At 45.4% G+C, this 576,716-nt stretch overlaps 7 protein-coding genes, 3 long non-coding RNA genes and 1 other non-coding gene across 34 annotated transcripts in view; 5 read left to right on the top strand and 6 right to left on the bottom strand.

Moving 5' to 3' along the window:
* Positions 1-35, top strand: part of LOC147582395 (uncharacterized) — an 18,006-nt gene extending 17,971 nt beyond the window's left edge. The window contains exon 2 of the long non-coding RNA XR_015248707.1: positions 1-35. This exon is cut by the window's left edge and continues 375 nt beyond it. This is a non-coding gene — a long non-coding RNA (uncharacterized LOC147582395).
* Positions 36-33,526: 33,491 nt separating this feature from the next.
* REEP1 (receptor accessory protein 1) lies at positions 33,527-144,516 on the top strand. Of its 6 annotated transcripts, none has more exons than XM_086700686.1 (10): positions 33,528-33,742; positions 86,378-86,450; positions 100,096-100,172; positions 108,045-108,165; positions 111,203-111,316; positions 120,621-120,773; positions 128,579-128,756; positions 132,733-132,768; positions 138,321-138,472; positions 141,439-144,516. In XM_086700686.1, the coding sequence occupies exons 1-10, from the start codon at positions 33,711-33,713 to the stop codon at positions 141,508-141,510; spliced, it is 1,008 nt and encodes a 335-aa protein (XP_086556812.1). In that variant the 5' UTR covers positions 33,528-33,710; the 3' UTR covers positions 141,511-144,516. The 6 variants fall into 6 exon arrangements, with proteins under 6 accessions (XP_086556816.1, XP_086556812.1, XP_086556813.1 ...); XM_086700687.1 differs by having other exon boundaries at positions 33,531-33,742; positions 120,621-120,671; XM_086700688.1 differs by lacking the exon at positions 33,528-33,742 and adding an exon at positions 33,757-33,873.
* Positions 144,517-148,868: 4,352 nt separating this feature from the next.
* MRPL35 (mitochondrial ribosomal protein L35) lies at positions 148,869-159,161 on the bottom strand. Of its 2 annotated transcripts, none has more exons than XM_086700696.1 (4): positions 158,891-159,161; positions 153,055-153,244; positions 151,872-152,016; positions 148,869-149,144 (listed from the first exon to the last, which is right to left on the bottom strand). In XM_086700696.1, exons 1-4 carry the CDS (start codon positions 158,931-158,933, stop codon positions 148,956-148,958), a joined length of 567 nt encoding a protein of 188 aa, XP_086556822.1. In that variant the 5' UTR covers positions 158,934-159,161; the 3' UTR covers positions 148,869-148,955. The 2 variants fall into 2 exon arrangements, with proteins under 2 accessions (XP_086556822.1, XP_086556823.1); XM_086700697.1 differs by lacking the exon at positions 158,891-159,161 and adding an exon at positions 154,975-155,949.
* A 3,828-nt stretch (positions 159,162-162,989) lies between these two features.
* Positions 162,990-201,572, top strand: IMMT (inner membrane mitochondrial protein). Of its 10 annotated transcripts, none has more exons than XM_086700669.1 (15): positions 162,993-163,167; positions 175,820-175,893; positions 176,636-176,825; positions 180,835-180,946; positions 182,933-183,031; positions 183,382-183,477; positions 186,108-186,244; positions 188,490-188,593; positions 189,839-189,974; positions 190,466-190,595; positions 195,422-195,436; positions 196,767-196,990; positions 198,635-198,766; positions 199,496-199,625; positions 200,629-201,572. In XM_086700669.1, the coding sequence occupies exons 1-15, from the start codon at positions 163,123-163,125 to the stop codon at positions 201,240-201,242; spliced, it is 2,238 nt and encodes a 745-aa protein (XP_086556795.1). In that variant the 5' UTR covers positions 162,993-163,122; the 3' UTR covers positions 201,243-201,572. The 10 variants fall into 10 exon arrangements, with proteins under 10 accessions (XP_086556801.1, XP_086556802.1, XP_086556795.1 ...); XM_086700667.1 differs by having other exon boundaries at positions 162,994-163,167; positions 182,897-183,031; XM_086700668.1 differs by having other exon boundaries at positions 162,994-163,167; positions 182,930-183,031.
* Positions 201,573-206,425: 4,853 nt separating this feature from the next.
* PTCD3 (pentatricopeptide repeat domain 3) lies at positions 206,426-234,390 on the bottom strand. 2 transcript variants are annotated; one of them, XM_086700677.1, is made up of 24 exons: positions 234,258-234,390; positions 232,249-232,301; positions 232,096-232,132; positions 229,912-229,957; positions 226,045-226,113; positions 225,464-225,568; positions 223,362-223,485; positions 221,457-221,572; positions 220,115-220,182; positions 218,654-218,741; positions 218,201-218,261; positions 217,819-217,904; positions 217,002-217,146; positions 216,027-216,077; positions 214,166-214,255; positions 213,671-213,699; positions 212,000-212,106; positions 211,158-211,236; positions 210,974-211,064; positions 210,016-210,101; positions 209,346-209,494; positions 207,884-207,925; positions 207,319-207,477; positions 206,426-207,038 (listed from the first exon to the last, which is right to left on the bottom strand). In XM_086700677.1, exons 1-24 carry the CDS (start codon positions 234,356-234,358, stop codon positions 206,972-206,974), a joined length of 2,049 nt encoding a protein of 682 aa, XP_086556803.1. In that variant the 5' UTR covers positions 234,359-234,390; the 3' UTR covers positions 206,426-206,971. The 2 variants fall into 2 exon arrangements, with proteins under 2 accessions (XP_086556803.1, XP_086556804.1); XM_086700678.1 differs by lacking the exons at positions 206,426-207,038; positions 207,884-207,925 and having other exon boundaries at positions 207,340-207,477.
* On the bottom strand, positions 208,322-208,458 carry LOC112864439 (small nucleolar RNA SNORD94). Its single transcript, XR_003223981.1, has one exon. It is a non-coding gene; the product is annotated as a small nucleolar RNA SNORD94 (small nucleolar RNA).
* A 307-nt stretch (positions 234,391-234,697) lies between the features above and the next one.
* POLR1A (RNA polymerase I subunit A) lies at positions 234,698-346,016 on the top strand. Of its 2 annotated transcripts, XR_015249075.1 has the most exons (39): positions 234,698-234,892; positions 237,798-238,002; positions 239,087-239,236; positions 241,972-242,079; positions 243,368-243,453; positions 243,574-243,677; positions 249,443-249,529; positions 251,255-251,360; positions 251,644-251,806; positions 254,476-254,646; positions 254,782-254,904; positions 257,155-257,385; positions 264,292-264,546; positions 269,153-269,344; positions 282,345-282,494; positions 283,813-283,996; positions 286,323-286,405; positions 286,522-286,680; positions 288,324-288,422; positions 289,282-289,434; positions 290,746-290,828; positions 292,801-292,966; positions 293,876-294,097; positions 294,965-295,179; positions 297,129-297,296; positions 298,221-298,356; positions 298,838-298,995; positions 304,143-304,269; positions 306,068-306,178; positions 306,761-307,060; positions 307,901-308,101; positions 309,229-309,346; positions 309,841-310,005; positions 310,387-310,539; positions 328,128-328,305; positions 328,658-328,711; positions 332,333-332,510; positions 335,691-335,760; positions 345,112-346,016. XR_015249075.1 is itself a non-coding variant. In XM_025927126.2 (34 exons), exons 1-34 carry the CDS (start codon positions 234,816-234,818, stop codon positions 310,485-310,487), a joined length of 5,157 nt encoding a protein of 1,718 aa, XP_025782911.2. In that variant the 5' UTR covers positions 234,698-234,815; the 3' UTR covers positions 310,488-311,362. The 2 variants fall into 2 exon arrangements, 1 of the variants encoding a protein (XP_025782911.2); XM_025927126.2 differs by lacking the exons at positions 328,128-328,305; positions 328,658-328,711; positions 332,333-332,510; positions 335,691-335,760; positions 345,112-346,016 and having other exon boundaries at positions 310,387-311,362.
* Positions 329,592-347,525, bottom strand: LOC147582397 (uncharacterized). Its single transcript, XR_015249081.1, has 4 exons — positions 347,364-347,525; positions 341,545-341,668; positions 335,211-335,322; positions 329,592-329,765 (listed from the first exon to the last, which is right to left on the bottom strand). It is a non-coding gene; the product is annotated as an uncharacterized LOC147582397 (long non-coding RNA).
* Positions 347,526-370,277: 22,752 nt separating this feature from the next.
* On the bottom strand, positions 370,278-400,727 carry LOC147582398 (uncharacterized). 3 transcript variants are annotated; one of them, XR_015249079.1, is made up of 5 exons: positions 400,589-400,727; positions 399,279-399,423; positions 392,659-392,795; positions 391,187-391,367; positions 370,278-370,811 (listed from the first exon to the last, which is right to left on the bottom strand). It is a non-coding gene; the product is annotated as an uncharacterized LOC147582398 (long non-coding RNA). The 3 variants fall into 3 exon arrangements; XR_015249077.1 differs by lacking the exon at positions 370,278-370,811 and adding an exon at positions 371,116-371,705; XR_015249078.1 differs by lacking the exons at positions 370,278-370,811; positions 400,589-400,727 and adding exons at positions 371,116-371,705; positions 400,348-400,567.
* Positions 400,728-400,821: 94 nt separating this feature from the next.
* On the top strand, positions 400,822-450,971 carry ST3GAL5 (ST3 beta-galactoside alpha-2,3-sialyltransferase 5). 5 transcript variants are annotated; one of them, XM_025927267.2, is made up of 8 exons: positions 400,828-401,018; positions 426,659-426,782; positions 429,820-429,931; positions 434,955-435,059; positions 439,310-439,653; positions 443,418-443,604; positions 445,329-445,487; positions 449,861-450,971. In XM_025927267.2, exons 1-8 carry the CDS (start codon positions 400,925-400,927, stop codon positions 450,107-450,109), a joined length of 1,374 nt encoding a protein of 457 aa, XP_025783052.1. In that variant the 5' UTR covers positions 400,828-400,924; the 3' UTR covers positions 450,110-450,971. The 5 variants fall into 5 exon arrangements, with proteins under 5 accessions (XP_086556806.1, XP_025783055.1, XP_025783052.1 ...); XM_086700679.1 differs by lacking the exon at positions 400,828-401,018 and adding an exon at positions 416,701-416,769; XM_086700680.1 differs by lacking the exon at positions 445,329-445,487 and having other exon boundaries at positions 400,822-401,018.
* Positions 450,972-489,760: 38,789 nt separating this feature from the next.
* On the bottom strand, positions 489,761-525,963 carry ATOH8 (atonal bHLH transcription factor 8). The gene is made up of 3 exons (XM_086700655.1): positions 524,724-525,963; positions 515,643-515,834; positions 489,761-494,624 (listed from the first exon to the last, which is right to left on the bottom strand). Exons 1-3 carry the CDS (start codon positions 525,489-525,491, stop codon positions 494,619-494,621), a joined length of 966 nt encoding a protein of 321 aa, XP_086556781.1. The 5' UTR covers positions 525,492-525,963; the 3' UTR covers positions 489,761-494,618.
* Positions 525,964-576,716: the final 50,753 nt, after the last annotated feature.

The raw sequence follows: 576,716 nt of genomic DNA on the forward strand, positions 1-576,716 counted from the left end.
TTAATAATTCGTTATATTAAACCTCCCCTGTTCAACTTGCTGTGTGGTTTCTCTTTTCTGATTGGACCTTGACTGATCCAGGGGCGAGACTGTCCTCATCTCTCTCATGGGTGATGCAGCCTAATCCCTCAAGCCAACTCGGATCTCAGCTCTGCCAGCCCCAAATAGCCTATGTTGCAGTATTAAGTAATTGAAACTCTGACTTAAATTTCCTTTGGAGCTTTCAGGTTGAAAGCCTTATTGACATTGAATTCAGTGTAGCCACTACTGAACTATTGCTTATCTTTTCTGATGGCGTCTATGCAGCAGCCACCAGTTCAGTCAATTACTTCTCCATTTCTTCTCTCCTTCTGTCTGTTGATGTCTCTCCATTCCCCTCTCTCCATTTCAGGCATCTAATCCTCTTTGCACAACGATGCATTCTGGCTGTCACCAAGTAATTATCTCTGCATATTGCTTCTCTACACAAAACCAGTGGCATCTGGGTTAACAGTCCCCAGCCATGACCCTGCGTGATTACTAACCTTGTAAACTAATGAAGATCATTTATTTTCCCTTTCCTGTTCGAATGCAGAGCTACCAGCAAATGAGCCTCCCTGACTTGTTGGGTATACAAGAGACACCAAGGATAATAGCTATTCTGCTCTGTTGAGCATTAAAAACAAAAACAAAAACTCAGTTGAAGGGTATCTGAACTGCTATTGAGTCATAAGAAATTCCTCCTCCTCTGCTTGCTGGAAATCACACACATCCTTCAAGATCCAAATCACATGTCTCAGTAATGCTTTCTCTGAATTTATCGGTAGGAATGAATCCCCTCTCTCCTCTGTGCCCCTATCATGTTTATCCCTTGGCTACAGAGCAGATCACAGTTTGTCTGGGTTACAGTCAAGTTTCCCATTAGATTGTGCATTCTACTAGGAAGGTACCATGTTTTCTTCATTTTTGTGTTAAATCACTAGTGCCTCATTAACCAATGCTGCATTGTTACAGTGCCAGTAACAGAACTGATACTAAGTGATAAACAGGCAGAGGACAAAAACAACCAGAAAAAGATGAACTCAGACAAGTGGTTCTCAAACTTAAGGTTACATCGGAATCCCAAGGTGGGGGTAGAGAGGGTGGAGGTAAGGGGTGCTGGGAGAGAAGGGCTTGTTAAAATGCAGATTCCTGGGCCCCACCCATAGACTTTCTAATGCCATGGGTCTGGGGGGGGGGGGGAATCCTAAATCTGCATTTATAACACGTTTCCAGGTGATGTTACAGCAGCTGGTCAGGGACCACATTTTGAGAACCACTAAGCTAGCTCGCACCCATCTTTCGCACTATTCCCTCCAAATGTGCTTCTGTAATGCTCAGATTAGCCCCAGGTGTGGGAAGACTTCCAAGGTGCACTTTTCCCTAGGGAGGTACCTGTCACAGAACCACGGATTCTTGACACAGAAGCTTTAATCAGAGAAACTTCAGAGTTTTCTCTTAATTCCAACTTTGTGTCCCAAACAGGAATCCTCTTCCCCATCCAAGTGGTCCTTTGCACTTGAAACTTCTCCCTCTGTAATAGTCCACTGTCCTAGTCCCCTCATTGACTACCTCTGAGTTGGACATGAACAGCTTTCACCTCCCCCGGCTGCCTCTGACCAGCTCAGGACCGAAGATGATGTCCGCTGGCCGGCACCAGGGACTGTCGCCTGTGAAGGGGGCTCTTCTGGGAACCTCTCTTGTTTTGAAAATTCTCACCCACCTGTTCCTGATTCATGCTACCCCACCCCCTTCATAGGTCCTAAGCATTCGAACAGTCCGGGTTTGAACTTGGGTTTAACTTGGGGACCTCACTTAATTCTCATCCCTAGCAAAGAGCCAAAACCTACTGAAGGCAGAGGGGGCTTCCAAACCTCCTGCTTCCTCCCCACCTGCAGCTGTGGCTTTCCTCGGGCTCTCTCCGCCCGCTCCCCCAGGGGGCGCACCCGCCCCAGGCCGATCCCGGGGGAGTCCCCTTCCCTGGGCCGCGCACCGCAAGCCTCTTTTCGCCTGGACCGCCCTAGCTGGGAGAGAAATTGGGTCGCCCAGGCTTGCTTCTCAGTGGGACGGACCGTGGGGCGCAGGCACTGGGGGCGGGGCCTCTGCCTGGGTTGGGGGTCGGATTGCTGGGTCCCGCTCGGACGCTAAATTCCTGCGCGACCTCGGGCAAGGTACTCACCGTCCCTAAAACCTCAGGAAATTGCAGGATTAGTGTGACGATTTAACAAGAAGCTGCATTTAAAGCACTTACCACCAGCTTGGTACATAACAGTGTTCTAAATGGAAGTTGCTATTATTAAGTTTGGATCCATTAACTTCCATCTGAGTTGAGTATTTTCTCATCTGATGGAGGGATGTTTGCAGGAGAGAGCCAGGGCACAGGATTCTGCAATTAGAGGGAAGGTGTGGGTAGATGAGGAGGGGCTTAGCAGGGTGGGGGTGAGGGAGGAAGCAAGAAGAATTCTAGGAATACTATGCCACTTGCTTTATAGACGCTGTGAATGTAATTCTCCCAGTAAAGCAAAGAAACTACAAGAAAACCATCCCTACTGTAGAGATAGTGAGTGGGGTGTAGGTAGGTTACATAACCTGCCCACAGTTAGCACGACAAAGAGCTGGTGTTTGAACCCCGGAGTTGAAAAGCTTTTTTTTATCCAGTGGAAGCCAGGGCACCTGGGGAAGGGCAAAGGAGACTCAGCAAGAGCACTTGGGTCTTGGAGGACACAGTCCCCAGAGGGCTGCTTCCCAAAGGCAGCCCGAATTGGCCTGTCCCACAATCAGCCCAGCAAGCCACTTGTACTCTGCCCCTGAATTTGTATTTCAGCCCTCCTAATTACAAACAGTTAAGTCATTTGAGGCAAAATTTAAGTCTGGTACCAGCCTGCCTTGGTTTGCATCCCAGCCCAGCCACTGACCAGCTCTGACGCTTCAGGCAAGTGACTCAACTGTTCTGGGCCTCAGTGCCCTTATCTGTAAAATGGGAGAATAATAATACTTGCCTCCTACGGCTGTCAGGAGCTTAAGTGGGTTATATTTGTGAGGCCCTTAGCACCGTGTCTGGCATAGAGGTAGCACGGGTCGGGGTTATGGAGTGGATCTGACTTGTCAAAGATTGCTTTGGCTTGGCTTTGCTACTAGTCAGCCTGGCAACTCAAGGAGTCATCTCCCGTCTCTGATCAGCAGTTTCCTCCTCTGTGAGGTGGTGGCAGTCGTTTCCTCCTCTGTAAGGTAGTGTTCTACCCTCTTGACATGTTCAATCAAGCACTGCTCATGACCACCCTGGGAGAGAAGGGCTAATATTATCACAATGGGGACACTGAGGCTCAGAGAGGTGCAGCGATGTGCCCAACATCGTGGAGCTAGGAGGGGCAAAGCTGGGAATCAGAATCCCTTTTTTCAGACGTAATCCCATAATGAAGTCCTGTGGGTGAAGCAGCTCAGTGCAGTTTGGCTCAGGGTGGGGGAGGTAGGGAAGGGCCTAGAACATCTGCCTCCTGCTCACTCCTCCCACAGCAACTCTGTGGGCCCTCTGGATCAGGAGATCACCGATCACTTTCCCACTGCCTGTTATTTTATTAGCCACACATGTGTGCCTTCCTCATCTCCATGCTCATTGTAGACATCTGCCTCCAGGACGGAATACCCACTCCAGAATCTCTACTTTTCTTGAGATAATCTTTCCATCTGGAGGGCTCTGGCTCTCTGCCCCACCCATTTGACTAATAATTAGATTCCCTAATATTGAGAGCTTACTCTCTGCTAGACACTTTAGAAAAAAATCCTTTGAAACATTAGCTCATTTAGGCTTCGGGACAACCCTATGAGGTTGGAATTATTTTTGTCTCTATTTTACAGATTTTTCTACACCGCATGCTGTTTCTGGTGCTAAGTTGTATCCTAAGCACATCCTATCTTCGGCTCTCTTGTTTCTTCTTTCTTTTAATGTACACATGTCTTATCTGCCCTTCTCTGTTACTGCCTGGCTTTTTGACCTTGGACATGTTATTTATGTCAACAGGCCCGATGGGAGGCTAAACTGAGACAACGCTTATATAGTCTTAGCATGGTGCCTGGCATGCTAAGTGCCCAATAAATGGTAGGTCTTATCATTACATAATTAATAAGAACTGGATCATAACCTCCAAATGCTTTTGACTCCTTGTTCTTTCCCTAGCACCAGCCTTGCCTATTTTTAGCAAAATTCTTCTCATTCACTAACACTACCTGCACACTGGGGCCATATTATCATCTCTACTGTAGACAGGGGGCAACTGAGGTGAGCAGTGCATCCTGTCCCCGGACCCATGATTGGACTTTGCAGAGTTATTTTCAAGGAGGTTGCCCTGTGGCTGGCTGTCACAAACCCATGGCCTTGTATGCTTGCCTAATATGACTGTGATTCCCACCTTGGGCCCTGCAGGTGATGCAGAAAGAGCCCAGACCACAGAGAATATGGAGACACAAAGGCAGGTCCCCGAGGATTCTGAAGGCAGCCACTCGTATTAGTTTCCTCGAGCTGCTATAACAAATTAGCACAAACTGGGTAGCTTAAAACAACGGACACTTATTCTCTCACAGTTCTGGAGACCAGAAGTCCGAAATCAAGGTGTTGGTCGAGCTGGTTCCTTCTGGGGACTCTGAGGAGAATCTGTCCTGTGCCTCTTTCCTAGCTTCTGGTGGTGGTTGGCTGCCCTTGGTCTTCCTTGGCTTCTGGATGCCTCACTCCAATCCCTGTCTCCATCATCACGTGACCTTCCTGTGTGACTCTGTGTATCCTGTCCTCTTCTTCTAAGGACAGCAGTCATTGGTCCTAAGTCCTAGGACTGGCCTAATCTAGTATGACCTCATCTTAGCTACTTATATCTACAAGACTCTGTGTCCAAATAAAGTCTCATTCTGAGGTCTGGATAGATATGAATTCTGGGGGGCATTGTTCATGCCACTACACTCCCTCACCTCCCATCCCACCGGTGGGGTTGTTACTGCTCCTAGAAGGTGGTCCTGGTCCCTCACAGAGAGAGAGATACATGGTCTACAAAGGTGAGACTATGCTTAGGTTCAAAGAAACACACATAGATGCTCTTTTAATTGAGGAATCTTTGCTAGCTTGAATATCATGTTTGGATTGCTCTAATTCTATCATTCACTGATGGATGGGAGAGTGGTGTTAGGGATGAAATAGAAAAAAAAAAAGAACAGTACAGTGTGACAAATTTGACCCTCACTTCAGATATTTCTGCACAAATCTCACAGTGCTGAGAGGAAGGCCTTCTAATGATCTTTGAGAAAATGCCAGATAGTGTTTAGGGATATTTGTAGAAGTTCACCAAAGCCAGAGATTGAGGGAATTTGGATAAGATGTAAAGAGAGCTGTCTTGGCTTGAAAAATTTTTAAATACTGGGTGTTTGAGATGCAGCCTAAATGTTTGAGGTTTATAGCTCAGGCCTCTCTGCCTTCTGTATTCTCAGAAACAATCCCCTTTTTAAATATTCTTCCTGTTATCCAAAGCTACACACACACACACACACACACATTTGTCAGACTGCTGTCCCAATTTGGGGGCAAAAACAAAAAAAAAAAAAACTTTACCCAGTCCTTAACACATAGTATTTTTTTAAGAAATAATTTTTTTTTTTTTTTTTGAGAGAGAGAGAACACAAGCAGGGGAGAGGGGCAGAGAGGGAGAGACAGGATCTTAAGCAGGCTCCACACTCTTCAGTGCAGAGCGCCATGGGATCATGGGATCCTGGGATCATGACCTGAGCTGAAATTAAGAGTTGACGTTCAACCAACTGAGCCACCCCGGTTCCCCCATAGTCAGTCTTTCATTCAACAACTGGGCACCTACTATGTGCAGGTACCAGGGCGCCAATGGGGCTGTTTAGAATACATATTGTTCCTATCCCAGGTTGCTCATCAATATCACAAAGCATAATCATCAGTGAGGGTACTAGGCAATGAAGGAGTCTTCTGGGAATTCAGAGGGTGTATGAGCGACAGGAGCACTGCTCCCATCTGGAGGTCAGGAGAAGCTTTCCTTAAGAGAGAATGTTCTGTCCAGGAAGAAGAAGCATGAATGGACATGGTATGTGCACAGTCTCTCAGACTAACACAGAGCTGGCAGGGGTGAGGCAGTGCTGACTCCAGGTTAACCATGGCTAACTTGCAGCTGAATCTAAGGCTGAGCATCCCCCACTGCCACCCCCACCCCACCCCTTCCAGTGGTAGGGAAACCAAGAACCAAGTTTTCAGGCAGGGCCATGGGTGAGGTTTGGGGGCCAAGACAACAGGTTGGCTGGCTTCCAGGCCCAGGAGGCCTGGCTTTGCCACATGCATCCCCCAACCCTACCCCTACCCCCCACTTCTATCCAAAGAGTAGGGCCCAAAATCTGCGTTCTTTTTGTGGGGGGTGGGGGAGAGGGTGTGAGCAGAGGAAGGGCAGAGAAAGAGGGAGAGAGAGAGAAAATATCAAGCAGGCTCAGCACTGTCAGTGGGGAGCCCAATGTGGGGCTCAAACTCACAAATTCAAGAGTCGGACACTTAACCAACTGAGCCACCCAGGCACCCCCCCAAAATCTTCATCCTAACCAGCCCTGCCAAAGGATTATGTTCCGCCAATGAACCACAGTTTTGCCACGCTAGTTCAGGTGGCAGTGTCTGCGGGGAGCAGAATGGGGATCTGAGAGGGATGAGGTATTAGAGGAGAATCTGGACAGACAGATATGACCAGACTGTGGCTCATTTTGGAGTGTGGCACAGTTAACTCTAACATTCCAGGATGGGGGTGGGAGTGGGGGAGATAGGGCAGACGGAGTTGTCAATGACATCTCTGAGTCACAAGTAAACTCTGAATCCACTCCCTGGAACAGTGCCCATATGCACACATAAACCAGTGTTTACAAAAACTTTTTGGGGTCAACAAAGGGTCTGTGGGCCCCAGGTTAACACCCTCTGTTCCAGAGTGGCAACATATACTCTGGAAAAGAACAGCAGTGCCCCAGGACCATCTCCCTCCCACACCATAGACTCCCTTGCTCCTGGCATTCAGGCTGGAAACACGCAGCAGCTTTGTGCGTTAATCAGAAAGCAGCGCTGATCCGGACCTAACCGCTTACTGGGCAACACAGTTTCCAAGGGGAAATGCAAGCTTGCTTCCACAACAGACTCTAAAGGGCTCTTGCAGCACAACAGAGTTTGTGATTTGGGGGTTGGTTGTCCTGATGGTAATCCACTTTAATGAGCTCAACAGTAAGAAGAGACAAAGCAGCCTTTTCTGGGCCTTTTCTGTGGCCCTGGCTCTGAGTTGAAATGCTTCCCACCTCCAAATCCGAGTGTTCTGCAAGCATTGCTCTCCTGTGTCATGGCTAGCCAGCGCTCGTCACAATAACTGGACTCCGGGTGGATTAATTAGAGTTTATGGTTAGTAATTCACCCAGCTTCCAGAGAACCTGCTTCTGCCTAGAGAGAAAAAGAAATGGCTTTAATTAATTCTGAATTAAAATAACTAGAAAAAAAAAATCTCTCCAGGCTACCAATCAGAGTAAGCAAACTGAAATTTAAGCTAGCTGTAGACGTCAGAATTTCAAGTTTTACACACTCAGCAGACTCAAATGATTAATGTTGATCTCATTTTTAACTAACTCAATTAAAATATAGAAGCAAAAGATTATTAGTTAAAATAATAGTACCTGATCATTGAATGAAAAGAATATAAATACCCAGAATAAATGTGTGTGTATATTCATTTAAGCTATTGTTCATGAATTTTTATTCCCAACTGCAGTGGGATAGAGGCCGATTGTGGCACAGAAGTAGCTGAAATTTAGGGAGTGCTTCTTTTGTGTCACCCTGATACTTGCTACCTGCTTTGTATGTATTATTTCATTTAATTTTATTTTGTAAACAACCCTGTGGGAGATACTTACTTGTGGGTGAGAAACTAAGGTTCTGAGAGCTGTGGTTTATTATGATGATAATGACGATGGTTATGATTCTGATTTCTACTGAGACCCTTGTTTCTTGCATAGCCTAAACTGTACTGTCTCCTGAAGATGGGACATGAGCCAGGTTTATTTTGCTCTAGCAATATTCTACTTGTACGATCCACATTAATTCTCCCATTTGGAGGGAGAGCTACTTGTTTTTCCAGACTGGTCAGCCAGGTCTTCTAGAACAATGGCATTGCGGGGAAGCATGAACTTCCTTCTCATTTCTCAGTGGGATGTTATCCTGAAATCTAACCAGCTCTCTCTAGGCCCTCACCCAGAGGACCCTGGACCTATGGGAAAAGAAGTGTGTGCAGTCAGCTCTGCTCAGCATTTGTCCAGCCCAGCTGTCTTCGTCTGCTCCAGCTGCCATAACAAAATATCATAGACTGAATGGCTTAAAAAACAAAACTTTATTTCTCACCGTTCTGGAGGCTGGGAAGTCCAAGATCAAGGGGCCGGCAGATTCCATGTCTAGTAGGAACTCACTTCCTGGTTCATAGTAAGCTGTCTTCTTTGCTGTGCCCTCACGTGGCAGACGGGGTGGAGGATCTCTCTGGGGTCTCATTTATAAGGGTGATAATCCTATTCATGAGGGCTCCTCTCTCTAGACCTAGTTACCTCCCAAAGATCCCATTACTACTGTCACATCAGGGATTAAGTTTCAACATGAATCGGGGGGGGGGGGGGGCGTCAGGGGGAACACATTCAGTCTATAGCATCAGCTCTGTGGAGTAATAAATGAATCCCTTATAGGTGATCACCAATGAGAAGACATCCATCGGTAAGTAAAAAGAGGTTGGGTAGAAAGTGGGGATGGGGAGAGAGGACCAATCAGCTTCTTCTCTGGGTTTGATATGTGTACCTGGGGGAATTGAGCTTCTTTTTTTTTTAAGTGTTTTTTTTAAAGTTTAGTTATCATTTATTTTGGAAGAGAAAGAGACAGAGAGAGAGAGAGAGAGAGAGAGAGAGAGAGAAAGAGCGCACACTAGTGGGTGAGGGACAGAGAGAGAGGGAGAGAGAGAGAATCCCAAGCAAGCTCCATGCTGTCGGCTCAGAGCCAGACGTGGAGCTTAGTCTCATGAAACGTGAGATCATGACCTGAGCCGAAATCCAGAGTCAGATGCTTAACAGACTGAGCCACCCAGGCGCCCCTCAGAGGCTCATTCTTCTGGGTCTGTCTACCACGGGGGATAAAAGTCGGGCCGCTGGGTCATCTGTCTTTGGCTGTCTTTGTGGCCACCCCTTCCATTCAGACACAAATATCAGCGAGGCAGAGTGAGACAGAGCTCAATGGGGGTGATATGAGTAAAGTAGGCAGTTTGGGAGTTTGTATTTTTCATTTATTCATTAATTAATTCACACAACAAATTTATACGTAACAACTGCCACATGTTTACCTTAAGTCCATGAGCCAAGGAGCCAGAAATTATAGATGAATAAGCCAGGCCCATGCTCTCTTGGATCTCCCAGTCTACTGGGTTTGAATGATACATAATCAAATACAAGCCATTTCACCACCACCTGTTAGGTGTGCAAAGTAGAGAGTAATTAGATTTGCTCCAGACCAGATCGTACAAGATGTACAAGAGAACAGAGACATCAGGAAAGGGTCTTGCTGACACTGAGTGCAGCCAGGATAAGTACGAGGCCGATGCTGCTGTTCTGTGTGTCATGGGAGAAAGCCAGTAATAGGGGAAGCGGTAACAAAATCTACTTATAGGAGGGCCTGTGCTGTGGACTTGAGCCCCATTCCTCCCTTCCCACCCACTCATTCCATATGATAGGCCATATGACAGGATTGCACTTCATTTACCGAGTGCTTGCTCTGTGCTTGGCACAGGTACCACGGAAGCAGCAAGGAACACAGCAGATTGAATAAAAAAAAAAAAAGACAAAAATCTCTGTCCTCATGAGCTTACACTTAGTGGGGGAGACAGACAGCAAATAAGATAAATTAACAAAGTATAGTCTATTTTCAGGGTGCCTGCGTGGCTCAGTTGGTTAAGCGTCTGACTCTTGATTTCGGTTCGGGTCGTGATCTCATGGCAGTGAGACCAAGCTCCGTGTCAGGCTCCACCCAAAGGGTGGAGCCTGCTTGGGATCCTCTCTCACACACTCTCTCTGCCTCTCTCCTCTCAAAATAAATAAATAAGCATTAAAAAAAAGTATAGTCTATTTTCTTTGTTCATGGTAGTTCTATAAAGTCTCCACTAGCACTGAATTAGCAAACACTGAACAGCTGTTTCTATGGGAAATCTAGGGTTAGGTTCTTGGGAGCCCTCTCACAACATTTCCATCACCCAATCAACATTAACCCTGTTTTATGTGTTTTTATGTTGAAAGACACCCTATTTAATATATACCACTGATTCATTGACATTGAGCTCACGGCCAACAGCATTATGTTTTATGCCTGAACGAAGCTTATCCAACACACATATTTTCTGTGTAAGGCTCATCACATCTCTTGCACTTAGGAACACCAGTCAACCCTTCAACGCTGCTCTTGGGGCCACTTTAAACAATGAAATCGCCACAAAAAGCACAAACTCTGGGTAAGTAAAATAGCACTAAAGAGATCACAGAAAGGACACTTGTCTGTAGGAGAATGAAAACGGGAAGGCAAAGCATTGCTTTGTTTGACCTCAATTGGGAATGTGTGCTCTGGGTGACTCAATTTTTCAGAACTCTGGGCATGTCCACAAGTGACCGTGAAAGTGCTGCATGTATTGATTTGGAGGTTACAGATAAATTTTAGCAATTAGGTGAATTCACAAATACGGAATAAAATAATGAGATTGAACAATGTGTAGTATACCAAAAGATGATAAATAATAAAGGTAAATAAAGCTCTCTTAAGGGCCTGTCTGAGCTGGGGGGTGGCTTGAGGGGTTTGGGCTGTGGGTGGGGGCATTACGGTTCCCACCCTCAGAGAGCTGGTACTATGGGCTTGCTATGCTTGTTGTTGGCTGTTGGTGAATATCCCTTAGCCTCCAGGGGTCCCCAATGGTCAGAAAGCCTTTGATGGGAATAGTTGGCCCTTTACACGTCTACCTGTGATCCTGTTTATGTCCACCTTTCCACTCCCAGAATGTTACACATCTCATGAGAATAATGGGGTTGTATTATGGACTTTTCAGAGCATCTCATTTGAGCCTCACAACAGCCTCGCAGGTAGGCAGGACAAAAGTAATTTTCCCTGCTTTACAGGTGGGAAATAAAAACCTGAAACTCAGACAGGTTGTGATTTGCTCCCAGGTCAACAGCTCATTTGTGGCAGAGGCAGAAATCTGGAAATTCTGATTCCCAAGACAGTCTCTATTGCTCAATCCATATTGTTTCTTTGGTGTATACCTTCTCATGCATGTTTAGTAGCTAACCTTGTGTGTGATGAGTTCAGAGGCCCCAGAGGACCCATAGATCCTGAACTGCTTTCCTCCCAAAGAGCTTTCCTCCATGCCTGAGTTGAAGATTTTTGTCTCCAGATAGCCCTTCTTTAAATGCAGGGTTCCTACCTTGCAGACCCTAAAGCTTGGGCTGCTATAATAAAAGTACCATAGACCAGGGGCTTAAACAACAAGAATTTATTTCTCACAGTTCTGGGCTGGGAAGTCCAAAATTGAGGTGCTGGCCCATTTGGTTCCCAGTGAGGACTCTTTTCTTGGTTTGCACTGGCCACCTTTTCATTGTGTCCTCACAATGTGGACAGAAAAAGGGAGCAAGCTCTCTGGTGTCTCTTCTTACTAATCCCATATGAGGACCTTGTCTAAACCTAATTATGTCCTAGATACTCCATCTCCAAATACCATCACATTGGGGGTTAGGACTTCAACATATTAATTTTGGGGGAGCACAGTTCAGTCCACAGCAACCTAATCTGTGAAATATTAGCACTATTCACACAATCTGAGTTAGCGGATCAATTTAGCCAGATGTCACCATGGAGAGTAGAGCACAGGATCCTGAAAGAATGGGGACTAGACAGGTCAGTTTTGCCTTTTAATAGATAAGAGAGTAGGAGAAGCCTGGGCATCATCAGGGAAGGGGAAATACAGTAGGTTATGGCAGGTGGAGAGTCCTGATATGGTAGTGATTGCTATGTCTAGCTTCTTGCTTTGGGCCATATGATAGGATTGCGCTTCTTAGCTTCTTTGTGGTAAGGTAGAACTATATGAGGGGGTCTGGTCAATGGGGTATGAACTCAATGGTCACCAGTGTGAGACTCTCCAGAGTACTCTTTCCTGAACAGTATTCCAGTGGTGGCTGTTCTGTCAGCCTCAGTCCCGGAGTGAAGAGACATGGAGTAGAGCCCCCAGTCAAACTGTAATTGTCACATAGTGACAACTGAGAAGTAAATTTGTGTAACAACCTTGGGGAGTTTGGGGTTGTTTGTTACTGTGGCAAAATCTGGCCTCTCTTGATTGATACACCTGAACCCATAAAACAGTAGAGACTGCCCTAGGCATCCTGGTGCAAGGAGATAATAGGGGCTGTATCTTCATGCTCAGTAGTTGAGCACCATTGGAATCACACCATTCAGGCACAGAACTCAATCCCACTGACTCGGTCTTCAGGATGTAGCGCCCTTCTCAACAATGCTAGTGAATTCCTTAGGATCTGTTCTTCTCTTATGATTATAGGCCACAATTCAATGCTATGTGATAATCATAATGTCTCTGGAACATTGGCTGGTATTTAGAAGCTTTAGGCTAGAGGCAGAATGTGGAACATGTCCCACTTCAGACTCCCTGCAATGTCTTGTTAGGTTAAACAAGCATGTATCCAAAGCTCTCATGTGATGTAAGGAATATAATCCTTTTCTGATTCCTCTTGGAACATTTATTCATTCATTCAACAAATACTGACTGTATATCTGCTGTGTGCCAGTCGCTGTTCTAGGTTCTGAGGACACCACAATGAACAAATGAACAAATATCCTTGTTTTCATGGAGCTTGCATTTTGGTTACAAGACAAATGAGAAACAAGAAAATTAAATTAAAAAGACAGTATGCATTAGCAGCTGCCTCTTTAGATCACCTCTAACTCAAGTTTGTTGTAGGTAGCCTAGAATAGAAGAAGAGCATGGAAAGTTGTCCTGGCCTCAGTGCTGCCCTTTGCTGGCTGGGTGGCCTTGAGTCCCAGTTGCCCCAGCTATGATTCTAAATGCGTATAGGCCATACAAAAAGGGAGTGGCAGGAAATATTCAATGTGCTGAATAGGAAAAATATGCAGCCAAGAATTCTTTATCCAGCAAGGCTGTCATTCAGAACAGAAGGAGAGATAAAGACTTTCCCAGACAAACAAAACCTAAAGGAGTTGATGACCACTAAACCAGCCCTGCAGGAGATTCTAAGGGGGACTCTATGAGTGGAAAGCAGCAAAGACGACAAAGGACCAGAGACATAACCACAAGCACAAAACCTACAGATAACACAATGACACTAAATCAATCTTTCAATAATCACTCTGAATGTAAATGGACTAAATGCCACAATCAAAAGACATAGGGTATCAGAATGGATTAAAAAAACAAGACCCATCTATCTATATACTGCCTACTCATTTTAGACCTGGGGACACCGCAAATTGCAAGTGAGAGATTGGAGAACCATCTCGAATGCTGCTGGACGGCAAAAGGAAGCCATAGTAGCCATACTTATATCAGATAAATTAGATTTTAAAACTAGATTTTAAAACATCTCTTGTTGTAACAAGAGATGAAGAAGGGCATTATATCATAATTAAGGGGTCTATCCATCAAGAAGGGCTAACAATTGTAAATGTTTATGCCCCCAATATTCCTACATTCCCAAATATGTAAATCAGTTGATCACAAACATAAATAAATGTATAGATAATAATGCCATGATTGTAGGGGACTTTAATACTCCACTTACAACAATGTACAGATCATCTAGGCAGAAAATCAATAAGGAAACAATGGCTTTGGATGACACACTGGACCAGATGGACTTAACAGATATATTCAGAACTTTTCATTCAAAAGCAGCAGAATACACATTCTTCTCTAGTGCACATGGAACATTCTCCAAAATAGATCACATACTGGGTCACAAAACATCCCTCAACAAATATAAAAGAACTGAGATCATACCGTGCATATTTTCAGATCACAACACTATGAAATATGAAATCAACTACACACAAAAAATTGGAAAGCCCCCAAATACATGGAGGTTAAAGAACATCCTACTAAAGAATGAATGGGTCAACCAGGAAATTAAAGAGGAAATTTAAAAACATATGGAAGCAAATGAGAATGAAAACACAACAGTCCAAACCCTTTGGGATGCAGCAAAGACAATCCTAAGAGGAAAATACACTGCAATTCAGGCCTATGTAAAGAAGCAATTAATAAATCTAATTTATCTGATATAAGTAAATACATAATCTAACCTCACACCTAAAGGAACTAGAAAGGCAGCAGCAAAGAAAGCCCAAAGCCAGAAGATGAAGAGAAATAATAAATATTAGAGCAGAGATAAACAGTATAGAATAAAAAAAAAAAAACAGTAGAATAGAATCAATGAATCTAAGAGCTGGTTTGTTGTTTTTTTTTTATGAGCTGGTTTTTTGAAAGAATAAGCAAAGTTGACAAATCCCTAGACAGACTTTCAAAAATAAAAGGGAGAGGACCCAAATAGATAAAATCACAAATGAAAGAGGAGAGATCATAACCAACACCCCAGAAATACAAACAATTATTAGATAATACTATGAAAAATTATATGCCAACAAACTGGACAATCTGGAAGAAATGGAAAAATTCCTAGACACTCACACACTACCAAAACTCAAAAGGGAAGAAATAAAAATTTTGAACAGACCTATAACCAGTGAAGAAATTGAATCAGTTACAAAAATCTTGCAACAAATAAGAGTCCGAGGCCAGATGGCTTCCCAAGGAAATTCTACTAGACATTTAAAGCAGAGTTAATACCTATTCTTCTCAAGCTGTTTCAAAAAACAAATGGAAGGAAAGCTTCTGGACTCATTCTATGAAGCCAGCATTACCTTTATTCCCAAACCAGACAAAGACCCCACTAAAAAGGAGAATTATAGGCCAATTTCCTTGATGAACACGGATGCAAAAATTCTCAACAAGTTACTAGCAAATCAAATTCAGCAGTATATTAAAAGAATTATTCACCATGATCAAGTGGGATTCATTCCTGGGCTGTAGGGCTGGTTCAATATTTGCAAATCAATCAGTGTGATACATCACATTAATAGAAGAAAGGATAGGAACCACATGATCCTGTAAATAGATGCAGAGAAGCACTTGACAAAATACAGCATCCATTCTTTTTTTTTTTTTTTAACGTTGATTTATTTTTGAGACAGAGAGAGACAGAGCATGAACAGGGGAGGAGCAGAGAGAGAGGGAGACACAGAATCTGAAACAGGCTCCAGGCTCTGAGCGGTCAGCACAGAGCCCGACGCGGGGCTCGAACTCACGGACCGCGAGATCATGACCTGAGCCAAAGTCAGACGCTTAACCGACCAAGCCACCCAGGCGCCCCAATACAGCATCCATTCTTAATAAAAACCCTCAAGAAAGTCGGGATTGAAGGAACATACCTTAATGTCATAAAAGCCATATATGAAAAGCCAACAGCTAATATCACCCTCAATGGGGGAAAAACTGAGAGCTTTCCCCCTAAGGTCAGGAACACGACAGGTATGTCCACTCTCACCACATGTTTGACATAGTGTTGGAAGTCTTAGCCTCAACACTCAAACAACAAAACCAAATAAAAAGCATCCAAATTGGCAAAGAAGAAGTCACACTTCCACTCTTTGCAGATAACAGGATACTGTTCATGGAAGACCCAAAGACTCCACCAAAAAACTGCTAGAGCCTGATACATGAATTCAGCAAAGTCACAGGATATAAAATCAATGTACAGAAATCAGTTGCTTTTCTACACACAAATAATGAAACAACAGAAAGAGATCAAGGAATCAATCCTACTTACAATTGCACCAGGAACTATAAAATACCTAGGAATAAACCTAACCAAAGAGGTAAAAGATTTGTATGCCAAAAACTATAGAAAGCTTATGAAAAATATTGAAGAAGGCACAAAGAAATGGAAAAACATTCCATGCTCATGGATTGAAAGAACAAATATTGTTAAAATGTTGATACTACTCAAGGCGATCTACACATTCAATGCAATCCCAATCAACATAACACCAGCATTCTTCACAAAGCTAGAACAAACAATCCTAAAATTTGTATGGAACCAGAAAAGACCCTGAATAGCCAAAGCAATCCTGTAAAAGAAAACCAAAGCTGGAAGCATCACAATTCCAGACTTCAAGCTGTATTACAAAGCTGTAATCATCAAGACAGTATGGTATTGTCACAAAAACAGACACATAGACGAATGGAATAGAATAGATAGCCCAGAAATGGACCCACAAATATATGGCCAACTAATCTTTGACAAAGCAGGAAAGAGTATCCAATGGAAAAAAGACAGTCTCTTTAGCAAATGGTGCTGGGAGAACTGGACAGCAACATGCAGAAGAATGAACCTGGACCACGTTCTTACACCATATACAAAAGTAAATTCAAAATGGATGAAAGACCTAAATATGAGACAGGAAGTCATAAAAATCCTGCAGGAGAAAACAGGCAGCACCCTCTTTGACTTCAGCAACAGCAACTTCTTACTTGACACGTGTCCAAAGGCAAGGGACATAAAAGCAAAAATGGACTGAGACCTCATCAAGATAAAAAGATTCTGCACAGCAAAGGAAACAATCAACCACACTAAAAGACAATGGATGGAATGGGAGAAGATATTTGCAAATGACACATCAGATAAAGGGTTAGTATACAAAATCTATAAAGAATTTACCAAACACCCAAAAAACAAATAATCCAGTGAAGAAATGGGCAGAAGACATAAATAAACACTTTCCCAAAGAAGACCTCCAAATGGCAAATAGACACATGAAAAGATGCTCAACATCACTCATCATCAGGGAAATACAAATCAAAACCACAGGGAGATACCATCTCACACCTGTCAGAGTGGCTAAAATGAACAACTCAGGCAACAACAGATGTTGGTGAGGATGTGGAGAAAGAAGAACCCTCTTGCACTGTTGGTGGGAATGCAAACTGGCACAGCCATTCTGGAAAACAGTATGGAGGTCCCTCAAAAAATTAAAAATAGAATTACTCTATGACCCAGCAATTGGACTACTAGGAATTTATCCAAAGGATACCAGAGTGCTTATTCGAAGGGGCACATGCACCCCAATGTTTATAGCAGCACTATCAACAATAGCCAAATTGTGGGAAAAGCCCAAATGTCGATCAACTGATGAATGGACAAAGAAGATGTGGTTTATATATACAATGGAATACTACTTGGTGATGAGAAAGAATAAAATCATGCCATTTGCAACAACGTGGATGGAACTGGAGGGTATTATGCTAAGCAAAATAAGTCAGGCAGAGAAAGACAGATATCATATGAATTCGCTCATGTGGAAGTTGAGAAACTTAACAGATGACCATAGGGGAAGGGAAGGAAGAATAAGATACAAACAGAGAGGAAGGCAAACCATGAGAGATTCTTAAATACAGAGAACAAACGGAGGGTTGATGGGGGTGGGGAAAAATGGGTGATGGACACTGAGGAAGGCACTTGTTGGGATGAGCACTGGGTGTTGTATGTAAGTGGTGAATTACGGGAATCTACTCCTGAAGCCAAGACTACACTGTATGTGAGCTAACTAGACAATTAAAAAAAAAAAAAGAACTCAGAAGTAAAATTAAAAAAAAGAATGAAATGAATTATAGATGAAATCTAATTTTTTCATTTTAAAAATGATACAAAAACAGACTTATATATTAATCTTTTCTTTTTTTAAATTTTAATGTTTATTTATTTTTGAGAGAGAGAGAGAGAGAGAGACAGAGACAGAGCACAAGCAGGGAAAGGGCAGAGAGAGAATGAGACACAGAATCCAAAGCAGGCTCCAGGCTCTGAGCTGTCGGCACAGAGCCCAACACGGGGTTCAAACCCACGAACTGTGAGATCATGACCTGAGCCGAAGTCGGATGCTTCACTGACTGAGCCACCCAGGAGCCCCTAAATTAATCTTTTCCATAGCATGCATTATCAAATTTTCTTTCACAAATATTAAAAAAATAAATGATCAATTATTTTGGAAAATAAAGTAAAATAAATGTGTACAGGCCATACAGATCAGGGACAAGTGTAATCCACCTCTTTATAATTCCCCAGCTGTGAGGTACATTGTTAAATATTATCAAGCATTTCAGAGGTACGAAAAATACAGAGAACAACATAACGAATATTAAAATACCTACCTACCAGCTTTAAGACATGAAACTTCAAATTCAAGGTTGCTTTGTATTGTGTCTTGGCTGGGCTGAATTTCATTTCCTGAACTCCCTTTCCTATATCTTTTTGCTTAAGGTGGGCCACAAGAGACTTTTTCTGAGATCAGAGGACAGAGCTGAAGCAGGGGTTGTATTATTCTTTACACACGGAAGGTCAGAGCAGGTGTTTTATTGCACATTGCTTCTTCTCTGCTCACCTTGTTAGCAGGGGCGGCATCCAGCCGTGTAATGCTCCATCTTGCCCCCCTCTCTCTTTGGTTTCTTTCTCTGGCTGCTGAGCCAGGTGTGCGCTTCGTTCCACAACAAAGGATGCCACCTTCTCCTGCAGGAACTCTTCACCAAGGCTGGCGGTGGTGAGTGACTGACAAAACTTCCTGTCCATTCTTGTGGGTTTCAGTCCATGCTTGTGGGTTTCACCTTTTTCTCATTTTTCTCCGCTTTACCTCAATTTTCTCCTCCTGACCCCCTGAACTGTGGACTTCTAGCTGCAGCATCAGAGAAGAAATAGCCTTCAGAAACTATTTAACCTGCCCCCACAATTGTATAAGGTTAAATCCTGTAACAAAGAACATATAGAGATGGATAGGTGTAAGTAGACAGGTGGATAGTTAGGGATGGGTAGATATCTTCTTGAAATTTTGCCTCTCTGATGGATATACCTATGTACTTCTACCTGATTACATCCCCTGCCATCCTCTGCCCAGAAAGAATCAGGATTTCAAATTTAGTATTTTTCATTTCTTTTTTTAAATGTGTAATATTTGAAAATGTTTAATGTTTATTTTTGAGAGAGAGAGAAAGAGAAAGAGAGAGAGACACAGAGAGAGAGAGAGAGAGAGCAAGTAGGGGAGGGGCAGAGAGAGAGGAGACACAGATTCTGAAGCAGGCTCCAGGCTCTGAGCTGTCAGCACAGAACCTGATGCAGAGTTCGAACTCACCAACCATGAGATCGTGACCTGAGCCAAGGTTGGATGCTTACCCGACTGAGCCACCCAGGCGCCCCAGTATTTTTTCATTTCTATTTTTACTTTATATGTGTGTGTTTATAAATACTACACAGTATTGGTTGTTAGATTCTCATTAACTTTAGTACTGAATAAACAAGAGTTCAAGCCCTCTACTGATTTGATTTTCGATTCTGATTCTCTTCGCCCTGTAAAGTGTCTCCCCATTGTCTATCGGGTCCCCAACAGGGCACTTCATATGAGCTCACAAGTTTCTCAGATCACAAAGTTTTCCACAGAGCACCTGCCATGTCCTTCACTTCCTATTCCAAACACCTGAGGGAGTATCCCCATGGGTGCTGCAAATGGTGCCCTGAGAGACCATGAGCATCCTACCAAAATAAGCTGCCTCCCTGACTCCCTGCCTATTCGTCCACATGTCAAAGCAGATTTGGGTTCTGTCTGAAGAGGTCAAGGACGCCTTTTCCTCCCTCTTAACACCACACATCTTTACTTCTGTTCCAAACAGCCCAGCTTGTGTCTGGGGTCCCACATAGTCTCTTATTAAATCAGGCCCTTCCTCTTGTCCTACCCACCTCTCAGATCCTGCAAGCAACAGGATCCCCTCACTTCCCCTCACAAAACCAAAACTGGACTCCACCCTCATCACCACAGCAAGAGGCAACCCTCTCGAAGACATTCATTCACAGTCAAATAACATTCGCTCACACCCATGCCTTAAAATAAAAGATATACAGAGAGACAGGTTACAGGGTACAAGAGAATACAGTTTCACATTCCCGACCAGCAATCTCAAAGCCTGGATCCATATGACAGTAATGCCTGCATCTTCCCCAAGAAATGTACATTTTACAATAGGAAATGTAAAAGCCCGTCCCAGTCTTTCATCAAGTCAAAGAAACAGTATGCCCTCAAAGGTACATTCACTCAATACATGTTAACAGAGTTCCAACCAAGTTTCAGGTACTAATTGGTGGGTGTTTGGGATCCATCGCAGAGAAAAACCAACCGGGAGCCCTGCCCTTGTGTGGTTTCCATTCCAGAACAGAGCTCTAGAGACAGACAACTTCTTGCAAATGTTAAGTGGTAGTTTGTTTTTCCATCTACATTTGTGTTTTCCCTTCAGAATTCCAAAGATATTTTTTAGCATAGAGTTTTTTGAGATTCATGCATGTTGTTGCATGTATCAGTAATTCAGTCCTTCTTACTGCTGAGCAGTATTCCATTGCATGGATCTGCCACATTTTGCTTATCCGTTCACCTGTTGATGGCTATTTGAGTTGTTTACTTTTTCGCTGTTACGAATAATACTATTATAAACATTTGTGAACCAGTCTTTTGTGATGATCTATTTTTATTTCTCTTAGGTAGTAAGGTTGTTGGGCTATGCAGTAAATATACATTTCTTTTTTTGTAAAGATATACATTTTCATATTTATACATTTTGTATATATATTTCATTCTGTAAGAAACTGCCAGCCTATTTTTCAAAGTGGTTATATCATTCTACATTCCCATCAACAATGTAGAAGAGTTCCACTTGTTCCTCATGCTTGTCTTCCTCGGTAGGGTCAGTCTTCTAAAATTTAGCCATCCTCATGGGTGGGAATATCTCATCATGGTTTTATTTATTTTTTATTTAAAAAAATTTAATGTTTATTTATTTTTGAGAGAGAGACAGAGCGAGCAGGGGAGGGGCAGAGAGGCAGGGAGATACAGAATCTGAAGCAGGCGCTGGGCTCTGAGCTGTCAGCATAGAACCCAACCTAGGGCTCAAACTCATGAACCACCAGACCATAACCTGAGCCAAAGTTGGACACTTAACAAACTGAATCACCCAGGCACCCCTATCTCATTGTGGTTTTATTTTTTAATTTTTAATTCTTTTTTAAAATTTAAATCTAAGTTAGTTAATATATAGTGTAATATTAATTTCAGGAATAGAATTTAGTGATTCATCACTTATATATAATACCCAGTGCTCATCCCAACAAGTGTCCTCCTTAATGCCCCTCACCCTTTGAGCCCTTTCCCCTACCCAACACCCTGCCAGAAACCTTCAGTTTGTTCTCTGTATTTAAGAATCTCCTATGGTTTGCTCCCTCTCTGTTTCTATATTATTTTAACTTCCCTTCTCTTATGTTCATCTGTTTTGTATCTGAAATTCCACATAAGTAAAATCATATGACGTTTGTCTTTCTCTGACTGACTTATTTTGCTTAGCATAATACACTGTAGTTCCATCCACATTGTTGCAAATGGTAAGATTTTATTCTTTTTTTTTAATTTTTAAAGTTTATTTTTGAGAGAAAGAGAGAGAGAGAGAGCAAGTGGGGGAGGAGCAGAGAGAGAGGGAGACACCGAATCCTTAGCAGGCTCCAAGTTACCAGCAAAGAGCCTGATGTGGGGCTCGAACTCATGAACCATGACATCATGACCTGAGCTGAAGTTGGCTGCTTAACCAACTGAGCCAACCCAGGTGCCCCAAGATTTAATTCTTTTTGACTGCCTAGTAATATTCCTGTGTGTGTGTGTGTGTGTGTGTGTGTGTGTGTGTGTGTGTGTGTGTATATGACACATCTTCTTAATCCATTCTTCAGTTGATGGACATTTGGGCTCTTTCCATACTTTGGCTATTGTCAATAATGTCACTATAAACATTGGGGTGCATGTGCCCCTTCGAATCAGCACTCTTGTATCCTTTGCATGAATACCCAGTAGTGCAATTGCTGGGTCTGAAGGTAGTTCTATCTTTAATTTTTTTGAGGAACCTCCATACTGTTTTCCAGAGTGGCTGCACCATTTTGCATTCCTGCCAACAGTGCAAAAGGGTTCCTTCTTTCTCCACATCCTCACCAACATCTGTTGTTGCCTGAGTTGTTCATTTTAGCCATTCTGACAGGTGTGAGGTGGTATCTCCTTGTGGTTTTGATTTGTATTTCCTTGATGATGAGTGATGTTGAGCATTTTTTCATGTATCTGTTAGCCACCTGGATGTCTTCTTTGGAGAAGTGTCTATTCATGTCTTATTTGTTTTTTGGGTGTTGAGTTTGATAACTTCCTTATAGATTTTGTATACTAACCCTTTATCTAATATGTCATTTGCAAATATCTTCTGCCATTCTGTCAGTTGCCTTTTAGTTTTGCTGATTATTTTCCTTTGCTGTGCAGAATCTTTTCATCTTGATGAGGTCCCCGTAGTTCATTTTTGCTTTTCTTTCCCTTGCCTCCGGAGACATGTCAAGTAAGAAGTTGCTGTGGCTAAGGTCAAAGAGGTTGTTGCCTGTTTTCTCCTCTAGGATTTTGATGGCTTCCTTTCTTACATTTAGGTCTTTTATTCATTTTGAATTTATTTTTGTGTATGGTGTGGGAAAGTGGTCCAGGTGCATTCATCTGCATGTTGCTGTCCAGCTGAAGAGACTGTCTTTTTTTCCACTGGATATTTTTTTCTGCTTTGTCAAAGATTAGTTGGCCATACATTTGTGGGTCCATTTCTGGTTCTCTATTCTGTTCCATTGATCTGTGTGTCTGTTTTTGTGCATGTACTGTCTTGATGATTACAGCTTTATAATACAGCTTGAAGTCTGGAATTGTGATGCCTCCAGCTTTGGTTTTCTTTCTCAGGATTGTTTTGGCTATTCGGGGTCTTTTGTGGTTCCATAAAAATTTTAGGATTGTTTGTTCTAGTTTTGTGAAGAATGCTGGTGTTATTTTGATAGGGATTGCATCTCATCATGGTTTTTAATTGGCTTTCCCAGGCACTGTTTTAAGTGCTTCATTAACTTACTTATCACAATAACCTTATGAAATATGTGCTATTGTTATTACTATCCCCATTTTACATATGTAGAGACAGAGGCACAGAAAGGTGAAATAGTTTGCCCAAGGTCATGACATACCTAGTAAGTGGAAGAGCCAGGGTTCAATCTAGGCATTCTGGTTCCAGAAGTCAAATTCTTAACCTCTCTGCTGCACTAACCTCCCCAAGAAGTTCTTGGTTTCTACCTCTTTATAAGGAGGGTTAGAAACAGCAGCCAGTCACCTGAAGAAAAGAAGTGTTGCCTAAGATAAAGCTTTACAGGGTAAAAGATAGATGTCTGAAGAGCCACACACCAGGAAACAGAAGAAGTTGCCCCTACCAGCCCACATGTGGAGTTTGGCCAGGATGAGGGTCAAGGGCCCCCAGTCTCCATCTCTGTTTTTCCCTGCTGAGCCCTGCCACAGGGCAACATGGGAGCTCTGCTTTCAACAGATAGTGCAGTGTTGTCCCCCATCCACCCCCTTCTGCTGTTTGAATCCTGTTGGCGCCTGGGGAAGGGCGCTGTCTGACTCAGTAACTATTAGAGGAATCTGGGGTGTGACAGGGGAAAGACTATCCTACTGCTTTGAATCCTTTTTGGAAACAGGTGGGGGTATAAATTATAAGTGAACACTAAGCACTAAGTGTGCTAGTCCTATAAGGGAATAGGGAAGAGCCAAAGAAAATACAAAATTCTACAACGATGTCAAGTTTCCAGTGTATCCATTCTGATTCTGTGACACTCAAAGAATAGGACAGAGCAGTGGCTCCTGGACATTTGGATTTCAAACACCAATAAGACTTAAAACAAACAAATGAACACACAAACAGACAAACAAACTGAAAAGAGTGACGTAAGTTTAGTAGCTTTTTACTTTGCCAAGAAGGACATTAATAAAGCAACAATCACTAATCACTATCACCATTATGTCATAAAAGAAAGGACATATTAATAACCCCAAAGGTAGAAATGAGGATCTTAGCATAAGAGATGGTCTTGTAAATGGGGTACAGTAGCTTTATGAAAAATTCACTACATTATCCTGATTTTTCTTAGTGAAAACACTATCATTGCCAGGTTTTTGTTCTCAGAATCTACTAGCGAAGTAGAAAGTTCATGGTCTGAAGAAATCAGAGAGATACCTTCAAATCGAACTCTGTTACTCTACCCCTTTACATGGCATTCTGGCTAGCTATCTATTGCTGTGTAACAAAATACCCCAAAACTTAGTGGCAAAAGCAACCACCATTTTATTACACTTATATATTTTGTGGGTCAGGAATTTAGACACGGCACAGGATGGCTTACCTCTGCTCCAGTATATATGGAAGCTCAGCTGGGATGACTCAAATAGATGGGGTGACTCTAATGACTAGGGGCTAGAATCATCTGGGGGTTTCTTCCCTCACATCTCTGGTGACTGGGTTGGGACTGCCAATGGGAATGCCCACATGTAGCCTCTTCACGTGACTTGGGCTTCCTCATAGCATGGCGGAAACTACATGGACTTTTATGACCTGGCCTTGGAAGTCATATGGTGTCACTTCCTCTGTAAAATATTGGAGAAATCATTCACATCCTCACCCAGATCCAACAGGATGGGACATGGACCCCACCTCTTGGTGGTAGACATGTCAAAGAATTTGTAACCATTTTTTGAAGCCACCTTATGGAGGTTGTTGTGTTTAATTTTCACAACAAAACTAGTTATGTATCATTATCCCCATTTTATAGGTGAAAAAATGAGGATCATAAGGGCCAAGAAACTCACCGCAAACTAGTAAAGTACTGAGACAATATCTGACTCCCGGATCTTTCTTATGCTAATGACCTCTCAACCTGAGCTGTTAAACCAACAGACCACACCCTCTCACCTAGTGGGTGAAGGAGCTACAGGTGTCTAATACGGCTTGAAGGAAGACCAGGTACCCAACTTCCACCTTGGCTGATCTACTCCCTCCCATAAATTGGCTTTCCAGGTTACCAGCTCTGCCTCCCATTCTTGGGCTCTAATGCTTCCCTTCGGACTTCATGTTGGGTTTTGCTTATCTGAGTTTTAACTGTCGTTTGCCTTCAAGGACTTTGCCCTGACTTGTCCCTCTGCCTTCAGCAGGTTGATGCATGGGATTGACCCACTTGGCTGGCACCTGGATCTATGCTGGCCTGGCATATGGCCAGGAGATTTGAATAACTTGAAACATTCAACAGTAATGACACAGGTATGATAAGAGTTAGCAGTGACTGCTGGCCCATTCATCACTGAGGTCCCTGAGGAGGTGGGCTGGCGAGGGGCCCAGGGTCTTATAGTCAAGGTAATACAATTATATCTCAGGACTCTTGTTTGCAAGTGCCAGAAGCCACCCTATGCCCAAGGTAAGATGTGTGGTATGGATACTTGTGTAATATGTGAAGGGTAGGGATAAAGCTGGGCTCAGAGCTCTAGAGCCAAGTTTTTTTTTTTTTCTTTTATAAGTTTATTTGTTTTGAGAGAGAGACAGAGAGACAGAGAGACAGAGCAAGTGCACTAGTGCAAACAGGGAGAAGGTCAGAGAGAGAGAGAGAGAGAGAGAATCTCAAGCAGACTCCTAGTTGTCAGCTCAGAACCCAACATGGGACTAGATCTCATGAACTGTGAGATCATGACCTGAGCTAAAACCAAGAGCCAGACACTTAACTGAATGAATCACCCAGGTGCCCCTAAAACCAAGGTTTTGAATGCTGCTGACATTTCTTCCTTGCTCTTGTTTCTGTATGTCAGGTTAAATTCCTCATAATTCTGATGGTCTTTTCCATACGAAGAGAAAAATGAGGAGAACAGCTTCTGATGCATCCTTCATCAGAGTGGGATTATTACATTTCCCTAATTCTAGCTTGAAAAATCTGAAGTAAGTGTTCTGATTGGCCTGGCTTGAGTCAGGTATCTACCTTTGGACCAATCAACTATAACCAGGGAGGAGGTGTCAATGGCCCAGAGTTGACTTCTTGGACTCTACCCTCCCATATCTGAGTATTTCCATATGAGTCAGGTAGCCACCCCAGGTATTGTGTACTTCAATATGACATGACCAAAATCTATGGGTGCCAGGCAGAGACCACTGGCCTTGCCTTAGATATCAGACTGAGCATTAGAGAAATGTTGACCATTTCTCAATTTATACTACAGTCATCTTCTTGGTGTCCAGGCTCCTGGATAAACCTCAGAACAGTGTGAATGGGATGTGAATGGAATTAGTGTCCCTACAGTCTACACCTTACATGGACTTCTGTTCTATTCAGTAATTTCAGCAGGAATCCATTAACAGAATGAGGAGAGAAAGTCCCACATTTAGTTTGATGTGGTACAGATAGCCCCATCTATTGACTGCTTTGAGATATTCCCACTTTCTAACCAATTAGGCAGATACTCCAAATTGTATGCTCTCTTAGTTCCAAAGTGCAGAGAGGAACTTGCTGCCCATAGTCACAAGGGTGACCTGTGAGCAACTGTTTTGTTGTTGTGGCTACCTCATTCTCTGAGCTCAGTATCAAGGAAGGTCGTGTGGAAGATGGTGCTGAACTTGCCACAGTCTTTAAGCTCAAGTGGGTGCAGAGTTGCCCTGTTAGAGCCTGAGAACAAAGGCCAGTGTTGACTCTGGGGGTACCGAGGGCACATTCAAGTAGATGACTGAGCTCTTTATATGGTCAGTATACTGGGAAGATAATTTGTGGGTCAAGCAGGCCAGGTGGATTTCAGAGATGTTTCAGCCAGGGGTAGGGCTCAGGATTAAGTTTGTTCCATCTTTCCTTTCCCCACCACAGCCCCAGAATTGCCCTTGTGGTCAGTGCCTTGGTGTGGGTCTTTCTAAGTATAGCCAAGAATCCAATGAGTAGCTGAGACCATTGTTGGAGACCATTGACCATCTCCCTCGGCACCACTTCCTTTCTATTATATAATTCTTCCATTCCTTTCTCTAATTCCCTTTCTTTCTTTCTTTCTTTCTTTCTTTCTTTCTTTCTTTCTTCCTTCCTTTCTTCCTTTCCTTCTTGCTTTTGTATGTTCACCCAGACCATTTAATTTTCCTTGTTGTCTCTTCCTCCTTTCCCTCCTAACCTCCCTTCTTCCTTTCTCCTGTCTAAAGATGATAGTAGCCTTAAAGAAGTTACTTTGATGTAGTAGGTGTTCTGAACCTGGAGGCAAGATTTGGTAATAGAGTGGGGTTATTTGAAGGAAAGTTCAGAATTGCCATTGGATAAGGAAGTTGACAGGAGCTAAGCCATGTAACACATGATGAGTCAAATAAATGCTCTAGAGTAGACTCTAGGAGATGCTGCAGGCTGGGAGACTGGCAATAACAGAACTTGTTTCAGGAAATCAGGGAGAGTTTTTAGAACATGAATTATCAAGGCTGCCATAATGTGGCACCTGACTGTTACAGCTGAGGTCACTGGCAGTGTGTGCTGAGGTCTATCTTAGGCTCTATTCTCTCAACATTGCATCAGAGATTTGGATATAGGTATAGATGGTGATTGTTGGGGGTTGAATTGTGTTCCCCAAAAGATGTGTTAAAGTTCTAACCCTCAGTTCCTATGAATGTGACCTAATTTGAAAATAGAGTCTTTGCAGATAAAATTAGTTAAGTTAAAATGAGGTCATATTGGATTAGGGTGGGCCCTAAATTCAATGACAGGTATCCTTATGAGAAGGCCATATGAAGATACACAGACAGACATGAAGGGAAGTTGGTCATATGAAGATGGAAGCAGAAATTGGAATGATCCAGCTACAAAGAGGAACACCAAGGACTGACAGCAACCATCAGGAGCTAGGAAGAGGTAAGAAAGGATTCTTCCCTGGAGACTTCAGAAGGTGTATGGCCTTGCAAATACCCTGGTTTTGGACTTGCAGCTTCCATAACTATGAGAGAGTGAATTTTTGCTGTTTTAAGCCATCTAGCTTATGGTAATTTGTTGTGGCAGCTCAAACTAATACAGTGACCTCATCAATCTTGTCAATAAGACACTGTTGGTTGCGCACCTGACTGCTGTTCACCATTCTTTCTGACTCTCCCAACCCCGATTTTGTTCAATATCAGACAGCAACGTGCTCAGGGAAGATGGCAGAGCTCTTGAGGAAAAAAAATTAAATGAGTCAAACCAGAAAACATTCATTCCCTTTTTACTGGGGATTAGATGGAGTGACCTTTTGGCCCTGTTCTGGTCTCTGAAATGTAAGGAGAATTCAGGGCTGGTGGGGGGCTGCTTCTGGGAAATATCTCCTCTTTATTATAAATGAGAGAGTCTTCTGCACTTTCCTTCCTGCCTTTGGACATGGTTGTGTGAGGGCCTATTGCTTGATGTGGCTGCAGCCTTCTGGCCATGAGAGAAAGACCAAGTGTATTGCAGAGGGGCTGACCCAAGGCCCTAATGCCAATGAGCTGTCAACCCCCCAACCTCTGCTGTACTTCTTGTTACGTGAGAAAAATAAACTCCTGTTGTTTGGTTGGGTGTCCTACTTGCAGCTGAAAACAATCTAACAGATACATTGGGTATAATAGTTAATACCACTGGTAACAGGATTAAATATAATTTGATTCAACTGGAACACTAGCCCTAAATAAAAAAGACAAAATAGAACAGAGATGAATATAAAGTTTCTGCAGTAGAGATAAAAATTAATTTCTGTATTGGCATAAAATATAAATGAATATAGATATTAAAAATTACGTCTGTCAAAAATACAATAGACAAATTTAAAAGGCAACTGGCAGAGTGGGAAAATTCTAGCATATATAACAGACAAGAGGTTGGTATCCTTATACAAAGAACTTTTGCCAACCAGCAAGAAAATGGCAAAAGCACTCCAATAGAGAAATGGTAAGGAATAAGAAAAGGCAGTTCTCAAAAGAAGAAACATAAATAGCTAACTAACAGATAAAATTCAACCTCACTGACCACGGTAGGGAATGCAAATTAAATACAATAAAACATGCAGGGGCATATGCAGGCCTGAAACTTAAAGAATTGGGGAGCTTGGTCCTCAAAACCATACATGCAAAGTTAAGTATGTATGTGAATTATAAATAAAGCTACAGTGGACAATTCTTTATAAGGACAGGCGTATTCACTACTCTTGGCTGAATAAAAAGTGGAATTTCTAAGTCATGTATAAGTATATATTTAACTTTAAAAGAAAATGCCAAACCATTTTTGGAGAAATCATTTTACATTCTCACCGGCAGTGTATGGGAGTTCTAGATGCTTCACATCCTTGTCAGGACTGGCTATGGTCAGTCTTTAATTTTAGCCATTTTTATAGACATGCAGTGGTATCTCATTGTGGCATCAAGTTATACTTCCCTCATGATGTTGAGCATCTTTTCATGTACTTTTTTTTTTCTTTTTCTGTCATTTCTATATTTTCTTTAGTGAAATGTCTGTTTGAATATTATATATTTTAAGATCTTGGCTAATTCCATCATTTCTTTCATTTCTTGGTCTGTTTCTATCAATCATTCTTCTTTCTCCCACTTATGAGTCATGTTCTTTTTCATGCCTGATAATTTTTGTTTGCATGTTGGGCATTATAAAATTTACCTTATTGAGTATTGGATTTTCCTGTTTTTTTTAAGTTTATTTATTTAGTTTTGAGCGAGAGAGAGTGGGTGAGCACGCAAGTTGGGGAAGGGCAGAGAGAGAGAGAGAGAGAGAGAGAGAGAGAGAATCCCAAGCAGGCTGTGCGCTGTCAGCATAGAGCCCCATGTGGGGCTTGAACTCACAAACCATGAGATTATGACCTGAGCTGAAATCAAGAGTCAGACACTTAACTGACTGGGCCACCCAGGTGCCTCATTTTCCTGTTTTTCTTTAAAAACAATATTGAACTGTTTATTTGTTTTTCTGGAGCACAGTTAAGTTACTTGGGATAAATTTGATCTTTTGGGGTCTTCCTTTTAAGCTGTTTTAAGGAAGGTTCAGCCTAGAACTACTTTTTCTCCAATACTAAGTACCCTCTTGAGAACTCTAGCCAGTGCGTCATATATTGAGAGGTCTCTCCATTTTGTCTGTGTGAAGACACAATATTCCCAGCTCCATGTGAGCTCTAGCAATTGTTGGGCACACTGTTTTCTGGTGTTTCTTCCCCTGGTCTCCTGCAATTTCACCCATGCATGCTCTGAACAGTACTCAGCTGAAGACTTGGGGGGCTCCTTCTGCAGATCTCTCTCTCTCTCTCTCTCTCTTTATGCAGCTCCCTCCTCTCTGAACCTCTGCTCCACAAATTCCAGCTGCTGCAGTCTTCCTGAACTCAGATCTCTGTCTCCTGAACTCTTTGAGATTGCTGGGCTCTGTTTGGGTTCCCCCTTCTGCAGTAATACCTGAAAATTTCCTTGAGACAGCAAGCACCTTTGGCAATTACAGGACTCATTCCCTTTTCATAGCTATCACAGTCCGGGGCTGCCTGTTGTCCAATGCTTACAAACAGTTGCTTGGTATGTATTTTTCTAGTTTTCTAGCTACTTACAGTATGAGGACCATTCCCATGGCAGTTAATGCTTCAGGGATGAGAGCGAAAGTCTCTTTTTCCTATTTACAACTTTAATAATCCTGGGGGAGAACTTTGATCCAGCTTACGTCCAGTGATCACCCTTGAACCAAAGTGGTAAGGACATGTGAGAAAATGACACTTTTTAAGACTGGAGTGTGGGAAGAATCATTCTTCAATACAAAATGGGGAGGTCTTCTCAGACGAAAGGGGAAGGATGTAGGGCAAAAACAGAATAATCATGTCTTATAATAGCAGTTCATGTGAGAAAGAACTTAAAGCCAACCAACTGATAAGGTTGTAAGGGTTCCATTGTCAAGAAGACTGTGTCCATCCCCTGGCCTCATGTTTTCCAGGGTCAGGGACAAACTGGAAGTGGCCCAGGGTAGAGAGATGTAATATGTGTAACAGTTGCACTGAGATAGAATGGAGTAAAGATGCAACTTTCTTCTCTCTCTAATCTTTCCCCTCCTCTGCCTGTTGACATTTTCTGTGTGGAACATGTTTTTTTCCCAACCCTCCACTGAAATCTGGGGTTCATCCAGTTAGATTTCTGGTCTTCTTCAGACGCCAGAGAAACCTCCAGATATTTTAATGCCATGGATCATCTCATTTCATTAATTAAACTGTCCAGTTCTACATAATAGTAAAATTCCATTTATAGGAGAATTCCATTTATTGCAACAGGGGACATGATCCAACAGAGAAACAGCATGTGTTGAGATTCTTCTGTTTTTTCACCAAAAAGATATATTTGAACCATAATATTCTACTCCCCAAGATCGCTAACAGCATATTCTGACCTCTCCAGGGAGTGGGGGTAAGGGGCAGAAGGGCATGGAGGGAGGGAAGGGGAAGTCTCAGGAGGGCCTATTTGTTTGGTACTGTCCTGATCTACCTAGTAGGTATTCCGAGGTTTTTCTTGTAGGGTGTTGTTTTAACTATGTTACCCTGGGTAAGGAGGGTGTGGTGAAGCCAGACACAGATCAGGAGAGAGAAAGTTTTACAGTTTTGTTACACTAACAGTTCCCTGGACAGAGCACAGCATGCCATGCATGGTCACTCAGGGTAAACACCAATGTAGGGTACAATGCAGAGAGAGACAGGGGCACTGTGGTTTCTGCAGGAAGGAAAGGGCAAGGCAGAACAAGCAGAGTTAGGATTGGCTCGTTTGTATAATTTCAGGGGGCTCTAGGGCATAGGAGCTGTCTCTGGTTGTATGGTACCTGACCCTGCAGTGTTAGGGCAGGTACAGCAGCCTGAAGTGTAAGAACTTGATAAGGGAGTTGGTTGGGGGTGTGGACTTAATTGGCTGCCCAAGAAAGAGAAATGCCTGGCTTCTAGCTAGGGCCTCAAAACTGGGTCAAGACAGCATTAAACAACAACAACAACAACAAAACTAAACTAAATTACAGGTATTTTATGGGTCCTTTGAAGACCCTTGTTATAATGTCTCACCTCACCTCATCTTGCCCTTATTGTGGGCAAGGTCTTTCTTCTGCCCTATCTCTATCTCTGTCTCTGTCTCTCTCTATCTCTTTCTCTTTCTCCCTCCACCTCTCTCTCTCTCTCTCTCTCTCTCTCACACACACACACACACACACACACACACACACACACACATACTGCTGGAATATTTCCAGTCTCTTTCTGTCAAGGTCAGAGGTCTCCTTGCCTCTGCTAGGAAGCTGTGTTGGGCAGGGTTCCTTTAAAGAAAGCTTCAAGCTAGCTCTCTCTGGTGCCTCTCACATCTGACACTGAATTATACATGACATGAGCATCAGTAAAGGAGAAGAGTGCTCTAGAAGAGCACCATGGGTGGGGGTGGGGGGGAGGAAGGCAGCAGCAGAGCAGAGGAACAGTGGACAAAGGTTTTCCAAGCATAAGGGAATAATGTACTAGAACTGATATAATAAGGGCCAGGACTAGGGTGAAGAAAGTGAGGCATTTGCCTCAGGGGCAAAATTTAAGGGGGTGCCATAAAATGCAGTTATGAAGATAAGTAATATTTAATGCAAATTAAAAAATACATAAGGACCTGTATATAGTGTATACATTTTCCCTTTTGCGTAAGGCTCAAAAATGGCTCAGCAGGGCACTGGTCCTACTCCGTAGCAGCTTCCAGCTTCTTCCAGGTCAGATTGTACCCCTGAGCCAATTCCACACTGAAATGCTGGAGCAGTCCCCTAGGAAAGGCCTTCCTCAGGAAATAACCTTTTATCTGAGCCTGGAGGAAGGTGAGGCTTGGAGTGTATGAACAGGAGACAGGGAACAAAACACATGTAAATCCAAAATGCCTGAGTTGGAAAGAGCTAGAGGGCTATTTGGGGAATGGTGGTGGCAATGAGTTTGCAGGCTGGGACCAGATGATGTAGAAACTTGAGTATTTTAACTAGGAGAGATACATGCCCAGATTTGTTTCTTATGCAGATAATGCCTTGTTGGGGACAGACTGGAGGGGTCAGGTCCGGATACAGTAAGTCCCTTAGGAGGCTAGCGGAGTGTCCAAGTGAGGGATGACCAGATCCCCAATCAGAACAGGTGTAGAGATACTCCCAAAGTCCCGCTCCAGGCCTCGGTTTCCCCACCATCACGCTGAGGGTGGGGCGGCACGCGGGTCTCTCTCGGCCCTGCCAACTGAGCCACCTCGGGGTTCCATTTGAGCGGCCGGTGCACCAGGGCGCGCGGAGGAACCGCCCCAATTCAGCCGCGGGCCGCGACGATAGGAACGGGGCGGGTCCCGCGGGTGCCCGACCGGCTCACCGCCCAATCGCCGCGGGCCCGCCGAGCCCCGGGGGGCTGGGGCCGCCGCCGCCGCCGCCGCCGCCGCCGCCGGAACGTGCCGCGGCTGCGCTGACGCGCGAGCGCCGGGCAGGGCGGCGGGAGCGCTCAGTCTGGTGGCGGCGGCTGCCGTGCGCGGACAGACGTGCCCGGAGCGTCGCAGCCGTCCGCGCCGCCCGCAGCCGAGCCGCGCCGCGCCTGCCCCGGCCGCGCCCGCCCGCCCGCCATGGTGTCATGGATCATCTCCAGGCTGGTGGTGTAAGTGGCCTTCCCCGCGCCCCTTCCTTTCCCTCCTTCTCCGCCCCCGACCCCCGGGCTGCGCGCGCCCCTGCAGCACCCGGCCCGGTTCGCTCCGGCTATTAATACCCGGCGGCCGCTAAATTTAGCAGGTACAGTAGCTGCCGAGGACGCCTGCAAGCGGGCGACACAGGACGCGGCTGCTGCCCAGCGGGGCCAGGCCCGGGCGCAGGGGACCGGCGGGCGGGGCGGCGAGGGCCGGGACGCACAGGGGCTGCGCTGGGGGCTGCGTCCCGCCGCGCGCCCCGACCGCTTTGTTTCTCGGGTGGGTGGGATTTGCAGAGGCCCCGAATCGGCGCGCCGCGGGGACACGCGTCTGTCTCCTTTGGGAGAAATGCTGGCGGGGTCTCCCTTCGCCGCGCCCCGCCGCCACGCTTTTGTCAGGTGAAAATGACAGAGCCCAGATGAGCCTGGGGCGCTGCCTGGAGGGGTCAGCGTGCGGAAGGGTGGAGAGATGAAGGCGGGGCTCCTAATGGGATTGAAAGAATACTCCTTTTTAGGTTTCTCAAATTGACAGCGGCCAAGGCAAGTGGGACAGAGCAGGACGTGTATGAATCTTGGGGTAGACGCCTCGCGTCCCCTATGTCTGATTCCTTTGGCGGGGTTTTGTGGGAGAGAGAGAGGCAGGCATCTCCAGGAATTCACGGGAAATTTCTAAGTGACAGACAGCTACTTGGGTGGTGGCGGTGACACCTCCCAGGCCTTGTAGGAGAGCGCAGAGTCATCTGGGGTGAGGCCTGTGTGAAGTCATTGGGAGGGTGGGCGTGGGGGGCGTTTTTCTCCCTCCAGCCCCAGAGCTGAGTAGACATTTGAAGAGCTCCTTCCCTCGTGGATTCGTTTCCCTTTGGAGATATACATGGCTGTTCCTATTCCTTTCCTTCGCCAACTATTTTTGCCTGAGTCAGGACAGATTTGCCACCTGCTCAGGGGACCAGGGGGCTGAAATTGGCCTGCACAGTGAGGGCCGGAGGTGCACCTCAGGCTTTTTCTTTGTCTGGGAAAGAGAGGCTCCAGACTCTGGTTGATTGTGCGCTATCACTCCCAGCGTTGTGAAACCTCTCCCATCTCCTACCCTTCTTCACTGATTTTCAAAGAAGCAGCCAGGGGCAGCTTTCTGAAGTCATTCTCAGCATTGTATCCCCGCCACCATTCTGGGCTTTCTTCCCAAAGCCAGAGTGTATGTGCCTCTTGGCCCCCAAGTCATTCATTCCATGCAGGCCTCCCCACAGCTGTTGCGGACTGCCGAGGGTTTGTGCTGTACCTCGAGGTGGCATGTTAAATATTTAGAAGATTTCTGAAGGCAGAGTTGGCATGAATAATACAGGGAAGCGGCTGGAACGCCTTGTCCCACCTCATGCCTGACCAAGGCCTATCTTGCCTTCAGGGTGGTATAGTCTCTCCTGAACTAGTGTGTGATCTTCATATTTGGCAGTGGCTTCTGGAGGGACGTCAGGGTGTGGCCGGAGACTTTCCTTAGCCTGACTGGAGGGCTCATTTTCTATAGGTCCTACTGGGCTGGGGCTGGCCCACTGGAGAGTAAGGGCTTCTAGTTGGGGTCTGTGTGACCATCTTTAATTTCATTAGCATTCCCCCTCTTCTGCTACCCAAGGGAGCTGAGGCGGGTGGAGAAGAGAGGCATATATTTGGGAGGGGGTTCAGGGTTGCTGTTACATTCTAAAACCACACTCCCCAGAAGCTTCAGAGAACTTCAATGACCATGAGCGCTGCCCCTCAGGTCAGCCCAGGACCCTCTGCCCCAAGGAAGAATTTGTGGGATTTGGGGATGTTATTCCCACTGTCAACTCCAGAAGGTCAGAGATACCACCTGTCCCCCCAGTCACCATCTTTATAGAAACCCAATGTGGAAGTGTCCGTTGTGAATTATTAAAACCAATTTAATAAGCAGTACCTATTCCACATAAATAATACCTGTTCATTATAGGGAAATTAGAAAGTATAGATAAATAGATTGAAAATCACATTATTACCACCTAGAGATAGCTAATGGTAATTTTGAGAGGTATATTCTTCTAGATGTTTTCCCCTATGCATACAGACTTCATCTCCTCCTGTGTTTTTTTCTTTCCTTCCTCCCTCCCTCCGTTCCTCCCTCCCTCCCTCCCGCCCCCTCCCTCCTTCCCTTCCTTCCTTTCTTCCTTCATTCCTTCCTCCCTCCCCCTCCCTCCTTTCCTTCCTTCCTTTCTTCCTTCATTCCTTCCTCCCTCCCCCTCCCTCCTTTCCTTCCTTCCTTTCTTCCTTCCTTCCTTACTCCCTCCCCCCTCCCTCTTTCCCTTCCTTCCTTCCTTCCTCTCTCCCTGCTTCCCTCCTTCCCTCCTTTCCTTCCTTCCTTCCTTCCTTCCTTCCTTCCTTCCTTCCTTCCTTCCTTCCTTCCTTCTTAATTTGAGAGAGAAAGAGAACATGGGGGAAGAGGCAGAGAGAGGGAGAGAGAATCCCAAGCCCTGACATGGGGCTCAATCTCACAAACTGCAAAATCATGACCTGAGTTGAAATCAGGAATCAGGCACTTAAATGACTGAGCAACCCAGGTACCCCTACTCCTGTGTTTTTCAAACTGGCTTCCCTGAGGGCCACCCAGCCTGAGTGGGTGGGCTCTGGGCTCCCAGCCCTGATCAATGGGAACAACTCCCTTTTTGTTTGGTTTGTATATTTGGGTTCTAAATAAAAAATAATTTGGAAAATATATGGGTTTTAGTGTTAATAAAAAGCCACATATCAGTTCTCCCCTATCATTTCTAAAACTGCAGAGGGAATGTGCCTTGCCCAAGGACACCAGGTAAGCTGGTAAAGAAAACAGGCTCCAGAATTTTGGTCCAATGCCCTTTCCACCTCTGCCTGTCCTTGACAATTGCCCAAAATTGATCTCTTTCAAGCTCCCAAGACCTCTTCCATGCCATCCTGTGATTTTATCCATCAATCCCATTTCCTGTAAGAAACTTTTTCAAGGCATTGTAAACTTCTGTGACATCAGAGAACATTTAAGGAAGACCTATGACTGTGTTCTGAGGATGGAGAGGGAGTATCTTCCTTCCAACCAGAGGCCTCAGGACAAGAGGGTGGCATCCAGGCACAGCCAGACCGCGCCTTTAGATATCTGTCTTGCCTTTGGCTATGAGGGGTTTTAGGACTGTAACCATGGTTTATTTCCCTCTCTGACCCCTTGCCCCCTCCCAAGCCTCTTTTTTTGAAGTACCTGGCCCTTGCATGCACTCAGTAAAGGCTGGTTATGTTGAAGGAGATCAGAGTCCCTAGGGTAAGCAGGAGAGCCAGCAAATGTTATCCCCTGGAGATGGAGGTTAGTGGGTATCGGGACTTGCTTGTACCCACTGGGCAAAGCTCTTGAAGTGAGGACCAGTTTGAGAAGCTGCTGTTTTGCGAGTTCTCTTCCTCCTAACTCCATTGGCTGGGCCTAGGAAAAATTAAAGAATATTCAATGTAGTAGCAAGGTTGGCCCTGTTAAAACCTGGTTGATATCTGGATGGAACACAGGGGCTCATTTATGACTGGTCTGCTTGCCTCCTTTAAAATACTTTGTTTTCATTACAGAGAACTGAAGTCTTGGGCACCAATGAAATTCAAACTGGGGAAAGTATGTTTATGTGCACTGGGGGATTCACACAGAGGTTGCTCTCTGACTTCTTGGGAGAATGCACTATCTTGAAGCATTTATTCCAAGGAGAGGGTGTTGCCTCATTGTCTTTGGATAGAATTTTGGATAAGGCCCAAAATGTTGGCTAAATTAATCCAAAGGTTCCCCTTTGGTTATGAGACCAAAAGTCCAGTTCACTGTGTGGGGAAAAGAGAGTTCTAATTTTAAAAATTCTCGAGGTAACTGAAAGCTATGCAGAAGAAACCTTTATTTCCACATTGCACATCTTAAAAAAAAAAAAAAACAACAAAAAACAAAAACTAGTTTTTAGAAGGTACCGTCTGATGTTTAAGACAAGAGTCTTAGTTTAATGGCTGCAGATCTGGCTCTGTCCCAGGACTGTGATTTGGAGCATGAAGTCTAGTTGTCCTGGTCAGGGATATACAAGTAGAGAAGACTGGAAGGAATGTGAGTTGCCCTCAAGATATTCCCCAACTGTTGCAAAACAAATGGAAATCAAGAAAAAAGGCCATAAGTCCTTAAACATGGGCTTGCCTTTCTCTGGGGCTTCCTTTAAAAAGTGGAATGCAGAAAAATGATCCTATTAATTATGGGTTCAGGTTGGTTGAGGATTTATTTCCTGGCACCCTGGTATGGTATAGGGTAGGATCTGGGGAAATATTTCAATTGGATTGTGAGAGAGAAAATGTTGAGCTGGAAGTTGAAGGATTTGGGTTCTAGTCCCAGCACTGGACCGACTCACTGTTACAGTCCTAAGGCCAACTTGCACCTACGCTGGGGCCCTGCTTCTGGTCTGTGAGACACGGGTGTTGGCCAGCATCACCTTGGAGGTCCTAATTGTTCTAGGCCTCCTCCCATTCCCCTCCTCCCCCAGCTAGTCAACATGCACCATATTTATTTATAAACAAGAGGAACATCCTCAAGGAAGTGAAAAATACCAGCTTAGATATCATTGCTTTTCTGCTGCCTTGTTCTTTGTTTATTAATCCTGTCTGCCTGCTGGGAAGTAGCTTTTGTGCACTTTCCCCGCACTGTGTCTTATTTGAAGGGTAGCTGGCAAGTGAGAGTCTTACCTAGTTATTACTGGGTCAGTTTCCCTTCCCTTCTGAAGTGAGCTATCTTCTTTGGAGTGTGTATTCTTTGAGGGAGGAAGAGCTCTGGGAAGAATGACAGAAGAGAGAGTCAGGCCCTCAGTGGCCACCTAGTGAGACTGCCATTTTGTAGTGTGTGTGTGTGTGTGTGTGTGTGTGTGTGTGTGTGTGTGTGTGTGTTTTCCAAGGAGGTTCAAGAGGCTGGGGGGGGGGGGGGGGATGGGAAGACAATAGTCACAGCATATGGCACCTTTGGATTTTTATTGTCAGGGATGAGCCGCACACATGCCCAGTTGGTGTCTCTGAGAATTTTTCCAAGAACCAACAAGAACTTAAGGGGTTTGCATTTCGGCTATGAGGACATTTTCCTCTCACTCCTGGGACTTGGGTGGATTGGCCCTGATGGATTGGAAGATGGATAGTTCTATTATATTTGGTTTGAACTTTCAAATCCATCCATCTCCACAAAGAAGCACATTGTTTTCCTTTTAGGTTTTTTGTTTGTTTGTTTGTTTGTTTGTTTGTTTTTAGTTGCACCCAGAAGCTTTTCTGGGATTACAGAGTTTTTTTTGTTTGTTTTGTTTTTTGTTTTTTGTTTTTTTAAAGGAAATATAAAGGACCAAGTATTTGGGACACAATCTGAAGGAATCTTGACAGATAACCTGGTTTAGGCTTTCAAAAATGACATGTGTACCTAGACCAGGGATTGCAAATGAGTGGCATCTCATGACTGATAGGAGGTTGCCTGGAACACTATCTTGAGAAGTATGAATCTGGTTTGGGCTCCATGGGGAAGGAGTCCTGTGAATGTTTCATTCAGGGAAGATGATAATGGGGGCACACCTAATGGTACAGCATTTGCTCTCCCAGATTTAGCCCATTCCTGATCAAATGGGAGAATCCCAGTGTCAGAATTGTATACACTTCCCTACCTAAGTTAACATCCCCCCCTTCCCCGCAGCATCCCACCTCTAGTAGACCTTGTCAGCCACCAGGCAGCTCTAGGGCAATGGCACCTCCTTCTTGCCAGTATAGGGGCTGTCCAGCCTAGTGGCTCTCTGGTCTGCCTTATTCCTCTTAGGACGATCACTCATATACTACATTCCCCTCTTTTTTTTCTCTTTTCCTTTCACCAGTCACAGCTCAGTTAAATTCTACCTTGGTCTTCTCTTGTGTACTTATGCGTTCACATCCTTTCTGCCTCCTTTTAGGGTCTATGTATGAAACTCTGGGCTTCAGAATGAATTTCCTCTTCCCATCTGGCAACATATTTCCTGGCCATCCTATTTCCGACTCTCGATCTCAGCTCAGGTCCAATGGGAACTTGTCTAAGATTCTCATTATTGGCTACAGAACCAGGATTCAACCCCCAATGAGCCATTTGTGCTGGACTGTGACCCATCCTTCCTGGTTCTGAGAGATCACAGCTATGACTTTTCATGAGTTCTGAATGGCATCCTTGGACTTCCCTAACCCAGTGCCCAACCACGAACCTTTCACAGATGGGCTGCCTAATTGTGATCTGTGTAGAATTTAGTTTTGCCCAACTTGGGGTTTAGACTGCCAAGACAATGCCTGTCAGACATAATATGCTGAGTGGACCACACTACTCGAAAGAGAGTGGGATACAGCCCACCTTGAGAAAGGCATGATAAAACACAGCCAGCTGATGCTGACGGCTTACAGTTGACTTTCAGGAACATGCAGAGACCTTTTCTCATGAGCACAAGAGGCTGAGAACCGCTTGTCCCTGTGTGTCCCTACTGAGGAAGTTGCAGGATCCAGTAGGATCTGTAACCTCTTCAGGCCAGGCTCTGTGTGCTCATATACCACAGTTTTATGAGGGAGACCTCTTCGCTCTGTCTTCAGAACATTTCCCCATCCAACTGACTTCTGTCTCTGCTGCCACCATCATGTTCCATGTTCCAGTCCCCAATTATTTCTCTCCTGGATCATTCAAAAGCCTCCTAATTGTTTTCTTGCTTCTACTCATATGCCTCCAATGATTTGTTTAAAATATAAGATAGATCATAGCTTTCCCCTGCTGTTTAAAAATTGTCCAAAGAATTCCCGTAATATTAAGAATATAATTCAGGGGTGCCTGGGTGGCACCCTCAGTTGGTTGAGCATCAGACTATTGATTTTGGTTCAAGTCACAGTCCCAGGGTCTTGGGATCATGTCCCGCATCAGGCAGGCTCTGTGCTGAGCATGGTGTCTGCTTAAGATTCCCTTTCTCTCTCTCCCTCCCTCCCTCCCTCCCTCCTTCCCCCTCTGCCCCTCTACCCTGCTTGTGCTTTCTCTTTCTCTAAAAAATAAAAATAAATAAATAAATAAGAATAAAATTCAGATTCCTTACCATTCTTAATGAGATGCAGCAAAGCCTGGCCCCTGCTCACTGCCCTGACTTCACCTTGTACTGCTCTCTCCACACTCAGCTCCAGCTTCCTGACTGTCCCTGGAAGGCAGCAAGCTTGTGTCACTCAAGGGCCTTTATACTTGCTCTTTGCCCTCTGTCCAGGATGCACTCCCCTAAGTGGTCCATGGTCCTCACTCTCTTTCCATTTAGATCTCTGCTCATATGTCACCTATCCAGGAGAGGCCTTTTCTGACCATCTTCTCCAAAAGACACCCCACATATTGCTCTATCCCCTGAAATTATGCTTTTAATTCATTTATTTACTGGCTTATGGTCTGTCTCTTCACATAGAGTTTGATCTCCATGACTTTTGAGACTTTGATCTTGTTCGTAGCTGTTCTCCCAGTACCTAGAGTAGTACTACGCTCATACTAGGTGTTTAAAAAATATTTGTTGAATGAGTGATGACTTAGTATTCCCTTTGAGTTTAGAGGATCCTTTTTAAACCTGCGTTTATAGAACCTTGATTTGTGACCATGGCAAGTGACTTGACTCAAGCCTCAAGTTTCTCATCTATAAAATAAAAGATGTGATTTCTCTCTTTCTGGTGATATGAAAAACTAAATAGTCTGGAGGTCTTCCCATAATAAAGCTGAATTTTAAAATTTCTACAAAATTTGGATAAAGTATAACTGATCCCCTCAAAAGCATAGCTGAGCTTTTAAGTAAGGATCCTTGCCAGGAGACAGAAGAGAGAGGGAATCATTTTGCAAGGGTGTAAAATAGTACTGTAGCAGGGACCTAATGGATTACCCTGAAATTTAGTTTAAATCAACAGTCATTTTGCTATCATCTCTCCTGGCCCTGTGGTTCAGGAATTTGGACAAGGCACAGGACACAAAACACATCTCCACTCCATGACGTCTGGATCTTTAGCTGGGACGGTACAATTGTCAGTGGCAGACTAGACATTTGTTCCAAGGCCTCTGCATGTGGTCTTCCTATGTGATTTCTCCAGCATGGAGACCTGAAGACAGTCATATTTCTTATGTGGTGGCTCAGGGCTCCAAGATTTAATGTCCAAGAAGCATCAGTAGAAACTGTAGGACTTCTTATGACCTTATAACAGAGGTCCTAGGATGACACTTCTACTACATTCTATTGGCCAAGCAAATACTAAGGCCATAATAGATTTGAAGGGGGGCAGATTAGACTCCATCTCTCAGTGGAGGGGTATCAAATAATTTACAGCCATTTTTAACATATCAACTCAGAGAATTGGCCAGCTTGGTTTTAATGTCTATATAGAGAAAACAGGGGCCTTGGGTCTGTGGGGGCTGAACATTTACATATAGCTGACACTTGAAGCATTAGGGTACAGTGTAGTCCTGAATAGGACAGACCCATGAGCACAGGGAGATGACAGTGAAGCTTGTCTGTCTTGCTCTGTGTTCTTGGTGGGGGTGAAATCTCCCTTGGGACTTTGAAACCACCCATGGATCTGTCCTCATATGGGTTTGGAGTCTAAATGATTGCATCCTGCATGGTCTGAATACCCATAGCTGAGAAATAATTGGTCCTGGGCCAGTGTTGCCCCTGGGGTACCTTGTAAGAATTAATCAAGTCTCTTTAAGAACCTTCAATACACATTGTACAGAATTAGCTCAAAGAACATGAATTCACACCCCAAAATTACAAAACACCTGAAGTACTGACCACCCCTAACCTGGAGTTAAACACTACCAGCAGCAGGGTTAGCCCCACAGACATAAATAAATGAATAACACACATATATTAATTATATATATTATTTATCTACAATTGCCACTACTTACAGACTTTAGAATAAGCCTTCCTAAGTGAAAAAATAAATCAAGAATTGAAAATACAAGAAAACAACAGATCCTGGGGCAGAGTAGGGAGAGGAATGGGCCCATTGGAAAAGAAGCAATTCTAAACATAAAAAATAACGAATTGAAATAAAAACTCAGTGGATTGTTTAAATGATGAGCGATTGAGGGGCGCCTGGGTGGCTCGGTCGGTTAAGCGTCCGACTTCAGCTCAGGTCAGGATCTCGCGGTCCGTGAGTTCAAGCCCCGCATCGGGCTCTGTGCTGACAGCTCAGAGCCTGGAGCCTGTTTCAGATTCTGTGTCTCCCTCTCTCTCTGCCCCTCCCCTGTTCATGCTCTGTCTCTCTGCCTCAAAAATAAATAAACGTTAAAAAAAAAATTAAAAAAGAACTAATAAAAAAAATCTTTTAAAAAATACATGATGAGCGATTGAATACCAAGGGAGGAGTGTTTTCAACACTACTTATCTTGGAGCTAGAAGGCATTTTAGTGATCTCAGGTTTTTGTTTGACACTAGAAAGAAGATAGGACCGGAGGGCTTAGGTCATTCATCAAGGTCAGTAGCCTGATTGGCTAGGCCAAGATTTGAGGCCGGGTCTTAGTTTCTGAAGATGCTTAATTTTATGTTGTTAACAGGGGTTGGACGAGGACTGGTGGTGACTAGAAGACACACTTTTGGCTTGATAGAAGGGCAGGATTTCTAGTAATTGGTGCTAATGTGAGGCAATGAGTTCTTGGCTTCTAGCCCTAAGACCTTCCAGCTCTAAAACTATGATTTTAATATTTTCCCTTATAGTGGTAGAGGAAGAGAGGTAAGAGTTATTGGAAAGATTCTCTTTTTCACTGGGTAGGCTTTCCATTGTCGTGCAAGATTGGCTGATTGATTCATTCGTTGACTCACTGCCTGCTTATTGACCATTTGTTTTGGACCACACACTGCTCTGGGCACCAGGAACGTAAAGATGAATGCATTTCAGTTCCATCTTTGAGAAGCTGATAAGGTCACACCGCCAGTCAGTGGGAAACTCGGACTTGGATTCAAATGTCCCTCCTGTCCAGCCAGTGCTCTTTCCGTCGAGTGGGTATGTGTAAATGACTTTTCCGGCTTTGGTTGGAAATTGTAGGGAGGAGCCCTTTCAGCAGGGGAAGTGGTGCATGTCACATATGAATGCGTGTAACCGCTGCCGCATCTCTCTGCCTGGGGAACACTGGGGCACCCAGTGTTGGGAGAGAACAGGCAGAGGAGAGGGTGTACTGAGTGAAAACAGTCTGGGACTGACAGAGGGGTGAGGTTGAGCATTCTCACCCATTGTATTAGTCTATAATTGCAGCTGTAAGAGCCACAAACATCGCGGCTTAACACAACAGAAATTAGTCTCTTAGGGTTTTGGAGAGCCGAAGTCTGAAGTCAGTCTTTTGGGGCTGAAATCCAGATGCCATTAGGACTTCTGGAAGCGCCAGGGGAAAATCCATTCCTTGCTTCTTCCAGCTGCCGGTGGCTGTTGGCATTCCTCGTGACCACATCCCTTCAGTCCCTACTTCTATAGTCACTTTTTCTTCTCCTCTGTCTTCGTATCTGTCTTCAGTCACTCTTGTGATTACATTTAGGGCCCACCTGGGTAATCCTGGATACACTCCCCAGCTCAAAATCCTTAAGGTTACCACACCTATAATGTCTCTTTCGCCATATAGGGTAACATTCATAGGTTCTAGGGACTAGGCCCCAGCTATTTGGGGGGGATCACTGTTCAGCCTCCCATACCCATGGCTGCCGGTTCTGCTGCCATTAAGCTGAAGAAAGTTCATCTAAAAACAGACTTAAGAAAGGTGAAGATTCTGATGTTCTAACATCTCTTGTCTCCATTTCCAGACTTTCCTTGATTTGTAGAAATCAACAGAAAAGACTGGAAATGGTGAGGGTATAATGGATAACAATACAATGAACACTCCTTTACTCAGTGCCTGCTTAAGAAGTAGAACCTTACCAGGGTGCGTGGGTGGCTCAGTCGGTTGAGTGTCCAACTTTGGCTCAGGTCATGATCTCATGGTTTGTGAGTTCGAGCCCCCTGTCGGGCTCTGTGCTGATATGATAGCTCGGAGCCTGCAGCCTGCTTCAGATTCTGTGTCTCCCTGTCTCTCTGCACCTCCCCTGCTTGAGCTCTGTCTCCCTCTCTCTCTCAAAACTAAATAAAAACATTAAAAAAAAAAAAAGTAGAACATTACCTTCATTGTAGCAGTATATCACCACTGTTAACGAACATTTGGATTTTTTCTAGGTTTTTGTTTTTCTTTTATTCTTGGAAAGAGCTCTGCAATGAACTTTCTTGTACGTGTTTCTGGGTACACCTGTGCACAAATTTCTTTAGGAATGGAATAGCTGAGACATAGGGTCTATGCTTTTTTCACTTGCCTAAATAACATAAATTAAATGTTCATAGATGTGTAGGTCCATTTCTGGGCTCTTTGTTATGTTCAGTTAATCAGTTTGTCTGACCCTGCATTAGGACCTTACTGTATTAATTATAAGAACTTTTTGAGAATTCTTGCTCTCTGGCATGGCAAGGCTCATCCATATCTTACTCTTTATAAATTATTTTCCAAAATGGTTTTCCTTCAGCGATGCATATAAATAACTTCAGTTGCACCATGGCTTTACCGTCACTTGATATTGTCACAGTTTAGAATTTTTGCCAGTCTGGTGGGTACAAAATGGAATCTCATTATGGTTTTAATTTGCATTTCCCTGAATACTAATGAGATTGAACATCTTTTCATATGTTTATTGCCCATTCATGTTCTCTCTTCTGTGAAGGGCCCCTTCAAGTCTTGCCAAATTTTCTCTTGTCCTTACCTTATTAGTTAGAAGGAGTTCTTTAAATATTCTGGACTCTAATCCTCTGTCACTTATGTGTTACAAATGTCTTCTCCAAGTCTGTGGTTTATTTTTCCATTTTCCTTTATGGTGTATTTTGATGAACAGAAGTTCTTAATATTAATGCAATTTTTTCATTTTATAGTTTATACTTCTTGTGTCCCCCGAAAACCTTACCTACCTGAAATAATGACGATATTCTCCTACAGTGCTCCTCACAGTTTCATTGCTTTGCCATTCATATTTAATTTCTTTCTCCATCTGCAGATGATTTTTATATATGATGTGAAATAGGACTCCAGAATTTTTTCTTTTTTTTTTTTATAAGGAAAACATTGCCCTAGCACCATTTATTATAAAGCTCATTCCTTCTTTTCAGATCTGCAATGCTTAGCCCTATCGTAAATTAAGTTTCCATAGATGTGTGTTTGTTTCTGGGCTGTTTATTCTGTTGAACAGTTTGGCTCTGCAGCAGTAACACTGTCTTAATGACCATAGCTTTGTGAAAAGTCTCGATGTCTGGAGGGGCAAGTTCCCCACCTTCAAGAGTGCCTTAGCACTCTCCTCTTTCGTATATATATTTAGAATTATTTTTTTTTAATGTTTATTCATTTTTTGAGAGAAAGAGAGAGAGAGAGAGAGGCAGAGCACAAGCAGGGGAGGGGCAGAGAGAGAGGGAGACACAGAATCTGAAGCAGGCTCCAGGCTTTGAGCTGTCAGCATAGAGCCCGATGTGGGGCTTGAACTCACGAAATGCGAGATCATGACCTGAGCTGAATTCAGACACCTAAGCAACTGAACCACCCGGGCGCCCCTAGAATTATCTTAGAATTATGTTTTACAACACACACATGCTTGCACTCACTGAGAAATCTGTTGGGAGTTTGATTGGAATAGCGTTGAATGTATGGGCCAATGGAAAGTTGATGTTCTTAAGGATAATGAGTGTTCCAATCCATAAACATGGTTATCTATCTCTTTATTTATTTAGGTCTTTAATGATTTTCAATAAAATGTGATTTTTGCTGTGTCTTGCATGTCATTTGTTAAATTTATCCCCAGGTACTTGGTATTTTTTGATGCCAGTATATTTAGTATACTAATAAAATTTTCATCTTCCAGCTCTTTGTTAGAAGAATGAAAGCTTGCTAAACTGTACATTCTTTTGGGGTTTCCAGATAAATAGTCATGTCATCTGAGACCATAGCACAATGTTGTGTCTTTCCAGAAAATTATGCCTTTTTTTTACCCTTTTACTGCAAGGTGATCACTAATGCAAGGAGACTTAAAGTTGTGAAGGCAAGCATGCTTTCTTTGTTCCTGATCTTAAAAGGAATGCTTCAACATTTTCCCATAAATTATTGTGTTTGCTATAGGGTTTTCAGAAATAAACTTTATCACTCTAAGTTTCTTTGTATTCTTAGTTTGCTAAGACTTTTTATAATGAGTGATACTGTATTTTCTCTAATGCTCCCTTTAAGATGACAGTATATTTTTTCTGGCCCTTTATCTGTTAAATGGCAAGTTGTATTAATTATTTTTGCCATTAAGCTAACCTTGCCTTCCAAATAAACTGAATTTAGTCACACAACTTTTCTTTTTTGTGTTGTTAGAACAACCCTTGATTCAATTTGTTAATATTTAGTTTAGCTTTTTTTTTTTAAGTTATGTATTGACTATATTGTCCTTGTCTGGTCTTGCTATTAAGATTATGCTAACCTGGGTGGCTCAGTCAGTTAAGCACCTGACTCCTGATTTCGACTCAGGTCATGATCTCATGGTTCAGAATTAAGCCCCATATTGGGCTCCACACCTGACAGTGTGGAGCCTGTTTGAGATTCTCTCTCTCTCTGCCCCTCCCCTGCTCACATGCACATGCACACATGTGCACGCTCTCTCTCTCAAATAAACTTAAAAAAAAAAAAAAGATTATGCTAACCTCATAAATGAAGCTGAGAGTGTATCCTCTTTTTCTATGCTCTGGACTAGTTTCTCTAAGATTGGATTTCTTTCTGGAATGATCAGTGGAAACTGCCAGTGAAATCATCAGGGCCAGAGGCTTTTATGTAGGAAGATTTTAAACTAGTTATTCCATTTCTTTCATGATTATAGATTTTCTCTATTTTCTTGAATCAATTTTAGTTGACGATTTCATTCATTTAAAATTTTTTCCATGTTATCGATAGTTAACATTGCTTAAGTTTATTTATTTTGAGAGAGAGGGAGAGAGAGTGCAAGCAGGGGAGGGGCAGAGGGAGAGAGAACCCCAAGCAGGGCCCATGCTGTCAGCACAGAGCCCAATGCGGGGCTTGAACCCATGAACCGTGAGATCAAGACCTGAGCTGATATCAAGAGTCAGATGCTTAACTGAGCCACCCAGGTGCCCCCATCCCATTATTTTTTCCCTCTCCTTCTAGCACACCCATTAGATATGTTAGGTACTGTTACTTGATCCCCAAAACTCTTCATCTCTTTTTTCTGATTCCTTTTTCTGTCTTTGAAGGAATAATTTCCTTCACATTGATCTCCTCAGGCATTTCTACTCAGCTGCTGAACATACTCATTAATTGTTAAATTTCATTTATTGTATCTCCAAAATTTTATTTAGTTGTTTCAGAACTGTTTGGACATGTTTCGTGGTCTCTTTTCCTTCCACATATTTTAAAATCAAGTTTATTCCTTTAAACACATTAAACATATTTTATATTCCGAGTCTGATAATTCTGACATCTAAATTATTTTCAAAGGTCTAACTCAGCTATCTTTTGTTTCTGTTGGCTACATTGTGTAAGGTACATTGTGTGTTTTCCAATCAAAAATGCTTCTTGGGGCGCCTGGGTGGCTCAGTTGGTTAAGCGTCTGACTTCAGCTCAGGTCATGATCTCACAGTCCATGAGTTCGGGCCCAGCGTCAGCTCTGTGCTGACAGCTCAGAGCCTGCAGCCTGCTTCTGATTCTGTATCTCTCACTCTCTCTGCCCCTCCCCTACCTCACACTCTGTCTTTCTCACTCTCAAAAATGAATACATGTTAAAAAAAATTTTTTTTTAATGTTTGTTTATTTCTTCCTTCCTCCCTCCCTCCTGCTTACTTGCTTGCTTGCTTGCTTTTCTGTCTGTCTATCTAAAGCTTATATTCTCTGGGACTTTATCTGTAGGAATACTTTGAGGCCTGGGTTAAAGGTAGTTTCCTCCAAGTTTGCATTTGCTTCTTTTGGGGGTCTAGGGACAGCACCAATATTAGACCCCTAGAAAATAAATTATTGAGATTTTTTATTTGTCCACTTGGTTGGTATAAATTTGAGCCTCAAATGGGTGAGGGCAGGCTGTGATTACAGATTCCCTGGGGGAAATACCGTTTTTTGTCCACCTACTATCATGGCTAAACAATGGGCATTTTCCTTGTGTGTACCCTCAGGCATGGTAGCAGGCTGTCTCTGGTTCACCCTTCTACTTCTTTGGGATCTCTTTTTTTTTTTTTTTTTTTTGGTTAATTTTTTTAATAGCCATTTATTTTTGAGAGAGAAACAGTGTGAGCGGGGGGGGGGGGGGGGGAGGGGGGGAGGGGCAGAGAGAGAGAGAGAGGGAGACACAGAATCCGATGTGGGACTCGAACTCACAAACCATGAGATCAAGACCTGACCCAAAGTCGGAAGTTTAACTGACTGAGCCACCCAGGCACCCCTGGGGTCTCTTTTTATTTCCCAGGGCTGCTGTACCAAAGTACCACAAACTGGATAGCTTAAAACACCAGCAATTTATTCTTTCATAGTAGTGGAGGCTAGAAATCTGACAGTGCAATGTCAGGGCCATGTTGTCACTGAAGGCTCCACAGGAGAATCTGTTCCATGCCTTTCTTGGCGTTGGTGGTTGTTAGCAGTCCTTAGCCTTCCTCTGCATCAGCTGTCACATGATTTTCTTTCTCTTTGTGTGTCTTCTTTTCTTTTCTTATAAGGACACTAGTCATTGCATAGGGCCCACCCTGATGATCTCATCTTAACTTGATTTCATCTGCAAAGGCTATTTCCAAGTAAGGTCACATACACAGGTACTGGGGTTAGAGCTTCTTTATATCTTCTTCAGGGACACAGTTCAGTTCATAACAGAGTCCAAACTTTATAGCAGGGTGCCCTGGGGCAGGGTTACTCCAAGTGCACTCTGAGGATCCGAGCATCAACTCATCTGGGAATTTATTAGAACTATATACATTTTTGGGCCCCCGCCCCAGACCTACTGAATGAGAATGCCTGAGGGTGGGGCCTGGGAATCTGTGTATTAATAAGCTCCCCAAACTTTCTTATTCAGGCTGGATTTTCACAAGCACTGCCCTAGAGTTTGTCTTCTGTAGTTGACATCTGGCCAAGCCTTATAATCTAAAGTTCAATGCCTCAGTTCAGCAAGTGCCCTTAATTTACCTTTCTGGGGCACTCATTTCACTTGGTGTTTGGCCTGTAAGACATCCATACATTGATATAGTATGTCAATATGTCTTAAAAGATTCTTTAAATTGTGACACCTGGGTGGCTCAGTCAGTTAAGCATCTTGATTTTGGCTCAGGTCATGATCTCATGGTTCATGGGCTCCAAGCTGACAGTGTGGAGCCTGCTTGGGATTCTGCCTCTCCCTCTCTCTCTGCCCCTCCTCCCCGCCCCCCTTCCCTTGCCCCTGCACACCATGCTGTCTCTTTCAAAATAAATAAACTTAGGAAGATTCTTTAAATTTATTACTTTTTTATTTCAAAAACTCTAAACCACAGAAAAGTTGAAAGAACAACGCAGTGAATAGCTGTTACTTTAAAAAAAAAAAATGTTTATTTTGGACAGAGAGAGAGTGAGAGAACAGGGGAGAGGCAGAGAGAGAGGGAGACAGAGAATCCCAAGCAGGCTCCGCACTGTCAGCCCATGAACTGTGAGATCGTGACCCAAGCTGAAATCAAGAGTCAGGTACTTAACCAACTGAGCCACCCAGGTGCTCCAAATATGTGTGTTACTTTAACCTGGGCATACCCATTCCATCTCGTTCTCCATAAATACCCACATTTCCCTCCTGCTTAACCATCTGAAAGTAGGCTGCAGATATCACCCCTCTTTGCTCCCTAATACTTCAATGTGTCACTCAAGGACTAGATTATTCTCCTACACTAGTGGTTCTCAAACTTGTTGGTTTCACCCTTTATACTCTTTTTTTTTTTTTAATGTTTATTCATTTTTGAGAGAGAGAGAGAGAGAGCATAAGCGGGGAAGGGGCAGAGAAAGAGGGAGACACAGAACCTGAAGAAGGCTCTAGGCACTGAGCTGTCAATACAGAGACTGATGCTGGGCTCCAACTCACAAGCTGCAAGATCATGACGTGAGCCAAAGTCAAATGCTCAATCAACTGAGCCACCCAGACACCCCTCACCCTTTATACTCTTAAAACTGGGGATACCAAACATTTTTCTGTGGCTTATATTTTTCAATACTTACTATATTAAAAATTAAAATAGAGACATTTTGAAATATGTATTTATCAATTAATTTTAAAATAAAAAGCCATTACATGGCTTTTTAATGTTAAATAACATTTTTCTACCAAAAATAACTACATTTTCCAGAACAAAAACAAATGGTGAGAAGAGGGAATTGTACATTTTTGTAAGTCTCTTTCATGTCAAACTTAATCACAATCTGGAAGTTGAAGCCTTATTATAAAGGTTGATCTGACTTACACTTTGTTTTTTGTTTTTAAAGTTTATTTATTTTGAGAGAGAGTGTGCAAGTACATGAGCAGGGGAGGGGCAGAAAGATAGGGAGAGAGAGAATTCCAAGCAGGCTCCACACTGCTAGCGCAGAGCCTGATGTGGGGCTTGATCCTATGACCTGGAGGTCATGACCTGAGCCCATACTGAGTCAGAAGCTTAACCTAGGGAGACATCCAGGCGCCCCTGATCTGTCTTACACTTTGAAGAGATTTTATCCATGCATGATTTGTAACATCATGCATTTGTCATTTGGAAACTATTGGTTTACCAAATTAAATGCATATCTTCTAAATGATGACACATTGCATTTATACAGTATTCAAAAATCACATTAACTAGTAACACCATCCCAAGTGTTGGGATGCTCATGGTAGTGAATGCAAATTTTCCAAAATTCAAATTTTAGCTTGAAATTTCAAACTTTTTCATTGGCAACAAATACTATTTGTTTTTCTTGAAAAAATGGGCTCATGTTGTTCATTTTCTGGAAAACACTTGCCAGATACCCAAGTTTGAATAACCATAGTTTGTTAGTCATTCATATAACAGTGGTGTTCCATGAACAAAAGGGGACAATCAGCATACAACTCAGTGATGAGGGTGCTTTTCCTCAAGGCAGTTGTCATACTTTGGGATGCAGCGGGACTTCATGTGTACTTATCATTTTATTGTAGAATATTAAAAATGCCTGTATTCAAGAGTCAAAATTTAATAAAATTGATGATTTTCATGACATTCCTAAATGAAACGAGCATTTCCCCCTCTACTGTGTGTCATGGTAGAGAATATGGTAACTGCTGGCAGAGATTAGTGTCACTGCCTGGACAGTGGTACACTGTCTGTACCGTCAGTGTAAGTTCAACACAGTAAAAAAGGCAAATGTGTTAGTATTATTGTTAAAACTGCTCTGACCCCATGAACCCTCTGAAAGGGCCCTGGGAACCCCCTCAAAGGGTTCTGAGGTCTCCTAGGAGTCTGGATCGCACTTGGAGTACCACTCACTATTCTGTATAACCAAAAACCATTACCATACCTAAGAAAATCAACTCTAATTGTGCAGCAGCATCTAACATGTGGTCAATTTACTCAAATTAATTCCAATTTTTAAAAGTCCTTTATTTTTTTCTTGCTTGTATTTGGATCCAGTTAAAGTTCACTCTTTGAACTTGGCTATATGTCTTTTGACCAATCTGGAACAGTTCTCTCCACCCGTCTCCAGTTCATGCTGGCTTACAGCACTTAAGGTCTAGAATGGCACTGACTTTAAGCGAGGCCTCATTCAGTAGCACAAGATTTTCTTGGTCTCTCCCCTGCACCCGTGGTTAAGGTTGGCTCCCCTTGTAGACCCAAGGTGGTTGCCAGAAGCTTTCAGGGGTTTGAGTTTCTCACTGATGTCCGGCAGAGGAGAGCATCTTCTGTGGGACCCAAGGAGGTTTCTTCCCTCAGAAACTCCTATCAAGCATCTTGGTCTCCTGATTTTGGCTACACATCTGTCCCAGAGCCAATCCTTGTGTCAGGAGGATGGGATGTCCTGACTTACATAAACCCGCCAAGACCCACCCAAGATCTGGGGCCATGATCAGCTTCTCCAAATTACAGGGGCTGCATGGGGCTGGGGGAAGGACCCAGAAAACATCCGCATCCTGTTACTAAGACACAGGCAAATATCCACCAAGGTTTAGTTTCCATAATAATGTCAAAGACTTTACTGAGCACCTGCCAAGCCATTCTTTATTCCCTCAGCAAGTCCACTCAGGCACCTGGTATTTAGTGAGGTGCTACTGTAGGCTGAGGGCTGGGCCACCACGAGGGAGAATGGAGTCCATCTCCGTCAACTGCCATCATAGCAGTTTTCGTGTAAGGTTCTGTGATATCATCAATATGGCAGTCATACAAGGTGGGCATTACTCCCTCTTTCCTAAATGATAAAACTGGAGCCCAGAGAGCTAAGTCGCTAGCCCCAGGTTCCCCAGCAAGTTAGTGGTGGAGCCGCGTCCAGAGAAACATAATGTGGCCAGCAGCACCGCCTGGCCCAGGCCTGGGTGGGACTCGGGGTTTAGATTCTTGTCCCAGCTCTACCTGGATGGGCTGTATGATCTTGGGCGTCCCTTCCTCTTTGTGGAGTTGGGCTGAACCTCTGGCCATGCAGGTTCTCTGGTTCACACCACCCCGCCATCTGTATCTCCTAGAAGTGTTGACTGCTCCGGGCACCCTAGGATCTCACCCACTGAGCCTCGCCCCAGAGTCTCAGGAGTCCTGCAGGGTCTTTGATGTTATGATGAGAAGTTGTTGAGAACAAGCGGTGTAAGGAGAAAAGAGGCAGGGCCTTCAGGAACTGCCTCCTTCCACTCCTGTGGGGGGAATAAAGTGGAGGTGAGGAGCACTGGAGTGGCTGGTGAGTTGTTGGTGTGGCTTTTGCCCACCCAGACCCAAGAGAAACAGTTGAAGGAGCTGCTGGATATGCTTTTATCCTTCTTTGGTAGCAGGTTAGCCGGCTTGCTGGGTTTCCTGTCCTGGCTGGCTCAGCCCTGCCCGCCACCTCACCACACCTGTGCCTGCCTCATCTCAGGACAGGCTGGGATCCAAACTTTGAGGTCAGCCTGGGCCCGTCCAGCCCCGCAGTGTTCTCTCAGGCGTGACTGAAGCTCAGCGCTTCCCCGGAGGCAGCTTATCCAGCTTAATGAGGCTCTGGGCGGGGAGGTGGTTTCCCTGCAGGACGTGGGCAGATCCCCTGGCTGTCGCGGATGCCTAGGTAGCCGAGCTGCCGCCGCTGGGCTGGCAGGCTAGCAGCAGGATGAGGTCAGCTGTGGTTGCCGCATGCCTGGCACCAGGCATGAAGTCACTCAGAGTGGGAGCTCTGATCTCAGGGGGAGAATGTGAAGACAGCTTCCTGGGTAGATGAGCTATACTAGTCACTGAAGGTCAGCCCTTCCTTTACATGAGTGTGCACCTTGATGGTTTTCATAGGCTTTTTAAAAAAAGTTTATTTATTTTGAGAGAAAGAGAGCATGAGCAGGGAAGGAGCAGAGAGAGATAGAGAATCCCAAGCAGGCTCCCCACTGACAGCGCAGAGCCCAGTGTGGGGCTCAAACTCACGAAACCCTGAGATCATGACCTGAGCCGAAACCAAGAGTTGGACACTTAACCGACTGAGCCACCCTGGTGCCTCTGATGGTTTTCAGACTGCTTTCATGTCTGTTATTGAATACAGGGTCACAAATGTGGTGGCTTCCAGGCTGAGAACAGCCTGGAAGTGGTGCTTAACAGATTTGGATCTGTCACCAACGTCTAACATTTGAGAGATGTGGCCCTTAAATGCAGATTTCTGTCTTCTGATGAAGAATCAGAACATCTGGCACAAGGATTCCAGAGAGGCAGCAGCTGAGCGGAGCTGTGGTTGCCCACGGGGTACATGCTCCCAGACCTGCTCAGCATCCGCCTGGCCCAGGTACTGCGGGCTGCTGGTGGTTACCATTTCTCATCTTACACCTGGGCATTTGCAGCACCAGCCTGACACAGATCTGTGCCTTGTTATCCTAACCTACAAGCAAAACTTAGATCCGTTCTACCAAAATACAAATACGTGCTTTTACTGACACATGTCTATACTCTGTGGCAGATGTCGCCTTTGCAGTGTGCACGCATTGTTTCACTGAATCCCGACAGAGGTTCTACGGGGTAGGTAGTAGTATTTCCATTTTCCAGATAACCCATCTTAGGTTTTGAAAGGCTAAGGAATTTGCCTGGCTCTTGAATGTTAGAGCCTTGGATCTGTCCTATATCACAGCCTTCGCTTTGTCTTTGCCTGAGTGTTGCCGCATCACCTGTGTGTGTGAAAGGAGCATTAATAGTAGAAGACGGTGAGAGTAAGAGTCCAAGCAGTGAGACTCAGGGAAATTCTGAGGTGCTGTGGGCTGGACTGGCTGGTCTGGGGAGGCTGCACGAAAGAGGGGTAAGTGGTCGTCCAAACGCACTTTGGGTATCCTTCTGCAGGGTAGGAGGCATGGTCCGGTTGCTATGAGGTTAGGTGTAGTGGTGAGAATGTGCCAGTGGTGCTGGCTTGAGATGAGAATTAGTGTAGTGACATCTTGAGAGTTCAGATGGGAAAGGTAGATTTGAGGTCAAAATACAGAACTTTGCTTTTAGGCAGGGGTGAGCCAGGGAAGGATTTTGTGAGGGGGAGTGACGTGAGAGCAGTGTATTGATGTCAAATTGAAGCAATCAGGGTTGAACCAGAGTCTTGGCAGTTGGAAAGGAAAGAAGAGGGCTGAATCGGTGAATCAGCAGAAAGGAAGTAATTGACAGGACCTTGAACCACACATGTGTAGAATCAGAAGGGGTTTTGGAAGTCAGTTAGTCCTATTTTGTTCTGGCATAAGGACCACTTTGGTGACATCTGTGACAGCTGGGCAGCAAGTCACTTCCAGTGGCCCTCCTTATGGCCATTCCCTCCCTTTGGCTCTATGTCTATGTCCCCGTTTAGACTTAGGAGCCCTGGAGCTGTCAGTCACTCAGCCGGTGCCCAGGGATAGATAGTGGAACAGTTTCTTACATGGCCGTTAGCTTCTAAAGCTAGCACATAAGGGTGACAGTTACTCATGTCTGCCCTGGGGTAGATAGTGTCCCTCCCCAAATTCATGTCCACCTGAGACCTCAGAATATGACTTTATTTGGGAATAGGGTCTTTGCCAATGTAATCAAGTTCGGATGAGTTCATACTGGGTTAGGGTTGGCTCTAATCCAATGACTGGTGTCCTTATAAGGAGAAGGAAATTTGGATGCAGACTGAGACACGCAGGCAGAATACCATGTGACAATTGAAGCATTTGGAGTGATGCCTCCACAGGCTGAAGAACACAAAGGACTGCAGACGGTCGCTAGAAATTAGGAGAAGGCAAGGGAAGACTCTCCCTCAGAGCCCTTGGAGGGAATGTGGCTGTACCAACACCTTGGTTTTAGACTTCTAGCCTCCAGAACTTTGAGAGAATAAATTTCTGTTGTTGTAAGCCACCAAGTTTGGGGCGCTTTGTTACAACAGCTCTAGGAAATGAATGCAGTGGCCATTACCTTGGAGAACCCATAGTCCCTTGCTGGCCTCCCTATCATAAGAGGAAACAATGGCTACCTGGCATGACTTGTCCTTAGAGAACCCATGCAGTCCCCAGTTTCTAGACTCTTGTTTGTAGTACTCACATTTTAATAATCTAGTGTAGAATTTTGCTCTGATGTTCAGGCCCTCCATAATATACTTCTAAATGACCTTATTTTTCACTGTTCCCCATGACCATCCCTACATATGCCATGAACTTTCCATGCTCCAACTTGAGTCATTACTACCTCTCTTCTAGAATGGCATCCCTCCCAGCCCCCCAACTATATCCTTCCATGTTTAAGGCCCATTTTTTCTTCCTAGACCATTCTAAATTGGATGTTTGGTCCTATAAGCTCAAAGCACACACTGCTAGCTATCACCAGTCATTGGGCAATATCCTACCCAGCTGTCCTGAGGCATCTCCCATGTTTTTGTATTTATTAACTCATAAATTTGTTTTTTGTTTTTTGTTTTTTTGTTCTTTTAACTTCACTGGTATCGATGGCTTGTGTCTTAGTCTCAGGTCTTAGTCGTTTAAAGGTAGACAGCCTGTCTTTTGCTTCCTTTTCTCCTCTATACACTTTGTACGTTTTTTAAAAACTCGACATACGTATAGAGGAGTTTCTAAACAATGATAGATGACAATTTTTATTTGTTTGGGAAAGATTAAAAAGAAGAAAGTTTGACTTGAAGAGACATCTTCTTGACCTTTAGGGTAGAAAGCATAGTCTGGCTCCTAGAAGGTGATGATATGTCTGTACATATCCTTGAGGCACAAATTCTTTATCCTTCTCTCAGCAAGTCCAACCTCATATATCCAAAAAACAACAACGGAGTCATTGAACATCTCCTGTGTGCCTGGGTCTGTGATGGGCCATGGGAAGGTGGTAGAGAATAAGACAGATATAACCTTATCCTCAATGAGTGTTTAGTTTTGTGGGAATACTGGCAAAAAGGAAATGAATACTTCTTGACCTGCTGCCAATGGCTTTTCATTCAGGTGACAAGGTACAGTTAGGCCTGGAGGTCATACTAGGCTCTGGCAGCCATGTTTGTACTGCATGACCTGCCTTCTCTACTCAACTATGACTGATTGGATCAAAATGTGCATCTGACTCACACTGAGCCAGTTACATTTCTCCTCTCCAGGCACCACGGAAGTGAGATTTTGAAGTAGCCAGTTGCTGTGGACTGAGTTGTGCTCTCCCCAAATTCATATGTTGAAGCACTAACCCAATGTGATGATATTTGGACGTGGGGCCCTTGGGAGGTAATTAGGTTCAGATGAGGTCATGAGGGTGGAGCCTCCCATGATGGAAGGTGTGCTTATAAGAAGAGACACCAGAGAGCTCTCTTTCTGTCATGTGAGGACACGGAGAAGGAGGATGTTAGTAAGTCCTCAGCAGAACTGGGCCATTCCAGTACTCTAATCTTGACTTCCAGCTCTAGAATTGTGGGAGAATACATTTCTGGGGCACCTGGGTGGCTCAGTCAGTTGATTGTCTGACTCTTGATTTTGGCTCTGCTTGTGGTCCCAGGGTTGTGGGATCGAGCCCCATATCTGTGTTGAGAATGGAGCCTGCTTGGGATTTTCTCTGTCTCCCTCTGCCCCTCTCCCCTGCTTACATGCTCTCTCTCTCTCTCAAATAAAAAAAAAAAAAAGAATAAATTTCTGTTGTTTAAGTCACCCAATCTGTGGTATTTGGTTATGGTTGCCTGAGCTAAGACACCAGTTTATCAAGAGGCAGGAACAGCAAGTGTAAGAATGAGGAGGTGTGGAGGCTGTGTTCTGCCATGAAGAGCATGTAGAAGGTGGGCCAGCAGAGCAGGAAGAAGACAGAGATGTTCAGAGAACTGAGGTGGCTGAGATGCTGCATGGTTTCCCCAGGACTCGTCAGTCCCTGGTTCCAGACACTCGCAAGGCCCAGCTGCCCTGGGGGTCTTGCACTACCCCCGAGTCCTCCCCACAAATTCCCATTATTGCTTATGCCAGCTTGAGTCAGTTCCTGTTAGTTACAACCAAAAGAACGTCTGCCCTCCCATTTTACAGATGAGGGAAACAGGAGCTGAGAGGCCCAGGGCTACCATGGTGAGTGACAGAGTTCAGGCTGCAGTGCAGGTCTTTAGACCAGCAGTCTCCCTTTCTTGCCCTCCAGGTTATCACAGTGAACTTGTTAAACAGACCCAGGGAGGTTCTAAAACTATGAGGAGAGATGCTGTTATTCCTCTGCTACCAACCTTTTAAAACAAGACCTGTGTTCTGTCGTACTGGAGCGTGTCTTTCCAACATCACATGCGTTGGCCCCTTTTCTTCTGTAATCCCACATGGCTGTCACCACTTGCATCCTTGCCTTTGAACTTTGCATCTAGGAGATTCTTAGCACTGCGCACTGGCTGACAGCCAAGGTCTTCCTAGACCTTCATATTTTCTTTGCATTTGTCTTCCTTTGTTCTTGTAATCTGATACACATTTCTATCACGAGCCAGGGATCTTCTCTGAGCTATATGACAGGGAATGCCTGGCACCTGTGCCCTGTTAGGTTTTCATATTTGTTTTATGATATAGTTTATTTTTATTTTAAATGTTTGTAATGTTTATTTATTTTTGAGAGAGAGAGAGAGAGAGAGAGAGAGAGAGACAGAGCATGAGCAGGGGTGGGGCAGAGAGAGAGGGAGACACAGAATCCGAAGCAGGCTGCAGGCACTGAGCTGTCAGCACAGAGCCCGACGCGGGGCTCGAACTCATGGACTGTGAGATCACGACCTGAGCCGAAGTCAGATGCTTAATCAACTGAGCCACCCAGGCGCCCCTATTTTTATTTAAATGGTTTATTATTATTATTACTATTTTAATGTTTATTCATTTTTGAGAGAGAGAGACACACACACACAGAGTGTGAGCAGGAGACGGGCAGAAAGAGAGGGAGACACAGAATCCGAAGCAGCTGACAGCACAGAGCCCGATGCAGGGCTGGAACTCATGAACCGTGAGATCATGACCTGCGCCAAAGTCAGCCGCTTAACCGACTGGGCCACCCAGGTGCCCCATATTTTTATTTTAATTTTAGAGACAAAGAGAGGACAGGAGAGGGGTTGAGATAGAGAGAAAGAATCCCAAGCAGCTTTCACAGAGCCAGACAAAACCTTGGGACTGTGACCCGAGCTGAAATCAACAGTCAGACGCTCAACCGACAAAGCCACCCAGGTGTCTCATTTTTATTATATAGCTTTAAAATGAGTTCATCATTAATTGGAAAATATATAACATAGAAAGGAAAAGTTATTACTATCTCCACCATTTCAGCACAACTGCCAATAACTAGTAGTTTTCTACTTGTGAACTTAATTCATAAAACTGTGTAGCTGTAACTGTAGATATTAACAACTTTGAGTTCCATTTTCCCCCTAAACATGATGATATAAACAGTTTTGTTCCGTTCCACACATTTCATAAGTGTCATTTTTAGGGCTGTATGCATTCTAATACATTGAGCACAATAAAGTGTATAGTGAGTCCTTTTTGACATGAACGGACGATAAATGTGAGATGCCTCTTTGCGAGACATTTCATTCATTTCTGGTTTTGTGTATGTGTGTGACTACAGGTAATAGTACAGTCTTTGCTTTTGTTTTTCAGATGTTTTCCCTGTGCTAGATTTCATAAAGGGGAATCACGTATAACCAGGTAGGACTCCTGGAAAGACAATCTTGGGAGTGTCTCGGTGAGACTCCTCTGGTTTCCAGTAACAGAAATCTGCTTCAGATCAGCTTCCGCAAGAGAGGACATTTACAGGAAGGATGCTGGGGCAGCTTCTGGAATATGAGGGTAGAGTCCATTAGGACCTCATGAAGGACTGAAACGTGGGAACAATAGTGAGAATGCAGACAGCTCCTGTCTCTCTCCCTCTTTTAATTCATGGAACCAGGATCTATCTGTTCAACCCCTGTGTGACAGTTTTAGGTAACAGTGACGAGCTAAAAAGAAAAAAAAAACAAAAAAACAAAGACTCAGCTCATGCCCTCATAGGGCATGTCTGTCTGTCTCTCTTAGCATGAAATGTTGTCTCTGCTTCTCTGTTCTTCTTTCTGTCTCTGCAGACATCCATTTTTGCTTTGGTGAGCAAAATGCTTAGGTGTGGCCACCGTAAACTGCTAGTTTGCAGTCTTCCTTTTACGTAGCCTGCAGACCTCTCAGCCCCAGTTTTAAATCCTCGGGGGAGAAAATCTGAGAGGCACAGTTTAGGCCCAGTGTTGGTTGAATCAGCTCTGGCTGGAGGCAGGGTCCTTGGTACATGCCCTGGGGGTGGGGGTGGAGGTCCTTATAAGAGGGGAACCGAGCGGCACGGCTGTGCCAAACAGTATCTATTCCACAGCGCACTGTTTTCCCCTTTACTAATGTGACCTGTGGGGGAGAAACGGTTTTTGTTTTTCTTTCATAATGAACTTCTTAACAGAGTACTCCAGCAATGATGTGGCTGCTTCTGGGGGGGGGGGGGGGGGGGGATGGGAAGGCCCACTGTGGATTTGTTTGCACTAATTATCAGAAACCTTTGTTGGGAAGGAGCTTATTGGTACAGAGGACATTGATGCATTGCTTTTTTTCTTCTGGGAGTGGTAGATAGTCAGTGTCTGACTCAGTAGGTCTAAGGTAGGGCCTGGGAGTCTGCATTTCTAGCAATTCCTCAGATGGTGCTGTTGTTGCTGCTGGCCCAGGCACCGTGCTTTGACAACCACTGCCCTGTTTCCATCCGCGACGCCACCATCTGCCACTTGTCCAGATTTCTCTCTCGGCACCTACACTGAGCAGGCTCCAAGTTGTGGCCTTCTCTGTGGGGACTGTCCTGCTCAGTCCTTTCTTATTCCTCTGACCACCCTGACTCTTCTCATCATGTCTGGGGGACTTCGAGAACCTTCCAACCATCTCTCCCTCCCTTTGCTCTGACCAAAAGTGACCCACCTTGCACATCACAGCGAGACTCATCTGCCGGGGGCCCGGTTCTCCTCAGGCACTCTCCTGCTCGTACCCTCTGGCTGTTAAGAATAAAGCTGCTATGAATGTTCAAGTAAAGTCTGTGTACGCTTATGTTTTTGCTTCTCTTGGCTACATGCTTAGGAATGGAACTGCTGTGGGGGTGGGTATATAGCCTTCAGTTGCTCCCCGACCCTGAGGTCTGTGATGACAAATGAAACAACAGAGTTTGGGAGTCCAAGCCTGAAGGACGGGTTCTTGGCTCAGAGGGGAGAGAAGGGCATCACAGCGGCTTCCGTGTGCCTTCCTCTTGGCTAGAGTAGACGTATCTTTCATCCAGTTAGTGCTACCTGTGGTGAGTTTGGATGCATTCATCTTTCTTTGCTGTAAAATCTAGGGCTTGATTGCTAATGGTTTTACAGGGATCATTTCTTTGTTATATTGGAATCTATTGGTATATTTACACCACAGGGCGTATGTGTGAATGGATCTTTATCCACCTTCCTTAGAAGGGGAACTTCAGCTCACTGGTTTCCTTCAGTCTTATAAACTGCTTCTCTAACCTCTCTGCTCCTGAGCCATTCAACCATTCATTCACTCATTCATATTTAGTGCATGTGCACTGTGTGCCAAGCACTATGCTAGGAGGTGGAGTTCTTCCTACTTCACATCAGTCACTTGGGCTTGCCTCTGCCCTCTTTAGTTTTCCCTCCCCCCCAACCCATAGCCTTTAGATGGATGCCGGCAGAATGTGCTCTGGGAAGAGATGGCTCCCCTCAGCTGCACTGAGACATTTATAGCCCCCAATCCACGATGCTGTCTCCTGTTTTTGGGTTTGCTCATGCTGTTCTCCCATTTCTGGAATGCTTCCCCACCCCCACCTGCCTTCCCAGTCTACCAGAGGGCTGATTCACCGCCCCCCCCCCCCCCCCCCCCCCCCCCCCCCCCCCCCCCGCCAGCTTACTTTTCGGGATCTGCTGGAACATCCCCTGCCTGGGGATGTTGCTGATTTAGAAGCTTAGCCTTGGCTCACAGAGCATAATTATGGATATGATGGTCTGCTTGAGTGTCATCCAGCTAGACTTGAACTTAGGACTGTCATCTTTATCTCATGACACTGATGGATAAGGGATCAAACGCTACTGTGGGCAGCAGGATCAGGGAGAAAAGGAAAGTGTAAAGAAGAAAATAAAAACTGCTCATAATTCTCTGTACCCAGAGATACATTCTGGAGGGATCCTTAAGATTTTTTGAACACAAGAATTTTATATGAGGTTACTGTGTCTCTTGCTTATTAATCATTAATAAATTAATATTGTCTTTGTGTCCAGAAGATTTCTAAACAGGATTTTAGCGATCTTTTAAAATATTATAATCAATTCCTTTTTTTTAAATTGTTAGATGTTTATATTATTTTCATTTTCTTTGACATAATAAAAAAGCCATGTAATAAGGTATTTGTGCCTTAATCTTTGTTTGCCTCTGATAATTTCTTTTGGATGGATTCCCAGGAGTACGATTACTAGGTCAGAGGGTAGCAACAGCTGTTACAATTTGAGAAATAATGGCAACTTGCCTCCCAGAAAGATTGTAGCAATCTCTGCTCCCATCCACAGTTTTTTGATGGCTAGGCTTTAAATGCTTAAAGAAGATGGAAGCAGAAAACGAAGCACCAATGGCCTCGTAATTGGCTATGGCTCCAATTTGGAGGATGTGGCAGCTTTTCCTGTGTCAGGAGCCACGTGGGTGGAGAAAGGCCTGTTGCTCTGCAGCCCTTGGCTGGGAGCTTGGCCGTTAATGACAAGGGCCAATGCTGTCAGCACAGCGGCTCCTTTCCAGGCAGGATGCTGGGACTCAGGAGCCCCCTGGAGGGACTGCACAGGTCTCTGAAGCAGCAGGGGGTAAGAAGCTGCTTGCTGACCTTTGGGCATGAGGTTCCAGGCAGCACTCCATTAGCCACACATCCATTAATGAAGAACTCAAGGTTTGGGGAGCATGTCTGGCTTTAAAAAGCCTATCAGGAATTACAGGAAAATGGAGCGTGGATGAAGCATTTATTGCTGTCATAGTGCAGGGAGGGAGGTCACTATAGTGCATTCATCTGCAGGGGCCCCCTGGCCAGCTAAGCTCAGGAGCAAATACTGGTTTTAAGAGGTTATTTGCCTGATAGGAATTGGACCTGCCTGGAAAGTGAACTTGCTGCCTCTTGTACATCTGTGAAAGTGTTACGTGTGCTCTGTTGGTATTGCTTATTTTTGTTGACATAATTCTGGCATTGGTGCCATTTAAGGGACACCTAGAAAATAAAGTCAAACGAACCCTAATCAAGTTTTTATTTTCCAGCTGATTGTATATAATGAGGACCATCTCTCTTAAGTTATGTCTTGTAATTATATGTTGTAAAACTAAGTGATGTTATATTGTCACTTAGTAAATTGAAAAATATGAATGAAGATATTTAATATGAACAGGATAGACAATAAACTAGTACCTGGTGAGTGTAAAACTCTCTTGCGTTAATACTCTGGTCCCTTTAAAACTCTCTTGTTCATTTAATCCTTAAAATGGGAATGGAGGTTGTTTCTTATTTTTGTAGACGAGGAAACTGAAAACTTAGAGAAGTAACTTGATCAAAGCCATAAAGTCAGTAAGTGGTAGAAATGAGACGAGAATCTATATCTGTCTGTTGCAGAACCCCTGTCCTTCTCAGTATTTCGGGGGGGGGGGGTTCTTTTACGCCTGGCTGTGGCAGGAGCTGGAGGAGAGGGCGGTGTAAGCCAGCTACTGTTATTTGCAGCTCAGGAGGATAGGGCTGTGCACCCCTGGGAAAGTCTGTGTGGCCTCTGCTGGGGCCGGGCTGAGCTCTGAGAGGTGCTTCTCTGGCTTTAGACCCGCCCCATGGGTGTTTGTGTTTACTGGGGCTGATGAGAGTTTTTGCACAAACATACACTTTTGGTGGCCACTTTATTCAATCCTGGGTACTGTTGGCCTGGATTTCCAGCCCCCTCAACTCAGGAATGAGATCCTCACCTTTTGGTACTGGTGTATAAGTGGGGTTCATTGGCGGTACCGAGGTTGAAGTAGATTAGATGCATAATCTACTGTCAGAGAGGCGGTTGTGCGTTCAGATTGGAAAGGAGATGACTGAGGGGGGCCTGAGCTTTCAGGTGTCAGTTGTCAGAGGTCCAAGGGGCTGTGTCTTAGTCAAGATCTCTTTTTCTTTCTGTTTTTGTTGCATGAACCAGGGTAGATAAAACCAGCTGGACTAAGGGACTCATTATGAAGAATCAGAGAGTTGCAGCTGGACTCTGTGGTGTACTAGACCCCAGGCTTGGAAGCTATTGGGAAACTTCTCCCACCCCCTGGCCTCACCACTCTGCCTCTCTAGCCACATCTGCTTTATTTTTCTGTGCACGTGTGCCTGTGTGTGTGTGTGTGTGTGTGTGTGTGTATCTGTTGCTTTCTCTGACTTCGTCTCCCTCTCCAGACTTCTATTTTTCATGGACACCTACCATGGCAGTTCTGCCTCCAAACATCCAGCAACTATGAACTCCAGTTTCTCAACTCTGATACCAACCCCTGAGAGATGAGACCTTACTGCTCAGGATCAGGGGGAGGCCCTGTAGTGTAAACGTGGCTGCTGGAGCCCACCCCACTGGTTGGGTGGGGGGAGTGTTCAGAGGGGAAGAAGGAGGGCTGGATTGACACCCTGTCAGTGGGAAATAGACTGAGTGGACCAGTTTGGCTAACGAGGTAGAATTTGAATTGGACCAAGGAACGGAAGCTCCCAGAATAACAGATTTCAGGTCAGTAGATGCAAGAGCTCTAGAACGGTCCAAGGGGGGCCAAGCCGCTTTGTTTGGGTGATAGCAAGTTCCTGCATGTGCAGTGGTTCAGAGTCAGGAGTAGCGTCCTGAAGGGGATCCAGGCATGTACTAGGGTTGGGCCAGATGGCTCTCAAGGTCCCCCGGGGCCATGACAGTCTGGCTGTGAGCTGCCACCTCTGCTGCAGGTACTTCCCCTGGACTCTGTGCATGGAAAAGTTTGGAGGGACATATACAAGTATTTTATCCATATGCCAGCACTGGGGGGGTATAGCTAGTATAGCAGTATTTTGGCTACTGTTACTGCTAGTGGTAGGTTTGTGGGTGGTTTTGATTGTTGTTTTATTCTTTTCTGTAATTAATCTTTTTCTGCAGTAGACATAGACAAGTTGCATGAACGAGTTGTGTTTATGTTAACAGTAAGCACGTGAAACCCAACAATTGAATTTCACTAGACCAGTAGGTATTATCTACTCTGGATGGTGTTCTGGCTTGTGTAAGATGAACAAAATGTGGTCTTTGCCCTCAAGAAACTTGGGAGGGGGTGATATAACCACACATAAATCAAAGTGAAAGGAGACCACGTTAAGTGCTAGTAGAATATTACAAAGTGTGTGGAAGGCACACATGTATGATATAACCTTCCTTCTTTTTTTAAAAAAAAAGTTTATATATTTTGAGAAAGAGAAAGAGAGAGAGTGCACACAGTGGGGGAGGGACAGAGAGAGAGAGAGAATCCCCAGCAGGCTCTGAGCTCTCAGCACAGAGCCCAATGCAAGGCTCGATCTCACTGTGAGACCATGACTAAGCTGAAATCAAGAGTCAGATGCTTAACCAACTGAACCGCCCAGGTGCCCTGATGATATAACTCTCCTTCTAAGAAGCTCAGAGAAGGGTTTCTTGAAAAGAGTATCACTGGGTCTGGGTGTAGAACAATGGTTCTCAAACAGAGGCTATTTTGCCCCCAGGAGACATTTGGAAGTATCTAGAAACATTTTTTTTTTTTTAAGTTTATTTATTCTTTTGAGAGAGAGAATGAGAGAGCATGAGCAGGGGAGGGACACAGAAAGAGAGAATCCCAAACAGGCTCTGTGCTGTTAGCGCAGAGCCTCACATGGGGCCCAAATCCATGAACTGCGAGATCGTGATCTGAGCTGAAACGAAGAGTCAGATGCTCAACCAACTGAGCAACCCAGGCAGGCGCCCCGAAATACTTTTTTTTTTCATTTTTATTTTCAAGAGAGCTCAAGCAGGGGAGGAGCAGAGTGAGGGGGACAGAGGATCCGAAGCAGGCTCTGCACGGACAGCAGAGAGCCAGATGCAGGGCTCGAACCCATAAACCGAGAGATCATGAGCTGAGCCGAAGTCAGATGCTCAACCAACTGAGCCACCCAGGTGCCCCCCTAGAGACATTTCTGGCTGTCACACCTGGGATGGAGGGAATGTTACTGACATCTGGAGTTCCTGGCATTCAGAGCCTGGGGATATTGCTGAACACTTCACATTGCTCAGGACAGCCCCCCACCCAACAAAGAAGTATCTGGCCCCCAAAGTCGGTAGTTCTAAGGCTTCTTATCCAGTGCACTAGAAACATAGGATTTTGGCCGACAGAGATAGGGGAAGAACATTCCAGGCAAAGAGAATGATGGCGGAGCACAGTGGCAAGAAGTGCATGGGGTGCACACAGGAATTGGTGGAGGGCGCATGAAACTAGTGGGGTGGGCCGTGGCTAGATGGTGGAAGCCCTCAATTCCAAGGCAAGCAGGGTGGATGTTTTCCTGAGGGCAGCAGGGAGCCATGGAATGTTTTTGAGTGGTGGAATTGCTTTATCAAGAATGGTGTCATTTCTTGGCACCCCCACTTTGCTTCATTGCTTGCTCATCTGCACATCCACGGAAACTAAAACACACCTGTATTTTCCTGTTTTCCACCCCAGTCCATCCATTCTTTGTTGTTTTCCTCAATCTGAAGGAAAGCTCTGTCAGCACTCTGCCTTTCTGACCAATGATTCCCATCTGCTGGTGACAAAGGGATACAGAAAAAAAAAAAAAAAACAAAAAACTCCCTTTGATGACACTACTTGCTGCCAGGAATATACCACAGTACTACAGTGGCAGGTGACTGTCCAGGTCTGCCCTGATGGCCTTGTAGCGGCTTTGGTTTTTGGCTTATCACCATGATTCGGGTTTTTGCTAACATCCTCACACTATCTCAGGGTGCAGAGTTGGGGGTGGGGGATAGCTCATGCTCAGTGGTGTCCGTCCTGTGCAAGCAGCCGAGCAGACACCAGGGCTGGGCCTGGGTAGGACTGCGGTCATTGCAGGAAAGAATGCCTGAGCTGATGTGGGGCGGGGTGCCCCAGGACTCAACAGTGTGCTCACCCCATCTGTTCACTGCTGGCTAGTCAGCAATAGAACAGTGCTGGACACCTACTGTGCTAGGTCAGTACAATATGTACCAGGGCAGTAGGTCAGGGTTTTCTGAGTGCAAGAGTGAGGAGACCGAGGTCTGGGAGAAAGGAGTGTGGAGTTGCAAAAGCTCAGGATCACCCTGCCAGTTGGGCTCAGAGCTGAACCTGACCCTCAGTTGGGAGCCCCTCTCCTATGCCACTTCCCCCCTTCTGAGCCCAGGGTCCCAGAGGTGTCATCCTGAGGCCTAGTGGACATGGATCTTCCCCCAGACCAGGCACCTTTACCCAGCGGTGTATGTTCCAAAGCCCTCCTGGTCCTTGATTTCCGCAGCTCCCTAAACCAACCAACTAACTAACCAACCCACCCTAAGAAACAACTTGCTCTCTCTACCAGCTGCCATGGCAAATGAGCTGGAGAGCTACTCCATCTATAGTGAAATGTCAGAGACTGCCAGTTACTTCGTTATACACCTCAGGAGTATCTCCAGGGATGCCTCAGCCCAGGCATTTCTTAGCAGACCGGTTGGGGTGGGGTGGGAGGTAATAACCAGTAAGTGCTGAAGTTGTGGCCATCTATACCATTTATAGTAAAGCCTTCTTGGGTCTCCATGGGTAAAGGGAATTGTGTGAACTTGTCCGTTTTTTCTCTTTTTATTCTGGGAGGGACCCAGACTGGGGGTCCTCTGAGGTCCCCCAGAACCTTTTGGGAAGAGGCATTTCCTTGATGTCACCCACCTAGAACCAAGCAATCAGGCACTTTGATGATTCTACTGAGACAGTGGGACCTTTCCCCATACCTCCAAAAAATATCTGCATTGAAATGTCAGTGTTCTCTTCCCCACACCAACCCCCAGAGAGAATCTGCCTTGTGGGCAATGGCTACCCTTGGTCTCCCAGATGCAGAACCTTCCCGGGTCTTATAGGCCTAAAGGCTTGACCCAGCGTCACTCTTGGACTGGTTAAATAACTCCCATGAGGGCTCCCACATCACCCCTCTTGGTGGGGGGATACTACAGTCCATGGTCCTCTGCTCAGAGCTTCCCCCATAGGGAAAATAATTTTGCAGATCTGTGCAGCATTTCTGTTTTCAAAGTATTTTCATGTGTATCATCCCATTTGACCATTGAGGATACACCATCATGCAAAGGAGATAAAACAAGTGAGGTTCCCTAGGCACTTGTCCAAGGACCCTTATCTGGCAGGCGTGCAGTGCATCAGCGCCTAGGTCCCCAGCCTCTGAAGTTGTTCCTGTGTCTGTGGGCAGCTTAGGGTGCAGGCAGATTTACAGCCAGGCACATCCCCCAGTCACAGATGCTGACCAGCTCTGGGGTCAGGGAAAGCCGCTGGGCTCTGTGAGTATGGAAGATCAAGTGGGTGGTTTGTAGCACAGTGCACAGCCCAGAGTGGGTACTGGGTCTGCATGTGCACCAAACTTGTGGCACATACTCCCATGGGAGTGAGGAAGAAGTGGCAGTCCCTGACACAGTCCCTCACTCTTGTTTGCCTTCGGCAGAAACCAAGTTGTGTTACAGATGGCATGAGCCTTGGTGTGTGGGCCTCTGTATTGGACAATCTCATTTAAAAAAAATTTTTTAACGTTTATTTATTTTTGAGACAGAGAGAGACAGCATGAACAGGGGAGGAGCAGAGAGAGGGAGACACAGAATCTGAAACAGGCTCCAGGCTCTGAGCTGTCAGCACAGAGCCCGATGTGGGGCTCGAACTCACGGACCGCAAGATCATGACCTGAGCCGAAGTCGAACGCTTAACCGACTGAGCCACCCAGGCGCCCCATCATTTTAAATTAATAACCCTGGGGCGCCTGGGTGGCGCAGTCGGTTAAGCTTCCGACTTCAGCCAGGTCACGATCTCGCGGTCTGTGAGTTCGAGCCCCATGTCGGGCTCTGGGCTGATGGCTCAGAGCCTGGAGCCTGTTTCCGATTCTGTGTCTCCCTCTCTCTCTGCCCCTCCCCTGCTCATGCTCTGTCTCTCTCTGTCCCAAAAATAAATAAACGTTAAAAAAAAATTTAAATTAATAACCCTGATGAGGGGCACCTGGATGGCTTGGTTAAGCATCTGACTTTGGCTCAGGCCATGATCTCACAGTTCGCTTGTTTGAGCCCCGCATTGGGCTCTGTGCTGACAACTCAGAGTCTGGTGCCTGCTTTGGATTCTGTGTCCTCTCTCTCTCTCTACCTCTCCCCCACTCGCGCTCTGTCTCTCTCTCTCTCAAAAATAAATACACATTTAAAAAATTAATTAATAACCCTGATGATAACTTAAAAGGATTTCCTCAGCAAAGCCCACAAATAATGTGATGATACAAGGAATGTGTGACCTAAATATTTTACTGACTTGTGTGCTATCAAAAAAGTGCGGTGGGTGCCTTGGTGGCTCAGTAGGTAGAGTATCTGACTTTTGATTTCTGCTCAGACTGTGATCATGGGATCTAGCCATGAGTCGGGCTCTGTGCTGAGCATGAACTCTGCTTAGGATTCTCTCTCTCTCTCTCTCTCTCTCTCTCTCTCTCACTCTCTGTCTCTCACTCTCTGTCTCTCTCCCTCTCTCTCTCTCTGTCTCTCTCTCTCTGTCTCTCTCTGTCTCTCTCCCTCTCTCTCTATCTCTCTCTGTCTCCCTCTCTCTCTATCTCTCTCTGTCTCTCTCTCTCTGTCTCTCTCTCTCTCTCTCTCTCTGTCTCTCTCTCTCTCTCTCTATATATATATATGTATCTGCCACTGCCCCTCTCCCTGGCTTATGCTTGTGCTCTCTCTCTCTTAAAAAAAAAAAAAAAAGTGGGGACATCAGTGGTTTTAGCACCCAGGGTTTGAAATCTCACATTCTAGTTCCAGCCCTGCCACAGACTCGTTGTGTTATTGTAGCCCAATTATTTAACTTCTCTGATTCTTATTTCCAGTCCATGGAGATTGTAAACATGCCTCCTTCGCACAGTTTTTGTACATGCAAATGCATGTACAGTGAGTGCTTAAAACCACGCCCAGCAAGCATTCAGTATAGCCACTGGTTATTATGTGATGTTAACTTTTTTCTTCTATTTTGTTTTGTTTTGTTTTCTTTTTGAGAGAGACAGAGCATGAACAGGGGAGGGGGAGGGGCAGAGAGAGGAGACACAATCCAAAGCAGGCTCCGGGCTCCCAGCTGTCAGCACAGAGCCCAATTCGGGGCTTAAACTCCTGAACCTCAAGATCATGACCTTAGCCAAAGCTGGGCGTTTAACCGACTAAGCCACCCAGGTGCCCCTAACTTCTTTCTTCTGTGAAGCTTTCCTTCTTGGTGTTGGTCCTCTGGAGAATAGAATTTCCCTCACTAGACACTCCCTTATGCCCTCCCTGTAATCGTGGCCACTGGAGACTCACAAATGGAAAGAATGCATATTGTTTTCATCCTGAAGCAAACCAAATTTCTTATATCTCCAGCCTCAAAGCCGATTCTTTCTGTCTTGGAATTTTTCTCTCCTTCTCAGTGACCTAGTTTTATCCATTCTTTTCAAATCTGCAGAAACAAATGGCATACTTGTTAAAGAGTGGTTCTTGGGGCACCTGGCTGGCTCAGTTAGTGGATCATGCGCCTCTTGATCTCAGTGTTGTGGGTTTGGGCCCCACATTGAGCATGGATCATACTTTAAAAAAAAAAAAAAGTAATTCCCATTCTGTGATTGGGAGGAATATCTTTATTTTCTAAACAAAGCAAACTGTGTTATATTCCTCCTTCTTAACTATGAAGCAGTATTCCCCCATACCTTTTAGAGCAGTACCAAGGATTACCTTTATAAGCATCAAAAACAAACATTATTTCCCAGCCTGGGGCCTCACCTTCCTTACTCAAGGCCTGTTTGCATTGGTGTCCAGAGCCCCTGGAGCAGTGCAGCTAGCAAAGTGGAGAGGTCCACACTCTCTGGCCATCTCCCAGGGAAGCAGTGGACTTGCTTTACATCATCTGCAGGGCAGGTGTTCCCTGTCAGGGGTACAGGCTGGCCAGCCCTGGAGCTGCCTCAGGAGAACACCCAGCAGGACCGTTCTTACGCAGCCATCAGCTGTGTTTGTGCTTTCCCTGTCTCTCATAATTAGCGTAACTCCCTCATAATGAAGACATGTGCTGGAGATTCTTCTCTCAAAACTTAAACTTCTCTCTCCAAAGGAAATGTGGCTGTTGGCCAGCTTGCTTTCTTTTCTCCAGCTCTTATGGTCTAATCAGGGAGGCATTCTGGGCATGAGCCAGACATCCCCGTTTCAGACCATCTTTGTTCTTCCATGAGCACGTGGGTCAGGTGTAGACAAGGTTTGCCTTCCTCTAGCTCCTTCCTCCCCTTCGAGTGGGATGACAGCAGCGATTGTGTTAGCTGCCCCGAGCCTTTCTGCGGACAAGCCCAGTGGCCTGGAATCATGGTAGTTTCTTATGAATCACACGACTATTTATAACCGAGCCCCCTCAGATCCTTTCTGGAACAAATCAAGGTGTAAAAAAATATTTAAAATATCAATAGAGGGAACATATTTAGTAGTGTGACTTCTGGATAGAACATAACATACAGCATTTTCTTTCTTTCTCTACAACCAAAACCATTTAAAAAATGGATATTTGCATCACTTGTTAATTTTCACTCATTTTCCGTCATGATATCCTCTGTAATGAATTGAGATGACAGTGCCTTCTAAAGTTGGTAAATTTTCTTTTGTTTGAAAATTTCAGTAAATTAAATAAATAGCATTGTACCATGAAACAGAGCAGGTGTAACTTGAACAATTATATGTTCCACTTTTTAAAAATTTGCTAGAATTTGTTAGAATTTTTGTTAGAATTTGTGAGGATGAACCATTTGTGGATTAAATGAGCTGATGGCTTATATGAAGTAAATTGTGTTCTTTTAAGTTTTCAAATATGGATGATTTTAACAAATATTCATGTCAAGATTTTTTTTTTTTTTTTAAGAGAGAGAGTGAGCAGAGAAGGGGCAGTGAGAGAGGGAGAGAGAAGATCCCAAGCAGGCTGTCAGCACAGAGCCCAATGCGGGGCTCGAACTGATAAACCGTGAGATCATGACCTGAGCCAAACCCAGGAGTCAGACGCTTAACCGACTGAGCCGCCCAGGTGCTCCATGTCAAAAAAATTTTTTTTGGTTCATAAACATCATACATTTATTTTATTTTACTCTAATTGTGGCAAAAAAAAAAAGATATAACAGAATTTACCATCTTAACCACCCTTAAATGTACAGTTCAGTAGTGTTAAGTATATTTGTGTTATTGTACAACCAATCTCTGGGACTTTCTCATCTTGCAAAATTAAAAATTGAAGCTCTATGCCTGTTAAACAACAACTCCCTATTTCTTCTCCCCCCACCAGCCCCTGGCAACTATCATTTATATTCTGTTCCTATGAATTTGGCCTATCTAGAGTAGTATCTACATGAGTAGTAGATTTATCTGAGGTTGTCTATTCATGTAAATGGAATCATACAATATTTGTCTTTTTTGTGTCTGGCTTATTTCACTTAGCATAATGTCCACAAAGTCTATTTGTGTTGCAGCAGGTGTCAGGATTTCTTTATTTTTAAGGCTGAATAGTATTCCATTATATTCCATTATATTTATATTTATAACTTATCTCACCCATTTTATATATATAAAACATATATATTAACTTGGCTTATTTTAACCATCAAGAACTCAGTGACTTGACATTCAACACCAGCCTCTTTGGCAATGTGTGTTCATGTGGCATCATGGGATTGTAAGCCTGAGGAGTGTAGCCTCCTTATGGCTGAGTGAGAGGTTGGAAGGACCTGGGTTCATACGTGGGCAGGTGTGTCTGCCACAAGCCCACATCCCTGCTGCCAGGGAAGCTGGAGCATTAACCATTCTCAGCTTCAGGTATGTAAGGTGAAAACCTCCCTGCACAGGGTGGTTGTCGGGGTGGGGGGTGTCTTTGCTATTCGGGGAGCCAGAAGGATGATAAATGCTTGTTAGACCAGCTTGGCGGCATCTGGAATTTTCACATCACATTGGGTCGCAGCTTTCCTACTTGCCTAGAACGGCTTGGTGTGGCTTCGGAGATCACGCCATGACAACCGGTCTGGGATAGGGAACCTGTAGTGTAGAACCACCGAATTCCTGGTGCTCGTGCCATCACTGGAAATCCTGGAAGGCTTCTGCACTTTGGTCCATGCTGGTTCCTCTCTGTGGATTGTCTTTTGTACCTCTGTCTGTGAGAACCAGGTCTTCCCTTTCTCTAGGGTTCCACTTGAGTCCACAACTCCTTGGGAGCCTTCCATTTTTACTCTCTTGTACTAGTTTCAGGGATGGACCTACTTTTCCTGGGGCCTGAAGCTTTTAGGGTGGAGAGAAGGAGCTTTTTCAGAAAAAATCATACAAAATTTGATGAACACATAGCTGGGACCCCTCCCGGGACCCATGCAGTTGAGGAGCCCTGAAGCTCTAACTTCATTAGCTTCACTGCAAATCTACTTCTGCTTGTATTCATTTTTTTCTCACTCCCCCTCTCTTTTTTTCCCCCCATTTTAAAAATTAGAGGAGACATCTGGCCAGCTCAGCGGGTGGACCATGTGGCTCTTGATCTCAGGGTTGTGAGTTTGAGCCCCGCTTTGGGGTAGAGATTGCTTAAGTAAATAAACTTAAAAAAAAAATTAAGGTGTAATTTGCATACAGTGAAATTCACTATTTCTGTTGTGTATTGCTACAAGCTTTGACAAATGCTTATAGTTGTGTAACCACTGTCAAAATATATAGAACAGTTCCATCACCTCCAAAATTTTCCTTTTTGGAAAAGGTTATCTTTTGTAGTCATCTTCTCCTCCCACCCCAGCCTCTGGCAACTCGCCTGTTTTCTGTCTTCGTAGTTTTATTGTTTCCAGAGTGGCATAATTGGAGTCATGTAGCATATAGCCTTTTGAACCTGACTTCTTTCACTTAGGCTAGTGCATTTGAATTTCATCACCGTCATTGTATGCATTACTTACTCTATGCTCAACCTTGGAGATGCTGAGATGGAGAAGGCCCAGTCCTTGCCCTCAGAGAGCTCACAGTCTAATGGAGGAGGTACTTGGCCCCATCATCGTAGAGTTTTCCTTTGATACTTAGTATGCACAGCTTTGTCCTACTACCTATCTTGTTCTGGTATACTGCACCCCTGCCACTTTGTGATCACCCTGAGGATAAAATCTCTGACCTTCTTGAGGCATCATATTGGATGGGGAAGAGTAAGGGGTTTGAAACCAGACCCCATTCGGAGTCTTCCAAATCCACCTCACCCACTTAGTAGTTCCGTGACCTTGTGTTGGACTCAGAATTTGGCACAGAATGTATTGAGTAAATGTCTGTTGAATAAATGAATGAAGGAAGCCTCCTTAAGTCCCAGGTCCCTCCTGTGTAAAAAGGGAATAATAGTCGCAACTTCACCTGACTGCTGGGGAGATACGGTGCCTGGTGGGTATCAGTAAAGGTTTGTTCCCCTCTCCTTCCCGAGAGCCCTGTGATACCCTCCCCCAGACAGGCACATTCACGCTGTGCAGACCTCCAAGTGGGCTAGGCAGGATGATACCAGCACTTGCTGTATGGGAGGCAGGAAGGGCATGAGCTGAGCAGACACGTCCCCAGGAAACCCCACAGGTACCAGCCCACAAGTACAGCTCAAAGAGCCCCTCCCACTAATTCTGAGACTCTGTCAGTCCATTCCTCTCACGAAATACATTCCTTGTAGGGGGCTTCACGGGAAGTTCACTGGGAGGAGAAAACCATAACCCCTTTACCAGGGGACCCTCTGGCTGAGTGTCAGGTCTCAGGCTCTCAGACCCAGGGTGGGGGGAGGAGCATGAGCTGGGAGATGGTCATTGTAAAGAAATCTGTTCTTCCCTTCAAAACACACTCAGCAGGGTGCCTGAGTGGCTTAGCTGGTTAAGGAGTCCAACACTATTTGGGCTCCTGTCATTATCTTACAGTTTGTGAGTTCGAGCCCCGCATCAGGCTCTGTGATGATAGTGCAGAGCCTGCTTGAGATTCTCTCTCTCCTTCTCTCTCTGCCCTTCCCCCTGCTCACACGCGCACACACTCTCTTTCAAAATAAACAAATAAACATTAAAAAAAATACTCAGCAACACTCAACACAGGATTGTTATTAATCAATTATTTGTATAATTACCTGTGTGCTGGCTGCCTTCCCTACCAGACGACACAGGGCACATACTAAGTGCTCAACAGATATTTAATATTGAACGAAAAATATTTTGTGTTTAATAATTGGCATTTGAAGTTATTATTTCTACAGAAAGGAAGGGAATTAATATTTGTCATTCATCTATGGGGTTTCTGGTATGTTAAATCTTTACCTCCAGTCTCATTTCATCTGCATAGCAGCTGTTGAAAGTATTGTGGTTTGTACAATCAAGGACACTGGCTGAGAGTTGTTAAGAAATGTGCCCACAGTCCCGTAGGTAGTCAGTGATGGAGCTGGATTCAGTCTCCGGTCTGATGCCAAAACTCAGCCTCTAGATTTCTTAAGAATAGAAATCTCTACAATTTAGGGGCACCTGGGTGGCTCAGTCGGTTGAGTGTCCGACTTCGGCTCAGGTCATGATCTCTCGGTTCGTGAGTTCGAGCTCTTGCGTCAGGCTCTGTGCTGACAGCTCGGAGCCTGGAGCCTGCTTCAGATTCTGTGTCTCCCTCTTTCTGCCCCTTCGCTGCTCATGCTGTGTCTCTCTCTGTCTCTTGAGAATGAATAAACGTTAAAAAAAATTAAAAAAAAAAAATCTCTACAAGTTAGACTTAAAAAATATCCAGACTGATACTTGAGCAGGATTTGAGTGGGTTGGATTGCAGAGTTTCAAGCTTAACAGCATGAATTGAAAATTTGCAGAATGTTTGTTCCGTTTTGTGCTTTTCTAAATTGGGTTTGGGAGTATTTCTGTAATCCAATCTGAATCATGCTTTTTATCGCACCAATTACAGACAGCTCTAAGTAAGCAATAAAAACCCCCCTCTCTGTGCTAAGAGAGGCAGTGTGGGCTGGACAATGGTTGTGGACTTGGAGGCAGGAGGCCTGAGTTTGCATCTGGTTGGATGGGGAGGGCCTTTGGCAGACCCCTGAACCACTCTAAGCCTCAGGTTTTCATTGTTCCGTGGTTTTCCTTCTTTGATTTTCATGCACACCGGGAAGGTAACCCCAGTGATCTCAGACACTTGTGGTGTGGATCAAATGAGCAAATAAGCAAATGAGATATTTGTGAGGGGCATAACCCCAGGAGGAGTTTTGTGTGTGTTAGTTCCAAATCTGGAGAGGAGGGGGGGCGGGGTGGAACACACTGGGAAAGAAAGACTGCAGAGAGAGGTCAGCAGAATCACATGCTGTGGTCCAAAAGATGTGGCTTGTTTGTGTTCTGATCTTGGCAGAGGTTGAGGGAGAGAACCTCGTTTGTGTGAAAAGTTTGTGCATTTGGAACCCTGTAAGTTATACTGTCACCTGTGTCAATAAATATATAATACAGTGCCAGGGTCGAATTGTCTTGGGCAAGAAATCAGGCAATATTCTCTCTCTCTTTCTCTCTCTCTCTCTGATCCTCATTCATTCATTCATTCATTCAGGGATCATGGCAGCCTCTGAGCCATGCATTGCAGTCAAGTTAATAAAGCAGCAAATCTTGGGCAGTGGAGTCACATAGACCTGGGTTTGAGTCTGGCCTCCTCCCCTAACTAATGTTAAACTCAGTTACTTAATTTCCCTAAACCCCAGGTTCCCCATCTGCAATACGAGGACAATGATAATAGTTGTCTCGCAGGGTTATATAAAATTAAAGTAATAATGCTTATAATGAGGTTTGCACAGTTCTTGGCACATAATGGGCATTTAATAAATAAATAGTTGTTTATACATCTTAATCATATACCTGTCAAGGAGCCAAAATGCAAATGGGCTGGTTCTGCTGTTTTCATAGTTTCTCCTCTATCCTTTTAGAAGGTCACAGTGGGTAAGCAGAAGCAGAGGCCCAAGGGTTAGGACTCATGGCAACCATTTCCCAGGTGGTTCACTGTGCCGTTGGAAACCCAACGCACTGAGGGAACCCAGAGCTGTGTGCCCAGCCTGAGCAACTCTGCCCAGGTAAGCTTCTGGATTACTACTGTGAGGATGTTCCCTGCAGCAGCATGGTAAAGATCAGGCTGGCTCAGCTGTATTTAGAACCCAGGTCCCTGGCGCATCTTTCAGGACTAGAGTATTAACAGGCCCTGGAGGTGCATTATGGTTTTTGCGAGTCCTTGTTTCATTACATATGGACCCTCTGCTGTCAGGAAGTTGTCTCAGAGCTTGGAGGCATCAGTTGATTTTATCCATTTTTGGAGACACACACATACACTTACACTCACACTTAAGAGTGTGGATTCCTCCAAATGCTTGTTTTAAAGGTCGTGTTTATTGAGCTATAATTAGTAAAGGTCACTCTTTTTAGTGTGATTTTTCCTTTAATCTTGAGTTTGAATTCCAAGTTTAAATAAATGCAGTTTGTAACCACCACCACAATCAACATGCTGGATGGTTCCATCATTTCCCCAAATTCCTTCACTCTCCTTTGTAGTCAGTCCCTCCCACCCTTAGCCCCAGCAACCACTGATCTATTTTTTTTTTTTTTGTCTCTATAAATTTCCCTTTTTCAGAATAGCATGTAAATGGAATCATACAGCATGTCGACTCTTTAGTCTGGCCTTTTCATATAATGTAATGCATTTGAGACTCCAAGTGCTTTTGATTGCAGAAGGATTAGCAGTTCTGAGATCAGTGTGGAAAATCAATAACATTCCTGTATGCCATTAGTAACCAAAAGAAAATCTAACTTAAAAATTCACAATACCACCTAAAATCCCTGAAGTGCTTAGCAGTAAATAAAACAAAACATGTCCAAGATATTTATGGAAAAATGTATAACATATCATGAAAAGACGTTGAAGAAAGCATGAGTAGATGGAAAGGATAATGTTCAAAAGGAGATACCCAGTTAACACAAAGATGGTGTTTCTTCCTGAGTAAACCTACAAGTTCAGTGCAATTCCAACCAAAATCCAAATTAAGTTTTTCATGGAACTTGACAAGCTGTCAGGAAATTCATATAGAAAACTGAGAATAGGCAAGACCATTTTAATAATATCAGAATTTATTATAAAGCTATGAGAATTAAGATACTGTGGTATAGGTGTATGCTTAGATGGCAGACCAGTAGAATGGAACAGAGAGCTGAAATAATACCTCTACACATTGGAAGACTTTATATGTGATGGATAGAACTCAAAACCAATGGGAAAGGATTTGGTAAATATTACTGGGACAATTGAAATCCATACAGAAAAGAATAAAATTGGATCCTGAACTTGCAGCATACATAAAGATAAATCCACATGAATTCAAACCAATAGTGAGGAAGCAAAAGTTAAACATATTTTGGGAAAAAATATGTGACCAGGATTTCCTTAGCAAGATACAAAAACAAACTATAAAAGATTGATATATTTGTCCATGTAAAATGTACTTATTTTTTTAAAGAGACTTTTAAAAAAATGCTTATTTTTGAGAGAGAGAGAGAGAGCAGGAGTGGGGGAGGAAAAGAGAGAAGGGGGGGGAGAGAGAACCCCAAGCAGGCTCCACACTGAGCCTGCTCAATCCCATGACTGTGAGATCATGATCTAAGCTGAAATCAAGAGTCTGATGCTTAACCGGCTGAGCCACGCAGGCATCCCTGTCCATGTAAAATTTAAAACTTCTACAACAGAAGGTACTACAAACAAAGTTAAAATAGTTTTTTATTGGAGAAAGGTGTTTGTAATGAACATGTTCAAGGAAAGATTTATACTCAGAATTCACAAAGAAGTCCTAAATATCAGTAAGAAAAACATAAGCTAATGAGGGATGTAAATAGGCCTGTTAAGCAGGCCAAATGGCCAATAGGCATAAGAGGCTGCTCACCCTCACTCGTAATTAGGGAAATACAAATTAAAACAAGCATGAGATACCATTTCACATCTGTCAGACTGGCAAACAGTTTTTTTAAGTTTGTTTGTTTGTTTATTTTGAGAGAGAGAGCAGGTGCAGGGAAGGGGCCGAGAGAGAGGCAGAGAGAGGGAATCTCAAGCAGGCTCCACACTGTCAGTGCAGAGACCAACATGGGGCTCAAACCCACAAACCATGGCCTGAGCTGAAACCAAGAGTCAGACACTTAATCGACTGAGCCACCCAGGCACCCCCAGACTGGCAAAAAGTTTTAAATCTATATCAGTCTGGCAAGAATGGCTAGCATGGGAAGTCTTCTCCACTGCAGGGAGGAGTTGAAACTGGCAGAACCTCTCTGGTGAGTGGATTTGCATTGTATGGTAGAAGGTGCTGTACCCCATGACTCACACTGCACAGGAGATGTGTATTAGAATGGTCATTACAGCCCTGTTTGAAATAGTAAAAAATTGGAAAGAACCTAAATATGCATAAATAAATGCATATTTATATATAGATAAACAAATTGTGATATATTCACATGGTGAAATACCATTTGGTGGTTTCAAATGGTCTAGAAAGACATGTATCAACATAGATCAAATTTCAAAAGCACAAAGTTGAATTTAAAAACTTATTTCACGGGCACCTGGGTGGCTCAGTAAGTTGAGCGTCTGACTCTTGATTTCTGCTCAGGTCATGATCCCAGAGTTGTGGGATTGAGCCCCTTGCTGAGCATGGACCATGCTTGAGATTCTCTCTCTCTCCTTCTGTCCCTATCCCCTGCTTGTGCTGTCTTTCTCTCTCTCTCAAAAATAAATAAATAACGTATTTCAGTGGGATACATGGGGTGTAATTCCATATATATAATGTTTAAGCAGTTATAATTTTTTTTTTGCATGCCTTATGTAGTTAATAAAAACATAGTGAGACCAAATTCAGGATAGTGGTTATTTTGGGGAGGGAGGGAATGGAATGCATCAGGAAAGAATATATAGGAAACTTCAAATATATGCCATGTCTTAAAGTTTTTTTGTATTAAGAATTATGGTATACTTACTCAAATGCCAATAGGAACTCAAAAACCAAGGAGCATCCTTCTATTAGCATAGACAGCAAAGTGGTCTTGGGGATTAATTCTCATAGAGAGTAATAAAAATTGATTCATAAGCTTTTAGGAAAAAACCTTCTGAGTAAAACTATTAGAAATTATTTATTTTTTATTTTATTAAGAACAGAAAGCACAAAATGTAATCAATGTAAAATTTAATAGCAGGGTGCCTGGGTGGCTCAGTCGATTAAGCTGTGGACTTTGGCTCAGGTCATGATCACACAGTCAGTGAGTTTAAGCCCCGCATTGGGCTCTCTGCTGACAGCTCAGAGCCTGGAACCTGCTTCGGATTCTGTGTGTGTCTCTCTCTCTCAAAAGCTGAATAAACATTAAAAAGATTAAAAAAAAATTTAATAGCCTTTTGATGTCCAAAAGAAACAGTGTACCTTCATGATTTGGAAGACCTTTTGTGCAAATTCATTTTTTTGGATATGGGACACTGCTTTTAAAAATTATAAAATATCCACATATAAAAAGTGCATAGAATATACGTGTACATTTTCATATACATTTGTAATTACAAAGCAGAACTCTGCATAACTACTGTGCAGGTCTAGAAATTCAGCATTCCAGAAGCCTGTGTGTGGTATACTATTCCTTAAATTCAATTTGTTTTATCATAATATGAACAACCATACACTAGGCCTGTTATGTTTCTTATACTGAGAAATTAATTTTAGAAGAAAATGTCCTTAACATTGATTTTTAAATTTTCAACATAATTTGGGATTGGGAAATGTCAGTCCAACACTAGGATGTCTGAGAAGACTGTAGAAAATACTGTTTCGTGGTTTGCAGAAGTCTTGGCCAAGGTTAGCAACCGCCTGTCCCACAGCTTGTACTTGAGCTCCAGGCCAGCAATTGCTCCCCTGCAGGCTCCCGGAATGGTAAGCACTCCTCCTTGGTAACTGTAACCGGCATCATAGTTACGGTTTATGCATGTGAGCAATACTTCTGTTCTCCTGGCCAGAGCTCCAGGAAGTTGATAAGTAGCTTCAGAGTTGTGTTTTCCCTGACACTGACCGATGGGATAGGTATGTGGTCTTTGCCATTTTGGGTAGCCCCTTCCTATCTGAGCATCTGCTGTCTTGCCTGGGATGCTGGGCTTCCCCCCTTACCCCCCAATCTTGGCACACACACACAAAAAAACAAACGACAAAACAAAAATCAAACTCGGGCAGATTGTCCTTGATGACTGAGTGAAGAATCCATGGCCAAGGACTGGGAAACAACACACCAGACCAGGGTTTCTCCACTTTGGCACTTTGGACTTTTTGAGCTGGATCATTATTTGTTGGGGGGAGGGGTGTCCTTTGCATTGGAAGATATTTCGCAGCATCCCTGGCCTCCACCTGCTAGATACCAGTAGCACTCTCTCAGTGTGACAACCAGAGGATTTCCAGACATTGTCCAGATGTCTGAGGAAACTAAATCACCTCTGGTGGGGAACCACTGCCTTGGAAGATGAGACTCATGGTCCCTTCTAGATACTACAGCTGTGGAAGTGGTGGGAGAGGCAGCCCTTGGATGAAGGCCCTTAACTTGGAGCAAGAGAAAGAATGCAAGGCCAAGATAGGAGAAATGAGTCAAGCAGATAAATAAATAGAGCCATTAAGTTAGGGGTAGGGGCTTCAGGGTAGCAGTAAATGACAGTGGCGAGAAGAGAGGGTAGGTGCAGGGCTTTTTGAGGCTGTGGGGTGTGGCGTGAGGTTCTGTTCAGTAACAACAGGAACGAAGGTGTTAGCCAGAACCTGGTCTCCTCTCCAGAGGGAGGCGCTGAAGCCCCCCACCTTCCCTCTGCTGGGGCCAGCCTTGAATACCTGGAGCACTTTAAATCCTCCTAAGTATTTTACTGCTTTCCTCCTGACCTTGTGGGGAGAGTAACATGAATCTATCAAGTGGGTTAAGCTCCTTGGAGCAAGATCACAATTCTTTTATCTTTATTCACTCAACAGACATTTATCAAGCACCCACTTGGGCAGGGGCTGCACCAGGCAATAGGAACCCCACTAATCAGACCAGACCTGCATATTCTGGTTGGGGAGACAACTCAGCCAGGACAGGCAACCCGGGGAGAAGAAATAAGGCGGGCCCCATAGTCAGGCTTCCCAGGTCCACATCCCACCTCTGCTCCTGGCTGTTCTGTCTCCTTAGGTCTCAGTGTCCTTGTCTGTAAAATGGAGAATTCTTGACCCAAATGGGTGTTCAGAGGATAAAGTGAGAGAATGTGTACAGCCTGAAGAGCAGTGCCTGGCATTAGTGAGCACTCAGCAATATTAATATCATTATTAACATTGATTTACTATATTTATTATTATTTATTATATTGATTTGTTATTGTTATTATTATACTACAGCATAAAAGGCTGTAATAGAGTGCCAAGAACGTTCTGAGAGGCAAGTGACCAAAGGTACACAGAAGTGGCTTTTTTGAGATGGGTCTTAAAGGATTAGTCGGACTTTATCAGGAAAAAAGAAGTTGGGGAGTTGTGGAAAGGTCACGCACTGAGATGCGGGCAGGAAGTCACAGATTGGGAGCAAGTGAGCATGGCTTATAGGGTAGAGCTGCTGGCTGTGACATCCGGAGGCTGAGGCTGGGAAGGAAGGTGGGGGGCGGGGGGAGTGTTGCACTGGAGAAGGGACTTGATCTGAATGGACATTAAGTGCCAAAACCCTTTGGCTTGGATCTGCTTCATTTGCTTATTTCTTTTCTCCAGAACAGATTTGGTAGAAGTTGCCATTTTTTAAATAATTTTTTAAAATTTATTTATTTTGGGGTGGGGGACAAGTGGGGGGACAGGCAGAGAGAGAGGGAGAGAGAATCCCAAGCACTGTCAGCACAGAGCCCAACGCAGGGCTCGAACTCACGAACCGTGAGATCATGACCTCAGCTACAATTCAGAGTTGGATGCTTAACTGACTGAGCCACCCAGGCACCCCAGAACTTACCGTTTTAATCTCATTCTTCTGTCCTGAGCAGTGAAGAGCTAGGTGTTTCCCACTACCTGCTGGCCTAATTGAAGCTTTAGAGGCTGGAAAACAAATTTGTCTTGTGGTCCCTGTGCAGTCAAACATGGGGTGGGGTGGCACGCAGGGGAACACTGGCCACCATGTCACAGCAGGGGTCCAGCAGACGGAGCACAGCCTCTCTTGTCTGGGTGTCCTTGAGGCTTTCCGGTTTTGTGACCACTCAGATGGTGTCAGTGTCTCCACTCTACTTGCTGGGGTTCACAGAGGAACAAATCAATAAGCTGGCCCTGGGTCATGATGTGTTTTCCACCTCTCTCATTTCTGAAGCTCACATGCTGCCTCAAGGCAGGGGCTGGAAGCCATCCTGGCAGACGTGGCTAATAACCAGGGCATCTGTGCCAAAGGAGCGGTGTGTTTATTTCTCCGGAACCTGTGGCACTGTGCCTGAGGCTTTGCTGAATCAGCCTGGTGCCGTCTGGCTTCCCCGCTGGATGCTGAGACCTCAGTCCCAAGGTCACAATTGTTCCCTGGATGGCTCTGGCTTTCACTTCCCCACTCTTGAAACTTCACACAGTGAATGGGTACTTATTGAGCACCTGCCAGGCCCCGGGTGGGCGGGGGGTGCATTATGAATGAGACAGATACCATCCTGGGCTTTGGAAAACGTATAGTCTTTTAGGAGAGACAGACATCGAAGAAACCATTACGGGTGGTTTGGATAAGGGGAAAGGCCTCACAAGAAACTGAGACTCCCTGACATCTGAGGATGTTTGGGAGGAGTGGTTGGGGAGACCTCCCTCACCAAGCTGGCTCATTATTCAGCCCAGGGGACTCCCACAAGAGATATCCCCCTTGGCCTGCCCAGTGCCTTTGAAACTGTTGCCTTCTTTCTCTTTCTTAAGGTTCCTTTCCTGCCTCCCCCAGTCCTTCATTCTCCCCTTCCTTTCAGACTACTCTGTTGTCCCCTTTGCTGGCTTCTCTTGCTCCCCACACATAATTCTGGCCTTCCCAAAGGATGGCCTGGCTCTCCAAAGCAGTAGGCAGTGGTGGTCAGAAGCCAGGCTTGGAGGAGGCCAACCTGGCTGGGTTCTAGCCCCTGATTTACTTCTTATGGTCCCACAACCTTAGAGAAGCAAGTGACTGCCTACTCCATGTGTTGGTATCCTGTCTGTAAGAGACGTTTTGTTTTTTGTTTTTTGTTTTTTAATCAAGGCAAGTCTGAGGCCTGAGGTAATGCGTATAAAGCACTTAGTGCAAGGCCTGTATGAGTCAAGGTTACAAAGCCCTTTCTCTTTCAGCATCAGAAATGGACTCAGTTCCACTCACTTTCCGTTTTTCCCCGGAAACCTGATGAATGTGAAATGTGAAGGTGTTACCTGGCCACAGAGCTTTTAGTAAAACTGACCCCTGCTTGGTACATTGAATCTGGACTGGAATTTCTCTGTATGGCCTCTAAATACCTGATGAGGAAGCCATGGCTTTGGGCTTCCTGAGTGTGGTGTCTCCTTGCAGGGACCCTAGAGGCTCTCTATCTGTGGGGTTGTTAGAGGAGATGTTGGCTCATGTGGGGTCTGGGACCACCAGAGTGCCTCTGTTCCCAATCAGCTTACACCTGAATTGACACTTGGAGGTGTCTCAATATCCATTGAGAGCCATTGAGGTGCTGAGAACACATTGTGGAATAAAACAGATTCATTCTGTGGTCTGCAGGCACTTAGAGTTCGGGAGATGTTGTCCATCAAAGTGAGCATTTTGATGTTGTGTACCTCATGTAGTAGGAGATTTGACCTAGTCGGTAAAGTTGGGGATATCTTCCATGAGGAAGTCATGATAGAGCCAGGATCTGATAGATGAACAGGCATTAACAAGCAAAGAAGAGAAAGGGAAGATTCCAGAAAGCGAGAACAGCACAGGCAGAGGCTTTGAGAGGGGATGCTGCAAGGTGGTGGAGCTATGCCATGCAGGTCCTTAAGGGCAGGGGTGGGAGGGTGAGAGTCAAATTATTCAATGACCCCCTGCAGCCCTGGGCAGGGATCAGTGGGAGCTGATACCCAAGCAGTTGTGCTGGTCTCACTTTTCCTTCCTCTTATTAAGAGCAGTGAGAAGCAGGTTAATGCAGGGTGGGGATGTGTGTATTGGGAAAGAGGGGTTGGCTTGATTGGATTTACGATTTGAAAAGCTGATTCTGGCTGCAGGATGTGGGAATCAAGCATGAGGGGAGTGAAATTTGAAGGAACTTTAAGTGAAAAGTTTATTTTAGAGGAGGAAGCCCAAGGTATGGGTGGGCTTTATAGAGCAGCAGTGGGGATTAGCAGGAGAGGAGAGTTTGACCTTTAATTTCAGGGGTCATGGCTGCTCAACTTGGCTTCCCACACCCACTCTCACCCCCGGTTTTGGCTTCCATGACCCTGGATCACTCTTTCATGTTGCCAAATCACAGACTGAAGGAAGGTGGATGTGCCACTGAAATAGAAGACAGAGGTTCCAAGCACATCCCAGCTAGGGGAGGAAACCTTTAGGGCATTCATAAAACTAGATCAAGCCTCTCAGCAGCATTTTCTGGAGCATGGAGAAGTGTTTTTGGCATTGTAGACAGACCTTTTCTATCAAATAGGATGAATGAAAATGACATTTCTCTTTTCTCTCTCTCTCTCTCTCTCTCTCTCTCTCTCTCTGTCTTCCCTCCAGGCTTATATTTGGCACCCTTTACCCTGCGTATTATTCCTACAAGGCTGTGAAATCAAAGGACATTAAAGAATATGTAAGTAGCCCTTATTGGTGGGGGCCTGATGGTTGCGGGGAAGCTGGATGTGAAGTGTTGAGAGAAGCAGGATGCCCTATGCCCTCCTTTGTGCAGGCGCTGAGAAGGGAATCCAGAATACTTAGAGGTTGGAGGACCATATTATTGCTGGGTGGCACCATCACAGCTCTAGATGTGCGGGGTACCTCTAGGCAGGAGAATCATCAGACCGCCCCTGCTCGACAAAGACCTACATGGGGTGGGTGATGAGGAAAGGGTACCCCATCCCATGGTACCACAGAAACCCAGGTCAAAGTACAAAGCATGTGGATTTGGGCATCAGGAGTCTGAAGTCAAGTTCTGGCTCTGTCATTTGATTGATGCAATGCTGGACAGGAAACCTAACTTCCAAGAGCCTTGGATCCTAATCTGAGGGGTGGATATCAACAATCCCGGCCCCTAGCGTTGCGAGGGACAAAGGGTCTTTGTTCTCCCTCTTTTACTCAGCTGTCATTTTGGAAGTTTGGCACAGGTAAAGAAATAAAGCATATTTGAAAGTCACTTTCTTTCTCAGATTTTCCAGGGTGCCTTTATGATGAAATCAGCCACCTCCAGATCAACTGCTACCAGAACTTCCCCCCCACCCCCGCCCCGTTCCCTCAGTTTCCCAGAACTGCTGGCTTGGGCTTGCATCTGCTATGAAGCAGGGGGTCTAGATAGGGGTGTGTTCTCTGGAGACTGGGTCCCTGGTATATTCGAGGGAATCTCGGAGTGTGAACTATAAATAGGTGTCAGGTTGCAAGCACAGAACCTCATGATTCGAGATTGGCTTGGCACAGGGGTAAAACACAAGGCAGCCTTTCCAAGGTGTCTCTCTCTTCCTTTCAGCCTGGGGTACGGGAAAGCTGAGCCCGGTAAGGAGGCGTAATCAGGGCCACCGTGGTGCGGGCTCTGATCCTCTACTTTGCAGGGGCAGAAACTCAATTCTGTCAACTCATCTGGGGGAAGCTCAGACGCCGGTAAATTGTTTTGCTCTGACCAAACTCACAGGAGCCTGGTTTATGACTAAAATGGCAATTCATTAATTTGGAGTGAAAAATATCACTGACGAGCTGAGCAGCTGTTTGCGTTGGCTGGCAAGCACGAGCTTTTCCCAGGAGGGAAAACCTGAGAGTTAAGATTAGAAAGTTTCTTGGTAAAAATGGCATCGAGACAGAGGAGCCGCGTGGTATTAGGAGAGACCCGTCTGCTTTCCCTGCACTCGTTCACACGCACTCACACTCTCACTCCCTCTCACTTGCTCTCACATGTGCTCTCACTCTCACACTCACACACACTTACACGCTCCCCAACATGTTCTCGCGTTCTCATGTGCTCTCACATATGCTCATGTGCTCTCGCACATGTTCTCTCACTCTCACACACCCACACACACCCCTCATACCCCACACTCTCACATGCACTCTCACACACATTCACACTCACCATTACACTCACCTCTTTTCCTCCTTTTGACCACTAAGCCCATTTATCCAAGAAAGAAACCTGGAATTGCTTCCAACTTCCGCCTCCCCCTCACCACCCAGCCCTGTACACACACCTGGTTCGAGACGGCATCCTTTGTCCCTGCCCCCCTAATGATCCTTCAACCAGGCCTCTCCTCCTGTGCTGCCACTCTCTTAAATGCACTTCTCTTCGTGTTTTCCCTGGCATGTTACAGTAGCCCACTGTATTAGTTTTTTATTGCCACTGTAACAAATTACCGGAATGCAGGGCCCTAGAACAACAGAAAGGTATTGTCTCCCACTGCTAGAAGTCAGAAGTGTCATGGGTCTCACTGTGTTCAAATCAAGCAGGGCTACCTTCCTTCTGGAGACTTTTTTTTTTTTTTTTAACATTTTTATTTTTATTTTTGAGACAGGGAGAGACAGAGCATGAACAGGGGAGGGCCAGAGAGAGGGACACACAGAATCCGAAACAGGCTTCGGGCTCTGAGCTGTCAGCACAGAGCCCGACGCGGGGCTCGAACTCACGCACCGCGAGATCATGACCTGAGCCGAAGTCGGCCGCTTAACCGACTGAGCCACCCAGGCGCCACAGGAGACTTTAGGGGAGAGTCCATTTCCTCGTCTGTCCCAGTTCCTAGAGGCCAGCCGTGTCCCTTGGCTCGTGCCCCTTCCTCCATCTTCAGAGCCAACGAGTAGCATCTCTGACCATTCTTCCATAGTCACATCTCACTGAGATGACAGCCAAGCTCACGTCACAGGAAGGCTCTGGTGAGGAATCTGCTGCCAGTGTCACCACCAGGGACACTGGCTGCCAGCTATCTGTGCCTTGGGAACATTCCCTGAAGATTCAAAAATCCTAAATGCAAGTGTTTGATTTTTTTCTCCTAAGCCTATATAACAGGCCTTGCCTCCCACAAACATCCTCGTACTGGGAGACTTTCCCCAAATTAGAAGGCATTGGATGTTGGTAGAAAAAAACAAATATACATCTCCATGTCAGTTACCTCTTTGGCTGATCAACACCCACATTCACTCCTTTGCCCATATTTTGGCTTTAAAAAAAACTTCCCAACAAGAATGCTATATAATTTATGTCCTTGGCAAATCCAGAATTTTTTTTTTTTTTTTACCTGAGTCCAGCACCAGATCCAGTATTTCTGGCAAAGCCTTCTCCTCAGACTCTGACCTTAATGTGCAGAACTCTAAAAATTAAATTAGCAAGTGAACCATCATTGACATACCCCATATACTATATGAGGGAGAGAAAGAGAATGCATAAGAATAAAACTAGTTAAAATATTTAAGTCTATACATAACACAGAAAGGAAGAAAATATGGATAGAAGCTATCGTCCTTAGTCATGCAAGTAGTCATGAGTTCATAGGTGATATTATGTATTCTGCTAAAAGATAATTTTTTAAAGGCAAACTCATGACTCTGTACAAAAATAAAGTTGACACACGTTGAAAGTTTTACTTAACTTATTAATTAATAAGGAAACCAGTAAGGTGTTAAAAAAATAAAAACAATTCAAAGGAGATGCCAAAGAACAGACGTTATATAAGCAGGCAGGAATGATTAAATGAATTTGTTAATAGATATTCAGCTGACTTTGGGGGAGTGTGGGGAGATCAGTTGTACCTCTACGGACAAAATCATTTGCGTTGTAGTCAGTTTTCTATAACTTACAATATTTTAAATTAAAAAACAATTTTTATGTTTATTTATTTTTGAGAGAGAGACAGGGCATGAGTGGGGAAGGGGCAGACAGAGAAGGAGACACAGAATCTGAAGCAGGTTCCAGGCTCTGAGCTGTCAGCACAGAGCCTGACACAGGGCTCAAACCCACAAACTGTGAGATCATGACCTGAGCTGAAGTCAGACACTTAACCGACTGAGGCACCCAGGTGCCCCTACAACATTTTAAAATAGCTCAAAGATACTGAAAAACAAGACATGTAGAATCAACATAATTCAGAAGGGGGCTCTGGACAGCATCTAGCATTCTACAGGGTACCCATTCCAAAATCTTTCACCATTTTTCCTATTACTTCCTTTTTCTACCATTTAATCCATGTTCCCTTTGTCTTCAGTTAGAGCATTAGTGAGTGGGGTTCCTTATCCAGGGTGTGGCCTAAATTTTCATTCTTAGGGAATCTGAGGCCTTAGTAATCTTGCCTCTGTAAGGCCGTGGTAATGATCCACTGACTTTTACCTCTGAACAAGGCTGTACTCGCTTATATGAATGATCACATTCAGATTCCCCCCCAAGGTTCCTTAACTTCCACGCACCCTCCTTCCTGCCATGTTGTTTAGCGGCAACTCTGGTTCCCCTTGATGATCAAGATCAGTCACCCATGAAAGCCCATGAGTCGCTTTACTGTCTATTTCCTAGGGCCATCGCGGTCCTGAAATGGCCAGGCAACAGTATAGTTTCTGCTTTCACTTTATTGGAAGCATTTGGTATCCCCAATGAAAGCATTCATCCCTCAGGTACCATTAAGTATTAAAAAACAGAACTCAGGGGCGCCTGGGTGGCTCAGTCGGTTGAGCGTCCGACTTCAGCTCAGGTCATGATCTCGCAGTCTGTGAGGTCGAGCCCCGCATCGGGCTTTGTGCTGAGGCTCAGAGCCTGTGCTCAGAGCCTGGATCCTGTTTCAGATTCTGTGTCTCCCTCTCTCTCTGACCCTCCCCTGTTCATGCTCTGTCTCTCTCTGTCTCAAAAATAAATAAACATTAAAAAAAATTAAAAAAAAAAAAGCAGAACTCAGAGGTTTGAGGGCAAAGAGAAAAATGTTGTGAATCCATTAGACCAGTGATTCTCAAACTTCAGCGTGCATATGGAACAAACAGAGGGTTTTACTAAAATGCAGACGCTGATCCATTAGGTCTGGGGTGTGTCCTGAGATTCTGCATCTCTAATAAGTTCCTAGGTGATTCCAGTGGTCCTGGTCCATGAGCCACAAATTGAGTTGCAAGGAGCTGGCAAAAGGCCCAATCATAAGAAACACCACTCTCATTTCCTTGGTCCCTGAACCTTTAGATTCTGGCTCAGCTGGGGAAGCCTGTGTTGGTTACCGGTTCATGGAAGAAACTACATCTTCCTGGGCAGTGCATCAACCACACAGAATGCTCACTGTTCCCACCTAGTTCTCTTCCTGAACTCTCCCAAAGCTGTTGCAACACAATTTAAGGCCAGCTGCCTCAGGGCAATGGAGGCAGAGGGGTGGGGGGGAGGGGGGGCATGGTAAGATCAGAGACTTCAAAAAGCATCACCCTATTAACAGTCTTGGATTTCTTTTGCTATAAAAGAAGGCTCTTGGTTAGAAAGAGTGTGGGGTGGCACGCATCAAAATGAAAAGGACACTGAGTCCACAGCTTACTCTGTGGCTGCCAGAAACATGGGGGGGGGGGGGGGAAGCAAGTCCACATGCAGAATAAATGAATGTTCCAGAAAAGACTCTCCTACTTTTTCTGTGAGGGAAGATGTCTGGTACGATGAGCCTGCTCCCAGGAGTCTGGCTGAGGCCATGAGATAGGGTACCATCATAGAGGTTTTTGCTGCTGCTGGCAGCTTGGTCTCTGAGCAGTGGTTGTGGTCAGGTCGGCCTTGGTGAGAGGGATTCCACATCGCTAAGCCCATCTGCTACCTCTGTCACTTCCCCATGGCCACTGGTTTATGAGCACATTGAACATGCCCTATCACCCTGAGGAAAGTGTCTTGCTGACATCCACAGGGCTTGTCATCTATCCTCTTGATTACCAAAAGCATCCTCTGCCATGGGGACCTTTTGGTGAGCATGAGCAAGAACCACAAATATCTAAATTCCGTGGGCCGATTCACATCATTCCTAAACCACTTCGACACCAGTCGCTCAGTCTTGTTCCTTCCAGGTACCTTACTATTTAGTTGATCCTTATCTGGTGTTTTAAAATGTACCTGGGATTTGTTGGGGCACCTGGATGGCTCAGTCGGATAAGCGTCCGACTTTGGCTCAGGTCATGATCTTGAGGTCTGTGAGTTCGAGCCCCATGTCAGGCTCTGCTAACAGCCTGCTAACAGCTAACAGCGAATTCTGTGACTCCTTCTCTCTCTGCCCCTCCCCTGCTCATGCTCTGTCTCTCTCTGTCTCAAAAATAAATAAAGATTTTTTTTAAAAAATTAAAAAAATAATAAAAAAATAAAACGTACCTGGGATTTGTTTTCATCGAGTTAGGTGAGGCATGCAGACACAGAAATGACTGTCATGAAGGAAGAAGTTCTTACCATTTCCCAGATATAGGAGGCCCAGCGTGCCATGGAGGGCCACATGGGGGAACACCAGGGTCTGTCAGGAGTCAGAGGGAGCCACACTCTTTATTGTGGTGTCTTTGGGAAAGCCAAGGCTAAGCAGTGTAAGCAGGTTTAGGATTGGCTAGTTTGAGTAATTTCAGTGGGTTCTGGAGTGATTAGGGCTGGGGAATATTGGCTCAATCTGTGAGAGCTCTGTGAAAGAGGGAGTTTGGAGTATGGGGTCTGGACTGGTCAGTTTGCATATGAAAGATGTGCTCCAGGGCAAGTCCTTTGCTATCTCTAAGTCTTGGCTAGTCCTGGGAGGGGCGGTCTTTCCCCAGCCAGTCAAACTTCAGATGCCAGAGGATCAGAAATACAGAAAATAAGAAAATACAGTTAATATACCTGGTGGCAGTGTAAAGGCATCACCTCAGGACATTTCTCCTTCCAGGCTAAGTGCACTGTTCAAAGTTCTGCCTGCAGGGGACTGTCACTTTTGCTACTCTCTCCAGGTCACCCCTGACTGTACAGCTGTCTGCTGTGAGCTCATGCTAACAGATGGTGCAGAGTGATCTGTAAACCAGGCTCATATTTTTTCTTTCTCAGTCACAGGCATAGGTAATTCTCTGTGGGGCTGAAGCAAGGCTCGGATATGAAAGAGCGTGTGAAAGGCTCAAGAAATATTAGTGTGGCTGGTGTAGGGGAAGGTCCAAAGATGAGGTGAGGCAAAAGTGGTGACTAAGCCTACTACCTCCCCAGCCCATGGGGGAGGCCTTTTGAAGGCTGCCAGGAGTCCCGGGAGGTAGGGTCCGATGAGCTGTGCGATCTCAGCCTGCCTTTGTGGTTCATGAAAAGTGTCTAGGCTCTGCTTCCTACCCTCTTGCTATGGTCTAGAGTCTCAGCTCCTCACCTATCTCCTCACTCCTGAATCCTGCCCCTGACCAGTTGAGAGGGACTTCCCAGTCATGCTGTCAACGATCTATTCCTGAGTTGCTCCTGGACATTCCTTCTCAAATCAGCCTAGCTTCCTCTCTCTATTCTGGTGCTCTCTATTCTGGATGCTGGCCCACTCAGGCTTCCCCTCATCTTATAGTAAGTATTACATAGAATCCCTCAAACTTGGCAAGTTCTATTTCAAACCTTGGGGAAAAACAGCCATTACTTGGTTTCTCCGTGGCATGATGGGGAAAACCATTTCCTGGTAATTTATTTATGGTTTCCATCTCTGAGTCACATATTCCATTTACCCTGTTAGTCTCACTCAGCAAATCATTCTCAGACCCTTCTTTCTGCATGACAATATTTAAAGTGAAGGAGTGCATGATGGAAACTTCTTTAGGTTAACACTTCAAGCCTCCTCTTTGCCATGGCTCCCTCGTCTTTGTCCATAGTTTCAACCTTCCTTCTGAGATTTGGTCTTATCCTTTTATCAGGAGCCTGTTAGGCATTCTTCTTGAATGTCCTCTCAGACTCTCCTCAACATTATGCGGCTCAACTTCCTCCCTAAATTGCCTTTTTCTTTACTTTCTTGCTGGTGTGAGTGGCTCCATATCACACTATGCCTTAGCTTCAGTAAGCCCCTTTCCCCCTATGTATACCCAGCCATCCATTCAACAGGCACTCATGGGGAACATCTATTGCCTTGCAAGCTGTCTAATTTTGTCTCTTCTCCTCAAAAAGCCACCTAAACCAGTATTTACCAAAGTATATTCTTTCTCAACATATAAAAACCATCCTTTCTTGGGGCATCTGGGTTTTTGGTCAGTTAAGCATCTGACTTTGGCTCAGGTCATGATCTCACAGTTCTTGAGTTCGAGCCCCACATTGGGTGAGCTTGAGTCCTGCTTCCAGTGAGCACAAGCCCTGCTTCAGGTGAGCCCCACTTCTCTCTGTATCCCTCCTATCTCTCTGCCCCTAATGGGATTCTCTCTCTCCCTCTCCCTCTGCCCCTCAATCACTTGTACCCTCTCTCTCTCTCTCTCGAAACAAACAAACCAACAAAACCCATCGTTTCTTTCCCATTCACAAAGCCAACATTCTAATCAAGTCATTCAAAACATATCCCTGTAGTATCTACTATGTGCCAATAATGGTTTTAAGTACTAGAGATATACTGATGTACAAGAATAACTTGTCTCCACTCTTAGGGAGCTTACAATCTAGTAATAAAATCATAGAAATAAATAGGTACTTTCAAAGCAGACTGGTAAGTGTATGACAGGGAGCATGTATGACAGCGTGGGAGGAAGAAAGGAGGGGGTACTTACCCAAACTTTGGACGCTTCCTTGAGAAAATGATATTTAGGCTGAGATCTGAGGGCTGAAATCTGTAGGCAAAAGAAGGTGCACTGTTCAGAGAACTGAAAGAGGTTCATTCTAATTGGAGTGAAAATTTCAAGAAAGTATTGGGGTGGAAGGGAGCTTTTTATGGAAATAATGAGGGTTTCATTTATGCAAGGACTTGTAAACCAATTTAAGGAATTTGGGCTTTATCTTAACAACAGTATGGCACTGTTGAAGACTTTAAAGTAGGAAGGAGAATCTCAAATTTGGATTTAAGAAGATCATTCTCACTGGAATATGGAGGATAGATTAGTAGATTTGATTAAAGGTCAGATTAGGTCAGGGGTTTAGAGACCAAGAAAAAGGCTGTAGTTCTATTCTAGATAGGAGATATTGGTCGTCTGAAATAAGCAAACGGCAAAGGGGATGGAGAGAAGATAGATTCAACAGAAATAAGAGACAGGAAGTGACAGAACTTGATGATTGATTGGCTGTATTAGGTGAGGAATGCAGAGTTTTCCCAGGGAGATTGTCTTATCTAGAGTTAGAAGAGAATGTTTAGGACAAAGCCTTGTGGATGAACTGGTGAACCTGAGAAGTAGCCAGAAAGTCAAGAGGGAAACCAGGACAGTTGTGGTGTTGGGGGAGCTTTTCAGGAAATGATAGCTTTGTATGCATCTGAAAGTCAAGCAAATTTAGTAAACACACTGAAAAAGGGTCAGCTATACTCCCTTGAAGTATGTTACAAAGTGGGAACCCCAGTGAGAGCAGTATTAATTTAATGAATGTAGTGCACTAAGTAAGTGGAGGATGAGGAAGTAGACACTGCAAGTATAGATGACTCACTAGAGAAGTTTATAGCTAAGGGTTGTTTCAAGGAAAGGGATTTTTTATTGTTGTTATCATTGTCCTTTTTTTTAAAGTTTATTTATTTTGAGAGAAAAAGAGAAAGTGGGGGCTGGGCAGAGAGAGATGGGGAGAGACAATCCCAAGCAGGCTCTGTGCTGCCAGGGCAGAGCCTGATCCAGGGCTTGAACTCACAAGGGGTGAGATCATGACTTGGGCTGAAATAAAGAGTTGGATGCTTAATCAACTGAGCCACCCAGGTGCCCCTCATTGACCTTTGTTTTTAATTGAAGATATTAAAGCATGGTTTGAGTGCTAAGAAGAAAAAGACAATAGAGGGGGAAATCAGGCTCCTGGTTGTGTATCTGGATACCATTGTTGGGAATTCCTGGATCCTGGGCCCTAGCATGCCTTGAAATGTACAGTTGGAAAGCCCTTCTTTGCCCCCTACTGACAGTCCTGTTCTGCTGCAGGTACTCTTGATAACATGTAGTCTCTGAGACAGTAGTTACTTTTGATGGATTAAACCAGGGTGGTTACCAGGGGACAGTCATGTTTCTGAATAAAGAAGACCTCTAAATAATCTCTTGAGCCACATGTTTCAGAATCACAACGACAGTGTGCATTCACCAGAACTGCCTTTATTTTTGAAAGATATTTTTGCTGGGTATAGAATTCTAGGTTGATTTATTTTCTTTCAGCACTTTAAATATGTTATTTTATTTCTTCTGGTATTCATCATTTCCTATGAAAAGTCATCTATTGTTGTTCCCCTGTAGGTAGTATGTCTTTCCCCCCACCTCTCAAGATTTTCTTTCTTTTTCAGCAATTTTACTGTGATGTGCCTGGTTGTGGTTTTCTTTGTATTTATCTTGTTTGAGGTTTTCTGAGCTCCCTGGTTCTTTGGATTTGCTATTTTTGACTGATTCTGGAGAATTCAGTCATTATTTCTTAAAATAATTTTTATGTCCCATTCTCTTTTTCCTCTGAAAATTCCTATTTCATATATGTTAGTTCTAGATGCTGTTCCATAGGTATTGAGCCTCTCTGTTTTTTCCAATCTATATTTTTGTCTTATTGACTTATTGTCTTGTCCTCAAGTTCACAGATCCTTTCTTTTGTTGCATCCAGTCTGCTCTTGATTCTGTTCAGTAATTTAAAAAATTTCAAATATTCTGTTTTTCAGTTTTAGGGTATCATTTGGTTCTTTTTAAAGAGTTTCCTTCTTTCTCTTGAAATTCCTCATCTCTTCACTCATTATATCTACTTTTTCCTATAGATTCTTTAACATATTTATATTTTTCAAGAAAAATAATATTGAATCCTACCTTGTCCTCCTAGGATAAGTGTCTTGTTAAGTGGTGACAGAAGAAAAATTTAGGTTTCATAAAAAAAGATTTGTTAATGAGTTGTTATGTATTTGTATATCTTTTTTGGTGATGTGTTCAGATGTTTTGACCAGTTTTTAATTGGGTTGTTTATTTTTTATGAGATTTTTATGAGTTTAAGAGTTCTTTGTATTTTTGGATATGGGTTCTTTATCAGATATATGTATTGAAAATATTTTCTCCCATTTTGTGGCTTATCTTTTAATTATCTTAACAGTGTCTTGCAGAGCAGAAGTTTTTAATTTTAATGAAGTCCAAATTATAAATTTTTTTCTTCCATGGTTCATGCTATTGCTGTTGTATTTGAAACCTCATTGCCAAGCCCAAGGTCACCTAGGTTTTCTTCTGTGTTATCTTCTAGAAGTTTTATAGTTTTGCATCTTCCTTTAGGCCTATGATACATTTGGAGTTAATTTTTGTGAAAGTTGTAAGACCAGTGCCTAGATTCATTAATTTATTTATTTACTCATTTTCTTATTCACTTACTAATTTACTTATCTTTGTATTTCATGTGATGTCCAGTTGTTCTAGCACCATTTGGGGGAAAAAAAAACCTCTATTCTTTCTCCATTGAATTGCCTGTGCTGCTATGTCAAAGATCGATTAACTATACTTATAGGGTCTATTTCTGGGCTCTCTATTATATTTCTCTATTCTAAAAATAGATCTATTTATCTATTCCTTTAGCAATAACACTGTCTTGATCATTGTAGCTTTATAGTAAGTCTTGACGTCAGATAGTGTCAGGCCTACAACTTTGTTTTTCTTCAGTATTATGTTGGCTATTCTTGGTCTTTCACCTTTCCAGATAAACTTTAGAATCAGTTTGTTCACATCCACAAAAGGATTTGCTGGCATTTTGATTTAGATTCATTGAATCTATAGATTAATTGGGGAGGAACTGACATTTTGACAATATTGAGTCTTCCTGTCCCTGAACATAGAATATGTCTCCATTTATTTAGCTCTTCTTTGATTTCTTTCTTCAGAGTTTGTAGTTTTCTTCATATAGATCTTTTATATATTTTGTTAGTTATATTCCTGAGAAATTCATTTTTTTTTGCTGCTAATGTAAATGATACTGTTTTTTTAACTTTCAAGTTCCATTTGTCCAGATGTTTAGAAATGCAATTGACTTTTATATATTAACCTTATATCCTGTAATCTTGCTATAAGGTTATGTTACATTCTTGTAAAGAATGTTGAGTTTTGTTCTAGTAGGTAGTTAAACTCATCTTGATCTTATGGCAGCTAAATTTTACATTTTATTGGGGCAAGGGTATTTCAGTTTTGTCCATAGTCTTAGAGCTGATCTCTTAGTCCTGGGATGTAATGTTTCTTCCTAAGGTATGGCCTTTTAGATGTTTCAGTGGAAATTCTCAAATGTTTACCAAGTTCCTCTAACTTGGCAGGACTTGAACTCCAAACTCTGTTTCTACTACAGTGGGGTGAAATTAAATTTCTGCTCAACTTTTTCAGCTTTCCATCTTTGTTTTTTCTCAGAAACCTTGGAGTATTACCTGATTCTGTGCAATTCATGGGCCAGGCAAATATTTTTTTTTTCAATGTTTTTATTTATTTTTGGGACAGAGAGAGACAGAGCATGAACGGGCGAGGGGCAGAGAGAGAGGGAGACACAGAATCGGAAACAGGCTCCAGGCTCTGAGCCATCAGCCCAGAGCCCGACGCGGGGCTGGAACTCACGGACCGCGAGATCGTGACCTGGCTGAAGTCGGACGCTTAACCGACTGCGCCACCCAGGCACCCCTGGCCAGGCAAATATTTAAAGGGAATTTATATGTGGATTTTGTGTCCTGCCCCCTTATAGCATCCCTGTCTGTGATTTTTTCCCTCTTAATTTCCAACATTTCTAGGTTCTCAAATTTCATTCTGCAGCTCCTCACGCAAAAAGATAATGAGTTTCTTCCTGGGGCACCTGGATGACTCAGTCAGTTAAGCATCCACCTCTTGATTTTGGCTCAGCTGATGATTTCATGGTCATGGGAACTAGCCCTGTGTTCAGCTCTGCACTGGGTATGGAGCCTGCTTAAGATTCTCTCTCTTCCTCTCCTTTTGCCCCTCCCCTGTTCATGCACATGTGCATGTCACTCTCTTTAAAAAAAAAAAAAGAAAAGAAAAAGAAAAGGACTATGGGTTTCTTCTTGAGTTCTATCTGCCCCATGATTTGCCAGCTGGGGATTGTTCCCAGCCACATTAACATGGATCTATCCTGGTGTGGTTTCCTTATTTTAAGAGTTGAATCCCTTCCAGTTTCTGCCAGCTTTTGATAGTTTTCTAGTACCTTCAAACAGTTGTTTTTAAATATTTTGTTTAGGGGTGCCTGGGTGACTCATTCAGTTAAATACCCGACTTTGGTTCAGGTCATGATCTCACAGTTCGTGAGTTTGAGCCCCACATCGGGCTCACTGGTATCAGCGCAGAGACTGCTTCAGATCCTCTGTTCCCTTCATTCTCTGCCCCTCCTACACTTGTGCTCTCTCTCTCTCTCTTTCAAAAATAAGCAAACATTAAAAAAATTAAATATTTTGTTTAGAGTTTGTTATCATTGTTGACAGGAAAGCTAGTCAAATACTTCACTCCACCATGACCAGAAACTAGAAGGAGAAGACTAAGGAATTTGGACTTTATTCTTCAGTCTGGAAGATTTTAAGTTAGGGAGTAGTCTGATAAGTTTTTGGTTTTGGGAGATTAGTATAGAGGTTGTTTATAGGATGGGTTGGTGGGAGCAGGGGGAAGCCCTAAGACAAAGGAAGCAGTTAGAAGACTCTTGCAGTAGTTCAGGAGATAGGTGACAAAGACTCTACTGGGGAAGAGAGGCAGTTGAAATGGATAGAGATGTTCACGTGGGAGAGACTTTTTTAAAAAGATCCAGTTTCTGTGAGGAGTTGTGAGACTTTTCCACAGGAAAGCTTTCTTAAGTGACCACCATTACATTCCAGAAAGTCTCATCTGGTTAAAGTTCTTTCCAAAGTGTGTCTCTCCAGTGTAAACTCTGGAGAGTTTACTAACCTGGTGTTAGTCTTGGAAAAAATGGCCTAACTGAATCCTGAGTCACTCCTGGTCTGCAGGTCCCCCTAGCTTACCTGAGGGCTACTGAAGGTCACCCAGAGACTACTTGGACCTGGAGCCCGGATCACTTGTGGAAAAAGTATGTTTGCCTCCAGACTCAAGGCCTGGAGTGGAACTGGACACAGGCTATGGAAGAATAGGGAGAAGGGGTTACAAATGGTGGATACACTACCAGAACATACCTCATTGTCCACTTTTTCTTCTTCTTCTTGATGTTGGGCAGCTGGCCATTTAGCCCTGACGTTTTCTACTAGCTTTGTTGCTTTCTCTTTCAACAGGTCAAATGGATGATGTACTGGATTATATTTGCACTTTTCACCACAGCAGAGACATTTACCGACATCTTCCTCTGTTGGTAAGTTACTCCAGGAACTGGGACTTTTCAAGGGAAGATGTTGCCTTGTGTCAGTGGAGAGATGGGAAAGGTCTGAAAGCAGTCTCAAACCTTACTTCAGAACAGAAAAGCAAGTGCAGGATGTTAACTGAGATATTTTTAATAAATTAGTCTATAAAGTCTTCAAGTAAATATTTATTCAGTGACTTTATAAGAGCAGGTATTTTTCTTAAAATACAATGATATAATGATGGACAGAATAAGGAGTTCCTCAGTTAATGGAGTTAGTAAAGAAGCATTCAGATGTCAAAAAAAGGCAAAAAAAAGCAGCATACAAAAGTTTCTCCTTAACTAATAAAACTGGGTTTCTCTCAAACACCATTCACTCTCACCATAACTATTTACAGCTGTATATACTTTTAAAATATTTATTTAAATATTTCTTTCTTTTTTAAACAATGATATTATAGTATATGTAACGGTTCTCACTTTGCTTATTAAATTTGTTTTTTAAACACTTTCATATAAGCATAAATAGATCTACATATTTTTTCAATGGCCACATGGAATTTCATGGTATAGACGGACCATAATTTATTTAATCAATCCCCTTTGGATGAAAAAAATTTTCCCTTTATAAACAATGCAGCTATTACAGCAATGGAGCAAGTAAAAATTGTAAGCTAGGTCTATGTATTGATATATTGCATCTTCTTAGGTGAGAGAGACTATGAATAATATATAGTATCTTATTTACATTGAAAGGGCCTGGGTTTCTCTGTACATATGTGAATATATACTAAAAGTAGTTTGGGAATACCCATCAGTTAACCAGAGGTAGTTTTGCAACTTGGAATCATGGGGTTGGTTTTGTATTAGCTGTTTTGCATGAATGTTATACCATGATCAGTTATCGTCGGAGAAGATAGTAAAAATATTTCCATTTTGGAGAAAGTCCATACCCAAAAAGGAGCAGTATGAATTTATTCTCCAGGTTGTCACAGGCCAAGGGCCAGACCTGAACACCGTTTCTGTGAATCCTATTTGGTTTTGTTTTTTTAAGTTTATTTATTTATTCTCCAGCACAAGCTGGAGAAGGGCAGAGAGAGAGAGAGAGAGAGAGAGAGAGAGAGAGAGAGAGAGAGAGAATTCACACAGCACAGAGCCTGATGCAGGGCTCAAACCTGAGAACCATGAGATCATGACCTGAGCCAAAACCAAGAGTCAGATGCTTAACCAACTAAGCCACCCAGGTGTCCCCTGTGAATCCTATTTTGAATCAGTGGTCTTAATGACCTTAGTATATAGTTTCTTCCCTGAGGGATCCCAGCTTTCACTTCCACTGGGAGAAATAGATGTCTTAACCATTGTGGCCTCAAGCTGTAGGGAAGAAATGTGGATTACCTAATTTAACAAGTTTGTGCCATCCTGCACTGCCCTGCACCCAGATAAATAACAGACTCAGGATGGGGCTGAGTCTCTGGGAGTGAAGAAAGAGCTCTGCTGAGCTATTTTTCATCTTCCCCAGGTCCAGGGGCTGGCAATACGAGTCAGACCCCATATTGTTCAGAGCTGCACTGGGGAGGCTCCTGTGTCCCATGGAGATGAAAACAACAGGCTAGGCCCAGTGAAGGACTGTATAGTCATTTACGCATCATGGCTAGCACCTCATGGCTAAGTCTTCCCTGTTAACAATGTCCTGTGCCTGGTGCTGAGCGGCCTCCTGTCCTCCTATCCCTCCTCATGAACTTCAAGGGGAATAGTGTTAGTCTTACGAGCTCTTTCTCAGGAACATTGGCATTTCAGTCTCACTGCTTTTGACTAAGTGAAAATCCAGTCTAATGATGGATGTGCCCCTCCCTGGTAGCTGGACTATGTTTTTACCCATGGCCCCGGAACTTTAGAGTTTCATACCTAATAAATGCTTAGCAACTATTTCTGGAGTTGATTTGATTTTGATTTTGGGAAGTATATTAGCTTTCCATTGCTGCTGTAACAAACTGTCACAAATTTAGGAGCTTAAAGCCACAGAAATGTATCATTTCAGTTTCTATGAGTCAGAAGTCCAGGTAGAATCAACTAAGACCTCTGCTTAGGGACTCACAAGGCCAAAATCGGTGTAGGCCAGTCTGGGCTCTTATCTGGAGACTTGGGGGGAGAGTCTACTTCAGGCTCATTTTGATTGTTGGCAGAATTCAGTTCCTTGTGGCTGTAAGACTGAGGTCCCCATTTCCTTGGCGTGCCTCCTTTCGTCTTCATGCCAACAATGGCGTGTCAATCCTTTTCATGCTTCAAATTTCCGCCTTCTGCTACCAGCCAGAGAAAGGTCTCTGCTTTTGCTTTTAAGGGATCATGTTATTAGATTAGGCCTATCCCAATAACCCAATATAATTTCCTGTTTTAAAGTCAGCTGATTCATAATCTCAGTTACATCTTCAGAATCCCTTTTACCATGTTAAGGGAACAAAGTCTGGGAGTAACATCAGAATGAGAAAGTCATAGGACCAAAATTCTGCCTACCACAGGAGGGCCTCTGATACCTGGTGTATTGGGCATGCGTGCACAGGTATGGGTAGAATCCCTCTCTTCCTGATCCACGTGGAGGCCTCATCTGGCCCATCTTAGTGGTAGCTGCCCAGGAGGCTTATGGGTGGGAAGTGAAGGTGTTGCCCATCTCCTGGCCCCCCTAGTGCTGCTTCTGCAGGGAAGAGGTTGGGAACCTTCCCTGCCGGCTTTATCCTACAGCCTGGTCATGCCCTCAGACTGCTTTCTCTTTTTCTGCCAACCTCCAGCCATTATAGGTCATAGTTGTCTTCCAGCAGAATCTTCATAATCCTTCCTCCTTCTTGCTCTGGGAATGGCGCAGAACAGGCTGATCACACAGACAGAGCCCTATTTCCCTTTCAGGGATATGGACACCAGCTGAGCAGCTCTGACCTCTCTTTATAATGAGAGAGAAAGAGAGAGATTGCTGTTTTTCCTGGAAGCACCTTCTGGCTTCCTGGGGAGCATCGTTAACTTTGGTTCACTTCCAGGACTGGAGATGGCCCCTCACTCCTCACTCATCCTCACTCCTCTCTCTCCGCCCCTCCCCTGGGGCAGTTTTCTCTTCATAGTTCAGACTTTCTATCTTGATGTAAACAGCAATTATATATGGTCACAGAACAGATAGACGGTGGCTTGCTTCATAATTTCTACAGGTGATTTAATTTAGTTTTTTTTTTTTTTAGTTTTTTTTTTTTAATTTTTTTTAACGTTTATTTATTTTTGAGACAGAGAGAGACAGAGCATGAACAGGGAGGGTCAGAGAGAGGGAGACACAGAATCCAAAACAGGTTCCAGGCTCTGAGCTGTCAGCACAGAGCCCGACGCGGGGCTCGAATTCACGGACCGCGAGATCATGACCTGAGCTGAAGTCGGCCGCTTAACCGACTGAGCCACCCAGGCGCCCCTAGTTTTTTTTTTAAACAATTATAAAATACTATATCACATGGCAAAATGAAATTGAAACAGTACACCAAAAAGTAAGTCCCTCCTCTCTCCAGGCCTTCAGTCTGTCTCCCCAGGGGCACCCCTGTTAAAAGTTACTTGTGTTCTCTTCCAGAAATTTTCTGTATTCATTAATTGCATGTATTTTGACAATTCCATCACTTGTCCAACCCTCTTAGAAAATAGCTATGGGAATGCAAGCTGGTGCAGCCACTCTGGAAAACAGTATGGAGGTTCCTCAAAAAACTAAAAATGGAACTACCCTACAACCCAGCAATTGCACTACTAGGCATTTATCCACGGGATACAGGTGTGCTGTTTCAAAGGGACACGTGCACCCCCATGTTTATAGCAGCACTATCAACAGTAGCCAAAGTATGGAAAGAGCCCAGATGTCCATCAATGGATGAATGGATAAAGAAGATGTGGTATATATATACAATGGAGTATTACTTGGCAATCAAAAAGAATGAAATCTTGCCATTTGGAACTATGTGGATGGAACTGGAGGGTATTATGCTAAGTGAAATTAGTCAGAGAAAGACAAAAATCATATGACTTCACTCATATGAGGACTTTAAGAGACAAAACAGATGAACATAAGGGAAGGGAAACAAAAATAATATAACAACAGGGAGGGGGACAAAACAGAAGAGACTCATAGATATGGAGAACAAACTGAGGGTTACTGGAGGGGTTGTGGGAGGGGGGATGGGCTAAATGGGTAAGGGGCATTAAGGAATCTACTCCTGAAATCATTGTTTCACTATATGCTAACTAATTTGGATATAAGTTTTAAAAAATAAAAAATAAAATTAAAAAAAAAGCAAAGGGACAGAAATCTTTTGGAGGTGATTGACATATGTACTTCCTGTGGTGATGGTATCATGGGTATATGCCTATGTCCAAACTCATCAAAATGTATACATTAAATATGTGCAACTTTCTGTATATTGAGGATAAAAGGTTGGAAAAAATAACAGCAATAAAATAAAATAAAATTGAAAAAAAATAGCCCTCAGGAGTGTGAAAGTGTAACATCAGAAGTGTGGAAGTCTGTACCTCCCACATACACCCAAGAGCTATGCACCTGCATCTAGGGGAGACAGTACATCCTAGAGTTCTGGACAGTTCAAGGGTTAATCATTAAGGAATGATCAGGGTCCTTCTCCACTTCTTGGTGAAGGCTGGGACTGTGGTAGATCAGTTGGAAAGTGACCTGGTTGGTGGTGATTGCATTGGTGGAACCAAGTGGGCCCAAGGTGTCTGCGAAACACAGGGTCTGGGTGGCTCAATTGGGAGCCCCTTATGATACCTGATGAGGGCCTGGTGCGATAATTCCAGAGGCAGTTTGAGATAATCCCCAAAGTATACTGTTAATTGCGTGTTGGGGTGGGGGGTGGAGGGGAAGGGATTATAGAATGTTAATGTGTATATTTGGGGGGGTGATAAAGGAGCCATATATACCCACACGATTTTATATCTTAGGCATCTGAAGTTTACTACTGATAATGATTTTGCTTTTGGAAAAGGGACTAAGGGTCTGGGATGGGAAGGAGATTCTTTGTTGTATACTCTTCTGGATATTTGGATTTTTAAAACTATATATGCATGCATTACCTGTTTTGAAAAAAACACATCTTTTACGTAAACAACAAAAGCACTGCCGTGTGACAGATCCTTTGGGATTATGTGTGTATCTTGTGTTGATGCCTGAGCTTGCTAGATTCATTTGCTTTCCCCTTGGGGTTGGCAAATACTTGTTTCCAAGACAAAATTTCCTCCATTATTAATCACTAGAGTGTTCAAGTGTGGGAGAATCATGCCTCTGTTCCTTCAGCCTCTTGTCTGTGATGGCTGTGAAACATTCAACCATCTCGACATGACAGTGTTCTCGAGTTGCTGAGGGAATATCCAGGAAGAGCCTGCCAGAGGCAGAAGAAGACAGACCAGAGACCTGGATGAGGAAAGCAGAGTGGGTGGAGCTGCTGATTTGGGGGTCCTGTGTGAGACTTGAAGGCTCGGAACTGACTTGCCAGAAATTGCTCTTTATTTTCAGCTCCCTTGGTGGGGGAAGGGGGGCTGGGAAAGAAGGTACATGGGAGGAACTTACTTTTCTGATTCTTCAGACTAGCACAGGTGTCCTTTTCCCTCAGAGTATCATGTTTTAAGGGTACCCAGGATTTGTTTTAATCAGGTATGGTAAAACGCATAGATGCAGAAATGACTGTCATGAAGGAAGAAGTTTGTTAAAATCACAGATCCCTAGAAACTGGAGGCACAGCACACCATGAGGTCAGTCAAGAGGCAGAAGTAGGAAGTGTGGGCAAGAGCCTTTATTGTGGTTTCCATGGAAGGAGCACGCAAGGCAGAGTAAACATGTTTAGGATTAGCTGGACTGAATAATTTCAGTGGGCTCTGGGGTGAAGGGGCTGTCCTTTGGTGGCTGGGACCTGGCCCTGGGATGGTGAGGGCAGCTGGAGAGTGGCCCAGAGTGTGAGCTCACAAAAGAGGTGGTAGGGGTAAGGGCTCTGGATTGGTCAGTTTGCATATGAAAGGCTTGCTTGTGGGCGAGTTGTTTCCTATCTTTGGGAATTGGCTAATCCCAGGAGGGGCACCCTCTCCAGAGTCAGCAAGGACCCAAGATGTCAAAGCATCAGAATATAGAAAACAAAAAAGACATGGTATCAGTACACATCAGGACAGCCAAGTGTTGTTGCACAGGTTGTTCATAGAGCAAGATACCTGGCCAATGTGGCAAGTGGGGCTAAAGTTCAAATGAAGGCTCGTTCACTAGTCGTGTGCTCACAGGTCTGCATCCAGTTGAGGGGTGGCTTTTTCTTATATATACAAAGGCACCATGTGAGCTGGCAGAGACCCATTATAGCACTTGTCTCAGGTTGCTATTCTATATTATTTGTGATTATTTGATCAAACTGTTTTCCCGACTGGACTATCAGTTCCAAGGGTGCAAGAAAGTCTTGTCTGTTTCCCGCTAGACTAAAAGCTCCAAGAGAGCAGGGATCAGGTCTTCTTTATTCACCATTGTCTACACAGTGCTCAGCACAAGCTGACACTTGTTGGTGCTGGTCAGTGTTTCTGTGATGCATAAATGAATAGTGTGCAGGACTTCAGACTCTGGAGTTGTATGTCACCTGCACCCTGAACCCTTCTTTCTTTTGGCACCAAAAAGATCAAGCCCTTTTTGCCTGCCGTCGACTTACGCAGGGTGAGTAGCATCCTTTTTGCTGTCAAGAATTTGGCTCCTGTCCCAGCCAAGAAGGGGAGGCTTTTATTCTCAGTCTGAAGATTCTTTGTCAGCTCCTCCCTGTTATAAAGCCTTCAGGTGCTTGTGCTTTCTTGGCCACAAGTGAAGAGTGAGTGACTGGATGTAGGGCACAGAGGAACATGGCCTTCCGAACCTACAGGCTGTGGCTGGAGCCCCAGCTCCAACCTAAACAAGCAGAACCCTGCAAGAAACACGAGCAGTTGCCAGGCATAGCCCGCAGGGTGATGGCTGGAGACAACCTGGATCCCTGTCTGGCTTTGACAAAAAATGAAAACAAGAACAGACTTTCCAAAGAAGCCTTGAGGGGCGCCTGGCTGCCTCAGTCAGTAGAACATGTGGCTCTTGATCTTGGGGTTGTGAGTTTGAGTCCCATGTTGGGTATAGAGAGTACTTAAAAAAATTAAATCTTTAGGGGCACCTGGGTGGCTCGGTCAGTTAAATGTCCAGCTTCGGCTCAGGTCATGATCTCACGGTATGTGAGTTCGAGCCCTGTGTTGGGCTCTGTGCTGACAGCTCAGAGCCTGGAGCCTGCTTCGGATTCTGTGTCTCTCTCTCTCTGTCCCCTCCCCTGCTCACATTCTGTCTCTCTTTCTCCTTCAAAAATAAATAGACGTTAAAAAAAAATTAAAAATAAATAAAAATAGGGGCGCCTGGGTGGCGCAGTCGGTTAAGCGTCCGACTTCAGCCAGGTCACGATCTCGCCGTCCGTGAGTTCGAGCCCCGCGTCGGGCTCTGGGCTGATGGCTCAGAGCCTGGAGCCTGCTTCCGATTCTGTGTCTCCCTCTCTCTCTGCCCCTCCCCCATTCATGCTCTGTCTGTCTCTGTCCCAAAAATAAATAAAAAAAACGTTGAAAAAAAATTTAAAAAAAAAAATAAATAAAAAAAATAAAAAATAAAAATAAATAAAAATAAAATCTCTAAAAAAAAAAATAGAGGCCTTGGGCTTTTGCTCTGTGTTTGCAAGTGTACGCGTATAGCTTCATGGGTGGAGAAAGGAGGAATCTGGGAGACTTGCAGCCTTGGGCAGGCACGAGAGGTGCTGGGCTCGTCCTTCATAGGCCCAGGCAGTGTTGCTGAGAACCTAACAGAACGTGTATTTTCTCATCTCTCTCCAGGTTTCCATTCTATTATGAACTAAAAATAGCATTTGTCGCCTGGCTGCTGTCTCCCTACACAAAAGGCTCCAGCCTCCTATACAGGAAGTTTGTACATCCCACGCTGTCTTCAAAAGAAAAGGTAATTTATGCTGCTAAGCCTTTGTCACTCCTTCCAGCGAGTAAAAAATTTACAAGTGATAAGTAAAAAGGACAGAGTGTTTTATTGTAGGGGACCCTAGATTGTCCCGTATTTGCCCCCAACAATTTGTTCCTTCTAATCTTCTTTTTAATCTATTTTTTGACATGTTTAGAAATAGTGGTGAAATCCTCAAAAAGATGTTATTTATCATTACTTGCTAAAAAACATTTGCGTACCTTGCAACAAAAAACAACAAAAGATTTGCTCATAATTCAACTCCCTAAACTGAATTTCCTTCCTTTTATCATGCTCAGCTCCTGTCCTTCTATAGATCTGATTTTTACATAGACTATTAAAAATCACTTTTAAAACTTAACATAGAAAAGTGGAGGCATAAAGAGATTAAATGCCTTGAGCGTGTACCCAGGCAGTTACCAACAGAGACTGGAAGATAATAAATTTCTTGTGCAGGGTTGCTTTATTGTTCAGTGATACAATATGTGTTACCAGTGGAATCCCTGCTGTTTTTGTAATTATCGGTTGGTAAGTACTAATGAGAACAGTCATAATAATTTGTTCATGCTGTTTACCTTTTGTGTTTATTTTGCATCAGAGTACTTCACAAACATCTTGGCAATGAAAATATAGATTTGTCTAATGTCAGAGATGGGAAAAATAAGACAGGGGAAAATTGCAGGAAAGGGTCAGTAATAAGTAAGAATTCAAGTAAGAATTACAACTTATATCTCTTGAAAAGAAATTTAATTCTAAGCTTCTTATAAGACAATGTCACTGTCTGTAAAATGATTTTTTTGTTTAACATCTCCGCTGAACTTAATTTGCTGGATTTGCTTTCAGTGACTTGTTCTATAGTTTTTTGGTTTTTGTTTTTTTTTTAAGGTTTCATACAATAATGAATGCAAAGTCCATTATCCATTACCTCTGCCTCACTAATTTGTTTTGGTAACTTCTTTTTTATGGATAGCAGTCTATTAAACCTTTCTTTAAAATGAAATTTTAAGTGAACCAAAAAAAAAAAAAAAAACAAACCCAAATACCTAAAAACAACAAAAACACTTAATATACATATAATATTTGTGTCTGAGATCTTAAACATGTTTGCACATAAGCCGTTTGTACTTGATCTGGCTTCATGATTCATGAACACCACAATACATAGAGATGGATTTCTTCTTTTGACTTCTTGTCTTAGAATAAATTGCCAAGGGTGGGATTATTGAGCCCAATATTGTATCATCCATTAATTATATTACATGACCTTCTAAACTGATTGGGATATGATTCTTAACATAAAATAGGAGCACTGTAGGTGGCTTTGTATATCAATTTCTGTTGTCTCTGAAAGTTGAGTACTTTGGACTTCTCAGGGGAAGCTTTGAGGGAACATGTTAATTGCATGAGCAGACTACTATAGACATTTCTGAGAACCCTTTTAGGAACTAGGATACAGCACTGCCTGTCTCAGAAGTGTGGGTTTTGAGGAATAGGATCTCCCTCTTCCCCTGGTTGTCAAATCCCTACTCTTTCCGTTTCCCTTTCCCCAGATGCTGGGCTCACCCTGAAGCCACCAATCTAATTTCCATTGAAGTGAAGGTGGCTGACTTAAGAGCTGCCAAGAATCCCTACCAGAGTCAGTCAGGGGTCACAATGAAAACTTAGTGTGGTGACTTCCTGGGGAAGCCTTAAACCAGGAATGCACAGGGGTTGACTCACCCACGATATGCCTCAAAGCAAAGGAAATGCACTAATGTGCTGAACTTCAAATGAGCCTGAGGCCAGGTGTCGTTGTGTTACTGAACTCCAAAATGAGCTACTGTAAGTTACAAAACAGCTGTTCTCCTACAATAGTGATAACAACCCAAACATAACAAACAGAAAGAAAAAGCCAGTGTTGAAGCAGATCTAAAGTAAACCATTATTTTTGCCCCTTAAGGAGAGAGACTTCAATCCTTTTTCCAACCTCCCTCTTACCCTGGGGATGATGCTGCATGACTTCTCATCTCTGCTTTTATTTCATTATCTGTAAAATGATCTCCCTTATCAACAAAAATAGCACTAGTATCTCTTTCTGTGTCCTAATATCTCCCCTCAATATATTACATGGAGAGGTATTTGGATATAGTATTTAGTAGTTACAGAATAGTAGAATTTTATTTTATTAAAGTTTATTTATTTTGAGAGAGAGAGAGAGAGAGAGAGAGAGAGAGAACACGTGCAGGGGAGGGGCAGAGAGAGAGAGGGAGAGAGAGAATCCCAAGCAGGTTCCATGCTGGCAGTGCAAAGCCCAATGCAGGGCTCGATCTCACAAACCATGAGATCATGACCTGAGCCGAAATCAAGAGTCAGACTGACTGAAGTACGCAGGCACTTCTTAAGAATTGTAGAATTTTAGAACTGCAAGGGCTTGATCCCCTTGAGATAGAAAGATGACAGTGGTTCTCACTCCATTGAAACCAGCCACTGTGTTAGATACTTTACTGGAATGATCTCATGTAATCCTCCCCATGCTCCACCAATTAGGTACTATCACTGTCCTCATTTTTCAGAAGGCTAAATAAACACTTGCCAAAGCCTGACAACCAGTTAGTGGCAGGTCTCAGGTTAGAGGCTTCATCCTTGGCATTCTCTCCACCCTCAGTTCCTTCAGTGTCATATAGGATGACTGTGTGTGGAATGGCACGCCTGTCTACATCCAGGACCCCTGGAGCCTCCCTGGGAGGTTAGAGGGCTTCAGGAACAATCGTAGGGTGTTGCTAGAAGGAAACCTTCCTGGGTCGGTAAATGGCTGTTTTTTCAAAATTCCTTTTTTACTTCCCTGTATCTCTTTTGTTTCCTTCCTTTCTCCCGTCTACCTTCCCCTCTCTGAACGCACGCCCCAAAGTGCCAGTGACTTTTCAGTCCCAGTGAGAATCCGTGATTGGGCAAGCTGCCAAGCCCAGTGTTCACGAGAAGGGAGAAAGAACAGAGATTTGTTTGAACCTTCCAACTCAGTGTGCCTCCGTTTTTCCTACAACAGGAAATCGATGATTGCCTGGTCCAAGCAAAAGACCGAAGTTATGATGCCCTTGTGCACTTTGGGAAGCGGGGCTTGAATGTGGCGGCCACAGCAGCCGTGATGGCTGCTTCCAAGGTACTGTGTGGGGCCCTGAGCACTACAACCATGGGAGGATCTCGACCCTGTCAGCATGCCCTGCTTCACCCACACAAATGGGACAGGGCAGGCTCAGGACCAATCAGGGATTCCTCATCTTTTTTGGGGGTCCCTTTGAAAATCTGATGGAAAAAATAGTGAATCTCGCCCCCAGAAAATTGTGTGTGCATGCACACACATGCACAAATGATGTATGCGATATTAAGAGTTTCCCAGAGCTCCTGAAACTCATTGTGGGTCCCAGATTAAGAACCTCTGACTGAGTTGGAGCTAAAGCCTGGGAGAAAGAGAAAATGAAAAGGGAGGGAGTGAGTTCTTCTCTACAATTTCCCAGGGTGCACTGGGAGAGTCACCTACACTCAAAATAGCCAGGTGGGGAGACTACCTGAGTGAGTGGGTGGGCTCCAAGCTCATGTGGCCCACCTGACCTGAGGGAAGGAACCCAGGGTCCCAGAGGAGGTGAGTGGTACAGACATGGAGGAGGAGGATGCCTGTAGCAGCCACAATTAACACTGAAGGAGGTTCAGAGTAAACTCTGGTCTGTGATGTAAGCATCACTTCTCTTTTCCATCCAGCCCCATTCACGTCCTCTGTGTTCCTTCTAGCTTCTTCTCACGTCACGTTCTCCTTGTCATTATGTCCATTTCTCATTGTGTGCTCAGCCCTGAAAAATTTGATTGGTAGACATCTTCCCTCAGAGTAAATTCAGGAGATGGCCTTGTGTTTCCTGGTGACAGTCCCTTACCCCCAGTCCAAATGTGGAGTAGGGGTCTACAGTCGGCTGGGGATGGAGGAGAGGCAGTTATGCTAATGTTTGGGCAGACACACTGACTGGGAAGTGAGTTGTATGAGCAAAGGGAAGCTATATGTCCTAGGTGGTGGCGTGAGGGTTGTAGGCAAGGGGGCAGACTTGTGAAAGGCTTTGGAAGAGGTCAGTTGATACCGACCTTGGTGCTCCATGGGCTCTGAGTGGATGGTGAGATGGAGCATGCTGACAGCCAGGATCAGGGGCCCAAGCTGGGTTTTCTATGTCCTGACCCAAGAGAAGCACAGTAGGAAGAAAGACTTACCCACTGGGGCTGAGCATTTGTTTGAAAAGTACTGTCTACCTGAAGTCAAGGAGTTCTACAGACAAAGGCTGGGAGAAAGAGAAGGGACACCAAAACGGAATGATTCCTATTCAGAGAAGGACCAGCTCCTTCTATAACACAGAACTGTAGTGAGGTGTCCCTCTTAGTCCAATCGTTGCTGGCAAGGTGATGGATCCCAGTGAGTATCTTTGGAGGGGACATTCTGCTGTGGTATCCCAAGGAGATGTGTCAGGATTTACAAAGAGCAGCGAATGCCAAGATCCTTCTATTTGAGATGTAACCATTTTGTGCTTTCCTTTTTTAAGCTGAAAGATAAGAGAACTCTGACTTGCTAAATTCTTAAGTCATCAGGGCAACTTTGCAACATAAAGCTCCAGAAACCTTCTGTCAGTTCCTCTCTCCACCCCATCTCCTCTGCTTCTGAAGCCTGAAGAAAGATGGGTGCTGCTGTTTCCTCAGCTCAGTCATAGAGCATAAGTGCGGTATATTTATCAGGTTGGCTCAGTGTGGCTCAGTGTATGGCTCAGCCATACAACTGCGTGTGTGTTAATTTTATTCCGATGGTAATTCTGTAGGGCCATCCTTTTCCAGGTCTGCCTCAAACTGGAGCCTCCAGAGTCTTGATACCATCTTGGCGAGCCGCCACCAGCCCCTCAGACCATGCGGGGAACCCCGTGAGCCCAAGCCTCCAGCCGGGCACCTTACAACAACTAAACGTGAAGGAAGCTCCAGACAATCTGAAACTTGCCTCAGGAAATAACCGCTCACTAGTTCTTTCTAGTTGTGCTCAAGTTGTGAGGATGCCCGCTTCCTGTTGAGTTTGTTTCAGATGAGAAAGTTTTCTGCCTTTTGGGGGCTTTGCTTTTCCTCTCTAAATATAAATATCTTAAGGGAGAAAACACATCTTGTCTTCTAAAAATAATGCCCTCTATTTTTGAAACAGATGTGGAATCCAGTCTGGCTGAGGAGTAAATCAGTGGTTTCCACAGCAACAATGGATCGCTCTAGGCAGGGGTCAAAGGATGATGACTCACCAGTGAGTCCAAATCTGGCTTTCATGTCCAAACCACCTGGGAAGCTTTGTTTTTATTTTTTTAATAGATTCTCAGATGTGCTGATTCAGAATCTCAGGCAGTAGGCTCAATCTGTATTTTTAACAACTTGCCCGGATGATTGTTAAACAGCCAGTTCTGAACAGGTCACTGCCTGAGGCCCCATCCAGAACCAGAAATGCACAGGTGATTAGGGTTAAAACACTTAACTTCTTTAACATTCCTGGGATGCAGATTTGGCTTCTTAGAAGCATTAACCTTGAGAATGAGAAAGTGAGGTGTGTGTGTGTGTGTGTGTGTGTGTGTGTGTGTGTGTGTGTGTGAATGTTTCATTTCCTCAAGACTTCATGCCACTTGAGAAATATTATGGTGGGAATACAAATTCTTCTCCCTCTTTGTAATGCTACAAAGAGCCCAGCACAGTGCATTGCACCCAGCTGAGCCCTGAACCACCTTGGTGATAACGGGAATAGAGCAATTTTATGAAAAAAAGATACTTTGCCAAGTCACCCATGACTAGGGTGACCATAAATTTTAATGTCCAAACCAGTCCAGTACGCCTTTCTGGAATAATTACACCAGGAACCCATATACACGAACCCAAGCCCAAGCAAACAGGGACCCATGGTCACCCTACTCATGGCTCCGTTTTACGACTCCTGGGCCCTACCTTTCTCCTCCCAGAAAACACCCTCAACTCACAAATCAGTTCTCACTCTAAACATCTACTGCCTTTAGGCAGATGGACATGCAAGAGAGTGTGAGGTAACCGAAAGACTGTCTCTTACTTCAGAATAAAAGGAGGCTGGGATCAGGTGACTAGATGAAGGGTCATTTCTCCTCTGTCTTCTGCTTTTTTTTCCCCATCCTTTGAGGGCTCCCCAGGAGGAAAGTGTGGAGCTTAAAAGATCTTTTGGTTACTCTTTCTTTCTTTCTTTCTTTCTTTCTTTCTTTCTTTCTTTCTTTCTAATTAAAGTATAATTGACATGTAAGATTATATTAGCTTAAGGTGTACATGTGGCCACACTTTTAGTTAATACTTATTTTCTTGTAATTTTTCTTGTATTTGAGCCCTTTCCTTAAAAAAAAAAAAAAAAAAAGAAACAGGGTTTTTGCATCATCAGGAGTGAAGAAACTTTGTAAACAGTATTGTACAAATATAAGTTGTTATTAACGTTGATATTTTATTTTAGAACTGGAAAAATGAAAACAACACAATTACACATGGGAAGTTTCTCCTCCAGGACTACTAATCCCCCTCCCACCCCCAGTTTTCCTCAGGGTTTCTGTCCCTGGGAAATGTCGATGCATCTTTTCTTTCTATGAAACTGCTCTGTCTCCTTCCTGAGGACACCCTTCTCTAGGACCATCGGTCTAAACGTCCCTGGTCTCTGAGTGGGCTCTGAGCCTCAAAGCTGGGTGTTTCCCAGCCAGTAATTTCACCCAGAGGGAAAATTGAGCCCCAGGTTTTTTAAAGACTAGAATTGGAAATCTTTCTCTCTTTTTAAAAATAATGCCCTAGAGGGGCGCCTGGGTGGCTCAGTCGGTTAAGCGTCTGAGTTTTGTTTTTTTGGCTCCGGTCATGATCACAAGGTCCGTGGGTTTGAGCCCTGCGTGGGGCTCTGTGTTGACAGCATGAAGCCTGCTTGGGATTCTACTCTCCCTCTCTCTCACCCTCCCTTTCTCGTGCTCTCCCTCTCTGTCAAAATAAATAAACCTAAGAAAAATAAAAATAATTCTCTAAAATAAACAAAACACATTCTCACAAGAAAGAGAAACCATGAGGAGAAAAACCAATTGATAAAAAGTTTTAAAACTGTGAGGTGTCCAAGGCCACCTTATCGCTCTTGAACTAGGAAGCACGTATTAGGTGTCTTCCATCTGCCCCGTTCTTAGACCTAGTAAACAAACCTTGCTTTTTACTTGTCCCATAACTTGAAAAATAATGTTGTTTTACTCCCCCTGGAGATCCGATCCTTAGAACAGCTCCTCCAGTACCACTTCTGTTGTTAAAGTCTCCCGTTAAGACACTGCTCCAAGTAGTGCAGTGGATTCTGGGTGCTGTGGATTCGGGGTTCTGCTTCCCCAGATTGTGTGTGGGTTTTTCTCCCTAGAATCTAATATTTCCTATTATATTGTTAGCTTCTGGAGATGAGGGACTCTAGATTCTTTTCCTTTGTTTCTTGCCTAGAAAAAAACAAAATAAAGAACCAGTGCCTACTTGTTTAGCATTCTGCATTCATAGCTACTCATCAAACCTTGTTGATCTGAAGAATAAACGTTTTTAATTCTCTAGTCCCGCTCTGTCCAGTGCGGCTACTTACATTTGAATTAATTACAATTACGTAAATTTAAAATTCAATTTCTCAGTTATATTAGTCCCATTTCCAATCCTCAGCAGCTGTGGTAGCAGGTGGCTGGCACAGATATAGACGGTTTCCAACATCACGGAAGGTTCTCTTGGGCAGCACTGCCCCAAGCCCTCTATGAAACGTCTTGGGTTCTCTTTGCCTTTATTTCCCCCCTTCACCTGCAGTGCCCTGGCTTTGACAGGACCCCTCTCTTACCCACTCAGCACTGTGGGGCCTCCTTAAATGAGGTTCACCAGCAAAATAGGGAGATGGAAACTCAACCTATGGCATCACCCATGGTGTTGCTTTTATTTCTTCTTCCTTGGCCCAGTGCTGCTTTCATGCCATGACCTCCATTTCCCCAATCTGCCAGCCAAAACTCAGGCACTTTGCCTGCAGTTATGGTCAACAGCCACCAAGGGATAGCCAAGCCTCGGTTACAGGATGGCACCTGAACATGGGTACTAGAGCCACAGAGAGACAACTTGTGGTGTTTCCCTGCTCATTTTTAAAGTCCCACTCAATTTTGCCTTAAGAATAAAACAAACTCTACGAGATAGTTTTTGGCATAGTTAAACAAAAAAAGTCCCCTCCCTATTATCCTTATCTTTTATCCATCACTGCCTTATCTAAACTTCTTGCTTGAAAAAATACTGCTTTCAAACCACCATGAAACTTTATTTTTGGAACCAGAAGCTCATTCCCAGAGGCTCATAAAACCAGTGATTTGCAGCTTCTGGCCAGACTGGAGTCATTTTTCCTTGCCTTTGTTTTTTGTTTTTTGTTTCTGGCTATCTATTGAATACTAATTAGGTGCAAACCACCTGTTTACAATTAATCAGAGGGCAGGTATTGATTTTCCTTCTATAAAACTTCCCTGTGTCAGCTCATTCTCAGAAAGCATTTCCAAGGAAGAAGAAAAGACTGCCATCCCCTCCATGTCTCTGTGTCTCACCTCACTGTCACACCCTCGTGTCTGCTCCATCCAGTAGCTGAGGAACGCTTTGAAGCCATTGCGCTGGGTTACATCAAGTTGGCCTTCTCTCTTCTGTTTTAGCTAAGGACAGTGTGACATAAAATTAATATTTACACTTCACCATGGCAACCAGTTTTAAACCCCAAGATTATCTAAACTGCTGAACAACCTGCTGAAAAAGTTGGGAAGTATTGCCTGCCGTCTAAGTCTCTCAAACAAATCAGCTTGCACCCGAGCTAAGCTCTCTGCAACTTGTTGAATCAGAACCAAGCAAGACTTCTTGCCAGTGTGGTTCTACCATGTTCGCCTTCATTATTCAACACCCCATCATCATCCTGGATCCCTTCTCTCCCGTGTTTCTGCTGGGACGACTATGGCACGTCACTCCACCTGGTAGATGGCTAGGGAGAGTAAAACAACAGAAGACACAGTGCCACCAGTCAGCTAAAGAGGGAGGGCCAGGAACTCACACGGATGTCTCCTGCCCCCTCTCTGTTCCAAGTTTACCTGTGGAGGTTGTGCATAGCTGGATGCATCAAGGGTCCAGGTGGGAAGAGAGAAGCCTACCTGCTTACCTGGTCTTGGAGAGGAGCCTGGTTGAACGTACGAGGTCTGAGAAAGCGTTTTCAAGATCACTTGTGAGCAGGAAGAGCTTCTTCTTGGCTGTGGTGATGTGGCGCCTTCTTAGTCACCTCCTCCTTCCAGACTCTTGTCTCCTGCTAGCTCCCTTCCTCCCCCCCTCAGCAGTGTTGGGTGGGATTTCTCCAGGGCCTCACCTCGCTCTCTTCTCCCTCCCAGGACCATCTCACCTTCAGCTGTCCCCTGATGCCTGGTTCCCAGATTAGCTTCTCTGCCTGGGACTCCAGTACTGCATTTCTGATTCTCTGCTGGACTTCTCCTCACCTTGTCTCCTTGGTATCTTTACTTAGTATTTTCCTAACTCTGAGTCCACCCCTCCTCTTGTGTCCCATCTTTCTGATGACAATGAAATCACCACCCCCTCCAGAACTCCAGGCTCCAGATCTCAGTCATCTTTGATGCTCTTCCTTCTGCCTACTTACTCTTCAAGTCCTGCCCATTTTACATCTCTTCCCTTTCTCCAGGCCTTCTTCCCCACACCCTTCCTTTTGGCTTGGACTATTGCAGTAGCCACCCAGATGGTCACTGCTGCTCTCCTCCTTTGCCATTTGAGCTCTGATCCTCGCCTTTCTGTCTTGTCCCTCCTTACCTTTCTGGCTCCTCTTGTACTGCACTCACAGCACCACCTTCTGTGCTGTTCTAGAAATAGCACACAGAGTTGCTATTTCTAGACTTTTCTCTTTCCTGCCTCTGCTCTTGTTGGTCCTTCATCTGCCCCTGTCACCCCCTGTTTGAAATCCTTTCCACCCTTCAAGGTCAAATGCCACTGTCTCCATGGAAACCTCTTCTGATTCCAGGTGGAACTTGTTCTCTTGCTTCTTGGTCCCCACATGGCACTCTGTTGTCATCATTAGAATTCATATCTTTTTTTTTTTTTATGTTTATGAGAGAGAGAGAGAGAGAGAGAGAGAGAGACAGAGCATGAGCAAGGGAGGGGCAGAGAGAGAGGGAGACACAGAATCCAAAGCAGGCCACAGGCTCTGAGCTGTCAGCACAGAGCCTGATGCAGGGCTTGAACCCATGAACCGTGATATCGTGACCTGAGCTGAAGTCGTACTGAGCCATTCAGGTGCCCCTAGAATTCATATCTTATCTGCATCCCTAGTAGGTGCTCAGTAAATATTAAAGGAATGAAGTACTGTCGTACATATTTATAGCTGTCACAGCTTATAGAGCAGTACTCCGCAATACACATGGACTTTGGGGGTAAGCAGGGCCCGATTAAACACCCCAGCTCCCACATTACTGCTGCACCTCTCTGAGCCTCAGCCTCTTCACCTGAAAAATAGGCATGATGCCACAAAACACTCATGAGATGATGGAGATAAAGATTTCAAAGAATGCAGAGCTCATACTAAATGTTTAATAAAGGTTGCCTGTTACTCACTTCTGTATGCTGGTTTGATCTCTGAGGTTGATCGTTATTCTGTTGAGCAGAATAAAAGGAACAAGTCAGATGCTGGTGTTGGGAAGCTCTTTACAGTTCAGACTCTTCTGGAGAGGAAACTGAATTTCCCTGTCCTGTGGATCTAGGCTCTCTTCCCGTCTTTTCTCTGTGGTGCGGTAGCGTGAGCACAGGATCTGGTGTTACTTGCACTCTTGTCCCCGGCCCGCCTTGCTGGTGCTGTGTCTCCCTGGGCAAGCCACCCTCCAGCCCTGGGCTTCAGGTCCCTCGTGGCTCTCGGCCCCATTTTCCATACAGTTGTTTCCTCCTCCTCTTCAGCCTTGGGGTGAGTGGGTCCCTGGGGTCAGCTTACAACAGTGAGCATCTGCCCTCCCCCAAGAGAGAAGGAATGTCAAACCCATAGGTTGCTAGAGCAGCAGGAGCCTTAGATGCCGTTTTTGTAACCCCACCACCATCACTTCTCAGGGGTGGACACTGAGACCCGGATGTTGAATGGCTCACTCAGGGTCATACAGCTGTTAGTGGCCAAGCTGGGCTCAGAGTGAGACTTTCTAGTTCCCAGTCCCGTTTTCCCTGAATCTCTCCAAGCACCCCCGGACCCCCTCCCAGCCCCACCCCCCCAACAAATTGGGCTAACGTTTCCTGACCTTTATTTACTTGGGTTACATCACCAGCCCCTGAGAACACATGGCTGAGTACCTGAGAGATGACTGTCTTGCCACTGAGAATTTTAGAATTGGTCACAGCCCTGGAGACAGTCAAGGTTGCCTCCTCTCATGACCATTTTATCTCAAACATCCCTGGGAATTAAGAAGGTGCATTAATATACAAGAGGCGGCCAGCAAATGCCACCAAAGCAGGCTCCCTCTTTGCCCTGAGGCAAGGTTGGGGCAACACTCAAATGCAGGATATAGTACATTCTAGGTGAAGGAATTTGGGTTACAAATACATGTTACCTTAAGATAGAGTTTCTTTAGAGCTTCATCATTTTTATGATAATATGGGCACATTTGCAAATACAACCGTAGCTCCTCTTTTCACCAACAGCTGAACAAATTTGTCTTGTGGATGTGCCCCCCCCCGCCCCCGCTCCAGTCCTTTCTCCCCCTCATTGTCCTTTAGCAACATCTCTCCTGTCTTCCACCTGCACCACCACCCCCACCCCAGCCCAGGAAGTGGGATCGCTACCACATCAACCTCCCTTCAGGGCCTTTGCCTTTCCAAGGAGGAAGCTTGGACAAGGCAAAGCTTCCAGCTGAGGCTCTGTGGTGGACGTCTATGTGCGAGGACAGGGACGTCAGCTGTGTGTGGAGAGTCCTTCCTGGTGACCCCGAAGCCCTATCACCAGAGTGCGGGCCTGGCTCAGATGACCAGGCTGCAGTATTGTTCCCCTTTCGTTCCGGTGCCGCAGCCCTGGCTCCACTTGAGTGTGAGCTCTCGTGTGAGACCTCCGCCAGTGTCAGCCAGCTGCGCTGTCTCCCTCCCTGGAACTTCTGCCTCACGTTTTGTCATCTTTGTCATTTGCTGCCTTGTGTGCATTTGTGTCTTGATGCCCTAGCTAGACTGTGAGCTCCTTGGGAGTAGGGATTGCATCATGTTTCACGTTCATCTTTGTTCCTTTGTGAACACTCCCTCTGCCTTCGCTCGAATGAGGGAAGGAGGAAGTGAGTGAGTGAGTGAGTGAGTGAGGTGGTGAAGACAGCATGGCTCCCTTCAATCCTGTTTTGTAGGCTTGGTGCCCATGGCTTTTTTCTTTTCCCATTTGTCAGGTGGCTCGACTCTTTCATTTTGTCTCCTCTTTGGACCTCAGAGAAGGGCAGGTAACCCCGTTGAGAGGTGTGACTAACTCCAAACTGATCCAGTCGGGTAGAGAGGCCAGCAGCGACCTCTGCCCACCAACACATGGTCTGGATCGGAACCAGGTGTTTCTCCTACTGACACCTGCGTGTGTTCGTGTGTGTTAATCCAGAACCAGTCCCACTTCAGCATCCTTCCAGAGCCTCTTTTTCGTGTCAGTTTGGTAGCATCTAACCTGTGATTAACTTACTTGGATTTTTTTTTCTTTGCTTAATGCCTGGAGAACGAGTTGAATTTGATGACTGATGCTATTGGGGGAGAAATCCTCTTTCTTTCTCCTTTGTTTGTTAATCTAATTTTATGTCACAATCAAGGCGGCCCATTTTCATCAGCATGTTGATAAGGAGTCTGCTTGGCATTGATGTAGAGCATGTGTAGCTATAGAGGTTAACTGTCAGCGAGGTGGGTACGGAGAAGGAAATACTAACTCTTTCTGAATTACCAGTGGGGAATGTGGTTATGCTGGTGGCTTTGTTATCCATTGCCTGACTCACTAAAACCTGTTGTCTTTATTCTTGTTGTCATTAGTTACAGGCATTCGATATCCATGAAGGCTCTGCTAGAGCCTTCCCCTGTGACTTGGTGTGTCCCCCGGGAAAAAAGGACCTCATCAGGGGCTTGCAGCCAAGCTTAGTTGCTGTGTTGCATCTGGGCTCTGTGGGCCCTCATGGCAGGCATCCTATTAGTGGTAAATTATTTTACTCGGAATACCAGATTAGTAAAGGTCTGGGTTTTCCCAGGAACGCACCCGTTCCCCTTACTAAGAAAAACATCAAAATGGGCACTTGGCTGGCTCCGTTGGTAGAGCATGTAATTCTTGGTCTCAGAGTTGTGAGTTTGAGCCCCATGTTGGGGGTAGAGTTTACTTAAAACACACACACACACACACACACACACACACACACACACACTTCTTTTTTAAAAAAGAAGAAAAACATCAAAGCATACAGAATTTGGCAGTGTGTTAGCTAAGTGGCTTCCTCATCCCTTACCAGCTGGGGGAAAGATTAGAAATTAAAGATCTCAGAAAGTTCAGTGACACAGTTTACCTCATGAAGTCTAATTTTCTAAGAGTTTTAGCCAGAAAAAAAAAAAAAAGATTGAATAATCAGGAATGGATTATCCTCCCTTGCCTCAAGGCACTTCTGTGGGATTTCTGGGGATTCTAGGAGCACCCTGAAAGAATCACCAGGCCCTGTGTTGACCTGCCCAGAAAGCAGCGAGGTGGGTCTGTTAAAACAAACAACATGTAAATAAGCAACAATAACAAAACTGGGTAGACATGCTTATAACATCTAGGGAATGAATAGGTCAAGAGTACAACAGATTATATGGTGGTAGGCTGAGAGGTGGGCTGGTAAGGACAGTGCTGACTTGTGACATGACAGCCCTAGGGACAGACTCAGATGTACTTGAAGTAGGCTGACCTTGGTTCATGAAAGGGCCCCCACATCCTTAGCTTTTCCTATGGCTCATATTCTAAACCGAGTGTTGTCTGGGGAGGAAATTGATATAGGACTTTCAAAACACAGACACATGGGGTGCCTAGGTGGCTCAGTCAGTTGAGCATCTGACTCTTGTTTTTTGTTCAGGTCAAGATCTCACAGTTTGTAAGTTCGAGCCCCACGTTGGGCTCTGTGCTGGCAGTGTGGAGCCTGCTTGGGATTCTCTCTCTCTACCACTGTCTCTCTGTGCCCCTCCTGCCCTCTCTCTCAATCTTTCAAAATAAATAAATAAACATTAAAAAAAATTTTAAACACACACACATGTTAAACACACAGAGTTACTGTGGGAGACCCAACAATTATTCTAGAGATTTTCAACTAATTCTAAAAACCCTTATTTTGGAATTGCAGTCAGAGCCAGATAATGAGCCACCAAAGAGGGTCACAGATTCTTGAACTTAGAATTTTCCAGTTGGAAGGGAATCTTGTTCAATGCTTTAATTTCCCAATGAGGTTGCAAAGCTGGCAAAGACCAAGGTGACTTGGTCAAGGCCCCTCATAACAGAGTTGAGACAAGGCTCTTGGGGCTGGACAGCTACTATATTGCAGTTTCTGGAGGCACCACTTCTTCCTTCTCTGTTCTAATCTTGTTTTTTGTTTTTTTGTTTTGTTTTGTTTTGTTTTGTTTTTTTAAGTAGTCTCATGTCATTCTGTTTTGGTCTAGATGGCACTTGTCAGCATCATGCAAGCCCTATATTTACAAAATAGGATCCTCAAGGCGATCTTGGGAAAGTGCTATGAGTGTTTCTAAAAATGAAGTGGTAATGATTCTTAAAGGTAATATATGTTTATGGTATAAAATTCCAAAAGCACAAAAGAGGGCATGCAGTGAAGAGTATGTGTCACTCCTGCCCCCGCCCCCCACTGGTCCAGCTGTTTTAAAAGAAACCCTGTGACCTTTCAGCAGGCACTTTCACAAATGCATTCATTTGGCCATTAACACAGTATAACTGGACCCCCATCCCCTTAGCAGACAAAACTACAAAGACCTCATCTGTCATTGAATGGGCAGCTCTGAGTGCTGGATGACCAAGAAATATACTTCTCTTTCCACCTGGTCCCCATCTTCACCTACCCAAGTCCTCTAAGGCCAGGTCAAGCATAGTCTCCTCTGGTATGTCTGGCTGCTCCAATGCACACTGTCTGTCCTTTGCACCCTCCAGCCCTCTGGCCTTTCTCATATACTCCTTGTGGACAGAGCACATGTCCCTATTCAACAGAATGCTCCTTGAGGTATGGGACCCTGGCCGATGCACTGGGGTAGGGGTGGGGATTTCCTGTTACTGCTCTTTACTGAGGAAATTGCTCAATACATGGCCGTATGTTCACTCATTCAACTCCTTGAGCCCTAATGTATGTCAGGTAACATGGCAGACACCAATAAATGAAACAATCTGGAGGGGAAGACAAACCAACAAACAATGCCAATAGTTTAATGTAATTGTGTGAGGTGCTACAAAGAAGTACAGACTTCACTGAAAGCATACGACAGGGAGCGGAGGTGGTCAGACAAAACTTCTCTGAGAAGTGCAACCATATTGTATTGAATCTAAAACGCAGTGGTTTGGGGGCACCTGGGTGACTCAGTTGGTTAAGTGTCTGACTCTTGGTCTCAGCTCAGGTCTTGATCTTGGGGTTGTCTGTTCAGGACCCACGTTAGACCCCATGTTGGGCTCTGCATTGGGCATGAAGCCTATTTAAAAAAAGAATGGGATAGTTTCTAAGACTATGTAAAATAACATTGTTATCTACCCCTAAAGGAGGAAAATATTGCCAATCAAATTAGGGCTTAATCCTCTTCCACTTAGAATTTTTACTTCTACTTATCAAAAGGACCCTTTTAGACTTGTTTAGACATAGATTTTTGTGTGTATCACTTTGCACATACATTAAAAGGAACACATAAGCACAATAAATTGATTAAATTTCTTCCTAACCTCGATTTTTCAGTTTCTGAGTCTCACTCTTCTGAATCACTTTTCAACTGAGCTCGTCAGTGTCTGTTTATGACCATGCTGTATCACACTCCACCTTCCAGAGCGTTGGTAATACACAGCTGGCTGCTGTCTCTGGGATTTTCATCCATGCCGCTGATAACCATTCTGCCAGTGTGGATGCTGCCACTTTCTTGATCTTACCAGAGGTGTCAATGGAGTGTGTTTTAGACAACCTGGACTCATATTTCTTCTGTGGGTGGTTCTGAATGGTTTCAATTCAGTTCAGTTGTCCATTCATGCCATGGGGATGACAACCAAATGCATTCATGTGTAGGCAATGACAATGATGTCAAGGCAACAACAATTTTAAGACCCACCTCAATTTCAGAGATGAAAAAATATATGTCTTGAAATAGATGAAGATCATTCACAAGAAGTCTAGGAGTAAGCGGGTACTGTCATTATTCCGGTGAGTCAGAGATGTCAGGGCTCTAAATGGATGTCTCTGTGAGTCACCTAGTCACAAGATGGCAGTTCCACCACAGTCAAAGGCAGGAGACAGGGAGCAGGTTCAGGCCTTTCTCCTGCATATTGGGAAAAGAAATGCCTTTCCCAGAAATCCCTTAGCAAATTTCCCTTACCTCCCATTGGCCAGAATTGAACCACATAGCCATCCATAGCTACAAGGGAGATTGGGAAATCTGTTTTTTTTTTTTTTTTTTTCTTTTTTTCATCGTGTCAAGAAGGGGTTGGGAGTGACTTTTGGATGGTCAACTAACAGTATATCCCAGTGTGGTCAAATTTGTTGGAGATACAGTGAGTTAACCTGAAACAGTATAGGACTCTTTAAAGGCTTTAATGTGGTGATGTGGCTCATTGAATTATGGAGAATGTGGTTTTAAGCTTTAACAAACTTAGGGGATCCATATTTGTATTCCCAAATAAGGAACCCAGTTTTGCAGAGTACCAGTGAACAATTCTTGATTGTTCCCAGAATAATAAAATGGACGTTCTCCAGAGCAGAGCCAAAGTGGCAGGGTGGATTGGGGTTTGTGGAAAATGAATGGAAATGAGGTTTTGAGAGGAGACGGAGACGGGCTGAGAGGTTTACAAATGAGAGAGCCATATGAATTCTAACCACCTCAGAATGTTTTGACAGATAAAGACTAATTTGTTTTCAAGATCCTTGTGCCCATGCTGCTATGATTTTGTCTGAGTCAGGACTGTGTTGATACAGAGCTATTATTATCCCCTTTTCTTTGCTAACCTCTGCCACTTCCAGTCTTCATGATGTTAGTGATATTGGGGCTAGGCTGGCTTGGCTTCTGGGAGTGGACTCGAGTGCCTTGCTGAAAAGGACATGTATGGTGCCTGTTGCTGCTTACTCTCGGATACATTGCTGAACATTGGCAGGAGCTGGCAGGCACATTGATGGACTTAGTCCCTGACCATTTATTTGGGCTTGGGCTCGTGAAGCCCCTCCTTGTCCTTTTGGCCGGATGTGGTCTTTTTATTTTTTATTTCAACAGCAACTCGTGTGTCTCAGGCAGCATATCATCCTCATGCTCATCGTCACCACCATCATCACCATCATCATAGTTGGCATCTTTTGAACGCTTACCATGCACTGGGCTTTATACTATCGTATGGACATAATCTCATGTAATCCTCACTATATCTTGCCATGTGGATGCTCCTTAGCAGAGGAGAATATTGAGGTGGAGAGAGGTTAAGGTCACCCAGCTCTTAGTGATAGGACTGTAATTTGACTCTAGGTCTGACTCCAGAACCATTGCTCTTAATTGTCACTTTGTGGAGCTTCAGGTGTGGCACAAGCTGTGTGGTTATTTGTACATTTGCCTTTTTACATTTTGTCAGAAATCGAACTCTATTTTTGGTATTTTCTAATAACACCTAGCATAGTGTCTTGCCCAGAGAACATCCTTGATAAATAATTGTTGAACAAAAGTGACTGAATGGGAGGATGACTGAAAGTGAACCACTGGGTAGCCTTTCTGAATGTGAACCTGACACTGAATTACTCCATTGTCATTGTCAATATTTCCTGCCTCTTTTCAGAACTCATTTTTGTTCCTTAGCCCTCTCATTTCTAAAAAAAATTTTTTAATGTTTATTTATTTTTTAGATTGGGGGAAGGGGCAGACAGAGCAGGAGATACAGAATTTGAAGCAGGCTCCAGGCTCTGAGCTGTCAGCACAGAGCCCAACGTGGGGCTTGAACTCATGGATCACGAAATCACGACCTGAGCTGAAGTCAGACACTTTAACCATCTGAGCCACCCAGGCGCCTCTCTAAATTCTAGATGTCACCTTAAGTGCTTCTGAGTTAAATAATCATAGATCATTGGCTGATAGCTTTGGAGGGGATTATACTGGACAGCTAGTCTTACCTCATTTTCATGGCACAGACCACCCAGCTGTTAATGTCTAGAAGGTGAGGCCTCAGACCCCTTGGCCACCATCAGACACCACAGGGGTGTCTGGGGGTGATTTCCATCTCTCTTTTTTTTTTTTTAAACATAAAACACTCCTTTGTCTGGATTTATAATTCTGATCGTATATATCTGATTATTTAAATAGTTTTCTTTTTGCTCTTATTTTCCTAGAGACGTTTTTAGATCTTTGGTATGTTGAGAACTTATCTTTTTCATATTTTAATGCATCTTTGTTTTATTCTGACATTTCTTCTAGACCTGTCTGCAAGCTCCTTTTGTTTTCCCCCTTCCCTCTAACTAACTCATTCTGCATTTGCATTTGCTTCTTTATCTAACTGGCCCTTTGACTAGTCACTTCTATGAACTGCGGTGCTTTGCTGGCCATTTTCATTGTTTTTTTTTTTTTTTTCCTTAAGTAAAATGAAAAAAGTCCTCCAACCCCTTTGCCATGTTGTGGCCCTTGTTTGTTTTATTAAACCCACCCCCAACCCAGAGCCCTCTTGTTGGCTGTTCCCAACTATTTTGTGCTGATTTGTTGGTTCTATTATATCTGTTGTGTCTTACTGTTCCCAGGTAGTCCAGCCCTCTAGCACCACTTTCCCTTCATTATCCTAATAAAATACCTCCTCCGCTGTCCTCTGCTGTCCCGTGTACCTGTGGGAAGTCTGCACGCCCTCCGGTATTTCTGAAGATGCCCAACTTCATTGATTTGCTTGGTGGTTACTTGCCTGTCACCTTTTGCTCAAATCCCAACCCAATTCTCAATTAACCCCAGTCTCCTACCAGCCCCCAGCTCCCTCTCAAGTTCCTTCTCCTCCAAACACAAGGTCCCTCTCCAGCCCCCGAGGCACCCCTAAGGCGATGCCCCCTCCCTGAGCCTTCATTATGATCCTTTTCACTGTGACAGATTCTCTCATCCAGACAGCAAGGACCTTCCCTTTCATAAGTATAATGGATTGATCTCCCGCTTTCCTAAACAAAAGAACAGTTTTCCCCTGAGATGAATTCTGTGACTCTCTCAGAATATGAAATGGTTACAGTCAGCAGGTTTTTTTTTTTTTTAATGTCATGTTTTTTCTTTCCTGATTCATTACCTTTTGGGTATTTTATGAAGCTCAAATGCAAGAGTGGAAACAAATGGGCCTCATAAACAGTAACATGAACGGATAAAAGAAGTTGCTGTTGTCATACATTTTTTAAAAAATACCGGCTGATTTTTATTTCCTTTGAAAAGTGTAAGGACTGAGCACATGGATTATTAGGTTTTGATTTTTCTGACCAGATTCTTGTGTACTGGAAACTGAGCAAAAATGAGGCTATGTAGGGACTTTTATTTATGTAAAGCCAGAGAAGCAGCAGACAGCCCGTCAAGAGTAGGAACTGTAGGTCGCAGTCATTTCCTCCGCCCTGGGTCTGTTTGTGGCTCTAGCTCCTCATGCGATGTGGGCATCTGAAGGAGAAGGAGGGGCGCCTGGGTGGCTCAGTCGGTTAAGCGTCTGACTTTGGCTCAGGTCATGATCCCGTGGTCCATGAGTTCGAGCCCCCCATCGAGCTCTGTGCTGACAGCTCGGAGCCTGGAGCCTGCTTTGGCTTCTGTGTCTCCCTCTCTCTGCCCTTCTCCCCTCACCACCACCCCCCCCACCCCCCGCCATGCTCTGTCTCTCTCTCCTTCAAAAATAAACATTAAAAAAAAATTTAAAAATGAAGGAGAAGGAGCCGGGAGCCAGAGGCACGATGGCTGAGACCCACAGGAGGCCCTGGAATATTCCAGGCCTTGCTCCTCTCAGTGTTTCCAGCCAGTACACCAGGCACCTGCCCCTCTGCAGAGTCCTTCCAGGTCTTGAGTTTCACCTTGCCGACTGTCAGAACTTCCTCTTGGCCTTTGTTGTGTCTGCACTCCCCCCACCCCCACTACTGCCTGTGGTCTGTGGGGCAGGCCTCTGACGTGTGCCCCCTTCCTGTGTTGTATCCAGGGACAGGGTGCCTTATCGGAGAGACTCCGGAGCTTCAGCATGCAGGACCTCACCACCATCCGGGGTGACGGTGCCCCTGCCCCCTCCAGCCCCCCACCACAGGGGTCTGGGCGAGCCAGCGGCAAACATGGCCAGCCTAAGATGTCCAGGAGTGCTTCTGAGAGCGCCGGCAGCTCAGGTAGGTATCGTTTCACTTTTCATCTTTTCCAGTTCACAGGCCTTGCTTTCACGGAGAGAGGCCCCGCCCACCATGTGGCACGTAACCCAGAGTAGCCATCAACACAGATGTCCATCAGATCGTGCCAGGACAGCCAAGAGGCAGAGCACCATTCTGGCCAGGATGCGAGGCTGGCCTGGGGACTCTGACAGGGGCCAGGGTTAGGCCTCCTGCATCAAAGGGTTCTGCCTCTCCATCTGATTATCGAAGGGCTGGGGGTGGGTGGAGAATAGTGTGTGAACCAAGCCTGGAGGCAACGGGCACAGCTGGACGTGGGCCAAGACAGCTTTCTCTGTTCTCTTCCTCTCCGACCTTATACTCCTAGGAGGGCTTCCCTGTCTTGACTACCTGAGTGTCTCCTCCTGCCCAACCAGGGCTTGTGGCTCCTGTGGTTCCTTTTCCCTGCATGAATGTTTCCTGTCACTCTACCATCTGCTCCCATCCCTGTGCCCCCATTCACCATGCACACCCTCAGTCCCTACATGCCAAAGACCACACTAGCTCTGAGATCTAACTCCTGCAGAGGCCACAGCTTGATGGAAACCATACCTCTGTCCCCGATGTCTACCTCTGGTTGTCAAGTGCCTGGCATCAGGTTCCCTGTATTAGGCTTGACCTGGGGACCTTGTTAGACATGCAGAGTCCTGGGCCCATCCCCAGAGGATTCAATAAATCTGGGATGAGACCCATATATGGTGGTGTTGAGGTGCAGCCCCCTTTGGGACCCACTGATGTCTGATCCATTAGTGGGCTTCAGGCTTATGGAGGGCAGGGGCATGGATTAGGGGCGAGGGAGCTGGGCCAGGACTCATATTTTCCCAGGCCATTCCTTGGAGAGATTCCAGGGACCTTGGCTCTCAGGAGCTGAACACTGCTGCTGCCAGCGGAGGGTTAATGGTACAAGGGGTATAGGGCACAGTTCTGGATCGCCACCTCTACTCCTCACCCTTGGCGGAACTTTGAGCCTCGAGGATGGGAACTGGACCACCCTTTTGGAGTCTCTGGCTGTGACATGTGCCTGGTGGCTGCCCTGCTCTTAAACACAGAAGCAGGGACATATGAGTCCCCTGGACCCTGATCCTGTGCTGTGAGGTGCACCCTGCAGGGGGCATCTTGACCCTGAGCCTCGAAGACCCCACCTGGCTTTTAGGGGTCTTGGACAGGGATGGGAAAGAAGGAGTCCTGTGGCCGCCCTGGGAATAATGGCTCATATTCCCTGCCAGGGAAGGGAGACCAGCTTAGAAGCAGGCCAGGTGTCCATCGGTTTCCTCCTGGGTGTTCCCGTTCATCAGAACACCCCACTTCACCCTGGCCCCGGGTTTGAACATTGTGGCTTCTCTCTGAGGGGAGATGTTTTAACTCTGGCAAGGTTGGAAATGCGAACGCTTGGCTGTAAGGGTGAGGATCACCTCACGGAGGGGCTATCTCCTGAGTGAACTCTCCCTCAGGAGAATTTAGAATGCAATCCCAAAAGTCCAGGCAGGAGGAGGCCTCAGGGATCATTCAGTCTAATCCTCAGATGTTACCAATAAAGAGACCAAGGCCCAGGGAAGGGAACTGTCACCGGGTCACCCATGGACTGGCATTCTCCTGTGGCCTCCTTACTCCTGGGATGGTGCTCTCTGTTTGCACACCCCAATTCTGTGAGGCTTAAAGGGTAGAGCAAGAACCAATGAGATAAAATTGGGTAAAGTTCTAAGAGGGTAGCTGCTTACTAGCTGTGTGACCTGGGCATGCTCTTGCCCTCTCTGAACCTCAGATTCCTTATCTGTTCACAAGGAATGACAATACCTACTTGTAGGACTGTTGTGAGGACTTGAATAAAATAATCCACGTAAACGTGCTTAGGATCATGCCCGCAGTCTACGTAGTAGCTGGTACTGTTGTTCCTGTTGTTATCTAACTCACCTATGAAAGCACTTTCTCATATGAAAGTGTCCAAGAGAGAAGCAGGCTGCCTTGTGAGGTAGTAAGGTCCCTGACATTGGAAGGGCCCGAACCAAAGTTGAATGGTCATACACCGGGGCTCTAGGGAGGTCTTCCTGCTTTGGCCAGCAAGTGGGGCCCAGGTGGCTCCACAGTCCCTTTCCCTCTGAGATTCTGTGTTGTCATTATAAAGTGAACCAAGTGGAAGAAGTAGGCTCAGAGAGGTCATGCACTGTGCCAAGGCCACACAAGACCAGAATCCAGGCCTCCTGCCCAGACCTCCTCCTGGTGGATTATTTAGGGCAGCCTCAGAACTGGGAAAGTGAGAAGTCTGGTGAGGTCTGAAGGCGATGGGAAGTGTCTCCTGGGCTTTGAACATTTTCCCAGACCAGCACTAAGTAGAAACGGTTTGGGATGCTTTGTTTTGGCGCTGGCCCTGCAGCCTTCCATTGGCAGTGATGCCCTCTGCCGGTGGAGCAGCGAGCCTGTGGGGTCACCCTGGATGCAGGTGAGCAGGTAGAGTTCATGGAGAACCAGAGAACCTGCTGTGCTGCAACATGACCCTGCACTGCCCCCTGCTCACCCTGGGCCACAGCTCCTGTGATTCCAGGGGGCAGAGAAGGGAGGTGCTGACCCAGCAGGGAGGGCGGGGACCATGTGGCGCTCACTCCGGCTGTTCTGGGACCTAAAATAAAAGTCCTCTCAGAACGAAAGACGGGTGAAAGATGACCCAGGACCTGGGCATGGGTGGGGCAAAAGCACCCAGATCAGAGGCTCTGGGGCAGTTGGGGGGTCCATGTGCCTGGCAGAAAGTCTGACAAAGGAGACCCAGCTGCAAGGGTTTGTATGCCCTCCCTACCCGCTATGTGGGCCTTGGACACTGGGCGCGGGGAGGTAGGGCCTGAGTCTGGGCTTCCATCCTGGCAGGGCGACAGCAGGCCTGTGCAGAGCAGTGCAGGTGAGGCACATGTTGCCAAGCAGCTACCACGTTTGTCCCCACTGAGCCTATGTTCGGCCTCCGAACCTTTCTCAGAGTGACACCCCAGGTGGTCACTACCGGGGAATTTGACCTTGGCATGGAAGATGAGCCCTGTCCCCTTCAGCTTTCTCCTCTGGAAAATGGGTACCGTAGTCCCTACTCAGCCTGGGTCTTGGGCTTGTGAGGAGAGCAAACGAGAATTTGCAAACCCTGGACAGGTGGCAGTTGTTGAAGGCAGTCTGGGGGTGGACAGGTCAGAGGTGGTGGCTGGACCCCAGGGAGCGGTATGGCAGCAGTGGTTAAAATGTACATACAATGTACAATACGTTCTTGAAACCATGATGCCAGTGAAAAAATGTACAAAACAGTGAGATATAATGTAACAATATATGTAAAATAAAAATACATGCCCATGGTGTAAAATAACAATATGGAATTTGCAGAAACATATCGCCCTCCCTACAGAATCTTAGACACCATTTATTGGAAGTCTGGCATTGAACCCCAGGAAGAGTGGAGGTGGTGTTAAAAGAATGATCCATGCGTCCCATGAACTTGGAGACACTCAGTCAACTTGTATTTAGTAAGCACCTACTGTATACCAAGGCCCACATGTGCACCAAGACCAGTGGAGTGTACAAGGCAACGGTCACTTAGGCCTTTGACCGAATGACTGATACCAAGCAATCTGGGGAGTCAGAGGTCAGTCTGAGAAGGGTTTCTGGAAATCCTTCTGAACTGGAAGGCATAGAGTGGAGGGGTGTGTGAGCAGGTGAGGTTAGAATTATTTCTCAGAGGATATAATAGGACTGACCTGTGTGGGCCGGGCAAGGGCATTTTCTAGCACCCGAGGGGAAGCTGAGTCTAGAATGATCTCCTCCCCCACCTTGGTGTCTCTACAGAGACCCGCATTCCCAGGGCCCTTATGTTGAACATACTGGAATCCCCACACCTCACTGGGGCCTCCCTGTTTGCTGGGGCTGGTTCCCACTGAGTAAGGGGTGTCACTGATGATGTCCCCCATCCCCACAGTGTGTACCTGCTGCTCTACCTGCAGGACCCGGAAAGGTGAGTAAGCAGCCAGCCTCTGTGCAGCGTGCTGGACTCTCGCCTCAGGAGGAGGTTCTAACCATAAGCTGGCGCCTGACCTTGGGGCTCCCTTTCAGCTGCATAGTCTTGGGCGGCGGCGGTGGGGGGGGGGGGGGCAGGAGTCAGGAGGTCAACCCCCTGAAATGACAAACCTGTGTTATCTTACAGTGTCTGCAGGCTAGGAATTCAGGAGCCTCTTAACCTGGTGGTTTGGCTCAGGGTCTGTGAACAGGCGTAGTCAAGATGTTGGCCGGAGCTGCAGTCACATAAAGGCTTGACTGAGCCTGGAGGATCCACTTCTAAGATAGCTCTCTTGTGGCTACTGGCTGCAGACTCAGATCCTCTTACCACATGGGTCTCTCTGGGGCTGCTTGAGTGTCCTTACGACATGGCAGCTGGCTTCACCCAGAGTGAGTGATCCAACAGAGAGAAGGCATGCAGGAAGCCACAGTATGTTTTAGGACCTAGTCTTTGAAGTCACCTCTGCCTTCTTCTGTTTGTTGGAAGTGAGTCATTAGGTCCAGCCCATGCTCAAAGGGAGGGGAATTAATCTCCACCTCACGAAGGGAGGAGTATCAAAAAATGTGTGGAGATATTTTAAAACTGCCACAGAGTCATATGTCCTTGTGCTGTGGTGATGAGGACACAGGAACTTACCCAGGTCCTCTGAAGCGATGAAGGCTTGTAGTTCCGGGGGTTTTGGTCCAGGTGCAGCCAAGGGAGCCCTGGTCCTGCTTTGCCACTTACTAGCTCTGTAACTGTGCGTGAACCACCTAACCAACCTGAGCCTCGGTTTCCACAACTTAAAGTAGAGATAAAGGTCCTGCTTCCCCACCTCACTGCGTGGTTGTGAAAAGGCTTTTTATTATAGCTGGGAGCAGCCAGAAAGCCTCCGGGAGAGGGGATGAGCCTGGGGTCTCCCAGTGCGGCTGCCCTCCCTGTGAGCGAACGATGGCTTGGTGCAGCCATGGCCGCCTGCCCGCGGTTGGCCGTGTTGTCTCCTGCCCTGCTCCTGCTGCTTCCCTAACCTTGACTAGATACGTGAGGGACTGGGGATGGTGCTGGACAGACCCAGCTCCCCCTTCACCTGCCATGGAGGGCGCCCCTCCACGGAGAATCTGCCTTTGGCTCTGAAGGCAAAAGGCCACCCCATCTGCAGCTGCTGGCTGGCATGGGGGGGGGGGGTGTGCGGTAGGGGGGAGGAGGCAGGCACAGCACCCACCGCTGCCTGTGCAACTAGCACTGGGGCTGCAGAGGCATGGCCGTCCCTCCTGCAGTGGTGGGAGTAGAGGACATGAGCTGCATTTAAGAAGTGTCCTCTTTCCCCTTCATTTCTTCATTTGTAAGGCTTCTCGACACTAAGGCTTTTAAAAGTCTATATAAGACCTGGGGGTTTGGGAGACCATAAACCCAATGTGAACCGACTGTCAAAGGAGTTCTGAGCAGGGCGACAGTAGAGACCAGTGTGCTAACGTGGCTCTAACTCTGACCAGCTCTGTGTCCCTCAGGGGCCTCCTGGTCCACATCAGATACAGAGGGATGTATATGTATATGTATATGTATATGTATATGTATATGTATATGTATATGTATATGTATATGTATATGTATATGTATATGTATATGTATGTGTATGTGTATATGTATACGTATATGTGTATGTATATATACATATGTATATGGCTCAAATGATTATGTCGTACACCTAAACCTAACACGATGTCATGTTATATCTCAGTTTTCAAAAGGAAGAAACACACAGAGGGGCTGCATTCCAGTGCTAGAGGCTAATGCTTGGACCTGGTGAACCTACTGGTTGTTGGGGAACAACCTCGAGCGGGGTCCCAGAGGCCTCAGGCAACTGGTTATTTCTAACTATTGACCAGTTTTGAGTTTGTAAATTCCTCGAGCCGTTCTGAAAGCCTCTAGTTCTGGGATATTACCACCTGGAGGACCAGGGAGACTACAGCTGCCTTCCCCTCCACTCTTTCCTCATGGGACTGCTCTGCGCTGTTCCCTGGGAAGCCCTCACCTCTTGTGACCCCTGACAGTTTCCAAATCAGAGGCTGTGTTTCCAGTGCATTTAAATAGAATTGCAGTTGACTGTAGGCATTTGAGTTTGCTCTCCCCAGGAGCTGTGAGGATGGGGGTGTTGGGGAGTGGGCAGCAGGCGGGGCTGGGGGGGGGCCCTCGGGCTAGGGTGGCCCTGCTCAGAGCTGTGATCTGGGAGCCTTTGCCCCAGCCCTCCCTTTCTGAGGCCCTCTTAACACCCAGTGCCCCGGAGTTGTCCCCCACTTCCCAGTCTCCCTAAGGTCTGCTTGCAAGACCAGCTTCGTCCGTCTGTGAGAGTGGGAAAGTCCCTCAGCTCTTCAGGGCTCGGTCCCCTCCTCCATAAAGTGTGGCCATCTCTGCAAGTGATAGGTGCCCGGTGTGAGGTGTCAGCAAATGGTGTTGGGGGACTGGAGGCCAGCTCTCCGGCAATGATGCCGTGGGAGAGGGTTTCAGGGGGTCACAGACACTTTGGTCACAGAGCCCCTCCTGGTCCCTTGAGATGATTTTCATCTGTGCATCTCAGAGCCCACAAGAACATTCTCTCCCCACTTCAGCTCCATTCCTGCCCTTCTGTCAGCCATTTCCCTGTTGTTTCCTGCACGGGTCTCTTTCTATTAATCTCTCTCCTTCCCGCCCGACAGCTCTTTCCTGTCCCTTTTCTCCCTACCTGCCCTGATGTAATGTAGAACTGAAGTTTTTATTACTGCTTGGAGTTAGTCATAAAGATGGGTTTTTTTTTCCCTTTAAAATAGAAAAATCAAGTGTGTGGGGCCTCATTTTAAAAAAGCAAAGTCATGCCTTGTATTCCTCCTACTGAAAGAGAGAGAGAATTGCATTTTCCCAGAGTAGCCCCAGGCAGCGCGTTTCCTCAGACAGCAGCAGTGGCTGTGTGAGGTTTAGAGTGTGGGAAACGAGTGAGTGTATGTCTGTGCGTGGATCTGTGCGTATGCACGCGCGCTCTCACGTGTGTGTGTCTCCTCCCCAGAGACCCTTCCCTAACAGAATATTGTTTTCTTTCTCCTCGGTGGCTGTCGGGGACGCGGATGTAAGTGTTCCAGACGGGTGTGCCCTCCTTCAACACGTTTGCTGACTTCCATTAATGGCTCCCACTAACGTGTGCTGTGTGGGATGTGTTTGCTAACCTGGTGGTTAACAATCTGGGGGTGTTTTGGCACTATGGGGGTGGGGAAGCCTTGGGCTCTGTGCATACACATCTACTCAGGCCTCCAAGGGCTCTGAAACTCGGCCAGTTTCTTCCTCGCGCCCTGCCCCTCCCCCCCCCCCAGCAGAGAGCAGATGTGGAGCTGCGTGCCAGCCCGCTGTGGTCCTGCTGACACGTTCACTCTTATTGAACGTCAGGCAAGGCCGCAGAAGGCAGCAGGGACTCCTGTCCTTTCCTAGAGGCTGCCCAGCCTTGGGCACCAGGGTGGCAGCTTTGCAGGCTCAAGGTCTTGGCTGCCATCACCTAAGGTTTAGAGGTGGTTGCTGTGGCCATGAACTTCAGTGAGAGTCACTCCCCACACAGGTTGTCTCTGGGTCTTAAGGAGTGGATAGCAACAGCACGGGGAAAGCCCTGGACCAAAATTTGGAGGGAACCCCATGTGCAGAGGCACAGACTCCAACCAGTCCCCAGGCCCACACCCAGGATGCAGTTTTGTGTCGAGGCAGACCTGGCCAGGCTGCTTCTGCGGTTTCTGTCCTGGTCTGAGGCCTTTTGGCCCTGGGCAGGCCTGTTTCTTTTTCCTCCAGTCAGCCAAGAGGTATCTGTGTCCTGAAGGAATTTCTCTGTGGATGGGTGTCAAGGTCTGACTGGGGATGAGACCTAAGCTCTCAGATGATGCCTGTATTCCACCTGCAGCCACTGGGTGCCCAGCCCTGCATCCGTGTTCAGAGGCACCGAGGATCAGCCACGGTCCCCAAAGCTCAAGATGCTTTCTGTCAGGCTGAGGCAGACAGAATGAGGCCCATATGAGAACCCGGGCACGCACTGCAAGTCACGTGGTACAGATGCCACGTGCAGTTGTGGTCCTAGGGTGAGGAGGCCAGGGAGGGCTCCCTGGAGTTGCCAGCCTTCATGTTCAACAGAGTCCTGAGGGTGCAGCTGATTTGGGCAAGGGAAGAAGGGCCCAGAGGACAACCTGACCCCACCCCACCCCCCAGGCTGGGGGATGCGCAGAGCAAAAGAATCAAAGGAAGGTTAACAACCTCCATCTTGGCCCTTACCAAGGAGCTGTCAGAGCAAGGCATTCCCAGCCTACAATTCTGCTTTGCAATTTGTGGTGAAGACAAACGAGCAATCGAGCTCTCATGCTGCCTCCTGCTGGCTGTTGGGGATACAGCAGCAGTACCTGGAAAAGCTGCCCGAGATTAAGGTCTGTTGTTAGTTTTGCTTCACCCACACCTGGTGCTCATATAGTCGAGGGAGTTGTGTGTTGATGGAGAGAACACATTGATGGCTATGTTTTTAGGAGTAGGAGCAGGGTGTTCCAGAAAGAGGTCCGTTTTTGTTTTTTTTTTTTTCCTACAGGCCTTAGGGCTGTTGACTGGATGATCTGAGGGCCCCATACATCTGCAGTCTGTGATTCTAGGTAAAAACAATATATGAAACCTAGAAAGATATGTCTTTGAGTGTCAGATAAGCCAGGTATGGGCAGGAAATATTTTATATCTTGGCTTAAATAGGAGGACGTGGAATATGCTTAAGGATTGAACATTTTAAAAAAACCCTGTGCATTCCATGACATGAATTAATTCTCGAGTTTTTCCTGTGGATTTAGCCAAGGCAGATTAAAACAGGAATCTTGCTGTCATTCTGGAGGGAAGGGTATTCCTAGATTCTCTTCCCACTAGGCTTCTTGGTTTCTTTAGGACTTGGCCTTTGAAATGAACCATCTACATAACTTCACTTAAGGTTCTCTGTTAAGGCTTCCTGGCATTTGACATCCTGTCTTGAAGAACACGTGAGCTGAGTATGCAGTTGTAATGCACTGTCAACATGGCTCGTCTGTGTAAGAGAGGGAGCTCTAGTCCCCTCTTCAGATCACCGCACTGATCCGTTCTAGAGGGGATTCTTCCCCTGAGCACTCTTTGGTGTGGCGTCACATGTCCAAGCTGCAGGGTTTGACACCTCTCAGTTAAGGTAGCATCTTCCTTGTCCCAGGGCAGCGGTGCCCCCACCTCCCTTGGCAGCTTATCGGTTCTGCTCACCAGCTTATCAGGTTCCGGAGCCTGTGCTTGTTCCTGTGCACAGTGCCTGCCAGTCTCCAGTTGGAACCTCGCAGTCCTGGACCAGCCTGCAGGGAGGCCCGGGGGATACTGGCTGCTTCTTCAGACACGGGGACCTCGGCTGTCCTAACAGGCGTGGCTCGTCATGCTGTGTGCCTAACCTTGCCCTTGCCTGCCCTTCCTGGCTCCTTTCTCCGCTGATCCCGCCCTGCTGTACTTTGTCTCCTTTGTATAGATTGTAAATGGACATTAAGTGGTTGAGGGAGATGTGAATGAGGGTGGTGTGAAGGCCTGGGAGCCCCACGAGGTCCAAAACCCGTTGGCATTTTCGGACGAGGAGGAGGAAGATCTGCTGGATTTCATGTACAAGTATAAGGCGCCTCGAAAGACGGAGTTCCCCCTGGAGGTACACGGTGTCTGGGGCTGTGTGGTGGAGCATGTGTTTGCACAAGGGCCTTGCCCTGGAGACCTGGGGGGCCCAGGAGTGGCATCCCTTGGGGCACCCAGCACCTCCCGAGCGCCTGGGGTAGGAAGATCTCTCCCCATCAAACAAACAGGACAGACCACTAGGTAGCATCCAGAGACTGGCCGAGGGGTGAAAAAGACTCTGCTCATTTTATTTAGAAATAGGAGAGGTGATCTAGCATTTAGAATAAGATTTAAAAATTTACAACTACTGGGACTCCTGGGTGGCTCAGTCGGTTGGGCATCCCACTTCGGCTCAGGTCATGATCTCGCAGTTCGTGGGTTCGAGCCCCGTGTCGGGCTCCGTGCTGACAGCTCAGAGCCTGGAGCTGCTTCAGATTCCCTCTCTCTCTCCCTGCCCGGCTCCTACTGTGTGTGTGTGTGTGTGTGTGTGTGTCTCTCTCTCTCTCTTGAAAATAAATAAACATTAAAAAACTTTTTAATAAAAATTTTTAGAAATCAAAAATTTACAACTACTAACATAAGATGATGTGGAAATGAAACGCAACCCCGATGTGTGTTTTAGGGGAAGAAAATGTGTTATTTGACAAGTTTTTGTAAATAAAGCATGTTTGTCATCGTATCTTCAAGACACAGCAATAGTGCCTAGTATAAAGCCAATATCGATAAAATGTTACTGAAAGGGCACAGCCCTCTAAAGCGACCTAAATCAAATATACTTAATAGATGTACTGTGGCCAGTTGTAGGTGTGGATGGAGTTTTGGCAGCAGGAGGGCTAAGCCTAGAGCCTTGGGGCCTTGCTTTGTGATGTGGGTAGGGAGTCACCAGTCTTAGACTCAGGTGTGGAGCTGGCAGAATTGGGGACCCCCTAGCCTTCCTTTCTGCCCCTCACATCTCCTCTCCCATGCCCCATCTGCTAAATACTGTGGCCTGAAAGTCCATCTGAGGCAAGTTGGGAGTCCCCCTGTCCTCAGCGTAGGGACCCCATGAGACTTAGTTGAGGGGATGCATTGAAATGTTCTCCTACTCAAGCACCATGACCTATCGATCCCATTCAGACTAGGACCGTGGTTATTACCACTGAGTGTACACGAGTTCATCAGATTCCTTTCCAAGGGTGGGGCACATATGGATCAATTTTGAAGTTAGAGGTTTTGGTAAAAGATGTTCTGGGCTCCAACACAGCCTGAGCCAACCCATGATAGGGGGAGGGGCTCAGCTCTCACATGGAAGGTGCCCAAAACATCGTAGGGTCTAAGGGTTTTGCCATTTTGGTTTTGTTGTGTTAAAACGGCACAAGCTGCTTTACTGTTTACTTTAAACAGCCTAGGGGCGCCTGGGTGGCGCAGTCGGTTAAGCGTCCGACTTCAGCCAGGTCACGATCTCGCGGTCCGTGAGTTCGAGCCCCACGTCAGGCTCTGGGCTGATGGCTCAGAGCCTGGAGCCTGTTTCCGATTCTGTGTCTCCCTCTCTCTCTGCCCCTCCCCCGTTCATGCTCTGTCTCTCTCTATCCCAAAAATAAATAAACGTTGAAAAAAAAAAAATTTAAACAGCCTAAGGCAGGTTTCTAAAGGTGGGTTTCCCTGATTCCTGTTTTACTCTGAGTCCAGAGGTGGCTGGTAAACATTTCCTAGTCAAAATGGTGATGTGAGGGACTGGGGATGTGGAAGACCAGACCTTCCTATTTCCTGTTTTGTTCTCTCCCTTTCTCCCTCCTTCCCTTCTGTGTGCCTTCCAGGCACTGAGCTACTTACTGGGAAATGGCGAATGTGGACCTGCCCTCCAGAAGTTCACAGTGTGGAGGGGGAGACAGGGACCAGAGCAAACACACTCTGCCAAGGATGCAAAGTCCCCTGATGTCCTCTTATGTGCAAAACACTAGGAGAACAAAGGTGACCCTGGTTGTGCGTCACTGGGCTGTGAGGAGAGGGGCTCAGGAGTGACTTTTGAGCTGGGTGCTAGAGAGGACAATAAACAGCAAGACAGAGAAGGACGGGAAGGGCTTCAGGTCAGAAGGAACAGAGGTGTGGAAGGATGCCACAGCAAAAGTTAGTAGAGAGAAGTGGACAGAGACAAGGGTTGAGGGTAGCTTGGAGCCAGTTGTGTGACTGCACTCCCTCCTCCCCTCCCCAACCCCCCCTCCGGCCTTGAGTGCTATGCCAGGAGAAAAATTTCTTTTTGTTTCATTGTAGAAGGAATTTCTGTGATCTGTGTGTCCCATGGTAGGAGGGCTCCCTTGATAGTCATTTGTAGGGGAGATGAGGTGGAAACCTTTATACTTAAGGACAGTGTTTCCTTTTGCTGTGTGGCTTGCTGTGCATTGAAAGATTTCACATCCAGAAAGAACACCGGAAACTTGGTGATGGAAATTTTTAGCACGTACCTAGAAATATGAGGCTGGTTCGCAAAGGAAATAACAAAGACAAGGGAAGAGTTAAGGAGGCATTTCTCTGTGCCGAGTCACTTGTTAGGGTCATTTTGCTCCCAAGACTCAGGGACTTAGGGAGCATGAAGAGGGAGGGAGGTGCTCAGCTTCAGGATGCTGGGGTGTGACCCTGATTCCTGCTTAGGAGTGAGCCCTCCACCCAGCCAACTGTGTCACACAAGTGTTCGTGTACCAAAGGAGTTGTGTGTCTCAACACAAAACGCACACAGGTGCTCGCCTCAAAAGGTTCCACGCAGGGGCACCTGGGTGGCTCAGTCGGTTAAGCGTCTGACTTTGGCTCAGGTCATGATCTCACGGCTTGTGAGTTTGAGCCCCGCGTCAGGCTCTGTGCTGACAGCTCAGAGCCTGGAGCCTGCTTCAGATTCTGTGTCTCCTCCTCTCTCTGCCCCTCATCCACTTGTGCTCTGTCTCCCAAAAATAAATGTTCAAAAAAAATTTTTTTTAAAGGTTCAATGCATACACCAAATTGAGGGATGCCTTTTTGTGTTTTCTCTGCCAGGCACCGCCTAGAGTCCTTCGATCCCGCTTTAGGAAGAAAAGTACCTCATCCTCAGCCACTGAAACCACGTGAGTGAGATGAGCCAACAGCACCGGACCCACAGAATGTTTCTTCTCTGCCTTAAAGAGCTAGTCACTAATAACATAGAAATCCGCAAGCTGGCGTGCTTTGAGTGTGCAGCCTCACAGACACAGCCTTTTCTCTCTCTCCTCTTACACTTTTAAGATTTTTATTTTCCTTTTCTTTATTTTGCTGGGGAGAGGCTAAAGGGAAAGGTAGCTTGTGTGTGTGTGGGGGGGGGTGTGACCTTTAAGTCTTGAGGTTAGTAATTTTCTGCAATTGGATTGTCAGCAGTGTGGTTTTAGAAATATAAGAGATCACCCTCACACTGCTGAGATGTACATTTGTAATTTATTTGTTGCATACTTCGTTTTTAGTCCTGTAAATGCAAACAAAGCAATTTTTTTAAACTTTTTTTGTTCTTGGTACTAATACTTTGGACTACGGTGTACATATTTATGGCTTTTGGCTTAATGTAATGGACTCGCAAGGGCTGCCAGAGGTTCTGATATGTAAGAAAACTACGAGATATGTAAAAAATTATTTTGATTCTAGAGAATGTCTCAGATGTGCTTATAAAGCTTCCAAATACAACTCCAGTAAAACAGCCCTTTTCCTGTAGGACGATGGTCCATATTCTTCAGATAGATGTTAAGTCAATAGACCAGAGACGTTTAGAATGAAGAGACAATATTGTAATGACAGACACGAGTGTAATGAGGCCAGGGGAGCAGCCCAGAATAAGAGAGGTCACAAGAAGCTTGTCTCCCCCTGGATTCTGGGTTAAGAGCTTCTGAATTTTCTCGAGGGATGTACCAATGGCTTAGGCAGGTGGCTCACCTTTAGTAAAACCTCCTGGGGATGTGAACTCACAGGGCTGTTTTGAGGAATCATTTTGAGTGTTCCATCAGTGCTTGACAAATGATTGTTTCTCCTTCATAGTAACCAGTTCTGTGACTTATTTCCCCAGGTAGAGGAGCCTATAATCTGAGCACTTGATCAAGAGAACAGTAAGCAAAAACCGACCAATCAACCCAAAACAAACCTAAAACTATGTTTCAGATATGTTGTCAAATACGTCTGAGACACCTGTCAAAATGCTGGGTTCTAGAAAGGTTTCAGAGGTTGAGATCTTTATGGACTGACTTGCTGCTCAGCTCCCTGGGCAGCTGTGGCTCACACCCTTCCCGGCTTGTGCAGAATGTGAACGAGAGAAATCGCACTCATGGGCACTCCGCGTCTTACCAGACGTCTTATGCAAGCCGAGATCGCTTAGTATAATAGAGCACTAGCTAAAGGGACTCTCTACTTAGACTGAGAACTTTATCTGAAAAGAAGAATCTGGTTTACATAGCATTTCAGTCCGAGGTAGCTGCTCCCCACCCCCTTGGAGAGCTGAGCCTAAAATGTAGGACTTATAGTATATTTGTGCTTAGAGTTGGTGTTTTCTTTCAGTGTAATGCATGCAGTGGTCACAAACCAGTCACTTATAATACTTGGATTGTGTTTGTTCATAGATATGCCCTGAAGACTAGAGAATTAGTGTTATGTACCACATAGAACTTGCTGTCAACCGGCTATAAACAGGCCCAGTTAAAGACCGTCTCATTACTGAGCTACATACACCAACATATATCAGTAGTCTTTGCTGATGGCACACTGGCTGGATCTTAGCCACCCGAGAAAGGGTTTTACCTGAAGTTGATTGTTGCCAGATATGCACATTTAAATCCCTTCTTCCCACAATTCCTCTGAAGGTGAGTTTGTAATTTACAATGGGATTTAGGAAAACAAACCTAAAAGCAAATTTGTGGTTCAGAGAGCAAACATAGGCTCTTTATGATCTTTCCCCCACACCCAACAATCCCTAAACCCATTAGGGAAGACAGAAAATCTAATTTCTTAAAGCTCACTGAATAGTTTCAGAGGAAAAATATATGCTTTAAATGTATTTACCTGTTAGTTGGGAGTACCCAGAATTATCAGAAACAGCTTAAGCAGCTTTTTAGCAGTGTTTTTTTCTTTTCTTTGCCAAAATAATAAATGCCTTTAGCAGCAGAGATCCTTCGTGAACAAACTATATTTTCACCATTTTACAATGTAAAGTTTTAACAAGTACAAGCTATCAAGTTTGCACTCAACTATGCCAAAAACAAGTTTGAAGCACTCTACTCTCAGACATGCTGTATTACTGCTCATTCAAGATTTAAAAAATTTAAAGGTATCCAAACTGCTGTCTTAATGTAAATGTAACTATTTTTCCTTCAAGTGTTGATTAGGGAGTTGGTTTCTCTCTTAAAAACACTCACTGTACAAATGAGAGCAGCTGTCATATTTCTGGCAAAATGTGTTTACTTATCCAACAAGCTGTATATTTGTGTATGGACTGACATAAAATGTGAATGCCTCCAAGTGTACATGTAGTGCTGTGGTGTTCTGTCTAGAGGATATAACTGAACGTTTTTAATTTCCTGATTTACAGACATAGGCTGTTTACAAAATGCTAGCTTGAAAGTCTGTAATTTTCATGTAATAACTTTTAGTTATTTGCCGTTGAGCACCTGTTCTGTTTCTGAGGAGGTAAGATGGGGTGGTGTACTTATACACTAGGAAATGGAGTCATAATCCCTCCTGGCTTTGTGTGAATAGCTTGCTCACTTCACTGGCCTCTGAAATGTGTGTAAACTGTCCGTGTGTTTGTGATAACAGTGCTTGTCCACCATGACCACAGCTGAGTATCTTCCTAGTCCTCGCCTTGCACAGTATTTGAAACGGCAAAGGATGTGCTTCATTCTCAAACGGCACACACTCAAAGAGCTGACGTTCTCGGTTGTGACTGTGCAGTTTCCCTAGTTTATTCCTGTAGTCCCTATAGAATGATCTGTGATAAAATAGTATACTGGACTGTGCATCAAAGGGATGTAAAATTACAGTATTCCAAAGGTTGAAGTTCTGCTGTTTTGTTACAATGCCTGATATATACCTTGAATAAAGTCTTAACGTTTTTCTTTTAAAAAACATCTTTGTAATGTCGAGCTTATGAGGAAAGAGAAAATACTTTAGAATGTTTATTTTTATTTTTATTTTTTTTGAAAGAGAGAAAGCTTGAGTGAGGGGAGGGGCAGGGAGAGAGAGAATCTCAAGCAGTTTCCATGCTCAGCGCAGAGCCCAACATGGGGCTTGATCCCATCATCATGAGATCACGGCCTGAGCCAAAATCAAGAGTTGGGACGCTTAACCAACAGAGGCACCCAGGAGCCCCAGAAAGGGAAAATACTTTTTTAAAATGTGGAAGGTAGCAAGGATTTAGAAGCTGAGTGCTCAGTCATTAACTGGTCCGGTGCCTTGGCCCCATGCCTACTGCATAGAATTGTGGTGGGAAAAAAATTAAAATGGGTGTTTTGAAAAACAGTTGATCATGTAAATATAAACCTGGTAGTATGTTTTACATTTTTAAAAGTCACTAGTGGAATCTGTGTGGCTATGAAAATACAGCAGCTCATCTGGTAAACAGTTTTAATTGTGCAAGCAGAAATTTGGTCTATCGTTTTCCTTCTTGGTACCTGTTCCCTCGCCTGCAAGTGAGGGAGTACATGTGCAGGTCAGAAGAGGGTAGAATGTGCAGAGGAGCACTGAGTGACATGGGTGCTCTTAATACTGCTGCAGCCCTTGTCTTTAAAATATGAACAGGCTGGGGCACCTGGGGGGCTCAGTTGGTTAAGCATCCAACTCTTGATTTCAGCCCAGGTCATGATCTCACAGTTCACGAGTTTGAGCCCCACATTAGGCTCTCCACTGTCAGTGCAGAGCCCACTTTGGATCCTCTGTCTCCCTCTCTCTGCCGTTCCCCAACTTGTATTCTCCCTCTCTCAAAAACAAACCATTTTTAAAAATCTTAAAAAAAAAAAAAAAAAAAAAAAGGAACAGGCGGAGTACCTGGCTGGCTCAGTCGGTAGAACATAGGACTCTTGATCCTGGGGTCCTGAGTTTGGGCCCCATGCTGGGTGCAAAGTTTACTTAAAAATATGAACAGGGTGCCTGGATGGCTCAGTTGGTTAAGCGTTCAACTCTTGATTTCGGCTCAGATCATGATCTCACAGTTCGTGGGTTCGAGCCCCACGTCAGGCTCTGTGATGACAGCATAGAGCCTGCTTGGGATTCTCTCTCCCCATCTCTCCCTCTCCCCCTCCCCTGCTCACATAGGCACGTGCACACGTTTTCTCTCTCTCAAAATAAACATTAAAAAAAAATATGAACAGGCACATATTAGCTTTACTGGGTGGTCACAAAGACTTGAACACAAAATTTGAAGCATCAAAATGCAACACTCATTTTCTTTGCCTTTATAGTCTTATATGCTGTATGGTTGGCATGAGGGCTATAAAAGTAAGCAGCAGCAGATAAAGGACCACGTTCAGAAGGCTGAAAGGAAGACAAAGAGGTGGAAAGAAAGGCTAAAACTCCATTCATTTATTCATTTATTGAGCCAAGTCCAATGGCAACAGAACTGAGATTAACCAGGTGAAGAACTGACAAATAACAGAAAAGCAAAGGCTGACTTGGTACAGTGTCATGAATAAGTATTTAGTATTTATAGTACTAGGTCACAGTCACTTTATTTAGATATGAATTTTCACGTTAAAAGACTCCAGGAAATGCATAGGATTCCAGGAAGTTAGACCTAGGTTCTGTGACTTATTAGCTGTATTTTGGGTAATTTATTTAACCTTCTATAAGCTGGAGTTTCCTCAAGTCTAAACCAGGGATTAAAAAGTATCTCCCTTGGTCACCTGGCTGGCTCAGTTGGAAGACTGTGAGACTCTTGATCTGATGGTCGTGGGTTCTAGTCCCACAACAGGTGCAGAGATTACTAAAAAAATAAATAAACTTAAAGAAAAAACCTCCCCTGCAAAGTTGGAATGAGGATTCAGTTTTGTATGTATATGCCCATCCCTATGCTGGAATGCAGTCGGTATTCAATAAATTATACCTTCACATAAAGTTCGGTGCCATTTCAGTAGGCTCTTTAATGAAAGATGTTTGGTTGTCAGAGTATAAAATCAGTGTGGATGATAAGCCCTGCTACCCATAAAACAAAAGTCATATACACGAAAATTCCCTTTCTCCGAAATCACATGTGTGGCAGCCCTTACACCTCAATCCGTGTCTGGATGCTGAGGTCTGGTTGCCGGTTCTGGTCTCTACCCCTCCTACCCTGGGTCTACGGGAAAAACCAAGGTGCTCTGAGGCCCCTATAACTGAGAGCTTTGTTGTCTGTATTTGTACTAGCGAAGTCACAGAGGCAGTGGGAAAGTGGCCTCCTCCTCAACTTCTTCAGGTACCAGTTCCATCCTGCTACCAGGGGTGAGTGGAGGCAGGAGCTGGATGGGTAAGAAGTGATGTGGAAACCTTGAAGTGCTTAGATTCTGCCATCTCAGAAGTTACAAGAAAATGAAAACCCATCAAAACAGAATGCCACTGCATGCTGCAGTCTTACCTCATCTCCAATCAAATGTCTGCTCTTTATTAATTGGTCACATCAACAGACATACAGGTGGGCTTCTAGTTTTGGAACACTCTATTGTCACCCCTTTTCCTTTTAAGGAACATGCACTGGTTTCAAGAAGTTCCTCTCCTGACTTGCCACAGAATTTCAACTTGGTTATCTTTAACCTTATTCTATTAACAATAGAGAAACTTCATCTTATCATCAACTATTAAAGGATTTGAAGTAGTAATTGAGGCAGAATTCTAATTAATAGACACAGTCCGTGACTCACGATGGTCTTAGATTTTTCGACTTTATGATGGTGTGAAACAACACACATTCAGTAGAAACCGTACTTTTAAAAATTCTGATTTTGATCTTTTCCTGGCCTAGTGATATGTGGTAAGATATTCTCTCGTGATGCTGGGCAGTGGGAACGAGCCGAGGCTCCCAGTCAGCCACGTGATCAGAAGGGTAAACAACGGATAGACTTACAACCATCCTCACCCACACACAACCTTTCTGTTTTTCACTTTTGGTACAGTATTCAATAAACACAAGACAGTCAACACTTCAGTATAAAATAGGCTTTGTGTTAGATGATTTTGCTCAACTGTAAGCTAATGCAAGTATTCTGAGCACATGTAAGGTAGGTTAGGCCAAGCTACGATGTTTGGTAGCTTAGGTGTATTAAATGCGTTTTTGACTTAACAATATTTCCAATTTACAATAGGTTTACTGGGGTGTAACCCCATCGTAAGTTGGTTAAGATCTACAGTGGTTTTTCAACCAGGCCAAGTGCTCTCTTGTTGGAAAATGCTTCCCAGATGACTCTGATGGGACAGCTCAGAACCACTGCCCTAGCTTTAACCACATGGTGAAGAGAATTTTCCTTAATGCCTCTTACCCAGCCCTCTTCAAATGAACAATGCTTAACTCTTGCTTAGTGTCTATAATGTGCCTTTGGAAAATGTTTATCCTCACAATTAAAAACATGAAATCTCTGGTAGATAAGTCATCTTTTAGAAAATACAGTACCTTTCAACTCTTGAATAAGAAGTTTTTGTCCTCACGTGTAAAGCCTCTTCTGTTTCATGAATGGGCATACAGAAAGGCTGTTTGATTTACTCTTCTCCCTATAAAAATCCTGTTCCAATAAACTGAGAACTGTTATGAACCAATAAGCCTAGCATACTAGATGTGTGCTACAACCCCAAGCTCACCTCTAAGCGAAACTGCTCCATGTGAACCTGCTAACACAACCAACTGAGGCAGGGTGGGCTCCTGACACCGGTCAATGACCCCTGAGAAGACCTGGTGTAAAGAGATAAGCTGGCCCAGTTAGAGACTCTTGGCAACTGGAGCCTGGAGATGGGAGCTGAGGGTTAGGATGCAGAAAACAACCCGAAAGGTATGAGCTAGGATTATGATGGGGGCAGAAACTGAGTCACATGCATGGCAGACCCCCAACCCTAAAAATCTAGCATCTTTTGCTCCTGAGGCCCTTAGAGGTGCCTTGGATCTTGGAACACCCTACAATTTCTGTTCGTTCCTGAGACCTGGGGGTTATTTCTGGGAGGGGGATGGAGCTGGTGAGATGGTTCCTGAGTTCCCAGGCACACATCCTTCAAATAATGTCACACTGCTTGAGGTAACTTGTTGGCTTTCAGTCTTCTTATGCCTGCTCTAACTTCAAATTCCTTGCAACTAGATAAGCCTAAGTGGAAATAGTTAAGCCATTACCATTTGTTAAAAATAATCAACAATTTTAAACTCTCATTTCCCTGAACAAATTTTGAAATGTTTAATCCATTAAGTTTTAAAACTTTAATAAGTTTAATGTTGGAACTGTGTGTTTCCATACCAATTGGCACAATTTACATCAAGTTTTACACTTACTCATTCTTGCAAAGACATCATTTACACAAAGATACATATTCGGTAACTGGGAAGTCCTAAAACTTCTGATCTAGACTTTCAGGTTTGTCCGATCATGATACTTCTGATAAGGATCGTCAGCATACCAGTTTCGCCTCTTCCAAAAAGACGTTGTCATTTTATCTAAGAGCTTACTCTGGGTTTTATTGCAGAACACGAATTCCCTCAAGCGCCTTTTTCTTGCAGTCGTCTTTTTCCATAATTTTTTCTTATAACCAGCCTGTGAGATAATATTATAAAGACATTTAAAACAAGACGTTATGTAGGAAACAACAGATATCTTCACTATTCATGGTTTATAGGCCCAGTGAGAACAAGGATGAGACTTTCATTGGGGCTGGTAATGTTTTTCAGAAAGATGTGATTCTCAATGAGGGGGAGATACAGAAAAAGTATATGCAGTTTGAAAAAGAAATATTAGTAATTTAATACTTTGATGAATCTTTGTGGTGGGGAAAGTACAGGGTAATGATGTATAATTATAATCGCTAACTTTATATGCATTACCTTATGATCTCTTCAACAACATACCATTATTCTCATTTTACAGATTCAAGAAAAACCACCACTGGTTATAGAAGTAAAGTAGCCAACTGAGGTCACGGAACTAGTAAGAGTTCTTAACCACTACTCTACTATTTTTCCCAGTGTAAGGCTGAGGGAGGACATCACTGGCTAGGCTGATAAGATTTATGTTCATTTAAGGGGACTAGGTATTACAAGGGCCGATGAGCACAGCACCTAAATGTATAGCTTCATTTCCTCCTATAGCTTCATTTCCTCCTTTCACAGCAGGGACTGATTTCTGTAGTGTAAGTACTTTTCTAAGGAATACCGAATACAATAAAATTGCTATTGGGAGTGGTGTTAGCCTGTGTGTTTAACTCAGAACTGCCAGATACAGCATCCAAGCATTATTAATTTTGAAAGAAAATAGTTAATTTTTGTAGAAAAATTAGATTTGATTGAATGTAAAAACTACAAGGATAGTCTGTTTAGACCAGAAGAGACTTTAGGTGCCACCCAGGTTAATACGTGGCTAAAACCACACAGAAAGTGAGTGGGGATGGGAGACTAGAACTCAAGCTTTTGCTAAGAGCCCTTGAGTCCTTTCAAGCCAAGGGCTCTTTACTCTTTAGGGCACTACACTAACTGAACAAAATCTTAGCCCTGGGCTGAGAAATCATCTTGGGTTTCTGACATGTCTTGATATCATCACTCTGACCAGCAACTTCTACAGTACAGTTAATACTCAGAAATAAGAAAACAGTACTTAAGAGTTCTGATTTTAAAATGCCAGAGATTAGATTTTTACTACTCAGTGCTTACAATTTCAATGGAAAGATTCAAATCCAAATCCCCCTATTTGTGTAATAATTTTCTAGTTTGTAAGCCAAGCTGGGTCCCTGTGGATTTCTGACTTACAGACAGTTAATTTTTTGTCCTATTACCATGAGTATCTTTGATCATTATTCTATGGAATGCAACCACTGTGAAAGTGCTTGAAACTTTTCAGACAATGTCTAGGTTCAGAAATGAGAGGAAATAAAACTGTGCTGCAGAAAGTATTTTCAGTTTTTAAACATGAATATAAATTAACCCATCCAGCTTTCTTGTTTTCCCCTAAAAATTGCATTTTGGTGAAGCAGGCCATTCTGCATACAGAATAACTTTTGGGACCTTGAGTGGGGACTAGGCATTATGATGAGAGAATGTGATCAGGTCCTTTACGATAACATGATGGTTTCAGAGCCCAATAAAAGGGGCATAGAGAGGAAGGCAAAGAAAACCACCCATCTTCTTTTATCTAGGGCTAGATGAAGACCTGGTTATAATCAATATGACAACAAAGGGGAGGAAATTTTCCAATGGTCCAAAATTCACAAAACTCAGAACTATTAACTGAACTAAATTTATTTAGTTTGGCTACTTACAGATTACATGAGCTTCTAATTACAAGTGTAGCAAAGGAACTACCACGGTATTGTTCCAAAGGAGGAATGAGCGGAGAGTTCCAATCAACATATTTACCTATAAATTTAGGATTATTTATATAATAGGAGATAATCCTTTCAACCTTTCAACTAGTGAAAATCCCACCAATTAAGTATTTTATTTTTATGGAGAAACAAATTTCGATCTTTAAGAATCATTCATTAACTTCCAAGTAGTGAAAAGGAATTAGAATTTGAATAGTTATTAAAACTCAAAGGTAGTTTTACAAAGCTCTAGTCTTCAACTGCTTTCTAATCATCAGCTACTCTGTTTCCATGAATAAAGATGTGAACGAAAAAGCCCACATTCACGCTTATGACATGCTGTGAGAGAGGACAGAGCAGTAATAATTTGTCAGAATTCCCCCTCACAGGCTATGGTCCCAGGTCAGAGTAAGTGTTAGGGTTCTGTCTGATATGGAGCCCAATCATACATACCGAAAGACAGAAAAACATAAAGTTAAAAAAAGCTCACATGGGGTCAGTGTTCTGTCATAAAGACTAAGCCACAGAGAATCCAATCCAAAATTGGCTGAAAGCTCTTCAGTCCCCAATCTGAGCCATGAGACTAAGTCCTTGTTGAAGGCAACTCTGTTGCTCTAACACTCTAGGCTTAAACAGAGCTTCCCCACAGGTTATTACACATTGGGGGTTTCAAAGGGCTTCTGGTGATCATTAGATGCACAGACATATAAAAGACCTGAGATGGACCCATCCTACGGTGAAGACGTTAGCTATTGTGAAGAGTGTTTTGTTTTATGCATGCTTAAATGTGTTTTCTTCACATGAATTCATTTACATTAAGAGATGCCTGCGAAATTGGTACTTAAGCACAGCACTGTAAAAGCTGCTGGTAAATGAAAGGAAGGTACATCAGTGAATAGGCTCACTGAATTCTGCTTCTTTTTAATCTCCTCCCAATCCTTTTTCAATCTAATAGTGTGAAGACTCACCTTCCTCCTTAGCCACAGGCCAGAATGAAGTCGAAGAAACCTGTAGATGACAGCTTTCACAGTCTTTCTCTTCCCTTTCCGTGAACTGAAGTATGTTACGGTTCTGACTGGTAGCTTCAGGACATTTGGAAGCAAGGGGGGCGCTCTAAAATATATTTTTAAAAATATAACTCAGCAATAAGACTCATTAAAGGATAAAATCCATTTCTATACTTAGAAATGAGTGGGGGCGCTTGGGTGGCTCAGTCGGTTAAGCATCCGACCCTTGATTTCAGCTCAGGCCATGATCTCACAGTTCATGATTCAAGCCCCTCGTCAAGACTCTGCACTGACAGTGTGGAGCCTGCTTGGGACTCCCTCTCTCTATCCCAAAATAAATAAACTTAAAGGTGTGCCTGGGTGGCTCAGTCAGTTAAGCATCTGACTTCGGCTCAGGTCATGATCTTACAGTTCATGAGTTCAAGCCCCACGTCCGGCTCTGTGCTGACAGCTCAGAGCCTGCAGCCTGCTTCGGATTCTGTGTCTCCCTCTCTCTCTGTCCCTCCCCTGCTTGCTGTCTCTCTGTCAAAATAAACACTAAAAAAATTTTTTTTAGTTCAAAGTAAATAAACTTAAAAAAAAAAATGAGTGGGAGCAGCTCCACTGGAATACAGCTGACTTTAATATACATTGTTACTTCAAATGATCCTGGACACTAAGTATAAATAAGAATAACAACCATCGCCAACATGCAAGCCTTCCATAATCTGCCCCCTCAATCCCCATGAGAGAATTTATCCTATTATATTTTAATCATCTGACTTCTTATCTATTCAGAGTTATCTCTAACTCCTTGAGGACTTCACTTTATCTTCGTATCCTTTCTGCCAAGTACTGGGTACCCAGGAGTCCTTAACTAAGTATTTGTTGACTAAATGGATAGCAGTCTTGCCCAATGAGCATCTCGTTCACCCTCCGCTTTGGCTGACAGCTTCCATCCAGGAAACCGTATCTAGAACATCAGAAGTGTGCTCTGTCAGGCAGGTAGGCACATGGCTATCAATCATATTCTCCCCTCCACCAGGCAAAGTCTATATAATAAGTCTGCTTCTAGATATTAGAAGTCTGCTTCTAAAACATCTTTGCAGGCATGAGTATTTCAGAATTTTTGTCTCAGCATCATGTTTACTGAAATATACTCTACCTATTGAGGATTGCTGCAGTATGTCCACACGTCAGGTTTCTGACAGACGTGGCAAGTCTGGGAGCAGAGGCAACAACTGGTGTCTGCAGAGAACTAAAATGCCGGGTGGACAGTGCAGAACTAAGACAGGCATTCTTGACACCGTTTTGACAGGCTGAAGACACCAAAATATTCAGGGGCCGTAAGACTCCTGTAAAGAGAGAGAAACATATTTAATATGATATGCCAAATTCTGCATCCAGATGTTCAAAATTAAGTAATGTATCAAAGCAAGGTGAGTATAAGACTCACCTGTGGAGCTTTTTACCAACTTTATTTAAAAAAAAATTTTTTTTTAATGTGTATTCATTTTGGAGAGACACAGTGCAAACAGGAGTGGGGCAGAGAGAGAGGGAGGCACAGAATCTAAAGCAGGCTTCAGGCTCTGAACTGTCAGCACAGAGCCTAACGTGGGGCTCGAACTCAGGAACCGTGAGATCATGACCTGAGCCGAAGTCAGACACTTAACTGACTGAGACACCCAGGTGCCCCTTTACCAACTTTATTGAGGTATAACATAAATACCACAAAACTACCCAACTGTGTGTGAATTCGATACTTTTTAAATAAACATAGAAAGCTGTATAACCATCACCACAATCCATTCTGATGTGTCCTAGTTCTGTGTTCAACAGTAGGGAACAAAACAGTTGTAACATTAAGTCCCACCCACCAGATCTTAGAATCTGATGAAGTAGGGCTCCATAGCACATAGGGCAATGGCAGGGCAGGGATGCAAAAGCCTGGCCGTTCCCTGCAGATGCAACAGAGTAGCAAGAGAAGGTTTTGTAAAGAACAAAAAAGGTACTTGAGCTCTCCTCTAGAAAATGAACAGGCCACAAGAGGAGGTAGAGAGTCCGGATAGGATAAACATACATGAAGGCAAGGGGGCTGAAGCAAACATATACCTGGAGCCGGGACGGGACCTGCGCAAGGCTGAGCACTGCCTGCCTGAAGCTATGTGTGGAGATGCCTGGGGACAGATCAGAAGGTGCATCACAGAGTGGGGGTGGAGGGGCCCTAGATGCATGCACTGAATGCATAATCTTCACATTATTGCCAAAGTTAAGAGTCCAGGGCTGCAAAGCCAGTGGAGCACTGACTCCACTCAGGCTGTGGGTCTAGTGTGGGACTCAAGAATGTGAACACTAAAAAGCTCCACAGGATGATGGAAATGCCCCCAAACTGGATTGTAGTTATGGTTGCACAACCCATTAAATTTACTAAAAATCGTCAAATTGTACACATAAGACAGGAATTTTATGGTATGTAAATTACACCTCAATAGTTGGTTTAAAAAAAAAAAGCTCTGGGGCACCTGGGTGACTCAGTCAGCTGAGCGTCTGACTCTTGATTTCGGCTCAGGTCATGATCTCAGTTTGTGAGTTCGAGCCCCCATGGGGCTCTGAGCTGATAATATGGAACTGGCTTGGGATTCTCTCTCTCCCTCTCTCTGCCCCTCCCCTACACTCTCTTTCTCAAAATAAACTTAAAAAAACAAAAAACACAACTCCACGGGGAGTCTGATGTTCAGCCAGGTCTTAGAACCACTGCCTTATTGTCCACTGCACTGACTTCACATAACAAATGAGAGGCAGTGTGGTGTAGAACTGAAGAACTGGTATTTGAGTCAGACTGTCTAGGTTCATAATCTAGCTCTACTACTCACTAGCTGTGTGACCATGGGCAAGTTACTTAACCCCTTTCTGCCCCAGTTTCCTCAAATTTAAATAAGGTTAATCATGAGGAGGTAACAAGAATTAAATGAGACAACATGAAAAGTGCTAAGAAGAAGGGTTTGCACAGGGAAAACATTTAATGAATGCTAATGGCAGATAATAAAGAGCAGAGAAATGCTTAGTAAAAATGTTATAATGTTACCTGGGGGCAGGAGAAAGATTGAATACTTAAAACCCATATTTTTGCTTTTCTGTTCTCCAAGATAACAATTTTCAAACTAAAAAGGGTAGCATAAACATTAATAAGTTAGCTGAAATCCATGATTCAGGAGACATTTGAGAGAGCTCTTTTGGGGGGGAACTTAGAAGTGAAATTCTCTACTCAGTACAAGGCATTCAAGTCTCCAGGTATAAATATATTTCAAAGAACTGAAAATATTTGCAGACATGATAAGCTAGGAAATAATTTTTGAAAGATTAAGTGAATTGAAGAGGAGGACTGTAGACAAGAAAATGTCCCAATTTTCACAAGGTCATCCAAACTTGGTGTTTTGGTTAAAACAAAACAAAAAAACCCTCAGAAATTCTTAGAAACCACTCCTGAAGGAAGTGAGCAGGTAAGGGTCTAGAATATATAAATAGGTAAACTACAGGCTCATCTGTCAAAACAAAACAAAACAAAACAAAACAAAACAAAACAAAACAAAACAAAACAAAACAAAATGTTAGAATGGATACAGAGAATTCACCACAGGAGAAAAATCTACATTGTCAATTGGGAGTGAATTGTTCCTTAAAAAGTACCTCATTTCATTTTTTATTGCAGTCCTAGCCTGGGAAATCATGGAAATGTCTAGACACAGCATATCCTGATTTTAGAAAGGCATGTGAAAAGATTTCTTTATATTCTAAAGAGATAAATGTGGACAGGATAACAGTACAGTTAGGTAAATCCCAAGTTGACTAGAAAGTATCCCCAAATTAGTTGACTGCCATTCTCCTGATGAAAGTCTTTTCCTGGCTCCCTAATTGACTATTTTCCCCAATTTTTATGAAGGTCCTGAAGCTGCGTAAAGCATGTTTGTCACATCTGCATAAAAGCAAAGTCCAAAGACTATCTGCACTGAAAGTGATCTTGGTAAAATGGATCAAAATTAATTAAGACAGAATTTGGGATAAATACATTAAATGAAGGATGAACCTTGCTTGAGAGCAGTTCCTGGGAAAATGACTTGGGGGCCCTTGTCCACCATACTCGCAGGTGGACCAACCACGCGATTTACCTTGTAAAAACTGAACACAGTCTAACTCAGAATGTGTTAACAAAAGGGTAGCACACAAATCAAGGGCAGTAATTTAACTGCTCCTTTGGTCTTGTACCCTGTTTAGGCATTTCAATACATACTAGCTTTCTCTCAACACATTCTGGTATGGAGAACATGGATATCTTAACAAAGAAGGTGACACAGAACCAGAATTTTGAAGGAATGAGGAAGCAGAGAGAACGGAGTACACAGGTGAAGTGGCAAAAATGGCATAGTATGTTTGGGGAATTACAAATAGTCCCATGTGGCAGGAATCGAAAGAATGGTAGGGAGTGGGAAGAGAAGGGAGTGTGACTGTCTAAAGCAGTGCTCTTCAAGCTTCTTTGATCCCATACCCTCTAGAAGAATTCTGAAAAATTATTTACCCTTTCACAAAATTTTAAGTAACATCTAAATTTTTAAATAGTTTAACTTGTTAAAAAGGATATAATGTCCAGTGTATTTAAAATACTGACATTTCGGGGCGCCTGGGTGGCGCAGTCGGTTAAGCGTCCGACTTCAGCCAGGTCACGATCTCGCGCTCCGTGAGTTTGAGCCCCGCGTCAGGCTCTGGGCTGATGGCTCGGAGCCTGGAGCCTGTTTCCGATTCTGTGTCTCCCTCTCTCTCTGCCCCTCCCCCGTTCATGCTCTGTCTCTCTCTGTCCCAAAAAAATAAATAAAAACGTTGAAAAAAAAATTAAAAAAAAAAAATAAAATACTGACATTTAAAAGTAAGCTGTCACATCACTCTTTCAAATGTTTACAATGAAATCTAACTATCACAGTGAGTTGATACCCACCTACATCATCTATTTAAACAATGCAAGAACAACAGGGGCACCTGGGTGGCTCAGTCAGTTAAATGGCTGCCTATTGATTTCGGCTCAGGTCATGAGCTCACAAACTATGAACCCTGCCTTGGGCTCCTAGCTTAGAGCACGGAGCTTGCTTGGGATCCTTTCTTTCTCTCTCTCTCTCTCCCTCTGCTCCTCCCTGAGCTCTCTCTCTCTCTCTCTCAAAATAAATTAAAAAAAAAAAGCAAGGAAAATAAATTCAAGTCAATGAAAATAAGAACTTCTTTTTATCAAAAGATACTTTAAATAAACTAAAAGGGCTAGCCAGAATGGGAGAAGATCCTGGGAACACACTTATATGAGAAAGGATGCACATTCGTAATATATAAAGAACTACTATGAACCCATAAGACAACTCAACAGAAAAATGGGCACAATATTTAAGTAGATATTTCATCAAAAATTCAAGTCGCCAATATACATGTGTAAAGGTATTCAAACTCATTAGTAAGCAGGGGAATGATATTTAAACCACAATGAGATGCCACTAAATACCCATAAGACTCACAGAAATTTGCTGGTCTAACAATACCAACTGTTGGTGAGGATGTGGCACATACAGTGCTGGGGTGACTTTAAAGAAGCACATCGCTTTTACAGTATCAGGCAATGCAATACACACACACACATTCTGATTCAGCAACTTCCACGGCCAGTTTTACAAGTATACACACACGCACATCTTAGAGAAACTTGCACTCAGGTACCAGGACACAAGGTCAATCAGCTTTCGACCTAATTGCCCCAAACTGGAAACACTCAAATGCCCAGTATCCTAAAATGGAGAACTGTGGAGTGGTCACATAAAAGACTATTATATAGCAACAAGAAAGCACTACAGCCACACCCAAAATGAATGAATTTCACAAATTAAAAGACATAGGGTTACCTGTGTAATTCCATTCACGTAAAGTACAAAAACAGGCAAAACTAAACAGTATGTTATATTACTTAGAGATGCATATATAGATATTAAAACTAGTACAGAAATAAAGGCAAGGTAACAATAAAAATGAGGATAGTGTTTATATTTGGCAGAAAGAGGGAATTCTGACTGGGAGAAACACACAGAGGCTCCTGGTAGTGTTCTAAGTCCTGCCTTGGGTGTTACATGGTGTTTGCTTTAGACTTATTTGTTAAGCCATTCACGTGTTACATATTTTTCTATATGTAAGTCAAAAATTACTCCACGTAAAAACGCTCTTCTGTAATAGTTGGAAAATTTACACTGTAGTTTTTTTTTAAATTTCTATTGTTTCCACAGAGTTTTATCCTAATTTACTTTGTGTTTAACTAATTTACTCATAATTTTACCATTTAAATATTTTTGCAAAAGTCCTTCGAGTGAAGGCAGCTTAACTTAATTGCCTTTACTCCTGTCATCTCTCTCGGTCAAGAAATCCTTAGGACTGCCCCTGTGCCCGGGACTGAGTGTGCAAAAGAGTCAGATTCCCTGCACGTTGTGGGAATCTCATACATACAAGCTTACTGTGAGCCAGGCACTACGCAGGGCGCTTTACGTGCACGAGGTCATTCAGTCCTCAGGTAGATGGTGTCAATCCTCGTTTGAGAGCTGTAGAATCTGAGGTTCAGAGAAATTACTTTTTCAAGCCCAACGGTCACGAGTGGCGAATCCTAGCCTCTAAATCAGAAGGTTAGCGGGGACTTCGCTGCCTCCTCTGTCCCTCTTCCGTCCCGTCCTTTTAGTCTGTTTTCAAAGTAAGGCGGAACGACCAGGAGCCGGTAAGGAAGCAGAAACCGGGGACACCCAGGTCCGCGAGGATCCAAGAGTGTCGGGAATATCCAATGCGAAGGGCCGAACACAGGCAGCCCTGAGAAAATTTGGAACAATCCTCTGGCCTTTTTTTTCCTGTTCACCTCCATGCTAAATGCCTACTCCATCCCGCGCCATTCCCGCTTTCTGTGAAGGGATAAATCGAGCGCGTCGGTTTCCACTGACCTGATGCAGCTCTGAAGGCACGGGCAAAGGCAGAGGCCGCCATCTTGCCATCCCGCCCTACGGCAGTCGCATTGGGTCTAAATGCTCCAGGTCAAAAGGGAATTTAAAGAAAAAACAAAACTTGGGTGGAGTCGAGGAAGGAGAAAAAAATGAATAAAGGAACGATCAAGGGAACATTCCCTGTATTGAATGTCTTCTATACGCCAGGCTGCTCTTCACCGCTGGAAAAGAAGTGCCTATAAAGAGTGTCTGGCATATAGTAAGCTCTCAAATTTTTACGGAGCATTTGATTGACAGATCTATTTAAAGTACACAATTTGAAACACAATTTCTTTATGCTCAATTTTATTCAATTTCAGAAAAGAACCTATTTTCCATTCAAAGCTGGTGAATGTCAGGCTAAATGACTGGGAAATATCAATGTTATTAAAATTGTTTTTTTAATTAAATGCCAAACATAATTAAATGAATGTAAATATCCTAAGGATCTCTCTCTCTCTCTCTCTCACACACACACACACACACACACACACACACACACACACACACACACCACACACTTTTCTAATCATTAGCACTGATTGTTATTTGGTAGAATAGCATCTCTACTCTTCCTACCTAAACAATTCTACATTCCTTACTTTATTCTTCATAATTAGTGATCATACACTTTTTCTAATGTCATTCAAACACAAAACAACAAATCTCTCTCCCATCCTTGTTGGCTAGGATATTCCATGCATATACAATCCATGACACCATATACTAGTTGAAATGGGTAAGGATTAAACACAGGTCTCAATGAGTTCACATTTAATAAGGAGACAAGCATAGACCATCAATACAAGGCAAATGATAGAGGATGTGGTAGGTAGAATATAACATGAGTCTTAAAGAAAGGTGAAGATTTTAACAAGAGGAAGATCATTCGTGGCAATACAAACACAAAGAGGTAAGATGAGACAAGAGGGAGCCAGAGAGAAAGACACAGGATTTATTGACAGCTGTGGTTCTAACTTTTAGGTCTTAGAACCTCCTTACATGCTTAAAAGTTGAGGACCCCAGAGAGCTTTTAATTATATTTCCAATTGCTGCTGAAATGAATTACCTCAAACTTAGTGGCATAACACAATACAAATTATCTTGTAATTCTATAGGTCGTAAGTCTAAATTTTTTTTCACATTTATTTATTTATTTTTGATAGAAGGAGATGCAGAATCTGAAGCAGGCTCCAGGCTCCGAGCTGTCAGCACAGAGTCCGATGTAGGGCTCAAACTCACGAACCGTGAGATCATGACCTGAGCCAAAGTTGGATGCTTAACCAACTGAGCCACCCAGGCACCCCTGTAGGTCATAAGTCTAAAATGGGTTTCACAAGGCTAATATCAAAACATCTAGGGCTATGTTCCTTCTGGAGGGTCTAGGGGAGAATATGTTTCCTTGCCTTTCCCAGCTTCTAGAAGCTGCCTGCCTTCCCCGCCTTGTGCCTCCTTCCGTCTTCAAAGCCAGTAATCACATCTCTCTGACTTCTGCTTCCATTGTCACATCTCCTTTTCAGACTCTGGCCCTCCTCTCCCCATCTGTTACTCATAAAGGCCCTTGTCATTACATTGGGCCTATGCAGATAATTCAGGATAGTCTCCCCATCTCAAGAGTTTTCATTTAATCACACCTGCAGATCTTTTTTGCCGTGTAAACGAACGTATTCATAGGTTCCAGGAATTAGGAAAATGTACATATATTTGGGAATAATTATCCTGCCTATCATACTGAGTAATTCATTTTAAAACAATTATTTTTATAACAAAATATACTCAGGAAAAATAACTATTCCAAGATAAAAAAAAAATTAGTGAGAAGAGTGGCATTGTTTAACCTCTTTTGCAAATCTCTTTTAAGATCTGGTTTAATAGAAAGCTGGATTCTGAAATTTGCTTATGCATTCAATCTATTGTGATATCACTTGTCACCTAGCTTCTGGAAAAAATCTACTTTAAAATTACAAGATGAGTGAAAACAGCAAATATCTTAATGTTATGAAGGTAGTGTTGATTTTATGCGTCTTCTGAAAAGGTCTCAAACTCCCTAGTTCACACTTTGAGAACTACTGAGATGGTTATCCTTTAGTTCTTCTGGGTTTTAGAGTATGTAAATGGGTGATCAGCTTTGACCACTATCATTGCTATATTACTCTCCCACCTAAGATGGCCATGTTGAGCCTTAAAAACATTCCCCTGGGGCGCCTGGGTGGCGCAGTCGGTTAAGCGTCTGACTTCAGCCAGGTCACGATCTCGCGGTCCGTGAGTTCGAGCCCCGCGTCGGGCTCTGGGCTGATGGCTCAGAACCTGGAGCCTGTTTCCGATTCTGTGTCTCCCTCTCTCTCTCTGCCCCTCCCCCGTTCATGCTCTGTCTCTCTCTGTCCCAAAAATAAATAAACGTTGAAAAAAAAATTAAAAAAAAAATAAAATAAAAAAAATAAAAACATTCCCCTATGCTGGAAAAGTACGGAGACATTTCATAAATGTTCTTTGAATTGGCGATGGGAGTTATTGCACATTTTTGAGCAGAGAAGTGACTTAAAAGTTGTGTATTTAGGGGAGTCTGTTTTTTTTTTTTTCCAACGTTTATTTATTTTTGGGACAGAGAGAGACAGAGCATGAACGGGGGAGGGGCAGAGAGAGAGGGAGACAAAGAATCGGAAACAGGCTCCAGGCTCTGAGCCATCAGCCCAGAGCCTGACGCGGGGCTCGAACTCACAGACCGCGAGATCGTGACCTGGCTGAAGTCGGACGCTTAACCGACTGCGCCACCCAGGCGCCCCGAGGGGAGTCTGTTTTAAAGCAAAAAAGTTTTCATAAATTGCATGTAAAGGTTATGAAGATTAAGGATTTGGTTAAATGAGACATCAGGAAACAAATTAATTTTGAAGCTTGAGATCCTGAAGCTGGAAAAGTTGGTAGGGATGTTCAGGTCCAAGATGTAGCTGGGCCACAAATGGTTCGAACAGAAATTCCTGATTGGAATTGACAGGTTTATGGCCAAGGTGTTAGAAAAGTCATCACACTGGCATCACCCAGCATGACAGCAGTGGGCAGGGATAGGATGGGCAGATTGCAATTTAATTGCTAAAATTACTTTTAAAAAATGGGCGACTACCCTGTAGGCCGTTAGGTGATAGGTGATACAAAATAGTGTAATGTGATTACTAAAGTACTCTGAAAAGCATCGAACATACACGAACATGATTATTTTAGGTAATTTTCAAATTACTTCTCCATTTTACAAGTGGGGTCAGTACCATACTGTAATAAACCCTAACTCTAACAACACCAGACTGTAATAAATTACCTAGTTAAGACCTGAAAGTACTTTGTAAATACAATATTTATGCAAGTTAGTTTCTTTGATACTGTGCTGATAAGATCATTATTAATGCTAATAGTATAGAATACTATGTTCAGGATTTAACATGCCAAACCTTGGGTATAGACTTAGTGGAATACTTTGAGCAGTTCTTCTGCACTGACCTCCTTAACTTCCAACCCATTCCACAGAAGCGGCCAAAATTATTTTTGTAAAATGAAAACGTGGTGGAAAAATCAGTGTGGTTTAATCTAGGAGTAGAAGCGATGGAACCCGAAGAATCTCGGTTTCTATCTCTGCGCTACCACTTATTAGATACGTGAACAACAAACACACGCCGCACAAAGGTCTCTCCACTGTTCCTTCAGTGTCCCGTAATCAGGATGACTTCCTCAAGAAAGGCTACCAAATGAAGCGAACACGCAAACCAAGACAACACCATTGTTTACGTTAACTTTCGCCAGATCGACTGCTTTCTACGAAGTATCCAGGTGAAAGAGGCGGCTGAGATGTTTTCTGGCTTGAATTGTTCGAAGAATCACAGCTGTTTTCCGCACTGATGTTTCCGACTCCCTTTCACCCTCCTGATTCCCCAGCTAACTCCTTCTTGGGGCTACAAGGAATTCCGAGAGAGACCCGGAAGGAGAAATCGCCTTTTCCGCCAGAGGAGGGCCCACCCTCTCCGAGCCGCCTAGGCGGGGTCGAGAGAGGGAGCTGCGCGTGCGCAGCGACGTTGGTTGCCCTTCCGGTACGCCCGCCCGGCGCGGAGAGGAGGCACGGACGCAGGCACGCACTCACGCACGCTCTCCCTTACTAGCGCCGCCGCGGTAGCTCCCGCGTACGCCAGCTGTGCGGTCCCCCGGCCGAGATGCTGCGGGTCTGTCAGTTATCGGGTGTGACTGCCGCCGCCCAGGTGAGCGCGGGGGCGCGAGGAGAGGGAGCGCGTGGTCAGGCTGACTTCATGCAACCAAAGGAAAATGGGGGAGGCTTTCTCTCTGTCTAGGCCCCAGGAGAGAGGCGTGTGTCAGGGTCGCCCTCATCTGCGAGAGTCCCGGGCGGACCCGTGAGGCAGTTAGTTGGGGATTTAGCCCAGCAGGATGACTTGAGGGTTATTGCTGAAGCGGGATGGGGTGTAGAAAGGAGTCGGTGGCGGGTAGGCGGGCGCAGGAAGGTAGGCACGGCTTCGGGGACCTGTCATCCAATCAGCCCCACGCTGCCCCAGTCAGGGACCAATCGTGGCTGCCGGCGCTCGGGTCGCCGGTTGGGCTCGTGATAGGTTTCGCGCAGCCAGTGGTTGAAGGTCGAGGGGAGAACTACAGTTCCCAGCAGGAAATGCATAGCCTTGGCTTTTTGAATCTTTAATAAGATGTTTAGACTGTTAGAGTCCGCGCTTTAGGGGTCAAGGTTGTAATTATTAGGGAGGGACTTTCTTTTTTGTAGCTGAGAGCTCCTCTGAGCTATTCTTACTCTAAACAAAAATGAAAGGTTGTGGTTTATGGAGTAAAAACTCTTGGTACTAAGGAAGGACAGGAGCCATGACCTTGGCTCATTTCTGAGATTAGCCTAGGAATATATCTCTCCAGGTGCTGGCACAACTTTGGCAGACATCCAAGAAGCCTAGACACCCAGTGACTTTTATTCCTGCATGGTTATCAAAGTAATTTTCTAAAATTGGAAATAAAAAAGTAAACCTGTTAACATTGCTCACAATTTGCAGAACATTGATATTTTGTAAAAATGTATTGCAAAACAGGTACTGTTACTCAGGTAGTAATTGAACAAAATCCCTGGTCATAGTGAGTTAGAAATAGTAAAAGTCAGCTTTTTTTTTTTTTCTCCCTTTAAGTTTGCTTGTATCCCCACTTGTTGCCGGGATAGAAGCAGCCTCTTCTTTAGGAAAGTAGGGTCTGTATTAGTTCTTTATTGATGCATAACAAATACCACAAATTTGGCAGGTTAAAAACACCCATTTATTATTTTACAGCTTCCAGTCATGGATGGTCCGGGTTCTTTGTTCATTGCTACACAAGGTTGCAATCAAGGTGTTGACGGTGCTGTGGTTCTCATCTGGAGTTCAGGGTCCTCTTCCAAGTTCATTTTATTGGCAGAATTCAGGCCCTTGCTGTTGAAGGACTGAAGTTCCTCTTTTCTTGCCTGCTCTCACCTAGCTCTCTTAGAGGCTGTTAGAAGTGTCTTGCCACAAGGTCCTCAGCGCCAATTTATAACATGGGTGTTTGCTTTCTTGCAGGCTATGAGGAGCTTGTCTCTTAGACTTCAAAAGTCTCCCTTAACTTTCCTGCTTCTTATCTCTAGACCAATGTGTAAAGGGCTTATATGATTAGGGTAGGCCCACCTGAAAAACCTCCCTTCTGATGAACTCAGTCAACTGATTAGTAACCTGAATTACACCTGCAAAATCCCTTTTGCCATACAACCCTAATCATCATGGCTTAACAGGGGGTGAGGATTTGCAGGACCATCTTAATATCTCTCCTAATACAGTACCCAAATGAGACTAGAAGAATGGAGGAAGTTGAGCTGCCTTTCAGGGCAGAACTGTTGGTTTGTCTTTGGAGCTCTCCTTTCCTGGCACAATCTTCTTTTTTTTTTTTTTCTAAATTTTTTTTTTTTTCAACGTTTATTTATTTTTGGGACAGAGAGAGACAGAGCATGAACGGGGAAGGGGCAGAGAGAGAGGGAGACACAGAATCGGAAACAGGCTCCAGGCTCTGAGCCATCAGCCCAGAGCCTGACGCGGGGCTCGAACTCACGGACCGCGAGATCGTGACCTGGCTGAAGTCGGACGCCCAACCGACTGCGCCGCCCAGGCGCCCCAGTACTTAACTTTTTTAAGAGCGGTTTTAGCTTTACACATGCATAGTTTCTTCCATTATCAGTATCCCCCATCAGAGTAGAACGTTTATTACAATCGATGAACTTAACATGGGCATATTATAATCACCCAAAGTGCATAGTTTACATTGGGTTTCACTTTTGGTGTTGTACATTGTCTGGGTTTGGACAGATATATGATGACATGTATCAGTCATTATGGTATTGTACAGAACATTTTCACTGTCTTAAAAATTTTCTATTTTCCACTTATCACTTTCTTTCTTCACCTCCTGGCAACCACTGATCTTTTTATTATCCATAGTTTTGCCTTTCCAGAATGTCCTATAGATGGAATCATACACTATGTAGCCTTTTCACATTGGCTTCTTTCACTTAGTAATATGCATTTAACTTTCTTCCATGTCTTTTCAGGGCTTGATAGTTTGTTTTTTTTTTTTAATTTTTTAAGCACTGAATAATCATGTACCACGGTTTATTTATCCATTCACCTGCTGAAGGATATCTTGGTTGCTTCCAAGTTTTAGCAATTACGAATAAACCTGCTCTAAACATTCATGTGCAGGGTTTTGTGTGGACAGAAGTTTTCAGCTTTTTTCCGGTAAATACCAAGGTGCATGATTGCTTTATTATCTGTTTAGTTTTGTAAGAAACTGCCAAACTATCTTTCAAAGTGGCTGAACCGTTTTTGCATTCCCAGGAGTGTTGAATGGGAGTTTGTGTTCCACATCCTTATCAGCATTTGGTATTGTCAGTGTTAGGGACTTGGGCCATTCTAATACATGTGTAGTGAGATCTCATTGTTCCATCTCTCTATATACTCTTACTTGGGATTATATCAATTCTCAGAATTTTAATTCCGAAGCAGATGACTAGCTTCTTTTGAGCTTTGTACTCAGATTTTCTTTTCCTTGTTTGATGTGTCAACTTTATCCAGAATATTCTATTTGTCACAGTCCTTTCCACTCCATCAAACTTCATCTTCTTTAATGTTTTCCTGCTTTTACCATTGCCCTTCTAGAGTCAATTCTTTATGTAGTAGTTAATGAAGTCTTTTTTTTTAAAAGCGTACGGATCATGGCATGCCCTTCATTCACATCCTATCACATTGAGAATAAAATATAAACTCTTTACCACACCCACCGGGCCCTTCACGATCTACTCTTTGCCTATTTCATTTTTCTACTCTGCCTTGTTCTGTCTTGATATCTCTAGTGCATACCTCATTACCTTTTGTTCCTATTTTATTTTAGTCTCATTGCCTTTTCATTTGCTGTTTCTTTTGCCCTGAAGTCTTCCCACACATTTTTGCTTAGCTTCTTTCATTTTGATATTTTCTCAAATATCACCTTCCCTTCAGAGAGGCCTCTCCTATCTAATATAGAACTTTGACCACTCTCTCCTTCCTTGCATGCCTCTGAACTTACCCCTACCCTACATTTACTTTATAGCTCTTACCAAAAGCTGACATAATGTATATTTATCACGTCTTTGCCACATTAAAATGTAAGCTCCACAACGGGATTGTGTCCTTTACTGCTCTATTTCTAGTACTGACCCTAGTCCTTGGCTCCTAATAATGCTCAGTAAATATTTATGACATGTTTGAATTAAAAAATAAATTATTTTCTGTTAATTTTTCTTAATCTCCGTGAGTACATGTGACCTCACTTAAAGCCCCATAGGTTTTAGAATCTCTGATCATGTGTTAGGGTTCTCCAGAGTAACAGAACCAATAGGATACGTATATAAATAAAAGGATTTATTGTGTGGAATTGGCTTACGCAGTTTTGGAAGCTGGCAAGTCCAACATCTGCAATGGAGCTAGCAGGCTTGATATGCAGAGACCCAGGCGAGCCTGTGGTGCAGTTTTAGTCTGAAGGCCAGTGACCTGGGGAGCTGATGTGCAGTTCCAGAATGAAAGCAGTCTGCTGGAGAATTCTCCCTCTTTTGGGGGAGGCTGGTCTTTTTGTTCTGGTTAGACCTTCAGCTGATTGGATGAGGCCCACCTACATTGTTGAAGGCAATCTGCTTTATGGCACAATTCACTGATTTAAATGTTAGTCTCCTCCAAAAACACCCTCTAAGTTGACATAAAATTAACCATCACATGGCATCTGTCTTATTCTTTGTGTCTGGACTTATCATCCCTAAATTCCTTACGTGTAGATATTCAATAGAAATGAATTATTCTGTTTTGTGTCCTCTTTCTTTCCAGAAATGTGCTTCAGAGCTCTAATTTTTCCTCAGTTTATTTCTCAGACTTAACACCATTTGTCATCTTAATCTCAGTACTGACTGCATCACCAGGCCCAACCTTTGTTGAGTTGGGGGTGTTTGGAGGACCTGGGTTTTCAGCCTAGCCTAGCCCTCTCCCAAACTATCCATTTGGTAGTGGTCATCTGCATATACAGAATCTTATCTTTGTATCACTTAAGAGAAAGAAACATTGTTCTTGAGGGTTGACAAAGCCAGTTTGTTTATGACCAGTTTGATAGCAGGACTAGTTTCAGATTGAATTTGTGTGTGGACATTTTTAGCTGTCATCTTCTAGAATTCTTTTTTTTTTTATTAGGACTGTGAAACTATGTTAGTAGTAATGTCTGCCAAGCACACACGGTAGAAAGTAGTTTAATATATCATGAAGCTTGCTGTTTGCTTTTACTCATACTAGAGTCGTTTTTATTTTTCCTTATTTTCATTTCTTTAGGCCAGTGGCTTTCAAACCATTTTGGAATAAATTTTACACCATAACTTAAGACATGTGAGTGAGAATATATGAATCATATACATACATATATGCAGGGAAAGTTAAAGTGTTATTTCTTTTGCCATATTGATTAATATTTGCCATTTCCTTGTTGTAACTGAAGGGTACTTAGATACAGAATGTGTCTATGCTGAGAGATAATGCTGCTTAGTGCCAAACTTATTGCATTTTTTTGGTGTGATATATTTTTAACCTTAATTCATGATTCTTTAAGAAAAAATTGTTTTTGTAATGTTTGTTTATTTTTGAGAGACAGAGACAGAGCACTACTGGGGAAGGAGCAGAGAGAGAGGTGGGGGAGACACAGAATCTGAAGCAGGCTCCAGGTTCTGAGATGTCAGCACAGAACCCGATGCGGGGCTCGAACTCATGAACTGTGAGATCATGACCTGAGCCGAAGTCGGGGCTTAACCGACACCCAGGCGCCCCTTCATGATTCTTATAAAATATTTTAAGTTAACGTAGAAAAACTTAAGTTGTCACATACTAATCTGCATTTCAAATGTAGAACTGGGCATTAACTTCTGGATGTCTTGTTTGTGTGGGAGGAATCCTTATGACAAAACCCACCAAAACATCATCAGTTATAGCAACCAGCAATATCTAGAGGGAAAACCTGGAACCTCCAGATAGGGTTCATGTGAGGGGATTATTTATTATAGTTACTTGTTTCCAGGTTGTGGTTTCTTTTTGTATTTTCGTGTTAGTTTGGAGCTAAGGAATAGAGGGTTTGTGCAAGAACATAATATGGGAGTTGTATGTTTTATCATATCAGCTTTTAAAAATCATGTTTCTGTAGGTTAGAAATAGCAATGCTAACCTTATAATATTACCAAGTTATGTGTCAAGGCAGATTGCTTTGAAACAGCATAGGTTTTTCTACATCATAAGTTTAGATGTTATTATTATCATCTAGTGTTATTAGTAAAAGGAATTCCAGAACTCAGAAAGTGTGTTAAAGTAGGATATTTAGTTTATATAGAGAGATTAACTTGCTGCTTAAGAAAGAGAGCTCTAGAGGTCAAAGTGGATGTGGCAATGGTTTCTTAGATAGGACTCCAAAAGATAAATTGGATTTCATCAGAATTAAAAATTTTTACTCATCAAAGGAGTGAAAAGAGTGGGAGAAAATATTTTCAAACCACGTATCTGATAAGGATCTAATATCCAGAATATGTAAAGAACTCCTACAGGTCAACAACTAAAAGACAACCCAAATAAAACATGGGGCAAGGGACTTGAATAGACATTAATCCAAACAAGATATTTAGAAGCACATGAGGGGCGCCTGGGTGGCTCAGTCGGTTAAGCATTTGACCGCGGCTCAGGTCATATCTCACGGTTTGTGAGTTCAAGCGCCACATCAGGCTTGATACTGTCAGCACAGAGCCCACTTTGGATCCTCTGTCTCCCCCCCCCCCCCCCCCGCCCCTCCCCTGTGTGAGTTCTCTCTCTCAAAAATAAACATTAAAAAAAGCACATGAAAAGATGTTAAAAATCTGTTGACGTTAGGGAAATGCAAATCAGGTCCACAATGAAATAGCCATTTCATGCTCTCTAGAATGCCTATAATAAAAACAGAAAATAACAGGTGTCAGGATGTAGAGAAATTGAACCCTCCTACATTGCTGGTGGAAATGTAAAACGATGCAGTTAGACATAGAATTACCATATGACCCTGCAATTCCACCTCAACAAAAAATTGAAAACAGGTGTTCAAACTAACTTTCAGAGGAATATAGCGGTATTTACATACAGCACGTGTTGCTGATTTCTTAATTTGTACTGGTTGGTAATGATCCTTCGTAGCCCTTGGTTCTACTCTGGGCTCTTGGTTTCATCCCTTGAATTATCCTTCCTTTTCCAGAAAATATTATTATCTTAACTTTGGGTTTCCTGTGGGTCTTTCTGGGGTTTTCTCCATGAGACAAAAGCTACACCCACAAATATTAAGATTAAGCCCTTTGCCGTTTTGGACTCCCTGTGAGGCCGCTATGGAGTAAAACCCTTAAGATTCTCTGTAGCCGTGTTGTTTAACAAAAAGACTGTGGAAGTATTCCCTTAGGATTCCCAAGGGGCCTTTTCTGTGTGTGAAAAGATTCTGTGAAGAGCACCTCCTTAGAACTTTGAGGTCTTCAAGTATTTTTGCAGACTGGAAAGGCTGAGAATGAGAAACAGTTTTATTTTTGAACTTATCAAGTCCTAGCTCCTTAATGTTTCCTTTAAATTGTACTTGAAAGCTAGACAGGTTTTGTGGCTTGTTTGAAGCTCATTTTTACCCTTATACTCTGCTAAAAGAAACTAGTTGGTACTCTTGAGCATTCTGCTTGAAACTCTCTAGCTAAATCTTATCAGTTCATTAGGTATAGCTCCTAATTTTCTGTTTGTCATGCCTTACCACAGGTGACAACTTTAACAAACTTCAGACACCACACACACAGATCCTTTTTCCTCCAGGTTTCCAAAACATTTTTCTCACTTTTCTGAAGCCCTCACCAGTGGTTTCCATGAAGACCATTAGGCTTCTGCTAAGTCTCTTCAAGGTCCTTCCAACTGTCACCCTCCTTGTACCCACATGCTTGATGTTTTACTGCAGCAGCCCGTTGCTTCTAGGTACAAGTATCCATTTGGTTATGGTTATATAACAGATTACCCCAAACTTAGTGGTATTAAATAACATCATTTATCTTATAATAATAAATAATATGTATTATATGGGTAAAAATTATACAAACGAAAACATTGATTATATAAATAACATATTACATTTTAGTTCTGAAGATTTCTGGGCTGTGTTAGGAGATTTTTGAGGTCTCATGAAGTTGCAAGGTTCCGGGGAAAATGGCAAGGTTCTGAAAAACCAGGTCAGATGGGAAATGTAATAATTTTTGGAAAATACAATTTGTCACAATGAATAAATGAACAAAAACCCCTAAAACTCACAATTGGTGATTATCAGAGTATAAGTGGATAAAAATGGATAATAAATGGATAAAAAGATAAAAAGAAGCATTTATCCTGCCTTATGAACTGTACTTTGGGTAACCAAACTGTAGATGAGGAAAAATATCTCTTGAAAAATATGTCAAATAATAAATGAAAAATAGTAGAATTACCACTTTTTGCAACTTCCAGTAAATTAATGGATCTAGTCATTGTACATCAACACAGTTGATAACATCATAAAAAGAGAGATAACCAGCCTTTGAGTGCCTCCTGCTGAGAGAACACGACACCACCTAAAGTTTTGCCAGAGAGAATAAACCCGAGTCTGAGCAGGTGTCTGGCTCTAACTCTGGTTTGCGGGAAATGCAGAAGACAGGATCATGTTAAATCGTATCTTAAGCAACATCTAGTCTGTGGAAAATTCTACAGATCAAGTAACCCAGGTTCTTCAATAAATTAATTATTGGAAGGAAAACTCATAGATTAAAAGAGACTTAGAAGAGATTTTTTTTTTAAATATAGGTAAAACTGCATATGGTATATGGGCTCATACTCATACTTGGGTGGTAAAACCATAAATTTCTGACTTTTACAACTGCTTTAGGATATTACATGCTACATATTGTTGGCTAATGAGTAGGATACTTAATTTTTTTAAAATCAAGAGCCACTGGTTTAGATACTATAAATTTGAGTCATGATACAGTCATCATTTCTACTTTTTTCTCATACAGAAGTAGGAAACTTGATTGGTATCAATTTTTGGCCATAAAAGATAATTTTTTTTCACATTTAATACACTCTTAAGTCAGGGTTCATTTTATAATGGTATGTTTAATTGAAAGCACTTTGATAGCTCAGCTTTCAAAAAAAAAAAAGGAATATCCAGAAAAATTCTGAAAAATAATAGTACTTAAGAGAGGACAAGCCCTACCAGATTAAAAGCTAATTCTTTCTTAAAAAAAATTTTTTTTTAATGTTTATTTATTTTTTGAGAGAGAGCGAACAAGCCCGAGTGCAAACTGGGGAGGGGCAGAGAGAAAGGGAGACACAGAATCCGAAGCAGGCCGCAGGCTCTGAGCTGTCAGCACAGAGTCCGACGTGGGGTTCAAAGCCACAACTGAGAGATCATGACTTGAGCTGAAGTTGGATGCTCAACTGACTGAGCTCCCCAGGTGCCCCAAAAGCTAATTCTAAGATGCAGTAGTTAAAACATTGTAGAATTAGTGTAGATCAGTGGAACAAAATAAGAAATCTAAATGCAGCAAGGCATTTGGTGTGTTTTAAAGGTGGCATTTCAAATTATTGGAAAAAAATTGATTGTTCAGTCTATCATTTAGGGATGACTGAATAGACATTTGGAAAAAATAAACTTGAATCCATATTTTACACTAATTTCAAAGATTTATATATTTAAAAAAATGAAACTATGAGAGTAGAAGAAATATTGAAGAATTACTTTATAATCTGAGGGTGGCTTTCTAAGAATATGAGAAAACCTAGAAGCCATATAAGAAAAGATTGACAGTTTTGCCTATATTAAAGTAGTTTTTTGCATGGCATAAACTACCATGAACAAAGAAAAAATCAGATCACAAACTGGATAAAAACATTTGGAATTAGCAGACACATGGCTAATTTCTCTTTATATATAAAGAGAAAAGAATATGAAGAAGTTCAGTCTTATTTAAAAGTGGTCAAAACAGAGAAAGACAGATACCATGATTTCACTTGTGTGTGGAATCTAAACAAATGAGGGGTGCTTGGGTGGCTCAGTTGGTTGAGTGGCCGACTTTGGCTCAGGTCATGATCTCACTGTTCGGTTCATGGGTTTGAGCCCCATGTCGGGCTCTGTGCTGACAGCTCAGAGCCTGGAGCCTGCTTCAGATTCTGTGTCTCCCTCTCTCTCGGCCCTTCCCCTGCTCACGCTCTGTCTCTGTCTCTCAAAAATAAACATAAAAAAATTTTTTTTAAAAAGGAATCTAAACAAATGAATAGATAGCAGAATCAGACCTATAAATACAGAGAATAACAGTTGCCAGAGGGGAGGGGATGTGCGATGGGGAAAGGACAAAATGGGTAAAGAGAACTGAGAGGCACAGAGTTCCAGTTATAGAATGAATAAGTCAAAGAAATAAAAGGTGTAGTATAGGGAATGTAGTCATTGATATTACAAAAGTGTTGTATGGTGACATGATAGCTACACTTGGGGTGAGCATAGCATAACAGAGTTGTTAAATCACTATGTTGTATACCTGAAACTAATGTAACATTGTGTGTCAGCTATACTTAAAAAAAAGAAAAAGTGAAATGGTATATGGAAATGTTCACTGAACACTTTTATTTTAGGGAAAAAGTCCATATAAACAGCAATAATAAAAAAATAATAAAAGTCAAAGGATACAATCTGATCATTCATAGAAAAGTAAATAAAAATATCATAAATACATGAAAAGATATACAGTCATAAAGGAAATGGTGATTAAAACTACACTGAAAGTGTGTTTGGAAGGCTGTGAGAAAACATACTCTCTCAATACTAGGGGACAGTTGGGCTACTCAGGCAATATTTATCAACATTGCAAATTTTACTTAAAGAATTGACCCAAAATGATGTAGATTTCCCAGGCAACATTATTTATTATAACAAAAATTTAGAGTAACCTCACTGTCCATCAAAGGGGTTCTGGTTAAATACATTAAATAACATCCATACAATGGAATAATGAATTACACCCACTAGGAAGAGTTCATTTACTGATACGATCTCAAATACATATTGTTGAATGAACTTTAGTTCAGAACTAGGTATGTATTATGGTATCTTCTGTAAAGGGAGTGTTTCAGGAATTCTCTGTCACAGAATATCTCTGGATATACAAGAAGCTGATAGCATTTGTTGCTTACGGAGAGATCTGAGTGGCTGGGGGGGACAGAAGTTGTGAGAGAGACCACCTTATATGCAACTAAATCTTTGGAATTTTTATTTAAAAATTTACATTTGAAGTTAATACTAGGAACTATAAACTTACAGTCACAGCAGATAACATTCTATCAGCGGAGGGAAGAGGGTCAAAAGTAGAAGGTAGATAAAGAAACAGGTTAAAAAACAAATTGATGTGAAATAGGGTATTCTTGAGTTTTAGTGTTCATTTGGTTTTGTACTTGGATTCACTTTTCCACTATTATGTTTGCTGCTTGATGCTTCAGTTATCTGATTACTCACCGTTAACAGTGTCTTAACTTTTGGGGCACCTGGGTGGCTCAGTTACTTAAGTGTCCAACCTCAGCTCAGGTCATGATCTTGTGGTTCGGGAGTTTGAGCCCAGTGTTGGGCTGTGCTGACAGCTCAGAGCCTGGAGCCTGCTTCAGATTCTGTCTCCCTCTTTCTGCTCCTTCCCCGCTTACGCGCTCTCTCTCAAAAAATTAAAAAAAAAAAAAAGTGTCTTAACTTTTGAATACTTTTTTGTACCGCTGAAAGTAAAGAATAGAACCTTAAATAAATACAACTTTAGTGGTTTCCTAATATTTCTTTTCTAAGTCAACAAGATGGAGTTGTTGACCTATCAAAGTAGATGCAGTTCTGTTTAAACTTCCACATAACCCACTTTAAAAAAAAAATTTTTTTAATGTTTATTTTTATTTTTGACAGAGACAGAGACAGAGCATGAGCGGGGGAGGGGCGGAGAGAGAGGGAGACACAGAATCCGAAGCAGGCTCCAGGCTCTGAGTTGTCAGCACAGAGCCCGACGATGTGGGGCTTGAACTCACACTGCAAGATCATGACCTGAGCCATCCAGGCGCCCCTACATAACCCACTTTATAGAATAGTAGGAAAACATGCCTTTCTATTAAATGCAGTAGAAAGATGTTGAGAATTCTCGATGTTAGGTAGCAATTGAAATACTTTAAAAATACCGACTATAACTGCTTTACATGTTGTAAAACATCTAGCTGCTTGTTTTGTTTTTTTTTCCTAAACGTGTTGTGACATTAATGTTTACCTTTAGGCTTTGGCAAATAGAGTGTAAATTGCAACTGTAATTCTAGAGTAATTTTATGTGTCCTTTGATCAATACTTCTAAAAGAAAGTTTGTGTTTTTCTGACATTCTTTGAATGCAATTTCATCAAGAAACCTAGAGAACACATTCTTCCCCTTTGACTTGTTGCAGTTTGATTTTCTACTTGGTATAAAGAAAGATTTTGTTGATGCAATAAATTTGAAATTTCAGATTGATTGCTATGAATAGCTTTAAATTTATCAAAACCTTCCCCAATGGTATTTAGATACGTGTTCATTTGTTTTATTTGAGGGATCTGCATATTGTTAAGAAACATTTGCATTTACGTGCTTTACTTTGATTAAAACAAATTTCAAAGTGTTGGTCTGATCATTTGTTTTCGGGTAAAAATAGATTAGTAGTTACATGGAGGTAATTACTGAGCATTTACAACATTGACATTTTTTTCTTAAAATTATTGGCTTTTAGTTTAATTATACACTATGCAAAAACCAAGATGTACTTTTAGATTTAAATGAGTGTCTGTAGGAATTGACTGGCCCCATAGTTATCGTATAGACGGGATAAGATAAATTTTTCTAGATAAATTAACCTAAGATTGGATCTCTCTCCTGAATGGATTTGTAAAGCATAAAATAGATATTTTATGCTATTGTTTTACTTTTTCTTGCCAACTAGAAAAGCATGTGGCAAATTCCAGTTGTATCCAAGAAATAATTAGCATACATAACACTTGAAAGTGCTAATTGATCATAATCTGATAATTTTTTCAATCTTAAAAATTATCTAACCTGAGCCTTGGGGTACTGGAAGCATCACTCTTGTTAAGGGTCTATAAGTTAATTTCTCAAGGTAAAATAATTTTTTGTTTAACAAAGACATTTGTAATAAAAATTCTTCATCTGAGTTACCACCCTAAAAGCATCCCAGATTCCTTGTGCATTGGTTGTGACGTTTTCTCTTTACTCTCTAGAGCTGTCTCTGTGGGAAGTTTGTCCTACGTCCATTACGACCATGCCGTAGATATTCTACTTCAGGCAGTTCTAGGTATGTGGTCTCCCTGTCAACAGACTTTTAACTGTTGTTGAGGGATGTGTGTGCATATGTGTTTTCCATGAATATGGGAATAGCTGCTTAAAATTTTTTTGTTAAGGGGTATAGACACTGGAGGTTTGCTGTAATATTTTTGGAGCATTATTTATTTGTAGGCGAAAATTTGTTATGATCCTCCTTTTAGTTCTTTTGTAGTTAGGTGACATCCAAGGTAGACAGCCTCCCTCCCTCATGTGCTGTCTTCCATTCTGTGGCAAATAGATGTCTATTTAGTACTTAGCACATTGTAACTTCAAAAGTGTTTGTTTTATTTGATATTTATATTGTCTTTCTTTTGTAAAGGGTTTATTTTACTGTATTTACAGAAATGTTATTAAGGAGAGAGGAGCTTTGAAAGTATTTCTTTTCTGGGTTCAGAGGAAATCTTGTGATTGTGGACATCTTGAAAATTTTTTAACGTCTTGAATTTTAAGGTTACTTAATTCTTCCTACTCTAGATATTACTGTACTTAAAAAAATGTAGTTATCCATAAATGTTATTTTCTATTGCAGATATGTTTTAAAGCAAATCAGTGAAAGATGATGTGCAGCTATAGAAATAAACTTGGCTGCTGAAATCTGAATCAGCAGTGGAGAGGTAGAGGTTAGGGGTCTTTAAGACCCTTACCATTGGTCTAAGGAAGTTGGTGTGGGAGAGCCAAGGAATATAAATGTGTTTCCTATTTCTCTCACTTAGGTTGTCTCCTGGCAAAATTGCGGGAGCTGGCCTTTTGTTTGTTGGTGGAGGTATTGGTGGCACTATCCTGTATGCAAAATGGGATTCCCATTTTCGGGAAAGTGTAGAGAAAACCATACCTTACTCAGACAAACTCTTTGAGATGGTTCTTGGTTCCCCACCTTATCCTGTTCCATTGCCAAAGAAGCCGGTAAGAGTCATAAAAATATTTCAGTTTATCCTACGGAATACTTGTAAAAGCATGTTGTTTTCATCTTGAAAATATATGTATAATTAAGTAGAATTTTCCAGTTGTGTGTTTGTTAGTTTTCTTTAACATTATCTGTAGAGTTGGATTTTTATCCCTTTGGAGTTAAGGGTTCTCATTAAGTACCCACCACATAGAAAATAATTGCATGGCACACGAGGGTAAATGGAAGAGGCCGATTGGGCAGAGGTAACTGTGTCTGCCCTGTGGACGGAGAGTGTTCTCTGACAGCCTTCACTGTTGCAGCTATCAAGCTGTGACTTAGAACACTAAAAACATAAACATAGAATGGTCATGACACAGAACCCAAGTGGTTCTAGTTAGTACTGGCTCTTTTTAGACCACAAAACAAGAGTCACAGAATTTTGAGCTACTTACTGATTGGTTGATAGGAATACCTTCTGGTATTTCTGGGACTTGGTGCATATTCAGAGTGTCACCTCCCCCCACCCGCCCCAAATCAGGCCTAAAATTTTTTTAAACATCTTAAATATTCTTCATTCAAACAACTGCTCTGAATAAAAATTTACAAAAGAGATTGTGGATTTTTGCTGATTTAACCTTGGGTGTTTATGCTGTGAGGCTGGACATAGCTGACTCCTTCCTTAGAAATTGGGTGGATTTCTTTTCTCTAGGGTAGCCTACAGACCAGTCCTGTAACAAAGTTAATATTTGGAAAAGCAAATGTCCTCTCACACCCTCCCCCAGCCCTATCATGCTTTTTCAAAACAGTCTTCCACATCATTTATTCTTCCATATGAACTTTAAAACTGCTGTGTTTGCTGGCCAAGAGAGGCAGTTTTGCAGCGTTAGTAGTCAAGGAACAGAATTCTGTGGATTCATTCTAAAATGTTGGGTCTATTTGAACTTACATGACCCAGGAGAAATGGTTGGGCGTAATTCTAGGAGCATGGAGACAGGCTGAACAGTTCAGAATAGTGTTCTTTTCTTGCTTGACATGACTTCAAGTGTCATTTTTTGTAGATGATTTGTCTCTCTCGTCATGGCCTCCCCTTATTCCACTCTAGCTATCTTGCTGAACATTTCTACTTGGATTACTTGGCAGGTCCATACTGTACTACCTCAAGAGTTACACTCTTCCTGATTTGCTTTTTTTGTGTTAAAGATAGTGCCATGCTGTCACATAGTTAGGTTAGGATTCTTGGCTTCATCTTCATAGTTGCCTATATTTTGTTAGCTATCCTATCTTGTTTAATCTCTGATATTAATTTTTTTCTTGCATTACCACTGTCCTTATCCCATTTCTGACCTTTATCATCTCCAAGCTAGACCTGTTTCTTTGTGCCCCAACCCTTTCTTTCCAGTCTCCACCCCTGAGATCTCTCCCCACCCCACATCATAGCCTAGGCCATTCTCTTGACCAGTATCAGAGAATCTTCTAAAATAAGTGCTGTCACATTTTCATGATATTTTCATGATATCACTTAATCAGCAAGTTTTATACATTTCTTATCGTTTGAAAGACAGAGACTGTAGAATGTAGAGAGACTTTCGAGATTGTTTCATGTTCTAAGGAGAGTAGAACCAGGAGTGGTTAAAAGTGAGCCTAGGAGCTGCCTATTTGTTCCTTTATTTTCTGTAGTTTATGGTTTTTGATGGTGTTCAGGTTGATATTTAACACACTTAGCAGTCTGGCTCTTACTTACCTTTCCAGCCTTGTCTCCAAATCGTCCTGCACATAAATCCTTGGCTTTGTGCCAGTTTACGTTGCAAGTATGCCTTGTGCTTTCCATTCATTTATTCAGCAAATGTCCATCAAGTGATTATTATGTACCAGGCAGTGTTTCAAGGGCCTGTGTTAAAGCAGAGAACAAAGCTGCTTTCCATTTGCACAGTTTTTCCGTTAGTGGTCTTGTACCCATAGTGACTTCCTTTCTTTTGCTTACTAATATTCTCTTTAAGACCTGCATCCTTCACTGCATACACCAAAGTGTATTTTCTCACCTCTGAAGTACAGTAGCAGGTAGTGTTTTTATTTTTTAATTTTTACTATTTATTCATTCTCTACTCACATATTATTATCAACTTGTTGCTTTTAGAAGCTGCATTTTACATTTTATTTCATGATAATCCTTTTTGTGCCGAAGTGATTATTTATGCACAGATCATAAATATTGAGAGAAGATAAACTTAAAATCTTTTTGATGGACATGGAATAAGATCTGCCTAAATGGAGACAAATGTTACTTTCCTGGATGGGACTTAATACCATAAAAAATGTCATTTTTCTCTAATATATGCATTTCTCTCAAGTTTCCCTTAAATTTGATTAGAAATTTAAGAGAGAGAGAAATTTAATTTTGAGAGAAATGATGTTTGTATAGCTGTATATACATACCACATACACATACATCTAATAAGAATTCTAATGAATTTTTCTACATGTTGAAGAATCAGATAAGATGATTTTAACGTTCACATGAAAGGATTAAGTAATGTACAAAACTAGCTAAGAACATTTCAGAACAGTGTTGGGGTGGGGAGGGGTCAGAGGACACTTGCTTTTCCAGGTAATTGGACTTTGTTATAATCCTACTTTAATACAACAGTAAGGTTTTGACACAGGATTGGAAATAAGAGGAATGGAAAGACTTAGTGTGGAAATAGATCTTATTTATACACAGATACACGTACATACACGTTTATTGTGAAAGTGTGAATTGCTAGATCCTTCTGTGAAAGTGATCTGTTAATATCTTCTAAAAATATACAACCTTTTTGACCCAGCACTTCCTCTTTTTTGGCAAACTGTCCCGCAGAGACCACACTATAGTACTCTTCAGTTACATGGACATGGATGTTTCACAACAACAACAACAAAAAAAAGCAGAGAACAACTTGAATGTTCCAAAATAGAATGGTTGACCAAATTGTGGGGTTTACAACTACATTAAGATATGCAATTAAATTAGAATATTATGCAACTAAAAATAATTTCTTGACCTGGAAGAGACTGTCCACAGTACATTATTAAATGAGAACAAAAACAAGAACTGAGTTATGTGGTAATTTGTATAATATAACCCTACTTTAGTTTGTTTAAAAAATGAAAAATTGTATATGTGTATACATACCTGAGCTTATGCTCAGGGGTGGAAAGATAGACTTCAGGCTATTGGCAATGGCTACCTGAGAGTGCTGGAAGGGAAGGGAGCAGTAAAGGCATGTCTCGGTATTCGTTTGCTTGTTATAGTGATCATGTATTTCATGATTAAAATGATAAAAATTTAATAAAAGAAAATGCATATATTTCCAATTTCTGGTAGTGACAGAGATCAGAACTATTTCTATTATATTTGAGTAGTCCTGTTAGAGATATCTGAGTCCCCTTGTCAAGTTCTGGCAAAATATTTTGGTACTCAGTAACTTTTGCCAGTATATCATCTGTCAGTCTTGTTAATGAATAAGGCCTTAAATTTGAGGCAGATGGTAACTGAGAAAGAGAGAAGTGGATATTAAAATTGGGTTGTGTATTTTAGTGTGCAATTGCATGAATCTGGGAGATTAAAGAAACAAACTTTCAGTTTTACTCAGACCCTCTGAAAATTACTTGTTTCTAACTGAATGTATACACAACGCAACAACATTTGATTTAGAAAGCAGATGGAATGGTCTTCTCAGCGTTGTATGTGGAAAAGAAATGGTGTTTAAAGGGAAGGTTCTACATCATGTACTTTATTGGTTGCCCTAAGAAAAGCCTTTGTTACTACTAAAATGTGGGCCAGTCATTTGGAATGAAGTTTTGGGACTGCATTTTTCTAGGATGATGACTTCTCTTCCCTTACTGTGGTTAATAAAATACATTATATTGTAAAGTGTTAACTTTGTATGAAAAGCCTGAAAGACTTTTGTAATAATACAAGTTACAGTATGCTGCCTTAAAAAAAAAATAATATTGTATCTGAAATGTTACCTGTGTTTTATTTCCAAGAGTGAGTCTGGTCCACTAAAAATCTCTAGTGTATCAGAGGTAATGAAAGAGTCTAAACAGCCTGCCTCTCAAGTACAAAAACAGAAGGGAGACATTCCAGCTTCAACAACAGGTACTTACATTTAGAATCCTTTTTTTTAAATTATAGGTAAATGAACTGTTTTAATGTATTTGTACTCAGAGTCAAGAGGGGGCCCCCACCCCACGTTCACTCTTCTGGTCCCTAGTTCTTACCCTGGGAAAGGAGTGTTCATTCACACCTGTCATTTTGGCACTCATTTTAGAGGAGTTGAATGGGATATGGAATTGGACCTCATTCTGAATAGCTACTGAGTGAGGATAACAGCAAGAATTGTCTTGCCTGCAACACTTTCTCTTTCTTTCTTCTTTTTTTTTTTTTTTTTTTTTTTCTTTTCAACGTTTTTATTTATTTTTGGGACAGAGAGAGACAGAGCATGAACGGGGGAGGGGCAGAGAGAGAGGGAGACACAGAATCGGAAACAGGCTCCAGGCTCCGAGCCATCAGCCCAGAGCCTGACGCGGGGCTCGAACTCACGGACCACGAGATCGTGACCTGGCTGAAGTCGGACGCTTAACCGACTGCGCCACCCAGGCGCCCCTCTTTCTTTCTTCTTAATATTTATTTTGAGAGAGAGAGAGAAAGAGAGAATCCTATGCAGGTGCCATGTTCAGCATGGAGCCCGACGAAGGGCTCAATCTCACGACTGTGAGATCATGACTTGAGCCAAAATCAAGAGTCAGGTGCTTAACCAACTGCACCACCCAGATGCCCCAACATTTTTCCTTTTATGTTTTTCCCCTCTGACTCCTAGTCTTTTCTCCTCTTTGAATTTTAAGATTTATTCTCTTTTCTTATCTCTTTACTGTTTCTTTCTCCTCTCAGTGATGAAAGTGTCTTGGTCTAGCTGTGGTCTGGGGATTTTTTTTTCCTTCATGAGTTACCAATAATTTATGGCACTTACCTAACTAACCTGCTCAGTATACATTTGAACTTCTATGTTCCTCCTTAGTCACTTTTGTCCTTGATTAAACCTCTTTGTTTTATTCATATATTCACTAATTGTCTACTATATGCCAAATATGCTTTTAGGCACTGGGGCTATAGCAATGAACAAAACAATAAAAACAAACACAAACTCTGCAAATATTCCTTAGTGGGATGAGGAGAAGAAAATCATATAAATACGTGTGAAGCGTATAGGATGTCAGAAGTGATGTGTTGGGGGCAATATTGCAATTTAAAATGGAGTGGGCAAAGACTAGAAAGAGATAAGGGAATAAGACATGTATAAAAGGCTGGTGGGAGAAAAGCATCCCACACAGAGGGATTAGCTAGCGCAAAGGCTTGGTATATTTACCTAGTAAGGAGCATATGAAGCTGGAGTGGAGAAGAGAACAGTAGCAAATGAGGTCGAGAGGAAGCAGAAAGCCTATTGTACTCTTTGGGGGCCGTTACAAGAATTTTGCTTCATATTCTGAGTGTGATGGGAAGGTGTTAGGGGGGTTCTGAGCCAGGGTATTGATTGATACCTGACTTTTAATAAGATCAGTGGCTTTGGTGGAGAATAGATAAAGGGATCAAGAGCAGAGCAGAGAGACCAGTTAATAGGCTTTGTGATAATCCAGCTTTATCTCTTAAATGAGGCTTTCCGTTTAATTTTTTTTTCTCTCTATTCTGTTGCTCTTTCTTCCCCCCTGCCTTTCACCTCTAGAATTACTCATTTTGTCTTCCCACACTTGTTTATAAGCTCTTGAATTTCTTCAGCCTTCCTTTCTTCTTTTTGTGTTTAGAACTGTCATCCTGTTCTTGCTCACACCTCTTCTCTCTTCTCTACCACTCTTAGAAATATTTTTTGGTTATCTGCTTTGTTACTACTTTTCCGTGTTATGTAAATCTTATGCACGTGTCTTACATTTTAAGATTTAATGCCACTTAATACTGTTACTGGAAGCCTTGCCTGGTGCTAGTAGTAGTAGATTCCTATATGCTTCTTTGTTAACCCAGGAAACTATAAATACCATGAGTAATGTATATTTGTAGGACCTACAGCGGCAGCTCAAATTATTTCTGCAGCAGGTGATACACTGTCAGTCCCAGCCCCTGCAGTTCAACACGAGGAATCTGTAAAAACTGATCACCCTGGAATTGAAGGAAAATCCAAGCCTACAGCTTCAGGTAGTTTATTTATATTTGTGGTTTTATAACGATTTGCTCATCAGGACTATTTAATGCCTAGGCAACCTCTAGACAGTATGTATGTCCCCATATGTACTGGTTTTATTTACAGTCTTGCTTAGGGAATTTTTTAAATTTCGGAGTCTGTGTAAATCTTTTAAAGCAACAGGTTTAGAGCTGACGCCCTGTTTCTTCATGTTGGAATCATTGATGATGTAGTTTTAGAATCCTGATGACAAAAATGCCCTCAGTTGATAGAGCTGGCAAGTACAGTGGTGTTTTTATGCCCCTGTGAGCTATTGAAATTCTGTACTGAAATTTGATTTCCTCTTATTTACTTTTGCTGCAAGAGGAAGCATCCTCAACTTCTGTACGGGAGCGACCACCCGAAGAAGTTGCAGCTCGCCTTGCACAGCAGGAAAAGCAAGAACAAGTTAAGATTGAGTGTATGTAAACCAGATGGCTTCTTAAGTACTTTGGGTCATCTCCATCAGTTGCTGTCTTCTTCAGTCATTGGCACACATTCCCTCTGTCAGCTAGTTTGGTTTCTTTAGTGGCATTTCTCCGTGCACCACCTTTATTTCATCATTTGTATTCTTTCCATTTAAACTTCTTTACCCAGGTGGCAAAGGCATTCTTAGTGTACATCTGGAGAAAATTCCAAATAACAACTTTCTCCATTTGTGTTTATTAGGGTTAGTGCTAAAGAGTCTGTATTCTGGGGAACAGAAATTGTTTTATGTTTTAGCAACTTGCTGAAGAGTCTTTCAGTTGTTTAACTCCAGTATTTGTACAGGTCAGAATGGCTCCTGCTCTGCTTTATTACCAATCTCTGGACTCTCTCTGTAGTAGCCCCCTTATCTGAAATTGGTGGAGGATGGAATATTGTATATATGGCTGGTTTCCAGCTAACTGAAGCATATTCCTTTTTAAGTTTCGACTTTATGGTAAACTTTTTGATGGTTCTAGAAAAAGATGTTAGATACCTAAAAACATATTTTCCTCTCTTAAAGAAGGCATAGGTAACATAATTTATTGCACTGTGCTGCAATTTATTGCACTGTGCTGCACAGTGATCTCTGTAGGTAGGGGATATGTAGTTGTTGCCGGATTGAGAGAGGTTTGTTTTAAAGTCTTATGGCAGCTGTTTATAGTTTTTATTTGTCTCTCTCCATCACGTATTTCTGCTTGTCTGTCCTGAGTGGTTCCTGTTTCCCTTCTAATACATTGGTTCTGACCTATGCTGAGGAGGCAGGTTTGTTAGAATTGTGTCAAGAGTAGAAGGGACAGAAGGAGCATAGGTGTAGGGCTTCAGTTTGGCTGCTTGGATTTTGGTCGTGTTTTTGTGTTCTTCTGAGTTCTTGGCCATGGTTACAAATAATTGAGAATGTTGAATAAAGACTTGTAAATAAGTGAAATATTTCTGTACTCCCACTTCCTGGGAGAATTTTTCCTGAATTCAGGTCAAGATTATTTTTTTCTTTTATTCATATTTTTATACTTTTCACTTTTCCCCTTTTATTATATGGACACCTTGGAGTAAGTTGTAAATCCAAGATGGCGATGTCTGTTTCATTGTGCTCTTTGTTGTTGTTCTGTTCTTATATTTCATTTTGGGCAAAGTGGAAATTTTAAGGATTTTGTCTATCACCTCTTAGTTTTCTCCCAAGCTTTCCTTTAAGAATGTATGCGTTTGTAATTTTTGTCAAGAATCAAAGCACACAAAATCAAGTGGAACTACATCGAACTAAAAATAAAAAAGCTTTTGTATGGCAGAAGAAACAACTAACAAAATGAAAAGGCAACCTATGGAATAGGAGAAAAGTTGATACACAAAATATATATGGAACTCCTACAACTCAATAGCAAAAAAAAACCGCACAAAATAACAACAATAACAAGGAATCAAAGTACAGTGAATAGACTCTTAAAGAAGACTTCGAGCCTGTGGGCCGCTGTGAAGTAGTATCCTGTTGTTTGTCACACCGCTTCGATGTGACCCCATTAATTCATGCATGTTCTCTCCCTGCCTCTTTGCCTCTTTATAACCCTCTCTTCATATCCCGTGTCTTCAGAACCTCAACTTCACATCCGTAGCTTTGTATTTTCTTGTCAGCACCTTGCTCCTTCTGTCTTTGTTGCAGAGGTACCACAAGTGGTTCCTAGGTTCCGCTTGTTCTAGTTTACACTGCTTTTGCCAGAATCACCTTCTGTTTTTGTCTCAACTGCCAAATATTTTTGCCTTTTTAAAAAATCATCTGTTATCTGATATAAATTACTGTTCTCACTGGCTTTCTTCAAATTAATCATTTTGCCATTTTAGCATTATATCTAATATCCCTTGCTTTATTTATTTTATTTTTTTAATTAGGTTTCTTTTTGATTCCTGAAGCAGCAAATAGAAATATGATCTTAATAGGTCGTAGCCTCTTGAACACCAGTGTCTGGCTGTTTCCTGAGTTCTTTTGTAGCAAAACACTTTCCATTCCCAAACCAACTTTTCTTTTTTATTTGCATGTTTTCTTGTCTTTTTCTTTTTCTTTTTCTTGTGTGTCTGTCATGTGTATGTGTGTACGTGTGTGTATATATACATAACTTGCTAGGGGTATCCTTTCCTCCTGAGTAGATGAAGTGGGTACCTCTTTTTCCCTGTGGTTCTATAAGATCATTATTTAAACTTAAAAATGCTGGTGGTTATGCTAAATTTATAGCCTCTGATAGCTAAAAGGGGCTATAGTGTCCTAAACTTTGTTCCTCCTTTTTGAAGTATATGCTAGCTGCGTTTAAGCATTTTTTTTCTTAAAAAATCCCCAAACACTTTTTATTTTGAAAAAATTCAGTTCTACATAAAAGTAAAAATAGTATAATGAACCCCCATAGGTGTTTCCACCAGATTTGGTAATTACTAGTATTTTACCATACTTTCAAATGAAACTGATTCTCTCAGTCTGTATGTTTTTTTGTTTTTTACATTTTTGGGGAAAGCAATGGAAGGCTCAGTAGGATAGGCAGGGAAGTTTAAAATAAAGTTATTTAGGAAGGAGGGATTTGTTTTCTAACGGTTTTTGTATTTCAGCGGTAGCTAAGAGCTTAGAAGATGCTCTGAGCCAAACTGCTCGCATCACTCAACAGGCCATCATAGCCCAGAATGCCGCGGTGCAGGCCGTCAGTGCACACGCCAGCATATTGAAGGCAGCCATGGACAATTCTGAGGTGAGCCAGAGAATGAGTAGACTTGTGGTATTTAAGACTGATTTTTCTACCATGGACTTTCTCTCACTAAGTGAAGACTGTCTGGGGTAATTGTTATTTTTAAATAAACAAGGCAGGAAAAAACCTTTAAGTGTTGTTTTTAATGAATTTTATATAATGCTTTACATCACGACAGTGATATGGTACAAGAATTAGGTCAGATTTTTTGCTTTCATACATTAATAGTGCTTGAATTTGTTGTGTTTTTTGCTTTAAAATTGCCAACCACTTTCTAAAATAAACTTTTTATTTTGAGATACTTTTAGATGGATGCATAGTTGTAAGAAATAGTACAGAGATCTCATGTACCCCAAGATACCAGCTATTTTATTTATTTATTTATTTATTTATTTATTTATTTATTTATTTATTTAAAAAAAATTTTTTTTTAAGTTTATTTATTTTGAGAGACAGAGCACAAGCAGGGGAGGGGCTGAGGGAGAGACAGAATCTCAAGCACACTCCGCACCATCAGCACAGAGCCCGATGCGGGGCCTGAACCCACAAACTGTGAGATCATGACCTGAGCCGAGATCAAGAGTCGGACATTTAACCGACTGCCACCGAGGCACCCCTATATCAGCTATTTTAAATGCTTATGCTGATTATTTAATTTACACTGAACACTTCAGAGAATAATTACATTAATTTAAAAATATAATACTGGGACTTAATAAATTTCTTTTATAATTATATTCAGTTATTCAGTATATAAAAAACATATCCTGACACCAGGTTATTTAAAGAGTAAAAATAAATATATAAGCTGTGAATCTCAGGGATCAGGATCATGTATGATCAGTGAAATTTCTTTGCCACTAGAACTGTGTGCTTAAAAAATTTAAACAGACTTCGTGTTATTTTATTCCTATGTACATACATAACAAAAAGTTAAATTAGAGCTCTGATGTGAACAGCCAGAAATTACAACCTTTAAAACTTAAAAGAAAATTCTGGTTTATTCAAAGTCCAAGAAAAAAATGTAAATTTCAGTCCGAATTCAATCAGGAAAGTGGAAACCACACAGAGAATGCCTAATATTTTGGTTATACAGGTGTGGGAAGGCTGGATGTTGTATGATAATCCGGAAGTTGGGTTTGATCCCAAGTGTACTGGTATCTTTCAGAAGGACACTTATTGGAAGTTTTAAATGCCCATGGTATTTACTTAGGTGGAAGGCTACATAAGAGAGTATTTCCTCCTCCCAGTGAACACATAATATATAGTGCATGTAAATTAGATAATATGAAATCTATTGAAATCAAGATTTTACAACTAAAGGACATTTTATATTAGTGGTTAACTAGATTAGGGAGTATTAGCTGGTGTTAACAAAATAATCAGAAACATGTATGAACGCAAGTTTTGAAATGTTAATAGATTCCAACTTCTGTTTCGTCCAATAAAAAACCTGCAAGTGCACAAGGACTCTTAGTGAATTGCTTTCTTAAAGCAGTGTTTGGAAACCGTTGGACTTGGCTTGATGGTAGGGGAGTCTGGTATCTATTCTATAGAGCAGCTTATGCTTGGACCTCTAGACGGGTTTTTAAGACTTTTGTGTGTGTGTGTATGTGTGTGTGTATATATACACTTATATATATATTTAATTTCATAAAATGTTAATAACATATACATATGTAATTACATTATATACATAATTACATTATATATATGTAATTAACATTTTATGAAATTCAGCCTAAGGGGGAGTGGGTTTGACAATAATTTTCACTTTACAAATTACAGAGGGTATTTAGGATAATGTTTTAGAGGAATAAGGACTCCACAAGTGTGTAAACTTTCTACTTAAACTGATTTTGGTAGACCTGCAGTGAAGGAAATTTTAAGTATTGGTGCTTCGTTGCAGAATAATTTAATCAGCAAATAATTTATGAAGTTACTATTCTTATTAACCTTTTCTGCTTCATTTCTCCTTTGGAGAATCTAATAAAAATATCATCTCTTCTTAGAAAATGCGTATATGCATGAGAACACAGTCTTTTACAGTTTTGGTGGTTGCTGTTGATAAGGGTCTTGGACTTCTTTGATCCTAACCATGAACTTTAGATTAAGAGATCCTGCTCTGATGAAATATTATATATAGGTTTTTACCATTGAATTTAATATCCTTGTTTCTAAATTTAGCCACATTGGCCTATCCTAGGTCAGTAAAAGCAGTTATTCACATTTTATACGTTTTGTTTAGGTTGCAGGTGAGAAGAAGGCGGCTCAGTGGCGCACGGTGGAGGGTGCATTAAAAGAGCGCAGAAAGGCAGTCGACGAGGCTGCTGATGCCCTTCTCAAAGCCAAGTAATTACTCATGGACTTTAACAAGTAATTAGGGCCTCCTGGTGGCTTTCTTTGGGCTGGGTTTTCTTTGTACTGTCTGTATCGAAAGAGGAGGCAGAGAGACCCTTCCCTCCCTTCACCTGTCCTTGATCTGTATTGGTATCAGGAACACAGAGCCTGAAAAAGGAAAGAGGGAATAAAATATAATTAGGCCAAAGTAAATTTAGCCATGACCTATATAAAGGATCTTGTATAAAAAGCAGTTTTTCTTTAGATTATTGCTTGGGTGATGTAGCTCTACAGATTTCCTGAGAGTCTACCATAATTTCAAGATTTTTCAGGGGTGGTTTGGACGGTTTTATCAGAATCTTGACAGTATGTTACAATCTCTTTGCCTTATCTAAAGTAGGAAGCAGTAGGTCTATAATAGGTCCAGTTTTATGCCACCTTGGGCTTGATTCCTGGAAGTTGGCTAAAACTAGGTCAAGCATTCCAAGTATACGATCCACCTCTTATTATGGAAACTTAATTTGACAAAAAGTTCTTAACATTTTGGGATCGTGGTCATTCAAAATGATGCTGTCATTTTTAACAAAATATTATCGATGGAGAAAGAGAAGCCTAGTAAAGCCAGAATATCTTTTAGGAGACTTAAGACGTTATGCTCACATCACTCGACCATGAGTCGGGGCTCTTGAGTTCTGTGTTTTGTGGTGGGTAGGCCACAGTTCATCCAGTTTGTGGAACATTTTGAATCATGATAGCTCCCTGAGACCCAGCTTTTGCTCAGTGAGCTCTTTGGCCTCCTCCCTTGCTGTTGTCTTCCTTAAGCTCTCATTGTCAGGGGAATCAGCCTAATCCCTGAAAAAGCTGCTGTTTATTGAGTGCACTTGAAGTGGCAGGCACTGTGCCAGGTTCTTCTCATCAGTTAGTTTTAATTCCTTCAGAAAGGTGAGCAACAGAAGAGAGGCTGATCTGGAGTGGAATCCAGGTTTGTCTGGTTCTGAAACCTGTGTGTTTCCCTCTATACCACGCTGCTTCTCTGGTTCACCTTAGTAAATCTGGCTTCTGACCAAGCTGTTTTCAGTTGTTTTGTAAGGAAAGCTTCTTTGCGTATATTTATTATGAAAACGCATTCAGTAATTTCTTTCAAATTGTATTTGTTTCATAGACTTTTAACAGTTATGTGTTATATTGACATCACAGTCTTTGATAAAGTTGGTAAGAAATAATACTAGGTCTTTGTTTTGCTTTATTGATTTCCAGAGAAGAGCTAGAGAAGATGAAAGGTGTAATTGAAAATGCAAAGAAAGAAGAGGTTGCTGGGGCCAAATCTCATATCACTGCTGCAGAGGGGAAACTTCACAACATGATAGTTGATCTGGATAATGTGGTCCAAAAGGTGGGTTTCTTCGGTCTTTCACAGCATTTCAGCATTTTTAAATATAATCTTTTAGTCAAAGGATTTGAAGAATTCAGGAAAATAATAAGATTCCTATCTCTCTCCCTTTTCCCCTGTGAAGAATATTGTTACTGGTTTTAAAAACTTACTTGGAATGTCCATTATAGTGATACTTTTTATAATAGGCAGCATTTTTGGTCACGGTTATTAAATGAAAATTTTCAGATCTTCTGTCTTCATTTATGTAGTCTATATGGGTAGTTTCCTGCGACCCAGAGAAGGAGGGACAGGGGGATAGTAAGTTGGAAAGGCTCCTGTCCATAGTATTTGAATAGAATTACAAGGCTTATGTTCCTTTGAGCTTCAGCGTTCTCTCTGTTATTTATATATTCCTAGCCATTGTGTAAATAATGTAAATATACTTTGTCTTTCTTTGGATGCTTATGGTATTTTGTCTTCACTTTAACCACATACATCTTGTATTTATTTAGGTCCAAGCAGCTCAGTCTGAGGCTAAGGTTGTGTCTCAGTATCATGAGCTCGTGGTCCAAGCCCGGGATGACTTTAAACGAGAACTGGACAGTATTACTCCAGAAGTCTTGCCAGGGTGGAAAGGGATGAGTAAGTACAACTGAACTGTTGTTGATACTTTTCTGTGTTTGTTTTATTTTTTTATAGTTTTTTTAAAAGTTTATTCATTTTGAGAGTGAGCAGGGGAGGGGTAGAGAGAGAGGGAATCTCAAGCAGGCCCCACACTGTTGCACGGAGCCCAATGCAGGGCTCAAACTCATAAACCGTGAGATCATGACTTGAGCCAAAACCAAGTGTTGGATGTTCAACCGACTGAGCCATTCATGTGCCTCACTGTTTTTGTTTTTTAATAGCTGTTTGACTAAACTTGCTTCAGCCCCGTTCGTCTAATCCAAACCCCTGTGGTATGCATATCTCGTGCGGTGTACAGTATGGTGTTTGCCACATTTTATTTCATTCACAGCCGTGGTAGGTGACACACTTGTGACAGTATTCCCATGGTTTTAGTCATGGTAGACACAAGTTCCAGCCAGCGTGTAATCCTGTAACCCATGATTCTGCTACTCAGGAAAAAAGGAAAAAAAAGTTTAGGACCCAAGTAAGTGAGAGTGGCATTATAACCTTAAATCTGTTAAATATTATATATATGTAAAATTATTCAAAGCCTTTGGTACTTTACAAATATTAGTAATGAATAACTCATGGCACACCTTATGACTGCTTGTGTGACAACGTTATGGTTGAAAATTCACATGGTGAAAAAGAAATCATCTGTATGACTGTCCACTTACAAATAGACTGCAGGGAAGTGTGATGGTTAAGCAGTTATACAGTGTGACTGCAAAGAATAGTCAGGTGTCCCTGAAGTGCTCTAAGAGTACTAATCACAGAATTTAGCAGTCTCAACCAGATCAAAATACTCTTTAAATGCTAGCGTCTGTTAGAAGCTAAACATCCGGTAGGAACCGAACTGGTAGGTAGGCCTCTCGGGGCTGAAGGTGACCAGCTTGCATCAGCTGGTCTGTGGAGCTAAGGTAATCAAGACCGTTGTGGGAGTTTCAGCTGCGTAACGCCCAGCCAGGGAGATGTAAGGGCAAGAAGCAGAGTCAAAGCTGTTAACAAATAACTCCGACAGTTAAGTGTTTTGAATGCAGTTGACACATTTAAGAGGGAGATTCAGACTCTTGTCAAAGAAAATCAAAGAAGATTTGTAAGAGGATGAAATGGAGAAACACAGTTCATTCTGGGGACAGTGAATCTTATTTGTACATGGTTGTTTAATCTGATTAGCAGCTGGCAAAATGGGCAGTGTGGGCAGTCTGTCCTTGAGCAGGCTTGGTTAAGCCACGTCTGCACCATTTCCTTCATCGGAATTTCCCAAGGGCTGTGCTTTATTGAGGTTACAGCTGAAATAGTTGTCACCACCCCAGAGACCTTTCCTGACCATCTTCCTCCAGAAGTCACCCTACCACATCACCTTATTTTATCTTTTTTTTAAGATTTTATTTTTAAGTACTCTCCATGCCCAACATGGGGTTCAGACTCACAGTTCGAAGATGAAGAGTCACATACTCCATGGACTGAGCCAGCCAGACACCCCAATTATCCTTTTGAAATTCTTTTCATTGTTTTTGGTGTTTGTTGCATATCTCTGTCCATGAGGTGTGAGCTGCTTGGCAAAAAATGGGACATTGGTGGCTAGTTGGGGAGCTAGTTGGGTGGGCTGCAGATGAAATCAGGTTGGAAGGAGGGACAGGGTTTGCCTGTGGAGAGTTAGTAGTGAGTGCATTCTCTCATCTAAAGTACTTGTCTGTGCACTTCCCACTAGGTTAAAGGCTACTGATTTTTCCATGATAACCTCTAGAGTTGCTAACTATAAAAATTCTTTTGCTGATTTTGAAAATGCCCATTATAAAACATGAAAACAGTAAAGCAGTCGTTCTCAACCCGGGGCATTTTTGCCTGCCATAGGACATTTGGCAGTGTCTCAAGACATTTTTGTTTGTAATATTAGGGAGGTGCTACTGACATCCAGTAGGTAGAGGGCAGAGATGCTGCGGATCATCCTGCAATGCACAGAATAGCCCCTCGAAACAAACAGTCGTTTGGTCTGGAATGTCAGTAGTACCAAAGTTGAGAAACTTGGCATTAAAGAAAATATCCTATAAAAAGTGAAAGACCCCTGCAGTGCAGTTTCCGACCATGTGTGTGTGCACGTAATCTCAATCTCGTTCTCTTACTAATCTTAAAAATAGATTACACATTCACATGATACAAAATTTGAAAAGTACAAATGGCATCTGGTGACATTTCCCTTACCCCCCATTCCCATAGCCACAGTTTTCTTCCCAGTGTAACTGATTTCTTGTGTAGTCCTGGAGATAGTTTATTATTTCACAGTTATCCCAGCTATTAATAAATATCCTCACCTCTGAAATCTGAATTCATTTAAGACTTATATACCAGGCTCCTTAGTAATGGTTTATGTTGTCACTTATTTTGCTCTTAATTTGTGTTATTTCACTAAGTTATAAATGTCCTGTTGATACTCCTTTATTTATTTATTTTTCTTCTCTGTAGCTGAGCACAGTGTTAAACATAAAATAACTAACATTATTGAGCATTATTTTATGTATAGCACTGTGTTCTAAGTGCTTCACATGTATTTAAAATTCATAACAGCCCTGGGGTGCCTGGGTGGCTCAGTTGGTTAAGCATCCAACTATTGATTTTGGCTCAGGTCAGGATCCCAGTGTTGTGGGATCAAGCCCCGTGTCTGGCTGAGCATGAAGCCTGCTTGAGATTCTCTCCTCCTCTGCCCCTCTCCTGTATCTTGTGTGTGCTCTCTCTAAAAATAAAAAATAAAAAAAAGTAAAACTTATAACACCCCTATGAGGTAAAGTTGTGTTGCTATGCCATATTTATAGATGGGAAAGCCAAGACACAGGTTAAAGTAATTTGCCCAAGGTTGGGAATAGAGCCAAGATTTCACTCTTACCATTAGCCTCCCTGTTCTCTGCCTGACTGATTTGTACTGGTAGTATAGGACCCCCTTTTAGGCTTTTGAGAAGAGAAATGATCTGATTGTAATGAAGAAAATTAACTTGTATGAGATTGAGGTGTAGGAAGGGACGTCTAAGGGCAAGGAAACTAGTTAAAAACTGCTGGAGTTATCTTAAGGGCAGAGTGATAGGGGTTGCCTGTTGTGTGTACCAGGGGCACTGAAGATGAAGAATAGGAAGAAACTTAGAAGTCACCATTTAGCATTTGATTTGTTGAACCATAATTTACAGTATCTAGTGAAATTCAGAATGTATATTCTCCCTGATCCAGCTGGTCAACTCCTAGGTATGTGCTCGGGAAGACACATGGGTGCATAAGGAGACTCATAAAAATTTTCATAGGAGCCCTGTTTGAAGAGCAGAAAAATCAGAAACTGCTAAATGTGCCTTCCATGTGGCAGTATAAATGAATAAACCGAAACTCTCTCACACATAAACGTTAAGAAAACAAGTTGCAGAAGAATATGTAGAGTAGGACACCACTTACATGAAGCTTGAGAACATGCAAAACAACACTACGCATTGTTTTAGGATGCATACATCTGTGAAGTATGACAAAATGAACGATACACACCATATTCAGTTAGTGGATACCACGGTGTGGGGAGGGAGGAGGAGCCTTTAGGAGGAGGGTGGGTGGATGTTGTCAGGATGGGAAGATTGAGTGCAGGTTGTAGATTGTATCCCAGGGACATTTCCTTTATTGCTGTGGACTAGTATATATTGTCATACTCATGTGCCTTCTTGGGACTGACAGCTTTTTCCATCCTTGCCAGTTTTTCCTCCTACAACATTGGGACAGATTGGGTTTGGTTTAATACCAGACTAAGTAGTTGCCTTTTAGAGCCATTTTGGATGAAAAAATACCTGTTTTTGAACTTTTTGAATCCAGGGGTCATACCCATGATGTTAAGAAGCTCATGCTGAGAAGCAGGAGACTGGCTGCAGCTCCCCTTTCCTGTCACGTGTCCTCAAGGTGGGGCCTGTGATCCTGGTGGGGAGCATCATCCAAATTATTTAGAATGTTATCTTTTTCTTCCTTACCATCAAATCAGTCAGTCATAGTTCTTAGCTTAATTTGCACAGGCTAAATGCATATTTAATGTGAATTCACTGCTTTTAAGCTTCCAAAGAAGAAACAGTAGCTTCGTAAGTATTTGAAATGTTAGGGGAGGCCTGGTATTGAGAACAGAGTCTGGCCTGGGACATAGTGAAATACTCTATGAACTAGTGTAAATGAGGAGAATAAATAAGAATTGTAGTCTCTGTGTAAAAACTAAGTTTTAGATTGCTCTAGCAAAACTAGAGATGACCCTGAAAACCAAAGCTACTTTTAATATGAATGACTCCTATTTTATAAAATGTTAGAATTTACCTTGATTTATATTGTTCTATATCCTTTTAGGTTTTAGGAAATAAACTCTATTGTTTTGCTTTCTAATATTAAAATACGCTTTTTTTGGGATGCCTGGGTGGCTCAGTCGGTTAAGCATCTGTTGATTTAGCTCAGGTCATGATCTCATGGTTCGTGAGTTCGAGCCCTGTCTTGGGCTCCGCACTGTGAGTGTGGAGCCTGCTTGGGATTCTCTCTCTCTCCTTCTCTCTCTGCCCTTCCCCCACTCATGCCCTCTTTCTCTCTCAAAATAAGTAAATAAATAAAAAGATGCCTATCCCTACACTTTAATGTTGCATGGTAGGTTTGATGGGAATCTTTCTTAGACTAGAATAGAATAAAAATAAAATAGACTTTTTGTACTACTAGTTCCTGGTTCCTTGTTTCTTTTTTGCAGCTTCCTACTTAATAACTGAAACGTGTACATTCTTTTTTCAAACTGTTCTTCTTTTCCTTTGTAGGTATTTCTGACCTAGGTGAGTAATTATGCATGTTTTATGTTTAAAGTCTTTTGACTCTTAAAATACTGAAGTTTTTTTTGTTTGCTCATGATTCTTTATACTAAAGCATCTAAATTTATAATGTAGAATTACGTTGCAAGTGATAAATCTGATTTGGATATATTTTTGGCATCCGTGTGCTCTCAGGAACAAAAATGTTTCACCAAGTAATTGGAAACCTGTTGTATGTATGTGTGTGTATATATATATATGTGTGTGTATTTTTTTTTAAGTTTTCATTTTGTAAAATTTCAAACATTAAAAAGTAGGAAGAAAGCTATAATAAACTCCCAATAGATCCACCTTCAGTAATTATCAGCACTTGGCTAGTTTTTGTCATTTATTTCCCCAACTTATGTTGAAGCAGATCCCAAATCTATCCTTTTCAGTTGTAAACACCTTCTGTATGTTTTAAAAAAAACAATCACTGTACCATTATCACACCTAAAACAATAATTCCTTAACATCATCAAATATTTAGTGTTCAAATATCCCCATTTTGTAGAATGAATTTTTGTAGCTGTTTTATTTGAATCCGTACCCAAAGGAGCTATACATGTTGAATTTAGTCAATAAATCTCTGAACCCTCACTTTGTTTTTTGCCTCTCTGTTGCTCTTATTGTGGAGTCATTTATTATGTAGTATTTCCCTCATTCTGTATTTTGCTGTTAAAGTTGTAACTCTAAACCCATAGTAACATATCAGAATACTTGTGGAAGGTGAGATTTGAAAACAAAACAAAACACATGCTTAAGCCTAAATGAGGATCTCTGGGCATGTGTACTTTTGAGAAAGCTCTACAAGGGATTCTAGTGGACAGTCTGGCTGCTGATCACTGTCCTAGGTAATACCTCTGTTTAGGAAGAGGCACAAAAACTCTTACTAGGGAAGAGTCAGAATTCAAATCTGAATTTTAGCAGAAAAAATATTAGGATGCGTATTATGACTGATCATAGTTATGCATGAATGAAAGTATAGAACTGATTGTATATGTAAACTGTCTTTAGAGGCAAAATTGTAATGAATTGTAGAGCCTATTTATAATTAGTTCAATTAATTTGGGTTCCTGGAGAAGATTATATACATGAAGGCTCAACTAAATTACTTTGCTCGGGATTGAAGATGCCTTAGTTGGACACAAGCTATGGATTTCTGATGGCAGTGGAGAATCTAAATCTGTCTTCAAATGTTAGCTACCCTTTGGTTTCTTTACAGCTGTTAAATTGTTATCAGTTGAAGCAAGTTACCTTGTAGATGTGTAATTTTGGTGAAATCATTAACATTTTAATGTCGTTTTCTATTTAGCCGACAAGCTGTCTACCGATGATCTGAACTCCCTGATTGCTCATGCACATCGCCGCATTGACCAACTAAACAGAGAGCTAGCAGAACAGAAGGCCACAGAGAAGCAGCACATTGCATTAGCCCTGGAAAAACAAAAGCTGGAAGAAAAGCGGGCATTTGACTCTGCGGTGGCAAAAGCGTTAGAACATCACAGAAGTGAGATACAGGCTGAACAGGACAGAAAGGTAGAGGAAATGAGAAATTTAAAGTGAATCTACTTGATTATCTGCTTCTAGAGATAATACCAACAGTCCCGACTTTAAAATATTAGATGTAAGTCATGCCAGCCGCCTCTTGAATGGAGCTTTGGCCCTTGTTCTAGCCTGAACTTCTAGGGAAGGATTGTTGGAGCAGCGTTCCTTTAGGTTGAGCAGATGCAGAAGTGTAAGAAAGTAACAAGCCCTTGGTATCCAGGATTATCTACTTTATCTTTCCCCCTGTGGAGCCTGTCCCCTAAAGCACCACGGAAAGACTCTCTGTTGGGTTCTGAAGGTATTTTTTCCCCGCCAGTGTTTTGGTAAAGAAAGGATGCAACAGCTCCTCTAGTTTTCTGTCTGGGTACATCATGTGTTAGATAGGTGTCTGCGGGTTGATTCGGGAACCTAGGTACCCATCCTCCCTTCCTGTTCTCTCAGCTGCACAGTTGAGCACTGCTTCCTCTGTGAAGTGCTTTCTTCCCTAGTCTGTTAGGATACCACAAGCTCCTGGCCTTTCTCCCACCTTGTTGGCCATTGCTTGGACCCCTTCTTTGCTCAGCTTCCCCAATATTGGCATGTGCTGGCCTTGGTTCTGAAACCTTTTATCCATCTAAACTATCTCCAAGTGCTCTTATCTAGTCCTGTGACTTGGAAGTTTAAATCCTGTCACTTAGTTCTAAGCTTGGATGTCACGCTGTCAGCAAGGCTTCTCCTATTTCTTCAATGTAGAGTCTCTATTACTTTTTCTCATACTGCCTTATTTTTAAAAAAGAAGTATCACAGTCTGAGATGTCCATTTTGTTTACTTATTACTGTCTGATTGCTTCATTGAAATGTACATTGTAGGAGAACAAAAAGTTTGTGTGTCTTGAGCACCATCGTATCCAAGGATATAGTAGGCACTGCCTGGCACAGGGTTGGCACTTTATAAATATCTATGCACTGATTGGATTTACTTAATGTTGTGTCTAGGAAAAAGTTATGAATTTCAGGTAATCAGTACTAAATAATTTGTAATATGGCCAATTGTTAGGCAAGACATGATAGGCTTTTCATATTTTTGTTTTGATCTGGGCTCTCTTGTGAATCTAAATTCATAGTAAAGTAAGCAGTTTCAGAGCAGTGTTCTTTGCTTAGGAGAAATTGTAAAGTACCAGATATTAATCAATTTATTAATTTTCTTAATACTTCACTCTAGGCATTATTCCTAGATAAAAAAATGGACACTTGAGAAGATGAATTCCCCAATTATTGTGATGAAGCTGTGTTTGATCCCAAGTCTTTGTAGTTATTTTTTCCAAAAAAACTTTGAGGATTTGTTAATCCTTAAAGGAGTGTGTGATTCAGGAAATGACAGTGTTTACCTTGCATAAGAGGCAGCTTGATCAGTTGGGAGAAACAGATTTTGGGGCAGAAAGACACCTGTTTGGAATCTGATTTTTGCCATAGCTGAGTGAGTCCCCTTCCAGCATTCAGCCCTGATCGATGTCAGAGAAGTCAAGGACGTTAGCCGCATGCTTGGTACGTTGTAGAGGTTCAGGGCATGGAAGCTGCCATCATCATTGCTACTAGTCTTTTTTTCTAAGAGCAAATGTGGAGAAATGAGAAGTAATCATTCTTGTGGTTTCACAGGTAGAGGAAGTCAGAGATGCCATGGAGAATGAAATGAGAACCCAGCTTCGCCGACAGGCTGCTGCCCACACTGATCACTTACGCGATGTCCTTAGGGTACAAGAACAGGAACTCAAATATGAATATGAACAGGTGGGGACCTGTTACAGCTCATCAGCTCCCTTCAGCCTCCTCTCCTCTTCATGTCCTCTGTGTGTCCTTCCCTCTGAGGATATGGAAGAATGGGGAAAGAATGCGAATGGTACCCAGCCTTGGTGCAGTGGGGCTTTTGTATTTTGCAACACTGCTCCTTTTTACATAAAGATGTACCTGTGTGTAATTGAGCAGATGTGTTTTGTATCTATGTCCTAGTCATTTGGAGCCTTCAAGTTTTAGGGAGGGTTGGTACAGTGAGTTTCAAAAATGCAGATAATACTTGACAAACAGATCTCCTGCTTTATTTCCACAATCTCCTGTGGGTTATGTAGCAGCACTCAGATGTTTATTTCTGAGGAAACTTCCCAGAGAGGTTAAGTTTGGAAATCACAGCAAATCTATTACATTGGGGGGCAGTGCAGTTACTTTACTTTCTAAAGTTAGTATTTTCTCAGTTTTTAATTGCTTTCTTCTCCTGGTCTACTTCCTCTGATACAAAGGTCTGTCAGTAAATTTGTAGGGAATTACATACATCAACTATGAGTTTTAGGAAATTTTTGAAATCTTACACATAATATAGGAGTTTCATGAGAAATGTTTTGAGATTTTTAAAGGCCCTCTTTGCTTTTAGAGGTAGCATTTGGTGGTAGACTTTAGGGTCCCAGTGACTGACATGCATTGAAGTAGCATCACTTTCTTCTGTACACTGTTTATGTTTTATTTCAGGACCTGTCTGAGAAACTCGCTGAACAGGAATTACAGTTTCGTCGCCTCAGTCAAGAGCAAATTGACAACTTTACTCTGGATATAAACACTGCCTATGCTAGACTAAGAGGAATCGAACAGGCTGTTCAGAGTGAGCACACGGGCCTCTTACATTTTATTCAGTCCAACTTCTTCGTTAGGATAATGGGTTAGATGCGTCAGCATTAGGACATAAAGATGCTGTGAAGTCATTCTATTAAATTTTATTCATTTCTGAGAAAATCAGCCCAGATTTGGTAAGTTTGGAACATAGGGTGTTTATGAGAGGAAATTAAAAAGAATCTAAAAATTAAATCTAAATACTTGAAGATTTACTGTGTGTGTGTCAGACTGGAGATCGCCGTTTACGAGGCAGGTTACCCAGCACACTTTGGTTATGTCTTACGTGCCCTGAGTGGAGCAAAAGGTCAGCGTATCCCCACGCTTGCTGTCCAGCCCTGTCTGGAAGTGGTTGTTTGCTGATTCCACCCACCAAACGGACAGTAGTTATTCTGAGGCGTCAGCGTGGCACACTGAAAGGGAAATGTTCTGACAGAATGTTGATAAAATGGGTTTTTTTGGGGGGTGTTATAGAGCCATTTTTGTCAGATAAGTATAAAAATAAACACCTAGGAAGTTGCAAGATTCAAGATCACGTAGTCCATTAGGTTTACTCGAAGTCTTCCATTCTTTGCAGGAAGTTTCTGATGGCCTTAGCATAAGTCTTAGCCTAATTTAAATGTTTTTTTTCCCTCAAACATTCTAAAATAATTATCCTTGAATCAGAAACTGTGTGTTTTTCTGGATGTCACAGTAAGAGGGGAAAGAGACTCTTGTGCTTGTGCACATACATCCTTCCAGTTTTCTCCATGGCTTGACTAAAAAGTTAGGTTTACCATGTTGCCTCATGAAGAGGCCGACTTCCTCGGAAAGAACATGCCAGAAATAAGTGTCAGGTGGGGTTGGAAAAGGCTCTCTCTGGCCCTATCGTTTACCGTGTGGATTTAGCCTGTTGAGGGTGCAGGTACATCTACATCAGTTCTCTGCAGGTATGGGAAGGACATTTAGTCAGATAGAGAGAAAAATGTGTTTCTTTGCCTGTTTTTTCTTTGTAGGTCATGCAGTTGCTGAGGAGGAGGCCAGAAAAGCCCACCAACTGTGGCTCTCGGTGGAGGCATTAAAGTACAGCATGAAGACTGCGTCTGCAGACCTGCCCACTGTTCCACTGGGTAGTGCAGTTGAGGCCATCAGAGTCAACTGTTCTGATAGTGAATTTGCCCAGGCTTTAACTGCAGCTATCCCTCCAGAGTCCCTGACCCGTGGGGTGTACAGCGAAGAGACCCTTAGAGTCCGTTTCTATGCTGTTCAAAAACTGGCCCGAAGGGTAGCAATGATTGATGAAACCAGAAATAGCTTATACCAGTACTTCCTCTCCTACTTGCAGTCCTTGCTCTTATTCCCACCTCAGCAACTGAAGCCACCAGCGGAGCTCTGCCCTGAGGACATAAACACATTTAAATTACTGTCCTATGCCTCCTATTGCATTGAGCATGGTGATCTGGAGCTGGCAGCAAAGTTTGTCAACCAGCTGAAAGGGGAGTCCCGACGAGTGGCCCAGGACTGGCTGAAGGAGGCCCGAATGACCCTAGAAACCAAACAGATAGTGGAAATCCTGACAGCATACGCCAGCGCCGTAGGAATAGGAACCACTCAAGTGCAGCAAGAGTAAGGTCTAGGAAGAGTTTTGTAAAGTCTTATTTTACGTGAATGGGAATCAGCGATATATGAAGGGTTTGCAACAGGGTCCCAGAATTGTCTAGAAAGGAGCAGGTTATAAGTACTGTTCTAAATGTTAACACCTGTTGCATTTATATTATTTCCACTTGCTATCATGTCAGTGAACTCCAGGAGTAATTTCTTTGCAACTTGTGTAACATTTTCCGTTTTTCAGGTTTTACTGATCAGGCTCGTGAGCCATTCAAAAATAATGTTTGTGATCCCTATTACTGTTGATTTTGCCCTTGGAGCAAACTGAATAAAACAAAAAGATGAAAACTGAGCAGCTTATCCCTTTTCAAGAAGTGCCATTTCTTGTTTGTTGTATGTGCAGAAAACTTTTGAGAAGCGGCAACAGCAGAAGTAGGAAATCCTGGGCACTCAGTTTCCAGGCCGTGAATTGGGTTCCAAAAGTGCAAGGTCTGTGTTTTTGGCTTTGAAGGTTCTGGTGAACGGAGTCCTACTCAAACTCAAGTTTGGTCAAACTCAAGACTGATGTACAAGCCAAAATGCCAATACATTTACAATGGGAGACATGGCATTCTGGTGATTACAAGGCACCAGAAATAGTATGTACCTGAAACTTTTAAGTTGCTACAAGAAAAAGTTGTCTTTTCTCTTGGGACCCAATATATACACACCCGTGTATGTACATGAAACACTTTTCAAACCACTGCTTATTAGCCCCTTTCTACAGGTGATGTACTGTTTTCTGGTCTGTTCCCTATTAATAAGTCCGTTTCTTTTCTACTCACAAATTAATTTCAGCAGTCCTCAAAACAGGTCACAGCTCTCAGTTCTGAAACACTGGTAATTGACCTTGTTCCTTTCTGGTACTTGGACTGAATATGTCTTTTTTGAAGTGGGGGTGGTGAGTCTGGAATCTTAAAAAGGATTGAATAATTTTGTGGTATATTTAAACTGGATTGCCATAAAACCCAGAGAACTTAGTTCACATCTCTGAAGCTTAAGACAACTGCCATACTGGGTAAACATTAACCCCTACCTTTTGATTTTTTATTCCGACAACACGGTCGTCAAAAATTTTTTCGTAATTATTTTTTGTTGGGGTTTGTGTTCACAGACTGAGGAGGCACTTTTATTCTGAGCAAAGTATCTGCAAATCATCGAGGAGGAAGGAGAGATGAATTTTTATATTTCTGTGGGTGAATGCCAGACCCTGAATTTGGACTGTTACATTAAGTTTGCATGGCACTTGCCCTTTGGTTTGCGGATATTTTGGTCCCATTTTGGCCTTGGTTGATAATGCTATTCATTATGTTCCTCCTAAGCAGATTCTTAATTTCTGCAGTTACAGGGAGCTGATTTTTACCAGAGGATAATGAGGCTGTTCTCAAATTCAGCCTTCCTTCCCCTTTGGAATGGCATGAAATTGCAAAATACATTAACTTGTAAAGCTGACTTACCTGTTTGTCATAGTAAAGGTGTTTGTAATTTATACAGTAGGTAAAAGACTACCAATTACAAGGAAATCTAAATTTCTCTAGGAGCCCAGAAATAACTCTCATCAGATGGGATTATCTGAACTCCTAGGAATACTGATTGGTTTATTTTAGGTCTGCAAATCAAAATAAGACCACTGGCTTTCAAATTTTAGTAGTTCCATTAGCAAACCTCCTTACCTCCACTGCATATTGGAAAACCAGTATGTTGAAAGGGGACTCTTGGCCTGGCCTGGATTTTCTTCTTGTGCCTAATAAAACTCGGCAATGCTTCAAGTGAAAAGGGCCTTTACTTGGGTTCTCAGTTCTTCAAGGAGGTAGAATCCAAAGGAACAAGATTGGGAGAAGGTGGATATAGCCCTGGGCAGAGGGCAGGGCCACTCACTTTAGCATGTTTCATTTAAACTCTAAATCTCTGCCACTTTGGACTTGATCACGTGAAGCAAATCATTATTTGTCTTCCATTATCAATTTTTAGCCTTATATTGGGTTACCTTATTGCCTCCCTCTTGAGTGTGATAGGATAGCATCCCTGAGCATTTTAAACTCCTTTCTCCAGGTACATTAAAACTCTGGTCTTTGCTTTAAAATTGTTTTTTAGTTTCAAAATAATGTAACAAATTAAAATGCAGTTTTAGACCATCTTTTTAAGGCACATGGTCTATTGCTTAGCATTAATATAAATCCTCTGCTCTCTAACAGGTTCTGGAAAAAAGCAGCCTCCAAGTCCCAAATGAGTTGTCCCATCAATTTTAAAGTAACTTGCTTGAACTCAGTGCAGAAGAACAGATAATTTGAGTTATACATAAATGGGAAATAAAAAGGATTATCAGGCAAATCACTCTTCATCAGGTCCAGTGGTCACCATTTCCCCGAACCAAAGCTCAGCTTCCCTACTTTGGCCCCCCTGATGCATTTAGGGGTCCTGAGGTCAGCAGGAGAACCTAAGAATGGATGGGGGATGGAGAGAAAGAGGGTTTACTTGGCTACTCTACCATTGTGTATGGGTAGGTGATGTGGTTTCACTGCCTTCTAAGTTCAAGCTAGCTGTATGGACACTGCCCCAGATCTTTAGGAAGAGGAAGGAGTTCTGGAGGGGTTATGAGGCAAGAGCCAGCGGAGAAGTGCCATTGTTGTAAGAACAAATCCCACTGTCACTGGTGGCAAAGTTTAGGTTTCCCTGGGAATAAATTCTATCAAGACCTTGATTCCTCTTGGACATTCTTGGTTTAAGAGGTTGAAATCCTGCTGAGCTCTGTAAATTCTTGGGCTTGATCTGTAGTAGTCCCAAATTGTCTAAGTCCATAGCTGTGTGGATCAGATGGACAGTGTTTTTACAGTTAGGCTGCTTCCTGGGCCTGGCTGGACATTCCTTCACTACCCAGACCCTGTGCACCTCATATTTTGGCCATTCTATTAACACATTGCCTCTCATCAACCAAATCAAAAACTTTCCTTTGGTAAACTGCCACTCTGCCTCTAAAGACCTGATCTAAAGGAGTCTATAAACTTGCCCCGAACTTCCTTGCTCCTACTGACGGCTATCTCAGAAATATCCTATTTCAAGGTTTTTAAACTTTATTACCAGCAGGAAAATAATTTACATCATGACCAGATAGACTTCTACATGTGTATCTACACGTCTACTGCACTGTAAAATTTATCACAAAACAACTACTGCAGTGGTGTACTGTGATTTTCTAATCCATTTCAGCATTCTAATCACCCACAAAATCAAACCCTGCAGTTTTAAAACCAACATAAGAGTACATCTTATCGCTAGTCTTCAGATGTTTTGAACCCCTAATCTGCATTTCTAGTCTGCACACATTGGTGATACGAGGCAAAGTGGACAAGTTTATTCAGAGGTAACAGGACTCCTCCTTTGACCCTTGCCATTCCATGGGTCTTGATCCTAGTTTGTTCTTCTGATGTTTTGGTTTCTCCTATTTTTTTTTTGTTAGGTTACTGAAAAATAGTTAAACTGCCCTCAGTTCCCAATTTCCAAAAGGCTGTTTTCTGACCAACTTGGTTGCTTTATATGCCGCTAATGCTCCAGCGCTTTTTAAAACTTGGTTCTGGTCTTCACTGGATTGATTTATAGCCCAAATCTTACATCTCATACCATTTTGTTTAAAATGCTGAATTGAATTTTAGGTTATAATTTTTCCTATATAAAATGTCAACATCAGGGAAACGTTAAGACCTAGAAGAGTGATCTTAAAAATAAGTTGTAGCATGTGACCAAGACACTACTCGTTTTACTCAATGCCTTTTAGGAATGCAGTACTTGAGTTGTATTACAAGTTTAGAGACAATCGTAAGGAAGAACAGACTGCAAGTTGAAATGGAGAGCCAGGACCAAAAGCAAAAATTGCTAGGTTATTTACTTCAGCATGGGGAAACATCTTTTACTATTAGAGGCTAATATTTCACTAGTGTGTGAATAAACATCTAAAAATGAGAGAACGGAGGGGCACCTGAGTGGCTCAGTTGGATAAGCGTCTGACTGGCTCAGGGCATAATCTCATAGCTCATGAGTTTGAGTCCCACACTGGGCTCTGTGCTGACAGCTCAGAAGCTGGAGCCTACTTCAAATTCTGTGTCTCCGTCTTTCTCTGCCCCTTCTCTGCTCATGCTCTCTTTCAAAAATAAACATTAAAAAAAAAAAATTTTAAAAAAATGGATACCAATCCTATAGGCCTAATTTTCTGAAAGTCTGAAGCAATTGAAACCACTGAAGTACACTGAAATCCATTACAAATTCAGATGACATCAGTCCAGATGGGACTCTGTCCCACCAACTCTAGCTGCCAAGCACTACGCTGAAGATTCAGCTGGGGCCTGGCAAGGAGAGAAGTACCACATTTATAAGGATTGTGATGAGTGAGCATTTGGCCATGCAGAGAGCGAGGCATTTGTAGGTGAGATGGGAAGGAGTTAACAGAAGCTTCCAGGAAGCCAGGTCTCCCTTGAAGTTGTAAACCAAGATCAAAGGCTAATCTGCTTTAATTGTCCTTTTGTTCATTTGCCTTGGTTTATCAAGAGTCTAATGGGACAATGCACATGAATGCTTAAGTAGCTAATCTGTGTCATTCCCCTGCCTTCGTTTTCCCTCGATTAGATGTCTTAAACTGAACATTCTAGGAGAACACATGAAACCATGCTTAGGTTTCTGAGAATGCAGGAGTAGGTCCAGGCTAGAGAGGATGCAGAATGGAGCTGGGAACAGACCTATATACACACAATATTGTAGCCCATCAGTGCCAACTCTGGCAGGGTAAGGATGAGGCTGTTCATCAGTGGGGAACTCATGGGGTCCCTCAGTAAATCTGGGACCAGGTATGAGCAAAGCAGCCTGTGGAAGCAGCCCTGGTGAAGATAAGGATGCTCTTGCAAACCAGGGTCCTGGCTGCTTCTGATACTGTTTCAAAGTCCCAGTGGTGAGACATGCTAAAAGTAGAGGTTTTTGACCAGCAATAATCACCAGCAATACAATCACATCAAGAAAACCTTCATTTCAGTCCTTTTTCATCACAAGTCCTCACTTTCGATGACTTTGAGTAGAGCCCAACTAAAGGTGCCAGCACACAGGGAAGAAAAGGGAGATGAAGCACTCTTGTGCAAGTCCTATGGCTGGGGGAAAACAAAAGCCATGTAAGAGTAATTGAAATACGTGCAAATACATTACTGGAGTTTATTTACAGCCTTCATCTCCCCATTTGTGCAGCCCTTTGCCATTGTTTAATCGTTTCGAAGATGCACGATTTTGCATCTCTTTGTATTCCTGATATTGGGATACTGACCCAGTATCAATGGTAATACGTACGCAAACCACCTTCAGACACGTCCTCTAAGACTGAGGAAGCACCAACATCACAGCATCAGCCAACGGAGGCCAAGTCCACACCTGGGGAGGGCGAACCACACTGGAGAACAGTGTCAAGTTGGCTGACAAACACTGCAGGGACACAGAGCTTGCGCTGAAACCAGGAACTGTGTCCTCACAATGTGTCCGAAGAAACGAAAATGGTAGTGATGCTTTCGTTTAAGTGGTAGTAAACCTTGAATGGGTGGTATAGTAAGTATCAAATTAGGAATTTAAATCAGGCCATCCATGTTGTATTGATTGTTATTCAAAGTTCACCATCTGTACTCTCTTTACAATATGGTCAGTTCAGCTATGCTGACTAGGTCACAGCTGCGGATTTGCCCACTTTCATTTGCCTTCACCGATGTCACTGTCGCTGTCACTGGTCAGTGAAGTTAGGTCTCCCAGGGCTTCTCTGTGAGGAAAATAAACTGGAAAGTTACAACTGCAATTCAGTCTTGGGGGAGAGGGACTCTGCAGCTGCATTCAACTATAAGGACAAGGGAAAAGGTTCCAAGAGCCACATCTATAGGCCTCTGACTCCTATGACAAATAAAATAGCAGCTAAATTTAACACACACTGACTTTGCAAAGAAGAAAATTCAGGAGGCAGAAAGCTATAAGCAGTGAACGGGTAGATGGACAAACAGTCTGGTCTGTATCACTTTCCTTTATGGTATTGGTGCAGGACTTACTTTTGTTCCTGGCTGATTGCAAAGTCAGCCATCACTCTCTGGGCGAGGCCTTCACAGACAGGCAAGCTGAAGGCACTGGCCAGCTTCACTATCTCAATGGCCTGGGCAGGGTTGTTGGATGCTTTTGCACTGTCCATAAACTCATCCAGCAACTCATTTCTGTAAAAGAAAGGCAAAATGTCAACACTCCCCAACGAAACCCCTCGAAGATTTATGTGCAAAATCTACCATTTTATAAAGTTGAGTCATGAAATCCTCAACAGTAGTTCTGGAGGTAAAGTTACATGAAGTCTAACTTTAAAGAGCCAAAGGGATCATGAACATTGGTCCAGTATGCCATCATTGAGGATCTATTCGGTGTCTTGCCAGTGTGTTACAATCACTGAGCACAGACTAAAAACAGTGCTTGTTTCAGGATGCCCTAGATGGTGGGAGCAATTGTGGATTTTCTTGTCTATCAGAATGCTGAGGCAGGTGAAAAAATTCCAATTACCCCATGGTAAGAGTTAAGACCCTGCAGTTAATTCTAGGATGTACCCAGGCAGGCCTGTTAACTTCAACTTACCCAGGGATCTTATTATGCTTCCTGAAAAGCCCCAACATTTTCCTATTCAAGAGGAGACAGGAGAAAGATTATAAATGCAAGTAGAACACATGGCGATCAGATGACCATAGCTCTTCTCCTCCCAGTGCTAGCCCCTGAAGATGTATGTCTGTGAGTTCTGCTCGCTCCCAGCCCTGTCTTCACATCAAAATCACCTTGGGTGCTTCAACTCCCTCCTCCAAACTTCACATATGTACATGTCAAGTTTCCCAGGCAAGTGTGATCTGCCAGTGTTCAGAATTGCTGGGGTCTATCCTCTTCTAGAGGATCACTCCAGTCCACCCAGGGAAGGAATACATCCCGTGGGCAGCTGGAAGAGAGGGATGCAAGAGAGAATGATCTCTTTCCTCTCTTAAAATCCAGAATGAGATCAGTGTCCTAGAATTATGTTGTGAAGAGCAGGCTCAGATTGAGGCATCAGTCTCCTGTAAGTGCTCACCAGCATCCTGCCACATGCAGGACAAAGGAGAAACACATACATTCAGCTCCCATGACTCAGCTGAGGTCCGTACCCCTGCGCCAATCATCATAGCCTGATTCGTAACGAGTGTCAACCTGAATTAACAAACTTGAGCGCCAAATGTTTCGGTCACTAGCAGTGTAGTAGGCCGCGTGTGTGATTCACACTCCCAAGACCAGTGTAGGCAGTAAAGCCTTCCTTCACCAGCTTTTCCTGAACATAGTGAACGGCCACATTTTGGGCTGGCAATCCTATGTTCAAATTAAGTTACTCTCCCGTGTTGAAAAAGCCATACACATGTACTCCACTTACTGTTAGAATACACATTTCTCTCCAACAAAATGCAGCAACACCACCTAACTATGACCACTCCTACAAAGTATTCTTTTGTTGACTTCTCTGCTTTTGGAAAAAGGAACGCATGTAAAGTTTCCATCCACAAATACTAAAAATGAGTATGTGAATGAAGTGCTGATGAACACACAGAAGTGACACAGACCAAAGATGGTTCTTGTTAAGGCCATGTTTATAAATGCCAGTTTCCTGAAGTCCAAATGCACAACCTGCATTTTAAGCAGGGAGGTAGGGCCACTACGCCCAAGTGAAACACTTGGATAAACCAAATGCCTAAAACGTTTTCAAAAATATTCTTTGATCACTCTATTTAAGTGAACAGACAAGTGACTTACTTGCCCGTGAATACAGAAAACAGGTCAGAAAGAGAAAATTAGCCCATTAAACCATGTCCTTTCTTAAATACACTGTATACACTTACACTGGTCTTCTTCCTAAAGTTCCCTTTTCAGTTGGTATTTGCAGTTCCCAGAGAAAACACAGTATGTAGAAAACTCATCTGTCTTCTGATTACACATCATACAGATGAGAAAAACTCTAGTGACCAGGGCAAATGTTCTCTGAGATCCAAGTACAAATGGCTTCTTATGCTTTTGGTATTGTACTCACCAGGCTTCCTGGGTCCTCCCTCCCCTTAAAAAGAGGACAGCTATATAGTTCAGAGGGTTGGCTGGCCAATCGGGAGCAGTCTGTCTGGCATCCTGGCTCTCATAAGTAGATCTGATATCGGCAGCACAGTCAGCAAACGCCACCTGAAGCTGAGAGGCTCTAAGAATCAGCAGAATTGCCTAACTGGTTTTATGAGAATCTAAGTTCAGGAGACTCCACTGAAGCGTTAACATTTTTGAGCAATCCATTTTACCACTGGACCACATCACATGTATGGTACACAAGTAACAAAGTGAAGAAAAAAGAACGCACCCTGCCCTGCTCTGGGGTAAATAATTTGCAAATTGGCCACATCTTTCAAAAAGAACATGTGTTTTCTTTTCAGAGAGAAACTTAAAAAAAAAAAAAAAAAAAAAGCTATTGTCAGGGCAGAAAGAAACTATTTTCATGTTGTTTACTTTGGACCAGAGAAATGAGATGACTTTAGAAGAGATTCTGCTAATGGTTGGGTATGTTTAGATGTAGACTTTAAATCTGGGTTTAGGTGGCAGAACTCTCCAGGTTTCCCTAGATGAGACCAAGGAAATTACCTTTACAGGGTCCTCTGAGAATATACTGGTCAGTACACATCTGATTACTGTAAACTAACTTGAATTTGGACATACCCTACCTCTGGTGGGTGCCGATCCCTTGCCATGAGCATCAGAATCTCTTCTTTCAGGGCATTGCGAAAACTGTGACCATATTCTTTACTGTCTGGAAACAGAAAGGAACATAATGAGAAGTGATTACTGTCATATAATACCAAAACTCTTTGGCAGACCTTTGTCCACCGTTGTAGTTTTCGGTGGGTAAAAAAAAGTTGCTGACACTCTTTCCTCCAGGACACCACTAGGATAATTCATGGTAAGAACAGAAGGAGCAGTGGAAGCCAGTAACCTGCTCCCAAGTCAAGTGTGAACCACAGCATATGCACTACTCTTGAGCAGCTACCAACTCTGTGTGATATAAGACACTTTTTTTTACAGCACTTGGTGATCAGTGATATTTTATAACAGGTAACAACCACTTAAGCAATCCTGTGAAGTAGGGCAGGGCTCTACTTCATGGAAATAGACATGGAAACTTGAAGCTGACAGGAACTCATGCTGCAATCACAGTCCCCTAATAGAGGACACATAGCACCTTCTGCAGCCAATTTATACACAGAAACCCACAACCATGCCTACTTCTTAGAAATTCAAGTGGCTTCGTAACAACTGAGTCACAACGATGCAGCATGATACAGAGGAGTAACACAGAACCTAGGCTTTGTGGATTACGTTTGTGGACCTGAATTTAAATCTAGGGCGTGCCATGTAATCAGCAAACATCTTCCGTCATGTCACACAACAAATGCACAGCTCTACCATTCCTGTCACGAAGGAATGGATTTAAGTCACTTTCAGTACATTTTTACTTGTGCAGTGCAACATGAGCCAGTGGACCATGAAGCAGACTTCAACTTACATATATATTCAATTTAGTGACAAATGGAAGTTTCCGTCCCTAACAATATTAACACGTTTGTTAATCAAAATGTAGGACGATGAAATGAGATGGGCCTGGACATACAAGCTGAAACCAACCTTTCCAAATCTGAGGAATCACTTCTAGCCGGTTGGCCACATCCAGTGCTTGGAGAAGATCTATCAACGTTTGGGAATGGGGAAAGAATACCTGATTAAGAGAAATACAAATGTATTTTTAAAGTATTAACCAGCAAAGATACCCACAAGCACATCCACAGTGATAAGTAATGAATCATCTTACTGAAGGTATCAGGTCCTTATACCACTTCAAAGTGACATCAATTTGTTCCATTAGACAAAGCAAACTCAAGAACTTGGAACTGTAATGGTGAGAAAAGGTGTGTTTTAGTCTCAGAGCGTTAACAGCAGAAGATTAAATTACAGCATTGTTACGTGATGACATCTTACACAGAATTTAAAATCAACTTGTAAGTAACAAACAATTTCAAGTTACATGGGACAATACTTGAGCCAGGGGGTGCTAACTATGCTTTCTGGACTTCTGATCAACACCTTCTTCTGCACAACTAGCCATTCATGACTGCCTCCTCAGCGTGCTCAGCTCCCAGGGAGTGGTCTGCCACATTCACTTTCAAAGCACGCAGTGTGAAGCAAGGAGATGGACACACAGAAGACAATCACCACACAACTATTAACAGGCTGCCTCCTTCAGGTCTTGTTTTTATCTACCTGAAGTCAAACTCCTTTAAGGAGTCTCTTTGGGCTTCATCTCTGTATCTTCGTCTTTAAACAAGAGGCTGCGCTGAAATGTTTAGGGACCTACCCTGCCAGATATTCAAAAACATAAAACAGGCCATGGAGGAAAAAGACACGTGGGTTTGAAGCGTTACAAAGAAAAATATCCTAAAAGATCCACACCAGACATCTCAGTCTGGCAAATCAGTTTTACCACTGCTTCAATTTCCAAGTGCTCAATTAACATGTACCATTAAGTTAGGGGCATGCTGCCTGCAGACATGACATAGGAGGGCTACCAAGAGTCTCCTACTTGCAGAAATGACTGATGGTTGCTTTTTAAAGAGGCTCCAATAATGCAAAGGGATACATTTCTAACACACTTACTAATAGAAATTACGCCGGTGATCTGGTCCAATGAATTTCCAGTTGTCTCCGGTGTTTAAAAGGCCATGTACTTGGTAAGCAAGTTCTAGATCTCTGAGAACTGAGCACTGAAAATTTGCAAGCAGTAAGCATCACTCTGAGATTTATCAACCAAATAGTGGCTCATTACATTAAAAAGTGTAGTTACTTATGGAAATATTTATGCTGATTCAATTTATTACTGGTTGACAGCAAATGAGTTGTAAGACTGAAGGGAAAAAATGAAAGCAAACTCCCCAATTCCATGAAAGTTAAAAATTTTTTTAGGGGCGCCTGGGTGGCGCAGTCAGTTAAGTGTCCGACTTCAGCCAGGTCACGATCTCGCGGTCCGTGAGTTCGAGCCCCGCGTCAGGTTCTGGGCTGATGGCTCAGAGCCTGGAGCCTGGTTCCGATTCTGTGTCTCCCTCTCTCTCTGCCTCTTCCCCGTTCATGCTCTGTCTCTCTCTGTCCCAAAAATAAATAAACGGTGAAAAAAAAAAAAAATTAAAAAAAAAAAATTTTTTTTAATGTTCATATGTTATATTATATAGCATATACACGTATACATACAATATTATTATGCAAAAAGGGAAGAGGCAGAGAGAGGGAGAATAAGAATCCCAAGCAGGCTCTGAGCTATCAGTGCAGAGCCCAACACGGGGCTCATTCTCACAAACTGTGAGATCATGACCTAAGTCAAAACCAGGAGTCAGATGCTTAACTGAAGGAGCTACCCAGGCGCCTCACAAAATGATTTTGTCTAGTGATTACACCTTCAGGAATCAATCCTATGAAAACACTTGATCATGTGCATAAAAACAGATGGAGTGCTCACTCCAGCATCACTGTATTTGCAAAAAACCCATGAAGTAACTCCAAAACCCACTCATAGGAGAAGAGTTAAGTAAACTGTAGTCCCTCCCGCCTAGAAATACTATGTTGCTATCAGCAAACAAAATACCACGGAAATGTATCTGGCTGTGTATGTCTGAACACCTAACGAAAAAACCTGCAAGGATACACACTAAACTTTTAGAAAGCATTATCCTTAGGGAACAGGATGTGCTAATCCACGTCCGCTGATGAGCATAAAATGAAAAACCAGAATTCAAAACAACCGTCATCAATTTAAAAGGCCATCAATAGGGGCGCCTGGGTGGCGCAGTCGGTTAAGCGTCCAACTTCAGCCAGGTCACGATCTTGCGGTCCGTGGGTTCGAGCCCCGCGTCAGGCTCTGGGCTGATGGCTCGGAGCCTGGAGCCTGTTTCCGATTCTGTGTCTCCCTCTCTCTCTGCCCCTCCCCCGTTCATGCTCTGTCTCTCTCTGTCCCAAAAATAAATAAACGTTGAAAAAAAAAAAATTAAAAAAAAAAATAAAAATAAAAGGCCATCGATAGGAAAATATGAAATACCCTGAAACCTTATCTGAACAGAGATGTGAAAAAAAAAACAATGTATACAACAAAGGGTAGAGGTGCTATGTGAGTTAGTACAGAATTTAAGAAGAAAAAAAATCAGAATCTAAGACATAAACAGAAAACTCAGGAAGTGAAAATAATCAGGGAAAAGCCCCTCCCCCTCACCTTCCAACCCCAGTTACAGATGAATTTAAGAAGTGGATAAAGGAAAGCAAAAAATAAGAAGCGGTACTTACAACTCTCATGGCTGACTGAAAAAACATATCTGAAAATCAAAGTTCACAAAGTCTTGGTTACAATGGATAAAATATATTTTTAAGTGAGCAGCATTAATAAAAACCCTAGTGACCCAACTGTCAATGTGTAAGTTAAACCTGAAGGAATAAAAACCATAGGGGGAAGTATACAGCAACGTGCCACACGTTTTGGCTTCCTCAGAATAACCACCCGTAAGGTAACTAAGCTAAGTTAAACCTGTCCTCTGGGACGCATGGGGGGCTCAGATGGTTAAGTGTCAGACTGGCTCAGTCATGATGCTGAGTCTGAGCCCAGCACTGGGCTCCTCACTGACAGTGTGAAGCCTACTTGGGAGTCTCTCTTTCTCTCTCTCTCTCTCTGCCTCCTCCCCAAAATAAATAAACACACTTTAAATTAAACCCTGTCCTCATCACAAGGCCTCTAAATCACTGACAAGAAAATAGGCTGTCTCACACAAGCAATTCTGTGCATACCGTCATCTGGGTCCTTCGGGGAAAATTTCTTTCCTTTTAATTCATTCATAATATCGTAGATTATGAGGGATGATCCTTTTGAAGGGTTTTCTGCAGAATACAAAAGCACACAGGTCTTATTAGGACTCTCCTTCTGTACCACTAGCAACCACACAGCACCTGGCACAAAGGGCCACACTTGCTCCTCTGCCCCAGCACATGGCACGGTGTACAGCTGGCAGGGGCACGTGCTTGCTAAAGGAAAGGTTCACAGTACAGGGTGCAACTCTCCGATCTGGGACAGTCACAGGTCTTTGTCTATGTGCTCCCAGCGGAGATTTTCCCTTCCTCCTCAGTCTTGTCTCAAACTTGACTTTCACTGAAACGGGAAACATACAACCTCACCAAGACTGCCTACTTAGAAAAACAAACATGTTTTTTTTTTGCCAGTAATCATTTGTGCTTTTAAGTATAATCAAGATGAAAAAGCCAAGAAAAAACAGTAGAAATAACGGACATAGGCAATCCTTTTACAATCACATGAACTGAGTGGTACTAATAGGTCAGAAAACGCATCTACACAATTCCCAAACATATCCCACTATTCATCCAAATCTGTTCCCTACCTTATCCACACACAAGTGAACATGTAGTTTTAATGGTGGTACAGGTGTATTTCTACAATTTCCTCAAGCATGTTTCCATTTGCTAGCATTCCTAATCATTTTATTGGTTACATAATAATTTTATATGTATCCTTTAATTTTTTAGGCTTTCTCCTTTGAACAAACATCGAAAAATTATTCCTGCAAGTAGCCAGTTTACGTACGTGTAAGACAAGCTGGCCCCCTTCCCCTGTGTCTGCCCCTCTGTTCCCAGGTGTTCCACCACAGACTCTGGTTAGCAACTGAACCCCAAGTGATGTGTGATGGTACAGACAAATCCGACAGGGTCTGGGGTCAGAAATACTAGTTTCACTACAGTGTCGCCAAGGTTGAGTAAAATTTTAGAAGATACGATTATTGTGGAAACTACCTATTTCCAAGATAAAGTCAATTACTCTTCCTCTCACCCTAAAAGATAAAAATCTTCCCCACAGGTGGTGTGGATCTTGTAAAATTAGCCCACCAAAACACAATCAAGTTTTCCTCTGTTGTTTTATAAAGTCCATCTCAGGAGAGAAAGATTGGAATGGTCATTTCTGAACCCAGGGGTTCTTTCTCAAGTTGGGGCGGGGCAAACGAGAACCCACAGCCTGTGATGGCCTATTATGTGCCTTCCAGTACAAGACCCTGTGCACAGTTTACTTAATCATCACAGCCTGACAGCATTTATCAGGATAGGTATCCAGGCCCTTCTGGCATAGCTGGGAGACGACAGGTAAAATTTCAACTCAGGTATGGAACAGCAATGGCCAACAACTCTCCGTAAAAACGGACATGTTCTCTTGCTGCATCATTGAATACAGGAGCCAGCAGTCACATGGGGCTACCTAGTACTAATGCAAGAAAGGAATCTTAATTTTAATGAAATAAACAAGTGTGGCTACTGGCTATTTTACTGGAAAGCACAGCTCTACAGAGGCAAAAAAAACTCCAGACTAACACACCTTCTGACCATTTTTAATTGCACATCAACACTGTTAGTACATTTAATGTACTAATAACATTTCCCCTCCAGCTCAAGTTTTATGTAACAAACAAGGTTACTCCCTTCAAGAATAACTTTTTGCTAAGGCTATAGGATACTATAATTTGTGAGTTCTCTATTCTTAAATCATATGCAGTGAAGGTAGCCCACAACAATTAATCACATAAACATAAAGGAGCTGGGTCAACTTTCTACAAAAGTTAATACATACCATGTATAACGTCATACATACCATGTTGATAAAACAGCTGAATAATATAGTGGTATGTTGCAAGTGAGGGTTCTCAAATTACCAGGTGGATAGAAAAAAGTAAGAAATAAGTCAAACACAAATATCCAAAATACAGCTTCCTGAGGCACAGTTAACTAAAAACACACTGATTTTGGTATTTAAATAAAAGGTGATGCATTTCAAACAAACAAAAAGATGCATTTCTATTCCTCTGAAGATATTTCCTAGCTCATTTGATTAACGTTAACGTTTGATTAGCGTCATTTGATTAAAGTGAGAAACACTTTTAGAAAGTCTTGACACATATTAACTAAAATGTTATAGCTAATGTACTTTGTACTAGGATTCTTTATTCAAGAGCACTAAAGCATACTAAAGTGAACAGGTCCCCAGCAACCTTTCATAATTACTGAAAACTAGGGTTGCCTACGTGGCTCAGTCAGTTAAGAGTCTTGACTCTTGATTCCAGCTCAGGTCATGATGTCAAGGTTGTGAGATCAAAACCTGCATTGGGCTCCATGATGACAGCATGGAGCATGCAAGCATGGAGGCTGCTTGGGATTCTCTCTCTCTGCTCTCCCATTCTCAAAATAAATAAATTAATTTAAAAAAATTTTATTGAAAACTACATAATACAATAGCACATTTGGGTTCAAATACCTAATTATGCTAGCAAGTGTCATGGGATTTAAAACTAGTTAACTCAAGCGAACAATTCTCCCCAAAGAAATCCACAGAAAACTACCTAAAATATTAAAAGAATACTGTAGTTTGCTATAGAGAACATGAAGATAACGGAGCTCCCGCTGTTAATAAATACATGTAATTAAATGTACCAAATGGGGGAACGGAAATTCTCAACATATTACGCACACAGCAAAAAGAGTTTAGTGTCTATTTTTGCTTGTTTGGATCTAAGATCTCTGGTCAGCATCGTCCCAGTCTCCAGAGGAGGACATGAAGGCACATACTCACCTATTCCGATGGCTTTCATTTCACGAAAGGTCTGTAAGGCCGGCAATCTTCCAAATGAATAAAATCTTCGGAGGCATTTCAGAATGGTATTAAATGTCTGTAGATTTGGTTTCACCTTCTGGGCAGCCATTTCTTTCAGCAGCTCCTAGATAAATCCAAGTGTTAAGTCTTGTTTATGCCTGGGTAGGTAATTTGTCCAATAAACCAATATTACACACTAAAAAATAATTTGATTCTCTGGCTAGATCTAAAGTAATTTAATAAATATATTCCTAATTTAAGAATTATCTATTAGTTAGCAGGGCCAGTGACTTTGCCTTTTAGAGAACTCACTCTATTCAGTCACCGCACCTCGCTTGATCAAGGTGTCCAACTGTCTTCGCCCCCTGCCTCATAAAGCAAAAGCGTAGACTAGAATGAACCGGGCTGTTTTCCTTTTTTAAATGAACAGTATGGTATAAAAACAAAAATATTTTTATCCCTAATACAACCCAAGTAAGTTTTTTCAAACCTACCAGATACAAATGTTTCAGGAAATATGCATTGTTTGTAATAAAAAACACTACATACTATGAGAAATAAAGCAACAGAGGTGTTTGTGAATTCTAGCCATCGACTCTGCGTCTAATATCTTTTTCTTCTCACATATAAGACACAGTTATTTAAACTACAGGGTTGCTAGGAGGGCATAAACAAGTAACCGCTGAGTACCCAGCAGAGCAGTATCTGCCATGAAAATGCTCAATCTCTACCCCCTGTATTTCTAGGAAAGGATACTTTAGGCGTATTAGGAGACAAAATGACGGTTTCCCCTTACCAGTATCTTATTCCATTTGTCCTCCAATTTCTCATTCATGCTCAATGCTGTTGCCTCAATCAATGCATTGAAGGTGTACACATCAGCTGTAAAACAGGAAAACCACCTTAACAAAATTTGGGTTCAAGACTTATCCCTAAATAGCTTAGTTTAAGGCAAAGCAGTAATGCACATATGGCTCCTGGCTTGTTACCATGTGCTCACAAAACGAGACACTCTCTCCCTTCTCTGGAACTCTCCTCCTGCTTTTACCACCAATACCACAAGGTTAAAAGTGAGCCCATGATTGAGGCAAGATGCAAAAATTTCATGGATTCAAAGATCTACAGACTCCTAAGGGAAGAAAAGGAAGGAGGGAGGGAAATTCTCCAAACACACTTACCATGGAGTCTGTTGTTTAGTAATTCAGTGTACAAGTTTAATGCCTGCACAAGAGCTCGGTGCTGGAAGACAGTAAGGATAAAACTTAAATATCATCCAACTTGTTTACTTAAGAAACAGTTGCAATGTCTACTGTTTTAGGGCTTGGGATACAGTAATAAACAAAACAAACAAAGTTCTCATGAAGTTCATACTCTACTGCCTGGCAATTTTGCTTCCCAGGTGACATTTGGTAATTCTTGGAGATACTTCTAGTTATCACAACTGGGGGCTGGGGAGGATGCAGTACTGACATGCACTGGGTAGAGAACAGGGAAGTATTAAACATTCTACAATGCACAGGAGAGCCCCCAAGACAACAAATTTTCTGGCCCAGTGAACAATAGCTCTGAGAGTAAAAATTCCTGACTCAGTGGAAATTAAAGACAATAGTACAGAAATAAATACATGTTACCTTCACCATTCCTCGGATCATTGTGCAGTAGGAATGTGAGTTTTTCTCTGGCATTAGAGCAAAGATTCTCTCAGCATTGTTTTTTGCCCTAGACACAGGAAGAATAGTCAACCAGGGAAACTGGAAAAACCAACAGCTACCACAATTTACTGAGTTTACAATGTTCCAAGCACTGTGCCAAGCACTTTATACACATAAAATTCTTACCACCACGTGCATGAAAGACATGGTTATCATTCTGAAAAATGGGAAAAACTGAGGCTCCAAAACCTCAAGTTGTCCACGGCTTGGCAGGTTAAGTGACAGAACCAGAACTTTTACAAAAAAGTAATATATACTCACAACACTAAACAAAAAAGCCAATTGTGCAAAGAGTACACAGTGAAGTTTCCCCACACTCCTTCAACCATATACAATTCCCCAGGGGCAACCACAGGCAAGTAGTTTCTCCAGAATCTATTGTATTCTAGCATGTGTACATGTCACACTCTGGCGTATCTACTCTCCTTCTTCCTTTAAAAAAACAAATAGGGGCTCCTGGGTGGCTCAGTCGGTTAAGCGTCCGACTTCGGCTCAGGTCATGATCTCACAGTCCGTGGGTTCGAGCCCTGCGTCAGGCTCTGTGCTGACAGCTCAGAGCCTGGAGCCTGTTTCAGATTCTGTGTCTCCCTTTCTCTCTGACCCTCCCCCGTTCATGCTCTGTCTCTGTCTTAAAAATAAATAAACGTTAAAAAAAAATTTTTTTTTAAACAAATAAATGAATAAAGATAATCCATGTTATACAGACTATGCTGTACCTTGATTCTGTCTCTTACAAATAGGTCCTGGAAATCAGAACCAGGATTTGGGCCAGGATGATATACCAAGGTCCATGCTCTTAACTACTACGGAAAATTATTAAAATACCGGATTCTATTTAACACTTCCAAAAAGACTTTTGATATTAATAGTAACTTTCCTCCTCCAGATGTCCCTGTGAAATACTTTTCTTTTACTCAAACATTCCTACTCACTTAAATTTCTCAAATGTTAAATGTTACTCACCTTTTGTTTGGAAATGTTGAGTATTTCTGCTTGCTGACCAGCAATCTTCATTTAGAACTACACTGTTGTGTTATGTGTATTCTTATGTAAACAAATTATCCAATCTTTCAGAGTGACAGGTATATATTGCACAGAAGGACACTGATGAAACTACCCAAGGAACCAATACCATGTAAAGGGGACATGAAGTTAAATGGGTGGGGTGGAGGATGAAGTGTCAACCTCATACTGCTGGTTAGAAGTAAAGATCTTATGAAATGAGGTCTAAACACATAGGAGTACCAATTGTGATATTTATATTGTATGCTAAAAACAAATACCTTAGAAAACCACAGGAGCGTATCTTGAGGGGATGACAGGAAACATTCCATGCACAAATGGAAACCCCACTACAAGGTTTAACGATGGGTAACATACCTCCACGTAACTCCAAATTGATGGCCAGCCTTCTTAGATTTTTCATTATTTTCCTCTATGGCCTCTTCCTGAAATGAACCATCATCAACAGAAATAAAACAAAATATGACAGCAGAATGCATTCTCCTAGCCTAGAATACTTAAAAACAGAAAGGCGAAGGAAACTTTAGAAAAATAAAAGAAATACAGATCCAACAGAAGGTGAAGGAAAACTCCACTAAATGTTCATTTAAAAAACTGATAATTCCTAAAGCATAAATCAGTTCACTTAGAGATGCAAAGTAAAGCTGGCCCTTAAAGCAAGAAATGACAGCCTGGAGAAGAGATAAAGTCATTACCCTGTACAGCCTAGCCCAGAGAGAGAAACTGGAAAGCCAAACAACAGAGCCTGGCTTGATCTGGCTGTATCTGGCTTGGCCCACATAGAAATATTGTTCATTAGGTAAAAGCAAGAAAGGACATGTCCCTGGGGCGCCTGGGTGGCGCAGTCGGTTAAGTGTCCGACTTCAACCAGGTCACGATCTCACGGTCCGTGAGTTCGAGCCCCGCGTCGGGCTCTGGGCTGATGGCTCAGAGCCTGGAGCCTGTTTCCGATTCTGTGTCTCCCTCTCTCTCTGCCCCTCATCCGTTCATGCTCTGTCTCTCTCTGTCCCAAAAATAAATAAACGTTGAAAAAAAAAATTTAAAAAAAAAAAGAAAGGACATGTCCGGGTATGGGATCTAATGTCTAACACTAATTCAACGCACAATACCACAGTTCAGTCACATGCTATTGGACATCCAGCCTGTGTTCCACATTTTTGCAATTTTAAGTATGAATACATTATAAAAATGAGGTATATAATCTCTGTGCACAGGAGCCAGGGGTGCCCTTGGGATCTTTTTCCAGAAGTAAAACTCTTGGGTTGAGAAGTCAGATAGGACTATCAACAGGCCAGCCCTTGGCACAATCCTGTTCTATATACCCCCAGCATATACGCTCACTATATGCCCACATATGTTTGCATTTTTGAGGGGACTGGGATCAGGGGGTCTTTCCCTGTTCCTTACACATCATGTGGTCACTGTACGTAACAGTAAAAGAGGGGCTTCCTAAACATTTCTGGTCAAAGCTTTAGCTGCATGCGGAAGGCAAGGTCAAAATATTTTTAAGAGAACCGAAATTAAAATAATTGTTTAAATATTTCTTCCTCCATACCACTTTTTATCAAAGCTAGTATACCACATCACATCTCAGAACAAATCTCTACTACCCTAACACATAAGGCATAAGAACTTGCCTCACTTTGACATGAAATTACTACCAAAAGAAATTTTAAGAATCACTGCCAAAAGCCATTACCAATTCTTCTGATTTTTCACTTTGATGAAAATGATTATCAGCTGAAGGCTCTTGGTCACCATAATAACACAACAAATCCAAGAGACTATTACTTGTTTCCAGAGATACAGCAGTTCCTGTGGGTAGAAGAAAAAGGGGGAAAAAAACTTTAAAACATCAAAGAACTAAAGCTCACTGGATTAAAATTCTTCACTTTCTATAACCTGTGACTTTCTTGCCTATGTATATAGTGGCAACCACCATCCTAAGAATGCATGAGTATGCACTCCACATCAACTCAAACACCTGGAGTGATGCAGACAGGGACACCATCCCTACTGTGTGATCTGACATGAGAGACTAAAACACAAGACAAAGCCTGACCTTTGTGTGTGCTCACTTATTTTACATACTCGTCTCTCCAGAGAAACTAGCTCATGGTTTTAACTACGGTCTCCAAACTGAACACTCTGCAAATTACTGCCACTTAGTTCCCCTGGTTCAGTTCCATTTTTACAAATGCAAGCAAAACTATTCCGCTTGGATCCAGGCCCTCACTGGAATACCTGCCTAGAAATACTAGCCTAAATGTTCAATAATAGCTTTTAAAAAAACTCAAAAACATGCTTTCATCTTGACACTAAGAAAAAAAGGGAAAAAGTATGAAATAGAGTATTTTAAAAGTACCCTCATTTTCCTAAAGAAAATACACTGATATAAAAATGCCCATTAGGAATTTAAAAGTGTAGAAAATAGCAGAGTGGAGAGAACCGAGGCTATGAAGGGTAAATGGATTGGATTTTACTATCTCAGAACTGTATATCCCTGAAAAATTACCTAATAATGTTTCCTTTATAGAATTATTATAAAACACAGCAACTCCTAAGATGTTATAGAATTAAATTAAGCATGTGAAATGCCCAGCAAAGTGTTTGGTACTTATTAGGGGCTTGATAGTAAAACTTCATCTAATCCATCACATGGCATATTGGCTTGTTCTGTTACTCTAAGCTGTGGGTCTGACACACTGTCTTTACTGAATGTCTGCATGTGCCCATTCCACAGTGTATAAAACTAGAGGAAAACAGGCCTGGGCACCAAGAACTTCACTTACCAGACATTTATCATATTCAACAAGCAGAAGGAAAAGGCTCCCTAAATTATAACATGCATCAGCAATTCATCCGTACATCCAATGCCACAGCAGGCTACACACCAGAACTCTCAAACACAGCTTTCTGCAAATGTTTCTTGTTGTGTTCAAGAATGTACTGAACAATTCAACTCAGTTTCGATCTCTTCTATGTCTGGTTGGTTTTTATCCTCAATCACTGAACAACATCCTGAAGCCCATAAACTTACAATGCTGCTGCCTTTGATGTTATTATAGGTACATTCTCCTGGTAGTTTACAAGTCATGCATTCTGGATCTATACCACCAGAGGTTCATCCAGATCAAATTCAGAGAGCCAAAATTTTAGAGACAGAAGTTCTGAGGAACTAAGTGACTTTTCCAAAGCCACAGGGCTAATTAGTGTCAGAGCTAGAATCAATATCCCAATTTAGCGCTTCCTTTTTAAATATTCCTTGTCTGTTTTATGCCTCCATACATACTTAAAGAGTACAAGAAACCTGAATATGTACATGCCAGAAGTTAAAAACAGAAGCCAAGGAAGAATGGCTATACAATTTCCCTACTTGCCAACACAATATAGCCGAAGAGCACAATAAACTAAGTTACAGCTCCATCTCACTTATAATTCAAAAAATAAAGCTAAAGCAGGACTGGAAATATCATTAAACTCTTAAAAACATAAACATTATCAGAGATACTTGTAACTTGTACTCAAAACCAGCACGATCACATAAACCACAGCCCACTTTCAAGCCCATGTTCCTAGAGGTGTTTTAAATGAACTGAGTCACCTGCTTGTAATAGCTGATCAAACATGTCCACCGAAGCTCTGACTTTTTTGAGCTTGATTCTTTCCTTTAAGGCAGCTTCACTTATACCTTCAATCTGAGGTTCAAAGTACTCAGGCATTAAACACTAGGAAAAGAAGATGGCTAATGTTACCACAAACAGCTAAAGGGGAAAGAACTTAGCAGGACTGAACTTTTATCACCAAAACACCAAAATAAAACTTCACCATCCCAATTCATGTTTCATGGACCAGGTACACGTGTACACCTCGTAGGGAATATAACTGAATATATATAGGGAATATAGGGAATTATATAACTGGGAATATAACTGAAAAAAAGTATCAAAGCCCTCCAATACATAAAACAAGATCATTTAGCTATCTCCCAGCTCAGGGAGAATTTTTAAAAGCACCCCAAAATAAATATTTAATCCATATCTGAAGAATCCTGTTTCCAACTTCCCCAACTTCAAGTTGAACCTCTGTCCTCTACTAAAATCACCCTTTCTTCTTACTTCCCGACCTTGTTTAAAAGTGTCAGAGTACTGAGGTGCCTGGGTCGCTCAGTCAGTTGAGTGCCCAACTCTGATTTTGGTTCAGGTCATGATCTCAGGGTCATGGGATCGAGCCCCGTGTTGGACTCCATGCTGAGCAACAGGTCTGCTTAAGATTCTCTTTCCCCCTCTCCCCCACTCGCGGTCTCTCTCTAAAAAAGTAAGTGTCACAGTACACCTGGTTTGCAGAGGCAGAAATCTTTCATCCCTGATGCTTCTTCTACTCTATAAACATTCACTATCACCAAAGTATGTTGGTTGTACCTCACTCACTAGTTTATTTTAATACTTCTTGAATGCTGATGATTTCATGCCAGGCATGAAGCTAGGCATTGGAGACACAGAGATGAAAGTAATTCTCTGCCTTTAAGGTTCTCCCAATCTAGTGAAGAAAGAAATAATTACAGTGCAATGTGATGGTAAATGATGGGAGATCTCAGAGGTATGAGAGTGCTGCCTGCCAGGGAGGCAGGGACCCATGGAAGGCTTCAAGTCAAAGTGAGCTAATAAGCACAGAAACTTTAACTGCTAGTTAAACACACAGGGGAAAGGTTGGGCCAGGATTTCAGCATTTTTACCTATACAATCGCAATGACCTCCTAATATGTCACTAGGAGTTGCTGCTGGAGAAGCAGGAGGGTTGTGTGTGGGTGCATGTGTTTAGGGAAGAAAGCTGTTTGGGACAGGAGTCTGAGGTTACTATTTCCACTAATAAACCCAGGAGGGCAGAGGCACATCTGCTCCCCCCACCACTGTGACAACAGCACACAACACACCCTCCACAATGCTCACTCTTTAGGACTACAGAACAAAGAGGTAGTTGGAAATACAATTTGGAGTTCAAAGAAAAAGGCAGAAGGTTTACTCTGAAGAGGAACCAGGACACTACAGTATCAAAGTGGAGGGATCTGGGCCAGATATACAAGAATGGGATGTAAGGGCCACTGAAGCAGGAAGACTGCAGACAGGAATAAGAAAATGGCTGAGCATGGAAACCGAAGACGATGTCAGCGCTTAAGGCGGGTGGGGGGGGGGGGCGGGGGCATAGAAAATCTACTGAAGGAAACTGAAAAGGAACAGTCACAGAGATAAAGATCTAAGATTCTGGTGTCACAGTAGCCAAACAGGGAAAACAGGATGGGGAACAAACACATACAGGAGCTTAAAAAAAAAAAAAAAAAAAAAAAAAAAAAAAAGATTATTGTGAGCAAAGATAACTGTACTCATCACAGGGGCACCTGGGTGTCTCAGTCTGTTGAGAGTCCAACTCTTGGTTTCGGCTCGGGTCACAACCTCACCGTTTGTGAGTTCAAACTCCCTGTCAGGCTCTGCACTAACAATGTCAAGCCTGCTTAGGATTCTTTACTTCTCTCTCTGCCTCTCCCCTGCCTCTCTCTCTTTCAAAATACATAAAAACATAATTAACTAACTAAATACTTCACCTGAATACTGAGGACATTCAAATGGCTACTCAAAAGCAGCTATGAAAACTTGGTTTAACTTGTATCTACATAGTATTAACTGAAAAATCACAATTACCTCTCCTTACCGGTATGTGAGGTTCAGCTGTGTCCTTCTGAAAATATTTGGGATATGAATTAATAATAAACTTTGCTGCATTCTCTCCAGATTTCTTTGCCAATAAAAATGAACGCTATAAAAAAAAAAAAAAAAAAAAGAATCAGCTAGAAATTGGCATTTACATGTAACTTAGACTCAAGATCAAAATTACACCCTCAGGAAGAATTATCTACCCCCTCAAAAAAGAATGCAACAATACAAAGAAACCCAAATACAAGTTAAATCACGTACTATTTCTCTGCTACTGAGTGTGACATTTTAGGTCACATCTTATATACAGCTTGCGGAACATAAAACCAGTGCACTGAAACCAAGTGGACTGTTCCAATGCAAAAGAGCCCTGATTATTAAAACCCAAAACCTTTCCACAGCCCATTTCTAAAACTTTTTTAAAAAGTAGTAAGGGATTCAGAAAGTCTACTGAATTACCTACCAGCATCTGTTAACTTTTCAAAAATTTTTACAAATAAGGTAAATTACATACGCGTGCTTCAACCCAAACAAGCAAGATAAAACATAATGCTAGAAAAGCTACATGGAATTACTCACAGATTCCACGGAGGACGTTGGTATGAGATAAGGATCATCCTGAAATGCATAAGGGGCAGCTGTGGAATCCTGTGAAGACACAGAAGTCTCTTTAGCTAGATTTTCATAAAGATCTGGAGGTTTGATGACCACAAACTCTGTAAAAAACAAGTTTTAATTATATATATAACATGCAGAAGTTTACCTGAGTGTATACAGTGAGAGAAACACTAACACCTATACTGCACTCTCAGCTCTCTAAGACTCAGTTATAATTACATACAACTTGAAGCAAACAATGGCTCAGCCCCCCAGCCCCCCATGACCCCTTAAGATCTGAGGGTGGTCCCAGGAACTACTGCTGTTGTAAACTACAGGTCCTCTGAATTAACTAGCCCGGGCACCAGAGTCAGGCACCAGTTTCCTTCCAAGCACGGCCACTGCCCATCACAGAGTCTGCCCTCCACACAGAAGACGCCTCCACGCCCTCTTGGAAGGTGCAGCTTCTGTGCGCTGCCGTCCAAGCTCTGTACGCTTCTTTAAACTGCTCTAGGTAGAACCTGGAGCAAAATAATCTCTTCAGTACCACTCACTGAAAACTGCCCCCAAAGTACTTTCTCTATTCTCTCTTCTCCCCTGCAGTCTCCTTTCCTGGGCCTTCTGGGACCTCTGTTCCACAGGAAAACCCTATATCCAGAATCTCTCCTCACGGTGCCCTTGAGGTACTGTCTTACTGACTTGGCCTCTCCAAGGGTGACCCTCCCTGCAGCTCTCAGGGCAAGGCTGCTCACAGCTAGGGCACGGAGGCTATATCTTTTTGGCGTCTCAGCTTCCCTGCCCCTTTCAAAACCCATATCACTTCATACTCATTAGAGGCTCATTTCATCTGGTTACACCACTCTACTAACATGAGGCAGTCACGTGAGGGTAAACCAGCGGTAGCAGTTCCAGGTTAGCTGCCCTGGACTACGTACGTACTCCCTGATTATACTCAAACTGGTGCCTAGCTCTGGTTCTGATCCTCCACACCACCCTTCTTAGATTCCTATTTAGGGCCTCTAGTTTTGGTGACACGCTCTAGTTGTTCTAACTTTTACTAGACTTATCCTTCCTATTTACTTCCCAATCTTCCTCCCTCAACAATTTCTAAGTCCTTCACAATCCGTGAAAAACAACTCCACTCTGGCCTTGTAGTTCAGATGACTGGAACCAAATTTAACCCCACACTGCACTTGCCTGAAGCTACACCCTCCTGTCACCTCTATCTCTCAGTGAACAGTACTGACCATGCTTAAGTTCAACCTGTAGATCCTGTCCCATTACTTCCATTCAACTAACCTATCATCAGATCCAACCAACGCTAGTTCTTTAACATCCCCTTACCTGTCCCTTTATCAACATCCCCTTATCATCCCCTTTAACTGTCCCTTATCCCAACTGTTATGGCCACAGTTCAGTGCTCTCACTCTCTCCCTGTCTAGGAGCTGTGCGAGGAAAGGGTCTCTATTCTTCACCCGGCACAGCACCTGGTCAGCATCACAAGGGTAGAACAGGTGGTTACTGAATGAATACCCTGGACTTCAAGGGCCCAAATGCAGACAAATCAGAAAGCTGCACACATAATTCTACAACTTCTTTGACTTGAAGGCCATTTTCATTAAAAAACTGAGAACAGTTGGGAATGCAAGCTGGTGCAGCCACTCTGGAGAACAGTATGGAGGTTCCTCAAAAAATTAAAACTAGAACTACCCTACAACCCAGCAATTGCACTGCTAGGTATTTACCCAAAGGATACAGGTGTGCTGTTTTGAAGGGGCACATGCACCCCAATGTTTATAGCAGCGCTATTGACAATAACCAAAGTATGGAAAGAGCCCAAATGTCCACCGAGGGATGAATCAATAAAGAAGATGTGGTACACATATACAATGGAGTATTACTCGGCAATCAAAAAGAATGAAATCTTGCCATTTGCAACTACGTGGATAGAACGGGAGGATATTATGCTAAGTGAAATTAGTCAGAGAAAGACAAAAATCATGACTTCACTCATATGAGGACTTTAAGAGACAAAACAGATGAACATAAGGGAAGGGAAACAAAAGTAATATAAAAACAGGGAAGGGGACAAAACAGAAGAGACTCATAGATATGGAGAACTGAGGGTTGCTGGAGAGGTTGTGGGAAGGGGGATGGGCTAAATGGGTAAGGGGCACTAAGGAATCTATTCCTGAAATCATTGTTCCACTATATGCTAACTAGTTTGGATGTAAATTTAAAAAATTAAAAAATTAAATAAAAAACAAAAGAAAAAAAATACACATAATTACAAAAAAAAAAACAAAATTGAGAACAGTCTCAAAGGACCATTTCTCTAGTTCACATTTCAAGTGCCTACTTAGGGATAAATGATGCTAGTATGGAGATACAGTAGTATTTTAAAAATTTTTTAATGTTTATTTTTGAGAGAGAGACACAGAGCACAAGCGAGGGAAGGGAAGAGAGAGAGAGGTAGACACAGAATCTGAAACAGGCTCCAGGCTCTGAGCTATTAGCACACAGCCCAATGGGAGCTTAAACTCATGAACTTTGAGATCATGACCTGAGCTGAAGTTGGATGCTTAACCAACTGAGCCACTCAGACACCCCTGGAGATGCAGTATTTTAAGAATCCCTTCTGAGAAACTGCTAGGATATATTAGTGCATATTTAGCCCAATACTCCTTAAGTTTAACATCTACAATGGAAAACAATCCCGGAAGTCTGTGATAACGGCCTTAAAGAGGATCAGTATCCTCACAGGTATCGTGGTAGCTAATTAATTATTTCAGACACTGTCCCCATAGTTGAAATTAAAAGTATAGTTTCCTGCTAATGAAAAATACAATCAGAAAGTTTCTCAGGGTTGGCAAATTGAGTCCCAAGTTGGGTACACAGATTATGTTCTGAGGCATTTACCAAGGTTTCAGTTTATCTATCAGACTACAAACTCTATTCTTGAATTGTCAAGAGAAAGTTATTGAAAAATATTTCACTAATAACAGCTAGCATTTACTGAGTACTCCTTTGTGCTAGGCACTGTCCTAAATCCTGTCACATGTACTAGCTTATTTCTCACTAAAACCTTGAGGTTTGATGCTATCATTAATCCCCATTTTATAGATATGCATGTGGAAACATCAAGAGATAAAGTAACTTTTTAGTGCAGATCACAAAGCTAACCGCTCAGCTCTGAAACTCCAGGATGCACACGGTCAATCCCTGCGTTATTTCTAGCATAGTAGATACACTACTGCTCAAAACTGGTCGCCAGATCACTTGCGTTACAGTATCCCACCCAAACCATCCCCCAGGACCATGCATTATAGCAAACTCTTCAGGGGATTCAGTTTAAACATTATTGGTCTAAGATAAAAACACGGAATTTGGAGATAAAAGACATGGAACTAGGTCAAGTACTTAACTTCCTAACCAATGTGTAGCCAGTCCCTTTAAGACCTTTAGTTTTGGGGTGACTAGGTGGCTCAGTCAGTTAAGTGTCCAATTCTTAATCTCAGCTCAGGTCATATCTCATGGTTCACGGGATTTAGCCCCTCATCAGGCTCTACACTGACAGCATGGAGTCTGCTTGGGATTCCCTCTCCTTCTTTCTCTGCCTCTCCCACACACGTGCTCTCTCTAAATAAACTTAAAAACACACACAAAAAAACCAAAACGAAACCATCCCAAACCTTTAGTTTCCACACCTGTCACATGAAGGGAGTGGATTAGATTATTTCCAATAAACTTTCAAGATTCACAACAGTTTAATCATAAATAATGAAGAGGTATGAATACTAAATGTATAATTAACTGAGTTGGGTACAAAAACCTAAAACTCCTACTTACCCTATTCACTGTGGATGCAAGTGCTTGAAGAACAGCCACTTTATCCCTAAGAACAAGAATCACAAGTTAACCCATGTCAGGATTTTCACACCTACAAAGTGAACAAGTGATTCAATTCTCAGAATGGATTGGCCAGTAAAAAAAGTTCAGATCTCAACTAAAGCCAGTTCTTATTTCTTAAGATCACTAGAATAACAAGTTAGAAAATGAGAAAACTGGAGCGCCTGGGTGGCTCAGTCGGTTAAGTGTCAGACTTCGGCTCAGGTCATGATCTCACGGTTCATGAGTTCAAGCCCCAGGTAGGGCTCCGTGCTGACAGCTCAGAGCCTGGAGCCTGCTTCACATTCTGTGTCTGCCTCTCTCTCTGCCCACTCGCAGTCCGTCTCTCTCTCAAAATAAATAAACATGGAAAAAAAAAAGAAAACTGCCTAGTTCTTTTGTCTAAAGGTGATTAGTACATGTTCCTACTGTACTTTGCCTACCCTCTCTGGCATGGTCCCCCCTACCATCACCAAGGGCTAGCAATCTCCACCCTCATCTCAAAAAATTTTCTATATCTATCGTGAACCTTGCCTCCTATCCATTTTCTTTCTTTCTTTTTTTTTGGATTTTATTTTTAAGTTATCTCTACACCCAATGTGTGGCTCAAAATTATATCTATCCTGAACCGTGCCTCCTGCTATCCGTTCTCCTATGTATGTGTGTGTGTCTGTGTGTGTTTTTAAAGATTTTAAAGTAATCTCTACACCCAATGTGGGGCTCAAACTCACAATCCCAAGATAGGGTCAAATGCTCTACTGACCGAGTGAGCCAGGAGCCCCATTTTCCTATGCATTCTTATTGCAGTTTTCTGGGCTACTCTTGCCTCTTTTATCTCAATTGGTGGCTCTTAACTCAAGTATATGTGAGAATAAATCACAAACTATACTCTGGACTTCCTAAACCAAATTCTCCAAGTTCCATGGAGAACTGTCACATGCAGTCTTGCTGAATTCCCAGATGTTTCTGATGTACTCTTCTGATTTAGAAACTCTCAACTATACAGCCTTTATAAAAATTTCAGGCTAGTTGTCTGCTGTTCTATGGGTAGAGACCCTAACTACTGGAAGAGATTTCAGTGGAATAGACAAACCTAGATAATTTAATTTCAAATTTATTTTTACTCCTGTTACATTTTATATGTTTTATTTCCAAAAAGGAAGAGTAAATTTAGTAAACCAAAAGTTACCTTTCAAAACAAAGTTTAACCTAACATTCATTACAAGTTAGCTATAAAACAACATACAGGAAATTTTATATTACATCAAGACTGAATAATTCCTTGACATATATGATATCACTGGGGTTCTATCCATTTTTTAACATCACATTTATGTAATCTCATGGAGACAAAGACATTCTCTCATGTCTTAGCATTCTCTAACTAAAGCTTTCATTAGACTATATGGCTTACCAAGTGAATACATCGTCATAGCATACTGAACAAGTCAAAAAAAAAAAAAAAAACAAAAAAAAAATGACATTCAGATTACTCGTTAGTTCTCTTTTCAAAAAAGGGTTATTTAAAAAAGCAACCTTAATGAATACATTATCCCTAAAAAATAAATTAAAACATTACAGATTATGATATCAACTTGTGACTCCCTCTTACTCCACTGTGAGTCTGGTATTTGTTTTTTGTTTTTTTTTATAAGATTTTATTTTTAAGAAATCTCTACACCCAATGTGGAGTTCGAACTTACAAGCCTGAGATCAAGGATCTTTCTAGTGAGGTAAAAAAAAAAAAAAAAAAAAAAAGCTAAATTCTGCAGTCCACACTATTTTATTTTCCTTCCTTAAAGACCGCAAGAGTAATACTTCTGTCCAGTCTCCCAAACATGTAAAACTTTCGTAAAAGAGAAAAAAAAAAAAGGAAAGAAATTATTCTAATAATGATGCTCATAATTAACTATTATGTAACTATTAACCCAACTTAGTTCAGGTCTTTTAACCCTATTTAAATTTTACGCCCCATTCATTCACTACCCTCCACCTTCCTCTTTAAGTTCTTTCCAACTCCCAAGTTTTCCTCCCATCAGCTGTTCTGTCCCCCAAAATGCTCTCTCTACTCTCTGTCATTGGCTCCTTACCTTCAAATGTTTTGCACTCAACTCCTTGCTGAATGAACACTGACTGAATACTCACCAAGTTTTCTTTTTTGGAATGACCACTTCTTCGATCCCTTAATTTGAAAAATAAAACAAATCAATTTCCCAATACTACTACTACTACTACTACTACAAATTAGTACAATAATTTAACATAGAAATGAAATTATTTCAATATATTTTTGTATACCTGTTACATTAGCTCCTTCAATCTTTGGGAGGGTTGCACTTCCAGAATAAAATCTACAAAAAATAAAAGCCCTGTAACTGGTACTCATTAATGAAGTTCCCACCTCCTTCCACCAATGTGCATTTTGAACCCAAATTTTCCAATTGTCATGGGTCCAAATGACTGCATAATTCATGTCAATGCACACTGAGAAGATATGGCCTGAAGAACATGTTCAAAACCATTACAAAATAGACATATGGACGCAATAATGGTCAACATTTTTAAATCAGGCAATCTTATTAAATAGAATCAGGAAAAAAAAAAATCTCAGTAACACCTGAACTGAAGCAGCAAATGTGAAATATAAGGGACTTTTTAAAAAAACATTTATTTTATTTTGAGAGAAAGAGCGAGCAAGAGCACATGCTCAAGCTGGGGAGAGGCAGAGAGAGAATCCCAGGGAGTCTCTGTGCTAATAGCAGAGTCTGATGTGGGGCTGGATGCCACGAACTGTGAGATCATGACCTGAGCCAAACTCAAGGGTTGAACGCTTAACCAACTTAGCCACCCAGGCGCCCCTGAAATATAAGGGACTTTCAACTTTGGGAATCTGAAACACTGAGGTTAAGAGGAACAATTTAACGAGTCCCTGATTTTATACGAATAACACCGAATAAGACTATCCCACCTGAAGCAATTATGATAAATTATTAAACTAAGATCACCATGGCCTTTCATCCTACTTCATCCAACAATCAAGAATTGGTCATATTTGGCAAATACATATTTGCCAAATATGTATGTCCTAAATTAAACTTGAAACTGCTATTATTTTTTACACAAAATTTAGAATTACTGACCCATGAGTATTAAAATGTTCTGATCACACTAAGAAATAGTCAAATATCACACAGTAATGGGCACTGTTATTGTGTATTCCCTTCCTCCATGGGATTGGTACCATTCACAAAATTGCCAAAATGTGATTAAACACAAAGCTACTTCCTCTACTGGAATCTGGTCTCAGGTATCATTCGAAAACAATACTTCTCTGCTGGGGATCAACTTCAGAGGGATAAACTCTCAGAGAGAGTTGGCTATTGCTTTTTCATGAAATTAGGATCTAAGACCACTGTTGTGTTGTGGGTGAATAAAGAGGGAGAGATGCTGCTGTCAGACAAAGGAAATGAGGAGAAAAATGTCAACAGTGGCACTATGAAGAAAAGGACTGCGATTGAATACGAAGGCTTCCACAGTATCAGGTGGGGCGTTTTCTCTTTTTTGAGCAGAGTTGAGTGAAGGTATCGCATATAAAACGTACACTATAGATTACACATCTCACTTACCTCTCACCGTTTTTCAGTTATTACGAGGTCCACTCTACAAAAAACTTGTCTATTATCCCACTCAAGAAATGGCAAACACGGAATCCAAAATTGGGCTTTTCCCAACTTTCCATTACAAGTTACTCTATTTCCACTACACCACTACTTGTATTTAGTGAAAAGTATTAAATACGTATTCCAAGGTATAACAATCACAGCAACCCAAAGGCTGTACTCAAATCTTTTAGATTTCCCTGCGTTTTTGAAGACCTGGATAATTTCTTAGGCCAATCATCCCCATAACATCCAGCACACAGTGGCCCTCATAAACTGCTTTAATTTGGGAAAAATCTTCAGAGTTCCCCTATTTGGTGAAAATAAAGGACGCATAATTTCCTATTTTTAAAACTTGGGAGGGGTTGCTATAGCACATTCAAACGTAAGCTCCACGACAACAGGGTAAGCCTACCAACCAAGAAGTAACATCATACCAAAGTAGTCTGGGGCCCTTTTCTAGGACTCCAAGCTACCCGCCCCTGGTTAAGCACATGGCCGCGAAACCGCGCATGCCCAACCCACTCCATCGTCCCTACCTCCACAGCTCTTAGGGAAAAGCTGATACACAGGACGAGTTTGGCCCGGGCGAGGGCCGGGGGGGGGCGGGGGGCGGTCTTTCTCTTGGGTTTCCCAAGCGTCTCTTACCTGCTGGGGGCCTTTCCACACAGACCCGTCCACTGGCCCGTCAGCATCAGGCAAAGCCTGCAGCGGACACCGACACAGCGACCCGACGCTACCGCCGCCATCTTTAGTTTTTTTCGCGTAGCATTCTGGGAAAGTGTGACCTTCAGGATCACCCCAAGGCGGGGGCGGGGAATAGCTCGGCTATTGGCTGAGACGGAACAAGACAAAATCAATCAAGAAATAGGTTAAAAGCTCGTGGTTTGAAAGACTTTGTTACGGAAGTTAAAAGATCAAAATGCCTCGCTTTCCTCGGAGAAACTTTCCAAAACGATTATTTTAGTGACCTATTTCTTCGCTATTTTCAAAATAAGAGGGTGAGTAAATGAGCGAAAGTCGTCAAATTACTTCCCCCCCTACCGTGAAAGTGGTCTCGTCCACGTAAATCTCATTCCAGCGAGCTTTTCTCGCGCGTAAGCGGAATGTAAATCACATGGTGGCTGCGGGCTTTAGGCTGAGTTAAGTTGCCCGTGGTCATTAGAATCTCTCTCTGGGTGTCAGAACTCGCAGCTTACGTGAAGGATGTTGGGCTCGAAGACCATGCCCTGGCGGAGGCTGCAGGGCATTTCCTTCGGGATGTATTCGGCCGACGAGCTCAAGTAAGGAGATGGTGGGGAGGAAGCATGCAGAGCCTGCTTGTTGAGGTTGGCGCCATGAACTACTGTTCCCAAAAGGTCTTGCGCCCAGTTTATCCTCCGAGTCAGTGGTTGTGTGGCGCTTGGCCTTTTGGGACCCGTAGTTCCGGGAACGTCGTGGATTGGCGTGGACTGCCTAGAACCCGGTGGGGCTAGGTTAGAGTTTGCGCTGGGGGGGGGGGGGGGGGGGGGGGGATGAAGGTTCCCACATTGCAGTGTTCCCATCCATCAGTTTCCTTGGTAATTAGCGTTTGCAGAGTTGCTGTAATGTCCCTGACGTGGTTAAGAACGCAATTTGTCAAAATGATTATCCTTCAAGACTCAGTTTAAGTGACATATTCTCTTTGCTAGGACCCCCTATATTGTCTGCCAAGTTGCTAAATCAGGGGACTCTCTTAAGTCCTCATTTTTTTTTTTTTTTAAAATTTTTTTTTTTCAACGTTTATTTATTTTTGGGACAGAGAGAGATAGAGCATGAACGGGGGAGGGGCAGAGAGAGAGGGAGACACAGAATCGGAAACAGGCTCCAGGCTCTGAGCCATCAGCCCAGAGCCCGACGCGGGGCTCGAACTCACGGACCGCGAGATGGTGACCTGGCTGAAGTCGGACGCTTAACCGACTGCGCCACCCAGGCGCCCCTCTTAAGTCCTCATTTTGATCACCGTAGCATTTGTTGGCCACACCCTCGAAACTTTATTTGCAGGACCTTATTGTTTTTAGGTTCCTTTATTTCTGTGACAAGGAGAATGACTTCTAATGGATACAGGGTTTGTTTTACTACGGATGAAAATGTTCTAAATAGACTAATGGTGATGATTGTACAACTCTGTAGATAAGCTAAAAACCACTGAGCGAACGGTTTAAGAGTTGTGTAGTATGTGAGCTATATCTCAAGGAAACTGTTAAAGAATTTTTAAAACTTTAATGTGAGGGGCGCCAGGGTGGTTCAATTGGTTGAGCCTCCAATTTTGGCTTGGGTCATGATCTCTCAGTTCTTGAGTTCGGCCCACTGTTGGGCTCTGTGCTGGGAGCCTGGAGTCTTCTTTGAATTCTGTGTGTCCCTCTCTCTCTCTGACCGTTCCCTGCTCACGCTGTGTCTCTCTCTCTTTCAAAAAAAAATTTTTTTTTTTTTTACTTTTAAAAACTTTAATGTGAAAAATGACAAAAGGTAAATTGTAAACTGAGAAAAATATTTGCCACCATTATAGTAAAAGATTAAGGTCCTCGTGTAAGGAGCTCGTGACAATAATGAAACCATTAAGATTTTAATTAAAAGTAAAGGACTAAAGCAGTTTAAAAGAAATATTGTAATAAAAAATTAAAATGGAGCACCTGGGTGGCTCGGCTGGTTAAGCATCTGACTCTTGGTTTCTGCTCAGGTCCTGATCTCATGGTTCATGGGTTCAAGCCCTGAGTTGGGCTCCACAGTGTGGATCCTGTTTGGGATTCTCTCTCCCTCTATGCCCCTCCCCTGCTCATGCTCTCTCTGTCTCAAAATAAATATATAAGCTTTAATGTATGGTGGAGTAGCATTTTTTCACCTGAAATTTGGAAAGATTTTTTTTTTTTTTTTTTTAAGTAGATTCCACGCCCAATGTGGGCCTTGAATTCAGGACCCTGCGATCAGGAGTTCATGCTTTACTGACTGAGCCAGCCAGGTGCCCCTGGAAAGATTAAGTGCTAAGATTCAGTGCTAGTTAAGACTGGCAATCTACGATTAACCCACCTTTTCTAGAATGCAAGGTAGCAGAATATGTCAGTAGTTTCAAATATTTTGTACCCTTTGATTCAGGGATTCCAGTTCACTGAGGAAATAATTATATTCCTAGGACATGATTAGAAGTTTGAAGTATCCTGTGTAAATCTTTATGCAGATAGGTTTTGTAAGCCTACTTACAATAGAGCTTGGTTAAATGAATTATTAATTGCTACATAATGAAAGATTTTATAGCCCTTAAGAATTATGTTTCCAAAGAATTTTATTGATCTAAAAATACTCATTTAATGCTAAATAATAACAGTGTTTTTTGTTTTTTGGTTTTTTTTTTAGGTTGTGAGATTTGGATAACTGTCTTTATTTCCAAAGTCAAAAAAAATTTATAAAGCAAACTTGGCATGAATGTACTTTGGTAAAAGTAGTTAGGAGTTCTGTGGGAGCCCCCTTTAAACCAAACACAAAATACTGTGATGAAACTTTTAGTGAACTTAGTATAACTTTTAGGCTGACTTAAGTGAACTTTTAGTATAACTTAGGTTATACTTCTCAAGGGTCTGCATATTTGTGTTTAATTTCAATTTACTACTTCTGCATATGGGAATTATCGGGTTGTCTTCTCTTTACTGAACTATGTGGGCTTTGGAGTTAGTTGTGGTCAATATCCTGCCTCTTTCCACCGTGCCCTTCCCCCCCCCCAATCCTGGCTGTGTCACCTGGATTAAATCACCTAACTGTTCTGAAATGCAGTGTCCTCCTCTGAAAAATGCATATAGTGATGCTCATCTCACAGGGGTGAAGTCAGACTAAATGCTGCTTGTAAAGCATTTAGCATGTGGTAAGGCACTTAACTACTTTCTGTAAATATTCCCCATTGTACTCCGCAAGATTTGCACTAAATCTGTTTTTACATATTTTACCACTCTTACCTATTCAGCACGTAGTTATTGAGCACATGCAGTGTGCAGGCTCTGTGCTAAGTGCTGAGCTACAGTGGTGAGCAAGGCATACACAGATTCTGCCCTCTGAAGCTGTCAGCATGTCTGAGGAAATAAATGTGGAATCATCATTTAGCTATGAAGTGCCAAAAAAAAAAAAAAAAAATTTGAGAAATGGGTAACCTTCATTTTCCCTTGGTCTTTTTTATTTCCTTAGGAAATTAAGCGTTAAGTCCATTACGAACCCTCGTTACCTGGACAGCCTGGGAAACCCATCAGTGAACGGCCTGTACGATTTAGCTTTGGGCCCTGCGGATTCCAAAGAGGTGTGCTCCACCTGTGTGCAGGACTTCAACAGCTGCCCTGGCCACCTGGGCCACATTGAGCTTCCGCTTACAGTGTATAACCCTCTCCTCTTTGATGTACGTTCTGCGCTGGGCTGCCCTGTACACGTGGGTCTCAGAGCTGCTGGTGGGATTTGTGAGGGGCACTCCTGGCCTCACAAGAGGTGCCTAAAGAGGTTAGCTCCAGACACAGAGTTAAAGTGCTTTTTACCATGAGATTTAAAACCTTAAGGTGCCAAATCCAGTAAATTCAACTTGGCTTGTAGCCCTAACTAAATGAATTTCAGTTTGATTCCAGTTGAAAAGAGCCATAGCCTGTCTCTGTTCACGTAGGAGGAAAAAGCATTTGAATTCATCCCCTACACTTTGTTTCAGGGGCTTCATGCCCTTCAGAAATCCAGGCAGAATCTCCCTGGCAGTAGGAAAACTTTGGAGTTCTCCAGGCCTCCCTGAGCTCTTCTGATGGATTTGTAAGCTCTTGCTTGGTTGCAAGGTGAGCAAAGCCCAGAAGACCAGACAGTGAGTTAAGAATGAAGCTCTTTTTATGTCAGTTAGCCTAGCCTCCAGGATTTGTTTCAAACTCTACAGATGACAGTATATGTGTTGTTTTTTTGGTCTGTTAGTTGTATTGAGGGAAGAGAATCGTCTTAGTTAAATGCAGTATTTAGTTAAATGCCAAATATTTAACTAAACTTCTAGTAACTAAACTATTAAATATTTTATTTATTTTTTTAAATATTTTATTTTTAAGTAATCTCTACACCCAACCTGGGGCTTGAACTCGCATCCCCAAGATTGAGAGTCGCACACTCCACATACTGAGCCAGCCAGGCATCCTGCAAATATTAAATATTTTAAGTTAAATATTTAAATACTGAAATTAGAATTTGGTACTTAGTTAAATAATATGAAGGTAGCTCTCTAACTCAGACCCAAACTAAATTTCAACTTTTAAGGAATTAAAATGAAACCATGAAACAAGAAATAGAGGGGAATATTTATCTAGTTCATAGGGCCACAGAGGCCTTTCCAGGTACATTAGGTGAAGTGGAATTCTCAAAGGAGTAAACTGGCTACCTAACAAAAACTTTAAGTACGTTGAATATTACCTTGTCGAACTGTGTCTCTAATTATCCTGCTTCTTCTTATTCCCTCTCTTCAGAAACTCTACCTGCTGCTCCGGGGCTCCTGTTTAAACTGTCACATGCTGACCTGCCCCCGGGCTGTGATTCACCTCTTAGTCTGCCAGCTGCGAGTTCTGGAAGTCGGGGCCCTACAAGCAGTCTACGAGCTTGAGAGAATTCTGAACAGGGTAGGTGGGATGGTGGCTGTCGTGGCAGTCAGGCAAGCCGAAGCAGTTCAGAGCATAGCTGTTTGTGTGTTGTCCCTGAGATTCGTCATCATAAGTCACCAGAACGTTTGATCTTTACGTCTTCTCACTAGATACCAACAGCTCAGCGTGAAAACGTGAAGCCGTGAGAGAAATTGACAAAATGTTCATGAAAACAACATCTTAATACCACTTTAGCCATCAGTGAGTTTCATTTCTGGACCTTGGAGCCAGTGGAGGCTTATGCATTGCTTTGATTATTATGTTTCTTTGGTCTGTTTTAATGTAGGATGTTTTAATGTGGAAAATTGTTTTTCATGGTATTGACTTTTTTTGAAGACTTCAGACCCATTGTCTTGTAGGATTTCTTACTCTCTGGATTTGTCTGACTTTTTCCTTACTAGATTCACATTTTGGTGAGAATACAACCTACACCATATGGGGATGCTTTGTGTCATTTCAGGAGGCACATACTGTCAGGTTGTTTTATTATTGGTAATGCTGAGTTTGATTACTTGGATAACAGGGGGACCACCAAATCTATCACAGAGACATTTTTCTCTTCATTAGAAAAAAATCCTTCAGATTTTCTGGTGCTATTATAAGTATCTTATGTAAAATTCATTTTCTGTCTCTAGATCAAAAATACTAGATTTTTTTTTTTTTTTTATGAAACCACCTGGCAGAAGTGTATCATTCTAAATGATTTACCTATAAATTCTTGTTGGTTTTCAACATAATCCTATCATCTGGGAATCTTGGCAGTTTTGTTTTTTTCTAGTCCTTACATGTTCTATTTCTTTTTCTTTATTTTGGTGGCTAGGAGCCACACTGCTGTGTTGAAGGGATAGCAGCCATCCTTGTCTTGTTTCTTGTCACAAGGGAAACCTTTTACCTTTCCTTTCGACTTCCCTTTCCCGAATAATTCAGTCTTAAAGACGTTAGGTGGGCAGAGCTTCTACACAGACCTGTGGCCTTATGTCAGAGCCCAAGCTTGATGAGACAGGCATTCAAGGGGAGAACATACCTGCATATGTGGGCAACCCGACATGGAATATCAGAGGTCACATAGGGTGAGGAAGATGTTCATTTAAGGATAAAAGCTCAGCATAGTATGCAAGTGTGCAAGTCAAGTCAGAAGGTACCCATCCTGGATGGCCCAGTGAGGGATGTGAGCACCTACATAGGATGAGGAGGGTTCCACAAGGAGGGGGGCTTAGAGTGGGGTGCTCTCGAGTGAGAGCCATACATGGGAGGGGTGGCAGCCTTGTTGGGAGAGGGTTTACATACAGGGAGATTGATCCAGTAAGTACATATTTTAAGGATAAGGTAGGCCAGACTTCATACTATTAGAGAAGGGAGTTATGGATACATGAAAGAGAAAAGGCCCAGAATTAATCCTGTGGTATTGGACTGGAATTGGAAGTTTGATTTGATTCAGTACATAACGCGTACATGTGCACACGTAAGCACACATGACTTCCAGGGAACAAAGCCAAAAAAGTTAATCCAAAGTCACATATGTCCTAGAGAGAGAAGGATTTTCTTAAAACTTTACTCAGAGTGAGTTCTATTTTTTCTAGATATTTGTCCATTTCATCGAAAATTTCAGATCTGTTGGCATAAAATTATTCATGATGATTACTATCTTAAAAAATTTTCTTTAGTAAACCATACACACAGAAATGCATTAATCACACAGTCTAACAAATAGTTACAAAGTACCATCACCCATATAGTCACCTTCATTGTCAAGTTACTGTCCAAGTCCCCCACCTCATCTCTTTCCTCTGTCCTTGTGTGCTTGTTTTTGAAAGGTTTTTCTTTTTCTTTGTCTTTTTTTTCTTTTCTTTTTTTTTTTTTTTTTTTAATAATTAGAAAATTATTGGTGGGAATAATTTGAAGCCTAGGATAGGACTGCCTTTCTCCAGAGAGGATGCCTATTGCTTCTGCCATGTGCACGGTGGCCTGGGACCATCGTAGGCCTCAAAGCTGAAGGCTCCCTAGGCTGCCCAGACATTTGGAATCCAGGCTGCAGTACTGTATCAGGCCCAGTCTGGTTCCTAAGGGTGTAACCCTTTGGGTTCCCAGCTTCCTGTGTTTGTGTGGTAGAATTCTGTCCTTGAACTAACTCCAGGCTTTGATTTCTGTCCTCTTCATCCTTTGAGGCCTTCAGAATAAGAAGTTCAAAATGAGTGAGTTGGAAAATGCTCCCAAGGTTAGGACTGCCGTGTTGTACAGCTCCAGGGAGCATCGCAGAAGTGTGTCATTGCCTTCCACAGGGGTCACAACTGCACTGAGGGCCACCCTGGAGCTGGGCAGTGCTGCAGCCCTGCACCAGAGCAAACATGGCCCTGTGCTGTGCGACCTCTTAGATTCCTGGCTTTGCTTCAGTCTGGCAGGTTCCTCACTGTCCTCTCAGCTTTTCAGAGCTTTAAATTTTTTTGGAGTATCGTGTCCTATCTTGGTTCTTTTCAGTTTTCGGTTTGTCTGAATAACCTAGCCTACATTCTCAGAGCCGGATATTCTTTGATTTTTTTATTATTTACTTATTTTAACAGCAGTGTTGCCTTACTGTTTTGTAAATACAACACGGTGTGAAATTTCCTTCCCTTCTCTTCAACTAAACTCTCCCACCCTAGGAGAGGCTGGCCCCATGATGCTGCAATCAGACGCTTGCTTATTTCAATAGTATGGTTTTCCGCTTTGTTTTTTAGTTTCTAGAAGAAAACGCTGATCCTACTGCCTTCGAAATTCAGGAAGAGTTAGAACGATATACAACCCATATTGTACAGAACAATCTGTTGGGATCCCATGGTGCACATGTAAGTTACCTCTCTCTTTTCCTATAACACTTGGTCTTTGGTATAATTATCATAGTTCTCTCTGTGCTGTAATTTGTATATACTTTTTGCTTCTCAGAGCAGACCTGGATTTGAATCCCAGCTCTGCCTCTTAGAGGCCTGTGACATTGTAAGTTACATTGCTGTCCCTGAGCCTCTGTGTACTCTTGTTTAATGCCTGCCTGCAGGAGTAATGAGAGGATTAGATGAAATTAGGTGGTTTAGGTACAATGTCCAGCAAGGTTGTGAAATACTGTCTCATTTTGAGAGTGGTGTCTGTGTTCTTTTCTTCTTTCTCTCTCTCAAACACTAAACTGTTGCTACCTCCTCACCCACCCCCCGCCCCTACAGCACCTGGGTAAGTATTAATTTGTTCAACAGTTGAACGAATGGCATAGGTAATCAACCTGTACTAATCTTTGAAGTACTAATCTTAGAATCTAGCTCACCTTATGCCCAAATTTCACACCCGAGATTCTGAATAATTGGTCTGGGGTAGAATCCTAGCGAAGTTACAGAAGCTCCCAGGAAAAAGTTTCATTTGCAGCCAGGCTCAGTCCCCTTTATGTAGCTTAACTGTGGATGTGCCTTTCTTAGGACCCTGATGTCCATCTGAGGGAGGCAGCAGGGGTGGTATACTAGCTGCATGCAGAGAGGTTTGTTTTAAATTAACTGGCATTTATTGAGGACTTACTGTATTCCACGGCTCCTCCCCCCCACCCCCCCCCCCCCCCCCCGCCATGATCTCTTAGTAACAGCTTGGTGAGGTAGTCAGTCTTTTTTTTTTTAAATTTTTTTTTTCAACGTTTTTATTTATTTTGGGGACAGAGAGAGACAGAGCATGAACAGGGGAGGGGCAGAGAGAGAGGGAGACACAGAATCGGAAACAGGCTCCAGGCTCCGAGCCATCAGCCCAGAGCCTGACGCGGGGCTCGAACTCCCGGACCGCGAGATCGTGACCTGGCTGAAGTCGGACGCTTAACCGACTGCGCCACCCAGGCGCCCCGAGGTAGTCAGTCTTAATCCCACATACGGATGAGGAAATTTAAGCCTTAAAGAAGTCACTCAGTAATTGGTAGAGTTTGGCTATATTAGGGTTCTGTGGAAAATGTTTAAGAGGGTAGCTTACTCCTTTTTTAAAAAAAGGTAAGAATCATAAAATGAATATGTGGTGTAGTGAAATGAAATAGTAAAATGAATCTAATGAATGAATGAATGAATGTAGTAAAATGAAATAGTACTGCAACGTTTTTTTGCCCTTTCTCAACAGGTGAAAAATGTTTGTGAGAGCAGGAGCAAACTCATTGCTTCCTTCTGGAAGGCACACATGAGTGCTAAGCGATGTCCCCACTGCAAGTGAGTACTGGGCTCTTGTCTCTCCCTTTCCCCAGAAGCCTCTGGCCCGTCACTCACAGCTGTTACTCAGTGTCTTGTTGAGGTTTTTCTCTCCTCAATCACAACCGTTCTCATACATAGGACTGGACGGTCAGTTGTCCGAAAGGAGCACAACAGCAAACTGACCATCACATATCCAGCCATGGTGCACAGGAAAGCTGACCAGAAGGACACAGAGCCCCTGGGTAAGCAGGCTGGGCCCTGGGAGGTCCTTGGACACATTTCATATGTGGCCATTAGGTGTGTCTCAAACTTTGGGAATACCTGCTCATTACCACGTGTTTCTCACCTGCGTGTTTGTGGCGGGCCAGCAGAGGCGCTGTCCAGGCCTCTTAATGGTTGGAGGGGACCCTGGTTAGTGCTCATCCCTCGCCTCTCATGCAGAACTGACAGGCTGACCTACATTTTGAAGCAGCGCCCCATGGGCTGAATGAGGTTGTCTTGCCTCAGGCGGTCATTTTTCTGGAAGATTTTTGAGGAAGAAGGAATCCACTTGGCAGATATTTAGAATCATTTTATTGTCAACGAAGTGTGGATTTATTTTGAAGTAAAGTGTAAAAAATGTAGGTGAGTTTTACAGGAAAACTGAGCATTCACAGAACATTAATGCCTCCTACAGGCTGCTTCTGGCTGTGTACTCAGATTCTAGGAGTAGAGTGTCTCCTACTCAGCTCTGATCTGCCATTGGGGTACTTGGGAAAACATCTGAGAGACTAGTACTTATACTGTTAACGTTGTTTATTTATATAGAAAAATTTTACTTGAGCATAGCTGACACAATGTTGCATTACTTTCAAGTGTTAACTAGTGCTTTGATAAATTTATACATTATGCCATGTTCATGGCAAGTATAGCTACCATCTGTCCCTATACAACGCTGTTACAGTATCATTGGCTGTATGCCCTATGTATGCTGTCCCTTTTATTACTGTGACTAAACTCATTCCGTAATTGGAAACCTGTATCCTCTTCACCTATTTTGCTCAACCCGCCCCTCCCTTTTGGCAACCATCAGTTCTCCATATTTATAGTTCTGGTACTTCTTGTTTATTCATTTTTGTCTAGATGCCACCTATAAGAAGAAACATATGGTATTTACCTTCCTCAATCTGACTTATTTCACTTAGCCTAATACCCTCTTGGTCTGTTCATGTTGTTGCAAATGGTTCGATCTCCTCCTTTTTATGGCTTCATGATATTCCATTGTATATGTCTTCATCCCATCTTCCTTATCCATTCATCTATAGATGGATACTTCCGTTACTATTGTATCTTGGCTATTGTAAATGATGTAATAAACATGGGGGTGAGTATATCTTTTCAAATTTTCTTTTCTTTTTTTTTGTTAAATACCTGATAGTGGAATTACTGAGTCATATGGTATTTTTGTTTTTATTTTTTATTTTTTAAGAGAGGGAGAGAGTGCACACAAGTCTGCCTGCTTGCAAGCAGGGGAGGGACAGAGGAAGAGGGAGGGAGAGAGTCTTAAGCAAGCTCCACGCTCAGCACAGAGCCTGACACGGGGCTCAGTCTCACAACCGTGCGATCGTGACCTGAGCCGAAATCAGAAGTCAACCAACTGAACCACCGAAGCGCCTGATATTTTTATTTTTAATTTTTAAAGGAACCTCCGTCTCTTTACCACAGTGATTATAACAATTTACATTTCCACCACCAGTGTACAAGGGTTCTTTTTTCTCTACATCCTTGCCAATACTTGTTATTTCTTGTCTTTTTGTTTTAGCCATTCTGACAGGTGTGAGGTGATAGCTCATTTGTGCTTTCAATTTGCATTTCCCTGATGAGTGATGTCAAGCATCTTTTATGTATCTGTGGTATCTGTATGTCTTCTGGGTTTTTTTGTAGCCACAGGATTGTTTAAACGTGTTTTTTGTTTTTTCTTTTGAGGTGGTGAAGATTAGATAAGATCTTCCATTTTAAGAACCAAGACCAGTGCTTGCCCCCTGTAGTCGTATAGTTTGTGCTTTATAGATGTTAACTGCTCATTTTTGTGATGCAATCAGTGTGCCTGGATGGAAAAAGCCTAACCTGTGACTGATACTCTGCTATTTATGCTGAGTGGCTTAGAGAAGGTCACTTCCTGGAGCTTTGTTTTCAACTCTATACGTGGCAATAACAAAACTTCTTGCCCACAGTTGAGATTTCATAAGTGAAAGTCCATAGCATATTGTACTAAACCTTATTCCAGAGCTCAAGAATACGGAATAGGCAGGGAAATAAATTCTGTTCTTAGAGATGCATAATCTTTTACATTGAGGACTCTCTGGCAAGGCTTGGAGTAAATAACTATCTTGTCCATTTGGCTGCCATAACAAAAATATCATAGACTGGGTGGCATATAAACAATAAATGTTTATTTTTCATGGGTTTCGAGGCTAGGAAGTCCAAGATTTTGGTGCTGGCAAATTTGGTGACTGGTGAGGGCCTGTTTCCTCATTGACAGCTGCCTTCTCTCTGTAGCCTCACATGGCAGAAAGGGCCAAGGGAGCTTTCTGGGGTCTTTTCATAAGGTCACCAATCCCAGGCACCTGGGTGGCTGTCGTTAAGCATCTGACTTCAACTCAGGTCATGAGTTCAAGTCCCACATGGGGTGAGCTCAGGCCCTGCTTTGGGTGAGGACAAGCCCCAGGTGAGCCCCACTTCTCTCTCTCTCTCTCTCTCTCTCTCTCTCTGTCTCTCCCCCCCCCCTTGTGGGATTCTCGCTCTCTCTCTGCCCTCACTTACGCCCTCTCTCTCTCTAAAAAAAAAAAAAAAAATGGCACCAATCCCAATCATGAGAATTCTGCTTTCATGACCTAATCACCTCCCAAAAGCTCCATCTCCAATACCATAATATGGGAGCAATTAGGATTTTAACACATGAGACTTGAGAGGACACAGATTTTTATCTGTGTCCTTTTATTTTAGGCTAATTTTAGGCTTAAGGAAGAGTTGCAAAGATAGTATAGAGAGTTCCTGTGTACTCTTTTTAAAAAAAAAATTTTTTTTTAATGTTTATTTATTTTTGAGAGAGAGACAGAGTGTGAGCAGGAGAGGGGCAGAGAGACAGAAACACAGAATCTGAAGCAGGATCCAGGCTCTGACCTATCAGCACAGAGCCCAATGTAGGGCTCGAACTCACGAGCTGTGAGATCATGACCTGAGCCGAAGTCGTCTGCCCAACCGACTGAGCCACCTAGGTGCCCCTCCTGTGTACTTTTTATTCAGTGTGCCCTAATGTAACATCTCAGATCACCAGGGTATACTTGTCCAAACCAAGAAATTAACATTGGTACACTACCATTAACTGAACTACAGACAATTTGCATTTCTCCAGTTTTTCCAGTAACGTCCTTTTTATGTTCCAGGATCCAATCCAAGGTACCACACTGCATTTAAAAGCCTGTTTAATTTTGTTTAATGGTTAACAGTTAACCACAAAGGTGGATTTTCCTATCTTTTCTATAAACAGCCCTTGAAACCATTTTTAAGGTTGGGAATTGCTGTTCTAGCCCTTAGGACGCGTTAGAAAATGTTCATAGATTAAAAATGAAAATAGTTGGCATTCCAGAAGATAACTGTTTCTTGGGAGCAAATGTCTAGCAGTTAAGGAGCCTTCCGCTGCCGTTACCAAATGCATTCTTCTGAAGTAATCTTTCACTGCGGCCATGAGAATGTGGTGGTGCCTCCTAAAATTCTATGCATTAGAAACAAGTTGACTGTAGTTTTCAGTGGTTCCAGGATTGGGATTTCAGTACTTAGCAAACATTTACTTGTTGGGCACACAGCCTCATGCCAAAGACCGTGCCTATGGCTGAGGATAGTGCCAAGGTGGAGACCACGTGCCCTCTGCTCTCAGAGAAGGCTGCAGGTGACACAGGTCAGTAACTTCCAGGGAGCAGGTGATACGGAGGCAGGTGAGCATTCCGAACAAGGGTTCCTGGCCAAAGGGAACCATCCTGTGAGACCTGTGCCTCTATGGTTGCTATGTAGTAGTGATCCCATGAGGAGCACCATAAGCTTGTAAAATTCTGCTTATGCTCGTGAATGCTCCTCAAGCCCCACGATGCATATGAGCATTTTAAAATGAGAATCCTTACAGCCAAGACACTCCACCATGATCCAGTCTTCCTCGAGTTACTTGACCTTCCAACCCCTTTGTCACATAGCAGCCCTTACAGCTGAAGGAAACCCATGGTAGGGATGTTCTGAAACCCCATCCAGGCAGAAATCATTTTGTACAAGTGTCATGTTAGGGTGGTTCAGCCCATGTGAGGAGATAAGATCCCACAGATTTCTTCTGACTCTAAGATCCTCTGAACGAGCAACCCTAGTTCTAGTCAGCCTTCCCAGCAATGAAACTGCAGTGGAGTGTGTCATGTACTGGTAGCTACTGGGACAGGAGCTGGGGAGTACTGCCAAGTTCAACTGATCTTCCTCAGCCCTTCAAACCTGTTTAGTAGGAGAGGAAGTTCAGATAGTCATTTTCAGAAATGCCCACAAATTGTTTAGCTTAATGGAATCTGTGTTTTCCCACTGAATATACATAGCTTTCTAATGCTGTGGTTACCCCTGAAGGTCAAAAGCTCTCTTCATTGCACACCCGCACTTCCCTTCAGTTGCATTAATTGATTGAAATGTTTTGCTGTTATAGGAATCAAAATTTTAAATGTGTGGACTCCTCGACCTAGCAGTTCCACTTTCACAACTTTCTTTTAAGAAATAGACATGCCCACAGTATTAAATAGTTTAAAGTAGGAAATGGCTTAAATGCCTATTAAGAGAGACTAGTTAAATTATGCTGCGTCTACTAATTGTTATCCAAGTTTCATATTGCTCTAAAAACTTGGGATGACATATCCTCTGCAGATCATATACTTAATTGGGGAATTGGAGGTGGAATGAAGCTGGATCTTAAAAGTGTAGAAAAGGCAAAACAGTGGGGTTTATAAGTATAGATTATTGTAGGATGTTTCGAATATATTTGAGCCAGTGACTATTTAGTATCTGCTGTATGCTAGATAATTGGTCAGATGCTAGGAACACAGACAAGACACAGTGTCTGTGCTGATAAGTACATAAAGAGGGAAAATTGAATAATGCCTAATTTCGGTCATTGTATCCCAGAAGAGGTTGATAGTTTTGAAACTAAAGGGTCACGTTGCTTTTCTCTGTTAATTGTCTAAGTGCCTAGAGCCCTAGTTCCTGAATGGCAGCCTCAAGTTTGATTTTCTGACTTACTCTGAGTATAGCTGATAGACAGTATCCCAGGCTACTCTTGTGTAATCTGAGAAACCCAAATCAATCTACTCCATGTACCTACATATTTGTAGGAAGGAATTGAATATACTTTTACCCATAAAAATGATGATACTAACTTATCTCTAATTTTACTTCTGTGAATCTTTCTGGTAAAGCCATGTGCATAAAGTTCTTTAGCATAGTGTAACTTACAATAGTACAAAACTGGGATCAACTCAGATGTCTTAACTGTAAGAGTATGGTTGGGTCATTCGGAAGCATCCTCTCAGTGGAATATCATGCAGTCATTAAAAACAATATGTGACAACATGCAGAAATGCTCACAAGATGGCAGTAACTGAGCAAAGCAGGGTACAGAGTAAGTTCACACTTAAGATTATAGTTACCTTAGACACTATGTAAACCAAAGGACTGGAAAAAATATATAGTAGTGATAATGTGATGGAGTGGTATGTGGTTTATTTTTCTTTTCCTTTATTGTTTTTATGCAATAGTTATATTGTTTATATTACTTTAGAAATTAGGTTAAGGGGGAAAATATCCAGAGCTGAGAGTAAACTCAGCTTGATTGATTTCTGTGGTCAAATTGCAGGCTTGGCAGGGTGGGGAAAAGGCATTGATAAATCCCATTATAGAAGGAGTGCCTGTTATTGATTTATTGTGCTTTGATTTCCCCTCCTGGCTCCAGGAATTGAGGATGCTCAGATGGGAAAACGAGGGTACCTGACACCGACCAGCGCCCGAGAACATCTTATTGCCCTTTGGAAGAATGAAGGTGCTGTACCAACCTAAAGAAATAGAAATAAGTCTTTGGGCTCATTTATCCAGCCTTATTATTTTTATTTTTTCTATGCTGTGATCACTGTAATCTCTCCTGAATTCATAGGTTTGGAGCTGGCTTCAGGGTACATTGTCATTGATGCATTAGAGACTAAGCAAGAATCATGAACTTGACAATTACCATACCTGAACCTGGTCATTAAATAACAGCTGTGGGTAGGCCTTGCTTAATACAGTTTGACAGATTTCTGGGAGGTACAGCATAATTCACTTTATTTTATTTTATTTTATTTTTTTTTTAAATTTTTTTTTTTTCAACGTTTATTTATTTTTGGGACAGAGAGAGACAGAGCATGAACGGGGGAGGGGCAGAGAGAGGGAGACACAGAATCGGAAACAGGCTCCAGGCTCTGAGCCATCAGCCCAGAGCCCGACGCGGGGCTCGAACTCACGGACAATTCACTTTATTTTAAAAGCCTATAAATAACTTTTCAAAAAAAGAATTCTGAGGGAATTCTTCCTGTGATTCAAAAAGTGAATCCTAACATGTCTTTCTTAGGATTTTTCAACATTTTAATTTCCTACAAAAAGGAAAGTCTTCCCTTCCTTTTGCGTGTACAACAAAAGCTAGGCAGTATATTCAAGCCCTTGTGTCACCACCCTCTGAGAGTGCTCTTGTTTTGGAACACTGAATGCAAACTGCTGTGTAATGGTAAACACTTAAAAACGAAAATGTTGCTGAAAGGATAAGTGATGTCAGGGAAAAAAGAGCACTCCTTTAGTTACTATGATCATTTCTGAGGTAGGCCCCAACACTTTTATTCACTCTGGATTTTGCTTTTTTTTTTTTAATCTTTTTTTAATATTTATTTTTGAGGGAGAGAGAGACAGAGCATGAGCAGGGAAGGGGCAGAGAGAGAGGGAGACAGAATCCAAAGCAGGTTCTAGGCTCTGAGCCGTCAGCACAGAGCCCGATGTGGGGCTTGAACCCACGAACCGTGAGATCATGACCTGAGCCAAAGTCAGATGCTCCAACAACTGAGCCACGCAGGTGCCCCACAGGTTTTTTTTTTGTTTTTTTTTTTTTTTAAAGTAAGCTTCATGCCTAGCATGGACCCCAACACAAGGTTTGAGATCAAGGTCTGAGCCAAAGTCACTTAACCAACAGGGCCACCCAGGCACTCTGATGTAGCTTTTTTTTTTTAAGTTTTTTTTTAAGTTTACTGGAAACTTAAAATACAGCTTTGATCCACAAAAATGATCCCCTCTTGGTAGCATATGAATGGTGTTTTGTTTTGTTTTTGAGAAGGCTAACTTTTTAAAATTTGATTCCCCCCGTGTTTTAGATATAGTTTTTATAAAAGCCAAAGCCGTGTGTGTGTGTGTGTGTGTGTGTGTGTGTGTGTGTGTTGTTAAGTCTGATAGTCCAGGAAGGTAGTGAGAAACAAGGTAAAGGTATTTACCATCCTTGTCCGTCTCAGTCCCCGGGCTGAGCACTGGGGTCCCCGCAGTGCCCGTCCTCAAGCTACCATCTCACCTGCGTGCACGTTCTCAACAGGCAGACACTATTTTTTGCTTGATTTTAGAAAGAAAAATGTGATTTAACTCCACATGTTGTCTCATATTCTGGGTTTTTTTTCACCCAGTAGAATTTTGTGGTCATCCATCCCTGCCCTTACACATAGATTTAAATGATCATTTTGGTTTATTTCAAATACAGGATTCTTTCTGAATTACCTTTTTTTGGGACTGGAAGATGTTGGCATGGAGTCCAGATTCAATCCCAGTATGTTCTTTTTGGATTTCTTGGTGGTGCCCCCCTCAAGGTAATGCCCTTTAATTGACTTTATTTCACCTGGAAAAGGTTTCTTGAGCGATTCATTGAATAATGACTTCTGGGAGAGGCTTGAAGGGCCAGGGCACTGAGAAGTAAATCAGCAGTTCCACACCCAAATTGCGGGTAGTTGGGAGTATTGTCTTGAATGTAATAGAAATGTTGGTTGGTTTCTGAGTGTGGTGGGTTGTGAGTTGCTCATAGCAGGGACAGGCAAGAGTCTGAAGAACGTGACCCTTCCCTCACACTAAACAGTTCCATGTGTCCCCCTACAGGTATCGCCCTGTCAATCGGCTAGGGGACCAGATGTTTACTAATGGCCAGACGGTGAACTTGCAGGCTGTCATGAAGGACATGGTCCTGATCCGAAAACTTCTGGCGTTGATGGCCCAAGAACAGGAGCTGCCATGTGAGGTGGCAGCACCTGCCAAGGATGAGGTCAGGGCTGCTTTGGAGCTGACGTCATAAGCATATATGTTTAGTTCTAATGCCCACAGTGCAGATGCAGAACGCTGGGGGTGCGGGGAGATGCTGGTTGGGAATTCTGTACAGCTGTGTGTGAGCTCTCATTTGGGGTACCTAGGTAATGTCAGGGGGAAAGCATGATATGAGCATGGAAAGATCTAGGTTCTGCCCCAGTAACCTTTGTTGAGTTGCTTTAATTTCCTGGGCCCATTTCCACTATAAAATGTGTATGGTTTGTGGTAAGAGTTTATATAGAGGCTGTTCTGGGCCACCTAGCCTCTATAGCAGTGATTGGCAGCTCCAGAAAGAAGAGTCTGTCAGCTCTAAGAATGTTTCTTTTGGGTTATGGTGCCAGAGCCTGAGTCATCCAGCTCTGTTTTTGGCTCATTAAGACCTCTAGCATTGGGTTCAGGAGGGCAGTGTTGTTGATTCTAGGAATTTCCCAGAATAGGACTGTCAGGTTTGAGGCTTCAGCTTCGTTCTCCGTAAACAGTAGAGCTGGATTCAGTTTTCCCATTTCAGCCGACTTTCTGAGCCTACTTCAGTATGCCAGGTCTTCCATGGGTATAAAGATGAATCAGGCACTCAGAAAGCTTGCTGAGATCATGGAGATCCTTCCCCGTTCCGAGATGCCGTCTGGATGGAAGCAGGAAGGCTGTCTCAGCCTTGAGTGGACAGGGCTCTCAGGCTGCTTCCAGCTGCCTGCAACAGTTCGCTGTGAGCCAGTCCCATCACCAGGTGGCGCCACTGTCTGCCTGGACACTTGTGCTGTGGGTTATCCATACTCTCCTCTGGACTGTCTTTGGTTTTAAGTTTTCTGACCTGTCAGCATAGGTGTGCTTTCAAAAACCTTCAGCCTAGGAGGAACATGCAATCTGCAGGCCCTAGTCCAGTTTAGGGGGAAGGCCGTTAAGATAGCCAAGACCAGGGCTAAGAACTTTTACTTCAGTGTCCCTTGAAATTAGAGCAGCGCTTTGTCAAAAAAAAGAAAATAGGAACAAAAAGGCCGAGTGTCTGCAGAAATAAACAACATCCTTTTGGATTCTTAAGGTCCTTGCTACCTGAAGTCGCAGTGCCTCCTTTCTGTGTGATTAACAGGACATGTTCTTATTTCTTTCCCTATTTGCTCCCTGCATTCCTTTTCTGTGGCAGCCCTCTCCTGAATTATGAATGCCTGATGGGGGCCAGGGGCTACACTAGGCACTGAGTATATGCTAGTGAGACAGGGTCTCCTTGCATGAGTCATCACATAGCCCTGAATCAGGTAATATCATAAGCAGTAAGTTAGGCTGACATCGCCCCTGTCGTCATACAGGTGACCATCTCTCCCTGTGAGGCTTCCTCAGAGCAGAAAATACATCTGTCCTCCCTATATCTAAAGAAGATGCCTTTATTTCTCAGGGTGGAGGACAAACCCACTTCAGTAATGGTTTTCTTGGCAGTCTTATTTACTAGAGCTTCGCCCCTCCCCTCATACCTCTCCCAACACACTAACAGATTTCTTCTCATCATCTCACTCACACTGGGGGACATCGGTCTCCAGTGTCATACCTAGCCAGTTGGGGCTAGTAGGTGGCCAGACAGTGTCAGTAGGTGGTGCTGTCAGGCAGCTTAAGGGCCTGTCTTCTGGGCAGGTAGGGAGAGAAGAGAAGGAGGCAGAGCCAGGGACAGAAATATTAAAAAGGATTGGTTCAGATATTCCAGTGAGGCTTGGAGATCAGCCAGTCACTTGACGTATCTCAGTTGGGGACCCACATTTTAATTGATAAAATAGAAAATAACATAGCAAACATTTTTACTTTTAAGAAATTCTTCCACTTATATTTTCGTAAGTGCTTCAAATCAAGATTTTCCAAAACCGTAAACAAAGGTGAAATTCCATATGAGAATCAGTTATCTGGCAGGATAACAGAGTTTCATGAAGAGTATTGAAGGGGCAAGAATTTATACGGTGGTCTGAAGAATTAGGTAGTAAGGGACTACAACAGCTGCTGGTAGCAGACCCCTCCATTACTTTCTTGGGTTTCACAGTTCAGTGAAACAACCTATTGTGTTGGAGAAGCCTACAAGGCACATAATTGTAAGTGGCCTCTGGCCAATAGCCAACTAGGAACTGAGGCCCCCAGTCCAGCCACTCTCTGGGAATTGCATCCTGCCAACAGCCGTATCAGCTTAGAGATGGATCCTTCCCCAGTTGAACCTTCAGATGAGACCATGGCTCTGACTGACTCCTTTATTGCAGCCTAGGGGAGGCTCTGAAGCAGAGAACCTACTTGGGCTGTGCCCAGATTCCTGACTTACAGAAACTGTGAGATAATAAATACATGTTAGTTTAAAAAAAAAAGAGAGAGAGAAAGCTCGCATGTAAACTTGAGTTCATTTTACTATCAGAAAAACACAGACTGGTAAATGTATATGATGGGGCTGATGTTATGTTGATACAAACTGACAAGATAGATTTATCAGGACTTTGTCACTGATCCATCAGTGGCAAAAAAGACTTAGGCATAAGACAAAAGACATAAAGGCAAACTCCAGAGCTCATCATTTGTCAGAGCTAGAGGAAGAGAGAAAAACAAAACAAAGCCTGGCCTTTGTGAGGTTTTTCCATCATGCCTCTTTTCTTGATTGTGTCTTGCCAGGAAAAAGACTCTTCGATTGCCCTGGACCGATCCTTTTTGAGTACACTTCCTGGCCAGTCCCTCACAGACAAACTTTACAACATTTGGATTCGTCTTCAGAGCCACGTCAATATCGTGTTTGATAGTGAAATGGATAAATTAATGATGGAAAAGTACCCTGGCATTAGACAGGTGAGCAGGAAGTTGGATCCCCATTGCTAACCGAAGGGGTTAAATAATAACTGTATTTGTTTTGAAACAAGAAAATAATAAGTATACTTTTTTTTTCTTTAAACTGCTTTCTGTGGACTTTTTTCCTGCGTAAAGATCCTGGAGAAGAAGGATGGCTTATTCCGAAAGCACATGATGGGAAAGCGAGTGGACTATGCGGCCCGCTCTGTCATCTGCCCAGACATGTACATTAACACCAACGAAATTGGAATTCCTATGGTGTGTGTGGTGGGGCCTCTCTGCTACTGTTGGGTGTGGTACATGGGAGTGCTGAGGGCTGGGGGGGAAGGTGTGCAGCACACTGGTTGTGGCTTGGGTGGGGACAGCTTTTGCTTCTTCCTGAACAAGCCATTTGGCAGGGACGTGAGGCTGTGTGATGGTATTGCTTTCACTCTTTACCAGGTCTCCAAACACCTTGTACCTACAAGGAAGACCCTTCCTGGGCAAGCAGGGAGCCAACTGCCACATCCCCGCCTGCGTATCTTCCTCCTGCCTCTCAAAGCCTAGTCTCTAAACCTTCCTAGTCAGATTGAATGCAGGACAGAGACGAGGAAGAGGGAAAGGGGGGGTTTCCGTCCCATGCACTTGCCAGGCATTAGGAGACAGGAATGTGTACACTTAGTTGCCAGGCTCAGGAAGGGAGAAAACCTCCAGAGAGGGCTCTGTGTGTGTGTCATCCATCCTCCCAGCTCCTTGGGGGTGAGCAGTGTGCCCCATCCACCCATTAGTGTTTCCTCAGGGAGCCAGCCTCCTTTTCTCACTTCCCCACCCATTCGGGCTGTGGTGCGCATTAGCAGTAGCGCTTTAATTGGCTTCCTCCTTAATGGGCCTTGAGGTCAGTAATATGAAGGTGGTTTATTTCCCTTTGTGGAGAGTCTCATTTCCTCACACACTGCCCCCTCTGCTGCTCTCTGGGGAGCGCTGGTAATGAGCAGAGCTCAAGTGTTCTGATGGTCCCCTGTATGCCCGCTGCCTCGTCTCTCTGGGGTACACTCGGCTTCCTGGGCAAAGGCACACATATGAGAGGCCAGGAGTCAGAGAAAGCTTAGTCCTGGACCCACTGCCTCCTAGAGCCATAGATCTTTATGTCTGGAAGCTGGGTCAGGTGGCAGAGAAAGGTATTATGAAGCCCAGTTGTGACCTTCCTGAGTCTGAGGCCCATTTCGTTGCTATTTGTTGCTTGCTTTGGACAGAAGGCATGGACTACCCCCATAGCCTTTGGCCTCACAATGCATAGAGCATCCCAGCTTTGGGAGAGACCTGTAGTGCTGCCTCTTGTTTCCACCTTCAGAGGTGCCGGTTCTCGGATGTGGGTTCATTTCATAATGACTTGTCCTAAGGAGGGACTCCCCCTCTGCCTACCTCCAGCCTGTTCAGGTCTCAGGGCCATGGTAGCCTGGGGGTGTTACTCACAGGATGGCTGTGAGGAGCTGACTGTGCGAGATTGCCTCTTGGTCCCTTGTGGCACACCCTTCCCGTAAAGCACCGTGGAGAGGTGTCATGGGAGCAGAGGAACTGAAATAAGTTTGGGGAATGAGCTAGAGATGAGCAGTGAACCAGACCGAGTAGAGTGTCCCCTGAGAGGCTTACATTCCAGTGGTGGAGACAAATAAAGGAATATATAGGAGCATAAACACTGTCAGGTGGTGGTCAGTGCATTGGAAAAAACAGAATAGGCCATGGGGAAAGGGAGCACTGGCTGGGGTGGCAGGTAAGGCTTTTCGCAAAGTGTTGTTTAAGCAGAGACCTGGACAAAGAACCTGGACAGAGTTCAACCAGGTTCTTTATGAAGGACTCTGCATAGTCTCTGATACGGTTGTGTGCATGTAGGAGCATCAGAGTGTTTATAACATTCAGCCACTTAGAAACTTACTTAACCACATAACTCCTCTTGGAGTATATTGCAGGTTAAGCGTTAAGTGGTAACGCTGCACTTTCTCATATATCAGGAGACTGAATTGGTTTCATCTCAAGTGCCACCTTGATTGCAGTGGCAGCCAAAACTGCTGGGTAGAGGCTCCAACGCCATGTCTGGGTTAGTGATGTCTACTGGAGTGGAGGGGGCTGTGGTGGTACTTGAGGGCGGGTATTTGCTGCCTCTCTCAAGTTAGTGTCCCATTCTGTGTTGCCTTTGGGGACTGTGAATTGATTGGTGGGTGAGGAAATGATGAAGTTTTAGAATGGGTGAAAAAAATTTTAATGTGTAAATGCAACACTCAAATTTTTCTCTCCAGACAGACTGCTAGGAAAGGAGGCTTGATCTCTATTCCCTTGGGGCCTCAAGTCTAGATAAATGGCTTTGTGGAGAAGACAGACAGGATGTTGCATACTCCCTGAAGGACCTTTGTGGCTAAGATAGCACCTTCACGTCATGGGGAAGAAGTCTCACAGCCTGTTGAGTCAGATTTTGAATCTCTATACGATCTTTCCTGCCTACCCCGAATTTTCATATCCACTCCCTGTTTCCAGGTGTTTGCCACAAAACTGACCTACCCTCAGCCAGTCACCCCCTGGAATGTTCAGGAACTGAGGCAAGCGGTCATCAATGGCCCCAGTGTGCACCCGGGAGCCTCCATGGTCATCAACGAGGATGGCAGTCGTACGGCCCTGAGTGCTGTGGACCTGACACAGCGGGAAGCCGTGGCCAAACAGCTCCTGACACCAGCCACGGGGGCACCTAAGCCCCAGGGGACAAAAATTGTGAGTAGTGGACAGATTTGCTCAGGGGCTCGGCCAGCTCCTGTCTGGCTGCCCTGTGACTGCCAGCCATGAGTGCTGACACAGGAATCCATGAGCTGTTCTGCCTTCACAAGATGAAGCTTCCCCTGCATGTGGGTGTTCCTTAGGGGTTTCATGGGGCTTACTTTATCTTCCCAGCTCGAGCTGGCATTCCTAGGATCTTGACACCATGATTCAAGCTTCATTTGGCTGTCCCATGACATGCAGCACGGTGCTGGGCACACATCAAAGACTCGAGAAGTACTCTCTAATGATGACTCAGTTGTGATCCTGGAGCAGGAGAGTTTGCTGTCCTTAAGCAGGGCTCCTCAAAGGGTGGTTCTGAGGTTAGCAGCAGCAGCGTCCCTAGGACTTGTGAGAAATGCACATTCACCCTCTTCTCCCCAACCCCCCGCAAAATGAATTAGAATCTCTGGGAATGGGGCCCAGGAATCTGTGTTTTAGCAAGTGCTCTGGAGGGTTCCTCTGCCTGCTAATGTTTGAGAACTGACCTAAAGGAAGGAAATGTGCTGTGCCCGTGATAATTGGTGACCCACAGGTTTCATCTGATGCCTCATTTCCTGGCAGTTGCTGATGGCTGCTTGTAGTTCTGTGTTAAGGGATCCCAAAGCTTACCTCGGCTCCACTGGAAAGAGTACGTAATTGATTAGCTGGGGGTATGAAATTGGTGAGTGACATTTGTGTCCTGCTAAATAGTAGCCATTTATGCTGGGGGGAGCATAACATGACCCCTAGCCAGGCAGTAGCGGCAGAAGTTACTGAGGTGAAATGGATCTTTATTTGGGTTTAACTTAGGGGACTGATAGAGTGAGTGTTCGTCTGCGTGGTTCTCTGACATGTACAGACCTAGTGGCTGACCCAGGTCTTTAGTAATGAGGTGGAGCTCTACAAAGTTTCCATCGGCCTTGAGGGAACTTTGGAGGAGGAACAAAAAGGATTAGGGAAGCGCTGTGGCCTTGTTGTGGTGACTGTTGGTTCTTCACCACAGCCTCTCCTCTCACTTCCTGTCTCACTGCTTTGCCAAGGTACAGCAGTAGCATGCTACCCATTTTCTGCTTTGGCCGTGGGGGACACAGGCAGACACAAATCAGGTCACCTGTTTTGTTCTTTTCTAGTGCATGAAGTAAGGTTTATGTTGAGGCTCATGGGATTATTCTGCCTTTCTGAAGCGCCTGGTGTTTTGGTAGGAGCTGTGTAAGGGATGCAGGAGATCTCGAGGTGTACTTCACGTAACTTGTGGGTGAAGCAAGACAAACATGAGGTAGTCTTCCAGTTAACTCAAGCCAAACACGTGAAAGAGTCTCATGGTTGGAAAATTGGGGAGAAAAATGGAGAGTGGAGTGGGGGTCGGCGGTACAGAGGACCCACTGCTCTCTGTGCCGCGCTTTGCCAGTCACTGTAGACAAGGCCGCGCTACTCTGGAGTTTACAGCGTGGTGGGGGCATCACCAGGGAATGTGTGGCATCACTGCTCGGTGGTGTGGCAGACACAACAGGGACTAGCAACAGAGACTTCTGGCTTTAGTGCTTGATGCTCAGCAAGAAAGGCACATGGAAGTCAAAGAACTTTAAAGATAAAAAAGAAATTATGTGTGTTTGATCAAAAAAGTTATAGTTGGTTTTCAGGTGTGTAGATTAAGATGCCCAGTAAGGACGGAAACATACTCTTGGTTGTGGCTTGAATATGCATGATGCACTTACATGCTTTATCAGTATTTATCTTTGTATCTTGATGGTGACTGAGATGCAGTTCTTATTAGAAATAATGTGATGCAAACTCAACAACAACAACAACAAAAGGGCTCCTGAGGGTGGGAGGGCACGGAGGATTCAGTCATCAGGAGGCAGGTGAGGGCCAGCCTGAAGGCTGCAGGAAAGTGAAGGTTATGGCAGGGATGTTTGGGGGGAGGGGCTGACTTGGATAGCGTGGGGGTCAAGGCTGTGGAAGAGACAGGAGGTGAGAACCAAGTTGTGGTTCCCAGCACAGGAGAGTGGCAGTGCCCTGACAGGAGGTACATCGGGCCCCTGTAAAGTGAGGTGATGGTGGGGAATCTAAAGGCCCATCTCCTGTGAGAGGTGGATGTGTGGGACTTAAATTAAGGGCCGTAAGAGTTAATTTTCAGAGCGTGAACTCTGAGCACAAAGTACAGTGGAGAGAGAAAATGGGGGACTCACGGGCTGAAATGTGGAAGCCGGAGGAAGGCAGGGAGGACCGGGGAAGCTGAGGGAGAGTGGTTGGGGGGTGGGGGAGCTGGGCCTCCTCATTTGGCATCTGCATCTGTTTCCCACATGTGGTTGTGGGAAAGAGCAGCCCTGGGTATCTTCATATCTCCCAGGGATACCTGTTAGATGCTCATGAAGTTCCATGTGAAGTCTGAGTAGAGTGCAGAAACAGAGAGGGTGCATCCGATTTGTCCAAATGAAGGTCACTTGTGACGCAGGAGAGCAGTTCGAAGAGTGGGAGCAGTCAGGTTTCAGAGCTCTCATGAGGCAGCGGGGCCAGTAGCTAAGGGCATCTGAAAGACCAGCAGAAGGTTACAGGGTTTCTGACGTGATTGGGATGCAAGGATGAGGCAGTTGCACAGAGAACTTGACACGGCCTTGGTTACGTCTGTGGGGTCGGAGGTGAGTGGTATCCAGAGCTTCAGAGAGGGAAGGTTGGCCTGCTGCCACAGGCCGGTCAGTTCCTGGGAAGTGACTGAAGTGCGTTCCGAGCAGTGGTGAGGTTGAATGGGGCGGGCCCGTTCTCTGGTCTTCTGACTTCAGTTCCAGTCCTGGGCACACTGTCCGTTTTCCCCTCCAGCCTCACCTCTCAGCTTGCCTCCATGTTCCAGCTGGCCCCCATCATTGCAGAGTCCCTTCCCTTCAGGCCTTGCCCTCGTGTATTTGTGTCCCCGCCTGGATCACTGCCCTCCCCCATGCTCCCGGGCCAATTCCTGCTAGTCCTTCGGGTCTCAGCAAAGCCCTCATCCTCTGGGGCAGGGGTCTGCAAACTTTTCCAGCCAAGGGCCCGGTTGTAAATATATTAGGCTCTCTGGGGACCACATGGTCTCTGGTGCAGCTAATCAACCCTGCCTTGGGAGTGTCAGAGCCAGCGCAGGCAGCACATAAATGAATGGGCCTGGCCACGTGCCCGGAAGACTCTGTTTACAAAAGCAGGTGTCCTGGGGGCGCCTGGGTGGCGCAGTCGGTTAAGCGTCCGACTTCAGCCAGGTCACGATCTTGCGGTCTGTGAGTTCGAGCCCCGCGTCGGGCTCTGGGCTGATGGCTCAGAGCCTGGAGCCTGTTTCCGATTCTGTGTCTCCCTCTCTCTCTGCCCCTCGCCCGTTCATGCTCTGTCTCTCTCTGTCCCAAAAATAAATAAACGTTGAAAAAAAAAAAATTAAAAAAAAAACAAAAAACAAAAGCAGGTGTCCTGCTTGTGTTCTGTAGTTTGACACTCTCAAAACTGTGGGAGGTGCGCCCCATGGTGTTCCCACCACACACTCATCACCCCCACCCCACCCCTTGTTCTCATTGTGTGGTGTTGTCACCATGCGTGCACCCATTCACATTCATCCTCCGTCCAATGCCTAAATTCCATGAGGACACGGGCAGGGTGTTCTCAGCACCCAGCATGCAAGAGGTGCTCAGGAAACTCCTGCGGAGTAGATGGGCCCAGGCTGAGATGAGGGAGGCACTGAGGTGGGAGGGCCACGTTGGACCTGTAACCAGGGGCGAAGACAGGAAGGGACTTTATGAGGGAAAAGTGGCTCTTAACATCAGGACGTGGGGATGAAGGATGATTATTTTTATTTTCCAAAATCTCTCTTTTTTTAGATCTTTATATATTTTTGAGAGATAGCAACAGCAGCAGGGGAAGGGCAGAGAGAGAGGGAGACACAGAATCGTAAGCAGACTCCAGGCACTGAGCTGTCAGCACAGAGCCCGATACGGGGCTCAAACCCACGAACCATGAGATCACGACCCGAGCTGAAGTCAGACACTCAACCACTTAGCCACCCAGGCACCCCTATTTTCCAAAATCTCAGTAACATTATAAACGATGCTAACTTGTATAATTACGTACGTGTGTACTTATAACATATTTGTAATGTTTTGCAGATTTTGGTTAACGCGTTACACGTAGATCAGGACTAGACTAAAGAGCTGGGGTCATGACTGGGAAGCAGGGAGCCTTGTCCGGGGAAGGACGGACCGCAGGTTAGGTGAGAAGGAAAAGGGTGACTGACAGGACCCATTTCCCTTGGGAGGTGTGAAATCTCTGTCCCTTCCTCTGGGCCTTGTAAGTTGGGAGGGGGTGACCAGGACGGCTGAGGCTCATTTCCCAGCCCAGCAGCCTGCCAGAAGCCGCTCTTTGGCTCTGGGTCTGCTTCTGAAAACTCTGACCCGGGCACTGGGGCATGCTAATTTTCACTGCAGTATTTATTTAGATACAAGAGAAAGGAAGGGCCTCAGGTTTGGGTTGGCGAGGGGAGCTCCCTTTGCTCCAGGGCTTCTGTTTGGATTGGCTGGTGCCTGCCAGACTGGCCTGCTTGCCTTCCCAGCTGTGGGGTTTGCTTATACTAGAGGATGTCTCAAATTTACGAGACTCAAATCTGAGGCCCATCCTGGGGTTTTGCCCACAGGTCTGGGCAGTTTCTCCCTGGAGAAGCTAAAGAAATAAGACCTTGAAAGTCAGCTCAGTCTCTATGACGTGCCCTGGACAGACCCTCATGAGAATTCTCAGAGTTCAGGTCTCCTTGGAAACATGGATGTGGGGGCAGAGAGGGGAATGTTCGAACTCCTTGGAGCGCGGAAAGACTGCCTCCTTGCTAAGTGCTTTTAGAACTGCCATTTAGAATTTCAGGGTTTTGCTCCTTGCTTCCCTGACCTGGAGGAAACTTTCAGCTCAGCTGAAAATTTGGGGTGAGGTGGGGTGGATGGGGACAGGATCTTTTGTCTACTTCTAGACTCTCTGGAGTCACCTTTCTGGTTCAGCTTCATAAATGTGGGCAACATAAAGAGACTAGACTTGGAGGAATTTGTTACCCCCAACCTGTTACCTGCTATAATTGAGGGAAACTTGGGTAGGAGGGGTCTGACCAAGTCCATTTGGGACCAAGTCCATTTGGGTGGGAAGGGTCTGACCAAGACTGATTTGAGCTGCTCAGGGGGCCTGCAGAATGGCTGGGACAGCTGCCTTCATACATTTCTCTTTTAAAATAGCTTTTGGGTTCATCATTTAGGAAGCCCAGTAGCTAACATAAGGTAAGATAAAGGGCAGTATAAAGCTCAGTGAGCCCTCCACTAGAGTCAGCTTTGTGGGAACTGGTGTTCTGTCAGGAGGACATGACCAGTGGCGTATTGGTAAGGGGGAAAAAAGTGTGAATGGTGGCTATCTTTTAAGGAGTAAAATTACTTGTCGTCTTTTATTCTGTTCTCTGAGTTTTCTGCCCCACAATGAGCATATCACTTGGGCAGTACTTGTTGCTTTTCTTAAAAATAGTTGGAGATCTTTAAAAAAAAAAAAAATGAATAGGAGTAATACACACGCATTGTTGCAGGAACAGGACTAAGATGTGTAGAGGTAAAGATGTACTCTGTGCCTTACTTTTCCCATGTGCCCTTGTACCTGCGGAGTCCATAGGGACAGCTGGGTAGGGAGCCAAGAAACCTTTCCCTTGTACGTATAAATACATAAAGAATTGTCTTGGGTTTTAAGTCGCCTCATCCTGTCACCTTATATGGCACCTGGATTTTCTTTTTCTTTTCCTTTTTTTTTTTTTTACTTGAATATATCATCGCCATCACGGAAGGATGAGTATTTAACTCCGTTTTTTTCATCACTGCATAGTATTCCATAGTGTATATCATGGTTTACATACCCATGCCGCTTCTGTGGAGCAGCCCAAGTTATTTCATGTTTGTCCGCTGTGAGCACTGCTGCTTAAACATATGTGTTTATGTAACCTGACATTGGCACTTTTTTCCTTCTGAAATGCCAAAAGGAAAGGAGTTTTAAACGTTCTTAAATCTGTTGTCAGATTGCTTTCCCAAAAGACTATGGCAATTTAAATTTCTTTTTAATGTTTTAAGTGCAACAGAATGTTTTCAGAAGGCATTGAACTGGGACTCAAAACTCTGTGTTCCAGAGATTGGGTGAGATAGTTCTAAAACCTAGGATTCATGTTTAAAACAACCTATTCTCATGTGCCTGGGGCAGGGGGCAGTGCGGGGAATCCCAGAGGTCTGCTAGGTCCTTTCAAGCTAGGGGTTTCACAGCTCCATGCAGACATGCTGTCGTCAGATGTGTTCATTTCTTTCCCTAGACCCTTTTTCAGAGGAATCCAAGACTCTGGAAAGGCCATACCTCTCTGAAGAAGACAAAGGTTACTGAACAGGGGCCTGGGGCCTCATCTGTCACTTGCATCTCTGAGCCCAGAGCCGGGATCAGAGCTACACTGGGCTAGTAGCTATTTCTCAAAGATTTCTAGGGTTTCAGGGGTGCCTGGGTGGCTCAGTCGGTTGAGCGTCCGACTTCGGCTCAGGTCATGATCTTGTGGTTCGTGAGTTCGAGCCCTGTGTCGGGCTCTGTGCTGACAGCATAGAGCCTGGAGTCTGCTTTGAGTTCTGTGTCTCCCTCTCTCTGCTCCTCCCCACTCATGCTCTGTCTCCCTCTCTCCTTCAAGAATGAATAAACATTAAAAAAATTTTTTTGAAAAGTTTCTTTCTTAAAAAAAGGGACCAATTCCCCTTTCGTTTGGTTGAATAAAACAGGAGATGGATGGAAGCCATTTGCAGACCAGGCTGAGGAGAGCCCTGGGAACAATAGTGATGATGCTGAAGTTGTCACCGACCTCCCCCCTTTGCTCTGCTCTGCCCCCAGGTGTGCCGGCATGTGAAGAATGGGGACATCCTCCTGCTGAACCGACAGCCCACCCTGCACAGACCCTCCATCCAGGCACACCATGCCCGCATCCTGCCCGAAGAGAAAGTCCTGCGGCTCCATTATGCCAACTGCAAGGCGTATAATGCCGACTTTGATGGAGACGAGATGAATGCCCACTTCCCCCAGAGTGAACTGGGCCGGGCTGAGGCCTACGTCCTGGCCTGTACAGATCAGCAGTACCTTGTTCCCAAGGTAGGTCTGACCTTGAGGCGGTTCCATGGTCTTCGCTGACACAACTTGGCATTCTAGGTCTGGGCTCTTTGTCTTCTGGTGTCAGTGGGTAGCTCTAGGGCAGAGGCCTATGGAATAGAGGGTCCTGGCTTCTTCCAGGTGGGGTTTTCAGCCCTGTAGTTGCTTAGAGGGTATTAACTGTTAGCTCTGTAAGAGGTCTTTTCTTCCAGACTTATGTTTGCATTGTACAAGTTATTAGCCTTCAGCAAGCATTAGCATCCTAACTATGATGGTCCTTATGATCCCCAGATGACTTTGATCCTTTGAGTTCTGACAAGCATGAGTTTTTAGAGACAGCTTAACCCAAGGGCCCAGATGAGATCCCTCTAGCCCATGAAGGTGTCTCCTCTTTGAATCCCTGACTTCGTCACTGAGGTTGGTCCTTAAAAGCAGAGCCACGTAGGGGCACCTGGGTGGCTCAGTCAGTTGAGCGTCCAACTCTTGATTTCGGCTCACGTCATGATCTCACAGTCGTGGGATCGAGCCCCGCATCGGGCTCCATGCTGAGCGTGGAGCCTGCTTACGATTCTCTCTCCCTCTTTCTCGGCCCCTCTCCCCGACTAGTACTCTCTCTCAAAATAAATAAACAAACATTTAAAAACATTTTTAAAGCCGCGCCATGTGGTCATGGCTGTCCAGTGGGGTACAAGAGAAGGATTCAGTTTCCTTCCCCCTTGCCCGGCCAGCTGACCCATTCCATTAAGTGGCAGGGGCCTGAGTCAGTGAGTGTTCATGAGAGCAAGAGGGTGGGGAAAGAGCCAGGCTGAAGGAAAGAGAGCAGAGTATGTTCCAGACTCCATTTACCCCTCACCACCCATCCTGGGGCCTGACGCCTTTTAAATTATCAGTGGTTTGTGTCACAGTGATTCACAATTCTATGTCGTTCAGTTGGATTGTGGTGGAGTATGAAAGAATCAGTAGTAATAGTAACATGGAATTATGGCTACCATTTGCCAAGCCCTTTTTCAATGGTAGACACTGTGCAAAGCACTTCAGAGGCTTCCCCTTTCATCCTTGGCAGAGCCCTTAGAATAGGTACTGTTAGTGTCCACGTTTACATGAAGTGCTTGGACCAGCACACTGCTGAGAAGGCGGAGGAAGTTACAGGGAGCTCCCGGGTCCTCGGGGCTTTGCTTCTTTCCCCCTCTGGGGGTCTTGCCAACCTTCTGCAGGAGAAGACGTCTGCAGCCAGGGGAGCACGGGAGGCTGCTCGGAGACGTCCAGCATTGGTCAGTGCTTTCTCCACCTGGGAACTTCTCTTCTCAGCAGTCATCTGCCACCCAGAGAATCCGGCAGTGGCCAGGGGCCCAGCATCCCAGCCTCCTGGCCATCAGACACGCTGGGATGGCTCCGTGCTGGACCCAGCTGTTTGAGTTTCACTCTCTTTCCCTTCTCTGCCTGCTGCAGCCAGCTGTTGATTAGTAAAGAGGCTAAAAGTGGGAAAGAGGAGTTAAAGGCCCACTGGGGTCCCTCAGAAGTTAGAATAATAAGTTGACTAACTTGAAATTTGGCTTTTTGTCTTTTCACATAAATAACAGTTGTGAGTGTCATTGTGTGACAACAAAAGCCACCACCTATTGAGCACTCCCTGTGCCTCAGACACTGCTCTGAGTGACCTGCAAACATTTTCTTGTTTAGTCCTCAAAACAAGCTTAAGAAGTAGTGATTTTCAGATGAGGAAACACAAGTGAGCAGCTCGCCAGCCAGTGACGATGTAAGACTCGAACCCAGCACCGTTGACTCCCAAGTTCAGGTGCTCGGCACCATGTGTTATTAGCCTCCTTTTACAGGCAAGGCTGGGGATGGAAGAGGTACTATGGCAGTAAGTGGATCCCAGGACTAAAGTGGTTCTCTGAGTCTGGAGGCAGGGTCACATTTTACCACAGGGGACACTACCAGGGAGCAGCCAGATGGTTCTCTGTACATGTCCAGTGACCTCTGGACATTAGAGGAGTTGGAATGGGGGGTGCTTTGAAGTTCTCAGGCCAATGAACTTGAATGGTCTATACTTCATTTTGATTGAGTAAGTTTATACAGAAGCTTCATGCTTACACTGCGTCCTTCAAAGGACTGACCTGTTTAAATCCAGATGTGCCTCATCACGTGCTCCCATGCCCACGAGTTGCAGGTCAGGAGACAGGCAGAACAGAGTACAGAGGTTGTGATTCTTGATAAATTTCAGTTAGTCTGTAGTGTAAATGCCAAGAAATGGAATCCTTATTTTGCTAACGGTTACAAAAATGCAGCATGTCTTGAACTACTTTGGGGGCAGAGTCCTAGGAGAGCAGGAGCTAGTTTTGTTAAACCAGAAAAGGCCTTTTTGGGGGAAGGGGGGGCAGTGAGAGGGCTAATTTTTCTTGGTGTGTCTTTATTTCCCTTGCTTCCATTTCCCTTTGTTCATTATTCCACGTCTTTGTTTCAGGTTCTCTTTCTTGATTAATCATAGGACCTGATTAAAGTACATTTCATTGTTGCTTGAATGTATTTAATGGAGTTGTGTTTCTTACTTAAAATAGGAGGTGAATGGAACTTCAGCTGTTTCTCTCCTAAGAAAACAGCTGAACTTTTCATTGATGTGTTTCTTTGTGGAGTTTTGTTTTTCTTCTCTTTGTTGTATTTTTTGAGGGCCAGTGCCTTGTGGAAAGTTTTTTTTAACAAGGATTGAGCATTTCCCCGACTCTGTCAACTTAGCCAGAAAATTTAGGTCACAGAATACCCTAATTCTCCAAGCATCCTGACCAAAGGCACTAATTGTAATGTCATTTTGCTGTGATATTAGATGGAATAGGATAGCTGACAATTATCTGGGTTTCTGATTTAGAGATGGTCTTTCTGATCCTAAGCAGGATTTGGGAAATCTAGAATTATAAGTAGGCCCTCAGTAAGTTGCTTTAATCAGCATTTTTCCCTACAATTCATGATTATTGCATTGAAAGCAATTTAGCCATTAAGGCAATTTTCTAGTCATGGAAAAATCTGGATGGAGAGAGGAGAAGGCACTGAATAGATCACATAACTTGTAATTATGTTCTTTAAAGGAAGAAAACAAAAGGAAAACTCTATATCTGCCCCCAAAGACTTGCGGGATGAGGCAAATTGCGTAATACTGGTTTGGGTTTTTCCCCCAAACAAAATAAGATCTTGTCTTTGGAACAAGATGCAGAGTATAAGTTTTTATTCATGTTCTTAACCCAGAGCCTTCGTAAGAAGGACCGTGTGCACCATCTGACCTTGCCTTCTATCTACAGCAGCTATTCAGCCCATCTATAATAATTGTCTTTGAGTTTATGTAGAGCCCATTACCACAGTGTTTAGGCTATTTGACAAGCATCCTTTTTATCCTTTGAATTAGCACATGTGGTTAAATTCCAGGCCCTTCTCCACGGCTGCATTCGTGAGTTCCTTTGGCCTTAGTTATGAAACCTTGCCATAATATTGGATAGTGTTTAACAAGCAATCAAATGATAACAATCTTTAGATTCAAGGCAGAGATTTTTCTCAAGTTCCCATAAACATTAAAAAGTTTGCAAAAACCACCTCTTAAAAAATGTCAGTGGGCACAGCTATTTTTCCTTTAGTGTGTCTTATGTTGCCATGAACACAGACCTACAGATAAGTTGCAGGAGACTAGGGATCAGAAAGTCTGAAAGATTTCAGATGAGATGAATGTACTGGGGCTTACATAATAGCCCTTGTTTGGGCATCTGGTAGACAACAGCCTTTATTAAAGGCCCACCATGAACATGTGCTACATTGTGAAGAGACACTTGTAAACGTACATTCTTTTCTTTTACAGTCATGCACATCAAGGCCGTCTCAAATCTCTTGAACCCCTACCCCTTAGAGAGAGCTGACTCTTAAGTCAGTAATGCTCAGGGCTCTGTAATAGTGCCCCTGAGAGATTGTTTCTGACCATCCCCCTACTTCTAATCTAAATGATGACCCATCTGTTATTTTTCTCCATGTTATTTAAAACCCTTTGTGGTAACGTATTTATCCAATCATTCGTTTACTATGTAGCTCTTCCTCACCGTAAAGGATCATGTCTGTTTGGCTCACTAGAGTAGATTGGAGGGCTAACCCACTGCCTGGGCATATAGTAGGCTCTCAATAAATATTTGTTGAATGGATCGCTGATTTAGAGGAGAGCCAGGCCAGAAATGTGTGAAAAAATACTAAAGCATAAAACCAAAATATAAAAGCAACAACACAGCAAAGTGCAAGCTAGACCAAATTTATGCAGAGATGCCAAAACTTTTGCCTGAGTAACTAGAACCAGATGGGATTATGGACAGAAGGCGTGGGGAGCTGGACGAGTTTGGAGCTGTTTTGCTCTAGAACAGTCAGCAAATGGTCACGGTGGAAGCCGGTCGGGAAGGCCTGGTCATGTGCTTTGGGAGGCAGTTTGCTCTCCAGATGGGAGGCCCAAGCATCAGTCTAGAAAGGCTGTGGGGCAGGACAGTACAGGGGTGTAAGGGCGGGCTGTTGCTAGTACATGGCTTCCAAGCAGATGATTAGGAATTAGAATGTGACTTCCTATTTGTCTTCTTACTGTTTTGGTTTGTAGGATGGCCAGCCCTTGGCGGGGTTGATTCAAGATCACATGGTTTCAGGTGCAAACATGACCACTCGAGGTTGCTTTTTCACTCGGGAGCAATATATGGAGCTGCTGTACCGAGGACTCACAGACAAAGTGGGGCGTGTGAAGCTCTTTCCTCCTGCCATCCTGAAGCCCTTTCCACTGTGGACGGGAAAGCAGGTAATTGGGAGAAAATCAAAAAAAGGAAACAGGCCACTCAAATAAAAGATTTCATTCTCGGTAGAGCCCAGGCCAGAAGTAGAGAAATGACAAATCAAATGGTATGGGACTTGAGGCATCTGGGCGTCTCAGTTGGTTAAGCGCCTGACTTCAGCTCGGGTCATGATCTCGCTGTTTGTGAGTTCGAGCCCCACCTTGGGCTCTGTGCTGACAGTGTGGAGCCTGGAACCTGCTCCGCGTTCTGTGTCTCCCTTTCTGCCCCTCTCCCTCTCATGCGCGCACGCTCTCTCTCTCTTTCTCAAAAATAAATGAACATTAAAAAAAAATCGGTCTGGGACTGAACATGCAGTATCTTCAAGGTATGCCTGTATGATCTGTATGATTTTCTCTTTGGTGGGGTTCCTGGGTCTGAGTGTTTTCAAGGGAGTGTCAGTACTACAGGTGGACTGCACAGTGTCTGTCCTTGATGTCCTCATAATGCAAATGTGGTGGTAATAGGCAATGGTATTGGTAGTGGTGGTAATAGTAATATTTTTGTTGGGAGGGGCCAAGTGCTTTACTGAGTGCTTTAGGTACGTTTTTTTAATCCTTACAACCAACCTGTGATACAGAGACTGTTATTATCACCGTTTATCAGATGAGGATACTGAGGCTTAGAGAACTTCAATTACATGCCCAGGTCTATAGGAGACAGAGTTGGAATTCAAACCCAGCACTTCCTAACCCCGAAGACATCACACCATGCTTACTGTCAAAGTAATAAAATAATGGTATATGTGCTAATCAAATAATGAAGTACAGCCAAGTTTGTGTTTATACTATGTGCTGGGTCCCCAAGTTCAACCTTGAGGCCTGACTCCTAATCAGCTGTGTGATCTTGGCTTTGTGGGCCTCCTTTCTTCATCTATAATACAAAGGGTTCAGGTTGGTGATCTCTAAGGTCTCTTCTAGCTCAGCAATTCTTTTAAGTCTGTGGACCTGCGACCCGACTGGTTTTTGGTTGTTAAACCAACCTTGCATTCAGGGGTAACCCTTGTTTATCATGAGGTATTCCCCTGTCTATATATATTTTTAATTAAGTTTGCTAAAATTTTGTTCAGCAGTTTTGTACATTTGTGTTTGTGAGGGATACAGACATACCTTATTTTATTGCGTGTTGTTTCATTATACTTGGAAGATACTGTGTTTTTTACTAATTGGAGGTTTGTGGCAACACTATATTCAAGCAATTTTGTATGCTATTTTCCACTTCATTTATTGGTGTCATTTTTCCAACAGCATTTGCTTATTACTTCATGTGTCTGTGTCACATATTGGTAATTCTCACAATATTTCAAACTGGTCCATTATTATTTATATTTGTTATGGTGATCAGTGATTAGTGATTATAACTTAAAGCTCAGGTGATGGTCAGCATTTTAAGCAATAAAGTACTTTTTAATTAAGGTATGTGAATTGGCTTTTTAGACACGATGCTATTGCACACTTAATAAACTACGAGATAGTGTAAATGTAACTTCTGTATGCACTGGGAAACCAGAAACTCATTTGACTCACTTTATTGTTATATTTGCTTCATTGTGGTGGTCTGTAATTCAACCCACAATCTCAAAGATGTATCTGTATTGATGTGTAAGGTTCTTATAATATCTTTCCCTGTTTTTGGTGTCAGGGTAATGCAGACTTCATAGAATGAGTTCAGAAATATTTTCTCTTCTTCAGTTTTCTCTGAGTTTGTGTAGTACTGGTATTATTTTTTCTTAAATGTTTGGCAGAATTAACAATGACTCCATCTTGAACTGACCTTTTCTTTGTAGGAAGGTTTTTTAACTAAAATTTCTATTACATGTAGGGCTCTTCAAGTTATCTGTTCTTGAATGAGCTTCAGTACTGTGTTTATTTAAGGAATTTGTCATAAGTTGCTGAATTTACAAGCATAAAGCAATTCATAATATTTGTTTACTATTCTATTTATAGAATCAGTAGATGGGTCACTTCACTGATTTCTGATACTGGTGATTTGTATCTTTTTTTTTTTTTTTTTTTTTTAAATAAACTCTACCCCCAGTGTGGGACTCAAACTCACTCAACTTGATCCTGAGATCAAGAGTTGTATTTAAAAATAAAAACCCCAGGGGTGCCTGGGTGGCTCAGTCAGTTAAGCATCCGACTTTGGCTCAGGTCATTATCTCACAGTTCGTGAGTTCAAGCCCCCCGTCAGCCTCTATGCTGACAGCTCAGTGCCTGGAGACTGCTTTGGATTCTGTATCTCCCTCTCTCTCTACCCCTTCCCCCACTCATGCTCTGTCTCTCTCTCAAAAATAAGTAAAAACATTAAAAAAGTTTCATGCTCTACAAACTGAACCAGCCAGGCGCCCTAATTTGTGTCATCTTTCTTTTTTCCTGATCAGTTTGCTTAGAGGTTTATTCATTTTGCTGTCCAAGAACCAGTTTTCATTGACTTTCTGTATTTTTTTTTTTTTGCTATTTCATTGATTTCACTTTGATCTATATTATTTCCTTTCTTCTGTTTACTTTGGGTTTGATTTGCTCTTTTCTCATCATTTGAGGTTAAAGGTGAAATCATTTGATGGGGGCCTTTTTTCCTTTTTTTGTGTGTGTAGGCATTTTAGATATAAATTTTCCCCTTAAATTCTGCTTAAGTAGCATCATATAAGTTATTATGTTGTATTTTCTTTCATTTCAAAATAGTTTCTAATTTTCCTTTTGGCTTCTTTTTGACTCATGAGTTAATTAGAAGTCCATTATTTAGTGTCCACATATTTAGAGATTTTCCAGATAATCTGTTATGGATTTCCAATCTAATTCCACTGTGGCAAGAGAACATACATTGGGTGACTGGAATCCTTTTAAATTTATTGACATTTGTGTATGAGATTATGTTTACTATGGTGTATCTTGGTAAATATTCTGTGTGCCCTTAAAAATAATGTATAATCTGGGACACCTGGGTAGCTAGTTGGTTAAGCGTCCAACTCTTGGTTTCACCCAGGTCATGATCTCATGGTTTGTGGGTTCAGACCCTGTATCAGGCTCTATGCTGACAGCATGGAGCCTGTTTTGGATTCTCTCTCTCACCTCTCTCTGCTCCTTCTCTGCTCTCTCTCAAAATAAATAAACATTAAAAAAAATAATAATCTATGATCTGCTCTTGAATGGTGTGCTCCAAAAATGTCAGTTAGGTTCAGTTAGTACATAGTTCAAGTCTGCTGTATCTTTCCTGATCACTGTCCTTCATTGCCTGGTGTCCATTGTCTTGAAAACCACTGTTTCATATTCATGTCTGCTTTTGTTGTTTTTAGTGGAAGAGTCCTCAGGTCACTGTTGCCCTATCCTGGCCAGAAATGGAAGTCGGTTTAACAGAATGGTTGGGGAATTTTGCAATTTAAGATTAAAATCCATAAGTATGGATAGTGTAGTTCAAGGAGTGGTATGCTTTTTCTATGAAAGCCAGATAGTGAATATTTTAGGCTTTGCAGGTCATACATTCTCTGTTGCAAGTAGGGCAACAACTCAGCTCTGCCATGGTAACTTGAAAGCAGCCATACACAACACGTAAATGAATGAGCATGGCTGTGATCTGATTAACTTTATTTACAAAAACAGGTAGTAGACCAGATTAGGCCTATAGGCTATAGTTTGCTGACCCTTGGTATAGTTTGCTATATGTATTTGTCTACTTTATTATTTACATTGATATTATTTTTATTATTTCTATGTCTTTCTTTTGTAAGCCATCTCAAGTTATCTTGGAAGTGAGGGATTATATTTTAAGTCATGAAGTGTCCAGAATTCATTAGAATTTTGTGGAAACGTTAGCAGTTTCAAAATAGAACTAAATAGTACACAAAGAATATATATCTAGAGCCATAAATACGTTGATTCCCTTCAATCTGGGAAGCCAGCCAAAGGAAATAATCTGAAATGTAGAAAAAGCTACTTGAAAAAAAATAGTCCATTATACACCATGGTGTGCCATGGTGGAAAATTAGAAAAATCTGGATACCTAACATTGGTGCTCGGTAAATTGTGGAACATCCATTTGTTAAGATATTAGGTAGTTGTTTAAAAGAGTGGTTTTAGGGGCGCCTGGGTGGCGCAGTCGGTTAAGCGTCCGACTTCAGCCAGGTCACAATCTCGCGGTCCGTGAGTTCGAGCCCCGCGTCGGGCTCTGGGCTGATGGCTCAGAGCCTGGAGCCTGTTTCCGATTCTGTGTCTCCCTCTCTCTCTGACCCTCCCCCGTTCATGCTCTGTCTCTCTCTGTCCCAAAAATAAATAAACGTTGAAAAAAAAAAAAATTAAAAAAAAAAAAAAAAAAGAGTGGTTTTAAAAGACCATGTAGCAGGCTGGGTAGTTTTCTGACACGATGTTGGGAGAAGTAGACTACAGGATTCTATGCAGTCACATTTGCAACTGTATTAAGCATGTGTATGAGAAAACGTGTTGCATAAAAAGATCAAAATGATAGAATAATTTGGTTCGTGTTAGGAATGATTTCTTTTTCATTTTATAATGTTTCTGAGCTAAGATTATTACGTTTTAACTAAAGAAAACTAGAAAGTAGGCCCTGGTTTTATTTGTGTCGCAGTTGAGATTTTTCAGTGTTTCTTGTGAGGTTCCAATGGGCTGTTATTTCTTGCAAATAGGTGTAAAAGAGGAGAGTGACTACCCTGCACCAGAATTTGTTAGTGGCTCAGTCTGATTCTGCAGAGAAAAGTCATGTTCAGAATCAGGAGATAAGGAGCTTAGCTTAGGCGGTTTATTTGTACTGCCTCAGAAAATGAAGTCTTAGGCTCTTTCTCCAGGGCATTTCATGCAGCCTGTTAAGTGCTTCTCTTTCCATTTAAGAATCTGAGGTCTCTCAACATTTGTTGAAAGGACATATGAAGAAAACGGATTTGACTGTCATTGCAGATGTCAAGTGTATATAGCTCAGTGAGTGTTTGCAAAGTGAATATAACTTTGTAAAGTGTCACCCAGATCAGAAAGTAGACTCTCAGCCAGCACTCCCTTCCAGACCCCTGTCAGTTTTTACCCCTCCCCAAAGATAGCCACTGACCTACTTCTAACACTAAAGGTAAGTTTTGTCTTTTCTTGAACTTTATGTAAGTAGCATCCTTTGGTAGATCATATCTCTGTGTAAGTCACTCATGATATCACATATAGCAATAGTTAGTTCATTTTCAGTGTTGTATGGTATTCCATTATGTGATTACACCATCATATGTTTATCCATTTTACTGTTGATGGACATGTGGCTTGTCTTCATTTGGCTATTATAAAAAGGGCTACTATAACATTCTTGTATATATTTTTTGTTGAACATATATATGTGTGTGTGTGCGTGTGTGTGTGTGTGTGTGTGTGTGTGTATGTGTGTATTTTGGTGACTAAATACCAAGGAGTCAAACTGCTGAGTCATAAGATCTATGTTCAGCATTAATAGATTTATTAATAAACAGCAACCTGGAAGAACAGCACAGGACATGAGAATTCTGGTTGCTCCTTAGCCTCAGCAGAACTTGGTATTATTGTCCCATTTTGTTTATTTCTATTTAATTTTAGCCATTCAGATGGGTTTGTAGTGGCACCTTATTGTGGTTTTAATTTACATTTTCTTAATGACAAGTGAGCTTGAGCACCTCTTCATATGCTTATTGGCTATTAGGGTATCATCTTTGGTGAAGTGCCTGTTCAAGTCTTTTGCTTGTTTTATATTCTATGCCACTTTCTTATTAGTAGGTAAAAGTTTTTTGTATATATTCTTGTGTTAGTCCGTTGCCAAATCTTTATGTTTTAACCTAATGCTGTTTTCTAATGATCGGAGCTCTTTCATTAATATAACTCACCAGCATTTGCCTTTTATGGCTAGTCCTGTATAAGTATGCTTGCCCTGAAGGTACAATGGTATTCTCCTGTGTTATTGTCTAGTGTTTATTGTTTTACCTTCACACTAGGTCTTAGGTTTAATTGTCTGCATGAAGTTGATATTTATGGGTGTGTGTGATATAAGGTAGGGGATTCCTTTTTTCCCCATATGGCTGTCCAGTTGATACAACGTCATTTGTTGTAAAGACCAACATTTTCCCACTGCTCTTTAGTATCTCCTGTCATAAATCAACTAGTCATATACATGTGGGTCTGTTCCTGGACTCTGTTCAGTTCCATTAATTTGTTTGAGTCCATTGTACCAGTACCACACTATCTTAGTTATTGTAGCTTTATCATACTGACTTCTGATAGTAAAAGTCTTCAGTTTTGTTCTTCTTCAAGACTGTCTTGAATATACTTGGCCCTGTGTATTTCCATATAAATTTTAAAGTCAGCTTATAAATTTCTACAAAAAAAATACCTGCTAGGATTTTTATTGGGTTTACATTGTGCCTCTGGATCACTTAAGGGGGAATCAACATATTTACAGTATTGAATTTTTCAAGTTATGAACCTAGTATGTTCTTCAATTAATGTAAGTCTTATATATCTATCGTTAGACCCATTTCCTGGAATTGCTATTATAGATGCTATCATTTATTAAATTTAATTGTTTATGATTGCAATGTAGAAATGCCATTAATTTATGTATATTATCCCTGTATTCAGCAACCTTGCTGAGTTCAGTTATTAGATCTCTGTCCTTCAAATTCTTTTTAACTATAGAAGTAACTGAAGTTTGTTGTTAAACAAAAATCAGTAATGTGAAAGGAGAAAGGAAAAATTCCCTCCCTCCCCAACCCCATTCTCTATGTCCACACATACTCTCATAAAAAATAATTAAGAATGAGATATTATACTTGCTCAGAGGAACCATGAATCATGATTAAATCTGGCATTCAGTTTTGAGCTTATATTTTAAATTTCTTTATCCATGACATCCTGGTCCTGAGGTATGAGTTTTCCTGACCACCAGGCACCTGGAACTTTTTTGACTGATTTGTAAGCTGATTTTGACTGATTTACAAATCTGGAAGCCGCCAGGGCTTCCAGAGGGAATTCCATTATTTCAAGCAGTCTGTATTTTTAATTTGGACCACCCTAACAAACTCTGAATGTGGCAAGAAATTCATTTCACTGTTTTCATGTGCTAGGGGTTAACAGAACCTTTCTTGTGATTGCTTTGGGATATATTTAGTTCATTTAATGATATATTGTAGGTCTCATTCTGTGTTCGTACATGTAGATCTATCTCATTCCTTTTAACCCATTCTGTGTTGTATCCAATGATACAGATACCATAGTTGATTTAACTGGCTCTCTGTTGGCAGACATTTAGATTGTTATCTGGTTTTTTACGATTTTACCTAGTGCTGTGGTGAGCACCACTTCTGTTTATACTAGTGGACTTGCATTGGTATGTATTTTATTTTATTTATTTTTTTAATGTTTAGTTTTGAGAGACTGGGACGGTGGGAGGGGTAGAGAGAGAGAGAGAGAGAGAGAAGCAGACACAGAATCCAAAGCAGGCTCCAAGCTCTGAGCTGTCAGCACAGAGCCCGATGCGGGGCCTGAACTCACAAGCCGTGAGATCATGACCTGAGCCGAGGTCGGATGCTTAACCGACTGAGCCACCCAGGGGCCCCCGTTGGTATGTATTTTAGATGAGTTCCCAGCGATGTGATTGCTGAGTCAAAGGGTGTCAAATGTAAATACACATTACAAACTTCTTTTTTAAAGAAATCTTTTTAACTTTTAAAACACGTTTTAAAGTTTAATAACAGTCTTAGTCTAAAAAAAAGCCATTATTATTCTCATAGATACTGCTACCTCTCACAGTTTAAAAGAATGTTGCGGATAGTCTTTTCTCCTTAGCATCATAGTTTATGACCAGAAAGTAAATGAAACACTGCTGGGATGTTATTACAGAAGGAGGCTTAAAATCATCTTGTCTGACTCCCTTGTTTTTCTTATTGAGATATAATTCATATTTAACACAAAATTTACCATTGTTAAAAACAGTCTAATTCAATGACTTTTAGTTTGTCTGCTGTGTTGTACAGCAATTACCACTAGCTAATTCCAGAACATTTTCATCATCACCAAAAGAAACCCTGTACCTATTATCATCATTGGCAATTCTTCCTTCATTCCCAACCATCACTTCTGTCTCTATGGATTTGTCTATGTCAGACATTTCATGTAAAAGGTGTTATACAACGTGGGGCCTTTTGTGACTTGCTTCTTTTACTTAATATAATATTTTCAAGATTCATTCACATTGTAGCATAAACAGTACTCCGTTCTTTTTCATGACTGGATGATATTCCATTGTATGGATATACCTCTTTCTGTTTATCTGTCAGTTGACAAATGGATATTTTGGCTCATTCACCTCTGTGACTTATAAATAGAGCCACAGGGTGTATTCATGTGCCAGTTTTTGTGTGAATATGTATTTTTAGTTCTCTTGGCTGTATAACTAAGAGTGGAATTGCTGGATCATATGGTAATGCTATTTTTAACTTTTTTCAGGAACTGCCAAACTGTTCTCCAAAACACCTGTACCATTTTACATTTCTGTCAGCAATGCATGAGCATTCTCATTGCTCCACATTCATACCAACACTTACTTCCTCTTTCTTTGTTTCATCTTAGTGGGTATGAAGTGGTATCTCGCTGTGATTTTGATTTGTATTTACCTAATGACTAATGATACTGAACATCTTTTCATGTGCTTACTGGCCATTTGTAGTATCTTTGGAGAAGTGTTTATTCAAGCCCTTTGCCCATTTGGTGATTGACCTGTTTGTCTTTTTATCGTTGAATTCTAAGAGTTCTTTATATATCCTAGCTGTTAGATCTATATTAGATATATATGTTGCAAATATTTTTTTTCATTCTGTGGGTTGTCTTTTCACTTTCTTAATGTGTCCTTTGACATACAAAGATTTTAATTTTAAGAAATTTTAATTTAATTTAAAATTTAAGAAATTTTAATTTTAAGAAATTTAAGAAATTTATCTACTTTTTCTTCTGTTGCTTGTGCTTTTGGTGTCACATCTAAGAAACTGTCGCCCAATCTCAGGTCACACAGATTTACAGCTATTTTTCCGTCTAAGAATTTCAGGGCTTTAACCCTTATGCTTAGGTCTTAGATTCACTTTGAATTTTTGTATATGGTGTGAGGTAAGAGTTCAGCTTCATTTTTTTTACATGTGGATATGCAGTTGTTTTGACACCATTTGTTGAGCATTCTTAGCACCCTTGTCAAAAATTAATTAACTGTAGATGTATAGGTTTATTTATGGACTCTTCCATTGATCCACATATCTATCTTTATGCCACTATTATGTCCTAATAATTGTAGTTTTGTTGTATTAAAATCTGGAAGTGTGAGTCTTTTAGCTTTTTTTTTTTTTTCAAGATTGTTTTGACTATTCAGGGTCTGTTGCGTTTCCTTATGAATTTTAGGATTAACTTGTTCGTTTATGCAAAACTGGCACTTGGAATTTCAGTAAGGATTGCCTTAAACCTGTAGATCAATTTGGGGACTCTTGCCATGTTAACAGTCTTCTGATCCATGATGCCTTTCCATTTATTTAGATTTCCTTTAATTTCTTTCAACATTGTGTTATAGTTTTCAGCATATGACTTTTATTACATTTCTTTGGTTAAATTTATTCCTGAGTATTTTATTTTTTGGTGCCTTTATAAATAGAATTGCTTTATTAAATTCATTTTCAAATTGTTATTGTTAGTGTTACTGTGTTACTGTGTTATTGTTACTGTCAGCAGTTGTCAGTTTTTCTATTTTGGTCTGTCCTTCAGCTTTGTTTGAAGTCATTTACTAGCTCTGATAATTTTTTTGTGGATTTAGCGTTTTCCATATATATCACATCATCTGCAAACAGAGGTGGTTTGGCTTCTTCCTCTCCAATCTGGATGCCTTTTTTTTTTTTTTTTTTTTAATTTTTTTTTTCCAACGTTTTTATTTATTTTTGGGACAGAGAGAGACAGAGCATGAACGGGGGAGGGGCAGAGAGAGAGGGAGACACAGAATCGGAAACAGGCTCCAGGCTCTGAGCCATCAGCCCAGAGCCTGACGCGGGGCTCGAACTCACGGACCGCGAGATCGTGAGATCGTGACCTGGCTGAAGTCGGACGCTTAACCGACTGCTCCACCCAGGTGCCCCTGGATGCCTTTTATTTCTTTCCTTGCCCAGTTGCCCTGGCCAGTATCAGACAGGTCCAATGCTCTAGTACATTGTTGAATAGAAGTGGTGGGAGCAGGCATCTTTTCTTATTCTCGATCTTAAGCAGGAAGTGTCTAGTCTTGGATTATTGAGTGTATTAGCTGTGGGTTTTTCATAATGCCTCCCCTTTTACTATTTTTTTAAGTCTATTTATTTTGAGAGAGAATACAAGCAGAGGGGAGGAACAGAGAGAGAGGGAGAGAGAGAGAGAGTCCCAAACAGGACCTGCACTGTCAGCTCAGAGTCCAGTGCGGGCCTCAAACTCACAAATCGTGAGATCATGACGTGAGCCGAAATCAAGAGTCAGATGCTTAACTGACAGCCACCCAGGTGCCCCAAATGCCTCCCCTTTGTTAGGTCAGTGCCATTCCCTTCTATTCCTATTCTGTTAAGTGTTTTTATCATGAAAGGGTGTTGGAGTTTGTCAAATGCTTTGCTTGTTCTGCCCTCGTGACTTTATAGATGAGATGGTAGGTCCTGTTTCCCTGTCCTCGGTTGGTTGGATGTGTGTGCTTCTATTACCTTGCGCAGAGACTTGCTTTCCCGACTGTGCCCAGCCTGGCAGTCCCTGCTCTACATACGGTGATTTGATTGAAGTGCAGCTAGTGCAACTAGTGGTTGGCATGACAAGGAAGCCTCACGCTTCTGCCTTAACTTCCTCACCCTCTCCTGGCAGTGCCAGCCTTGTGGAGAGTGTGTCATGACCCTGCTGGTCGTCTTCTGCTGAGATCACATGTTGTCTGCTTCTTTAAAGACACACTTGCCAGTTGTCCTCCCACTTCTGATGCACATGCATTAAAAGTCAACCACTGTGGCCCCATTGTACACATATAAAGACACTACTTTGTGGGGCCTGGTACAGGCGTAGAGAGAGCTGTTGATGCCAGCTGATGGCTTCCAGCCCCTCCTTAGCCGTCATGCCTGTTGCACTGGCCTGTTTGCTCCTGGCCTGCTGCATCTTTGGGAATGCGTGCTTTTGGCCCCTCTGGAGTCATGGTTATCCCCCAGGTACTGCTGCCCTCCCTTGGGTTCTCAGTAGAGCAGCTGCTTGAGAAATTGCCTCTCCTAGCCTGCAGTTAGCAGCCACTTGTTGAGCGGATGGCCGCTGTGATGCACCCAACTGGGGCAAAGGAAGGGTGCCCTAGCCTCTCAGTAGCCTTAATTAATTCCAGGCAAATGAATTTATTTCTGGTGTTAGCCAGTAAAAGCTTATTGGGCGGGAGCCATCAGGTTGCTAGTCACATAACCAGTGGGTCTGGTGATGTGCCTCACTCAACTTTAATGACCGCTTCTAAAGTACTCGTCCTTCTTGTCAGCACCACTTACGGGGCTTATTCTCTAAGGCATTTATGTAGCCTCACTTGTCTAGACCAGGAATGTATTTGGAACGAGTGAGCCTGTTAAAAGTAAAATCAGAGCATGTCACTCCTGTGGTCAAAACCTCCCAAGTAGGTTTCCTTCACATTCACACTAAAAGCCTTCTGCCTGAAATGCATGGTCTGATGTCTGCATGGCTCCTTTCCTCACTACCTTGTAAGTGAGGCCTTCCCTTCCAGTCTTATTTAAAATCCTAAATATTCCCTCCCTCCTCCCACCACTCTGCCCGGGGTCCTTCCCTGTTTTATTTTCCTCCAGGGATAATCCCCTTTGGGAATGAAGGTTCCACCAAAGACAGACTGATTTATACATGACTTTTCCCAGCACCTGGCCCATTGTAAGCACTCAATATATAATTGCTGTGTGAATGGGTGGATTTTATCCATTCTGCAAATGACCAGTGCTCAACCTAAGAGCATAGTCATTTTGCCCCACAGTACATGACCAGTCAATGGTGGACCAGACACTGGAGCACTCATCCCTGAAGCTTCTCAGTCAGATGCCTCAGCCTCCTGTGTGAATCTCTTCAGAAGGAGAGCTCTCCATTCTTTCTCTGTATCTTTTCCTTCCTTGGCACCCGCCGGAAAGTCAAAGCTGTTCTGTGGGAGGATGTTATTGACTATATGTAATGACTGCACGTAATAATCATCTATTTTGATGTGGCCTGAAGATGAGAGAAGGATGCCTTTGAAGAGCGTTCTTTGACCTTTGCCTCAGTCCTGGGCCTGTCCTCTGGGAGACGGCAGCTGCACCACCTCCACTGCTGTTGTTTGTTTATTTTTTTTACCTTTTTTTTTTTTTTTTTTTTTCTTTTCAACGTTTATTTATTTTTGGGACAGAGAGAGACAGAGCATGAACGGGGAGGGGCATAGAGAGAGGGAGACACAGAATCGGAAACAGGCTCCAGGCTCTGAGCCATCAGCCCAGAGCCCGATGCGGGGCTCGAACTCACGGACCGCGAGATCGTAACCTGGCTGAAGTCGGACGCTTAACCGACTGCGCCACCCAGGCGCCCCATACCTTTTTTTTTTTTTTAAACCATATACTCAAATCTTTCTCTGCTATGACCCCCACAGAAATTTGTTTCTTCTCCTTGCTTTGGTCTATTCAGGGACTTAATCCTCAGGTCTAGAAGATTGTTCACTTAAAGAATCATTTTAGGAAATAATCCCATTGACGTTCTTAATGATGTATGTTTGTTCCTGTTCCTAAGCCCCCTCCTAAGCCATGTGAGTGAAAAAGAACTGAGATCAATTTGTCCTACAGAAGTGGAAGTGTCTGTTTTTCTTGCTCCGCCTACAGATCATCAGAACGGAGTTGTCTGGCTTTTCAAGGTGCATAGGGACAGGAGGTCCTAAAAGGGAGCTCCTCACCTTTTCTCCCTACAATCAGCATTATCTTCTTTTTCTCTCCAGGTTGTGTCAACGCTGCTCATAAACATAATCCCAGAGGACCACATCCCACTGAGCTTATCGGGAAAGGCGAAGATCAGCGGCAAAGCCTGGGTGCAGGAGTCTCCTCGGCCTGTTCCCGGCTTTAACCCTGACTCAATGTGCGAGTCCCAGGTCTGGCTGCCTAGCTGTGTGGGTTGGAGACATCTAGTCCCAGTTTTAGGCAAATTGACTTAAAATGGAGACAGAGAAAGGGAGACACACCCATAGAAGTGGGTGTCATGGTTCATAAGAGAGGGCCTTGTGTCTGAGTCGGTGTCAGTTTTTAGTTTTAGAAAGAAAGGGTCAGAGTTCATCACTAGCATTTGACCCTCAATATAAACCTCACAACCCACTTGAGGAGCAGAAGGCCTCCAGACTCAACTCTGCAAAACTTGGAATTGCAGAGCCTGAGCTTTCCCTTGAGGCTCCTGAGTGGCTCGAGATCACAGACTGACCGGCTGTGAGGTTGCACACTTGCCAGTTCTGTGGCTCGGGAGCCAGGCCTTGGAGAGGAGGCCCAGGGCAGTGGAACCTGGGCACAGTGCTCCTGCAACAAGCAATAGTGGCCCCACACTAAAGAGTTCCAAGCCTTAAGTCCCCGGCTCACAAGTGCTTTGTCACAGGGTCTAGCAGACATTCCATTTCAAAGTGAAGCTGCCACTTTGCTTTCCTTTTATAGATCGTATGCTTAATGCATACTCCATTATGTACCTAGCAGTCCTTCCTTTAATTAGCTTCTAATGCTTTATCCCAACTTTATAGAAGTGCAGAAGTCTTAAAAGATGTTAGAAAGGTTATGTTGTTCTTACTTCTAGGGTCCAAGGGAGGGAGTACCTAGGCCAAGGTCATGGTTATGAAGTTTACGCTCTGGATGCTCTCATTTGTAGTCACAAGGGTACTTGACCTCAAGTCAGTATGGGCAGGGTTGTGGTGTAAGAGGACATGTAAACACTGAAATGTCTGCACATGCGTGTGTGTATATAGTATAGTCTCTGGAAAAAAGTAATTTAAAAATATTGGTCTATATGTCCTCATCTCCTTTATTTGGAAAAAATACATTAGGGACACCTGGGTGGCTCAGTCAGTTAAACATCTGACTTTGGCTCAGGTCATGATCTCACAGTTTGTGGGTTCGAGCCCCACATCAGGCTATGTGCTGACAGCTCAGAGCCTGGAGCCTGCTTCAGATTCTGTGTCTCCCCTCTCTCTCTGCCTCCTCCCCACTCACAGTCGGTCTCTCTCTCTCTCTCTCTCTCTCAAAAGTAAAAACTAAATTAAAAAAAAAAATATATTAGTTCCGTTTGTACCCTACATCTTTCCATCAAGGACTTGAGGCAGGTTACAGTGGAGGTACATACACAATAAGGTTAATAAAATACAGAGAAGGGAGGGGGTGGCTTACACAGGAAGTGTCACCTCCACTCCAGCGTTGGTGTTGTCCCCTGCACAGGTGATCATCAGAGAAGGGGAGCTGCTCTGTGGGGTGCTGGACAAGGCACACTATGGGAGCTCCGCCTATGGCCTGGTCCACTGCTGCTACGAGATCTATGGTGGGGAGACCAGCGGCAAGGTTCTCACCTGCCTGGCCCGCCTCTTCACCGCCTACCTGCAGCTCTACAGAGGTTTCACCTTGGGTGAGTGCTGGGCGTTTGGCTCTGTGGCTCCCTCTCCTACCCAGCACGCCCATTGGGATGTCTCCCTGACTCTATTAGCAGCCTCCAAGGGAATGGCCAGTCTCCTTCTACAACTATGTCTTCACTTGACTGCCAGCAGCATGACACAGACATGCTCCTTCTTGGTGCTTTCTACCACTCCCTGATGGCCAGCATTTCTTCACCCTCCTTGGTCCTTATTTCCATTCTGTCCTTTTCTCCACCCAGCCTTCATGGTTGTCTATCCCTGACACTGATTTTTCACACTCGAACCCACCTCCATTCTTTCCTGTAAGCGTCCTTCCAGAATTCCTTGGGCACTCCACGTTCCAGAGACCACCTTCTTCCCTACTGTCAGAACTGCCCACACTTCCCAACACAGCTGAGGCATCGGTGCTGTTGGAAACACCATGTTGGGGCAGACCTGCTGGGGTGATCCTAAGATAGGAAGAAGAACTCCCTTGTCTCCCCCCTGGAAATGAGCACACACCGTTTGAGGAAGTTGGCTCTGATAAAGACAGCAAGCGTGCTGTTACTGTCTATGCCTTGGGCTTACTCAGGGTGGTGCGTCTCCCAAGGACACAGAGTGGAGTCTGAGCCCTTCTGCTTTGTTCCTGTGAGGAACACGTAACATGCTGTGTGTTGAGCCTGAGCCACAGTGAGTGTTAGCATTGTCTAGTTGGTGATTAAAGTAAGACTCTGTGCTTTGCAGACTTGCTTGTGTGCAGACATGGTGGGAATCCCATTGTGGGGTCCATGGGCCACCTCAGCTGGAGCCTGTTCACTTGCCTGCAGTGGGGCTCACGTGGTTATAGGATACATGTTCATTGTGGCAGAGTAGAAATAAATACAGACATGATAATGACCGAAAGTCACCCAGCATTCAAGCCATAAGCGATAACCACACATTTTATGTGTGTCTTTCTAGACTTTCTGATATAAACACATTCAGAGAAAAATGGGATCCTACACTACACAGTTTTTGTAACCTTTTACTCCCCATTTTGGAATGTATTTATATACGTTCTTTTGGACAGGTCCTACATCCTCAGGTCTGTGGCTACAGATTATTCTAGTTGTATAGATGTACCATAGGTTATTTAACCAGTCCTGTAATTAGACATTTAGGCTCTTTTCCTGGTTTTCACTCTATTGCTGGGAATCCTGTCTTTAAAAATGAAAAGTAGCGGAAGATGCCACACCCAGCTCACGATGAGGACCACACCTAACAAGCCATGCCCACAGCACTGCGTAGCACATGGCACAAAGAGAATTCAGCCCCCAGATACAAAAGCCTCTCAGAGACCACGAGACAGAAAGGGAACAGGGCCAAGCTGGGCCCAGCTCTGAGGGAAGGGCGAGCTAGAGACATTGCCTTCCGCTCCCGCCTTCGTAGCCAGAGGTCAGTGAAGGGACAGCAAAGTGGCCCGGAGCTGACCCCATGAAAGACCCACTTTTGTGGTTACGGCTTCCTCACAGAGGGACTTTCTTTCCTCCCTTATTTGTACGTGTTCTTCTGAGCCCCTCAAGCTTCCAGAATGTTGCATTGGAAATTCCAGCTGTTTTAGCTCAGCTTCTGAACAGTGTAGCCATTGTTTGTCTTCCCATTCAGACCTTGGCTGAGGGACTTTTGAGCCCAGTAGCGCTCAACAGATAACAGGCAGCAAGTGGTTAAAAGATGAAGTAGGGGGAGGTCCCGCCCAAGGTGAGGAATTCCTCAGCCCTTTGGGGCCAGAATGACAGGTTTACTGAAGCGACCCAGGCTCCCGTCCCCAGGAGCAGCCTGCAGTGATGGGCCCTGTCACCCGGGCACAGGTGTGTGCCTGCACACACACACAACCATGCAGGGTGGGCCCTGTGATGTGTGCCTGCTGGGAATCAAAACCAGGATGTTCTTTCCCTTCCTGTCTTCTTCCTCACTTTTCATCCAAAACCTCATCTTCACCCCAGCCCATCCATTCATTCAACATGTACGTATTGAGTGGAGTGCAGTCTAGCTGGTGGCTAAGAGCACAGGTTTGTGACTTGGCCCTGGGTTTACTTTTCTGCCTATGGAACATTGGGCAGGTAGCTCAGGTTTGAGCCTTAGTTTGACTATTTGTAAAATGGGGCTTCGAATGCTTAGCTTCTGGGAAGCACTTAGGAGATGGTGGCAATCTCTTCTTAATAACAATGTTAATATCGTCATCGTTATTCTGGTGCTTCCTGTGTTTGTGGAACTGTGTGCCGTGCCTTGACCTCCCCAAGCTTACAGCCTGGTGAGAAGTTAGGCCCGGTCCCCCGAGAGTTTGTCTGTCTCACTTCACAGGCGTGGAAGACATTCTGGTTAAGCCGAAGGCGGATGTTAAGAGACACAGAGTCATTGAAGAGTCCACCCACTGCGGGCCACGGGTGAGGAGGGCCTGGGAGGCTACAGCCTACTGCAGAGGGTCGGGTCTCCCATGGAACAAAAGCCACACCTTCCTCCCTTGGCTGCTGCCTGTGACGTGTTCCTTTTCTCATCCTAGGCTGTCAGGGCTGCATTAAACCTGCCAGAAGCTGCGTCATGTGACGAGGTCCGAGGGAAATGGCAGGATGCCCATCTGGGCAAAGACCAGAGGGATTTTAACATGATTGATCTGAAGTTCAAGGAGGAAGTGAACCATTACAACAATGAGATTAACAAGGTTAGTCCAACAGCGTGTGCACTTATCACCACCATTTTGAATGCTGGTTTTTAAAAAAATTACATTTTGCTTCTCACTTAGGGCCCTGTGGAGCACTTTGGCTCTTTAACAGCTGACTGGGTGAGATGTGAGGTGGGATGTATAGAATTCATCATTTTGAAGAGCCAAGGGCTTTGTGCTCTTACTCGGTTAATGCTGAGAGGGCATGCTTTGCACTTCTTTTTCATTTTAAATGTTTGTGTTTTGGGGTGACTGCATCCATGGGGACTGAAGAATTCCTCTGGGGCCACTGTGGTGGAGGAGCAGAATGAAGGACCAAAAATACTATTGCCACTTAACATGGCAGCTGGGGGTGAAAGCCTGGGTTCAAACCCTATCTGCCATGTACTTGGTGTGTGACTTAAAGGCAAGTGATGTAAGCAATCTGTATCTTGGTTTACTAGCCTGGAAGGAGGGATATGAGGAACACTTACCTCACAGCGTTGCTGAGAGGATTAAGGAGCTAATCTACACTATGCTCTTGACGCGGTGGGAGCACTCTGGAAATTCTCCAGAGCCCCTGTCTGCTTTTCCACCAAGCCAGTTCTTCTGCATCGGAGAAAGGAGAGGGAAGTCCCTGCACAGGCCAAGACCACAGCCGGGGCTCTCCACCATCTTGCCTCAGAGCTGGGGCTTCCAGTCCTGCAGCTTGAAGGAGCCAGCCTGGCCCTCACCCTGCCTTCTGGACCACAAGGCCCAGCCTGAGGGGGAGAGGGAGAAGCAGGGCCATTGCTCAACAACAGTCGGTGTTTGCCTGGTGCCCTCTGAACTGGCTTCCAGGATCCCTTAGCCTGCCAGGAATGCAGACCTCTCAGTACAAGTGCTGTCCCTGAGAAGTTTTCTTCGGAGGAGCCTTCCCAGCACCGCTCCGAGAATCTGGAGGCCCAGCTTCCAGGCTTGACTAAGAATGCTGGGGTGTGGTCTCAGAAGCACCTCAGAATCGCTTCTTGTCCCACCAGCAATTCTCTTCCCACTGCACACCCCCCACACCCCCGTCCCATCTCTCCTACGTGGGTCTGGGTCTCTGCAATCCTAGTAGAAGCTTAAATAGACTCTGAGCCCCTCCCAGCGCCTCTTCAGGCTCCACCTAGAGGGTTTTGCTCATGTCTGCTGGCCCTGGAGCCAAGGCCAGACTCCCACGTGGTACTAGGGCAGCATGTTGGTAAATGTGAGTGTGTCACGGGCATTGGTCCTCACTGCCAAGTGTGCAGGAACTGAGGCTGTGCTCTGCTGGGCAGATCCACAAGGGTATCACCTCAAATTTTCTTCTTAGCCAGCTCCTTTTTAGACTCACCAACTGGATATGCTGGCCCCTCTAGTTCTCCCTTTTTATTCCCATTTGCCAGTGGCAAGAGCCTTGAGCTTCTTGGCAGAGGGTGTCAGGAGGGTGCAGCACGTGGGGGCCCTCATCATTAGACTTGTATCTAGGAGTTCTAGCAAAAAGGATGGTTGCCAAATGAGACTTCTTACCTTGAGTGGGATTTGGCCCTTATCTCTAGATAAATAGTCTGAATTTATTGCTTCCACATCCCAGGTTTACCTTGTGATTTGGGATTTCAGATGGGAGTGAAGTCACTGACTTGATGTCTTTATTTAATCTGCAGGCATGCATGCCATTTGGCCTGCACAGACAGTTCCCAGAGAACAACTTGCAGATGATGGTGCAATCTGGAGCCAAAGGTTCAACTGTAAACACCATGCAGGTGTGAGCAAAGGCGGACTGGCTGGTTTGCCAGAGCGATGGGGCAATTTTCAGATTTCTTTCTGATTTTAAAAGGGTCCATGTGCCATATAAAATGTGGCAAGTACTAAAAAATATAAAAGCATATAGAAATTAGTACCGTTAGCACATCAGTGTTAGAAACAAACACAGATATAAATGTGTGCTTGTGTGTAATCAGTTTTATCTGAGGTCCTGTCATGGTCTGCTTTCTTCATTTTTTAGTATATTGTAAGCACTGTCCTAGAGGTTTCTTTACCCTTAATTTGAGGCCCGTTACCTCCTCGGGGTCCTGCAGTACTTTTGTAGCATGTTTGCAAATGTTAACATTTCTTTTCAAAGTCTTAATGACAGTGTAGAGCAGTGTAGGAATGGGTTTAAAAGGCTGAAGGCCTCAGCAAGTCCCTTGACTAGAGTGAAATCCAGACACATTGCCCTCCTCCCCACCCCCACCAAGAATATTAATAGGTGGTTTTATTTTCTTTTGTCCTTAGAGTCTAAGGATTACAATAAGTTACTTTTTCTCGTGGGCCTCAGTTTCTCCATTAAGGCCCTTAGGTCCCTTCTGGGTATAACACCAAATGGTTCTGAGACATGTCTTCTTTTGCAAACACCGCCCATTTACAACTGACCCCAAATACTAAAATCTTGATCAGTCAGCAATAGGAATGCGCAGTTCTCTTCTTGAAACATGAGCGCCTTTGGTTAGTTGGAAAATCTAGTTTGGCCTTCAAAATCCAGTTTTCACGCAGCTTTTTTCTGAGAGCAAGCCCTCCCTCCCTCTGCTAGGAAGCAGCATTAACACATGTGTGGATCTCTCCTTTGGGTTTCCTTTCCTCCAGATCTCATGCCTGCTGGGCCAGATTGAATTGGAAGGTCGGAGACCCCCCCTGATGGCATCTGGCAAGTCACTGCCCTGCTTTGAGCCTTATGAATTCACCCCCAGGGCTGGCGGCTTCGTCACTGGCAGATTCCTAACTGGTATCAAGCCTCCTGTATGTATTTTGGTTTTTCCTCTTGCCTCTTCTCATTGCTAGGCTCAGTGGTAGGAGGCTTGTGACCTCTACCAACAACTTGGAGCAAGGACAATCGACTAATAAATGCCAAGCCATTTGTTGCTTTCTCACTAGACCCTGTGGCCCACAGGGACAGTAAGGATGCCACCCTGTCATGTTCAGCATTATAACACCAGAGCTTTCACAGCACCTGGAACATCATGAGTGCTAAGTGTTTGCTGAAAAATGAAAAGATCGGTAAGACCGATCCTAGGTCCGCCTTTTCCTGCCATATGCCCTCTCTATGCTGTCTTCCCTACTTTGAAGGCAGCTAGAGAGGGGATGCCCCTCACCAGGGTGCCCTCTGTTGCCAAAAGGAACATCACAGAGATTTATTTCACACTCCATCCCCACCAAGAGTACCTCCCATGGCTCCTCCACGGTGGGAAAATTGACTAGCTGTGGCAAATGTCTAGTTCTTGGTCAGCAACAGACTTCTCCCCTAAGAAAAGGTTTTCTCCTCACACTTGTCAGAAATGGCTTTTTGAATGTTAGTACCTTTTGTTCCTTGGTTAGTGCATCTCTGCAAGATCAGACAACTAAATCCAGGTCGTGAAGAGGACCGGCCTTTCGTTTCAAGGCCACCAACTGCTCCAAGGGCTCATCAGTCCCACGTGGGTTCTCCAGTGACCACCAATGGCCTCTGACAAAGGATGGAGGAGAGATGATACAGACCAGAACTTTTTAAACTCTGGTTGTGACCCCTTAGTGAATCATGAAATCACTGTAATAGATAGTGACTGTCATTTCTTTATAATAAAACAGAACAGGGTAGTGAAGAAAACATCCAAGTAAGGGATAGGACAGTTTCCTAAAGTTTTCCTTTGAGTTTTCTATCTATATGTCCATGTTTGCTGATTACTATCATAAGTGTATTTCTTGTGGTGAGTTAGTTAAAAGGTTTGGAAAAGACTGTGTACCTCTGATAACACTGTTGGAAGCAGAATTCAGGGATGTGGACCAAATGGAAGAGTGATAAAGCCCAAGTGCCATTTCCATTTGGAAAGTGGGGTGTGCGGTGTGGGATAAAATACTGAGGGTGGAATGCATGGGTGCAGGTGGAGCTCCTGGCAAGGTAGCGCAAAAGGTAAGCCACAGGGGAGGGCAGAAGCCACTGGGGCCATCGGACCTGTCCGGGCCGAGAGCCACAGATCTGACTAGGCTGCCGGTGGTGTTGTTGGCCTGCACCACCCTTCAGGAAGCATCCTTCCTCACGGCCACCTCTGGGGCCCGGCCCCGCATCTCCCACAGGAGTTCTTCTTTCACTGCATGGCAGGGCGAGAGGGTCTGGTGGACACCGCCGTGAAAACCAGCCGCTCCGGCTATCTCCAAAGGTAAAAAGCACCTGCTCTGCCCCTATCAGACGGGGTCTGTGTCCCAGGACTAGTCACCTCAACGTTGTCATCTTTCACATTGTCGGTGATGGTTCACTTATAGTCCCTTTGGGTGAAAAAACTTTTTAAAAATGGCCATGGGTGGCCTGGGACAGAAAATGCAGATAAGCTTCCCCTTCTAAAAGATTGGTAGAGAGTGAGCTCAGAGGTTTATACGGAGGGCCCCTGTGTTCTGCGGACACACACTATTCCCCCCCACCCCCTCAGGCCTGGCTCTAAGTCCTGTTCTCTGGGAACTTGGGTGACTACCCCACAGGGAGGCAGAACTCCTTTTATCCTGCCCTCAGAGGTTTTCCTGTCTCTGCTCCAGCCTTGTCCTCTCTCCTGCTGCTATGTTCCAGATTCCCCAAAGCTGCAGTCCTTACTATGGTCCCCTCCCCCTTGACTGCCAAGGCTGCAGCCATGGGGTTGGGCCAGGAAAGGGAAGGGTGGGTTTGGGGTGGACAACCCTGGGTGGTGGGGCAGCAAGGAAGCCATCTGCCGAGCTGGCGGCACCATGTGGAGAGCTGGCATTCAGCACCGCTGGGCGAGTTCCCCTCTCGGGCATGGATCACACGGCCGTTTCCTTCCGTGAGCAGGGGTTACGCCCCACTTCCCATTTCTTAAATCGTTCAACAATACGTGTATAACATAGAAAAAGCTAGAAAACAAATGATCAAATAAGTCTGGGGTGAGGGGATCCTTGTGTGGGGTGGGAGTCCCTGAGGCCAATTAGATAACGCTGGGGGGAAGATGTGGAGGGTCTTTGTTCAAACAGAGGAGCAGCCACCATCGGAGTAAAGTACATAAGCCTCCGCGAGCTCCATCTGCCAGTGGAGGGTTGTGGTGGGGAGGTCCCGTGCAGGGCTTCAGACAGGATGGATCGGAGGAGGCCAGCCCGGCTATGGTGGAGTTCTAGCCTGACGTCGGAAGGCTGCGCCCCAAGAGTGGCCATGGAAAGGAAGAAGCCGTTGTGAAGACGTAGAGCAGCTGGCTGAAACGCAGGAGGAAGAAGCAGAGAGGCAGCAGATAAACCTAGTTGAGTTTTCATGCCTGAGTGGCAGCTCAGAGACACAGTTGACAGAGAAGAGAAAGAATGTGTGGCGTGAGGAGTCAGCAGGAGGTTATTCAAGCAGCCATGTCCCGTGGACCTTTAAAGACAAGGCCTGACGGTTAGAAGAGGCCTGGACGCACAGCCTTGTGGGGCCGTTGCTGGTGCTGAGAGCAGGGCCCTGCGGGCAAGCAGAGCAGAGCAGAGCAGAGGGCTCCAGGCAGCACCTGCAGCATTTGCAGCAGAGGGGAAGTGGTGCTCAGCACCAACCTCACCAGGCCCTGGGCTGGATGCCAAGAAGACAGTGGTGACTGACACTGAATTCTGTCCTTGGAGCTTAAGGGAACAGTGGCTCCTAGAAAACCTCCTGTTAAGGTGGCAGGAAGAGACAGGGGCGGAGTAGCCAGAGGTAAGCTAAGGAGCCAGTACCAGGTGGTAGGAAGAGAGGTTGAGGGAGACAGCTGACTACTGGGAGCACTGAGGAAAAAAGGCACCAGGTTAGGGTTAGCACATCAGCATTTAGTTCCTAATGTGTCCTTAGTTTCCCTGGAAAATATCTGGACTAACCACACTGGAGAGGCATTGGGTGGGTAGCAAGCCCTCCTCCCTTACCTGCCTTATGGACCTACTGATGCTGGTCCTTGGGGAGCTCTTCAGTGCAGGGGAGTGAAAGGCAGGCAGCAGTCCCGGCTGCTGGGGCTGGATACGGGAGCCAGGGCTAAGCAATGGCAGCTAGCCTCTCGCGCACGCGGCTGCAACTTTCTCCTCCCAGAAAACTGTTAGGAAGCTCCCTGGTCAGGAGCTGCTGTAGCACAGAGCCTGGGGCATCGGAGCCTTGCCCAGCTGCCCTTTCCACCGTCCACTGCCCTGGTCTCCTTGCAGGTGCATCATCAAGCACTTGGAGGGGCTGGTCGTCCAGTATGATCTGACAGTCCGCGACAGTGACGGCAGCGTGGTACAGTTCCTGTATGGGGAGGACGGCCTGGACATCCCCAAGACACAGTTCCTGCAGCCCAAGCAGTTCCCCTTCCTCGCCAGCAACTATGAGGTAGTTGGCCTGACCAGACCTGGCGCCTGGAGGTGGTGGGGCCCGGAGCTGCATGGTGGGCCTTGCACCCTGAGCTTTGCCATGCAGTGAGGTGGCTGTTGAAAAGCAGAGTGGGAAAAGGTTTACAAAGCACCGGTCGATGCCTTAAAACATTTGACATTTTCATAGCCCCTCAGGGGACTTTCATCACATGAGATAGCAGAAAGACACGTGTACCTCTGGAACAACAGCTACCATCTGGGGGCATTTGCCACGTGCTGGGCCCTAAGCTAAAGTGCACTGTGGGCAGCGTGTGCTTTTATCCTCACCACAACGTGGGGAAGTAGGTATTCTTGTCCATTTTACAGCCGAGACCAGGAGTATCGGAGCTGAAGTGACTAGCTGCTGTGTGGCAGGGCCAGTGTCTGGACCTAGGTGTGTCTGACACACAGGCTGGTGATCTTCATACCATGCCTTGCCACTCCCAAGAATGACCATCACCATTAACTGAGTAGTCACCTATTTTGCAGTCCGATACTGAAACCACTGGGACCTGCCCGTGGTCATGCAGCAGATGGCAGTGTTGAAGGTTGCACTCCGGTGCCAGCTCCTTTCTCTCCTGGTGCCTGTCCCACAGCTTTGGCTATCACTTTCTCTCCTCCTTTCTCCCTAGAAACTCCCCTGGGTTCTGCAGGGGCTCTGAACATGCTGGGATGCCCCCTGTTATCCCTGTAGCTCCTGAACCACCAGCTCCCAAGTCCAGGATACACAGTGAGGGCCCTGTTTAGCAGCAGGTGCTCAGCACCTATGAGAGGCATTGTGAAGCCTCCACACGTCTTGGGCCTGTGAAGTTGTATGACCTGGCCCTGTGTCATGCCCTTATCTCTTTGGTCTTATGTCTGTGGTTTGTTTGTTTGTCTGTTTGTTTAGGTGATAATGAAATCGAAGCATCTCCATGAAGTTTTATCCAGAGCAGATCCCCAAAAAGCTCTCCGCCACTTCAGAGCCATCAAAAAATGGCAAAGCAGGCATCCCAACACCATGTTGAGAAATGGTGCCTTCTTGAATTATTCACAGAAGATTCAGGCAGCCGTGAAAGCCTTGAACCTTGAGGGTGGGAACCAGAATGGCCGCAGCCCTGGGACTCACCAGGTGACTTGGGGGGGTGACTGTGTCCCCGGTGCCTGGAGCATATAGGCCTCAGGGATTGAAGAAATGGGTTGTTTTCTTAATAGAAGGTATAATCGTGTAATATGGCGTTCTTCACTGTTAGGAAACAAATGGCCCTCAAATAGGAACTGAAGGAGGGTACTCTTCACAAGGGTGTGGGCCGGATTTGGGGAAACCGATTGGGGCTGGTAACTTGGGTGCTCACCACCCCAGGTGGGCAGGAACAGGGAGAGTAGCCACCAGGAGTGGAGAGGGTAGCTGTGGGCAGTAGGAAGGCATGGCCTACTCAGAGGCCCCTTAGAGAGGGTGGGGGATAAATGCCCAGCATTGCTCTCCTCCCACATTCCCCTCTGCTGCTGGAGCCTCCCATTAGGCAAACACAGCTGGGAGCCAGGAGGCAGGGGAACACTTTTAAGCAGTTGCTGTGGGGTAGCTTTGGGGCATCAAGTGTGTGAAAGCCTGAAAGAGGGACAGCCGTGTCCTGGTTTGCCCTAGGATGGTCCTGGCTTTGCCTTTCAACCTAACATTATTAATGATAGTTCCCCATTCTACTCTAAAAAAATTCCGGTTTGGACAGTAACTTTCCTGGTCACCCTGCCTGTGTTCCAGTGAGCTGGGATGAAGACCTCGGAGAGTCATGGTTGGGCTCGTGCATGCCAGGATGGATTCTGTTTTATCCCTGTCCTAAATGTTGGGGTGGATTTCTCATTGTCGTCTGGTTCTGTCTCCTTCCCCTACTCTCATTTGGAGCCAGTGCCTTTGATCCTCCTTATCACACTGGATGTCCCAGGAAAGACAGGCCCATTCCTGGTTTCCCCCCACGTGGCTGAGGCCTTTCCTTCCTTTCAGATATTGAGAATGTGGGGTGAGTTAGATGAGCAGAGTCGAAGGAAATACCAGAAGAAGGCGGCTCCTTGTCCAGACCCCAGTCTGTCCGTCTGGCGCCCAGACATCTACTTTGCATCAGTGTCGGAAACATTTGAAAAAAAGGTGGATGACTATAGTCTCGAGTGGGCATCTCAAGCAGAGAAGAGTTATGAGAAATCAGAGCTTTCTCTTGACAGGTAATGGCATTGATTTGTCACAGGGCACGTGCAGAGGGAGAGTCTACGTCTCGGGCCCCTTCCTTACCTACTCTGGAAGGGAGGGCAGCCTCCTGAGTTCGAGCCTCCAGGAGGAGGGAGGGAAGTAAAATAGAAAGGACACCTTGCAGGCCCAGAGGGCTCCAAGACAGGCAAGGGCAAATAGCAGGAATGGACACCCCTGCCTGGCCCAGGACAGAGAAAAATGCTCTCCTGGGTGGAAGCTTGCAGAAATGACTCTCTCTTGAGTTTGGTGTGGTGGCCATGGCTAATTGAGAGTCAGGGAATCTGCTCGCCATTCAGCAGCTTCTAACTCTGACCCAAGGCAAATCATTCTCTGCCCTGTGACCCTATGGCTCAGCCTTTCATGGGGGGTTGGATCTGATTTACTCTAATACTCCTTTGAGCCTTGGATTCTGAAGTCTTAAGAAAGAAGGAGCATGTGCAGTCCTCAGCTTAGACTCGTTCACCATTAAATAAATAAATAGACAAACAAACCAACCCTGTGGTCTAGGCAGGTGGGAAGCTAGGCAGGTACCAGCACTGAGCCACATCAGGTTACAACATCAGAAGCACCCCCAGGGAGGCCTGCTGCAAGTTTGGTATTGGAGTGGTTGTCAGGGGATCCTTTGCACTCAGCTCGCCGAGCCCGGCCGGCAAAGCTGGAAGACCTCCAAGGTGTAGGCCCTGGCCCGGCTGCTCGGGGAGACTAGCCGAGTCCAGGAGTGGGCCTGCAGGCGGGAGTTGGGAATCGGTAAAGGCAAATGAGCAAAGGCAAATGCATGAGTGGAGGAACCAGAGGGGAGGAGCGGGGCTCTCTCTCTGCCCTTTAATGTGACTTCTCTAGTCAGGCCTCAGAGAGGCCCGGTCAGAATAAATTATGCTGGGTTACCACAGCTGCCGGCAGGGCTTTCCCTGAAAGAGTGAGACCCTGATGCCCTTGTCCCCTTCACCCTTCTCCCTGCAGCTCAGGACACTGGCTGTGTACCTTCAGAAGGACAGGCAGTGCCGTATTGGGAGTGGGGAGAGATGAACCCTGGAGGGGGAGGGGGGCATCATTTGGGTTTGTAGGACCAAGATGGGGAGGTGATTCCGCCTCAGTGGCATTCACAGGGGACCTGTTAGCAGGCAGCAAGCTCTGGGTGAATCTCTAAAGTTCTGGAGGTATTTGAAGGTTCTTTTCTGTCAGGAAGACTGATAGGTCCTCAGACCTCACTGGTTTGAAGTAACTGGGAGAGACGACATGGCGGGTTAGAGGGAAGTCTCACTTTTAAAAGGAACTTGCTTTGAAATGTAGCGTTACTGCTTTTTCTACATTCACGTGTACGTCCAGTTAGTCTTCCTGTGTCAAGCCCCTTCCTGGTTCCATGTGCTGGGGAAATACAATGTTCCTGTGACTGTTCTAAAAGGAAGAATGGTTAATACATCACAAAACTGTATAGCGTGCGCACTTCCCATGTGGCCTGGAGTCATTTGCACCGAATAAGATAGCAATCCCCCCCCTTCTTCCCCCACCCCATACACCCATAATAGTTCAGTGAACGCCTTCCTAGTTCATACAGGGGGAGGTGGGGAGAAAAGAATGGAAGGAAAATGTGAAGAGCGAGCTCAGAAATACTCACTGCTTTGGCGACTCACGGTAACTGGTGCAGAGTGGGAACTTGGTGTTCTCGGAGCAAACACGAATGGTCCGAGCATGGATGTCTAGCACTTCAGCCACCCAGCTGAGATCTGTACTGCATAATTTAGGACATCCCAGGGTCACTAGCAGGATTTGAAGGATTAGGAGGATCATTTGCCTAGGGAAAACAAGCCCAGAAAGAGGGAGAGCTAATACTCCATGCACCCTGGCTTTGGGTGGTGTTGACAGCTCCTAACAGACAGGTGGTGTCTGTGCTCCTAGCCGTGCCCCCCACTCTACCCCATTCCAGGCTGAGGACCCTGCTGCAGCTCAAGTGGCAGCGCTCACTATGTGATCCGGGTGAGGCCGTGGGCCTACTGGCTGCCCAGAGCATTGGGGAGCCCTCCACACAGATGACCCTGAACACTTTCCACTTTGCTGGCAGAGGCGAGATGAATGTCACTCTGGGCATTCCGAGGTATGGGGCTACATGGGTGCATAGCGTGGGATCTTTCCTAAGCCCACTCCTGGGGAGGAAGTCATTCAGTGGGGGGCGGGGCGGGGGGCGTCTTATCCAAAATGGCGATTAGAGTTGGACTTCCTGGGGCCCAACTGGTTTCTATGGTTGGATCAGTGCCCAAGCCTCTTGGAATCTCTCTTTGTCCCTCTGCCAACTCCTGTATCCGTGACCTGGGACACTTGTGAAGCTACACTTCTGGGGTCGGGACTCAGGAGCAGAGGTTGTTAACAAGCCACATGCACTTGGCTGCCTAACTCTGGGGGCACCAATCACCTAGAACGTAACCCACAGTGGCCCTTCCGGTACATGTACACATCTGTAGGGTAATGGCCACTGGACAAGAGGAAAGAGTGGGAGACTCACTTGCATTGAATGCCTGACCTTGCCACTTTTTAGCAGAGAGACTGGGGTTCCTCAACTTCCCTAACCTCAGGATTCTTGACCTGTGGAAGGGCGGAGGCCAGGGCCCACCATGCAGTTGGACCATGTGGGCTGACAACTCAGGGGCAAGGCCAGGAGCATCATGGTGCCTGCATCCAGTAGGAGCACTATAGGTGATAACTTTATCATCCTTGCATCTCTCATTTGTTCCATAAGCTCTTAGTAAGCACCCACTGTATGTAAGGCACAGGTGATAGGAAATAAGAATAATACTAGCCTGTCCTTGAGGAGTCCGTGCTCCTATGGAGAAAATTGATAGGAGGGTCACTTGCTGTCACTCACTGGGCCAGAGCTGGGACTTTCTGATCCAGCATACTTCCTTGCAATATCCCAAGGCTTCTCAGATCCCAGAAGAGCCGTAATATCTTGATACGAAAGGCCTCGCAAAAATAGGGAATCTGGGTACCTCTTACGATTACATGTGCCCATGCTCTGTGACAGGTTGAGGGAGATTCTCATGGTGGCCAGTGCCAACATCAAGACGCCCATGATGAGCGTGCCCGTGTTCAACACCAAGAAAGCACTGAAGAGAGTAAAAAGCCTGAAGAAGCAGCTCACCAGAGTGTGCTTAGGGGAGGTAATGGTCTCTTGGACCTGGCTAGGAGTGGGTGGAGGCATTTTCCTGCATCTTCCATCTCTGAAGAACAGATTTGCTGACCATCGAGACCCTGGGTTCAGACTCCCATGAATGAGGGAGAAGCTTTCTCTGCCAGGTGCTGAGCAGGGAGGGATGAACCAGTAAGCTTTAGAAGTAATCCATCAGTTTATAGCTTTTTCGCATGCCTTAAAAATAAAAATGCTTTCTGCGGTAACTTACTAGCCCCGCTGGAGTCCGCTCCCTGCAGCCTTGGGCCATCCTCTGGAGATGACCCACCAGCCGTGGGCACCTGTCCCCCGAGGATTCACACTGGCAGAACTCAGTGGGGTTCCTTTGGGGTTTGGGCCTGTGGTCCCTCCCCCTCTCCCCCTAAACCCTTGGATTTCCCAAAACCATGACTGTCATGCACAGTCCCCTGGGACTCAGGCAAGTTAGGTTCTCTCTGTCCCTCTGGTTCAAGGTGTTGGAGAAAATTGATGTCCAGGAATCCTTCTGTATCGGAGAAAAACGGGACAAGTTTCAGGTGTATCAGTTGCGGTTTCAGTTCCTGCCACGTGCACATTACCAGCAGGAGAAGTGCCTGAGACCTGAGGACATCCTGCACTTCATGGAAACGAGGTTAGCACTCAGGCCGCATTTGTTGTTTGACTTTGTCATTGCCCTTGAGTGCTCCAGGCTGTAGGACTCCTGGAGATTGGCTGCATTTCTCTAAATGGATCCTTCAAGGGCAGTGTTTGGGAAAACAGCAGGCCCTGTAGCCTAATTTGGAAACCTCACTGCTAATCTGGCCTGTGGGTGTGATTGCATTAACCACGCACCACTCCGTGAGAACTTGCCTTCTCTCTGGTTGATGAGTCTTGTCGTCTTGGGTTTGGAGGCTTTAAGACGTGGAAGTATAGGTACCGGAAGGAGGAGGGAGCCCCATCACAGGGTACCACTGTAAGGTCAGACTAGCACATGGTGTTGGTTTTTGACATGATGTTCCAGGCAGCATAATGTTGTTCCTAATACATTTCTAGTCTGTGTAATAATGAGCAGTATACTGATAGCATGCTGCTTTTAAACCCCAATTCTAAGCTGGGGTTACCTGCAACTTCTTACGAGAAATTCTGGTTCCCTTCTGGTAGGGAGAATGAACATTCTTTTTTTCTCAAGTGCAAGTTAGTGCTGGACACTTGAAAAGCACAGGCTACCACACTGAGTACCCAGGAGTAGGATGGTCGACACATTGGGGCTGGGGTAGGCCAGGAAGAGCCAGCGAAGCACTTTTGACTCACCAGCGGACCCTAGATCATGCCGTGCAAACTCAAATGGTTGCAGGGCCCAGCAGGAAACAGGCCAGTGAAGAAGGCCGGGAGGTCTCTGGCAGGCTGGAGAGTACAGAACCTGCCTCAGGACAGGCATGTGGGCCACAGTGGCCCAATCTCCTAATTAAAAAAAACAAAAAGCCTCTTTCCCTGCTTTTTTTCTGTCTTTGGCTGTTTAGTTGCTTGTTGATGCTTTTATAAATAAGCCTCTTAGTTTTTAAATATCAGCAACTAATTCATACATTTTCAAAAGCTTGGTGACGCCCAAATAGATCCCATCTGTCAGCAGGATTTGGTCACAGACCACCAACCACTGCCTCTAATCTAGACCAGTTCTCAGATCTTCCTGGAGCCTCCCCAAAATGGAGAATCAATGGGGCAGAGTGGAAGCAGAGTTCACTGCTTTCAGTCATCCCACCAACCTTTACTGAGCAACGCCCACACTGGATGTAGTGTGGCCAGGAGAGAGCGGCTGTTCTGCCACTGGCCCTCTTCTCTCTGACCTGAAGATGTGAGCTGGCCTCAGGCCAGCCCTCTAAACATGTGGTGTTCAGGACAGTGGGTATCGTGATAGATGGGCTTGGATGTGAAGTCATCCCCTTGGAAAGGGGCCACCACTGGGCAAATCCTGACCCAATCTACATGAGCCCGGATGAAATTGTTGCAATTTACATGAGCCCGGGTGAAGTTGTCACAATTTACATGAGCCCAAGTGAAGTTGTCGCTGTCTGGGCCTTGGGGAATACGTGCATCACCATCCACATGGGTGGAGAAGGTTCCTTTTACCAGGCAGACCCAGTGCTCTCAAGACTCTGGGCCATGTCACAAGAGACGTGTCTCCAGCCTGTTGGCTCATTAATTAACAGGGAGGAACAGAACTCCCAAGTGCGCCGCATGTTTGTGCTGGCCAGGCAGCCCTTTTCTGAGAAATGGGAATTAGGATCACATGGCCTCTTGAGACTTGTCAAGAGCAGGCGAAGCTGGATAGTGTGCCCTGTTTCTATTCACCTAGGGCTTTGCCTGCTGAGCAGGTAGGTCAGCATGAGGCATGTACCAGGCTGTGCTTAGAGTTCTTTCTACTTCTGTTATCTTGGAGAATTGAAAAATTCATCGCCTTTAAACAATTTTTTTCTTGATGAGGGCCAGCCCTGGCTTCTTACCAGCAGCCAAGTACTTTTTCAGCTCCTAGTTTGTATTTTGCTTGTGCACTTGAAAAGCTGTGATAAACAAAGCCATGTGCAGTAGCTCTTGGTGGAGCTACTCTGACTCGAGCACATCGGGCCAAAAATAAGAGAAGGAGCAATGTGTGAACTGGGGTGTGCTTTGGACAGTGCTTGACAGGCTTGGGCAGCGTAGCAAGCACAATGAGACCTCTTACGGACCAGGAGGCAACGGGAGTGTGTGCTCTCAAAGAGTGACACCCCCGCCCCTGCAGGAAACCTTTCTCCTTCCTTTCTCCCTTCCCTCCCCTACCTCCTCCACCTCTGTTTCTCTCTCTTCTCCCCTACCCTCCCTCCCATCCCATCTCTTCTCCCAACTATTAGCTCATGAGACTATTTGATAATAGATTGGAGAAGAGAAAGAGACACAGAGGCATTTGTCTAGATGGCAGTGTGTATGCATTGAAGGTTCTGTAAATATTTTTACTGACACCTGTCACTTTGGATGTTTGTATAAGCTATCTGGGCGGTCGGCCGGGGGCGGTGAAGTCACAAGAGCACCAAGCCTGGAGTCGGGTGGAAGTTCTGGCCTCCTGTCCCCAGCCATGAAACGACCAAGCTAGAGTGTGCAATTACAGCTTCTGGGAGTCAGACTTTGCAAGCAGCAGGTGGCGGAGCAGTTGCCAGGCACTCCTGGAAACAGCCAAGGGTCATATTCTCTGTTTGCAATTATTTATGTGGGATGGGCGGTGTCTCTGCAGCCTACCCATCCTGTTCCCTTTTGGTTGCCACATTCTGACAAATAGCAAAACTTTCACAGGACAGTCATTGTGCGCCTTCAGTTCCCTAGCTCGTGGCAAAATCACAGAGGGGCAAACTTGTTTGTGCCCACAGGAGAACTCTGTCCTACTGGTAACATGTCTACCACTTGTCAGGGTGCATTCAGCTTTCTCAATTTCTCACCTGTTCTCCCGCAGTCTTGTTCACTGGAAGAGGCAGTTTAGGCAGAAAGGATGCCCAGCAAGGGGGGATTAAGGAAGGTCTCCGTGGGGACTTTCATCTGCACTTAGACCCAGCCTTGAGGGGTGGATGCAACTCCAGCAGGTAGCAAAGGGGTTGGAGAAATTGCTGGCAGAGCGAGCCCAGAGGATGCACCGGGGGGGGGGGGGGGGGCAGATGGGTAGTTGGGGTTGGGGCCAATTATGGAGGACTGGAGGGAGGAGCCTCGGAGGGGCGACATGGCTGCAAAGCCACTGGTCTAGAGAGTCTGAGGAGTCAGAGCAGCAGCCCCGAAGCAGCGGGAGGCGACGAGCAGTGGTCATAGCGCTTTCCACACCCCCATCCCATCTCGTTTCCTCTCCTCTCTGCAGTGGGCTCAGGTCATAGCGCTTTCCACACCCCCATCCCATCTTGTTTCCTCTCCTCTCTGCAGTGGGCTCAGGTCGCAGCGGACATGCAGACGAGATCAAGGCCTTCCTCCTGGGTCTCTGGCTGGATCCAGATTTGAACCAGAGCCTGGCATTCCAGAAACTTCTCTTTTGCCCCCTCTTCTCAGTTAGATTGTATCTTCTCAAGTCAAGCCTGGCCTTCCCTCATCAGGCCCTGGTCCCCATCCCCAGCACCTGGCAACCAGGTTCTTCCCTGGATTGGTGGGTGAGGAGCCTTTTTTCTGCCAAGGGCAGAAACCTCAGCAAAACCATAAACTTTAAAAAGTTAAAAAAAAAAAAAAAATGAGGAGGGAGAACAATAGTCTTTTGCTCTTAATAAGAAAAATAGTAAAGGGGCACCTGGGTGACTCAGTCGGTTAAGCGTCCAACTTCAGCTCAGGTCATGATCTCACGGTTTGTGAGTTCGAGCCCCACATCAGGCTGTGTGCTGACAGCTCGGAACCTGGAGCCTGCTTCGGGTTGTGTCTCCCTCTCTCTGTTCCTCCCCTGCTCTCTCTCTCTCTCTCTCTCTCTCTCTCTCTCTCTCTCAAAAATAAAGATTAAAAAAAAAAGTTAAAAAAAAAAAGAAGAATAGTAAATATTTGCCTGCTTCTTAAGACCCCACTCCTGTATTTTCACCCTTGCTTTGCTCCCAGGGCACATGATACGCACATTATAGGTGCTGAGACAGTACAGGATGCTGGCTGGCTGGCTGAGGGACCTGATCCTTAATATAATTAAAAGCAGTCCATTTTGGCATGCTGTTCTGGCCTGAAGAGGAAGAAAGGCAAGAAGGAGATAATGTGAAAAAAGAAGAGCAGGGTTGGGGGAGGGAGGGGTGCAGGGAGGCAGGGCAAGGCCTTAAGGAAGCTTAAAAATAGAAAACTCAGGAGGAAGAGGCAAAGGGCCAAGAAAGGCCCCCAGGCTCTGCTTCAAGTTGGTTCTTTTAAATTGGTCTGGTTCCAACTTGTCGACATGATTTATTGCCACAAAGTAAGTTATCAGTGCCTTTAAAACTCTGATGAACTCTTGCACATCTTAGCTCTTCCATCAAATTGTTGGGGCTCATACCCCAAGGAGACAGGAGCTGTCAGGCCTGTGCTGCACCACTTTCTGGAGATGCTGCAGGGGCAGGCAGGGGATGGTCCTAGTCCTGGCTGGACTCCCCTCCTGCTGGAGAGTCTGCTGTCCCTTTCAGACTCTGGCCACAGCAGCGCTAACAACTTTGACTTACGGAACACCCACTCTGCCAGGCCTCATGACAGTTATTGGACAGGGGGTTGTTTCTAATCCTTAAAACAAGACTGCACGATGCATATTCATACCCACATTTTACAGATAAGGGAGTTAAGGCTCCAGAGACTGTCATGCTTAAAGTCACGCACCTGAGGAGTGGCAGGACATGTGTGCAGACCAGGCCTGGTGGGCTGTGGAGCAGTGCTCTGTCTGTGCCCTTTAGAAACCACAAGAAGGGGGCGCCTGGGTGGCGCAGTCGATTAAGCGTCCGACTTCAGCCAGGTCACGATCTCGCGGTCCGTGAGTTCGAGCCCCACGTCGGGCTCTGGGCTGATGGCTCAGAGCCTGGAGCCTGTTTCCGATTCTGTGTCTCCCTGTCTCTCTGCCCCTCCCCCGTTCATGCTCTGTCTCTCTGTCCCAAAAATAAATAAACGTTGAAAAAAAAAATTAAAAAAAAAAAAAAAAGAAACCGCAAGAGGGGGATAGGAGATGCTGTATCTCTGTCTCATGTGTAAATCCCCGATGCCCCCTTAGATGGCTGTGAGATCCTTGGGCAGAACATCCTACACCCGCAAGGAGGGGAGAGTAGAGATGCTCGTATTGAATGGGGCTGTGTGGCTTTCTTCTCATTTTAGATTCTTTAAAATTCTGATGGAATCCATCAGAAAGAAGAACAATAAAGCCTCAGCTTTCAGAAGCGTAAACACTCGGAGAGCTACCCAGCGGGATCTAGACAACACTGGGGACTCAGAGAGGAACCGGGTGAGTGAGTCCCCCAGGGGCCCCTCTAGGACCAGCACAGGGAGGGTCCCAGGCTGAGAAGCCCATAGGGTGGCTGTTGGCTTAGTCTTCTCCCCTGAAAAAGCTCTGGGGTTGTTTTCAGCACTCCTCAAGCCCCTTCCTGGATTTGGCCCATATCTCCCTGTACCTCTCCATTTACCTGCTGTGCCGATAGGGTCACGGGGGTGCTGCCAGACAGCAGGTCTGGCTGGCACTGGGTGAAGGCACATGGTCATCTATCTGTCTCCTCTCAAGGACCACTCTGTGAGTGGTTTTTATCCTGAGGACAGGCTGAAAGTATTGGTACCTGCTGGGCTTTGGAATTCTTTTTCTGGTTTCATGTTGCTCTGCCTTTGACTTCCCTGGGCCAGATGAACTGAGGCCCACAGAGCACTGGCAGGAATTAGAAGAGGCGTTTTGAAGCAGGAAAGTTGGGCTGCTGTAATAAAAAAAGGAAGGAGTCAGGGAAAAGCTACTAGGGGCAAAATAGTCCAGGAATGGTGACAACCTCCTCTGCAAGGAGACCCAGGGGTAGTGTGGGGACAGGTCCCCTACTGTCATCTGAGCCAACAGCAGCTTGTAGGGCTATATAGCAATAGCGGTGTCAATGCAGCCAACCTGTGGGGGCGCTGGCGGCAGAGGGTCGCAGTGAAGACTTAGTACGGCCTTAAGGTAGACCAGAGAGAATGCTAGGTCTCTGGCCCGGGAAGTCTACCAGTTGGCTAACTCAAGCACAGATGGGTATAGGTGGTCTTTGAAAGGTTACTCCGTTTATCCTTAAGTCACCCAGAAGAAGACTATAAGAAACTAGGAGCCGGGGCGCCTGGGTGGCGCAGTCGGTTAAGCGTCCGACTTCAGCCAGGTCACGATCTCGCGGTCCGGGAGTTCGAGCCCCGCATCGGGCTCTGGGCTGATGGCTCAGAGCCTGGAGCCTGTTTCCGATTCTGTGTCTCCCTCTCTCTCTGCCCCTCCCCCGTTCATGCTCTGTCTCTCTCTGTCCCAAAAATAAATAAACGTTGAAAAAAAAAATTTTTTAAAAAAAGAAACTAGGAGCCAAGGTCAGTAGAGAAAGGTGTAAATGTTTGGTTTTTAAAATGCTTAATAGCCCACCAAGATAATCCTTTCTCTTCATCTCCATCTAGAACAAAAATATTTGGAACAATATTTTATACCATTTTCTTTTAATGACTTGGAAAGCCTGGTCCCTTTTCTGAAATTTTTTCTTTCTTTTTTTTTTTTTTAATTTTTTTTTTTAATGTTTTTATTTATTTTTGAGAGAGAGAGAGAGAGAGAGAGAGAGAGCATACAGGGAAAGGGCAGAGAAGGAGACACAGAATCTGAAGCAGGCTCCAAGCTCTGAGCTGTCAGCACAGAGCCCGACGGGCCTGAACTCACAAACCACGAGATCATGACCTGAGCTGAAGTCAGAAGCTCAACTGACTGAGCCACCCAGGCGCCCCCCTTTTCTGAAATTTTTTTAAATGCAAGGTTTTGCAGGTGGTACATGTGACAATGAAGCTTGAAGAGAAGGAGACAGGGAGTGCAGGGCTGTCCCAGAGCAGGGACTGGATGGACAGGGTGGCCAGGTGGAAGGGTAGGTAGGTAGATGGGTGGTTGGGAGGGTGCCAGGTGGAGGTATAATGAATGGATGCATAGATAGGCAGGTGGGTGGCTGGGTGGGTGAGTGAGCTGAAAAGGAGGATGGGTGGGTAGATAGATGGATTCACCAAGCACTCGGTTTTGGAGCCAGTCTTTTTTCCTCCTTGTCCCCAAACCACAGGGAGAACAGGAGGGTGATGAGGAAGAGGAGGGGCACATTGTGGATGCTGAAGCCGAGGAGGGAGACGCTGATGCCTCTGATACCAAGCGCAAGAAGAAACAAGAGGAGGAGGTGAGGGGACTGGCCAAGGTGAAGGGGCTATGGTCACATCCGTCCTGTGTCACACCTGCAGGATTATTGCTCACCACATATGGCCACACCTTTGCTATCCTGCTGGAACCCATTAGGAACCCTGGGACAAGTCTGGCCTGCCCAGCACACTTGTCGATGAAGAAGATGAAGTTCACAGGGCAGGATTGGGCAGAGGCCATCCCAGGACTGTCCTTCGGCTCTGGATGGAATCAGATTCAGGGACCCAGAGGCTTTTGCAAGGAGCTGAAGTCAGCCTGCCTCTTGTTTTTTACAGTGAAAATATACCAAAACCAGTCTTGCCATGACTGCTGCTGGGACAAAGGGCAGATTAGAGGGGCTGAGGAAATTGACGGGCAAGAGAAAGCCCAAGGAGGGTGGAAGAGTGTTGGGAGTTGGGACTGAGAGGCCACCATTCCCAGGGGAAGGGCCAACGGGAGAGAGGAGGAGGCAGCCCAGGGCAGGCCTGGTGGGCCTCTACAGGGGTGCTTGTTTTGCAGGCACAGTCCAGACAGATGGGAGGGAGGGGCCAGGTGACACAGACTGCACTCTATCCCCTGCCAGGTCGATTATGAGAGCGAGGAGGACGAGGTTGGGGAGGAGAACGACGACGAGGACGTGCAGGAGGAAGGGCATGGCCCCGGGGAAGGTGCCGAGAAGGCCCAGGAGCAGGATGAAGAGGTGGGCTCAGGCGCCGAGGAGGACTCGGCCCCTGCCGCCCCCCTCACACAGCCCCGGAAATCCACCCGCGTCAGGGAGCCCCAGGGAGCCGAGGCCGTGGAGCGCCGTGCGCAGGCCGTGCGCGAGTCCCACCCGTTCATAGAGGACTACCATTACGACACCGAGGAGAACTTGTGGTGCCAGGTCAGTGCCCGCTGCCCAGCTCCTCCCCACGCGGGCCGGGTGGCGTGCGGGGCCTGTGGCAGTCGGTTGCAATCTCCTTATGATCTCAGATCCCTTAAAGAATCTGGTGACCACCGTGGCCCCACTGCCTCAAATCACTGCCCCACACATTTGACTCAAACCCCTAGCGGGCCAGTACTTTCGGACTCGTCAAGAACAGTGTGTGTCTGCGGGTCTGATGGGCCAGGCCCTGGAGTGGAGGCACTTCTAAGCATCCCCCCATTCTGTCTTCAGTCCTACCGAGTGGACGGATGTCAGAGTTGCAGAGGCAAGCAGGAGCGCGCCGCTTCCCCACCCCCGTGGCCTGTGGTCTGCAACGGCAGGGTGCACCGTTCCCTGCAAGGCTGCGTGGTCAGGATGCCTTCGCTCCTACACATGGGCTGACGTTTTTGACCTTCACTTTGACCCAGTCCAGTGGCTCCCAAACGGCAATGTAGATAAGAGTCATTGAGCAGGTTACACACGAAACGATGAGTGTGACACTTTGTGGTGATCGAAAGTCTATCAAGGGCACTGTTGAGCAGACACGATTTTTACCAGCGTCTGTGAAGGTGTCGCTCTACTGCTGTCATCTTTGCCTGGGTGACTGGAGATGGCTGCTCTGTGTGGTTGGTTAAGGCACCCAGTGTTCGCCTGTGCAGACCCAGCCAATCTGCCCCAGCAGGACCGCCTGTCCCCAGCCAAGGTGTTTACTACACAGGCTTTGAAGGCCTCACCCAGGGAGTCAGTTGGGGGCCCTCTGCCTCCTTCTCAGGGCTGGGGGCAGCCCCTTCCCTGATGCAACCCTCCTTCCTCTTGCAGGTGACAGTGAAGCTCCCTCTGATGAAGATCAACTTTGACATGAGCTCCCTGGTAGTGTCCTTGGCCCAGGGCACCGTCGTCTACGCGACAAAGGGCATCACGAGGTGCCTCCTGAATGAAACCACCAATAAGAAGAATGAGAAGGAGCTTGTCTTAAACACAGAAGGAATCAACTTGCCAGAGCTGTTCAAGTATGCCGAGGTGTGCGCCCTCTCCAGGTTGTCTGCTGGCCGGGACAAGGTCCTCACACTGACTCAGGGGCTGGCCACGGGGAGGCGAGGCTCCAACCATGTTACCCGGGGCCTCTTCTTGGGATGCACTGTGCATATTAGCCTAGTTAAGACTTCCGGTAACTTTATCTCACCCACACTTTCTTGGAGTAGTTTGGCTAGAATTTTTTTCTCCTTGAAATTAATATGTCTCCAAAGTAGATTTGTAAGATGTAGTTTGTGGAGTCGCTCGCCTGAGAGCTGCTCATTTTATCTGGGGAAGGTGGCCCTGGGAGCAGAGGTGGCTCAGACCAGCCTGCCGGTGCCTGGTGCTGGCAAACGCCTGTGTGCTGTGCCCCACCTGCTCCACCAGCACGTCTGTCATCCTTCTGGGCTGTTTCTTCATTCTTCTGCTTCATTGTGTCTCCGAGAACCTTCTGAGGTGCTCTCAGCCCCTGGGCACAAGTGTTTCCCCAAAGAATACTGAGGTGTCGGGACCCCTGTAGCCCACCACCCTCCCCAGTGTGCACCCAGCTCACAAATCTCTCCCTACCTGGAACACTTCTCCCACAGCAGCTGCCTTGCAGAGGCCCGCCTCCAGGCCCGCCTGGAGCCTTTCACTGGGTGCCTCCCAAGGACAGGGCAGGGTGGGCTCGTACCTCCTGAGAGCCAGCCACCAACAGGGCAGACTCTGTCATGCCTGGGAGGGTTGTTTAAACAAGGCCAAAGTCTCCTCCTGTGGGGACGAGCTGCCATAGTGCAGAGCCACCTTGGGCCCCTGACGAGCTGGGCCCCCGTGGAGCTGCCCTGTCACTGCCCCATGTGCCCTGGAGACAAGTTTAAGTGTCACTGCTGGAGAACGTCCCTCACCTACCAAGGGAAGCCTCCATCCTAGGAGACAAGTCTATCTGTTAAATAAATAAGAAAATAGCTTCTTCTGGCCAACCTGCACCTCTGCTTACACTCTGTCCTTTTGCTACTCCTGGGCCACCTTTCAGTCACTTCGTTGTCGGCTCTGCTTGACTGCCAGACAAGGAGTGAGCTCGGCCAGTGTGGGTCTTGCCTGAAGAAGGGAGCAGAAAGCCAGGCCCCCGCACTCAGTCTCTACCCCCTTTCTAGGTTCTGGACTTAAGCCGCCTCTATTCCAACGACATCCACGCCATGGCCAACACGTATGGCATTGAGGCCGCGCTGCGGGTGATTGAGAAGGAAATCAAGGACGTGTTTGCTGTGTATGGTAAGAGGAGCCACGGACAACACTCAGAAGATCCCAGCATGTTGGGCCTGCTCTGTAGGAGACCAGCATATGGGTGCAGTGAGCATGTGGCCTGTGGGAGACCCCGAGAGTGACCAGGGAGGACAGGTTTCAGTACTGTCATTGGGGCCTCTCTACCTGTTTCTCCTCTGGCCTCTGAGGAAACTCCTGTCTGATGAATGGACCCCAGCCTGCCTGCCTTCAGGGTTTTAGGTCCCAAGTGAAATAGTGCTGTGAGGTTCTCATTTCCTGCAAGTCTGGAGTCTGTTTCCTGGGCTACTGGACAGACGTGGAGAGTGGGCTGGACTGATTGTGGTCTGGGATGGGGAGGGGGCTGAGTGAGTAGATGACCGAGCTTGAAATGGAGCCCTGGGGTCTACATCTGAGCCTATGTGCTGGCTCGTGTCAGGTGATGCTGCTGCAACTGTCCTCTTGTCATTGTGTAATCTTTCCTGATGTTACTGCCAATGTGACAGGCATTGAGGTTGATCCCCGCCATCTCTCCCTGGTTGCCGACTATATGTGCTTCGAGGGCGTGTACAAGCCATTGAATCGCTTTGGGATCCGGTCAAACTCCTCCCCTCTGCAGCAAATGACATTTGAAACCAGCTTCCAGTTTCTGAAGCAGGCCACCATGATGGGTCAGTGCATGGGCAGGTGCCCTTGGTCTTCCCTCTCCTAAATCTGCTCTGGGCAAATAGGCTTGCTCCCCGGGCACCTTTCCACATGCGTCCCACACAAGTGAGATGTTGAAATCTCACTGAGGAAGCAACTGGGGAGGGTGGGCAGCAGATGGGGATGCTGCCTCTGCCTTTTGAAGGAAAGGGAGAAGGCTCTGCCTCTCTTTCTGTAAGCAGTGCTCCCTCACGTAACCTCATCAGCTTCCAGAACTCGGCTTCCTGCTGGCCTCTGAGGTGGCTCATCTGCCCAGCCTCCATGTTGATCGCCCCCCACCCCCAGACCCCTTACATCACCCCCAGCTTCCCTCTCAACCACCTAACAAGATCTCTTGTGTCTCCCAGGATCGCATGATGAGCTGAGGTCCCCTTCAGCCTGCATCGTGGTTGGGAAAGTTGTCAGAGGCGGGACAGGCCTATTCGAGCTCAAGCAGCCCCTGAGATAGTAGCCACCGCAGCACCATCTGCCCAGCCTACAGGATGGCCAGGAGGACCCAGGTGAGGGCCTGGCCTGCCCTTCACTTGAGAGGCCTGGGAGAACAGAGTCCAGGGTGGTTCAAAGTGACCATGTAGGGCACAGCAGAGATGTAGGGGGTGCAAAAAGCAGCTGGCCTCTGCTCGACCAGCTTCACCTGGAAAGTGGCAGCCTTCCTTGTCCTTGCCCTTCCCCATCTCACACCATGAATAAGGTTCACCAAGTCCCCTCAATCCTTCCGAGGTGGCCAGGCCTTCCCCTGCATGGCACCTCCAGAGCAGGGAGGTGAAGTCCTGTTGCTGGGAGCTCACCTAACTGCAGGCAGGACTTATGAGGGCTCTGGAGGACCAGGAACTGGGAGCCTGCCACCCTATGGCCTGCCCCTCCCAGCTGCACCGGCTCCTAGGGGCACGGTTCCCGTAGAGTGTCCACCCAAGACCTTTTGCCTGGGCCAAGCCCACACCTCTGCCCACCCAACTTCTGTACCCGGGGCAGGGCCCCAACAGCTCAGCCCCACACGTAGAGCCCCAAGTCGCCAGCCAAGCTGTTTGGACAAGTTGCCTGGCTTATCTTTCCTGGATCTGCTCTCGGCCCATCGTTAAGGCCTGCATCCCCCTCTGCGGGCTCTGCTTCATCTGGGCCGTCCAGCCTCCCCTGACCTCTGGCACCACAGCAAGGGGCCCTGGCATGAACAGAAAAGTCAGAGGACTTGTACAAAGGCTTTGTAAATCCAGAGGCTATTTCTATTTTTGTCTAATGTTATTCCAACTCAGGCTGAGTAATAAACATCACTGGAACTAGCTGTTGGGAGGGGAAAAAATTAAAAAGACTTGTTTTTTTTTTTTTCCCTTGGTTTGTGGTTTCTACATTTGTGATTTGAGAGCCCAGGACTGGGATTTCTCAGCACAGTCACATCTTGGTCCCTTCTGTTCTTGTTGGAGGATGTGGGGGAGAGCTCAGCCCCTGCAGCCTCCCACTCTGACCCCAGCCAGCCCCTGCTCTGTCCCCCTTTCCGGAGCCAGCTTCTGGCCCTGCAACCAGAAGAGTGGAAGCCAGTGAGAAGGACCTTTGTGTGGCAGGTGGGAAAGGATGCCTTGCTCGGGGAGCGTGACCATGCCGCTCCTCCAGACACGTGACAGGCCCACCCTTTGCCTCCTGCGCCCACACTAGGGAAAGTGGCAGAAGCAGTTTACTAGGGCTTGGGTACATAGGAGTAAGCACAGCTTCTGAGGGACACAGGAAAAACGGCCACAGTGGAATCCTGTGCCACAGGTTACGGCATGTGTTCTTGGCGTTGTGGGTCAATTCACTACTTGGTGGTTTCCACTCGTACTAGAATTGTGGGAGAGGGTCCTCAGGGCTCAAGATAACCCGTTGGACAAATGAGCACATGTTGTGTGGCCCCACGGCTCAGCTTAAGCCGGTAGGTTCCGTGGCTCAGCCCCACCCAGGTGCTGAAGATACAAAAGTGAAGGAGCAAGCCCAGAATATAGACAGGGCATAGACCATGCACACTGAAGTTAGACTCTTGGCTTGTGTTGGGAGGTGAGGTGATGGCCCCCTGCCCTTCCTGCCCCATCCATCCATACAATTCCTGGACACCTGTGTTTTCCATGTGTTTCTTTTCCAGGATACACCTGCTTTGTAAGCAGACATTCCAGAGTTTGCACATCATGGTGGGCCAGGAATCCTCTGGCTCCCCTTATGGCATCACACACTCACTGGTTCTGTCAGAAGCCTCCTCGAGGGGGGCTCCTTTGCTGTTTAAGATGGCATATTCTTTTGGGCTGGAGGAGAGAGGGCGCAAATGAGCAAGGGGCAGAGAGAGAGAGAGAATTATGTGTCTGAGTCAGGAAGAAAACGTGTGGGTGAAGCACCTAATCCCATTCCCAGCCTGGATCTTAACTGTCCTTTCTCTCCATGGTCCTCGTCCCAAAATATATGTACAAAACATAGGTAGGCTTCTTCCAGGCCTCACTGGTCCTTGTCAGGGCTCTTCCAGCCCATAACTCTGATAAACCACTCCGAGAAAGGTTGTCTCCTTCATGTGTGCCCCTCCCAGACAAGGCTCTGGGTTGTTTTGTTTTAATCTGGGAAAAATAACATAAAATTCACCCTCTTAACCATTTTTAAGCATGTAATTCAATGGCATTAAGGAGTTGACATTGTTAACAGGACCATCCTCCATCCACACAGGGCTTCACTCTTGCAAAACTGAAACTCTGTCACCATTAAACATGAACTCCCTATTCCTTTGGTGACCACTTGCCCCTCACAGCCACCATTCTGTTTGCTGTCGTGTTTGACTACTACCTCATATAGGTGCATGATACAGTATTTGCCCTTTTGTGGTTGGCTTATTTGACTTACCGTAATGTCATCAGTGTTGTAGCACGTGTCAGAATTTCCTTCCTTTTCAAGGCTGAATGACAATACTCCATTGTATGTATATTTTGTTTATCCGTTCATCCATCAGCAGACACTTAGATTGCTTCTACTTTTTGGCTCTTGTAAATAATGCTGCTATGAACATAGATGTACATGTCTCGTAGAGTTCCTGCTTCTAGTTTGAGGGTTTAGACCCAGAAGTGGAATTGTTGGATCAGATGGCAGTTCTGTTTTTAAGGTTTTAAGAAGCTGCCATCCTATTTTCCACAGCATCTCTACCATTCTACATTCCCACCAACAGCTCACAAGGGTTCAGACTTCTCCATAGCCCTGTTGATGTTTGTTCTTTCCTCTTTTGTTATATATGGTAGTTGTTGTGAACTGATTTAATCAGATGTTGCAGGACGCCTGGGTGGCTCAGTATGTTAGGTGTCCAACTCTTGATTTTGGCTCAGGTCATGATCTCACAGTCATGGCATCCAGCCCTGCATAGAGCTCTGCACTCAGCATGCAGCATGCTTGGGATTCTCTCTCTCCCTCTTCCTCTGCCCCTCCCCTGCCTGTGCATGTGTATGTGTGCGCGCACTCTGTAAATCAATGGATCTGATGTTGGGGCCCTTAGGTGGTCTGCATCTACACAGACTTAGGTTAACACTTAAGTGTTTCTCCATTGCTTGCCAGTCTTAAAATTTTAGTTTACGATTAAATGGAGGCTGTACGAGTCTAGAAAATACTCCTGAAATAGAAAAGACTGGTCCTTCGGCCCAGTTAGGTAACAAGTTGTCCTCCAGACTTCTCAGTGGGACAGGTAGGGTAAGGCAGTCACCGCTTGTGCTTGAGGTCACACAGTTCAGGTGATGGAATTGATGGGCCTTCCACAAGGTCTCCCAGCCCTGAGGCAGTTTTCTCTCCCCTGCTCTGTTTACACAGGGTTCTTCAATCACAACCACCAGAATAGCTATAGTCAAAAATTTTAAATTTCTACACCATCAAGTACGCCTTTTTGCCAGGGTCCATTTAGAGCAGAGGTTCTCAATTCTGCACATTCAGACCATGTGGGAAGCTTTTTTCTTCTTCTTCTTCTTCTTCTTCTTCTTCTTCTTCTTCTTCTTTCTTCTTTCTTCTTTCTTCTTTCTTCTTTCTTCTTTCTTCTTTCTTCTTCTTCATTTTACTTAAATTCAAGTTAGCCAACAGATAGTGTAGTATCAGGAGTAGAACACCTGGGAAGCTTTGTAAAAACTGATTCCAGGGGCACCCTGCAAGAGATTCTGGTTTAATGAGTCCCAGAGGGTGGCCTGCACATTGAAAGATCTCCAGGAGAGTCCTCTGTGCAGCAGGTTGAGAACAACTGACTTAGAATAAGCCCTATATTGTGCAAGTCACAGTCATTCACTTTCTGTGTCATGACTTCTCAAGGAGTGAATCACTGATACCAGGTTTCACTACTTAGATCTTAAGATCTGATCCCTGCCCTCAAAAAGTAGGAGTGTGTGGGCGCCTGGGTGGCGCAGTCGGTTAAGCGTCCAACTTCAGCCAGGTCACGATCTCGCGGTCCGTGAGTTCGAGCCCCGTGTCGGGCTCTGGGCTGATGGCTCAGAGCCTGGAGCCTGTTTCCGATTCTGTGTCTCCCTCTCTCTCTGACCCTCCCCCGTTCATGCTCTGTCTCTCTCTGTCCCAAAAATAAATAAATAAAAAAACGTTGAAAAAAAAAAATTTTAAAAAAAAAGGAGTGTGTGTGTGTGTGTGTGTGTGTGTGTGTGTGAGAGAGAGAGAGACAGAGAGAGACAGAGAGAGAGAGAGATAAAGCTGTCATGGAGCCATGGTAGATGTCTGCAACGATAGAATGGAGGCCAAAGGTGCCTCACTCTGCTCTACCTGTGGTTCAGCACAGAAAAGGCATGATGTTTCTAGGCAGAAAGCAAGAGGCCCACAGCTCCCTCCCAGCCCAGCATATTAGGGAGGCTGCTTATTCAACTTAGAAGTTCCTGCCCACAGCGCACCTACAGGGGCAGGAGGAGGGGACACTTGCCCAGCAAGTATTTCTTAGAAGAAACTCTGGGAGAAGTTGCCACGTAGAAGTCAAGGCCTTCAATGAGGACTGTACCCCAAGCTCTAAGCAGCGCACCCTCCTCCATGATGGTAATCAGGGAGCTCCATTCAGTTCAGGACGCCATACAGCTCTGGTTTGTTCCCAGGCCTGGTGAAAGGCCAGAACCCTATGACGGAACAGGGCTGAGCTCCTCAGCTCACGCTGGCTGCTCAGGTGACTCCACTTGAGCAAGTCTAGGCATGAAGGCCTGGAAGACATGTGCCAACATAAATATCCTGACCATGCCCTTCCTTTTCCTCCCCAAGCCTAGATACAGATAGTCTTGTCATCTGCATTAAATACTTTCTCCCCAAAATGAAATCAACAGGATACTGTAGGCCCAGAGTTTAGTGCAGAACCCACACTGTGGTTAAGCAGGTTGGCTACAGGCCACACTGGGCCATGCTCACCCCTAGATTTTAGTTCGGGCAGCTGGGGCATCTTCTGAGGTACATAGATTGAAAGGGGGACTAACAAGAAGACTTACACCCATGACCGTGTCTCCACGGTACTGAAGGGACAGCAGTAACAAAGTTACCAGAAGTCGGGAGCAGTGCACAGAGAGCCCTGGGCTTCTGCACAGCATCTCCAGCCCTGTTACAGGTGTGGACATCTCCCTCACCTTCAAGAACTAAGAACCCCAATCTATGGCCTAAATAAAAGTAGAAGTAAATTTTGAAGAGTTTGAGAAAACATTGTGAGGGCCCGACCTAGTATGCATTACCAGAAGGACTCTTGGAACCTCGCTGGCACCAGTTATAAAGGACTTCTGTGATGTTATCTCCTCTAATTTCCTGCGGTGGGTGTCCCCTTGGCCCCATTTCATGGTTGAAGAAGTAGACCTAGAGAACGTGAAAGCGATGCCCCAGAGCCAGATCCAGTCCTGATGAAGCTCCCGGGACTGATGTCCTTCTTGGAGCTGTGCCTTTGCACAATGCACCTCCTGGCATTTTCATCAGGTTCTGATGGCACGGGGTGGCAAGTCTTAGATTCCATTGATCAGGTAGGTTAGTGACCTCCCTGAAAATAAAAATGGGGCCCCTGAGAAATGAGACCCAGGTTAGGGAGGGGAGGGAAAGGTCCACACAAGTCTGGTGGATGAGCCCATGGGAAGGTGGACTGCAGGGTTCACCAGGGATCACGGGTGGGACACATGGACTTTGGAGCATTCAAAGGGGCAAATTTAATGGCTTGGCCATCTAAGGGCTGAGGGCTTGCTGCTCCCAATGCCCACAGGACTTCTGCCCCTACTCACTGGGCTTCCCAGCCTGCTTTCCAGTCCTGCCTCTGAAGGCCTAGCCTGGGTAAGCACCTTGGGGTCGGGCTCGTGGGCCTGGCACAGCACTATAGCAGCTGCCTGTCCCAGTGTTCTGCCTGGGGACCACCCGACCCCAGGGGAAGGCTGTCTGGGCTTTGCACAATGCCCTGAGCTCTTACAGAGCCTGGAAGGTCGCCCTGGCCCCTCGCCTGGAACACGGTATTTTCCCTCTGCTGGCGATCTGACTCACTCTGACTCCTCCACATCCGGTCACACCACAGCCTGGGGCCCTCAGCAGCCAACAGCCATCTGGTCAGCCCAGCCCAGACTCTGCACTCTAATATTAAATGTTGGACCAGGAAGGAAGGAAACGAGAAAGGGAGGGAAGAGGCTGGGAAGGGTGGAGGGACTTATGTGTCCATGGTCCTCCAAATGAGCAGCTTTTTCTCTTCCATTTTCTAGAGCAGTCCCAGACCAACAGTATCAGCATCCCCGAGAACTTGTAGAGATGCAGATTCTTGGACCCCACCCTAGACTTCCTGAATCAGAATCTTGGGGGTGCCCCCCCCCCCCCGCCGTGTGTTAATGAGCCCTCTGGGGCTTCTCCGACCTGCCCCAGTTTGAGAACCACTGCCCTGGAACTGTCGCCAGGGAGCGTATTGCCTCTGCTGTCCTCTTTTTAGCTATCTCAGCCGTAGGGCTCTCCTGACCTTATTGAAACGGCCCCAGAGGCCCCTCTGCCTTCCCAGACATCACTCCTGCAGCGCCCCTGTTTGACCCAGCACTAGTGGAGCCTGGAGGGCAGCCCGGGCAAGGGTGGTGGGTCTAGAGCAGGCTGTGGCCCCTCCCTGTCTCTCACGTTCTTGTGTTCGTTGGAACCTCCCGACAATCTGCAAGGTAGGCAAGAGAATACCACTGCCTTGGTTTGATAGATGAGGGAAAGGGAGTCTCAGGGGTTAGTGGCTGTTCTCCCTCCAGAGCATCCCGACTCCCAATGTGGGGGCAAGATCATTTCTATGCCTGCAAGACCGTTAGATAACAAGGCAGCCTTCCTGTGCCTGGGTGGTGTGGTAGTAGGGGGCTCTCCCACCCGTGGGGGTGCAGTGAGTGGGCTGAGGTTGCCTGGTGAGGCTTGGCATCCTCTACGGTGCTGGTGTGTTGCATTTTCTCTGGACCCCAACAAAGCCTGCCAGCACCTCTGACCCATATAGAGTCCTTTATGTTAAAAATTCCTCTGGATCCAACTGCCCCACTTCTGGGTACATACACAAAAGAATTCAAAAGCAGGACTCAGAGATATTTGCACACCCATATGTATAGCAGCATTTGTCACGATACCCAGAAAAAAGGTGGAAACAACCCAAACATCCATCAGCAGGTGAACGGATAAAAATGGGGTACCTACATAAAATGGAATATTATTCAGCCATGTAAAGGAATAAGGTTTCAATACTGTCACAAGGTGAACAGTGTAGCACTATGCTAAGTGAGATAAGCTGTACACACAAGAACAAGTTCTTAGAGTCCTCAAATTCATAGAGACAAAGTAGAATGGTGGTTGGTTGCCAGGGGCTAGGATGGACATTAGTGCTCAATGGGCACAATTTCAACTTTGCAAGATTAAAAAGTTCTGCAGATGGACAGTGGCGGTCATTGCACGACAATGGGAATGTACTTAATGCCACTGAACTGTAGACTTACAAATGGTTAACATGGTAAGTTTTATGTATATTTTACCATAATAAAAATTACAATCTGTGATCCCTCCTCCTCGAAAAACAAAAACAAAATCCTTGGGGTGCCTGGGTGGTTCAGCTGGTTGAGTGTCTGACACTTGATTTCAGCTCAGGTTCATGATACCAGGGTCGTGGGATCAAGCCCCACATCGAGCTCTACACTGGGTATGGAGCCTGCTTGGGATTCTCTCTCTCACTTCACACCCCCTCCCCCGGCTTCTCTCTCTCTCTCTCTCTCTAAAATAAAAGAAAAAGTTTTTTAAAAATCCTCTAGGGGTGCCTGGGTGGTTCAGTTGGTTAAGCGTCCGACTTCAGCTCAGGTCATGGTCTTGGAGGTTTGTGAGTTCAAGCCCTGCAGTGAACTTTGTGCTGACAGCTCAGAGCCTGGAGCCTGCTTTGGGTTGTTTGTCCCCCTCTTTCTCTGCCCCTCCCCTGCTCACACTCGGTCTCTCTCTCAAAAATAAACATTAAAAAAATTAAAAATGAAAACATCCTCTAGATGCTGGGACCATTTCCAGGGAAACAGCAGCATACAGACCATTCTGCAAACACCCTACGCAGCCACATGCCTCCACTTGTCCACTGTGGCATGGGAGGGAAAGTCCCAGACATTGGGTTTGATTTCCTGGACTCCTGTTTTCTGGCCCTGTGACCGTCAGCAAGCAACTTAGCTGATGTCGGACCCTCAGTCTCCTCTTTTATAAAAATGACTAAAAATATCTCAGGTTCTTGTGAGGGCCAATTAGGAAACAATCTGAAAGCTGGCACATAACAGGTGTTCAGTCAATGGTAGTTATTTATGGTGTTCCCTCAGTCTGGAATGTTCTCCCCACCTGCTCTATAGGATAAGCCCTTGTTCATCCCTCAAAGCCCCATCAGGTCAAATCCCACTGCTTTGGTGAAGGCTGTGGTAATCTTCAGTATTATTCTCCCAGTACAGCTTCTCCCCGCCTGATGTTGGTCATGGCCATGCAACTGGAATGCCTATAAGAGCCAGGTGGTGCTATGCCACGACTTCTTTCCCTCCAAACCGGTCACCAGCGCAGCAAAGCCCCAGAAACACAGTGAACATGCGGCATGAGTACGGGACAAGCCTTTGCCATTTAACCCTCTGAGATTTGGGGGTTGCTTGTTTCCTCGGTGTACCTCGGTTCTGGGCCGCTCAAACTGTGGTTTTCCTTCCGCAGTCTCAGCATCCCCAGAACACTTACAGATGCACGTTCAGGCCTCGCCCCGGACCTACAAAACCAGATTCTCCATTTTCTTCTGAGGTAACATGTCAAAGGTGCTGAGTGTGGTTTCTCTGCCATAAAGGGGCTCAGCAGCCATTATTTCCTCCCTACCCCTCCAAGGCTTCTACAGAACATTCTGCCTGTTACCGCCCTCAAGTGCCATTCTCCCCTTCTTCCTTATCAGGTTTTGTAGGAGATTGCAATGTGCTCGTTAAAATATTCAGGTTCCCAGAATTCCTTGAAGCTAAGGGGAGTCACATGACCCAGTTCTATCTCTGGCTCAGAGGAACTCCCCGGGCTGCAGAGAAACTCATCAGAGGTGAAAGGCTCAAGTGACAAGTGCATCTATCTGGCTTTGGGCCTTGCTCTTCCCCTTGCCTCTTGCCTGTTACTTGCATGACAAAGTGGTCCCAGTGACTCATGCTTCCCTATATTCATGTAGTCCCCAGCCACATGGAATCTGGGCTGGCTGGTGCCTCACTCTGACCAATAGAATGGGCCTGACTTGAGCTTCAGGACTTCTGCCGGGCTTGGAACCTAACGTCTGTACAGGCTGAGAAATTGCTCTCCCTACAGGAGATCACGTTCCTGTCAAAGCGAGGACCATCCATCCCACTGTCCAGGCCAGAAATCAGGAAATCACCTCACCTTTTCCTCTTATCTGCAGCCAGGCCATTCCCCTCACAGGGCGCACATCCACCCCAGGATTGATGTATGGAGAAGACACCCACTGATCTCCTACCTCACCACCGTGCCTGCCCCACACAAGCCTGACTGTAGCTGTCAGATCGATCTTTCTAAACACAGATCTGAAGGGCATTCCCCAGTGCTGTTAGACTAACTCACAAGGCCCTGACATGGCCTACACCTCCATACGTGATCCAGTGTCTGCCTTACTCTCTAATCCCATCTCTGTCCACTCCCCTCTCTAAATATCAGGGCCCTGGACATATCATGCTGCTCCCTGTTTCTGATGCAAGCTATGCCTGTTAACACCTCCGTGCCTTTGCCCCAGGGCCGACAAACTTCATCCTTCATGTTAATTCAAAGTCTTAGTCTGCTTTGGCTACTCTAACAGAATCCCACAGACCGGATGGTTTAAATACCAATTTATTTCTCACAGTCTGAAGGCCAGAAGTCCAAGATCAAGGTGCTGGCAAGGGAGGTTTCATTCTGAGACTTCTTATGTTGGCTTGTAGGTGGCTGCCACCTTGCCATGTGCTTACATGATGTGTGTGCCTGAGGAACGAGAGGGCCAGCTCTCTGAGGTCCATACTCAGAAGGACCTAATCCCATTTGATCAGGGTCCCACCAGTTCCTTTGTTAGAGGCCCATCTTCAAATACAACCACATTTGGAGGTTAGGGCTTTAATATATGAATTTTGTGGGTAGGGGGGAACACAAACATTTGGTCCATAGGATCCAACTAGGAGTGGCTGCCTGGAGAAAGGTGTTGATAAGAAGTCTGAGGTCCTTCCTGGACTCCATGATAAAAAAAAAAAACACTATGCTTGATTCATGATGTCTGCCTTGGACTTGGCAGGAGATATTGGGGTGGCTTACATACCATATGTTTTCTTCCCTTGTTTTATGTGCTCATCTTTGCTAGCCTCTCTCTTGGCTCCAGCACAATCTCTGACACATACCAGGCCCCTGACACATTTTCAATGAATGAATCAACAAGTGAGTAATGGTCTCAAAGCACATTGCAAATGGACGGTTTCACTGAAGCTTCACAGAGGCTGTGAGGTAAAGCCGAACGGGCAGGTGGTTGGAAATCTTTAAGGTGTTCGCCCTTCTCTCCCCTCACCCTGGGCTGGAGATGCTGCAATTGTCTTAGCGACTGCACGGATGCCTCGGCGGATGTCTGTCAGGATCACAGGTGACTTTTGCTGACACTGTCTCCCAGAGCCACTGAGACCTTTGCCCTTCTCACTTCCTTCTGCCCCTGCACCCCCATTCACCCCAGTGCTGCACCCCCACCCTCTGGCCGCTGTCACTTTGAGAAGCAAATTGATTCTGTGGTCACTCAGCCTGGTAGCAAGGGAGGGCCTCGCCTGCCTTCCTATGGGACACATGTTAACTGGTGCCGTGATGCAGGAGTCACAAGCAGGTGTGGGCGTGTGTGATGGGGAGAGAGGTGTCGTGATTAAAGGGGAAATGTACTCATGTCTCAAGTGCTCCTGTTGGAATGCAGCTCATGAAGACGAGTGTGTGTCTAAATGTATATACCTGGGCCCGCTTCTTCCCCTGCTCTCGCGCTCAGCCACACTGCCTCGACCAGCCATTGGGTCTGTCTCTGCCAACCCAGCCATGTGCCCTGTGGCCGAACCTCTTGTAGAGCACTGTAGATGGACATCCTGCCCCGGCCCCCGTCCTGCTCTGGGCCTGCTGTAGCCTCCCCCACCGGGCACTCATTCTCAGCCAGTGCAGTGCCTACCTGTGTGAGATGTGATCCTGCTTTAAGGAGCTCATGGCCCCTATCAGTGGCAGGACGCTTGGGACCAGCTGTGTGTTGGGAGGAGCGGAGGCCGTGTCCAGTCTGCTGGACAGGGAGGGCAGGTGAGCAGGCCTAGGGCCGTGTGGCTGGGTATCCCCCTGTTCGCCTGCAGTGGAGGGAGGGAGCAGGGGGCAGAGGGAAGGAGACCAGCCTGGGAGGGGTCATTTGGGTTACACAGGACAGCAGAGATGGCACCAAGAGCCTTCTCTCTGGGGCTTGCAACCTGGAGAACAGAGCAAGGACTTCCTGCCGCTGGTTCACTTGGGGTTCTGTCTCCTCAGCCGTGGACACTGTCTCACATAGTAACTGCTGAGAGAAAAAGGACCCAAGGGGCCCAGGACTCAGCACTCAACCTGGCCTCGCCTCCACAGAGTTTCCCAAGGTTGGATAATGCCTGTGATCATTTCCCAGGACTCTGGCAAGCCTTCCCAGGAGAACCATCTGAAGGGCACTGGCCTTTCCACTTCCTCTCTGTCTTCCTGGAGGCCCCACTAGTCCAGCCAAAAAGGCCATTGAGCCCCAGGAGTGGAGTCACAGAGAGGTGAGGGTGTCCCTGGCTCTGCCTATGCTCTGAGCCCAGTGCTCTCTGAAGTACCCTGGGAAGTAGCCAGTCTCTACTCCCACCCTTTGGCCAGCCCTAGTTCCATGAGAAGAATCCTAGGTGGTTCACTCTCTACGAGGCTCCTTCCTCCCCAGCAAAGTTGTTGAATATTTATTGCACGGTAAATTGAGTCTTTGTATCTCCACTGCTGCCCGTTATGTGCAGTCCACAGTGGGCTCTCTGCACGATCTGACCTCTACGTCTCTCCCACTCTGACCTGATTCATATCATAGTCCTCACCGTGCCCTCCTTTGGCCATACTAACTTCATTGTGCCTGTAGTTCCAACCTCTTTCTTACCTCTAGGCTTGGCCAGTGTAATTTCCTTTTCCCCAGCTCTTCACCTGAGTGATTTCTGCTCATTTCTCAGGTCTTTGCATAAAATACTCTCTTTCAGGGAAAGCTTCCCGGAAATTTGATAGTGAGCTGCAGAACACACTAGGCTAGAGAGACCAGAGACTGGGAAGTCTGTCCTAGGCTAAGACCTCATGGTCAAAGCCCAAAGTGGGATGTGCATAAGCCAAACTGGAAAAGGAAAGGAAAAGACAGATTCTCGTGACCAATCCAACAAATTTGGGAGTGAAAAATACAGAGAAGTTGACAATATAAAAATATGCTGTGTCCACAACCTGTGTGAAGCTTACTTTTAGGCGTTTGTGTCCTAGGAAAGAGAGAGGCCCTAACTGATTTGGCAGCAAATTTCTAACTAACACTTTTATGTGGGTCCCATCCTCCCAGGAAAATGGAGAGTCTCTTGCAAGAGAAGTATCTCTTCTCATTGCACATGCATTCCTTTTTACTTCTAGCAGAATTCTGGCTGTCTTCTCAGTTCTGGGCCTCAAATTTATAATGCTTATCTCAAAGAGCTTCTAGTTCTTCAACCGTTTTCTGCAGGAGCCAGAGTTGGGGGTGGGGACAAGGAGACAAAGCCGTCTTTTCCCCCTTGATCTTACTGTATCATGAGTCCCAGCAGGAGAGAGATGGCATTTCAGTGTTACCTTACTGCTCTGTTACTGGAGAGAATATAATGAATGGACTGTTTATAAAGATGTGGGCAGGATGGAAGGCATCAGGCAAGGGAATGGTGCAGCACCTCCAGGACCTAACTGTGCAGTGCCATCAGCTCAGGAAGCTTGAAAACACAAGAGATGAAGTGATTATAAGAACCCAACGAGGGCTGTAGATGAAGGAAAGGGTTGCTGTGGCCTTCCTGCAGGAAACAACCAGCCACACCACGGCCCACCCATCCCCCACGGGCAAGGAACTAGAATAATAAACACCCTGCCGCTCTTTCCTCCTGCCCTCCTGTTTCCTGCTGGCGTCCACTGTGGCCTCAGGTCGACCAGAACTGAGAAGGCGAGGAAGCTCCATTGGCACAGTTTATACAGCTTGGCCCCAGGGACAGGGCATGGTGGAAGAGAAAGAGGAGCAGAACTGGAGAGACCGACAGAACATTCAGCACGCAAGTATTTCATACACAGGATAAAGCCACACACTAGAAAATGGCGCCAACTGTGGACCTAGCATGAGGAAATGATGTCAAGCTAAGGCAGGGCTTTGAGTAAACGGGAAAGAGAAAGCTGGTCCACAGGGACAGGAGGCTGGCCTCCAGGTCCGGAAAGAAGCAGGAAACCCAGGGCCAGTGGAGACAGAGCAGGAGAGAAACTGCAAATGCCCCTTCAGGTTCCTGGTTCCAGTTCTCTGGAAAGGCCTGGTGACCTGTTTTTGTGAAAGTCCCTTGATTCCACACAAAACATCACCCTTTTACGTAAGACAGCATGAGGAAATTTTCAGTTTGACAACCAAAGAACTTTGGGTATACTTCATTTGAAACAAAAGAACCTTGAGCACACCGAATTTCATTTAATCCCCATAACAACCCTGAAAGGTGGGCACCTTCACCCCCATTTTAAAGATGAGGATATTGAAGGTCCCGGTAAGATTAGATAATCTTCACTAAGGAAGCTGGGACTCACTCACTTTTGGCTTGGCCTGACTCCAACACTTCAGAATTTTCTAGGACTCCACAAGCTGACAAAGCTGGCTGAAAGCAATTTCCAAAACCAGAAGAGAACCCCACCCTTGACCAGGTCACCCCTGTGGGGAAACGACTTGCTGTCTCAGCTTGCTAGCTAAGGCTCTTTGGGGTCCTGCTGAGGAGCTGGCAGGCATGGCCACCCAGCACAGAAATGTTTGACAGGGTCAAGGAAGGGACCAACTCTGGATTTGTAAAACTACAGCCAAGTTTTGTTTTGTTTTGTTTTGTGTTTTTTCCAAGAACTCCTAGAAGAGCAATGTATTTGCAAAAGCTGGAATTCCTTAGCTAAATACCAAGGACAGAGTTGACTGCACATGGGAACAACCCTCCACCCTGTATCCCCAAATACCCAGTAAGTACCCTAGCCCCAGAGGTAGACTGAGTTGTCAGAGGAGGAGGGCCTGCTCACCTCTGGCCACCCCTAGGAGCCCAGGGTGGGGCTCTCGGGCTCCCCGGAGAGCCCATCTCATCCCATCCCCAGGCGCACACCCTGTTAGCTTCCCCACCTCAGAGCAGGAAGGTGAGGTGAGGTAATGTCTCCACTAACCGACAGTGGCCAGGAGATGAAAAGAATCTCAGAAATGCTGTGTTTAATTTAAAGCAGACCGAGCCTGCCTTAGCCAGGCTGCAATTTCACTCAGAATAACCAGTTTGTTTTTCTTGGACGTTCCAGGAACTAACTGGCCACCCCCTGTTAAGTCCCAACAGGAATGTTAGGGGCGGGGGCCCTTGCTGGGGGCACATGCTGCCTGCAGTTCTGCCCTTTTCCTGCCTCTGGGACTCCCTCAGTAGTGGGGGGGGGGGGTGGGGAAGGGGTGCATCCTGCTGCAGAGAGGAGCTCTCTCCCTTTCTCCCCCTATAACTTCTTTACCCCCTGCACCTCATGTGATATCCAGAATTCTGGGGATAAAAGGTTGTCATAAAAATAGCAACATGATCTATCATCTATCAACATGATCTGTTTATTGAGTGCTCTCTAAGCGTTCTGCTAAATACTTTCTAGTTATCACCTTGTCGAGTCCTTACAACATCCCAGTAAGGTGTGTAGAAATTTCTATTGCGCTTTTTACAGATGGTGAAGCCGAGGCTAAAAGAGGTTATATAACTCGTCCCAAATCCCCCAGCTGGGATTGGAGCCCTCCCCCACAGCTCTGGGTCCAAAACCCAGGCTCCTCTCAGGCGCCTGTCCAGACCAGTCCCTCCCTGAGGGAGCCTGAGGGGCTCAGGGTGCTTTGCTTCAAGGCAGGTGCGCTTGTTAGCCACACTGGTGTCTCTACAGGGAGTGCTCTGGGGACACGCAGGTGACTGCTTGCGGGAGGCAGCGCTGTGATCACAAGCCCTTCCTTCCAGTAGTTGGCACCTCTCCTTTGCTTTGGGTTGGGCTGGGGGTTTCCAATCCCTGTGAGTCGCTGCTCCTGGGATCTGTGGGACTCCTGGCCTGTGATTATCAAGTCTGGGCTCAAAGCAGGGTGAAGCAGCCCATGTGAAGAGGCAGGCTCCCAGCTCTGGGCTGAGCCTGTGACCTCCGGCAGCCCTTCCCTGCCTGGGCCTCAGCTCCTGCTCTGTGAAATTGTAAATGGAGATGGGGATGGGGAGGGGCACCAGGCTCAGATTCCTCTACCCCTTCGGTCCCTTTCGCGTTCTGATGTTACTTGGCAACAGGATTTGTGCAGCAAGGCCTTGGCTCCAGGAGACATGAGAGGGAGGTTGCGGGAGGGGGGACACTGGAGAGCGGCTTGGCTTCCGGGGAAGCTTCCAGGACTTGGAAGAGGAGAAAAGAATGGGTGGGGCCTGCAGCAAAACCAGGGACTGGGTGGCCCAGATGGGTTTATTCTAGGGCCCTAAGGCCAGTTCCAGAGCCATTTCCCAGAACCTGGCCTTCTCCTCTGGGCCAGGAGACATGGCAGATGGCATGGGCATAAGGCCGTGCCAACCAGACAACAGATTTTAACTTCGAAAGAGAAGTGGCCGTGGTCCTGTGAGCTGACTGCCTCCGGGGCTTCTCTCTGCCTGGTGTCCTCTGTTCCCAGGGCTCAAGGTGACTGAAAACTGAGCTCTCTGGCCTTGCTACTGGGCTGCCTTTGATTTCCCTGGGAGTGGGGCGGACGGGGAGGGTGGTGGGTCCTGAAGCAGGTGAGACCCCTCCCCCCCCCCCAATGGTTCCCCAGGCTGGGCCAGCAAGAGTGGAAAGCTGGTGCAGCTGGTGGGTAGAGAGCCAGGGAGCTGCAGGCCTAGGAAGGGCTGATAAGGGGCCTCTCATGAAGGGGCTGGCTCAGGGGACAATGGGCTTAGTGTGGGTGGCCTGCACTGTTGCTTCGGTCTCTGCTCTCAAGAGAGGTTTCCATGGCACCCAGACACTGACTTGGCTACAAGTGTCAGTTGAGACAGTGTGTGGGAGTCCTTGAGTCCCAGCCTCCCCCACAGGGGGTGGGGGAACCATCCCCTCTGGCCCTGCCAATACCCACTAGCACTGTGCTATGGGACAGTCTCCAGGGACCTCACAAGCCCACTCGCCCTCCTCCTCCCCTCCAGGAAAGGATAGAGCCTTGGGGCTTTTCTGGCTGGACCTCATATGAGGTCCCCACTTAGACCTTCATTCTTCAGGAGTTGTTCATCTAAGGCACGGGGACAGGCAGGGGACATACCCCTTTTGTGCATTTTCCCAAACCTAAGCCAATAAATGAACTCTCCCCTTCCCTGACTCATCTGTAGGAATGGTGTGTTTTAGTGCTAAGTTTGGAAAAATGGGAGCCACTTTATAAATTATCAAGTCATGAGGACATGCAACTCTTTTGTTTTTGTTTTTTTAATGAGCGTTGTGGCTAGTTAACCTAGTTAACCCTTAACACAAGTAAACTAATGGCAAACGTTACCATCCGTGTACCAACAAAATGCTTCTGACCTGGGGGTCCTCGGAAGGCTTTGTAGAAGAGCTGCTGTATGAGCCACGCCTCAGCAGGCAGGGTCAGCACGGGCAAAGGCACAGAGGTAGGAATGTCTAGGGAGTCGTGGGGCTGGGGGCCTAGTACCATGTAATAGGAGATGAGGTTCTAATGGATGACAGGACCCTGGATGAGGCTTACAGATCTAGAGTCTAGTGGTGTAGACCCCTTGAGGTTTTATTGGGGCAGAGGGAGCACTATTTAATTAAAGTGGGGCTTCAGAGGGGCACCTGTAGTGGCTCAGTCGGGTAGGCGTCCGACTCTTGGTTTCGGCTCAGGTCGTGATCTCACGTTCACGAGATCGAGCCCTGCATCAGGCTCTGTGTATTGACAGCATGGGACCCACTTGGGATTCTCTCTCTCCCTCTTTCTCTCTGCCCCTCCCTTGCTCACACTCTCTCTCTTTCAAAAATAAATGAACTTAAAACATAAAAATGGGGCTTCAGAAAGCCCACCCTGCTAAAGTGCTCCAAACAGCAACACTGATCTCACACTCACAAAATGGCTAATTGTGAAACCTGTTGTTGATCCTGTTTTCCTCAGTAAAACATCAACCCTATATGAAGTCCGTGCCCTGCTGTATCACCCCCAGGGCACTGGGGAATGCTCTGGGTGAAGTGTGGAGGTTGGACTGGGGGTGGGGGAGAAGACCCACTAAGGGGTGGTGGAAGTGGGGGCTGTGGAGGGAAATGGAGGCTGGCGGAAAGACACAGGGGCTGGAGTGGCCCTGGCAAAGGACCATTTTACAGATGAAGAAACTAAGGCTCAGCTAGGCGATACTAGATCTGGCCTTTCCTTTTTGCAAAACTTACCTTTTTTCCTTTGGAGACACGGAGTGCCAGGTGAACAATTCTCCAGGAGGACAGAAATCCGGCAATGTGGATGTGAAGACGCAGGATTCAGCCAGGGCAGGAGAGAAGGACCCATTCCAGACATGCCTGATTCCACGCATCATCCCTTCTGTCTACCTTGTGGCGGGTTGGTCCCCCAGGACACAGACTCTGAGGTGATTAGTGAGCAGAAAGTTTATGATGTGCCTTGGGGTGAATGTCCGTGGGGTGTGGCGGTGAAGAGACAAGGGGGAGTGGACAGTGGGAGCAATTGGCCAGCGGCGCAGCCTCAACTGGGCGGTCAGTCGGCCGACCTCACGCGGAGCTCTGGAGCTGTGCTGGCCTCGGAGTTGTCCTTAGGTGGGATGAGAAGGGTGGAGCTGGGGAGTAGGCCCTGCAGTCCCAGAGGAGAGTCGCAGCGGCAGCACCCATAGTCCAAGTGGGACCAATGTCTCTACCAAAGGCAACTTCCCTCTGAGTTCTAACACTGACAGGGAGAACATGTCTGAGCCAAATCATTTTTCTCAGCCAGGCTACATGGATCAAAGGCCACTGACCAGCCCAGGGACTGGCTGTGTTTGGGTGAGTCAAGCAACATTCTCAAAGCTAGAATTTCTTCCTCCATGCCTCCCTTCCTTCCTTCCTTCTTCCTTCCTTCTGTCCTTCTCCCTCTCTGTCTCCCCCTTCACCTCCCCCTCCTCCTCCTCCTTTTCTTCTTCTTCTTCTTCTTCTTCTTCTTCTTCTTCTTCTTCTTCTCCCCTTCCCCCTCCCTGTGTCCCTTCCTCTCCCCCTTTCCCCCTCCCCTTCCTCCTCCCCCTCCTTCTCCTTCTCCTTCTCCTCCTTTTCCTCCTCCTTCTCCTTCTCCTTCTTTTCCTTCTCTTTCTCCTCGTTCCCCTTCTCCTTCCCCTCCTCTCCTTCTTCTTCTCCTTCTCCTCCCCATTCCCCTCTTCTTCTTTCTTCTCCTTCTTGTTCACATATGTAACTTTTATACCTGGGGTGTGGGGAATCACATTCAACTGGTAAAAAATTGCGACGTTTATTTGTCCATTTATACAGCTGTGTGTTGTGAGGGAAGAAGGTGAGAGATGGTGATTGCCTGGTACAGAAAAGGACTGTGGGACCAGCGATAATAGACATCTCTGGCCATATGCAAATCCATCGTTACTAACACCCGAAAGAGCTATTTTTACTCTTAGCAACAGGGATAAATCTCACAGATGCAATATTGAAAAAGACACTAGACACAAAAGAGTACATCCTGTATGATTCCATTTATATGAAGTTCAAAAACAGGCAAAACTAATGTATGGTGACCAAAATCTGAATGGTGGTTGCCTCAGAGGAGGATTTTACCTGGGAGGAAGCAGAGGGAGCCTTCGGGGGTGATGGAAATATTCCATGCACTGATCTGAATGGTGCTAACCTGGAGGTTATTTATGTAAAAAATCACTAGGCCATACTCTTTTTTTAAAATATATTTTTAAAGAATATTTATTTATTTTGAGGGAGAGAGAGCACAAGGGAGGGGCAGAGACGGGGGCGGGGGGTAGAGAGAGAATCCCAAACAGGCTCTGCACTGTCAGCTTGGAGACCAATGTGGGGCTCAAACCCACAAACTGCAACATCATGACCTGAGCTGAAATCAAGAGTCAGAAGCTTAATCTACTGAGCCACCAGGCGCCCTAGGCCATACTCTTAAGATGTGTGCTCTTTATCATATATGTTACACTTTTGTTATTCTCTTTGTTTTTAAGGAAGAGAAAAAGCACTTCAGTAGGGGATCTAGGCCAATAAAGGCATTGGCTCTAATGATAGAACTTTATGTTTTTCTAGAAAGCCAGGGGAGCCTTGAAGACACCTGTTAGGCGGTGGGTTTCCCCTTGTCAGCTCTCTAAATTCTGCCTCTGATTCTCCCAGTTCCCAGACCACTAATATCCTGCCCTCATGCTAGGGACTAATTTTAGAAATTATTCTTCAAGAAGAACTTCCTTTTGGCTCAGCATGACTCCTATCTCATGCTTACAGAAGGGGGTCCTGGCTGAGCGCACAGCTACTTGGGGTCTTGTGCAGGGCTGGACCTTCTTACTCTTTTTTTTTTTTTTTTAATTTTTTTTTTCAACGTTTATTTATTTTTGGGACAGAGAGAGACAGAGCATGAACGGGGGAGGGTCAGAGAGAGAGGGAGACACAGAATCGGAAACAGGCTCCAGGCTCTGAGCCATCAGCCCAGAGCCTGACGCGGGGCTCGAACTCACGGACCGCGAGATCGTGACCTGGCTGAAGTCGGACGCTTAACCGACTGCGCCACCCAGGCGCCCCTGGACCTTCTTACTCTTAAAGACTCTGGCCTAACAGTGCATCAGAAACGTTAAGCACAGCCCTCAGTGGCTGTTATATATTTATGTATATATGCAAACACATAGATACATACTCACGTATATTCGTGCATATATATTTTTATTACAAAATATTTTTAGATGATTTTAACAATTTTGCTTTTAATCAGGTCTTTTTTTTTTTTTTAAGTAATCTGTATACCCAGCATGGGGCTTAAACTCACGACCCCAAGATCAAGAGTTGCATCTCTATCGACTGAGCCAGCCAGGCCCCCCTTTGATAATATCGCTTTTCAAAATAAGGATATGAGGAACACATGTTATTTCTTAGCAGTCTCCATGCTTTCCTCAAGAATTATTGCAAATGGGCAAATGTTACTTCCAATTCATTTTTCAAATGTAATGAAATTATTATAAATACTAAATTTACCAATTAATGAAGTTGACATAATGGGTCGCTTTGAAGGCATTTAATTAAACATGTATTCATTTTCATTATGCAGTTTTTCTTTGCATACTTTGCAGTAAATGAATTTCTTCCCTAGAACTCAGACTTTTCCTCTGAGGTTAGTGTTCAGTTGATAATAAATTATTTCTCCCTGGGGAATCACCTTCTGGGCCAAGTGGGTGGGCCTGGCCAGGACGGTGGGGATCCCCAACGGCTCTGCTGTGCAAGACAAGTTGTGGGTTGAGAGTGGTGAGCACAGGACGGTCTCAGAAAAGAGTCAGACATTTCCCAAGAGTTGGTGAATGTCATCCCTTCTGGCCTGTGGTGATGGGGAGAAAGTCAAGTTCAGCAGATCTTAGGAATCATGGTGCTCTATTGAGTCTGACTGTAAATACACGTCTGATGAGTCATGATTGCACGTGGCAGATCTTGATGAACTGATGTGAAAAGATGTCTAAGGCAGAGTCAAGTGAAAGAGGAACTTTTAGACAGCACAAAAAGTAATAGCATCCTGCATTGTGTGTGTGTGTGGGGGGGGGGTGTGGGTGTGTGTGTGTACACACAAGCACAGACAAAATCTGGAGGAGTGTACCAAGGACTAGAAACACTGATTATATACAGAAAGCATAACTGTAGGGGAACTCTCACTTTCTAAGTCACCCATATCTGTAATGCTTGAGTTTTTTCAGTGAGCATGTACACCCTCATATAAATCCTCAATTTACGTGATGGGTAAGTCCTGAAGTGTGTCAGCTCATTCAAAATACTTACCTCAAAACTTCAAAATAAAGTGGCTCATAAATAACGAAAGAAAACACTGGTGATAGGTTCCAGTAGTTAGAAATGTATCATGCCATGAACCTTCTTTTTTGTCATTCATTAAATATCAACAGCTGGGTCACCTGAGTGGTTCAGCCGGTTGGGCGTCTGAATCTTGGTTTCGGCTCAGGTCACGATCTCATGGTTTGTGGGTTCGAGCTCTACATTGGGCTCTGCGCCGGCAGTAAGGAGCTTGCTTGGGATTCTGTCTCTCTCCCTCTCTCTCTGCCCCTCCTTCTCTCTCTCTCAAAATAAATAACTAAAAACTTAAAAAAATATATTGATTGTGAACAACCCGTATAAATGTATATGAATGGTTATTTGAGAAACAAAGGCCACCTGACAAACACACCAGTGAGACTCCAGGTGGTGGTTTTGGCCTATAACCATCAAATCTGAGTTTCTCCTTTTCCTCCATTTTAGTGAAACTTGCTTCCAACATGTTTGTCATGGGTAACATTACAGTCTTTGACCTTTTCAAAATTGTGTCGCTCTGTTGTTTAATAAGGTGAAATGTGATGGAAAGATGAAACTGGAAACCATTTCTCTAAGGGGCTGGCTACTTTTTGATGAAAAACCTGTGGTCGCTTGTTCATCCAGGACCCTTCAAGAGTATCAGCTAGTCTCTTCGAGTCATGATCTCCCTACAAGGTGAACCATTGGGGAAATACATGTCACAAAGTGTCATCTCAGACCACCTGCAGGACACAGCCTCCAGGCTAACTGGGAGCCACGCTGGATGGGAGGACACTTTGCATCCTGCTGTGAGCATCACCCGGTGAGTTTCTGAACTTGGTGGTCAGGGAGAGGCCCTGAAAAAGAGGGTCAGGCAGTTTATCCCAAAATAAGCTCTGTATATTTTAAAGGAATTGATTTCTTTAGCAGTTTTCTTCTGAAATGTGTAGAAATGAATCCTGAATGAGTCGATTAATCAGAAAAAGTCCTACAAATGAAATTTGCAAAAGAGAGTCTCAGGTTCCAGGTGTCCCAGGTTTTCATTGGTCGATTTGCTTATTCATTCAGTCAGCATTGGCTGCCCCCCTCAAGGAGGGGTGAGGGGAGGCCAAGGAGCAAGTAGCGGGATATGTAGACAAGCTATAGGTGACTGTAACGAACTCACAGTCTGGTGTGGTATTTCTCAAATTCTGAGGAATGTCTTCTTTTTTGCCATATCTGAGTACCATTTGTGCGATTGTTCACTTAACATTTTTCTTTAGGGGCTCCTGGGTGGCTCAGTTGGTTAAGTGTCCAGTTTAGGCTCAGATCATGATCTCACAGTTCGTGGATTTGAGCCCCGCATCGGGCTCTGTGCTGACAGCTCGGAGCCTGGAGCCTGTTTCAGATTCTATGCCTTCCTCTCTCTCTGCCCCTCCCCCATTTGTGCACATGTGCTCTCTCTCTCTCTCTCTCTCTCTCTCTCAAAAATAAATATTTTAAAATATTTTTTTTTCTTTAGAGCAACTGATTTTTTTCCTTCCATAAGTTTGTTTCTAAGAGAGTCTATGTATCTATTATGGACTGAGTGCGTGTGTCCCTCCAAAATTCCTAGGTTGAAACCTGACCCCCAAGTGATGGTATGAGGAGGTGGGGCCTTTGGGAGGTGATCAGGTCATGAGAGTGGACCTCTCATGAATGGGATTAGTGCTCCCATAAAAGGGATTCCCAGGGAGCTCTCTTCTCTCTTTTCACCCCAAGAGCATACCATGAGGGGCACCTGGGTGGCTCAGTCAGTTAAGTGTCCAAATTTGGCTCAGGTCATGATCTCATGGGTTCATGGGTTGAAGCCCTGCATCGGGCTCTGTGCTGACAGTGCAGAGCCTGGAGCCTGCTTCGGATTCTGTGTCTCCCTTTCTCTGTCCCTCCCCTGCTAATGCTCTCTCTCTCTCTCTCTCTCTCTCTCAAAAATACATAAACATTAAAAAAAAAAAGAGAGCATACAATGAGAAGTGGGCAGTCTGCACCCAGGAAGTGGTTTCTCACCACAGTCTGGCCATGCCGGCACCTTGACCTCAGACTTCTAGCCTCCAGAACTGTGAGAGATAAATTTATGTTGTTAATAAGCCATCCAGTTTACAATGTTTTGTTATAACAGCTCAAACTAAGACGGTATCGCTGTGAAATTATAGATTGTGATAGTCATGATTTTTTTCTAATACACATTAAAATAAACTATTAAAATGTTTTAAAGGCCCATCCACCTGTCACCTCAAGACATCTCGTATACCAACAGGGCTGTATCCTTGGGCATGAGATCAGTGCAGTCCCATTGGCCTTGTGGGCTTCATTCTCTGTGTACATTGTCTTGATTTGTTTTTTTTTTTTTTTAAGTTTATTTTCATTTAGTTTTGTTTTTTGTTTTTTAATTTTTTAAATTAAGTTTATTTATCTATTTTGAGAGACACAGAGAGAGCACAAGCAGGAAAGGGGCAGAGAGAGGGAGAGACAGAATCCCAAGCAGACTGCACCATCAGCGCAGAGCCCCATGTGGGACTCGAACTCACAAACTGTGAGATCATGATCCGGGCCGAGATCAAGAGTCAGACGCTTTACCCACTGCACCACCCAGGCGTCCCTGTTTTGTTTTGTTTTGTTTTAATGTTTTCATTTATTTTGGAAAGAGAGAGCACGTGTGAGCTGGGGAGGGGCAGAGAGAGAGTGAGAGAGAAAATCCCAAGCAGGCTCTGCCCTGTCAGCACGAAGCGTGAGGCAGGGCTTGAATTCACAAAACATGAGATCATGACCTGAACCAAAATCAACAGTTGGGAGCTTAACTGACTGAGTCACCCAGGTGCCCCTGTTGTTATTTTTCGATTCCACAGATAAATGAGATCATACGGTATTTGTCTTTCTCTGACTTATTTATCTTAGCATAATGGCCTCCAGACCCATCCATGTTGTCACAAATGGCAAGAATTCTTTCTTTTTTATAGCTGGATGATATTCTATTGTGTATATATATACACCACACGTTCTTGATCCTTTCATCCATTGATGAATACTTAGCTTCTTTCCATATTTTGGCTGTTGTAAATAATGCTGTAATGAACGTGGTGGTGCATGAGGTTTTTAATCAATTTATCTTCGAATCTGTATTATGTAAGTAAAGGCCAATAAGACAATGAAGCATGTGCTGGTAGCCAGGGGCCTCGGTCCATGCACTATCCTATCTTCTGCCATCTCTTTGGGATGTGGCCTTAGCTGCCCCGTCCCCTCACTCCTAGTGTCCTAGTCTCTCCCAGTTTCCCCTCCCTGCCCGTGTCCAGCAGGCACCGCCATTCCCTGCCCTGGCTGGAGGAGTCTGGGCATGTGGGCCCTGCTGTCTCTCGTGATAAGGCATGATGGCAGCTGTCTCTGTGCTGGGCTGGCAATGTGGCCCATTCAGCAGAGACAAACCTCTTGCCCTGCCCTGCTCCAGGTACCTAGAGCATCCCAGTGTGCAGCTTGCAATCCCCTCAGGAAGCAGAGATGCCCGACTCACCATGCCAGTCCAGCAGCCAATGATGTGTCAGCGCTGAGTTGTGGAGGGCAAAGGGTGGCCTGGTGCCTTTGAGGGTCTGCCATCACATCCCCTTGCCTGAGGGAGCACAACACTAAATAGAAACAAAAAAACAATACCATGACAGGTCAAGAGAGAGATTTCGGAAGAAAGGAAAAAGCTTTATATTTTCATACATTTAATGGCAGCTTTTCTTTTTTTTTACCTTTTAAATTTTTATTTATTTTTGACAGAGAGAGACTGCGTGAGCTGGGGAGGGGCAGAGAGAGAGAGAGAGAGACAGAGTATCTGAAGTGGGCTCTGTGCTGAGAGCTGAGGGCCTCATGTGGGGTTCAAATTCACGAACCATGAGATCATAACCTGAGCCAAAACCAAGAGTCAGATGATTAACTGAATGAACCACCCAAGGGCCCCAACTTTTCTTCTTTTTTGAACAAGGGGCCTTGTATTTTTGTTTTGTAGTGAGCACACAAATTATGTAGCCGACCCTGACCCGAAGCAGCACCTGAGAAGTGTCACTGGGACCAGGCAGGTACAGTTTCTAGGAGGCACTGGAAGATGTCACATGGTGGCCCAGTGCTCCATATGCCTGCTGCATTGGGCCTGGGAATCGGATGGAATTTAGATCTGTGGGGCTGGGGAGAGGCACACCTTGAGGAAAGGAGCTGAGGTGGGAACTTAGGGTCTGCCCAGGGACTGCAAAGGCATGGAGCACGGGTGGGGGACCAGGAACACTGGGAGATGGCCCAGGAAGTGGGCAAGTTGAGGGCAACTGACACAGAAACTGATCATGGTCTGCGGCCCACAGGAAGACTGATTGCTCCTGACTAGGGAAACAACAGCTGTGAGGGACAGTGGTGGTGGTGTGGTGAGAGGTCTAGGAAAGGGGTTAGGTTGGGCCTCTTGTGGTGATCATACAAGTAACAAGAGACACTTTCCTTTATGAACCTTACGAGACCAGGGACTGACTGCAAGATGTAATTCTAGGAGGAAAGAGTCAGACTAAAGGCAGGGCAGGCTGTGGGAAGAGGCCTGAGCAGGACAGAGACCAGACGTGTGTTATCCAGGACAAGAAAGAAGGATCCATGGTAGTCATCTCCAAACTATTCGGATTATATACCCATGAGATATTTTTGAGCACACACCCTAATATTTGTACCTTTATTTACGCATAAATCATGTACTTACACAATTCTATTATGGCTGTTCTAGAACAAAAGCAAAACCAGAACTTTTAAAAGGGTAACTAAAAATGAGGATAAAAGAAAGTTGTAATAACTTCTTCCTACCCTCCCAGTGGGCTGCCATCTTGTGATGTTACAGATCTGGAACTTAATCTTATGCCCAGACAGGGGCCGAGCTTCTGGGAAGTTTGTGCTTTCTATGTGTGTGGAGGCAGCTGTGGGGCAAGTTGGGAATGGGGGTAGCAAATGCTGACTTGTGTGTCAGGGGAGTATATGGGAGGGGAGCCTCAGGGGATCCTCACAACACCCCATGGGCAGGAGCTGTTACTTCTAGGTTATTATGAGAATGCTGAGAAGTCCTGTAACTCATCTGAGGTCACAGCTTGTGCCAGGATTTGGACCCACGTTTGGCTGACTCCAGAGCCTATATCTGTCCCACTGGGCCACACTGCCTCTCTAGTTAACTTTGGGTCTGGCCTGCTTTTCTGGAGGAGCAAGCTGTTGGGGTTGAGCTCCATTGTCAGAGCAGGGCTAGTCATCCCAGAATGGGGCACTGGGGCAGACTCTGTCAGCACCCTGTTCACAAGGGCCAAGGGCATCTGCCTGCAGTGTGACCTCCACCTCAGGGCTTCATCCTTGGGTGTACTGGAAGCTGAAGGGAGAACAAATTCTCCCCTCAGGTCGGACTACTCTGAGATGTGTTCTCCACCTTCTCCCAGAGGTGCCGCACCTGAGCCTCAGGTACTCTTAGAGGTGACCTACTTATCAAGATATTCTGCTTTGGCTTTCTTCCCTTCCCTTTTCTATCCTTTCTCTGTCTCACTCCCCACTCCTGGGATCACTTCTTGAATAAAGTGCCTGCCCACAGATCCTTGTCTCTGGGGAACCCAGTCTAAGCAGGCCCACTGGGGAGAGGAATCTTGTCTCTGGCCATGTGACTCTGTGGCCCTCACATCCTGCTCCCTCTGCCTAGGCCTTGGCACACATTGCCAAACAGTCATGGCATTCTTCACTATAAGCCAAGAGTTCTCCACAGGGCACCTCAGGCAACTGTTAGCAATCATTTAGAGTTGACAAGTTGGTTGAAATCTATTTTACTTTAATTTTAGAAAGTTTGCTCAGGTTGCTTTATGGAGAACAGATATCAAGGATGAGGGCAGAGGCAGAGAGACCAGTTAGGGGGCTACTGGAATAATCCAGGTGAGAGATGATAGTGGCTTGGTCCATATTAGCAGCAGTGGTAAGAAACACAGGGTTCTGGATGTATTTTGGGTTTTTTGTTTTTGTTTTTACTTCTTTAAAAAGTGTTTTATTAATTTATTTTTGAGATTGAGAGAGAGAGAGAGAGAGAGAGAGAGAGAGAGAGAGGAGCGCATGCACAAGCAGAGGAGGGGCAGAGAGAGAGAGGGGAAGACACAGAATCCGAGGCAGGCTCCAGGCTCCAAGCTGTCAGCACAGTGGCTGACATGGGGCATGAACCCATGAACCATGAGATCATGACCTGAGCTGAAGTTGGTCGCTCAACCGACTGAGCCACCCTGGATATATTTTGAATGTAAGCCAACATGATCTATCAATTGATTGTATACAGGACATTAGAGGAAGGAAGGAATCAAAGATGACACCCAGGTTATTTTGCCTGAACAGTTGAAGAAGTTGTCCTTTTCTGAGATGACGATCAGGAGGAACACAACGAAGGGATAGAAGTTGTTAAGTTTAGGATGCCCGTTAGACATCCAGGTAGAAAGGTCATATTGTAAGTTAAAGATAGAAATTTGGAGTTCAGGTTCAAGATCTGGGCTGAAGATCTAACTTTGGGAGTCATTCAGTCCTAGCAACTGGGTGAGGTCAGTAAAGAGTGATAGAAGAAAGGTGCAAAGCCTAAACCTTGGGAAACTCCCAATGATCAATGTCAGAGGGATGTGAGAAGGGAGGCCAGTGAGGTAGGAGGAGATCCAAGGGGAGTGCATATCCAAACCAGGAATGTGTCAGGAAGACAGAGTGTTCTGCTCCATCAAAGATGCTACTGATGAGTTTAGTAAGATGAGGTTTGAGACTTGCCCATTAGATTTGGCAACCAGAGGACCTCAGGAGTCTTGACACAAGCTATTTCAGTGGAGAGAGGTCACAGAAGTCAATGGGAGGGAGTTGCAGTGAGAAAGGGAAGAAAGGAATTATGACAGTAGCTGGACAGCTTTTAACGAGTTCTAAGGGGCAGCAGAGAAGTGGAGTGAGGTCAGAAGCTGGATGAGAGATAAAGGAAGAGACATTTGTTGTTTGCTTCTCCATCCTGTTATTGGTTAGGCCTTACAGGTGAGCCATGGATGAAGTTCTCTCAGGCAAATGCAATGGAGGGAGTTGGGGTGTATGCAACTGTAAACTATAACAGTGTAAACTGTGAAATATAAGCTGGGAAAGGATGGAAATGAGGCACTTAAGGGGCTAATTATTAGTGAAAACATGGTTGGAGCAGAGATTGCATATCTCAATTGGAAGACGAATTATTGGAGTCTGTGTAAGAGAAGGAGTGAGCTGGAGAAACAGGGCATAGTGGCTGCAGCATGGGTTACTAGAAACTGAGACACTGGAGGGCTCTCTAGTCAGTGGTAGTAATGGGTTCTAGGGTATGTCTGTGGAAGTGAGTGGTTGAGGTGGAGGTGACAAGGTCACTGGTTTCCATGTGTAGGTCGTAGAATTGGAGGCTGGGTGCTACACACTACATGTTTGTGTCCCCTCCAAATCCGTATGTTGAATCCTACTCCCTGATGTGATGGTCTTTGGAAGTGGGGCCTTTGGGAGGCAATCAGATGACAGTGAGGCACCCATGAATGGGATCAGTGCCCTTATGAAAGAAACTCCAGAGAGACTCTTGCCCTCTCTGCCATGCAAGGACACGGTGAGAAGAAAGCAGTGTATGAACCAGGAAGTAGGTCATTACTAGACACCCAGTCTGCCTTGATCTTGGACCTCCCAGCCTCTAGAACTGTGAGAAATAAATTTCTGTTGTTTATAAACTGCCCAGTCTCTGGTAATCTGTTATAGCAATCCAAGTGGACTGACACTGGGACTTGGGGAGGATCTTCTATGTGGATATTGAAATCACCGTGAGATAAAGCTGGAGATAAAACAGTGCTGGAGAGCATGAGCGTGAATCAAAGTCCTTAAAAGGAACAAAAGGAAGTGCCCAATGGTCAGCAGGTGCAACAAGGAGGGCATCCATGGATAGTTTGAGGAGATTCCAAGGGAGAGTAAGCCAGCCGACTGGTGTTTTAGGAGGGAAGGAGGGAGAATGGTTTGGAAGCAGCAATGCAGAGCAAATGCGATCCTGACCCTCCCCAGGGCCTGAGTATGAGCTAGGAAGAAGGCAGCCTCGCTTCAGAGGCTGCAGGGGAAGTAACCCCTCTAATTTAGCTTCCCATGTCATTGTCACTTCACCTAAGAGGTTCAAGATACAATACTTTCTGAACCCACCTGTGATGCTGACCTTGGAAATTTTACCCCAAACCACAATTACCCATCCACAAAATACTGGGCCAGTCTTTCTCCTCCATTTACCCAGTAGGTATATATTTGTCATCTCCAGAGCTTGTGTTTTAAACTGACCTTTAAAGTCCTTGTTTACAAAAACATGCAATTCTTTTCGTTGTGAGGTCATATCCCTAGGGAGATTTACTAACTCTGTGTTTAAATTTCTTTGCCTATTTTTTCCACCAGTGTCATCAGGTGACCTTTATAAACATACAAGTTAGCACTGATTGATGTCAATTCAGGCTAAGGCATCTTCCCCAGACAGCTGCCATTACTTAAGAAGAGGAAGGAAGGAAGGAAGGAAGGAAGGAAGGAAGGAAGGAAGGAAGGAAGGAAGGAAAGAAGAAGAAGGGAGGGAGGGTGGAAGGAAGGAAAGGAAGGAAGGAAGAAAAGGAGAAAGAAAGAAGAAAGAAAGAAAGAGAAAGAAAGAAAGAAAGAAAGAAAGAAAGAAAGAAAGAAAGAAAGGAAGGAAGGGTGGGAGGGAGGGACAAAGGAAGGGATGGGGAGGAAAGAAGGAAACAAGCATGCAAATGAGAAGGCTAAGAATTCCAGTATAAGAATACTTGGAATTAATCTTTTATGAAGGATAATTTTCCTGCCCCCCTCCCTGCACCTTGTATTCCACCATCTCTGGTGCTCATCTTTATAGCCCCAGCATCTGGAACAGTGCCAGTCATCACTGGTGGAATGAATGTGCTGGTGGCTGTTGTTGCTGACCCCCAGCAAAGATTCCTCCGGCCCTTAGGACTTTGGGCATCTGGTCCTCAGAGAAACATCAGCCCCCATATCCAGCCCATGCTCTGTCTCTGCTCAGCTACAGAACTCTACCTTGCTTCTTTTCTCCTGCAACCTGTGTGTTCAGAAACTCCTTGGCAATTATGAAGTGCAACTCTATTGCTGATCTATTACATAACTTAATCTAGTGCCAACCACACCCTGGCACTGGACCCTGCTGGGCAAGGGGCCAGGTTGGGAGGGGTTTTCCCTGCCAGGGCTCAAGTCTGGTTAAGAGGTGAGATATTCACTGCCGGATGCACAAGCTCCAAAAGCGATTTTTCAGCTGCATTTAGGACTGCAGGTAGTTTCTGCCTCCGGTTGTGGAGGTTGGAGGCCATCTGAACTAGGAATGATAAGAAGCAGGAGATGTAATAACAAGGTGTAAATAAAACAGAGATGAGGGCAGTGAGGGGAGCTGGGTCTGGCCAGGAGTATGTGTTGTCAGAAGCCTCTCCAAGCCTCTTTCCCACCCCTAAGCCCACCTCCCTCCAGCAAGCCATTGTCTGGACTAGACTTGGCTTTGAGAGTTCTACCGGTGTACATTTTGATAATACATGATGAGTGTTTAGACTACAGCATATGGAGGTGGTTGTTGTTGAGGAAATGGGTGGTTGATTTTGCAGCTTCCTGTGGGGTCAGAGAGCTTTATTTGGTTCCTCCAAGCACAGTCTCAGCCAGGGTGGCTCACGGCTATGGTTGGAGATAAACCCTCACAAACCATCCCTCTGGCTTTTGAGTGTATGACAGAATCCTCATAAATGACTCAATCCTTATGAGCTCCAGTGAAATGAAAAGGAAAAACTCCCAGGGCGAGACTCTGCAAGCACCTTTGAGGAGGTCCTAGATGAGACATCAGTCAGTGACAGCGTGGAGAGGTAAATGTTCTTCTGCCTTTGTGCTCCATTTCCTGGGGCCTGGGAACTATGGAGACCTTTGCAATGCAGCTCAAGGCTAGGAAAGAGACAAGCATAATGTTAGCACAAAAAAGACAAAGCAGAGGGGCGCCTGGGTGACGCAGTCGGTTAAGCGTCCGACTTCAGCCAGGTCACGATCTCGCGGTCCGTGAGTTGGAGCCCCGCGTCGGGCTCTGGGCTGATGGCTCAGAGCCTGGAGCCTGTTTCCGATTCTGTGTCTCCCTCTCTCTCTGACCCTCGCCCGTTCATGCTCTGTCTCTCTCTGTCCCAAAAATAAATAAACGTTGAAAAAAAAAAAAAAAAAGACAAAGCAGAATTGCTAGTAGGAGGTTTACTCTTCGTAGGTCGAACATTCCATGCTGTAGATGCGCCCCCCTGAACCTGATCGTTCACTCTCTCCACTAATCCTCATCTTATTGGTTCCTTAGAATAGGACTTCTCTACTTCCTAGAGCTTGCTGGAACAGATCCTAGGTCCCCACCTCCAGACACTGTTTCAGTAGCTCTGGGTAGGGGTGGGGGCAAAATCATCATTTCTGACAAGCTCCCAGATGATGCATATGATGGGGTTCAGGACATGCTACCCTGAACATGGCCCCCTGGCACCCTGAACATCTTAAGCTGAAGGAGTTTGAGAAAATGACAGATGAATGGCTGAATGGTCATTTTGCTGAGAACATATCTGCCAAGAGGATTATTAGAAAACAATATTTGTGTTTGATCCAGATCCGAAGACCTGAGGTTGGACATGCATGTCAATTTCCTTATTTGTAAAATATGGAAAAGACCACTCCCTTGGGGATTGTTGTGAGGATTACAGTCACAGCTAGTAAGTGTAGCACTGGAGTCAAAATCTGGTTTCACAGACTCACATAACGGCGCACTTACTAGTAACAGTAATAACACTGCTTCCAGTGGAATGAGCGCTTACTGGGTCCAGGCATTGTGCTAACTGCTCTAAAGACAATGTTCCATTTAAACCTCCAACACTCCAGAAGGAAGATACTATTATTCTTATGGTACCCATGAGGAAAGTCGAGCTAAGAGATGAAGTAACCTGCCCAAGCTCCTGGGTTGAACCCAGGCCTCCTCACAGCAAGGCTGCTACCACCTCATAAATCATGGGCCTCCTCCCATCAGTGCCTCTCAGGAAACCATCAGATTGGCTGGGCCCCAATACGGCTGGGAGCAAGGAGGCTTGGGGCATCTGCTACCACAGCCCTGTGTGGGCTTAAGCAAGTCAGTTCCCCTCTCTGCACTTCTTTTTTCTTTTCTTTTCTTTTCTTTTCTTTTCTTTTCTTTTCTTTTCTTTTCTTTCTTTTCTTTTCTTTTCTTTTCTTTTCTTCTTTTCTTTTCTCTCTCTCTCTCTTTCTTCCTTTCTTTCTCTCTTTCTTTCTTTTAATATAATTCATTGACAAATTGGGTAACATACAGTGTGTAAAATGTGCTCTTGGTTTTGGGGGTAGATTCCCGTGATTCGTCGCTTACATACAACACCCAGTGCTCATCCCAACAAGTGCCCTCCTCAGTGCCCATCACCCATTTTACCCTCTCCCCCAAATCCCCATCAACCCTCAGTTTGTTCTCTGTATTTAAGAGTCTCTTATGGTTTGCCTCCCTCCCTCTCTGTTTGTAACTATTTTTTCCCCTTCCTTTCCTCCATGGTCTTCTGTTAAGTTTCTCATATGAGTGAAAAGATAACTGTGAAGTGGTGACTAAGGCCCTTCCAGGGCTAACATATCAGAACTCTACTACTTTTCTATTAGAGCTTTGGCACCCAGTAAACTTCCAGAAGTTTCTCACACTGCCAGGGTTCCAGCAATAAACCAGATCCCAGGAGACTACTTAGACTCCTATAATCCTCTCAGGCTTAGAAAGGAAGAGACCCTACAGAATATCAACAGGGACGGCAGGGCCTCAAAAATAGGAGGGACCAGGTAAGCTGCTGGCTCAAACTAGGCAGGTACACAAGTCCCACCATGTCTTTTCCCTGGCTTTTGAAGAAGGAAAGATGAGCACAGTTAGTGCTCTAGATGAAAATATTTTAAAACTATTTCTTTATACACGAGATAATTTAAGACTGGGTCCAGATGTCTTGTACATGCAACACAAATGTCTTTTTTTTTTTTTTTAATTTTTTTTCAACGTTTATTTATTTTGGGGACAGAGACAGAGCATGAACAGGGGAGGGGCAGAGAGAGAGGGAGACACAGAATCAGAAACAGGCTCCAGGCTCCGAGCCATCAGCCCAGAGCCCGACGCGGGGCTCGAACTCCCGGACCGCGAGATCGTGACCTGGCTGAAGTCGGACTCCCAACCGACTGCGCCACCCAGGCACCCCCACAAATGTCTTAAAAGGCAGAACAGGTACATATATTTTATCAAGAACACTCAACATCTATATTCTACCATTAATACTTTATTATACTTTACTATGTGTCTATCCATATAGCCATTCATTTATCCATCTTATTTTTTATACATTTGAAAGTAAGTTTACAGACATCTGTATACTTCCCCTTAAATGTTCAAGCATGCATATTGTTAACTACAGTTCAATATTTAATACATTTACTTTGATGTAGAATTTACATATAATGAAATGCATAAATCTCAAGCATACGATAACTGATTTTTGGCAAATGCATTAAATTGTGTAATGTAACCCTCCCCATCAAGATACAGAACATTACTCTCACCTCAAAAAGTTCCCACATGCTCCTTCTCATCATAGATTAGTTTTTTTTCCCCCATCAAAGGGTAGTTTTGCCCAGAACAGTTTTTTTATTTTTTATTTATTTATTTTTCCAATTTTTAAAAATAAAGTTAATTAATTAATTAATTAATTAATTAAAATAATTTATTGTCAAGTTAGCTAACATACAGTGTATACAGTGTAGTCTTGGCTTCGGGAGTAGATTCGCATGATTCATCCCTTACACACAACACCCAGTGCTCATCTCAACAAGTGCCCTCCTGATGCCTATCTCCCATTTTCCCTGTCTCTCCCAACCCTCAACCCCCATCAACCCTCAATTTGTTCTGTGTATTTAAGAGTCTGTTATGGTTTGCCTCCCTTTCTGGTTGTAACTTATTTCCCCTTCTCTTCCCGCATGGTCTTCTGTTAAGTTTCTCAAATTCCACATATGAGTGAAAACATATGATATCTGTCTTTCTCTGACTGACTTATCTCACTTAGCATAATACCCTCCAGTTCCATCCACATTGTTGCAAATGGCAAGATTTCATTCTTTTTCATCGCTGAGTAGTATTCCATTATATATACATTACTACATCTTCTTTATCCATTCATCAGTTGATGGACATTTGGGCTCTTTCCATAATTTGGCTATTGTTGATAGAGCTGCTATAAATTTTGGGGTACATGTGCCCTATGAATCAGCATTCCTATATCCTTTGGATACATTCCTCATAGTGCTATTGCTGGGTCATAGGGTAATTCTATTTTTAATTTTTTTAGGAACCTCCACACTATTTTCCAGAGTGGCTGCACCCGTTTGCATTCCCACCAGCAGTGCAAGAGGGTTCTCGTTTCTCCATATCCTCGCCAACATCTGTTGTTTCCTGAGTTGTTCATTTTAGCCACTCTGACAGATGTGAGGTGGTAGGTATCTCCTTGTGGTTTTGATTTGTATTTCCCTGGTAATAAGTGCAGAACAGGCTTTTTATATTAGCTCTTTTGAGGTATATTTTATGGCAATAAAACTCACCAATTTAAAGTATACAATTGGGTGAATTTTGACAAATGTATACAGTTGTGTAACCACCACCACAATCATGATAAAACATATTTCTATCACCCCAAAATGTTCTTTATGCTTCTTTGGAACCAATCACCATTCCCCTACTTTTGGCCCCTGGAAAGCACAGATCTGCTTTCTATCATTATAGTTTTGCCTTCTCTAGAATGTCACATAAATATTATCATACAGTATGTAGCCTTTGCATTTAGTTTCTTACACTTAGCATCACACACTTTCAGATGTGTATGTTTCAGTCGTTCATTCTTTTTTTCTTTTATTGCTGAGTAGCATTCCATTGTATTGGTATACCACAATCTGCTTATCCACTCACCTACTGATGGACATTTGGGTTGTTTCCAGTTTCTAGAACTGAAATCCCAAATGCAACATAGGGGTGGCATGGAGTAAGATTTGGAGACTTGAAGGAAGCACTAATCTCTGTATTAATCCTTATCTTTTTTGGGGGGAAGACATATATCTACACCACAGATCAGCAAATGTATTCAATAAAGGGCCAATTGCAAATATTTTAGGCTTTGCCATTGTAGCTATAGACAATATGTAAGCAAAAAAATGTGGCTGTGTTCCAATAAAACTTCACTTAGGGATGCTGAAATTTGAATTATAGAAGTTCCATGTGTCACAAAATATTTTTCTTCTTTTGATTTTTTTTTCAGCTACTTAAAAACATAAAAATTATTCTTAGCCTGCAGGAGGTACAAAGGTGGATGGTGGGTTGGATTTGGCACACAGGCCACAGTTTGCAAACTTCTGATCTGAATTTATTCAAAATACTTTAGAAAATTATGTTTAAGTATGTCTTAAAAATTTAATGGTAACCACCAAAAAAGTAGAAATAAAATGTATAATTTCTAACCCACAATACAAAAAACAATGGAGGGGCGCCTGGGTGGTTCAGTCAGTTAAACGTCCCATTCGTGGTTTCAGCTCAGGTCATGATCTCATGGTTTGTGGGTTCGAGTCCCATTCTGGTCTCCATGCTGATGGTGCAGAACCTGCTCGGGATTCCCTCTCTCTCTCCTTCTCTCTCTGCCCCTCCCCTCCTCTCTCTCTCTCTCTCTCAAAATGAATAATAAAAAATTATTTAAAAATACAAATACAAATAAGGAAAAACAATAGAATACAGAAAAACTGATCAACTGAAGAAAAGATGGAAACGAAAAAGAGAAGAAAGTATGATAGAGAACATAAAAACAGCAGGACAAGGATAAGTCTGGTTTTATAAGTAATCAGAGTACCCACGAATAGGTTAAATTAGGCCATTACAAGACCTATATTTTCAGTTTAAGTTAATAAAAAGAAAAAAATTATGTTATATCTTATTTCCAAAAAGTATATCTAAAGAAAATTGTGCAGAAAGTTTGAAAACAAAGGTAGAGGGAAATAGACACCTCCTAAATAGGTATCATATGTTACATAATAGCTATAAAATCCAAAACAATAATTTAAAAAACATCACACCCATTAGGATGGCAACTATAAACAAAACACACAAAATAGAAACCAGCAAGTGTCAGCAAGGATGGGGAGAAATTGGAGCTCCTGTGCACTGTTAGTGGGAATGGAAAATGGTGTAGCCACTATGGAAAATAGGATGATGCTTTCTCAAAGAACTAAAAACAGAATTACCATATGATCTGGCAATTCCACCTCTAGGTACACACCCCAAAGAATTGAAAGCAGGGACTCAAGGAGATATTTGTACACCCATGTTCATAGCAGCATTATTCACGGCAATAGGAAATAGCTCAAAGGAAAGCAGCTCAAATGCCTATCAGCAGATGATAAGATAAACAACACAAGGTAGTCTGTACACACAGCGGAACGTGATTAAGCCTTGAAAAGAAGGAAATTCTGTCACCTGCAACAACACAGATGAAACTTGAGGACATTATGTGGGTGAAATAAACCAGTCACAAAAGGATGAATATTGTATGATTCCACTTACATGATGATCGTAGAATAATCGGGTTCACAGAGACAGAAAGTTGAGGGGCAATTGCTGGGGCGGGCAGGGAGGAAAGAAGAATGGCGAGTTGTTACTTAACGTGTAGAGTTTCAGTTTTACAGAGAAGAGCTCTGTGGGTGGAAGGCAGTGATGGTTGCACCACAGTGTGATGTACTTAAGGCCATAGAACTGTACACTTAAAAATGGTTAAAGTGGCAAACTTTATGTTATGTGCATTTTACCAAAATTAAAAAAAAATAAAATAGAAAGCATTACAGTAAACATGGATTAGTTCATACTGATAAAAGCTACAGTCCACTAAAAAGATATACAGTCGTTTGCTTCAGTGCAAGGCACAATAGAGTTCTGAAATGTACCTAATATGTATAAATAACATATTGTCCCCGGTGGAGCGAGGACTCATTTCTTCCAGGCACCCATGGCCCTTTTACAAATTAGTCATGTATCTGACCACAAAGGGAATCCCAGTAAATTCCAAAAAGCACACAAATCTGATTATTTTGTCACTCTGCAATAAAGTTAGAAATTAAGATGCAAAACAAAACACAAGAAGTAGCAAAATAAAAATCTTCTCACTGGAAAATTTAAAGCCTCTTTTAAAGTAACTCCTGTGTTAAAAAGGAAATTATAAAGTTGAAATAAGCCAAAATGAGACTTTGTTTTATTTTTTTAATTTTTTAATTAAAAAAAAATTTAAAAAATGTTTGTTTATTTTTGAGCCAGAGACAGAGCATGAGCAGAGAAGGGGTAGAGAGAGACGGGGAGATACAGAATCTGAAGCAGGCTCCAGGCTCTGAGCTGTTAGCACATAGCCCGACGCGGGGCTCGAACTCAGGAGCCGCGAGATCATGACCTGAGCGGAAGTCAGACACTTAACTGACTGAGCCGCCCAGGCGTCCTGGGACTTTGTTTTCAGGGACTACTGGGACCTGATCCAAGTGGAGTCAGGGGAAATTTATTAGAAACAAGAAGAATTCAGAATAAATGAAGGAAACATTAAAATCAAGAAGCTAGAATGAAAGATCAACAAAATAAATCCAAAGATATTAAATGGATGGAGTATAAAAGTTAGCAGAATTTAATGAGGTGGAATACTCACATACAAAAATAACCTTGATTAATAAAACACCATCTTGATCTTTGAAAGGACCATTACTATAGATAAACCTAATTACATGTTATAAATAAGATATATGAATAAAAATTTAAAGAATAATTAACATTTGAAATGAAAAAGGAAGGGTGCCTGGGTGGCTCAGTCGATTGAGTGTCTGACTCTTTGATTTCGGCTCAGGTCATGATCTCACAGTTGTGAGATCGAGCCCCATGTCAGGCTCAGTGCTGAGTGTGAAGCCTGCTTGGAATTCTCTCTCTCCCTCTCTCTCTCTGCCCCTCCCCCGCTCACACAGGCTCACAGTCTCTCTTTCTCTCTCTTTCTCAAAATAAATAAATAAACATGAAAAAAAATGAAGCAGGAAACACACCTATTGAGATTTTAAAGCATTCAAAAAATTACTAAAAAGAAATTAATGTTAATAGAAAAATTTTTTTAATCTAGGTTAAAATGCAGAATTTTCTAGGAAGATGCAAATTACCAAAATTTGTCTAAGAGGAGACAGAAAACCTGAATGGGCCAATAAACACGGAAGAAATTCAAACTGTTGTCAAAGTTCTTTCCCTTTAACAAAAAACCAAAACCAGGCTCAGATGGTTTTTGTTGGTGAATTACATCTGACTTTCAAGGATCTGATTGTGGACATGGTACATAAATCCTTCCAGAGTGTAGGAAACCTAAGTCTACAAGTTTAATTTTTTTTAATGTCTGTTACTTATTTTTGAGAGAGGGACAGAGAGAGACAGAGCGCAAGCAGGGGAGGGGCAGAGAGAGAGGGAGACACAGAATCTGAAGCAGGCTCCAGGCTCTCAGCTGTCAGCACAGAGCCCAACGCGGGGCTCGAACCCCCAACCACAAGATCATGACCTGAGCCAAAGTTGGACAGTTGACCGACTGAGCCACCCAGGCACCCCAGCTCTAGAGGCCGAGCTGGAAAGATAACACCTGTGTCAAATGGGGGCTCTGGGAAGCCAACTAGGATTAGGAGCGCACAGGTTTTTGGGTGAAAACACTTGTGAAAGAGAAACAAAGGGTGGCATCCAGGTTGGGCAGAGGAAGCTGTCAGACCAGGATGCAGATCTGCTCAAATCTTTGCCAGCCCAGTGAGAAGTTCCAGAACAGTGACGGCCTATTAGAGGAGTCCCACACTGAGCACAAATCGCGGGGCTTTGTACTTTCCTCAGTACTTGGAAACAACTTGAGAAAAGCATGACCCTGGTTCATCACAACACAGTAAAAAAAAAAGAAAGAAACCAAAAAAGAAGGAAGGAAAACTATGAGATAATTACACTAAAAAGTTAAAGGCCCAACATTCTAAATAGACTATCAGCAAATTGAATCCAATGGTGTTTTTAAAGGATTATGCATAGAGACGACAGAGATGGTTTTTTGTTTTGTTTTGTTTTTCTTTTTTCCTTTTAGAGAGAGAGAGAATGAGCCTGTGTAAGCTGGGGAGAGGGGCAGAGGAGAGAGAGAGAGAGAGAGAGAGAGAGAGAGAGAGAGAGAATCTCAGGCAGGTTCCCCTCTCAACATGGAACCTGAAGCAGGGCTCAATCTCACAACCCCGGGATCATGAACTGAGCCGAAATCAAGAGTTGGAATGCTCAACCAACTTAGGTGTCCCTGCAGAGATGGTTTTAAGCAGAGAATCTGCTAATGTACTACAGTAATAGATTTAAAGGAAGAAAAGATTATTCCCATCACAATAAATGCCTTGATAAATGGATTGGATAAAATGTGTGTCTATTTCTAAATAAGAAGATAAAATTCTTGAAGCTAGAAGTGGAAGGAAACTTTCTTACCTTGATCAAGTCTAACTATCAAAAAACTGTTAGTAAACATCTTATTCAGTGGTGAAAAATCAGACATTCCAGAAACATCAGGAACAAGACAAAGTTGTCCATCATCACCATTACTATTAATCAGTCTACTGGTGATCCTAATCAATTCAATCAGGAAGAAAAAAAAAAGAATTTTAAAATTTCCTTTTATTGTTTTAAAATTAATCATGATGATGGTTGCATAATTCTGTGAATATGCTAAGAAAAATTGAATTGTGGCCTTTAAATGGGTAAGTTGTATAGTATGTGAATTTTCTCTCTAAAAATTGTTAAAATATCATCATCTTGTCTGTTACAAGACTTACTACTTAAAGATATTGTCTACGTAGAAAATTTAAAGCTAACCAAAATTTTAAAAATGAAAGTTAAAAATTTTAAAAATAAAAAATGTGAGAAAGTTTGGAAAAATGGCCAAATACAAAATCAATACACAAAACTCATGTTCTTGTAAACAAACAACAGCCAACTTCCCAGCATCACAGAAAAAGAATCCCATTTATTCCACACAGAAAGATGAAACAGCCAAGGATATACCCCATAAGAAATGTGGAAGACTTAAATTTTAAAGGCAATATTTGACTGATAAATAAAAGTCGAGGTATAAGGCACAGCAGCCAACTAGTTCCTGAACCCTACGTCTCCTTTGGGAATAGCCAGGGTGGAAATTCCCTGTAGAAGAGCCTGTGACATCAAAGGGACCATGAAGAATGCAACTAAGGAAGTATTTAAAATGCCTAGCACAAAGTCTGGCAAATAGTGAGCACTCAACAAATGTTAATTATTTTTCCAGATTCCACGTGCAGTCCCAACTCAGGGTCACAGGAATGGAAAATTGAACTTGATCCTGCAGTGTTGGTGGATTGATTGGGATGGCAGAAATGCTCCAGGGAGAGTATGACATCTCCTTGAACAAATACGTTGCTTAGAGATGAAGGGATCTGACTGGACATAAGCGCTCACAGGAAAATAAGTCATTACAGTTCAGGGATGGAACTCAGTGTGTGCGTTTGTGGGTGGATTCCCGAAATCTGATGTTCTTGGGCATTTCTTTATTCAGGTTAACACTCACCCAACTACATGGCACCACTCAGAACTGAACAGGAAATGGGAGGGCCATAGAAGGGTTTTCATTCACTCACTCATTCATTCATTCATTCATTCAAAACATAATTATTGGGTTCCAAACTGTTCTTAGCAGCTGCAAGAAGCTAGGGGAAAAAGGGAGATGTATAAGGTAAAAACCCTTTTTCCAGTCTAGTACAGTGAGGACAGGATACAAGAAGACCAATAAAGTTGGATGAAGCACCAGGCAAGAGGTTTAGAAGCAAGGCCAGGGGTAGGTAACTTTAGGACAGGCATGTGGGAGCATGACCCAAAAAGAGAACCAAAACTGGGAATAGATTTCAACAGCTGTCTTTACTTTTCAGACCAGCAAATATTTAAAGATTGACAACACCAGGTGTTCCTGGGATGTGCAGAACCAACTCTCACATGTTGCTGGGATGGTATAAATTTGGGACAGCTTTTCTGGAGGGCAACCTCACAAAACATGCCAACATTGAAAATGCACATATATATGACGTGGCAATTTCAAGCCGGGCACTTATCCCATGGGAATAATTGGACAAATGAAAGAAGATGTCAGTCCCAATACACTGGGATTGATTCATTGCATCATTGCTTAAAGAAGAAAAACTTGTAATCATTGGACCAGGTCACACACTCATCCTTGAACCAATCACGGTGGTCAGAGGGATCAGGTCCTCTGATGGGCCAAATTTCAGTCACACATCTCTCCTTGGTTGCCAGGGGATGGAGGAGAACCAGATGGACAGTTGGGGATTACGACTAGGGGACAGGAAGTTCCCCAAAGGAAAAAAAAAAAAAAAAAAGGAAGAACAAATACTGCTACCAGAAAATTGGGGATGAGAAAACCTATTAAGTAAATAAAATCTATAGCTACTTCCATCTACTAGAGTAGGGATAGCTGGTATAGAGGGAGGAATGTTTGAGGCAGAGAGAATAGACTCTTCACAGAGCCTCACAGGGCCTTTATAGTCTGCAGTGAAACTCCTTGTCCCAGAGGTTCAGGAGGGACATTGGGGAAGGTCAGCCCTTAAAAAGGAGACCCGGACTGGTAAACCCAGCTGTATGGATAACTGAGTAACTTTAAAGGTGTGGTTGAGGCTGTGGGGTAGTTGTAAGAAAAACATAAACAAGACAATTGGTGCTTTGAGTGGGTTTGGAAAGCTTCTGACCCTGGATGGGTCCATACATCCTGTCCATACATGTCAGCGCATGGCTAGCACTTTGGGTACCACTTGCTGACTGGTGACCTGGGACAAATGACCTAACCACTTGAAAACTCAGGTGCCTCATCACTGAAATTGAGAGAAGAAACCAATCTTATGGGCTAGCTGGAAGAATTTCATGAGACCATGTAGGTGAAAACCCCTAACACCGTGCCAGTGAATGTGAGTTGAATCTAAGCAAGGAGAAGGACATACCAGAAGTAGCCCTCAAATTTAGATACAAGGGGGAAAAATGCAGACAGAAGACATTAATTATGGTGGCCTCTGGAAGTCTGAAAGCCAGAACTTTGTTCCAGGGCTAAAGAAGCCATGGAATTTACCTGGGGGCAGTGATGAGAGTTACAATTGCACTTGACCTGAAACTATGTTGAAAAACCAGAACTTGCCCCTCTGCAAGTTCTTAGCTGTACAAATGGAACCACTGTTTACTTACAGGTTTTTATTCTCCATGCGCACTTTTACCAGCACACTTCAGAACAGGAGCTAATTAAACTATCCAAGGCAAGGATAGAGCTCCCCCACAGCTCCCCCCACACCTGCCTCCTGTACTCCACTTTTCCCTGTGCCAAGAATACCACAGGTTTTGGGTGCCTTCTTCAAGACCAAGGATGGATGACACTTATAACGGCTACCTTGAATCTCCTCACCTCAAACTCAAGCACAGTGAGCCTTATGCCAACAGGATAGCAGGCTCTGTCCAGGAGCAGGACTGTCCAGGACAGTTGCTCTGTCCAGGAGGGAAGGAGAGAAAGACACGCCACTGGGAAGGCCTGTGTGTTCAGAGAGCATGAGACAGTTCCACCCCTCCTGACACTCACATGGTGCAGTCTATGTGGAAAGAGCATTGACCCAGAAGCACAAAGGCTTCTCTGTTTTGTGTGGCATTGGGCAAGCCCCTGGCCTCTCCAGGTTGCTGTCCTCACATTTATTTATTTATTTATTTATTTATTTATTTATTTATTTATATTTTCAAAAAAAATTTTTTTTTTAATTTTGAGAGAGAGAGCATGAGCAGGGGAGGGGCAGAGAGAGAGAGACAGAGACTCCCAAGCAGGCTTGCATTGTCAGTACAGAGCCCCATGTGGGGCTCGATCCTATGATTCTTGAGATCATGACCTGAGCTGAAATCAAGAGTCAGATGCTTAACCAACTGAGCCACCCAGGTGCCCCACTTTCCTCACTTTTAAAATTTTTTTTTTTCACCCTTTCTTTATTTTTTTTGGGACAGAGAGAGACAGAGCATGAACGGGGGAGGGTCAGAGAGAGAGGGAGACACAGAATCGGAAACAGGCTCCAGGCTCTGAGCCATCAGCCCAGAGCCTGACGCGGGGCTCGAACCCACAGACCGCGAGATCGTGACCTGGCTGAAGTCGGACGCCTAACCGACTGCGCCACCCAGGCGCCCCTTTCCTCACTTTTAAAAATGGAGGCAATAATAACCTCAGATGACAGCAGGAAAACCTTGCAATGACAGAGCCTCCCAAGCAGCCATGCCCACTTGTAGGTGCATGTTATTACCCATGCACCCATGGGGTTTTACAGAATGTCGGAGCAGTGATCTGTGACCTGAGGTGGGAAGTGGACGGTCCACCTGGCTCAGGTTACTAGGCAGGAAATGTTTTCCATCTGGGATCCAAAGTGATCTGCCATGGACACTAGGAGTTCACTGCCTGTGTCTAGAGGGAGAACAGATTCATCGGCCAGGAGACCTCAGAGGTGTTTGTGTAACAGGAGGGAAGCCTCTCAAAAGGAGCATAGAAGAGAATAGAACAAGGGAACAAGGACGCGGAAGGACCTTTCTTTTCCTTCCTTGGCTCCTCACCACACGTCCTGGGACTCAACCCTCACAGCAGAGCACGGCCACCACCAAATGCCCCCCACTCCCAACAGAGGGCTCCCCCTACAAGTGAAGCGGAGACTACCAAAAAAAAAAAAAAGATGGTAGGATTCTGTGGCCAACACTTCTATTCCAAACGGTATTGGTGAGACAAGTCCTGTGTGCTTGGCTCTGTGCTTGGTGCTTTGGAAAGAAAGAAAAGACACAAGAGAAAGGACCCTCTGCCACAAGCTGCTCATGATAAGCAGCTGTATTTGCAAAGCCAGCCCTAAAGAGGGACTTCCTCAGGTGTAAGCCACCAAGTAGCACAGGTGCCACTAGGCCCACCTTGAGGCCTGCTGCCACTGCTGCCCAGTGTCCAGAGGGACGAGCTGAATGACAAGAAGGTTAACTGGTGTGGTATGGACGCTGGCCAAAGTGAAAGGGGCACCCTGGAGGTCGGCTCAGTTTACTTGGCCGGAGAGAAGACACCAGATTGGGGCAGGGCAGATCCAGCAGAAGGAAAGCTGTGTCAGGAAGAGGCTAGCCAGCAAAAGGTGGAAAAGATTCCTTCAGGATCAGAGAGGTCAGACCCAGTGGACCCGGAAGCTCCAAGGCCAGGCGTCAGGCTGGGGATGTGCTGAGGATGATGGGCACTGGTGCTGGCTGCCCACTTATGGCTCCTGAGGATGAAGCTTCTGTCTTTCCCTCCTTCTTTCTCTTCCTTTCTTTGATTTAGCAACTTTTTACCAGATTATTTACCAACAGCAGGATTTATTGGAAACTTTACTACTTTACTGTGTACTGTAAGTCTGAAAGCTCCCCCAACCGTTCTCGCTCTTCTGTATTCCTCGGTTGTCACAAAACATTTCTGCCGAGGGAAAGGAAGACCTGCACATCGAGGCTCTTGTTGGTCTCGTGTTAGTTAACTTCTACCGGAGGGTCCGGTGAAACTTGGAGAGGACACATCCCAGCTGCCACGTAGGAAACTCGCTTGTCTTATCAGCAACATGGCAGCCATTTCTTAGGTGGATTTTTTTCACTAAAGAGCTGCAAATTTAATTCAGCTCTCTTGAGTTGGGCTCCAAAGCTCAGGGCCAGATGATTTGATCCATCTGTCACTTATGCCAGCCTCAGGACTCATAAGCCTCCAGGCTATCTCTTGAGGCATTACATCTCTCACAGGGTAAACTGAGGCAGATGGGACAAGCCCAGGAGCTTGTGCCTTTGCCGCCCAGGGTGGAACCTTCCCGCTCCTCCCCATAGCTTGGCACGCTCAGCCTATCTGAGTTTCCAGAGAACTCAAGCCCAAGCTTGTTGGGATCTGAATGGAATCTTTCTAGACAACAGATGCCTAGCAAGCCTCCCTTATCCTGATGATCACCTTCCCACCTATGCTGGCCGGAACTATTTCAGACACCAGTCTGAGCCATCCCTCCAGTTGAAAAGCATCTCTGATCTCTGCCATTATACCCCAGCCCCAGCCCCAGTTCATTTCAATAAACTGCTCAGAATGGCTCTACCGTCCACCACCAGCTCCTGACGATGATGCCCCTCCTGGGATATCATTACTCATTCTCCTAGAGCCGGAGCAAACGTGTCTACTCTGTGATCTCCTCCCCTAGGCAGTTGGCTGTTCTGTTCTCTGAAGTCTGTTGCCACAGCCTCTGTTGTAGTACTCACCACCCACATTGGGGTTACAGTACCCCAGGTGTTGACTCGGCTGTCCCCCCACCCCCACTAGGGCAGCTTGAAGGCAGAGGCTGAGTTTTCGCATCAGAGGAGGGGCTTATTACATATCTATTGCTGAAGGTAAAACAGAGGTAAGAAGCTCTAACTAGAGAAGAAGAATAGTGCATCAATTACCTACTACATGACAGACCTCGTTCTAAGCTCAGTTAATATCACAGCAACCCTATGAGACAAATATTATTACAATCTTCACTTTACATTTGATGAAACTAAAGCAGAGAATGGTTAAGTAACTAACACAAAATCTAATAAATAAAGCCAGGATTTGAAGCCAATCTCTGCTCTTACCCACACTATATATGCTTTTCAAACTAAGTAGGAATGAGATCAAGAACTAAACGTTAGAGGTTTTGAGTCTTCAGCATCAAATAGACCAGAGTATAAACTTTGACTCTGACCTTGACCTTACTCAACCATGCTGAGTATCAATTTCCCCCAGTGTAAAATGGGCATGATAATATCATTTTGCCCTATCAACAGTTTTGTTGATTTTAAAGTTACATAGAGCTGCTAAAATCTACAATAGTAATGCCAGTGTGCTGTGGCCTTGGGAGGTTTTTAGAACCCCTGCTGCCAACCTTAATCTTAACCCTTGAGAAATAATGTTTATAGAGGATTAACTGAAGAATATGCAGGATATCTCCTCCTTTAGATTTGACTGAGCCAGCCTAACAAAGGCTATGCTCCTGAGCTCCTTTTTTTTGAATACTGACTTTCCCTCAAAGTACACCACTTGCTTTCATTACCACTGCCCTTGGGTGCTAGGCCCTCGGCCATGTATTTGAGATGGTTGGGTTTATTGTGGGCATGTTGTAGCGGATGCCCTGATCGTGGCTCAGTTTCTTTACATGAGGATCATAGGGACACTTGTCTAACACAGGGATTGTCTTCATCACAAGCATGGTGCTAAAATGAGGGGACCTATTTCGAAGTCAGATGCTTAACCCACTGAGCCATCCAGGCAACCCGAGGGGACCTATTTCGATCCTAATTGCTGGTAGTGGAGTTCTTCTTAGGAGGTGGTCCTTGTTTGGGAAAATATTTTGATAAGCTGTGAGGCATGGGGTAGAAGTCCAAGAACTGGGTGTTTTAAAGGCCAAGCAACACAAGATAAGGCACAGATTGAAACAAAGAGGGGAATTTGATTTCTGAGAAGGAGAGGAATGGGAAGAGGTGTCTGTGAGGTGGCGAGTAAGGTGACCACCAGTGGCACAGGGGCTATCTTAGTTTGCTGGGGCCACCACAACTAAGTCCATAGACTGGGCGGCTTCAACAACAGAGATTTATTTTCTTGCAGTCCTGGAGGCTAGAGGTCTAAAATCAAGGTGTCAGTGGGGTTGGTTTCTTCTAAAGCCTCTCTTGTTGGCTTGTAGATGGCTGTCTTCTCTCTGTCTTCACGTGCTCTTCCTTCTGTGTCCTAATCTCCTCTTCTCATAAAGACACCAGACATGTTGGATTAGGGCCCACTCGAATGACTTTATTTTAACTTTGTCTTTAAAGACACTGTTTCCAAATACAGTCACATTCTGAGGTCCTGGGGGTTAGGACCTCAACTTTTAAGTTTTGAAGGGAGCACAGTTCAGCCCATCACAGGAGCCAAAGGACTTTTGAAGGCCACTCTCCAACCAACTTTGTTTTCCTGTAAAAATCTTCACTAGCTACTTTGTGCAAGGGAAATCTTTTGTGGAAGTCAAAGAAAAGGTAAGCCTCACATCTGGAAGCCATATGGTGTGGGACAGATCCCCCTTGTGGGATCAAGAACCCTGAGAAAGTAAGCCTGCAGGGAAAAAGGAGGAAATTTGGGGCATGCTTTGGATCTCCCCAGGGCCTGGAGACCTCAGCTGGCATCTGGTTTGCATCACTGACCATGTTTCCCTCTTGGCTTTTATCATCAGGAAATTGAGTCAGATTTGAGTTCCCTTATAATACGTTCAGGAACTCTTGCAGAGTTACTTCCCATGCTTTCTTTTACTATTTGACCCTCATTTTCTCTTGCCCCTCTATGGTGGACCTTTCTTGTCTTTGTCTACCCAGTATCCCTTCCTTTGAGACATTTCATCCCACTCCACATAGTCCCTATAGAACTGCCAATCATAGTACCCAGCCACATCTTTTACTCACGTCACAATGATGTGGCCACCTGGCTCAAGCTGGCCGAGGTGCCCCACCTACATGACTACAGAGATGGCCACGTAACTCAAATGGGCCAGAGAATTGCCTGAGATCGATATGCGGAGAGAGATGATCTCTTAGCTATTTGCTAAGTTGAAAGGGTATGAATCTGAGGCTTCCAGAGGCTATCTTTCCCATTATATAAACACAGCCTCATTTAGCATGAGGCCATGCAGAGGCAAGTAGAGTGGAGAAGGAAGAAGAGACAGTGCCTTGAGAGTGTATTTGAGTCTCAAGATCTAGTTATGACAGTAGCTGGATCCATCCCTAGATCTACCTATAATTGGAATTAATAAATTCTCTTTTCCCACCATGCACTGGGATGCAGACTGGAGGTAGGTATCAGATTAACTCAGTTCCCCACTTCAGGTCTACAAGGGAGTCCTCAATTTGAATACAAGGCCAAAGGGCAGTGCTTACCTTTGAGTCAGAAACAACGAGGGCAAGTCCAGTTCAAGGACCATAACCAGGAATAGACTTCTGGGGCTAGTTACTAGTTAACAGAGTTTGTGTTCTCAAATAGAACAGCTTCCCACTATGATTGCAGGCATTTTATATTTCCAAAAACTCCCAAGCTTGGCAAACAGCGGTGTGTGATTGCTCAAACTCTAGGGAAGTCCCAGGCCCAACAATTATGCTGAAAGGAAGTGGCCACTAAAGTAGTCCCTCAATGGGAGTCTTCCCCTACACCCTACTCAGAAGTGGCCATGGAAATCCTGAGGCAAGGCAATTGGGTTGGCTGACCCAGAAGACTGCCTGGGGCTGTCTCTGTTCCTACCCTGCAGAACATGGAGTGTACTAGAAGACAGTTTGGATGGTTTTTCCTTCTCCTCATTGCCAAATGGGAGACTTATTACAGTATTTCTGCTGTCCCTTTGCCATTGAGTCTTGGGTATGCTGGGGGTGGTGGTGATGGTGGTTAAACTTATCTTTTGGATATAGGGTGCTAAATCCACAGAGGCTGCTTTAGAACTTCATGAAAGAGGAAAATGCACCACCCAGAAATCCTAAACTTTGGCCTGAGTGTGGTAACTAGCCATGGTTTTGGTTTTTAGTTTTTGTTTATAGAGTCATTGTATTATTCTACTCAGGAGTATTTATAGAATCGTATTTATGGCACGAAGGATGATTTTGTTTGTCAAGCTGCCTTCCCAGAAGGGACCTCTTTTCTGGCCCCATGTGGGCCCTTAGAGGGTCTAGGAGTCAAAACATTCCTCCCTGCTCATTTCCATCCTCACAAAGGTAGAACCTAGCCCAGGCTGACCAGTCAGAAGATTCCATCCCTCTACCCGTAGTGATTGGTTCAGTTATGGACCTGTAATAAGCAAGGCCAATCATGATTGACATAATGAGCATTAGCTAAGAGAGGTCCTGTTAACACAGAGAATGCTGAATAAGTAAAAGCAGCTTTAAATTCATCATTGGACTCTCTTTTCTTAAAGGTTCTTCAGGCATTCTATCATCATATTTTTAACTAGCCATTTCACCTTATGGAAGTTTGGAGCCTCAGACCATCAGTTTTCCTTTGACCCATGACATGAGTTATTTAGATTTTATGTTTTAATTTCCATATCTATATATTTTTATTGTTACTAATTGTTTGTTAGAGAATTATGAATCTGTATGTGATCTGTATGTCTAATTCTTTGAACTTAATTTAGACTTGCTTTATGTACCAGTATGTGGCCAATTTTTGTAAAACATATCATGGATTCTTGAAAAGAATGTTTTCCTAAATTGATTAGTGCAGAGTTCTGTGTAAGTCAAACATTATTTGTGTTGATCAAGTCATCAATATCCTTACTGACTTTTATTTTGTTTGTTTGTTTTTAATCTACTGGGTCTGTAAATTACAGAAGATGTAATAAAATTTCCTATTATGATGGTGCATAAGTCAATTTCTCATTGTCATTCTAATTTTTGCTCTCTATTTTTTTAAAAAATCTACTGTGGTTTTTTTTTTTTAAGAAAACAACAGTTGCTTTAGAGGAGTTTTAAGTTCACAGCTAAATATTATTCTTTTAGATTTTCTACATAGAGAATTATCTCATCAGTGAACAAAGACAGTTTTATTTCTTCCTTCTCAACCTTTATTTCCTTTTCTTGTCTTATTGTACTAGTTAGGATTTCCTGTACAATGTTGAAAAAGGGTAGTGGAGAGGGACACCCTCCCTTGCTTCTGATTCTAGTGGGAAACCTTCTAGTTTCTCACCATTAAGTATGACATTACTGTAGGTTCCTTGTAGATATTTTTTAAATCAGGTTGAGGAAGTTTGCCTCTATTCCTAGTTTACTGAGAGTTTTTATCATGAGAGGATGTTGGATTTTGTCAGATGCTTTTTCTACATCTATTGATATACTCATATAATTTTTCTTCTTCAGTCTGTTGATGTGGTGGATTACATTGACTGATTTTCAAATGTTGAACCAGCCTTTCTTTCATACCTGAGATAAATCCCACTTCGTTGTGTTCTATAATTCTTTTTACACATTGTTAAGGTCAATTTGCTAATATTTTGTTGAGGATTTTTACATTTGTATTCATGAGAGATATAGGCCTGTAGTCTTCTCTTCTTATAATGTCTTTGTCTGGTTTTGATATTGGGGTGATCCTGGTCTCACAGAATGAGTTAAGGAAGTATTCCCTCTGCTTCTACAATCTGAAAGAGACTGTATAGAATTGATACAAGTTTTTCCTTAAATGTTTGGTAGAATTCACCAGTGAATCCATCCGAACCTGGTACCTTCTGTTAATTATTCTATTAATTATTGGTTTAATTTATTTACTGTATATAGACCTATTCAGACTATTTTTATACCACAGTATACTACAACACCAATATGGATATTGACATATTGTATCTTTCAAGGAAAGATATTTCATTTAGGTTTCCAAATTTGTAAGCATAGAGTTGTTCACAGTATTCCTTTATTATCCTTTTAATGTCTGAATGATCTGTGGTAATGTCAACTTTTTCATTTCTTTTTTTTTTAATTTTTAAATGTACTTTTGAGAGAGCGAGAGAGCAGGGGAGGGGCAGAGAGAGAGGGAGACGCAGAATCTGAAGCAGGCTCCAGGCTCCAAGCTGTCAGCACAGAGCCAGACGTGGGGCTCAAACCCAAGAACCATGAGATCATGATCTGAGCTGAAGTTGGACGTTTAACTGACTGAGCCACCAAGGCAACCCTCAACTCTTTCATTTATAATGTTAGTAATTTGCATCTTTTCTCTTTTTACCTTTGTTAGTCTGGTTAAAGGCTTATCAACTGTATTGATCTTTTAAAAAAACCAGCTTTTGGTTTCATTGATTTTTGTCTACTGATCTCCTGTTTTCAGTTTTATTGATTTTTTCTCTATTGTTTATTTCTTTTCTTCTGCTTATTTGGATGCAATTTGCTTTTTCTTCTAGGGTCCTAAGGTGGAAGCTTAGATTATTGATTTTAGATCTTTCTTCTTTTCTCATGTATGTATTCAACATTATATATTTCCCTCAGCTTTTGCTGCATCCCACAAATTTTGATAAGCTGTGTCTTCATTTTTGCTTAGTTCAAAATAATTTTAATTTCTCTGAAGATTTCTTTTTTGACCCATTGTTATTTAGAAGTGTGTTGTTTAGTCTTCATGTCTTTGGGGATTCTCCAATTATCTTTTTGCTCTTGATTTCTAGTTTAATTCCATGATGGTCCAAGAGCAGACTTTATATAATTTCTATTCTTTTAAATTCGTTAAGGTGTGTTTTGTGGCCCAGAATGTGGTCTATCTCAGTGAATGTTCCATGTGGGCTTTAAAAGAATGTGCATTCAGCTGTTATTGGATGAAGTAGTCTATAGATGTCAATTCTATCCAGTTGATTGATAGTGTTGTTGAATTCAACTATGTCCTTACTGATTTTCTGCCTACTGGTCCACTTCTGATAGATGGATGTTGAAGTCTTCAACTATAGTGGATTCATCTATTTCTCCTTGCAGTTCTAGCATTTGTTGCCTCACATATTTTGACACTCTGTTGTTAGGTGTATGACCACTAATGATTGTTATATCTTTTGGGGGAATTGACTGTTTCGTCATTACGTAATGGCCATATATCTCTAAAAACTTTGCTTGCCCTGAAGTGTGCACTGAAATTAATATGGCTACTCTATCTTGCTTTTGATTAGTGTTAGCATGGTATATTTTTCTCCATGCATTCACTTGTAATTTATATATCTTTATAGTTAAAGTGGATTTCTTGTAGATAACATTTGTTGGGTCTTTTTTGATACAGTCTGATGTTCTCTGTCTTTTATTTTTTAATTTTTTAAAAATTTTTAGTGTAAGAATATATCATTTCATAAGTTTATAAACAATGTGACAGAATTGAACACAAATGATCAAACACATTGATCATATCAGTTACTGTAAATGTGTCTGAATTACCATGTAAAAGAAAAAAACATTTTCAAATTGCCTGTTTTTGTTTGTTTGTTTTCTGGGTCTTAAACTTTATTTTATTTATTTATGTTTTTAATATAATTTGTTGTCAATTTGGCTAACATACAGTGCATACAGTGTGCTTTTGGTTTTGGGGGTAGATTCCTGTGATTCATCATTTACATACAACACCCAGTGCGCATCCCAACAAGTGCCCTTCTCAGTGCCCATCACCCATTTTCCCCTCTCTCCCACCCCCCATCAACCCTCAGTTTGTTCTCTGTATTTAAGAGTCTCTTATGGTTTGCCTCCCTCCCTCTCTGTTTGTAACAGTTTTTTCCCCTCCTTACTGGTCTTCTGTTAAGCTTCTCAAGTTCCACATATGAGTGAAAACATATATCTGTCTTCCTCTGGCTGACTTCACTTAGCATGATACCCTCCAGTTCCATCCATGTTGCTACAAATAGTAGGATTTCATTCTTTCTAATTGCCAAGTAGTATTCCATTGTATGTATAAACCACATCTTCTGTATCCATTCATCCGTTGATGGACATTTAGGCTCTTTCCATAATTTCGCTATTGTTGAAAGTGCTGCTATAAACATTGGAGTGCACATGCCCCTATGAATTGTTCTCTGTCTTTTAATTGGTGCATTTAGACCATTGACATCCAAAGTGATTATTGATATAGTCAGATCAATATTTGCCATATTTGCTATTGTTTTCTGTTTGCTGTCCTTGTTCTTTGTTCCTTTTTGTCTTTCAGTTTTTTCCTGTCTTTCGTGGTTTTAATTATACATTTTATATGACTCCATTTTCTCTCATTTCTTAAAATATCAGTTATATATTTTTAAACCATATATTTTATTTAAAAATTTTTTTTAAGGTTTATTCATTTTTCAGAGACAGAGACAGAGCATGAGTGGGGGAGGGGCAGAGAGAGGAGGGAGACAGAATCTGAAGCAGACTCCAGGCTCTGAGCTGTCGGCACAGAGCCGGATGTGGGGCTTGAACTCATGGACTGAGAGATCATGACCTGAGTGGAAGTCGGACATCCAACCAACTGAGTCACACAGGCACCCCTAAACTTTTTTTAGTGGTTGCCTTAGAGAGCAATATACGTTTACAACTAACCCAAGCCCACTTTAAAATAACACTATACTTCACATACAATGTAAGTACCTTATAATAATAAAATAACACTAGCTCTTCCTTTCCATCTCTGTATCATTGCTGTCATTTATTTCATATATATAAATATATATATATAAATATATATATATATATAATCAAGTACATTGTTGCTATTATTTTGAACAGCGATCTGTAAGATCAATTAAAAATAAAAAATAAAAGTTTTTATTTTACCTTCATTTATTCCTTCTTCAATATCATTTTTGTAGATCCAAGTTTCTGACTTATATTATTTTTGTTCTCTCTAAAGAAATTCTTTTAACATTTCTTGCAAGATAAATCTACTGGTTATAAATATCCTCAATTTTATTTGCCTGAGAAAGTCTATTTTTCCTTCACTTTTGAAGGATAATTTTGCAGTGTACAGAATTCTAGGTTGGTGGTTTTCTTTCCTCTCAACACTTTAAATACAGTTGACCCTTGAACACCCCAGATTTGAACTATGTGAGTCTACTTACACGTGGCTTTTATATATATATAAATGCAGCACAGTACTGTAAATGTATTTTTCTTCCTTATAATTTTCTTAATAACATTTTTTTCTAGTTACTTTATTATAAGAATATAGTATGTAATACATATAACATACAAAATATGTTAATTATTTAAGTTATTGGTAAGCCTTCTTGTCAACAATTGGCTATTAGCAGTTTAGTTTTGGGGTAGTCAAAATTGATACACAGATTCTTTTTAAAGTTTGTTTATTTTGAGAGACAGAGAAAGCAAGCAGGGGAGAGACAGAGGGAGAGGGCAGGAGAGAATCCCAAGCAGGTTCCACACTGTCAGCATGGAGCCTGATGTGGGGCTTGAAACCACGAACCATGAGATCATGACCTGAGCCAAAATCAAGAGTCGGAGGCTTAACCGACTGACCCACCCAGGTGCCCCAGATACTCAGATTTTTGACTGTACAGAATGTCCATGCCCCTCACCCCATTGTTGTTCAAGGGCCAACTATACTTCACTCCACTCTCCTCTTACTTGCATTGTTTCTGAGGAGAGTCAGGTGTAATTCTTATCTTTGCTTCTCTATAATTAAGGTGTTCTTTTTTTTCTTCTGGCTTCTTTAAGAACATTTTATCTTTGATCCTTTATAGTTTGAAAAATGAAATGCCTATATGTGGTTTTGGGGGTGGGGGGCGCATTTTCTTGCTTAGTGTTCTCTGAACTTCCTGGGTCTGTGGTTGGTGTCTGACATCAATTTGGGAGAAACTCTTGGTCATTAATGTTTCAAATATTTCTTCTATTCCTTTCTCTCTTTATTCTCCTTTGGGTATTCCCTTGTATGTGTTACACTCTTTGTAGGCATCCCACAATTCTTGGATATACTGTTCTGGTTTGTTGCTGTTGTTGTTATTCTCTTTGATTTTCATTTTTGGTGATATCTATTGCTATATCCTCAAGCTCAGAGATTCTTTCCTCAGCTATATATCTAATCTACTAATAAGCTCATCAAAGGCATTCTTTATTTATGTTACAGTGTTTTTAATCTCTAGTGTCTCTTTTTGGTTCTTTCTTGGATTTCCATCTTTCTTCTTATACTGCTCATCTGTTCTTGCCTGCTGTCTCTTTTATCCATTAGAGACCTTAGCATATTAATCACAGATATTTCAAGTTCCCTGTCTGATAATTCCAATATCCAATGTCTGGTTCTAATGCTTGCTTTTTCTCTTCAAGCTGTTTTTTTTTTTCCTTTTAGTGTGCCTTGTAATTTCTTCTTGATAGCTGGATATGATGTACTGCATAAAAGGATCTGTTGTAAATAGGCCTTTAGTGATGTGCTGATGAGAATAGGGGGAGGGGAAGCCTTCTATAGTCCTAAGATTAGGTCTAAGTCTTTCAGTGAGCCCCCCAAAGATATCAGGTCCTAATTCCTGGAAGCTGTGAATATTTCCTCACGTAGTAAACTTTTACAGTTGTGATTAAGGATTTTGGGATAAGGGGATTATTTTGTATTATCTGGTGGGCCCTAAATGCCATAACAAGTGTCCTTATAAGAAAGAGGCAGAGAAAGATTAGACACAACAGAGGAGAAGGTAAGGGGAAAATGGAAGCAGAGATTGGAATGATGTAGCCACCAGCCAAGGAATGCCAGCAGCCACCAGAAACCAGAAAAGGCAAGGAATAGATATTTCCCCAGAACCTCAAGAAGGAGGGTGACCTCACCAGTACCTTAATTTCAGACTTCTAGCCTCCAGAACTGTAAGAAAATAAATTTGTGTTGTTTTAAGCCACAGGGGTTGTGGGAATTGGTTATAGCAGTCCCAGGAAACTAATAAAGAACATTTTCATTTATAGGCCATTTGGATATTCTCTTTTGTGAAATGCCTATTTAAGTATATTGCCTGTTTTTCTACTGGGTTATCTGCCATTTTGTTTATTAATTATAGTGGTTCTTTCCAGATATAAGGTGAACTGATTTGAGTTCTCTGAGAAGTAGAGACTGAGGCAGAATTAGAAGTGTGAAAGGCTTGTTGTGGAACAACACCCATGAAAGAAAAGGAAAGAAAGCAGGACTGGGTAGGGAAAACATTAGACTACAGTGCAGACCTGAAGGTCTCTGACAACCCAACAGGGAGTCTGAAACAAAAGTTACCCATTATAGGAGTCCCACAGGGAGTAGGGGTGGAAATAGCTAGGCACTTGTACCAATACCTTGCTTATCATTGGCTGGGGAACACCACAAAGAACATGCTTGGTCATTATTGCCTTTCTTAATTATTGATCAAGAACCACTCCAAGAAGAGCATGACCTTTTCTTGAAAGTTGGTGTGGACCTAGCAGTGCCTGGGTGGCTCAGTTGGTTAAGTGTCTGCCTTTGGCTCAGGTCATGATCTCACGGTTCGGGAGTTCAAGCTCCACATCGATCTCTCTGCTGTCAGCATGTAGCCTGCTTGGGATCCTCTGTCCCCCTCTCACTCTGCCCCTCCCCTGTTCATGTGCACATGCTCTCTGTCTCTCAAATAAACATTAAAAGAAACAGAAAGTTGGTGTGGCCCTACAGGGGTTAAGAGCAGGAGGTTATAAGCATTGGGACACTTCTCACAGCTGTACATTGGGTCCTTTCTTGAAGGGGGCTCTGAATGGTATATATGCCATGTGAGTCCTATATTTTAAATACCTTCTAGTTTGCGCTTGCCTTTCACACTTTTAATGGTGCCTTTTTATGAACAGAAGTTTTTGATGTTCATGTAGCCCAGCTTATAATTTTCCCCTTTGTGAATAGCTATTTTGATGTCCTGGTAAGAAACATTTGTCTACCCCAAGTTCTAATTCTAAAAGATTTTTAAAAATCTTTTCCATTAACACCTACAGTCCACATGGAATTGATTTGTGAATGATGTGACGTGGGGGTCTTTATTTTGTCCCTTTGGCTATTCAATTGCCCTAGAAAAGAATATCTTTTCCTTCCCCCACTGTACTGCAGGTGTCACCTTTATCATCAGGTGAACATACCTGCTTTGATTTACATTTCCCAGATGGGCGTAGAGTATCTTTTATGCGCTTATTGGCCATTTGTATATCTTCTCTGGAGAAATGTGTATTCAGATTATTTGCTCATTTAAAAAACTTGGGTCACATGTCATATTATTGAGTTGTAGAAACTCTTTATATATCCTAGATACAAGTCCTTTATCAAACATATTATTTGCAAAAATTTTCTCTTATTCTATCATTGTCTTTTTACTTTCTTGATTATGTTCTTTGAGGCACAAAAGTTTGAAATTTTGATGAAGTATAATTTGTATATTTTTTCTTTTTCACTTGTTTTTAATGTCATATCTAATTCAAGGCCAGAAAGATTTACACCTATGTTTTCTTCTAAGAGGCTTCTAGTTTTAGCTCCAATATTTAGGTATTTGCTCCATTTTGAGTTATCTTTTGTATATGGTGTATATGGTCCAACTTGATTCTTTTCCATTCTTATCCAGGTGTCCCAATGCAATTATCTGAAAGGATTATTGTTTCCCCCATTGAATTGTTTTGGTACCCTTGTTGAAAATCAATTGACACTAAATGTGAGAATTTATTTCGGGACTCTTCATTCTATTCCATTGATCTATATGTCCGTCTTTGTGTCAATAGCACAACTGACTTGACTACTGTAGCTTTGTGGTAAGTTTTTATTTATTTATTACAAAAAAAAATGTTTTTTTTTACATTTATTTATTTTTGAGAGACAGAGAGAGACAGAGCACAAGTGGGGGAGGAGCAGAGAGAGAATGAGACACAGAATCTGAAGTAGGCTCCAGGCTCAGAGCTGTCAGCACAGAGACTGACGGGTTCAAACTCACGAACCGTGAGAGCATGACCTGAGCCAAAGTCAGACGCTCAACCGACTGAGCCACCCAGGCGCCCCTGTAGTAAGTTTTTAAATTGAGAAGTGTGAGCCTTCCAACTTTGTTCTTTTTCAAGATTATTTTGGCTATTAAATTGAGAAGCGTGAGCCTTCCAACTTTGTTCTTTTTCAAGATTATTTTGGCTATTCTGGGTACAATTGATTTTGGTATATTACCTTTGTATCACTCATGTTTGATAAATTTATTTAATTCTGATTGAAAATTCTTTTGGATTTTCTATGTACATAAATATATTACCTACAAATAATAGCACTTTCTTTCTTTCTGCTTGGTCAATTTTGATAGATTCTTACTTCTTTGCGACATTTCCTAGTTTCTCTTTTTACTTCTTTAAACATAGTAAACATTTATTTTATGTTATACATCCAGTCATTCTGTATTTGTTGTCTTTGGGGGTCTAATTCTGCAGTTTGTTGTTTCTTCTGACTCTAACTGATGGTGAGCATATCCCTAAAGTATACTATGATTTACTTATTATTCTCTCATATTTCTTGATGCTTTATCTTTGGGGATGTTTTGAGATGTGGGGTTAGTTTTTGTTCTTAGGAGAATTTGCATTTCTTCTGCCAGGTGCCTATGGGGTACTACCAAATTGGTACAAAATTTACACTAAATATTTAGCTTTGAGTTTGGAGTTCCATAAGAAGTATAAATTTCAGCCCCTAAAATAAGTGTAAGCAGGCTTATTTATGATTAAGAATTAGCAAAGGAGATCTTTTTTTCCATTCCATTTAGAGCCAAGTCTTAGAACTTTGAGGGTTGGGGCTTTTTTTCTAGTTCACCCACCAAGAGTGTTACTTTTCTTAGTAAAACAGAGTTACTTTTTGGAGCTTGATGAAGGTGTCTCTAATCCTACCTCCCAGTCCCAGACTGGGACATTAGTCCCAGAGTTTGGCTCATGTTCCCAGTACACAAAACCTATCAAAACCCAGCCCCAGGCCCCCAGGGATTGGCAGATATCTTCAGGGTAAATCCTGATTTCAGCATTTGCTTCTCTGTATTTGGGCTTTTTTCATCTTGGGCCTCTGAAGATTTCTCTTACTTTTCCACTACTTTAACCCTACATTTAAAAAGATGTTTTTAAAAATATTACATCAAGCATTTCTGAGTATTCTGCATTGGCAGGGCTTCTCTGGCATCTCTGTTGGGAATGATCACTTCTGGATGACTGCCTGCTGACAAATTCAGCTCCAGGCTGACCCGAAATACCCAAACCTATCAGGTGACCAGAGCTGAACAAACAGGCCTATTTCATAACAGATTTCCTCCCTTATAAGACAGTTGTGGTTAACCACTAAATTTATTCTCTGTTACAGTTCATACAGAGGATTTGAAAATGATCACTTGGTCTCAGCTGTAGGAAGTTTTGCACCTTCTTTCCCCCCAGGGGACATTTGGCAATATCCGAGGACATTTTTGGTTGTCATAATTGAGAAAGGGGTGCTAATAGGCAACTGGTGGGTGGAGGCCAGGGATGCTGTCAAACATCCTACAATGCAAAGGACAGCACCCCCACCCCCATGCCACAGAATTATCCAGTCTAAAATGTCAAAAGTGCCAAGGTAGAGAATCCCTGGACAATAATTATTATTTATTTTAAAAATCTTCCTCTAGGAGTCTCGAGTGTGTGTAGCAGGTATGACCACTACTCATTTTTTTTCTAACACTTTTGGTTTAGCTGCAAAATTTGAAAATGTTTATTTGTCAAAAATTAGTGAAGGAGAGTGAACATTGCTACAATCAATTGAATACTTTTTCTGCTCCAGGCACAGCGCTAAATGTGTTAATGAAGACAGTAACATTCATTTTATCATTTTCTCCAGAACTGTAGTGCTTTGGGTCAAAGGTTGACATAAAGCTTTCAGAGCAAATGATGGGTATGCTGCAAATAAATTATCTAATATAAAGCAGAAACTATTTATTTTTAATTTTTTTAATGTTTATTTATTTTTGAGAAAGAGAGCGTGAGTGGGGGAGGGACAGAGAGAGAGGGAGACACAGAATCCAAAGCAGGCTCCAGGCTCCGAGCTGTCAGCACAGAGCCCAACGCGGGGCTCGAACTCATGAACTGTGAGATCACGACCTGAGCCGAAGTCGGACGCTTAACCAACTGAACCACCTGGGCGTCCCAAAGCAGAAACAATTTAGATTGAGTTTCTAGGCATGACAATACATAACATTTCAAAGTTGGATTTTAGTCAGATCAACATATCACAGTGTGGTTAATGGGACCACGGTAGCATTTCCTCTGACTTTCCAAAAAGCTGGACATGCAGACACAAGACTGTCATTCACCCTCCAGCATTGTGACTCAGGCTGCAGGTGAGAAATACTCCTAGGATCACTCCTGGGGTTTCCATTACCTGTCTCAGCCTGTGCAGGGCTTCCCTTTCAGTGAAGAGGGAATAGCATCACACAACTTGAAAACTTGCTTGGCAGCATCCAGTCCACTTGACTCGTTAGAAAGAAAAAAAAAAAAAAAACAGATAATAAAAGTCCTCACAAACAGGGCCGTTTGACTTGAGGAATCCCACAAGACTGTTCAGGGATCAGGGTGGCAGACAGGAATGGGAGAAACAGCTTATAAAGCAGAGATGGAACAGGGGTTTTATCTGGATTAGTATGTACAGAGTAGGATGTCAGCAATGATTCTGACGCAGTGTCCTAAGCCAATGGGAAAGAGTGCGGTTATCAACCAGTGGTAACTGGCATAGGCCACATTTGCTATATGTGCTCTAATGTCTTGCTTTCATTTGAGAAAGGTAGGATTAATCAGGAAAACTTATCAATAATGTCATTTATAGGGGGCTAGGAGAGGGGTCATCCTACCACTGAGCAGCACATACTGTAGGAAGGGTACAAATCCAGCTGAGTGTTGGCCCGTGTCATCGAAGTCACCCATACTTCCCCATTGTCCCATGACCATTTGCAATTTTCTCATCTTCCCTGGTTCTACCATTCTGGTCAGTGTGGTAGATAAGCTCCTGATTCTCTCTTCTAGTGCCCTCTTTGGCTTTTCCAAACTCTTTGGTGTGCATGCCTCAGCAACTTGGACATAGCCCTTTGGATGTCTCCCCTGGCAGTGAGCTTCCGGTCCTGTGCTTGGGACTGAGGGTACATGACACAGTCAGTGTCCCTAATCCTGCCGCGGAGCAAATCAAATGCTGGCACTTCTGACTGCCTTTTGTCAGCTGGAGAAGTTTATGTTGTTTATTTTTAAGACTTTGGGCAAAAAATCTAGTTAAGAGATGACATGATCGGTGACTTAAGAAAGGATACTTGGGGGCACAATCCCCCACTAACCTTGCTCTGGCTTGAGACACTCCTTAGGCAGGTTTCTTCCCTAAGGCTGTCAGGTAAAATACAAGATACCTAGTTAAGGTTTAATTTCAGATAAACTAGGAATAATTTTTTTCAAGTACAATCATGTCCCACATAAGTATCCTATTTCTGAGTGCGGCAGCACTGAGTCCCCAAGCCAGATCTGCGAACGACACGCAGGTAGGCAGAGCTCAGCAGGCATCAGCTTGCACCCCTCCTCTGCACAGCCCCCAGACCCGATCCCCACCTGGCCAGGATGTGCATGCAAGCAAGCCTCCCAGGTCTCTGTGCTGGAAGCTTCTCCAAGGCTCCTGGGGCAGAATTTCCCCAAGTCTGGACAGGTCTGAAAGTGCTGCCTGGCAGCCAGAGGGTCACCAGTAGCCACCATGTACACAGGCCTGGACATCACCCCAAAGGTGTTGCCAAACAAGATCTGACCTGGGACATCAGAATGAGCAGGACCATGGGGGCTGTCAGGGCCTGAACATGATCACTCACAGTGGCACTGGAGTCTAGAGGGAAGGAGAGAGATTGATCCTTCCTCCTCCCCTAGCTCACTGACCACTCAGAAGGAACCTTGAGATGGGGTCAGAGCAGGGCCAGGCTGACTGTCCTTGTTCTATAAGTTGCCTGTGACTGAGCCCCAGTGGGCCCTTCTTGGAGGGACAGTCCCTAGCCCTGCCCACCCTTCTCATAGGGACCCGCATTCGGCCACTGGGCTTCATTGTCTGCCTACTTAGCTGCAGACCTCACCTTTACTTCGCCTTACCATGTGTACACTTCACCTGTGCACTTAGTGCACAGATCTTGGTTTCTGATACTGTTCTCCAATGAAAGCAACATGACTCCTTGGAGGAAAGACTGCAGGATTGGAGCAGGCAATACACAAGATGAACCTGGAACATCTTGTAGTGCCAGAAAGTAAGCAAGTGCTTTAAAAAGAAAGCCACGCATGCATAATACAAACCCACATTGATAGGAATATGTCAAAGAGGCTCTGGAGCCAACTCAAAGACTCCCAATGGTCAAAACTGGAACAAATTATTTTGAATAACAAATAATTAAAGTAATATGGGATTCTAACTCAAAGTATGCAAGGACTATTTATGAGTCCATACTGATGAAACTAAATGATTGAATAAATAAACAAATGGAGGACAAGAGACAAATCTCAAACGCAGAAGAGTCCTACGTTTATGCAGACAGTTTACCCTCAAGGAGGTGGAGCATTGGTAAAAACTAAGGGAATCTGCTTAAAGCATGGATTTTATGTAACGTAATGTGTCAGTATTGGTTCAGGGATGCTGACAAATGTACCATGCTAATGTAAAATGTCCATAATAGGGGATACTGGGTGCGGGGTGTATGGGAACATTGTACTAACTTTTCAGGTTTCTGTAAAACTATTCTAAAATTAAAAGTTTGTCTTAAAAAAAGACAAAGAGCCTAGCTTTATTGAATTTCTCATTATGAAAACAGATAATGTAGATTCAATCAATGTTTGATATATAATATATATGATACATGATATATGATACATATACAAAAGACAAAAGTAACAATCACCTTAACTCTCAGCCTTCCCTTAATACATTGGTAATTCCTTTCGGACTGTGCTTAATGTCCAGAGAGTTTTATATATTTTACATAAATCAGCTCTTATGTGAATGGCTATTTTTACCATGTGCCTTTCTCCCCCTACAACAGTACATCCGGGATATCATTCCACGCTAACACAGAGCTATATACCATTGTTTTAATTGTTTTAATGGTATCCTATTATGCTATAAGTTACCTAAGCAATGTGTACCATTTAAATTTGTTTTTTTCCCCTTTGTTTCCTCCTCAGAACACCTAACAGCAACACCACATGCAAACATGCTTGAACTCTTGTCCAATTATTGACATAAGGTAAATTCCTGAGCCTAGAATTGGTGGTTACAAGAGATACACATTTACCATCTTGGCAGAGATCATCAGATACTCTATAGCAGTACTGTTTCATTTCTTTGCTACCATCAGTAGTCGATAACGGTGCCTGTTTCCTCATGTCCAGTCTGGGCGTTGTCATTCTTTTTAATATTTGTCAATCTGATAGTTGAAGATAGCGGCTGATATGGATCCTCTCTTGTTGGCCCATCTTTGAAGCTTATGTTCCCACATTCCTGCCCACAAAATTATTGTACCTATTCCATATTCTAATTTCTGCCTAGCCCTTGGTCCCAATGGTTAAGCCCCTACCATGAGAAACACATCATGGAGGTCAGAATCCTTATATTTCAAATTTTCCTTTCCCTTTCCAGGGCCTAAAGTGTTCTGAAATGGTACAGGACAGCCCAAGAGTGCTTACTGAAATAAATGGCCCTTGGTCAATGTCTCCGTGAAAGAAGAGTGGATTGATAGTCCCTGTATAGTTGGAAATGGAGTGTGTTCAGCAGCTTTGGAAGGCATAACTCAGACCCTTTACTTGGGAAGTGCTCTGAACCCCTCCAGAAGAAGGGGCAGCCTGAGTGGCCGTGTTTCTGAGGAGGACCCGCCCCTTGGACACAACTGATCGGAGCAGAAGGAAGAACTGATCCAAGCTGAGCCAATTAGATTCTCTCTCAGGCATTCAAAGTAAGAGACACAGAAACCACTGTGGCATTGCTGGCCACTGGAGTTGTAAGATCTTGGAGAATTGGAGCTCTTTTTGGTAGCATGGTAACCCGAAACAATGAGTTATTTCGAAGCAGGAGATGTCAAAAGCCTGCGGGAAGAGCTAAGAGAAGCGAAGGTGAAGAAACACGGGAGGGAGGGATTGAAAGAAATGAGTGGGGGAAAGCCTGATTCTTCCACCAGGTCCTGTGAGTCCTGGCTCTGGTGGGTGTGTCCCTAGAGGTTGCTTTATATCCTTAGGATAAATTCTCCTTTTACTAACTCATCCTTGACCAAGACTATGAAATACTTGCTCAAGTCCACCTCTTTTTGTTAATTTTTCACAGTTCCCAAACAACCTTCTGATGATTAACCAAATTCCCTTGACATCATATTATAGAGACACATACCCTACCCGTAAGTGTGTATTTACCTATTATAAATGTGTGATTAGCAGGTAGTTATTGAGTAACCATTATGCATCTGAGGCTATGAGGGAGCCCTTGTATCTGACAGAAAAATAGACATAACTCCTCACCCCCAGGAGCCTAAGGTGGGAGATAAAACTAATATACGAAAGAATTACACACCCATTTATCAGGCCAGCATGATAAGAGCTGAGCCAAGAATATTGTTCCTTGAGAAGGCTGCTGAGATCAGAGAGTGACATGCCACAGATATAGGTGGGGGGAGTGCTGGAAAGCACCAGGGGCAGCTGTTGTGTCAGGGACACCCTTAAGTCAGAGAAGACATTGGTTGTAGCTGTCACACATCCACTCCACACAGCAACTTGGGTACCTCCCAGGTGGCTGATGAGCCCTGAGGGCCAGTGTGTGTGTGTGCATGGTGATGTGAGCATGCCTGGGAAGCTCTCCTCTGGAAGCGGGGAGGTGCCATCCTACTAAGCTTGCCACAGGGGGATGGAGGCAGGAGGAAGGAGTGGGGTTCCCAGGCTGTGTAGGATGGAGACGGAGAGGAGCTGGTCCACTCCGGGCCCCAGACTCTCCAGGCAAAAAAAAACCTGTTTCATTTTCTGTAAAAAGGAGGGCATTCTGTTTCCTTCACAGGGTAAGTTTTGTTTTTTGTTTTTGTTTTTTTAAGTTTATTTATTTTGAGAGAGAGAGTGAATAGAGGAGGGGTAGAGAGAGAGAATCTCAAGAAGACTCCACACTGTCAGTGCACAGCCCAGTGCAGGGTTCAAACCCACAAAACCATGAGATCGTGACATAAGCTGAAACAGAAAGTCAGACGCTTAACCGACTGAACCACCCAGGCGCCCCCACAGGATAAGTTTTAAGAGTTCAACAAAGCAAATGTATGGAATTTACATTGAAACATTTATCTATCTATCTATCTATCTATCTATCTATCTATTTTTTTAAAGATTAAAAAAAAATTTAAGCAAACCCTACACCCAACGTGGGGCTATGAACTCACAACCCCTAGATCACAAGTCACACACTTCACCGACCGAGCCAGCCAAGCGCCCCATGCGTTGCAAGTTTTAAAATGCTATTTGAAAGAGAACTGCGGTTATCCTGGTGATTAGAATGCTGGATGTAGTGTTTATTTGATATTGGGCATTTCTTTTAAGGGTAACAGCTGGTTGACCCACTGTAGTTACAGCCTGCCCCCTATTCTGGGATGGCTCCTGACTTGCTGGAGGGGTTTAGGAGCTCAATAATGGCTAATGTGAATGAACACATCACATGGCAGCCAGTTCTCGGGTACATGCAATATCTGTCTCCATCCTCCTTCAGACGTGAGCACTACAGTGATTCTACCAAGGCAGAGAGGCTAAATGACTTTCCCAAGGTCACATAGCTAGGAATGGTGGAGCCAAGATTCACCCCAGGCAACCTTATCCCACAGCCCTTGCTCTCGACTTACCCACTGTGCTGCTTTTGGAAACCTGCCTGCTGAGGTACTTCCCTCCCTGATCCATGCCACTCTCATGGTTCACCCTTCCCTCTTCTGCTCTAAGCATCCAGATATGAGAAATTCCTTTTCACTCTTTGAACCGATTTCTCTTTTGCCCCTGGGTCTTCACATGCTATTCCTTTTTCTAAAATACTTTCCTCCCATCCTTCATCACTCGAACAACTAACTTATTGTTAGTCTCAGCTTAGAGCACATGCCCCCTGGGAAAGCACTTCCTGAGTCCTTTGAGTCTGAATTAGCGTCCCCACTCTGTCCTCTTTCAGCATTTCCTCCACTGTACTGGAATTGCCTTTTGACATCTGTGTCTGCCCATGAACACTGTGTTAGCAGTGAGCGCTGTGTACATTTCCCCCAGGTGTTAATCTTGCACCCTGCTGCATCCTGATGGTTGGCACAGTGTCAGGCACGTGGGGCTCCATATGTCCTTGTTGGAGAAGAAATGAATGAATGACTGCTCAATGCTGTGTGGCTGTGTGTACATACATATCTGTCTGAGTGCACGTGTTATGAAGGCGCTGAGGCAAGCATGCTGGATGAGATCGAGAAGACAGTGACCAGGAGAAAAGAATGAAGGCGACCCTCCCTCAGCCAATCCCCTGAAATGCACTGTACATGATTTTCCCAGGGGAGGGGGGGAGTGAACAGGAGACTGGCTGGGACCACCCGGAGAGAAGCCGGCAGCATCCTGGATGCCCCTGTGTGGGAGGGCTCCCTGCCTCTGAAGAGGGGGAGAGAAGCACATTCCAAAGACAATTGGACAAATAGGAGAGAAGGGGCTCTTTCCTTTGCATTGTTTTCTGTTTGGGTGTGTGTTACAGCTCTGTGTTTAAAAAGCTTGTCTAATTGAGCAAGTGGGGGGAAACTCATGGCCTGATTCAGTCCCAGGCCACATCAAACAAAGCAAGAGCTTCAGCACAAGGGAGGTTTTTGCCTTTCCTGGCAGGGACGGCAGCATGGGGATTATAAAGGATTTTGGTCAAGGGAGAATCATAATGAACATCCTGTTCTAGGAGTCCCGAGGCCCTGGATAGATTAGAGGAGAAGCAACAAATGCCTCCCCCGAGGTCATAGCACTCTCTCTCTGGTTGAATGTCAGCAGGTTCCCACATGGATTTACTGCTCAGGGCAGGTTACTGGAAGGGCAAAGTCTCACTCCAGGCCTGCTGGCCCCCAATCCAGAGCCCCTACCACCCCAGCTAATAGGATCCTCCAACTCTGACGCATCTTCAGAAAATCATGTTTCACCTTGAGCCGGAGAGGTGCTCTGTCTGACCCTTATGTCACAGGCTCTTCAGACCCAAGGTCTGAACAAGCCCTGCTCCTCAGCAAGAGAGCATCATAGGACATTGACATAAAAGCTGCCCATCATGACGTTTGGAGTTCACTAAGCAGAACCTGGGATCCACTCTCAAAATCATTTTAAGAACTTAATTCGATGGGCCTCATAATCCATTTTCAGAAATTATTTTTCATAAATGATTAAATGATGATACAAAACGAAAATGTTGCCACTTGGCTGCTGACTACGTTACCAACTACCTTTTCAGCTCTAAGGTCACCAGTGTCCCCATTAACATTTAGGACACAGAGCGCCTGGGTGGCTCAGACGGTTAAGCATCCGACTTTGGCTCAGGTCATGATCTCGCAGTTTGTGAGTTCAAACCCTATATTGGGCTCTGTGCTGACAGCTCAGAGCCTGGAGCCTGCTTCGGATTCTGTGTCTCCCTCTCTCTCTGCCCCTCCCCAGTTTGCGCTCTGTCTCTCTCTCTCTCTCTCAAAAATAAATAAACACTAAAAAATAAAAAAATAACATTTAGGACATGGATCTCCTAAGTTTTCTCTGGGAACACTTGAGGAAATAGCCTGATTTTTTTAAGAAATATCTTATATTGAGGTATAATTTACATACAGCAAAATGCTCAGGTCTAACCTACAGAATTTGATGGGTTTTAACAAATATATACACAGAACTACCACACCGATGAAGATATAAAACATTTCTATCACTTAGAAAGTTCCTTCTTGCCCTTTCCCAATAAATTCCAACTGTTCTGACTCCTATCATTGACTGTTTTTCTCTTTTCTGGAGTGTCTTTGAAGACTCAATGTTTGTGTCCCTCCAAAATTCAGATGTTAAAATTTTAACCCAAATGTCAGGGTATTAGGAGACGGGGCCTTTGGGAAATGATTGGGTCAGGAGGGCATAGGCTTCATGAGTGGGATCAGCGTCCCTATAAAATGAATCCTAGAGGAATCCACACTCCTTCCACTATGTAAGGATGCAGCGAGAAGATGACCGTCTCTGAATCAGATAAAGGCTCTCACCAGTCACCAAACCTGCTGGTGCTTTGGTCTTAGACTTCCCAGCCTCCAGAGCTGGGAGAAAGAAATTTCTGTTGTCTGTAAGTCACCCAGTCTGTAGTATTCTGCTATAGTAGCCCGAACCAAAACAGCATCATAATAAAGGAATCACACGGTAGATAGTCTTTTGTGCCTGGTTTCCTTCATGCGGCATAATATCTCTGAGATTCATCTGTCGTCACATATTTTGGCTGTCCTGCCTTTTTATTGCAACAGAGTTTTCCATTGTATGTATATTCCACAGTGTGTTTGTCCATTCATCTGTTGATGGACATTTGGGTTCTCCCAGTTTTTTCCTGTTAAGAATAAAGCTGCTATGAATATTGATGTACAAGTCTTTGTGTAGGGCAGGTAGAAGTTTCATTTGTCCAAAGTAAAAATACCCAGGACTGGAATTCCTGGGTTATAAGATAGGTGTATGTTTAACTTTATGAGGAACTTGTGGCTTGTTTTCTATGTCACCTTCTTGAAAGGATGTTTAGAAATCAGCCTGCAAAGACTACACTAAAACAACCTCCATAGGGAGAAGGTGGTGACAGAGAGGCGGCAGGTCTCATTGAAGAAAGCCATGCTAACCAGCTCCTGAATTAACCAGCTTCTGCATAGTTTTCATAATTGCTGCTAACTTTGGGCTGTACCCAAGGAAATGCTTATTCACATTACTAATGGAAGCAGACTAAGCAGACTGGCAATACTGAAATACAGAAGGTTATTTACACCAGAATGTTGACCAAACCTTTCAGAAATTTGCTTTAAGCTCCATCCATTATAATTTAGCAGAGTAATTTATTGAGAATGTAAACTGTGGAAAGGTCACCTTTGAAAAGCTAATCTGAGTTCTGAACATTCACTGTTGGAGACTCTGTCTTACCCCAGGAAAGATAAACAGGCCTTTCTGTGAATTGAGGGCCTGGCTATATGGGTCTTTGCTGTCTGCTAGATAGTATCATCAGGCCATATTGGACAGGAAAGCAGTGTGAGAAAGCTGTGCTTGGGAGACTGAACAGGGGAAAGGGGTCTGAACTTGGCTGGGCCCCTGGGAACAGGAGCAAAGGGGTCTGACCCCAGCCTGTTGCACATGAAGGAGATCTGAACCCCTTGGAAGGCTTGCTTCTCTTGGCAGGACCTCAGAGGAAACAGTGGCAGGATAGCTGGGAAACCAGGAACTAGGAATTGTGGCCTAGAAAGCTAATGTGACAGATTGGACTAGCACAGTCCCCCACCTGGAACATGGGACCCTCAGAAGCAGGAAGCTAGAGCAGAAGCTGGCCACTTACAAGCAAAGCAGCATTGGTAGGCTCCTGGGAGACCAAAACCACCCATACTGCATTCCTAGGCACATTTGTCGTCCCCTGTCCTAGGATGTGTCACTGTTCACCAGTCTTCAGATTCTTCCCATAGAATTCTACACTCACACCCTTTGCCATGTGACTTTGTAGCCTTGCCCATTAGCCTGAGCATCATATGTCTCACCACTGATGTTGACATGGCCACATGACTTGCTTTGGTCAGTGGAGTGTGGCCGGAGTGACTTAAGAGGCTCAAGAGGCATCATGTGGTGTCTCTGTTCAACTTCCTAAGCTCCAGCCATTTGATGTGAAAAGAACATGCCCTAGTACTACTGGTCCAAAGAAAATATGGAGCCAGGTTGATGTGAATTCTGTGGTACGTGAAGTATATCTTAATAAATTGTTTAGAAAATCATTCGCCTGTTCATTGTTTCTACAATAGTGAGGCAAGTACTAGTATTTCCCCCTACATCGCAGGCATGAAGATAGGGCTCAGAGAGCTTCGGTGGCCCTCCCAGTTCATTCACCACATAAATGTTCGAGACAAGACTGGGACCCAGGTCCCAACACCAGCACCCACTGGGTCCACATGGTCCTTCCAGTGTGTTTGCCGCCCCACCTTAGGGCCACAGGGAAACTGGGCTCGAGGACTATTTAGACAACACTCAGTTAAGGGTCATGCTTGTTTTCAGCTCTTCTTTCTAGCACCTTCTCTTCTGGCACCCTTCTCCCTCCACTCACCCTCCCTCATCTGCCGACGATGCTGGTGGTTCAGGGATTTAACACAATTGCAAGTAGGCTTTACCACGTTTCTAGGTGCCCTAACTCTCAAATGCTCCTGCCCTCCCCCCACTGACTTTAAGTGGCTGGAGGTGTGGGCATCTTCCTTTTGGGCTCCATCATCGGGGGGACTTTCAACTGACAGGCACACACATCTATGGGATGTCTCCCATGAACCAGCGATTTTGATGAGTTCTTAAATGCATTCTTAATCTTCCAGCAACCCACAGAATATCTGCACTGATGAGGTCATTTTACAGATCATGAGACTGAAGCTTGGAGAGGTTAGGGAACCCACCCAACTTTTGTCAGACAGTGAGTGACCATGCCAGGGTTCCATCCCAGCTCTCCTACTCCAGGTCCAGTACTCTTTTTTTACATTTATGTACATGTATTTGTCCCCCAGTATTCCCCATGGGATCTACCACAGGCCCGGAGAAACGGAGGAGTCCAAGAAGGGAATGAGAAAGAAATCAATGAAAACCAACCTTTGCCAGCTGGCCCAAAGGCCTTTTTTCCTTAAGAAAAATGTATGAATCAGCCCTCACCCCCGGCATATCTGTGTGCGACAGAAAGACCCATTCTGGGGTTTTCATTTGGAAGAGGAAAAGAGTACCAATGGCCCTGAATTGGCATAGTTTGGGCACCAAATGGGCAGACAGGGGATGCGGGGGTGGGGGGTAGAAAATCTGAAGAGGTGTGGCTTCATCTTCTTGGAGGCAACAAGAGCTGCCTAAACATCTGCTGAGGAGATGGAGGGCAGGCATCCTGAGAGAGGAGTCCCTTGGGGGTGCCTGAAGTAGATTGAGTGTTAAGGAAACTCACAGACTCCAGAAGGAAAGAGAATTCTGGAAAGGCTGGCAAGATGTAGAAACTTCCTTGCAAAACTAACATCACATAATGTCATGTACAATACTTTTCCCCCTTTTAAAATGGATTGTAGGCGGCTGGGTACTGGGCCCTCTGCCGGCATCGTGGTCACTGCTGGCCCCAGTGCCACCAGGGCCACAGGCACTGGATGCCCTGTCAGCCCCACCAGAAGGAATTCCAACTACATTGTTCAGTCTGGATTGAAAAGTCTCAGGTGAGGATCCGAATGGCTGTCTTCAGTTCACATGTCCCTGCTCCTGCTGCCAGAGGTCAAGGGGAGCTTTTCACCTTCTCAGCATCCAGAGTGGGACCCTCTTGCAAAAGCAGACTCCTCAAGATCAGGAAGCAGGCTCAGATGCTATACAATTATGACAAAAATATGTCTACTATAATTGAGACAATGATACCTGTTTCTCAGGGTTGCTTGGAGCATTGAATAAGATCATTCGATTATTCTGCCATCATATATTGAGTGATCTGTAATATTCCCAGCACTGTGGTAGGTGTTGGGTAGTGTCTCTAAGTCCTGGTACATACTAAGAATTCGATAAGTGATAACTATGTTAAGAAGCTATGAAACGGAGCAGAGGGGGAGGGGGTATTACTTGGGAGGGTTTCTCAGCTAAGCTCTTAACTGAGCTCTGATCTCTGAGCTTCCTGAAAACCAAGAGGAATAGTTCTAATAACAATAACCATAAAGAGCTGATTTACTGGATAGTTTCCATGTACCAGGAACTGTGCTAAACATCCCACATGTAGTATCTCACACTTAATCCTCCCAACAACTCTATCAAGGAGGCATTATTATTATTATTCTGATTTTACAGATTATGAAAAAAGGTTCAGCATGGTTAAGTAACTTGGCCAAGATCGATCAGTTAGTTAATGGCGGCACTGGGATTTGATCATATCCTTTTGACCCCAGAGCCCAAACTATCAATCGCTGCTCCACAATCCTCTCCAGCACCAAATGTCTGGGACAAACTACTGAGGGGCTGCCAGTTTCCACAGCCACCGGCCAAGCCTTTGCAAAAGCTCCCAAATTCAGTTTGTTAAAAATTCCCATGTTTTTCACATTTTTGTTTGTTGGGCTGGTTTGCATTTGATGCAACTGATTTAAAATGTGCCTTTGTTATCCTCGCCTGGGAATCGGGGCAGAAGTAAATGAGAAGTGAGGATGGGCGGGGGGAGCAAAACCATCCACCCAGTTGTGGTAGATTTGCTGTGGCAGAGACCTGGCAGGAGATGGGACTTTCTTTCTTTTTTCCTTTTAAGTTTATCTATTCTGGAGGGGACGGGGGGGAGGAGGAGAAAGAGAGAATCCCAAGCAGGCTCTGCTCTGTCAGCATGAAGCCTGACACAGGGCTGGAACCCACAAACTGTAAGAGCATGACCTGAGCTAAGTCACGAGTCAGACACTTAACCAACTGAGCCACCCAGGCACTCCAGAAGATGGGTCTTTCATCATTAGTTTTCCATTAATTCTTGGAACGAGACCCTCCCTGGCACAACGCTGAGGAAGACAAGGGTGATTTATGTTCAAAAATGTTGAGACTGGAAGGGATCTTAGAATCGCCTAGCCCGGCTGTTTGCAAACACTTTTAAAGTGGTGGACTCATACTTTAAAAGAAGTCTTCACAATAAGCCCAATTTCTAAAAATAGATCAAATAGGAACTGTTCTGGCCAAAGTGAAGCTGGGGCCCCAGAGCAGTTCGAGAATCACCAAGCCCAACCCCGGTGACACAGGAAGGGAAGTAGCCCTGAAAGCAAAGCGACTTGTCCAAGGTCACACAGCCTTTTAGTGGCAGAGCCAACTCCCAGCTCCAGCCCCCAGCCCTAAAGCGAGAGCGTGGCTCCTTGGCTCTTTCCAGCTCAACACCTCATACACTTGGGACTCCTCCTTCAGCCTCATGCATGGTAAAACAGAGGCACTATTTCACTCAAAATTCCAGAAGACACTGTGGGCACAAGCGGATACATCTCTGAGCCCCTCTCGCAGAGTGAAACCGAGCAGGGAGAGATGTCCCCGCCCGCGTAGCACTGGCGTTATGGCAGCTGCGCTTCAGTAGGACACAGTAGAATTATTGGTGATGTCCAGGGGGAGGCAGGGTGGCCTGAGGATGTGCATCCAGTGGAAACAGCAGTGATGTCTGTGTGGTCGGGGTCTCAAGGGGCATCTCAACGTGGCCATCTGAGGAGAGTTCGAAGAACGACGCTGTGGGCAGTGCCAGGGGAAGGCCACGAGGGGTGGTGAAGCATCACAGGGCTAGCAGCTGCAGGAAGCCCATCCTCCTCCCCCTCAGGGGACTCTTGTGGGAGTGGTCACAATATGGGTCACCTGGTAAGAGCTGTAGCCTTTCTTAGGGGAATCAGCCAACTCAGGACAGGGAGGGAGCAGGGAATAAATACTGACCTCCCTCTCCTCCCACCCCTGCCTCCAGTGCCTTCCACTGGCTGAACCCGACCAGAAGTCAGGACAAAATAGGCCGGATGATACAATTCATAAAGATCAGTGCTGCAGGACACCGAGCGTGGCTGAGGAGGGTGGGGAGAGAATCTGGACAGGCAAGCAGAATATATCTCAAATGGTATTATCCCATGGAAGCAGCAGTGTCCAGGAGACCCCAGAAAGAGATGACTGTCTTTGTTCATGAGCAAACCTTAGCCACCCGGGGAACTCCCAGAAATTCTCATGGACACAGGCACTTTGCAGGGGTGGATGTGGGGAAGAAACTGAGAAGTAAGGTCACGAATACAACCTCATTTGTACCTATGAGGCCTGGGGAAACTTGCGGACTTCATCACTCTGGGGTTGGCAGTGGAGGAAGAAGGCCCTGGTTATAAGGGCAGGTGAAGTCCAGAAAGCTTCACTTTGCCCTCTCTGTGATCTCTTCATCTCCAGCACTCCTGCTACCATGGCAGCCCCAGGGGAGTGGGGCTTCCTTGTGCCTTTTGTATCTGCAATACAGCAACGCGGTTCTGGTACTAACTACCCTGGGTTAGCGCAGACTCCTCAGCTTAAGGACACAGTCTCCAACAAGACTGTCCTCACTTCGCATGCCAGACACAAGTTCGGGGGTCTCCGGGCCACCTAGGCTTCTGACCAACTGGCTACAGACTTGGGAGTTCCCACTACCCCCTTAGCATGTTTACTAGCATGATGTACAGAATTCAGAGAAGTGCTATAGTTAGAATTTTGGTTTTCTTATAAAGGTTCCAGATCAGGACTAGCCGAGTGAAGAGGCCCATAGGGCCTGGGACCCTGGGAGGGTCCCGGACTCAGGACGGGGAGGTGGCTGTACCGGGCCAGGTGGGTGGACAACTATCTCCATATGCACCAACATCCGTTAGCCCACTAACACAGTTGCAGTGATGTTTCCTAAGAAAGGATGTTATGAGGAAATAATAGCATTAACATTTTGGAAGCAGGAAGGCAAGCAGATGAGGAATAACTGACCAGGCAGACTTTTGAGCCCAACCCTAAGCCCGACTCGGAGAAAGCTAGAATGAATGTTTCATACCACAGGTTCCTCAAAGGGAGGAAGCTGGAGCCCCAGGAGCTTAGGACCAGCAGTCAGGGGCTGGGGTTAAGTGCAGAGAACTAGGAGAAGCAGGGTTTGAGGGGTAAATGTAAATATGTGAATACATAAACATATGTGAACTACTCTGAACACACAGCAAGCAGTGCTTGTGCTTGGTAAGCAATCTATGAGTGTCTGCAGTTATTGGCACTTTCTGGGTCCCTTGAGGCCTGCTCTGACTCCATTCTGCTGGGTGCCTGCCCCTCTTGCCCCAGCAGAAGTCTGCAGCTTTAGTCTCATGAAAGGGTCACAGAGTGGGTTTCTGGACTGGGGGGCTCCATAACAGTGGAGTGTGGGATGCAGAATGGAAAACAGAAGGATCAAGGACTGATGCCATTGATTTTTATTTTTAAAAAATTTTTAAAGGCTTCTTTAAAACTTTTAAAGTTTATTTATTTTTGAGAGACAGTACGCACACTAGCAGGAAAGAGGGGGGGGCAGGAGGGAGAGAGAGAATCCCAAGCAGGCTCCACGTGGATGTGGATGCTTAACTGACTGAACCACCCAGGTACCCAGATGCCATTAATTTTTTAAACTTAAGGACTCCTAGCACCTTTTGCCACTTGGGGCTTAAACACACTAGCAGCCTGACCCCACCCTCCAGGCAAGAGCCTGGAAGATTCCTCTCTGGGGAGTCTGAGTAGCCCAAGAGGAAAAATCTAAAGACATGGCCAGCAGCTTGAGGGTCCCTTGGTAAACAGCCTGCCCAGAACCCCTACCATATGAGCACACGCTTGCTTGGCTAATGAGGAAGTGCCACTGAGATGGGCTGTTAGGGGCGGTGCCTGTGAAGAGTAAATTAAAGAACTCTGGGTGGAAGGAATGGTATAACAAATGTGCAGAGACAGGCTATGGAGAGGTTTTGAAGAGTGGTGTGAGTAGGGCACGGGGCCAGGGAGTAGGGCAGGAAGAGATAAGGGAAAAATAGAGGAGGCTCAAAAAGGCTGTCTGGGCCCAACAGGTGTTTGAGAAAGGCACTGAGAAGAATGGGAACCAATGAGCTAACCAAGGCCAGCTGTAGGGGATGGAAGTTAATTTGGTAGATAATGAGGAGTCTGAGGAGAGTCTGGAAACAGGAGAGTGACGTCTAGAACTGAGTTAGACTGAAGGAAGAATTCATTCAGGAGCCAGACACTGTGAGAGGTGATGGAAGGTCGCACCAAGACCAATTGGGAAACTCTCAGATGAACCCGTGTCCGTATGCACTGGAGGAGGAGGAGATGGAGGGTTAGAAAACGGAAATTGCTAGAAAAGGGGTGGAGCCCTTTGGATGGGAAACAAGAACTCTGATGGAACGCAGGAGGAAGAGTTGAGCAAGAGAGAAAGAAAGCAGCCACCAACCTATCTGGATGAAAACAAACACCTTAAACAGGACAGGGGCCTTCAAACGTTAGGAAACTTTTTGGCAGGTTTCTCCTCCTTAAGCAGCATAACATGGGAATTTGGCAAAGATTTCTTTCCCTTTCCCAATGCTGTGGTGTTTTCAGCTGAAAACAGTCTCATGGACGCATCAACTGGGTACCAAGCGACTGACAAACGAAGGAAGTTTGGGAAGTTGGTTTTCCCAGCAAGTGTTTGTCTTTGGAAATTCTTCTCCCTTCAGCCTTCTGCACAAAGACTTCCCTGACGTAGATGACAATGTCCAACCTCTCGTGAGGGGAGTTGGTGATGCCAGTAAAGTATCTGGTAAAGGAAGCAGGACATCCTGCTCAGAGGATGCTCTTCTCTTGCATGCCTGCGAACTTGGGATTTATTCCCTACTCTTTTCTCTGAATGTAGGCATGCAGCATCTTGGTTACAAGTGCAAATAGTTGTCTGGAAAGAGAAGCTAAAAGTTCATTACTAACCATTCATACTTTGGTTCACTTAGCAGGGCCCCAAGGAAGGAACAGGTTAATAATAATAAATAATAATAAATGCTAATCGCACTTCAGAATCCGTTGAAGACCTTCTTACCCATTATCTTAATCCTCCAAGTAACACTTGAGGGCCTTACAGGATTATTATATCTCTCTTACAGACAAGTGAAGGGACTTGCCCAAGAATACATGGGTGCTTGTTGTTGGCAGAAGTGAAAGTTGCACTCAGGGCTCCCAATGTCCAGTTTGGGGCCCCTTCCTGGGTGTGCATGGTGGGGTGGGGGCTGTGACAGCCCAGGTGTGGGCAGTATGCCAGGGTAATGTGCAGAGGGGAGGGTATCCAGATGGCCTGAGAGAACAAGAACCAGGAAGCTCCTTTGGGTATACAACCACTGGCTAGGGTTGAAGCCATAATCAGGATCCCCTAACTTCTACCCATTGTCAAGGCCTCTTCCCTCAGCTCTGTGTGAGACAGAATAAAGAGGAGAAGAGAATAGTGTGCAGCAAACACCAGGCTGATGGGTAGTACCCATCAATCCCAAACCCAGCCCTCCATCCTGATTCTTTGCTCCCCTGGAGAACCAGCTCTATGATCAGTACAACCTCCAGATTTCCCTGCAAGAGGGAAGATCGATGTGTAAGAGCTTGGCCCCTTTGAGGAAGTCTGTCCTGACAACATGTGCCAACCCTAGCTCATGGTTCAAGGTCGCTGAGGTGCTCAAAGCTGAGAGTTGACTCACTTATCGGTGAGCCCATGGTCAGTGGTAAACATGGAGGCCCTTCTTGGTATAGGAGCTGGATGCTCTCCACAATAGACCTGCCTTCCAAGCTCAGGCCCTGGGCAGATGCTCATAGGAACTATGTCTGAAAGAAACAAGGACGTGGCCATAACTCTGGATTTGAACTCCTAGATCCAAGATAAGCTGCCTCTTGAAGCCAAAGCTACCCTCCCTAAAGCCTCCATGGGAGATCCACGCAGAGAGGAAAGACCCAGGAGAAGGGACAATTTATAATTAATAGGGGCTTTAACCTGACCTCGGGCGTGGACATCAGCAAGACGTCCTTTACATTCAAGGCCAAAGTGCTCTTTGGAGCTGGGCCCCTTTGGGGATTCAAAGAGCACTCTGAGGGCCCCCTTCCATTCTCTCTCATGCACACAGCGTATGCATACCCACTCAGCAGGATATAGGCCCAATGCCTCTTACCTAAGGACCTTCGCTGGAGAACCATGACCCATAATGAAACTGGATGGCCACTTCTTCATCCCTTTCCAGCATGCCTCAGAGGGGAAGAATAAGAGACTGTGAAGAGCCACCCCTGACCCCACCCCCAACTCAGACCACATCTCCAGCATATCATTTGAAAATAAATAACCATTAAAAATTAGTGAGACAGGAATTCATCTGTGACCCACTGGAACATCTTTCATGCTTCAATGTTCTTGATGGCCTAGTGAATGCAATTTAATTCAACACAGCACTGTGAGGGGCTGATCCGAGTCAGGCTCAGGGGTGGGTGCTGATGATACAAAGGGGTTCCACATGATCATTCAGAGAAGTGGTCACAGTGTGGTCAAAGAAACACACACACAACTTGTTACCACTTGGGCCAGTGCTAAGGTAGAGCTAGGGGAGAGTAGGGGAAGCATGATCATTTCTGGACAGAGGGGAAAAGTTTACACAGCAGGCTCACAGAGGAAGAGATGTGTGGGTCAGGCCTTTGGGCCTCTCCTGGGAAGGATTCATGACTGAAGGAGAGAAGTGAAATGCAGGTGTGTTTGAATAAAGATGCGGGCTCTGGGAGGGCTGATACATGGCATATGTCAGGAAATAAGCCAGCTGTGATCCAGTTAGATCCGGGGCCCATTAAAAAAAAAAAAAAGGATTAGGACAGGGAAGGGAAGAGAGAGAGGCTTTACAATATTGAACACTTGGACACTGTTAGACCTGACTAGTTTCTTCCCTAGGAGTAGCATCCACGGTGAGAAATGCATTGAACCAGGGAGACCATTCCTAGCTCTGGCACTCACAGTAGGGGGGACCTTGGATAAGTGAGTCCCTTCCTGGGTCTCAGCTAATACCTGTATAGAACAGGAGTGGATGCTTGCCATTGGTGGTATTTGACACCACATCCCTCCTAGCAGGAAACATCATGGCCCCATGATGGGGGGGAGGGGGAGTTGAAGGAGGCTTAGTAAGGGATCGTTTATAAAGGGATAGGCACAAGGAAAGGAACCAAGGATTGGTAATATGCCAGGGATTTGAAACATCTGGAGAGGCAAGGAGATAAGACTATTGGCTGTGAGAGAGGGCTGCCTGACCAGACCTGTGGCCTTCGATAGAGAATGGAGCCAACTGCCAGCTGGGATAGGGAGAAATACCCTGTCCTCTAGCCACCCTCCAGTGCCTCTCAGCCAGACACACGCAAAGGCAGAGGGCAAGAGAGCCGGCTGAGGCAGTGTGTGGAGGTCAGCTTCCCACACAGAGCAGGGCTGGGAAAGGAGCAGGAGGAGGCAATAGAGAATATCTCACATGGGTAGCCAACTGACCAATTTATTTGAAGAGTTATATGCATATTTTAATGCGTAACAAAAGCAAAGGTAGCCACACATCAAAGCTATGAGTTCACAGCTGTCATTTTTTTAGGGTAAGGCTAAAGCGGACCTTTAAAAGTTACAAGTTAGACAGTTGAAAGAAAAATATTAAGTGGTAGTACGGGTGGTACAGGAATATGGCAAAAATCACAAAGATGGCATTCATGAAACTGAACTTCAGGAAATTCTGATTCTCACCACTCTGGGATCATGACCTGAGCTGAAATCATGGGTCAGATGCTCAACCGACTGAGCCACCCAGGCACCCCTCCATCAAGGGGATTTTAAAAACTGTGATACTTCCATACTATGCAGCAATGAAAATGAACACATCTAAGCCTCATGCAGCAAGATAGATGAAGTTCCCAAACCCAACGTGAGTGAAGGAAACCAGATACAAAGAATCCGTACTGTAGATTTCTTTTATGTAAAGTTCCAAGACTAGCTAAACAAATCTAAGGGGTGGAGGTCAGAAGAGTGGCTACCATCACAGAAGGAAGGTGAGGGTAGTGACCAGAAGGAACCACAAGGCAGGCTTCGGGAAGGTCAGCAATGTTCCATTTCTTGACCCGTTTTTGACATGGTATGTTCATTTAGAGATAATTCATTGAGTTTTGCATTTATGATTTTGGAACTTTTTGCTAGGTCTCTTATACTTCAGTAAAAAAAATATTATTTTAAGTGTATATAAAAGGGAAAAGCTATGATTTTTCCTTGTTGACTCTAGGGAAATGGTCATAAAGGATGCGTGTCACTTTGGGATAAGCAGAGGTGACGCGTTTCTAATGATCAAAGGCTTGGTCACTTCTCCCATTTCCACCAACTCCCTTCTCCTACCTCCCTCAACTTCCTTCCATTCTTGGTAGAGCTCCTGCCATCGATAAACATTTCACAGATGCCCATTGGACTGGCAATAATAGAGCCCTATTTTCTAAATCTGATTTGTCTGGTTGACCAGATGATTGACATTAGCCACTGTTGGAATTTCCCTCCTCCTTCCAGGTGATAGTAGAAGAACTCTAGACCTTATATGGTATAGGAAAATAGGTCAAGGGCCTCCTCCTCTGCCCATGTTGGTGCTGTTGTTACCATTTAGCTTTATGTCTGGTTCTAGACTCCAAGGCTCCAGGGCTCACAGAGATGCCCTCATCACATTCAGGCCAGCCATGGGCTTGACCACAGGACCTCTAGTTTCCTGCCCAGCTGTGGCATTTAGTGGTCAGTACATGGCCATCTTCAGGCATTTCTTTAGAAGGTTCTTTACCTCCTAGGGCATTTTAGGGGAACTGGGTAAAGGTCTCAGCTTTTCTAGGAGGCCATCCACTCCAGGTTGGGCAAGGGAAACCCAAATCCCCAGGGTACAGCAATCCTGAGGGGGTGCAGGGAGGAACGATACTTCTGATTCTTTTGAGAATGAGATTTGGGGGAGCGGGAAGAAGGACGCTAATTTCTTACCACGTTGTTTAGCCTACCCTCTGAAAGCCAGGCCATGTGCTCTATCTTGTGGCATGTTCAGAGAAGATAAGGTCCCCACCTGTAAAAACTTCACAGCCTCATTGGTAATATGAGAGCATCCCTGAGTAAAGAAACAAAACCAAACCTGACAGGACAGGATAACTTTTGAAGAGGTGGCAGAGCTGGGACCAACTTCTCAAGTTGACCTTGCACATGCTTCGGTATTAGTGTTTCCACATCATCACTTTTATCAGTCCAGATGTCACAAACCCTCAGGCCCTCCATGTGGAAGTTTTGTGTCACCATACATTTTGTGATGCAATTTTCTAAAGAAAAAAAAAACGAATTTGTAGCTAAATTTTAAAAACTTAGAAATACAAAACTAACCCAACCCCCAGATTTCTAGCTGCTCTGGAAGACTCTAACGATCTAGCAACACAGGCTGCTCGATTCCCACATGGCAGCAGTGGGAAAGAGCTGAGCAGTGACTGTCCCCTTTAGATGGGACTTTCCAGCTGCATAGTCCCCATAGACTTCTTATGTCTCACACCCAGCCTCCCTCACACATCTGTCTCACCTGCTTGGTCCTGCCCCCAGGCATCCCATCTTATCCTTTTTTTAATTAAAAAAAAAAAAAAAAAAAAACCCTTCATATCTTCCTCCTGCTAGAAGAATAAAGTCCAAACACTTTTGGCTGGCAAATCTTACAAACTCTGGTCCCAATCTAATCTCCCATTGCTCCTCTACACACATTTTTCTCCCAATCATAGGGTACACATGAATGATTCTCATGGTTTTATGTATTCAGGTGGTTGTTTTCTCAGAATCAAGTTTCACTTTTAACTCTTTCACTCGTGTCTTTGATTCCTACTCTCCTTCCAGCATCTGAGATCTTCCAAGATCATTTGCCTTTTATTCAATGTACATCCCTCGGGAATTCCATTATGGAGGGGATGTCCATCAATTTCTGTTGTCAGAAAATGCTTTTATTGTGCCTCTGTTCTTGCAAGATTATACACTTCTAGGTGAACAGTTACTTTCCCCCAGAACTTTGCAGATATGCTTCCCCTGTCTTCTGGCGACTTTCAGCGTCCTTGCTAGCTCTCTATAAAGAATCTGTCTTTTCTCTCTGACTGCTTAGGAGATTTTCTTTTTGTCTCTAGCATTCTGCAGCTTCACTGTAATGCATCTCGGATTTCTGTTAATGTTCCTGCTTATCGTATGTCGGGGTTCCTGAATTGTGGGACTATGTTTTTCATCAATTCTGAACATTTTTTAGCCATCATCTCTTCAGTGATTGCCCCTATATCATCTCCCCGATTTTTTCTTTCTTTCTGGAAATCTGACTAGGCATGTGCTAGACCTTTGATTTACCATTCTGTCCACCAGTCTCTTAATCTTATTTAGTTTTTCTAGATAGAACTTTTTTATCTTGGTGCTGTATTTTGACTAATTTCTTTGTATCGATCTTTCAATTGATGCTCATTATATATTTACTTCTCTCTTATTGTGTTACCTGTTTCTGAGTTATTATTATCAATAATCTACTTCTTTTAGCTCTTAGTACTTTCATTTTCAATACCTCCTTTTATTTCTGTAAACATTGGACAAACTTACTTGGTATTTTGAATCTTCAAATTCTACTTTGCCGGTGTGATGGGTCTGAGTCCTTATTTCATTTTTTCTGCTGACTTATGAATAGTGGCTTGTTTCTACATGTGGTATTTTAAGTTGCAAACTCATTTCATCAAATGCTGAAAAATCACAATAATATGGCATCATGCAAAGAAAATGATAATTCTCCAGCAACTGAACTCAATGGCATGGGATATTGCAAACTGAGAAAGAACTCAAAACATCTATTATGAAGAAAATCGATGAATACAAGAAAACTCAGAAAGGTATTTCAGGGAACTCAGAGATACAATGAATAAACAGAAGGAGTTCTTTACCAAATAGTCTGAGATTATATAAAAAAAAAAAAAAAAAAAGAACTACGCAGAAGTTCTAGGGCTGAAGAACTCAACAAAAGAGATGAAGAAGGCCTTAGAAAGCAGATGTAAATTGCAAACTCAGGGGTGCCTGGGCGGCTCAGTCAGTTGAGCATCTGACTCTTGATTTCAGCTCAGGTCACGAGGACCCCAGTGTTGTGGGATCGAGCCTTATGTTGGGCTCCGTGCTGAGCATGGAGCCTGCTTAAGATTCTCTCTCTCTTTGTGCCCCTCTCCCCCACTCGGGCACTTGCTTGCTCGCTCTCTCTCAAAAAAAAAAAAAAATTACAAACTCAAATTCCTTGGAACTTTGTGGTAACTGTCTTAGGCTTAGATTCAGGTCTAAGCTGGAAGTGATCTGCTGCTTATAGATGCCTAAGAGAACTACCAACCCAAGACCCTTTTAAAAGGATTTTGGTCACAAAGGTGGTATGAATTCTAGCCCCAAATTGGCATAAGGACAGGCTTTTGGTCAGAAATTCTCAGGGGGAACTTTTGTTTTTCTTTCGGCTTCACCCTGAACTAAAATCAGATATCTTCAGGCGAGTAACAAGTCTATGGCACATATGCCACTCTTTCCCTTGGGGAGCAAGATCTGACAACATCCACTAAAATTTCCATCACTTGAAGGTTCTGGGTATTCATAAGGATTTCCAATGTACTCTGACGTCTTGCTTCAGTCTAACTTTGTCTGCTATCTCTGTGGCCCATTTGGCCAGAATTAATGGGGACTCCAAGGTAAAGTCTGGCTCTGACTCACTTCTCTGGATTCCCACTCTCTCATTGCTTCTGCCTCTGAGGGATGTCCTCCCATTCCTGCCATCTCAGCCTTGATGTAAAACATGCTTTTAATAGTTTCCCCAGCGTCTCAGGGATTTTTGACTTGGCAGATTTTGCCAGAATCCACCCTTCCATGTTGTCGCAAACATGGCGCTCACTTTCCTATCATTTTCCAACAGTCTCCCAGAATCCTCGCTCATCCTGTTACCTCTTTCTAGACTGATCTTCCTCACCTTCCCCATTTGCTAAATCTTATTATGGTAGGCAGAATTCCAAGATGGTTCCCCAAATCACTAGCCTCTGATGGATGCTACTTGAACACTATATTCAATTGAACACTAAGCTAATGTTGCTGTGAAGACATTTTTCAGATGTAATTAATGTCCTAAGCCAGTTGATCTTAAAATAAGGAAATTATCTGGGTGAGTGGGTCTGACTTAATCACATGAGGTTTTGGAAAGCAGAAAGTTTTGTCTATTGGTAGTAGAAGAGAAAGTCATACAGCCGTGCTCTGGCTGGCCTGGAAGAAAGCAAATATCTGTGTTAAGAACTTTCTATGGGGCCACATGGCAAGAAACCATGGGCAGCCCCTAGGAGCTGAGGGTGGTGATTTGGGGCCAACAGCTTGTAAAAAAACCCCAAGGACCTCAATCCTGTAACTGCAAGGAAAGAAATTCTGCCACAAACCGGTGAGCTTGAGTGAACACTCTGAGCCCACTTGAGAACCACAGCCCTGGCCCACAACTTGATTTCCGTCACGTGAGACCCTGAGCAGAGAATTCAGTTGCACAGTAACTGGACTTAAACTGTGAGACAATTTGAGTTGTTTTAATCTGCTAAATTTGTGGTAAGTTTTTACACAGCAGTAGAAAATGAACACAGCCCTAAACTAATATACCCACCTTATACTTCAAAGCCAAATTCAATTTTCACCCCTCCAAGATGTGTCCTTGAGCTCTGAGGCCGGTCCAGCCGGTGGCCCTCCTCCTCACCCCCGCCCGCCATGCTCTCATGACTCTTAATAGTCCTTCTGTTATATCTCCTTGTGTTACTGGTTTTGCTTGTTCATCTGTTTTAAAGTGTCTTTCTCTCCAGTTACACCATTTGACCTTCAGAGAAAGGACCGTTTCTTAGGTCAACTCCAGCGTCTGATGGCCAGGGTTCAATCCCAGCTTTGCTACTTCTTAGCCATGTGAACTTTGACTTTTTCATTTCCCTAAGTTTCTACAAGCCTCAACTTCCTTATGTAAGATATGGGGGTAAGAAGACCCTACCTCAAAGGGCTGTTATGAAGATAAAATGAAATCATTTTTGTACAGCACTTCACACAATACCTGGCACATAATAGGCCCTTGGCACATGTTTGTGCAATGAATATATGGGTGAAGGAAGGATGGAATGAGAGCCTGCACATGTGCCTGAATATGTGTCTGTGTGGAACTGTTTCCTCAACCTAAGCCACCCTGTCAACAGACAGCCTTCCCCTGATGTTTCCCTTGTTTGTTTTACTCCTGCTTTTCCCGTGATTGCTCACAGGAAACATTCCTAGAAAAACCTCAAGGGATTGACTTCCTTTGTGCTTTAGGGCAGCAGCCGGTCTGTATTCTGTTGGCCGCAGCTGCGCTCCAGCCCCTGGGGACTGAGGGAGGGACAACGTCTCAGAAGGATGAGGATGGGAGCCAAACAGCAGGTGAAGTTCACCAAGAGAAAAATACAAAGACAATACTTGGGAGGGAACCCCCCCAAACCAGCCGATGGTAGAGGAGTAGGGATCCCTGACCCCCACCCCCCTGGCCCCTGCCTCACACACAGCCTCAGTCTTGGCTGCTACAACTGCCCTCTCTCCTTTCCTTCTGGCCACCTACAAAATAGTCACATCGGCATCACCCCTAACAGCTTCGAAGATGCCAGGCCCTAGGGAAGGCACAGCTCCTGTCTTGGTGTCAGATGAGAGCCATTTGGCAGGTGAAAAGAAACAGGCCATCTGGAAAAGCCTCTGAGACCTCAGTAATTTGAACCAATGACTCCCTTCAGTTTTATGTATTGTAAAAAACAACATTATAACAACATGAAAGGACATCTCTTACAAAGGAAAAAAAGATTACTCATGATCCTGCTACCCTAATGCCACAACTGTTTTCTTTTTCCAAGCGCTCTTCTCGCCTTTTTTTTTTTTTTTTTTTTTGGCCACATAATAGAAGTTTGCATGCAATCTGTGTCCCCTTTTTTGTTTTCACTCAATGTGATATCTCTCAAGCCTTTTCTAGTATTGACCTAAATCTAGTGTTGGTCTCTCTCAATCTCTCTCTCTGAGCTGCATATATTCCAACGGCTTTGACAGAGGCATAATTAATGATTCCTTAACCCTTGGAGATTCTTGCTCATCCCCTTGAATCTTTGAGGTTGGCTGTTGGCAAAACTGTAAATGAAAGGAAGTTTGTTTTCCAGGCCCATCTGCCTCCCTGATCTTCCTTCCCTGCTAGCCCAATTTTAGCCCAAGACTTCTCTTGCCATATCCTGGTGCCAACCTGCTCTCTGAGCCTGTGCCCTTATTCAAGGACTATTAAAAATAATATCGTTCTATTTTTTCCTTCAAAGAAGAGCAATACATGCTTGTGTTGTCCAATTTGAGAAATTCATAAAAGCAAAAGAAAGTTAAAACCTGCTACCACTTTGCTGTTCAAGATCAGATGCCTCTGTTCCTCATTGCTCTCCAAAGTATTGTTGGCACTTTTGACCCCACTTGTCTGTGTCAGGTCCCTTTTCCCCCAGACCCTGCTCTGCCTTCACTAACCTGTACTGATGACATGATGAAAAAGTTTATTCATGAATGAATAAACCCTAGAAAGTATGCTACCTTGAGGCCCTGGGCATCTATTTAGGTAAAAATATTCATAAACAGGTATACAATGCATCAAGGGGGCACCTGAGTCTGGCTAGTTTAACCCACTGGAGACTTCACTGGCTCATTAAACTGGAGCATATACAGGTAGGATGGGCTGCAGGGCTGGTTTGATCTAGTAGCTCAAAAATGTCATAAAGGCAATGGTTTCTTTCTAGCCTCTGTCTTTGCTTCCCTCAGCATGATTCTCTTCTAAGGTAAATTCTTCTTGTTGCCTAAAATGGCTGCCTTATCAGCGGCTACTAAGGCTACTTATTGCCTGACTCCTGTCTAGCAGGAGATGAGAGCATCTCTCTCCCACCATCCAATAAATACCTAAGGTTTTCTCTGACTGGATCAGTCTGGTTCTGATGGCCGCCCATGAATCAATCTTAGGGGCAAGGAGGATGGGATCTCTCTGGGTGGTTTGGACCAGCAGGTCTCAAACTCTGGTCTTAGGACCCTTTACACTTCTAAAAATTACTGAGGATCCTAAAGAATCTTTTTAATGGAGGTTTAATCTATTGATATTTGACAAATTAGAAATTAAATGTAATTTAATTTAAATTAATAAAATAAATCATAAAAATAAAATTACATGTTTTAACAAGTTAAAAAATAATTATGTTTTAAAAAGTACTAATAGCCCAAAAAAACCACAAAAAAACAACTATGTTTTCCAAAACAAAAAGATGGTGAGAAAAATGGCTTTTTCCCCCCTTTATTTTTAATTTGCAAGTCCCTTTAAGTCTGGTTTAATAGAAGACAGCTGGATTTTCATATCTGCTTCTGTATTCAATCTGTTGCAAATTGTTCTGGTTAAAGTACATGAAGAAAATCTGCTTCACATCAATATGTAATTAGAAAAGGGAGGAGTATTTTGATAGATCTTTTTTGAAGTTTATTTTATTTATTTTGAGAGCGAGAGAGAGAGCACGCATGGGGGAGGGGCAGAGAGAGAAGAAGAGTGAGAATCCCAAGCAGGTTCCATGCTGTCAGTGCAGAGCCCCACACAGAGCTCAGTCTCACCAACTGCGAGATCATGACCTGAGCCGAAACCAAGAGGTTTCACACTTAACTGAGGTTGGACACTTAACTGAGCCACCCAGGTGCCCCGATAGCTTTTAAAGGGTGCCTTTTTTGGTACTATACCAAAATTCTACAAGAGGTAATTCCTTAAAGGTTTGTTGCATTGTGAAATTGAAAACCTTATCTATAAACTTTTCATACTGTCAAATTAAAATCCATTGTCTGCCTTGCATTTAGAATTCATCTTTTACCCATGTGTGATTTTGTAACATCATGCATTAGCGATTTGGAAAACACTGATTCACTGAGTAAATGCAGGTCTTATAAATGTTGGCACATTATACATGAGCCAATATCCCCAAGTCACATTTGTTAACATCACCATTCGTCACATCAGAAAAGTCCTTAAATATTGAGAAGCTGTCTCAGGGTGATAATAAGTTTTCCAAAATTCTAAATTTCTTTTGAAAGCTGGAATTTTTTCATCATTGGCCCAACAAATAGTCCATTGTTTTCCTTGAAGAGACAGGCTCACTTAACTGATTGTCAAGGAAATGTCTACCAAATAATCAAGTTGAAATAACCATAATTTGTCAGTTGCTTTCTCAAGTGAAAATGGTGTTGCGTGAAAAAAACAAAAACAAAAAAAACCCCAAAAAACCCAAACCAGCCAGTTCAGCTTGCGGCTGCACACATGCTCTCCCTTAGACAACCACCAGGCTCTGGTTTGCAGTGGAAGGGTTTTATGTGCCTTTCCCATTTTGTTATATAAAATATTAAAAAGATATGTGCTCAAGGGTTGAGATTTTAATAAATTTAGTAATATGCATTGCTCCATCAAGACCATTCTTAAATGACACTGCATTTTTTTAATTAAAAGTTTTTGTGTTTGTGTTTTTATTTTTGCTTTTTTACCATTAGTGCGGTAATGAAGGCTATTAGTACAGTTCGGTGCCACTACCCTGATTTGTGAAGGCACCAGTAGTTTTGCACCATCAATGCGAAAGGCAAACTATGTATTAGATAATTATGAAATAACTTTGACTTCAGAGATTCCCTGAAAGGTCCTCAGGGACCCCTAGGGGTCCATGGACCATAGTTTGAGAACTGCTGACCTAGACCAGTCAGAGCCCGCTCACAGAGCTAAGAGTGGGGCAATCTTACCTAAACCACATGTTGCATCACAGAAGGGAAGGGTGGAATGAATGTTGGGGTAACACAATGCCTAAGTAATGAACATAAGGAACTAAAGAATTATAAAATCGTGGTAGCTGTCCCAGATTTACCAACAGTTTGGCCACTGTGCTAGTCAGGGTCCTGAGCTTTTCTGAGACCAGCCACTGACTTGAAGAGATTCCAGGTAAGGCTTTGAGGTCGAGGGGCTGATCCTAATTTATGGTTTGAGGATCTCTGTCTCTATCCAGAACAGTAGCAGAGGCTCTGCAGCTAGTAAAAAGGGTGTTTTAGGTCAGGGCTTGTCTTGTCCCACAAGTCAGCTTCTCTTCCCACCAAATGTGAATGGGGTGAATGAGGCAGCGGGTGCAGGGTAAGCTTACCAGTGGTCTGGTTAGGCTGGAACAGGAGGCAGTTTTGAGCTCCTTTTCTTTGTCACACCCACCTTGCACCCAGTCCTCCAAGCCGGAAGGCTGATCCTTATGTCCAACCTTAATGCTCTCACAGCATTTTTCAGACAAGAAGTATCTGGGAGAAAGGGAAAGAGCAGCTAAGGCAAAGAGAGGTAAAGTGTCTGACCAAGCAGGCTGGCCTTGGGCAGGTCTCCAAGAGAGAAGTGGTGAGGTGCTCAGCATTCTCCCTGCAGCTGTTCCTGACCCCAGCAGCTGCTCTGCCTGGCCAGCCTTGGCCACTCCACTGGATTTAGATCTCCCAGTGACAGCTTTTCCTCTAATATTTTCAAAATGCTCCAGTATTCTCACCTTAGAATAACTTGGAAACATTTTTATGGCAAAATCCCTTTGGAAAGTATGACAACAGAGTCCCCCCCCTCCCCTCTTCCTTTCCAAGATTTCCCTCCTGACCTTTGTTACCCAGATATAACATTTTTTTCCAGCACCCCCTGCCCCACTGGGGAAAGAACACAGACACTGCCAAACTCTGGTGCTTTGCAACCCCTGTACAAACTGTTGCAAAAAAGATCGACAAAATTCTAAGTTTTCACAAATATATTTGGCTTAGTTTCTAGAATCTTCCGTTTTAAACCAGAACCGGTAACACAGGCACATGACTGCAATGCACTGTATCTGTAACCTAAAAGGAAATTCTGAAAGCAGACCAATGAGTTCACTGAGGAGTCAACAAGTCCCAAGGCACAGAAATGTTGCAGACGCATTATACACCCTTGGGTGTTCTAAAGAAATAACATATCAGCGCTTTAAACTCCTTTTAATTCTTGAATTTGGGGATTCACGAATATTTATGCTTTAAAAGTCTGTATGACATTTCTTTTCCAGATTCAAGGGAGACTCCTGACATATGGAAAGGGGGACTCCAAGCGCAGGTTCTGATCCCTGCTCTGCCACCAGATGTCCCAATGAATTAGGTACCTCACTTATGCTTTCCGGGCCTCAATTACCCATCTGATACCAATAGGTAATCAGCACTACTAACCTTTTCTCGGACACGTGTAACAAAAATAAAGATGTTCTGCAAGTCCTCCCCGCTCCCCCACGCCCAGGCTGCCCTCCTGCAGCTCTCAAGGTCTCACGACCCAAGGAACTCTGAACAGTGGTCGCCCTGGGGGGGTTGTGCAGGCAAGTAAAGCACGTGACTACGAAAAGCCCCTTCATTCACCGACTCCGCATCTACCAGTCTTCTGCGCAGTAAAAGCCTGTAACAAGTCCAAATGCACCTTTTGTTCCCTCCACCGCCTAACGGCACGTAGAGTTCAAGAGGGCTGTGGGGGCCCACTGTCCCCGGTACGTCCTGCCGAAGGCGCCCGGCTCCCCGAACCACAGTGGGTGGAGGCGTTGCGCGTCCCGGGGGCGGGGCCGCCGCGGGACCCCCCCCCTCGCGAGCTCTGATTGGTCTCTTTTGTCCTCGTGATGCTCGGCCCCGCCCGCGTCCCTCCTCCGCATCCGCGCGGGGGAGCGGACAGTCTGGTGCTGAATGGGCGCGAGCGCTGCGCCGGGGGCGGGCGGGGGCGCGGGGCCCTGGACTGGAGGCCGGCCGGCGCCCCCTCCCTAGCATGCGGACGAAGGCGGCCGGCGGCGCGGAGCGGCGTCCCCTGCAGCTGCGAACGGAGGCGGCGGCGGCGGCGGCGGCGGCACCTGCCGGCCGAGGTAAGTGGCGCAACCCCCTTCTCGGCGTAGCGGGGCCCGCGGGCTGGGGGCGGCGGTGGCCATCAGTCCCTAACCCTGCCTGGCTGGGGCTTGGCGGCTCCTCCCCGGCCCCGCGGGCGGCTCCCAGGGCACGGCGCCCCTGGACGCGCCTCGCGGGGGCGCGGGCTGGGAGTCGTGGCTCCGGGCCGCGTGGACTGGGCAGGGGGCGCCGCGGCCCACGCAAGTGTGGACGCGGTGGAAGCTCAGGGGTGAACCGCCAGGTTGTCCAGTCCAGCCGCAGTGGCCCTTTCTCCCCCGGTGTTCCGCAGCGGCTCGGGGTTTAATTCATTGCTGGAAGCTTCCGAGCCAGCAGAGCCGAGTTAACTCATTTCCCTGGGACGGGATTGGGGGACCCTCTGCAGTGTAACTAGCAGCTCCCAAAACTGCCCTTTGCATCCTTCCATAAGACGGGATGTGTGGCGTCTGTACGTAGAAATTCGCCAGTGACCTTCCTTGCCCCCCTCTGCAGCCAGCCCTACGAAAGAGACACGTTTTGGTGACCGTTTGCTTTCCTCTGAATTGTAAGCAGTGACTTGACATAGGCATGCATTCATTATACGCCTTTAGTGTGTAAATAACTCAAGGATTTTGGAGAGCATCTCTCAGAGGTGCCGGGCTAATAGGGAGAGGCGGGGGCTTGTCTCTACCCCACACCAGCTGGGTGACCTTGGCCAATACATATCCCCTTGAGGGGCTCTGTTTCCTGGTCGCTACTGGGAAGCTTGAGCTGCTGCTGATGGCTGTGGTCCCTTTCAGGCCTCTGGTTCAGTGGTTCTGACCGAATAATGTGTTTACCCGTTAAAGGGGTCCTACAAATCAGCTGACTTGAAAGATGAATTTTATGTTCTCATGTCTTAATTCGTGTAGGTGGCCTTTGCTTAATTATGGATCGCTCTTTTAAAAGAGAAAATAGTTTTATGTGCTGCGTTTCTCATCCTTGACTTGCCTGCTTGTGGTGCCAAGCACCCAGCTCAGTCCTGGGGTTACAAAGAGGAAGAAGACTCATCTCCTGCCCTCTGGTGTTTAGCCTCACTCTCCTCTTGTTTTATAACTGCTAATCCTCTTCCACAGAGGGATGCGTTTCCTGAAACTGAGGAATTCATGTCTGTTGAGTGAAGGGGCACAGACTCAAAAACATGATGGGTTGTGGTTTCACTTGTGTAATCCGGAAAGCTGGACAGTTTAGAAGAATGTCTTACATTTCTAGTCTTAGAGCCAGGATCACCTAAATTCCAACACATGCTTAGACAGGAGAGAGTGCTGTGAACTGCCAGAGCACTATAACCAAGATGTCATGGTTCTTCTTCCATGTCTGTCCATTATGTGAGTGCTGCTGTTTCTGTAAGATGAAATGGACCTTATTTGTGATTAGCAGCCATTTCTTCCTCTAAGCCAGAAAAGAAATGAGTGAGATGGGAAGGTATGAGGGAGTTAATGGAAGTGTGAGAGGGCCAACAGGCGTATATTCTAAAAAGTCATTTTATGGTTACCTATTTTGAAAATGCTTATAATTTTGGCCCACATGGCCAAGTTAGTCCCATGCTGTTTGGCAGCAGTGAGGGGAGTTTATCTAGCAAGTTGGCTCTTAGGAGGTGAACAGACTATAATAAAAAAGGTTTAGAGCTCTCTGTGGGAGTCCATCCAGGTGCTGGGGGCCGAAGGGGGATGTCTGGGAGCCAGGAGTTCCTGGGAGGATTAAAACACACCTTCCACACCCTTCTAGTTCATGAGGAACAAATTAATCTGAACTGCCTGTGGAGGGTTGAGATCATTCCCAGAGGGCATGCTCCATGATTTTAAGTCTAGCTGGGCAGCCTTGGCAGAAATAAAACAGCTGGGAAGATATACAGTGATGGTACAAACTTCCTAACTGCAGAGAAAGGAGAAGCAAGGGCTGAATCAGTGTGAAAGGCCTAAATTAGCAAAGGCATCCAAAATGGGGAGGGGTTGCAAATCATCAGCCTGGTGTGGGAAGAAGCCCTAAATATGGATAGCGACGTGTGGGGCTCCTCAGGGAGACAGAACCAGCTTAAGCACACCTGCAGAGGGGGAGCAAGGAAGAAGTGTAAGGGAGTGGGGGAACAATGAGGTTAGAGGGTACAAAGACACTTCCAGGCTTGTCTTATCTGGACAGCTTTTTCTTTCCTTCTTTCTTTTTAAAGTATAGTACACATACTAGAAAAGTAGACACGCTGTAAGTGTACTGTTCACAAGTTTTCCAAACTGAACACACCCACGCACTCAGATCAAGAAGCAGGAGCTCCCCATGTGCTCCCTTCCAGTCCCTACCTCCCTGGGGGCAACCCACCACACCTGACAGTTCCATGCGTGTATAAATGGATCCTGCAGTATCCGACATCTTTCCTAATGAGTTAGGTTTCTGAGATTCACTCGTAATGCTGCCTCTTGCTGTAGTGTGCTTCCTGTCAGTGCTGATTTGGCCTTTGGGTGATTAATATATCACATATTTGTGCACTGTTGATGGACATTTGGGCAGTTTCCAGCATTTGGCTATTGCACATAACGTTGCTGTGACTGTTCTCGTACCCATCTTTGGTATACATACGTATGCATTTCTGATGGTGGTATGGTAGGTGTGTGATTGCTGGGTAATGGGCGTGTGTGTACTCAGCTTTGGGAGCTGCAGGCAAAGCCATGTTATTCCAAGTTTTTAATAACTACGTTGTTATTAGTGTGGTCATCATATGGTTATTATATGGTAATTAGTAGTTAATTTTTATTAGTGTAGTGTTAGTTTTATAATAGTACCTCCTTACTACTAGCTGATGAGGGCAACACCAAGTTTTCACCAAGGAGACAGGCAGGAGTCTTACCAGGAGTCATGATCAGTTTCTATCTGGCTGTGCCCCATGCCCCATATTCTCTTGGCAAGTGCAGTCAGCTCCATGCCCCGGTCTCCCGAGTCACGCAGCAGCACAGGCCGAGCTGTGGGCAACCCAAGAGTTCTGTTGTCAGGGAGAAGTTTCTCTGGCCAAACTGCTTTAACTTATCTCAGCTCCCAGTTCCCTGCAAGCACTTCTGGGAACCTCTCCTCCCTTTTGCTTTCTAAACATTGTACTTTCTATATATTTTTTAGCTCCTTTTTTTTTTTTAATGTTTATTTGTTTTTGAGAGAGAGAGAGAGAAAGAGAATGAGCATGGGAGGGGCAGAGAGAGAGAGGGAGACAGAATCTGAAGCCAGCTTCAGGCTCTGAGCTGTCAGCACAGAGCCAGACACGGGGCTTGAACCCACCAACCGTGAGATCATGACCTGAGCTGAGGTCATATGCTTAACTGACTGAGCCACCCAGGTGCCTGGTACTTTCTATACTTGTTTCTACTTCTCTGATCTGCCTTCTCTGTGCTTCCGCATTTCTGTTAAGAATTCTCTCATGTCATTGAGGAAAAGCACAAGTCTAGGTTAGTCCTTTAAGGCCGTACAAGATATTTTTGTTCTCTTCCTCTGGCATGGAAAAAACATCCAGGATTAAGTTAAGTATCTAAAATCATAATAGATAAGTATCATATGGTATGATTTGATTAATTCAAAGAGGGAAAATTGATAAAAATAAATAAAAAATGTCTGCTTTAATGGAATAGTGGTTCTATCTTTTGGACATTAAGGCTATTTTTAATACCAAGTGTCATTTTCATGATTAAAGGCTTAAATATATTGAGTTCACAGCGGAAGTCGTTGTTCTATGATATGTATAGAGTTCCTTCTTCCCTGGCCACCTTTTCTCAGCTTCTGCCTTTTTTTTTTTTTTTTTTTTATGTGTATTTATTTGTTTGTTTTTGAGAGTGAGAAAGAGAGCATAAGCTGGGGAGGGGAAGAGAATCCCAAGCAGGCTCCATTCATCGTGGCAACACAGGGCCTGCGACAGGGCTCAGTCTCACGAATCGTGAGATCATGACCTGAGCTGAAGAAATCAAGAGTTAGACATTAAACCGACTGAGCCACCCAGGCGCCCCTCAGCTTCTGCTTTCTTATCCTCTTCTATCTTGTTCTTCACCTCCTTTCTGCTTCTGACAAACATCTTGGTCTCATTTCCTATTTAGACTCTAGTGGCAAGAGAGGAAGAGAGTATGGTCCTTTAGTATATGTGCTGCCGAAGCGAGCACGAGAGTATGGTCCTTTAACAGGGCTCCCAATACTCTCCTCCTTTTGCTTGTTATTTTCTGCAGTCACATCCTTAGTTTTCCAGGACTTGGTGGTTGGTGTAGGCTTCTTGCTTATCCTTTCTCTAGTCCAGTGGAACTGTAACTCAAGCCACACATAATTTAAAATGTTCTAGTAGCTACATTTAAAAAGTTGAAAAGAAACAGTTGTATCGAAGTTGCAATTTCTGAGGAATATAAGAACTTCTAAACTGTTATGCACCTAATAACACAGCTTCAAACAATGTAAAGTAAAAAGTGACAGAAGAATAAAAAAAAAAAAGTTGACAAATCTGCCACCAAAGTGAGAGAGATTTTATTATACATCTTTCAGTAACTGATAGAACAAGCTGACTGAAAACCACTAAAGGGTTATTCCAGCAAACAATAAGCTTGATCCAACTGTTTATATAGAAAACATGGTCCCACAAATGAAGATTGTACTTTTACAAAAATTGAGTATACACCTGGTCATGAAATAATTTCTAACATGTTTAAAATAACCAGTATCATACAGAACAAGTTCGCTGGCCACAGTGCAACTAAATTATATCAGTTTTAAATGCTATTTTGGAAAAAAAGTGAGAATTTGAATTTAAAAATATTTAGGCTTGAGAGATAAGTGATAATAATAAACATATATGTCAAAAGTTGTAGGATGACTTATACACTTAAACTATTAGGTACAGTCTTAATTGCTCATATTAACAAGAAAAATAGCAAAAATTAATGATTTAATTAGCTAAATTAAGACATTAGGAACATAGCAATTAAAATGATGGGGCGCCTGGGTGGCGCAGTCGGTTAAGCGTCCGACTTCAGCCAGGTCACGATCTCGCGGTCTGTGAGTTCGAGCCCCGCATCAGGCTCTGGGCTGATGGCTCAGAGCCTGGAGCCTGTTTCCGATTCTGTGTCTCCCTCTCTCTCTGCTCCTCCCCCGTTCATGCTCTGTCTCTCTCTGTCCCAAAAAAGTAAATAAACGTTGAAAAAAAAAAATTTAAAAAAAAAAATAAATAAATAAAATGAATCCAAATTAGAAGGAAGGGAACTTTAAAAAAAAAGGTGAAATTAATTTTAATAATATATTTTAGTTAACCCAGTATGTCCAGTTTATTCTGAAATTAATCTAAAAATTGTTAATGAGCAATTTAAATTTTCGTGTTCATACTCGGTCTTTAAAGCCTGGTGTGTATCTTACTTATATAGAGCACATCTCAATTTGGTTTGGCCACATTTGAAGTACTTAACAGCCACATGTGGCTAGTGGCAACTGTACTGGACAGCACAGCTCTGGATCTTAGCCTGTTTTAAACATTGAGCTGATTTGTCTTGATAAAGGGGACAGTCAGGGCTAACTGTGGTGGTGGGGTTCAGTTTTCTGCCAAGGAAATCTAGGATCATAGGAATCTGGCAGTGTTCAGTGGCTGGCAAAAGAGGAGTGGGCTTTTTGTGAAAAGCTTGGTAAACCCACTCCCCTCCTAACAAACCCACATGCTACAACACATAGATAGGTCAGAAGAAAAGATAAATACTATACTGACTCACTTTATTGTCACCTGCTCTAGACTAGACGACTAGACTAGACTAGAGCAGGTGACAATAAAGTGAGTCAGTATAGCATGCATATATATATATATATATATATATATATATATATATAGTCATTTTTTATGTATATGTCATTATACGTACAGCTCATTTAATTTTCACAAAAGCCATGTGAGTTTGGTATCGTTATTATCCCCATTTTACAAATGAGGATGTTGAGGCTCAGAGGGGTTAAGAAACTAATAAAGTGTAGGGGACAGAGTCTGGGGAAAGTGTCTAGGGGACATTCTGACTCAGGCAGTCTGACCTGGAGGTGGCAAGGAGGCAAATGCATCCCTCCCTTTGCAGCACATAGTGTGTTCCTGCCGCATGCTTGAGAACAACTCCTGTGGAAATTCTTGGAAAGGTCATCCAAGGTGGCTGAGATGGCCGTGTTCCCTGTCCAGGTTGGCGTGTTCCCCTGCAGGCCATCGTCACTCCCCTGGGTCTCCACAGCAGGCTCCTAACTGGTCTCAGGGCACAAGAGGACTTCCCCGTCTCCAGTGTGGCTCAAGAGAGGTCTCTCCAAAATCCAGTTCCAATTAACTTCCCACCCAGTTGCTCCTTTTATCCCAGGATAAAAAATTTCCCATTTCCAGCAGGCCATGGCATGGTCTGCTTCTTTTCTCTAGCTTCTTTTGGTACCTTATTCCCTCCTGGGCTGGACCTTCAGGCACTCCATGCAAAATTTTCCCCTCCGTGCCTGCTGTCACTGCTCAGGTGACACCTGCCTGCCCACCGAGTTCTACTCATTCCTTCCTGGGAGGACCTTTCCTAACCCCTTCCCAGACACACACACACACACACACACACACACACACACACACACCCCCTCAAATCTAAAACATCTTGTAACACAGCCCTCATGTCCAATGTAGAATAAATTTGAAAGAAATACTATGAAAATAATTACATTTGTGATAGATCTACTTGTCTGATTTTTAAAATAAGATCATGAGAGCCTTTTGAAAAAGAGACTGTGTCCGTCTGGCCATTGCTGTAGCCCCAGGCGCGTATTCCATGCTTGATTAAAACTGCTTATATGAGGGGCGCCTGGTGGCTCAGTCGGTTGAGCCTCTGACTTCGGCTCAAGTCATGATCTCACATGATCAAATGTGAGTTCGAGCCCCATATCGGCCTGCTGCTGCTGTCAGCACGGAACCTGCTTAGGATCCTCTGTCCCCTTCTCTTTCTGCTCCTCCCCCGCTCATGCTTTCTCTCTCTGAAAAATAAATAAAACATTAAAAAAAACCTAAAAACCTGCTTATATGAGGATTGCCTGGGTGGCTCAGTCAGTTAAGTATACAACTTCGGCTCAGGTCATGATCTCATGGTTTGAGCCCCATGTCAGGCGCTGTGCTGACAGCTCGGAGCCTGGAGCCTGCTTTGGATTCTGTGTCTCCCTATCTCTCTGCCCCTTCCCCATTCATGCCCTGTCTCTCTCCCTCTCTCAAAAAAATGAATAAACATTAAAAAAAAACCCTGCTTATATGATTGGCAGCATGCTTCTTTGGGGCCTGCCCAAATAATGATTTCCCAAATATTTGGAGCAAAGAGGAAAAGGGATATGTGATTGGGTTATAAAAGGAAATTCTGTGTTTTAGCCATGCCTCTTATAGACCTAAATACCTGTTGTTGGTTTTAAGAGTTCAAACATATTTAACTTTCTCTGAGCTTAAAGTGCCCCAAACAAAACTTTCCTTTTTTCTTCTCTAAGACTGTTCCCACTCCTTCAGTCTCAAAACAGCCAGGGCCTGTCAAACTTCAGGTCCCAATTGTGGTCCCTCCAGTTCCTTTTCTAGGGCCATTTTAAGCTTTTCTTTTCTTTTCTTTTCTTTTCTTTTCTTTTCTTTCATATGTTTATTTATTTATTTTGAGAGGGGGAGAGAGAAACAGAGAGAGAACTTGCATGCTCGTGAGGGAGGGGCAGAGAGAGAGGGAGAAAGAGAATCCCAAGCAGGCTCTGCGCTGACAGCCCTGAAGCCGGGCTTGATTTTATGAACCGTGAGATCATGACCTGAGCTGAAATCAAGTGTCAGATGCTTAACCTACTGAGTCACACAGGCGCCCCTGGGGTCACTTTCTGATTTGAGTTTTATGTGACTAGCTTGCTGCTTCTAGGACGACGTGGCTTACTGAATACTGGATCATGACATAAACTACCTAGCAAATCCTTGACCTCTGTTTCCCTATCCACCTGGACAGCTGCTCCCTGAGAAATATTGCTGAGGTCTTGTTTGACGATGTCACTTCGTAATTTCAAGACTTAGGAACCCATATCCCAACCCTTTCTTTTTGGGGGTGGGATCTTGGTAATTTCAGAATTTGCACACACACTTTCACATCGTCTCATCCCCTATGTTTCCCATTAGGAAGGTCCTCGTGTTGGAGCCTATTTACATTGGGTCCCAGAGTTGATTTTGTTAACTATTATTTCTACTGACTTTCCCGTTCTGTTAAGTATTATTTCTTCATCCCTACTACTTATATCCTTTAGATCAAGAGGGAAATCTTTCATTAAAAAGGTACCTTCTATGAGCTCTGTGCTGACAGCTCAGAGCCTGGAGCCTGCTTCAGATTCTATGTTTCCCTCTCTCTCTGCCCATCCCCTGCTCATGCTCTGTCTCTCTCTCTTAAAAATAAATAAAAATTTTAAAAAAATTTTAAAAGGTACCTTCTAGATTTTGTGCTATTTGTAGTATTCATGGGATTGCCACCGAGTCGTTCTCCTTTACATATTCTGCACATATAATTTGCAATCACAGGGGCCCCCCACTGGAGAGCTCTTATGTAAGGTGTTTTCTTAGAGCTTAGACAGACCCAAACAGGAGGGGCAGTTCTCTAAGCAGTCTTCCCCCATTTATTCCAGTGTCTGTCTTATTCCCTCCGGTCTCCTTCTCTGAGGGGTACCCCTACCTCTGCCATTAAGTCCCCTCAGAGAATGGTGGAGTGGTGGCACTGCGTGGAGCCCTCTTGCGTGCTCTTTGCTCTTTTTCCTTCCTATTACTGGCCTGGATTTGTTATGCAGGCCAGACCTCAGCTGGCAGGGTGCTAGAATAACAGCCCCTGCCAGCTCAGTCACCACATTCTGTGTGGCATCTTTCTTCACGTCTCTTGATCAGCCCCCCTCCTCACGGGGTCTGCTCTGGCTCGGTTGCAGTGACCTCCGTGACCTCTCCTTAGCTGCCTTCAGCCCACTTCCCATCATGAGCTGGCCAGCCTGCTCCAGAGCCACGTAGGGCTGACTGGCACCCCCTCCTTTGAAGCCAGTGTGGAGGTTGTGGTTCCGTCTTAGGCACATCTGCCGCTCTCGCCAGGTCCCCTGTGATCGGGCCAGAGCATGCCTCTGTGGGTATTTTCACATGGTATTTCTTCTATCTGGATGCCTGTTCCTGTCTTCTGTCTCTGAAGTCTTGCCCATCCTTTAGGGACTCGTTTACACATTATCTCCTCAGGGAAGCCTCCCTGATGTCCTGTGACGGAGATGACGGTTCCTTGCTCGGGGTGCTCCAGGTGTATTTCTTCCCCTCTACCGTGGCGTTATTTGGTATTTTGGGTATGAAGGTATTTTGGCCTTCCCTGGCTGGATTCTTCATTTAAAGAAGAACGGGGCTGTGTCTTTTTATCTTTATATTCCCAGCGCCTGGTATATGGAAAGTGCTTATTAAATGTTTATTTAGGCTCTTTCCTTGGTTTGGTTGTTGTTGATAGTGCTGCTGTAAACATCAGGATGCATGTACCCCCTTGAATCTGTATTTGTGTGTCCTTTGGATAAAGACCTAGTAGTGCAGTTGCTGGGTCGCAGGGTTGTTCTATTTTTAACTTTTTGAGGAATCTCCGTACTGTTTTCCAGAGTGGCCGCACCAGTTTGCATTCCCACCAACAGTGCAGGAGAGTCCCTTTCTGTGCATCCTTGCCAACTTCTGTTGTTCCCTGAGTTGTTAATGTTAGCCATTCTGACAGGTATGAGATGGTATCTCATCATGGTTTTGCTTTTTTTATTATTTTTTTATTACAAAAAATTTTTTTTTAAATGTTTATTTATTTTTGAGGCAGAGAGACAGAGCACGAACAGGGGAGGGGCAGAGGTGGGGTGGGGAACACAGAATCCGAAGCAGGCTCCAGGCTCCGAGCTGTCAGCACAGAGCCCAATGTGGGGCTTGAACTCACAACCCGTGAGATCAGGACCTGAGCCGAAGTCGGACGCTTAACTGACTGAGCCACCCAGGCGCCCCCATCATGGTTTTTTTGATTTGTATTTCCCTGATGATGAGTGATGTTGAGCATCTTTTCATGTGTCTGTTAGCCATCTGGATGTCTTCCTTTTAAAAATGTCTATTCATGTCTTCCTCTCATTTCTTCACTGGATTATTTATTTTTTGGGTGTTGAGTTTGATAAGTTCTTTGTAGATTTTAGATACTAACCCTTTATCAGATATGTCATTTGCAAATATCTTCTCCCATTCCATAGGCTGCCTTTTAATTTTGTTGATTGTTTCCTTTGGTGTTTATAGCAGCATTATCAACAATAGCCAAACTATGGAAAGAGCCCAAATATCCATCAACTATGAATGCATAAAGAAGATGTGGTATCTATATACAATGGAATATTACTCAGCCGTCAGAAACAATGAAACCTTGCCATTTGCAGCAACGTGGATGGAGCTAGAGTGTATTATGCTAAGCAAAATAAGTCAGCCAGAGAAAGACAAGTACCATATGATTTCACTCATATGTGAAGTTTAGGAAACAAAACCAACAAACATTTGGGAAGGGGGGCAGAAAAAGAGAGGGAAACAAACTATAAGAATCTCTTAACGATAAAGAACAAACTGAGGGTTGATGGAGGGAGGTGGGTGGGGGATGGGCTGAATGGGTAATGGGTGTTAAGGAGGGCACTTATTATGGTGAGCACTGGGTGTTATATGTAAGTTATGATCACTAAATTCTACTGAAACCAATATTACACTATATGCTAACTAACTAGAACTTAAATGAAAATTTGGAAGAAAAAAATGTTTATTTAAAGGATTGTTAGGGGGAGCAAAGCAAATTAGACAACAATATGGACCAGCTCTCTGCAACTGGGGGTTTACAAGAGAATTAAGCCCTGCTACTCTAGGGCAACCATTGTAAGTTATGAATAAATTTCTCTCCCATGCTTCCGGAATGATTCTAGTTATAGACCATCCTTGGGAGAATTGGGAAAATAGGTATTCAGATCCTTTTGGGCTCAATTCTCTAGCCAAACGCAGCTTGAAGAGGCCTGGTATAGACTCTTTGATCCCAATCCTGATAAAATATACATATACAAAGAGTAAAGACTGATGGAATTGAAGACCAGAATGTTAACAGTGGCTATTACTGGGTCGTAGTATGACAAGCAGTATGTGATTTCAAAATGTTCTTTCCACTCTTGTATAATTTCTGAAGTTTCTAACTTTTTGATAATAGACTTGTAAAAAATACTTTTTGAATAAGCCAAGCCAGAGTTCTTAAAGCTGACCGCCTCCTCTAAGGCAGTAGTGAGTTGGGGTTTTTGTTTTTAAACGTAACAACATGCTGCACCAAGACCAGGAATCGTGGAGCTGAGCCCCTCAGCGTTGCCGCTGGAGAATCGGGCCTCAGGTGTGAGGATGACTCTGGCTGTCAGCTCTCTGGACGTGGGTGTCTCTTTTTGCTGGCGCTGGACACCTTCGAATTGAAGGGCTGAGTTTCTAGCAGGCATGCTCACCATGAGAGGAACTAGCATGCACATGGATACTCACATATACTCTCAAAAGTAAATCTAGGGGCGCCTGGGAGGCTCAGTCGGTTAAGCATCCCACTTCGGCTCAGGTCCTGATCCCACAGTTTGTGAGTTCGAGCCCCACATCGAGCTCTGTGCTGACAGCTCAGAGCCTGGAGCCTGCTTTGGATTCTGTGTCTCCCTTTCTCTCTGCCCCTCCCCTACTAACTCTCTGTCTCTTTCTCTCTCTCAAAAATAAACATTTTAAAAAAAGGTAAATATAGAGGTGTTTTTCCCCCTTGATTGCTCAGAGTGAATGTAACCCAGCGTTATTTGAATTAAGTCTCACGTGCTAATTCTTGCTCATGACTTACTGCTTCAATCAGCCCTATTTTTTCCCCTGAAGTTTGACCTTGTTTGTCCTCATACAGGATTTCATTCTTATTCCGGCAAGAATCCACCAGTGGCTGCTGAAATAAGTATTTAATGAGAACAGGGTATTTATTTAGTGCCTAAGTATCTTCCATCAAGTTACTTATTAATTACAAAGGAAAAATAGTAACTTGACAGCAGAGAAACCTGCCTCATGCTACTTTAACCAGTTGATCAAATTGAACATCACCAGGAGTGGGACAGTCAGCATCGTGTGGCTCCTGACAAAATGCATCGAGAAGAACACAGCATCAGTCTGTGATGTTTCTGCCAAAAGTGTATAACTTGAATATAATCATGAAGAAATTGACAAACCCCAAATGAGGGACATTCTATAAAATAACTGGCCTGTGCTTGTCAAAAAATGCCAAGGTCATTAAAGATAAAGGAACTGTTTCAGCTTGAAGGAGGTTGAAAAGATGTGACAGCTGAATGCCACATGTGCTCCTTTTTGCTCTAGGGCCATTATTGGGACTACTAGAGAAATTCATATAAGTTCTTTAGATTAGATGGTATTGAAACAACAAAAGCTGCTTGATTTTTATCATTATGTTGTGGTTGTGTAAGGGAATATCTTTGTCTTTAGGAAATACTAAAATGTTAAAATATTTACAGGGGGAATATCATCATGTTTTCAACTACTTTCAAACGGGTAAAAAAGTAATATGCATATTATATTGTATTATGTAGCAAGACAGAGCAAATGTGGTAGAATGTTACCAGTTGGGGAGTCTGGGTGAAAGGGATCCAGGAATTTTTTTTGTACTGTTCATGCAGTCTTTCTGTAAGTTTGGGATTATGTCAAAAAATAGAGTTAATAGAGTTTAAAAACTCGGAAGTCTGCAGGTCATGGTGCTGTGGCAAGTCTAGCATCAGAAGCCACATGGGGCTTTTCAGGGTCTCCCCTTTCCGTGGTCATTAATGAAGTCATTACCCACAACGCTGAGCTCTCTTTAGCATTGGCTCTGCTCCCCCGGGCGTCAGCAGAAGACAGGGTGCAAGATCACCAAAAGTGCAGCTTCACCTGACAGGAAGGTTTCTTTCTTCCGCTGTCTGCTGCTCCCTTTCCAGAGACTTGACTCCTGCTGGCTGTCTTCAGGTAGCCTGGTCAGCCAGCTCTGATCCACACATTTACCTGGTTTAGACTAGACCTACCACTGTCCTGTAACAGAGGCTTCCCAGGCAGAATGTAACTTCGGAAATATATTTAAACACAGTTGAGAGTGTTGATGCATGAGATCAGTGCACTTCACCAAGATGCTTTGGTTGAGCGCTTGCCAATAAGTAAGGCACAGGGCCCGCAGAGGGTATGCTTTGCTTAAAGCTTTGGCATCAGTCAGTTAAAGATGGTCCACCCTCCTGCTTGATGAAACCTCAGATTGTATGTTTTGGCAAAAATCCCGCATCTTTTGCGTTCTGCGTAAGCAGGGGCGGGGTCTTGTCCAGCCCCCACTGCATTTCATACAGTTTAGGACAACGTTCTATGTTTTGGCTGGAGCCTCTCCTGTGGGGTGGGGTGACAGGGGCTGTTCTTGGATTCAGAAGGGGAGCTCTACGCTAGGGCCTGAGGTGGGTGTGTGGGTGGATCTGCTTATCAGAATTTGCAGAGAGGAGTTCCTCTGAAACTGTCCAGCCCTAGGGAACAGAATATGATAAGAACAGTGAAGCCTCTATACCTCCTTCCTGTCTTTCTTTCCCTTCCAGCTCTCCTTTCACAGAATTTCCTAACCCTCAGCCTCCACTCCATTTTCTCCACTCTGTGTCCCCCACTCCTCTGTTTCCCCTTTAATTTTTTTAAACCCATCTCCCTCCACTTATTCCAGCTTCCTATTTCTCTCTCCTAAATGGCCATAATGTATAAGTGTCCATTGAATCAGCTAAGATTTATGTTTCCTGTTCTTACTTTGAAAAGTAGTGAGACTCATAAATTTTAGTGGAAGAAGAGGCAGTGGAAATGTTCTCATCCAATCCTGCTTTTTACATCTTAGCAAACATCCTAAAGAATGACTTGGCCATTATCAAACAGCCAAACAGTGAGACTGTTTTAATCTCTTTTCCTCTTAAGAAACAATACAAAACAGACCCAGCTTCTCTTCTATTTCCCATGGTGGTGGGGGGGCCAATCATTTGACTTTGTTTGTCTCCTTTCCCCAGGGCCCTGCACATGCACGTGCACGTGCGCATGCGCGCGCGCACACACACACACACACACACACACACACACACACACTGATTCTCATTTGAAAAATCCCATCCCTGTTCTCCATGATGTAGGCATGCTCTGGACAGTTCACAAATGCCCAGTAGTTGTGACATCTGGACACAGGGAAGGATCTGGTCCTCACGTCTGCACATTAGGACCGTGCTAACTCTGGGTTAGCTATTCTGCAGGAATCTGGGTACGGGCCTCTGATGAGTGTGTTCATTCATTTGTTGGTTCATTCCTTCAGCAAGTAGTTAAGTACTTCTTACATGCTAGGCACCGTTTTAGGTTCTGAGGTTATAGCAGAGAACACAATTACCAGAACCTCTTTTCTAGGAAGCTTATGTTTTAGTGGGGAGAGCAGACAACAGGCAAATATGTCTGAGTCCTAAAGAGTACTTTAAAGTAAAGCAGGGGTGAATAACAGGGCTTAGGGGTGAGGATGCTCTTTTACAAGGAAGGTGACTTTTGAATAAAGACCAGAATAAAGATGGTGAGGGAGAGAGCCACCTGGAGGCCTGGCAGAGACAAATGAAGACCCTGAGGTGGGGTGGGCGTGGAAACAAGAGACCTCTAGGCTGAAGGGGAGTGAGGAGGGAGGGGAGTATAAGAGAGAGGTAGGGAGGGGGGAAGAAGGTTCTGGATTTGACCCCGCAAGAGGTGCTGCTCTCTTGACATCTTTGTCATGTTAGTAAAATCTTGGAGAAACACCATGTGTAGTTTCTGGGCATGTTCGAGTTTTGGAGAATGTTTATGTATTCCAAGGACTCAGAATTAATTGCCTTAGCATCTTTAAACATGTAAAAAGCCAGCAACTGAGTGAAAGTAATGGTGTATTCTCAGCCTTAGAGGAATGCTGGTTGATTAGCAGTAGATTAAAACGCACACCTCGGAATCATTGAAGTGCTTGCATTTAAAAAAAAATTTTTTTTTTAACGTTTATTTTTGAGACAGAGAGCATGAACGGGGGAGGGTCAGAGAGAGAAGGAAACACAGAATCTGAAACAGGCTCCAGGCTCTGAGTTGTCATCACAGAACCCGATGCAGGGCTCGAACTCACGGACTGCGAGATCATGACCTGAGCCGAAGTCGGATGCTTAACTGACTGAGCCACCCAGGCACCCCTGAAGTGCTTGCATTTTGGTTGGTGGGCAAAACTAGTAGAGTGCGGATGCATTCATGGAGCAACGCTTTTATTTTTCATTTCAGTAGACAGGTCCTCGTAACTGCACAGTTTGTAGGAGGACCTGAAAATCTTTAGGCTGAAATCTGTTGTTAATTATAGCTTACCAGAGAGCAGAGTTTCTCAAAGTACCACACCCACATAACTCAGGGGAACTTGCTTAAAATGCACATTTGGCGTCCTTGCCTATTCCTAGCAGGTGGGAAATTCTGGAGATGAGGTCTGGGAATCTCCATACTTTACAGCCTTTTCCAGTGGTTCTTGTGCATGCTCAGGTTGGAGAACCATTGGCCAAGACAGTGGTGGAGGCATTGATTATTTATTTCTTCTTCTTATTATTTACTTACACAATAGATGTTCATTACTCACAGTTCTGGAGGCTGGAAACCCAAGATCAAAACACTGACAGATCCTGTGTCTGGTGAGAGCCCTTTCCTGGTTCACAGATAACCATCTTTCCATATCCTCACCTGGTGGAAGGCACTGGTCATTTCAGTTGAATGAATCGTAGAAGACAGGAGATGATTGGGTGTGGTCTCAGCACCAGAGCTCTTCCAGCACTTCCTTTGTGGTCTTGATATCGTGGGTGAAATTTCACATTCCTAAAAGACAAGTAAGACACTGCCTACCCAGTAGAAACAGGGCAGGATGGTGTAGAGGGAGTTTTCCCCCTTGGGTGGAGGGAGTGGAATGGGATAAAGGTGCTTTGCTTTGATTGTATGGATCCAGGAATGAGTGTGGCCCTTCCATCCCCATGTACACCTGGAACTCGCATACCCTGCAGGCTGGTGCTCTGCCCTGGCTGCTGCGTGAATGCAGGCCTGTGCCTGTCTGTTGGCTTACACATTGCACATGTGAGAACACGATCACCTACCTTGATGAATCCAGTTTCTTGAGACCATGCAATCCGAACCAAATATTAAAAATATTAGATCCTGAAACTCAAGTATCTTCGACTTTTAGTCCACAGTCTTTGGTTTTCCGTTTTTGCTGTGAGTTTAGTTACCCTCAATACTTTAGGAATATGGCAGTGTTGGAATGTTCATACAGACGGTGATTTTATTCCAATGGATAGAGTTTTGCCCCCCAGGGGACATTTGGCAATGTCTGGAGACAGTTTTGATTGTCACAGCTGGGAGAGATGAGCAGGACCAGAGATGCTAGTGGCATCTGGGGAGCAGAGGCCAGGGACGCTGCTACACATCGTACACAAGACAGCCTCCCACAACAAAGAATCACCCAGCCCCAAATGTCAGTAGTGCTGAGCTGAAGAAACCCCGCAAAAGATCAGTTGCATGCTTCTTATCTGTGTTGTGTCTTAGGATTCTTTTTTTTTTTAAGTTTATTTATTTTGTGTGTGTGTGTGTGTGTGTGTGTGTGTGTGTGTGTGTGTGTGTGAGAGAGAGAGAGAGAGAGAGAGAGAGAGAGAGAGAGAGAGAGAACACTCAACAAGTGGGGTGGGAGGGGGCGGGCAGAGAGAGGGAGAGACAGAATCCCAAGTAAGCTCTGGGACATCAGCACAGAGCCTGATGTGGGGCTTGAACTCAGTAACCGTGAGCTCATGACCTGAGCCAAGACCAAGAGACAGATGCTTAACCGACTGTGCCACCCATGCACCCCTATGTCTTAGGATTCCAAGTGAGCTTTCATACAAACAAAGTTCCACAGCTAAAACTGGTTTGGAATTACCTAGATTGTCTGCCTGGGTGGACAGGAGGACAGGTTGACTTCTGGAATCAGTAGGAGAAAAGTAACATGTCACGCAGAGCTCTGGAAGCCATAGGTAAGGCCCTGGACTAGAGTACTCTTGAGCTTTTCTGACAAAACCGCCATTCCCCTACCTGCAGCTGCCTCTCCCTGTGGGGTGGGGGTAGGAGTGAGTTTAGTGTAGAACTTCACTGGTCCCTGCTGCTGCCCTGGGCTCCCAGCCCTGCCGCTTTTGCCCTGTGCCCACGTTTGGGCTTTGGCGAGACAGCCCAGGAGTCAGCTCTGTGACTCGACCCTGTCTGTGTGTGTGCTGAGTGGCAGGTGCCGTGCTTCTAAACAGCCTCCTTGCTCCCACGGCCCTCCCCACACCACTATGGATACATTCTTGTCATCACTTCCCTCCACCTTGGGTCTCTAGAAAGTGGGGACTCATTCCAGACTCCATCTGTCATGTCGTCTCTGCATGCCCACAGAATCGATGAAATGAACACTTAGAAATCACCCCTTTTGTGTGTGGGCACCCATTATTACTTGTTTACGATAGAGCAATATAAAATGCATTTTGTTTAGGACCTCTCAGGCTGCTTTCTTAAATATTTGGACTTCAGAGTGCTTTGAACCCAGGCTTGGAATTGTCATGTCAGGGTTACTGATTTTGCTCAATATTTCCTTTTGTGATTTCCAGCAGTACTTCCTGTGTTCCTTCCCTTCCTCCCTGACCCCTTGAAGGTGGGCTTACCAAGGTTAAGAAGGCTCTGCACTGTGTTCTTCCCCTCCGGGATCTTATCTCTTTAGAGCAGTCTTAACTCTACCTTTATCGAAATGTCCCCGGACCTTATCTGTTGTGGCACATCCTACTATTGATGGTTACAGATCCCCTGTTTCCTTCCTTACTAACAGAACCCTAATTTTGTTTGGGGAAGCCTGTGGCCCAGCTTGTAAAAGTTCCTGGCTAACTTCGCAGCCGGGGGTAGCCACGTGATACCGTTCCCGTTCTGGCCAAAGAGATATGAATGAGAGACAAACAGATGTAAATGGAAGCCTGTCGGTTTCTAGTTTCCGGGGAAGGTTTCCCTCTCCTGATATAGGTGCTTCCCCTTCCTTTGCATCTCGTCCCTCTTCTCCTTCCTGCCTGGACTGTGGAATGGAGGTTGGCCACGTATGAATGCTGGAGGAACAGAAGCTTGGGGGGTGGGTGGGTGGGTGTGTGGCATTGCATCAGCCTGGCCTGCTTGCCCCTAGATTTCTGGTTCTGTGAGAGAACGAAACCTGACTTGGCTAAAAGCCATGCTACCCGGGTTTCTGTTACATGCAGCCAAGGGCACCCTCTGACTGATATTCCAGGGCCCCAAGCCTGGGTTCTCCGTTGTAACAAGACATATCAGCCTGGTGGCCCACAGGCGTCTGAGACTCAGCAGGGCCAAACTGACCTTTGTGTCCCCATAGCTTCCATCCTTGTGACCTTTCTCTACAGAGAGCTCCACCATCCTCCCCGTCACTTGAGCTGTCTTCCCTCCTGCCTGCTAAAGCACATCTGGTCTATCCCAAGCCTTGTCGGTGCTGCAGCCGAAGCCCTTCCTCTCCCCAGTGCTGCTGCCATCTTTGCTGAGGCACCCAGGATCTGCGGCTGGGAATGCTGGGCTGGCTCCCCACCAGCCTCTGGTCTCAGGCTCTCCACCCCTGCCCCTGCTATCCTTGCTGCTTCCCCATTGATTTTCCTCCACATTTCATGACGCTTCTTGAATAAAGTCCTCAAGGGCTTCTTGTGATTGTCCATGACCTTCTGCAGTCTTCCATATGACCTCATGGCGTGTCTTAGGTTGGGTTCCATAGAAGCAGAGCCTGAAACAGGACTCAGGGGCCCCTGGTTCATTGAGGGGTCTGCCAGGAGAAAGGGGTGAGGTTGGGGTGGGGGGAGAGACAGGGAAAGGAGCTGAGCACAGCTGTGGTCCCAGCTGATTCCAGGCGTTCTCCCGGAGGCACGAGGGCTAGTCTTTTGTACCTCCTCAATCAATTGGGTGGGGCTGTAGCACACATCTGCTGAGTGGGGGCAGATGCGTGCTGTTGGCAACGGGCATTCGCAGCTGATCTGTGGCCCCAGCCCTTGGGTGTCCAACAGGACCACAATATTGCCTTAACTCCTGCCTGCACCCCACCCCCACCCCATGCCAGTCATTTGCTGTTCCCCAAACTAACCAGGCCTCTGCCCTTTGCTCATCCCCAAGAGGGAGTGCCTCTTCCCTCCCTGCCCAGCCCCTCTGCTGCGCCCCCTGCTCGTGCTGTGCATTCTCCGGGGCACCCCAAAGCTGTCTTTTCCCCAAGGACAGGCTTCCTGCCTCGTCTTCTGTTCTCCTTTATCAAGTAGAAGCCTTCATCTCAAACACAAAACCCAAACACGATCTAAGTGACTATTTTCTCAACTTTCCCTGGATGGTACATACCTTATACCAGTCTTGTTAAAGGAGAGGAGTTAATTTATTCCATACTGTGGATGCCTGAGGGTTTAACTGTCTCAGACCCGGTGGGCAGGACTGGCTGCCGGGGTGGATGTTGTGTTGAGCCTCCAGCCAAATTTCCAGCTGCCTCCAGGTCATCTTTGTCTAGTTGTTTATCATCTCACATTCACCACATCATCACAAAACTACAAAAATTGACTCCCGTCCCTGTCTTTCCATAACTGGGATGCAGCTTTACGCTTGCTCACTTGTCGCGGCTGATTGCCTTCCTTTCGGTAGATCTCTGTCCTGTCCCTTCTTCCTGCTCCTCACCAGGGCAGGCCTCGGGCTCCCCTTTCATCTGGACAGCAGCGAGCACTCAGTATCCTGCCTCGCTGTCCCTCAGTGGGCAACCTAGCACGCAGCTGTGAAGTCCTCTGCTCCCAGAATCCTCCCACCCTAAAAGGCATGTTCTTTCAGCTGCTGCCATATTAACATCTAAGCTGTACCTGTTCTCCTTTCCAGGCAGTGCACTCCAGCCATGTTGGCTTACTCACCTCAAGTTCACATTTTTGTTTATAACAGTCTGTGCCTTGGCATGCCTTCATTATTAAAATGAAAAACACTTCACATACTCGCATACGTTCCCTTCCTAAAGCACCCCAGGTGGAAGGGCATGGACTTGGAGGTGAATAGATGTAGGTTGGAATTCTTGGCCCCTTATCCACGTATGACCTTTGGCAGGTTAAATGCATTGCAGTCCAATGAAGGGGGTGTTTTTAGGATTTGGTGATATTGTGTGTAGGCTTTACCTCCCAATAAATATGAATGCCCTGTCCACTCTTGTACCAGTGGTTGTCTATATTGGCAATTTGGCAGTTCCTCGTGTCCTGCTTTGTGGTGTCTGTTCTAATCTTGTCTTGAATGGTTAATTTTTCATTCTGAAAATGTTAGTGCCATTTCTACAAATAGACCGAAAACCTGGGCCTGGCCCTTTATCCATCTGGGCCTGGCCCTTTATCCATCAGGGCCTTAATAAGAATTATTTCTTCACCAGGCATGTAAGCATTTAAGAAGGATATGTTATGTTTTTATGTGTGAGTAGAAATACATAATTTTGAAAGCCAAGACTTTTCTGCATAAAGATGCTTAGCAAAGCCATGATATGGAGGCTCTTACCACAGCAGTTTGGGCGGGAAGAGGGCCAGACTTAGAGTCCTGGACCCTAGCACTTAGGAGGAGGCAGTAGGGGAAGAGCTGCCCACGAAGGGGGCGGGGAAGGAGAGCAGGAGGGACAGAAGACAGGCAATCCGTTGGTGATGGCCTGCCAACAGAAGTCCTTGGGCGAGTGCCTGAAACCACCATCACCTCTGAAACTCTCATAAGAAACCAAGTATTTGTTCAATAAGTACGTATTAGGTGCCTATTATGTGCCTCTTACCATTCTAGGCACTGTGAATTCAGTGGTGAGCAAAGTGAAGACCCCTGCTTCCTTGCAGTCTGTACTCTGGTGGGGGAGACAAGAGACAAATGTATATTAAAAGGGAAAAAAATGTATAAATAACATGTCTCCTGATAGTAAGTGTTCCAAAGACCAAATAAAGCATGCACATAGGAATCAACATAGGCAGTTTTGGTAAGTAGGGCATATCTGTAGTAGTTCCATTATTCTAGACTAAGCAGTCTTCATGTTACGTAAATGAATTGACTCGAGCGGAGGGTTCCGATCACCAAAGTGAGTTCAGTCTGTGTGTGCACGTGCACAGGCTGGCAGGGGTGGCTTTCGTGTGGAGCAGTGTTCGTGACACTCTGCTTCTCCAGCTGATGCTGGCGAGTGCAAGCCCTCGGAAGCTCTAGGAATACTGCGGTCATCCTTCATCTGTTGATTTCACTCACCAGTTTTTTGAAGACCCCTGATGCTCAGGTAGAGCCAGGCATGCGGCTTCCACACAGTGGCAGGGGGAGCTCAGACCACCAGGACTTGCTGAGTGTCAATGTTCTTCATTTTGCTTCTGCATAAATATATTTTTTTCCCAACTCAGCAGACCCCCCCACAAAATATAGTAACTTAGAAACTTACAGTTCCTACTACTTTTTTTTTTTTTTTGCCTTTAAGTGCTTCATTTATGATATAGTGTCCCCAACACACTAAGAGATGCTTCAGGGTTCCTAAAAATATTTTTCATTTGAGTGGTTTTCAAATTTCTTTTCATCCTAGGGGAAGGACCCTTCCTCCCGCCATGAAAATGTCTTTAAGTTTGCAGAGATTAAAACGGTAATGCACAGAATGCAAAATGAAAAATAAATTTATCCACAATTGTTGATTATGATCGAGAAGCCCTGGAGATCGATCGGGGCTGGGAATGAAAGAGAGAAGCCTAAGGGGAAGGTTTGCAGCTTGGGTGGCTGAGTGGATGGTGCACCTTCAAAATAATGTGAAGAATAGAGGCAATGCCAGGTTCTGCTCTGTACTGTTGTCTGAGATGAAGACCGTAGGCAGGTTGTTGGACACATAGTCTGAGCTTGGGTGACAGGTCTGCACAGGGAGTTGGGTCTAGGGGTTACTCCCTTGAGGACATGGGTTAAAGGCTGGTGGTGGAATCTGGTGGTATTCAAGGAGGAGATTGTGCTGGGGGTGGAGACCAGGACCCTGGAGGCATAAGATGTGCATGTGGGAGTGCAAGGGAAGATTTAAGAAGTTTTAAAGGAGGTGTGTTTCCAAGGTATCCGAGGCATGGTGTGTAGACTGGTTGAAGGGAGGTAGGCAGGCTGGAAACAGCTTGGCCGTCGCAGGGAGCAGTGACAGCGAGGGGCCAGTGACCAGTGAGCACTGAGCATTGAGAGGTTCTGCAGGTTGAGAAAGGGTTTGGAGGAGTATGTGAGGGGCTTCAAGAGGATGTTGTTTCTCCGGAGATACCAGGAAGGGCTGGAGTTTCTCCATGATAGGGCTGGAGCCAAAACTGTGGCTGGAAGTGAGGGTGACCAAAAGGCACAAGAGCCTTAAAGCCCCAACAGATGAAGCATATCAAATGAGACTGGGTGCCTGTAAGTTCCCTTTCTGTGGGATAATAGTAACAACAGCCAGCAAGTACATGGTGCTTATGATGTGCAATCACTTTCTCCATGTGAATTCTATGAAGTCGGTAATATTGCTACACCCATTTTACAGATGAGGAAATGGAGCTGCAGGAGTTACAGTGATTTGCCCAAAGTTTCCCCACTGGTAGGTGGAGGAGCTGAGCCCAGGTGACGGGCTGTAGATACTGTGTTCTCATACTCCTTCTCATGAGGTCCTCTCCAGTATGATTAGAAAAAAACAAAACAGCTTTTTTTTTTTTTTGGAGCATATGAGCAGGACTAGACCTGCTGTCACCCCCAGAGTCCCTCCTTTCCTTGAACAAGCCCACTTTCCTGAAAGTGGCACGAGAGCATCATCTGATATACTAGTCACTGTCCAGCAGGAAACCAGAAACGATGCTGATGCTTCTGGCAGGGAGGGTTTTCATGCAGGGGATTGATCACAAAGACATCGGCAGGCCTGGAGATAGCAAAGTGAGAGAGAAGTGTCAGCCAGAGATCAGGAAGCTTCTGTCACCCGGGGCTGAGGCTTGTACTTGTCACAAAGCTTCTGGAGATGCCATCACTTCTCTCAAGTAGAAACCGCAGACACTGGATGCCCACTGATGCTGTGGAGTCACATGTAGTCGCCCTCCCTTGCCTGTGACTGTCACCACCCCTGTCAGAACCTGCACTGCGTCAGGGGCCTGGAAAGGTTGCTTCCTCCTCTTGTCTTCCAGTCTTCTACCAGGACATCCCCCAGTCACAGCTCAGCAGGAAGCCGGCTGGCCACAGTCTGAGGAAGGAAATTTCACAGGCTTACAGCCTGCGGGGCAGTGCTGTCCAGCACACCAGTGACAGGCAGAGGTGGAGACCCGCTTCTCTCTGACACTGCGGTCTCTGGGTTTGCTGGAGGTCCACCTCGGCGCAAATCATGTGTCATTCTGGTTGTAAAAACAGAGACATCTTAGAATGTCTGTTTTATATACATATAGGTTCCAGGTAGCCTGCTGGTTCCCACCACTTGGCTGGCCATGCATCTGAGTAACCTCAAGTTGTGGTGTTTAAAAACGTTCCAGGGTCTCAGTTGTTCTTCAGGAAGGGTTTACTAGTGAGGTACTTGGGACTGTTTTTTGAAACTCTTCAGAAGGATACTTGTCTACAAAAATCCTGCACTGTAGTGCTACACAGTTAAAATTAGAACTGATGGAGAAATTGTTTCTAGGAGCAGAAAGATTAAATACTTGAATGTCAGTTTGATAAAAGATTTTGTTCAGAGGAAATGACACAACTTGAATGGAAATGAAGTGTATAATGAGATACAACTGTCTCTTGGCCAAATGACTATAATAAAGATATTATTTCTTAAATTAATATATAAATTTATCATAATAGCAAAATATAATAGGTGCCTATATTAGTTGAGATATAACTTCACTTTTAATTAACAATATCTTAAGCAAGACAGAAGTTTAGTTCTCCACCTTATAACAGCCCAGAGGCAGGCAGTCCTAGGTAGAATGCCCATGGGGTTGTCCAGGAACCCAGGCCCCTTCTCTGTTGTTGCTTCACCATCCCTTGGTGACGTGCTTTCCGTGTGGTCCAGAGTGGCTCATCATGTGTCAGTATTTCAGTCAGCAGGAAAAGAGATAAAGGTGTATTCCAAGGAATACACCCTGGAAGTTATACAAGTCACTTTTGCTCATATCTCATTGGCTAGAACTTAGTCACAAGGCCATACCTAATTCCAAGGGAGGCTGGGAAATGTAGTCTTCATGTTGGGAGGCCATGCACCCTAGCTAAAAATCCAGAGTTCTACCAAGTTGTCAGGAAGGGGGAAACTGATATGGGGGGGGGGGGGGGAGGAGAATGTATTGATTTCTACTATAGTACTTCTTGGAATATTATTTAGAAATTGAAATTTTGAGAATAAAATTAATTCAAAAGAATAAGTAGGCAAGCATACCCAAGAACATATAACTTTTTAAGAAAAATGTCTTTTAAAATTGCCATATTTTCTTTTTTTTGTTAGTGTAACGCTTTTGTTGTTTTAAATATAACATTTCCTCTTTATATATATATATATATATATATATATATATATATATATATATAACACTTCCTCTTTGAACTTTATTATAGAAAATTTCAGATGTACAAAAGCATTAGAGTATTGAGAAAGGTTTAATGAGCCCCATGTGTCTAGTACCCAGCTTTGACACTTAATCCATTTAATTAATTAACTAAAAAAAATTTTTTTTGAGGGAGAAAGAGAGTGTGACGAGTGAGCGAGAGAGGGAGAGGGAGAGCGAGAGCGAGAGATAGGGAGGGAGGGAGAGAGAATCTTAAGCAGGCTCCACACCTGCTTAACCCCAAAGCAGGGCTCAATCTCATGACCCTGGAATTGTGACTTGAGCCAAAATCAAGAGTCGGTTCTCAACTGATTGAGCCATCCACACGCCCCAATACTTAATCAGTTTAAAGCTAGAGTTGCCTCATCTATCCCCCACCTCCATGCCTATCCCCTTCCTGATTTTTTTGAAGCAGATCTCATTTTTCCTGTTTCATCTGTAAATAGTTCTGTATGCACCTTTAAAAGGTAAAGGCTCTTTAAAAACTAATTAGACTTTTTATTTGGGGATAATTGTAGATTCGTGTGCAGTTGTAAAAAAATAATACAGAGAGATCCCATGTACCGCTTACCCAGTTTCCCCCACCAGTAGCCTCTCGCAAAACCATAGTATAATATCACAGCTATGATATTGATAGGGATATAGTCAAGACACAGAATATTTACATCAACACAAGGATCCAACCACACCCACTACCCCTTTCCATAACTCCTGACAACTACCAATCTGTTCTTCGTTTCTGTAATTGTGACCTTTCAAGAATGTTATATACCTGGAATCATATAATGTGTAAACTTTTAGTATTAGCTCAGCATAGTTACCTCTAGATTCATTCAAGTTGTTGGCTGTATCATTAATTCATTCTTTTTTATTGCTGAGTAGTATTCCATGCTATAGATGTACCCCCTAAAGGTCTTTGTAAACACAATAGCCTGACTCTCCCTCTTTTCCCCCCTCCTGGCTGCTTCTCTCTTCACAGCAATGCCCAGTGAGTATAACTGTGTGAAACTGAGAAGTGATTGCTCAAGACCCTCTCTGCAATGGTACACCCGAGCTCAAAACAAGATGAGAAGACCCAACCTGTTGTTAAAAGACATCCTCAAGTAAGTATGAGCCCTGGGACCTTACGATTGCCCTGACCAGGTCAGCTGTGGGGAGCTGGGAGAAAAATGCAACAGGCCCTGAAGGATGGCTCTTGTAATTGGTCAGAAGATCATACAAAGGCACATTTGAGTAAGGATTCAGTGCACAGATGTCTGGATTTATGCATCAGGCTTTACTTAATGATAGGACAGTGCCAGCCAGGGAGGCACCATCCCGAGAGAGCAGCTCTTAAGTGCACAGCTCTCCCTGCCATTACGTGACCAAACAGGGCTTTTCCTCTTAGCTATTTTAAGTTAATCTAAAAATATGGCTAATTAAAGTCCTCTACAAGCTTCTGAAGAGCCTTAAATATTGAATACTAAAAAAGATGACTGGTGTTTCAGCCAAGTCACCCTTATATCCTAATATGTGGTATAATTGTTAAAGGAGGGACCTGGCAGTTGCATTTGGTAGCAGCCAAACCAAGTTGAAAATCACCCTTTTGAAAATACCACTAATTTAGGAGGTGTAGAAGGAGGAAGGTAGGAAAGGGAAATGTACATTAGTATCTTCCAGCTACTTTTGACACCAACCGATATTTACTGAGGTCTGACATGCCTGGCACTGTGTTGGGTGCCGGCCTGTGGCTGTGAATGAGGTACACCTGGGCCAATGGCTGTTCACAGTGTGGGCGAGAGAGTCACGACGGGGAAGTACCGTGCAGTGTCCTCAGGGCTGTAGGCATTGGGCCTGCTTTTTTGTTTTTTAACATTTGTTTATTTATTGAAAGAGTGTGCAAGCAGGGGAGGGGCAGAGAAAGAGGGAGACACAGAATCCGAAGCAGGCTCCAGGCTCCAAGCTGTCAGCACAGAGTCCAACACAGGGCTCAAACTCACGAACTGTGAGATCATGACCTGAGCCCAAGTTGGACGCTTAACCAACTGGAGCCACCCAGGTGCCCATGGGCCTGCTTTTAACACACTGTTCTTTTCCCTTCCCTTTTTTCTTTTTTTTGGTAATCAAGAAAAGGGATTACTACATGCACTGAATGTAATTCCTTTTGGGGGGTGCTGGGGAGAGGAATAGGTAGGTAATACTGCATTCACAAGATTTAAAATTCAAAAGGTATTAAAAGTACTCAGTAAAATATCTTCTCATTTCTGCTCCCCACTTAAAGATAACCAATATTATCTTGTATATATAAGAAATATTGTGTGTGTGTGTGTGTGTGTGTGTGTGTGTGTGTGTGACCCACCCCCCATTTTTACACAGATGGTAACATCCTATTCATGTAACATTGTCCTCGATTCCAGGGAGAAATTAGGATGCTTGTCCAGGTTTTCTTGGGGGATCCTGTTGAAATAAGAATCAAGAAGTCTTGAACACACTTTCTAGCAATACTGTCCTGCATTATCCTCCTCAAATATTAAGAAATATTTAGCATCTGGTGTATATAGTATACTGTGCTAGATGCTGTATTTTTAAAACTGCCCCTTTCTTTAGACGAGAGATCATTTTACCCTTAAGGTTATTCTTTAACTTTGTTTTTTCAGTAACACAAATTATGTAAAACAGTGGTTCTTAAACTTTGGTTTAAACTTTTTTTTTTTTTTTTTTTTTTTTTTTACTGTTTATCAGTATCACTTGGGGAGCTTATTAAAAATGAGGTTTTGAGGGTGCCTGTGTGGCTTAGTTAACCGTCTGACTCTTGATTTCAGCTCAGGTCATGATCTCAGTTTGTGAGATCCAGCCCCACTGTTAGTGCAGAGCCTGCTTGGGATTCATTGTCTCTCTCTCCTTCTCTCCCACCCCTCTTCTGTCTCAGCCCCTCCTCCCCTCAGCCCTTCCCTCTCTCTCTCTCAGCCTCTCTCTCTCTTTCTCTCTCTCTCTCAGAAAATAAATAAACTTAAAAAAAAAAAGAGGTCTCTAGAACCAGGACTAGCCTTAAATCTTTTATCCTAATCCTGTGTGTGTATGTATGTGCATGTGTGTATTTTAAACTATACAATAATGTGAGTTTATCAGATCTTTAAAAGCAGTTTTTTTGTAGATGGTCTTAAGGGTAGCTGGTGGTTCTGTCTCCCCTCAGTCAGCTTATCTCTGGGGGTAGAATCTTCGGAGCAATAATGAGGAGATTGTTCATTTTGCTTTCTTATTCTTTTAAGGGCTCCCAATATTTTCCGCCCATTTTTTATTGTGGTAAAATACACATAACATAGAATTTACTGTCTTAACCATTTCTAAGTATACGGTTCAGTGATGGTAAATACCTTCACACTGTTGTGCAGCCATCACACCATCCACCTGCAGAACCCTTTGCATCTTGTAAAACTGACACTCTCTACCCGTTAACACTAACCACCCCCCCTTCCTCCCTTCCCCCTGACCCGGAAGCCACCACTCTTTCATTCTCTGTGATTTTTGACTACTCTATGTACTTTATATAAGTGGAATCATACAGCATTTGGAAGACTGACAGTATTTTATTTTATTTTTTTTTTCAACGTTTTTTATTTATTTTTGGGACAGAGAGAGACAGAGCATGAACGGGGGAGGGGCAGAGAGAGAGGGAGACACAGAATCGGAAACAGGCTCCAGGCTCCGAGCCATCAGCCCAGAGCCTGACGCGGGGCTCGAACTCACGGACCGTGAGATCGTGACCTGGCTGAAGTCAGACGCTTAACCGACTGCGCCACCCAGGCGCCCCGCCTGACAGTATTTTAAAATGGCAAAAAATTGAAGCTGAGATTCTATAGCTCAGAAGATGTTACTTGTTTTTTTTAAGACCAGTGGTCTGCATCGTGATTCATATTTTATTATGACATCTTTGCAGAAACAAGTTTTCTCTACTTTCACTTATAACAGAGAGTCATAAATGACTATCTTGTCAGGAAAATAAGAAATGGTGGCCTAAGTTGACCACTAAGGTCACCTTAAAGACTACTTTCATGCTGCATGGCAGACAGACTCAACGTGGGGTAGGTTTTCACTTATTTCTTATGATTTCTCTTGATTATCACATAACCATGTCATGATGCCTAATTGATTTTTTTCCAGGTGTATATTGCTTGTGTTTGGCGTGTGGATCCTTTATATCCTCAAGTTAAATTATACTACCGAAGAATGTGACATGAAAAGAAGGCATTATGTAGACCCGGACCGTGTAAAGGTTAGATATTCCATTGGTGTGATTTAAATGAAAAAAGTTCCAGGCTTATACTTAAACAGAAATGTCATCTCTAAAGGGTTATAAATAAGTGGTCACGAAAGTTATAAACGGAGGGAAAATACTTCATCTTAGCACTCCAAAATCAGGGATGACCCTCTCCCCCACCACCACCAAAAAAAAATAAATCCAACCCACCCACCTACTCCCCCACCTACCCCCACACCTACCCCACAGTATTGTTCCCGTTTACCGAAGTCGTGGCAGGAGGTGGGTTGCATTTGACACACCCCAGGGCACCTGTTGTGGAGTTACTTTGCTGTGATGTTGCCAGTGTACATGTTCTTAGAACAGGGGCAAGTTCTTTGGGTATCACCTGTCATTGCTGTGTTTTATTTTTCATTTTAATGATTTCACACTGTATTTCAAGATTTTTTCCCTTCAATTTATATTCATTTTTCTAGATCAATTGACCTATTAAATGCTAATTTCACTGCTTAGTTGAGTAGTTAAATGACCCAGTAATTTCACGTCCTGGACGAAAGAAGAGATGATTTTAAGTAAGGTAGCATGGCAGTAATGATAACCAACATGTATAGGTGCTTTACATATATTATTTAATTTCCATCACGTCTGGGAGCTACCCCAGTGTTCTCCCCCTCTTACAGATGATGGCTGGGAGGTTAAGCTGCTTGCCCAAGTTAAATGTAGTTTAGTTAATCTTGTTTAGTGTATACTGTGTAACTATTCTCAAAGTGCTTCAGCAACATAAACTCATTTTACCCTCATAGTAGGAACTGTCATTACCTCCGTCTCACAGCTGAGAGGAGGGGCACTGAGAGTAAGTAACCAGTTTAAGGTTACCTTCACTAGTAAGTGGTGGAGTTGGGGCTCGGACTCGGCCGTGTGGTCCTAGCTCCACGTGACTGCTGTCTACCTGGGTAGGGGATGTCCCCAGAAAGGAGCCAGAAGTTATAGGGAGGGTGATGCCGAGAGTAGGAGGGAGCTTACATTTCTGACCTAGATTCAAGTCTAAATGCCACTTAGTCAAAAATGAGACCTTGGGCAAGTTACTTAATTGTTTTGAGTCCCAGTTTTCTCAGCTGTGAAGTGTAGACAATATCTGTATAATAGGGTAGTCCTCGAGGTTGAATAAGATAATATACGCAGAACTCCTTTTCTAGTCAGGGTATTTGTTCACATGTTTTTACCTCAATCTGTATGTGCTTCGAAGTGCCTCACACGCTATGTGGGACAGGTGGGTATAAACAAGAAAATGAAAATTAATACTTAATAATTACACTTTATTATAAAATACTATTTTTATGAAATATTCTAAAATAATTAAATAAAAAAATAAACGGCACAGCTTGGCCGATGCAGAACCATTGTGTCTCACAGAGCCTGCCTTTTTGTGCTGTATCTGTCCCCAGAGGTTCGCTGACTCTGCTGATTTTTCCAGCATCAGCACGTCTGCTGTGGTGGAGCAGGATGTGTCTAGCGCCTCTGCTCAGGCTTTCCGCCTCCCTGTCTGGCTGGCCTTGCGGTCGCCCCGGTATCTGTGCGCTCTTCCCTTTCCTTCTTTGCCATGCTTATCCACATTCTCTTTCTCCTGTCCATTTCATCAATCATGCCGTTAGCCGTCTGACCAACTGCAAAGATAATCACTCTCGAGTCTCGTTTAATTGAGGAGAGATGGGAGCTCTCGCATACAAGGGTCCAGCACACCATTTCACAAGTACAAGGTGGGAAAGATGTGCTTTAGTATACCTGGGGTAAAATTAACTTGGCAGTTTTCGTGCCTGGCCACCGCCATCTGTGTTGGCCTGTGCCGTGGCTGCCTACAGCTTGTCCTTAGCTACATTAATAGACCAGGGATGCTCTGCTTGTCCCTGCAGAGCTCAGACAAGTGCTCTGATCATTATGGCTATTACTCTGTAAAGTTCCCCAAGGAGTCCTAGTGACTCCGGAGGATGACCAGAGAAGAGACTCGAGACCATGTCCCTGAGGAACCTTTGAAGCAATGGGAACATTTGTGCGGCCCAAAGGAGAGAAGGACTGGTGGAGGGCATGTGGCAGCTACTGTCAGCAAGCCAGAGGCCTGGCCTATGGAAGGGTCCGCTCTGCCCGGGTGGCCTTAATGGCAGGGGTGCAGATCAGGGGATGGCGGCCAGGCTGAGAGGAGAAGCGTTTGATGGTCGGAGGCATCTACAGTTGGGATAAATGGGTGCCTTTGTGGCAAATCTCTAAAACTCTTTAAGCACAGCCAGGGCCTCCCAGGTGCCCCTCCTTACCTGCCTTTCTATAGCCAGGCATGCCCCACTGTGGCTGGAGCAGTATTTCTGAAAATTGAATCTGATATATTGCTTCCCTGTTGCAAACTGTGATTTGTTCCCATTACCTTTAGAATGTCCAGACTCCTTAGTCTGGCCTGTAGGGCTCTTGGTGGCTTGGTTCCTGCCAATCCCTTCAGCCTCCTTTAGCCACCCCATGTTCCAGCACTGCCTGAACCGGGGCCTAAATCTTAAATGTTTTCACTACTCCTTGGCTGAGCTGCTTTCTTTCTTCCTCATTTTGGTTTTGTTGTGCACTTCCCTGGTAACTAATGACGAACATTTCCTTGCATGTTCATTGGCCATTTATATATCTTCTAAGGAGAAATATCTGTTCAAATTCTTTGCCCAATTTTTCATTGGGTTGTCTTTCTATTATTGAGTTGTAAGAGTTTTCTATATATTCTGGAGACCAGTCCCTTATCAGATACATGGTTTACAAGTATTTTCTCCCATCTTGTGGATTGTCTTTCCACTTTCTTCATGGTGTCATTTTCAGCACGAAAAGTTTCTAATTTTGATTAAGTCCAGTTAATCTATTTTTTCTTTTGTTCTTTGTGCTTTTGACGCCAGACCTCTGAAATCACTGCCTAATCCTGTGTTTTCTTCTAAGAGTTTTATAGTTTTAGCTCTTAAATGTAGGTCTTTAATCTGTTTTGAGTTAGTTTTTGTATATGATGTGAGGCTGGGGGCCAACCTTTTTCTGTTGCATGCGGATATCCAGTTTTCCCGGCACCATTTGTTGAAACGATTTTTCCCTATGTTTGCTACAATCTTTCTAACTTCTCTGGCTGGAGCCCCACCCTCCCTTTGCCCCTCTGCTACTCATCTTTTACATCAAATCTCAGCTCAGGAGTTAGGTTTTCTCAGATGCCTTCTCTGATCATCCTTCTCTCTGTCTTCTAGAAGCCTCTTCACACCTTAATCCTAACATTTACACTGTAGTATTTTAACTGTCTTTCCACTTGTCCTTTAAGCAAGCCCTTGGGAAATGGGGATTGTGTGCTAACATTTTCTATTAATGAATATATACTTAGGTATATTAAAGTCCAGGGAGAGGAGAGATATTACTGAACCATGGTGTGGTGTCTCATCTCTCAACTCCAGATTGTGTAGAACATCCACAGTTAAGTAACAGGCAACTCTTCGAGTATTTTTCAGTAATATCCATTAAGTTTAATGTCCCTTTAAGGAATAGGTGAGATACCTCCTCATATCCACCAGTAGACAGTAGACAGAAAACAAACAAACAAACAAAAACCATCTTGCCATCCCCTTCCCTCTAAACCATGGAATATGAGTTCTCCATTTAGGCTGATGGGGCCAAGTTTTAAAATCTAAGTTCACTGCAGGACCAATAACAGCCTCTCAGGGCTGCCAGTGCCCTGCCCTGATTGGCTCCAATGAGGATTCCTGACCAATCCCTGGCAAAGGGGATGGGAGTATCTAATGGGCGAGGTCAGCTTCCCAAGCCCCACTGCCTGCCTAGAGAAGGGGTGATAACTGCCTGAACAGAATTAGGGCTCCCTAAGAAGAAGGAACAGGAAATGGAGACCCAGTAGCAGTCCACAGTGACCACCACATCGAACCAGTTCTAAAAGATTCTGAAAGACCATTATTTTTTCCAATGATAAAAATAACACCAAAAATTCAAATAATACAGAAATGAATAAAGTAGAAAGTCCCTTGTAGTTTGTGGAGAAAGAGGGGGGAATCAGCTGATGGTTTTATAAGTCAAACATGTTTGTGAAAATCGCGGTCAATTTCACAAATTAATAAAGTAGAAAGTGAAAACTTGCTACAACCATGGTGGAATTAGGGATAGTTTTTATTTCATTACTTGAGACTTTTTAATAGCTTTTTAACATTGTCGACGCTGTCAGAATGCCCCACTTTTCACAGTGGTCCTGACAGCTTGTCCTCTGCATGTGCCTCTGAGAACTTGCCACATTAGACAGACAGCAAGAGTTGGAGATCAGTGAGGATTTGGGTGGGGAATAGCAGAAGAGAAGACTGAAAATGAGCCGGGACCAAAGAGGGAAAACCCTTGAATGCCACACTGAGCAGGTCCCCAATTTGATATCTGGTCACGTTTCGTTAAGGCAAAACCAGAAATCCTTTCTCAAGTCCCCGGAATGCAGGAAATGTCCAGGGAAGCTGGCCGGTGTGGTCCTGGTGTTCTCAATGGCTGTGAGGCGGTGTGCAGTATGAGCTCTCTGCAAAGAGAACCCTGTCTCCAGACTGTTGCTGGACATTGGTCCTTACCACCAAGAGCACTGGGGCAAATTTGAATTGTTGTAGATGTATGTTAGCAGAAGGTGGTCTCAAAGCCATGAGGCCTTGTTAGCTCTGTTGATGATATTCAGCAGCTAGCAACGTTAGTGGGACCCTGCTGACCCTGTTGGACTCTGAGCATTGCCTAGTTGTGCTGGGCCTGGCCTGTGTTAACACAGCTACAGAAGTGTGCCCGTGGCTTTTGTCCTTTCTATTTAAGGACGCCCCTTAACATACTGTTTCTTTAAAAAGACTCACAGTGGTCTCTGTGGGGACCCGGACACTTTGAAAGTGCATTTCAGATGTGAAATTGCACTTAAAAATGTTTAAGGAGAGACAAGGGCACATTCATGTCAGGTCACAATCAGGTTTGGGCTGCGTGGTAGCAGCAGTTTGAACTTGGCCCTCTCTCTTCTCAGCTAAAAACCACATATCACCCTGAGGACTGCATTTTGTGCTGTGTAGTTAATTATGGCCAAATGTGCTTCTCTCTGACTCTGCAGACCTGCTCTCACATAGCTAAGGTAGGCAGTATAACCTGGGCCGAGGTATTAGTCCAGGTGTCTGCACCTCTAGACCAATTCTTTTCCCCTCTTAGCACTGCCTCCTTGCCCCAGATCATCCTCGGATATCAGAGATGAGGAAAGTGAAGTCTTGACCGAGGGTTAGATCTTTAGTCAAGGTTACACTGCTGGTTGACAGATCTAGAACCGGGTCCAGCATCGAGATCTTCTGATTGGTTTTTCTTAATGGTTTACTGTGCCAAAATACACACACCATAAAATTTACCCCTTTCAAGCATGCAGTTTTGTAGTGTCCGTGCACTTACACAGTTACACCACCATCACTCCAGTCCAATTTTAGAACATTCTGTCCATCACCCAATGGGTAAGTTACCTCACCTGTTGTAGTCTGTCCCCACCCTCAGCCACCAGTCCCAGGCTGCCACTGACTGTCTGAGTTTTTACTGTGGTACTCTTTCTGTGACTCGGTTATTCAGATTTTGCCCTACTTTTTTAACTGGGTAGGAGTTACAGATGGTTGACTTCAATGTGAGTTACATGCGGCAGTAGCTTTGCTCACGGTTCTCCTGCAGCTGTTCTCACATGTTTCGGGTGGAGTGTGTAATGCTGTGGGCGTCAGAGCAGCCCCTAGGAGGAAGAGGCCAGCACCAGCCTGGTACACATCTGGCATTGAAAGCGTCATAAGGTAGCCCATGCCCTCAGCTCATGTGGTCTGTGGCTGCATTGGGCTCCTACCCAGGTTTGGTGAGCTCTAGCCCCAAAACCCTCCTCCAACCTCAGTGCTGTGCCCTGTCCTCGATGTAAAGGACTAAAAGAGAACATTGCCTTTTACTAAGAATTATGCCATTTACTTCTATTTGGAGGACCATTATCCTAAAAATTCTGCAGTAGAAATGAAAGCAGAGACTGCTGAGGAAAATCACTTTGATTTTTTAAATACCCTTCAGTGAATTTTCACATTGTGGTTTTCCATGGCAAGTCGCCACCTCCCTGACAGTCGGAACTACCAGATGTCTGTTTATTCTTAGCTGTGGGCAGCCAGCAAGCTCAGCCTGGAAGACGGTTAAAACACCGAAGCCCTCATTTCCACGCCTTGATTTGAGAGAAGCGGGAGTTTCTGTATCTTTTCGACAGTCGCCAGTTCTCTGCTTCCCAGTGGTCCTCCCAGTGATCCTTCCCAGTGGATGAATGCCAGCCAGACCCCTCTGCGTCCGTCTGTCCTTGCCTACTCTGGCTTCCGGCTCTGGAGCTTTCTGCAGCAGGGCAGGGGAGGGTCACAGCCCCTTCTTTCATCACGGCTCTGGGAGGCGAGGTTCTCCTCCCCGGGCTTTTCTCATTCGAGCTGTGGAGGAGGTGGGGGAGAGGCTGGAACAGCTTCTGGTTAGAAGAAATGGTCCCAGGGGCTTTCTTGGGGCCTGTCCACACCTCTAAATGAGGTGAAACGAAAGGAGCAGAGGAACTGCTATCGCTGTAGACATTGCCGGTGGCGTTCAGAGCATGTGCTCGCCCGGGACGGATGTAATCACACCCGCGGTGAGTGAGGGCAGGCGCAGTCCCCGTCACAAGGTGATGACTAGGCCTTGTCCTCTGCCCCCGGTCTAGACAATTAAGTCTGAAGCCTCAAGTGGAGCTCTTTGCCAGAACGGAAATGGAACGAAGTTTCACTCCTTCCAAATGAAACTTTTAAAGAGAAAATTTGGCAGCTCAGGAGAGCCGAGCCCAGGTTTCTGGCTTGATCACCTACTTCTCTTTCCAGTCATGAGCCCATCACTAGTCTGCTCGGGGTTTTTTCGGGCACTTCTCAGAGGTCCATTTCTATCCTAGGAGATCTGCAAAACCAGACGCTTGACATGTCATTTTGGCCTTTTGTCCTCTAAAACTTGCTGTTCACAACCCTCAGGCCTGGGGTCTAGAGTCAGATGTGTGTGGTCTTGTCTGTTTGCCCTGCCCCCGCTGGTGGGGTGTTAAGTCCCTGCTGGGTGCAGAGTGACATGGGCTTGGCAGGCCTTCCTTCCGGTGCTACTCGGGGTCACGACTGGTCCTTGCCTGGCTTTCCTGCCGATTCCTCACGAAGATGCCAATTCATCTTTAAACCCTTGTTCTCAGTGGTGGTGTTTATGTGCTGCTCTTTGTGGACAGAGGCTGTGGTTTTAGGAATTTGGGAAGTAATCGGACCAGGTTAGCACACCAGCCCAGCCCTCTTACTGGCCATGCCTCCTTGAGCCCACACAGTGAAGGTACTGACAGCCATTGTGTGAGGTGTCGGAGATCTAGCGACAGGCCAAGGCAGTGGCTGGCATAATGTATGCAGCAGCATCTGTGCTCAGAGAATGTCACTTCACCTTTTTAGAAACAGGGCCGCATCTCAAGATGTAGACAGTGTACTCTTCCCAGATGCTAATAACTTTTCGAAGCTGTAATTTAAAAAGGGGGGGGGGCTTTTGCTATAGTAAGATAGAAGTTTTCCTACAAAAAATTATTATACAAAAATTAGACAATAAAAATAACAAGCCTCTGAGGAAGAACATAGTTGAGGCAAACATTTAAAATTATATACAACAGGGGCGCCTGGGTGGCTCAGTCAGTTGGGTCTCTGACTTCGGCTCAGGTCATGATCTTGTACTCTCTGAGTTCGAGCCCCACGTTGGGCTCTGTGCGGACAGCTCAGACCCTGGAGCCTGCTTCGGATTCTGCCCCTCCTCCTCTCATGCTCTCTCTCACTTGCTCGCTCTCTCAAAAATAAATAAACATTAAAAAGTTTAAAAAATAAAATAAAATTATATACAACAATAATGATCCTCATAATAGTATGGACGCAGTTCAAAAGACATGTTCAGTCCTAAAAATAAATATCCCAGCAAATCTAGGACACCATACATGCATGCACATATGTGTTTGTATGTGCGTGTGAGTGAGAAGATAGCTTGGTGGGAGGAGGGGTAAGGCAGAGCCAAGGCTGCTGAATGTGGAGATAAGGACAAAAAAGTACAGCAATGAGGGAGAACTTCCTGCCAAACAGTTTGGAGGCAGAATTTGGCCAGACTGAGCCAAGAGGAAAGACTGGGACGAATGGCCCTTTGTCCCATGTCCTTCCGTGGGTTGCTGCATTCATCTGGGCTAGAGTATTTGGCATTCAACAGTCGTTCATTATTTAAAAAAAAAAATTTAATGTTTATTTCTGAGACAGAGACAGAGCATGAGTAGGGGAGGGGCAGACAGAGAGGGGGACACAGAATCCGAAGCAGGCTCCAGGCTCTGATCTGTCAGCACAGAGCCCGACGCCAGGCTCTAACTCACAAACCGCGAGATCATGACCTGAGCCAAAGTCAGACGCTCAACCAACTGAGCCACCCAGGTGCCCCAACAGTCGTTCCTTATTGAGGCAAAGCATTAATGTGCAAGGAAAATTGTATACAAAACCAAGGCCAGCTACTTCTATGTTGACGTGACATTATTCCCTGGTTACATGTAGAATAACTTGCATTTCAGACTGTATGAAGCTCATTGCCCCAACTGGTAGGTAAATAAGCCTGTTTCTCATCTCACTAGACAGGAACCTAAAATATGAGATTTTTTAAAAATGTGGTAAAAATCACATAAAATTTACCATCTCAGCCATTTTTAAATGTGCAATATGGTGCTGTTAAGTATATTCACACTGCTATGAAACAGATTTCTAGAACTTTTACATCTTGCAAAACCTAAACTCTGTACCCATTAAACAATAGCTTCCCACCCGCCCCTCTCTCAGCCTCCAATAACCAGCGTTCTACTTCCTGTTTCTATGAATTTTAGTACTATAGAGATCTTATGGAAGTGGAATCGAACAGTATTTGTCCTTTTGCGACTGGCTTATTTCACTTTGTATAGTGTTCTCAAGGTTCATCCATGTTGTAGCCTGTGTCGGGCTTTTACAAAACATGAAATACATCAGAGTATGTATTTCACCCCACATTTATTTTAGGAACAAGGGCAGGCTAGGGGTAGGAGGTGGGGGTATGAGGACATGCTTTCCTTGTATAATGAAGTAGATATTGTTGAGTTTATCTCCTTGTTATGTGATTCTCTCAGGTTTTTTTAAGTTTCTGACCACAAATTAACTCTAAAAGGGAGATGTTTTGTGCTGAAAGACAGTAACCTACGGGGAGCTTTATCAGACATCCCAGGACACAGTGTCATCTGTAAGAGGGTATTTCTGATGCCTGAGAGGTTTTTTTTTTTAAACTCAGCCTGGTGTGATTTCATTCCAGAGAGCTCAGAAATATGCTCAGCAAGTCTTGCAGAAGGAATGCCGACCGAAGTTTGCGAAGAAGTCCATGGCGCAGTTGTTTGAGCACAGGTACAGCATGGACTTACCGCCTTTCGTGAAGGAGGCCCCCAAAGTGAATGAAGCCGAGTACAAGTACGATCCTCCTTTTGGATTCCGGAGGTTCTCCAGCCAAGTCCAGAGCCTCTTGGAGATATTGCCTGAGCACGACATGCCTGAACACTTAAAAGCAAAGAGCTGTAGGCGTTGTGTGGTTATCGGAAGCGGCGGGATACTGCACGGACTAGCACTGGGCCATGCCCTGAACCAGTTTGATGTTGTGATAAGGTACATGGGTTCACCTCTAAAGTTCAGTTCACTGCTGTTGGTGTAGTGCCAGCGACAGTGAGGGGTGCAGGAAGTGCTGCAGGCCCCTGCCTGCAGGGGATTTACTGCTTGAGGAGTTGAAACACAAACCTGAAATGATTGGATGCCCCCAAACTGCGCCGTATCGACCCTAATATGGCAGAACCTTTACAGAGGAGGTGAGGTTTGGAAGAGTGGGTAGATTCAGGAGGAAGCCTGGGTGAGGCAGAGCCAGGAAGTGGACGTGGTGTTGGGGGGTGAGCTAGTGAGATGCCTGGCTTCGGGGAGCAGGGCTTGGTGTAGTGCACCCCACGAGCAGTGCTGGAGGGATCGTGGGGAGCACACAGTCTGAACTCCGCTCATCCTAGATTCTCTCTGGTTTAGCCAGCTGAAAATTGTTTTCCTGATCATAAAAGTAAAATGTGCTCATTCTTGAAGATTAAAAAAAAAAAATACAGGAAAATGTAAGAAAGAAAATAACCACTCATAGCACAAATAACCAACCACTATTAATTTGCTGTGTTTTTTCCACTTTTGTTCTATACACGTACTAATGAGTGCATTTATATTCTTATAAAGTATTTTGCTTTTTTAATCTAGTATTATGAACAGTTTCTGAGGTCATTAAATATTTCTTAGAAAATTAACTCTTCCAAGTACTTACTGTTCCTCTAAATGAGAGTATCAGAAGTTATTTAGCTGTTCTGTTGTGGACATTTAGAATTTTTCAGTTTCTTTGTTATTGTGAAAATGCCTTGCACATTCTCATACTTATGTCTTTATCTCTGATTATTTCCTTTCCAAGAATTCTCAGAATTGTTGGCTTAAAGATACTCGAATATTTTTAAGGCTCTTGATACATTTTGATAAATTCTCCCCATCTGAAGGATGTGTAGAACCAGGAGCACGATGCATGCTGGGCCTTCATCAGATTTGTTCAGCAGGAGCGTGTGGATTTGACCAAAGGCAGGGCAGGCGAGGGCTGGGGACTGGGTGTCGAGTTTGTAGTCCGTGCACGCAGTGTGCGGGCCTGGTGTGAGGCAGAAAAAGTGGAAATGGAGACTGAAGAATCAAATCCGGGAGATATATTGAGAAAGTAAATTGGGGGACTTCCTGACAGCTTGACAGTTAATGGTAAGGGATGCCAGGATTTCTAGTCTGGGGTCTCAGGTGTTAGCAGAACTGCTGTCAGAAGCGGAGTAGTTGGAGAAAAAAATCTCTGGTTAGTGAGGGAGTGTAACAAGATCCGTTTCAGATATTTTGAGTCTAAAAGTGATATGTTCACATAATGCCTTTGTCCCCAGTAGCTGTGATCTCAGGCAAGTTTCCTAACTGTCCTGTGCCTCTGTTTCCTCATCTATAGATGGAGGAAATAATAGTATATACCTTATAGGCTTACATAAAGACAAAATGAGTTCACAGATATAAAGCACTTAGAACTTAGGGTAAAGCATTTAGTGTCGGGCTTGGGGTAAAGGCTCAATGGATGTTAGCAGCTCTGTTTGGAGAATTTGTAGGATAGACGGGGGCTCTGGAGGAGAGGACAGGGGGTGTAAAGTGTTTGTGGGAATGAATCAGACTTTTGTAAGAGCCAAGATAGAAGAAATAGTTGAAAATCTAGATTTTTTTTTCTTAATGTTTTATTTATTTTTGAGAGACTGAGCACAAGCAGGGGAGGGGCATAGAGAGAGGAAGACACAGAATCCGAAGCAGGCTCCAGGCTCTGAGCTGTCAGCACAGAGCTGGACACGGACTTGAACTCATGAGCCGTGAGATTATGACCTGAGCTGAAGTTGGACGCTTAACTGACTGAGCCACCCAGGAGCCCCAAGAACGTAGTTTTAAGGCAGAAGAGGTGCCATGGGCCCCAGCAGCCAGAGAGCAGGAATGATGTGAGGTGAGGGGGCAGGAGGGGGGCCTCGAAGGTTATAAATGTTGGGGTGAAGAAGGATATAGCCACTGCCTTTCATTGGATGCTTCTGTGTGCCAGACACTACCTTGTCTGCTTTAGATGTTCTTGTTCCTCAGTGGAGCCATCACTGTTGGCATCATAGATGAGCACCTTGAGGCACTGCAGGGCCCAGTGTCCGGGCCAGACACGAACAGTCCACATGCAGGGTATGAGGCTTCCAGAACCTAATCCCCAGTCCTGCGTGATCAGCTGAAAGATGTGTGCACAGGCAGCACTGGGGAGGCAGACAGGACCCCATGCCCATCTACTGGTCCGTGACTGGGATACAGGAAGAGAAGAAGAGAGAAGCCAGGAGTTGCAGGCAGTGCACACTCTGGGCCAGAGGAGAGGTGTGGCGGGAGTGAAGGGTGGCCCTGGGCTGGCCTTGCAGAGCAGTGGGATTTGGCTCTTCAGGGAGGAGGTAGGTGGGGAGATCTTAGGTGTGGAGCCCCCCACCCTGGCAGGAGGAGGGAGAGGCTGGGAGAGTGGGAAAGGGGCTGGAAGGTGGCCCAATGCCCAGTGGTGGCCCACACATCACATGTGCTGGGGGAGAGGCCACTGAGTGCTGGGGATAGAGAAGGGTTGCTTAGCCTGATGATGAGGGAGAATATCAGTGAAGAAGTCTTTGGAGGTTAACTTTTTGGTTTGAAACAATTTGAAATTTAACAGAAAAGTTGCAGGAATAGTACAAAGGACTCGCTTTCACCCTTCCCCCCAGATCTCCAACCTGTAATGCTTTATCACATTGCTTTATAATTCTCCCTCCCTCCCTCCCTCCCTCCCTCCCTCCCTCTCTCTCTCTCTTTCTCTCTCTCTCTCTCTCCCCCTCTCCCATTACTCTTCCGAACCCTTTGATAGTTGCAAATATCAAGCCCCTTTACCCCTAAACAAGTCAGTGTGCATTTCCCAAGAACAAGGGCATTCATTCTATTATAGAACTGCAGAACCACGGAACAATGTTGAGAATCAGGAAATTAACATCGATAAAATTTAGACCCTGTCTACATCCTTATCCAGATTTCACCAGCCACACTGATAATGTCCTTTATTTTAAAATAAGAAATGGGAAAAAATAACCACTTCAGGGGCATGCCTTGCATTTAGTCATCATGTCTAATAATATCTTATGATAATCCAGAGGTAGGTATCAGATCTAGAAGAAGTGGCAGCAGAATAGAGAAGGAAGTTGGGATACAGGTGTGATAATACAGGGGAAGAACCAGACAGACATTTTTTGAGATTACAAAACTCTTTAACTGGGTCAGTTTGCTTTCAGAAGAATTCTTACAATTTGCCCCCAAACAATGAGCCTGGTAAGAGCCTTTGTTGATCTGACAGTTGTAAGTGTCCCAAATCCTTGCTTTAAGGATGCACCTGGGCCTATTGCCCTCCTTGGTCCTGACCCTGTCAGTCTAAGTGTGGTTTGTGTCTGCCTTGCCCTGGTTTCTAGGTTTCCTTTCTGCTTATCTTTTTGAATTCCTAGCAAGAACCCCTCATATCTGAACACAGTGGGAAGCCTTCAAGGCAACATCACTGGTGCCCAGAGGAAGCCTAAAATATAATATGTTGGGTTAGCTTGAAAAGGCAGGACTACATGGGATTGCTTGACATTCAGAGTTGAGGTATGGGTGTCCCTCAGGGACGCAAGGCTGCTGGGAGGGATGCCTTCCTCCAGACCCACAGCTCACTCCCAGTCCTAAAAATGCGGGGGACGCAGTGCAGGGACTTTGTATGATACGATAAGAGGGTTGATGGCTTGCTTTGTCAATTTATCTTTTCCTTTTTATTTAAATAGGTTAAACAGTGCACCAGTTGAGGGATATTCAGAGCATGTTGGTAATAAAACTACCATAAGGATGACTTACCCAGAGGGTGCGCCACTGTCTGACCTTGACTATTATTCCCATGACTTGTTTGTTGCTGTTTTATTTAAGAGTGTTGACTTCAACTGGCTTCAAGCAATGGTGAAAAATGAAACCCTGGTAAGCACTAGAAACTCAGCCATCTAGTATTCTTTCATAAGAAGTGGAGGGGTCTCTAAGTGTAATTATAGACTTTTATTTTTTAAACAAACATAGTGGCATACATACAGTTGACCCCTGAACAGTGTGGGTTTGAACTGCGTGGGTGCACTTATGCACAGATTGTTTTCAGTAAATACAGTATAGTATTGTAAATATACTTTGTCTTCCTTAAGATTTTCTTAATAACATTTCCCTTTCTTTAGCTTACTTTACTGTAATAATATAACATATAATACATATAACATACAAAAGATGTGTTAATCAACTGTTTATATTATCAGTAAAGCTTCTGGTCAACAGTAAGCTCTCAGTAGTTAAGCTTTCGGAGAGTCCAAAGTTATCTGTGGGGGCACCTGGGTGGCTCAATCGGTTAAGCGTCCGACTCTTGATCTCAGCTCAGGTCTTGATCTCAGAGTTGTGAGTTCAAGGCCCCCATTGGGCTCCACGCTGGGCATGGAGCCTACTTAAAAAAAAAAAAAAAGTTATATGTGGATTTCAACTATGCGGGGATAGGGTGGTGGTGCCCTAACCCCCACATCATTCAAGGATCAACTGTACTTTGGTGGTGTCTCTAAAATAACTACTCCCTTTGTAGAAACTCAGCAGTACTCCTTGTTGAGAATTACTTTCAGAATTTAAGGTTAAGTCACATGTAGAAACTGTGATCATTACTTAAATGGGAAAATCAAGTTTTGAACCAAAATTGTTACTAGTGATCACCTACCTTACTCACCAGACTTGAGTTTACATGCCTTTTGGCTAATCGAGAAATTAGACTTACTTGGATGAGTATAAACCACTGTGGAGGATTTTCAAAAGAATATATACAAAACCTTTGAGGAATATTCCCAAAGAGATTCTCTAAAAATGCTCTGATAGGTGGTCCCCTTGTTGGAGGAAATTCACAGAATTCTAAAGGGGCAGATGTTGAGGAAATGGCCCTCACTTGGTCATATTCCCTTTTGTTTGTTGTAATAATTAATCACATTACTTTATGGTCCTACCCATGATGCTGAAATAGATTCCAGGAGCCAACTATCTATATACACACAAACTAGCCATCTGCAAAATTAATAGGATATATTACACTTTTCACATAAGCTCCATGTGATGGAGAATTTGTATCTGCAAAGCCTGATTTTGCATAGGTTATGATCTGGACTTTCTGTTGTGTAGAAGTCGACCTAGTTGGAAGATGAAGCACCTATGAAATAACTTTCAGTTACCAGAAGACTTCACAGGACTAGACAGATAGAGCAAAGCCATGGAGAGGACGCAGGGTGAGGGCCTGGTCAGAGTGGGTCACTCGGACACTTAATACCCTTAAATAGGATCTGTTCACCTGGTCTTCCCAGGGACAAACGATGCCTTTCAATCCTAAAAAGGCTTACCATCTCAGGTCATTCCCTGCGGAATTTCCTCCCCATGGAAACCAGAGCCGATGCTGCCCTTCGTCCTCTTGTCCAACACCACATTCGTAAATCAGGTCCTTCGGGGTGGCTACTTTGAGTTGGGTTCTTGGATTCGCATAGATCTCGGTGACTTTGCTGTCGAATGCAGCAGACAGCCCACATGGGGTCACGCCATAACTCTGGGCTGATTAGCAGGGGTGTGTTCTCACCTGCTGCTGGTGGGATAACCTTATTAAATACCCCTAATGATTGCCTGCCTTCTTTCCTTAGCCATTTTGGGTGCGACTCTTCTTTTGGAAGCAGGTGGCGGAAAAAATCCCACTACAGCCAAAACATTTCAGGATTTTGAATCCAGTTATTATCAAAGAGACTGCCTTTGACATCCTTCAGTACTCAGAGCCCCAGTCAAGGTTCTGGGGCCGAGATAAGGTATTGTTGCAACTGAAAGTTAACTGTTCTTCTCTGTGTTGGAAGGGAGACAGCTGTACAACTTTCACTTGGGCTCAGCTGTATACCCAGAAGAGTCATCCAGTGTAGAAATGTAGTCACTGAGCAGATCGATGCTCCGTGTGTGTTTACTATTCTGCATCTTGACTTCAGGGCTCCTCATTGTTTACCTGGCCTTTCCCCTGGTGACTCCTGTCTTCAGTACAGTCAACACGTTAACACTTAGGTCCCTGGGATGTTATTTAAGGTATTCCTAGTCGGTGACTCCATATAACTAACTGCTGGAGGACACTGAAAGACACTTTGGTGGTCTGAAAAGTTCTTTACATTTTTAACTCTGTGTGCTGCTTAAGCGAAAATTGACATTTATCTTCACTTTACAGGTGATGGTAAATAAAGTTTGCCCCCCAGAGCAGTGCTTTTCAGTTGATGCTTGGGTCTCATCCCACACTTTCTGCTTAATTATTCTGTGTGGTGATCTGTACACTGGGACTTTCAAAGCCCCCTGGGTGATATTATTTTGCAGCCTAATTTGAGAACCTTTGCACTATATTGGCTGTTCACTGCAGTAGGGATTCTTTACCCGCATTTAGCCTGTGCTGCCACCAGGGAGGTGGCAATGGCTTTATCACCTATTTCTTTATGATCTGAATAGCTAAGCCTGTGTCTTTAAAACACTTTTTTAAAAGCTGGAAATCACAGCTTTAAAAATCGTTTTGTCTTTTTTTTGAGAGTGAGAAAGAGTGCAAGTAGGGGAGAGGGGCAGAGAGAGGGAGAGAGAGAGAGAATCTCAAGCAGGCTCCACATTCAGTGCAGAGCCTGAATCAGGGCTTGATCCCACGACCCTGGGACCATGACCTGAGCCAAAAATCAAGAGTCAGACACTCAACCGGCTGAGCCACCCAGGCACCTCTTCCTTAAACAAACTTCCAAGCAAAATCTCCCTATATGAAGGAAAGCAAGGAATTTAGAAATGGGGGCCAGTGCCGCTGCTCACACTGAGAGCCTGAGATACTGCCCAGGAGATACTGGGGTTGGTCAGGGTCACAGTTTGCAAACATTGAGCTAGGCTCTTAGATGTAGTCAACCAATAGGCAGATGAGCAGACTCTTCTGTTTGCCCTATGAATCAAATTCTAATTAAAAATGTTCTTTAAAACACCTATGTAAACTCTAAAGGAAGAATTCTGTGTTTCATAGGAAAAACAAATACCTAAATAGGCTCCTTCAAACAAAAACCCAGTTCTTTACTGTGATTGGTAACAGCTAACCCCAACTCTGGCTCCAGCCCCAGGCTTGAGCCATGAACACAGCTGAAGCTCTTCCCTTGGCAGGCTGCCATTTTTCTCAGGCGTCTGCCCTCTCGGGTGCTTTCCTGCCCTCCCATCCCTGGGGAGGACCACGTAGTTTCTGCCCACTGCAGGAGCATGGCCAGGACCAGTCTTTCTGGTCAGAAAATGGTTCCTTTTTCCCTCGCAGAGGATAGTGGCCCTGCCCCCTGGCAGCAGCTGTCAGGGTCCATGATCCGGTTCACTATAGGATAGGTTGCTTTAGCTGCTCTTGCCCACATGGGAGCACATTGGTTCCCCCAGAACGTGGACTTAAAACTTTTAGCCTGTTAGCATCAATTTTTTTTTAATTTTTTTAACGTTTATTTATTTTTTGACAGAGACAGAACATGAGTGGGGGAGGGGCAGAGAGAGAGGGAGACACAGAATCCGAAGCAGGCTCCAGGCTCTGAGCTGTCAGCACAGAGCCTGATGCGGGGCTCAAACTCACAGACAGAGAGATCATGACCTGAGCCGAAGTCGGATGCTCAACCGACTGAGCCACCCAGGTGCCCCCGTTAGCATCAATTTTAACAAAGCAGTTAAAAAAAAAAAAAAAGACTTACATAGACTTTGGTGAGATTCTTAAGTTATGAAGAGGTTTTACTGTAAATATATTCAAGTATCTTTCAATACCTTTCGATTTCTCTATCTTCTCAACTGCCCTGTTTCTTTATTAAATTCCATCATATTTTTTAGACATAGGCAAATGCTCATTTGTGGTTTGTATAGCTTTTTATTGAAGAAGTAACCTTTCAAAAATGAGCAGATTTACTTTCAATAAAATATGAAATTACTGAACAGCAAATGGTATCAGAAACAAAGTTAGAACATAGAATAAGTGGGGGAAATTTTATCATATGTATGATAGTAAATACTCTCAAAGTACAGAATGATCTTATTACAGCAAAAAGAAAAGATGGGCCAATTTAAAAAATGAGGGAAAGATATGAACAGACATTTCACAAAGGAAGAAATTTATACTGCCAAGGAGTACATGATAAAATGTTCAATTTCACCAGTAATCAAATAAAAGTACATTACAGCCACAATGACATTTTTTTCCTATTTTCTTAGCAAAGATTTAAAAGCTTGATAATGTCCTTGTTTGGCAGGAATACAGATAGAATTATAAGTTGGTACTTTTTCTGGATGGTATTTTGGCAGTAGATATCAGCTTTAAATGTGAATGGTCTTGACCCAGCAATTTTACTCTAAAAAATTTTATTATAAGAAAATTAGAGGGTTACGTGGCTGGCTCTGTCAGTTGAGCATCTGACTCTTGATTTTGGCTCAGGTCATGATCTCATGGTTTGTGGGATTGAGCCCTGCATGGGGTTCTGCACTGGCAGCATGGAGCTTGCTTAGGATTCTCTCTCTCCCTCTCTCTCTCTGTCCCTCTGCTCGATCATGCATGCACTCTCACTCTCAAATAAATAAAAACTTTAAAAAATAAAAATAATAATGTGTGTACAGAGATACATAGGGAAAAGCTTGAAAATGGACAACAAACTGATTGCATTGTCAGGAACTTCCTCATACATAGGCCCTTCCAGCAGACAGGGAAGTCTGCTGGATTAAGAGGTATGATTTTAGGGGATATGTTCTGTAGGTAACATGCTCTGAGTGGTTTTTGCAGTCAAATGCTCTACCCCTCTGAGTGGTTTTTGATAGTTTCTGAGTTTCTCTCCATATGCTTGCCCCTATGAGCAGTTGACTTCATACACTCCTTCTGTAAACCCTGATTGAGTTTTCCCGACCTGCTAGGTGCCACGCTGGCCACAGGGTAAGACAGGACACTGCCTTAGGGTCTTATGGCTAAACAGCAGAAAGTCTTCCTTTGGGTTAATTTCTCTTGAATTCAGTGACTGTTGAGTTTCTTTTTAATGAGTGACGTAGATGCAACACACCAAGGAGCAAGAGGTGGCTTTTGACAAATGATGAGCTTAGTAGAAGCTCCTTAATCCTGATTAAACTATGAACTCTGAAGGGTTCGCTGTTGTTCCGGTTTACGGAAAAGGAGAGTTGTTTCTGGAAGCCACAGACTCAAGTAGGATGAACAAAGTAGGTATATTTATTTACATGAAAAACCATGCAACAGAATGTCACTTGCAAGTCAGCAGTGGCCTTCGGCTAGTGCTTAGATAGCTTAAGGCTTTCTGTATTTCTCTCTGCCCTGTGTACTGTCCTCACCCAAAACTGGGACAGAGATACAGAAAGCACGATTCCCGATTTGCAAGTGGAAAGATGGTGGACAGGAGGGTGGCAGAGTGGTGATTCAGTCGGAATCCAGAATGGTTCAGACATTTGGCACACTAGGCCAAAGTCCATAGGATAACGTTTTGGGAGGAACAAATGTGGAGACCCTTAACTGGGGCCTAAAAATTGCCCAAATCGAGGGCAGAACCTGGCTTAGCAGCTATACATGTGAAAAATGACCTGGAAGTGTTTTATTTGCCAGGAGTGTTGGCCTTGGGTGGGAGGCAGCTTCAGATAAGCAGTGAACTCAGTCTTCACTGGCAAGAACTGAGGCTGCTGTGTTCTCTGGCAGAGACTATCCACAGGAGCCCGCAGGGAAGGGCCCAACTCCAGAAATAGGTCCCAAGAAAGATTGTGGAAGGTCCTGTGACCACCGATTCCAGAGCGGACAGACCTTCTAGATACCTAGACCTTCTAGATACGTGTCGTGTAAGAAAAGAAATGAACTTGTTTTTGCAGTTCCGGTCAGTACCTGTAGGACCAGTAGGTAGAAGGCTTAGAAGGAACACTGTTTAGCTTGGTACAGTAACTGCCAAGCTACCTCTTGGTGGTGTGTGAAAAGTGTCCACATCACAGACCATGATTTAGAGTGTAAATCCCTGACTTGGGCAGGAAGTCCGACTTCAGGATTCTGGGATCTGTAAAACCATGTCATGTCTAAACTTGCGGCCCCCAGAGCAGCCTGTCTTACTCTGCAGAGCATGGATAGCCCTTGGAAATCAATGAATTGTGCTCCTAAGCCTTGTTTTGTCTTTTCCTTTTTTTTCAGAACGTCCCCACCATTGGTGTAATTGCTGTTGTCTTAGCCACACATCTGTGTGATGAAGTCAGTTTGGCAGGCTTCGGATATGACCTCAATCAACCCAAAACACCTTTGCACTACTTTGACAATCTCTGCATGGCTGCCATGAACTTTCAGACCATGCATAATGTGACAACAGAGACCAGGTTCCTCCTAAAGCTGGTCAAAGAGGGCGTGGTGAAGGACCTCAGCGGAGGCATCCATTGTGAATTCTGAACACAGAGAAACCTCACTTGAAAATGCAGCTCTGACTCTGAAGGCTGTTTTTCCTAGCCTTCTTGATCCATTTCATCCTGCAAATACTTTGAAGTGCAGCTGGTGTTTTTAACTTTTAATTTAAAAAAAAAAAAAAAAGTTTAGCTCTTCCCACTTTGCCCCCCCCCCCACCTATTTATTTGAGGTCAGTGTTTTTGCACAAACTTTTGTAAGTTAATTTTGAGAATTGAATGGGAAAGACTTTTCAAAGAGACTTGTATGTAATGATGTTTTATTGAATTTTAAGAACGTTATTTAATTTGTAAAAACTCTGTCCATGTCTACTGCACACAGAATACCAGGTAATTAAGTGGAAGGAGAATGGAGGTCACTCCTTTGATGAGAGTCCTGAATGCCTGATTCTGGTTCCTTGTTACTGTTTGGTAGGACAGATGTCGGGGGCACTTCTAGGATGATGTGCTCAGTAGCTAAACCACTAGTCCTGGTTTGGCCATGCTGCTGCGTGAGGCCTGGGCCAGTTGGAGAAGTTCACGGTCCCTTTCTGTTGTCGGGTCTGCCTTCTGTCAGAAGACTTGCAGGAAACAACCAGGGGAAACAACGTCCGTGGTCGGGGAGGGACACAGAAGACATTTTCTAGGTCTCCTGCATTCTCTGAAGCCACCTTAGGCTACAGAAGCCACCGCCTTCCCTGAAATGATGACAACTCTTGAATTTCTTGAGGCTTTTTTTTTTTTACTGCCCTTCCCAAGCACTTCAGCGTTAACCTGAGGTGTTCCACTGTCTGCCTGAGGTGGCTTATCAAAATTAGGGTATAATCTTTGTTATCCAGAGTTATAGAAGAATAAACCCTTTCCAAGAATAATCATGTCTTCTGAAACACTAAAATAAATTGCCTATTTAAAAAAAATTTGGAGGGGACGCCTGCACGGCTCAGTTAAGTGTCCGACTCTTGATGCCCACAGGTTCGTGAGATCAAGCCCCACTTGGGATTCTCTCTCCCCCCCCCGCCCCTCCCCTGCTCACACTCCCACTCTCTGTCTCAAAGAAAACATCAAGTTAAAAAAATTTTTTGTCCTGCCTACGATAGTGTGCTAAAAATTTTTTACAAGAATTAAAAAAGAAGCTTTTGAGGAGCTCCCACAGTCTACTTAATTTGAGTCTCAAAAAAAAAAAAAAAATGTCTGTAATCTGCCTGAAATGTCCTTGGTGGCTGCCAGGTGGGGACCTCAGTGTGGGATGCCGGCAGTGAGTGACAGAGGGACTGCATCCCAGACAGCACAGGGACTGCCGGAGAGATGTTGAGTGGCGAGGGGCCGTGGCTTCCTCCCAGAGAACAGGCTCATTCCAGCTTCTGTCTGTCAATTGGTCCTGTCCTTGTCATCAGAAGATCTGCATCTAGTGTGCTTCCTCCCTGCCACATCTGGGTTCTCATTTCTCCTCGTGCTCCCGCAGCCCGGCCGCAGTTGTGACGCCCAGCCCCTCTGTATCTTTGCATCTGCCGCGTCCCGACCGCGGGCAGGGGGAGGGGCCAGTCCTAACAGACAGGCACCCTTGGATTTCCAGGGCCCTGGGGTCAAGCTTGGAGCCGCCAGCATAGCAAAATAGTAACTCTCTGGGTGGGAGACTGAAAATTTTCTATGGGTTTTGCTTTCTATTTTATCAAATACTGTTTAAGAGGAACTGCTTTGAAATTTTCACCAGCTAAATGACTTAGCTTTGAAAATTGAGACTCGGGAAGATGGTCCACGGCTGTCCTATGTGACCCAGGTAAGGCCAGGCCTATACCACCCATCTCCAGCCCCTCATCCTCCAGGGGCTACTTGAAGCCTGAATTTTTTTTTTTTTTTTTTTTTTTTTTAACAATTTAACAAAAGCCAGAGTTTGGAACCTCCTTAGACACCTTTCCCAGCGTTGTGAGTACTTGCGCACGGGCCCCTGTGGATTCGTGTCCCACTGCCCTGCAAGGCTGCTGGGAGGTGTAGAGTTCCACGCCCAGCACTTGGCCAGCGTTCGACCACTGTCAGGCCTGGCCCCCTCCCCTGGATGTCCTTTTTTGTATCCTTACATTGCTTTACCTGTGCCTCTTGCATTTTAATTACTGGCAGAGAGTAAGTGCCCTGAGTGAATAAAAAGGCGTAATTTTTTCAAAGACCTTTTATGGAGTCCATCAGCCAATTGGAGTTGATCAGAGACCATCTTCAAGAACTTTTAGCACTTTGGCATTTCGTTATTCGCTAGAAGTTGCTTCTTGGCTTTGGAGTTACTCCTCCCTTACGCAACCCCATGCACACTCGCTCTTTACACTTCTGGGCACTTCCAAGATGTTGGAAGGTGGATCTCCAATAATGGGCTTCACCATGTATGTGCACCCACATCCCTCTTACATGGCTGTAGTCCTGGCTTTTGAGGCAACTGATAATGACTTCTACATGTTCTGTATTTTAACATACATCTTACTGGAACTTTGGGCCACAGAAAATTTCAGTGAGTTGTATGGTGTGTGTGTGTGTGTGTGTGTGTGTGTGTGTGTGTTCATCTCCTACAAAGAGCAGATTGTCTCCAGAAACCTAAGCTGGCCTTAGGAAAATGCTTGGGGACTGGATGAGTATCTCCCAATGACGTGTCTCATGTTTTTAGGCAAAGCTCAATTGGGATCTTTTAGACAACTTCATGTATTCTAGGTGTCCCTTTCCCTTCATTGCTCCTTTTGTGTCACGCTGGTTTCCTCATTTCCCAAGAATGTATTAATAAGGCATTGGCAATGTCTGTTTTCACAAATTTGGGGTGTGTCACTTTTTGTTGGGCCCATTAGTTAAGTTGTTAAACCAGCTTTTTTTACTTGACTGCGTTGAACGGTGATGACTTCTTGGCCATCAATGGTCAGTCTGGTTTGTGTGGCAGACAGAGGCTTAGTTGTAAAAAAAAAAAAAAAAAAAAAAGTGGCCACACCCTAATATCCTCAGGTTATTAAAGATTTCTAAAACCAAGGACCACTTTGTTTTAGGTGTATTCCAACCCCAGCGCTTTGGGACTTGATAACAAAGGAATTGTTGACTTGGCCTTGCTACAGTCCAGCATTGTAAGAAGATTAAGAAATGGTGACTTATTCTCCTCCTTGGCAGGTTTACAGTATCCAAGTGTGGGGTACCTTTTCTTGGGGACACTTCAGTAAAGTTCATTGAGAAGGAAGGAAAGGACTAGTTCCTGTGAATTAGCACAAGTCCCTTTGGAATGCAGTGAGGGCAGGCGCCTGGGTGGCTCAGTCCATTGGGCATCTGACTTCAGCTCAGGTCAGGATCTCACTGCTCGTGGGTTCGAGCCCCGGGTCGGGCTCTGTGTTGACAGCTCAGAGCTTGGAGCCTGCTTTGGATTCTGTGTCTCCCTCTCTCTGTGTCCACCCCCTCCACCCCACTCAAGCTCTGTCTCTGTCTCTCTGTCAAATATAAATAAACATTAAAAAATTAAAAAAAAAAAAAACAGAATGCAGTGAGCTTTAAGTAAGCTTGGATAGCCAGCAAGAACTGTATGACACCTGGCCTTCCTTCCATTCACACACATGGTAACAAAATGCTTCTCTTGAACAAAGGACCCTGTGTTTGCTGCCATGGGACCAGTGTCCTCTCCCCAGACATTTTCCCTCCACGAGGGCGTGCCCAGATGACCACACACTCAGCTCTCAGACTGTAGCACAAAAAACAAAGGGAAGCAGATCTCAGGACACAGAGCACACCCGAACAGCCATCTGTCTCTGCCCTTTTCCCTGAGGGTCAAGACACCCTGGCCCAACCTCAGTCTTCATTCTGTCTTTGTCCACTTCCCAAGTCACTTTAGACAGCATGGACTTGTATTCTCAAAACATGGCATTTGGCTGTATTTACCTACATCCAACACTCAATATAAGACTGAAGTAAATTGGGAAGGGGAACTAGTCATTAAATATACACACTCACATTTTATCGAGTAGAAATTAATGCTCCTCCCCACCCCCAACAAAGGAAACTGCAGTCTTGGTAGTTTCTTTCATTGTTGAAATGAGTAGATTTGACCAATTCTCAGTATTAAATTTCAACCCATTTATCAGGGAAAGAAAACATCCATCTTTGGGCTATGGTAGAACACAAGCAAATAACATGCTATGAAATTTAGCTCAAACTTTTTAAAAGCAGATTCCTCCCATGAACTGTGTCAATAAAACACGTGGGAGGGGAGACAAGTTTACAAATTGCCTTCTTCGGGAAGAAGTGATGTGTCAGGTTCTGAGCTGGTGTCCAGCTGCCACCCAAGATGTGGCAGGTGTAGCCGCTACTGCCTTTGTGTAGCTGGAGACGTATTGAAGTGAATTTTCAGAAAATGTGAACATTGGGGCACCTGGGTGGCTCAGTCGGTTAAGCATCTGACTCTTGATTTCAGCTCAGCTCATGATCTCACGGTTCGTGAGTATAAGCCCCCACGTCAGGCTCTGTGCTGACCCTATAGAGCCTGATGGGGATATTCTCTCTCTCTCTCTGCCCCTCACGCACTGTCTCTCTAAAAATAAATAAATAAAAATGTAAAAAATTATATAAAAAATGCAAACATTAAAGAAACCGAATATTTACTATTCAGCTCATAGCAGCAATGCTAATGACAGATTATCACCAGAAATTTGTAACTTCTAAAAGCGATATATTTTCACTCTCCTGTTACCTGACTTAATGTTTTTTGACTTAATCGAAGAAAATCGACTCCAAAAAAAACTGATATTTGAAATGAGTTCATTTAAAATGTTGGTTGGGTCCTTGATATGAAAGACCACGCTAAATTACCAGGCAGTAACATGAATGTACAGATGACTGGGGACAGAGCGGGCACAGTGAGGGCCCGCTGAGGGTGATTAAGGACAGTAGTCAGATGGAAAAGTGGTTTTGAATGGACTGTTCTCTATAACATATCAAGATATCCTATCAGGCTGGCTCATTTGGGGTGGAAAGAAACGAACCATCAGCCCTAAAGCAATGAGAATTCGAGAGGACATCTGTAATTAAGTGATAAACTCTCTAGTGACAGAATTTTGTACTTTATTCCATCTGTAGCACCTATAACAAGGCCTTGCCTGTTATAGAATACAGTAAATGGACACAATCACTTTTTCTATGTAACTGTCTTAGTGATTTAAATGAATCTGAAAAGAATGTGCCAGAAGCTGAATAGGCCTGGTTAGTGGCTACATCCATATCCATACATTGTGGAAAGCCAAGTTTCAAAGACCTACTATGTTATTGTGACTTACGATAAGAAGTATATATTTGATTTTCACCTCTGTTTCTGGCACAGAGTTCCCCAGACCCTTGGAATTTCCTAAGTGTTGAGAATAATGAAGATATTTTGTGTTATGTTAACGACTTGACTTTTGGAAAGCACCTTAGGATGGGGTCACCAGAGGAACCAACCAAGTGATTTCAGTCCCACCCGCTGACCTCTGGGGAGGGTAGAGGGGCTGAAGATTGAGTCATTCACCGATGGCCAGTGGTTTAATTAATCATGCCTGTGTAATGAAGCCTCCACAAAACCCCAAAAGGATGGGGTTCAGAGAGCTTCTGAGCTGGCAAACACATGGAGATTGGGGAGAGTGGTGCACCCAGAGAGGGAGGGCATGGAAGCTCCAAGCCCCATCCCCATCCCCTGCCCTATGCATCTATTCCGTCCGGCTCTTCCTGAGTTATATCCTTTTATAATAAACTGGTCTGCTAGTAAGTAAAATGTTTCTCTGAGTTCTCTGAGGCACTCTAAGCAAATCAGTCAACCTCAGGAGAGGCCCTTGGGAACCTCTGATTAATTGGCTGGTCCATCAGAAGTACGGATAACAACCAGGGTCTGGTGACTTGCATCCGGAGTTGGAGAGGTTCACTGGAACCTCCAAGTTGTAGCCAGTGAGTCAGAAGGCCAGGTAACAATCTGAGCTTGGGATTGGCATCAGAAGTGGGGAGGGTGCTGATAGGACTGAACCTTCAACCGTGGAATCAGATGCTATCTTTAGTGTCAGGTGGATAGTGTCAGAATTGAGTTAAATTCTCACACACCCTGCCCATGTCCAGGCATTGCTTGTTAGAGGTGTGGGGAATGCCCTGCCACACACACACACACACACACGCACACACTGAAATTGGGTGCTCAGAACACAAAAGACCTACCGAAGTGTATCAAAGTGTGTTTGTACAGGTTGCTGTTTCAGACTATAACAGGGAAGCTCCGGGGTCAAAGGTTCTATGTTTTGTAATCAAGGGAGTCATAGTGAGTTTATTATATGGAATTTGGAAAACAAAATAACGTACCTCTATGTGTGTGTGCAGGTACGTATTTGTCTGCCCCCCCCTTTTTTTTTGCTATACATCATTTACTCTATAAAGATGACTTTTAAAAGACATAATTACTAAAGATCTGATCATTTTGAGTTATTCAGCCCTGTCTTTAAAATAATGGTGGACCAAAGGCCTTCTGACTGAGGCTTTGTTCTGGAGTGGCTTGTCTTCCAGTGTGATGTTCAGTATGAAGAATGAGATTCAAAACACACACACACACACACACACACACACACACACACACACACCAAACAAGCAAAATTAGATTCTAGTCTAAACTAAGTCTTGTTTGAGTGGAATTGGTCACAGCAGTGGCCTTTCCCTCCCCATCTTTTGCCTGTGGTTCACCTATGTCACTTTTCTCTGAAAACTTGACCTAACTTTAAGAACATGAGTGCACTGCAAACCCTGGTATGGGGGGGGGGGGGGGTAAGTGGAGGAGAGGTCATAAGGGACAGATCCCCATCTAATTGCTAACCTCACCTACTCTCCCCACATGGCCACCACTAGTCACGCAGAAGACTGACAGGGGAAGAAGAAATATCTAGCCCAACCTCTGGCTTCACAGACAAGCATTTCCTTTAGGGTTCATGCATACTGACCAGGCACCCCTCGTCTGGTAGGAAGCCTCAGTTCCAACTCTCCCATCTAGTTAGCAGGTCACATGCCCTGATTTTTACTCTGGACAATATAATCACCACATTTACTGTTTTATATACTTCCTCCTAGAGACCTGTTTTGTGTTTCTTCAAGTATTTATCCCAAGATGTTTGGAGTCACTTTTAGAAAGGGTGGCTTCTGACCACTTCCATCTCAGCCTGTAGCTACATCAAAGTCTCTCCAGAATCTTCCCCAGACTGCTCTCCATAAAGAGCTAGCCTTGATTTTCTTCCTCTCTCCCTTCTCTCTGCCCATCCCTCCCCGCTACTTATGTCCTGAGTTGAAAAATGTATTTAAATTTCCTCCAACTAGAAAGAATCTTCCCTTTTCAGGAAGACAGTGAAAATTGAGCTGATCGTCAAAGAGATTCTGACCAGGGGCAGGGGGCAAAGACCACCGCCTTGTTTCTACTTGTCAGATGCCATAACTCTGCAGAAACAAAGGACCGTCCAGTTTTTATTGTCTAATTTCGAATACTCCCAGAATAAGATTTTAAGTATTATTTAAAATTGAAATGTGCATTAGAAGACAAGCTTATTTAGATCATTTTTCATTCTTTAGCCTTTTTGAAGTCTTTATGTAATAGATGCTTGACCTCCTTTATGTAACAAAGTTGTATTTAAGTAGCCCTGCAGCCATCCTGCCTATGCATTGGAGAAATACAAAACTTGTGTTAACACCCACGGATGCAAATTTGTTACAAGAGAGAAAGGAGAGGGAAATATTTTGACGTGTTCATCCTATGAACAAGCAGCCAAAGTTGGTGTATCCACAGGTGAGGCATGGTGGGGTACATGTCTGCCATCAGCTTTGTGGGGCCTGCCATGTTGCTGTCACTGTCTGGCTCAAGGGTCTATGGGCCCCAACTCTGGGAGAGCTCTGACCAGGTCAGGACAAAGGCCATGCTGAGACCTACCTGCTCCAGATACACCCCCACATTTTCCAAAACTCGCAACTGAAATAGAATCCAATGATCGCTTTACTTTCTTTCACACGTACTAAAATATACCAGGTCTTGGAACATGGAAGTGAAACTACCTCTGAATGGCCTTTGTGCAGGATGCTTAAATTCAGCAGCTCCGGTTAACCATTCTGGCAAAACATTGTGTTCTGAACACCATTTGTTCAAACACCGAAACAGTTGCCACTCTGCCCACGATGCCAGACAGACACTCTGGGCTGTATGTGAGTACCCAGCAGGGGGTCCTAAAGATACTGCCCCGTGGCACCTGGCACCAGCTCCTCGCCTACTCTGCCAGCATGGCCCCCTTAGTGTCAGTAGCCTTCTAAGAACCACAGCTGGACCCTGATGGGACAGGCTACAAACAAAATGGACCCTGTCCTACAGCTCGGGAGTCCAGTCTAGAGAAGAAAAGATGTGAAAGAAGTAAATATGACAGAGGCACGTATTAAAGCAAAGGGCAAGTGCACCACGGAGCAGATGAGAGGATGTCAGGGAAGTGAGGAACAGATTGGCCAAGGTGTGGAGGTGCCTAGCACGAAACTTGTTCAGAACAAACCCAAAAGGCAAGTATAGGCTCAGGGTGCAGCTTGTAGAGGCCAGGCTAAGATGAACGTCTGGGTAAAGAGCATTTTGGAGCCACCAGATGCGTTAATGGGGGTGACCTGATCCAACTCATACTGAAAAACGTCATTGTGGCTGCAGGTGGAAAGAGGGTGGGGGGCTGTGGGGGACAGAGGACTGGGAACAGAAAGGTTGGGAAAACCAAGGGAGGTGACTTCACTGTTGGCAAGACTGAAAAGTGGGGGGTGCTGGAGGTCTGGGCCTCTTGGGAGACCCCATGACCCTCCGGGTTGCCTTCTGACCCAGGATTCTGCCAGCCACGTTTTCTAGATACTTCTCTGGGGTGTGACTGGAGAGAGCCTGAGACAGGAACCAGGAGGCAGGGAGGTAAACCTACCTCTGTTACGACACCCATATATACCTTGGGGCAAGTCACAGCCCCTCTCTGGGCTTCTCATCTGTTAAACAGGGCATCGGCGGGGCCCCAGCACATTAATTTCTCTTTAATGAAAAGAAAACTGCCAACCCAGAAAAGAGTGGCCATTAGAGTGGGCCACAGCGCCGCCTAGTGTCGATGAGGTGTGCGTAAAGCTCTCAGCGCTGGGCCACGGGTGGAGCCTATTGCTCTGAGGTGTTCAGGCCTGCTGGCTAGAATGCCCCCATCAGTTGCAGGGCACTTCCCCTCTTCAGCGCTGTCTCTGACCACGTCTCCGGCTCCCCTTCGTCTTCCCACGATTCTGCCCGCCATCCTCTCTCCCTTTCTCACTGTGATCTCTTCCTGTGAGATCATCCACTCCCTTGGTCGAACCACCTGCTTTGATGCAACCTCTTTTTATTCCATTCCCAGGACTCCTCCCTATCAAGCCTCCAGAGCCCCAGCCCAGTATGTCCACTTTCTTCATGGTATTACCTCCTCCCTGGCTACCAGCTAGCCTGGACCTCACACTCCAAAGGCTGAAAATGGTGCACCCCACGCTGAAGCTTTTCCATTGACCAATTTACTTTCTGATAGCTGTGATCACAGGTGCCGTGACTCAGTCCTGTCCAACTGCTGGCGGGTCAGGTGGATTGTCCCTCTGCAGTGTCTCATACACCCAACTTTGTCACTTGTTAAATGGATGGTTTGGAAGAGCGAGGCAGTAGAGCTCCTACAGACCCTGCAGAGCCCACACCACCTTGACACTCTCCTGACCTGCTTGTCTCTGCCTACCCACGGCCCTTGACTCCTCCCTCTGCCATCAGTATAAACCCAACTTGGGTGTTTTCTTTATGATACAGATAATACATGTCCATTGGGGATACGTTTTAACATACATACTCACAGAAACACAAAAATTAAGAAATTCAAATCACCCATGTTCCCATCCAGAGGTACACACTGTATAATGTGTTTTTTTCTTAGTTGAATATCTTTGACTACTAGGGAGGCTCGATATTTTTCTGTTAATTGGTCATTTGTATTTTTTTCTAAAGTAAATTGCCTATAGCTCTTCGCACATTTGTGTGTGTGTGTGTGGGGGGGGAATGTTCATTTTTTTCCTAATAATTTCATAGGAACTCTTTATATGTTTAAAAACAGTTTGGTTCCACTTTCCAGGCTGAAGGCATGAGTTGCCGCACGGAGCTCCTCTCCAGTGAAACAAGCAAAGCTAATGAAACTACTAAAAAAAAAGGTTAAGTGTTGTCTGGAAATTATCTTAAGAGCATATAGCAAAGAAGAAAGATCTTTTTCAAGAAAATCTGCTAAAACATGGCAGGAACATCAAGAGTATGTGGTATTTGAGCCACCACGCCTCTCCACCCACCCCACCCCCAACCATCTCAGGTTGACGGAAACTCCATTTCCAGTCGTGTGGCCAAGATAGGCGTCTTCCCCTCTCAGCAATTGATTAAGAGCTATTGTATCTCATCAGTAGGGACAGGCTACCAGCCTTTCTTGCCCCCTTCAACTCTAAATTGAAGAGGTGAGTGTGGCCCAGAGGCTGGAGATTCCTTTCCTCTGCCCAGCCCCTAACCATATGAGGGAGGCTGTACCCTAGGCATGACAGGCCCAGAGTACGGGGGCCCCAGTCATCCTCACCACAGCTCACTCACCCCATGCTGAGATTTCCTGGTAAGCTGACAGAACTGAGGGGAGAAATTGACAAGTCAACAATAAGAGTTAGAGACTACAAGACCTCACTTTCAATCCTGAATAGTACAACTGGGCAGAAGATAGACGATTAGATTTCCAAATGCTAAGGAATGAAGTTGGAGCCCTAACTCACACTATACACAAAACTTGCTCAAAATGGATCAATGGCCTAAATGTAAGAGCTAAAACAATAAAACTTTAAGAAGAAAACATAAGGGTATATCTTCATGATCTTAGATTTGGCATTGGCTTCTTAGATAAGACATCAAAAGCACAAGCAACAGAAGAAAAAATGGATAAGCTGGATGTCATCATAATTAAAAGTTTGTGTTTTAAAGAACACTATAAAGTAAGTGAGAAGACAATCCACAGGGTGGGAGAAAAATTTTTACAAATCATATATTTAATAACAGTCTTATATCTGGAATATGTAAAAAAATAATTATTATTCAATAATAAAAAGACAAATACCCCAATTTTTAAAATGGGCAAAGGATCTGAATAGACATTTTTCCAAAGAAGATATACAAATGGCCAATAAGCATATGAAGAGATGCTCAATATCATTAGCCTTCAGAGAAATGCAAATCAAAACCACAACAAGGGACTCCTGTATGGCTCAGTCAATTGAATGTCTGACTCTTGATTTTGGCTCATGTCATGATCCCAGGGTTGTGGGATCAAGCCCTGCATCGGGCTATGCGCTGAGTGTGGAGCCTGCTTAATATTCTCTCTCTCTCCCTCTGCCCCTCCCCGCCCCCGCTCATGTGTTATCTCTCTCAAAACAAAAGCAAGCTAACAAACAAACAAAACCCATAATGAGATACCACTTCACACCCACTAGAATGTCTGTAATAATAATAATGATGATGATGATAATAATAATAATAATAAAGGTAATAGGAAGCATTGGCAAGGGTGCAGGTAAATTGGAGCCCTCATGCACTGCTGGTGAAAATATAGAATGTTGCAGCCCCTTTGGAAAACAGTCCGGCAGTTCGTCAGATGGCTAAACAGGGAGCTATCATATGCCCAGCAATTTCATTCCAAGTGCATACCCAAGAGAAGTGAAAATATATGTCCACACAAAAACTTGTATGTGGATGTTCATAGCAGCATGATTCATTAGCCAAAACATGGAAACAACCCAAATTCTATCAACTGATGAATAGATAAATGCCATGGGGTATACTCATACATCAGAATATTATTTAGCCACAAAAAGGAAAGAGGTATCTGGTAAGGATACAACATGAATGGACCTTGAAAACATTATGCTAAGTAAGAGAAGCCAGTCTAAAAGGACCATGTATTTTGTGACTCAGTTTATATGAAATGTGTGGAAGAGGCAAATCTATAGAGACAAAAAAAGTAGATTAATGGTTGCCTAGAGTTGGGGTGATGGGGGAATTGGGAAGCGATAGCTAAGGGGTTCTATTTTTTCAATGATGAAAATTAATCGTAACAAGGATTGAATACACAACTCTGTGAATACACAAAGCACCACTGAATTGTACGCTTTAAATAGACAAATAATATGGCCTATGAATTATACTTCAATAAAGCCATTGAACAATATTGTTCAAATTTTCTTCATCTTCCTGAAGACACTGACTGATGGCTCAGTAGCCTCCTCAGAACCCAGAATACCCTTCTGTGGCCATTCAGGGGCTGCAGGTGAAGCATCAGAGATACTCAGTCCCCTTTGTGTCCAGCCATAGCCAATCGCCCAACCTTGCACCCCACCTCACCCCAAGGATGGGTCCAGCTGTCCTTTCTGCTGCCTGGACCAGACTCCACTTTTCAAAAAGGATTCGATGTTCTATATTTATTTGAATTAGTAATGCCAGATTTAAAATGCTACAATTCAGAAATCTTACTAATTTTTATGAATCTTTACTTAAGTAATCTGAAAGCAAGACTTTACTGCATCTCACTCTGAAAACAAAAAAAGGTTGTATAAGTGTAATAAATTTACTGTCTTGGGGCGCCTGGGTGGCGCAGTCGGTTAAGCGTCCGACTTCAGCCAGGTCACGATCTCACGGTCCGTGAGTTCGAGCCCCGCGTCAGGCTCTGGGCTGATGGCTCAGAGCCTGGAGCCTGTTTCCGATTCTGTGTCTCCCTCTCTCTCTGCCCCTCCCCCATTCATGCTCTGTCTCTCTCTGTCCTAAAAAATAAATAAACGTTGAAAAAAAAAATTTTTTTTTTAAATAAATTTACTGTCTTGCTTCAACAGGTTCAATGTCAAAGGTGTTAACTCCACAGCCATGGATACTTCCAACGTCTCTGTCTTTATTTAACTGTAGTCCCCAAACCCTCCACATGGAGTTTGCTCTCCATAGACGAAGAGGGTTGTCCAAACTGGCTTGTCTCACTGACAAAAACTCTCCAGACTCCACTTCTAAAAAGAATTCTGGCACCTCAAAGATGGCATATAGCTAATCCCACAGCTGCCACAGCACAGCTGCTAAGGGAAGACGTTGGGAATCTTCTCTTGCTCACTCTGAGGCTGAATGGGCACTCACCTGCAAAAGGTCAGTGGAGGTTGTATCATGTCCTCTACCCAAGGAAGGACTCCATGCACCTGTCTTCCTGGGGCCCCTGAGGCCAGAGGAAAGATTTTAATGTTCCCCAGGATTATCCCATGAGCCAATTTCCACTTCTACTTTTTCCCGGTTACAGAAATTTTCTGTTACTAGGACACTGAATCTAGCAGCAGACTTGGCTGGACCTTGAAGCCTGGGTCAGCTGTCTCATCAGATCCCCAAAGCCACAGAATGCCCTTCACATGTCCCAGCACACACACACACACACACACACACACTGAGAGAAAGAGAGAGAGAGAGAGAGAGAGAGAGAGAGAGAGAGAGAGAGAGGTTTGCAAAGGATAGCCACACACAGGGAGGCTGACCTGGCATGCCTGAAGTGGGGTCACCAGCAGGAAATTTGCCTTAAGTCAGTGGAAGTTAAGCTCCAGGGCCCTCACTTATATGAGCTTTTTCCAATTTCACTGTAGTCTAAAACCATACCTTGTATGGGTTTTATTTATTTATTTATTTGTTTGTTTAATTTTTTATTTAAGTTCAAGTTAGCTAACATACAGTGTAGTCTTGGCTTCAGGAGTAGAACCCAGTGATTCATCTCTTACGTATGCTACCCAGTGCTCATCCCAAACAGTGCCCTCCTTAATGCCCATCACCCTTTAACCCATCCTCCCCACCCATCTTCCCTCCAGGAACCCTCAGTTTGCTTTCTGTATTTAAGAGTTTCTTATGGTTTGCCTCCCTCTCTGTTTTTATCTTATTTTTCTTCCCTCCCTCTAAGTTCATCTGTTGTGTTTCTCAAATTCCACATATGAGTGAAATTATATGATATCTGTCTTTCTCTACCTGACTTATTTCATTTAGCATAATATGCTCTAGCTCCATCCATGATGTTGCAAATGGCAAGATTTCATTCTTTTTCATGGCTGAGTAGTATTCCATCGTGTGTATGTATATGTGTGTGTATGTGTATATATATATGTATATATATATATACACATATATATATGTGTGTGTGTGTATTTATGTATACATACATACCACATCTTCTTTATCCATTCATCAGTCAATGGAAATTTGGGATCTTTCTATATTTTGGCTATTGTTGATAATGCTGCTATGAACATTGGGGTGCATGTGCCCCTTCAAATCAGTATTTATGAATCCTTTGGATAAATACCTACTAGTGCAATTGCTGGGTCGTGGGTAGTTCTATCTTTAATTTTTTGAGGAACCTCTATACTGTTTTCCAGAGTAGCTGCACCAGTTTGCATTCCCACCAGCAGTGCAGAAGAGATCCTCTTTCTCCACAACCTCGCCAGCATCTGTTGTTGCCTGAGTTGTTAATGTTAGCCATTCTGACAGGTGTGAGGTGGTATCTCATTGTGGTTTTGATTTGTATTTCCCTGATGAGGAGTGACGTTGAGCATCTTTTCATGTGCCTGCTGGCCATTTGGATGTCTTCTTTGGAGAAGTGTCTATTCATGTCTCCTGCCCATTTCTTCACTGGATTATCGGTTTCTATTTTTTAATATTTGTTAAGGTGTGTTTTATTGCCCAGAACATGATCCACCTTGGTGTCTTAGTCTGCTTGTGCTGCTATAACAAAATACCATAGACTGAGTGGCTTAAACAACAGAAATTTATTTTCTCACATTTCTGGAGACTCGAAGTCCAAGATCAAAGTGCCAGCAGGGCCGGTGTCTGGTGTGGGCTCTTCTGTTGGCCCGTTGGGCACATGTCTGTCTTCTTGCTGTGTGCTCACATGACGTCTCTTCTTATAAGGACATTAATTGTATCAGACCAGAGTCTCACCATTATTATCTCATTAACCTTAATTACTCCCTTGGAGACCCTAGCTCCAAATTTCTCCACCCTAGGGATTAGGGTTTCAACATATGAATTTCTGGGAGGGGACACAAACACTTGGTGAATATTCTGTGTGAGCTGGAGTAGAAAGTGTATTCTGCTCATGTTGGATGCAGTGTTCTGTAAATGTCAAAGATCCAGTTGATAGTGCTGTTCAGCTCAACTATATATGTACTGATTTTCTGCCTCCTCGATCTGTCAGTTTTTTCAGTTTTTTTTCACGTGAGGATGGGAACGACAACTTCCAAGCTCTTTACATGTTGGAGCTGAAACAGGGGCCCCCCTGATTGGCTTCTTTGAGCCAGAAGGAGTTAAATAGGAGGGGGAAATGGAGACAGCCCCTTCCTGGCTGCCCTTGGCAATGTATGTAGGTGAAATGTCTTCATCCATGTATTATGGAGAGCAAAAAGGTTGCCTTTGGAGTGTGGAAAACAAAGATGGGATAGAAACAGGGGCAGAGAAGGGAAGAAATTTCTGAGGGGATCCTGAGTCTGTGGCCCTAGTACGAGGGACAGACGACAGCCTTGGTGTTCACACGTGGCATTGTGAAAGAAGGTGTACAAACTCAGAGAGACCCTGGGACATAAGCAAGAGAGGGCTCTGGGTGCCTTATTTTCAGTGTTCAGGGTGGATGCTTCGATATAATGATTTGCAGAAAATATATATTTGGTCATTCAGATGCCAGACACGGGGTTCGAAGAGCTTCTGGGTTGGTGAACACGTGGATATTGGGGATGTTGGCTGTCCTGGAAGGGCATGGAGGGTCTGTACCCACTCCCTGTACCTCACCCTAAGCATCTCTTCCTCTGGCTATTGATTCATACCCTCTGTCATATCTTTCCATAACTGGTAAATGTAAGTGTTTCCCTGAGTTCTGTGAGCCACTGTAGCAAATTAACAGGACACGGGGAGTAGGTTTTTGGAACCTCCAGTCTGTAGTAGGTTGGTCAGAAGCACTGGTAACAGCCGGGGACTCGTGACTGGGATCTGAACTGTGGGGTAGAGGGCAGTCTTGTAGGACTGAGCCCTTAACCCGTGGAATCAGATGGAATCTCTGGGTAGATCATGTCAGAATTGAGTTGCATTCTTGGCGCCTGAGAATTGCTTGGTGTCATGTGCCCCCTCCCCCCCAGTGTGGGAACTGGGTCCAGGAACCTAAAAAAAATGCCAACCAGTCAGAATTCCTAGGGCATTTTGGTGGTTTATAGGATCTGGCAGACAGAATAGTATTGAAACTGCGACTACCAGCCATAAGAATCTCTACCAATGGGGCCCCTGGGTGGCGCAGTCGGTTAAGCGTCCGACTTCAGCCAGGTCACGATCTCGCGGTCCGTGAGTTCGAGCCCCGCTTCAGGCTCTGGGCTGATGGCTCAGAGCCTGGAGCCTGTTTCCGATTCTGTGTTTCCCTCTCTCTCTGCCCCTCCCCCGTTCATGCTCTGTCTCTCTCTGTCCCAAAAATAAATTAAAAAAACATTGAAAAAAAAAAAAAAAAGAATCTCTACCAAGTACTATGCCAGGCACTTCACAAACATTATCCCTAATCCTTAAGATAAACCTATAAAGGATGCAACCATTACTCATACAAATGGGGTCCGTGTTCACTCTGTCCACAAAATAGTAGACACCAATACCCTCTAGTCACGGTCTTCATCTCTGAGCAGTGTTAATTCCTCTCCTAATTCAGTCACCAGTGCCACCTGAACTTTGTTACCTAGAAACTACATTGTAATGGGAAACACCACCAGCACTATATAAATCATTAGAGGAAAGTCAGCAAGGGAAAATGATGAGTGTGTATAACGGGGAAGAAAATATGCAAGCTCCCATACTTCACACCTGTAACTGGTCGCAGGGCCTTGGCTGGTATCAGAATTTCTGTGTTTGTAGGACATAAATATGTGGCGGTTCAAATCCAGGCACTCAGAAGTCCCTTCCCCATTTCATGGGGCATTGACATGGCTGGGGAGGTGGGGGTGCTGATGAGACGGCATACCCTGGTACAAGTTAGGGAGCATGAGTCCATTTTCTAGGGAGCTCAGTGCAAATCCTAGGAACCCAGGCTTCAAAGACCATCCAACACTGTGGCTAATAGTGGTCGCTGGAGTCCGAGAGCCAACTCATGTCCATCTTGTACTACTTCCTAGATAAAGTGGCCTTGAGCAAATTCCTGCCCCCCTCCCCCAGTGTCTCTCATCTGGGACAGAAGATTAAATGAAATAATCAGTGTAAAGCACTCCATAAATGTTAGCTATTAGTATTAATAGCTGTCACTGTGAATTATTTTTTTTTATGTTGGACGGCAGTCCAGAGAGGACTACTTACAGTTACTTAGGTTTTAAATTAATGTTCCTTTCATTAAAATAGAAATAACTTAGTTATCCTTAAGCTGTTATGTTCAGATTACAGATCTTGTTATTTTGTTTATAAAAATGGCAAGAACAGTGACCTTCAATTTTCTTTGATTAATGATCTATTAACTTGAAGACCCTAAGCTCCCTTTAGAAATCATCTGCAAACTTAATTAAACTCCTCTAAGCACTCTGAACTGCATTTATAAATTTAATATATTACATTTCCTTGGTAAGCACTTCAGTTGCCTAACAAAGCAAACTAATGACTCTAACAAGCAAGTAACAAATTCTTATATGCCTAAGAAATAAAATGTATTCACATGATGAAATAAAAGAAAGAAAAATTAAAATGTATTAACACAGTGAAACACCAGTTTTCTTTAAAACCCTATTCAGGAGCGCTTGAGTGGCTCCGTAGGTTAAGCGTCTGACTCTCGATTTCGGCTCAGGCCATGATCTCACGGTTTGTGGGATCGAGCCCTGGGTTGGGCTCTGTGCTGACAGAGCAGAGCCTGCTTGGGATTCTGTCTCTTTCTCTCTCTCTGCCCCTTCCCTGCTCTCTCTCTCTCTCTCAAAATAAATAAAGCTTTAAAAAAATAAAAAATAAAATGCTATCCATATTCACAAAAAATAAAGCCAAATTTTCTTTCCCCTTTCAACTTAAAATCACAAGTCTAAATTTGTCACACATGTAAAACTGGAAGCATCAGGCTAATCTGTCTTTAATATGCTAGATTCTCGGGGCGCCTGGGTGGCGCAGTCGGTTAAGCGTCCGACTTCAGCCAGGTCACGATCTCGCGGTCCGTGAGTTCGAGCCCCGCGTCGGGCTCTGGGCTGATGGCTCGGAGCCTGGAGCCTGTTTCCGATTCTGTGTCTCCCTCTCTCTCTGCCCCTCCCCCATTCATGCTCTGTCTCTCTCTGTCCCAAAAATAAATAAATGTTGAAAAAAAAAATTAAAAAAAATAAATAAATAAATAAAATAAAAAAAATAAAGAAACAACTATGCACAGGTTACTCCTAAACTGAACATGACATTTTGCTTCTAAACGCTTGTTTCCTCATCTTCATGTTTAAACCTGAACTTTCCCAGGTTAGAAAAGGGCCCTTGAAGAAGCAGATGCCGCGTCTCCAGAAGGTCAAGGGCGCCACCCTCCGGGAAATGGTGACGCCAGGCTGGCAGTCGATGGCCAAGATCTGGATGTTTCTCGGTCAGAGTCAAAACTGAGGATTGGATTCGGGCTCAGCAGAGTCCAGAGGGCCACAGTTCTACCTGCCAGGCCCACCGTACACTTGGGATGACAACAGGTACCCCAACTTTATTCCTTTCAGATAGCATTGGCTTTGCCACCAAGGCTCCCTGGGCACTTATGCCCTTACCCACTTTTCCCTAACCTCTTTTTTAACTTTTATTGGTTTAGTTGAGGAGTTGGCACGCTCCATTCCCCATGACCAACCCCTTCCCCCAGGTTTCTTCGATTGGCTTCAACCAACCTACTTACCGTCTGAGTCATGTCCTGTTGGCTTCAGCTGCAGCATTAAAGTCATGCCAAGGACATAGCATTTTCCCACAGGCATACGTTGCTCCCCGGCTGATTTTAGAGAAGCAGGCACTTTTCCTGAGATAATCATTTGCTATTTGTTCTTGGTATATTTTCCTCCCCCTTATACAACCTGCCTTTCCTGCTTTTATTTTCAGGCTCTTGAGCAATTTAAGGGGATTGGGTGGGAGTTGGGGAGAGGAGAAACAGGTGGTTTGAGAGAACTCAGTGGCCAGGGATATCAGTGCGCCCCCATGGAGGGGACAGGACCTCAGGTGGCAGGCCTGGCTTCGAGGCCATCAGGGGAGGGAGTGAGCATGGGCCCGAGCCCCAGGGTCGCCAACCTTGGCAAGGAAGCAAAACAGCCTCCCTGAGGCTTTGACGTGAAGCTTCCACAGTGGCCCTGACATATTTCCCCACCCTCCTCCCATTTTCTAGCATCGTGTTATGCTCTGGGTTCTTACACAGGCCTAGGGAAGAGGAGCCCTGCTTCTCTTTCCCAAAGTAAGGAAGCATGCATTTTTCTGCAGTCCTGGCTGGCAAAGGTAGAGTGAGATCTAATTTGAATTTAATTAAATAAAGAAGAGTGGTCTTTCCAGCACGCCTGAGTTCTGCTATATTCACACAAGATAACTCTGCCTGGAGTGGGAGAAACAGCACCATGAGATGGGTCTGGTTCGGCCATTTAATAGCTGTGGACTCCTGAGCAACGTCACTTCTCCAAGCCTCAGTTTGCTCATTTGTAAAATGGGGATGAGCTTCCCCGCCCCCCCACCCTCCCAACAGGGTTTCTCCCAGGCCAGGGTCCACCTGCCTAAGTCCAAGGCTATGGAGGGGCGGCCCATGTGGGTTTTAGGGTCACCCTCGCCCTGGCCAAGGAGAAGCCAGTGCCCAGCACGGCCAGCAGAGGGCACTGCCATGCCATGCAGACTGTGTCCCAGCCCGCTGAATGGGCTGCTCAAGGAGGCCACCAGCTCTCAGGGCTTTATGGAGCAGCACGCGGGGTCCAGCATCCATCCCCCTTTCAGTGGAACAGTCCAGATGCCCAGACCCTCAGGTGTCACCAACCCGTAGGCAGAAGGTGACGTGTAACCTGGTTCTCCCACCACAGATCTTTAGCCCCTCAGTACTCTGCCCTGTCTAGAAACCCTTGGGGTGGCTCATGTGTGGTCACAAACCAGTGTGCACCCACCGGGCAGCACTGCAGCTTTGCCAGGCCTCTGGGGTGTCCCACACGGCACCCGTGGCACTCCAGACTTACAGCAGGTTCCACTCATCAATGGACACCACCCCTAAGGGTCACAGCTGAGAAGCAGTCAGACTTCAGCAGCAGGCAGAACGACCCCACCCCTCTCCGTGAGAGGAAAGAGGACTCAGCTATGAGTCTTGCAGGGACCACCGGTCTCCCCGTGACCAGTTCTTGCCTTCTCACAGCTGGGGCCAGGTCACTGGGTCATCCCCTCGGGCCCAGTTCCCAGACCACCTGGAGGGCCCAGGTCACCCCAATGGTGTGACTTCTACTTAAACAACCAATACTTCCATTCCCTCAGTGTGCCAGGCCCTCTCATACCTCTCATGCCACTTAATATCAAGGAAATGAGACAGAGGCTATCACTCCCACTGAGGCTCGGGAGAGATTAAAGGACTTGCCCAAGACTTCATGGAACTACAGTGCTAGGACTGAAAACCAGACTCCAGATTCCAAAGGCCATGTGAGTTCCACAACGTCGTCAAGCCTCCTGACTGTGGGCACCGGGTGTTTGACTGTTTTGGGGGAAGCAGGAGGGGGGCACTAGCTGTCTTGCAGAAGTCTGGAAGACCCGCTGTGCAGGTGCAGGCCAGCTCAGCTCAAGCTGAGGCTGGCGTCACACGAAGCCCGGACAGGCCTGGAGAACAGATGCTTTCTGTGGGCTGCTTGTTTGGGGTAGCCCAGCCAGAAGGAGTGCAGACCCCCGTGAGGCATCTGTCCTTACCTGAGATTGAGCAGGGCTCCTGAGAGGCCCTGATGACAGGACACTTAAGAGGGAGGTAGAGGCGGGGGTTGGCAGGGAAGCTCAGACCATACTCTCACTGTTCTGGCTGTTCCTTGGTCTGGTAGCAGATGTCAGGAACATGGGGCTAATGTCCACCCTGTGCCCCACCTCCTTAAAGCAAGTGGGCTTGGGGCCCTCTTCTGCTTCCTTCACACAGGACACCAGTGGGATGTCACCATTCAGCCCAGATTTGCCATTGGTAAAAATTCAGTTTCCCCAAATGGGAGGCCCCGCTCTGCACAAGAGACTGGGCCAGACCTGCAGGGATCTTGATGAGGGATCAGAATGAGGGAGGCAAACACATCCACAGATCAAAATAGCCCAAGGTCAAGGGGATAGGAGACCTGAAGGTGCAGAGGCTGGGGGTGGAGGGTAGTGTTGCGGCAGCTGGAGGGAGTGAATCTGTCTGGAGGGGGTGGCCAGGGAAGACCTAAGGCACAGGTAGCAGAGGGCTGAGCCAAGGCTGAGAGCTAGGAAGGGGAGCACTGGTTTAGAACCAGGGAGATGACTGGCCAGCTGCACGAGAGGGGCTTGAGAGCACTTGGCAGGGATGAAACTGGGAGGGTGGGGTGGGGCCCAAGTGTGGGCAGCTTCGTGCCAGGCTGAGGATACCATGGGCACGTACAGCTGACAGAGGGGCAGCAAAGCACCTAAAACTCCAAAACAGACTTCCTGGGTTCAAATCCTCACCCGGCCAATCACTAGCGGTGTGATCTTGGATAAGTCATTCAGTTCCTCGGTGTTCTAGTTTCTCCCCCATAAAATGTAAACTGGACGTAGACTTAGCATGTGCCTGGATCATAATGGTGCTATTACTCCTACTTCACATAAATAGTAACAATGGCTCCCATGTAGTGAGCACCTGTGATGTGCCAGACTCTGGGCTGCTTCCCTATCTCCATCACTCACCTCCTTCATCTTCACAGGAAACCTGAGGTAGCTTACCATTATCGCACCCATTCTACAGATGCAGAAAAGGAGGCCCTTGCCAATAACCTGGGAGCTGCAAAGCGGTGAGCCGGCTTCCCACCCAGACCAGCCTGATTCCAAAGGCCAGGCTCTAAGGACTTCTAAGCTGCATCATTCTGCCGGGCAAGAGGGGCCAGGGGCCTGGGCCACACAGCACGTGTGGCTTATGGATCTCGGGGATTCTGAGCCCAGCTGGGTGTGCCGGGGGGGGGGGGGGGGGGGGGGTAGGAGAAAAATTCAGGCCTGCCCCAGTCCCCAGCCCCGCAGCCCCCTCCCCAGGCCCACACCCAGGAGCCCTGGATTGGGGCGACACATCAGGGATCCCGTTAAAAACAGCGCGGAAAGGAGCGGAGCCCTTAAACAGTACAAATGTGTCCCCCCGCGCGCCTGATTCTCCTGGAGCCCGGCGCGCACAGACAGAAGTTGTGTACACAGGATTTTAGTATTTCCTCTCCGGCTCCAGCCCCAATTTGAGGGCCTGTAAAAGCTTGAATGGCGTCCAGTGCGGCGTGGTTTGCCTAAGCTCGGCTCCGGCTCCGGCGGCGCGGAGTCAAAGCAGCCCACACAGGGACCGGGCGCCCGCGGGGGGCGCCTGGGGGCAGGGGGCGCCCACGCCTACGGCCAGGCCGCCCCGCCTGGGCTGGCAGCGCCCACCAGCACCCCTGGGGACTGAGTGCACTAACGGGGGACGCCAGGGCGTGTCTGCGCCACCCTTTCTTCCCCCGGAGCCTGGAAGGAAAAAGGGTGAGTGGGGAAACCACTGAAACGTCATTGGGGTGGGGGCGCTCCCCGTCGCTGGGGGGGGGGGGGGGCGGGGGGGGGGGAGGGTTGGCTGGTCCAGGTGTCTTTTCCGAGGTCTAGACAAGGTGGGAGGCTTGTCAAGTCCCAGCTTTTAAACATGCCCCGGGCACCTCTGCCCCACCTCCCAGTTTCAGTTTCCTGGCTAGCTGTGTGAGTCTATACAATTCACCCACCCTATCTGAGCGTCCATCCCCTCATCTCCATCTCGGAGCCCTGCCAGCTCCAGCTTCCACTCCAGCATCTTGGAGTCTGAGATTGTGAGCAGCCTGGGCTGCAGACAAGGTGTGCCCTCCTCCAGGGGCTGTGACCTGCACAGCCAGTCTGTAAGGACAGGGGTATATCTCAGGGCCAGGAAGAGACACGGGAGGGCTCCCCACCCCCCCCCCCCCCCGCCCGCCCCGCCCACGCCCGGGAGGGGCCCGGCACCCCTGACCCTGGGGGACTGGTCATGGGCCTTCCAGGGGTCACTCACACCCTGAGCACAGTGCCCTCTGTGGACACAACCCAGCTCACAAAGGGCTCCACACACGAAGAAGTTTCTGCAGCCACATTCAGCCTGCACTCCACAATTGCTGCTAAGTCCCAAATCCAGAAGTTCCCGCCAAACATGTGTGCCCCTCTGGCCTATGTAGCCTGTGTAACGTTTGGGACTAAATCTGACCTCAAAAGACTCATTTGGTGACTTGAACTGACACTTCACAATTCTAGTATGTGTTTATCCCACTTTCTGGGAATATTCATACAATGCATTCATGAATATTAATGTAAATGTGCTTGATTTACATCGGGAGGCTGCCTGACCCCCCCCCCATTCCCCACAACCCCCCACTGTGGGGAGGAAGTTACATAATAAACACCATAGCACTGTATTACTTTTCTAACGCCCCTCAGAAAAAACCTTAAAAACTTCCTGGCCCCAAGGGTTTCACATAAAAAGCTGTGGCCCATAAAACAAAGAGACAGTGAGAAAGAAATGGTAGTGGCAATGATTCAGGTGGTTCTGTTGTGCCTTCCACATAATGAAGTCCCCATCCCAGAGGCCATCATATTGGGAGTGTCTTCTGATGAAAGAGTGGCTTTGGTGTTTAAATACATGGACGTGGGGCGCCTGGGTGGCGCAGTCGGTTAAGCGTCTGACTTCAGCCAGGTCACCATCTCGCGGTCTGTGAGTTCGAGCCCCGCGTCAGGCCCTGGGCTGATGGCTCAGAGCCTGGAGCCTGTTTCCGATTCTGTGTCTCCCTCTCTCTCTGCCCCTCCCCCATTCATGTTCTGTCTCTCTAGGTCCCAAAAATAAATAAACGTTGAAAAAAAATTTTTTTAAATACATGGACGCTCGGGGCGCCTGGGTGGCTCGGTCGGTTGAGTGTCCAACTTCAGCTCAGGTCATGATCTCACAGTCCGTGAGTTTGAGCCCCGCGTCGGGCTCTGTGCTGACAGCTCAGAACCTGGAGCCTGTTTCAGATTCTGTGTCTCCCTCTCTCTGTGACCCTCCCCCGTTCATGCTCTGTCTCTCTCTGTCTCAAAAATAAATAAAAACGTTTAAAAAAAATTTAAATACATGGACGCTCATGGTAATATGGCTCCTAAAGCAGATTTCTTTATGGATGGCTGAAGAGATTTTTTTAAATCTTATTTTGATATTATTACAGATTCTCAGGAAGGTGCAAAGACATGTGCAGGGAGGTGCCATGCGCCCTCCACCCAGCCTCCCCCAATGTGAAGGTCATACTTTACCATAGTATAGTATTAAACCCAGGAAGCCTACAGTGGTACAGTCTTTACAATGAACTCAGATTTTACCAGATATGCATGTGTTTATTTGTGTGTGTGGCTCTTTGCACTTTTATCATATGTGTAGCTTTGTGTAAATTGTCTTCAACACTCTCAGCGGGGTCTTCTGCAGAGCAAAAGTTTTTCATTTTAATGAGGTTCAGCTTATCAATGTTTCTTTTTGTGGATCATGCCCAGGCCTAGATCCTATGCTTTGTCAAGTTTTATAGTTTGTGTTTAAGCCCAGTGAAGTTTATGATCCATTTTTGAGTGAATTTTTGTATAAGGGGTGGGGTTAAGTCAAAGTTCTTTTTTTTTATTTTTTTATTTTTTCTTTTTTTGCCTATAGATATCCAGTGGCTAAAGGGATTATAAGAGCTATTTTGACCATACCCAGTTTTGGCTTTAGAAACACTAGTTTTAGATGAAGTAGAGGAGAACTGGAGAAATTAGACAACTTTCCCAAAATTACTGTGGTCATCACAAATTCTGCTCACCAAACATTTCATGCTCTCTCTCTTCCAGGCGTATAATAGGATCACACCTCTGGGCCCCTCTGTGGTTGGGTGGGGCCACATTGGTGCTTGCCAGTGACCTGTGAGTAGAAATTATATGAATCTCTCCCAAACAGGAGCATTTAAATGCTTCTGTGAGACCCTCCAGATCTTTTCTTTCCCTCTGTCCCAGCAACCGTTAAGTTCAAAATGGTGACCGCTCCATCAGCCTGCATCCCAGAGTGGGGAGAAATGGAATAGAGCCCCCAGTGGATTCATGCGGATATTTAGAAGGAATAAGAAATAAACTTTGGGTCTAAGACATTACACTTCTAAGCCTGTAGGTTACCAGAGCATGACTCAGCCACTCCTTCCCCATACAGCCACCAAGCTGGACTTCAGAAGAATCCAGGTTCCCCTTCACTCCAGGGTGAGTGCTCCACATGCTTGCTCTGAGGGAAACCCAGCAGGAGGGTTTGTGGCTCTATATGAACCCTCTCTGCTACTGAAACAGCAGCTGTCCCCAGCGCCTGCACAAGCTCAGCTCGAGAAGGGCCCTCAGGGAATTCAACAGTGCTGCTCCCAGTGACCCTGGAGACCTCTGCACTCTGCCTAGCACTAGTCACTCCCCCGACACGGGGGCTGGATTGACTTCTAAGGGGGATAAGGACAAACTGGGGCCCACTGAGGAGAGGGCCTGAAATGGGAAGAGGGACACAGAAGACTTCACGGTGTCAAGTCCAGAAGGCAGGGTTTCTGATTCCTTACCATTTCACCTGCCAGAAGTTCCATTCAGAGACAAACAAAACAAAGAAAACACATCGTTTCAGGCTATGTCTGGAGGACAGTCTCTCACCAGGTAACAAATCTGCCAGCATCTTGATCTTGGACTTCCCAGCCTCTAGAACTGCAAGAAAGAAATATCTGTTGTTTATAAGCTACCCAGTGTATGGTATCTTGTTATAGCAATCCAAATGGACCAAGACATTCTCCATTTTGGAGAGTATCCCACTGTGCTTAAGAAGTTGGCTTGTTTTTTAAAAAATTTAATGTTTATTTCATTTACTTATTTATTTATTGAGAGAGAGAGTGCATGAGCAGGGGAGGGGCAGAGAGAGAGGGAGACACAGAGTCTGAAGCAGGCTCCAGGCTCCAACCTGTCAGCGCAGAACCTGACATGGGGCTCCAGCCCACAAATCCTGAGATCATGACCTGAGCCGAAGTCGGCTGCTTAACCGACTGAGCCACCCAGACGCCCCAAAAGTTGACTTGTTTTAAAAATAACAGCCTAATATTCCAAGGAATAGATGTGGATATACCGTAATTACTTAGCCAGCCTCTACTGATGTGCATTTAAGTTTTTCTCAAACTTTTGCTACCACAAACAATGTTGCATGAGCAATTCGTGCCCAAGTCATTCAGCGTCTGTGAAGTATATCTGCAGGGAAAATTTCTAGAAGTGGAGTTGCTGGCTCAAAGTTATGTACCTTTGTAATTTTGATAGATATTGCTAAATTGCTTGCCAACAATCTATGGACTGTCGGTTTCCCCACACCCTTTCCCACAGGATGTGTTAGCAAGCTTTTTGATCTTTAGCAGCACGATGGATGAAAAGCAGTATCTCAGTGTTGTTTTAATTTGCATGGTTTTTATTATGAGTAGTGTTGAAAAAATAATGTTACCTCATGGGGTTGCCGTGAGGATTAAATGAACTAAGACAATGAATACACATCAAGTTCTTAGAACAGTACTCAGTACTTGGTAAGCACTTAATAAATGTTTATTGCTCTTACTATTATATATTAAATGGGGGAGAGCAATGCACAGAGCTATATGCACAATATGCCACTATTTCTGGGGAAAAAAGGAAGCAAGCAAAAATATGTGTATGTACATAGGCATATACATCCACATCCATGCATACATTGATGTGTGTGTGTGTGTGTGTGTGTGTGTGTGTGTGTGTGTGTATGTGTGTGTCTATGTACTTGCATGTGTATGTAACATTTCTCAGGAAAGATATACAAAAGTAGAAAACATTGATGCCTCTAAGGAAGGAATTGTGTGCTGGTGACAGGAGAGAGAAGAGATTTTTCACAGCATTCCCTTTGTATCTCATCATATTTGAATCATGTGCACGAATCATTTATTCTCAAATGGGCTGTAGTTACTGGCACTTCCTGTAGGAAGTCTATGCAATTAAGAAGGCTCCCAGCTCCAGGGTTTTAGCCCAGAGTCCCAGGGAGGTGACACATTCCAGTTTGCCACCTTCCCACCCTTGCCTCTTGAGGGCACCAGACTCAGCCCTAATGGTAGCTCAAAAGAAAGCTGGGTTTGCCACCAGCTGAGGAATGAATGGAAAGTACCAGTGTTCATTCTTCCTTTCCCCCCATGTTTTCCACACCTATCACTCCATCCAACCCCCTCAAGACAGAAGGAGGAAGGACCACATGAGAAAAAGGGACCCTGAAATCTTTGCTGCCTTCCAGACGCTCCGTGTGGTAATGGAAGAATTCCTGGACTTGAGTACCCTCATCTAGTCTCAACGAAGCCACCGATCTCCTGGGGAGACAAGAACCATCGCCTTCCTGGGCCTTAGTCTTCTGAGAGTGTAAAGGGGTTGCTGCCACCCAGCCTACATCATAGGGTTTGGATGAAATCAAAGAAGAAATATGAAGCCACATTGAACACACCAAAGTGTGATGTTACAGAACGTGTGGGTGGCATGGGACAGCGAGTGTTCCTGAGCTGTCACCAAAGACCGTGGCCTCTGCTCCACAGGGCATCTGTTCGCAGCACAGACCTCCAACCTGGGAGTGCCTCTTCTCATCCAAGAGAACTGAATGAAACACCTTGCCCAGGTACTACCAGATGTCAGACACCATGTAGAGAATAAAGAGAACAAAGATGCAGGAAAGAGAGAAGCCAATTCCAGGCTTAATAAATGCAGGAATTTTGCAGGATGCGTTGGAAACATCCAACCCCGGTGAAAATCTGTTGATTAAAAACTTAACCCTCAGTCATAAGAAGGAATGGAACTTTTGACACATGCTACAACATGGAAGTCATTATGCTGAGTGAAATCAGCCAAACACAAAAGGACAAATACTGTATGATTCCACTTATATGAGGTAGCTAGAACAGGCCATTCATAACGGCAGAAAGTAGAATACAGTTACCAGGGGCTGGGGGCAGGTAAATGGGAACTTATATGCGTTCTGAGTTTCAGCTCTGGAGATGGACTGTGGTGACGGCTATACAACACTGTGAGGGTACTTAGTACTACTGAATTGTACAATTAAAAATGATTGAGGGGCGCCTGGGTGGCGTCCACCTTCGGCTCAGGTCATGATCTTGTGGTTTGTGAGTTCGAGCCCCGCACTGGGCTCTGTGCTGACAGCTTGGAGCCTGGAGCCTGCTTCAGATTCTGTGTCTCCCTTTCTCTCTGTCCCTCCCCCACTTGCACTCTTACTCTCTCTCTTAAAAATAAACATTAAAAAAAAAAAAGGCTTATTAAAAATAAATAAATAAATAAAAATAAAAATGATTGAAATGTTAAATTTTTATGTTATATATATTTTACCAGAATAAAAAGTCGCCCCAAAAAAGAAGGGGGGAAAAAAACCCTTTATTGCTCGCCAATTATACGCGATTGCCTTATGAGATCCTGAAACGAATTTTAAAATAAGGGCCCTGAAACAAGAAAACACCGGATCCCAAGAGCAGCAGTAGAGAGAGTGTGAAGGGCCTAAGGGAGCCCGCTAGGTCCACATCGGTGCCATTTCCTGGCCACACTGCTCTGAGTTCCCACTGGTTAGTAGAAACTGCCAGGCAGTGACCCCAGAATGCCACTATAGAATATTCACGGTCATACAGATTTGAGTTTGTGTTTGCCTAAGCGATATTGTAACATGTATGCCATTTTCACATCACAATGTGAAGTCATTCATGCTAAAACAAATCCTTTCGTTGACTTCATATAGTCCTTAGTTTAAACACAGAAAAGGATACCTTCAGCTGGTTATCTGGGTCAGGTGAAACTTACCTAGCTATTAAAATTGCGATTCTGCTGTCCTGAGTAGGTGAAATCAGGAAAGCCCCAGTCCCATCCCTCTTAAAAGCATTCTGCCCAAATGAGGCTTGATTCTGTCTGGATGTGTGACCCACAACCATCATCAGGGATAAGTGACATTAAACAGTTTATGAGAAGAGGAACTGCATCTGCCTCAGATCTGTCGCTGCCTCTGTCCCTGAGGTGGGCAGAGCCCAAAAAGAAAAGGAATCTTGGGGAATGGATGGGGTCAGGGGAAGGGAGCCGGACTCAAAGGCAGCCAGTTCTCTGAGGCTGGCAAGGAAAGGTTGTTCCTTTGTTTGCACAGTTGGCCCTCAGCCCAGACAGGGTGAGTGACCGCCAACACGGTGGGGCCTCTTGGACCTGGGGAAAGCCTGACCACCTGCAACACCCGCCAGCCTCACCTGCCAAGATGTGACAGATCCCTTCAGGGCACGACTACCCAGGCGCCTTAGTTAGGAGAATGCATGTTAAACACATTAAGTGATGTCTCACTTTTCAAGATGCCTTTGTTAGGATAAAATTTGGTTGTTGTGACAGAGATCCAAAGCTTCCCAAGTTTTATTTCCATGCTGGCACCCAGAGAAAACGATAACAATCATATAGCTCAGTGGCGTAAAAGAACAGGGTTGCTTGTGTGCAGAAGCCGCTGGCCCAGGGATGAAGGCAACAGTAGCTTCACACACCTGGACCCCATTTACACACACCAGGGAGGCCCAACACTGGGAAGCTCTGGCTTTATTACTGTGGCTGTTGAGTTCCCTCTCAGACGAGTGCGTTGTTATTCTGACTCTGCTCTACAAAGCCGCCGAGGGCCCAGACCCCATCCATGTTGTTGCTCTTCCATTCCCAGGACGTTGCCCTCATTTGCAAGATCCAAGATGGCACTTCACATATCCACCTTCCATCCAGAGAGAGGGGAAAGAGGAAGGGAAGACCCACCCATCCTCTTAAGGGCGTGTATCGGGTGTTTACTGCTGTATAACAGATTACCCCAAAACTGAGTTGCTTTAAACAATCAACATTTATCATCTCAGCTTCCCTGAGTCAGGAATTCAGAGGCTGCAGTCAAGATTTCCACCAGGACGGCAGTCATCTGAGGGCTAGACCGAAAGCTTCAGAACTTGCTTCCAAGATGGCTCGTGTGGCTATTGGCAGGAAGCCTCAGTTCCTCACCACATGGGCCTCTCCCCAGGGCTTCTTGATTGTCCTCATGACCTGGCAGTTGGCTTCCCAAGAGTCATTATTACAAGATAGAGCAAGGAGGGAAGCCAACTGCCTCTTCGGTCCTAAATCTTGCAGGTCACACACAGTGACTTCTGCCACATGATGTTCATTAGATGCAAGTCCCTATGTACAGCATACACTTAAAGGGAGGAGGATTAGGCTCCACCTTAATGCAAGAAGGACTATCAAAGAATTTGTGGACATATATAAAACCACCACAGGACACATCTGGGAAGTTGTATGTACACTTCTTCCGCTCATAGCCCATTGACTAGAACTCAGTCACATGACCACACACAGTCCAGGGGGAGCTGGCATATATTGCCTTTATTGCAGTGGCTATACACCCGGCTAAAAATTGGTGATCTATTACTATGGGAAAGAAATGGGACATGAATTAAGTTTCTGACTCAAAAGAAGCAAAAATGCAGATATGCTAGGTGAACAAAAAGAATCTGGTGGAATCTAATTTACATTCTAGGAGCAGGAAAATATGTTTTTCATCAATGGCATCCTTTCTGATGTTCATGGCATATGGATGAGTGAAAAATGCAGGTTGACTAACAGCATGATCCCATTTAAGACGATTTATATACACATATCTCAACGGGTGTGGAGGTGGAGAGGTGACTGGGAAAGGTGTTTGCCAACTTAATAGCAATGGTTATCTCCAGGTGGTTAAATTACTGCCGACTTTTTCCATACATTTCTATGTCATTTTTCTGTATCATTTACTGTTTCTCCCCAAACAGAAAAAGCTGTTAAAAAAATATTTTCTCCTATCCTTTCTAATCAACCTACCTGATGTAGAGGAGGAGGGTCAGTGAGGAATTCTAGGCAAACTGCAGTGAGTCTTGGTGAATCTGTCAGCTCTGAGGCCAGCCAAGTGCAGGGCAGGAAGGAGAGGCAGGCAGGGCCAAGAGCCTGGTTAGAGAGTCGGGATGTGCCACTGGACACAGAGAATGACATCACAGCTGAGTCCAGGGGGTGGCGGGTCAAGGGCAGGCCAAGAATCATGAGAACAGAAGTCAGAGGCTGGAGAGTCAGGCCAATGGCGGGAACAACCAAGGTGTGGCACCCGAGGGGATGTGCCAGGGTCTGGGCAAAATCCAGAGCAAGCATCCAGGCTGACGACAGTGTTCCCAGTTACCAGCAAGACCTAGAGTCCAGAGGAAAAGGGATTCCAGAAAGCGATGCTAGCTATCATGATGGGAGCCAGTGCAGGTCGAAAACACCCTAGGTGCCCCTTCTGGGCAGGAGCAACCAACTGGACTGCAGCTCCGGGGCAGCCATGAGGTCACTGGGGAGCATGCCCCTGCCCCAGCAAGAGAGGCCTCTGTGGGGCTGACTGATTGCACTGCCCCTTGCTTGGGCAAGAGTGAGTGAATGGGTTTCATCTTGCCCCCCAACTCTGATCTGTGACTGGTGGCTCCTTGGCCTACTGGGTTGAGAAAGATTCTAAGGCTGAGTCTGGACTTCAGAGAAACCACTGAAGTGATTGATTAGTGATGTCTGCCAAGGCACAGCCTAGAGTGTTGTAGGCCAAGTGCCATCATTCCTACAGCTCATCCTTTTCCACTAGGGATTCACCATCACCTCTTCCCTGCCTCACTCACCTGGCACCCATTGTAAGGAAAGTTTACCCATAATCTCTCCCCACCTTTTCATTTTGGCTGATCCATTGTTAGAGTTTCTATACATAGAGAGGCTTTTTATGTAACTGTCATAAAAAAGTACATCCTAATCATCATTGGAATCACAGCATGACTTTCCTATGATTGTTTTTCATCTTTTTTGAAGTAACAACATGCATTGTAGAAAATATGGAGAATCAGCAAGAAAAAAACTTTAAAACATCTTTAATTCCAAAACTCATAGGGGATCCCAGTGGCAAACCAGGATACTCACTCTAGGACAACAGCTCCAGAACTTTCATAAGTATCAGAATTATTTGGTTTATTCTATTCTATTTCATTTCATTTCATTTCAGAGAGAGAGAGAGAGAGAGAGAGAGAGAGTGAGCAGGGGAGAGGGGCAGAGGGAGAGGGAAAATCTTAAGCAGGCTCCACACTCAGCATAGAGCCTGATGCGGGGCTTGATCCCATGACCCTGGGATCATGACCTGAGCTGAAATCAAGAGTCAGATGCGCAACCGACTGAGCCACCCAGGCGTCCCTGAGTTTTTTTTTTTTTTAAGAAATGAAGATTCCCTTTAAACGCTCATCAGGGGGCGCCTGGGTGGCGCAGTCGGTTAAGCGTCCGACTTCAGCCAGGTCACGATCTCGCGGTCCGTGAGTTCGAGCCCCGTGTCAGGCTCTGGGCTGATGGCTCAGAGCCTGGAGCCTGTTTCCGATTCTGTGTCTCCCTCTCTCTCTACCCCTCCCCCGTTCATGCTCTGTCTCTCTCTGTCCCAAAAATAAATAAACGTTGAAAAAAAAAATTTTAAACGCTTATCAGAAAAGGTAAGGTGTTCCCCCCACCACCACTCCCAAAACCAAAAAATGAGCAAAGGCTGTGAACAAGACATTCAACAGAAGTAAGAAAAATTCAAGAGGTCAATAAATAAGAAACACATCCTTCTCTAGTTAGTCAGGAAAATGAAAATTAAAACAATGAGATGCCTCTCCCCTCATTAGCGCTTTGGCAAGAATCAAGAGTGAGATAACATCCAGCACAGGCAGGGAAATGGGCATGACCTGCTACAACCCCGCGAGGAAATAATCTGAGGTTGTTTATTAAAATTAAAAGTACTCTACACTATGTGCAGTTGACATAACAGTCTCACTTCCGGGATTTACTTGCAGAAGTAAAACCCCCGGAACATGAAGACATATGTACAGGGACAAACACTGAAGCATCCAGTCATTTGTTCAACCAATATTTGTTGATCAACTACTATGTGCCAGGCAATGTTCTAGACACCAGGAATGCAGTGACTAAAACAAACAAAACTCCCTGATCCCAGCGAGTTTACCTTCCAGGGGGAGGAAAGGAATTAGTAGGCAGAGAAGGCAATTTACAATAGAATAATCAGGGAAGGCCTCACCGAGTAGGCAGCATTTGATCAAAGAATGGAAGAAGGCAAGGGAAAAGGTCATGGGGATATTGTGGAGTAGAGCATTCCAGGTGGGGGAACAGCAGATGCAAAGGCCCAGAGGCGGGCTAGTCTGGTGTGTCAAAGAACCACAGAGAGGGGAGGGGTAGATGGTGGGGTCAGGGAGGTAAGCAGGGCAGGGGGTGCAGGCCTTGGAGGAGGCTGTAGGACCCGGTTTTCCTCTGAGAGGGATGTAGCCGTCTCTGGAATGCAGCTATGAATTTGGAAGTCATTGACCTGCAAAGGGTTAGGGAGGAGAGAGAATGACGGACCAGACCCCTGAGCCCCAGGACAGCCAACAAGCCAAAGAGGCTGAGAAGGAGCAGCCAGAGCAGTAGGAGGCAGCCCAGAGGGACAGAGTGCTACTTCGGGGACAGGGGATGGGCTGCATCAAATGTGTGGACAGGTCAGTTCTGGTGAGCACTGAGGGCCAACTCTGGACTTAGCATCATGAACGTCCTGAGCGAGAGGGCTGGAAGATGTGGCCCTGGAGAAGGACTTCAGTCGTGAAGGTGGGCGTGTACTTGAATGAACCCCTCAGGGAGGGCAGCGAAAAGAGCCCCCCCGGAGCAAGGAGGAGCAAGAGGACAGCAGCTGACAGACCCTGCCAGCAGTGCAGGGGCAGCAGCTGGACTTCTCCAGACAACAATGGACCACGCTGCTGTGTCCTTGAGCGCCTGAGGCGGTGCCTCTCACCCAGGACCGGAGGAAATCAGATCCTGTGTTAATTAAGTCTCATCTACAGCAAGTCGGTACCTGCCAAGAGGATCCAGGCCCCGCCTCTGAGTAAGCGGCCTGGCAGCAAGGAAGGCACTAGCTCCTTGGGAAAGTGCTCAGGCCCCTGGGGAGGAAACGAGCCCCTGACTGAGGACTAAGGACCGGGTGGGAGGAAGTTCCACAGCCCTGGGAGGGGCTCAGAGGGCCAGGGGAGAGGACAGGCCCGCCAAGGCCAGTCCTGAGTGAGAAAAGCAGATGGAATGAAATGCCTCTTCCTTCCCACCGTGGGTGATGCCTGATGGGGCAGGCAGGCTTAAAATGGTGAAATTAGAATAGAATTTAAGTAGATTTTTTTTTTTAATTTAAATAGATTTTTAACTCAGCCTGGTGTTGACTGATAACTTCTAGAGTGACAGAATTATGTAGCTGGAAGAAGATATAGTCATCATGTCCTCCAACCATGTATTTTATGAATTGAAACGGAGGCTCAGAGAGGGGAGTCCTTCTCCTGGGTCACACAGGAGTAAGCGGCAGGGCTGAGAACCAGCGTCAGGGCCCCTGGCACCTGTGACAATCTGCATGCCAGGAGAGGCCTGGAGTATGCTGTTGAACCCTGAACCCACCACCTGAGGAAACCAGGCTGGGGAGAGGAAAGAAGAAGCCAGGAGGCAAAAATGGGCTCCCTCAGAGGACAGAGAAGAACCGAGAGAGGCCTGGCTCCTGGCAGGGCTGGGCTCTGTGAGCCAGGAAGAAAACCCCCTGAGAATAGACTGGCCCAGGTGGGAGAGGGAGCCAGAGCTCTGGGAGAAAGCAGGTCTCAAGGTGGGCTCAGTCCCTAGGAGGCAGGTGCTCACAGGCCCCAGCAAGGGTGAACACCCCCAACCTCGTCCTGTGGGGGAGGCGATTTTACTCCAATCCTCCGCACAGCTTTGGGCTGGAGAAGCTTCAACGTCACCGATTCCCCTCACTGTGTGCTCCATCTGGCTCCTGCTTCTCATTCCTTTCACACCGAGAACACTCCTCTTACCTGATAATTTTCTCCTTCACCTGAATCTCTGCTGGGCTTGGCAGGATGGCCCGCAGGCCGGGGTGGGATGGGCAGGACCCTCTGGGCTCAGCCTGCAGCCCCTCACCAGGGCAAAGAATCCCAAGGAGCCCTCCCACCCCAGAGCAGCCGTGCTGTATGGCAAGGCCTCGGGGCCTGCAGAGGGAGACAGCCGGACCCCCTCCCTGCCCTCCTGGAGCCCACATCTGGGCCAGGAAGATGGAAGGAGATCCAAGTATCAGTGACGTGAGGGGAAGGGAGGTGTCCTGGGGGGCCCCAGCCACATGGAGTTTGGATAAAGGGTAAAGGGCCTTCTGTTGAGGGGACGGGGCTGGGGGCTGAGGAGGTGACCTGTACCCAGATCAGAAGGATGACCGCTCGTTTATTTGTAGTTTCTCTAAAGATGCCATTGCTTTTTTGTTTTGCTTCACAACTCTGGCAAGGTCTTTGCTCCTTCAAATAGTTCTCTGGTTTAGAAGATAATCTCTGGGGAGGAGACATAACAGCCGTTCTAGCAAGAACGAGGCATGGCTTCCAGCTCCTTGTGGTGGTAGAGCCTGTGTGTGGGGTTGTAACCTGAGCCCTGACCTCCGGCGCAGAGGCAGGACCCACGCAGTTTGGGACCCAGGTTGGACATCGCTCTGAGAGACCTTGGAGGTCACAGAGCCACTGGCTACTTGTAGTCAAGAGAGGCGGCCAAGCTGGACGCCGGGCCTCCAGGTCCCCGGAGGGGACCAGGTTCTCCCCCAGTCACAGGAGGCTCGACTCTGGCTGCTGCCTCGCTTGCCTTTCCCAGACCCGCTCGTGGGGGAGGAGAGAGCAGCGGAAGACCCTCTACAGGGGGATTGAGCCTCGAGGGTCTGCCTGCCTGCTAGAAAGCGGTCTCCGTGGGAAGTGCTGACAGGGAAGGGCGGGGAGGGGCAGTGGTTCAGAACACGTCGTCCAGCTCCCTGAAGGAACAGGACAGGGTGCACCTGTGAGGCTGCCAAGAGGGGGCCGGGGCCTCTCAGGCAACTGCTCCCCTCAAGTTTGGCTCCTGTCCAGTCCTACCATCAAAGCCCGGGAAGGCAGCCCTGACAGATGTCACCAACACTGAGCTGTCAGTCATCCCAGTGGGTCCCCACAGCACAAGCAGGGCCATGTGTCCTGAGAGGGTTAGAGGGCAAGGCTCTCCCTCATCTCCCCAAGCACTGACCACTGAGCACCCCTCCAAGGTCCTTCTCAGACAGCTTCACCTCTCGTGGCTTCAGCCCAGCCTTGAGTTTGGAGGCTGAGCTGACCAGAGCACTTCCGGCAGTGCCTGGGGCAAGCATGTGGGTAAGAAAATCCTGGCCCATTCAAAATCCAAACATTCTAGTGGCTTCACACACTAGCAGTCTTCAAACTGTGCTCCAGGGAACCCTCTTAGTGTCCCATGAGAGACAGGGGTATGAAATAAAGATTAAGTGTGCTCCATCAATAGAAGAATGAATAAGCAAAATGTAGCATATACATACAATGGAATATTATTCAGCCACAAAAAGGAATAAAGTTCTGACACAGGCTATAACATGAACAGACCTTATTAAAAGCATTATGCTTAGTGCATTAAAGCTAATAGAGAAGGACAAATTATGGTACAAAATTTCACTTACGTGAGTTACCTAGAATAGGCAAATTCATAGAGACAGAAAGTAGAATAGAGGCTACCAGGGGCCATGGGGAGGTGGGAAGGGTTTTTACGGGGGTGAGGACAAAGTTTGGGGTATATATAGTGGTGATGGTTATACGACATTGTGCACATATTTAATGCCACTGAATTGTGACACTAAAAATGGTTAAAATGACAAATATTATGCTACATACATTTTTCCACAGTAAAAACATTTTTTTAATGTTTATTTTTCAGAGAGAGAGAGACAGAGCGCCAGCAGGGGAGGGGCAGAGAGGGAGGGAGACACAGAATCTGAAGCAGGCTCCAGGCTCTGAGCTGTCAGCACAGAGCCTGATGCAGGGCTTGAACTCACGAACGAACCGTGAGCTCATGACCTGAGCTGAAGTCAGATGCTTAACTGACTGAGCTACCCAGGTGTCGCAGCATTTTTTTTTAAGGAGAATAAGTGCTGAACTAAGTTGAAGAGGCGCTCATTTCTCAAAGTTAAATGTTTTCCTACTGCAGGACTTTTCAGAGGAGTATATTATGCTGAGGCTCCCAATGGAGAGGACCATTGAACCCTTTGTTCTTAGAAGGCCCAGTCCTGTTCATCTTAGAGCTCTTCCCCAAATTACAAATTTGGCTTCCTAGGCTGCCTCTCACACCTGAAAGAGGCACCAAAATCTTTTTCAAATCCGGGTTTTTATTTAGAAAATAAAGGTCAACATAGCTATCCCAAAGTGTGCCAAAAAACTTGCTTTTTGTTTTATTTTCTTCCCCAAAAATGGAGATTTCTTTCTTGGAACTTGGAAACATTTTGAGTTCTTTATTTAAAAAAAAAAAATTGTGTGTTGCATGCATGTATGTGTCTGCAAGAGGGAAATTCTCTAGAAACTTCTGGTGTGGAGCTGAAAATGAAACCCCAGAGGATGAATGCTTGTTGTCTGTGGGCCAGATGGCTTTGAAGGTGGTTTGGGGTATGGGGCTGGCACAGGGCTAAGTTCAGGGCTCTGTCTGCTTCCTGGGGGAGGGGCAGGCTTTGTCCTGTCCCCTGTTCCTGGTGGTGTCATCAGTCAGCTGTTTTAGGAGGGACAGGCTTCCCTTACAGGAAAGCCTGAAGGGAGAAATGTGGCTGCCCCAGGGCATGCATCCCCATGTATCTCTGCCCCAGAAGCAGGACCTTGGATACTGTTCAGCTGAGGGTGGGTGAGAGCCCCAGCCAGCCGCCCTATTTGCTCGTGACCTTTCCACTGGACATCATATTTTATAGTCTCATGTTGTCTGGCCTGGGTTTGGTGGGGACCTGGGGTTGGTTAAGGGGGATATTAGATTGAAGAAAAAAGGCTGGATTCAAGCCCCAGCTGTGGGACAACTTAGGGTGAGTCACAGCCCAGAAATGTAGTGTCAGGGAGTGAAGCCAGAAGGGAAAATATTTATAACTGCCGGAAACATGATGAACCTGTCAAAAATATATGAAATCAGCTAAATAAATTGGGAAGAAAAAGGCAAGGCCTTGTTTGTTTTTTGTGTGAGTGTAAACATTTCTTTAAAAATCATCAAGAAAGAGAAAAATAATTCCTTTACATACAACTGCCATATGTGAGTGATGTTTGGGGGAAATTGAGGAAATGTGGCTGTGTTCCCTTGAGCTGAAGTAGGTTAGAGAGACAGCATCAGCCATAGGAGGCAATTGGCAGAGAGATTATGAATTCACTGGACCCAAGAAGTCAAAGCTGAGATAACCATGGGGATATAAGGCCCCTGAGAATCCTCAGAGATCTGGAGCGATGCTGGCCTTCTGTGAAGACAGGATGGAGGTGGAGATGTTTTTATTTATATCTCAACAGGAGAGAGGAACCTTAGGACCTAGGCCACTGCTGTTGGGTAAAACAGCGTCCCTCTGGGTGCCCAGGTTCGGGACTGGGAGAACTCCAGTTCTGGGAGGAACCAGGGGGCCTAGGTGGATCCGACGCAGAGGAAAGTTAGATTGAAAAGGAACCGTTTCCACTGCAGCAAACACTAGGGTTCAGAAAGCATGTTGTTTCAGGGGCAGCCAGAGAAAAGGAACCTGGAATTCGGCCAGCACCCCAGGATGCCAAACTGGGGGTCATAGAGACTGGGGGGGATGTTGGAGACGCTGGAAGACAGCGAGGACCACTGGCCACAGATCTGTTGGGCAGCTAAGGAACCTGGACTTTGCCCCGGCGGAGATGGGCCCAGGGGAGGGACTTCAGAAATAAACCACTATCAGCCACAGCGGAGGAAGGGTCAGCCGGGAACAGATCAAAGACAGGACAGCCAGGGGGCGCCACACAGCCCCATGAGCAATAGCGAAGGCGGGCCTTCTAACCTAGCCTCAGTCCGGTCTTCCTGGCGGTGCACCCAGCAGGCTGGTCTGAGGGTGTTCCTACCGAAACTTGCTCCAGGAAGGCAGAGAGAGCGCATCTCTTCGATTGATTAACAGTGACTGCCCGGAGCGCGGTCAGGAACTCCGACCGCAGAGCCCGGGAAGGAGAGCCACCGCTGATTGGTGATGTCTGAGGCAGGCGGTCAGGGGGTGTGGCAGCGCTCATTCATTCATCCATACCCGGTCCACAGCAGTTTACCTCCTCCGTGCCTGGCCCGTGTGCTCTGAAGCTGTGCTCTTCGCAGGGTCTCAAAAGGCTCAGCTGCAGAAAGAGCAAAAGTGCCCACAGCCCAGGCTCCACTCTGCTCTGGCCCTTCTCCCTTGGAGCCTCTTTGAGGTTTTGGAAAACGCCTGTGTCTCACTCTCTCGGGATCTTGAACAAATTAGCTGCGTGGTAGCTATTTGTGGAAGGAAGAAAGTAAATGCGGGAATCACCATATTTTCCACTTTTTTATTCATTTAACAAAGAAACCAATATATACATTTTGCAAGGCCTTTTCGAGGATTTGGAGATGAATTAGACCCAATCTTTGCCTTCCAGGAATTCATAGCTCATCTGGAGATTAGACATGTGCCCAAATATCTGTAAAACCAGGTCGTTATTTATAAATACAAGTTCCTTGGGGGTGCCCGGCTTCAGGAAGGCAAACAGAGCTTGTCTGGGGTCTGGGGTATCAGAGGGGAGGAGTGTGCCAAGGTGAGAACCAGGATGGGGGGGGGCGCGGTAGCAAAGGAAAAGCCAGCTGCCCTTCCTCTGGCCCCCCACCCCCACCCCACCTCCCAGGCAGGTCCCCCTCCATGCCTCCCTGTGCTCCTGGAGCCTGGAACAGAACACAGCTGTGCAGGATTGGCGGCAGCAAGAGGTCAGAGTGACAATGGCATTACAAGTCCCCTTGAAGGAAACACTTGGAGATGTCCAAGTCTTGCTCTGAGAAGGCCAGACTGTCACTGGGCTACTGGTGATGACTACGTTGCTGCTCAGAAAACAGCATGGACAGAGGGAGGCAAGTGCAGTGCCAGCTCCGGCCTCCCAGCTGGCCTACCATGGCTGACCACAGCACAGCACTTGCCCACATCTCCGCCCTGGATCACGGGCATGAGGGGCTCTGTGGGTTCCTCCAGCTCCCAGCACAGTCCCTGCATGCTGTTACCTGTTCTGGCCCCTGGGACCTGCCCCTCCTCCTCGAAGGCTGGTGAGAAAGGGGAGAGGGGTGAGGGTGGGTCGGAGAAAAAAGGACAGCCCAGGGCCCTTGGAGGACTCAGGTTGGTAGAGGGAGGGTAGGAGGATGTCTCAGGCCAGAGTCATGGTGATGGGGACAGGAAGGAGTCACTGTGTGGGGAGACGGAATCCACCCGGGACCCTGGCCCAGCTGTGAGCCCAGAAAGGGGCCCAGGGACTCATGGACCGCCCTCCCCAGAACTTAAGCCTCTCTTCTGGGATGATGTGGGGCCGGAACCAGGAAGCAGTGCAGCTGATGTGCACAGTTTTTGAAGTTTTATAAAGCTGGGTGGAGCTGGGAACTCCGAGTCCTGGAGCAGTTCTTTGTGGTTTGTGTCCTGCAGAGAGCAGGAAGCATGCATGCTGCAGGAACCAGGCAGGCACTCAGAGGTACACACACAGACATATGTGTCACTCGCAGGTCCCCTGGGTCCCTCTGTGGCTGGTGATTGATGAGCCATCACCGGCACGTGGGCTCAGGACGCAGAGCAAACAACAAAGCAGGAGGCTGTGCCGCAAACAAACCTGCAGGGCTCTGTGATCACAAACCCTCCGCTGGACTGGGATGTGAGGGGGGTGGCTCTTCATAATTTTTATCCTGTCGAGGGTCTTCTTGCCTGGCTGCTTCCATAAAATGGCCTGAAAGGCTGCCAGTGAAAATTGGCAATCTCAATCTACCTCAAATGGATCTCCCTTCCCTGGGAATATCTGCAAGCGTGTATACAGATGTGCATGTGTACACAAGAAGGAGTGTACATTTGTGTGTGTGTGTGTGTGTGTGTGTGTGTGTGTATGCACAAACACAAGCTGCTGTACTGGGGGAGAAGCTGGAAAAAGAAAGAAAAGCATGAACTTTCAATCGTTCACACACATATGTGCACGCATGTGCACACAGAGCTATACACACACACCCACGTCCACCCATCCACATTTTTGGCCCGGCCTGTATCCCACATCAGTGATTCTAAATCACTTTTTTGTCAGAAACCTGAGCCCACTTAAACCAGTAGCTCTCAATCTTGCCAGCACTTTGGAATCACTTAGGGAGCTTTTAAAAATCCCAATGCCAGGGACACTTGGGTGGCTCAGTTGGTTGAGCACCGACTTTGGCTCAGGTCATGATCTCACAGTTCATGGGTTCAAGCTCTGTGTTGGGCTCTGTGCTGACAGCTCAGAGCCTGGAGCCTGCTTTGGATTCTGTGTCTCCCTCTCTCTCTGCCCCTACCTCTCTCTCTCTCTCAAAATTAAACATTAAAAAATCCCAATGCCCAAGTCACACTCCAGACCAATACATCGGAATTTCCGGAGATGGGACTTTGGCATAAATATTTCATATCAATAATCATAATCTCCTTAGGTGATTCCAATGTCCCGCCAGGGCTAGGTATTCCTAAAAGCCCTTCTCCCATTCCTCTGCACAGAGAAAACTTCTGTTCATCCTTAAAGACCCAACTCCCAAGGCCTCTTTGGAGGAATTGCCTGAAATTCCCAACGACATCTTAGTCATCTGACTGTATCGTAATTATTTGCTTATCTGCCTGTACAGGTCCATGAGCTCCGTGAAGACAGGTGCTGTGTGAGATCCATTCCTCCATTGTGAACACCCAGCTTAATGTCTGATAATGCAGCTAATGACCAATAGATGCTTCAGAACGAAAGGGAAGTATGTTACAAAGGCCAGGAATAAGAAAGGGGTGGGAGCGGAAGCCACAGGTTGTTTTTGGGTGGTAAGGCCATGGGGTCTGGTCCCCTGGCAGCAGGATGAGGGTACCTCCCCACCTTTTAGTAACAGAAAGGGTCCTCTTATGTCAATAAGTTTCATGCTGTTTGGTCCACATTTCCTGCTTACCTAGGAAGTGTCACCAGCAATACTCAGAAAGTCAGGGAGACAAGTGAGTGGGGATATGACTTGTGCCTGGAGCCCTAGGTGACCAACGTTTTTTTTTTTTTAATGTTTATTTTGAGAGAGAGTGGAAAGGGGCAGTGAGAGAGAGAGAGGGGGGCGGAGAGAGAGAATCCCAAGCAGGCTCCATGCTGTCAGTGCCGAGCCTAACCTAACGCAGCTAACGCAGAGCTTGATCTCCCCACCATGAGATCATGACCTGAGCTGAAATCCAGAGCTGGATGCTCAATCGACTGAGCCACCTGGGCACCCCAGTGACCATCCCCTTGTAGCCCCCATCCCAAGCCCATTCTGTCTTGCAGGGCACCTTTGCTCTGAGGAGTGCTCTGAGCAGTCTGGGTCCCCTACTTCTGTCCCAGATCCAGGACCTGTCCAACAACCTGGTTCTTGGCAAAGGGCCATGCCTGGGAAACACTAGTGCAGGGGGAGGAGGCTCCTGTCAGTCAGCTGCACCTGCAGACATTCAGGACCCAGTCCAGGATCCGAGGGAGCAGACAGAGACGGCGTGGCTGGGCTGAACCAAGGGACAAATGTGCACCCTGCAGGAGCATAGCTCCTTTCCTCATCACCTCCCATCTCCCTGGGCAGCCCTGCCCCTGACAGTCCTCTCCCCATTCTTATCTTATGACCTCTTCCCCACCCCCAAATGCCCACTGAGGTGAAGTGATGTGACAAGGCCACACAAAGACTTTGGGCTGGGACTGGACTATGGGGCCAGAAAGGGGGTAAGAGCACAGGATTTGGCGTGAGATCACCCTGATTTGAGGGCCAGATCCATCACTGTCTCCTTGGGGCCTTATTTCTTCATCTGTAAAATGGGATTAAAATGACAGTTCCCACCTCATAAACTTGTGGAATGGATTAAGTGAGGTATGAAGTGGAAAGAGCTCCTCACATGTTTCTGACCAGGCCTCCTGGTCACTAGTCCAGATTTGAGGTCATGGTGAGGGCTCCCTACACCCTGACACACACACACACACACACACACACACTCACATGCTCAACTTCTAGGCCGACACCAGCCTCTCCCCTCCTCCCACAACTCCCCCTTAACTGACCAGCCAAAGTCCTGGTCGCCCACAGAGTCCATTCAACACGAGCAAGTGTTTTCTTTACATGTTTGGGCTTTTACTTCAATTTGAAGCAGATGGTTGAGCACAGATGTGAACAGCTTTGGCCTTTTGAGCACAAGGAAGGAATAGGCCTTGGCTTTGAACATGCCCCTCGCCACCTTACTGGCCCATTTCCCTGGTCCCTTCCTTCCCTCTGCCCACCCCCTGCATAACCGGGAACAGACCACTGGCCTTCATGCAGGGCACCATCTTGTTGTCCCAGCCAGGAGGGTGGGCCATGGGCAAGGAGTGGCTGGATGGGCTGGCTGGGGAGCAAAGACCCTTTAGGCTGGTCACCTTGGGAGACAAGACCCTGGGGTGGGGTACGGAGTGGTCAAATTGGTTTCTTTTCCCCCTTACTCCCTTGCCATGATGCTCAGGGCCCAAGAAGCCTGGACCAGAACACTGACAATCAGGGTCAGAGGCCTAGGCAGCCAGTGGGAAGGAGAGAAGAGGGCCAGGATCTCACATCCCACTCCATATAAGCACCCCCAGCCCCCTCTCACAGCCCCCAGAAGGCTTATCTTGTACCCAGCCAGCTCAGGACCCAGCGTAGAAAGAGAGTGCCAGGTCAGAGGGTTGAGTGCTTCCAATGGTCACCAAATGTCCATCCCTTCCATGAGTTTCCTGTGGATCGCTGACTCGTCTTTGGCTTGAGATGGAACTCGGACAACAGGAGGAGCAAAAGTCCTAGAGCAATGGGGTGGCTTTTTGCCGTGGGGTTTTGTCACCACCATTTCTTCAGTGTCTCTGTGGAATCTTTGGCAACGAATTTCTGCAGCCAGACAGGGGCCTCAGGCCCTGGGCAAGGGGGAGGCTTTGTTCTCCCCTCCCCACCAGGCCGAGGGCAAAGTGCAGAGTCACCAGAGTGGCTGAGGGGGGACAGGAGGGCAAGAGGGAGGCAGGTGTGCCCCTGCCCCACCCTGAGAGGCAGTGGTCTGAGCATCTGGTGGAATCCTGGAGAAGACAAGGCTGGACTTGGAGAGCTCACCTTCTCCTCGGGCTTGACCAGAACGAGGGCCCACGGAAGCATCCTTGGTCTAGACCGGGGCCAGTCACTCCTGAAAGAAACAACCAACCATCAGAAAAACTTGACTCTCCTGACTCTTTCCTAAAGGCCAGCTGATCCCAGGAGCTGGCACCCCAGCACTTCCTCTCTCTTGATCCTTGCTGGCTCCTGCCCCGGGAGGGACCTGTGTGGCTCAGGCAGGGGACTGCATCCTGAGGGGTTCAGTAAGTGATGGAGCTGGCATCTGGACCCAGAACTGGCTGCCTCCAGAGCCCACACTGTCCCCTTACTCCTCACTCTGCATTTCAGAGCCATTGCTGACTTGGCCGCTTTGGGGATATGGGCAGGGCTGCAGGGGTTAGAGGAGGGCTCAGGGACACCTGATGCTGATAACACAGTCCTCCGGGTCACACCTCTGAGGCATGTGAGTCAGGTCTGCCCCCCCACCCCCCACAGGAATGACCACCCGCAGCCCCTTTTCCCTACGCTGTTCAGACAACAGCACTATACCAGGAGTCCAGGGGCCTCCTCTAGGTGCTGTCCATCCACCCCACCAGGTGGGTGACCTGAGACAAGTCACTTAACTCCTCTGGGCCTCAGTGTTCTCCTGACACAGCTAGAGCAGGTCAATAATTTTCAAACTTCTTTTAAGCAGCAGAAATGAAGTCTAACCCGTGAAACCCTAACACAGAAAACAGATAAACACGGTCTGGTGTGTTTGCAGTAGCAGGGTAGGGAGGACACAGGGAGAGGGGGTCACAGGGTGCATTCCCTCCAACGGGAGACCTGGGACATCTCTGAGAACCCAGGGTGTGCAGGAGCCTAGTTTGAAAACCACTAGGTTGCACCGTCGTGCGCGCCTCGCAGTCCCGACCTTTGGAACCCTCACTCTGGCAGCTGAACCTGGTGTCGCTCATGAGAAAACTGACCGCAGGGTGTGACTTGCTACCAGGGACAGGAGACAGGGAAAGGTCACAGGGGCTGCTGGGACTTCAGGTTCTGGGGGAGGTCAGCACTGTGGGGGGTACGGGGGGGGGGGGTCCTGCGAGGCCTCCAAGTCTACCCAAACACGCCAAAGAGCAACAGCAGTGCCCTAACCTGGCACAGCACACTCCTACGAAAGCAGCTCCAAATACCGCTTCTCTGGGATTCTTGCAACAATCCTGAACAAACAGCTAAGTACTCGTTTTTGAAGCAAAACATCTGTCAGGCACCTCCACCATGCCAGGGGGGCTTTCTCCGCACCCTCATCTCAGAGGTGAGCCATCGCCGGTGGAGAGGGGGCGCTGGAAGCTGGCGGCCATCAGGATTCGAATGCGGATCGACAATGTTTGTTCTACCACAGAGAAGCTGCTTCTGCTGAACCGGAGGCTTGGGGAGCCGGGATGGGGCCAAACCACAGCCTGGAGGGCCTGCCAACCACAGGCCCCGGTGAGCCTCGCAGGCCTGGGGCGCCGGGCTTGGCCAGCGGCCAGGGTGCGAGGCTGGGGTAAGGCTGGAAGTAGGGTCCGAGGAGGGCGAGAGCTGGGCCAGGAGGAGGGGGCGTCCCCTAGCTAACAGAGGCTGAGAAGGGAGAAAGGAAAGAAGAGGGGGCATCTTGATGGGGTGAGTCCCGGCTCACATCCTCCGAGCCCACAGTGCGGTGCGTGGCTGGCCCCAGCAGGAATCTGCTTTTTGTTACCGAGTCTGAGGAGGAGGATTAAGAGGCGGAAAGGAAACCCGTGGGGATGGCACAGGGTCTGTGGTCCACGGGGTGATTTACAGCCCGCGTCAGCCAGTCGCTGGCTGCCTGGGCGGGCCCTGCGGAGAAGGGCCCAGAGTTCCTCTCTGTCCAGCCGGCCTGCGGTCTGGGGGTTCGGCGCAGAAAGCTGGCTGGGCAGGCGGGCCGGAGCTGTCCCACTGGCTACTCGGTCAAGGCGCCAGGGCCCTGCCCGGGCTCGCTACTGGCCCTCAGGCCCTGCGGAAGCCATGACTACCACCCAAGAGCAAGGGAGCCAGGTTCTTCTCGCCAAAGCCTGACCTTCAGTTCTTGCTCCCACCCTTTCCCTGGTGTCTACACTGGACTTGTGTTCCCACCGCCCACCTCGGTACAGGAATCCCAGCACACATATCATCCATACGCGGAAGTCTTATGTCAAATGGGGCGTGGTGGGAAGAACACCGGGAGGCCTTGGGTGCCAGGACCTCCTCTGTGATTTACCAGCTTTGTGACTTTGGGGAACTCACTCTCCCTCTCTGTGCTTAATTCCTTCACTTGTACAGCACACACATGGATTTGCACTCCCCCCAAAGGGTACGAACATTAGGCAGGTGAGGTTATCCCATCTGGGAGTCTGGGAAACATTTTAGACCTTGACCCCACCTTGGAAAGTCACTACATATATTAGCGTATTAAAGGACTGAAAAGTCCTGCAATGAAGAAATTCACAAGACTTTATTTACTCGTTGTTTTCTGAACTCCTATGATCCTGTGATCACAACTGCACCCTGAGTCAATCTGTGGCACTTCCCTCTAGGTGCCTCCCAGAAGCAGCACTCGGCCACATCAAGTATCTGCTTCCTTCCTGCCTACCAGCTGGCCCAGTCTCTCAGTGCCCCAACTCAAATGTCCCAGTGGAGGCAGCCAGTGGTCCAGCCTCAATCAGATTTCCTCCACAGATCAGCTGTGGCTGAGGGGTTAGGAGACAAACCCATGGATGCCCCTTCAGAAGGGGCAGGGTGTATGTGTGTGTGTATTAATTACAGGCACATAATTACAAATGCGACAGAGAGGGCTGGCAAATACCCCCAACTTTGGCAACCGTACAACAGACCCCTTCTCATGAAACTGGTGGCAACATCCTATGTCACCTCATATAGAAGCACAGCCTGAGAGGGCCTCCCGAACCCCATCCAGCTCTGGGATTTATAGGTGGTGTTTCCTCTTTGGGCCAAGGCTCTGGGTACAGAGGGGAAAGGCTCTTGGCTCACTGCTCACAGAAGTCTCCTACATCCCAGCCCCTTACCACAGAAGATGCCCTTTAAACAGGTTCTGCAGTGAAAATAAACTTTGAACACGACTAGGCAAGATGGCCTCCCAGGTCCCTTTCCACGGTCTGACGTGCTGAGTCCGATGGAGGTGATTTGGTCAGAGTGGCAAAGTGGCTGAGTCTATCACATTTAGAAATCATTTTTTTTAATCTGTTCATTTGTGGTCAGAACATCATTTGTGGTCAGAACATCAGCTCCACAAGGACAGGGACATGGTCTGTTTTGTTCCCTGACGTAGCCCGAGAGCCTAGAACAGTCTGGACACATACTAGCATCTTGATAAATATTTGTTGAACACGTGAATAAATATTTCCAGTCACAGGCATTTTATTCACCATAGCTTTTATATACCATGGAGTATGTTTCCTGTTTCAAATGTAACTTCGCATTTTTGAAAATAGGGGCGCCTGGGTGGCGCAGTCGGTTAAGCGTCCGACTTCAGCCAGGTCACGATCTCGCGGTCCGTGAGTTCGAGCCCCGCGTCGGGCTCTGGGCTGATGGCTCAGAGCCTGGAGCCTGTTTCCGATTCTGTGTCTCCCTCTCTCTCTGCCCCTCCCCCGTTCATGCTCTGTCTCTCTCTGTCCCAAAAATAAATAAACGTTGAAAATATGCCTATGCTTTATGGAAACTTGGGGTAATTGTTGTGAATCCTGGAACAATTCTGCATCATTTTTTGCTTTTGTTCACCTCCAGTTTTTTATTCTGACTCTATGTCCTTTGCTTACCAAGTCTGTCTCTGGCTTTAGGTGGATTGGTTTCCTCTTTTGATCACTTCTGTGTATTGCAGGGCAATTTTACCATTTTAGGGGCATTTAAAAATGACTGTGTCTGCTTTCTAAGGTATTTTACCTTTTAAATTCATTTTCAGTCCATGTTACCTACTTAACCATTTTTCATTATTTTTAAATTATACATTTTTTTTTTTTTTTTTACATTTTAGCAATTTGGATACAGCCTTCTACATGCAGAAAAAGACATCTAATGGAACGGAAATCCCTTCTTTTGCATTAGTTTGTCCTAAAAAGAATAGTCAGGTTTTAGATGTTAGTTTAAAACAAAAACACAAGGGGCGCCTGGGTGGCTCAGTTGGTTGGCTGAGCGTCCGACTTTGGCTCAGGTCATGATCTCACAGTTCATGAGTTCGAGCCCCGTGTCAGGCCCTGTGCTAATGGCTCAGAGCCTGGAGCTTGCTTCGGACTCTGTGTCTCCCTCTCTCCCTGTCCCACCCCTGATCGCACTGTCTCTCTCTCTCTCTCTCAAATGAATAAACATTTAAAAAAAATTTTTTTTAAATACAAGAGACAAGCAGAGAGGACGTGGGAAAAGTATTTTTCAAGACCCATGCTATTAGGTATTATTTTTTCTTTCACTTTTAAGTACACCCACGTTTGGGCTGGAAAGGGGGTTCTATGTTTGGTTCTAAATGCAGAACATTGGGGTTCACCTTGGCCCCAAAGTCAGCAGGCTATGGGGCTCTGGGCAAGTGAGTTAATCTCTCTATGCCTCAGTTTCCTCATCTTTATAGTGAACCTAGTAACAGTACTCACCTTCCAGTTGCCAAGAATCAATGAGACAATGGAGCGGTGCCCCGCCCCCCCCCCCCCCCCCCAAGCAGGGCTTGGCACACAGTGGGAACACTGGAAGGTGCTGGCTCATGTTCCTGGAAAAAGCTGGGTCCTCAGTTTGACTAATGGGTGTTTAGAAACATAAAAAGGCATCACAGGCTGAAAAGTCTCAAAGTAAGTTTATGTCATCTTGACCAATTTGCTTTCAATGGATTGTTTTTAAAAACGTAGACACAACTTCTAAAATCACATAAGGCATGTCTCTTGCCTCATGAATGGATAACCAAAGTGTGGTGTATCCATGCCAGGGAATATTATTCAGCCACAAAAAGAAATGAAGCTCTAACACATTTCCAGAACATAGATGAACCCTGAGAAGAGTATACTGAGTGAAAGAAGCCAGGCACCAAAGACCATGTGTCACAGGATTCCATTTACACGAACTGTCCAGAATGGGAAAATCCACAGAGTAGGCTAGGACTGAGGGACAGCGAAGACCGTGGGTTGGAAGAAATAGCTAAAGCATACAGGGTATTTTTTTTTTTTTTTTACCTGATACAAAAGTTCTAAAATTGTGGTAATGGCTGCACATAGGTGTGAAAATACTAAAAACCACTGAAGTGGACATATTTTTTTTTAAGTAATTTTTTCTGTTGTTAAATTTATTTATTTATTTTGAGAGAGAGAGAGAGCATGCGAGCGTGCACACAAAGCAGGGGAGGGGCAGAGAGAGAGGGAAAGAGAGAGAATCCCAAGCAGGCTCCGCACCATCAGCACAGAGCCTGATGTGGGGCTCAAACTCCCAACTGTGAGATCATGACCTGAGCCAAAAGCAAGGGTGGGACACTTAACCAACTGAGCCACCCACGCGACCCTGAAGTGGACACTTTAAACAGGTGAACTATATATGATCTCAATAAAGCAGTTAAGTTTTTAAAAACATTACACAGGTAGGACATGTTAATTATAGGAAAACTAGAAAATATAGAAGAGTGAACAGAAGAAACAACACTTCAATCACCTCAGTCTCCCCACTGGGAGCAAACCACTGATAGCCTTGGGTGACTTATTGTTCCATATATTTTTATGCTTAGACCTATCTATATAGTATTTTTTTTTGTTTGTCTGGGTGTTTATTTGTTTACTTGTATTTTAAGATTTTTATTATTTAAGTATGCTTGGCACCTATATAGCAGTTTATGAAAGTGGAGTTATGTTGTGTAAACTGCGGGTGTTTGTTTTCTCCAACACCCCAGCCTGTACACCTTTGCATTTGGCAGATGTGTTTTCACATCTCCACGGGCCAGGCTGTGCTGAGGTTATTCTGGGCACAAGCACAGGCCTGGGCTTCTGGCCTCCCAACTTCCCAGGGAACTGGAAGCAGGTATGGACCAGCCCACCCCCAGCGCCTCCCGCCCCGCCTGGCCTGGGCGCCAGGGGTGACAGGCAGGAAATTTATGAGCAGTTGGAGTTGGCTGCTATTTTCTGAGGGCGGGAACATGGTGTGAATCAAGGATCCCACTGTGTCCGGGCTGGGAGGGCCCTCTGAGGTCCCAGCCATCTAAGATTTGCAAAGTTACGGCCAGAGCCCCTTGTGGGCCAGGAGAATCCGCCTGGGGACCATGAATTGGGAGAATTCATTTACTCATCAAAGATGTACTCAGTCCCTACTGGGTGCCAGCTCTGTGACAGGCACGGGGTTAGAGTCCCTGCCCTGGGGCAGCTGACGATGTAACTCCAGGGTGAGACTGAAAACCACTGCTGCTGGTACATGCCATTGATTCACCCGGTCCCCCTTGTGTTCGCTCCTCACTAGAGGAGCGGCTGAGGTGGCCAGGGGCTCTAGGCTAGTGTGCAGACAGCTGCCTGGGCAGCTAAGAGGCTCCCCTGCCCTGCGGGCCCCAGCCCCCCAGGTGGGAGCATGGGTGGGTCCAGCAGTCTAAGCCCCCCATTGACTGAGGCCAGTGGAGACGACCAAACTTCAGTCAGTCAGTGACATACAGAAGAACTGTCCTACCGGGAATAATGAACCCCCTCATCAGACAACGTTGAGGATGAGAGCAGGTAACCCTGGGGCCCCCTCCTGTGCTAAGACACCAGCCCCAGAACTGGGTCCAGGTATGCTGGGCAAGCATTGCGAGAACACAGTCCACACACCCCACGCTGCCCTGAAGCTTTACTTGGAGTTACTCCCGCCGGCTGGACCATAAACTCCAGGAGGGCAGGGTTTTGTGGCTGGGTCCCTGCTGTCTCCCGGTCCAGGATAATCGGGGCTAACTCGAGTCCAGTCTCTTCACCCCCCAGGCCCCACCTCCACTGCAGGCTGAGAAAAACGTGCCTCTCCTCTGCACTCCCGAGGCACCGTATGTGGACTCCCACACCTCTCCGTGCCACGAATTATTGTTGGTACGATTGCCATCATCATCCCCTCGCTCACCCCACATACCTCGAGTGCGAGCTCCCGAGGGAAGGAGGGGGTCGCGTCGTCCTGTCCACCGCTGTCCTCCCAGGCCTAAGGCCAGAAGTGAGTGAATTGGAGCTCAGAGCTACCATCTACTGCCTCGTGCCGGGCACCACGCTGCCCTCCTTTGCATGTGCTGTCTTACACACTCCCTGGGAGGTGGCCATCTCTGCTCCCATTTTGCAGATGAGGAAATGGAGGCCGGTCCGGTTTCCTGACCGGCCTGGGTCACGCTGCTAAGATGCAGCAGAGCAAGGCAGACCCCCTGACCTCTGGACAGCTCAGCTTCTTCACTGGCAAGCGGGCTGGTGAGTCCCCAAGCCATCCACCCAGCTGCCACCTTCCTTGGTTCTAAGAAAATCTCCATCTTTGTCCTTTGAGCCTAAGGGAAAGGTGGCTGGCAGTGGGAGGCCTGGCATTCCCAGAGCCAGGGCCAGAACCCAGAAGGAGCCCACTGAGCCTGCAGGGGATGGCCAGGGAGAGCCGCGGCCCCCGCCACGCTGACGCCTTCTTGGGCTACAGGCCGCTCTCTCTGGCTGCCAGTCTCTCACTTTCTTTCTCCATGCTTTGCCTATGTGTCTCTGTGCCAACTTTCTTTTGGCCTCTCCTTTGTTTATATCTCCCCGTCCATCAGCCTGTCTGTCTTTCTTGGCCCCCACCCCACCCCACCCAGAGCACAGAGCACTGGGAGGGTCGAGCTGGCCCGAGAGAGGCCTGAGGCCCAGCTGCTGCAGCTTCCCATCTGCTTCCCATTCTGTGATGTTGTCCAGCCAATTCCACTCGGCTACACACTGCTCTTCCAGACCCCAGGAGCTCAAGGAGCCCGTGACCTTGCCCCATAGCTAGGGGAGGCACTCAGGCTGGAGGGGAGCAGACAGCTGGGCAGACAGGTGGCCCAGCCAGGTGAGGAAGGCCCTGCTCCCTGGCAGCTTCCCGGTGGGCCCTGACCCATGCCCCTCACCCCACCCCCACCCCCGCTATGCACATACACACACACACACACACCTAACCGCAGTGCTGACAGATCCCTGTCAGACCTGCTTCTTCCCCAGCTGGGGATCGCTGGCCATCACTGCCCTGCATCTTTCAGTGCCTCCCCCCCTGATCCTTACTGCAACTGACAGCAGGGGTGATGGGGAACCAAGCAGACAAGCCAATTCACGCCCAAATGCTGGCCAGCGCGCCTTTGCAAAGATCACGATGTATCTCTCCAGGAGACCTCCAGGAAGGAGTCTAGCTGTGGATATTTCAGGACCAGCGGGGCAATAACATGTGGTCATGGAGCCCCTGGAGAGCCCAAACAATCAAATGACTTCCACAAAAACAGCGTGCAAATGCAGTTTTAAGGTGAGAAAAACACCACCCCTACCACTTCTCATCATCCCTGGGCCTCTCACAGCCAGATTGCGGAGGCACGGTGGGGGACATCTTTGATCAGGGCTCTTTACTCACTGCCACCCTGTCCATCAGTGACACCACAAAAGTAGCTCCCAGCCGCATAAGGGAAAGGCCGAGACTGGAAGAGAAACGATTATTTTACCCACACGCGTGTGCACACGCACACCTACTGACAGGCAACACGGCGCGGTGGCTGCATGTGCCAGCCGTGGCACCACACGGCCTCTGTTTGAATCCTGACTTCCTCATTCTACCAGCTGTGTGACCTTGGGCACGTTCCTTAACCTCTCTGTACCTCAGTTTCTTCACCTATAAAATGGTAATAATAGTAATCTACTGCAGGAGTTGTAGGGAGGACTCAAGAGCACAGTGGCAGCCCCGCGAAGCACTCGGCACTAGGCAGTCACGTGCCAGAGCACACGTGTGTGCGTCTGTGTCTCCCTTCCATTGGCCCGTTAGCTCCTCAAGGCAGGACTGTGTCTCCACCTCAGACTGCCAGGGTCCCACCCAGTACTGGGCACAGAGGAGCTGCCTATTAGATCCTGGGGAGGACAACTAGAAACCCCTCCTTTCCTATGGCTTCCACTCGTCCGTTCTTTCGGCAAACATCTACGGAGCGTTTAGACCATGCCAGGCTCCCTTTCAGGCACTGGGGATGCTGCAAACAGAAAAACAGACACGGAGCCCTGCCCTCCCCGCACTGACATCCTAGAACCAGCTCTTGCACAGAAGCAGACTTCCCCAGAGAAAGGAAGCCTCGTGTTTTCTGTGCCAAAACAGCTTGGACAGGTCCTTTCCTAATAATTGATGCACTTCCCTGCATTCTCAGCCCGACGTTACTGGATGTACTTTAGCTTCCTCTTGACAACCCAAGGTCAAGCCCAGAAACATCGGGCCAGAGAAGACTCCACAGGTCCTCGAGGCCTTGGGGACCCTTTACCCAGACACTAAACGGCTCCAAGCCTCTTGGCTCTTCTGAGCCTCTGGCACTGCTCTCTTTGTTTTTCTGTTTCCTCCCACACCATCAGACCGCTGGCCATGACTCTGGGCACTGTCCCTGCACCTGCTCCAGGTTACCACTTCAATAGGTTATTTCTGCTCAGCTGCTCTGATCTGAGACACCGGGGAGTCCAGCTTGTCAGAACTGTGCACAGATTAAGGGCTGTGAGCTCTGAAGAAGGCCCCTCCAGGGCTCCCCTATGAGCTTTTATGCTTGGCCCATGTGTCATTTAGCCCTGCCCTCCAAGGGGTGGGGCCTTTGTTTGTTTTGTTCTCCAACGTGACCCGGCACCCAGAACAATGTCTGACGCACAGTGGACATTCCAAAGTATTTATTCTTAAACAAATGTGCAGGACCCTCACGCTTTCTTCATCTTTTACTGCTCCTGTTAACTCAAGAGACTGAACAAGTAAGAATCACTGTGTGGATAGGCTGAGGGGGTGAGTGGGCCAAAGTGGGCCAACCTTTGCCAGTAACCATTCTGGCCGCCCACCCACGTCCCATGTGTGCGTGCAGGTGGGGCTGTGGGGGGCAGGAGAGCACCACTGCCATGGACTGGGTGGGGTGATTCTCAGCAACACCTCTACCCACCTGGATGGGAACTCAACCTACCATGTAGGAGGCCCCCCATCTGATCCTGACAGACGGTGCCTAGAGACCCAGCGGGACACCCGTGCGTGTGTGTGCGCGCAGGATGGACGGGGTGTCCTCTGCGCGGCGATGCAATCAAGTCCTCTGTGGCCAGCCCAGTCTGATATCCATTCTCTAAATCACTGGGTGGGGAGGGGACACTGGGGCCCCTCTGCCCAGTGCCCTGATGCACGTGGAACCTCTCTGACCACACAGCATTTCCAGCTGACAAAGCCCTTTCTCAGCCATTGTTTCCTTGAAGCCTGCTCACCTGTGGCCATTTCCATCCGTGTTTTAGGAGGAGCAGAGCATAGAGAAGGCAAGACCCTGAGGTCACAAAGCCCATGAGTGGCTGGGCTGAGACTCAGACCCACATCTCCCAGTCCTGGGCCTTTCACTGCCAGACACTCTCTGCAGCTCATACGCACCTTGGGAGCAGCACAGGACAGAGACGGTCTAGATTCAGGAGCACCTGTGTCATGGGGCTGAGGAGCCTGCCTTACCCCACCTGGCCTGCCCAGCTGTGTGACCTGGGTGACTTCACCTCTGGGTCCCAGCCTCCCCATCTAGCTGCCATGGTTAGAAATATGTGTCTCGGGGAGGTCTGGGTGGCTCAGTCAGTTAGGCATCCGACTTTGGCTCAAGTCATGATCTCGCGGGTTGGTGAGTTTGAGCCCCACATCATGCTCTCTGCTGTGGGCGCAGAGCCCGCTGCAGATCCTCTGTTTCCTTGTCGCTGCCCCTCCCCCACCCTCTTGGATGGAAGGAAGGAAGGAAGGAAGGAAGGAAGGAAGGAAGGAAGGAAGGAAGGAAGAAATGTGCGTCTCCAGAGGTTGCTATAGGAGTTAAGTGAGTAACAGGCATGAGAGGGCTCTGCAAAGTATAAAGCACAGCACAGAGAGGTACATGGTCACTAGTGGCCTAGCCTGGTCACCCAGGTTCTTTTAACCTTAGTGTCGTCAACTGAAAATGGAGCTATTTGCACTCACTTTGCGGAGCCACGGTGAAGAGGGAGCAAGCTCGCGGAGGCGGGGTTCTGGCACTGTGGTTAAGGTTAGGACACCGGTTAGCCCCACTGAGAAGAAAACCACCCTGTCACCAATCAGGGCCAATGCTCCAGGGATGTCACTTAGCTGCATGTCACGAGCCTGCTGCACTCCCAACTGAGAGATCCTGATGTCTTTCTCACTTTCAGAGGGAGCACCCCTTCTTCTAGGACAGGTAGGGGATGTCTGGGCAGGACGACTGAACTGATGAGGAGAAAGGCTCTCTCCAGCAAAGCCCCTGTTCTGCCTTTGGATGTAACATACGGATGAAGTGCTCAGTGCTGTGGCAGCCACTATGTAGCCATGAGATGAAGACAGAAAGAAGTCTCTGCCTTCAGCCTAGGAATACTCAGCCCCAGCTGTGTGGATATTAGTTGAAGGAATGGTGTGTCATTATTTGGGGGCCTACTATGCACCAGAAACTGGGATACAAAAATGAAAGGGCACCCAGTCTGACTGGAGAAGCAGGCACTAAATAAACACTGTATGCCTTAAGGTAGTGTAGTGTGGGGGTTATAGTATCACATAATATATCCTGTAACATACCAGCTAAAAGTGTAACAATATAACATGGGCGTCAGCACGTCACATAACAGAACATCTTACATCATTACTTCACAGTATATCACAGGACACTCTCCTGAATTAGACTATACACACCCCTGTGGTAAAGGCAAGTAGAGTGGCCATGCTATGAGGCCCTGAGGAGGAGGCTGGGGTAGGGGTCAGGGAGGTCTTCCAGGAGGAACTGAGCCTTCCAGAATGAGCAGGAGTTAGCCAGCCAGACAGGGGAGAAGGGCATTCCAGGCAGAAGGAACAACATGAGCACAGAGGCCAAAAATAGCCCCTTTGGGCGAGGAGTTCCTTGTTGCTAGAGTGTAAATTGGGACACAGGGAGTGACCGGCTGGAGCCAGGTCACTTGGGGGAGGGTCAGGTGACCTACGAGGGGGTGTGGCCTCTACTCTTGGCCTGTAGGGAGCCCCTGAGGGTCCCGAGCAGGGAGTGAAGTGGTCAGACCTGGCTTCTGGCTGAGCTGCTAGGAGGGGCTCAGGTGGGGGCCCACAGAGCCGGAGCAGTTGGGCAGCTGGGCCAGGTCCCAGGTGGCTGTGAATTCTGGGTGGAGGGCAGGAAAGTCTTGAAGGAAGGAATGGCTCCCTACTTCTCCCTCCAGAAATATTTTTACTAGGAGCTCAAGGAAGGCAGGGATTGATATCTTCCCCTAGAACCAGCTCTCTGGTGTGCTAGGGCAGATAAAAGGGGAGAACCAGTTCAAGGACAGGCGAGGAACGGGGGGCCTGCAGCCACCCCTCTGATGCGGGGCTTCTGCTGTGCTGGGTACAGTGTTCAAGGCTGAGCAGGGAGCAGGGAAGCCTCAGGGCTGGAAAGCAACTTCTGGTCATTGGGCTGACTCTACATTATAACCAGGGGCCTGGGGCCAGCAGTCATTCCTCCTTGCCCGGCCCCCCGCCCCCCCCCCCCGCGCCTTTGGCCCCACAAAGACCAATTTCTCAGGCAGAGGACATGGGAGAGAGGAGGGAGTTCACGAAACAGCTTCGTGTACTTTGTGCATCAATCCTTGAGTAGATCCGGAAGGCAGGCTAGGCATCTTCCAGACGGGACACTTGAACACGGCCACCCAGTCACACAGCCCCGGGGCAGAGCTGAGGCTGGCTTCAGAGTCCAGGGCCCAGACACCTGCCCACTGACACCAAGCAGGGAGGGTAGATCTCAGCCCCCTCTGAGCCCTTCAGACAGTGAGATTAATGGCCCTGAAATTGTGATAAACATAAATATTTGGTCCTTCTGGAGCTGCCTCTCTCCAACTAAAACTGGGAGGGGAGGAGAGAGAAAAGGAGGGCAAAGGAATGAAATGCAGGGGCCTGGGTACAGTGTAGATGAGACACACGGATGCCCTCCAACACCCACAGTCCTTGGCTTGTAAGAAGCCAGCCACCCACAGCCACGGGACAACAGACTTTTCCCACTGCTGCGGTGAGGGGTTCCGGAGCTTCCGGGTCTGCTAGGGCTGTGTGGGGGCAGACAGTGGGAAAGGGGTGCAGGGAATTGAGAAAGGAAAGGGGAGACCCCAGTCCCTTGGCCCTGACCTGTGTCCCCCCCCCCCCCCATATCAAATCAGCACCCTCTGACACTTGGGAGGTATCCCTCTTCCCACCTCCACCTGGCAGCCTGGGGCCTGAGTCTCAGCTCCACATCGGTGCTCCAAGGGGTATGAGGAAGGTGGGCCACGCCTTGCCATCTTGCTTCCTCCCGGAAGCTGGTGTCGTAGCTGCCGGCCCTGCCCCAGCACCCGTGGCCTCCGGACAGACCACAGGGTGACTGCTCCCAAGAGGTGCCCAGATTCCAGGCACACATCTCCCAGAAGCTTCTGGGACAGCCAGTTCTTTAAAAAGGCTTCATGTCATACTGCAATCAGCTGAGGGGCCCAAGCACAAGGGTGTTTATGAATGCCACTGTTCTCCCAAAGCATCTCCACGTTGCTCTCTGATGAGCCGACGAGGGTCTCTGCGTTATCTCTGCCCCACTGACGTTGCTGGCATCTTTTGTGCCTGGGTTTATGACTTTGTGCCTCTCGTCCAAGACCTGAGAATTGATGGCCTGGGCCTTGCCCATAGCGCGCCCTCCCAGGTACCTTCTTTCCCGTCTGTCCTTCCCTACCCCCTCTCCCTCCACCCCCCCCCCCAGGTTTTATGAAAACAGTCACTTCCAACTCCCTCCAACTCTAACAGTTTTGAGAAGGAAAGGATTCTGGCAGCATCCAGGAGAACTAATTAGGTGGTCTTCAGGCACCTTAGAGGAAGAAGAAAAGTCATAAGTGGTGTAAGAAGAGGAAGAAACAACATAAAAAGAAAACGAGGGGAAACAAAATAAAAACCAGAGATAAAAAGTCAAGAGAAAACGGCGGCGCCTGAGAAACAAGAATTCCAGCCGCCAACTTTTACGGCGTCCAGCCCTGTTATTCATAAGTGAGTTTCCTCTCTCACAAAGGACCTTTTGCACGGTTTTCCCTTCTGCCTCCAAACCAGCTGCTCGCGCTGTTGTATCCTGAGTGATGATGAGGCTCTGAAAGGGTTTTTTGGGAACAGATGGCCAGGGGAGAGCTGGGGAATGTGCCAGCAGAGGGCTGGGCGGGCTGCCAAGGCCTGCGGTGACTGAGTGCTTGGGCTTCCAGCTCGCGTGCTTTCCCTGCCCTCTGCCCTCCGTGGCGCCAGCAGGCCTTCCCAGCGAGCGCTCGGAACATCTGGAGTCTGGGGCTGCCAGGAGGGGGGGCCGCGGCGGCCGGGCGGGGGACCCTCTGTTCCAGCGAAGCTCCCATGGACTCGCCACCAGGCCCGCCTCGCAGAACAGCTAATCAAAACCACAGCGCCCCGAATGGGAACCAGGCGTGCTCCCAGCTGCAGCCAGAGGCCGCCAGGCGACTTAACCCGGTGTCAAGCCTCGCTGGCGGTGCAGCGCTGGGGGTGCGCGGGGCTGATGACACCCCCAGCCTACCCCACCCCGCGCCACCCCCAGCGCCACCACCGGCAGGCTATTGGCTCCCTGCAGCTAAATGCAGCCTCCACGTGCTGCGGCCCGGCCGCTTACATAAGAGCTGCTGCTCGGGGCAAGGCGCTGCCCCCGGCATTTGCTGGGGGCCCTCTGGGCGCAGGCCACCCCAATGGGCAGTGGGTGAGCCTGGGGGCCCGGCAGGCCTCCAGAGTTGAAGGGAGGGCATGGAGTTTGGAACCAAAGAGACACAGGCTGGAAACGGCTCGACCGCTTGCTAGCCATGTGGCCTTGGGCAAGTGCCCTCCTCTTGGCCTCGGTTTCCCCTCTGTGCAAGGGGGAAGGAGGTCCTAACTTGTGCGGTTAGTGTAACGTGAGGTAGAGACAACGTACGTGAGGTGCCTGGCAGACAATGGGCACTCACTGCATGGTCGGCATGACCGTAGGGGGCAGCTTATTAGCACTATTACTTGTGCACAACCAAACATTATGCATGTTTTTTGGTATGAGTCCATGAACTTGAAAAGCCAGGGGATTTCTGAGTTGGCTGCATGTTCACCTTATGGGTGTGACACCAGGGGTTTGGGCTGAAGTGCTGGAGAGGGGAGGGGTCCCCCATTCAGAACTATTCATTCTTATCTGCCTTTTGGTTGGTCAGTCTTTCGTCCACCCCAGGCACCGCCCCTTCCAGAGATAGTCCTTCCTGGGGTTCCATATGAAGTTGTTACCTTACTGCTATAAATTCCGGAGATTTCCTTTCTGGCACTCCCGGAGAAAATGCCAGCCCCTTCTCATATGGCAACCTGTTGAATCCTTCCAGCAAGGTGGCAAGGAAGGCATGTGGGCTCTCACTTTATAGATGAGGGAATGGGGGATCAGAGAGGTTAAGTGACATGCCTAAGGCCACACAGCTAGGTCTTGCCCATGTCAGGACTCTCCCCCACAAAACTATTCTTGGCCTACTTCACAGTCTTCCTGAAGGTCTCCCTGTTCTGCTTTCATATGTCTTAAAGTTACACAACAGCACCAGAGAGAACTGAAGAGAACTGTAGGGTTCAACCTACCCCTCCCCCAACCTACACAGACACCCTTTCTCCAGTGTCTTGGACCAAGGGTCATTGAGCTTCTGCAGAGATTTCCAGAGGGACACCCTCGCTCAAAGAGCAGCTGGCAGGAGGATGGGAGGGGGGTTCTCGGAAGGGTCTCTACATTCCCAAGGGTGATCCTTTAGAGCCTCAGCGGGGTCTTCCCAGGTCTCTGTGACCTTCTGACCATGAGTGGTTGGTTCTTTCTCGCTGTGCCCAAGACTCCAAGTTTTCACTCGTGGACAGCATGCTGGGGAGAAGGGTGCATGTCAGGAGCAGAGCAATTTGGAAAAGGGGACAGGAGGCGGGTGAAGAGTGCATGAAAGCAGAGAGTAAAGCAGCGCCAGCCTCCACCCCACCCTGGGACCACCCGGGGAACATCGGAGGGCCGACTTCTGCCTTCCTTCCGGGGAAAGCTGGCTCTGAGCTCACCTGTGAGGCTCCCCAGCCAATGACTCCCTCCATCCCAGTCCCTGCCAGACTTGTGGACTAATGATGTCAAATGTGAGAGGAGAAACGGCAGCTGAGAGAACACTCTGTTAGAGCAAACAGCTGGCGACAAACGTCTATGTAATTGGAATGCCAGAAAAAATAAATTGCATCCATTTTTATGACTAGAAGGGAATTTGATGGTGGTTTCCCACCCACCCCCCTTTTTTCCCAGCATAGATGGACTCTATGGGCTTTGAAGGCAAATGGTATTTAACTCAGTAACTTGGCCGGTAGGATTTGGAAATAGAACCTCCTCTCACACACCCACTTCCATGTGGGAGGCAGAACAGGGGAGGGTAGGGCCGCTGCACCCCTCTCTGACTGGCTAAGGGACCTTGGTCAAGTTCCTTAGGTCTCTGGACCTCAGCTTCATTATCTGTGTAATGGGACAGCATCAGTACCTCCCTCGTAGGCTTGGCAGAAAGAGTCACGAGTCGATACATCATCACAAGATCTAAGCACCATGCCCGACACGTAGTCCAGGCTCTAAGAACATCAGGTGTTACCGGTGTTCCCGGGACACAATGCACTGGAGACCCAGCAGTCCCTGTGAGAAACTTTCAGGTCTGTGTAAGATGCCCATGCAGGGCACAGGGAAAGCAAGAGTACCACGTTTAGTCATTCAGACAGAAAAAGGGGCTGAGGTGACCTCAGCTCAGAAAGCCCAACCAGAAAGGGCCTCAGAAATCACTTCTGGTGACAACTCGCCTCAGAGAAGTGGACACTGAGGCCCCAGTGCAGATGACTATGTACATGCAATGGGGACGGAGCCAGGGCTGTGCCCCTTGGCGGATACTCTAGGGACACAGGAGGCCAGGCACACCAGCAGCTGGGTCCAGCCAGAGCAGGAGCTCTTAAGACTGGGCCACATGCTCCGGGGCTTGGGTACAGTCCACATAAGGCTCTGGGCTCAGCCAGTCAGTAAAGGGCCCCTCGAAACACCCTTGGCTCCCATGGACCCCCAACCCAAAACCAACGTACCACCTCCGCTTGTCCCCAGCACCAAAGCTACAGAAGTCTGCACACAAGATGTTCTTCCGAAAAGGAGCAGGTCACCCTGGGACCTGCCATCACCAAGAAAAGCCTCCCCTGCCTAAAAAGCAGCAGGAAAAGAGGGATGACATAAGTCTGATGGAGCTGCATCAGCTTCAGGGCTTCCTCCGGCCCAGATCACCCAACGCGTTAGGAGCAACCTCCAGTCTTGCAGAGCCAGCCTCCCTCCATCTGGCACAGCCCTGGGGGTCCCTAACCGCTGCCCAGGCTTCTGGGACAGCCCTTAACTCGGTGCATCATGACGTTTTTCTCTCTCCCCATCCCCAAATAGCCTGCAAGCAACTTGAGGGCACGGACTTACTGGCCATTTAGCACTAGCATTTAAACTATGCCTTCAGTGTTAGTAGCTGTCGTTATTACCATTATTATTATTACTCAGTAGGTTAAAGGCGCTGGTAAGGGGCGTCCTCGATTGTGGGAAATTGGTCCTTTCCTATTCTGCAGGTCTGGCAAGGCCCACCCGGCCCAGGTGTGAAACAGTCTTGCTGCTCTTCTTCCTCCTCCTCCTCCTCCTCCTCCACCTCCCCCTCCTCCTCCTCCTCCAAAGCTCCCAGGAGTTGCTGCTTTAAAAACAGGAGCTGCAGAAACATGGCCCAAAGCCAGGTGCTTAACGTGCATTATCTCCAGCTACAGCCAGAGTCAGAACTGCGTTCTCCAGGGCCCATCCACTCCTCCCCACCATCTCTGGGCTGGGTGGCCTCACCGGCTGACACAGGCCTCACCGCACAACAGGGGCTTCCAAACGAGGCTCCGAAACCTCAGAGTTGTGTCCCATGAGGACCAGAGACAGAAGACCCACCGGTCAAGTCTGGTGGGTCCCTGGTAGGGAAGGGCTGAGGTGAGGCAAAAGGATGCACCTGGGACTTGGGGTGGGGAGCACTGAATTCAGATTCAATCCCATTCTTAACACAGGTCTGGCGGGTGGGCAAGGCAGCTCATTAGCGCTACAAGGGATCTCAGATGACACGGTGTACAATCTCTCAAGGAGGCATCCTGAGAAGGGGTCGCCCGGCCTCTTGGGGACACATGAACTGTGTGAGGGAGCCATCAAGTGGGACAGCTGGCTAAAGATGCTATCAGTCATACCGGTGAGGGTCACTGCCATCACAGCAGCTGTTTATAGAGGACTTCCTTTGAGCCACTTACATTGGCACATGTTTTCTAGTTTGTTCCCTTCTTTACTTTTTATCTCTCTCATTAGGATTTAAGCTTGGCTCACCCCCATCCCCAAATCCTCAGTGGCCACAGGGGACGGGTACAGAGGCTTGATCTGAGCCCCAAATCCATATACTCTGTGTACAGGGACTATGGAGGGTCAAGTCTCAGTGTGGATGGAACTCACTGCACATGCTCAATGAACACTGAGTGAATGAATGAATGAATGAATGAGTGAATGATCAAGTGAATTTCCAGGGATACCGGTCTCCTTCATTCTGGTTAACAAAAAGGTGGCCTGCCCCAGCCACTCAGGGCCACTGGGCAGGTCACTAGAGACCATCCCTGAGGAAGGACATCTCAGAACTCACCTCACCTGCCTGGTGACAGAGAGGCAGGGAAGCACAGATCACAGAAATGGGGTGGTGCTGTGAACCCCCTACCTGCCAGGGCAGAATGCTGGGGCTGGAGAAGTCCTCAGATGTCCCGGCAACTCCAGGACCCTATCCGTCTAAGTCCTCTCAGCAGAGCTGACTGTGTAGGCATAGCCCTTGGGAGATAGCAGCCCGGGGACAGTTAGGAGGATGCGATGTGGGTTGCAAGCAGCCCCATGCCCTTCTGAGGTGAGGCAAGACCTCTGCATGGACACACAGGCTGGAAAGGGCCTGAGAAATCACTGATGATGCTCCCACTGTGCCCATTTATCAGTGAGAGAACTGAGGCTCGAAGAGGTTAAGAAATGGGTCCAAGATGACACAGACACAGCTGTTAGGTGACTGTGAACTCAGGGTTCTTTGTTGCTCTGAACTGCCGTCTGCCACCTCAGTCTCCCAATCTGGACAATGGGAAGTTGGACCAGATGGCCTCTAAGGTGTCTTAGATTTGAAGTGATTTTAGGGGAAGCCAAAAGCTCATCTCTGCTGGGGCTCATCTTGACCCCACTCCCCTGCTGTCCTCCCCAGCCCAGGACGTGGTCTGCTCCAATCAAGAAACAGGGAAGAGAGGGGGCCTCAGCACTGTCTTGCTGCATGGGGGGATTTTGGGGGGCAGGTGAGGGGATGAGGGGTGGATTTGGAGTAAATGGCGCCTGACCACCCTGCCCATCCACACCTCGGGACCGCCCGAATGCCACGGGAAGTTCACCCAGAGTTTACAAACCTCCTTTGTCACAGAGCCCTGCATGGAGCCATCAATCACGCCCTTAATTTACCCGTGTCACTTTCCAGAGGAAAGCCGCCCTGCCAGCAGCCAGTGGCGCTTCCTCTCTCACCCACTTGATGAGGATTTCATCTAATTGGTCCATGTTAAATCACTCCCAGGAATGCAACGTACAATTACTGCAGCAGTGGCTGGCGGTGAGGACGTGCCTGGCCCTCCTTGGTGGAGGCAGGAGAGTCTGGGGGGGGGGGCCTCCCTGGCTCAGGGCCCAGAGGCCGCTGGGAGAACCCAGAGAGGAGCCTGATGGAAAGGGGGGCCGGAGGAGGAATGTCAGGGACAAGAGGGAGAGGCAGGTCAGGAAGGAAGAAGGAGGCAGCAGGAAGGAGGGAGGATGCCAGCCACCGGGTTCCCCCACCTTCCCCATCCCTGGATGCCCAGGGGAGCCAGGCGTCTCTCACAGCTTCCACCCTCCTCATGGACACAGCCTGGGTCCCACCCTCTGTGTCTCTTCCCCTAGCCTCCCAGGAACAGGCATCCAGAGGGTTGCCACAGCTTTGCCCAGCACTGCCTGGCACTGACCCCCAAATGGAAAGGCTGGAAGCACAGGCCATTCAGGGACCACAGCTGTGCCCACCACCTTTCCTCCTGCACATATTTCTCTAAACACATCAAGCTCTGTACAGGCTGTTCCCTTGGTCTCGGATGCTCTTCCATGTTTCATCTTCCTGGCGAACTCTTGGTTATCCTTCTGGTCCCAGATCAAATACCACTTACACTAAGATGCCCTTTCAAACCACGTTGGGCGGGAGAGGTAACCTGTCCCTCCTCTGCCTGGCCTTCCACGACCCTCAGCAGAGACCTCCGAGACCACCCTGTACCATCCATATCTACTGGCAGAAGGGTCACTCTGACCATGCTGTGAGCTTCATGGGGCCTGGGGCCACATGTCTGTCACTTTTATAGCCCCTGCCCAGCACGCTTTGTACGTGGGTGGGGTCGGCAAATCTCTCCACAATGAATAAATGAATTGCAAATATCACCCGCCTTTATATACGGCCTCAGGTAATCCACAGGCCAAGTCACACTCCCAAAACGTGCCAAAAGGCTCTCCTGGGCTGTCACCCTGCTCAGAGGATCTCATTCTAATATAAATTTATTAGGGGCCGCATGAGCAAACCAGCACCAGAATACATAAAACCAGAAAGAGCTTCAGACACACCATCTTCCGCAGTAAGTGAGCAAATGAGCAAACCCAGGCCCAGAGGCCCAGGGTGACTGTCCAAGGTACCCACCAGGCCCATGACCAGTAGAGTCACCCCCATAATCCCAGGGGCGTGAGGAGCTCCGAAGGCGGAGCAACCCCCAGCAAACCTCTAAGAGGCTGATCTCGCTGGCCCCCTTAGAAGCCTCGGTGAGCGTGAGGTGCCCCGATTTCTCTTCCCACCTCTCCCGCCCCCCTCCGGAGGCTGCTGCCCGAGTGGCTGGCACATACCTTACGCTTCTTGGCACGTCCCTCGGCCTGCAGGGTGCGGGTGCAGCGCTGCACACACTCGGAGAAGCTGAGGTTGCTGTGGTCGGCACTGTAGTCAAGGTCAGCCAGCCGCGCCAGGGACAGGATGTAGTTACAGGCAATCCTCAGGATGGCCAGTTTGGACAGCTTCTGCCCATATGAGTAACACGGCACCTGTGGGTTGAGAAGGCATCAGGAGGGGCTGCCGGGGGTCTCTGTGCTGAGCTAGGCCTAGCAGGGCACCCCGGCCAGGCCGGCGTGGGGCCCCTCACAGTGACATCCCACCGCCTGAGAGGGGACGGCTGGGCAACAGAGGTTGCCTGTCTAATCTCCTAACGCAGAGTTTATTTTCGAAGCACCTGCTGTTTTCCACGCATACACCTCAACTCATCCACTCACAAACTCTGGGAGGCATCCACATTCCCACTTTGTAGTGGAAGAAACTGAGGCTCAGCTCATGCCCACGAGGCAATAGGAATGAAGCATATGAGTTCCCGCCGTGACAGAGCTCTGTCCCCCACACTCCCTAAGGAGTCTCTCAGAGAGAACGGACACATTTGTCAGCTCCCACGTTCCATTCATTCACTCAGGCAGTGACACTTGTTTTGCTGGGCATTTGGGGGTCCAACTCTGAACAATAACTTGATTCCTGGCTTCGGAGAACTCACGCTCAAGAGTTATGTTACAATGTCATAATGGAATTAGGTACCCAGGGTCCTGGGTCAAACGCAAGTGCTTAGCTGGGAGGGCACACATATGCTTGGTTTTCTTTTTCTTTTCTCTTTTTCTTGATGCCCTCTGGACCCTAAGTGCTGCTGGGCATACAACAGGTACACAATAAATACAGCCCCAACCAGACATGCTTGTCAGTGACTCATCGCCAAGTACACACTCACTAATTGCACACGGGTGTGTACGGCATGAAGCGATGGAGCCTCTACCTTTTTAACATTGTCCTGTGTGAGCAAAAGGCAACGCAGACTACAGCTGAGTTCTGCGCGGTGACGTGCAGGCGATACCACAAGGCCCATGTGATCGGTGCTAACCGGTACAGCCAACTGCCCTTCTGATGCACACCGTTCACCTAAATGGCTGAAACGTGCTGACCCAGCAACCAGGGCTCTGGTCTCCTCTGCCCTCTGGCTCTCCAGGATCTATACCCAGCATCCATCCCTACCACCGCCGCTGGTACTGATCAACCCCATGCCATAGACTGGGTCACCCCAGCACATCCATTCAGCAAGTATTTGGTGAGTATCCCCCATCTGCCAGGCACTGTTCTGGGCCAATGGTTCTCAACAGGGGATGATTCCATCCCTCGGGGGACTGTTCGCAATGTCTGCAAGACACGCCTAACTGTCCATCTTGGGGAGCAATGGAGGGGAGGTGCAACTGGCTCCCACAGGGGAGAGGCCAGGGTTGCTGCTAAACAGTGCACAGGGGCCTAAAAGGCCCCCACCACACAGAATTGCCTGGCCCAAACTGTCACTGGTGCAGAGATGGAGAAAGCATGAAGAAGACAGTCACTCAGATGGGGACTCTAAATGCATCATCTATTTTGATCTCACTTGAAACCTCACCTTGCCCAGGAGCTCTCTCTGACCTTCCCCACCCAACCCTAAGCCAGGGGGCAAGGGGCAGAGTGCAGGAGGGGGCACCTGCCCTTAACAGTGCTCTAGTAGCCCCCCAACTGTCCTTAATTCACAATCATCGCAACTAATTTAATGGCCCGTCTTCCTGTGAGCCGTTGGAGGAAGGGCCATGTCTGCAGGACCTAGCACAGGCCAAGGCCATAAACAAGGGCATTTGTTGAATGAGGGAATGAATGAATAAATAAATGACTGATCTACCTCCATGTTCCCCAGGTGTCTCCAGAATGTTTAGAAATGGGTTCAAAACCCTTCCCTCTCTTGGAGGATGAAGATTAGCTATTGAGGGTAGAGCTGAAGCACACGTACCTTTTGGTCATCTGGGTTCAACTCCTGACTCTAGCTCTCACCAGGGTGAGTGACATCACCTTTCCAAGCCTGGGTTTCCTCTTCAGATGCTCCCGGGACTGCCCTTGCAGCACGGTAGGGTTAAGTGAGATGACGGATACATTCCACAGAGGAAAGCCTGATACGAGTCGGTGAGTTATTACTGCAGAACGTCTCCAAAGAGGGGCCCCAGAGCAGGTGAGGAGCAAGAGGCCGGAAGCCAGGACACAATGCCAGCTCATCGCCCCGCTCCCCCACTACTTGGGGTCCTGAAATGGCACCCACGTCAGAGGCGAGGTTTGCTGTCTCCTTTTGAAATCCTCCAGCAGCCAAGGAGTTGCCCCTCACCAAGCTGGGAAACTGAAGGAGGACCCGCTTGGTGACAGCATGCCAACTCCTGTGCGCTCCCCCTTCCCACCTCCCATGCCCAGCCCTGGCTGCGGCTCCAAACCCATCCAAGAAAAGCCAAGAAAGGCCAGCAGAACAATGCACTTTGCCTGTTCCCAGCCAGAGTCCAGAGAATCCTGCTTTATCAGCCTGAACAAATAAACAAGGTCTGTGGGACAGAAGGGATCCTGGGAGGCAGGGAGGGGGGGATCTCAAAAGCCAGCCCAGCACCTCTGGCTCCTCTGCACCCCAGGAGGGAGTGCCTATCTGGCAGAGGCCCTCGGGCACTGAGCGCAGCTCTGTGACACAGGTCCCTGCTGCTGTTTTCACCCAGGAGCCACGCCGGGAGTTACCCAGCTCACTGAGCTCTTGGCCCCTGAACAGAGGGGGCTTTCCTGCCAGTGGGGAGTAGGGATCTCAGGAAGGAGCCGCATGTGGGGATCCAGGGTCACTGCAGGATTACAGAGCAACAGATGAGGTCAAGGCCAACCTAGGGGCTCCTGTGCCAGGCTTGGGGCCAGTTTTGTCACTCTGTCCCATTGCTTCTTTCAAAATCCACATCTGACAAGGAAACTATCCATCAAGCTCTAGTTGTATATCTGGTACTATGGGAGCAATTCACAGGCCGTTTGTCCCCCCTTTAAAACCCTCCCCCAAATAAAGATGGTTATCCCATCTGCACATGAAGAAACAGAAAAGTGACGTATTGGACCACAGTTCACTCAGCTAAGAGCTTAAGCTAAGCCAGCAGCTTATCTATCTAGTACCCACGGAAGGTACATGGCCACTGAGCTCCCCAGGATCCCTCCACCACAGGTGGCTATATATGGGACACCAAGGGCACCTTTTGGACAGCTCACTCCTCCTCCTCCTCCCCTCCCCTGGAGGGAGGTGTTCCTCAGCCCACTGGTTAATTCCAGACCCTCCTGGAATTTTTAAGCCCCAGAGCCTCGTTCAGAAGCACCCTGGCCTGGCCTGGCTCCTACAAAGTAAGAATCTAGCAGCAGGTCCTAGTTCTGGAAGGTGGAGGTAGGGTGGAAATAGCTGGTCTGAATCACAGACACTTATCAGTAGTGTGACTCTGGACAAGTGCCTTCACCTCTCTGAGCCTCAGTTCCCTCACCCGGAGAGTGGGGATGACAATGCCTGGGGACTCCACATATTGTGGGGACTGGGCCACCTCTTGCTGTTTACTGTGATCTACTAAGGGTATTTTTGATACAGTGCCTATATTTATCTTTAAACTTTATTTATCTATGGTTTTAATACAATGCCTATATTTATGTTTAAAAAGTGAGGTAGAAATGATCACTTCCACTTTACAGAGAAGCATTTGATGCCTCAGCTGGGCTCCTTCCAATGAGCTGGAAGCAACTGCTTGAGGATTTGGATGAGCCTTTATAGCCAAAGGTCAGGGCACCGGCAGCCTGCCCTTCTGAGCTGGGGATGGAGAGTTCTGGACTGATAATCCCATGGGACCTTAGCCTTTGTGCATTACCAGCGACCCCACCACCTGAAGGGGAACCCCTCAGCAGCTGTCTGTGACCCTGGTCAGAGGACACAGGGCACAGGAGACAGCAAGGTCACTTGGCTTCAATTCCTGACAGATTGCCCAACTTCCAGCAAAGTAAGGGACCTGCCCCGTGCTCACCCCATCAGGATTTTCAAGCTTCAGAGGACCAGGGGTGGGGATTTTCACAAGGTCCCCTATGCCCCCGCAAACATTCCATCCCACCTACCCCAAGCCAGACTCTCTCCTGGCTCTGGAAAGCAGGAGACGGTGGGAGACAGTGGCCTGGGAGCCTGAGGACCTGGCTCTATTCCTGGCCATCCAATGTGACCTTAGGTAGTTCCATAACTGTAAAGGACCTCAGTTTCCTCACCAACAAAATGATCATCAGAATACCCACTACCTCACAGTGGGAGCCTAGCAGGCAAATATAGGAAGTTGCTACAGAGAAACAAAGTCCAGAACCTACCAGCCCTTGCGGGAAAGTCCTCAAAGCCCTCCCCCTCTTCAGACCCAGCCCAGGATTCCCTCCTGGTAGCCCATCGGGACTCCCGGACCCACCGAGCTCCAATATCACCATGTCATGGCACACAGCTGAGCCCCTGACTGCATTTGAAACTATTCTCTAATCGCTCAGTGGGTGCTGGCTGCCTGGGGTGAAGCCACTTGGTGCAGGGCTGTGCGAGGTCCTTGTCAAGTTCTACCGAAATACGTTCTCGAAAATCCCCTTTCCACACAGCCGTGAGGCTGGACCCTGAGAACCTGGCTCTTAGTAGTTAAGAGCCATGACCCCAGGGCAAGACAGACCTGGGTACAAGTCCTGGTCACTCGCTTAACTTCTCTGTAAGTGTTCTCATCTGTAAAATGGGAAGGTGACAGCAGAGATGTGCAACAGGCTCAGGTAAGGCACTTCACCCAGTGCAATGAGGCTCAATAAACAGCCACTCTGGTGACTGTGGTCATGAGGGGGCAGAGTAAAGCCCTCTGTCACCCCTCAACCATGTGGATGGAGTCCCCAAAGCTGGCCTGCCCCCCATTCCCTGAGGAGGTACGCACTGGCTGCTGTGGGGTCACGCCCCCGGCATCCTATGGGGTAGGGGCTAAGGGAGGTATAGGGCTGGGGGCACCATCCCAATGCCCCCTCATGGTCCACCCTGAGTTCACTCGGTGAGGATCCCCTGGGAGACAGCAGGGTAGGGGCCCCAGGCCCAACTTGCTTGGCCCCCTGCTCATGAAGAGGTACCTCAGCAGGCCCTGAGGGCTCCTCACCACCACCCCAGGCCTCGGCCCTGTCAGGTTACCGTTCCTCCATCGAGGCTGAGGGGCTTTTGAGGGGAGAGAGGAAATCTGCACTCACACCAGATGTCCCAGTGTTCTGCCAGGAGGCTGAGGCCAGAACTCGGGCCTCTCCCCTCACTCACCCAGCAAGGCCAGGCTTTCCTTCTGACCCCCTCCCACCTGGCCCCGAGCAGCCCTGCACACGGGCCAGGCCCAGCTGTGCACACATGGCCTTCACATGAGGCGGCAGGGAGGGCCCTACGCAGCTGGGCTGGTGGCATGTGCTGTGGCCTGACCATCTGCCCCACACACACCCCCACCAAGACCAGAGGGCCTCTCCCCACCTGCACTTCCTTGGCCAAGCAGCTGCCCCCACTTCCCCTTCTGGTTAAGAGCAGAGTGCGTTGGACCAAACAGGAGGCTTCCTGGTGCTGAGGGTGGACAGCTCCGGGGCATTCAAAAGCCTGAGAAGCAGAGCTCTTAAAAGCCTGGGCACTGGAGTGACTCACTGACTCTGATCTGAATCCCGGCCCTACAGTGACAGTGGAACACAGCTACACAGGCTGTGCCTACACCATGCCAAGAAGGCACCAACACACACAAATCTAAAGACTGTTCGCCAAGGAGATGTGCAGTACAAAACCCGCAAGGCCCCACGTGGTGGCAAAAGGCTGCGACCTCTGCCAACTCACATAAGCTCTCTGAACCTCAGTTTCACGATCTGTGAAATGAGGAGAGGATAACATACCTATTTCATTAAATGAACTAACACACATAATATGCTTAGCCTGGTGCTCTACCCAAAGCAAACATCTGATAAATGGTAGCTTCTATCATTGTTATTAAAATGATTATAGGGGTATCTGGTGGCTCAGTGGGTTAAGTGTCTGACTTCGGCTCAGGTCATGATCCTGTGGTTCGTGAGTTTGAGCCCCACATCAGGCTCTGTGCTGACAGCTCAGAGCCTGGAGCCTGCTTCAGATTCTGTGTCTCTCTCTCTCTCTCTGCCCCTCCCCCACTCACACTGTCTCTGTCTCAGTCTCTCTCTCTCTCTCTCTCAAAAATGAATAAACATTAAAAATTTTAAATAAAATGATTATAGAATATTTATTTCCACTTATTTCTCAAGGCTTTGCTTGGCACTGAGGACACTATAAATGCTCAAGGATTGTTCATTCCTCCTACAGCCCCATTTGTTTTTTCATTTGCTCTTTGCAAAGAAGCTATGGGGAGGTGTTGGGGGGAGCCTTATCACCATTTTCCAGCTTTAGCCACTAAAGCCCAGAGAGGGGAAGTGACTTTCCATGATCACACAGAAAGCATGCAGCAGAGGCATGATTCAAACCCAGAGGAGGCCTCTGAACTCCTCATCCAGTGCTCTTTTAGCCATACCAGGAAGCTGCTGAGGGAAACAAGACCCCAGATTACAGCCACAGTCCCAGAACTGATCTCGGTGCTATGATGGCCAAGCCCTTCTTTCAGGCAAAGCCATCCTCCTTCCTTTCCCTCCTTTGCCAAGGGCCCATTTCAAACAGTCAAACCAGAGCGACAGCTTGTGTGGACTGGAGTATCTGGATTGGGATGTGGATGTGTGCACCTTTTACAGGTGGGGGACTGAGGCCCAGAGGAGGAAGGAGCTCCTTCGGGACACAGGACTTTCTCCATCAGATGGATGCCATGGTGGGTGTGGCCTCAGCCCCTGGCTCTGAGACCACGAGTGCCCTTGCCATATTTCCTTTCCTCCCAGACAATAGGCAGATGCCCCCTATGGCCCAGCAGCATTCTGGGGAAGGGACAGAACGGTCTGAGCAAGGAGAGAACGAACAGGAGCAGGCACCTCTGTGACCGTGTATTTGTGTGTGCTCTTAGGCACGTGTAATGATCATGACATAGCCATAGGTATGTCCCTGAATCTGTCCTTTTTATGTAGAACTTCTCCACAAGAAGGGTAGAAGCAAAAAGGGACCAGGACTTAAATAATCTCATCTCTGACTCAGCCACGTGTTAACCAGCTTCTGATTGTTAATAAACTTGACACTGATACAAAGATGGCACGGTGGAAAGCATTTGGCCAGGCAGTCATTCCAGAAACTGCTGTCATCTGCCTTTACCCACTAGGTGATCTTGGACAAGTCTCCTTCCTTCCTTCTCCAGGCCTCAGTTTTCCATTCCATTGAATGGGCTACTTCAACCTGCCAGGATGTTAAGATCAAACAAGATGGAATATTATTGAAAGAAGCTAAAGCCACTGGGTGAATGAGATGTAGTTGAGTACACAGAGACCATGAATACTTTCTCAGAAATGAACGAGGCAAAAGGGGCCTTGAACTGGCAGCCAAAGGGACCTAGATGACAGCCCTGCCCTGCTACTCACCGGCTGTGATGCTCTAGGCACGTGGCCTCCCCAGTCTGGGAGGTTTCCCTAGTTGCAAGGGGAGCAAGTGGACAGGCATCTTTCTGCCCTTCTGTCATCCTTCCATCCTTGGGGTGGGTTGTAGGACACTCTACAGGCTGCCACCCTCCCCAGGCATTCAGACACAGAGCTGCTGTCCAAGAATAAGCCTGAATGTTCCACCGGGCCCACTGCCCAGGGTCCCAACCCGTGTGGCTGGCCACCTCACTGACCAAGCATCTCACCCAAGCCCAAGCAAGACACTTTGGCTCAAGTCGTAGAGCCTCTTTTCTCCCAGAAGCTCAATTCCCTTCCAATGGATGGACACATGTCCCTGTCTACTCCGCCCGCAGGAGGAAGAAGAGACTGGGATCCAGAAAGAAGATCATGTTTTCTAAGACGCTTTGTTGTTGGCTAAAGAGAGAGGCTGAGTTACTTTCTTGGAGTCACACAAGAAATCGGCTACAGAGTAGGCAAAAAACCTGAACATCTAAACCAGTCCCATCCACCCCTAATCCATCCCCATGCCCTGTGGGGCTGGGGGCAGGGGGCACTCACTACCCTCTTCTAAGATCTCCCTTCTTTCTAAGAAAATGAGAAGTCTAGAACCCCAGGGCAGTCCCAGTCTTGTTTAAAGTGTAATTGCAAAACTGCCCCTCTCCTCTAAGGGTAATTCTCTAACAAATGTTCTTCGTCACTCATCCCCCCAGAGGACGCTGGTAAGGGCAGTGCCCACCAGCCCCAAACTGAGAAGCCCCTGGCCCACCTCAGAACTAGGCTCTGAAGATCCCCTAACCATCCGGTCCCCTCAGTAGACCTACCTGCTTCACCGTGAGGTGAAAGGGAGCAGCGGAGGGCATCCCCTAGGAAGGCTCTCAGCAGCCAATTCCTGAGGCTGCCCCCTGGGGAGGGGACGCAGGCTTGTAACCCAGATCCTTAAGGATACCAGGGAAAAGGTTGCAGAACCCCGAAGCAGCCAGAGTGTAGGGGTATCTCTTTTGGGACGTAGGGGCTGAAGAGGGGCTAGCAAAACTAGGTCCACCCCTCCGCAGCATCTGGGCCTTCCAAGATCCAGACCACACTAAATGCCCGAAGGGAAAGGGTCTTCCCCACTCTTCCTCGCTGGAGACAGATTCCCACATTCCCTCTCTCCACTCCCCACCGCGCCCAAGGGACCCGGGGAGACAAATAACTCGCTGCCATAAAAATGAACTATGAGGGCTGAAGTCAGACGCGCAGACAGGGTCACCCTGGGGGGCTGGGGGAAGGACCGGGGCGTGCCTGGCCAGAGATCTCGAACCTTTGCCCTCACTTTGCAAGCTAAGATCCGTACCAACGCTGTGACAAAGGTTACTGCCCTAGAAGGGCTCAAATGTGTCTGGGCCCTGGGGCCGACCGGGCGGGAACAATATGCGCCTCACACACACCTTCATCTGACCGAAAATCCCCCCGCCACTCACCCACCCACTCCCGCAACCATCCCTCGGGCGCAGTGAGGGTGTGCGGCTGGGAGCTGGTACCTGCTTCCTGAGCGCCTCGAAGGCTGCGCTGATCGTGTGCACCCGCGTCCGCTCCCTGGCGTTCGCTAGGAGCCTCCGGGTCTGCTGCAGGGCTTTGATCTCCGAAGCGGCGGTGGTCGCTTCGCCCGGCCGTTTCCTAGGCGACGCGGAGGAATCCGGGTGGTTATTGTAAATTACGTGTGAAATTGACGAGTAAGAACTTTCCCCGGGGCGCGTGGGGGGCGCCGGGCGCACTGAAGACTCCGGGGGCGCAGGGGGCGCCGACGGCGTGGGGCGTGCAGGCGGTGCGCACAGCAAGATGCGGGGACGCAGGCCGGGTTCCCGGAAAGGCTGCGCCTCGGGACCCCCAGGTACTTGGCCCTGGGACGCTGGAACCGGCGGCGGTGGCGGCGGCGGCGGCGGCGGCGTGGGGAGTCCCGGCCCCACTGCGCCCAAGGCGAAGCCGCGTTTCCGCGCGTCCGAGACCTCCGACGCTCGGGCGCCCCGGCGCTCCCCGGCTGGGTCCGCACCCCCACCTGAGGGAACCGCCGGCGCCGCCGGGGCTGGCACCGGGGCCGCGACCGGCTGCAGCCTCTGGGTCCTGTCGCGCAGCCCGTTGGTGGCGGTGGCGCCGTGCTCGGGCGCTTCCAAGTCCAATCGGAAAGTTTTATAGCCGTTCGCGCGCCGCGCCGGCTCCTTGCCTTTCCGCTTGAGCTTCTTGAGGCCGTTCAGCTCCTTCACGCACACGGTCTTCCACGGCCCGTCCTCGAGAACCGGGATGTGCTTCATGGCGCGGGCAGCGCGAGAGACAGGGGCGTGGGGCTGCCCGGGCCGCGCGCCCGCCGCGCTCGCTCTGCACGCTGCGCGCCGGCTCTGCCCGGGCCGCCGCCGCGCTCAGCGCCTGGGAGTCTCGGGCTCTCCCCCTTCTCGCGCCCGCCCTCCTCCCTCCCTCTCTCCCCCTCGCCCGGGGCAGCTGCGCCGCCGGCTCCGCGAAGCCGCCGGGCTGTCCGTTCCCGGAGCGCTCAGAGTGTCATCTGAAGTCGCTGCCGCCTTGCCAGCATTTCTGGAGAACGCCCGCTGCGCTCCATCTGTGTTTGTTTAGCCTCAGTTTACACAGAAGCCCAGTTCGCGAGATCAGTCAGCGCCGCCGCCCGGAGAGGAGGCAGCTCCCGCCGCCGCCGCCTCCCCAGCCCCGGCCGCCCGAGCCACCAGCGCCTTTAAAGAAACAGGAAGCATTTTTCAAAACAGCTGGGCTGCCGGCCGCCTCCTTTGTCCGCGTCCTCTCTACCTCCCCCCACCCCCATCCCTTCTGTCCAGAACCTGCCTCCTCAGGCTCCCCCTCCCCGCCCCCTCCTCAAATCTGGGCGCTTCTCTTTCCCCAGAGGAAGGTCCGCTCCCAGCAGAACTGCCCGGAGCACGTGGCTTCTGGGCCCTTGGGCCCTTCCCCAAATCTGAGCTGGGCCTTCTCTACCCGGGCTAGCTGACCTCTGGGTGATGCCCCAACGACCTTCTGCACCCAGCAGCTCTCCGTCCCAACTCACCATTGGAGAAAAAAAAAAGAAAAAAAAAAAGCAAAAGCGGATCGGCAACTTCTGCGAGGGACGTTGTGGGGGGAGGGGGAGCACAAGGTGGGGGAAGGAAAAGGTCCTGAGCAGTTGAGACCCTCACTCCCACAGCACCGCAACCCCACCCACTCTGGCACTCGCTGGAGCAGGGAGGCCAGGAGTAGAAGACCTAAGCGATAGGGAAACTGAGGCTCTGAAAAGAAATGTGCTTTCCCAGTGTCACACAGGGAGTCAAAGACGCCCCCAAAGAGGCTGAGTAGAATGGACACTTCGGATTTAGGTGGACCTAGCATCTGTGAGGTTGTGAAGTCGCCTCGCGCTAGGCCGCCTGCTAAGCCCGGATTTATTCATCTATGAAATGAGAAATGTGCAGGCCATCAGTGCCCAAGTCCCAGCCTTGCTGTGAGGAGCTGAGCCCCAGGCACACCGGAGGTACTAGTCAAATGGTGGCTTAGCTTATAATAGTTATTAATAACAGGGGCAGAGTAGCTCCTAGAGGCGGGTTTCCTGGGTTTGAACCCCAGTTCTTCCACTTACAAACAGTGATCTTAGGCAAGTCACTGAACCTCTCTATGCCTCCCTGTAAAATGGAGGTAATAATTATACCTTCCTGCCGAGGTGGTTGTGAAGATTGAGAATGTGTGTGCAGCACTCAGAGCAGTGTCTGGCACTAAGGGAGAGCTTTGCAAGTGCCCACAGTTACTGGCAGGAAGCAGAAGTTGACTCCCTGCTCCCCCCAGACCTTCAGTCCTCAGTGCCATCCCACTGGAGATTTGGAAAGGAGAGGTCAAGCTAGGGGGACCATTTCTCCAAGTCTGCCCTGGAGGACCAGCACAGGGCTTTACCCATCCCAGGTCCTTTCTTATGGCAGCTCCTCCTTAAGGCAGTGGTGGGCACTTTAAACAGTTTGGGAGAAGAAGATGGACCTTCAGCCCTGGTCTTGGGCTCTGGCCTCTGTAGCCACTGCACCTCATCTTCTGGTTTCATTCCTTCACTCCTGCCCCATACCTACCAGACCAGGTTGGGGGTTTTCCTGTAAAAATGCAGGAGGAGGCAGGTGGCTTGGTGGCCTGTGGTATGCAGGGTCCTGGGAGATAGGAGAGCAGTCTAGGCAAAAGTTTTGGGGCAGAAGCATAGAGCTGGGGCCAGGAGCCCATCCATGATAGACCTTGGCTTTTCAACTACTGAGCCCCCTGACCGTGGGCCAGACATCATCCCACTGGGGTTCTTTTCGCTCCTCTGTCCCTGAGGATGATATTTCTGTCCAGCCAACCTCTCAGGGTAGTTGGGAAAGGGAAAAGAGATTGCGGAGGCAAAACTACTTTGACATAGGGCTTCAAAGATACACTCACACATACACATTCACATACACGGAGGCATGAAATTTTCTGACTACAGCAAATCCCAAACTACTTTTCTTCCCACTGAGATGGGTCTCCATAAGGCATGTGCTCCCTGGGGCACCCCCCTTCATGGACACCCAGAGTCTTCCTGCACCTTATCTCTCTCCTAAGACCAAGAGGGTGCCCCAGAGAGGAGCCGTCATTCACCTGCTGTTCCCCCGCCCCAGCCCACGACCCTAATGCCCTGGCTTTCGCTCATAGATCTCCCACATCTCCCTGCGTCAAAGCATGTTCATCCTCACCCTTTGATGACTGGCTCCAGTCCCCCCTCCTCCTGTAAACCTTGGCTGACCACCAGAGCCCCCTGTCTCACTCTTGCTGTCCTCTGCACATACTCACTCACAGGTATGGGTGCAATTTATCCTTCACTGAGGACCTGGCTGACTCCCTAGGTTTGTGAGCTCCTGGAAGCCTGCGGGCTCCTTCCTCCCTATCTCCAAGAGTTGGTGCTCAGGAAACCTTTGCTGAAGGACAACCAGCCCTTATGCCCTTCTTCACCTTCTCCAGAACCCAAGCAGAGGCTAAGATCCGTGTTTGCCCACTCCTCGTGCATCTAGTCAGTCAGTGGCAGAGATGGGAGGAAAGCCAGTTCCCCCTCTCCAGAGTTGCTCAGGTACTCTCTGAGCCTCAGTTTCCTCACCTGTAAAATGGAGACCATAATATTGTGCCTCACAGGGCTGTCATGAGGCTGCATGTACAGCATGGAGCATAGTGATGATGTAGAGTGAATGGTGGCCTCAGGCATCCTCTGTTAGCACGCTGCCTTGGCTCCTTGCATCCTGGCATCTGCCCCCAGACTAGGGGTGCAGTTGCAGGCTGCAGTGTTGATGGCTAGTTGGGGTGGCTAGTGTGGAAGTCTCTGGCAGGACTGAAAATCATCCCTAGAGAGCCCAGGCTGCACTCCAGGAAAAGCACATATCTTGGCTGAGCATCGAGGGCTCTCAGTATTGTGCTGCCTGAGCCCCTTGCCATCTTTCCCCAAAATAGAGCAGTTTGCTGAAATCCCACAGTGTGGGAAGAGAGGAAGGGAATGGATAGGAATGGGAAGGGAAAGACTCAGACCTGGCTCCAGTCTCCCAGGACACCCTCCTGCCCCCTCACCATGCTGCCTCTCCTCTGGTCAGACACTGGGACCCCGGGGTTGGCAGCAGGCAAGCCTAGGAGGGATCTTTGCTTTGCCATTTACCAGCTGTGTGGCCTTAAGCAGCCATTTTACCTCTCTGAGCCTTAGTTCATTATCTGGGGTTTATCCCCTTAGTTATAAGATAGAATGCATGTACAGGAACTGGAGGCAAACTGTGAAGGACCCAAGTGACGTGAAGAGTCCCTGTTATTGCTATTCCCAGCCCAAGAGGTGGCAGATCTTCAAGGTGCAGACTAGCTGCCCGTGGACCGCAGCCTAAGGGCAAACCTGAATCCAGGGCTCCTCATTCTGCCTCCCATCAGCCTCCTTGAGAAATGGGGGAGAGAGACCAGCTGGGCAGCGCCCCCTGGTGGTATGATGCTGCCTGTACTGCTCATCTCCTATGAGGAACTACTTGCTGATCTTGGCGCCCGGAGTGGTAGCTCTGCAATGACAGTCATATGCGTTTTGTGAATTCATAGAGTTGCCAGGATAAAAAGGCTCTTGAGGCTCAAGGTGGTATCGCCCTCCGCTTGGGATGGCACAACGCAGGCACTCCAGAAAACCTATGCCCTTCATTAAAAACATCCCTCCTTGAATCAACTGTTTGTTGTTGTTACCCTGGGCTAGCACGATGGTGCCATTGGGAGGTGCCACATCCCCTGGATGGCTGGTCCAAGTAACAAGAACGAAGCTAGAAAGGGAAAGGAAGGCAAGAGCTTAGACAAATACTAGACAAATACTAGACAGTCAGGCAGCAATAATTACCTCCACACAGGGATTGATCAGAGGCTCTATTTCACTAAATCCTTATAACAATCCAAGGAGGTAAGCCCATTCTACAGATAAGGAAGCTATTCCTGGAGGAAAAAACTTGCCAACAGAAAGGAAATAACGGAAGTGGGATTTGAACCCAGGGCAACTGACCCAAAAACCCAAGCTTTGAGTCACTGTGGTTTGCTGCCTGGTGAGACCTCGGTGACTAACATCTGGGGAGTTGCGTAGCTGGGCTTCCTATTGTACAGGCTGCTTTGGCATCCTGGCTGTCCCTGCATGTGCTGGCAGCCTGGGTGAGCTTCTTGCTGTCTACCTCTCATCTGAAGCCACTGACCTTCCTTGGACCAGCCCAGTGTGCCTCCAGCTCCTTCCAGGTCAGGATTAGATGGCAGGGCGCCACTTCTGAACCTCAGGTCTTTGGATGCCCAAGCACTGGTGCCTTCTCATCATTACTGAGTGGAACTTGCCCAGCAATCCCTTGGTGCACACACAACACCCATGGGTGACCAAGAGACAGCTTGGCAGGGTGATGTCCAATGATGGCTGTCTTCCTAGCTGGATGGGATAGAACCTTAGACACTTGCTACATGAAATTCTACATTCCTGAATCTGCAGTCCTCATTTCTGGTTGTTCCAATTGTTCCAGAGTGGGTGTGTCTGTCACCTATTCAAGAAAGGGAGGAAGAGTGGACACTGGGTGGCCAGAAGGAAAGAGGGTGTGTATGCCTAGAGCACCCGGAGCGGTGCTCGAAGCAACCCTAGATAGGACCACCCAGGGGAGTGAGCATGAAGTAGAATACGGTCAGCATGGTGGCTCCAAAGCCCCTCCCTATCTTCCGGCACAGGGTCCACACCGCCAGCATTAATCAGCAGGACGCTGGATCCAGAGGACAGGGATGAGTCATGCAGGCAGGAAGCTCCTTTGGACTCACTTTCTGGTCTTCCTTCTACCTTCCTCTATCCAAGTGATCTTTGCACTGGCTGTTCCCTTTGCAATGCTCCCAGGTATCCCCATGGCTCATTCCCTCACCCCTTGTGGCGTTTCTGTGTCACCCTAGTGAGGCTGTCCCTGAGCACCCATGTAAAGTTTATATCCCTCCCCTAACCTGCTCTAATTTTTAAAGCACTTACCATCATCTGACATTTTATATATATGTCAGATTATATATATCGGTCATTATATATATGAATGTCAGCTCCATGGGGGCAGGGAGTTTTGCCTGCCTTGTCCACTGCTGCATCCCAGCCTCTAGAACAATCCCTGGCACACAGTAGGCACTCAAAAATACTTACTGAATGAGCAAAGGCCCACTGCACAGTATGGACCAGGGCTTGCTCAGCTGCTCTGACAGAAGAGCCAGTGGATCCAGAGACAGAGTTGATCACATCACAGGAATGGCTGCTCTCACTACTGAGAACTGGTGGTCATGTCAGATTCGGTTTCTCTTCTCTGACTTTTGGCCTCTAGATTGATAAACTGAGTGGGGGATGATGGGTTTTAATCAACAGCCACCCATTCGTTTGACAAATCTTGCGCCCATTCAGGTCTCATGGTGGGACTGGGGCAAAGAAATGAAGTGTCCACATCAGGAGCTTAAGTGCAAACAGCAGACCATTCCTGTCCCCTCCCTCCCTGGTCCACCTCTGACAATTCAGTATGCATTTGTAGACCACCAACTGAGGCTGGGGATACAGCAGTGAAGACAGCAAACACCCCTGACCTCAGGGGGGTGGACGTTCCAGTGGGAAGAGACGTGATGTCCACCTCAAGGGGCCCCGAGCCCAGTGGAAAGATAACTCAAGTCTGTTGAGAGCTGCAAGACACAGCACAAAGTGCTACACGCTGCAGGAAAAGCTGTGGGAACTCCAAGTGTGGCAGAACAGCTCTGGGAGACTTCCTGGAGGAAGGGACATTTAAATCAGGCTTGAGAATGGTCAGACTTGGCCTGGCAGACTGCCTCCCGGGCAAAGGCCCACAGCTTGCTCCCTCGCCTCCTTCAAGCCTTCCCCACCATGTCACTTCCTCGCTGTCATGTCACGTCCTCACTGCAGCCTCCCCTCACCACCCATTTACAACTGAACCGCCAGCACTTTCCTGCTGCTAACACACCATGTTCACAGTCTGTGTTCTCACCCAAAGGAGACAGGAAGGAGCAACACCTGCTCCCTTGCAAAGCCCAGCAAGGATTCTTCCCATTGGCAGGCAAGATGGCAGAGGAGAGAGGGGATGGTCACGTGCTACTGCCCGGACTTTCGAGAATTTGCTAAAAAGCAAGGGGATTATCTGAGCCTCCTGGAGACCTGCCCAAGGAAGAAACACTGCTAGCCAGGCCTGTGCTGGGCAAATACACCCCCAGAGGACAGGCGGACTGCCCTGGAGTAGCTAAGTCTTCAAGCTCTCAGCTTCCTCTGACCAACATCTGACTTGGCCCTGCCCTCTCCTGTCCTCTTCCCTCACCCTGACTTCATACTGTCCTCCAGATTCCTTCATTCTAACGGCCTCTGATGGGGAAGGCCCAGAGTCTTCTGTCGCTTCTCCTCTGCTCCTCTTCTATGCCCTATGGGTTCTGTTTCAGCAAAACAATATTATCTGTCGTACTAACTTAATGTCGCTAATGCTCGATCACCTTTGTGGTTTTGTCTATTAATTTATTAACTTGTTTTGCTTTCTAGTTACATAAGACCGAGTGCACTTATGTCATAGCGTAAGAGTACAATTACGTCATCGGGCTCTGTGACAATGTGTTGTCCTTTCAGACAAGGGCATACATTCCTCGGGTCCAAGAAGCTCTGGGCTAGATGCTGTTGGAGTTCTGCAGCTTTGGCTTGCTGGTCTGGGAAGCAAGAGATGCATTCTCTTCCCGGGATTAGCAAATACCCTTCCCTTTGGCACCTGCCTCCCCTCCCTTCCTCCCCACGGCAAGCTTCAGTGTCTTCATCTGGAAAATGGGAAGAGTGAGGAGGAGCTGGAGCCTGCCTCTCCTGAGAAACCACCCCCCGCCCCATCCCCAGCATCTCTCCATTTGTCATAACGCCAGCAAGGAAAAGTACAACATTCACTCCTAGGAGAGAAAGCTCTCCTGCATGCCTAACCTCCATTGCAGACAAGAAAAGCTGTCTCAGGGAGCCATTGAGCCCACTGGAACGCTGAAGCTGGATCAGCCAGGGAGGAGGCAGTGAGCAAGCAGGCGGCTCATTAGGGCTCTGCTCATCAGCACCAAGTTGTCAACAGCCTAACGAGACCCGGCTTAAGCCAGTGATCTCCTGGGAGCGGTTACCAATCCTCACAGACTTGCTCTGTGGCTAGATGTGAAACCAGAGTGTGATAACTCCTTTTTTTTTTTTTTTTTTTTTTTTTTTTTTAGGAAAACAACTTTAAATTCCCCAAGGAGCACATTCCTTCATTGTGAAGTATTCCCTACCCATCTCCCCCATTCCCTCCTAAAAGAAGGGAAACAAAAAAGGCTTGACTGCTTCTTCTGTGCAGGCTTCTTAAAAAAAACTATTTTTACAGCTCTCTGAAAAAGTCCCCGCTGCTGGCGGCAGCCGGAGAACATGAGGGGGCAGAGCAGAGCTGACGCAATGCACATTTATTAGCAGTGAGGAAAATTAATAAGGCACCAGCTCAGCCATGGCCCAGCTCAAGGGCAGGTCCACAGACCTAGGAAGCCCCAGGGGCAGCTGTCGATCTGGTGGTCTCCAGGCTGAGCCCTCAGACACCTAATCAGTTGCAATCCTAGATCAGCACAGCTGGAGGGAGGCTTCGAGATCCTCTAGTGCCCAGAGGACAAACGCTTTTTATCATGCATGCCAAATCTAATTGATTGGTAGGGGCTGCCTGAAGCCCTGTGTTGAAAAGGATTCTGAGACCCTCATCTGGGTCCCATGGGAATGAGTGCTGTAATTGATTAGCAATGTCTGCCATGGATGAAAGGGGAAGAGTGGTAGTATTCACACCGTGTGTTTGCCACTCCTGATCTAACCCAACCTTCACATTTTATTGTTGGAGAGACTGAGTTCCAAAGCTTATTGTTCATAGGGTTTTTTTCCCAGCCTTCTCAGGAGGCTGGCTGTTGCTGGTAAGTAGCTGGTAGCCTAAGTGCGTCTAAGAACCAAAGATACCGGACCTAAAGACTATCTCTGAAAATCCAGAACAATTACTGGGTTTGGTGAGTTCAGTCAATTACCTGTTTCCTGGAAATAATTGGTAAAATCAGTTCTCTTGTGGAATTGACAAATCAGTTCAACCAGTGAAGGTGATCTGGCAGGCCCAGGTGACCCCAAGCTGGTGCTTACCTAATATTAGTGGTCAGTTAGGTCAAAAAGAACCAATGGGTGAGACTAACCAACTATTTGACCTCAGGACAATAAAGTCCCCAGGTGGTCAGTGGAATCATCCGAATTAGTCAGATAGATTACTGTCCCCTCTGGTCTCTACCTGGCAAGCTTGGGTCTGACCATCCTGAGCATAACTCCACCTCCCTCACTCCATCTTCTCCTGTCCTGCCATGCCTGGCTTATTTCCTTCTTCTCTCCCAAGCCTGTGAAAGACCCTGCTTCCTCTGCCAGAGAATCTCTCTGCGGTGGGCTGGCCACCTTAGACAAGCTCATCTCGCCCCCCACCCAACACTTGCCTATCACCTCTGCCATGTTAGACTCTCCCCCTCCATCTGCAACAGCTCATCCAGGCCACTCCTCACTTCCGAACTACGAACACTGAGTCCTAAGCAGGGAAAGGACTCGCTAAACATCTCTAGGAAGTCGTGGCAGCTCTTGGTCTCCTGACTCCAAGTCTAGAGTCATGCTGGTTGCCCTGAGAAACCCATTCTGTCTGGTTCACCTCAGTTTCAGGCACCAGTCAGAGTAGCATAGATAACTTCTGAGGATCCCCAAAGTGGGCACTCCCAGAGTGAACATCTAGGGTGGGAAAGAACTTGGCATGTGAAGGAGGTATCCTGGGGGCTGTAGGAGGGGAATGGGTCATTAGGAAGGTGATTCGGGCTGCAGGAAAGGCCTGGCTTTGTATGGAACCTGGCAGGCCTGCCAAGGGGCCCAACTGCCACCTCCCGAGAATGGTGAGGCCAGGCAGATTCCTTTCCAGTCTCCATGCACTTGTCACACTGCCTCTGGGAGGCATCTTAGATCCTGTTTTTGAATTTAACAGTTTTCTTTCCAGGGGGAAAAAAAATCAACAAACAAAAATAGGCCCTTACCTGGGCAACTTGGCTAAATGGAAAAGGCCCCTCCTTGTGGTGGGGAGAAATCGGTCTTTACAGTGGGACAGCTCTTAGTTGAACACTAGCTTGCCACTTACAAGCTGGGAGCTTGGCAAAGTTCCTTCATCTCTCTGGGCCTCAGTTTCCTTGTTTGTAAAGTCAAATAGAGAGATCGGTGACCCTTGTAGGGTTGCTGGGAAGACTGAAGGGGATTGTCAACGTAAAGCGCTTAGCCCGGGGCTCGGCACATGGTAACCCCGAACAGTATCCTGAACGCCTCTCCTCTCCTTTCAATGCAATACTTCATGCTTCAGGGCTCAGACCCTATGAAACCTCCTCCGGGAAGCCTTCCCTGAACACCATCAGTCATTCATGCATCCCACTCTGGGGAACTTCCAGGCTGGCCCGACTGTGTTCTGTACTGGGAGACTTGTTTCCCCATAAGAGCCTATGAGTGGGTCACGGGGAGCCGGGGTGGTCTGCATCTCCCCTCCCTCCCGAGAGCCCCCAGCTCTGGGCTGGGAACACAATGGGTGCTAGATAAAGTGGCTGCAGAGATCCTGGCACCAGCCTCCCACCCCCACCCACCTAATCTCCTGGTTGCCTGATTTTCCAACCCCCTGTCTAGTTTCTTCCTAATGCTTCTGTCTCCACATCTCCAGGGCTCTGTTTGCATGAGGGAGAAAAGTCTACACACACACACACACACACACAGCCCAGAAAGCATCCAGTTGCTCCTGGGCAGGCTGCCAGCGATTGAGTGACCTGAAGCTTCCCCCCCAAATCACATTCCACTGGCACGGATCTTGCCCCGCCTGACGCCAGCCTCCGAACTCGCCCCCAGAGCAAACATTTCCAGTTGGCAGCTCGGCCTTGTTTTTCTGAGGCCCTGATTCAGGCTCCCTTGTAGAAAACAGAAAACAAAATGCATGGGACCAAAAATGAATTAAAATCTGAAAGGAGGAGGGTGAGGTGGGGAGGCGTTTGCTCTAAGGCGCATGGAAAAATATGAGCTTCGGGATGTGCAAAGAGTTTCTAAGAAGCAAACGCACATGCTCGCCACCCCTCCCCTGCTGGCTTGGAGGCTGTGATCAATTCATTCAGGCCACTGCCTCCTGCTAAAAGACTCACTCTGTTCTCATTCACAGCTGCGAGGGAGGACAGGGCGAGGGTGGGGAGGCTGTGGATCTGCGAGGAGAGGGTGGTCGCTGGTACAGGGCTGGTGTTTGTTCTAAAGGGGAAATGAAAGGAAGAAAAATAAACACGGCCAGCCGGATTTTCACGGCAACGGGTGAGGCATCAGGGCGAGGAGGGGGTGTGTGTGCGCGTGTGCTAGCGTGTGCACATGCCTGTGGGCACCCCCGTGTTTGCCTTCTCGAATAGGAGCTGCTCGGTGGAAAGATGTCATAACCCAGGCTTGGGTGGCAGGGGGACAGGCCAGCCAGGGAGGGCCAGGGCTGGTGCCGAGGCCTGCCCCTGGGGTCAGGCAAAGGCCAGGTGTCTAAAGAGGAGACCTCAGCTGGGGCCATTAGTCAAGGGCTGGGGCGTGGGGACTCAGAAGGTCAATCTCAAATCGAGTGCTCAGTCCCTGGGGAAGAGGTGGACCAAGGGGCATCACTAGAAGGATGGGCTGAGGCCTGGAATATAGATGCCCCTTTGAGGAGGGGAGGGCTGTGAAGCAGGAGGGAGGGATTGAGAGAGGTCCAAGGGATAGGAAGGGGCTGGTGAGGTGATAGGGTGGGAAAGATGACAGCGAGAGGTGGTTAACAGACTCCAGAGTGACGGCAGATCAGCCATTAATCCCGCTGAGACACGGAGCTGATCAGCGGGGCTATAAAGAACCTCCCACCCAGGTACAAGGGTCCCATGAGGGCACCAGAGAGGAGAGAGGAATCCCTCAGCTGAGATGCAGGGTCCCAGGCCCAGTAGAGCCTAAGAAGTGTCATCAGGAGTGAGTGGGCTGTCACATGAGATGCTGGGCATGTCAGGACAGCTCAGGAAGCCACAAGAGAGGGGAGCTCAGAGCTCACACCAGGACCCGTGTGGCTGGGTCCCTTCTCCATGGTGCCAGCTGCCCCACACAAGGAAAGGCCTGGCATCTTCGAGGGACCTGGCAGTAGTAAAGAGGTCCCAGGGAGAGGGGCCTGCTAAAGTCTGCAGAGGCTGGAAGTGCTCAGCTGAGACAGACCAGCACTGCTGGAGCAGAAAGTCACATGGGCCAATAGAAGAGATCCAGGAGCCCTGGTCTAGTGTCTCCCAGAAAATGGTGACAGAACCACCTGTGTCCAAATCACCTGTGACATATAATAAGCTATGCATTTCTGCCATCTTTTCCACCTGCTGGAACAGATGCCATCTGATTAGGCTACTGAGGAGCTGAATTTTGGAGAGGCAGCTCAGGGGGTTCTTGTGCACATTCAAGTTGAATTCCTCCCCTAGATGATGTGGCCAAGTTCTCTGACCCTTCCAGCCCCTCCTGTCTAGCTGTACCGCTATCTGTCCAGACCCAGGAATCATAGGACCATCACAATCTATGAGGGTAGAAGTTAACAAACTTTTCCCAAGGGGATTTTGGCTTTGACTCAGAACATCTCTTAACCCAAAGAAAATGAGTCTCTAATGGTGGAAATTCAGGCCCGGAGAAAGCCAGAGGGAGAGTTTTGGGAATACGTGAGCAGTCTTCCAACTAGGCCTCAAGCTCACTATATTATTGGGAGGCCCCAAAGTTAGCTTTACAGAACTCCTTTCCCTTTACTTATCAGTTCTCAGAAGAGTGAGTTTTCTGTAAACATCCTGCTGAATGTGTTTTTATTATTATTATCATTTTGAATTTACAGATTTTAAAAATATTTGATATGTTGCAATTCACTGCAAGGTTTTTGTTTGTTTAGCTTTGATTTTGATTCACAAATGATCCCCTTCTGTCCAGCAGGAGCTCCTTCAAGTTGGCACCTGTGTCCTTTTGACATGACTCCGGTGGTGTTTGATAGCTTCCTTGGCTTCTGGTATAAGATGTTCTGGGCTCCTTTTATATGTTTCCTGCTCCAGACCTGGAAACAGCCAATTCTCCAAGAAGCCTTGGTTTTTTTCGTGAGAAAAGATGTTTAGAGACCACAATGTGATCACTATATATGCTCAAAGACAGCTTATTTTGTTTGAGTTTCTTAATCTTCTCCAAGAGGGCCTTGAGTCTGGGCCCAAGGGCATCTGAAGGATATGACACCTTGCCCCCTTAAGTGTGTTTCTCCCGAATCCCAGGCTGTCTCCTCCTTGGAAGTAAGCTCTCTACCCACCTGAGGAAGCCTCTGTCTTTCTTCCCTCTCCAAAGATCAATCTCTGTCCCCCAGGGCTGGCCCATCAGCCCCAAAGCCCTCCTCACCATCTCTCTTGGGTGTGTTCTATAATGTGAGGAACACAGATGCAAAAATCAGACCCCAAGGAAGTTGCTCACCTCTCCATGCCATAGTTTCTTCACCTGAAAAGTGAGGTTGAAAGTATTTTAAATGAGGGAATTCAAAGGAAGTTCTCAGCACAGTGCTTAGCTAACAGTAAGCACTAGAAAACTTTATGGCTTTGTATTATTACCTGCCAGGGGAACCTACAAAGTTTTGGTGTGTGCAAATAGAGTTTCCAGCAGTCTCCTCTGACTCTCCTGAAGCAGGCAGGCCTGTAGATCCCCATCTTGCTGTAAAACGGGGACACAAAGGTGGTTTGTGCTGGCTTTAGGCTTTTGAGAGGGGAGTGCCCAGTGGAGAAAGGAGCACTCAAAGGAAATAAGAAGTCCCTGGAATGAGGTCTTAGGTTAAAAGAAATGAGCAATGTGTGTGTGGAGGGTGGTGGGCCTTGCAAGGCATGCATGGGGCAATAAGGGGATGAAGATCTCGTGTGAGTACAAACCAGGACCACAGTATGGCAGGGCCTTGTGAAATCTGGACCTCTGCAATCTGAAGCAGCTCTGGGGACCAGCTCCCTTCTCCCTGGACATCAATAAGGCTGGCCACAAACATTCTTGTTTCTCCTCTTTTCGTGTGCACGGGAGCATCACATGACTCTTCTACCTTTAAAATTAGGCACAGCCATATTGTAAGTGGAAGGGTCACATGTCACCTCTGAGCAGAAGCCTTGAGAGCTGATGAGCAATTGGCTGAATTTCCTTCCGCTGCCTCTGCAACCGTGGAGGTACTTGTAGGTCTGAATTGCAGCACGAGAACGTGCAGCAACTTCCTGGCTCACCTGCGATGGACGGGTAGTGTGTGGTCAAGAATAAACTCTTGCTGGGTCAGCCACTGGCATCTGGGACTGTTTGTTTCCACAGCTGAGTCTAGCCTATCCTGACTAACTGCTCTCTCTTTCCTTCTTAGTAGCACTCTTCCCCACTCAGGGAGTCTGTTCTTTCTGTGAATCAATTCCACCCTCTTCTCCCTACCAACCGACTTCTTCTTGCCCTGGACTCTGGGGTAGTTCTTTCCTTGTAGCTTTACCTGCTCCTCTTTTCTGCTCCCACATAACTTTTGCTTGTCTATCATTCTTGCATGGCCCTGTCTCTGCTTCATGGCTCTGCCTGTAACTGCTTCCTTCTTCAGACCGTCTTAGTTTGGAGAGGCAAAGAAAGATCGATTTCCCTAGCTCATCTCTTCAAGCCAGGCCACACGTGGGAGGTTGTCCAGCTTCTAGACTGGCTCTCTGGTCTACATACCAATCTCTGGTCCAAAGAGCTGTGGAAAAAGAGGACAAGTGGACTGGAGGTTGTACCAGGATACAAAACAGGGCACCACCCTGAGTGCGGGGGAGGCAGGGCATGGCTATCTGGAAGGACTGTAAGGGAGCAGGCATCAGACGGGGTGGGGGTGGGGGGTTGGAGGTGGGGAAGGGAAGGAAGTTTGCTTTTAAGTATTAAATCACGTTAACCTTCCATCTACGAGATACTTAACATCTGGCTGAAACAAGAACACTTTCACGGAACATCTGGATACTCACTCTGCACAGTGTGAAACAGCTGGATCCCTGGCAGCATCTGCCAGAGTCACTGATGTGGGGTCTCCTCTGTGTGTTTAACATCACATTTGTGCTTTCCTTTGCCTGTAACAGAACACCAGACTCAAACTGGTTTAAATTTTTTAAAAGGACATTACTAGCTCACTGGGCTGAAAAAGTCCAGAGACGAGGCCAGCTTCAGGTAAGCACTAGCAGCTGAACAGTATCTCCAAGGACTCAGCTTCTTTGTATCCTGCTGGGAGCATTATCCCCAAACTGGCTGTCCTCAGGGGTCCCAAAAAGACTGCCAGAAGCCCCCACAGTTACACGTATCTTGTTTAATGACAAGAGTGGAATCATATCTGTCTCAGCATCCCTAGCAAAAGGCTTGATATCTCCTCTGATTGGACAGGACCAGGTCACGTGCCCCGATTGATCCAGTCGCTGAGACCTAAGGGTACTGGAATGTGCTGACAGACTTAGTCACACACTCCACCCTTGGAACCGGAGATGGAGCCAGCTTCTTCAGAAACCCAAGGAGCCCCAAGGGCAAGCTGAAGAATGTTGGGAAATGGAAAGAGGCATGGAAGGTTATGTGCTGCTAAGACACAAGGTCGGGACTAGGGTGAAGCAAGTGAGAAACCCAGGGCACAAAATTTAAGGAGAAGCTCACTCTCAGGGTTGGGCCTCAAATTTTGTGCCCTGGGTTCCTCACTTACTTCACCCTAGTCCCAGCCCTGGCTGCATCACAGGTTACCCCAAAAGTTGGTAGCTTCAAACAATAAACACTTATTATATCATGGTTTCTGGGAGTCAGGAATTTGAAAGTGGCTTTGCTGGGGTGCTCTGGCTTGGGTGGTTCCTGAGGTTGCCATTAAGATGTTAGCAAGGACTCCAGTCATAGGAAGACTTGACTGGGGCCTGCAGACCCACTTCCGAAATGACTTCCTCACATGGCTTTTGGCAGAAAATCTCAGCTCCTTCCCATGTGGACTTCCCTCCGTAGGGCTGCTGGAACATCATCATGACATGGTGGCTGGCCTTCCACAGAATACGTGATCCAAGAAAGAGCAAGGGGAAAGCAACATTGCCTTTCATAGCGCCATTCAGTATTCACACACCATCACTTCTGCCATTTTCTATTCACTAGAAATGAATTATCAGATCCAGATCATGGTCAAAGGGAGGGAACTACCTGCCACCCTTTGAAGGGTGGACTGTAAAAGAATTTTTAGACGTATTTAAAGACCCCACATGAAGCAATGACAAGATGACTGAGTCACTAAAGGTGCCCTGAATTATGGCTTCCTTCCTTCCCGTTATCTAAGGCTGAGATGACATGTATACTTTATCTCCTGTGCCAACTTTGTCTGGTTGGTAATGACTGTCTAAGAAAAAGAGGTATAATTGATTATTAATATCTGCCCTGAGACTAACCAGCAGCCGTGGCACCCTATTTCTCTGATAACAGAATTTGTCTTTGTTCAGGATCCAGCCACAATGTGCTGAGAGAAAGTGGGCCCCCGACGATGACCCATGATTGGCCTAAATCAACCATCCCATGGGAAGGGGTGACCCTGTTCACTCTTGCCAATGGTTGGTTGAAAGATAGAGATGTAACCTAGTCTAGCCAAGAAAGGATTCTGATTCCAAACAATTCTGATGAAGAGGTTTTGGAAACGGTTTCCCTTGTAGATAAAATGGCCCTGGTGAGGAGAATGCTTTCTTCCTTTGAAAGCAGATTTAGGAGAATATAATTCTTGGGCGTCTAGCTACCATGTTACAACCAAAAGGAAAAGCTGTGAGAATTTCCAGGAAATGGAACTAGAACCCAGACATCATCTTGACTTAATCAATTCCAGAACAGCCCTCCTCTGGACTTCTTGTTTGGAGAGATAATAAATGCTCTCATTGAGCATTTTGGTCGAGTTTTCTGTTACATGTGGCCCAGAGTGACCTAACTGATACGTGAAATGATCCCAATTTTATGAACTTTCATGTATCTTGAAGAAAACTGGACAAGTTCCTTCCTTACATCCCTAAAGAATATTGCTTGGTATGACATCACATCTTCCTTCATGACCAGAGTGCACCTTGGAACCTCTTCTTGCCTAAGTAGGAAAGTAAAACCCTGCCCTTCAGCTTCTTCCCTTTTGTTAGATGCAGACCCTCTCCAGAGACCCTTGCCAAGGTATCCCCGACCCACATGAAGTCTGGGCCCATGTGGCAGGTGGTTAATCCATCTCTGGGGAAAGGGAAGACCACCCCCAATTCCAACAGAGCCTGCCTATGACAAACCCCTGGGGATGGGTCCAGGCGTGCTGGGAGGTCAGGTCTGGCCATAGGTACAAGTTGCTCCTAAGAGTCTTTCCCTCCTTCTTGTTTCCTTCCTCCTCCCTCCAAGAGCCTCTCTTCCTCTTTATTTCTCTCTGTCCCAACACCCATTGTCTCCTTTCTCATGGGGCTTCTTACTCTGGACACATCATGCTCAAAACAAAGACTGCCTTCCAGAACCTCTCTTGCAGCTAGAGGCAGCCCTGTGACTACATTCTGATCAGTGACACAGCGAGGGAAACGATGTGTGCAACAACCACTTGGGTCCAACAATGACAGGCATGCCCTCCCCCACCCCTCCTCTGCACTGCAGCTTGCACTGGGGGGAATGGTGGAAAGGGAAGGAGCCTGGATTCCCATGCTGGCCCTAGACCAACACCTACAGGTTTGTGTAAGAGAAACTGCCATTCTGCTTGAGCCACTCTTATTTCCGGGTCTCTGTAACCTGGAGTCCAGCACTTCCTTTCGCCTCTCCTCCCCTTCTTTCCCCTCTCCCCTCTCATATTTTTCTCTTCCTTTTCCCTTTCCTTCCTGATCTTTCAATCCGCTCACCTTCCCCTCTTCTGTCTTCTCTCCAACCTACTGGCCCCTTCCAAAGTGGCAGGAGTCGGCAGCCCTCTTTCTTCCCAGTCCCTGTGAACGTGTCCCTGTCCCGAGGGCCCTGCCCAGCAGGGGTTTTTGTCCCTGTCCAGAGGACTCCCCGCCATGTCCAGTTCTGTTCTCTGAGGATGGCCTGCTCCCAGGGAGGGGCAGAGGGCCAGCCAGGGCACCAACCACAGGCAGCCCATCCCGTGGCCTGATGCCCAGTGCCCAATGCCTGTCTCATGATTCCACGGTGACCGCTCTGATGCCTGGAACTGGATGCTTGCCTGTGCTGGAGACCATCTGGCTGTGCCCTCTGGCTTCCCCAGAAGGGAATGCTCTTAGATGGCAGCTGAAGCCAGCCCGAGATGGGGGCTGACCCCTTCTAATCCGTTTATTCTCTAGCCCTGGGTTCAAACTGTACGGTGGGTAATGCTGGCAGAAGGGGCAGCGAGGGGGCTCTCTCACCCGGGGGCCCTCAAAACCTGTAGCACAGGTCCCTGTGACTTCCCCTCCCAGCTCTGCCCTCTGAGCCCCAGTGCCAGCCTGCTGTCCCCGCTCAGCCCTGGCGGGTGACAGATGGTGCCTTGAAGACAAGTCCTGGGTCTGAGCCCAGGGTGTGGATGTCAGCTGTGGCAGGGGCACTCCCCTTTCATCCTGCGGCGTGCGGCTGGGGCAGTCCCAGCTCTTCACCTGGCTAAGCAGGGCTTAGCAGGGCTGGGAGGGCCGAGCTGCAAGACGCCACACGCGGGCTGGGCTCCAGCGGGCCCCTGGGAGCAAAGGCCTGGCCTGCCTGAACCCCAGGATGGGGTAGGAGAGCCTACAGTGGCATGAGTGTGGGGCCTCTGCTGGGCTCAAGTCACAGGGGACGGATGCAGGGAGACTCTTTGCCTCCAGGTTGCTCTCACCGACGGTCTGGACACCCAGAAGGCCTCTCCCTGTGTACGCTGCCCCTCAGTTCTAGATTACCACCTCCCAAGCCCGGCTCTTTGATCTGAGCCAGCCCTTGAGGGGAGCCAAAGGGAATGGCTTCACCTGGCCACACCCAGATCAGTTACTGTCAGCTCAGTGTCAGGATGGTATGATGTCAGGTCAGAATTCTCGAAACACTTTCCATCTGGAGTCAACGCCATCCTTGCAGCTGCTCCGAGGGCTGTGCGCCACTGCCAGCCATGAGAGGGGATCAAGTGTCCTTCTAGAGGCCAAGCTTAGGGCAGGCTTTGGAAGAACAAAGTCCAGGCGGGGAGCTCCTGAGGGAGCAGGGAAGCACTTGTGGGGCTGAAGAGCAGAAGCTCTGAGCCCAGAGGCGAGCAGAGAGAGGCCCACGGAGTTCAGGTCCAGGCCGAGAGCCCTAGGGAGGGTGTCCCAGAAGCCAGAGGCTAAGGAAAGACACGTGGACACAAATAGGAGCCTGCCTCTCTCTGTCTCTGTCTCTGTCTCTCTCTGTGTGTGTGTCTCTCTCTCTCTCTCTCTCACACACACACACACACACACACACACACACAGACTTTCATACCCACACTATCCTCTCTGTGCTAAGTACTCCCAAGCCTTTGAGCTTTGCTCCTGCTGTTCCCTTGCCAGGAATGCCCTCCACCCACCTGGTGAATTTCTTTCATCCTTCACAGGGCAGCTTAAATGTCACCTCCTCAGTGATACAGCTCTCCTCCCAATACTGACCCCACCCTCTGCCCCTTCTCTACTCGCAGATTCCTGAGAGCCTTCCTCTGAGCTTGGGCAGCAACTTGACCACACCGAGCTCACACTGCTTTGTTGGCAGATGGCTTCACAGCCGCCCACCTGCCCATCCGTCTGCTGGCAAAGGACAAGGAGCGCCTCAAGGGCAGGCCGAAACCTGGCGGAGCTCAGGCATGACTTGGTCCTCTGACAGACATGTGGTCACCAGGGTCTGTCCTTGGGCGGGTCACACACAGGCCTCAGGACTCACTGAGGCAGCTGAGGGCAATAGGGAGCCCACTTTTGTGACTTGTTTGTCCCATGGTGGGCACACAATTGAGACTTGAACAAATAGTTACCAATTAAGTGCATTTAGGGGCACTTAGGTGGCTCAGTTGGTTAAGCGCCCAACTTTTGATTTCGGCTCTGGTCGTGATCTCACATTCATGAGATCGAGCCCTGCATTGGGCTCAGCGTGGAGCCCAGAGACAGCCTGGGATTCTCTGTCTCTCTCTCTCTCTCTCTCTAAATAAATAAATAAATAAATAAACTTTAAAAATGCATTTAAATAGGCCTTTGTCATATATCCACACACATCCCAGAGCTCCCTAGCACTTCTTTCTCTCTCTCTCTCCCTCTCTCTCTCTCTTCAATGTCTTAGAGTTATTTGGGGGTCAGCCCTCAGTGTGGGGAAAAGATGATTAGAAAGGCATTCTGATCTTGTTGGGACAAATGAAACAAAAGCAGCCCAGGTGTTTCCCACACCACAGAAACTACGCAAGGAAGAGGGAGAGAGACCCTGGTAGAAGGTCTGTTCTGCCACTCACTAGCCACGTGGTGCCAGGTGAGGAGCCGTATCGGTCAGACACTCGGTTTCTTCCTTGGTCACAAGAAAATATTTACGGTAATAATATTCCCAGTGTTGTAAGAACCACATGAGATGACATATGACAAAGTGTTGGCCAAAAACTATGATACGCCAATGGCATAGATTCTCATTCCTCCTCCTCTCCCACTTCTCTAATTTCTAGTTCTAGAAAACTGGTGTCAGTTACAAAGGCCCTGATAACCTCCGTGAAATCATTAGCGATTGGAGTAAGAATCCATTACTGTTATGGAGAGGACAATAGAGAGAGGTAGATGCATATTAGACATTCGTTAAATGCTTATTGATGAGATTATAATTTAGAACCATTTCTTTTTTTTTTTTTAATATGGAATTTATTGTCAAATTGGTTTCCATCCAACACCCAGTGCTCATCCCAACAGGTGCCCTCCTCAATGCCCATCACCCACTTTCCCCTCCCTCCCACCCCCCATCAATTCTCAGTTTGTTCTCAGTTTTTAAGAGTCTCTTTGGCTCCCTCCCTCTCTAACCTTTCTTTTTTTTTTTTTTTTCCTTCCCCTCCCCCATGGTCTTCTGGTAAGTTTCTCAGGATCCACATAAGAGTGAAAACCTATGGTATCTGTCTTTCTCGTATGACTTATTTCACTTAGCATAACACTCTCCACTTCCATCCACATTGCTACAAAAGGCCATATTTCATTCTTTCTCATTGCCAAGTAGTATTCCATTGTGTATATAAACCACAATTTCTTTATCCATTCATCAGTTGATGGACATTTAGTCTCTTTCCATAATTTGGCTATTGCTGAAAGTGCTGCTATAAACATTGGGGTACAAGTGCCCCTATGCATCAGCACTCCTGTATCCCTTGGGTTAATTCCTAGCAGTGCTATTGCTGGGTCATAGGGTAGATCTATTTTTAATTTTTTGAGGAACCTCCACACTGTTTTCCAGAGTGGCTGCACCAGTTTGCATTCCCACCAGCAGTGCAAGAGGGTTCCCGTTTCTCCACACCCTTGCCAGCATCTATAGTCTCCTGATTGGTTCATTTTATTCACTCTGACTGGTGTGAGGTGGTATCTCAGTGTGGTTTTGATTTGTATTTCCCTGATGAGGAGCAACGTTGAGCATCTTTTTATGTGCCTGTTGGCCATCTGGATGTCTTCTTTAGAGAAGTGTCTATTCATGTTTTCTGCCCATTTCTTCACTGGATTATTTGTTTTTTGGTTGTGGAGTTTGGTGAGCTCTTTATAGATTTTGGATACTAGCCCTTTGTCTGATATGTCATTTGCAAATGTCTTTTCCCATTCCATTGATTGCCTTTTAGTGTTGTTGATTGTTTCCTTTGCAGTGCAGAAGCTTTTTATCTTCATGAGGTCCCAATAGTTCATTTTTGCTTTTAATTCCCTTGCCTTTGGGGATGTGTCAAGTAAGAAATTGCTGCAGCTGAGGTCAGAGAGGTTTTTTCCTGCTTTCTCCTTTAGGGTTTTGATAGTTTCCTGTCTCACATTCAGGTCCTTTATCCATTTTGAGTTTATTTTTGTGAATGGTGTGAGAAAGTGGTCTAGTTTCATCCTTCTGCATATTGCTGTCCACTTGTCCCAGCACCATTTGTTAAAGAGACTGTCTTTTTTTCCATTGGATATTCTTTCCTTCTTTGTCAAAGATTAGTTGGCCATACTTTTGTGGATCTAATTCTGGGGTTTCTATTCTATTCCATTGGTCTATGTGTCTGTTTTTGTGCCAATACCATGCTGTCTTGATGATTACAGCTTTGTAGTAGAGGCTAAAGTCTGGGATTGTGATGCTTCCCACTTTGGTCTTCTTCTTCAAAATTACTTTGTCTATTCAGGGTCTTTTGTGGTTCCATACAAATTTTAGGATTGCTTGTTCTAGCTTCGGGAAGAATGCTGGTGCAATTTTGATTGGGATTGCATTGAATGTGTAGATAGTTTTGGGTAGTATTGACATTTTAACAATCAATGTGATACATCACATTAGTAAAAGAAAAGATAAGAACCATACGATCCTGTCAATCGATGCAGAAAAAGCATTTGACAAAATTCAGCATCCTTTCTTAATAAAAACCCTCGAGAAAGTCGGGATAGAAGGAACATACTTAAACATCATAAAAGCCATTTATGAAAAGCCCACAGCTAATATCATCCTCAATGGGGAAAAACTGAGAGCTTTCCCCCTGAGATCAGGAACACGACAGGGATATCCACTCTCACCACTGTTGTTTAACATAGTGTTGGAAGTTGTAGCATCAGCCATCAGACAACAAAATGAAATCAAAGGCATCAAAATTGGCAAAGATGAAGTCAAGCTTTCACTTTTTGCAGATGACATATTATACATGAAAACCCGATAGACTCCATCAAAAGTCTACTAGAACTGATACATGAATTCAGTAAAGTCGCAGGATACAAAATCAATGTACAGAAATCGGTTGCATACTTATACACTAATAATGAAGCGACAGAAAGACAAATAAAGAAACCGATCCCATTCACAATTGCACCAAGAAGCATAAAATACCGAGGAATAAACCTAACCAAAGATGTAAAAGATCTGTCTGCTGAAAACTATAGAAAGCTTATGAAGGAAATTGAAGAAGATATAAAGAAATGGAAAAACATTCCGTGCTCATGGGTTGGAAGAATAAATATTGTTAAAATGTCAATACTACCTAGAACCATTTCTAACTGCAGAAGTCACATTTCTTGAATGTATTGAGAGTGGCCCTTATTTAACAAGAATGGTTTGATTAACTGAACTCTAGCCCCTGAGCATTCTGGGGGACCAGAAAAAATTCACAGAACAAGCATGACCTCACCCTATGCCCCTTGCTGCCACATGATGGGGACATGAAACCAAAGACAAATGTCACACATCTTCCAGGAGAGCCAATTTTTACTCTGAAATTTTTTTCTGAGGCCAAAAATTACCATCAAGAATTTCCCTAATTCTAAGTTGTGCATTTTTTTTTTGTATAAACATTTCTAAAAATCTGAATGCGTTGATGTGTTTGTTAATGCCGCATGTTCCTGGCTCCTAAAAGAAAAAAATTTTTTAGATGTTCTTAAATCCATGGTGCTTCTTGCAATAGACAACATCTGAGAACTGAAAAACTAAATCAGCCATTCAGCTTGCTTTACATTAAACTGTAAGTCATTTAATGGGGGTGCCTGGGTGGCTCAGTCAGTTGAGCGCCAGACTTCAGCTCAGGTCATGATCTTGCAGTTCATGGGTTCCAGCCCCGCATCGGGCTCTGTGCTGACAGCTCAGAGCCTGGAGCCTGCTTCAGATTCTGTGTCTCCCTCCCTTTCTGCCCCTCCCCCACTCACACTCTGTCTCTCTCAAAAGTAAACATTAAGTAAGTAAATAAATAAATAAATAAATAAACTGTAAGTCATTTAAAACATTGTTTTTATGCTAAAACTTGCCAAGACACATTAAAAAGTAGAAGGTGAAAGGCATGGGAACTTAAAAAAAAAAAAAAAAGGCATGAGAGGTCAATAAAATATTCCACTTGTGGTGGGGCCACTGCAGGCCGAGACCCCGGGCCTTGGTGCTCTTCCCTCTCCCTGGCCCTTGGCTATGCTGAGGATGACTGCCCAAAACCACCATCTGGGACTAGCCCGCCAAGAAGGAAGTTGCCTGGGAATAGAATTAAAGATTGGCAAAGCAGGGGTGTCCCATGTGACACAGGCATTCTCGTGGCTGGTGGGGCACACACCTGTGTCCATGTGTGGGGGCAGGGTATGACTGAAAGCTGCTGGGCTGCAGGGGGCAAACAGAGCCTTGGCAGTCTCTCCAGTGCCCCCATCTCCCCTGGCAACCCCGTTCCCTTCTGGGACCATCTTGCGGGAGCACAGAGCTCCAGGGACCACACAGGCTATCAACTGAGAGTGAGTCCAGGTTGTCAAAGACCCAGCTGAGGCTCATTTCAAACTTTTTTGGGGAAAGCATATGGGCTGGGTAGAGATGGGAATCCCACCGGGACAAGCCTGAGAGCCTGTGTTGGTGGCTTAGGGCTGGTCCCAGCTCTCCTGTCATCCTTGGGGACGAAGGACTGTGGCAAGCAAGAGGTGGTAGTCAAGGCTAGGTCTCTTGCCCACTGGCTTTGCTGGGTCCTGGACCCCACTGGCCTTGACAACAGATCCGTAATAACCTTCTAACCAACCTCCTCTACCCTCCCTCGCCATCTTCCTGAGCCCAGGTTCAGCCTCCTTCAACTATCCCACCCACAGTCTGACAAAGGACGTAAGAGATAGAAACTTTATGATTTGTAGAACATTTGATATTCTCGTAGTCTCTGATAACTTTCAAGCTGACGCCCTTCACCCAACATCCTTCTAGACCACAACTTTAAGCTTGTTTCTCTGCTTCAGCTCACAGGAAAGACGACTCCTGCAGGCACACACACTCTCTTGGGCTCCCTCTGAGCTAAATTGCTAAGTTATAATCCCACCCCTTTTTCTCCCACATCGTGCTGCCACCAGATTTCAAATACATATCTATTATTGCACTGTACCCAGTGTACCTTGGCTATTTGTTTACATGACAGTCTGCCTTGAGGGCGAGACCTGTGTGTGTGTGTGTGTGTGTGCGCGCGCGCGTTTAATCCCAGCACACAGCCCAGCATCTAAGATGCCATCTGCAGGAAGTGTATGTCCCTGAAGCCCTTCTCCTCACTGGCCAAGACAGGACCTGTTTGGGGAAGATGGAAAAAGTGCTCTGTGAGCAGGATTGTGAAATGACAGGGATGACGTGAGGGACTTTGGAAACCCTGGGAAGGAGTACCCATGTGAATTACAGCCCCTTGCTATTCTTGGCCACTAGCGGTTCAGGTTTTGACTTGGGACAGCTGCTGGGAGCCTGCAGTCAGCTGGGGACAAGGCGGCCCTGCCAGCGCAGGCCTCTGCTGCCCCCTGGTGGCCCTCTGGACCTCAGGTGAGCAGAGTCTCCCAGAGCCCCAGTTTCTGCCTACTGGGAAACTTCTGGACATCCCCACCCCACTCCGCTGCCTGAACGCAGAAAAATTTTTTTCACTGGAGCCACACTTTAAGGCTGCCCAGGAAATGCCTCTTTGCAACAAACCACCAGGGAGAGCTAAGAACAGTGGGCATGCAGTTTAACTCATGGTGTGGTCTTCATTGGCCTTCACCTACTTAAGCTTCAGTTTTCTGATCTGTAAGACAGGGATGATAATATGGATCCTACCTCATACGAGTTTTGTGTGGATTTCAAGAGATAATATGTGAAAACCGCTTAGCAAGGTGCCTGGCACATAGCAAAGACCCAAAGAAGAAAGTGTTGCTATTATTGTAACAGAGAATCTTGGTGACCCTCCCCATTTCACTCCTCCTCCTCTCTCTGCCATCCCCTTTTTCCATGGGATCCTCTCTCCATTAGTCTGGTTCCCCCACCCCCCTTCCCCTGCCTGCCACCACCTCCCAGTGCTGGCAAAGAATCTGTACCCAAGGAAATAATTATGATGCCCATGGTGGCCTAGATGTCTGCAAAACCAAAATCTGATGACAAGTGAGTGCACTAAGCCTGGCCCAATAATTAAAAATGGGGTTTGTGTTATGAGTGTCTTTTTTAATTTCATTTTTCTAGTAATTTGCTTTTATTGCATTTTCAAAAACGTTGGAATACGATGTTTGGAATTTTTAAAAACCCACTCCTTCAACCACAGAGAGTTTGGGCTATCCTGATCTACCACGTAAGTCCATGAACCCATTGCTATCTGGCCCTATAGGCCCTGCCTGATGTTAGGTGATCCAGGTTCAGAAGACATGAGCCCCTCTGGGTCCTATCAATAAATTACCTGTCGGGGCACCTGGGTGGCTCAGTTAAGCATCTGACTCTTGATTTCGGCTCAGGTCATGATCTTGCAGTTTGTGAGTTTGAGCCCTGCATTGGGCTCTGGGCTGACAGTGCAGAGCCTTCTTGGGATTCTCTCTCCCTCTCTCTCTGCCCCTCCCAGAGCTCATGCTCTCTCTCTCTCTCTCTGTCAAAATAAATAAATAAACTTTAAAAATAAATAAAGAAGTAAATAACCTGTCAACTTAAGCTAATCAGAGGCAATTTTTATTTACCACAAAAAACTGTAATTAATACAACCATTATCCCACTGTGCAGATATGAAAAATAAGGCTCAAAGATGTTAAATAACTTGCCCATGGCCCCAAAACTAGTAACTATAAGAAGCCAGGATGCCAACCAAAGTCAGCCTCCATCCAAATCTCTGCTTTTTCACTGCTGCACTAAAACTTTAAAATAGCCACAAGGATTCAGATACATTCAGTACTGATGAGGGATGGAGAGGCAGGGGTCCTAAATATCACCAATGAAATGTAAACTGGTAAAAAAAAAAAAAGTTTTGAGGGGGAATATTGACAATCGTATAAAAATTGTAAGTGCACGTACTCTGACTTTTTAAAAAAATCATCCTACACATATATTTGCACATGCGCACAAAGGCACACTATCTAGACTCATCATTTGTTGTACCAGTCCAAGATGGAAAACAATGGATTTAGCAAGGAACTGGCTAAAATAAATTATGGTACATTCATACAATAAAGTACTGTGAAGTCATTAAATAGAATAAGGCAACTATATTTGTATTGAGGTGAACAATTGCCAAGTAATATTAAGAAGGAACAAGCAAGTACAGGACGGTGAATATAAGATGCAATCATTTTTGTAGAAAGGACGCAGACAAAGAGGCAAGGAACATACACGTATATGCTCACATTTGCACTGACCATTTCTGAAATGACACATAGGAAATAGGTGACAAGGTCTGACTATGGGAAGGTGACATGAGAGATGGGAGTTGGGGTCGGTAAGATTACATTTCCCCATATATCCTTCTGTACTGTTTGGGTTTTTTTTTTTTTTTCCTTTTGGGGAGGGGGCAGGCAGAGGTAGAGAGAGAGAATCCCAAGCAGGCTCCTAGCTCAGCATGAAGCCTGACACAGGGCTCGATCCCACGACCCTGGGATCATGACCTGAGCTGAAATTAAGAGTCGGACACTCAACCGACTGAACCACTAAGGCACCCCTGGAATTTTTTTTTTAAACTAAATTCTGTGAGTAGTTAACTCTATGACTTAGGCAGTGCTCCCACTCCAGGGGTTCCTGCCTTTGGGAACAATGGCCAGGATGTACTTCACCTCAGCTCAGTCAGCACCTTCTGGGGTCAGGATGCTTGCTCCCTGGGGTATGCCACAGCTCCCAGACACCTTAGGCTCTGAAAGGGCAACAGACCATTTGGACACGCCATGATGCCGACACAGGAGTCCAGAGTGGCCCGAAACAAAATGCTTTCGGGACTTCTTTCCCCTGGTGGCTCTTGGTTTTTACGTAAGTGCTACAGCAAATACCAACTTAGACTTGGGAAATTCAGACTTAACTTGATTTAGGGAGCATCTATTATTTATGCCACCCAGTCTCAACTCATTCTTCCGGAATGTGTGCCTTACTTTTCCTCTGGGATCAACCTCCTCATGACATTCCTAGGGTCATTGACCCCCACCCTTTGTTCTAGGAGCCATGTGCTGCACAGCCCAGGCTGGCACAATCAGAGCCCTCAGTTCCCTGGCTCTGGGGTTAGTTCAGGCAAAGAAACAAACATGACCCAATGCAAGCCGTGATAAGGCTGCTGAGATTCCTAGGAAAGACATGCATGCTGGTACTAGGATAATGCTTATTTGCATGAAGGAAATGGGGCTGGAGCTGAGGCCACTCTCTTGCCTCCTGGGGGAAGGCCTGTCTGATGAGAGCCAAGGAATGGGGAAGAAAACTACCTCCAGGGACATGATTCGGCCTAGGTTAGGCTTCACTTCTCCACTGGATTGTCCACACACACCATGTCCACCTCTGGTGCCCCCCCATTCATTTCTCAACCTGCAAAATTGCTCATGTCCAACATGGGGTCGCTTTCCTGCCTCACCAGAAAGCATCTCTCAGCCGCCTCTTCTTCTGTTAGAAACCTCACACTCTCTAGCCGTCTGTGGGGCACACTCCCCCGCTTCCCTCCCATCTCTCCGGCTTTTCCCTTTCTGCTTGGCTGCCTCTCACTCCCTCCCCCCAGCCTTATGGTGATGGAGTTCCCAGGACTCATCCCTGCACCCTCTTATTTGTGCACACCTTTTCCCGAGGTGAGCCCCCCCATTCTCAAGATGTTAATCTACTACCTCTACTGGATGGCACCCAAGTTTGTCTCCAGCCCAAACAAACCTCTTTTCTGAGCTCCTGAAAATTTGCGTCATTCAACTGCCAGACTCGAGCGTGTCAACTCCCAACCTTTCATCCTCTCCTCCACATAAAACCTGTTTCACACCCAGGGTCCCATTTCCCAGACGGACCCCCAACCACCAGATGCCTAAACTGCAAACCTGGGAATCATCTAGACTCTTCTTTCTGCTCCCCTACTCTCTACGTATAACTCATCAGTAAGACCTGTCATTTTCACCACCAAAACATATCTTGAACCTACATACTCTCCCTCTTCACTGGCATGGCCTGTGATGGTGGCCCAGCTTTTCTTGTCCTGGGTTCCCGGTAGGACGGTGTTTTCCCTCCCCATCTGGCGTTCAGCATGCCCATGTGACTTCTTTGGCCAATAACATGTGAGAGGAAGAGCCATCTGTCGCTTCTGGTGGGGAATTTTAAGAGCCAATACACTTCCTCCTGCCACAGGGATTATGGAAATCATGTTGAAATGGGAACCCTGTCAGCCTAAATCCCCCAGTGATTAAGATGAGCAGAGCCCCTCTGCTGACCCACAAAACACTGAGCATGAAGAACTAAATATTTATTATGTTAAGCCATCGGGGTTAGGGGCTGTTCATTACTGTGGCACAGCCTAGCCCATCCTGTCTGACACACTAATGTAGTCCTATGGTCCCATCCAAACCATTGCAGAAGCCCTCTGCTTCTACCCTTCTGCCCTCCACACGATCACAGAGCCCATTACTCCCTCCTTGAAACCTTTTGGCAGCTTCCCATTGTACTTGGAAGAAAATCCAAACTCCTTCCTATGGCTATAAGATCTGAGCCCTGCCTGCTCTCTGACTTGGTCTCTTACTCTCCCTTCCTCATTCATTAAGTCCAGTTCCCCTCCTTGCTATCTCTAAGGCACTGAGCCTTTCCTGCCTCAGAGCTTTCACAGATTCTGTTCCCCCTGCCTGGAACACTTCCCTGCACTAGTCACATAGCTGGTTCCTTCTCCTTCTTCAAACCTCAGCTTAGACGACACCTCCTCCGGGAGGCCTCCTGCCACTGCACCCTGCTCCTTTCCTGGTTAGCTCTTACCACAAGTTGGAATTGCATTTGCTTTTCACATTTATGTACTTGTTTATTCACTGTGGGAGCCCTCAGCCCTCAATGACTATTTGTTGAGCGGAGGAATGACTGAATAAGAAGGCCGTTGCAAAGTGTGCGTATTAAGCAAAGGTTAATTCAGACTCGCCCTGCTGGCTGGCTTCTCACAGGTGGCCGCGGCTCATGCTCCTCTCAAGGTCTTTTATTCCCTTCAGAAGCTAAAGTGCCTGTCAGATACCAGGCTTCTGCAGAGGACCCAGCTGGGGCTCTGTGCTTCCTCTCAACTCTGACAGCTCACCCAGTGACAGCCCAGCCTGGAGCAAGTCCAGCAAGGGCCGACAAGCGGGCAGCCAGCCCCAGTGAGGAGGCAGCCAGAGGCTGCCGTCATGGAGAGCACCCTGGCCAGCTCTAGAAATAGCCCAAGGTCAAGGTGGGGTGCTTCCGTCCCCTACAGATGCAGACATCTGGGGAGACTCCAGTCCCAGATTTCCCTCCACCCCACTACTGGGATCTCTGATCCTGGTCTGGAGCTCCCTAATTTCCAGCCAACCCTCCACAGAACCCTGTGTCCCTCCCTGCTCACAAAGAACCCCCAGGCCTCCAACCGCCTGTTCTCCCAACACGCTTCTGAAGTGGAGAGAGTGGGCCTTCTCCCTTCTCACAGACAAGAATGCTGTGGCTCAGAGGAGTCAGGGGTCTCTTCCAAAGTCACGTGGTGAGTTGACAGATGAACTAGAATTCAAATTCCAAGTCAAACGCCCATCTCAGACCCCATGCCTTTGCCCACCAGAACCTTCCACACAAGGAACATGCTTAACAAAGTCCCACAGCCTCTGTCCTAGGACTGATCTCATCAGTGTGCCACCTGCTCTTGAGGGCTCTTTGCCTGTGAACTCTGACCCTTATTCCCTTCTTGAAGAACAGTTTAGCATCTTCGGCTGCCCTCCCCACTGACTTCCCCAGGACCAGCTCTTTTCTGCCTGAATCTGAGGCGTCCATTTTCACCTCTTGTCCTGGATACTTTTCCCACTTGTCCAGCTCACTCCCCAGACCTCACAGCCGGCCCGGCCACCCAAACTGCTGCCCTCACCCCACAAACATTCCTTCCTCTAACAAAGAAGGACTCTGGGGGATCCAGCCACAAGCTTCACTGGCCACTTGTTCCAAGAAGGTCTCCTGGAATCCCTTCTGGAGCTTCCCACAGACCTAGGAGAAAGGAGCAAGGATATGAATCCAGCAGCTGGGGACGGTGGGGAAGAGCTCACAGAGGTGAGTGGCTTTCCCTTTGAATAGGACAGGACAAGATGGGCACCTAGTAACTTTCTACTAATCAAATGACAGCAGGCAGAGGAGGTACAGGATTAGTAAAGAATGAAAGGTGGAATTGTTATTAGTATCATCATCATTATTATTATTATGTCTTAGAAATACACTTTGTCTTTAAAGGACCTTCAATAGGTCCAAGTGAAAGCTGGTAGAATGTCCTCAACCCCCTGAGGAACTTGAACAACCCAAACATGGAGAGCACGTCAAGGTCCTAGGCACACAGGTCTGCAAGCACAGTGCACAACTCACAACACAAGATGCAGACACATCACAGACCTCCAAGCACTCCCACCTCAGGTCAATTTCTCCCCTCACACTCCAGGGTTTCAGGTCAAGGTCTTCAAGATGTAGAATGGCCTCTGTTTCCTGACCTACCCTGACCCATGCCTCTGCCTTCAGGATCTCTCTGCTGTCTGGCTCTGAGGTCCAACCTCCTCTCAGCCCTTAGCCTCATGTTCCCACCCATACTCTGTTTCCACCCCCAGCTCAGCAGTGACCCACTTAGAGTACTCAGTCCCCTTCCTGGAGCCCCCCCCCCCACCCACCCACCCAAGGCCAAGGCAGTGGACTTCACAGGAGGCTCAGAGTTTAGCAGAGGAGTTATACCTCATACCAACACAAAATAAAATGAAATGTCAGGCACAGTGATGATTTTTTTTTTTTTGAGAGACAGAGAGAGACAGAGCATGAGTGGGGGACGGGCAGAGAGAGAGGGAGACACAGAATCCGAGGCAGGCTCCAGGCTCTGAGCTGTCAGCACAAAGCCTGATGCAGAGATCGAACCCATGATCCATGAGATCATGACCTGAGCCGAAGTCAGACACCCAAAAGATGAGCCAACAGGCGCCCTGGTCACCGTGATTCTTAAAGTTGCTCTGTCCCTTTTTCCCAAGCCCTACTCAGGTTCAGGCCTGCTTTGTGAGCTAAAACAAAGGTCATCTACTCTAGCTAGTAAGCATCACCAGATGGAAGAACTGCCATACACCTTGAAGTTTCCACTTTCCTTTCTCCACACTCTGCCATCCTCTATAAATAGAAAGGGTTAGTAGAGAGTGGTTCCCCCCACCACCCTGGCTTCATCTTCCCTTAGAAGGAAAATGTTGCTATAGTTTGTGTACCTTTAATCCTTTTCTCCTGCTCCACTAGAGTTGGTGCTTGAATTGGATATAACCAACTCAGAACAATATTTTAGGGTGGTGTGTGTATTTGTTATCAATTGCTGTGTAACAAATTATGCCAAACTTAGCTGTCTAAACCAATAAACATTTATTATCTCCCCATTTCTGTGGGTCAGGGATTAAGGAATGACTTAGTTGGATGGTTCTGGCTTGGGAATTCCCACAAGGTTGCCGTCAAGATGTCAGCTGGACTGTGGTCATCCATGGGATCAGAGCTAGAGAATTTGCTTCCGAGACGGCACCCTCACAAAGCTGCTGGCAGGAGACCTCAGGCCTCAGAGTCACTACTTGGCCTTTCCATAAGGCTGCTCAAGTGTCATGGAATATGTCACCTAACTTTCCCCAGAGTTAGTGATCCAGGGGCGCCTGGGTGGCTCAGTCGGTTAAGCTGCTGACTCTTGATTTCGGCTCAGGTCATGATCTCACCATTCGTGAGTATGAACCCCACATACTCACATACCCACATACCCACATGGGGCTCCATGTTGACAGAGTGAAGCCTGCTTGGAATTTTCTCAGCTAACGCTTGCTCACACTCTCTCTTTCTCTCAAAATAAATAGATAAAACTTTTATTTATTTATTTATTTATTTATTTATTTATTTATTTTTAAAAGAAAGAAGTCACTAAGTCCAACCCACACTCAAGGAGAAGGAAACAAAGCTTCACCTTTCGGTGAGAGGGATGTCAAGGAATTTGGGGGCATATTTTTATTTATTTATTTATTTATTTATTTATTTATTTATTTAAGGCATATTTTTAAATCACCAAGATGTGAAAACAGTACAGGATAAGGAGTCAAAATGCTTATGTTCTGGGGTGCTTGGATGGCTCAGTTCGTTAAGCATCCAACTCCTGGTTTCAACTCAGGTCTTGATCTCATGGTTCCTGAGTTCAAGCCCCGCATGGGGCTCTGCACTGACAGTGTGGAGCTTGCCTGGGATTCTCTCCCTCTCCCTCTCTCTCTCTGCCCCTCCACCCCTTGTGCCCGGGCCTGCTCTCTCTCTCTCAAAATAAATAAACTTTAAAAAACGTTTATGTTCTCATTTTACTTCTAAATGCTGAAGGACTTAGGTAGATCCCTTCACCTTCCTGGATCTTTTCCCCATCCACAAAACAAGAAGACTGACTTCGATGATGACTAAGATTTCGTTTTCAATTAGTATGTGCCTCAATGTTCCAGCACTGAAGTGCTTGACTTAGTCCTCAACCCCAGACCTCAGGCAGTCTCCTCTTCCTCCCAACAAGCCTCCAAGGCCCTGGTCCCAGATACAGCTGCCACCCATCAGCTCCCAAGCCACACCCGAGTTCATCAGCATCTCTAAGGTGGGAGCCAAGCCATCAATAGGTTTTATAGCTCCTTAGTGATTCAAAGTGTGCAGCCATGGATGAAACCACTGCTCTAACTCGAGGACCCCCACACAGAGACTCCTTTCAACAAATAACAGGGCACCTGGGTGGCTCAGTTGCTTAAGCATCTGACTTTTGCTCAGGTCATGATATCATAGTTCATGAGTTCAAGCCCCGTGTCGGGCTCTATACAGATAGCTCAGAACCTGGAGCCTGCTTTGGATTCTGTGTGTCTCTTTCTCTGCCCCTCCCCTGCTTGTGCCTTTGCTCTCTCTCTCTCTCTCCTGAAAAATAAATAAATAAACATTTAAAAAAACAAATAAAATAACATTGCACATGACTAATTAATAATCTGCCATTTCCTTTGATGTGCATGCAGTTTGAGAGGTCTTACGTGGCCTAGAATACAGATATTTCTCTATGTATCTATTGTCTGATTTCTCTAAGAGACCATTTCGCTCCGTGTTGATTCAGAGAACTAATTATAGAAGTTTAGAAAATTAGAGAAGTTTGGAGAAACTTTTCATGGCCAGGGTAGGACTTTTTATAGAATTGTTTCCCTTGCTCGGGGTTTCTCATCATGGTATTGTTTCTGTGGGAAAATTGATCCAATTTTTATCTTTTTTACTTACACCACCTTTTCCTAGAATATAACGTGCTATAAGTTTAAACAATGCCTCTCTCTCTCTCTCTCTCTCTCTCTCTGTTTTTTGCTTGTGTATATGCAAGTGTGGGTGTGGGAAAAGTCAACATTCTCCAAGACGGGGCAGAGCCCAGCACTGAGAGACATGCAGAACTTGGAACACCCTGGTAAGAGAAGCTTCTGGAAGGCCGTGGGTGCAGGGCTTGGGTAGGCACTAGAAGCGGTCAGCAAGGCTCTTCTGATCCTCAACTTAGTGCCTTTCCCCACACGTGTTCCGCCTCAAGTAAGCTGCTGTGCAGTGTGACCTCCTGTCCCAGTTTGCCCAGGACTGAGAGGTTTCCTGGGTTGCAGGACTTTCAGTACTAAAACTGGGAAAGTTCCAGAAAACCAGGACAGTTGGTCCCCTTACAAGGATTGTGCATCTGTGAGTACCACCTCCATCGTTCAATACTACTAGAAGCTTCTGGTGCTCAGGATGCTCCAAAGGTCTCCCAACTTGGTGAACATTTGCCAACAGCCTGAGGAGCTAGTGGAGACGGGTTCAGAGCTGCCCTGCTAAGAGGCTGGGTGGCTTCACTGACAGAAATGAGGGTGGTAAAAAGCACCCCTCTGCACCATGAGGCCCTTAGATGCCAGTTTGCAGAGCCCAAGGCCCAGGTATTGGAGCGAGATCTGTCATGTTGACTTCCATTAGCAATCTTCAGACATCTGAGTGCCTGTCAAGAGGAAAAAGGAGGGTGACCTATTGTCTGTCCTGAGACCAGTGATTTGAAACCCTGGATGCACATGGGAATCACCTGGGAATTTATGTCCCACCCCCGGAGATTCCAATTTCATCGGTTTGGGGTCAGGCCCAGGTTCACACACACATACACATTTCTTTTTTTTTTTTTTTTTTTCAACGTTTATTTATTTTTGGGACAGAGAGAGACAGAGGATGAACGGGGGAGGGGCAGAGAGAGAGGGAGACACAGAATCGGAAACAGGCTCCAGGCTCTGAGCCATCAGCCCAGAGCCCGACGCGGGGCTCGAACTCACGGACCGCGAGATCGTGACCTGGATGAAGTCGGACGCTTAACCGACTGCGCCACCCAGGCGCCCCACACACACATTTCTTAACCTTTCCCTTCTGGTTTCTTTCCAGGCAGAAAATTTCTCTCCTGGCCATGAAAAAATATATTGCTCCTAAATGTTTCTAATTCTGTCTCTGAGGTTATCTTGAGCCAAAATGGCCTTCTAGAGCAATCAAAGCTTTTTGCTATATTAGTGGTAATCGGATTATAGATTCTCTTCAAGGGAAATTCTGACTTATGAAGTTCAAACCACTCTTCATCGTCTGCTAGGAAACCGTCCAGTTCATGGGTGTGGATGCATGTTCTGGATTCTCATTTCTTCCCAGCTCTGAGCTGGGCTTCTATTCACCTGGAGCCCTAGTCAGGAGGTTTCCTTGGCCCCCATCCTCCGCTTCTGGTTCTGCCCAACCTCCTGGCCCCCTTGTCTCCCTTGTTTCTGTTGTTTATACCTATGGGATGCAAGTATTCTCCCTTGCCTTGGCTCCTCAGAAGTGGAGGGCTTCCACATTGTTCTGAACCTGCCTCACTTGGCCAAACCCAGTGGACAAGGTGTGAATCTCTGGCTAGGCTGGTACAAGTGCTCTCTCTCTGTCTCCTAGAAACTGGGGCTCCCCCACAGAGTCTCTGGGGAGCTGACTTCATGTGCTATATCTGGATGGTCATGAGTCTCAGGGTCTGTGGTTGCCACATGGGTAAAGATCATTTCAGGCTACAAGCAGCAATGATCACACTGGGAGACCAGATCTGCAGACATACACCAAAGACCCGGGTGACCAGACAGCCCAGCTGAGGAGGGCTGAGGCACTGACCTGGAGCCTGACTTTGTTCTGTAAGATTCCTGGTTTCCCTTTCCTCCTCTTGGTATCCTTAGGTTCTATGAGATCCTTACCCTAATTTCCTCTTTAGCTAAGCCAGCATTAGTAGATTTCTGTCACTTGCCACCCACCCACCAACTTCTTCCTGGGAGAGTCACCAATGTCCACTGCTCCCCATAAGCACCTTCTGGAAACCTAAATATGAGCCTTTCCTGCTCCAGCAACATCCCCTGAGCCCATTACTTTTCTGGCTTCCTTTGAACTCCACAGAGGACTGCCTCCCACCGCCCCTGTGGGTCTGTTTCCCCTGGAGTAGAAAGAGCAATGACCTCTTCACAAATCCGTGCTTCCTCCCCGAGGCTCCTGCGGAGCCCGGGGTCCTTGACCACATCTCCAGTTCCCACGGCTCAGGCCTCAGCTCCTCCATCGTGTCCTGCCTAGACACATTTTAGAACACACTTGAGTGGAATACTTTTGAAAGCAGAGTAAACAGTGGTTTCCTCATGTTCCCATCAGCCTTTGTTGTCCAAGACTGAAGAGTCTTAAACTGGAGAGCTTCCCGTCTTCCCCACACTGCATTCCCCAGCTCTCTGCTCCACCTGGACCTTGTGGGGGGGGGGGGGGCATTGCTCAGGATCCTTGGGCGAGGCTTTCAGTGTCGGCTTCTGCTGTCCCCACTCAGCCCTACTCTAACCCTGGAGTGAGAATTGGAGTCCAGTGACAGGCCAGGACACTCAGCATCCAGGGCACAGCGGCCTTGACGCCAGCTGCACTCCTGCCCACTGCTCCGCCCTGCCTCCTCCTGGCCACAGCTCCAGGCAGACTCCCAGGGCTGCATCCTCGGCTCGGCCTCGACTTTGTCCCAACTAGGTCCTAGGGACCTGGCCTATCCTCTTCTAGGATGTGGTGTGGGTCTCAGGGGAGAGCTAGAACAATGCAGGGCCCCTTATCAACAGCTAATCCCATCCTGGCCGGCTCCTGGACTTCCCTTCTCAGAAATGCCAACTCTTATTTTAACACATGGTGTGTTCACTTCTGAGTCACCTAAGCCCTAATTGTGTGCGGCCGGAGCAACGACAATCCCTCCCCAACACCTTGGCCAAGCTCTTCCGCGAGACTAAAAGCAAACACCTTCAAGTCCATCCGGAAGAGGCCTGGCTTCCTTCTGCCCAGTCGCAAGCTCCTGGCGCCACAGAACGCAAAAAGCGGAAGAGACCCTGGAAATCGCCAGATCCCAGTCCCTGTTCACAGCTAGGTTCCCCAAAGCACAGGGACAGAGTCCTTCTTAAGGTCGCACAGCAAGGTCAGGACTCCTGGTCTATTCCTTTTCTTCCATAACAGATACTTCTCACAAGACACGAGGAAGGAAAATCTGAGGGAGGCTGTGGCTGATGCGGGTTTGTTTCTGTTTACGTCTCCATTCTACACTTGCTCAGAAGGAATGCTTATTCCACCTCAGGGCAAGCACGGGGGCCCCATCTGGCAGCAGGAACAGTCTGGAGCACTCTGGGTATCAAGGATGACTTTGCCCAGAAAAGGGAATATCAGGAACCTCCCTGAGTCAGTACCTCCAAGTGTCCCCTTTGGGGCACTTAACAGGGGAAAGCGCCAGATGGCTGGGTACACGGCTAATAATAAAAGACTTGGTATCATGGGGAAGTCCACGCAATGCTGGACGTAGCTCCTTCCAACTATATCTGCAGCCCCGGAAATGAGAGCCAGGTCCAGAAGAATGGCCTCCCAGAGGCCCTGTGGCTGCTTTACCATCACTGATCTGTCTTGAGACTCAGCGAGAAGGATTTATACCAAACCCAGAAGGGATTGGAGGTTAACGTCCAGTTAACCTTGCATTTAGCACCCCACACCTCAGCCCCCCACCCCCTGCACGTTCTCCTTCATCATAACATGGGCTCCGGAGGCCCTCTGCTTAGGGTCACTTACTGTGTCCATTATGTGTGTATAGTAACAGACTCTTCCTCCCAGGGTTGGTTTAAGCATTAATGCATTTGGAACTCTGCCTGGCATGTGACCGCTTAGCTACCATTACCATCATCATTACTATTTCAAGCCCCCACGAGATATGATCTGCTTCCTTTAGCCTCTTAAGTGTAACACCTAAGAGCCAGGATTGTGAAAGCAGGAAGTGTAAGTCCTCAAGATCACACTGGGTGCAGCTCTGGGGATGTCTGTGGAACGCAGCAACATAAGCTGTGGTCAGGATATTCCAGAACCGGAATGGAGGGTTTGGCCAGTCCGAAGTGTGTTCTAAAATTTAGCTAAAACAGCTCATGAACATTTATGTGTGTGTTCCTCGGTATTTGTCCAAATATTTCCCTTCTTTCTACTTCTGGGCTGTGATAAATGTAAAAGTCAAGCAGAGGTTTTCATCTGACAGACTAAGAGAACAGAAACCAGAGAGTTTGGGCTCTGGCCTGGGGGGGGTTTCAAACTTTTGGTAATCAAAATCCCGATGCACTTCGTAATGCTTTTTCAAGAGCATTTTTAAAATTTTTTTTTCAACATTTTTTATTTATTTTTGGGACAGAGAGAGACAGAGCATGAACGGGGGAGGGGCAGAGAGAGAGGGAGACACAGAATCGGAAACAGGCTCCAGGCTCTGAGCCATCAGCCCAGAGCCCGACGCGGGGCTCGAACTCACGGACCGCGAGATCGTGACCTGGCTGAAGTCGGACGCTTAACCGACTGCGCCACCCAGGCGCCCCTCAAGAGCATTTTTTAAGCCGTTTATAGTTTACTACAAGCTTGTTTTTCATTTTTCATTTTGAAATAATTTTGGACTAAAAATTTTAGACTTAAAAATTTTAGACTCCTCCCAGTCTGGGACAGTTCCCTCTGTGTTTGTTTTTCATGATCACAACATTTTGGGCTCATTATTTTGTAGAAGGTTCCTCATTCGGGGGTGCCTGGTGGTTTCCCATGATTAGACTCAGGTTATGCATTTTTGGCACAAGCACCACAGAAGGGATGCTGTGTCCTCCAGTTCTCTGTGCCTCATTGGCCAAGAGTCACATGAAGTTGATTCATCACATTGCTGGTGATACGGATTTTGTCCACTTGGATATAGTGGCACCTATCCGATTTATCCACTGCAAAGTTACTATTTCTCCTTTTGTAATTAATAAGCATCTTGTGGGGAGACAGCTTAAGACTATGAACATGTCTTGCTTCTTGTCATGCTTTTACCCACTAATTTTAGCATTCATCGATTGTTCTTGCCTATAGCAATTATTACCGTGATGTTAGCCAAATGGTGACTTTCCTATTTCCATCATTCCTTCTGCCTTTATTAGTTAGAATTCTACTGTAAGGAAGAGCTTTCCCTTCCTCCTTATTTATTTATTTATTTATTTATGCAATTATTTATTTCTACCAACATGAAGTCATGGATATTTGGTTCATTCTATGAGTTATCATCTATTACTATCATTATTTATTTTGTCACTAAAATCGTCTCAGATGTAACCATTGGGAGCCCCTTCAGTGTGGCTCTTATGTCTTTTTATAATGTCCTCATCCTTTCTTTGGATGAGTTTTTAACATTTTATTTATTTTATTTTGAGAGAAAGAGAGACAGAGAGACAGAGGGCTCACATAAGCACGAGCACAGGAGGGACAGAGAGAGAGAGGGAGAGAGAGAATCCCAAGCAGGCTGTGCACCATCAGCACAGAGCCTGATGCGGGCTCAAACTCATGAACCATGAGATCATGACCTGAGCCGAAATCAAGAGTTGGGAGCTTAGCCGACTGAGCCACCCAACTGCCCCAAAGTCCTCATCATTTCTGAGCACTTTTTCTAGCACTGCAAAGTCTTCCAAGTTGATTTATATTTTTCCCACTCCAGCCCTAGAATTAGCCATTTCTCCAAGGATCCCTGATTCTTTATTTCAGAATCGTACTTTGAAACGAAGTCTAGGGGCTAGTATGCTCATAGCTACTGTGGTGTCATTATTTCCAGTCACTCTCACAGGACAAAGCTAGTAAATAGATGTCCACATGCAGGCGCGCTTGTGCGCGTGCACACACACACACACACACACACACACACACACACATTTATACCTTTATCTATTTCTAGTTCTACATCTAAGCTGGTATATAAAACCATGAGTTGGCACCAACCCTTCGGATTCCAACCCAATACCACAAGGTGCATTCTGACCTCCTCCCTTTCTATTTTTGTTACTCTTTTTTACCAGTGAAAAACCTGGTTGTCACCATCCATAATATATTTATTTCTTTGCTTCATCATGGAATACACTTATTTTCAGGATCTGTAATGCCTTTTCTTTCAAGTTTGTGTGATGTTAGTCAAATAATGAAATGTTAATGATCCAATGTTATGGGTAAAGGTGAAGCAATACAGCTTAATATTTAATTGAGTGAGCTCTGGAAGTAGGCAATTATTGATCTTTCTGAATCTCACCTACCTCATATATATAAAATAGAGGTAATAACAATATCTAGCGCACAGGATTGTATTGAGAATGAAAGAGTTCATGTATGTGAAGTGTTTAGCACCTAGGAAGCCCTGGAAAAACAATACACATTTTTATCAGCTATTAATTAGGAAACTTTAAAATTTATGTTGAAAAGTTGACCCATAGTATCAGTTGATACGAGGGAAAAAGACAGAGGTTGGAAGTTTTGAGGTTAGTCGTATTTCTTTTCTCATGCAGTTGTGATGAAAGTTAACTTTCCTCCAGTAGATGGCAGCACTTGTACACTTGACTTTGAGTGGGGTCTTGGTAATTAAGTCATCAGGGTAGATCACCCAAACCTGCTGAAGTCGGGAATCAAGTTTTGAATTGACAGCCTCAGATAAAATGTGAAAAATAATCCACAACCTTAAAAAAAAAAAGCAAATTAAAAATGCCCCATATCTGAGCACACTTGTGAGGGGCCAGCCGGGAATTCAAGTAAGCATGAGCAAACCCACAAGCCACAGGGCACCACCTCAGGTGGGTGCCACCAAGGTCCCCCAGGCCTCTAAATGCCATCCCTGGGGTGAAGTTGAGGGTAGAGAGCAAATTGAACTGGACTTATTGAAGGTTCTACAGCCTGGAGAGAAGCTGGAACAGATTCTCAGGACCTGTCCCTTTATAGTTTAGGGTCCCAGGGACTTAAAAATGGACACGAACCTTCATGTGCACCCTCACTGACTGGACCGGAGAAACAAATGTCTGGATCTGAGCCAAGAAGCAGAGACCCACTCAACCTGGCTAAAGAGTTGGGGGAGGACAATGGGGCTCTTTGGTGGAATCTGGTGGCTGTCCAACTATAGAAGATACTCAGACTCAGGAAATCGAAGTGGCTACATGAGTCACCATCTACTGTCACCATCCTAGCACTACCAATCCTGCTCCCTTGAGTGGCAGGAGAAGGCAAGAGATGGCCTGGGCTCTAATTCCAGAGCTGCTGAATCCTAGCTGTGGGACTTGCCCAAGTTGTTCACCCTCCGTGTGCCTCAGTTTCCTCATCTGGAAACCTCACAGGCCTTTCTGGTTTTCACGAAGACTACATGAGATAATACTGTAAAGTATTAAGAATGGAGCCCATCAGATAGAGAATGCATAACAAAAGTTAGCTTTTATTTTTATTACCACAATTATTATTGTTATTATTTATATTTTCATTAACTGCTTCATCTTGGTTTCTGGTCCTCCATAAATCCTGCTTGCTTACAGCCATTATGGCTGCCCCAGCCCCAAGACTAACTTATGGCAGCCTCCCTGCTCTGGGTCTGTTAGGACAAATTCCAGAGCCGGGTCTCTGGTCAGAGCACGTTACTGTGCCTGAGGCCACAAGCTAGGCTCCATCCATGTGGGTGGGCCCCTCCCTGGTCCAATCAAATTTGGCTGGGGGTGGAGAGAGGGAAAAGTAACAAGGTCACTGGGGGTAACCAGCACCATGGCAAAGGGCTCCTCCCAAAGAGTAGACACCCAGACTAAAGTCGACATACGTGTAAAACGTTTTTCAAAGATATATGTGTGCTGTTATGAATAAAAAATAAATTCATTTAAACGTGTTATTGAGCATAGTAACTTTCTTAATTACTAATGCTACCAATAATACCATTTCTATTTTATACAATAGTATCTTATTAATAGTTTATATAATATTTACTATTATAATAAATATTAATTATCTTAATTAACTAAAGGTGTGGAATTTACCATGTGGTCTCCATAAAATGTTTTTTTAATATTTTTACATTTTATTTTTATTAAAAAAATTTTTTTTTATTTTTTGAGAGAGAGAGAGAGCACAAGCAGAAGAGGGGCTGAGGGAGAGGGAAGGAGAGAATCAGGCTCCATGCTCAGGATGGAGACCAACTTGAGGCTCAATCTCACAATGGTGAGATCATGACTTGAGCCAAAATCAAGGGTCAGATGCTTAACCCACTGAGCCACCCAGGTGCCCCTCCATAAAATGTTTTGATTGTAAAAAGTGTCTTCATCCTCAAAAATTTGAGGTACAATCCCCCTATACAGCAATGGGCTACTTCAGGTCAACCTTCAAAGCAGCTGACTGAGCCTTAGATCCCTAGACCAGTGCACGTTCCCACCCTGCCCCTCACCTAGGGTCCCACTGACCTGGAGTCTGTACCCCTTCACACCCTTGGCCTCTGCCCATGAGCACCCAGCCTGTAGTGCCTGGGTTGAGCTGAAGAGAGCCATTGCCTGAGTGCTCTGATTTTTAGAAGTGCCTATAGGTGCTCTCCTTGAGCATCATCTCCACTCCCAAGGAAAGCATCTCCTTGGGTGGGAATGACCTACACAGTAGAGGAGGGACGTCCAACAATTCTGAGGACACAGTGAGAAGCTGGTCCTCAGGAAGACACTAGGAGGAATCATAACATCTGAGGCAGAAACATAAGGCAGGCATGTGGGATGAATCTTATTCTGCAGGACAGGATCCCACCTCTATGCTGGGGGTTCCAGGAGTGAGGAAACAGGGTAGTTGCCCAACTGCTAGAACAGGAGCTGAGTGCGCAGCAAGTTGACGGCTCCAACTTTTCTCTGGGGTACAGCCTGCAGAGGAGAATTGTTTTATGAACGAGGGACAACTGCAATTCTGATCACCTCATCATCTGCCTAAAATTTTTCACTGCCCCCCCCCCCAGAACCTTATAGGTAATGCCCCAATCTCTCAGCACAAAGCTAGGTACACATGTAAATTATCTCAACAGAGCATCACAGGAGACTTGTAAGGAAAGAATTGTTGGTTTCCTGTGTCAGATAAGGAAGCCAGAGACGAAGCAGTTGGCCAAGATCAACACTTATGAAGCATTAGCAACAGAACGAAACTCAGGTCTGTCTGGGTCCCTGGGCTGTGCCTCAGGCCATAGGCTGGGGTTCAGGCCGTTTGTATGGACACCTCCATGGGCCAAGACTGGACCCTGAGGAAGCCTGAGAACTTCACTGGGGCTCTGTCCCTTGAAAGGTGTTGCTGAAAAGGAAGGTGGGCCCCACAGACAGTGTTTCTGCTTCTGAGAGAAGGTTCTCTCTGAAGCTTAGTTACCGACTACAAAGTGGCACGAGGGAGCTCTCTGGTGTGATAGAATCATTCTATGCTTGATAGAGCTGGTGGGTACTTGGTACAGACATTGTCATACTCACCTAATGGAGAACTTAATATCTGTGTGTTTTATTATATGCAAATTATGTTCATTTAAAAAAAAAAAGGGTACAGGGGGAAAGCTTGATTCAGAAAGCTGGACTAGGCTTCTGAGCACCATGGCTCCCCAGGGGTTAGATGACTGGCCTTCCTGAGCCTATCTTTTCCCAGCTGGTAGTTCCAGGAAGGTTCCAGGACTTCTCAGAGTCCTCCAGGGTAGGTGGTCAAGCCTGGAGAGGCGCAATCTTTGTTCCCTAAAAAATATTTTCATTCATTAAATGAAGCTAGTACATACAGAAGAGGGTTCCTGGATAGTTGGTGGGTCTAGGGTTCAAAAGTGTACAAAGTGGAAGCAGTAGTGATCCACACAACTGCGATGTTTGTTCACAAACCCAACACACCTCTGAGGCTGTGCCCAATGTTCTTGGCAGCACACGTCGCCTTTTTTTCCACTCAACATACCACATCATACAGTGTCATTATTTTAGAGTTAACACTAAAGCTTTTAAAAAAAAGTTTAGGGGCGCCTGGGTTTCTCAGTCGGTTGAGGGTCCGACTTCAGCTCAGGTCACGATCTCATGGTCTGTGAGTTCAAGCCCCGCGTCGGGCTCTGGGCTGTTGGCTCAGAGCCTGGAGCCTGCTTCCGATTCTGTGTCTCCCTCTCTCTCTGCCCCTCCCCCGTTCATGCTCTGTCTCTCTCTGTCTCAAAAATAAATAAACGTTAAAAAAAATTTTTTTTAATAAATAAATAAATAAAATTTTAATAATTTATCCTGAAAGTAATCTCATCTCCAACATGGGGCTTGAACTCACAACCCCAAGATCCAGAGTCACATGCTCCACCAACTAAGCCAGCCAAGTGCCCCAGGGTTGTTTCTTTTTTTTTTAAATAAATTATCCACAAATTACAGAACTTTAGTTCTGAGTCGTAACACGTTTGTGCGATTCCTCAACTTCAACCTTCGTGCACATTGTACCATAGAGGATCAAAGTTGTCAGCACTGCCCCCTGGACAGTTGCCCTCCGGTGGTACTCTGGATGTCTGTTGAGTGAATTCCAAAGTTCTCAGCCTGAGTATATAGGGAAGCACATCTTACTTAAGGGCAGGCAAGCCCCTAGAACCAGGAACCCACAGTTTCCGATTTCTGTCAGAGACATGTCTTCCTATTTGGAAGTACTACAGGGGTGGCACCTACCTGTCATTATAAGGTAGGCTGGACATTTGATGTGGTTTGGCCATACAGCATCTACTCTTCCTCCCAACACAACTCTAATTTCCTTTGGGGAATTATCTGGCACCTACTGTGTACAGTCTCGGTGGACAGTAATCCACCCAGGGATCCATCCCCCTATTTCATTAGTCAAAAATGTCATCCAAATGTCCTGCTGCCTAACTTCTCTTTCATCACCTTAGAACAACCAAAGGCAGGCATCCAATCCAGGCTTGGCCAATTGGACTCTCTTTCCTAGAAATTTGGCTTTGCCAAAACACAAGGACAGAGGAATGGAAGGTCATTCATCCATTGACTGCACCTGGGCAAGACCATGAATCTGTTCCTACTTCCAAGATCTTCTGAGTTGCCCGGCTCCTGTCTTCAAACTCAGTTCTAGGCCTTCCCTTCCACCCTGTGGCATCCATGGTGGTCCAATCACTTCCCTGTTCTTAAATTAGCCTGAATCAGTTTCTATTGCTTACCATCAGTGAACCTGGTTGATACACCAGCTCAAACTAAAGAAGAATTTCCCATTTCTCCTCCCTAGGAAAGTCCAATGTGGGATTCAAGGCCACATGTGACCCTTCTACACCTGGGATATGAACTTCCCAAGATTCTTAGAAGAAGAAGAAGAAGAAGAAGAAGAAGCAGAAGAAGGTGGAGGAGGAGGAGGGGGGTGAAGAAGGGAGGAGGAGGAAAAGGAGGAGGAGAAGGAGGAGAAGAAGGAGAAGAAGGAAGAGAAGAAGAAGGAAGAGAAGAAGAAGGAAGAGTAGAAGGAGAAGAGGAAGAAGAAGTTGAAGAAGAAGGAGAAGAAAAAGAAGGAGAAGAAGGAGGAGGAGGAGAAGGCAGGGGCAGAGGAGGAGGAAGGGGAGGAGGAGGGGGAGGAAGAGGGAGAAGGAGGAGAATTTATTTATATAATTCACAAAACCTAGCCATCTGCCAGCTGGTAACTTCAGATAGGAACATGGGAAACTCCAGGTTCACCTGACAAAGTTAGGCCACCTGTTGTTATGAAAGGGATGGGAGGGGTGGAATTTCAAGTGTTTATTCAACTCATAAGAGAAGTCTAATGATTACCTACTCTATTGTATTATTCCTCAGATTTGTGCTGGCAACAGTGCAGGGTCAAGATCACTGCATCAGAGGAGGGAGGAAATGATTCCTGTCCCTCACCATTTCAAGCTGTATGCAGAGCCTTCCCGTCTTGCTTTCCCTGAAGGACACGTGCCCCCCTTACTTATGATGATGGACATTGACTCCAAGTTTAAAATGTTAAAAAACAAAATCAACTGAGTAAATTTTAAAGATCTTACTGGCTTTATTCAACAATTCATGAATCAGACAGCATTCCATCTGGCAGATAGAAAGGAGCTCCAAAGAGCTGTGCAAAATAAAAGACTTTTATAGGTAGAAGGGGGAAGAACACAGAAGTTACTAGCAAGGAGTGGCTTGTTTCAGGCAAGGTCACTTGCCTTTGGAGATGGCAGGGGTCTATGAGGCAGACTCCCTCAGCAGTGCTGACCAAGTAGTTCCAGATTTCCATTCCTGGGAGAGGTTGAAACTGGAATTAAATTAGGTATTAAGTCTTGGTTTGATGACATGGGCCTGTTGTCTCTCTCTCTCTCTTTTTTTATTTTTTAAAATTTATTTTAGAGAGACAAAGCACAAGCAGGGGAGGGCAGAGAGAAAGAGAGACCCAGAATCCAAAAAAGGCTCCAGGCTCTGAGCTGTCAGCACAGAGCCCAATGTGGGGCTCGAACTCATGAACAGGGAGATCATGACCTGAGCTGAAGCCGGACGCTCAACCGACTGAGCCACCCAGGCACCACTGTTGTCTTTTTTTTAATTGATGGAACACAAACCCCTATCCCTTGGAGAAAAGCAAGATTGTATGGAGGTGCAGACCCAGCTGTCCAGGTTCAAATCCCAAATCTGCGAAGGCTGTGGGACCTTCCACATATCCTTTAATCTCTCAATGACTCAGCCTCAATAATTGTAAAACTGGTTTCCAGGTTAAATGTGAGAAACACCTAAATGGGAAACTTGTTACCCTGCATTACTGTGATCCTGACCTTGCCATGGTATGGCAAAAACCAACCTCTATGCTCTGGAGCTGAAATATGCAACTCAAAGACAGAGTTTGGGATAAAGAAGAACAATAGCTTTATTGCTTTGTTGGCTAAGGCCTTCAAAACTGCAGTTCCACCTGGAGGAAGGGGCTGGGTGATGGGGGGGTGGAGGGGAGTTATAAGGAAATATAAGATCCAGTCAGTTTTGAGAGGAATTGTGTGTTGGCTACAGCCTCATTCATCGTGTTTTCAGGGTGACAACCAGGTTCCTGGCACAAAAGGCTAAGAAGGGAGGAGGAACATTTGCAAAAGAGAGGAAAAGGGTGGCTTAGTTTAAAATCGAGCTTCGCTGAACCATTAGTGTAGCCATTTTGATTTTTGTTCCACTTGATGCTTTTAAGCGGTTTCGATAGCATCAGGCCACTAAATGCTAAGCAGCCAACTGCAGCTGTATGGCCTGCCTTCTCTGGTTTATCTGTAGTTATCTGACAAAAGAAAACATTCACAGCAGTTCCACGTCTGGCTTCACATTGCCACATGTTCCACGGACCCATGCCCCACAGAGATTGGCAAAAATTATTTTTCAAACAACCGTCTCAATTCTCTGGAATCTGACGAAGTGCATAGAGCAAATGAAGAAAGATTTATTCGAGGAAATCTACTAAAACTCAGGAAGAACTACATAGAGTCTGTGGTATTTGACCCAAGACCCACCTTCCCGCTCCCCTCGCAGCTCAACAATATGGAAACTGCACTCCTGTCTGGTACACACAAGAACCCATGGCTCTCTCTCCTCCCAGATCCCAGCCATAAGGCTGTCTTCCTGGCAGAGACAAACACAAGCACCTGTCATCCTGCCCCCAGCTACCTGTTGCCCAGACTAAGTCTCAGGTGAGGGCAGCAGAGAGGTGGGGGTGTCTCTCCTTCTCAGACCCTGCCTGTGGGCCTGAGGCTCTGCACTGAGCATGGCAGGGCTGAGGCTCTTGGAGCTGTCATTTCCTCCTGGACAGCTCATGGGCAAGGAATTCCCACCAGGACAGGCAAGCCGGGGAAGCCTGGGGCTGCTGCTTCCCAATCCACTGAGCACTCAGCTACAGGAGTGGGGGTGTCGCTCCAAGAGATGCCTATCATTGTGAGACCAGGAAACTGAAAGGACGCCAGGAAAGACTTTTTGGTGCCAGGATTCTTGCTAGGACCTACACCTGCTGCTTTGCCCCATACATGCTTTTGGTACAGATAACGAATGTCTTCCTTGTAAAGGTCAAGGAGTTAATGATTTCTTTGGAATCTTCCAACACAATGGATAGCACCTAAGGAGTTCAGGGCATAAGTGATTTATGAAGGAAAACCTGAACACTCCTCTTTCTTTGTACCAGTTCCTGGATGCCTGAGAAGACATGTACACCAGACCACCGTCCTCAGTAAAAACCCAGTCCCCGAGCAAAGACAAGACTTATGCTCCTTTTCCTCTCTGAGTCTCCCAGATGCTCTGTCTTTATCTGCTCTGTCGTCAATAAACTCTGCTCTTACTTCCTCTAGGCTCGAGATTGATTTTCATCCTGCATGAAGTCAAGGACTCTCTTGGCTGGCCCTGCAGGACCTGATCTGGGTCTTCAGACCCAACCAGCCTGCATCAATTGCCACCACCACCAACACAGAACCTTGGGTCCAAGATTTCCCCCAGGAGGGAGAAGCAGACCATAGACAGAGACTTCCAAACTCCTCCCTAAAGGAACTGACTTCATTTGCACAGGTTAAGAGAGATGCAATCTTCAGGGATCAATCGAAAACAATGGAGGTTATGGTGAAAGACATTTGTTAGGAGATTGATAGATTCATTGAACACAAGGCTAGGGGCGCCTGGGTGGCTCTGTCATTTGAGCGTCCAACTTCGGCTCAGGTCATGACCTCCTGGTTCATAAATTCGAGCCCTGAATCAGGCTCCATAATTCTGTGTCTCCCTCTCTCTCCGCCCCTCCCCTGCTCATACTCTGTCTCTCTCTCTCTCAAAAATAAATAAAACATTTAAAAAAAAATACAAGAAAGCTAAACTGTAGGCTAATTTGCTGGAGAGAAATGGGGAAAGACACAAGGTGAAGGGGCATCCTTGGGTCAAAACAAATCTCAAACACTGACCTCAGGCAATATACTTACAAAGACACGTTGATTGGATTAGATTCCAGGTGAAGAATTCATTCCTTGAGGCAATGTTGAAAACAATAGAGTAATGAGACCTGAATTTGTGGAGCTTAACAAATGGGTGTTGTTCCACAGAGATCCCTGCCCAAACATCTGACAGCACAGGTGTAACTGTGGGCAGAGTCAAGGCTGCTCCCCCAGGAGGTGCAACATCAGAGGCTTCACCTGATGGAGGAGTGGTGGGATAGCACTAAAATTAATTTTGCAGTTACAAAACAAGTAAACAGGCATATAACATAGAAAAGTAGGGAGGGGTTGACCAGTAGCCAGACCTGGCACACTATCATCTAAAATATTTTCAACAAAACAATTACAATCTATACACGAATAAGAATGACCCATAAAAAGGGGAAGAAAAAACAGAAAACAGAAGCTCTCTGTGAAAGAGATCAGGTACTCCCCAAAGAGTCTCTATTATGAAGTCAATGCACTCATGCAGGGTACTGGAACTGTACCCAGTTCCCAGCAGGGTACTGGAACTGATTGGCCTCTGTCCTTTACTAGCTTTTATCCCTAAGGGTGAGGCCACCTTCCCAAAGCTCCCACCTTTGGGAGTCTGTGCTAACACTCCATGTGCCCTGGACCCCTCCACTCCCACCTCAAGACGTTCCCTGCCTGTTCCCTCGGTTCTGTCCTGCACCATGGGCCTCTCCCCTCTCCCAGGGCCATTCTCATCCCCATGTAAACACCTGAAAGGCAGACCCCACCTCTAATTTCGCATGGCCTCCAGCTCTGCCCCACTTCTCTCCAACTCTTGACATGAACCCCGTCATAAACCTGTCCATGCCTGCTGACACCATACCCTTCACTCCCCCTCCACATGGGCGTGATCTCCTCCTAGCACTGAAACCCTCTGACTAAGGTCAGCACCGCCCAAAGCCCCCAAAAGCCAGTGGCCAGCCCTCCATCTTCTACTGTCTTGACTCCCATCAGCACTGGACGTGGTCAGCCATTCCTCGTTCCTGGGCTGTTCTGTTCTCTTGGCTCCTTGGCCCCTTGTCTGGTGTTCCTCCTGTCCCGCTGGCTCCTCCCTCCCGATCTCCTTGAGGGCTCCTCCTCCCCCCACCCCCCCACAACCAGGCCTCCACGTGTTGACTAGTCCCTTCTGTCCTCAGACAGGAATGTTATCCTTCTGCACCTTCTCCCTGTCCATCACATCCAGTTCAAGGACTTCAAATGTGGCCTTGGCCCAGACACCCTCCCCTCTTGACACCTCCACCTGCATATGGAATAGACACACTTCTTCGGGTCAAAGCAGAGCTCTTCCTTATCCTCTCCAGATCCACCTGTCCAAATGTCTTTCCCAACAGCAAATGTCTCCGCCATCCACACGTTTGCTAAGGTCAAAGTCCTACAAGTCGTTTCTTTTCTTTTAAAATCGTGTCCAATGTAGAGAAAAGCTGAAACTCTACAACAGAGAGCTCCTTTTCATCTTAACCAGATTCCCCCACTGGTAACGTTTCACTACACGTATGCGGTGTGTGTCTCATCATAGTCTGCCTGTACGTACATATTACCATTTCTTCTAAACCATTTGCAGCAGATTGCCTTCATGATGCCCCCATGACCCCCTTAATTCTTCAGGGTGCATTGCCTCACAAGAAGGACACCGTCCTACAGAAGCTAGCACGACCATCAACACCAGGACACTAACATTGGCACAACAGTATCATCGCAGACTGCAAGGAATCTCATAGATTACCCCAATCATGTCCTTTGCAGGTCTAGGTGCACAGCGGGGTCATCTGTTTACAATTACATCAAGTATCTGCTTAGTCTCCTTTGATCTGGCACACTTTCTCCATCTTTCCTTCTCTTTCATGACCTTGGCATTTTTGTAGAGTACGGGCCCGCTACTTGGAGGAAGTCAGTTTGGGTTTGTCTGAGGTTTCCTTAGGATTTGTGCATTTTGGGCAGGAGGAGCAGAAAACATTCATCACCCCTTCTGCCAGCTTTCTCCACTATCAAGTTAACTAATCATGCAATTTAGGAAATAATGCCAACACACTAAATATTTGTGGAAACATAGATTGCAATTACATCTACATTTATCATTTGGCATTCTGCAGTAAGGTAACACTTTCCCTTTCCCCTCATTTAGTAATTTATTGTTTCTATCTACCTGAATTCATGGACTCTACTTTACACAAGGGGTGAATCTACTGTTGTTTTTATTCATTTGAATATTCCAGTGGCCCCAGATCTCACCATTGAGAGTTTCTTTCAATAGCTTTTTTTATTGTAACCTGATGGATACACTATTTCTCTTTGTGATGGCCACGTCCATTTCCCTCTCCCAATCACTGTATCTTCCCAGATTCTCATGTCCATTCTCATCCAAGTGATTGGGTGTGAAAAACCCTGACTCGGCCCCTGGGGGTGACCTGACTTGGCTCATTCTAAGCTGTGTAGCTCATGCTCTTGGAACAGAGTGATGGGTTGCAAATGAGCACCTGACCCATTCATGCCAATGAAAACAGAGATGTTCTTATGGGCCTTCTGGAAAAGAAGCTTGCATTGTCTTCCAACGAAGGTACTGCAAAGAAGCTGCCAATGAACTCTCCCTTTTGATGACGTACTGTAAAATGTAAAGCTGGGACCAATGTGGCCATGGCTGTTGCCCAGAAGAAAGGTAACCTGAGATCAATCTCACTATACACAGGTGTG

The sequence above is a fragment of the Puma concolor genome, chromosome A3, assembly GCF_028749965.1.
Source record: "Puma concolor isolate L17-30 chromosome A3, mPumCon1.1.hap2, whole genome shotgun sequence".
Taxonomy (NCBI): Eukaryota; Metazoa; Chordata; class Mammalia; order Carnivora; family Felidae; genus Puma; species Puma concolor.

Coding starts and splice junctions, on each gene's coding strand:
- REEP1 (XM_086700686.1), top strand. CDS start 33,711: ATGGTGTCATGGATCATCTCCAGGCTGGTGGT. Junction 120,774..128,578: donor ATGGTCTGGATCGGAACCAG/GTGTTTCTCCTA, acceptor TGTTGTATCCAG/GGACAGGGTGCCTTATCGGA. Junction 132,769..138,320: donor TACCTGCAGGACCCGGAAAG/GTGAGTAAGCAG, acceptor ATGGACATTAAG/TGGTTGAGGGAGATGTGAAT.
- MRPL35 (XM_086700696.1), bottom strand. CDS start 158,933: ATGGCGGCCTCTGCCTTTGCCCGTGCCTTCAGAGCTGCATCAG. Junction 153,245..158,890: donor TGCCTTCAGAGCTGCATCAG/GTCAGTGGAAAC, acceptor CTCTCTTTACAG/GAGTCTTACGGCCCCTGAAT. Junction 149,145..151,871: donor GCCTGTGGCTAAGGAGGAAG/GTGAGTCTTCAC, acceptor ATTATCTCACAG/GCTGGTTATAAGAAAAAATT.
- IMMT (XM_086700667.1), top strand. CDS start 163,123: ATGCTGCGGGTCTGTCAGTTATCGGGTGTGACTGCCGCCGCCCAG. Junction 163,168..175,819: donor GTGTGACTGCCGCCGCCCAG/GTGAGCGCGGGG, acceptor TTTACTCTCTAG/AGCTGTCTCTGTGGGAAGTT. Junction 183,032..183,381: donor ATCCAAGCCTACAGCTTCAG/GTAGTTTATTTA, acceptor TTTTGCTGCAAG/AGGAAGCATCCTCAACTTCT.
- PTCD3 (XM_086700677.1), bottom strand. CDS start 234,358: ATGGCGGCGGTAGCGTCGGGTCGCTGTGTCGGTGTCCGCTGCAGGCTT. Junction 232,302..234,257: donor TGTGGAAAGGCCCCCAGCAG/GTAAGAGACGCT, acceptor TATTTTTTGTAG/ATTTTATTCTGGAAGTGCAA. Junction 207,039..207,318: donor GCAATCAGCCAGGAACAAAA/GTAAGTCCTGCA, acceptor TTTTCCTCACAG/AGAAGCCCTGGGAGACCTAA.
- POLR1A (XM_025927126.2), top strand. CDS start 234,816: ATGTTGGGCTCGAAGACCATGCCCTGGCGGAGGCTGCAGGGCATTTCC. Junction 297,297..298,220: donor GTCACTCTGGGCATTCCGAG/GTATGGGGCTAC, acceptor GCTCTGTGACAG/GTTGAGGGAGATTCTCATGG. Junction 298,996..304,142: donor CTGCACTTCATGGAAACGAG/GTTAGCACTCAG, acceptor TTCTCATTTTAG/ATTCTTTAAAATTCTGATGG.
- ST3GAL5 (XM_025927267.2), top strand. CDS start 400,925: ATGCGGACGAAGGCGGCCGGCGGCGCGGAGCGGCGTCCCCTGCAGCTG. Junction 429,932..434,954: donor TAGACCCGGACCGTGTAAAG/GTTAGATATTCC, acceptor CTCTCTTCTCAG/CTAAAAACCACATATCACCC. Junction 443,605..445,328: donor TGGTGAAAAATGAAACCCTG/GTAAGCACTAGA, acceptor TTCTTTCCTTAG/CCATTTTGGGTGCGACTCTT.
- ATOH8 (XM_086700655.1), bottom strand. CDS start 525,491: ATGAAGCACATCCCGGTTCTCGAGGACGGGCCGTGGAAGACCGTGTGC. Junction 515,835..524,723: donor TCGAGGCGCTCAGGAAGCAG/GTACCAGCTCCC, acceptor CTCAACCCACAG/GTGCCGTGTTACTCATATGG.